This window comes from Cupressus sempervirens, chromosome 4, assembly GCF_028749045.1.
Source record: "Cupressus sempervirens isolate cs-2001-9-10 chromosome 4, ASM2874904v1, whole genome shotgun sequence".
NCBI lineage: Eukaryota > Viridiplantae > Streptophyta > Pinopsida > Cupressales > Cupressaceae > Cupressus > Cupressus sempervirens.
Genome location: NC_143121.1, coordinates 353,517,096 through 354,093,811, shown reverse-complemented (window position 1 = coordinate 354,093,811; position 576,716 = coordinate 353,517,096). Strand labels below are relative to the sequence as shown.

Sequence of the window (576,716 nt, the reverse complement as noted above, 5' to 3'; positions counted from 1 at the left end):
AAATTTATGTTGATGTCGTAATCTCATAAAAAACAAGGAGATGCGTTCAAGTTCGGCGTGATGTGTAATGTACTCGTTACACAAAGTAAAACCAGAAACATACAAATTCGACTTAATTTAAATTGGTAGAAACATGTTAATTTAGAGGCCAGGCCTTTAAGAAACATTTGAAGCGTTGACCCTTTTCAATTGCCAATGTGGGGCTGAGCCATAGTCTACGGGTCGTGGTTAAGATATGCTTGCACAATATATCATGAAGGAGCCGGAGAGTTCATGTGTTAACAGCGGCCGGCATTTTTAGCTGTGATTAATGGTATTTGCATTAAGAACAAAAAGAAGAACAAGAGCAATATTGTGTGTTCATATTGTGAACGGTACAGGAGATTCTATGTTTCAAAATGCATGCTATTTTTTTAAATGTTCGCTCTTATTCATTATTTTCGAAAAATGATAAATTGACAGAAATTAATTATTTTTTATTTTTTTATGAATAGTTATTTTCTATTAATAAATTAATATACTAGTCATAAATTCACAATAAAGGGGTTGGAGGATACAAGATCACCCTACGAGAGTTCACAAGTTTGGTGTGATGTATGATGTACTCATTGCTTAAAGTAAAACCAGAAACATACAAATTTAACTTAATTTAAATCGGTAGAAACATGTAAATTTAGAGGCCAGGCCTTGGGCCTGTTTGGTTTTTGGAATATAAATTAAGCATTGGCATTCTGAATGTTGGCTTTGGGATTCTGGAATTTAGATTCTAGATTATGATTATGGAATTCAATTTGGGACTGTTTGGTTGACCACGAATTCATTGTGAGAATAGAGATTTCCTCTGTTTGGTTGCACATTGTGGAATTGGAATACTAGCCAAAATAACATGCAAAATATTATCATCCAATTGTAGCTTATGGATGCAAGAATGTCCCAGATTAAAAATGGTGACAAGATTTCCAAAAATTATTCTGGCATGGATAGCCAATCACATGAAATTGCTCAAAGAAACCGATCTTTACTTTTCCATATAATCAGCACAATCTAACAACAATACTTTTTACATGAACTAATCAGGTGCAATAAGCCTAGTAAATAACTCAATTGTGAAAATGCTATAAATCCAATTCATTTACCTTGTCTAAAAATTATTTAAAACATTTTTTTTTACACTAACTACTAATTTAGATTAGGTGGAAAAAGCCTGAAAAATTACTCAACAATGACAATGCATTTAGAGCAAATCATTCACCCTAGCTTCAAAAACAATCTGACTTCCCAACAGCCTTGAACTAGAAAAAATTAATTTGAAAAGTGGAATAAATCAATAACCAGACACGACAAACATAATAGCAAGTAATAGCGGAAAATTTTCCCCCCATTTAAAAAAATTATATTTCAAAAATTTGTGCAAAAATAGGTTCCCCCAAATGGGCATCCGGATGTCAAACCCAATTCAATTTTACTTTAGTTGAAATCCTCATTTTCAAAAAATGGGAATTCCAAATAACAAGTATTTTGAACGAATTTGGAATTCTTGTTTTGGGGGTCAAATGGGGATACCAGATTCTACTTTTTCCCAATTCCAATTTTGATTGTGTGGGTCTAAACAATGGATTAGATTTTTTTTAGAATTCTGAATGTTGATTCCATTCTAATTCCAGCTACCAAACAGGCCCTTAAAGAACATCCGAAGTGATGACCCTTTTGGAGGAGCCAAAGAGTTCATGTGTTAATAGCAGCCAACATTTTTATTTGCTATTGATGATATTTGCATTAAGAACCAAAAAAAAAGAACAAGAATGCAATTGTGTTTTCATATTGTCAATACTACAGGATAAACATCACACACTAAGGAGAAAATTAAGCTTCAAAAATATAACTCGACTTTGACTATTTAACACTTTTAGTATTAGAATGAAGTTTAGTGTGTGATGTTTAAGCTGCCCCATTTCAAACAACATGCTATTTTTTCGAAGTTGGCTCTTATTCATTAATTTTTTAAAATTCATAAATTGATAGAAATTAATTGTTTTGAAATGAATAAAATTAAAATTAAGTGTAATCTTATAGGCAATAGAAATAGGAAAAATGATACCATGTTTCGAAGAATAAAATAGAAGTCATTTCTAGGAGTATTGCACAATGAATAAGCAATGTAAACACTTCGAGAGAGATATGAGGTAACTCAATATCTTGGTTTGCTAGAGAGACTTATTGTAGGAAAGCTTCATCTCTTGTCCCTATAATGAATGAGCAATGGAGACACTTGGAGAGATATATGAGACATTTCAATATCTCGGTTTGCTAGAGAGACTTGTTGTAGGAAAACTTCATCTTTTCTCCCTATGATTGTATATATATTTTTTAAATTTTTTTTTAGTATATCTCATAGTTGAATGTTAGTTGGATGTAGAGTTCATTTAACGACTTAATCCTAAATGTTGTGGTGAATGTGCGACCTTGTCATTTGAGTCTACCAATATGGGTGGTTTCATTGTGCAATGTTAGGCCTTAGAATTTGTGTATGATTATTGTTCATGCCATTATGAGTGGTATCTCCCTTTAAATATGCAAAGATACATGAATTATTGGTATACTTTTGGGGCCTTTGAATTTCCATTAGAGTTTCTATAATTATCAATGCTTTCCACTACATACATTGGAATATCATGTTGTTTGCAACCAGGATTATAAAACAATATTGATTACTTCACCAAGAGCCTCTATTAACAAGTTTTTCTTGTATCCATTTGTTAACTAAGAAATATACTTTGACCTAAAGTAGTAGATTTTTCCTATTTTCTCAACAAGACTCACATTTTCCATTATGTTTGTAGTACTTCTTCTTCTACTCATTACAATTGAAAAGTTCAACAATTTTAGTATTTTTTAGTTGTATAATTTGAAAAAAGTGTTGACGGAAAAAAAGAAGAAGAGAGTATCAAATTCTCAAATAGTTCCTCAATCGTATCTCCTTGGCTTGTCACCTTATACATTCTATGCAATATTTGATAAAATTGCAATTCTATTGTAGACTCTTTTGATTTTTGAAACATTGTTTGTAACATTATAATTGTTGTGAACTTATCCCAAAATATTTTTTTCCATTGAACATGAGGCATAGGTAGACTTGTACATAACAAGAGGCCATTGAATGAGATCCCCAACAAAAATTATAATGGCACAACCAAAACAAAGATATCAATGTGATAGTCATTAAAAATGTTTTTTTTCCACATTTTTGAAATGGGAATAAGATTGATGTCTCTCTTCAAATTTGAAAATATGTGGCTATCCCATCCTAGCTTGATGAATGTCATGGAATCCTAGTGGAATTACCTAGCAAAGGCGTTTTCGATGACAAACTTGTGCACTAACCTAAGTAGATTAAAGATAAAGTTAAGGGATGGAGTAAAAACTCCTTTGGTAATATATTTGGTAGGAAAAAATATTTGGTTGGGAAAGTAGAGAGGGTTCAAAGGGAGATGGAAATGGATAATTAAGATTGAGAATTGTGGATCTCAAAAAGAAATCTATGAGAACACTAGCTAAAATTAGCAAAATAGGAAGATGCCTTCTATAAACAAAAGCAAAGAGTTCAATGGTTCATATGTAGTGCCTGCCCCTAGTTTGCATTTGGTTATCATTGCCAAACCCTTTAAGGCCAGTTTTATGCTTGATGATTAGTAGCATTGATTTTTAGATATTGTTTTAAATTCAGTGATTTATGATGAGATTACTTGGTACTCTATACTTCATGTATGCCTGATGACTATTACATTGTTTTCAGTTATTGATGATGATTAGTTAGATGGATTATCATGTGATTTCTTATGGATACTTACCCCACACTGCATGTGTATGGTGTGTGTGTATGTTTTCTTTATGTGTGGCATTTTTGATGTGGTTAAAGAAGGGAGTCATAGTCACCTGCTAGTGGGATCTATACGATGCACCATTTCCTGCCATTTTTTGTTTAGCTTAGAATATTGTATTGTACATGCGTGGATTTTATGTAAGTTGCAGGTATAGGGTATTGACTTCCCTGAATTGCCAAGATGAGTGTACCCTATCACATTATCTTAATGGTAAGAGAGTGGAGATAAATTCTTAAGTCCAAATCCTAGCCTTTGAACCCATTTGTCCTAGAAAATTGGAACAAATATCTAAGTTGACTATCCTTTGAATGCGTCGAATGACATTAATTCTTGATTATAACCCTTTAGTTTTTATTTTGTATGTGTTTTTCTATGATGGGTTTTCGTATTTTATTTTATAAGTCTTTGGTGAAATTTTATATTAATTAAGTCTAATTAAAAGATTAAATTAATGATTTAATTTAATGAAAATTTATTATGGTGTTTTTTAATATTTAATTATATTTAACTATTTGGGAAATTAATTAAATAAAAAGAATTAATTTTAAAGATAAAAGTTATAAGTTTCAATTTTAGAAGAAGATAATATTTATTTAATTTAATAATAATATATTTAGAGTTCATTTTTAAATAAATGCTAAATACTATTATTATTTAAGTTAATAAATATTTTATCAATTAAACATTTGAAAAAAAATTAAAAAGTGAAAATAAATTAATTTATTAAAAGTTTCATGATTGCATGATTCATGCATGAGAGTAAATTTAATAAATTAATTAAAAAAGAAGTCAAGTGAAAATTGAATAAAGTTATTTAATAATTCAATAAATGTGCATGAAAAAGATAATGAAAAGATAAAGAAAAGTTAATAGGAGTTAAACTCTGGTGAACAAGGAGTTCTCTCGGGTGAACGCACAATTAGTGCCCTGATTTTAGAAGAGAACTCCTTATCACCAATTGAGGGTTCATTTTCAATGGAAGTAAGTTTTGGAAAAGGACCGGTGAATTTTGGAAGAGGAAAGAATTCTAGAAGAGAGAAGGTTATGAGAGGAGGAATTTCTCTACAATCATCTTAGGCGTAGTGAATAGCATTAGAGTCCAGGTAGACACTTGTGATTATTCACTCAATTTAATACACTCTTTCTTTCCTGTCTTCATCGTGTCTGTTGAATGATTTCAAAATAATTCTTGTGATGAATGTTTCATATTATGATTTTCTATTATGTTTGTTAAATCCTCTATACATGGAAAGGTTTAAATGAGCAATAATCCTTCTTTCAATAGATTTAATAAAAATGGAAATATAACGGGGAAGGGTTTTGTATTAAATTGGAAAATTCTCATAGAGAAATCGATTGGTTGGTCGTATTTCCTCTATCAGATTTATGCTGGAACTATTATATATATATATAATTTTTTAAGATAAAATTCATTATTTAAAAAAATATGAAATTGAAAAAATAATTATATATATTAAAAAAATGAGGTGGGTGGGGCCACCAACCCCCACCCTCTCCTTCTTACCTTCACCCTAAGGTTGCGACATGGCAAACCCCTGTCATGTACAACAGGCTACCTGCCATCACGACAAGCCTTGTAGTGAATAGCAAGACTTGCTATCACACAACGGTTGCCATGAGCAGCAGGAATTTTTAAAATTGCTTCCCATTGTTTCATTTTTATTTTTTTTGAATATAATTTTTATTAAAATTAAAATATATTTTTAATTAAATAATTATTTGATAAGAAGTTTATTAATAATTATTTAATAATATGCCAACAGTGGCATGTTGTGATGGTTAAGTTGTTGCATTGTTATCCTTGCCATCAAGGTTCAAATCTCATGGGGATGAGGTCCCCCGTTTGTGCCCTCACTGGTTCATAGCTCCAGGTCAAAGCGTTTACCCCTCTTAAAAAAAAAAAAAATTATTTAATAATTTTTTTAAAGTTTTAATATAAGTTGTTTAATTATAATTAATAAATTTATTAATGAATTTAATATATTAATATTTTTTAATTTTAAATAAATTATTAATAAATGTAATATATTTATATAAATTATTAATTAATTTAAGTAAATTAGATTTAATTAAGTTTTATTAATAATGAAAGTTATTAAATGAAATTGTAGATTTATTACTAATTAACGATAGTGATTTTAATTAAATTATAATTATTATTTTTATAAGTTAAATAATATAAATGTTTATCCTTTGGAGTATTTTGGGAAAATTGATCTAAAATATAATAGGGGTAATTTTATATTTTATTCGAATAAAACAGTGGGTTAAAATTTAGCTTAAATTGAGAATTCTTTTACTTGAAACATATAGTAAACTAAAACATTATTTTTAACTCAAATATATGTCTTCAAAATCAAACCAAACTGTGAGACTATTCTATTCTCTATCTGTTGTCTATGTTTTCAGTTTTCAGGGTTTGACCTAGCTTTGACTAGCCTTAGGATGTTATCAGAGGCTTGGGGGTTATGTGATTGTGATGTTATGATGTTTAATTTTGATCTTTTAAATCCAACCATGGTAATGTGTCTGGTATGCTCAATGATGTGTGTTGATCTATTAATTATTATTGCTTTCCAGTGTTCTTGTGTGATGTTGAGGTGAATGTATGACCAACTTGACTTAACCATTTTTGAGTCTTGATCAATTGTATTTGAATTGCTTTCTAGTTTCTTTTTATAGGACTGAGGTGTTTGGTATAATTTGTTCTCAAGGTGATGTCATGTTGTGACATATTTCACTTAACCAATTTGAATCTTTGATCAGTATTTTTGGGATGCTTTCCAATTGCTCGTAGAGAAATAATGTGTTATTTTGATTTATCTTTTGATGCTTTCTAGTCACCTTTTTAGGACTGAGGTGATTTTATATGATTTTTTTTTTATACTTTTATGAGCCTAGGGTAGGTTATCTATATGCAATGTCAAGAAGTGGCTTGCAATGGAAGTCAGGGCCCTAAGTGGTTCCCAAGGCAACCCATTGTAAGTTGTTTAATAAGTGAAAATACTACATTAAATGAGAGTAAAATGAACCTAATAAGAGTCTTTGTATGTTCTCGCATATGCCTCGAGTGCTAGTACAAACTAGGATGGGAGTATAGAGAATGCTTGGTTGCGACCTTGCACCCATAGTAGGCCTTCTCAATATAAGAGGATACTAGTGGCCACATAGGAATCACTAGGGGGTCAGGGTCCTGAGAGATTGCGAGGGTAACTCTAGCATGATTCATGTGATGACACTTGCCAACTTACATAGTAGGTTTCCTATGTGTCTCTGTGTGTCTTTGAGTTTAGATGTTGATTTATCTTGGAACCTTTAAATTAGATTACTTTTAGGACTTACTAGACTTAGAGAGTACTTATGATATTTGGATTAATATCCAGTTTGGGACTTGAGACTATTTCCTTAATGTAGTGGGAGTGTGTCTTTTTGGGTTACCACATGGTTGGGTGGTAGTGCATTTTACTCTTACCATTGAGATCCATATATTGCTACCATGGTTGGAGTTTCCTTCTCTACATTTCATTTCATTCTATCTTTGTATCATTATGATGGATGGTTATATCTTTTATGATGGATGTTTATATCTTTTATGGTGGATGATTTCTTTTATTGTATTTTACTTTGTATCATGGATCCAAGAAGGATAATATAATTCTATTTTTATAAATGTATATTATTTTAGCCTTTCATAACTTGTGACATGTACAATGGATGATTGATTATTTCACATTTTATTGTTAAGTGGCATTCAAAATAAATGTATATTATTTAAATGGACATTAGACTTTTAATTATTCTTTCATGTGGATGTGGTATTTGTTAGACTTAGTATTAATTAAATTTAAATGTGATTCAACATCTTGGGATTCTTAAGGAATGTAATCTATTATATTTTCTTTTGTATGATTGTATGTTATTGCTTCTGCTACTTTATGTTTGACGTGTATGTTATTCTTTCTTGTTTTAAAAAAAAATGTTTGGTAAACTTAGTAAAACTTTAGGTTAATTCTTTTGGATCCATTGGCGGGGCATTACATCTGGTATTAGGGCCAAGTTTCTACATTGGGAGCTTTGGGTATATTGGAATGCCACTAGTGTTAAATAGTTGAACAAAAATGAAACTTAAAACTGTTATGTATATCTTTTTCAAATTGAAACTTGAACTAGTTGAATGAAAATGGAACTTAAACTTTTAGTTGCATACTTTCAAACATGAGAACTTAAACTTCAAAACTAAAATATATGCAATCCTAAAAATAGGCAAAATTTGAATTTGAACTTATACTATTTTCAAAACATGTGTCTTTTATATATGCTTACAGTAGTATGGTTTATGGTTATTATAACATCTTTTATGTGTCCCAAAGGATTAGGGACATTGATCCTTTGTTTGAAGTTTTTAGGGGATCTATTTCAGTATTTATTAAAAGAATGAATGTTTGATCAATATGGTTTTCAGTTTACTATTAAACCAGAATCATATTGCTCTAAGTGACTAAAAGTAGTATGTTATATGGTTATCATAGTACCTTGTTCTCTTGAATATTATTGTTGGAGTGTTCTAAGTGGAGTCATATCCTCCTACAAGGGGAAAGGGTCCAATGGGACCCGCACAATGAGTTCTTTAGTTTTCTCATTCTTGTAGTCTTCCTAGACTAAGCCTAAGTCTAGGGGGGCTAGATGTAGTCCCTGCTCCTAGTTCACATTTTGTTATCATTGCCAAACTCTTTTAGGCCATTTTTATGCTTGATGATTAGTAGCATTGTTTTGATATTATTAGATATTGTTTTAGATTCAGTGATTTATGATGAGATTACTTGGTACACTATACTTTACATATGCATGATGACTATTACAGTGTTTTCAGTTATTGATGATGATTAGTTAGATGGACTATCATGTGATTTCTTATGGATACTTACCCCATACTACATGTGTATGGTGTGTGTGTATGTGTATTTTCTTTATGTATGGCATTTCTGATGTGGTTAAGGAAGGGAGTCATAGTCACTTGCTAGTCGAGATCTACAAGATGCACCACTTCCTGCCATTATTTTTTTAGCTTAGAATATTGTGTTTTACATGCATGGATTTTATGCAGGTTGCATGTATCAAGTATTGACTTCCCTGAATTGTCAAGATGAGTGTACCCTATCGCATTATCTCAATGTTAAGAGAGGGGCGATAAATTCTTAAGTCCAAATGCTAACCTTTGAAACCATTTGTCCTAGAGAATTACGACAAGTATTTGAGTTGATACCCTTTGAATGCATCGAATGATGTTAATTCATGATTATAATTCTTTAGTTTGATTTTGTATATGTTTTGCTATGATGGATTTTCATATTTTATTTTATGAGTCTTTGGTAAAATTGTCTATTAATTAAGTCTAATTAAAAGATTAAATTAATGATTTAATTTAATGGAAATTTATTATGGAGTTTTTAATATTTAATTTTATGTAAATAATTGGGAAATTAATTAAATAAAAAGAATTAATTTTAGGGATAAAAGTTATAAGTTTTAATTTTACAACAGGATAATATTTAATTTAATACTAATACATTTCGAGTTTATTTCTAAATAAATGCTAAATACTATTATTATTTAAGTTAATAAATATTTTATCAATTAAATGTTCGAAAATAAATTTAAAAAGAAAAAAGAAATTAATTTATTAAAATTTTCATGATTGCATGATGTGTGCATGAGATTAAATTTAATAAATTAATTAAAAAAGAAGTCAAGTGAAAATTGAATAAAGTTATTTAATAATTCAATAAATGTGCATGAAAAAGATAAAGAAAAGATAAAGAAAAGTTAATAGGAGTTAAAGTCTAGTGAGCAAGGAGTCCTCTCTGGTGAATGCACAATTAGTGCCCCGATTTTAAGAGAGAACTCGTTAAGACCAATTGAGGGTTCATTTTCAATGGATGTAAGTTTTGGGAAAGGACCACAAATTTTTGAAGAGGAAAGAATTCCAAAAGAGAGAAGGTTCTAAGAGGAGGAATTTCTCTACAATCGTCTTGGGTATAGCGAATAGCATTAGGCTCCAAGTATATGCTTGTGATTATTCGCTCAATTTAATATGCTCTTCCTTTCCTGTCTTCATCGTGTCTATTGAATGATTTCCAAATAATTCTTGTGATGAATGTTTCATATTATGAGTTTCTAGTATGTTTGCTAAATCTTGTATACATGGAAAGGTTTGAATGATCAATATAATCATTCTTTCAATAGATTTTTAAAAAATGGGAATTTAAGAGGGAAGGGTATTGTATTAAATTGGAAAATTCTCATTGAGAAATCAGTCGGTTGGTCATATTTCCTCTATCAGATTTATGCTAGAACTATTATATATATATAATTAAAAAGGAAACTATTGTTTAAAATTGTTTAAGATAAAAATCATTATTTTTATAAAAAAAATTATATATATAAAAAAGAGGTGGGTGGGGCCACGCGCCCGCCCCCCCCACCCCCCCCACCCCCTTCTTACCTTCTTCCTAAGTGTAACACCCCACCAAGGGATCCAAAAGAAATAACCTAAAGTTTGACTAAGTTTGATAGCATTTTTTTTTTGGTTAAAGAAAGTATAACATACACATCAAACAAAAAGTAGTGGAAGCAATAACATACATAACAAGTTGCATTCCTTAAATATCCCATGACGTTGAATCACATGTAAAATCTAATCTAAAACCAAGTTCATCATTTAATACATCCATATGAAGGAATAATGAAAATTCCAATGTTCGTAAAAATATACAATTGTTCGGAATGCCTCTTGGCAAATTAATTCGGAATGCTCATTCATCCACTGTACATGTCACAGGGTATGAAAGGCTTAAAAGAATATACATAAACAAGATAAATATACATCATCCTCTTCGGATCCATGATACACGTGCAATAAATAAATGAAATCATTCATCATACATAATAAATCCATACATCAAGAGATATACATACATCATAAAATGATACTACATTCAACATATAATATAACCATCTATCATAATGATCCATGAACAGAATGAAGGTATATACCAACAATAATACTCTAGCCATGGTGTCTCGGATGGATCTCAATGGTAAGAGTAAAAGCACTACCACCCGACCACGTGGAACCTAAATGGTCCACTCCCACCATGCTAAGGAGATAGTCTCAAGTCCCAATGCAAACAAAACATGTAACATAAATACTCTATAAGTCCATGAAATCCTATAAGTATGCTAACTCAAAGGTTCCTAAAAAAATAGATTGACATCTAAACCCAGAGGCACACAAAGACACGTAGGAAACCTACCATGCAAGTGGGAAAGTGTCATCGCAAAAGTCATGTCAGAAGTTACCCGAGTAATCCCTTAGGAATCTCGGGTCCCCTGTGATCCTACGGCCACTAGTATCCTCTCATACTGACGAGGCATACTACAGAATGCAAGGTCGCAACCAAGCATTCTCTCTACCCCATCCTAGTCTGTAGTAGCACTCAAGGCATGGGAGAGAACATATAGTTATCTTATTAGATTCATTTAAGTCAGTATTTAGGTGAGATGTTTTCACTTATTAAAACAACTTACAATGAGTTACCTTGGTAGCCACTTAGGGCCCCAACCCCCATCGCAAGCCACTTCCTGACACTACACATAGATAACCTACCCTAGGCTCATGAAATCACAAATATCACCTCAGCCCTATACAAGTGATTGGAAAGCATCAAATGATAATCATAATGATCACAATAGTTCTCTATCAGCAACCGAAGGCATCAATAATAGGTCACAATATCCAATGGTTCTCCAACGAGCAACCAACAAGTATCCCAATAATAGATCACAATACTGATCGAAGACTCCAAAATGGTCAAGTCAAAACATGTCACCACGTGACATCACCAAGAATAATTCACTTAAAAACACCTCAGCTTCACACAAGGAAATTGGAAAGCAACAACCAGTAAAGACATCCATAATAGAGCATAGCACCATATTAACAAGGCTAGGGATAAAGATCGAGAACAACTCACCATAACATCACAATCGCACAACCCCCGAACCTCTGGTAACATCCTAAGACTGGTCAACATCTAATCAACTCCAAAACATAGATAACATAAACAAAATAGTACAGTTCATAGTTTGGATTGATTTTCAAAATACATAATAGGGTTAGCAGTAAACTTCAGTTTGTGTTTCAAAGTACATTCCAAGTGCATGAGATTCTCTGCTTAATTTACAAGTCAACACATTAATTTATTGGTTCAAAAATACATATAAGGTTACCCTTATTATTAAATTTACTATCCTAAAATAGTTTAGGATTAATCTTTAATTAAATCAAATATAATTAAATTAACTAATAATTTATTTAACTATTATTCATGAATTAATAATTTATTTAATTATTAATTAATAATATAACTTAATAATAAAATTTAATAATAATAATATAATTTATTAATAAAATTATTAATAATTAATATTATGAATTTAATATTATTTAAAATTCCATAAAATGATTATGATTTATGACGCACGTAAAAAGAAAAAAAATGAAAAAGAAAAAGGAAAGCCTTTTTAAAAAGGCTACCGGCCTCAAAGCCGCAGTACCTACTTTCGCAGGGCCTACGGCAGTCGGGTACAAAGTACCCTGCCGTCGTAGTACCTACAACGCAGCATACTGGTCACAGACAGTGACAGGGGGTGGGGCACGGGGTAAATCCCTCCCCCCCCCTACTTACAATATAAAGTTTTTTTATATATATTATTTTGTTTTAAAAAAAAACTTTTAAACTAAATTTAAAATCGCCTTTAAAAAAAAAAAAAAGTTTTGTTTATCAAAAGACAATTCTCTCTTAATTAGAGTTTAATAATATATGTTTATTTATCTATATATATAATTATATATATATCTATATTTTATAAACATTCACAAATATATTCTGATAGAGAAAATAATATTAACCATTCGAATTTCAATCTACAATTTTCATTTATAAGTTTAAAATTTAACCCTCCCCCGATTAAATTCAGATTTCTTTAATCTATCAAATAAGAATTCTTGATCACTCTTCTAATTTTTACGTATGTCAAATATATCGACAAGAATTTAATAATTTGCAATATCAAAATATTTAAGCTTTTATCACAGAGAATTTAGTTATACAATCCATAGGCACGAAGAAGACAGGAAAGGATAATTGCGTATTTAATCGATGATCAAAAAACAAGACCCTACCTAATCCTGATGGTATTATGCAATCCCTAGGAACTCTAAGAGAATTCGCTCCTCTTCAATAACCTTCTTCCGAAAATCTTTCTTGGAATTAGCCTTCTAAAATTCATTTCCAAAAGTTGTCTCCCAAAAATTCCCATCCAAATTCGTGTCCCCCAAAAATGAACCCCAAAGTTGTTATAAGGAGTTTTCTCCTCAAATCGGGGCACTAATTGTGCGTTCACCCGAGAGGACTCTTTGCTCAACTGAGTTAACTCCAAATTAACTTTTATTAATTCTTTGCTTTATCTTTTAATGCACCTTAAATGAATTATTAAATAATTTTATTTAATATTCCACTTGACTTCTATTTTTAATCTTTATTACTTTTAATCCCATGAGCACTTTATGAAATTAACATAACATTATTATTTCCACTTATTTTATCTTTTAATTTATTTCTTTTATTTATTTATAACTCATGCTCGCATCATGCAATTTTACAACTTTTTAATAATTAATATGTTTTCACTTTTTAATTTATTTTAGAAACTTGATTGATAGAATATTTAATTAACTTAAATAACAATAATATTTAGCATTTATTTAAAAATGAACTCTAAATATATTATTATTAAATTAAATAAATATTATCACGTTCTAAATTTATCTCTAAAATTTTATCTCCAAATTTAATTCTTTTATTTAATTAATTTCTCAATTAATTAAATATGAAAATGTCATAATAATTTTCCATTAAATTAAATCATTAATTAATCTTTTTAATTAGACTTAATTAATAGAAAATACATCAAGAACTCATAAGGAAACATACGAAAACCCATCATAGAAAAACACATACTAAATCAAACAAAAAGGGTTATAATAACGAAATTACATCATTTGATGCATTCAGAGGGTACTTAACTCAAATACTTGTCCTAATTATCAATTAGGACAATTGGCTAAAGGGTTTAGGATTTGGACTTAAGAGTTTATCTACCCTCTCTTACCATTGAGATAATGCGATAGGGTACACTCATCTTGGCAATTCAGGGAAGTTGATACCCAGTACTTGCAACCTGCATAAAATCCATGCATGTACAAACACAATATTCTAAGCTAAATAGACAATGGCAGGAAGTGGTACATCATGTAGATCCCGACTAGCAGGTGACTACGACTCCCTTCCTTAACCACATCAGAAACACCATACATTAAGAAAACAAACACGCACACCATACACATGCAGTATGGGGTAAGTATCCATAAGAAAGCACATGTGATAATAAACCATCTAACTAATCATCATCGATAACTGAAAACATTGAATAATCATCATACATGCCTGAAATATAGAGTACCAAGTAATCTCATCATATAATAAACTGAGTGTAAAACAACATCTGATAATCTCAAGATAATGCTACTAATTATCAAACATAAAACTTGGCATAAAAGAGTTTGGCAAGGATATCAAGAATGTAACTAGAAAAATGTAGACTAGTGGCAGGCACTACACTAAGGCCACTACAAGGCAGACACCTGCCATGTACATTAGGGTACCTGCTATCACAATAGGCCCTACCATAAACAACAGGATGTACTATCATGATAGGCCCTACCGTGAACAACAGGACCTGTTGTCATGTAGCGGCTATCGTGAGTAGCAGTGATTTTTAAAATTACTTCCCATTGTTTCATTTTAATTTTTTTTAATGTAATTTTTATTAAAATAAAAATATATTTTTATTAAATTTAAAATATATTTTTAATTAAATTATTATTTTATAAGATGTTTATTAATAATTTTTTATAAGTTTTAATATAAGTTGTTTAATTATAATTAATAACTTTATTAATGAATTTTATTTATTAATAATTATTAATTTTAAATAAAATTTTAATAAATGTATTATAGTTATATAAATTATTAATTAATTTAATAAAATTTGATTTAATTAAGTTTTATTAATAATGAAAGTTATTAAATTAAGTTGTAGATTTATTAATAATTAATGATATTGATTTTAATTAAATTATAATTATTATTTTTATAAGTTAAATAATATAAATGTTTATCCTTTGGAATATTTTGGAAAATTTGAACTAAAATATAATGGGGGAAATTTTATATTTTGTTCGAATAAAAGAATGGGTTAAACTATAAGGTAAATTGACAATTCTTTTACTTAAAACATATAGTAAACTGAAACCTTATTTTTAACTCAACTATATGTCCTCAAAATCAAACCAAACTATGAGACTATTATGTTTTCTATGTGTTGTCTATATTTTTAAGTTTCAGGGTTTGACCTAGCTTTGACTAGTCTTGGGATTTTACCAGAGGCTTAGGGGTTATGTGATTGTGATGTTATGATATTTTATTTTGATCTTTTAAATCCAACCATGGTAATGTTTCTAGTGTGCTCTATGATGTGTGTTGATCTATTGATTATTATTATTTTCCAGTGTTCTTGTGTGATACTGAGGTGAATGTATGACCCACTTGACTTAACCATTTTTGATTCTCGATCAATTGTATTTGAATTGCTTTCCAATCACTTTTATAGGACTGAGGTGTTTAGTATGATTTGTTCTTGGTGATGTCATTTTCTGACATGTTTGACTTAACCATTATGAGTCTTCGATTAGTATTTTTGGGATGCTTTCTAGTTTCTCGTAGACAACTTATGTGTTATTCTAATTTATCTTTTGATGCTTTCCAATCACTTTTTTAGGATTCAGATGATTCTTTAATTTATATTTTTATGAGCCTAGGGTAAGTTATCAATATGTAATATTTAGAAGTGGCTTACAATGGAAGTCGGCGCCTTAAGTGGTTCCTAGGGTAACCCATTATAAGTTATTTAATAAGTAAAAACACTACACTAAATGAGAGTAAAATGAACTTAATAAGAGACTTTGTATGTTCTTGCCCATGCCTAGAGTGCTAGTACAGACTAGGATGGGAGTAGATAGAATGCTTGGTTGTGACCTTGGATTTTTAGTAGGCCTTGTCAATACGAGAGGATACTAGTGGCCACATAGGGATCACTAGGGGGCTCGGGTCTTGAGAGATTGCTAGGGTAACTCTAGCATGATTCATGTGATGACACTTGCCTACTTACATAGTAGTTTTCCTATGTGTCTTTCTATGCCTCTGGGTTTAGATGTCAATTTATCTTGGAACCTTTGAGTTAGATTATTTTTAGGACTTCCTGGACTTAGAGAATACTTATGACATTTGGATTGATATCATGTTTGGGACTTGAGGCTATATCCTTAGCATAGTGGGAGTGGGCCTTTTTGGGTTACCACATGGTTACGTGGTAGTGTGTTTTACTCTTACCATTGAGATCCATCTTTTGCTACCATGGCTAGAGTTTCCTTGTCTACATTTCATTTCATTTTATCTTTGTATCATTATGATGGATGGTTATATCTTTCATGATCGATGTTTATATCTTTTATGATGGATGGTTTCTTTTATTATATTGTACTTTGTATCATGGATCTAAGAAGGATAATGTAATTCTATTTTTATAAATGTATATTCTTTGAACCTTTCATACCTTGTGACATGTACATTGGATTATTGAGTATTCCAAATTTTATTGCCAAGTGGCATTGGCATTTAGAACAATTGTATATTATTTCAATGGACATTGGACTTTTAATTATTCTTTCATGTGGATGTGGTATTTGTTAGACTTAGTATTAATTAAATTTAAATGTGACTTAATGTCTTAGGATCCTTAAGGTATGTAATCTGTTATGTTTGCTTCTGTATGATTGTATGTTGTTGCTTTCGCTACTTTATGTTTGACGTGTATATTATTCTTTTTTGTTTAAAAAACAATGTTTGGAAAACTTAGTAAAACTTTAGATTAATTCTTTTAAATCCCTTGGTGGGGTATTACATCCTAGAAGGAGACAAAAACACTAGATTCATCCACCAAGATACTCTAAAACACTGATGTAGAAGCAAAATAAGAATACTAAAAAAGGGGGATGGAACATTGATTTCTAAGGAAGAATATATCAACACTAAGGCTATTAACTACTTTATGAAGAGTGGGAACCTAAACCAACCTATAGATGACCATGGAAATCTACTAAGTTGTATTCCACGACATGTATTAGAGGAGGAAAACTCTACTCTTGTGGAAAAGGTTAGTATGAGGGAAGTTAGAAATGATACCTTTTCTTTTCAATCATTCAAATCCCCTAGCCTAGATGGTCTACTAATTGCCTTCTTACTTGATTAGTAGGACATTCTGGATAAAGATGTACTTAAAGCTATTTTTCACTTCTTTAGAATATGTTCATTGGAAAATAACATGGATAAAACTTATATAGCCTTGATTTCTATGAAGGATAGTCCTACCTCTATGGCTTAATATATACCTACAAGCTTGCGCAATACTATTTTTAAAATAATCTCTAAGGTTATGGTCAACACATTTAAACCCATTATGGACAAGTTTTTTCTAAGAACCAAAGAGGTGTTGTGTCAAGCAAGAACATAATGGATGTTTCCATTACCACTCACAAAGTTATTCATTCTATGGAATCTAATACCAAAGCTACCATGGCTCTTAAACTTGAAATTTCTATGGCTTATGATAGAGTCAATTGGATATTCTTGCAGGAAGTTTTTAAAATGTTTGGGTATAAAGCTAAAACCCTACAATGATCATGAGTTGTATCCAATCTACCAACTATGTTTTCTTAATTAATGGAGCCAACTCTGGGTATTTTCTATAAAGATTAGTCTAAGGGAAGGGGATCTCATTTCCACATACCTCATTATAGTGGTGATTGAAGATCTCAGAAGAAACCTAAATAATATCAACTTAAATCAATCACTAAACAATGTTAAAGCTGCTTCTAGAATCCCCCCTGACCCACCACCAATTTTTCTGACACTATCCTCTATGGGGAATCCCTTTATCTAAAGCAAGTAGTTGGAAATCACTCTTATCTAATTATGGAAAATCATCTAGCCAATCTATAAACCTTCAAAAGGGTAAATTCTTGTTCTTTAATACCATTAGAGAAATTTAGGATCATATATCATCTACCATAAACTGTGTGATATCTATGACTTCTTACATTTACATGGGGCTCTCATTCCTTGCAAACAGATATGAAATCTTATTTTGGAATATCTTTGTTGAAAGATTATAAAAGAAAATTTCAATGTGTAAAGGCTATTGATTGATGGAAATATAAACTATTGAAAGAAATTGATTAATTATATATTGTCTTTGATTTTACACATGTTAGAGTGTGGTTGTTGTTTCACCAAAAGGTTAATCTATAAATGCCCAATAGAACCACTCAACTTATAGTACATAGGAGGTGGTTAAGACCTTGTCACAAATACTAAGGGGAGCACTGAACAAATTTTCAACAATCTCTCCCTCAGCATTACCCAATTTTCTAAGGATTTCAACCTATGACAAAGCTCTAATACCACTTGTTAGAGTGGGGTTGTCGTTGCACCAAAAGATTGATTTGTCAATGCATGATACAACCACTCAACTTATAGTACACAAGAGGCAATTAAGCCCTTGTCACAAATCTTAAGGGAAGCATTGAAAAAATTTCAACAACACAAAATGTCATATCTTTGTCAGTCATTATCTGCCAATCTCACTCGGGTAATGAAGACATTTTTCTTTGTCTATCGAACATTCTAGTGTCTACCAAGTTCAAAATAGAGTGTCTATTGAGTTCATTTGGGTACCAAAGAGAAGTTCATAGAAGTTTAGTGCAGGGTAGACTTTAAGAAAGCCACCTCCAAAAAAAGATATAAAATATTGGCGAATATTACATTATTTTGAAAAAACAAAATTATTTATATTGGCGAAACTGTCAATTTTTTATTCTAAATATGATTAATTTTGGCGATTATTTTTGAATCATAATTTTTTTTTTGCATAAAATACTAACAAATCTCAATAATAATTGGAAGTTCATTAGTCACCATGGAATATTACAAATCAAAATTGAACATTTTTTTACCTTGTGGAATGTTATGAGAATCGTTACATATACTTTAAATCACTAGTGAATAATAAATATTGGTGATATATCCCTAAATTAACTAATACTTATGATAATTATTGGTCAGTTCAATTTAATTTCTTCAATAATATATTATATTTAGGTTACTCAAATCTATTCATGTAACGAATATTGTGGCGAATATTTGATTTTAAATTTTTCAATAAAATAAATTATTGAGCGATTTTAAATATTCTAGAATTGAATTTTATAAAACTATGGCAATTTAGGTTGTATCAAATCTTAAATTATTAGCCAAAATACTAGCCAAAAAATTCTAAAATTAGCCAATTTACGAATATTAGCCACTAAATTATACCCTAGTTTAGTGTTAATTGAGCTCACTCGATTAACAAAGGAAAGTTGGCATGGAACCAGTGTTAACCAAGCTCAATCGATTACCAAAGAATGTTTATGAAGTTACAATGTTAACTAAGTTCACTTGGTTAACACAAGAAAATCATTTTAGAAGGTAGTATCTACCAAGATAGGTTGAATAACAAAGGATATTCTTATTTTGGCATATTGAGTTTAATGGATTTGTTTGTTAGTTCAAGCTGACCGAAGAAGGTAAAGAATTATTGTTATAAGTTATATACAAGCCAACTTGACAATGCATATGATATAATTATAAGGTCAAGTTGAGGATTGAATGTGTGAGAATGTGTGGGAGATAAGAAGATGCTTAGAAGAAGCGAATTGGAAGGATAAGCATAATATCCTTGTTGGGGTTCAAAGATTAATCTGATTGTGAACTATCAACTATTCGAGCCAAAATTGAGATCTAAAATAAACAATATGGTTGCATCAGCAATCATGTCATTTCATTTTTACTCTCTAACTATTGTAGCACTGAATCAAATCTCTTAATAGATTTATCCTAAATGACATTTGTAAATCCTCTAACAAGGTGGTATCTCTAGATTGAAGTGTCTAAAGACCTCTAACAAGGCCACTCTTAACAGGGTGATTAAATCCTCTAACAAGGTCACACCTATTAGTATGTTTTATAATATTTAAGAGGGTTGGTTCCTAACAGGGCTCACTTCAAAACAATGAAAAATAGTAACGAGTTGCAATTTGTGATTTTGCCAAATTCGATTTCCATGATAAATCTTGGTGTCACTTGTGTTTATACTATTTCTTTTATACATATGCAACTAAGTTAATTATTGTAAATCATACTTAATATCTTAAGATTGGTATGTTTAGTATTTTTCAAGTAATAATGGATATTATAGTGCTTGCCAAGTTACAAAATATTAGTAGTGTTAACTGAGTGTCTCTGTGCTAATTGAGTTTCAAAATTCATGTTTCAACAGTATTTGTGTTTGATTTGTATTAACATATAAGGGATATGGGATTTTTTTTTGTAGTAACTAATTCACCCCTCCACTCTAAGTTACTCCTCTTATATTTCCTACAGTTGGTATCATAAATTTTGATGCTTGTAGAGAAGGTTCCAAGGATCTAATCTAAAGATCAAGATGGCTTACAGAAGAGAGGTTGCCAAATTGAACAAATATAACTTCAAGGCATGGCATGAACTTATGAAGCTACAACTAGAAACCATTAGTGATTTAGATTTGTAATATTTGAATACCTAGCATAAGGCTCCTACTGGAACTTTGAGAGTCAAGGAGATTGTTGAAAAGAAGAATCATAACATTACAATGATTGGCATTGCATCTACTCTTAACTATGCTAAATTTGATGAAGTCAAAGGGTGTGCTACTACTCATGAGATGTGGACCAAGATAAATGATATCTATGGGGGTGATGATAGTTTGAGAAGAGCCAATGAAATAAGCTTAAGAGGTTAGTTTGATCAAATGAAGATGAGAGAAGATGAAAACATTGCAAAATATGTGGAGAGAATCAAAGCTAGTGTAAGTGCAATGAAAGACTTTGGAGTAAAAATTGATGATGTGAATTTTGTAAGCAAGGTACTCAGGACTCTTCTTCCTGTCTATGTAATTAGAGTTTCATATATTCAAAATATGAGATGTCAGATCCTAATAATAAGATAAATTTGGATGCTCTAGTGGGAAGGTTGGTGACATTCAAGCTAGATAAATATGATAATTATGTTCCTATTTCTAATCTTGAGTCTACGTTTGAAGTCAAGCTTTCACTCAAGAAGAGATCTGCAAAGTATAAAGGAAAACAATTTGAAAGTGAAGAACAAAACAATTCTAACAATGATCTTGAATCCATTGAAGCCCTGCTTGCAAGAAGATATCCCAAAGGAAAAGGAAAGTACAAAGGTAAAATTCCTTTTATCTATTTTTCTTGTGAAGAAGTTGGTCACATTGTTGCAAGATGTCCAAATAAGGAAGACAAAGAAGAAAATAAGAACAACAAGTACAAAGGAAAGAAGGATTTTCAAAACTAGAAGGACTACAAGGATAAAGATAAGAAGTCATATTTCATGGCTAAAGATTCTGATAGTAGTGATGATGATGAAATGGTTTACATTGTTGTAAAAGATGAATCAGATAATGAAGATGATAAGGTGGAACTTATTTCTCATGTTAGTAGTTGATAGTGGTTGTTCTAATCATATGAATAGTGATAAAACAATTTTTGAACATATGGAACACTATGATAGTTGGAGTGTAAGATTTGGAAACAATGAACCTTGTTCCATAAAAGGAAAATGTTGTATTTCACTAACCAATGAACTCAAATGTGATAATTCTTATTGGGTTGAAGGACTAAAGCATAATTTACCAAGTCTGGCATAGTTGAATACCATTGGATTTAAGGTAGAATTCATGAATGGGAAGGCCAAGCTGTTAGATTGAAAAGGAACTCTAGTTGGTTCTGGTAATCATGCAAAAGGTAACTTATTCTAGCTAGATCTAAGTGAAAGTTTATGTTTCATTGCTCAAGTAGAAGAAAGTTGGCTATGGCATAAAATATTGTGTCATGTGAGCTTTGATAACCTGATCAAGATAACCAAAAAAAAAGATTGAGAGGTATTCCTAGTCTTAGGAGACCTGACATGGGCATGTGCAAGAATTGTCAAATTGGTAAGATGGGAAAGACAAGTTTCAAAAGCAAGAACTATCATTCTAATAAGTCTTGGAGCTAGTTCATACAGACCTTTGTGGACCTATTAGCATAGAGAGCTATAGTCGAGACAAGTATTTCATTTTATTTGTTGTTGATTATTCTAGGATGATGATATTAATGTATCTAAAAGATAAGTTTGAAGCTTTTCAAAAATTCAAGTGGTAGCTGGCTAGAGTTGATAAAGAAACAAGAAACAAGAAACAAACTAAAGTGTTTAAGGTCAGATGGAGGAGGTGAATTCATTTCTAATGAATTCAATGAATTTTGTACTAAGAAAGGAATCAAAAGAAAGTATCAACCCCTGATACACCTCAACAAAATGGTATAGAAAAAAGAAGGAATAGATCAATCATGGATTGTCAAAGAACCTTGATGATAGAAAATAGTGTTGCGATCAACTGCTGGAAGGAAGTGATCAATACAATAGTTCATACCTTAAATAGAGTACAACTAAAAAAATATTTGGTAGAAAATGTTATGTAAGTTACTTCAAAGTATTTGGTAGAAAATTTTATGCTTTGAAGGAGACTAGGCAAGGTAAATTTCATTTCTAAACTGATGAAGGCATATTCGTAGGATACTCTAGCAGAAGTAAAGCATACAAATATTTGAATCTAACTACTCATAAGATCATAGAAAGTGCACATGTGAGAATTGATGAGTTTTTAGAAAAGAGTGAAGAACAAAGAAGCAAAGAACCTAAAGACTACATAAAGTTTATTTACTTTGAACTTGATACATTGCCTAATCCAATTGGAAGTCAGTAGACTTCAACTCTTGAGTCATAAAAGTCTCCTGAAATGCTCAAGTTGCATCTAGTACAACCTAAGTCATAGTTTTCAAAGGACCTGAGTCACAATCAAAAGCTATCAATGTGCAACCAGTGCAATCTGAGTCTAGGTTTGAAAGACCAGAGTCATGGAAAGTGGGACCCGAGGATGATGTAGAAGATCATTGTGAGGTAAGTGGAACAAGTTCTAAATCCAAAGTACTTGTAGTTGTAATATATGTTAGAAGGCACTAAGCACCTGAGAAAATCATTGGAGAAAAATTAAAAGCTACAATGACAAGGAAAAAATTGAAAGGTACATGTTTTATTACTAAATTTGAACCTAGAACAGTTATAGATGCTTTGGTTAATGAAAGTTGGATCGAAGAAATGAATGAAGAGATGGAAGAGATAGAAAGAATAAGACCTAGACTATTGTTCCTAGACCTAAGGATAAGAATGTAATTGGCCCAAAATGGGTGTTAATAAATAAAATGAATGAAGATGGAGAAGTTTTAAGAAATAAAGCAAGATTTGTATGCAAAGGCTATTCTCAAGAGGAAGGTATTGATTATGGTGAATTTTTTTCTTCTATTGCAAGATGAGAAGTTGTTAGGACTCTACTTACTTATATTGCACATAAAGAATTTAAAGTGTATTAGATGAATGTGAAATATGCATTCTTGAATAGAATTCAAGAAGAACAAGTCAACATAGAGTAACCTTAAGGTTTTGTAAATCCTAGCAAAATGGATATGGTTTGTAAACTAAAAAAAGTATTATATTGTCTCAAATAAGCTCCCAAATCTTAATATGAATGACTTCATAATTATTTCATGAAAATTGGTTTTCAAAGGACAAATGATAACACCATCCTATACATCAAAAAATGACCAAATAAGAAGATTGTATGGGCAGAAATCTTTGTGGGTGATACAATGTTTACTAGAAATGATGATTTGTGTAAATCTTTTTTAGAGGAAATGAGTAAGGAATTTGAGATGTCAATGTTTGGAGATATCAAATATTTTAATAGAAGAAATACTGTATCTATATTACTTAGTCTAGGTACATCACGGAGATATTGAAGAATTTTGGAATGGAGGATTCAAGATTAGTTGGGACACCTATGTCTACTGGATATAAGCTTTTCAAAAATGATGATTGCAAGGAAGTAGATTAGACCACATATAGACCTATGATTAGAAAACTTCTGTATGTAGTACATACTAGGCTTGATATTTCTCTTAAAGTTGGTATGGTGGTAAGATTTTCAGCTAATTGTAAAGAAAATCATATGATGACAATAAAGAGAATCATGAGGTATCTTAAGGGTACTAAAGATTATGGATTATGGTATACGAAAGGAGGAAACTTAGAATTGAAAGCCTTTATTAATGCAGATTGGGTAGGAAGTGTTGATGACAGAAAGAACACCAGTGGTGGAGCATTCTTTCTTAGTAAGAGACTAGTGTCTTAGACAAGTAAGAAGTATAATTGCATCTCTCAGTTTATAGCAAAGGTGAAGTATGTTGCAGTGGTTGTTAATTGTTCCAATATTGTTTGATTCAAACAACTTTTGGTAGATATAAAGGTAGAAATCAGGGATCCAATGGTTATCTTCTGTGATAGCACTAATGCAATCAATATATAAAATAATTTGGTGATGCATACCAAGACCTAGCATATTGCAATAAAATATCATTTTCTAAGAGGATTGCTATAAGACAAAGTGGTGAGATTGGAAAATTTGATTACTAAAGAAAAAATTGTAGGCATATTGACCAAGCTATTACATAAGGATGTAATTTTGTATCTAAGAGGCAAATAGAGTATTCTTTAGGATTAGTAAAATTCATGCAATAATGAAAGGGTAGATTGCATCTGAATCTGTACATTAGGTACATTGAAATTTACTGAATATTATCTTTGGCATAATATGTCAAAGAGGGAGATTTTTATGTCATACCACAAAAAAATTTAACAAAGAGTTTTCTATATCAAAGAAACTTTTCTAAATGTTTGAAGATGTCAAAGAGGAAGAGTTTGATGAAACATGGAGAGTAAACTGACAGAGGGAGAAACTAAAATCAAAGGGAGAGATTGATGTTAGAGGGAGGTCACACTTATAGAGGGAGTTCTCATGGATGATAATCGTAATGAAACTAAGGATATTATCCTTACTTTTATTTTTTATGTAAAATTTCATTGTATTATGACATATTGTATGGCCATCAATGCTAAAGAGGGAAATTTTTAAAAATAATTGAGTATATGTATATTTTCTTCGATGTTACACAAAATTACATACCTTTGTCAGTCAGTGTCTGGCAAGATCACTTAGGAAATGAATGCTTTTTCCTATGCCTATCAAGCATTCTAGTGTTTGTAACAAGTTCATAAGACAGTGTCTACCAAATGCACTGGGCACCAAAGATAAGTTTGAGTGCACTTGGGCACCAAAGAGATGTTTGTAGAAGTTCTGTGTTAACTAAGATCACTTGGTTAACAAAGGAAATTTGACATGGAATGAGTGTTAACTGAGCTCACTCAGTCATCAAAGGAATTTTATAAAGTTTCACTATTAAGTGAGTTCACTTGGTTAACACAAGAAAATCATTTTAGAAGTTAGTGTCCACCGAAATGGGCCGGCTAACAAAATATTTTCTTGTTTTTGCATATTGAGTTTAAAGAATTTTTTTGTTTGTTCTAACCAACTAAAGAAGATGAAGAATTATTCTTATAAGTTTTATTTAAGATGAATTGACAATGCATATGATATAAGTATAAGATCAGGTTGAGGATTGAATGTGCGAGAATGTGTGGAAGATAAGAATATGCTTAGAGGAAGAGAATTGCAAGGATAAGAAGAATATCCTTGTTGGGCTACAAAGATTAATTTGATTAGGGAGGATCGAGTGTTTGAACCAAAATTGAGATCTGAAATCAGCAATACCATTACATCACTAGTCAAGTCATTTCATTTTTACTCTCTAACCATTGTACCAATGAATCAAATCTCTTAATAGAGTTAGCCTAACAACTATTTTAAAATCCTCTAACAAGGTGGCATTTCTAGATTGAATTGTCTAAAGACCTCTAACAAGGTCACTCCTAACAGGGTCATTAAATCCTCTAATAGGGTCACACCTAATAGTGTGTTTTGTAACCTTTAAAAATGTTGGCTCCTCACATAGTTCACTTTAGAAGAGTAAAAAGTAGTAACTAGTTACAACTGGTGGTTTTACCAAATTGGGTTTCCACATTAAATCTCGGTGTCACTTGTGTTCATGCTATTTCTTTTATGAGTATGAAACTAAGTTATTAAGATTAATCAAATTAACATCTTAAGATATGCATGTTTAGTTTTTTATGAGTAATAGTTAATATTAAAGTTCTTGTTGAGTTCCAACATATTAGTAGTGTTAACTGAGTTTGAATAGTAATTCATGTTTCAATAGTATTTGTGTTTGATTTGTATTGACATCTAAGGGATTTGGGATTTATTTTTGTAGTAACTTATTCACCCCTCCTCTCTCAATTACTCTTATATTTCCACCAAACAAGATAATACGATATTGAGAGGGGGAGGTGGGTGAATCAAAATCTTAAACATTTTTACTTTTAAGCAATTCATTTACAAATTCACCAGTTGTCTTATGCATGTAAAACTTGTAAAAGTAAACTTGTTTTAACATGCAAATATAATCTATTACATGCATGAAAATAAACACATAACACAATATTTGTTACCTAGAAACCCTTTAAGGTGAAGGTAAAATAGGGGTGGGGATGAGACCCACAAATCCTCACTACAACAATAATAATGTTAACTAGTTACTTTTATTATTACCTTTTCACATTTTCCTATTATTATTACTCTTTTTCTAGCATACCATAATTGCTGACTATTTCTTGTCAGAATCATTTTTCCCTAGTTAGCATTTGTACTCTTCAGTTTGATTCATAAATTACAATCAATGTCATTTCCATTTCCAATTAAAATCCTTTTACAAATAGAATAATTCAATTATTTATAATTTGTTATATTAACATTGTTAAATATCAAACAATAATTTTTTTTTGTTATAATTTAATATTAGTATTTAAAAATCTTCATTAGTATTTAAAACAATTAATATAAGATGATTGTTTTGAGTAGCTAAAAACAGGTTTGAAGAGAACCCAAAACCAAGGTTATAATGTTTGACCACAATATATGATATACCCTATGAGGGGTCTAACCTATTAAAATCTCTTGAGACTATTAGGTCGCACTTTTTTAGAGGATTTAACACTTACAGTAAAGTAAGGACTTTCTTAGGAGATTTACAAAGATCTGTTAAGACCACTATGTTAAGAGATTTACCCTGATTCAAGTTGACTAGAACTGATTCAATACCTGACTCTCAATTTTCTATGTAAGTTGACTTTGAGTCTCCTCTTCGCAAAGTGACCCTATCTTTGATTTGATAAAGCTTTTCTTCCCCTTCACTACACTGATTAGGTCACTTTCTTTGCTAAAAAATAACAGAGCATGTCCACTTGACTTTTGATTTGACCTTGATTCTTCACATCACGATTCGCATATTACTCCTTGTCTATCACACTATTTGCATCTCTTTTATCTTCACCATTCTATCTAGGTTAAAATATTCTCTATTTAAAGAGTTTCATATAAACATTTTTCCAAATGCTTCCATCTTTCACCTCTTCATCTAAATCATTGATCATAAAACATAGGGATATGTGATCCACATTATAGACCACTTAAGACTCTTTGAAATAACATCTAAAAATATTAATGTCCACTCCATGTCATCTTGAAAATAGTTTACCTCAAAGCTTGTATAATTTCTAACTAATATTTAAACTCTACGTTACTCAGCACTTACTGTCTTGTTGATGCTTAATTTGTACTATTCTTAGCACTTAATATCTAACTTGACACTTATATATTATTGGACTACTCAGTAGGTGTTGAACTCGGCATGTATAAAATTATTCAACGTCCCCATACTTTCTTTGCTCCTATAGAGCTCGGTATATACATACATATGTACATAACTCAACCTATATATAGAGTGTCTTGGTTGTAGTGATGATCATCTACCTCTTCCTAGTAAATGACTAAGTATTTGACACTAATACATAACAATTGTTAGAGGTATCGACAATTCCCCCTTTGACATTAGTGGAAAAATACTTTCTCATGATTACATTGTTTGAAATACAATATGATATGAGTACTCCCTCTAAGTCTTATGACTCATGCCAAATGAATAATGCATAAAAAATGTATAAATACATGGGTGAACCCACAATAGTGGGTTACACTTTTTTGGAGGAAAAAAATCCTCCAATATCATGTGACCACAAAAATTTCACATCTTAGTTTCAATAGATACTTTTTAAAAAGTTTCAATAGAAACTAATTAGTTTCTACCAAAATTCACAAAGTTTTGATCGAAAATTTTAATGTAGTTTCAATCAAAACTAAGAAGCTCGACTGGGGTTTATTAACCTTGCTGTTGGGCTCCTTAGTTTCAATCAAAACTATAGAAAGTTGTTCCAATTGAAATGAGTTTATATAGTTTTGATCAAAACTTTTAAAATAGAAATATATTCAAAAAAGCCTACAACCTAACCCCACATGTCATTTTCAATTGTGGCAAATAGTTTCGATTAGAAGTGCAAGGAAGAGGAAAGGCATTTGAATTTACCGACCTTCAGAAAAGGTATGATTTTTCCATTTTTACCTATTTTATACATTTTATATATTTTTTTTTGCTTCATTATGTTATTTTCTTCATTATATATATATATATATGTGTGTGTGTGTGTGTGTGTGTGTGTGTGTGTGTGTGCTACTGAAACAATTGATTAGTTGTGTATTATCTTTGATGTTACACAAAATGTCATATCATCACTAGTTAGTGTATGGTGAGCTCACTCGGGTATATAAGACATTTTTTTGTTAACCGAGGTCACTTGGTTACCAAAGGAACTTTGTGAATATAAAGTGCTAGCTGAGTTCACTTCGTTAATATAGGAAAATTGTTTCTAAGTTGGTGTCTACTGAGTAGGGTTGGCTAACAAAGGATTTTCTTGATTTTACATATTGAGTTCAATTGATTTATCTGTTGGTTCTAGCTGACTAAGAAGATGAATATAAATTGTTCTAAGTTATATTCTTGCTGACTTGACAATATGAAAGATATAAATATAAAGTCAAGTTGAGGATTAGAAGTGTGTGAATGCATGGAAGATATTTGAAGATCTAATCATGCTAAGAAGAAGCTAATTAGAAGGATAAGCAACATATCCTTGAAAATTTGAAAAGATATATTTGATCAAGAAGGATCAAGTATACAAGCCACAATTGAGATCTATAATCAGCAATTCAGTTGCATCCAAATTAGGTCATGTCATTGTTACTCTCTTACCATTATAGCAGTGATCTAAATCTCTTAACAGTGTTGGCTTAAAATGTATTTATAAATCCTCTAACAAGGTGGCATTTCTATTAAAGTGTCTAAAGACCTCTAACAAGGCCACTCGTAACAAAGTGATTAAATACTCTAATAGGGTCACACCTAATAGTGTGTTTTGTAACCTTTAACAAGGTTCACTTTAGAAGAGTGAAAAATTGTAACTAGTTACAATTGGTGGTTTTTCACAAATTCGCTTTCCAAATCAAATCATTGTGTTATATGTGTTCATGCTATTTCTCTTTATGTGTTTGCAACTAAGTTAAAGTAATAAGTAATCATAGATACCATCTAAAGATTTTCATGTTAAGTGTTTGCTGAGTATTTTTAGTGTATACTTTAGTTACAATATTTTTCTATGTGTTTGCCAAGAAACAACAGATTTTAGTTTTTAGAGTTTATTTTGTACTAACATCTAAGGAATCTGAGATTTATTTTTGTAGTAGTTGACTCACACCTTTCCTCTCTGTTACTCCTCTTATATTTCCAACAATTGGTATCAGAGCATTTTGGTACTTGCAAAGAATGTTTCAAGGACCTAAGCTAAGGATCAGGATTTCTTACAAATGAAAGATACCCAGGTTAAACTCAAAAAACTTTGCAGCATGGCTAGGACTTATGTGATTACATCTAACAACTATTAGTGATTCAAGTTGTAAGTATCTTTATACCAAATACAAGACTCCTAATGGAATATTATCAGTTGAAGACATTACTGAAAGGAAAAAACATAACATCATGTTGATTGATATTGCATTTGCTCTTAGTTATGCTAAATTTGATGAAGTAAAAGATTGCACTACAACTCATGCTATGTGGATCAAACTAAAAGACATCTGTAGAGGAGATGACAATGTAAGAGGATCAAAAGAAAAAATCCTGAGAGGTCAATTTGATCAGGTAAAAATGAGAGAAGATGAAAACATTGCAAAATTTGTGGAAAGAATCAAGGGAAGTGTGAGCACAATCAAAGCATCTGGAGGAGACATTGATGATAACACTGTTGTAAGAAAGGTATTCAAAACCCTTCTTCCTATTTATGCAATTAGAGTGTCTGCTATTCAAGAGATGAGATGTGATCCAAATAGCAACATAACTATGGATGCTCTAGTTGGAAGATTGATAGCTTTTGAGTTGGATAACTATGATAACTATGTTCCTAGTTTCTTAGGTATTGAATTTGCATTTTAAGCCAAACTCTCACTCAAGAAAAATAGTAAGAAATTAAAGTCCAATCAATCAGGAAGTGAAGGAGAAACTAAAGAAATTTTTGACAACTTGATCTTGAAGTTGTTGAAGCCCTACTTGCAAAGAAATATTCAAAAGACAGAGGAAAGTACAAGGGCAAGATTCCTCTAAACTATTTTTCTTGTGAAACAAGGATTGAAAGAAAACTAATAAATGCAAAGGCAAGAAGGAATTCAATAACTACAAGGACAAAGGTAAGAAATCTTGTTTTATGGCTAAAGATTCTGATAATAGTGAAGATGAAATGGTATATATTGTTGTAAAGGATGAATCTAATGATGAAGGAGATAAGATGGCACTTATTTCTCATGTTAGCAAACATGATACACGGATGATTGCTAGTGGCTACTCACATCATATGACTAGAGTTAAAAAAAAGTTTGAGCACATGGAATTTTATGATGACCAGTAATGTGAGATTTGGAAATAGCAAACCTTGTTGCATAAAAGGAAAAATGATGTATCTCTTTGACCAAAGAACTTATATGTGATTATTGGGTTGAAAGACTAAAATATAATCTATTGAGTGTGGCATAGTTGAATAACATTGGATTTAGGATAGAGTTTATGGATGGAAAGGCCAAACTACTAGATGGAAAAGAAAATCTAGTTGGATCTAGCAAGAAAACAAAGGTAATCTATTCTATCTAGATCTCAATGAAAGTTCATGTTTTATTGCTCAAATAGAAAAAAGTTGGTTATGGCATAAAAGATTATGTCATGTAAATTTTGATAACTTAGTCAAGATAAGAAAACACAAAAGAGTAAGAGGTATTCTTAGCTTGAGCAAACCTGACATGGGTCTATGCAAAAATAATCAAATTGGTAAGATGGGAAAGACTAGTTTCAAAAGCAAGAACTATCGTTCTAAAGAAGTCTTTGAGCTTGTGCATACAGACTTATGTGGACCTATTGGAATAGAGAGTTATAGTGGAGATAAGTTTTTTCATTCTTTTTGTTGATGATTTTTCTAGAATGATGCATGCAATGTATCTAAAAGAAAAACTAGAAGCTTTTCAAAAATTCAAGTGGTATTTGGCAAGAGTAGAAAAAGAAACTAGAAAAAGTTGAAATATTTGAGATTAAACAGAGGTGGTGAATTCATCTCCAATAAATTCAATGGATTCTACATTGAAAAAGGAATTAAAAAACAAGTATCAGCTCCTAGTACACCTCAACAAAATGGTATAGTTGAAAGAAGGAATAGATCCATCATGGATTGTGCAAGAAAATTGATGATAGAAAATAATGTTGCAATCAAATAGTGGAAGGAAGCTATCAAAATTGTAGTTCATACTTTTAATAGAGTATAGCTAAAGAAAGACTCAAATAAAATTCCTTATGAACTATGGTATGGCTACATACCTAATGTAAGTTACTTGAAAGTATTTGGTAGAAAATTTTATATCTTGAAGGAATCTAGGAAAGGAAAGTTTGATATGAAAGGTGATGAAGGCATATTACTAGGATATCCCTATAGAAGTAAAGAATACAAGTGTTTGAATTTTTCAACTCATAAAATCATAGAAAGTGCACATGTGAGAATCAATGAGTTTGAATAAAGAAATGAAGAAGAAAGAAACAAAGAACCTAAGGATTATAAAATATTTATTTACTATGAATCCAATACCTTGCCAAATATATCTAGTAGATAGGATAATTCACCTCCCAAGTCCCCAAAATATCCAACAATTACTGAGTTACAGATAGTGCAACCTAAGTCACAGTCTAAAGGGCCTGAGTTGTAGCCAGAAGCTACCGAGCTACTACAAGAGCAAACTAAGTTTGTTGGACTTGAGTCATAGATAGTGGGATCCAAGGTTGTTACTAAAGCTCATGATGAAATCAGTGAAACTCATTCCAAATCAAAAGAACCTATGTTAGCAAGATATGTCAGAAGGCATCTTGCACCTAATCAAATCATTGGAGACATATCAGATGGAACAATGATAAGAAACAAATTGAAAGGTACATGTTTACTTACTAAATTTAAACCTAGAAATTTTAAAGATGCTTTGGATAATGAAAGTTGGATTGAAGCAATAACTGAAGAAATAGAATAGATAGAGAGGAACTAAACTTGATCTCTTGTTCCTAGACCCAAGGATAAAAATGTAATTCGCACAAATTGGGTATTCAAAAATAAGCTGAATGAAGATGACAAATTTTCCAAAATAAAAAAGCAAGGTTGGTATGTAAAGGCTATTCTCCAAAAGAAGGTATTGATTATGGTGAAACTTTTGCTCTTGTTGCAAGACTAGAAGGTGTTAGAACTTTCTTAGCATATACAGGTCACATAAGATTTAAAGTTTATCAAATAGACGTAAAATTTGCATTCTTGAATAAAATTCTTGATGAGGAAGTCTACATTGAACAACTTGAAGGTTTTATAGATCCTAGCAAAAAGGACATGGTCTAAAAATTATACAAAGAATTATATGGTCTCAAGCAAGCTCCTAGAGCTTGCTATGAAAGACTTGATAACTACTTGATATAGATTAGTTTTCAAAGAACAAATGATAACAATAGTTTGTATATCAAAGGACTAGACAAAAAGATTGTGTTGGCAAAAATATTTGTTGATGATACTTTATGCACAAGGAATCATGACTTGTACAAGGTATTTCACAAGAAATGAGCAAAGAATTTGAGATGTCTATGTTTGGTGAGATATAATTCTTTGTTGGATTGTAGATTCAATAGTAGAAAGATGGTATCTACATTACTCAATCTAAATATATCAAAGAGATACTAAAGAAATTTGTAATTGAAAATTCATGACCAGTTGGAACCCCTATGTCTACTGGACATAAAATTTCCAAAAATGATGATTCCAAAGAGGTAATTCAGACCACATACAGATCAATGATTGGAAAATTGTAGTATGTAGTGCACACAAGGCTTGATATTGCATTAATGGTTGGTATGGTGGTAAGATTCTCAGAAAATCCAAAATAAAATCACATGGTGGTAGTTAAAAGAATCATGAGATATATGAAAGGTACCGAAGAATATGGTTTGTGGTACAAGATAGGAGGCAATTTGGATTTAAAAGTATTCATAGATATTGATGGATGTGAAGTATTGATGATAGAAAAAGCACTAGTGGTGTAGCATTCTTTCTTGGTAAAAGACTATTGTCTTGGACAAGCAAGAAACAGAATTGTATCTCTCAATCCATAGCAAACGCATAATATGTGGTAGCAATAGTCAACTGTTTTAATATTATTTGGTTTGAACAACTGATGGTAGTATGAAGATAGAGATCAAGGATCGATTAGTTATATACTATGATAACACTAGTGCAATCAATATATCAAAGAATCCAGTGATGCATACCAAAAAATTGCACATTGCTATAAACTATTTTTTTTTATAGAGAATTGGTACAAGATAAAGAATTAAGGATGGAATATGTGAATACAAAAGAAAAAATTGTAGACATATTCACCAAGCCATTACATATTGATGCATTTTTGTATCCAACAAGTAAGCTAGGGGCCATTAGCCTATCTAAAGCTCACTAAATGAATTTTAGTGATGCATCAAACAGAGCATTATTGAAGATCAATTAGTTGATGCAATATTGAAAAGGGCATATTGAAAATGAATTAGTACTTGAGGTACATTGATATTAATTGATTATTGTCTTTGGCATGAGATGTCAAAGTGGGAGAAGTTTGCTATCATATCTCCTAGAAATTTTATGGAGAAGTTTTCTATTATAGAAATTTTGTAAAAAGAAAGAGTTTTCAAAGAGGGAGAATGAACTTGGTTTGATATCAAAAGTTGAGTTTTCTATCAGAAGATGTTCTAGTAGATTGAATTTTTTTGATAGATGGATAAACTAAAGGCATAAAGCATTCATAGTGATAGAGGGAGTTTTCATGGATGAGAATGAAAAAAAAACTAAGGATGTGTTCCTTATTTTATTCTTGCTCCAAGGTTTCATTATGTTATGACATGTTGTGTTTCCATCAATGCCAAAGAGAGAGATTGTTGAAACAATTTATTAATTATGTATTGTCTTTGATGTTACACAAAATGTTTTATCATCACTAGTCAGTGTATGTCGAGCTCACTTGGGTATTGATGATTTTTTTTTGTCACTACTGAGCATTTTAGAGCTTACCTAGTTCATAAGTCAGTATCTACCAAGTTCACTCAGGTGCCAAAGGAAAGTTTGCAGAATATGAGTGTTAACCGAGCTCACTCAATTAATGAAGGAAATGTTATATGGAAACACTATTAATCAAGCTCACTTGGTTACAAAAGAAACCTTGTGAATATGTAGTGTTAGTCAAGTTTACTTGGCTAATAGAGGAAAATTGATTATAAGTTAAAGGATTTTCTTGTTTTGTCATATTGAGTTCAAGTAATTTATCTATTGGTTCTAGCTGACTAACAAGATGAAGATTAATTATTCTAAGTTGTATTCTAGCTGAAATGACAATATGAAATATATAAATATAAAGTCAAGTTGACGATTAGAAGTATGTGAATGCATGGAAGATATTTGAAGATCTAATCATGCTAAGAAGAAGCTAATTAGAAGGATAAGTAACATATACTTGAAAATTTGAAAAGATATATTTGATCAAGAAGGATCAAGTATACAAGCCAGAATTGAGATCTATAATCAGCAATTCAGTTGCATCCAAATTAGGTCATGTCATTGTTACTCTCTAACCATTGTAGTGGTGATCTAAATCTCTTAACAAAGTCGGCTTAATAGCTATTTTTAAATCCTCTAACAAGGTGGCATTTCTATTGAAATGTCTAAAGACCTCTAAGAAGGCCAGTCCTAACAGGGTGATTAAATCCTCTAAAAGGGTCACACCTAATAGTGTGTTTTGTAACCTTTAATAGGGTTGGCTCCTAGCAGGGCTCACTTTAGAAGAGTGAAAAATAGTAACTAGTTGCAATTGTTGGTTTTTCCCAAATTGGGTTTCCACGTTCAATCTCAATGTCAAATGTGTTCATGCTATTTCTCCTATGTGTTTTTAACTAAGTTAAAGTAATTAGTAACCATGGATAACATTTTAAGATTTTTATGTTTAGTGTTTTTTGAGGGTGACTAAAAGAAGTTGGGTCACAATTCTGCGAAAGTCAAATCCACGGAATTGTACTTCTCAAAAATGGGTACCCAATTTTTCTAGAATCAGGTACCCATTTCTAAATACATGCTTCGGGCACCTAAGCCGAGATTTAAAAATTGGCTACCCAATTTTTAAAACTCATATTGGGTGCCCGAGGTGCTTAAAAATAATATAACCCCCGATTTTGGCATTTTTGAAGTCATTTTCATGACTTCAAAAAATGGGAGCCCGATTTTCAGCTTTACCAACCACCCCCCTTTGCCAGTCTTCAATATACCAGGTATTTTAATATGTTTTGTACTATTTTACTTAATTTTTTTTCAGTTTTATGTTTTATGTGTATGTTAATTTATTGCTTTTTTTCAGTTTTAATATACATAAAGTTGTAAATTTACATTGTTAATGAGTATTTGTTTAGATTATTGTATCTGTTAATTAAAATATAGTTTTGTAAATGTTCATTTAAAAAATTATTATTTTAGATGTTTTGAAATGTATTTAATTTATGTATTTATTACAATGTTGAATTATTAGATTAGATGCAAATTCATTGTTTAAACATTTAATTACAAATAAATATAACCTCAATCTAGAACCATATAACCTCGACCTAAATTCATTGTTTAAACTATAACCTCGACTTAACCATATATAGTTATGTACAATAAAACCCTAAACATATATAACTAAGTACTTAATCACCTAACACCCTGCCAAGGGATCCAAACACAAAAACTTAGTATTTAATGATTTTACTTAAATTGTATTGTACTTTGTTTCATGGATCAAAAATGGATCATGTAAACTATTTTAAGAATGTATATTTATTTCAACCTTTCATACCCTATGACATGTACAGTGGATGATTGTGCATTCTGAATCAATTTGCCAAGTGGCATTTGGAACACATGTATATTATTTAAATGGATTGAACTCAAGTAGTTATTCTTTAATGTGGATGTGTTAATTATTTTACTTTTACTACTTATAATTATTTAAAAATGAAGTGTAAATGTGCTCATTAAGGAATGTAATCTCTTATGTTTTTTATAAATGTAAATTATTGTATGTATGTTATTGCTTGCTTATTAAAACCTTTGATTAGTTCTTTGGATCCCTTGGCTAAACATCATTTAGGATTAACTATAATCCTAATTTCAACCAAAACTCTAGATCATAACCCTTACTATCATCCTAACCATAATCTTAATTTGCTAAAACCTACACTAGGTAATAAATAAATAATTAAATAACTAGATCCTAAGAACCAAGTACTAATTTTATAAATGTCAAACCATAATTGTAACCTTATTTATGATAAACTAAATTATCCTAGAGGAGCATCATATCTACATCTCCATGTCATACATGTGAATCTAAAAACATTTACATATCTAATTACATCATTTATTGCATAGGAAGGATTTAAAAATTTCATTATATTATCCATGCATATCATATCAAAAGAATCATATAGAGATATGTCATTTACTACATCCATCATATATAATCAAGAAGGGTACTCAAGTAAATTTATATATAACACTATATTATAAGAAAAGAAAAATACCACATAGGAGCATCTCATGTATAAACCAAAGAATTTTACCATGACACATGTAATGAGATCAAATAATAATTGTAAGATTCATCACATATACTATCAATATTTGGGGGTGATATAATCAAAATATCAAAAAATGAGTGATATTGAAGCATTATATCTTAATATAACACTAAAATAAACTAACCCCTGGGTAAACCTAAACCAAATTGAATATCAAACTAGATTCAAAGGTAAGACTAGCCCTCAACTAATTAATATTATACTTATAAACCAAATTAAATTAAACCATGATCATAAACCTAATTATATATCCCAACAAGTTAATAGTACAAACCAAATTTAACCTTGAATCCTTTCCCCAACCATTAACCAAATTGAACCCTTACCCTAAGATTGAACCAAGTTAAACATTGAACTTAAGACTAAACCAAATCACCCTAAACTTAAACCTAACTCAATAATATATTCAACACTTTAAAAAAAAAATTAAACCTAAGATTTTTGAATTAATGTTGGTTTTTAATCTAAAAGCTCTAACTATAATTCTATATCTAAAACCAAATTTAGCACTTTGAAACTTAACTCAATTTATTACTTCTTTTCCTAATTGAAACCTAAGCATAAACCTAATCAAATAGTAAACCAAATTTAACTCTAATCCTAAAACTGTTTAAACGTTGATATCAAGGTCTCAAAATGATACATCATAAAAAATTAGAAGAGAAGAACGAATTAGGCATCTAATTAAATAACCCTCCCTCACCATCAAGAGGTGGAGGTGGAACGTTAGTGCAAGTAGGAGGGACTACACCCTTGGATGCCTAAGAATATATTTAGAGAAGTAAATAACTTGTCTTTCCACTAGATGCCTAAACCTTTATATCCTAACTGAGTATTCATCATAATAGTAAACCTTGCTAGCTCAGATGACCACCTATGTCTAGACTATCACCTGGTACTGAGATACCCTCAATATTCTCTAGAGTCCCCTAATGACATCTTCTTATGTGGGCTCTTCTTTGGCTTCCTGTTGTAAAGGCGCATGACAAAAAATCAATAATTTAATATATATAAAAAAAATTTAAAAAAAGGGGCATTGATTCATTAATGAATCCTAAGATAATTAATCAAATCAAGTTTTTAAATCCTATGGATAGAACTATTAATTAAATGCATTAATTAAAATGATCAATTATCCATATCATCACTAATGGAAAATGAAATTAATTCCCACAAATAAAGCTTAATCATGTATTGATCAATCAAGGGTTCAACCTCCACCACTCATGGAGAATGAATCCAAACCATTGAACTCTCAAAGATTTCTATAAATGTGCCTTCAACTCAAACTTTTGAGATATCTACCATTTTTTGTAGTAGGGTTATGCAAATCATTCTAGGTGATTTGCAAGTGCTTCTGAGTGAATTATGGGCATTTTCAAGAGCTAATCCATATTACAAGATCATAATCTCATTACACTTTATAGCTTTCTAGCATCATTTAGGGTTTATTTAGTTTGACTTGAGTTCACATGATTACATCCATTTTATGATTGCATGCACCTAATTTATGAAATATTAAACCTTGACTTTAACTTTTAAATTCTAATTATGTCAAGTCAGAACCCTTATCCTAAACCTTTATATCCTAAATTCTTAACCCTTAGACTAACTAAGTTATCCTAAATGGTAAACCTTTATCCTAAAAACAGTCATAAATGCTAAGCCCTTCTCCTATTTCTAAAAAAAAAGATTAAGCTTAAATATTAAACCCTAATCTTTACCTTAACTATGATTTACATGTATAAGGTTAGGGTTTAACATTCAACATTTAATCTATTAGGATCTAGTATTAGGACTTGTATTCAATTTTAGAATATAAATAGGATCTAAACTATTATAATTTAGATTTTATAAGTATATTTAGATTTATGATTAAGGTTTAGAATTAAGGTTTATAGCCAACAACTCATTAAAACACCTCAAGAAAAATGATAATTTATGAAGTTTAAGTATTTATGATTAGAATTAGGATTATGATTAGAATTAGGATTACTATATTGTTAGGGATAGGGTTCATGTATTAGTTCATTAGGACATGATCTAGACTTATAGTTTGCATTAAAAAGCATATAATATTTAGGATTCAAATTATAATCATAAATAATTTAATCAAATCATAATTCTATCTCTAAGCTTTCATTCTAATTGTAACCTTAACTCTCATCCTAATGCCATCTATTATATATCCTTTAAACAATAGGACCATAATAAATATCTGAAACCTAAATATAATTCTAACTAAAACCATAATCCTAGGTAAGTTCCCTAACATTAAAGGACCATAATCATTATAATAATCTTAAGCTTAGCCATCATTAAAACCATAAACATAACAAAATTGTAAACCATAACCTTGCCATAATCTTAACTTTTTTTGATCCTGAGATGAACATATAATCCATAATGAGAATACAATCCCCGGGTGTCACAAAATAAGTGTACATGAAAGCAAAATTAGGTAGGGGGCTCCTATTTCAAGAAAAGAAACCTTGAACTAACCTAGATATAGTTTTTTGGAGTATTATTTTATGATTAGACTTAAATTCAGAATTTAATGTTCAATTTGACTTAACTGTTTAACTTTATTTATTTAATTGATATTATTTGAATAAAGATATGTGCATTTATATGTTGGAAATGATTGAAAAGATCATGAATGAAGAATGATGGAACTATGTCATTGAGGTCAAACTTGCTTCTTGTAGGAATGACAATTGCTTAAGTGATCCAAATACTATAAATTGGTTGATTGACAAGGAGGAGGCAATCAATAAGATGTAGTGAAAGGTTGAAGTTATAATGTTTTAATGAAGTATAAGGATCACCTAAGCCATTGATGAAATAGTGTATTGATGAAATACTCTAAGACATAGCGAATAGACACACTAAGACACATCAAAGATGTAAGGTTTAGCTAAGTCATTTGTAGAACCTGACTAAGTTCATTTTTGCGCGTTGAGCAAGCTAGTTAAAGTGGAGCAAGTTCAACTTCAGTGTGTGCCAAGTAATCCTTCAGGTGTCAAGCATCAGAAAAAGGTAGTGGATGCCAAGCAAATCAAGAATCATTCAGGTACTGAGTGATCTAGAAAACTATATGTGTCGAGTAATAGAGATGTTCATATGCCGAGCTATATAGAATTCAACATGTGCTAATTAACTTAAGATCTAAGAGGAGCCAAGCACTACGAAGTAAATAGAAGCTGAGTGATTCAAGAAAATAGTAGAAGCAAAGCAATAAAAGAAAGCTTCAGGTGTCGAGTAAATCAGAAACTACAGAGGATATTGAGCAATCTAGAACTAGATAGTGTCGAGTTGTTTCATTAGTAGTAGAAGCCAAGTAACCCAGTTAATGTCGAGCATCAGTAAACCAATGATGCTGAGTTGCTGCATTATTTGTTAAGTCAAAAGATTTGATAGATCAGTAATGAAAATTTTGTTACATTGAATTTTGTGAATTAGTTGGATGATAAGGATGATGAGCCTATGTCACAGAATTTCATGTAAACCATGCAAACTAGTTTTGAGCGAATACTGATGGACTTCTCATGAAATTTCTAGAAGAAACAATTTGGAGGGAAAATAGTATATTCTCTTAGGATAAATAAAATTGATGAGTAGGAATATTTGAGTGGGAAATAAAGAACAAAACTTCTTTATAAGGAGTTATAGGTTAGAGATCAAAGTGTGGTCGTGTGAAGAAGCCAAGAGAAGGCTAGTGTGAAGTGTCAAGAAGAGGACACAGTGAGGAGTAAGCACAAATAATCACGACTCTAAGTTGATCAAGTGACCATAGAGTGCATTGGCATAACAAGTGGAAGAACTCAAGGAGACAGATCTTGAAGTGTGGACAAGCTATCATCACTGCAAGGAAGAAAAGCCAAGCAAAGAAAAGAACTGAAGAGTGATATGAAATCTGCAAGGTTAGAGTTGCAATCTTTATTAGGTCAAAACCTTTCAAATACTTTCTTACCATTGTATTAGATATTGAAATCCTAAATTTCTAGGTTAGCTTAATAGCTAGTTGGAGAAGCCTCAGAAGAAGGATAAGAGATCCCTAGGAGAAGGATAAGAGATCCTTAGGAGAAGGATAGGAGATCCTCAGGAGAAGGATAGGAGATTCTTTTGAGAAGGTGATTGAAAATCCCATGGACTTGGGTGGGCCTAATAGCTCTGTGTAAATCCTTTAACAGGGTGGCATTCTAATTTTAAAGTTCTTAAGTCGTCTAACAAGGTACACTCCTAATAGGGTGTAGAAATCCTTTAACAAGGTCACATTTGATAGTGTGTAAAGCCTTTAACAAGGCAAACCTTTAGAAGTGGTTGAAATCTATTGTGCAGTAATTTTGTAGGTATCATCAACACCCCAGTTTTACCTTCTTATTCTTGGAGGGTTTCTGGGTCATCAAAATCCTTTGTCTTATGTGGTGATGCATGTTTACTTTTCATGATTGATTAATGTTCAATTGCATGCATGATAATTTTAATTATATGCCATTAAAGATTTGACAAGAAAGTAAAAAGGCTAATACTTCTAATTCACCCCCATTTTATTAAAAATATTGTATTGGACATTATTGGACCTTGAATAACTAATTTAGCCCCCCTCTTAGTTATTCTAAAAGAATTCTAACAATTGGTATCAGAGCCCACTACTGATTTATTTCAAGGTACTAGCAGCAAGAAGATTAAGATGTCCAAGAGAGAAGTTCCCAAGCTAAAAAAAGACAACTTTGTTGCATGGAAAAGTTTGATGAAGTTGCACCTTGGATCAATAGGTGACTATGCACAAACCTCAATCATAGTTGATCATGTAGACCCTATAGGACCCCTCACTGTAGAAGACATGAACAAGAAGAAGGAGCACAATCAAGAGATGTTAGAGATTTCTTTAGCACTAAGCTATGCCAAGTATGATCACATCAAAGAATGTGGTACTGCACATCAGATGTGGAAAAAATTATCAAACATCTATGGAGGAGATGATAATGTCAAGAGAGCCAAAAGAGAGAGCCTAAGAGGAAAGTTTAATGACATGAAAATGGAAGGAGAGAATACTGCTCAATATGGTGCAAGGATGAAAGAAGTGGTAAGTGCCATAAGAAGCCAAGAAGGACAGTTATCAGAAGAAATAGTATGTAGCAAATATTTGAGAACTTTGCTTCCTATCTATGCTATAAGAGTATGAGCCATCCAAGAGCTAAGGTGTGTACCAGGAAACACATTGTCATCTAAAAGAATAATTGGAAGACTCACTGCTTTTGAGCTATCCAATTTTGACAAATACAAGCCAAAAAACTTTGAATTTGCATTCAAAGCCAAGACGACAATAAAAGACAATGAGGAGGTGCAAACAAAGAAAAAGAGTGGAAAAGGAAAGTATGTATCTAGTGACAACAACACTGATGAAGATGATGTATACCAATTGGAGGCATTACTAGCAAGAAGATTTCACAGAGGAAGAGGCAAAGTCAAAGGTAAGCTGCCAATCATTTGTTTCAATTGTAATGAAGTTGGTCATATTGCAGCCAGATGCACACAAAATAAAATTTACAAGGATGGAGGTAGCCTCGAGAACAAGAAAGAGGACAACAAGGACTACAGAAGTAAAGGCAAAAGATTCCATATTGTTGAAGAAGACTCTAATGAGAATGATGATGAAGTAGTCTATGTGGCTATGAAATATGAATAAGATGAAGATGAAGAAACTGCCCTGGTAACCTACATGACCAAGAATAACAAATGGATCATAGACAGCGGATGCTCTCATTACATGACTAGAGATAAAAGTAAGTGCATTACCTTTATTCAATATGAAGGAAATAGTGTTAGATTTGGTAACAATGCACCGTGTCAGATCAAAGGGAAAGGTAGTATCAAGCTTACTAAAAAGATATCATGTGATAATACATACTATGTTGAACGCCTGAATTATAACTTGTCAAGTGTCTCACAGTTAGGCAACATAGGATGCAAGGTTGAATTTGAAAATGGTGTTGCCAAGATGTATGATTCTCAAGGAAGTCTAAAAGGAAAAGGTGAGTAGACTAGCAGTAATTTGTTCTACCTAGACATGGAAGATGTTTCTTGTCTCATTGTTCAAACTGATGATGTATGGTAATGGCACAAGAGGCTATGTCATGTAAATTTTGACATTCTGATAAGAATTAGCAAAATAAAGAAAGTCAGAGGTCTACCAAAGTTGAAGAATCCTGATAACACTATGTGCAAACAATGCCAACTAGGGAAGATGACCAAGTCAACTTTCAAAAGCAAGGCTTATACTTCTAATGAAGTATTAGAGCTATTTTATACTAACTTGTGTAGTCATATTGAAGTGCAAAGCTACAAAGGTGACAGATACATAATGCTATTTGTAGATGACTATTCAAGGATGATGACAGTCATGTTCCTGAAACAAAAATTATATGCATTCCAAATGTTCAAATGGTACTTGGCTAGAGTTGAGAAAGAGACTAGGAAGAGCCTAAAATGTCTCAGATCTGATAGAGGAGGTGAATTCACATCAAGAGAATTTGAAAAATTCTGCAATGAAAGAGGAACCAAAACGAAGACATTAGCACCTAGGAAGACATTAGCACCTAGGACTCCACCTCAAAATGGTATGGTAAAAAGAAGGAATAGATCAGTTATTGACTGCACTAGGACCTTAATGATGGAGAAAAATGTTGCACTCAAGTACTGGAGAGAAGCTGTAAGTACTACAGTCTACACTCTCAATAGAGTTCAAGTCAAGAAAGGGACAAATGCAACACCTTTTGAATTATGGTATGGGCATTATCCTAATGTAAAACATTTCAAAATATTTGGATGCAAATTCTATATATATAAAGATTCTAGAAATGGAAAGTTTGATGCAAAGAGTGAAGAAGGCACATTTCTTTGTTATTCTACTAGAAGAAAAGCTTATAAGTGCTTGAAAGTTAACACTAAAAAAGTAGTAGAAAGCACAAATGTGAAATTTGATGAGCTTGTAGAAGCTCAAAGTGTTGAGAACACTAAGAGAGAAGAAGAATACAAGACCTTTGTATACTTTTATGAAGGTATACCTAATAATGGTGAAGTTGCAACTCAGAATGACAATCAACAACAAAATCCAGTATCTGCCAAGTCACAGACAGTGAATGCTGAGTAGCAGACACATTCAAAAGTTGAGCTGCAGAATACATAAAATGTTCATTCAGATTTTTAGAATAGTCAACATGAAGGAAATGAAGAAATATCTAATGAAAACACACATGAAGATTGAGATTCTGAAAGAGACAACATGTAAACTAGGAAAAAACCAATATTGGCAAAGTATGTAAGAAGACATCATCCTAGAGATCAAATTATTGGAAACAAAGAGGAAGGACCAATGACAAGAAATAGACTTAGAAGTGAGACATGTCTACTCAACAAAATGGAACTAAAAATAGTAAGTGAAGCCATAAAAGATGATGACTAGTATAATGCTATGAAAGAAGAAATAGAAAAAATTGAAAAGAACAAGACATGGACCTTAGTCTCAAGACTAGCTGAAAAGAATGTAATTGGAACCAAGTGGGTGTTTTGAAACAAGTTAGATGAGAATGGTGAAATCACAAGGAACAAGGCAAGACTAGTCTGTAAAGGGTATGCACAAGAAGAAGGACTAGACTATGGAGAAACGTTTTCTCCAGTTGCCAGAATGGAAGGAGTAAGGACCTTACTGGCATATGCAGCCTTCAAAGGATTTAAAGTCTATCAAATGGATGTTAAGACCATATTTCTGAATGGTATACTTGAAGAGGAAGTCTACATAGAGAAACTAGAAGGATTTGTTGATGAAAATAACAAAAACAAGGTATGAAAATTGCATAAGGCTCTATATGGATTAAAGAAAGCCCCTAGAGCTTGGTATGAGAGACTTCACAAGTATCTAGTGCAAATAGGATTGGAAAGAACTGATGATAATAGCAACATGTACATTAAATCATAAGAAGGTAAGGATATCCTTGTATCTAAAATCTTTGTGGATGACATAATTTTTGGAGGAAAGGAAGCGCTTTGCAAAAGTTTTGCTAACAAAATGAAACATGAGTTCAAAATGTCTATGTTTGGAGAAATCAAGTTCTTTGTTAGATTGCAAGTACATCAACTAAAACATGGTATATTCATGACACAATCAAAGTACATCAAAGATATACTCAAGACGTTTGGATTGGAAGACTCCAAACTTGTCAGGACATCAATAGCAATAGAACATAAGCTATCCAAAAATGATGAATCAACTAAAGTCAAAAAAATAATGTATAGATCCATGATTGAAAAACTATAATATGTTGTACATAGTAGACCAGACATAGCATTAATAGTTGGAATAGTGGCTAGATTCTCTGCTAATCCTAGAGAAAATCATCTCGTGGTAGTAAAAAGGATAATGAGGTATCTCAAAGGAACTAATGATTTTGGCCTATACTACAAAAAAAATGAGAAGTTTGAGCTCAATGCATACACATACACAAATTGGGTAGGCAACATTGATGACAGGAAAAGAAAAAGTGGAGGAGCATTATTCTTAGGTAAAAGGCTAGTTACTTGGACTAGCAAGAAAAAAAAATACACATCTCAGTCCACTGCAGAAGCAAAATATGTGGCAGCAACAATCAATTGCACAAACATTGTGTGGCTCAAACATCTATTGAAAGGAATGAAAGAAGAGGTAACCAAACCTTTAATACTATATTTTGATAATACAAGTGCTATAAACATATCCAAGAATCTAGTAATGCATGCAAAAATTAAGCATATTGCAATCAAGTATCACTATGTCAGAGAATTGGTGGAAAAAAACAAGTAAAGATGGAGTACATTCACACAAAGGAATAAATTGTAGATATCCTCACCAAACCATTTCCCAAGGATACTTATGAATATCTTAGAGGCAAGTTGGGGGTAAAGCCCCTAACTCAAGTAGTCTAAAGCAACAAAGAAGTTGCCCTGCATCAACAAGGAGTAGATCATTGAAATATTAGGAGATTGATGTAGAGGATGATAACAGGAGTAGAAAATCCACATCAGTCATAAGCATGGTGATAGAGGGAGACAACATGAGATGCAAAGCTTATATTTAGCATGTTGAAGATGCTACATCTTTGGCATTTATGTCAAAGAGGGAGATTTATGAGAAACCGATCAATAAAATGTAAGAGGGAGATGTATGAGAATGTATGAGATCAGTAGTAGACCAAAAAAAATGAAATGAAAGAGGGAGATTCAAAAGAGATAAGAAACTGATCAGCAAGCAACTATGAAGGATCACGAATACAGAGTAAGGATGTGGCAATCAAGAGGGAGAAGCAGAAAAAATGATTCAATTTGTATCAGAAAAAGAAGGAAGATATGAAATGAACATGTAATGACAACAAGTTTTCTGTTTGGTATATAATTTTGGTGGTAACTAAGTTGATTAGCTCAATCAATTGATTAGTTTGGTTTGCCATCAATGCCAAAGAGGGAGATTGTTGAAAATGATTGAAAAGATCATGAATGAAGAATGATGGAACTGGTAAAGAATGTTTTCAATCATTGTTTTGTCATTGATGTCAAACTTGCTACTTGAGAGAATGAAAATTGCTTGAGTGATCCAAATACTATAAATTGGTTGATTGACAAGGAGGAGGCAATCAATAAGATGTAACTAGAGTGCCTAGAGAAAGGTTGAAGTTATAATGCTATAATGAAGTATAAGGATCAGCTAAGCCATTGATGAAATAGTGTATTGATGACATACTCTAAGACACATCAAAGATGTAAGGTTTAACTAAGTTATTTGTAGAACCTAACTAAGTTCATTTGTGCATGCCAAGCAAGCTAGTTAAAGCCAAGAAAGTTCAACTTCATTGTGTGCTGAGCAATCTTTCAAGTACCGAGCATCAAAAAAGGGTAGTGGATGCCAAGAAAATCAAGAATCATTTAGGTACCGAGTGATCCAAAAACCTATATGTGCCAAGTAACAAAGATGTTCATATGCTGAGCTATACAGAATTCAACATGTGCCGAGTAACTCAAGATCCAACAGGAGCCGAGCACTATGAAGTAAATAGAAGCTGAGTGATTCAAGAAAATTGTAGAAGCCAATAAATAAAGGAAAGCTTTAGGTACCAAGTAAATAAGAAACTACAGAGGATGTTGAGCAATCTAGAACTAGATAGTGTCAAGTTGTTGCATTAGCAGTAGAAGCCAAGTAACCCTGTTAATGTTGAGCATCAGTAAACCAATGATGCTGAGTTTTTGCATTATTCATTAAGTCAAAAAAATTTCCAGATCAGTAATGATAAGTTTATTACATTGAATTTTGTGAATTAGTTGGATGATGAGCAGATGTCACAAAATTTCATGTAAACCATGCAAACCAGTTTTGAGCAAATACTGATGGACTTATCATAAAGTTTTTGGAAGAAAAAATTTGGAGGGAAAAAAATATTTTTCTCTTACATTAAATCAAATTGATGAGCGAGAAGATTTGAGCCAGAAATGAAGAACAAAACTTCTTTATAAGGAGTTACAAGTCAGAGATCAAAGTGTGGTCATGTGAAGAAGCCAAGAGAAGGTTAGTGTGAAGTGTCAAGAAGAGGAAACGGTGAGGAGTAAGCACAAATCATCAAGACTCTATGTTGATCAAGTGACCATAGAGTGCATTGGCATAACGAGTGGAAGAACTCAAGGAGATAGATCTTGAAGGGTGGACAAGCTGTCAGCACTATAAGGAAGAAAAGCCAAGAAAAGAAAACAATTGAAGAGTGATATGAAATCTGCAAGGTTAGAGTTGCAATCTTTATCAGGTCAAAACCTTTCTAATATTTTCTTACCATTGTATTTGACATTTAAATCCTACATTGCTAGGTTAGCTTAACAGCTAGTTGGAGAAGACTCGGGAGAAGGATAAGAGATCCCTAGGAGAAGGATAAGAGATCGTCAGGAGAAGGATAGGAGATCCTTAGGAGAGGGATAAGAGATCCTTTTGAGAAGGTGATTGAAAATCCCATGTACTTGGGTGGGCCTAATAGCTCTATTTAAATACTTTAACAGGGTGGCATTCTAAGTTGAATTTTCTTAAGTCCTCTAACAGGGCACACCCCTAACAGGGTGTAGAAATCCTTTAATAGAGTCACATTTGACAGTGTGTAAAGCCTTTAACAGGGAAAACCATCAGAAGTGGTCAAAATCTATTGCGTAGTAATTTTGTGGGTATCATCCCCACCCTAGTTTTACCTTCTTATTCCTGGAGGGTTTCTGGGTCACCATAATCCTTTGTGTTATGAGGTGATGCATGTTTACTTTTCATGATTGATTAATCTTCAATTACATGCATAACAATTTCAATTATATGCCATTAAGGATTTGACAAGAAAGTAAAAAGGCTAGTACTTCTGATTCACCCCCATTTTATTAAAAAAAATTGTATTAGACATCATTGGACCATGAATAACTGATTCACTAAATTTTATTAAATAGTAATATTTAAATTTTTTATGTCATTTAAACATATATGCAGATTATATTTGATGGACCCACCGCAACCCCCTCCCCCTCCCACACCCCCACCTTCGCCCCTCCATCTCCACCTCCACCCCCACCTCCACCACCCACCATAGATGACCTTCGTGAGAGCATGAGGCATAATCTTAACAACCTCATGTGTGATATAGAGGTTATCCGATGTGAGACCCACCCTGCTCCTCACCTACTACATCTTGCAAATAGCATGCAAGGCAAGATTCACTCTATACATCATTTAGATTTTGACATTGATTCATTTAGATCATGGAGGGAAAGCATGCATGCCTTCTATTCTGATGGCTTATTATAAAAACAGGTTCATAACGTCAATATAGGTAAAGGGAATTTTAAAAGTTATTTTGTAAACCCTAATATTGGTGAGGAAATTAATGAGAAGAAGCCTTACATTTCCATTAGGTGATGTATACATCCATGTATAGCAGCACAGTTTTGGGAGTGGTGGTGGGTGTTTAACCATCCACCACATGCTAACCATGAGGTGCCCATGTACTTCCTTAGGAGGCTATGGGCTAAGTTTGAATTGGGTTTGAAACCTAATTATTTTGATATGAAAGCATTTCAAGGGGTTGGTGGAGGGATGCCTCAGGATAGGCCTAGAGAAAAGTTGAGTGATAGAATGAGAAACTACAAGCAAGCTCAACCCCTTGTACCTCTTCATGTGCCTGTTGTGCCTGCTCCTCACCATCATCAAGAAATTTCATCTGCTCTTACCCATTTCAGTGCCCTTTTGGGAAATTTAGTACAACAGTGGATAGAGGTGACACATGCTCCTCCACTTGGACATATTTGTACTAGCTATGGAGGCATACACACAGGCCCTAGAGTGATGCTAGTGCAACACATGATGACCATTATGCTGAGGGTGTTGATTTTGATGATGATGTATATGCTACCCATGGTGATGGTAGTGACGAGATATATGTGTCACCATCTGTTGACCTCATGCAGGATGGAGATCCCGGAGAGAGTCAAGAGCAGTAGGTAAAGTTTTAATTTTAATTTAAATATAAAGTGCAGATAATTATTTACTTTCTACATACATGTGTAATTTTATTAACCATATTAATTTGTACTTTGGAAATAACAGAGGATGGATGATACTATTCCTCCTAGGAGGCAGTATACTCTTTTTCTGAGACCTATAGACATTGGCGTCCCTTATACGGTATGCACTTTCAAATACACTATAAAAATGTACATTCAAACTCAAATTTAATAACATGTGCTCATATGTTCTTTTTATCTGATTTTGTAGCGATTGTCTATAGCTACACAGTTTGACGTTAGTACAGGCCCTACTCCAGTTACCATTGACGCATAGCCTCAAATACATAAGGTATGAACTTTTGACTGAAGACAAATAATTTGTACTATTTTTATGTATGTACATTGTTCTTAACTTATAATCTAAACAACTTTGACTCACATGTACATATATATTTTATGTGTTTTGTTTTTTTGAATAGGAGCCATATCGTACTCATCCATACATGCCTCGATATAGTCTATTTTTGACTCCATCTTATAATCATCATGCTAGCATACCTGTAGACACATCTATGACATTGGCTACTACTCAGGTATCATATATATACATGTTAAATTTATAGTGTATAAAAAATGTTGTGTATAAATTATGTACTTTTTAGTTTGCATAATTTGTAATTATTCATGTATATATAATTTTGACTAAACGTTTATGTATCCATAATTTTATGACTATGTCACCATGAGTGTTGCTGAGAGCGTAGAACTTAGCGAGATGGAGGTACCTACATCGTCCTTTGAGGTCAAAATTGTGATTTATGTACATAATGTATGGTTCATTATGCTCTAAAATCAAATTTTAAAAATGTATGTATTGTAAATTATAGGACCTCACCACTACTACATTTGGTAGTTTTCATAGTATGCCTCCTCCAGCTACTGAGGGACACCCATCTCATGTGGTATTTATTTTATTATGTAGTGAATATTTAATTTATTTGCAAGCTATATTTTGAAACCCATTTTAATTAAGCATGTGCGTGATGAGACATGCCTCATGTTACACAGGGTAATTCATCTACCTCACAGGGTGTCCCACATGATGAGAAGGATCATATTACACATGACAATCCATCTGAGTCCTCTTTGTGTGGAGTAAAGAGGACATTCAATCAGATAGATTAGGTCTTGTTGGCACCTATAGATTATGTTTTTATGATGTGTACACTTTGTGTTAGGACAGTTAAAACTGTATTATATATGTATTTTTTAACTTCATAGATCATGTTATGATGTATGTTAGACCATGTACTATTTTTTTACAACTTCTTATCATGCTTGTGTATATAGTATATATTATTATGTTTCATCATGTTTTAAGTATTCAAACCATTTTCTTTATTCTGACATATTTTATTCATGAACATATGACACATTTTGTAAGTATATATGCTAGATGAACAATAATTTTAACTATTTATAGAGCATTAGTATTGATATAAAAAAGATTATTGGATAAATATCACATCAAATTTATGCTTTGACATTCATACAAATAAAATTGGCCTACTATATTAAAAAATGTATGGATAACGTACCTAACAATGTATCATAAGTGATCTTAATGTTTTGTTTGGTAATGTAAGACTCATTATTATGTAACAATACTTATTTTGTTCTAGTAAACATATAAATACCTATCAGAACCTATAACAGACATAAGCACCTATTAGGACTCCTATGTCCCCTTAAGACACACATGTACGGATAACGTACCTAAAAATGTATCATAAGTGATCTTAATGTGTTGTTTGGTAATGTAAGACTCATTATTAACTAACAATACCTATTATGTGCTAGTAATTATATCAATACCTATTATAACCTATAACAAACATAATGAACTAGTAGAACTCCCTAGGTCCTCTTAACATATATATGGATAAACATACCTAGAAATGTATCATAAGAGGTCCTTATGTGTCATTTGGTAATGTAAGACTAATTATTACCTAATAAGGCCTTTTCACCCTACTAAGATATATTAAGACTTATTATTTAACCTATAACACACATTATGACTTGGTAGGACTCCCCATCTCCCGTTAAGACCCATTAGGAACCCTTATATCCATCAAAACCTCTTAGAAACCTCTTGGAAACCTCTTGCACTCTCTCAGTTTCTTCATCCTTCCCTCCCTCTCACTTGACATGGTTAACATGGTTAAACATACATGTCAATTATCAACATAACAATAACATATAATCAATACAATGAGTAATGATCTTTAAATTATCATACAAGTGACTTTTTTTTAATATTACAATCAACAGTAATTTGAAACTTCAAACAAAAATTAATTTAAACATACTTGAATGTAAAAGTAATGGAACAAAATAGGAGGTCATTACTTAAATTAACAATTAATTTATAATTTATCAACTGCGTACCTTTAACTTTCAATTAGAAGTAAAATCTGATTTTAAAATTAGTTTGTACAACATATTTCACAATATATGTAAGACAATGTCAATGATATATTTATAGAAGTGAACTCAAAATATAAAATTGGTTCAACACATCTCTTCAAATGAGGTCCTGCAAAATAAAATTGTAAAAAAAAAACACATGTTAATAAACACATAAATTAATATGAGTTATCTAAACTATGTAAATATATGTGTAATTTGTATGTACTTACTATGTGAAATTGCAGAAGATGTTGATGTTCGATCCACTTTAACATTTAAATTTTCATAAATTGTAATTGAGACCTGAATAAGAGGTATATATAAGTTCTCTAAATTGGTATTGAGAACACAAGGATACATGTAATTAAATTATATAAGTACATATATATAAAAATAAAACAATAATAAAAAAATTTACATGTGTTTGATTTAAATGTACTCATCCCACTGTACCATCTACATCCTCTCTCTTTTGCAATGCATCTATGATTGTCTTGTGCTCATCCATTGAAATTGTCCATAATACCTTATTGGCGGGTCTCCCTTTGTATCTTTCTAGTTTGATATTTTTTGTCACAACCAAATGAGAATAGTGTAAAATATTCTTTTCAGTTTGGTAGTCTTCAAATGCTTGCAAACCATTTCTTCTTGTTAGGTATCTACGTAGCTAGGTGCCAACTACACTGACAGACCCAATTAGATACTCAAAACCATCATCATCTACTTGATGACATGTCAATTTTTTCTTAGGCTCCACACATCTAGCTAGCCAATACTCAGTCTATTCATCATTATCACTAGGTGCAATAACAACATATACATTTGCAGATTATATAAATTGAAGCATGAGATCACAAAAAAATATAATTAAATTGTGCATACCAGGTTCTTTGAGGTCTAAAATATGATCATAGTCTTCTGATGCAAAAATAACATTATGGCCTTCATTTACTATATCATCTTCAAAATGCGTGTCAGTAGGTGCTAATGATCTTTGTTGCCAATCTTCAACCCATTTTGTATTCTCACATTCTTCCCATTCACCTGCAAGACGAAATTGATAAAAACAAGCAAGCTCCCTAGTCCATATAGTCCAAGTGTTAGAATCTAAACTCCTATATGAATGCCATTTAGCTGACCCACTAATTGTATCATAGTCATATCTTGAAGAGATATTATTTTCTTCAACTAGGTAGAAGAAACATTTGATTGTAGAGTTCTAACTTGATCTCGTGTATAAATATTTGTTACACCATTCGAAAATCTCATGTACATTTTTGAATTTAGCTTTTTCCTCAAATTTTAATTGCTCTCTACTAAGGGCTATCTTCACGCATGCACCAACACCATCATGTTCTCCTTTACCATGTCTAGCTTCAAAAAAACTCCACACATGTTGGATGTTAGTTTGCCTATGTGTCCTACTCAACCAATAGAACATTCTAGCATTCTTGAATTGTCCTATACAATTATCTAACCATATCCAATGTTGTGTCATTTGAATTCGTCTCTCTTTTAAATTATCATAAAAGACCTTGAAACAATATTGGACAAACTCAGATGAATGGAGTTTATTATCACTTATATAAAAATGGTACTCTCAATATTTTTTGATCCTCCTCTATACTATCAGGTGCATGCCTATAAACTATATGAACATAAATTGTTACTTGCACTGAATTGTAATATTGTGGTTGTACCTCTTCTTGCAGTGCATGCATGTAGTTCTTTGCAAAGTCAACAACTGAAAGTATAGTACCAATTGGAAATGTATTCTTACATATGCAAAATTGTCTATCAAGCCATCTAGAATATTGAGAGTGTTTAACATATTTTGGTATGATTACGCTCCTAAACTCATCCATAAATGCATGACAACTAACTTTATCTGTAACTAGATCATACTTTCTTCCAATCTTCCCATCCTTCAATGGATATTCAATAGTTTTGAATCTTTTTACCTCAACTAATTGTTGTCCAAAATTAGTCAAAGCATTTTCAAGAAAATATTCATCTAACAAAGAAAGATTGTTGCACATATCACATGTAGTAGAAATAAATGCATTCAAAAGAAAGTATTGGTCATTAGGTGGCTTACAAAACAAACCTGATATGAAATCTTTTATAGTTTGAGGTGGTATTTTTATACCACATTCCTACAACATTTCTTTACTATGCATGGTACCACATATAGAATGAAATACATCATAATGGTAACAAAATTGAATATGAGTTTTACAAAAATGTGTGATTCTTTCCTTGTTAATCCTTACATATCATGGTTTACACTTTTCAAAAGATCTTTGACTAATGGTAATATTTAATACCTTACCATCTACAAATTTTTTAAACAATTTAGTTTGAATCATGTCCAAAAGGTGTTTAGGATGTGTATCACGTACTTTTGATCCAATTCTCAATTTAAGAACATCTCTTGAATTAGGTGATACTCTTGTATTATCATGCCAAATAAATTCAATCAAACTTTTGACTTCACTAGTAAGTTTCATATCACATCTTGGGATTCTACCACTAGAAGTCCATAAAATATTTGTTCGATCATATTCAAAGTAAACCCTTCTCTTTAGAGCTCTTTCTAAAGTCTTATGATTCACATTAAGATATCCACTTATGTTGCTAATCAATCTTTTGTCAGATGTTGATTTGTTAACTAAAGTTGTTTTTTTTGCTTGTCGTGCTGCATTCTTATCTTTAGACTAACTTCTCTTTCTGATAACATCAAAGACACTAGCAACAGTGGATACAACTTGTTTTAAAGAATCATTTTTATTCTTTGGTTTTGCATACATTCCCAACCTTCTCGTTACTTTTCACATTTTAGACATTTTAATTAGTTACAACATTAACTAACATTGAAACCCAAATTTCTTATTATAAAAAAAAATGCCTATACAATCTTTTAGCATGTGTCCTAATTTGTCTCCATGAAACCAATCCCTCAAGATTATCTAACACATCATTAGGAATATGAAAATTATGTTCAGAAACTTTACTATCATTTTGGCATGTTGTTCAGTAGTTGGTGTTTCTATATCTACATTCATACAATTTTTATTTTTAGACACTTTACTATTTTCACTGTTATTTAGGATTTGAATATCATTTTCAAATTTTCTTGGTATTTATTTTGGCGCATGCATTTTAATTGGAGTTTTTTGTGCATGATCGTTTGAAAATTGCTTCTCATGAAGAAAATCTAAATTGTTTAAATCGTAACCTGCTTCCAAAAGATCACCAATTTCATCACGAGAAAAAATTTGAGGGTTTGGAGACACACTTGTATTGAATGCATGATTAGAATGTGCACCTGAATTTTCTTCTATTGGGTTCTCTTCTTTGACCTCTTCATCTATCATGGTATCCTCAATGTCTTTCTCCTTTGAAATGTTGTTCAAGTCTCTAATTCTCTATCTTCTCTCTCATTGATGTCATGCTTCATTCTCTTTATTTGCTGCAATCTCCTCATTTGTCAGAACTTTTACTTTCTTCTTTCTACTTTGTTTTCACCCCATGTTTGTACCAATTTTGAATTTAAATTAGTAGCTTGCAAATTGTATAAGAGGACAAGAAAATAGAATAAGCACGACATAATTCACTATTGCAAATCGAAACTATTATTCAATCATTTCAATCATTGAAACTCGGTCTATGGGACAGCTTTTGGGGCCCAATGGGTACATTAGAAATGGTTACCTAATTGCTTAAAAATTGGTTATCTGTTTACAAATCGGGTACCCAATTTTAAAAAGAATTAGGTACCCAATTTTTAAATAATCAGGTACAATGGCTGAAAAGAATCAGGCACCCAATTTTTGAATTACAAATCGGGTGCCTGATTCTTGAGACATGAGCCAAAATTTGGTATGGCACCCGATTTTTGCATGGGATTTTTCCTTGGAGAAAGGCATGGCATAGGCTTGGTCTCACCAAGCCATGCCTTTATGATATAATTTTTTCTAAGGTATTTAATCGACAATTTTTGGTATTGTTGTAATTTTTTTATAGTCATCCCCATTGAATTTTTTAATGAGACAAAAACCCATTATAGGTCTTATTGTTCTAATTCCAAAGATGTAATTTTTATAGTGTTATTATTTTATTTACTATTTTTTCATTATTTATTAATCAAAACTATGTCTTAAATGTTAAAAAGTGACATTCACTAAAACTTTAATAACTTTTTATTTAATATTTTTTCTTAAATTAATTTATATTTCATCAATCTACATACAATTCTTTTGATATTTTAAAAAAAAAAAATTGAAAAAAAGGAGATTTTGATCAAATTATGTGGTCCATACACAAGAGGTTTTAAAATTTATCTTTATAGCCAATTAATAATTAATAATAAAAAAATTATTCAATAAAAAATTAAGGAAAAATATTTTCATCAATCTTAGGTGTATTAGGTAACTCCCTTTAAAAGGATTTGCTAAAATTCATTTATTTGTGTCAAATTATGGTGTCCGTACACGAGCATGGTATGGTCCTAAAACAGGCATTTTGAAAAAGTGATTTTTAAAGATCCATACCAAAAAAATAATCTATCATATGGGTACACAAATAAATTACATATTCAAAAATTAGATTTTGAACACTAAAAATTTTATTTCTAGAGTTTTTTTATATTCAATCTGTAAATACCTCAACTTTTGACACCAATTGACAAAAAATTTCAAAAATAGGAAAAACACTTCCTCTTTTTGGCCAAAAGTGATACCCAACTTCTTGCACTGACCCCTGAGTATTTTCAATGTTTATCAAGTTACAACATTTTTCATTCTGTTTGCTGAGCAACAACAGAGTTTAGTTTTTAGAGTTTATTTTGTACTGACATCTAAGGGATTTGCAATTTATTTTTGTAGTAACTAAATCACCCCTCCCCTCTTAGTTACTCTTATATTTCCAATATGTACATGTATATATACATAAGTATAAATATGCAAATTTATATGTATCATGTACATATATTTATGCAATCATGTACATGTATATAAATACATCTATGGATGTATATATATATATATATATATATATATATATATATATATATATATATATATATATATATATATATATATATATATATATATATATATATATATATATATATATATTTAATATAATGTTGTATACATAAACATATTGTGGATATGTACACATACATTTAAATTTTCATGTACACATGTGAACAAGGTAATATATTAAAATTTAAGTTCATATATACATGTGTGTGTTTGTGTGTTTGTATTTTTAAAACTTCACATTACCTCTAATAATTTAATTTCAATGGACCAATCCTTGAACATTAGTTCCAATGGGTTATCTATATCACACACACACACACACACACACACACACACACACACACACACACGCGCGCGCGCGCGCGCGCCCTAACAAAAACTTCACCTTGACCTGCTTAGCCTAATCTTGAAAGTCTAATTAAACCTTGACTAGATTTAACCTAATCTAATTTAAATAGTTATAATCATGCAATCCTAACCCTAGAAATTTCATGTAACACAATGCTAACCCTCATGTAAATTTAATCCTAATCTTAACTTTAAACATGTTATATATTTACCCTAGAATCAAGGTAGGTTGATTCTAACCGTAACCATAAAAGGTAAGTTAACCTAGAAACATAAACCTTTAAAACTTAAGTTACATCATTTAAACCCAAAAGTTATCCCTATACCTCACCATGAATATTAATTCTAACTATAAATTTTTAGAGCGCGGTCCTCACTTCTTAACCCTGCTAATTTATGAATCCTAACAAAAAACTTTAATCTATATTTGTAAATTGACCTTAAACATTTAATCCTAAAAATCCCTAAACATTATATTAACTTTCCGAGTAACATTTCAATCATGATTCTAACTATATAACTATGTAGCCATGTAACTATAGTGAATCATAACATATTTATCTTTTAATCCTAGGCAATACTAAACTAGGTAAGTGGGATAATTATATTAACTTACTCAACATTTAATGTTACTAAATTAGGTATTTACCTGATTATAATTCTACCCATCACACTAACATAAGTCTCACACTAATATTAAACACTAATGATCTTACTATATAAGTTATGTACAATTTTATAACATTGATCCTAACTCTAACCATAATGCTTGCTCTTGACATAGAACACTATTTTGAACACACACTTCTTTAACCCTAGCTAGGTAAATATTTTCCTAATGAGCTAATTTAATGAAAATTTACCATGATTAAACCCTATAATAATGGTCCCCTAAACTCAATCTTAATACTGAACCGAGTAACCCTTGAGTTAGCACCAAGTTCCCTAATATATAAGATTCATAATCATGATAAAACAATATCCTCAAGAATGTTAACCCTAAGATTAAATTAATTTAACCTAACCAGGTAATGTTCTAACTTTAAGTGCATCCCTAAAATTATCTATAAGTTCTTAACACTAACTAGATAAAATATTAAAGCACAATCCTCACGAGTTTCTTAACCCTAAAAAAATGGGCTAATTTATTAGTCCTAACTAAAAAAATTAATCTAGATTTTTACATGCTAACCCTAAACATTTAATCCTAAAGATTCCTAAACATTATATTAACTAAATCCCTAGCATTGATCTCATGATTCTAATGATGTAACTATGTAACCATGTAACTATAGTGAACCATAACATATCTACCTTTTAAAATCCTAGAGGTAATACTAAACCAAGTAACATGCTAATTATATTAATCAAAATTTAATACTAAATTAGGTTTACCATGATTAAACCCTAACTCAATGAAAATTTACCATGATTAAACCCTAAAATAATGGTCCCCTAAACCCAATCTTAATACTAAACTAGATAACCCTAAAATTAACCCTAGAACCATAATATAACTTCCATAATCATGATAGAAAAATTAACCTCAAGAATGTCAACCCTAATCAAATTAATTTAACCTAACTATGTAATGTTTTAACTTTAAACACACATATTATTTAATGTCATGTGTTTATGAGATTCTAGTTTATTAAATGTCATATTTTAATTTAGGATGTACAAGATCACACATGTAATAATGTGCATATGTTATGTTTGTTTCATGTTTACACATATTATATACATTTAATTTCATGTTTACAAAATTCTAGTTTCTTAAATGTCATTGTACTTGATAAATTTTAAGTTTATTAAAAATGTCATATTTTCATTTTCATTTCAAGTTTACACATTATATACACGCAGGAATACTACATACATTGACCTTCACATGGAAGATCAAAAACCTCATATCCCCCTGAAAAGTAGCCTCCTATGGCCCCAAGCAGCAACCTCCTATACCCCCCAAGTAGCAATAGTCTCCTATCCCCCCCTGAGTAGTAGCAGTCTCCTATCCCCCCAGAGCTCCATATTTTGCACATACTATATAGATTGTCCTTGATAATAAGAGATGAGCATTCTCTTCAGGGCTCTCACTACAACAAGTATAGGGCTTAGTGCCCAAAGAGACTAAAGATTTTATGTTTCCCTCATTATCTTTCACTAAAGTATGTGAAGGGGTATTCTCCCCTTAAGTGTACAAACCTATAGATGGTTTCACTTATGTACCCATGCTCCATTGCTGCTCATGGTCATTATCCAAATAATGATTAAATTCTATTCCATTTTGCATAGTAGCTTTATGTTGAGGTTTTCTTAGGAAAGAAGATGAACTACATAGATTTACCATCACATTTAGGATAGGGACATGGTAGACTAGTTGGTAGGTAGTCGAGTCATCCACCACTGACACATAGGTTGATTATTAGAGAGAAGGCATGATGTAGGAGCATCCTAGGTGCAAGGGAAATCTTGCATCACCCTAAAATATTTTTAGTCTTTTCTATTTTAATAAGGACTAGTAGACAAGGTGGTTACTATTTATGGGAACTTACTATTTTTAGTAAGTTTTTCATACAAGCTTGGAATTTTCTTATTTTCTACACAAAGGTTCATTTTAGAGTTGTAAGCCTACCATAAAAATCTTATTGCTCAAGCATTATTATCAGAGAAGTTATTGCAGATTTTCGGTGGAAATATTTGCAAAAAAAAATTAGGCTTGCCATTGGAGGCCTTAGAGTGCTTAGATGAGGCCCAAAAATTGGATGGAAGGGTGCTAGCACCATCTACGATTATAGATCAGGAGCAAGCATTTCCAAAAAGTGGTCATAATAGCCAATTGGAGCAATGGTTCATGAGTTATGGCCTTCAGAAGTTGGGCTACCAAAATTTCTAAAATAATTTGTCAAAGATGTATTTGGCTAACTCTATGTGTATTGTTCGGGTTTTTCAACCCTAGGTATTAATTTTGAGCATCTAGAACCTTCCTAGGTAGCATAAAACTACCTATTTAAGAAAGGCCCCAACATTGTCTAGGACAGCTCTAGGTGATAGTTTGTAGCTTGTCATGCAAATTATTGTACTAAAGGTGCCCATGTGGGTTAGCATATTGTACTTATGAATTCTATAATTCTGCATTTGCGATGCAAATAAGAAGTCCATATTTTATCGCAATTTTTTTTGTTCCTATTTTTTTGTTATGAGTTTATGGTATTAAGGCGAGCTCCCTATATCAAGTGGTATCAGAGCTAGAGTTCTTGAGTGTGTAGAAAGATCATTGACTATGAGGCAATTCACACTAGGACCATGGTTTGTGTTGAGCGTGTAGACAGATCGCCAATTGTGAGGTAATTTGCACTAAGGTTTTAGTGGAAGCATAAAAATGCCTCCACAAAGAGAGTGTGGTGAAAGAGTTGTAGGTGTTACACCTGAGGGTTTTTAAGCCCTCCAAAGATAAATGCGAGCATTTAAAGAATAAATGTGTAGAAGAATGAATCTTCCCATAAGAGATGAAAGCAAGGATGAGGATGAAGTAGAAGAAAATGCTGAAGCTGAGGCACTTCTAAATCTAGAGGAAGAGAGGCTTTTTAGGGCCATCTCCATGATTGGAAAAAGACATAAGTTTGAGGTTCCCACATTTTTGGGAAATCTTAACCCAAAGGAGTTGATCGATTGGATCAATGAACTAGAGGAGTAATTTGAGTATGAAGATATTGATGGTCATGATAGGGTCAAGTTTGCAAAGGCAAAACTAAAGGGACATGCAAAGATTTGGTGGGAGGAGGTTCAATTGGAGCAAAATAGAAAGGGAAAGGAAAAAACCACTAGATGGGATCAGAAAAAAGATAAACTAAAGTGACAATTTATTCTCGTGGGTTATGAGATTGAGTTGCTGAAGATAATGCAAGGGTTGAAGCAAGCAGGAAAATTTGTCCAAGAGTATACCAAAGAGTTCTACTGAGTTCTCATTAGAACTAACCATGCAGAAGCTAATAATGAGATAGTCACCCATTATCTTAATGGGTCAGGGCCAAGCATTTAGTAAGAGCTAAGTTTTGTTTGAATAACTAATATTGAGGAGGCTTTCCAATTTTCCCTAAGAGTTGAGGAGAAACTGAGCAAGAAGTTTGACAATAAGAATAGTGGAAGATGTCATGGTGGAAGATCTGGTGGATGATCTTATGGTGGTCATAACGATGATCAAAAGAACAAGGATGAGGCTAGAAGTAGTAGTAAGAACTAGAGGGGAAACAATTTCAATCATTTCCATAATCAGAATAATAGAGATTAGAGAAGGAAGAGGTAAAGGACAAGGATCTGGAAGAGGAGGCTTCTATGGAAAATGTTTTCACTATGAAGAAGAAGGGCATAGAGCATTTCAATGTACCTAGTGCCAAGGAAGAATAGATCAAAGAATAGAAGGTCAAGTGAGAGTTGCACATGTTGATGAAGATGCCAGATCTTCACATTATGAAGATGCTAAAAGAGGAGAAGTCCTAGTTAACCAAAGAGTCCTACTAAGTGGTAAGAATGAACTTGAACAAAGAAGGAGTTTGTTTCACACAAGGTGAAAATGTGAAGATAAGTTGAGTGTTGTGATGTGATCATTGATGGTGGAAGCACTGAAAATCTAGTGTCATAAATGATGGTCATCAAGTTGAAGTTGAAAAGGCAGAAACACCCACATCCATACTATATTGCTTGGGTGCAAGATGACCACAAGGACATGGTTAATTAGCAGTAATCAATGAAGCTCAACATTGGAAGCTACTAGGATGAGGTACTATGCAATATCATACCTATGGACATATGTCAAATGTTGTTGGGTAGGCCATGGCAGTTTGACAGACATGTTGTACACAATGGGCGAGCAAATACCTCCACTCTATCTAAGGATGGAGTGAAACATAAGTTGAAGTTGTTGAAGTATAAAGAAGAAAAGGTATGTAGTACTACTAGAAAATGTTTTTTTTATGGAAAAGAGTTTCTTAAAGGTATGATGCATGAGCATATGATTTTTTCTATAAATCCTAAAGATAGTAAAGAAGAAGTAGAGGACACACCTACAAAAGTTGTAGATATGTTAAGAGAGTTTTCTGATATAGTATTAGATAGTGTACCTGAAGGATTGCCCCCAACGAGGAAGATCAGTCACCAGATAGATTTTGTTCCAAGAGCCAGTTTTCCAAACAAGACAGTGCACAGAATGATAGTAGTAGAAAGTGAAGAGCTGAATAGGAAAGTTCATGAGTTGTTGTAGAAGGGGTTGATTCGAGAGATTCTGAGTCCATGTCTTGTACAAGTAGTATTAGCACCAAAGAAGAATGGAGAATGGAGGATGTGCACAGATTCTCATGCTATCAACAATATCACAATAAAGTATAGATTTCCATTGCCAAGGATGGATGATATTATGGATTGTTTGAGTGGAGGTAAGTATTTAAAAAAGATAGATCTGAAGATTGGGTACCATTAGATTCATATCAGAGAAGGTGATGAGTGGAAGACTACTTTCAAGACAAGGGAAGGACTATATGAGTGGTCAATCATGCCTTTTGGGCTAACCAATACACCAAGTACTTTCATGAGGCTCATGAGTGAGGTACTGATGGAGTTTCTATGTAAGTTTTTCATTTTTTACCTAGATGATATATTGATCTTTAGTAAGACATTAGAGGAGAATTTGATTCATATTCACAAGGTGTTTGATAAGTTGAGGGGAGAAAAGTTTTCAATAAACCTGAAGAAGTGTTGTTTTGTAAATAAAGAATTGGTGTACCTAGGATTTGTAGTCTCGGGAGAAGGTCTAAAAATGGACCCAAAGAAAGGGAAGGCTATCCTTGAATGGCCTACTCCAAGGAGTGCAATAGAGGTAAGATCTTTTCATGGATTGGCTGCATTTTATAGAAAGTTCATAAGAAGTTTTAGCAGTATTTGTGGACCCTTGAGTAAACAATGAGAGGGCACTAGTAAATTTGGACCCAATTTTTTACCAAGGTTCATTGCTATTTTTCTCATCATAATTTAGACCAAATTGTAGGTTGGTCAAAATTTCAACAAATACATTCATTGAAATTTTGACCAACTTGCAATTTGGTCAAAATTTTGACGAGAAAAATAGCAATGAACCTTGGTCAAAATTTGACAAAAATTGGTTCAAATTTGGGTTCAAATTTACTAGTGGGGGATAGGAAAGAGTTTAAGTGGACTGTAGGAGCAAATAAGAGTTTTAATCTATTGAAACAGAAAGTTACAGAGCAACTTGTTTTAGTACTTCCTAATTTTAACAAGGTGTTTCAAGTAGACTATGATGATAGTGGTATTGCAATAGGAGTTTTTTTTAGCCAAGAAGGTAGACCTATTCCTTATTTTAGTGAGAAGTTGAATGACACAAAAAGAAATTATTATGTTTATGGTTAGGAATTTTATGCTATAGTTCAAGCACTGAAGAAGTTGAGACACTATATTCTTCCTAAGGAGTTTTTTTTGTAAACTAATCATCAAGCTTTGCAATATTTAAATAGTCAAGGAAATTTGAACCAAAGGCATTTAAAGTGGGTTGAGTTTTTGCAGAGTTATACATTTGTTTTGAAACACAGGAGTGGGAAGTCTAACAAAGTTGCAAATGCTCTTAGTAGAAGAAAAATTTTACTAATAGAAATGTAGATAGAGGTGGTTGGGTTCAAGGAACTTAGTACATTGTATCCAGATGACTCTAATTTTGGTGAAGCATGAAAGGCTTGTACAGAACCTATTGTACTTGATAGGACAAAGTGGTTGGATTTTATGATCCAGGATAATATGTTTTTCAAAGGAAGCTAGTTGTGCATTCCCAAAAGTTCAATGAGAGAGAATCCCATCAAGGAGAAACATAGTGGAGGATTAGCTGAACATTTTGGCAGAGATAAAACCATAGCTTTGGTTTCTAAAAATTACTACTAGCCATAGTTGTAGCAAGATGTGATGAAGTTTGTACAAAGTTGCAGAGTATGTTAGATGGAAAAAGGAGTGAAGCAAAATACATAGTTGTATTAGCTATTACTTGTACTAGAGAAGCTATGGGAGGATATCAACATGCATTTTGTTATTGGATTATCAAGGAAACAATGTAGGCATGATTCTATTTTTGTGGTGATTGAAAAATTTTCAAAGATGGAAAATTTTATCCCTTGCAAGAAGAGTAGCGATGTTGTTCATGTAGCAGAGTTGTTTTTCAGGGAAGTGGTGAGTTTACATGGTCTAACAAAGAGTAGAGTTTCAGATCAAGATACCAAATTTGTTGGTTATTTTTGGCATATATTATGGAAGAAGATAAAGATATATTTGAAGTTCAGTTCATCACATCATCTACAGACTGATGGAAGGCAGAAGCTATGAATCAAAGCTTGGGAAAATTGCTAAGATGCTTGGTTGGAGATAAACCAAAAAGATGGGATATGATTTTACCACAAGAATAATTTGCATCTAATAATTCTATCAATAAGAGTATTGGTAAATCACCATTCTAGATTTTATATGGTAGTAGTCCCATAAAATATTTTGAACTAAGGTAATTGGATAAAGCAGAGATAAGTAGTGTTGAAGCAGAAGATTTTGTTGAACATTTGAAGAACATCCATGAGAAGGTGATGAAGCATATCATAAAGATGAATACATAATATAAGGCTAAGGTAGATGTGAAAAGGAGATATAAGAAATTTCAAATTGGATATGAAGTCACAGTTCATCTGAGAAAGGAGTGTTTTCTAGTGGGTACATATAATAAGTTGACGATGAAGAAGTTTGGACCATGCAAGATAGTGAAGAGGCATGATTCTGGACATGTCTATGAAGTGGAATCACTTGCTAAATTGAATATTTCACTTGTATTTAATATTTTAGATTTGATAGAGTATTATGAAGGAGGTGATGGAGATGATGTTGCAGAAGCACAATGGAGCATTCCAATAGCTAATTCAGCTACAAAGGAGATTGAGGAGATACTAGACAGTAATGTTAGAAAATAGTACCAAAAATAGAACTTATGAGGAATATTTGGTGAAATGGAAAGGAAGACCAATTCAGGATTCATTGTGGCTAGAAAAGGAGGAGGTTAACCATCTTGGTTTTCTTCTAAACACGTGAGACACGACGAGGTCACTTCTCAAATTACCCTGAGTGTCTGATGCAAGAACATCCTGAGTGCAAGGGCAATCTTGCATCATCCAAAAATATTTTTAGTCTTTTCTATTTTAATAAGGACTAGTAGATAGGTTTGTTACTATTTATTGGAACTTACTATTTTTAGTAAGTTTTTCATATGAGCTTAGAATGTTCTCATTTTCTATAGGAAGGTTCATTTTAGAGTTGTAAGCCTACCATAAAAATATCATTGCTCAAGAATTAGTAGCAAAGAAGTTATTGTGGATTTTTAGTGGAAATTTTTAAAGAATAATATTTAGGCTTGCCAAGGAGGCTTTAGAGTGTTGGGATCAGATCTGAAAACTGGATGAAAGGTTGTTAGTTCCATTCTAAGGCCGTAGATCAGGAGCTGTCATTTTTGAAAACTAGTTATAATAGCCAATCAGAGCAATGCTTTGTGAGTAATGGCCTTCGAAAGTTGGGCTACTAAAATTTCTAAAATAATCTATCAAAGATGTATTTGGTTGACTTTATATGTATTGTTAGGGTCTGTCGGCCCTAGGAATTAAGTTTGAGCATCTAGAACCTTTGTGGGTGGCATAAAACTACCTATTTAAGAAAGGCTTCAACATTGTCTAGGACAGCTCTGGGTGATAGTTTGTAGCTTGTCATGCAAATTATTGTACTGAAGGCACCCATGTGGGTTAGCATATTGTACTTATGAATTATGTAATTTTGCATTTGCGGTGCAAATAAGAAGTCCATATTTTCTAACAATTTATGTTGTTTCTATGTTTCTATTATGAGTTTATGGTATTAAGGGGAGCTCCCTGCATCAGGGAACCTATTATTTCCCCTATATTAGGTCTATTAGCTGATGAGGCCATGCATACCATTTAGTTGTACAAGGTGATTTAGGGAGTTGGAGAGATTTCCACAACTATTAGATCTATTTCTATTGACAAGGTTAGCTAGTATTTGATGTCACATCAACATTTTGGATCATTGCTCGGTGATTCATCTTCAGGAGACTCATATAGTGTAGCAAGAATCCCTTCACTGACTAGCTTAGAGGATCTCATTAGATTGTTGGTATGAGATACTATGAGTAGTCTTGTTGAGGATCTATTATATTCATATAGATTCATATCAGAGCATCTTGGCATACCCATATTAGATTTGTGACATTGTATCCATGGTGGTATTGGGACTCATCCTTGACCACATTCCTCTCATTGATCAAGTAGTGGTCATGGTGGCAGTACACATCATTATCCACCTATTGAGCACTCTTTTTCTGCAAAGGGACATTTACATACTAGTACAAACCCTTCAGTTAGTGTAGGGCATGGTTAGATTTTAGATGTTGGCCTAGATGATTTTGACTTCAGCTTTTTGACCATAGGACTGATGGACTTTTTGACATGTAATGATTCTACATATATGCCCTCAAATCTAGTTACTCCACTTGGCTCATCATTATTAAGACATGTGCCAACCACCAGTCATGGTAGCATAGATATACAGATGGAGCTAGATGAGTCCCACAAAAATTTGGATATATTGGTTGACAAAATCAATGCTAGGCAATCTGTGCATTATTAGGTGCCACCATCTACACATGTTGATCTATAGTTTTTTACATGTTCATGTTAAAATTTCAATTGAATATTTGTTCAACTAATAATTTATGCACGTTTACATATCATGCCTTTGTAATTAAATATATGTTTTGATTTGATTTGTTGCATGCATGTATGTATGTATTGTAGGGGATATTCCTCTTTCTACTCTATCTTTGATGCTTGATCATGTACTTTTTTTATACTCATTTGATGATCTCAGTAGTGGATAGGTGAGTTTTAATTTTTTAACTTAGATACATGTGAGTTTTAAATGTAATATATAAATTGAATGCAATTTGTAAATTTAAAAGGGATTTAACTAAATATGAAATTATGTACATTGATTTCACTTTTTCTTTAATATATATAGCGGTCACCACATCCTAGTGAGCATCCTGATAGTTAGTCTTCAGACTACACTATGAGACGACATCATGATGATAGTCCTGCACCTGATGATCTATAGTTTTTTTTTATATAGATTATTTGATCTAAACTTTCATCTAGAGAGATTATTTGATCAACCCTGTCATCCAGATTATACATTTTTTTGTTATTTGTTATTTGATGTAGACTTTCATCTAGATTATACATGTTTCATGATTGACATACATATATCCTATGTTCTTAAATGTTAGATTATGTTGGATTATGTTAGACTATGCTATTTTACATGTTAGATTATGTTGGATTATGTTATCTACTATGTTCTTTTACATGTTAGATTATGTTGGATAATGTTATATTGTGTTGGATAATGTTTCATCTATGTTGGAAATTATGTTAGATTAGAAGGATTATGTTGGATTATGTTCTTTGACATGTTAGATTATGCCAAGTATAATGTTCTATTATCTTGGAAATTATGTTAGATTATATGTTCTTTTACATGTTACATTATGTTAGTTTACAAAATTGATGTATATCTATATGAAATCGGTTAGGGTTATGGTTAGGTAATTAACTTTACATAATTCCTAATTAAAAAATAAAAATTTAAACTTCACAAGTTAAATGAAAGAGTAAAAGTAATATATAATTAGTTACATGTCCTAATTAGTTGCATACAAGTTCCTAACTAAACTATAATTAGTCATGAATCACAATTCAAAAAATGAAAGAGTAAAAGTAATATATAATTACTTGCAAGTCCTAATTTCATCCCCTTAAGACACAAGTCCTAATTTTATCCCCTTATGACAAGTGTTCAAATTTCTTCCCCTTCAAAGTCACATGTCCTAATTAGTTGCCTAAAATTTCCTAATTGAACTATAATTAGCTACAAATCACAATTTAAACTTCACAAGTCAAATGAAAGAGTAAAAGTAATATATAAATAATTCAACCAAATTGAAAATTGAAAATGATCAAGTTCAACCAAATTTCAAATTGTTGAACCAAATTTCAGATTTTAAATAGTTCAGCCAAATTTCAGATTTCAAATAGTTCAACCAAATTTCAGATTTCAAATAGTTCAACAAGTTGTTTCAATCTTGTATCAAGTGAGTCAGCTCATTGTTGGATAACATTTAATATTTTTCCATGATCATCAATGTCAAGCCTCCACTTACATATTCCAAGTCCTTTGACTGGATGAAGAGTTAGACTAGTGGGAATAACATGGTTACTATACTGATATTGTTAGGTTGATAATCAGTGAAATGAATCCCATTCTTCAGTATTTTATTTTACTCCAAATATGTTCCCTATACAACAAAAGAACCTACATACAAGTCAATCAAATAAGTAAATAAATTTGAATTCATAAAAAAACATAGATGTATACACACGTACATGATTCAACTATATACCAACTTGTGGGAAACATAATTCCATCACCTATTTCAATCTTTATTAGCTTCTCTGTTTGTATTGTGCAACACAATAAATAATAGCTAACATCATTTTTCATATTCTATCATGATTCTAAAAACATTTCCTACACAAAGTATATGTATATAAATTCCATGTGTCATATATATATATATATATATATAACAAAAATTATGAAATACATACCAACTTTGATCAATCCTAAAATATGGTCATAATCACTAGAAATCAATGGAATATCATCATAGTTTTCATCCTCAAACTCATTCACATTGATAACATCTAGTCGCACCAAAGTCCATTCACCCACATATCCACATTCTTAATTAATTCAACCATCATTGCTTTCATCAATGCAATCAAGAAAAAACATGAGTATTCTCTTGTATACAATGACCATGCATTACTATTCATACTCATATCTAAATGCAACGATTTTGTCTTCTCTACCCTCTTGCATGCATGCATTGATCTTCTATTGACACCTGAATGCAAGGTCCATACTTACATATAAAAAGAGAGTTTAAACATGTGTGTACCATAATTTAGTTATGACATAACGTATTAAATATAAAATTGATTCAATTACAATATTTAAAAATTAATTTATACCTAATACCTTCCAAAACACTCTAAATGGTATGATTTAATCTACTTGTGATGACATGCTATCTGTATTTTTTGGCACTGTAAAATATGTTTTGCACCACTTAACCACATCATGAGCATTATTAATGTGATATCCTTTATAGTCCATTCGATACTTTCTTAAAGAATATTTGATACAATCTCCTAAACCATCATGCTCACCCTTTCCATTTCCACTCTCGAAAAACTCCAAATGTGTGGTATATTAAGGTATCGATGATATCTACATAATGCATAAAATGGTCTAGCTGATTTAAATTGTGTTGCACATCCATCTGACCATACAAAATATTTTTCTATTTTTATGCCTATTTTTCCAAATAATCAAAAAATGTCTTAAAACAATGTTCCACAAAATGTGTGTCATGTTCTTTGTCATCACTAATTTAAAAGTGATACTTTTTTAATGACTCGTGCTTGATTTGTACTTTCCACACCATCCAAATCAATTTGTGCATGATGATAAGACACTTGAACAATAATAGTGACCTATTCTATATATTAGCATTCCACTTGAAGTTGTTTATGAGAAATGAATGAGTAATTCTCTCCAAAGTCAACAATAGATAAAATTGTCCTGAGTAGGAAAGTTTCTCTTAGTGTTTGACACTATTCTGCTTGCTACTGAGCAAAAAAAGCATGGCGTATATATGGTTGAATCAATTTATGAAAAATGGATATAAATTCTCTAGCAAGTCTATCATCCTCTACATATTCAAACCTTGTTGATTCTTTTCTAACTTTTATTTTCAACTTTATGTACTTATATCTCTTACATTTTACTATCCTTCTCATATCAGTAACTTCATCTCTCAGAGGAAATTTAGTAAGTTTACCACATGTTTCACAAGTTCCTCTTATGCAATCTTTTTCACATATTGCACGATCATTTGGTTTGTCACATAAGATTAATGTTATGAATTGGCTTGGTTGCTTACAAAAGGAATTTTGAGAACCGCTACTTTTTTCTATCATCTTTCTGAACCCTTGATAGTACAAATCAAATTTAACATGATATCAACAACAGCATGTTTCAAAAGATCTATTTATCTTCACCAAATAGGGTTTGAATCTTTCAAACATTGTTTTTCCAATCTTTATATCAGGATTTAAATTACAAAATCAGAGATACAATTCATGTTGTATGACATTCAACCAATATTTTTTGTTTTGAAGATACTTCACAGGCCCAATCCTCTGCTTGATTAAATCTCTTATATCTGGTGAAGGACGAGTATTATCAATTCAAAATTGAATGACTAATTTCTTAACTATTTCTACAATCCTATCGGATTGTGGAACTCTACACATTAGCGCCCATTTTCCTTCTAATGTACTATCATCCAAATTGTTTCTCCTTTTCAAATAATGTAATATCAACTTTTGACTATACCCAACATGAGATGATAGTGAAGAGATATGCCTTTTTTTCCATAATTTCTTATTTAAAATAAATGTTAGTATCACTCTTCATGCAATGGATTTATACGTAGATCTAGATTTTTACCAATGGAGTGTAACCATTCCTTAACACTTTTAGAAATATCTTTTTGTAGTTTAGAAGTCTTCCTCTTTTTTGCACTTTATCTATATGAAATAGTTTCAATGGTTTTTTTAATTCATCTTTAAGAAGTGACATTGATAATAGTTAAGTTTTCTCCACTATATCAAGATTCTCAAATTGTGCAATTATTTCTTTAGACTTTTTATTCAATTTCCTCTTCGTAGTATATGTAGGTTGACTAGCATATTCTCTTAATTTTTCCACATCTATTTCAATTAAATGATCTATGTTTATGTAATTAATTTTTCTCTTCAAACTTTGGACTAGATTAACATTCTCATTTATTTTTTGATCTCAGGCTGCAAGAAAAATTAAAATAATTAAAGATTTAAGATACAACTTTTCTTTAGGGTTCACATATGTGTATATATATAACTAATGAACTATTAAATATATTGTTTGCCTCATCAATAGATTTAATTCTCCCTATGGGTGTTCCTTCAAAAATCTCCTTCATTTTTTTTTAGATGCACGAGGCTTAATAGTCTCTACTACTCTTTGTTTTGCAATATGCTCAGTAGTAGCAGCTACCTTGGTCCTTGGCTTAGTAGGTGGTGGAGGAGAGAGAGGTGTCACCATTGAATTTTTTTCATTTCTTTTTATGTTCCTTCTAGGTGTAGTGGCAAAACTTGGGACTTTACCCTTGTCTCCTTCTCCTTCATCTTCCTCTTCCTCATCACCACTACCCTTTTCTTAATCTTCTCCAAGACCTTGTGTAATCTATTATGGTTTCTTGCCTTTGCCTAGGGTGCCTAGTTTTTCCTCTAGGTCTTCAATAATTATCTTTCTTTTCTTCTTTGTAAAAGATATCTTAATATTTATAGTTGTTCTAGCCTTAGCTTCCTCATATCTTCCAAAAGGTTTAGCCTCAGTATCCACTAGTACAAGAAAAAAAAGTATGTGATTAAATAAACTACTAAAAAGTGCATATAAGTGACTAAACTTATTCAAGTGATTAATAATAGTTAATATCCTATCATTTATAATAATACTAAATTTAGTACTAAATGATTTTATTTACAATTATTTTGATTATTGATTTAGTCACCATATTTAGTAGTATATTTAATCACATTTTTAGTCGTATATTTAATAGGTTATATATATATATATATATATATATATATATATATATATATAATGGTATATTTAGTTGTGTATTTGATCACATATTTAGTATATTTAATCACAAATTTAGTAGCATATTTAATAGTATATTTGATCATATATTTAGTAGTATATTTAATAGCATATTTAGTTGCATATTCAGTAGTGTATTTGGTCATAATAGGGTGTGATGGAATTTAAAGACCATCCTCATGCTTGTAAAATAGGTGCTCTTCCATTGAGTTGGCCTTTCAAGAATAATCATGCAATGTGTAACTTATACATTGTCTTTTCTCTACACTAATGCAATTGGCATAATTGAAAGTATGTCAATAGTTGTGTTCTATTGGAAAAATAATAAGTAATTTAGATATTTTTCTTATTGTTAGGGAAATTCATCTTATCCTTGGCTTATCAGTCCTAGTCTACTTCTATTAAAAGAAATTCACATTACTACAAGTTGTAATATTTGTCCCTCATTATGGTGAATACCATTCCTTCTATTCATTTCAACAAATGTAAGTTTTGTCAAATAAAATTTAAAAAAATCTAGCAAGAGGATGGAGGAAAACTTTTATTTAGAAAACCTTAGTCAGTGAAAAAACTTTTGAACAACTATCAATCATGATGTTGGATGTACAATAATAGATATTGATTTGTATAAATGTTGGTTATACAATGGGCAAAAAAATCCTCTTGAACAAAAATTACTTATAAAAGGATTTGGGGGAGACCTAACATACACATTTTTTAATGTGCAATATTAAATAACTTAAACTTCAAGTCTATCAACAAAAAGTCTAAACTTTGAAAGGAATATATAATTCAATCAAATTCAGATTTTTTTCTCAAAATTGAGGATATTAGATCTTAAGTGCAATCAAGGATGGACAAGAATATACTTTAAGGAAGAATGGATAATTAAAAGACAATGTTTCAGTTTTTTTTATTAATTCCTCTATCTAACAATCATCTTTTCCTTTCTAAAATAGATTAAATACATTGAAAAATTGCTTATTTATTGCATATTACTACAAGTATACTTTAAAATGGGAATGATTTGAGGTGAATTCATGGTGTATCAAGGGAGATAGAGAAAAATTACTAAACGTTGTCTAGACATGGGTTAGGATAACTAGTAACATTTCAAAAATTCAAAAATTTCATTTTACATAGTGAAAAGGGATATAAATTAGTAAAAGTGTGTGTTTTAATGTATATGTTATAAGTCCATCCTACAAGCCAAATGGTGGAGGTGTGTTTATTAAAAGAGGATGTGTTAGGCTAACTGTCATTACAATTTTTATGTTACTGTGACAACAAGTTATACAAATGTTAGTCTCAAAAGTTTGAATGAGGATCCAAAGGGAGCTTGAGTTATAGGAAGGTTGTATGTAATTTGAAACACTCTTTCTAGTTAATTGATGAATGATCTATATTGGTATAATCTTCTATTCTTGCAGTACAATATTTAAACTATATTAATACAGTGACACTAAAATGAAATCTTTGATTGATTGCTAACATATTTTGAATTTACCAAAGATTTCATGGGATCAAATAAGTGTGTAAGGAGGTTGAATAATTTCTCTAATATTGATTTGAAATTAATTTAAGTTGTTTTAGAACTCTTTGTTGGAGCTCGCAAACATACTGTCGCATAATCATGACAATCACAATAGAGATTCCTTTTATTTATGATTGAGATTTGTCACTCACTTGTAACTTGTGGATGTTGCTTCTTCATGTGTATAAAGTTGTCACCAATTTTTTGGAAGTCTCCTTATTCTAGAGAATATTCACTTGCATATAGTAACAACCTTCCAATTGATTCAAACCAGCAATGAGCATTACCATAAAGAAGTGATATACAAGATAAGGAAATTGTGATATAATGAATGGATCAAAATTATGTGAAAACAACAAGGAGCATGAAAATGATGAATGTTAAGAGCATAGTAGCCACCTCATGACTAAAAGGGAAGTCAAATGCATGCATATAATAGTTTTTCATTACCCTATTATTTGTGGCATATAAAAATATTTAAAAAATTGATATTGACTCGATGACCAAAAATCAAGCTATCATCATGAAGGTAATACATTGAGTAGAGATCTAATTTTGTGTTGATGTAGAAAAAGAAACTAACAAATATAGGCTATATTTTGAGTTAATGCTTGAACACAACAAAAATCAAGAAACATAATTCTCAATGTTAACTTTGTATTGGCTACCTAGCTGTCATCCTGGTCATACACACATTAGTTACACTTTTTATTATTTAAAATATAATCTTAACAAAAAATTCTTGTTCCTAACAATCTTTTGGTATTAATAAGGAAAGTTGGGACTTGGAATGAATCCTTGGAACTAAAAATATTTAGCTTGTATAGGTTAATTCAAAATTATGTATGATTAACTTACCTCGCTATCTCCATTATAGCTAAAAATTCTTTAATTAGACCAATCCTCGTGTCTCTATGCTACAACCCTTCCTTCATAGTTTTTTTTGTCCCACCTATCATGAAAGTGTGATGTCCCAAAAAATATTAAGTACAATGTGGTTTCAATGTTCATTAGTTCATTAGTTCACTAAGAAAAAATTTACTTCACAAATGAATTTGTAGAGTTGATTGTGACACTCAAGTATAGGACAATTGCATGGTCACCATATCAATTATAGGTCAATATCTTGGAAGACATCTATAATAGATAAAGTTATGTTAAATACTAAATTCATCGGCACATCTTGCACTAAGAGATAACGAACATATTTATGTTCTTGTTTCTACTAATGGAAAACAACCTAGTGGTGCTATTCTATATGTTTATCACACAACATCAAATTGTCTTCATACTCATTCATCAACCTTATTCATTGACCCTCTAACACTACAAAAACTTATTCAGCTACATCCAAAATTAAATTCTTCCTCTAGGCCTTACCAATAAGGTCTTCTTTATATTTTTTTATTGTGTCATATTCTTGATAAGGAGATGGAGGGAGAAGATCATAATGTCAACACCTCTCCAAGTTTTAATATTTGGAGAGCTCGTGGCCATTATGGCTTAGCTAGCTTCCTTTGTCTATCATTTTGGCTTTTTTAGAATTGCTTATATCAAAAACTTCATCAACAAGAGAAATGATAGCTCTTGGGATGAGTTTAATAAGGAGGATTCGAATGACTCTATAATGGCTTGTCCGCTACCAACAAAAGAAGAAACTATTGTTAAGAAGCATGAGATCCAACTCAAGGGACTTGCCCTTGGTGACAATAAATATGAAGAAATTGCATGTGTTGTGTGCAATGGAATTGCGGCATCCTATTCACTTATATCCTCCCTTGGGAATTGTAAGAGATTTTTCTTTGTGAGGAGGGCATCAAAGCTCTTGACTACAAGATGTCTTGATGATTTCACTTGGAGGAATTTCTTTATCAGTTTATTATTGGGAAGTGTTATGAAATGTCCCTTGGATATATGTGAAAAAACCTATGAATGTAGCACCACCTTTGTTAGTCAATGTGTTTGAGTACATGGTGCCTATGACAACTACAGTACAAAAAGAGGTTGCAAGGCCATTCTTATGATTAGTGGAGCTACAACCATTCTTCTTAGTGATGACATGACTAGGGCTCCTGTCATTAGGTTTCAGAGTATTATAAGAGATGTTGAATATCAAGTACTATCCTAAGGATCCTACAAAATCTGAGCACATCACTAACATCTTCAATAGGACTAGAAGATTTGCTAGGGTGCAAGGCATAAAATGTGCAGTTCCAAGAAATAATTTGTATATGACATTATGCTACTCCACTAGAGACACAATGGGAATGAACATGGTTTCTAAGGGGGTTCAAAATCTATTGGAATTTCTCCAGTCAGAGTTCTTGACATGAATTCTATGGGAGAATTCAATGGCCATGCTGCGAACATTGTTTCACTTGTGTTCATTGCAATAGACCAAGATTTCACATTGAATGTAGAGTCCTCACACTACATTATCCTAATGGAGCTTTCCAATAGTGGCTAAGATCTATATATTTTAGTTACCATTTCATGCATGGATTGGGGAACAATGGGAAGTGGGACACAATTGTCTTTATAGGCACTATGCATGAACATGTTGGGAGTGAAAAAAGTGAATGCTTCATCTCTTGGAACAAATGCACAAAACCTAGCAATCCCAAAAATCTTATCTTACCACCAAAGTTAAATTTTCTGTACTCCTCTTCTATATATTTAATGTTCACTTTCTTGAGCAATAAAAAAGAAAATATAAGTAAGAAATGACATGTGTCTGCAACTTTAGAATACAAGGACATCACTTGCATACTACTTCACTTCACAAATTGCTACCAGCACATATATCTGGGCTAATTTCATACTAATTACTAGTATTTTATTGGACCACTCAACAAATATTTCTGTTCAACAAACACAAAAGCATAATGTTAGCAAAAAAAAATCAAAACATACAAAAGAAAAATAGAGCATTTTGATATTATTTTCTTTAAAAAATCTTCCTGATATGCTATACAACACCCAAGTCTAAACTATCATGAAAATCATTCTCAGACCAATGCATCCAATTGATCTATTATAATTTATGTATATACGTTAATTTGTTGAGTAGCTGTGAATTGTGATGGTCGGGAACAACCACTGTTTGGAACAACCAATGTTGCGAATAACTGTATGTTAAAGAATATGCAAGTTTACTCCTAGAGGTAGTAAGCATGTATTAATATCTTGAAGTAATAAGAAGTAATTTGTAATTGGTAATTGCAGAAAAGTTTAATCACTTGCTGTGCTGCATGCCTTACCAATAGTTTCCTGCTATGGCAGGAACTAAAAAAGGTGATATGTGTATCGGCAATTATATAGCAGTCAAAGATTAAAAATAGGTCAGCACCAATATTATATACAATGGTCGATAGAATGCATCAGTATTACAAAGACTAAGTTTGTGTACTTTAGGCTAGAAATTCTAAGGTAATCTCATAGTGAGCGTTACAGCTCCCTGTAGATGTACTTGGATGTTCATCCACGCGCATCCACGGGGAGCTGTAATGCACCATGTGAGCTTCCCCATGTACCTCACGTTGTCTTGGCCTCCAAATGACTCCACTTATATCCACGCACTGAGCACGAGAGTCAGATAACTTAAATAAATTCCATAAGCTATGTTACCCAATTTATACTTGATAGAATTGAGGGGAAAGAAATAATGCAATGACAGAAAACATATCTCACTTGGCCCGCACTAAGGCTAAAGATATCTGGATATTTATGGTATGAGATTGGTATAGATTACATGGGCATCATAATCTATAGCAGATAGTCAGTAAATAAAGATTTGGGAATAGTACAGGTCAGCACCCAAATTATCCCATGACATTACTAATAAGGTCGGTCATCTAAGCAGAAATTTTCAGTCTTAAATGAGGATGATTTCACATAAACAATTGATCAATGAATAAAATAAGATGTGCTTGTCTGATCACAATTGTACCAGTTGCAGACCTTAAGATAGAAAATAGAACACGATCTATACTTACACTCAATTCAAACTCAACGTCTATATAGACTCATTCAGAAAAAAATACATTATCCAACCAGTAACATTAATATACAATCAACATTTTACAAAATACTGTCAACAATCCACCGTATAGAACAAATACATTACAGTCAGTAAGTATTCTGATCGGAATTGGACAACGAATTCTTTGAAGATAATCAATATATTATAAAGTAGTCATTAGTATTAGTGGAAAACATAAATTAATTCGATATGAGATACTCAAACCGAATTTTTGGCTGGATGTTTTAGAGTAAAATTGAGGAAGGTTGCATTTAGGCACATTACAGACTCTTTCTCATAAAAGATAGTTCTAACCAATATATCCTTCAATCAGAAACTAGTATAGTAAAATACACCAACCTGAGAGACCTTTTTCCTTATGGATTTGCAGTAGATCATGCAAGGATGGCTAGGACAGATCAAAATCTGTTAGAAGAGATTTTTCTGATGGACATACTGTTATTACAAAAGGAACTCAATTTTTTTTATTCTGACAAAGGTATGTGGACTGGGCTTAGCCCCTTGGATGATATTTAGATTCTCGGTCAAGATGGAAGGCCGCAGTACAATTTCCATGGTGAAGGAATAATAGTAATAGCTCACACTGAGTTGCAATATTATCGATCCCTTATGAATCAGCAATTACCGATTGAGATCTAATTATCTCAAAATAGTAGATCAATTGAACACAAAAATTGTTTTGGGTACAGTCAGAAACACAAGGGAGGTAATCACATGGTTGGGATACACTTATCTTTACATTTGAATGCTTTGAAATCTAACTCTATACGGTCTATCTTTTAAAGCTTTAGATAAAGACAATAATTTAGATAAAAGAAGGGCGAACTTGATACATTTGGCGGCAACTATCTTGGACAAATATAATTTGATGAAATATGGTTGTCAAAGTGGATATTTCAAGGTTACCAATCTTGGATGTATACCCAGTTATTATTACATCAGCTGTGGGACAATGCCTACTTATAATGAGCATTTGAAGCCAACGAAGGGCGATATTTGTTAGGCCCAGAAATCTGATATGATCGAAAATAATCAAAATTTTATTTTATTATATTCAGCAATATTCATTACATAAATAAACTAGTCTTATAGCAGTTGAACTCCTATTTAATAACTACCAAAACTAAAATTTATAACCTAATTCTATAACTCTAATGATTGATAAGTTAACATCCTCCCCTTAACTGGAAAGGGTTACATGAAATTAGGAGTATTTTGAACTCCTTAGCCTATTGCTTTGATAGGTATCACTTTCAGACTTACTGAAAATAGCACACATTGGATGCATAATTACTAAAAATAGCACACATTGGGTGTAATGAACTTGTATCGTTCATGTTACAATTTGATAAAAGCACACATTGGGTGCAATAGAATAACACACATGGGGTGTTACAAACTTGTTCATTTGTATTGCAATTTGATAAGAGCACACATTGGGTGCTATGAAATAACACACATTTGGTGTCATGAATTGTTTTGTCCATAGGACATTTTGATAATAGCAGACATTACCTATGCAATAAACTTGTTTTGTTCATTTGTGTCCATTTGTTTGAAAATGATTACATAGAGTTTGACTCTGAAATTAATTGGACTTGAATATGAAATTGCCACTTATTTGAACTTGAATCTAAAATTGCCACTTACTTGAACTTGAATCTGAAATTGCCACTTACTTGAACTTGAATATGAGATTGTCACTCACTTAAGCTTAAATTTGACATCTTAGAATCGTCACTCACTTGAATTTGTGGTATCATTAGTTACTTGAATCTGACATATAAGAATATCCTCCCCTTGACAAATGAGATGAAATGAAATCATGTGATAAGCTCTCATTTTTCTAATTGATACTTTTAAATGTTCATCATTGATCCCTTTGTTACTTTGTAATATTGTAGAATCAAACACTCGATATCATGAAGACTCAACCTAATAATTTTATAGATTGAGTCATGTTTGATATCTTTGAAGTGGAAGATCATAAGAAATATATTTCCTTTTGAGATCACACACTATAATACTTTGAATTATTTATGCCATCAAATCCACTTACTTTGAACAATAATCATGCCTTGTGCATATCTTTTTTGAAATAATAATGCATCTAATTGAATACCATAGGTAGTGCAGGGCAACATATCAACAAAATAGCACCTCCAACATAACACCTCCAGGAAACCACAGGATGTGTAATAATGGCAGCCATATCTCTATTTTCAAATAGAAATTGATAATAAATAGAGTTTAGTCTTGCCGCCCATCATAAAAAAAATTATGTATTGCTATTGTAATTTTTATTTTATTTTTAATAACTTAAACTATCTTCACACCTATGTGCATTCTTTTCTTTTGAAACAACAAATTTGATTCAATGTGTACTATTCCACAAAGATGCAAAGCCATAAAAATGGAACTAAGGCTGAAAGCATTGAAATGAGAAAAGATTTATATCTTATAAAAATGCATACCATATAATTGGATTTTAATTCAAGCACCAAACACCATTATAATTTATGAAACTAGTGATGGTTAAAAAGGAGTATTTGCAGCTATTTCACAGCCTCTTCTTTTGTAAAAAACAAATTAATAATTATGTAATAGCTTTGATAATAATCATCAGACCTCTCTGTAACAAAAGAGTCAGTGCAGCCACTCCTAGAATAAACAATACGATTTAGAAATGACACCTTTCTCCTTGCACAAATTACAAACTTACATAGTAGAAGTTTTTTCTTGTGATTGCTAATAGTTTAAACTCTCAATATCTCTTTGTCATCATGCATTTGTTGATAGACATATTTCTTAGGAATGATCCATCAAAAAATGTTGTGGATGCTCATTCCTCCTTCCATCATAGGTCACCAAATATTATGAGTGGCATCATCCATTTTATTGATGAGGTCATTAATCATAATAGAACATTAGTCATTTATCATTCACAATGTATGACAAAAAATTGCTCTGATACCACTGTTAGGCCCACAAATCTGATATGATAAAAAAATCAAAACTTTATTGTATTCTATTCAGCAAGATTCATTACATAAATAAAGTAGCCTTATAGTGCTCAGTTGAACTGCTATTTAATAACTACCAAAACTGAAATTTATAACCTAATTCTATAAACCTAATGATTAATATGTTAACATGTAACCCTTTCCAAAAATATGATGTAATAGGAAATAATGTAAGAATAATGAAAACTTTACTGTATTTTATTCCATGAGATTCATTACATAAATAAAGTAGTCTTATACTAGTTGAACTACTATTTAATAACTACCAAAACTGAAATTTATAACCTAATTCTATAGCCCTAATGATTAATACATTAACAATATTGAGCTATGCTGATTATTTTCGTTATGTGAAGAGTTAAATATGTGACTGTAAGAGAAGAATAGAAGATGGAACTTGCAAAGCTCTTAGATCATGTGCCTATTCTATTGAAGGAGAGTTTGGAGGAGCCTAGTTCTAAGATAAGCTTTTTGTTGTAGGCTTACATTTCACATATTAAGCTTGAAGGTCTTTCCCTCACATCTAATATGGCATATATTATTTAGAGTGTAGGTTGCCTCCTAAAAGAATGGGCTTAGTTAATAGAGAAGTATTTTAATCTATGCAAGACAATTGTGGAGTTTCCAAACTCCACTCTAGCATTTTAAAAGCATTCTAAATTACATCTTGATCAAAATTAAGAAGTTAGATTTAGCATGGGATTGATATTATGATCTTTCTACCCAAGATATTGTAGACCACATTCATTTTCCAAAGATTATGTGGGAGGGAAGTTTGAATTCAATGTATCTGTCATTTTTGTTATGGATCTTTTATGTAATAGTCATTGATAATTAATGGAGGAAGGTATGCATCATGAGGTTCAATTGTAATGTACTGATTTTGAAGAATAAATGTAGAATCTTTTATTTTTTATTTAATATTCCTTGTAATTTATGGTAAAGGTTACTTTTTTGTATGATGAGCATTAATACTGGTGCAGGAATGATGTATGATGAATAATCTTTGTTTTGAATCACTATTGGGTATTTTTCGTGATATGTACAAAGAGATATGATAAATTTTCTTCAAACATTCTGCCACAATCCCATGAGAAAAGATTTGGATGTACATTCAATTTCAACCATTGAAAAATTGTGATTCTTGGTTCAAATTAAATTACATTGGCTAGTCTTTTTAATGCATTTGGTCTTTCTTGAAATGTTTATTTTAAGAGTGAGAAATTTAATGCCCTATGTGGATGTGTATGCACATTTTGCTTATTTTGTGATAGTCAATACCACTCTTGCCATGAGGAGCATAACTTGTTATTTAAACATTGGATCTTAATGACTTTTTAATATGATATCACGATCCAAGCTATTGACATTCGTACTAGACAGATTGACCAAATAATATTAGGTGGTGAAGTTATGGGTTATAGATGTTTGAGTATGTGCCTTGAAAACTATCAAAGGAAATGAAAATCACAATAATGAGCTCGCACTCTTCTTTGTCAAATTTTTAAAGGCTTGACATTGGAGATTTTCAGCCCATTAATATTGATGCGAGGATAGATATTGTGAGGATAACATATGGTTTCATCTTGTGAATTGTTAGATCATGGAATTTTATTAAGTTTTCATAGTAATGAAAAGCAATAAGACGTTTACTTGAAGACTCTTGAAAGTTTAATACATAGAAGTGTCAAGTTGTAGCAACAAGCCATCATGAGATTTTTTCAATAGATTTAGGATTTGTCTACATGATTCATAGAGCATAATGGATGCAATCTCAAGCTATTCTAACAAGATGGATTGAACTCTTAACAACCTTCGATAAGACACAATGGAAATTAATATTTTCAGAGGGCTAAAGGTTGATCCTAAATGGAAGAAGATATTAATAAAAAGATTTCAAAAGAAGTATTGATCAATGAAGAGCATGATAACTAAAATAGAATGTCAAAACAATGATATGTAATTCAAGAAAAGAGAAGAAAATATTAACATGATAGTAAGGTGCAGATCAGTTTTTATAGGCCATTCCCAAAGATGCAATGGAATCATGGCACATGCTAAGAATACACAGTTTTTTCATTTTTGGGAGTCACCTTTAATGTTAGGAAGGTCAGATTCATTCACAGAGAGAATAGATCAATATATATGAGTATTAAAAAATAAATAACCACTACTAAGACATGTCATGGATAGCAGTTACAAGACAATATGTTGGCCTTTCATGCTTAAGAAATTGTCAAAGTAGTAGAGCAATAATGGGGTGACATATACACTATAGTAAATAATGATGATATGTTGTCTTGTACAGTAAGATGTGTGATAATAAAAGTACAACCATCATACAAAGGACTAATATTTGAATAAAGAGTTATGGTGATGATGAGATTCAAGCATATGCAAGGTTATTGATAGTGTTATTTGAGGACAACAGATTAGCCTTCTTGATATCAACCTTATTAGCTTGTTGAAATTTGATATTTGGATGTAACTAAAATTACAAGTATGTACTAGAAACATCTTAGATTATATTAGGAACATGAATTACAAGTATGTTTCAAAATTCATCTCAGATTATATCAAGCTTCAGGATGAGTAGAGGGTTTTATGTATTCTATTTTTTTAACTATTCCTTATATATGAAATATCATATGTTAGGCTAGTATGGAAAACTACTAGCATAGATGAGACACTCTTCATAAGAATGGTTAGTTATAATGATACCTTAAGAAGATATGGTTGGTTATAGGATTGGATATTTATTAAGGAATAATGATGAATATCCAATTGTTTTATAATGACAATATAAATTATAATTTGAACAAATAGATGGTTGGATCAACATTATCCTTGATGTTGAATGGTTTGGCTTCCAAATGAATTAGATAATTTGGAAAAATACATGATTGGATCAACATTATATCACACTATTTTGGCTTTTGAATAAATTTGATTTCATGAAAATTAATGAAAGCACATGCAATAATGTTGATGCCCTAGTAGGTTGTAATGGTAATTTTATTTGTTTTTTAAAATAACAGTTAGTTGTTTGTCATTATTTTAGAGGTGGTTTATTGGGAAACTTGTAAAATAGATTCCTTAAGGCTTAAAGAACTTTAGATAATGATGCAAGTGTATATTTGAATTGAGTTGTAATTTTATATATATATATATAACCTAATTAGTTTGGTTAGGCATGATTAGACCATAAAAGAAGTAAGTTTGATTATATTCAATAGTAATCAGAAGTATTAATATGTACTTTGATGTATATGGTTTTTTATCCAATTGAATATTATTGGAAAATAACTAAAGAGATTTCCCCAAGTGCTAGGCGAGGCATTTTCAATTTTGAGGTATAATTTGGCTTTCTTACACTATAACAATAGGGACAAGTCAGTAAAGGCAATCATTGTGTTATTAAAATTGTCAAGAGAACAACGTTGGAATATATCCATCAAGAATATGGTGATGTAGTCCATTGGGGTTGTGATAAGGACTTATTCTTGAAAATAATTTTCAACAAGTTGATAGTCAACCCTATGATCAATATATTGTTCTTATCCATTTTTACTACTCAAGAATCTATTAAAGGTTAGAGTTCTTGTCCCAAAAACCTCTACTTCAATTTTGGAAGATAATGTATATTGTGTCTTTGATCATAAGATTTAGAGTTATGAAGGTTTACTAATGGGTATGGCTTATGGGAGAATGTGAAAAATCAAATGGAAATGTCCTATTGTAAACCTAAGAGTTGTATGCAGGGTACAAAATGTGTGGAAGGAATAGTTTAGAGAACTCAATGTGGATGTGTGTTGGATTTTTTTGCGGGCTTAGATTGGTATAGGTATGAATACCCTAATGATCAAGGTTAGTTTTATGTTGAGTGGATGGAACCAGATGCAAAGTTTTGAAATTAATACTTAAGATATGCTCATGGAATGGTTGATTTGACATTGAGAGTTATTTTGATACTTGGAGTGAACAATGTTGAATGTCTTCTTTTGTGAAATTGAGGAAAATTTAATGGATTTATATTGAAATTAATTACATGAATGAAAAAAACTTATTAAAATACCTCAAATAAATCCATTTTAGATGAAATCAAGGATGGATCAACAAGATCCTAGCATGAAGTTGGTTATTTTAAAATGTTCTCCTCTTCAGTTTCCTTCTACTTTTGTGCATATTTTCTATTGTATTCTTGATCATCCTTCACAATATTTATCAATTTAATGGAGTGGCTTTAGGCTCAACCAATAAATTCACACAACTTTCGCTTGCTAGCACAATGTCCTATTTAGTGACTCAAGGATCATCACATAATAAGGACCAACTTATGTTTCCATTGATGATCACAAGGCTTGAACAAAGGAATTACATGGTCTTTGGAAAATATTTACTTTTGACTAGTAGAAAATATTAAAGCAATCACACAAATAAAATAGTTTATATACACTCATTTGGCTTATCTTTCATTTACACTTATTTTCGTTGTATACTAGTTTGGCTTATCTTTAAATAAAATTATTCAAAATTAAATTATTATTAATCTCAAGTTGATTAAAATTGTAAGAGAAAAGGGTAATTTATATGACATTACATAATTCAAATTCTTTTAGAATAACTGAGAGGGGGCGGGGGGGTGAATCAGTTATTCAAGGTCCAAATGCCATAATAACACTTTTTCACTGCTTTTAATGAATCCATACACTTTTCATTCATCCAAACGTAAATCAACCATATTAGCAAGTTACAGTAAATCAACATGCAAAGATAAAACATGCAAGATCAACACATGACACAATGATTTATGTGGAAACCCAATTTGGGAAAAACCACCAGTAACATACTACTTGATTTTCACTCTTCTAAAGTGATGCCTTGTTAAAGGCTTACAACACACTGTTAAATGTGACCTTGTTAGAGGATTTCACCAAACTGTTAGGAATGGGCCTGGTGAAAGGACTTCTGAACATTCACTTGGAATGTCACCCTGTTAAAGGATTTACCTCATGGCTATTAAACCAACCTAATTCCATAGGATTTAAACTATTTGTTACAATTTCTAGAGAGTAACAATAATGGGTTTTTGATCTGATACAACTTACAACATACTTTGCAGATTTTAGATTACTTCTTTAGTTCAGTCCTATTGCTTGGCTTTAATCATTTCAGCTTTGACAACTTGTCTTCCTCTCAAGCTTCATCTCCTTGAATCTTCTTACTCATCATGCCAATGCAATAATCCTTGTGGTCATCTATCCAAACAGTATTTCTGTGCTTTCTTCACCTTAGCACCTTCTTCAGCAATTATGCTTTCATGCTTGACCACCTCTCTCTCTTTGCTTCATGACCTTATGACTCCTTAAATAGAAATCTAATTTTCCTTTTCTGCTCAATTCTCCCTCTCCAATTTGTAGGGTTTCAAATGGATTAGGTAGGATACAATGTATCTACCTCATATCTTGTTCTTATCTAGAGACTTCGTCTAGGTTCCAATTGTAACCTCAAAAATGTTCTACATGGTGTTCTGTGCCACCAGCTCATCATTCTTATCTTCCATTTAATTCACAGACTCCTAGATAACAACCTTATCAGCTTAAATTTGGAAAATCTTCAATTATCAAAATAATGCAGTAACTTGGCATTATTGGTTTATTGATGCTCGAAATCTCTGTGTTACTCGACACTATTGGTTTTTTGATGCTCCGCATCTATTTTCTGGATAGCTCGGCACCTAAATAAAATTGTATCACTCAGCACCTGATTACTCTGGATCACTCTGCACTTGATATCACTCGGCACTTGATAAACTTTGTATCACTCAGCATCTAAAGTTCACTCGGCACTTGAAAATTTTTGTATCACTCAGCATCTGAAGTTTACTCGACACTTGAAGTTGAACTTGCTCGGCTTTAACTAGGAATCTGTTCGGCACCTACTAGCTAGCTCGGCTGCTTCTCTCTAATAAATTTTAGTTAAGCTTTACATATGTCTTAGCTAAAACCTTATATCTTTGATATGTCTCAGTGTGCCCATTCTCTGTGTCTTAGAGTATGTCATCAGTACATTATTTCATCAATGGCTTAACTGGTCCTTCTACTTCATTCCAACATCATAACTTCAACCTTTCTCTGGGTGTTCTAGTTACATCTTATTGATTTCCTCCTCCTTGTTAATCAACTAATTGATAGTATTTGGATCACTAAAGCAATTGTTATTCCTACAAGTAGCAAGTTTGACATCAATGACAAAACAATGATTGAGAACATTCTTTACCAGTTCCATATGATCATTCCAACAATCTTCCTTATGATATTTTCAATCATTTCCAACAATCTCCCTCTTTGGCATTTATGGCAAACCAAACTGATCAATTGATAAACTTAGTTACCACCAAGATTGTATATGGTGTCTACTACGTTTCTTAGCTGTTGCATCCTTACTATTGATCTCATTTCTCTCCCTCTTTCATATATATCTCCCTCTTGCTTTGTATTCATTAGGTTTCTATATATTTCTCCCTCTTTTTCTTAAATGCCAAAGATGTAGCATCTTTATCATGCAAAATATAAGCTTTGGCTTCTTGATGTCTTCTCCCTCTATCACCATGCTTGTGACTGATTTGGAATTTCTACTCCTGATGTCATCCTCTGCATCATTCTTCCAATATTTCAATGATTTTTCTTGTTGATGCAAGGCAGCATCCTTGTTTCTTTAAACTACTTGAGTTAGGGGTATTACCCCCAACTTGCCTCTAAGATATTCATAAGCATCTTTGGGAAATGGTTTGGTGAAGATATTTGTAGTTTGTTCCTTTGTGTGAATGTATTCCAACTTCACTTGTTTGTCTTCTCCCAATTCTCAGACATAATATACTTGATTGCGATGTGCTTGGTTTTTGCATGCATTACTGAATTTTTGGATATGTTTATAGCACTTGTGTTATCACAATACAATATCACAGGTTTTGTTACCTCTTCTTTCATTCCTTTTAATAGATGTGTGAGCCACGCAATGTTTGTGCAATTGACTACTGCTGCCACATATTTTGATTCTACAGTGGACTGGGATGTGCATGTTTTTTTCTTGCTAGTCCAAGTAACTAGCCTTTTGCCTAGAAATAATGCACCTCCACTTGTGCTTTTTCTGTTATCAATGTTGCCTCCCCAATCTGCATCTGTATATGCATTGAGCTGAAACTTTCCATTCTTTTTATAGTATAGACCAAAGTTATCAGTTCCTTTAAGATATCTCATTATTCTTTTTACTACTATGAGATGATTTTCTTTGGGATTAGCAGAGAATCTAGCCACTATTCCAACTGCTAATGCTATGTCTGGTCTACTATGTACAACATATTGTAGTTTTCTAATCATGGATCTGTACATTGTTTGATTGACTTCAGCTGATTCATCATTTTTGGATAGCTTATTTCCCGTTGCCATTGCTGTGCTGACTGGTTTGGACTCCTCCAGTCCAAATGTTTTAAGAATCTCTTTGATATACTTTGATTGTGTCACAAATATACCATGCTTGAGTTGATATACTTGCAATCCAACAAAAAAGACATCTCAAATTCATGTTTCATTTTGTCAGCAAAGCCTTTCCAAAGCACTTCATTTCTACCAAACACTATGTCATCCACAAAGATTTCAGATACAATAATATCCTTACCTTCTTCTACTTTGATGTACATGTTGTTATTATCATTAGTTCTTTCAAATTTAGTTTGCACTAGATACTTGTGAAGTCTTTCATACCATGCTCTAGGTGCTTGTTTCAAACCATAGAGTAATTTATGTAGCTTACAAACCATATCCCTGTTGTTCTCATCAACAAATCCCTCTAGTTGTTCAATGTAGAATTATTCCTCTAGTATTCCATTTAAAAAAGCAGACTTTACATCCATCTGATAGACTTTAAAATCTTTATATGTAGCATATGCAAGTAAAGTTCTTACTCCTTCCATTCTAGCAACAGGAGCGAATGTTTCCCCATAGTCTAGTCCTTCTTCTTGAGCATAACCCTTGCATACTAGTCTAGCTTTGTTTCTGGTAATTTCACCATTCTCATCTAGCTTGTTTCTGAATACCCACTTGGTGCCAATCACATTCTTGTTAGCTGGTTGAGGAAGCAAACTCCAAGTTTTGTTCTTCTTTATTTGATCAATCTCTTCTTCCATAGCTTTATACCAGTCATCATCTTGTAATGCACCATATATTGTCTTAGGTTCAAATTTTCTAATCAGACATGATTCATGTCTCAGTCTGTTCCTTGTCATTAGTCTTGCATCTTTGCCACCAATTATCTGTTCAGCAGGGTGATGTCTTTTTACATATTAGGATCATCTTGGTTCTGTCCTTGTTTCCATGTTTGATCTTTCTAATTCAGGGTCACTATGTACTAAGTTGTTAGGTTGTTCTACATCTCTCTCATGTTTACTGACTTCAGAATCAAATTGTGTAATTCCTTCATTCTACAACTCGGCTTCTGACTGCAACTCGGCATTCACTAGTTGTGAGTCAGTTGAAACTGAAACTTGTTGTTGAGTTTCAATTTGATTGACATCATCTCATCAACAGTCATTCCTTCATAAGAATACACAAAGGTTCTATATTCATCCATTCTCTTTGGTTCTTCAGCTTGAACTTCTGTATGTTCATCAAAGTTTACATTTTCACTTTCCACAATTTTGTTAGTGTTAGTATTCAAACACTTGTATGCCTTACTTCTAGTGGAATAACCAAGGAATATGCCTTCACTCTTTGCATCAAATTTTCTATTTCTAGCATCTTTAAGGATAAAGCATTTGCAACCAAATACTTTGAAATGTTTTACATTGGGTGAGTGACCATACCATTATTCAAAAGGTGTTGTATTTGTACCTTTCTTGACTTGTACTCGGTTCAATGTATGAATAGCTACACTTATAGCTTCTATTTAGTATTTTAGAACAACATTATTTTCCATCATTAATGTTCTAGCACAAACAATCATAGATCTATTTCTTCTTTCAGCAATTCCGTTCTGTGAGGGAGTTCTAGGAGTTGACGTTTGTCTTTTGATTCCTTTATCATTACAAAATATCTCGAATTCATTTGATTTGAATTCACCACCTCTGTCTAATCTTAGGCATTTCAAGCTCTTTCATGTTTCCTTTTCAACTCTAGCCACATACCACTTAAACATTTGAAAAGCATCAAATTTTTGCTTTAAGAGCATAATGGTCATCATCCTGGAATAGTCATCAACAAACAAAATTATGTACTTATCTCCTTTATAGCTTTGTACTTCCATTGGACCACATAAGTCAGTATGAACTAACTCAAGTACTTCTCTAGATGTATAGTTTTTTCTTTTAAAACTTGACTTTGTCATCTTTCCTAGCTGACACTGTTTGCACATGATATTGTCAGGCTTCTTCAATTTTGGTAAACCTCTAACTTTCTTCATTTTATTGATATTGACCAAATTTTCAAAGTTGACATGACATAGCGTTCTATGCCATAATCATTCATCATCAAATTTTGTAATGAGACAAGAAACATCATCCATATCAAGGTAAAACAAATTACTTCTTGTTTGATCTCCTTTTCCTATCGGTTTACCATTAGTATCATAGATTTTTGCAGTTTTATTTCCAAATTCTACTTTGCAACCTATATTGCCTAATTGTGAGAAACTCAATAAATTTTAGTTTAATCCTTCAACATAGTATGCATTATCACATGAAATTTTCTCTGTGAGCTTAATGGAACCTTTTCCTTTGATTTGACATGGAGCATCATTACCAAATCTAACACTATTTCCATCATATTGAGTAAAGTTAACAAACTTACTTTTTTCTCTTGTCATGTGATGTGAGCATCCATTGTCTATGATGCACCTGTCATTCTTGTTCATACATGTTACTAGTGTTGTGGGCTCTTCTTCATCAGATTGGTCCTTCATGGCTACATAAACAACTTCATCATCATTATCATCAGAATTTTCTTCAACAATATAACACTTCTTACCTTTGTCTTTGTAATCTTTCTTGGTATCTTCTCTTCTGAATTTGTTGCCTTCCTTGTAATCCTTTTTCTATGTACACCTGGCAGCAATATGACCTACTTCATTGCAATTGAAACAAATGATAGGCATCTTACCTTTGAATTTTTCTTTACCTCTATGAAATCTTCTAGCAAGTAGTGCTTCCAATTTTTCCACATCTTCCTCATCAGTGCTACTATCACTGGATACATATTTCATCTTTCTTCCTTCCTTTGATTTCATCTGTTCAGCATCTTTCAGTGACAGCTTGGCCTTGAATGCAGATTCAACATTCTCAGGTTTGTAGTTGTCAAAGTTAGATAACTCAAATGCAGTGAGTCTACCCACTATACCTTCAAAACTTAGATTGTTTCCTAGTACACATCTTAACTCTTGTATTGCTGATACTCTAATAGCATAGATAGGGAGCGAGGTTCTTAAGAACTTACTATTAATAGTATCTTCATCCAATTGACCACTCAAGCATCTTATTGCACTAACCACGTCCTTTATTCTTGCACCATACTAAGCAACATTCTCATTTTCCTCCATTTTCATATCATAAAACTTTCCTCTGAGACTTTCTCTTTTTGCTCTTTGTACATTCTGATCTCCTCCATAGATGTCTGATAGGGCTTTCCACATTTTGAATGCAGTGTCACATCCTTTGATATCATCAAATTCAACATAGTTGAGTGCAGAGGCAATCTCCAGCATTGTCTGATTGTGTTCTTGTTTGTTTTTTATATCTTCTATAGTAAGAGTACCTGTTGGATCAACATGTTTAGTAACAATTGAATTTTTGTCATAATCTCCTGTGGATCCAAGATGTAGCTTCATCAAACTTTTCCATGCAACAAAGTTGTCTTTGTTGAGCTTGGAAACTTCTCTCTTAGGCATTTTGATCTTTTCTACTTATAGTTCCTTTAAACTAAATCAGCAGTTTAGCTCGGATACCAATTGTTAGAATTCTTTTAGAATAACTGTGAGGGGGGCGGGGGGTGTATCAATTATTCAAGTTCCAAATGCCCTAATAACACTTTTTCACTACTTTTAATGAATCCATACACTTTTCATTCATCCAAACTTAAATCAACCATATTAGCAAGTTACAGTAAATCAACATGCAGAGATAAAACATGCAAGATCAACACATGACACAATGATTTATGTGGAAACCCAATTTGGGAAAAACCACCAGTAACATGCTACTTGATTTTCACTCTTCTAAAGTGATGCCCTATTAAAGGCTTACAACACACTATTAAATGTGACCTTGTTAGAGGATTTCACCAAACTGTTAGGAATGGGCTTGGTTAAAGGACTTGTGAACATTCACTTGGAATGTCACCCTGTTAAAGGATTTACCTCATGGCTATTAAACCAACCTAAGTCCATAGGATTTAAACTATCTATTACAATTGCTAGAGGGTAACAATAATGGCATTTTGATCTGATACAACTTACAACATACTTTGCAAATTTTAGATCACTTCTTCAGTTCAATCCTATTTCTTGGCTTTAATCATTTCTGCTTTGACAGCTTGTCTTCCTCTCAAGCTTCATCTCCTTGAGTCTTCTTACTCATCATGCCAATGCAATCATCCTTGTGGTCATCTATCCAAACAGTATTTCTGTGCTTTCTTCACCTTAGCACCTTCTTCAGCAATTATGCGTTCATGCTTGACCACCTCTCTCTCTTTGCTTCATGACCTTATGACTCCTTAAATCAAAATCTAATTTTCCTTTTCTGCTCAATTCTCCCTCTCCAATTTGTAGGGTTTCAAATGGATTAGGTAGGATACAATGTATCTACCTCATATCTTGTTCTTATCTACAGACTTCGTCTAGGTTCCAGTTGTAACCTCAAAAATGTTCTACATGGTGTTCTGTGCCACCAGCTCGTCATTCTTATCTTTCATTTAATCCATAGACCTCTAGATAACAACCTTGTCAACTTAAGTTTGGAAAATCTTCGATTATCAAAATAATGCAGCAACTCGACATTATTCATTTACAGATGCTCGGCATCTCTGTGTTACTTGGCACTATTGGTTTTTGATGCTTGGCATCTGTTTCCTAGATAGCTCGACACCTAAATAAAATTGTATCACTCAGCACCTGATTACTCTGGATCACTCGACACTTGATATCACTCGGTACTTGATAAACTCTGTATCACTCAGCATCTGAATTTTACTTGACACTTGATAAATTCTATATCACTCAACATCTGAAGTTTACTTGGCACTTAAAGTTGAACTTGCTCAGCTTCAACTAGGAATCTGTTCGGCACCTACTAGCTTGCTCAGCTCCTTCTCTCTAATGAATTTTAGTTAGACTTCACAGATGTCTTAGCTAAAACCTTATATCTTTGATATGTTTCAATGTGCCCGTTCTTTGTGTCTTAGAGTATGTTATCAGTACATTATTTCATCAATGGCTTGACTGATCCTTCTACTTCATTCCAACATCATAACTTCAACCTTTCTCTAGGTGTTCTAATTACATCTTATTGATTTCCTCCTCCTTGTTAATCAACTAATTGATAGTATTTGGATCACTAAAGCAATTGTTATTCCTACAAGTAGCAAGTTTGACATCAATGATAAAACAATGATTGAGAACATTCTTTACCAGTTTCATATGATCATTCCAACAATCTTCCTTATGATCTTTTCAATCATTTCCAACAATTCTTTATTGATGAAAAAAGAAGGTACATATTTTAAGCAAATACATGATCAACTATCATTGACTTAATTTAGAATTAAGTATGTTTGTGAGGAAACTATGACTTACCAAACATTACATGCCATAAAAGCTTATCCAATGGGGAAAATGGTCAGAGAGTGAAAACCCAAATAGTGGATAACATTTAGCATTTCTCCCCAAACTTAAAAATGGCTTCGAGTTGTCTTTATCATTCACAAAAAAGTAGAGTGTGAAAACCCCAAGGTAGTGGATTACATTACCATTCATTATCATAACTAACAAATGAATTAAAGTTCTTGTATTGCATGTGAGTGTTCCATTTATATCATGTGAATGTTCCATTTCTTTTATGTGAATATTCCATTGGTGATAAAATAATAGCAGGGGTTTGTGATTGGCCATAATTTGCACTTCTTATTTAAGCTTGTTTTCCTTGCCCTAGAAGTTATGATTGAGATCCAAAGTCCATTCCAAATAAATAGCTCCTACTACTCTAAGGCCACCAAATAATCAATATTGGTATTGTTACAAAGATCTAATTGGACATTCATCTTTAGTGCCTAGGCTATAAATTTTATTTTTTCATAGAATACATATAACAACGTGAAAATTTGTAGGAAATAGTATCAATGAGAGTAGGAAATTAATCTTACTTGCCTCTTTTGAGCACCCTTAAATTTGATGAGTCAAAATCCTTTTGTAGATTATTTATGGAAGTGATGTTGATAAGATCAAATTAGTCAATGAGGTTTCCTATGATGTGCAAAATCTAGTTAGATAGGCTCAATGTATATCATGAACTGATTCTTCAATTGTTCTTGCCTTTGTTTCCATTTTTGTTGGGTCTCAAACCACTTGCTATGGTGTAGGGTAAATAAGATAAACTTAACAGAATTCATATAGCTTTGATATTGGTTCTACTACTGATGCTTAGGCAATTGGATCATATGCAGGTGGCAGGGATGCTTAAGGAGGTGTTGCTTCATACAAATGCTTAAATGGGTTCAAGTTTATCCTCTCATTAATATTTTTCTGTCTATAATCTTTTATTTTTCTTTCAAAAAAAAAAATTTCACCTTCCTCTACCCACGTAAATGACATTTTTCATAAATCTGAAAAATTATAGCTTACAACAAATTAAATATAAAAAAATCAATGCTCTCAACATACACAATTTCATAACATAAAATCAAAGTTTACTCATAGAAACAAAATAACCACAAATAAGATTCAATCTTTTTGCTCCATCTCATTTTCTAATAAAATACTTTACAAAAATTGTCATTGAGACCCTCTCTGTTTTAATTTTTTAATAAATAATTCACTCATCTTTGACACATCTAGTATGGTTATAGAATGTTTTATTACTCTGATTGGGAAGATTTTCCATATGATTTGGAGTGGGAGTTATAATATTCAAATTAAGTTGAACTATTTTCAATCAACCTTGTCAAGAGGGAGATAATACAACATGCTTTCTTGATATTATTATCAATGCAAAAAATTTAACACAAGATTAAGCCATGGTGCTTGAGGTTATTGTTTCAGGATATACTTTAAGAAACCCATCCTTTAGAAATGGTATAAAAAATTGGTGAAAGGTGTAAAACACCTGACAAAAAAAAAAAATATTGGCGAAAAAAATAGTTTACAAAGAAAAAATAATAATCTCCATTGGCAAATCATTCATAGTCTCTCAAACAATGTGTAAAATTTGGGCGAATTGTGTTATTTTAAAACTACAAAAAAATTATACATTGGCGAACAAAAAATAATAATCACATTAAAATTTGAATTTTTTGGGCGAATCATTTCATTGTATTCAAGGTTAAAAAAAACATATGCGAAGTCGATGGCATCGGAGGTTCACAAAGGGTTTAATCAGTTTGAACTTTTATGTTACGAAGTCGCGAAAAGGAGATCACATCATCGGAGGTTTTAGTTAGCCAATTAGTCTGTTGGTTGCGAGACCGCGAAATGTTAATTCAAGTAGTTTTCGGATGTTCGCAGAGGTTAAAGGGAAAGGTCTTCTGGCAGTCACGAAAAGGGAGATCGCATCATTAGAGGTTTTATGTAGGCAGTTAGTCTGTTGGTTGCGAGACCGCAAAATGTTAATTCAAGCAATTTTCGCATGTTCGCAGCGGTTAAAGGCAAAGGACTTCCGGCAGTCACGAAAAGGGAGATCACATCATCGGAGGTTTTATGTAGGTAGTTAGTCTATTGGTTGCGAGACTGTGAAATGTTAATTCAAGTAGTTTTCGCATGTTCGCAGTGGTGAAAGGGGAAAGATATGTCATCCTGCGAAGTCGCGAAAGGTTAAGATGAAGCAATGTTTGCCACTTCGCACCGGTTAGAAGGAAATGGGTTTTCACAACTGCAACAACACGATTTGAAACATTTAATTTTTGAAGCTACCACAGAAGGGGAATCTCATTAGAAGAGGATATAAGGCTTATCGCAGGGTCACAAGGATAAAGCGAATATTTGATTTAACTGTTGCGATAGCCTGAGAAAAGAAAAAGAAGGGTTTCGCAGTTTCGTGAAAAGATTTCAAGGTTAAGTTGAATTGATTGGGACAGAGCATAGAATGAAGGGTTTTGCAACTCATAAGATTGTATAATGATAATGTATTTTTGAAGCTTGAAACTTTGAAAGTACAAAAGAATAGGTTTTCAAATCTATTATCTGATTTCGGACAGCTAATGAGTTGACATTCTAAGGCAAATGAAATAAAGACAGTAGTTACTACTGGTAGTGATCCATGCACGTGCAAGCTTTTAAACTTTAAAGCCATTAAAATTTAGCAATTTAACATTGTGGCGCATCAGGAAGTTGCAGAAAACCAGAATTCTCAGGTATCTACAGCTAACAGAGAAAAAAGATTGAAGAATTTGTAGTAAGATCAGAATGGTAGAAGCAGAATCATCAGTAAAGAAGAGCACTGGAGAGGGCAACAAGGTTTCATTGTCTGCCAAATTTGTAGAAGAATGGTTGAATATTCTCCCTAAATCTTCCAATGCTCAAAGTGCTAGTGTCCATGCATTTAGAGACGCTTATAGCTTCTGTAGAGATGCTCAAGTACCATACACCAATGGAACTGAATTGTTCTTGTACTTTTACAAGAATAGGGTGTAGAAGGTTCCTATCTCAAATCCATGGATGAGGAACCTGGGAAAGTTGATAATGCCAGAGGTATACGTCGATGTTGACCTTATCAAGGCACTGGTAAATGCATATAATCCAACCACTTGGTCCTTTCATAGAAAGGATATGAGCATTCTATGTATGTTAATTAAGGATGCTTTTGTTGAAGAATTTGATTTGCAGGGTCCCATGTCAGTTCCTATTAACCTGGAAAAATTGGCAGCAGCATTTGAGAAACAGAGAGATTTCTATACAACACATGCAATGTTGCGACATATCCCAAGGGAAAATCAAAACAAGATGAAAGGAGAATTCTCAAAAATGGTTACTGATTTTATACCCTTGTCATATTTGCATGCATACTTTTAGAAAATAGTTTTTGGATTGAACAAACTATTGGGAGTAGATGGATCCATGGATGCCTCCCCAGCATTGTATATGATAGCTCTAGACATTCAAGACCCACATACTAATGTGGGTTATGATTTTGGAACATTCATTGCTAATAGTATTCATCAGTAGATGGTGATAGCTCAGCAAGGTGATCTTGACAATTTCAAATTTCTACATTACTCGGTGCTTATGCATCTCATCCTCTTCTACAACGTGGGCCATGTGGATTCCAGTTTCATTGAAGGTTTGGACAATTTCGAAGAGGCATTTCCTGTTCAAAGATGGACAAGATTATGGCAGAGGTTCTACTCTTTTTCTAATTCCCTCTCTTTTTATAATGATTTTGTTGCAACTATTCATAGGATGTTAGGTTCAAAATTGGAAAGATTACCTAGGTTAATCAGGAAGATTGTTAGACCAACTTTGTATTTTGATGATGAGGGACCAATTGATCATGATTGGAGTAGTGCCTTTTTGTTAGCAAACTGTACAATGATTAGAATTTTTGGTTGTTCCCAACCCCCTCATTTCTTACCAAGATATGTACCAGAGAGGGTGGGTGTAGTGGAAATTTTCTGGTAGTTGTTATCCATGAATAGAGAATATCTAGGGCCAACCATTAAAAAGGGGTCTTTTATGTGTAGAAATTTCAAAGTAGGCAATTTTCAAATTGGTAAAGAGGCCATTGAGGAAGTTGATGCCTTCCTAAGAGAGTTAAATTTCCCCACTGCCCCCACTAGGGTTTATGACCCATATAACATTGTTACAAGTGCTCTTAAACAAATGAGGGGTTATAATGTCATCATTGGAAGGAAAATTTGGAAAGAGGATGTCATTAGGGATGTATTGTATGAAGATGTATGTACTAATAGGATGTGGAAGTGGAGAGAAATCCTTTCAGTAGAGGAAGAAATGAAGAAAGTAGATCCCAATTTTCAGGGCTTCTATTCTGATTTACCCTATTTTAAACAAATTGATAAGTGTATTGAGGAGTTTGATAACATTATGGCTCAAGTTCCTCAAAATGCTAGAGATAGGGTAAACCCTTCTTCTCCAGAGGCAGATGTTGTATTGGAAATTAGTGATGAAGAAGATCAGCCTAGCCCTTCAGATTGGGATAAAGGGGGCAAGAAGAAACAAAAAATGATTGAGGCTCCGGAAAAGGCTAGAGAGAAAGCCTTACAAGTGTTTCCAAAAGGAACTAGGTATTTTGATGATGCCAGAAAAAAGTTCTTAATTGATCAAGCTACTGAAGAGGAGAGGAGACCTAGTAGTTTAGAACTGTAGTCCATGATGCTAGATGACAGAATTATACAGGCTCAAGAATTCATGAAGGATGATGATTTTATCAAGAGTGAAGAATTCAAAAAAAATTTATATAAACTCAAACAGAATGAACTTTCTTTGCATGTAAAACCTGGAGACACAGATGAAAAAAGTGACTAAAATGGTGCAGAAGCTCCAAGCCTATGATCTTAATAGTGAAAGCCTCACTATAGAGGAGGCTAGGGAACTGGTACAAAGGAGTGGTATGATAGTTTTCCAAAGATGGGATATTAGTTCATCATTCCTGCTTGATCAAATGAGGAGACAAGAAAAATCAATCTCTTATAATTAGATTAATCCATTTGGTGAATTGCAGGGGGCGAGATTTAATATAGATACTAAGACAATGGCTATTTGGAGTGTAGCTCTAGAATCACAGAAGCCTACCCTGATGGAAATTAAAGAGACACTGACAGGTAATGCAATTTTTTGGAATGCACATTCAACTTCTTCAAATCAAATTTACAACCTCCAAAACATTGCTGCTATGCTAGGCAAGAACAAGATTGATATTCTTCAGGAATAACTGGTGCAAACATATGAAAAGTACCTTGACGCCAGGAAGAAGTATGAAGAGGAAATGAGAAATACATATGTTCTACAACATGCTTTGGAGGAATCAAACAAGGAGAATGAAGATTTGAAAAGAGAAGAAAGGTCACTAAGAGTAAGGGAGGTACAAGACCAGAATATTCAAACTGACCAGATAGCAGAAGAACCACATCTAGTAACACATATGGATGTGGATGAGTTTGAGATTAGCAATGATGCAAAGATAAGGACAATGAAATAGTTTTTGATTCATAGAATCACTGCTTTAAAGAGAGCCTCTGTAAATGTACATAGTATGTACATTACTCTGTAGAGTAATGAATACTAATGCTCTGAGGCTTTATCACTATTATCTCCATTGTTTTCCTAGTGGGGGCCATACATTCAATTCTTTGATGGGTTAGTTCCTTTACTCACACAAAAAAAGGAACTACCTAAGGAGATCATTGTTCCTATAAGGAAAATGATACATCAAGTTAAAGAATTGAATTCATGCTTTATTGGTAAGATCGAAGCAGTAAGGGGAAAATTGAAAAGCATAGCGTTGGGTACCCCAGATTTCATTCCAACAATTTTGAACAATGAAGGGTATGTCAAATCTTGGCAAGAGTGCTCTGAATCTTTTGATCTAATATTAGACCATCCAAGATTTATAGCATTTTCAAGAGGTGAATCAAGTGATCAAGTTGTATATGATATGATTGATATGACATGCAAAATTGAAGCAGATATGAACAAAATTACTAGAGATGGTAAAGCCATCATAGATGAAAAGTGGACTAAAAACATCAATGAATTAGAGGCAGTTATAAATACAGCATGGCCTGTTGTGGATACAGATATTGCCATCTGGAAGGTTATAGCAGATATCAAAGCAATCCCTTCAATAGAAGATGATTAGCACAAAAGATGGTGGCCCCGGGGAATCAATTGGAGGACAAGTGTTGTAGAAGAATATCAAAGAGAAGTTGTTCAACATAACAGATTGCCTTACCTTTGTGGTACATCCGCTATGGGTAATGCTGCAGTTAGAACTGGAAGACAGGCTTAATGATCACTTGCCACTTGTCACATTTTCTAATTGTTTCCCCTTTTTCTACTAAAATATGTCACAAAAGGTTTCAACATTATAGCAGATATCAAAGCAATCCCTTCAGTAGAAGATGATTAGCACAAAAGATGGTGGCCCCGGGGAATCAATTGGAGGACAAGTGTTGTAGTAGAATATCAAAGAGATGTTGTTCATCATAACATATTGCCTTACCATTGTGGTACATCCACTGTGGGTAATGCTGCAGTTAGAACTGGAAGACAGGCTCAATGATCACTTGCCACTTGTCACATTTTGTAATTGTTTCCCCTTTTTATATTAAAATATGTCACAAAAGGTTTCAACAAATTGTAATGATTATCTTAATTGTTGTTATCTTTTGTCTTTTGTAATGAATCATTATGTAACCTTTGTAAGCCTGAAGCTTGTTGCAACTCAAGTGATATAAATATGAGTTCCCAAGGCTTAGAAATGGTCCGATCTGTTGTTATTTTTCAAATTAATACTTAAGTATAATTTTCTTTAAGAGCAGATATTGTTCCAACTCTATGTATTTCAATTTTCCATTATGTTTTGTAGTCAGTAGTTCTCTGTGATGTTATGGGCTTTGCACATGTCTCTATTATCTCTTTTTTTATTATCAGACAACTAAATCAAGAGAAAGATACAAAAATAACATTGTGTCAACAATATGAATAGAGTAACAAGTAACAAAAATCTTGAACTCAAATCAAGAGAAAGGTAAAAAAATAACATTATGTCAACAATAGAGTAACAAAAATCTTGAACTCAATTTTTGTAAATTGTAATTGCAATATGGTTGAATAATGAATATGGAAGAACTAAAGTAGACCTATAAATTCCTTAGAACTGAATGCTACATTACTAAATCACAATTCACTTTATTGAATCAGTCTTAAATATGAAACTAAAGTCTGACTAGTACTAATAGGTTCCTCTTCATTCTGAATCGGGTATTAAAAATTCGTAAAATCTTCATCTTCATTTTGACTTTGAGACCTAAATTCATCATTTATGTTGGAGTCAACAGTAGAAGTAGAACCACCATCTTTTAAAGTGTTGCAAAGGCCTCATCTTTCACGTGTGGAATTATAAATGGCCAATGACCTATCATAAGGAAAATCTCTAACATTGTATTGAGTAACAAACAACCTCAAACAAGTTTCCAAATTTTTGTCTAGTTTGTTTCTGACATTTGATTTCAAAAACCCCATGCACTGAAAACTCTCTCATCTTCCATCGACCCTAATATCATTGTTTGACATAAATCAGCAAGTTTGAAATATTCTAATATTGAAGTACGTAATACTTCACTCTGACTTATCCTTTTCCAGAGCCTTGTTATTGCACCAGGATCGAATGGATTCTCAAAGTTTTCCATCTAGTTTTTTATACACAATGCAAAAAGTTTACATTGATTTTTAAGATTATTTGAATCTAAGATTCCTTGTATTAGTTGTCCATTGCAATCTTTATGCTTTGAAAACTATGTTATCAATTCGTCAAGTTTATTATGAAACAAGTTTGCATTAGTTGGATTATGTCCGAAGTGTTTCCAAAATTGAGGAAGCACACAACTCATGGCTTCAAGAATTTCTTCTTGAGGGAATCTTTCACGAATCTCACTTGAAAGTTGGTAGGAAATAGACTTCACATTTTCACTAACAAATTTAACAATCTTATCAAAATCATCCTTTCTAACTGGTAGTACTCTGCCTCTCTTGGTTGTTTTAGATTGGTGCATTGGTATTTGAAATCCTTTCACAAACACACATAGTTCATTTTTCACATTGAATTGTAAAAAATTCTCAGCATGATTCAAATCTGTAATTATCTCCCAACTTGAAAAAATTGGGCTATGACCTGAGAGATCTGAATACAAAGAATCCAAAGCCATGCATGTCATTTTACATAAATCAGAATACTCATGAATATACATAGTTCTATCTTGGGCTTTCTTAACAAGTTTGTTCATTAAATCTAGCATGGGGAGAAGACTGGCTAAAGTTAATAGGTTCTCTATATCACTTAACTTATATAACAAATTAGGAGCTCTATCCACTGTAAGGCGTTGCTCATATAGAACTCCAATCAAGGATTGATATTCTACTAGAACTTGTTCTGCTAGTCCATGCAAAGATATCCATCTAGTCTCAACATCCTTGAGAACCTTATTTCTTGTTGTTACTCCCTCAGAAAAAATCTTAAATTCTGCAAAGCGTTTAGGACTTCTGCAAAAGTACAAGTGGAGCTCATGGATTAGATCTTCAACTTTTGACACTGTAGGAAAAGTACTTACAATCTTATATGCTAAATTCATTCAGTGGGCCATGTAGTGTATGCCAAGCATATAAGGTGCAATACTAGTTTGTAATCTTGCACAAAGACCAGTCCTTTGCCCTTGCATTGCTACAGCTCCATCAGCTCTGACACACACTAACTTCTTTGCAATTGTCAAGTCATCCATACCAACAATTTCATTAAAAGCTTTCTTAACTTCTAAATATAAATTTTTTGCAGTTGAATTGGCCCTCATTTTATGAACACAAAGTAGATTAGCTTGACAGACATGATCTTTTACAGTATATACATGCATACAGACCCAAGTAGTGTTATCTACCGCAGTGACTTCATCTAAGATGAAATGAACTTGGATTCTTTTACTCTCTCCTGTACATTTTTCTTTTCCACCTCAACAAAATAGCTTTGCATTTCCCATCGAATGTATATTGACCAATGTGACATAGGATAGTGAGGAACTTTCAAAAAATATAATAAATTACCATATTCTGAAAAGTCTCTCATAGGACGCCCTCTAGATAGAATATGAAAAATAACTCTCATCTGAATGGTCTTTGCCAAGTTTGCATCATTGACTACATGTTGAAGCCCATCCTTGATTGGATTGCCACTACTGCCACTACCAATTACCGCTATTTTCTTGAAATGCTCTTCATATTCTATGGCATACTTAACATGAAGGCATTCTTCCTTTGATTTCCATCTCACTGCCACTACTTCCTTTCCATCTATGATTTTTTTTTTCATAAACCTTACCAATATGTTTTTCTATAGTGTCGAGCTTTAACTGCAACTTTTTCTCTCTTTTAGTTTTCCAGGTACAAATTGTACACTTGCATTCTATTGGTGGTTCATCATTGTTTGTGACTAGTTCAATAAACCAGTACTTTGCTACCCAATCAACCTGGAAAGTCCTTTTCATTTCTCACTCCTGCCCCATTTTTACATTCCTTTTTCTTTTCTTCCTACCAACATCAATATTATCTTTTTTTACAACATCTTCTATTGTTTGAACATTGTTATCCTCGTTTGATGCATTTTGATTTAATTAAATAACAACTTGCTCTTCTAGTGGTGGTGAGATATTGTGATTTCCTTCTGCACTTGTACTTGCCAAATTTGGTAGGCTAGAAACATTGTCAATTCCAAAGAAAGCCTTTATGGTAGTATCTCTAAGTTTTCGGCATTTTGATGTAAGATTAATCCCTTCACTGCCCTTGGGGGTCTTTCCCTTGTCACTTCCCTAAGACTGAGAAATATTAGTTACAGACTCACCCTCCCCTGACATCTCAATCCACTTGTAATCCATTTAAAATTTACTTCCCTAAGAATAAGCAATATTACTTTTAGTATCCATTTAAAACCACAAAATATTTATACATTGGCGAACAAAAAATAATAATCATAGTAAAATTTTAATTTTTTGGGTGAATCATTTCATTGTATTCAAGGTTAAAAAACATACCATGGAAGGGCTGGGAAATTGGTACAAAGGAGTGGTATGATAGTTTTATCAGTTTGAAGTTGGCAACTTGGCAATTGCGAAACTATGAGAAAGGCTTTAACAGGTCTATCGTAATGTTGCTGTCAAAGTGAAAGTTAATAGTTTGTGTGTTGCAAAACTGCGAGAAGGGCAGAGATCCAATCATCACTGGTTGAAAAGATAAAAGAGATTGTGTTGCGAAACCATGAGGAGGGTAGAGATCGCATCATCGCCGGTTTAACTGATGGAGAACTTTTATGTCATGAAGTCACGAAAAAGGGAGATCACACCATCAGATGTTAGCACTTCGTAGTGGTTAAAGGGAAAGACTTCCAGCAGCTGCGAGATCGCAATGGAAAAGATTTCGCATGTTCGCATCGGTTAAAGGGAAAGACTTCCAGCAGCTGCGAGACCGTGATGGCAAGGATTTTACATGTTCGCAGTGGTTTAAAGGAAAGACTTCCAGCAGTTGCGAGACCACGATGGCAAGGATCTTGCATGTTCGCAGCAATTAAAGGGAAAAGACTTCCAGCAGCCGCAAGACCACGATGGTAAGGATTTCACATGTTCATAGAGGTTAAAGGCAAAAGATTTAGAGGGAATCTTTCACGAATCTCACTTGAAAGTTGGTAGGAAATAGACTTCACATTTTCACGAATCCATGCATGCAAGCTTTAAAAACCATTAATGTCGCCAGCAACTTTTAGCATTGCGTCCACTTTTTGAAAAATTTCAAATGAAAATGAGATAAAAAAGGAAACTATAGATAAGCTTTTGATTAAATTAAACTACATAAGCTCAAGGAGAGTATATTATAGCACAGCTGCACATACCAGTGTACCACCACTTGTGGAAGCTATCTCTAGAGTCTGAGTCGTGCTTGCGATGTGTCCTGCGCTGCCAAAAATTTGACGGAGTGCCAGCGGTATTTAGTGAATGTCTCATTGCTTGGGAGAATTTGGATTTATACATATTACAAATCAATACAATTACCAATTTATCATTCCAAAAAAGCTGACTCCTCCATGACAAAATGAAAGAGTGTTGGCGAAACGAGCCGACTCCTCCACTTCCCACAATGTGAAACGAGATGACTCCTCCATGGTAAAATGAAACTGGGATGGTGAATTCTCCCATACTACATGAAACAAAAGCTTGAAACTCGGCAAACATTCCATGATAAGCATTACTTGGTCGGCTACGTGAAAGGTGATACCGCCAGGGAAAAACTCAAATGTAACATTTGCCTTGGCGATTACAATGCTAGGCAACCAGGTAAACCCAACAAAGCTTGGCGACCAGGAAACCATGGAAGGGCTAAAAATTCACCAAAATACAAAAATTCGCCACTATATTATACCTTGTATTGTTTTATGACTTTTAGGTACCAATATTAACAACTCTAATCACATATTTGTGTTAATGGAAAGAGGAAGTTATAAATTATTTAAAGTTTTGACATTATATTATAAAGTGTGGGTTATTTGTATGTTGTATAGAATATTTTGTCATATTTTTCATTTATTTATTCTTATATATAATTAAAATTTCTACAACCTTTTTCATGCCAAAAAACATTTGCCTAGAATTTCCTACAAATGAAAATACATAGCCACCTTCTCATATTTTATAAAAAATTATATTTACATGTTATTAAAAATAATTTTAATTAGAAATAAATTATCAATATTTTTACTATGTTTTAAACTATTAGTTATAAATTATTAATAATTTTAATTAAGAATATTGGAATAAAAAATTATAATACAATCGAGTAATTTAAATAGAAAAAAAATAAATTAAGTAAAAAATTATTAATATTCTACTCATTTATTGATAAACTTATTAGAGGAAAACTAAATTAGTTTGTAATATTGATTGAAGAGCCCAAAATGGTGAACAAAATCTCCACAACCATTTTAAAAAGTGTCATGTATTTGGGAAGATGCAATGTGAAACCATGATTAGAATGAGAAAGAGAAGCTCCAAGGGCCATGAATGAGTAATGGAAAATAAAACTAACCTAATCCATATACAAATAAACCTTACAGAAAGTGAAGAGAGAAAGTAGAAATGACTAATAATTTGACCAATTATCCAGTCACTTATTTAGTCATTTATTTGGTAGTTTATTTAGTCATTTATTTAGTAGTTTATTTAATCATATCTATTTGGTAGAACTTGTGATTTTAGTTGGTGATCATTTTAGTCACTTATTTAGTCACCTATACCTATAAATTAAAAAAAAATAGTGTAATGTGACCACTTTTAGTCATGTAACTAAAATTCTTAGTGGTATGACTGAAATTTTTAGTCACATATTTGCCAAAATGTACTAGTGGTATGTTTCTTCTTTCAATAATGCAACTATGTTTGCATTCACTAAGTTAGTGTCAATTTCATAATTAAAACCTTGTAACCAAGACTTCCTTGTCTTTAGAGCCTATATAAATATATTATCTGTATCTACAAGAAAACATATATCATTTTATTACCTAGCTACCAATTGTTCAGGTTCTCATCCTCATCTTCATTCTTTGCTTGAATTCCTCAAAATAAGTATCCATGACATTCTCAAAATTTGCTCCGAATTGAGTAATATATGATTATTTGTCTTGTCACTAGTTTGTCTTGTTCCCAAATAATGTTTCCAATACAAGGAATATATTTCTTTATATAAAAGAAAATACATATAAGGAGGGATCCAAACATACATATTGAATTCTTTGCTTTCCTAATGGATACCAGAGTTTATGCCAATTGAAATCTTTGAAGCTCAACAAGATCATATTCATGATCTTTCAACATTATTTTCCATTCTTTATCCACTGTCATACATGGCGCATTGTTCAGTCTTCTTGACTAATAGAATTTGTTTGCTAGAACCCTCGGTACAAATTCGATTAATGAATCATAAATGTTTGCAATGGAAAAACCTTGTCCATTCCACTTGGCACTTGTGTTTGCCTCAATTTCCTCTAAACTTAGGCATCACATTATTTTCTCCTTGTCTAGAGTTTGATAGCCTATAACCTTGTCAGTTTTTCATTTTGTGATCTCTATGGGCTGATTATGTAACCAAAAATTCATACCATCAATCTTGCTTTTAATAATTTTGATCCTTTCAATCTTGAAATTTCTTGGGAACTCTAGGCACAAGTTAACCATTTCCTTTTCACAACTTTGAATTCATCCTTCAATATTCCTTCATTACATAACTTCTCATATGCTTCTCTTGTTTTATAATCTCCTACTTCTCTGATCTTACACATATAAAATCTCCTTACATCATGAATCATAATGAACTTTGGGTGCTATCAAGGATAACACACCCATTGAATCTCCTTTCATTGCAATTTATGGAATAGCATGAAACTTTGGTGGAGGACAAGCATCACTCTTGTCCAATTGAATTTTACTAACCACTTGGCTCATTCTGGCAATAGATGAAGCTTTCATCTTCTCTTTTTTAGGGTTTCAAAACTTTTCTTTCATCTAAATTACTTGCCACAACAAATCTTCACTTGATTAATCTTCTCATCTCAGATTTGCTCCAAATCACCTTAAATATCTTTGGTGATCACCAAATCTCTCTATGTTCTTGAAATGTGTATGCAAGGTATGAAATAATGTCTTCAAATTTTGATATATATCTTATTTTGGTTCTTTAGGATCTCAATTAATGTTTCTTACTCTGGTAGGTGGAACCCAGTTGTCTCGGTTGACATTGGTGCCTTCAAACTAGGTCTTTACTATACAACTTGTTCTCTTCATCTCACTCAACCTATAAACCAATTTACTTCTAAAGTGCTTGGTCCATGTTGCAATACTCAGTAAACATAGATAGCTTTATTGGTGTTTGACATTGACTGTATAAATTGTTTTGTTGAACTAATCCTTTCACAAATCTATTCTTATGAATCTTCATAAATGCAAATATGAACTTTGCCACATTTCATGTAAGGAACTGATGTATGATATATCAATTAGATATATAGTTCCATGCATGCATTTTTTTCTTAGTTTGAGATGACATGATCACCTTCTCCATTAGATTGGGTGACCTCAACTCCATTTTCTCTACTAATTCCATCTTCTACTTCTTCTTCCATGTTTGATTCATCCCTTTCTTTACTTGTTCATTGTCCACTTTTTCTTTTATGTAATTTTTTGATGGTACTTGAGTCCAACAATTCTTGCTTAAATGTCCAAACTTGTGAAACTTGTAACATGCATTATTAGGTGCAAAATTCTTCATCTTATTTGTCCAATAGGGCTTTATCTATAATCTACATTCATATTCTCTAACCCCATACTTCTAACAGTTATAGAAATATCCTCCAAATCTAGGTGTGATAGGTGAATTCTTCATTCTTAATCTCTACTCATGTATTTGATGTCCTTGTTTGTTGTAGTAAAAATAGTAACCAAATGGGTTACACTTTTTGGCCTAAACTTACACTGAACTATGAATTTTCAAGAAAATTTTCACTTTCGCATGTAAGTTTCAATTTAATGGTTAGGAATTTGAAGATGAAGTAAATTACATTGCTTTAGGATTTTATGTATAGATTCTAAATATATATTTTTAATTGATTTGATTGAATTATTTTTTCTCCCACTAAAATTGGTATGTTATCAAAAACTTGATTTTTAAAAAGTGACATTGTTTTTGACACACATTTTTTTTTATCTACAATAGATATCAATGTGATTATTTGGAATTTTGTCTTTTAACATTCATGTCAAAACCATGGATTTGATCTAATGTCTTTATCCTTAATATTTCAAATTTTATAAGAGTTTAAATTAGACCTAACACTAATTTGGACATACATGGCTTTTGGCAAATGTAACTTATAATATATTTGCCCAATTTTGAAATTTCTTTTCTTGATTTGAAAGACGACTCAAATATGGAGCTCGTAGTTATTTTTCAATTTTTTTGTTCTCTTTTTTACCTTTTTCCCTAACCATTCAATATATAGGTTTTTTTTTTTTTTTTTTTTTTTTTTTTTTTAATGAACCTTTATTCAATTAATGTAAAAAAATATATACTTAAAAAATTCAAAATGTATCAAATCCATATTCATTAGAAATCTCATTCCGAGTACTTGTGTCATACAGAAAGATATGTCTTTAGTTTTCTATCTAAACCTAGCAATTGAGCCTAAAAGCCATGAAAACAACTACAAATATTATAAACTTTGTAAAATACATTTAGTTTTCTAGTTTTGGTAGATACTAACTTTCTATCAAAAACTTTTAGATAGTTTCGATAGAAACTATTTGTATTTATTTTCGATTGAAACTAAATAGTTTGTAACTATTTAGAAAAAAAATGTGTCATACTTAGTTTTGATCAAAACTAAATAGTTTCAATCAAAACTCAGTATGACCAATTCTTTTTGTTCAGTTAGTTTCGATCAAAACTTTTAAAGTTTCTATCAAAATTATATGATTAATTTCTATTGAAACTTTTTGGGCCAAAAATTTATCTTTCATGATTTTGGAGGAATATTTTCCACCGAAAATGTGTAACCCACTATTGTGGGTTCACCTAGTAAATCTGGGTTTAGGATTTTGCATACCATTTTTACTTCATAAAATTTTTGTAGGATGAACAAGTTTTCCATAGTGATACTAAGTTGGTTCTTCCTTTTATTTTGCATTCCTCGATTCTCCATTCATGGATGATTCTCCTTGCTCAATGAATGAATGTCCTAAACCATCAATACTTCTAGATGACCTCATAAGTTCTTCAAAGTAACTAATTGCGTATTTTGGTTTGTTGAATTTTTCCATGAATTTTTTCTTAGTTTTTAGTTCATTCTTCAGTATGTCCTTTTGAGATTTGAGATTTTCTATTTCCTCATCCATTTGATTTATTTCCTGATTTAAAAGCATCTGTTGATTCATCATGTCTAGTTGAGTGTTTGTGAGCTTTTGCACATCTGATATCCTTTCTTCGAGTCCAGTAGTCATTACCCTTTTGTCTCCCACATCCATAGCATTTTCTTCTTTATTTTTTTTCTTTTTATCAGTCACTTCACATAATCTTATTGATTGGATTTCAGATTTCCTTTTTGGTCCTCTTATTTCTTCATTTAGGAGTCTGTTCTTTTCAAGTAGATCTACAAATGCTTTGTCATTTGGGTTGATTGGTTCAAATAGACCTTCAATCTCAACATTTTTATTGGAGAGTTGTTTGTCCTAGGTTATCATCAACTCCTTTCTTCAATTTAGGGATTTCTTTAGATTTTGTCTTTCTTTCTCAAGTTTCCATATCATGAGTTGGATGTCAATCACCTAATTGTGAATAACCTTGTCAAGTTTATAAGACTCCATCTCCAACATCTAATCTCCAAGCGATTAAACTTCTCCAAGAAAACCGAATGTTCTGATAATTTTTTTTGATTGATGGAAGTATAAAGAGGATAACAAGATATTGAGGAGGGGGGGTTGGGGCTAAATCAAAATCTTAAAGACTCTTACTTTTCATCAATTCATTCACCAATTGTCTTATGCATGCAAAACTTGTAAAAGTAAACTTGTTGTAACATGTAAATCTAATCTATCAAATGCATGAAAATAAACATTTAACACAATATTTTTACCCAAAAATCTGCCAAGGTGAAGGTAAAACTAGGGTGGGAATGACACCCATAAATCTTCACTACTATAGTAATAAGGTTAACCTATTAGGGTTAAAATGTTTGACCATAATATATGATCTACCCCATGAGGGTTTTTCGATATTAAAAGCTCTTAATACTATAATGTTTGACCTTGTTACAAGATTTAACACTTACAATAAAGTAAGGACTCTATTAGGATATTTACAAAGATTTGTTAAGAACCTCTATGTTAATAGATTTACCCTAATTCAAGTTGACTAGAACTAAATTAGTACCTAAATCTTAGTTTTCTCTATAATATAATTTTGAATCTCTTTTCAAACTAATCCTCTTTGTTATTTGATAAATCTTTTGTTCCCCTTGATTTCATTGATTAAGTCACTTTTTCTTCTAAGAAACAATAGAACACTTTCACTTGATTTTTTATTTGATCTTGATCCTTAACTTCACCATTCACATATTACTCAATGTCTATCACACTGTTTACATCTCTTTTCTCATCACCATTACATCTAGGTTAAAATATTCTCTATGTAAAGAGTTTTGTAAAGACTTTTCTATATGCTTCCATCTATTACCTCTTCATTTGAACCATTAATCATAAAACATAGTGTTATGTGATCCACTATTGGAAATATAAGAGGAGTAATTAAAAGGGGAGGGTGAATTAGTTACCACAAAAATAAATCCTAGATCCCTTATATGTTAGTACAAAACATAAATTCCATTAAGAGTATTGTCACTCGATTAACACTATCAATATGTTGTAACTTAGCAAGTACTATAATATCAAATTTTGCTCAATGAATACTGAACATGTAGATCTTAAGCTATTAAGTGTGATTAAGCTTAGTTAGCTTAGTTGCATACACATAAAATAAATAGCATGAACACAAGTCACACCAAGATTTAACTTGGAAACCCAATTTGGGAAAACCACCAATTGCATCTAGTTACTATTTTTCACTCTTATAAAGTGAGTCATGTTAGGAGCCAACCCTATTAAAGATTACAAAACAAACTGCTAGTTGTGACCCTATTAGAGGATTTAATCACCCTATTATGAGTTGCCTTGTTAGAGGTCTTTAGATACTTCAATCTAGAAATGCCACCTTGTTAGAGGATTCAGAAACAGCTATTAGGCTTACTCTATTAAGACATTTAGTTCACTTCTACAATGGTTAGAGAGTAACAATGAAATGACTTGATTGTTGATGCAACTATACTGATGATTTTAGATCTCAATTCTGGCTTGAATACTTGAACCTTCATGATCAGATTAATCTTTACAGCCCAATAAGGATATTCTTCTTATCCTTCCAATTTGCTTCCTTTAAGCATCTTCTTATCTTCCACACATTCTATTTTTTCTTTAATATTCAACTTGACCTTATACTTATATCATTTAGATTGTCAAGCTAGCTTCAATAGAACTTATAACAATAATTATTCATCTCTTCAATCAGCTAGAACCAACAAATAAATCTATTAAACTCAATATGCTAAAACAAGAAAATCCTTTGTTAGCCAACCTAGTTGGGTAGACACTAACTCTGAAATGATTTTCCTTTATTAACCAAGTGAACTCAGTTAACACTATAACATTGTAAACTTCCTAAAGGTAACCAAGTAAGATTGTTTAACATTGGTTCCATTCAACTTTTCTTTCTTAACCAAATGGGCTTGGTTAACACTGAACTTTTGTGAACTTCTCATTGGTGCTTGAGTGAACTTGGTAGACCTTGTATCCTAAACTTGAAAAATATTGGAATGCTCAACAGACACAGGAAACTATCTTCATTGCCCGAGTGAGTTTGGTACACACTAACTAGTAAAGATATGAGATTTTTTGTAACATCAAAGACAATATAAAATTGATCAATTGTTTTCAACATCCATGCAATAGACTGCATAAAAATCTCTATAACAACCTCTAAAAATACTAAATGTTCCATCCATGTCATCTTTCGAATGGTTTACTTCAAATTTTGTATCATTTCTTACTAATATGTAAAATCTTCATAGCTCAACACTTAGTGTCTTTGATATTCAATATTCTTTTGATGCTCCTTCTATAGTATGCTTGACACTTACTATGTAACTCGGCACTTATAAATGCTTAAACTTTTTACAATTTTTTGAACTCAGCTTGTATAGAAGTACTCGACATCCACATACTTTCTCAGATCCTATAGAGCTCGATACATACATAATTATGTACCTGACTTAGCCTATATATAGAGTAGCTCAGTCATGGTGATGACCATCTAAGTCTTCCTAGTAAATGACTAAGTGTTTTACACTAATAGACAACAATAGTTAGAGATACCAATAAAGGGAAATTCCTTTGTCTTGGAGGAAAGCTTCAAATTCTTGAATCCTATCTCTGAAGTACACATATCTACATTATGTTTATTGTCTTTATTTCTACTAATGTGATTGATTCTCTTTAAAATAATTAGAAATCCCATGTATGGGATGGTATACAGGAAATGAAAAAATATCTCTTGTTTTGTGGGAGAAGGTTTATAAAACAAAACCTTAGGGAGGTCTTAGTATAAGAAGATTTAAAGAAACGAATAAAGACCTTATCATTAAACTCAATTGGTATCTTCTTGAAGGAAAAAAAAAAGGAGTGGACTAAATTAACATGTGCAACAACTCCCATGGAGTGGTGTCAAAGTAAAAGTACAAAGTTGTGTCACCTTTTAAGCTAAATTATCAGAATGACTGAATTTGAGTATTTCTATCTAAAAATCATTTTTTTTTAAATATTAGATCTGGATAAATTCATTCTAGATAAGTTATATATGGTTTCACACTTTTCCAATTGAAAAAGTCTATTAAATGCATGTTTTATACTAGTTTCTATCCAATTACTAAAGAAATAAAATTATTTTAGAAAAGTGGTGTTTCAATAACTATTACTATTTTTTATGATTTTTTTTTTTAATGACATATAAACACCATTTTACAGAGCCCGGTGTCAAGAATATTCTCATATAAAGTTTGTAGTGTCTTAATTAGATATAGTATATTGTAATTGAAAATTTCTACATGCACATATTTTAACACTAAAAAATATGTCAGTTCTCAGAAAGAAAAAAAATATTAAATCATATCAAAAAAATTGAAAACTTATATGACATTCTAGAGGAGAGAGTCATCTTTTAGAATGTATAATTTTTCGCATGGTTAGAATAGATTTATTTTGAAAAATGTGGTGGGAGATGAAAAGTATCAATTTCAGGTGAGTTGAAATTGTAATTATTATAAAAGAGAAAATATAGGTCTAAAGCTGATTTTTTATTTTTTATTGTTTTATCTATATATGTTATAGATAAAATATTTAGAGATCAAAGGGAAATAAGTTTATCTCCACATAATTTTGTGGTGCGAAATAGATCCCTAATTTTTTAGTGTTTTTCAGCAGCTAAAAACTCATTTATAAAAATCAGGAAAATATATCAATTCTTATTCCAAATAATTATAAAAATTTATAATCCTAAAATTCATCCATTTCTACACATTTCATTAGTTTACTTCATTTTCAAATTCAAAATAATAATACCAATTTTATGTCATTGAAGGTGAATAGTTATTCTTTTGTTAGCATTTTCCTTCACAAAAGGATGACACAAGTTTGTAATTTTACCTGTCAACCTTTTTTCATGTATGCATCAAGTTGCATACATATTTGATTCAACTTATGAGCTTATTTATTTATATCCATCTCTTGCCTATGTGGCATGATCATATTTTTCCATCACCTCTATTGTTGTCTTTGAAATCGAGTTGACTATGTTAAGGGGAGGCATTTTAGACTTGCATCACAAAATGCATCCTATTGCAAAATAAATCCCTTTAAATTCATCATTATTTGCACTCTGCATGAGAAATTAGCTCAATCATCAAACCCAATTAGACTTATTTTCTAAAACTTGTCATTGTTAGCATGAATGTTGATGGTATCCATTTGGGAGAGCATCCTAAGTATTAAAGAGTATTGACATGTTCAATTCATGACTATTTTTGTCATTGATGTCAACATAGTATTAAGTCTATAAACATTGCCAGAGTTGCAAATAGAGATCATACTTGTACAAACAAAGTTTTGATGTACAAGTGAAACACATTTACGGACATGTTTTACCTTCTATCATGATGATGAGGTTCAATATGCAGATTCTAATTTGAAGATGCATGCAAGTTATAAGTGATTTATAGAGAGTAGTGTAGAGACAAAGTACATGGAAAGAAGCTTCTGATGATCCTACTATATCTTCTAATTGAGATATAATCAAGTGATGTGTAGTTAGCTAGTGACAAAAGATTGTTTGATAGCAATATGAGCAAGTGCGCAAGTCTTGAAGTTGCACGTGTGAAGTTTTTTATCTACTATGAGCCGATTCTTCTATTGTAATTGTGAATCAATTAATTATCTTATTATAATTAATTGGAAAAGCCTAAAGGTTGACTCTAGGAATTATTTTCAAGATATGATATAAAGGAAGTGTGTTTTCCATGTTCATAGACATATGTGTATCAAGTATTGAATGTAAAGTGTGAAAAGGAGAAGAGTTTCCAGTGAATGCAAGTATGCACTCCAAGGGATTATTGGATGCTGAGTCTGAGATGTGGTATCAAGATCAGATGGAGCAAAGGTCTAGTTGATATGAATGTAAAAGAGGAAGGAAGTACAATTCAAATCTATTATTCTACAAGGAGTAATACATAGATCATTTGGGTAGTGGGTTCATTGGTCTTGCCCTTGAAGTTGTTTGGAATGTGGGTCCATATGCCTTATACAACTTCTAACAAGTTTGGCATAACTCTTACATCATCTTGTGGGTACCATTCTCACTAGGGTTTGCCCTCTAATCAAGGGTTTCCCTAGTTAACATATATAGTGTTATTGTGCATGAGTATCTTGTTATGATTTTTGATTATATTTCTCACATGGTTAAGTTTCATTAAGGTTGATAATTATTAAAATAGTTGGATAAATGATTCACATCAACCTCTCAATTATAGCGGTGTACTATATATTCTAATAGTCACTATATATGGAAGGGAATTTAATATTGGGAGCTATTTACTTTTTAGTTACAATCACATCATTCATAAGTCATGTGACATTCTTATGAAGGGTGTTCTAAACAAAATGAAAAATCATTTTCACAAATGATCTCCAATAATGATATTTGCATGAAATCATGCTTTCATTTTGAGGGCACATGCCATGTTCACCCCTAGTGGCTATATTTTTATAATAAATCAAATATGATGAGCAGTAAAGACAATGAAATGTGGCATCTTGGAATTCTAAGATTTGTAAAAATCAACCAAAAAAGGTAAGTCTTTTATTTTTTTGAGATTAAAGGGTTTCTAGTTATTAAGATGTTGAATAGTGTAGAAGGATGGTTGGTGAATGTAAAATTAGTGAGTTTTAAAATCCATGTATTTTATTTATGATTTTACATCTAGATTCATTCTAAAGAATGTATTATTGTATGTATAAATACCTTGGTGTTGCATCGGTTTTTCTATCTAATTAAAGCAACATATACAAATCCTATCTTGTTAATGCATGTCTCTCATGGAACTAAATGCAACAAAATATTATAATCTCACATCCCTTAGATTAAACCAAAAATGTAGAAAATAAGATACAATTCTAAAAGAAAAAGGGAACACTTTAAAATATGAAGATAAACTACATATAATCAAAGATGAGCACATGAACATATTTGATATATATTATGTAGTTAGTTACCATGATATGTTCTAAGAAAACTAGTTGCCAACACATTGCACACCAACTTACAATTTTACTTTCCTATATAGAATGATTCATGCTAGTTTGCAAAAGTAAGTTTACTGACGATTCCTCCTATTATATAAGGGTGAAAGCATAGATATGTGTCATCCTTTTAGCTAATTTGATTGAGCTAGATAGGAACAATCCAGTCGTATCAGTTTTGACCATAAGGTATTTGGCCGAATCAACTTGGCACAAATTACGCATCACATGGCATGTATGTATGTAGGGGGCTTCTAACAAAAACCCTTCCAACTAAAATTGGTCTAGTTGAGTCAGGTCTAGCCAGAACCCTTGAAAATTATAAAAACAACAAAATGAGAAATCTGCCTCTCATTTTCACTGAAAGAATTCCAAAGATTGTGGAATGGGTAGGGGAAGCATTTCAGCTAGATCAAGTACATCAACAATGTTTTTTGAATATTTTAGTGTGTTCTATGTTTTATTTTATGTTTTCTTAGTTATAATTTAGTTTAATAATGGTATTTTTTAATGTTTTACTATTTTAAATTAGTACATATATTTTTTTTAAAAATAATCTAATATTTGATAACCTTAAAAAAAATATTTAATTTTAATAAACTTTAGAGAATATTAGAAAAAATAGATAAATTGTACAATATTTTTACATTATTTAGAAAATATTAGAATTTTTTTTTTTTAAATTACTTTTTTTTTTCTAGAAATAATTAGAAAATGATACACAAATGTTTAGAAAATACTACTTCAATATTATTAAAACTGAGAAATGTGGAAAATACTAGAAAAAATTATCTAACATAAGTCAAGCTGTAAGATTGAACCAAATAAAAATGAGAACTAAAACCCTCATAGTGAACCAAATCAAACTTTACCTTTTACTTTAGACCTAATTAAACTCTAATTGAAACTATAACAGTGAACTTAATATGTTATAGCTAACTAGAACTATAACCATAACTTTGAACCTAATCAAACTCTAACTCTCACGTTGAACCAAAATAGAATCTAACTCCTGGATTGAACATTAAAAGCTAACTTTATTCAGCTAATGAAACTCTAATTAAAACCCACAAACCCTTAACCTCTCTCTAACTCCTAACCTTGTCTCTCTATATCTCTCTAACTCCTAAATTCTTATCTCTAATCCCAAATCCCCTCTCTCTCTAACCCCTAACCTCTCTCTAACTATAACCTAGTCTCTCTAATCCCTAACCCCATCTCTCTCACTCTCACCCCTATCTCTATAAACCTTAACAATCTCTCTCTCTCTCTCTCTCTCTCTCTCTCTCTCTCTCTCTCTCTCTCTCTCACACACACACACACACACACACACACACACACACACACACACACACACACACACACACACACACACACACACCCACACCCACACCCACACACATACACACAACTCCATCTCATTAAACCCTAACCCTAACCCTCTCTCTTTCTCTCATAACCTTATCTCTCTCAAGCTAACCCCTAGTCTCTCCCTCTCTACCCCTGGTTGTTAACTCCATCTCTCTCTAACCCCTAGTTTCTCACTCTCAAACTCTACCCATGTCTCTCTAATCCACAACCTCATCTTTGTAACCCCTAACCCTCTCTTTTAATAGTTAACCCTATCTCTCTAAACCCTACCCCCTCTCTATGTGTGTCTCTCTCTCAAGTTTCATGCAGATTCTTTAAAAAGATTCATTTAGTATGTTTTGATTAAATTATTTTATAAAATAATTTACACACACACACACACACAAATACATGTGCATATTTATCCTATCATATCTCTTCCTGTGTTTATATATCTATTTCATCATTATGGTATCTGGTGGTGGTAGTTATTCTAGATAGGCCAATGTACATGGTCATTCATGAAATGAATCATCATGTAGATCCATTATTACTACCTAGGATAGACAAACATTTTTTGCTAAGACTCTTCATTTCTTATAGAGCACACTTGATGCTATTGATGCTTATAGCCTTCACCTACCATACATCATAGGGATAAGGTGACTATGTTTAGGGATGAGTTGATCAACATGATCAACATTATTTAGGGTTTTAGCCCTTATGATATTTTGAGTTTGGACACTTCTTATAGTGCTCTCTTTCATAGTGTTAATGGTACTATGAGGTGGAGAGAGATAAAAAATCTAGTGTCATTAGAGAATGTGAACAACATTTTCCCAGATTATTGATTGTTTAAAATGGTCAGAGAGTGTTTGGTACAAGGTGTACTAACTTATATGTGGCTCCCTTCATATATCATCATTGTTTGGTTGCACATCACATATGGACCCAAAGGGATGAGCTCCCCTTTTATTTATGCAAATATTTATTTGTAGAATTTCATCTACATCATGATGTTGATTATACAAATATCCCTAGCCATTTTGAGTAGGGTAATGGTAGGTTTTTTGATAAATTCAAACACCCTAATGTTTCAGCACCTATTAATAAATGGAAATTGATTGGTATAAACCTTTTGGTGATGGAAAACCATTTGGAGTTAGTTGCAACAAGATATAGATTGTTAGATGATACACATAGAGATGTGTATGAGAGGATCACCATTATTGTGACCCATGTGTATGAGATTTAGATACTACTTGAGTCCATAAATACATGGAATGGTCATGGTCAGCATCTAATCTAATGGTATGGTCATAGTATGGTCACGGTTAGCATCCCATCCCATGGTATGGTTATGGTCTACTAGAGATATGTATCATGAGGTTGATATCCCTTCTCCACTAGAGGTCTCTATAGAGTCTTATGAAGATAGTTTGAGGGCTATGAGAACATGTTTGTTTACTAGTCTTTCTGAAGCCTATTGAGATATTCACTTGTCAATCAAATAGCCATTTAGTGCATTGCCATCATATGTGACTAGTATCATTAGTGGTAGATTAGAGTTATAAGGTGGTCAAGGGAATGAGGAATCAATGAGTGATCAATAGAAAAAGAGTGGTTAGTAGGTGTATCATGATGTGCACTACCACCATGACTACTACCTCATCGATGAGAGGAATGTGGTTAAGTGCACGTCCCAATAATACCATGGACACAAGCTTGAACATTTGATATGAATCTAATAGATCCTTAGCTAGACTAGTCATGGTATCTCATGACAACACTCCAATGAGACACTCTGAGCTAGTCAGTAAAGGGATGCCTACTACACTGTACAAGTCTCCTAAAGATGAAGTACCAAACAATGATATGGAATGTTGATGAAACATCAAATACTAGCGAACCTCATCACTCAAAATAGATTTGATAGCTGTAGAAATCTCTCAAACTCCTTGAATCACCTCTGCAATTGGGTGTTATGCATGGCCTCATCATCTAAGGGACCAAATATAGGGGAAATAGTAGGTGCCTTCTCACTGATAATCAACCTATGTGTCTATGGTTGATGACCCAACAACCATTCAGCTACTGTACCATGCCCCTATCCTAAATGTGTTGCTAAATCAATGTAGTTCACCACCCTACCTAAGTGAACCTCAACCTAAAGTTGTCCTTCAAAATAGAGTAAAATTTGGTCATTATTTGGATAATGACCATGAGAAGAAAGGAAGCATGGGTATATTAGTGCAACCATCTTTGGATTTGTACACATAAGCGGAGAATACCCCTTCACAAACTTTTGTGGAACATAATGAGGTAAACATTCCCTCTTTGGGACATCTTTGGGTAGTAAGCCATGCACTTGCTACAATGAAAGCCCTGAAGAGACCTCTTGTCTCTTACTATCAAGGATAGTTTGTATAGTATGTTCAGAATATGAAGCAACACCATGAATCTTGTCTTGAATATATGTAAGGCTTCCTAAGATGATCTCACATGTACTGATATATATACTAGAGCATGCACCACTAGCCATAGATTCATGAAGTCTCTAAATCTCCTAGTTTTTGTGATCATATAGCTCATGAGGTGTGATAGGCTATTGATTTGGGGGCATAGGTTGATGCTCAAGGGGAATAGGTTGCTGCTTGGGCGGGACAAGTTATTGCTTAAGTGGGATAGGATGTTGCTCTAGGGGGATAACAGGTTGTTGATCTGCCATGTTTCAATGTATGTAGTATGCATATATATTGTGTAAACTTGAAATTTAAATTGAAATATGACATTTAATAAACTTGAAGTTTATTATATTGAAATTGAAAAAACTAGAAATCATAAACATGAAATTAAACATATATGTGCACATGAATCAAAGTTATTTTTAAATTTTTAAATGAATGCATACACATGTATCAAGTTTACTTTTAATATGTATGTCTTAAAACATAAATGAACATAAAAATGTTTGAAATTTATTCTTGAACATTTAAAATGAGCATGCATACATTGTATCCTAAACATGAAATGAACATATATTGTACATGTGTGTTTTACTTCCTAAACTTCAAATTTGAATGTTGTACATGCATATATGAACTCTAATAAAAGCCAAATATTTCTCCAATAAAACCCTAATATAAACCCTAATGAAAGCCCAATATGAACTCCAAGAAAAGAGTAATCAAAACCTTTTGCTCAAATTAGGGTTTGCATTAATGTTGTGTTCACTATTAAGTGGAATCTAGCTATCTTGATTGATATTGTGCCTTCACTTTCACATTGAAGTACTCAATCCATATTGCAATACTCAGCCAATATAGACAATTTTACTAGCATTCATGACTCACTATGTAATTCATTCCTTTGCAGTATTATTTGCATGGATATGATCTAATGCATCTTTACTTAAATGTAGATATAAAATTTGGCACATATTAGGTTAGGAACTAATGTAAATAGATCATTAAATATACAATTCCTTACATACCTTTCTTGATCAGTTTGTGGTGACATGATCACCTTTTCCATTGGATAGGTTGACCTCAACTTCATTTGGTCCACTACCTCTAGCTTCCACCTTTTTCTTCTAGGTTTGATTCATCTCCTTCTTTGTTTGTTCAACATTCACTTTACCCTTACCCTTATTGTGTTCATTATTTTGTACTAGTGTTTGGGTCTTGTAGTTCTTGTTCACATGCCCAATCTTGTTACAATTAAAACAAACTTTCTCAGGTGCATTCATGTTTTTCAAGTAGGGTTTTATGTATGATTGGCATTCATATGCTCTATTTCCAAAATTTTGATAATTGTAACAATAAACTTCAAATCTACATGCAGTAGATGTATTCTCCATCCTTGATCTACACTCATGTATTTGATGTCCTTGCTTCTTGTAGTAAAAACAATTATAAGTAAACTTAGGTTTATGATTTTGCATACCATTTCTTATTCTAAAGATGTTTGCAATATGACCAAATTTTTTAAAATGATAACATGTAGGCTTTCCTTTTGACTTTGCATTCCTCAACTCTCCACTCTTTGATGATTCTCTTTCTTTAGTGGATGAATGTTGCTTTCTATGTTCTTTTCTTGAACTGTTGGCAAATGACGTAGGTGATTCCATTAGTTCTTCAAGGTACTTTATTACTTCATTAGGCTTGTTCAATCTTTCCACAAGTTCTTTCTTAGTCTTCAATTCATTCCTCAGTAAGTCAAACTATGATCTCAGATTTTCTATTCCCATGTCCTTCCTATTTAACTCCTAATTTGCAAGCACCAGATGATTCATCGTGTCTAGTTGAGAGTTTGTAAGCTTTTTCACATGAGATGACCTTTCTTTAAGTTCGATAGCCATTTTTCTTTTGTCTTCCTCAACCACAACCTTGTCCTCTTTTGTTTGGTCACTTCACATAGCATTACTAAATAAATTTCATGTTCTCTCCTTAATTTAATAACTTTTTCATTTAGAATGTTATTCTTCTCAAGTAGATCTGCAATAGTTGCATTACTCTATTTTGATTTTCCACTTTCAAATGGTCCCTGAGTATCAATTTCTTCATAGTTTATGTCATTTAGTTGAATGACAATATCCTTTCTCTTTTTCAAAATTTTCCTCAGTTCTTGTCCCGCTACCTTAGGTTGGTGAAGTCTAAGCTGGAGGTTAGTCACTTGATTGTCAATAACTTTTCCCAATTTGTAAGTCTCCATCTCTAAGATTTGAACTCCCAAGTTGTTAGACTTTCTCAAGAGAACCAATGAGCACTCATACCTATTGTTGGAAGTCTTAATTGGAAACAAGTTACTCAAAGGGGGAGGGGGTGAGTCAGGATCTATAAAAAAATTATGCGTTCAAAAAACTTTAGTTTATTCACCACATTTTCTATCTCATAACTCACTCATTCATAATATAACTTATACAATCAAATTTTATAACATATAGATCTAACTATCAATCACATGCATGAAATGTAAACACATAAAACAAAGATTTTGCTACCCAGAAACCCTCCAATGCGAAGGTAAAACTAGGGTGATAATGACACCCACAAATCTCCACTACTGTGGTAATAAAATTAATCTATTAGGGTTACAACATTGATCACTTCTGGTGATCTACCCTATGAGGGTTCTACCCTATTAAAGGCAGTTATGACTATTATTGCTTACCTTGTGAGAGGATTTTACACTTACAATAAAGTAAGGAATCAGTTAAGAGATTCACAAAAGGTTTTCTAAAACTACTCTATTAAGAGATTTTCCCTGACTTAGTTATGATTCAGTACCTAATCCTTTGGTCTACACTCTACTACTAATTATGGATCTTCTCTCTTCAATTCTGATATGATCTTCAATCTAATATATCTGTGTTTTGTCCTTCATTAAGTCATAAGGTCACTAACTCTGCTCTCTAATATCACAACTTAACTCTTTTTCTTTCTTTACAATGTTCACACTTTCACACTTTGATTTACTCTATGATTGCACACATATCTTGCTTGGTCTTCTCTATCTTCTAAAAATAGTGTTTGGATCTATCTATTTAAATATTACTATAGAGTTTTCTAAATGCTTCCCCTTTCTATCTCTTCATCTGATTGGTTGTTCACTGCTCATAGGGATCTATGATCGATGTCATAAATGCATAATAGCCTCTATAAAAACCTCTACAAATATTAAATGTCATGTTTATGTGAGCTTGAAATAGATTACCTCAAAGTTTGTATCATTTCTGACTTGGATATCAACTCTGTGTTGCTTAGCACTTACTATTTCTGATGTGGGTCATCACTATTCTTTCTTTCATAGCTCGGTCTATACTATACTCAACATGTTCTGTATAACTTGACATCAATGTGCTCTATCTACTCGACATTCACTAGGCTCAACTTATATAAAAAATCAACTCCTATAGAGCTTGGCATAAACATGTTTATTTACAAGTCTATCAAATAACTCAGCCTATATATAGAGTAGCGCAATCATAGTGATGACCAATTAACTCTTCCTTATATAGGACTAAGTGTTTGAAACCAATAGCCAATAAGATTTAGAGTTATCAACACAATGAACATAATAAGAAAGCCAAATATTTATTTTTAGTGTATATAATATCTATCTTCTACATATGTTTAAAGAGAGAAGTACGAGAAATAGTGAGGATATCAAACATAATAGAACCGGCCTCACATGCATAAAATGAAACTCATACTTATCCAAATGAACATGTTGGATCATGAAACATATCAAATTGTGCAAACTCATTTACAATTTGTTTCTATTGATCTACCAACTTCTTAATCCTAAGCAGAATTTACTAAATAATAAAATATTCTACATTGTTTTGACTATTGAATTTGAAATCAAAACAAAAAAAGATTTGAAGAGTCAAATAGTTTTCCTATTATATTACAATTTGTGCATTGATGTAGTTATTACCTATGTCAATAATTGGTCATTTGTCGCTTCTTCCTCAATTCACAGATTTAATTTCACTTAATAAATTGAGTTATGATATTGTTATTTCACAACATTCCAAACATTAACATAAATTAAAAGGCCACCTCCATAACAAAAATGATGAGAAGAAACTGCACAATTGAAAAAGGAAGGTTGAGATAAATAAATAAGAAGACTATTAGAATAGCAGATATTTACTTAGAAATATAATGATTAAAAGAAAATCTAAATTTTATCTATCAAACAGTAATTTTAGACTATACGTTAACAATTGATTTGTAGTCTAAAAGTATTAAATATAAAAGTACTAAACTATCAAACAGTAATTTTAGACTATACATTAACAATTGATTTATAGTCTAAAAGTATTAAATATAAAAGTACCAAATAGTCAAAAGGTCCATTTGTTTCAGGAATCACCACGAAAGTTCAATCACAGAGCACTCCATGCAGAAACTGCGAAAAATGGTGTTCCTTTCCACCTTAAAATAATGGCATGTCCATCGGCATCCAGAGTGTAATTTTCTCTGGAAGCACACTCTTTTACTAACAATTCAGCCTGATACATAGCTCGAAATTTGAAGCTCTTTTCGCTTATCCCTGCTTGTTTGAAGAAACGCCTCCACACATCTGTTGCAACATGCCTAACAAATCTCTCCTTCCCACCATAGACTATCATATTCCTTATACTACTTCCAGGAGAGTATTCTTCATGCCTCATCTTCCTAATATCACTTCTCTCCGTCATGCTAACATCCACCAAATCAAAATATGTCATGGAATAGAAAAGCACCTCGTTGAATCTCTCCGCAAAAGATTCAGAATTATGCTGCGCTTCTGCTTCGACTTCACCATGATGCTCGGCCATGGCTTTCTTATAACGCTTAATAGATTTTCAACAATGGCATGGTCGTATAACAAAGTTCTCAGAACAAATGGAGCACGAACTGCCAACGCCTCGCCAGATTCAACGGTGAACAAGCCCTTCTTAATCTCCTCCATTCCGGTGATCTCTACCGTGTCGTAGAAGAACAGAATCGCCAAAGATTCAGCGAGATCGTGAAGTCTTTCTCCGCTTTTTGAAAGCTCCTCGCGATCCATCCTAACTGCTGTAATCTTGAGAAGCTGAAGCGCAGGGGAAGAGGAGGAAATGGATCTGTGTGCCAGATACTCCATCAATACCGTCCACGGCGACCCAGACCACAATGTTACTAATGTAGACATGTATATAAATTTCACGTTTTCTTTGATGTCGTAATATCATCAAATGCAATGAGATATATGCAAACTTTGCATTGTTCTTGATGTCAGAAACTCATAAATACAACAATGTATATAATTTAAATCGGTACCTAATTTAGATCAGTAGATACATCTGGAAGTTTAGACCTTCGAAGCACATTCGAAAAGTTGACCCTTTCGAGTTGCCGATGTGGGGCTGAGCTATAACCCGCCTGTCTGTCGCTTTCAGCAGATCATTTTGACAGGAGAAAGAGAAGGAGAAATCATTTTGACAGGAGACAGTCTGTCGCTTTCAGCAGATCAAATCTTTTCTTATTTTAAATGGACGGGATATAGTTGACCATTTTTAATAGATTTTTCTGAAAATTTCAACATTTGATCTGAATAGTTTGTAGTTGAAAATAACAAAAAAATTAGAAAAAAATTATTACATTTTCATGAATCTGAAAAAAAAAGTTAGACTTTGTTTTGTCTTTAGTGCATTTTGTTTGAAAATTACCCTGTCCCATTTATAATGACAATAAGGGCCAATTGTACTCAATCAGAAAATAGAAACTATAGTGTATGGACCATTCATGTATATTTTTGTGCGATAAAATGGCATCCATCAAGTGCAAGATTTGAAGTTTTAAATGGAGGAAGACTTAACAGATGAGGATTTGACGGAAGTTCACAGACAAAGATTTGATAGACATTTACTTTTTGTCAATCCAGTTTGAAATGATTCTCCCGCTCATAAAAATGAATTATATTGATTTCAAAATTTGTAAATCACATTTGAATACGATTCAAACACATTAACAGGTGATTGGGCACATAGAGAAGGCAACAACTATCAGTTGGGACGCGTGTTGTATGTCAGATTTGATCATATCTAATTAGGTTTTTCATTGAGTGCACACTTATTATGACTTGCAGTTGCGCTTTTATGTACGTGCAACAATTATTCAATAGGAATAATTTGTTTTTGTACAAAATTCACTTATACTAATATTGTATTCCAAATAACATGAATGAAATAATTTTAGTGGTTTCACATGAAGATTTTAATATTAACACATATATTATACATTTATATAGTATCATATAACATAGTAAGCTATGGTAATGCATTATGATAAGAATATTATAATATTATTAAATTAGTAAAGTTTTACCATCATTTTAATTAGATTTGTAGCAATAAGGACATTGTAAATTATAGAAAAAAAGAAGAAAAATAATATCTATAATGTTTATACTAATGATTTTTTAAAATTATTTTATTAATGTGTGAATGCACAAGGTCAGGTTACAATTCATAGAATAAGACCTCTTCAAAAACAAGTACCTGATTTGTTAGAATTGGGTACCCGCTATTGTTTGGGTAGTCAATTCCGATTTTTTGAATATGGATTAGATACCCAAATCATGATTTTAAAATCGGGTACTCGATTTTGAAAAAATATATGACCTATTTTTTGTGATTTTTTATTCATTTTCATCCTCATTGTGAATGTGAGCCCATTTTTTCATTTGTACTAACCAGGTATTTTACTTTTTTTTTTCTATTATTATTTTTCATTGCTTTTAGTTTTTCCCTTTATAATTGATTTCTTTTTTTTTCATGTTTAATAGTTTTGAATTCATAAAATTCTACATTTCCATTGTTAATAGTTTTATATTTAGATTATTGTATCTATTCATTAAAATTTTTGTTTAATAGATGTTGATTTAAAAATTATTATTTTAGATGTTTCGATATTTTTCATAAAAGTTAAAGTGATGAATGATTAGATAGATGTTTAGATTGTTTAAACATGTAATTACATTGATGTTTTAGCTTTATTTCAACTAAATTGTAATTAATTGCAAATTAGTTTGTTGTACATATTAAATACATGTTTATGAAATTTATTTTTCTAACTCTAATATATTAACTTATTACCCTATTTGTATTCCTAATTCAACTATATAATCTAAATCTTAAATAACTATAATCCCTAGAATTGAGCTATAATCCTAATTTGAATGCTAACCATCTAATCCAATTTTAACTAGAGACATAGTAACACTAACCTTAATTTATGTACATCCTAAATGAACCTTACGTAATGCACATAATCTAAAACCCTTCAATCCTACATCTAACTCTAAAATTTAAATTCCTAACACTAGAGAATAAGTTAAGTTTCAAACCTTATATTCCTAATGGTACCATATAGACACTAAATTCTAAACAAAATGTAAACAATGATGCTAGCTACCCATATTCATATTTTAAAACTAAACCTAACCAAGTTTAATGAACTCATACCCTAAAATATTATTTCTAAAACTTAACCATGTAACCCTAACCTTGTAGTTTAATGTGATGTATGTATGTTTGAATTGAATGTAAGTTTAAAATATTATGTAGATGTATTAAATTTATGAAAAATGGAAAGTTTTGCAGTCTCTCAATTATTCACATATGTTCACATGTATGAATTGATAGTTCATTATATGAAAAAATCAAATTAGAATTTATTTTAATTTTTAAATAATAAATAATCAATATTTATGTATTAAAGTAAATTCTAAATTCAATATATCAAATAATAGATAATTTAAGTAATTTACCTATATATAAAATAATATAGAGCTATGTACATTTATATATATGAATGCAACTATAATCCTAAGCCGAACTCTAATCCTAACATTAACTAAAACCCTAATCCTAAACAATCATAACCAAATCTTTAACACAACCTTAGCCCTAATTATGACATAAACCTAGACTAGATCTTAAATTCTATTTTTGATTTTTAATAAGTTGTGTTTCCCTTCCAAATCAAATGTAAAATTGAATATAAATTTGGTATTTCTATTTGAAAAAAAAGTGATATTGCAATAAATATAATTTTGATAGAAATATCTATGAAATAAAAATAAAAATTTAAAACGTTTATCTTAAATACAAATAAATAAATATTTATAATTCAATATATTTGATAAAAAAATTTAAATAATAAAAAATAAATTCAATACAATTGAAATTATAAAATATTGATTCATGAATGTAATTTTAATCCTGACATTAACTAAAACCATAACTCTAAACAATCATAACCAAATCTTTAAAACAACCTTAGCCCTAATTATGACATAAATCTAGACTCTCTTTTGAATTCTATTTGTTTTTTTCAATAAGTCATGTTTCCCTTCCAAATTAAATATAAATTTGATTTTTATATTTAAAAAAAAAAAAAGATATTACAACAAATATACTTTTAAATAATTAATTAATTTAAATTTATATATATATAAATTTGATATTTATATTTATGATAAAGGTTTTAAATTTTTATTTTCATATAGTAGATATTTATATGAAAAATAGATTTAAATTTAAATTTAAATTAATTAATTATTTAAAAGTATATTTATTGTAATATCATTCTTTTTAAATATAAATATCAAATCTATATTTAATTTGGAAGGGAAACATGACTTATTGAAAATAGCAAATAGAATTTAAAAAAAAAATCTTAGATTCATGAATGTAACTCCAATCCTAAGCCCAACTCTAATCCTAACATTAACTAGAATCCTAATCCTAAACAATCATAACTAAATCCTTAACACAACCTTAGCCCTAATTATGACATGAACCTAGACTCTCTTTTAAATTCTATTTGTTATTTTCAATAAGTCGTGTTTCCCTTCCAAATCAAATGTAAAGTTAAATATAAATTTGATATTTATATTTGAAAAAAATGATATTAAAATAAATATAATTTTAAATCTACAATTTATTCAAATTCAAGTCTAAATCTAATTTTGATATAAATATCTACTAAATAAAACTAAAAATTTAAAACCTTTATCATAAATACAAATTCATTAAAATTTAAAATTCAATATATTTGATATAAATATTAATTAATAAAAATAAATTTAATACAATTAAAATTGTAAAATATTGATTCATGAAAATCTCTCTCTCTCTCTCTCTCTCTCTCTCTCTCTCTCTCTCTCACACACACACACACACACACACACACACACACATTTTTTTCCCCTACCTCTTATCCCTCTTCTCCCTTTCTACTCAGTTTTACATCTTCATTATTATCATTTTTTTTCATTTATTATTTTATTTTGTTTAAAGTTACCATTCATATTGTCTTAGATTTTAATTTAGTTTGTAGTAATGATTCAATTTATTTTATCACTCAGTTATTTTTAGAATTCACATTTAAGTTGATTTATTCATAGTTTTTTAGAGTATTATTTTATGATTAGACTTAAATTTAGTATAATGTTCAATTAGCTTTAAGATTGAAGATTACTGAAGTGTTTAACATTTTAGAGTTAATGTTATGGTTCTATTTTCGGTAGATTAAGATTAAATTAAATTTATTATTAGAGGTTGTTTTTAGACTATTATTTTTTGGATTAAATTATATTCCAAAAAAGGACATTTAGCTTTCACTTTTATTTACTCTTCATTTTAAATATTATTTAAGATGATATTTAATTTTATATAATTTGCTAAAGTAGGTTTTATTTACTATACTTTGTACAATTTTGTATGTTTATGATATCCACAATGTTTCTTCAATCCAAATATATTCTCTCCTATTTTTGTTATATTGAAGTAGTTAATGATGTATTAGATGTAAATTGATATGGTTTTAAAGATGTACATTTATATAATTGATATTTGAGATTTATTTTATTAAAAAGTAATTTTGTGAATTTTTATGTTGTTTATATTTATGCAATTATATTTGATGGACCCATGCCCACCCCATCTCCCACCCCTACCCCCAACCCGCTCCCACCCCCTTCATCTCTGCCTGCACCTCCACCCCCACCTCTACCACAGAGGAGCTGAGGAAGACTATGAGGCATAACCATCGTGACCTCATGCGATATATTCAAACCATTAGGCATGAGACCATGGTAAACTTTAAGAAACCCTTCTAAAGAAAAAAATATAAATTATTGGTAAATCTTTCGTTAGTTTGAAAAAACAAATTATTTTTATGAGCGAGTCTCAAATTTTTTAAATTTTTAATATTATTTACATTACTGATTATTTTGGAATCATAATTTTTGAGTAGAAAATATTGGAGAATCTCAATAATAATAGGAAGTTCACTAGTCATCATGGAATATTACAAATCAAAATTGAACATTTTTATCTCATGGAAATTATAGGGACAATTACATTATATTTTAAATCAATAGTGAAAACTAAATATTAGTAATATATCCTAAAGTAACTAATAGCTATGATAATTATTGGTGAACTAATTTTAATTTCTTTGATAATATTTAATATTTAGTTGTATCAAATATAATCATGTATCAAATATTGTGGTGAATCTTTGAGTTTAATTTTTTTAATAAATTAAACTATTGAGTGGTTTTAAATATTGTATAGCTAAATTTAATAAAAACGTGGCAATTTAGGTTGTATTAAATCTTAAATCATTAGCCAAATTACTAGCAAAAACTTTCTAAAATTCACAAAATTATGAATATTCACCACTAAAAAACACCCTACATGAGACCCACCCCCCTCACCTACTTTGCCTTGTAGATAGTATGCAAGGCATTGTACACTCTATTGAGCATTTGGATAGTGGCATTGATACCTTTAAAGTATGGAGGCAAAACATGCATACCTTCTATTTGGATGGCCTATCTTATAGAGAGGTCCATAAACTCAAATTAAATAAAGGGGATTTTAAAAGATATTGTGTAAACCCTAAGATGGGTTTTGAGATAAGCAAGAAGAAGAATCACATATTTATTAGATCATGCATGCATCCTCATATATGAGCACACTTTTTGGAGTGGTAGTGGATGGTATTTGACCATCCACCACACACAAATCATGAGGTTCCTAGCTACTTTCTTAAGAAACTATGGGCTAAGTTTTAATTGGGTTTGAAGCCCAACTATTTTGATATTAGAGAATTTTAGGGGGTTGGTGGAGGGATGACTTAGGATAGGGCTTAGACAAAGCTCAACAATAATACGAGGAATCGTAGATGTCCTCAGCCTCTTGTACAACTTCTTGCACCAGTTGTCCTAGTGCTAGGCTCCATCATCAAGCAATAGCATTTTCTCTTACTTCATTAAGTGCCCTTTCAAGAAATTTAGTAGAGTAGTGGACGTAGATGACACATATTCATCCACTTGGACATGTTTGTGCTAGTTGTGGACATATATCCATAGGCCCCTAGGGTGATGACAATGCTACATAGAATGACCATGATGCAAAGGGAACTAGTTTTGATGATGAGGTGTACACTACTCACGGTGGTGAGATTAATGAGATTAATGTTGAGTCATTTGTTGAGCTTCTTTGTCGAGAGGGAGAGAGTCAAGAGCAGTAGGTAAGAATTTAATTTTAAAATTTATAAAGTACATAATTATTTACTTCCTACAGATATGCATAATTATATTAACCATATTAATGTGTGTTGATTTTTAATTAATAGAGGATGGATGATATTGTTCCTCCTAGGAGGCAATATAGTCTTTTTTCAAGACCTTCAGACATTGGCATCCCTCATACAATATGCACTTTGAATTACACTATAAATAATGTACATTGGAACTCAAATTTAATAACATAAGCTCATATATTATTTTTATCTTATTTTGTAGGGATTGTCATCTGTTACATAATCTAATGCTTGTACAAGTCTTGATCCTTTGACCATTGAGGCACAACCTCAAATACCTATGGTATGAACTAAGTTTGAAGAGAAATACTTTGTACTATTTTTAAGTAAACATTTTTATTAACTAATCTTTAACTTTTATTCATGTACAATAATTTATTTTGGTTTTGTGAACAAGAGATGGATCGTACTGATCCATATAGGCCCCAATATTATTTATTTTTGACTACTTTATCTTTTGACCATTTCAGTTATGTCAATGATGATCATGGTAGCATATCTATACACACATTTGTCACACTAGGTACTTCTTAGGTACGATATATATATGTTTTAATTTCAATAAAATGTAGTGTAAATTATGTACTTTTTAATTTATCGACTTTGTAATTTATTTATCTATAATTTTGAGTCAAGGTTTATGTATCCATGATTTTAGGACTATGTTCACCATGAGTGTTATTGAGACTACAAGACTAAGCTAGATGGAGGTACAAACATCATCCTTTTAGGTCAGTATTGTGATTCATACATATATAGTTCATTATGATCTTTATGAAATTTTAAAAAATTATTTATTCTAAATTATAGGACCTCACCACTGCTACATTTGGCAGCTTTGACAGTGCAACTCCTCCTATTATAGAGGAAAACCTATCTCATGTGTTATTATTTTTAATAACTACTAAATATTTAATTTATTTGAAAGCTAGATTTTGAAACCCATTTCAATCAAGCACGTACATATTGTCTTCTCAGGATGCGACATAGGATGTCCCACATGATATCCCACATTCCCACATGATGAGACACATCATGTTATGTACAAGATGATCCATTCGAGTCATCTTCACGTGGAGTAAAGAGGACTACAGATTAGATTGATCAGGTCTTAGGGCACCTTTAGATTGTGTTTTTATGACACAAATTATTTATTCCAATACACTTTTTTTTAAGACAATTAACTATATTATATGTATTTGTAGACTTCGTAAATCATGTTATGACATGTTAGACCATGCTATATATTTTTATGACTTCTTATCATGCTAGTGTGTGCATTAGAGATTATTATGTTATCATGTTGTAAGTATAAACCATTTTCTTTATTGTGACATATATTATTCATGTTATGACACATTTTCTTAGTGTATATTACCTGATCAATAATTTTAATAATTTTAATTTTGCATACTAATTTTTCTTCTACAAATGTTTGTAGTATGACCACAATGATACCATGTAGGCTTTCCTTTTGACTTTGCATTCCTCAACTCTCTACTATTCGATGATTCTCCTTCTTAAGTGGATGAATTTTCTTTACATTTTCTTTTCCTGAAGTGCTGCCAAATGACCTAGGTGATTTCATCAATTTGTCAAGGTACTTTATTATTTCATTAGGCTTGTTCAATCTTTCCACAAGTTCTGTCTAAGTTTTCAATTCATTTCTTAATAAGTTAGACTATAATCTCAAATTTACTATTTCCATGTCCTTCCTATTTAACTCCTAATTTTCAAGCATCAATTGATTCATCATGTCTAGTTGAGTATTTGTAAGCTTTTGCACATCAGATGACCTTTGTTCAAGTTTGATAGCCATTTTAATTTTGTCTTCCTCAACCACAACCTTGTCTTCCTTACCTTTCTTCTTTTGTTTGGTCACATCACATAGTATTGTTATTAATGTAGATACACTCTGCTTTGATACCACTTGATGAAGATCCACACCACCCTACCAACTCACAACCAAGAATGCAAAAATATGGAGACCAAGAGAAATAAAATCTTCACAAACAATTTTTATTATACTTAGAAATCCTTACAACACCCACAAGATGATATCATAGATATGACTTCTTCAACATAAGAGAAATCCTAAATAAGAGTCTTCACACCAAGAGCTTCACTAAGAACTTCTACTTGAAGAGTTACACCTTTAGAGTTTTCACACCTGGAAGTCTTCACACCTTCTAGCTTCTACTTCTCAAACTTGATTAGAAATGCTCATATCCCTTGCTTAAATAGGCACTTACCACCCAATGCATGACTTATCCACAACCTTCTAGAATTCCACCTACACAATATCCACAACCTTCTACAACTTCCATAACCTTCTACAATATCCACAACTTTCTACAATATTCATAACTTTCTAAAATTCTACCCACACACCTCGATAAATGGAATGACAACTATTTATTTTTTATTTTTTCTATTATGCCACCTATGCACCTCAAAAATAGAAATCACCTTTTCCCTTTTTTCCTGTTTTCCATTTTTAATTATTTTTCTTTCTATTTTCGTGACTTTCTCTCTCCACAATTTTTTATTTATTTTTTTAATAAATTTTTTTTTTAATTTTTAATTTTACATTCAACATGTCTCCCCTTTATTTAAGATGCTCCTGCATCAGTTATCTGAATTTCATGTTCTCTCTTTAATTTATTAACTTTTTCATTGAGAATATTGTTCTTCTCAAATAGGTTTGCAATAGCTATATCACTCTCTTTTGAATTTCCAATGTCAAAAAATCCTCGAGTATCAACTTTGTCATAGTTTATCTCATTTAACTAAATGACAATATCCTTTCTCTTTTTCAGAGATTTCCTTAGTTCTTATCTTGCTACCTCAAGTTTGTGCAATATGAGCTAGATGTTAATCACTTGATTGTCAATAGGTTTTCCCAAGTTGTAGTCCTCCATCTCTAAGATTTGAACTCACAAGTTGTTAGACTTTCTTAAGAGAAGCAATGAGCTCTGATACAAATTGTTGGAAGCCTTAATTGGGAAACAAGATACTCAGAGGGGGGTGGGGTGGGGGATGAATTAGGATCTATAAAAAAAATATGCCTTCAAACAACTTTGGTGTATTAACCACATTTTCCATCTCATATCTCACTCATTCATAATCTAACTTCTAAAATAAAATTGTTGTAATGTATAGATCTAACTATCAATCACATGCATGAAATGTCAACACATCACACAAAGATTTAGTTACCCAGAAACCCTCCAAGGTGAAGGTAAAAATGGGGTGGGAATGATAGCCACAAATCTCCACTACTATAGTAATAAAATTAACTTGTTAGGGTTACAATGTTGATCACTTTTGATGATCTAACCTATGAGTGGTCTGCCTTGTTAAATGTAGTTAAGACTATTAGGTCTTACCTTATGAGGTTATTTTACATTTATAATAGAGTAAGGACTCATGTAAGAGATTTAGAAAAGGTCTATTAAAACCACTCTATTAAGAGATTATCACTATTCTTGTTGTTGTAACTCAGTCTCTACTGTACTCAACACCTTTTATATAACTCAACATTAATGTGCTCTATCTGCTCAACATTCACTAGGGTTGACTTATATTGAAAATACTAGACGACCAAAGACTTGGTCAACTCCAATAGAGCTTGACATACACATGTTTATTTACAAGTCTTTCACATGACTCAACCAATATAGATTAGCTTGGTTGCAGTGATGATCGGCTAACTCTTCCTTATATATGACTAAGTGTTTGACACTAATAAACAAAAAGATTTAGAATTACCAACACAATGAACATAATAAGAAAGCCAAATATTACTTTTTAATGTATATTATATCTATCTTCTACCTATGTTTAATGAGAGAGGTATGAAAAATAGTCAAGATGTCAAGCACAATATAACTGGTCCCACATGCATAAAATGACACACATACTTAGCCAAATGAACATGTTGGATCATGCAACATATCAAATTGTGCAAACTCATTTACAATTTGTTTCTATGGATCTACCAACTTTTTAATCCTAAGCAAAATTATTGAATAATAAAATATTGTACATTGTTTTGAGTATTGAATTTGATATTTTTTTTAAAAATATTTGAAGAGCCAAACATTTTTCCTATCACATTACATTTTGTGCATTGATGTAGTAATTGCCTATGTCAAGAAGTTTGTATTTTTCACTTTTTCCTTTAGAAATGTTCATGTGTTTAATTTTGCTTAACAAATTGAGCTATGATATTGTTATTTCACAACATTCCAAACATAAACATAAACTGAAGGCCACCTTCATAACAAAAATGATGAAAAGAAATGCACAATTAAGAAAGAAAGGTTGAGATAAACAAGTAAGAAAACTATTGGAATAGTAGATATTTACTTAGAATTATAATGATTGAAAGAAAATCCAAATCATTGATCTATCAAACAGTGAAATTTAGAATATATTAATATAATATTAATTTATAGACTAAAAGTATTAAACAGTGATAGCTGGCTAATTATTTCTTGGTCCATTTGTGGTCCATTTGTTTCAGCAATCACCACCAAACCTCATTCAGAGAGCACTCCATGCAAAAACAGCAAACAATGGTGTTCCTTTCCACTTTAAAATAATGGCACGTCCATCGGCATCCGGAGTGCAATGTTCTCTGGATGCACACTCTTGTACTAACAATTCAGCCTGATACATAGCTCTTTTCGCTGAATCCTGCTTGTTTGAAGAAACGCCTCCACACATCAGACAAACCTCTCCTTCTCACCATAGACTATCATATTCCTGATGCTACTTCCAGGGAAATATTCTTCATGCCTCATCCTCCTAATATCACTTCTGTCCATCATGCTAACATCCACCATATCAAAATATGCCATGCAATAGAAGAGCACCTCGCTGAATCTCTCCGCAAAAGATTCAGAATTATGCTGCGCTTCTGCTTCGACATTCACCATGATGCTCGGCCTCAGTTTCCTTATAACACTTAATAGATTTTCAACAATGGCATGGTCGTATAACAAAGTTCTCAGAACAAATGGAGCATGAACTGCGAACGCCTCGCCAGATTCAACAGTGAACAATTCCTCCTTAATCTCCTCCATTCGGGCGATCTCTACCATGTTGTACGAGAACGGAATCGCCAAAGATTCAGCGAGATCGTGAAGTCTTTCTCCGCTCTTTAAAAGCTCCTCTCCATTCATCCCAACCGCTGTAATCTTGAGAAGCTGAAACGTAGGGAAAGAGGAGGAAATGGATCTGTGTGCCAGATACTCCATCAATACCGTCCAAAGCGACCCAGTCCACATCCTGAGATCAGTCACATGAATTTTCTGGGCATTCCCCACGGTGTCAATGATTGCCTGCGCAGACGTGAACTGCGTCTACTACAGTAAACAAGTTGCCTATAAAACTCCTTTTTGTCGAATTCCCCGGCAATATCGAAGCCAACATAGGGGACTGGTTTAGCTTCGTTATTCAACATTCGGAGACTCTGGCGTTCGATTTTCTCCTGCAGGGCGAGGGAGATATAATACCCGAGCCTCTATGTTGCATTGCCCATCTGACAAGACACTCTTTTGCATTTGGTCACCATTTCAGCAACCTCATCATATTTCTCCGCAACGTCTAACATATGTCCTGACTTGAGCAGAAGTTTAACCAACTCTATCCCCTTGTCTTTGTCTCTAATCCGAGCCTCGTTGAGGTCAGGGCTATAATTATTCATTACCGACCCAGTAGAAAACTTTTGATGGTCTGACATAACAAAGCTGGCTTCCATTGCCACGGGTAGAATATTGTACAAAGTGTAGTAAAAGGGTAGAGTTTACCTAGCTTGGAGAACGCAGACCACAATATCCCATCAAATACAACGAGATATATAGAAACTTTCTGTCAGTTTTAATGTCTTAATCTCATCAAATGCAACGAGATCTATACAAATTTTGCGTTAATCCTCATGCTGTAATTGTGAAAAATCAAACTATTGCAGTCACTGATTATTAATCTCCCATCACAAATGATTATTAAACTGCTGAAAATAAATTCCCAGCTAATATCAGAGAATAACACAACTGCAACTTCACTTATAAAATACGGAAAGAAATGCGCAACACAATGAACACAATATTTTCGGACAAATTGTCCCTGGAAAAACTCCTAAGGGAAAACCAGTTCTACAGATGAGAAATTATATTAAACTTCAGCAAATCAAGAGATACAAAATTCCTTGCCTCACACTGGCAGAACTTCGACAACCTCCTAATTTCTCCCACTGATATTTCTCACTGCTATCCCTGCGCTAACACTGCGCCCTTGCTAACACTGCAAGACTGTTTGCTAACACTACAAACTGCTTCACAAAAGCTTCTTCTTCCTGTGCCCTTGCTAACACTGCAAGACTATTTGCTAACACTGCAAACTGCTTCACCAAAGCTTCTCCCTATGCCCTTGCTAACACTGCAAGACTGTTTGCTAACACTGCAAACTGCTTCTCCAAAGCTTCTCACTGTGCCCTTGCTAACACTGCAAGACTGTTTGCTAACACTGCAAACTGCTTCACCAAAGCTTCCCATTGTGCCCTTGCTAACATTGCAAGACTGTTTGCTAACACTACAAACTGCTTCACCAAAGCTTCTCACTATGCCCTTGCTAACACTGCAAGACTGCTTCACCAAAGCTTCTTCTCCAAATGACCCAATGACCCTTTTCTATACTACTCCTGTTGGTAAACCAACGATCGAGATTAAATCTAATCAACGGCTGAGATTAAGACAACTCGACAGCCAATAATAGAATTGGTTGCAAAGTGTCCAAAAGGAATCACTAAAATTAGTAAATAATAACCATTTACTAATTTTTGGCAAGTGGACAAGCAGCTGTCCAAACCACCCATAAATACAACCGCTATTCATAGATAAGGACGAACAGTTGTCCAAGCTACCCATAAATAGTGCTGCTATTTCCGGGTCAGAAATAACAGCTGTCCAATTAATAATAATTAACACTCCCTCTTAGCGAGGAAGCTGTTCTGCATGACACCCATCTTATCTCTGAAGAAGATAAATTTGGCCTTTCCCAAAGCCTTCGTCAGAATGTCTGCTACCTGCTCATCTGTAGGTATGTATTGTAGTCGAACAACTCCCCTTTGTACACAATCTCTGATGAAGTGATATCTGATATCTATATGTTTAGACCTATCATGAAACACTGGATTTTCAGACAACTTGATGCAACTTTGATTGTCACAATGTATCACAGTAGTTTCAACCTTCTGACCAAACAAGGCTACTAACAACTTCCGAAGCCATATAGCTTCTACTTCTGCTGAACTTAGAGCCATAGACTTCTGCTTCCTGCTGAACCAAGATACAACTCCTGATCCCAAGCTGAAACAACACCCTGAAGTGCTCCTTTTGTCTATTGTACTTCCTGCCCAATCTGCATCAGTATAGCCTATCAACCTGATACCTTCACCTTGAACATATCTGATCCCATACTCGACTATACCACACAAGTAACGTAGCACATGCTTAGCCGCTATCCAATGCATTCTCTTTGGTTCAACCATGAACTGACTAAGAGAGTTTACTACAAATGCTATATCTGGTCTAGTGTTGACCAAATACATAAGCGAACCAATCAACTATCTATATAAAGTGGGATCTACATCTTTCTCCTTAGATGTATCTACCTTCCTCCAATTCGTGATCATGGGTGTAGACATGGCTTTGCAATCCTCCATCCCGAATTTCTTCAAGATTTCAATGCAATATTTCCCTTGACCAAGGAAAATCTCCCCATTTGTCTGCCACACTTCCATGCCTAGAAAGTAGTGCATAAGTCCTAAATCCTTCATCTCGAACTCTTCTGCAAGGTTCCTCTTGCAATCCACTATGAGCCCTAGTGAACCTGTAAGAAATAGGTCGTCCACATAAAGAACAAGAATGAGAATCTCACCCCTAACCATCAAGTAGTAGAGGTTAGCATCTGCTTCACTCTTCACAAAGCCCATTTTCTGCAAGTATGTATCAATGCGCTCATGCCACGCTCTAGGAGCCTGCTTGAGTCCGTACAATGCTTTCTTCAATCTGCACATGTGGGTCTCTTTGCTGTGTGCTACAAAGCCTTCTGGTTGTTCTATGTATACCTCCTCCTTCAACTCACCATTGAGGAATGCTGTCTTGACATCCATTTGATGGATCTGCCATCTCATCTGTGCTGCAAGTGAGATTACAGCTCGTATAGAAGTATACCTGGCAACTGGAGCAAATGTCTCCTCATAGTCTATTCCCTCCTTCTGAGAGAACCCCTTTGCCACAAACCTAGCCTTGTATTTCTCGATGCTACCATCTGCACCATGCTTTATCTTATAGATCCAGCGTGATCCGACTACAGCCCTATCTATTGGTCTAGGTACTACCTCCCACACATCATTCTACATTATTGAAAAATATTCCTCAACCATAGCATCTCGCCATACCTGATGTTCTGCAGTTTCCTGATAGCTAGAAGGCTCACTATCTACCAACTGACTAACTAATGCCACATAGTCATTGAACTTGGCTGGTTGTCTTCACTGTCTAGTACTCTTCCTAGGAGCTCCCACAAACTCTTGAGTATCCCTTTGTGTATCTAGAACCACATGGTTCCTGCTGCCAACTGTAGAGGATGAAATGTCAACCTTTAAGTCTTCCAGATGCATTTCCTGTTGCACCTGTTGCTCCATACTTTGTGAATCTTCACTAACTGAGTCTACACTCGTACTGGTAACTATACTTGAGCTTTGATGCCCTTGACTTGGTCTTGGAGCTTCTGTTGGCTGCTCACTCTGATCATCTGCTGGCAAATCTTTGGATCTCTTGAATGCCTTGTCCTCCATGAACTTGACATCCCGTCTGACAATAACTCTTTTAGTCCCCGGAATGAAAATTCTGTATGCCTTTGAGGTCTCACTGTACCCAACAAAGTACCCCCTCTCTATAGTCTGATCTAACTTTGTACGTGTATCTCTAGGAATATGACGATATGCCAAACTCTTGAATATCCTGAAGTGACTAACATCTGGCTTCTTCCCTGTGAAAGCCTGCTCTGGTGTCATCTTCCCTAGCACCTTGTGTGGAACTCTATTCTGAATGTAGACTGCTGTATTACACGCCTTTGCCCATAAGTAACGGGGCATGTCCTGGTCTTGCTGCCTCCGATATAGAACGGTTCTTCCTCTTAGCAACTCCATTCTGCTGTGGATTGTAAGGAACAGTCCATTCTCTCTTGATTCCTTCTCTGGTGCAGAACTCCTGAAAGACATTTCCTTTGTACTCGCCTCCATTGTCTGACCGAAGAACCTTCTAGAGAAGTCATCAATAAAAGTAACATAGTACTCATATCCTCTTAGAGATTTCGTTGACATTGGTCCACAAACATCTCAATGTACTAGATCAAGAACACCCTTAGATCTGGTGTCACTCCTTGGAAAAGATGCTTTCGCAAACTTCCCCAACACACATCCCTTACATACATCATCATGCTCTGTGCTCACCTCTGGAACACCTGTCACGGTCTGACGAAGCAATCTAAGTGCTCCATGATGAATATGGCCCAACCTCCTATGCCATAGCTCTCCAAGATCTCTAGGATTATTGTTGCTCATAAGTGCCTTAGGAGTATCAAACTGCAATCTATAAAGGTGACCACTCCTAACTCCAATAGTTATGGGTGATTTCCAATCCTTGTGCTTAATCAACACATGTGTCCCTCTAAAGAGTACATTATACCCCCTATCCTGAAGAACAGATACAGAAATCAAATTCATACCTAAGGCCGGCACATATAAAACATCATGAAGAGGAATTATCTTTCCATTCTCCCTCTGAAACTGAACAGTCCCTTTCCCAACAGGGTTGAGTTTGGACAAGTTTCCCATAGAAATCTGGATGTTGGTGTCCTCCTCCTTGTAACTGGAGAAGTGCTCTCTAACTCCTGTCATATGAAATGACGCCCCACTATCTATATACCAAACACATTGTGAGGTTGAGCTAACCATACAAGCTATGAGTGCAAACTCATCTTCCATTCTGCTGGAGAGTTCTTCTGCACTTGCTGAAGCTGCCACCTGCTTCTTACCCTTTTTCCTCTCTGGGCAATCACTGACATAGTGGCCAAACTCGTGACATCCAAAGCACTTGACCTTAGAAAGGTCCTTCTTCTTCTTTTCACTTTGTGAATTTGATCCTTTGCTAGATCCCTTCTTTGCTTTCCCTTTACCCGCTAGGGCAACGTTCTCTTATTCCACCTCATTTTTCTGACTTTTGTTGGCCCCATTGACAAGACTTAGTCTAAACTCCTCCTGAGTGAAATCAGTCCATAGTCGATCCCAACTCGGTAAAGTATCTCGTCCACTGACAACTTGAACAAAGACACTCCATTGTTTAGTAAACCCATTTAGGGCTATTTGCACTAGCTCATCATCACTAGGGCTATCTCCAACAGCTGCTAACTCATCCTTGACAAGTCTGAGCCTGGTGAGGTAACTTGTGACGTCTTCTCCCTGATTCATCCGAGTATTCTTTAGCTTCTCTCTGAGAATCAACTTCCTATTAGTGGTAGCATTCTGGTACAGATTTAGAATGGCATCCCACATCTTCTTTGTTGTATCTAGCTCCGAGATATGTGGAACAATATGATCCTTGACACCATCAAGGATAATCCTCCTCGCTTTGACATCGTCCTTCCTATATGCTGCAAGCTGTGTTGCATCCGTTGGTACAGGTACACCACTGGTAGCATAATCCTTGATACCATTCTCTTCCAACAATAAAGAAATTCTGGCCTTCCAGACACCAAAATTTGAGGCACCATCCAATCTATCCTGATCTCTCAAACCAGCTGAAGCCATCTCAAGGGTTTAAAGCAATAATAAATCTAAAGAGATCAAAATTTCTTTCCTAGGGCAAAACTCTTCTACCCTTAACAATGCTCTGATACCATGTGAAAAATCAAACCATTGCAGTCACTGATTAATAATCAGTGACTGCAATAGTTTGATTTTTCACAGTAATCTCATCTAAATTTCAAACACAAGGAGATGCGTACAAGTTCGGCGTGATGTTACACAAAGTAAAACCAAAAACTTATAAATTCAACATAATTAAAATCGGTAGATACATCTGAAAGATTAGGCTAGGCACCATATTTGCGTTGGGCAAGTGCTATGCATTAATGCTCCATCCCATGACATGCCCCTTCACCTTCTCTGACATTATGTTGTATGTACGTCTGTCATGTCAAGGTAATGTTTATACCTAATCTATGACAAAATGTACTAAAGATAAAACAAAGTTAAACTTTTTTTTTTCAAGATTCACTTAGTAATTTTTTTTCAAATTTTTTGTAGTTTTCAATTACAAATTATGCACATCATTAAGAACAAATGCAGAAAAATCATGATGTTTTCAATTTTTTTAAAATTGGTCAACTTATAGTTTGTATTTGTAGAAAGATAGCCACGTCCAAATTTTTAAGTACAATTTGATTTAGTGCAATTTTTTCATGTGAATATGTTAACATTATTATTAGTTATCATAATCTTTTATATCTTTTGTTATCATTGTATTTATATTATGATAAATTTTTAATTTTTAATATACATTAATCAAATAAATCTTAGTTATTTTTGTAAAAATAAAATGTTTCAAATACATCTTAGTATAAAATTTTTGTATTTTTATAAATTTAATTTTTAAAGTATATTACAATAAAATAAAAATTATTTATTTTGGATAAGTCAAAAAAATCAAAATATTTAATAGGAATATGAAAAAAATCAATTGATTTTAAATTAGTTTATTTTAGTATAAAATAATTTAATACATTTGAAAATAAATTAATAATAATTTTAATATATTTAAGATTGGAAAAGATTTTTAAGAAGAAAATTAATTTTAAAATCTAAAATAAAATAATTTAAAATTAATAATTACAAATAATATAATAATCTATAATAATAAATATTTTTATTTTAAATTTTAAATTATTTATATAAATTTAAAAATAAATTATGTAAGGTAGATTAACTATCTAACAAGCTTCAATTCAACATTGTTGTCTTATGCCTCCAAAAAAAACATAGATTCACTTGTTACTTTTAAATTTACATTGTCTGATTCGATTGTGTCTATTTTTTAGCAAAATAGAACACAAAAGCTAATCAATCCAATCGAGAAGATAAACACATTAAATATATTTGATAAATAATTTTTTAAAGCATCTTGAATTATAATAGATTAAATGCTACATGAGAAATTGGAGAGAATGTAGAAATAGAAATATGATGAACAATTATAATACAAAAAAGAAAAACAACACAATGAAACAAAATTAACTCCATGCCAATGGAAAAAATGAGCAAGAAAATAATACAAATATGCTCTAAAAATCTTTCCAGTTATATCATATTTATTTTTAAATTATATTTATAAAAATAAATTAAATATTTTTATATTATATTTATTCATTTTTTATAATTATTTATTGATAATTAGAAATCTTAAATATGTTAAATATAATTATAGTAAATTGCTCTTTTGAATTTAATATGTTGATGTGAATATAAATCTAAGAACTCAACGAACTTAATTGTATTTTTTTATACTACCAAATTTTATTCACAAACTTTTTACTTATCTAAATAAATGATATTTAATTTGTTATTGTATAATTAAAAATTAAAAATTTACAATAATTTAAGTATTGTAATAAAAACTACTTACTTATCCAAAATAGATAATTATTTTTTTATTATATACTTCAATTTAAAAATTTATAGCAATATAAACATAATAATTAATAGTTATAAGAAACAACATATATATCATAAAAATCTAAACATAGTAATTAAATTTAAAAAACATAGAATTACTTTGATGGACAAAAAAATATGTTTAGCAGGTACATAACTATGATGATATATGATGTGGATATGACAATATGCACATCAGAGCACATGGATGTATGTGTGTCAAAGAATACAAACATGTTATGGGATGGAGAGTGGTCATGGCATTTGACCAGTGCAAATATATTGCATCGTAGCTGGTGGCTTCAAAACACATCTGAAGCATTGACCCTTTTGAGTTGTTGATGTGGGGCTGAGCCATGACTCACATGTCTATGGTACACTATTTAAGGAAACTATAGTCTATGGAGCATCAAAAATAATTCATTTATAATAATTACTAATTAATTAAAATGTTATTTTCATTATATTTAAAATTTTTATTATTAAGTTACTGGGGTTTTGTTATATGAAATGTACAATTTCTAAGGTGCAATCAATGGTTGAGATAGTTGGACAAGAAATGACTATTGTCATAAAGATAGTCATGATAATAATTCTAAATGTAAACGATTACCTTAATCCTTACTCCAACCATATCCACTAACCTTAAGCTTGACCCTAATCCAACCAAAATCCTTTCCCATCCCTAAATATGATATTAGTCATATCAAAGACCTTAATCTTAAATTTTAACCACAAATCTAACCTTATCTAACCCTAATCCTAGTCCTAACCCTAAATGTTGACCTGGACAACAAAAATGATAACCAAAATGAGGAGGATAATGATGGCTTAGGGAAAAGATTGAGAGGACCACTTAACAAGAAGAAGGTGACCATGCCACTAAAGAAAGATGAATATGAAGCACAAGTTATGGAGATTTAGGTTGTTGAGGCTCTTAAGGAGCTTGCTTAAGTGTTGTTTGTTGGGGTCTTTTGATTTGTCTTCATTTTGTCATTTGGTTTTTGATTTTTGTTGGTTCTATATTTTGGTTTGGTAGATTTTATCATGGTTTATTTGTCTTTCCAAGAATAGTTCTACTCTTGACATTTTTAATTATATCATGTAATTTTCTACTTAATGGATGATATCTGTAAAACCTATTTTTACATAAACTCAAAATCCCAACCTAAATTTATAACTTTAACCATTATATTAATGTTAATTTTGTACCATAGCACTAATATTAATCTAATAAATTATAAAATACTATATATTTAATAATTATACATTTTCATTCTAGATTATAAATAATATTAAAAATAATCTAAGTATACTATTTTTTACTAATATATTGTAATTAAAATAATTAAATTCCTAATAAGACTTTTACAATTGAAAATAGTATATTGTCTTTTATTTTGCATCAACTACTACTAGCTTATATATTTTCACCTATTTTCATAAATTAGCTAAATAAAATAGGAACCTTCAAATGATATTTGTTGTCTTATATATATAAGTTAGTTTATTATTATTTTATTGGTATTTCATTATATAAAATGTACAATCTTCAATATGCAATCAACAGTTGTAGCATTTGGACAATAAATAACTACATGATTGTTCTCTTTGGTATTATATATTACATGTCAGTAATGTAATAATAAGTTTTCATGTTGCAATGATTAGATCTATATGTTGTGGAATTAGATGGGTGGGTCACTCATATAATTGCATTGAGATAACTTACATGTGAAATATCTATACCCATAGATTTGATTCACTATTGGTGGATACTTGTTAGTTGGCCTTGTTTGTAGTCACCTATGCATTGGTTTGGTTACTTTGATATGAGAGGATGGATAATAAGTGAGTACTTGGATAGTTGGTTATGGTGTCCTATGACATGGTGATTCTCCTTAGTTTTGAAATCCTGCTTTCACTTTGTGCAATGTGTAGGCCTAGATAAATTTTAGATTTGAGGGATGATGTTCATATGAATGGATGACTTTGTATCACAATTCAATGGGAGCTTTAGAAGTGAATTGATATTTGAATCACGTGGTGATTCATGGTCATCTTTAGTGTTATAGATGTTGGATGATGCCTTAGATCCTATTCTAGAAAAGGGTATTTCACATTTCTTCATTCACTGGTTGGAGATGGTATCTTCATGTGATTAGTGATGTTGACATCTTTAGGATACATGGGTCCTTGGAACTAATACAATTTAAATGCTTTAATTTGATATGTTTTTATGGTGGCTTTTATGTCATGGTTTTCTCTTTATCACCATTTTAGAGTTGTCACATGATACAAATATTTGATATATTCACATGGAGCATGTTATCTCTTCAGAGGATATGTTTTAGATCAAGTTGTCATGTTTATGTTTTTCATTCCATGGTTATATATTTGGCATTGATCTTTGTTTAGTTTCTTGGTGTTGAGTAGTTTGATCATTTTCTTGATAGTTTATGGTAGTGCTATAGTGCATTGGAGTTTAACATGGAGTGATTAATTATAAGTGCTCATGGATACTTGAAGACTTAAGTAAGGCTAGAGTTCTTTTGATATGAGAGACATGTTAATGAGACACATACTTTTAATGAGACACATACTTAGATTATTTTTTAAAATTTTTCATTAATGAGGGAAGCATGAGAAATAGTCAAGGTGTCAAACACATAAGAAGTGGGCCCACATGCATAAAATGACACACATACTTTACCAAATGAATATGATGGATTGTGCAACATATCAATTTGTGCAAACTCATTTACAATGTGTTTCTTGTGGATCTACAATCTTTTCAATTCTAGTAGAATATATTGACTAATAAAATACTCTACATTATTTTTGCTATCGAACTTGAATCTGAAAATAAAAAGTTGGTAAGACGGACATTTTCCCTATTACATTACAGATTGATGTACTTATTATCGATGTCAAGAACTTTGCATTTGTCATTTCCTCCTCTCGAAATGATGATATGTTTAATTTTACTTAATAAATTAACCTATAATATTGTTAATTCCCAACATTTCAAATTTTAACATAAATTAAAGGCCACTTCCATAACAAAAATGAAATGATGAAGAAAAACACAATTGAGAAAGGAAGGTTGAGATAAATAAAGAAGAAGACTATTGGTAAAGTCGGTTTTTAACTAATTATAAGGATTAAAGGAAAATCTAAATAATTGATCTATCAAACAGTTGACGTTCGACTATACACTAAGAACACACTTATAAAAAAGTCAAAGCTGACTTGTAGTCCATTTATTTCAGCAATGACCATGAAACTTCATTCAGACAGCACTCCATGCGGAGACTGCAAGTAATGATGTTCCTTTCCACTTTATAATAATGGCATGCCCATCAGCATCCAGAGTATAATATTCTCTGGAAGCGCAGTCTTGTAATAACAATTCAGCCTGATACGTAGCTCGAAAGGTGAAGCTCTTTTCACTGAAGCCTGCCTGTTTGAAGAAACGCCTCCACACATCGGTTGCAACATTCCTAACAAACCTCTCCTTCCCATCGTAGACTCCCAGGTATAAATTCTTCATGCCTTGTCCTCCAAACATCTTTTATTCAACGCCGAAAAACTCTTCCTTGATCTCCTCTACTCTCGCGATCTCGATAGTGTTGTACGAGAATGGAATCGCCAAAGATTCAGCGAACTCCTCGAGTCTTTCCCCGCTTTTGAGAAGCTCATCGCCATTCATCCCAACTGCTGTAATCTTGAGAAGCTGAAGCGAAGGGAAATCAGAGGAAATGGATCTGTGTGCCAGATATTCCGTCAATACCGTCCAGGGCGACCCAGCTCGCATCCCGAGATCAATCACATGAATTTTCTCGGCATTCCGCACAGTGTCTATAATTGCCTGCACAGACGTGAACTGCGTCACTCTGACATACGGCAGAACTTTATTAGAGTTAGTAATGAGACTACATAGCTCACTTTTGTCGAATTCACCGGCAACATCAAAACCGAAATTGGGGACTGGTTTAGCTGCGGTATTTAACGTTCTGAGAGTTTGGAGTTGGATTCTCTCCTGCAGGGCTGTGGCGATATATTAGCCGAGCCTCTGTGTGGCATTCCCCGTCTGACAAGACAATTGTTTGCATTTGGTCACAATTTCAGCAGCCTCGTCATATTTATCCTCGCCTATCATATGTCCGGACTTGAGCAGAAGTTGAACCAATTCCGTCCCCTTCTCTTCAAAAGAATTGACCTCAGCCAGCCTAGAGGACGCAGACCACAATGTTAGTGATGTCCTTATATATATAAATTTGGTGTTTATCTTGATGTCAAATACAACGAGACATGAATTTTTTGCGTTGATCTTCACGTCGTAATCTCGTAGATAAAACGAGGTATATGTCGTAATGTGAAAGTCGTAATCTCCTCAAATATAACGAGATGCTGACAAGTTCGGCATAATTTTTAATGTACTCGTTACACAAAGCAAAACCAGAAACATACAAATTCAATATAATTTAAATCGATAGATACATCTGGAAGATTAGAGGCCGGCCTACGAAGAATATTACAAGCGTTGACCCTTTCGAGTTGCCCATGTGGGGCTGAGCCATAACCCATTTGAATGTATCATTCCGTGCAAAAGATCGGTTTGTGATTATAATACGTTGTTTGGCACAACCTCTAACGGCAAGATTGCCTTCTCCCTTCCTAGGTTCACGAGCCTAGACACCCTCTCTTTCCCAAAACATGACAGCAAACATGACCGACCCCCTATATATTGGAAGCGGCTATCCTCCCTACAAATTGTACAATTGACCAATTTTTAAAAAAATCAAACACATCATGGATTTTTCTCAAAATTTCAGCATTTGATCTGCATAGTTTGTAGTCAAAAACAACAAAAAAATTAGAAAAAAATCACTACGTTTTTGTGAATTTGGAAAACAAAAAAGTTTGACTCTGTTTTAACTTTAGTGTAGTTTGTTTGCAGATTAGCCTGTCCCCTAGATACCTATGGGACTAGCTAATCTCTAAACAATTTGTTCATGCCTTAGACCATACTACCATAACTACCATATGTCTACTGTCAGGGTGTTAACATGATAGATGTGACTGAAATTCTGGCGAAATCTTGGCAACCATCAGAACCATAGTTGTCCCTCCTAGCCACATTTGGATATGATAAGTTGTCAATTAACTGCGCATTAGGGTTGACTAGTAGGACCAGTTTGAAAATGTTGGTAAATTGGTAGCACTACTAAATTTTGACCCAATTTTTGACAAATTATGGTTGAAAGTTTGATCCATGTTGGCCGAAAGTGCAACCAAATAGTATGTAACAATTTTTCTCGTCAAAATTTTGACCAAACTTCAAGTTGGTTGAAATTTCAACCAACACTTCGGTTGAAAAGTTTATATTTCTTTTGACAATAAGTTGTCAGTATTGGTTGAATTTTTGACCAAATACTAGTCGAAACTTTCCAAGAATTGGTCAAAATTTTGACTAATCATCGTCTACCCCATGACTAGGATGCCATGGTCATGACCAAGGCATTGGTTGAGTTTCGACCAAATCTTGGTGGAAAACTTTCAAGAATTGGTTGAAATTTCGACCAATTCTGGCCCATCCCACGACCAGGATGCCATGGTCATGACCAAAGGGTTGATCAAAATTTTAACCAATTATTTGTAGATAACCTTGAGGAGTTGGTCAAAATTTCAGCCAAACTAATTTGTTTATAAATAAAAATACATTGGATTGTAGTGATATTGAATACGATCAATATGCTACATAGCTACTATATAAATTTGCTATGTGCGTGAATCCCCCAACAAATTCCTACCCATGGACTCTCTCTTAGATCATCTTCTTCAATCACTCGACCAACAAAATATCAGAAGAAGCTTGGTAGTGGCTATCATTCTATAAGACGTAAGTTCAACAATTTTGAAGTTGATCTAATGGTGAGCCCTCGTCTAGCATTAGGTGGCTACTCAACACTCTAATAATTTGTTATGAGCCTATTGTGGCTAATGGGAGATTTGATAATGAAAGCTACCAACAATCCTCCAGTAGAATCAACGTTGGTGTTTAAGAAAGACACATTTTTTGGATTCCAAATATTGGCATTAGCATCCTGATTGCTATGTGAGGGCTCCCCAAAGTTGTCTCTATGCAACTTCATTGGCACAATTTGTAGAATGGTTTGGTAGTGGTTGTTGTTACAACATATTGTTGTGGTTGCATGGAAAGTGATTTGAAGTGCAAGCCATCGTCGAGCAGTTGGGCTGCATATCGTGAGTGATGAGAGAAATTTTGTTATCTGAAGCTCCCCATGGCCATTGAATGGAGCCATTTCCAAGAATGAGCAAAGGATGAATGTAGTACCAAATTCCAAATGAAATCAATGACATCGAATCTATAAGAGCGAAATGAAGTAGTAGCCCATTTGCTATGCGGGGCTCCCTAAAGATGATTTTCTTTCTCACTCCATTGGCACAAATTTGGGAGTGTGGTTCGACAACAATTGTTGTTCTAGTGTGTCATTGCGATGATCTGGAAAACAATGCTAAGGATAGAGCTTGCATCTAGCACTTGGGTTGTTTGTGTAAGTGAGTAGGGGATCTTCTATTGTGCAAGCATGGTTAGATGGAGTAGAGCTATTGGCACCATCAACAACCATAGGCAAATCATTAAGAGTAGAGTCTAAATCCATGAACCATTAGGGGCGTCAAGTTTGATATTCTCAAGTATACCCTTCAAAGAATCAACCACTAGGAGGATGCACATGAAGATCTTCCATGAAAAAAAGGTTTTAACATAAATGGAATCATTGTTGTGACAATCACCAAAATTCAAACTCTCATTGGATCACTACATCCATAGGTCAAGTGTCTTCATTAGGCTAATGTATCTGCAAGATATGTGTCTTCATGGGACTATTGTGCTCATAAGTTGTAGGCTTTCACTTGATTGCAATAAGAGCTCATCTTGTTGACCAATGTGCATTACAGTGGTATTAATTTATCATGCTCTCATTTAAGAAGTTCATTAAATGGATTTACAATAAAGTATTTTCTTCCTATTCATAGATGCTTCCTAATTATTTTCCTAAGGCACTACAAATAGTTTGCAGCTGCTACATAATAACCACTACGCATGAAGTCCTAGGGAAGGTGAACTTGGGCTTCTATCCATCTCTGCTCTAAAGATAGTTGCACAAAATTTAATTTTCTTTCTACAATAAGAGACCTACATATGTAACTATAAACTAGCATAGAGTACAAAGAACTTGCATGACATTTACCTTTATAATTTTAATTTCTATTTGAAATAGCCATAATTTCTTCTATAAAATTCCTGAGTTCCATCATTTCTCATACAAAAGAATTCCAAAAATCATTGGGGCATTAATTTTGTTATTAAAATCCTGACTTCCATCCTAAAATTTCTTAGATAAAATAAGGCAGATATATGGGGACCAATTGCTTAAGTAAGGCTCCTAATTTCCTCAACACAACATACTGAAGGGATTTTCCCCTAATTTATCATATAGGAAAAGAAAGGAAGCACACAAATAGGAAAAAATTATTACAACTCACCCAACAAGCAAGGCACTTAGCAACTACTACACACTATCCACTATATAAAACACCAAATAATGTACATCTATTAGGAATCAATCTATTGTAATTTGGCATTACAACAACTGCTACAAAATATTGGGTTCACTTGGTGCACAGTGTTGACCTTCTACCTCTTTGACTAGCACATTTGCACACATTGATAGGCTCAAAAACAAAAGATTGCTATTCTAACAAGTGTATCTTGCATAATTCAAGCAACAAAACTCAAATGCCATTATCACAAAATCCACCATGCAAGTTGCACTACTCATCATAGCTACCTGTAGATGTACACAAGAACATCAAGGCTACTTTAGAATCATACCCATAAAAAATATTGATGGTTGTTCACAATCTTAGGCTAGTAGTACCCATTTGATTCACTTTAACTAAGATATAACCAACATGAAGAATACAATTATGTAGGACAATTATGAATAATATAAAAAAAAAAGTTCATGATGATACCGGTGGAGCAATCAGTTCCAGTATAACCAAGTTCACAATCAGATGTGTTAGTTGAGGTGCATGTGCCATGCCCACTACAACCAGTAGTGTAAGTTCCTAAAGAAAGTCTATTTGATATTATATAAGATTATACCAAACAAAGACATTAATGAGGGAAATTTATGGGATAGCCTTATAGGTTTAAGCCTGGAATGGATGATAGACCTTTTCTTGAAGAAAACATAAAAGAGCATGCTTACTTATGTCTGGCATAGTCGTCACCTTCATATCCAAGAAAAAAATCACACATTCCATCAATACAATCTCTGTTAAAATTATAGGAATTGGAACATCGACTGTAAAATTCTAAGTATATGTCATGACAAAGTTCATGAAAAGGAAGGAAAATCAACTCCCTTGAACATTAGATTAAGTGGATTTAGAATAGGGATAAGCTATCGTCATTCCTTGTGAGAAAAGGATTTCTTTTATTTCAAATCTGTAAAAAATTAATTGATGAAACAAAAAGCAGAATACTTGGATAGACCATGAGAGAGAATCTAAGATATAACATAATTGATAATACCATTGAAGTCAAGAAACTAGATTGGTCCACCATTTTCAAAACAAGATCTCCATTCTCCATCAACGACAATTTGCAGATAGTTCAAAAACACTTTAGACTTAAAAATTAATTATCATTAACATTTTAATTTAATCTTAAGAGCAACATAATCATTCCTTGCCACAAAACTTTATTGTCTGCAATCAATGTATGCTTTATATTTTCAACATAGAGAAGCATAAGCTCTTGATAAAGGATCAACAAGAATAGTTTCACTAATCAATAATGCTAATTTTGAAAAGTTTCCACCTATGTTTTCTTTTCATAATATCAGTTGCATTTGGTAAATCTTAAATCTATAGGTACAATCAAGGTTATTCAATACTAACAACTGCATCACATGCATTACAATGGCTATGTCAATACACAATTCTATAGGTAGGTAGTAGTATAGAAATTTACAAATCTTATCCATCACTATCCATTCTTTTTAAATGTTATCACCATAACCTAATTATTTCTTATGTGTTGGCCCTAATACAAGTACCATCTCTCTAGAAAACTCAATTATCATTGTAAAATGTTAATCATACATGAGTTGAATGAAAAATGCAAAGAACTTAAGTGCGAAAAGATCCAAAATGTCCTTCCAGTGTCTGCACTCATCCTTTCCATCTAACATGACATTATCCACACTTCAACTTTTGTACTTTGACTAAAGTTTAAAACCATGCTTTCAATAAATCTATTTTTTCCCTACTCCTAGGAATCTAAATGTTTCGCAAGTAGATATTTTGCATACACAAAATTGATGACAGGAAAACCTTCTCTTAGTTTTACTATTTAGAGTCTTCACAGTCAAATATTTAAATGTGCAAAAGAAATCAAATATCAATCAAAAAAGACAAAAATGGATTACTTCTTAATAGTAGTTTAGAATATATAGTGAAATAGAGCTACTGAGAATGGAGAGATTCGGATAAACCTAATATATTTTCCATCAATATAAGTGGCTAAACATATTTAACAAATAAATTTTTTGTAGATAGTGGACACTATCCACTATTCTTGTATATATAAAGGCTACCATGAGTCAAAATGTTGTTGTTGCCTTAATAGATGGAATTTTTAATCATTGAACATTGTCAATGTACTAAGGGAAAGTCTTCCTAGATTATATAATGTTTCCAGTGCCTAACAAATGATTGGCTTTGGTTCTCCTACTAGTAAACAAATTATAAAGGAGTGTCACCTTTTAAGTTTTACTTTTGGCCTCTCTATCTTGAACAAGCCATTTTGTAGGAGCAATTTACAGAGTTTATAATCTTGAAACATATTTATCAACAAAGAAACTTGTTGCCATATCTCATTTTTCAACTAAAGATATTAATAAGAATCCTAGCCTATTTTTTTTTTACTTTGTGTGGACTTTTGAGACATTAATAGAGAAACAATTGAATAATTTAATTTGTCCAAATAGTAATTGTGCTCATAAGAGGCAACTTATGTTTTATTATTAAAGAGGCAATTTATGTTTTATTATTAAAATCATTTCACAAAATAGTCAATAAAATCTCACTATAGTTGGGACTTGGTGTTTTTAAATAAAGTCTTTCTAGACACTTAACAACAAAAGATTAATATTATATTCCCTAAAAGAACCTATATGAGGGGTTGAGTATTTTAGAAGATTTCCCATTTATGACAAATGGATTCAAGGAAAAAGACTTGACTATTTATATGAGCAATTTCATCCACCAATCACCTGTGAAGTACAATGATTAGGTTTGGGGATGAAAACACTCATCTTCATTAAAGTGATTTAATCCAGTCATTCAAAGATTTCTAGAATGTTTAAAATTGTAGTTATTTTCCTAGATCTAGTTTGGATTACAAATTTCAAAAGTAGATGAAATTAAGTTTAAACAATTGAATTGATTTGTGGTGATTATAGAATAACATTTTTGGGTGTTAACAATCAGATTTTGTAATATATTATAATGTTATATCTTTTCCACCCATTGACAATATGATTGAATTGCCTAATTGCAGCCTCCATTTAACTACGATACATGTGAAATAATATATAATTTATTTCAAGGGTTGTATAACTTCCATTTCCATCTATTCATAATTGATGTAAATTTGCAAAGTTGCCATATATTTCAAAAAGAGTTATAAATTGTGTCGTAGTATGCCAAAAAAATCAGATAGTAGGTATTTTGTAATAAAAGAATTGCCTTCTATTGGATGCCATAGCATGTTGTATTTCTCTAGAAGTCTAAAATAACTATCTATTCTTGGGTATCGTACCCCATTGTATTTCGCCAAAAGTCTCTATTTAATATTAGTGGCAACCTCACATTTCTATATGTATATGTATATGTATATGTATATGTATATGTATATCTATATATATGTATATGTATATATATATATATATATATATATATATATATATATATATATATATACTTTCTAACATGTGTCATACCGTTGCTGGTAGGAGATTTTTATGCTTTTGGATTTATTTGCTTATATAATTCATGGGATATTCAAGTTTGATTTTTCTAATAAAAATCATAAATTTTCAATGGATCTACAAAATCGGTAAATTATTCATTTATCTAGCATTAACAATCAATTATTTTATAGTCTATGCAATCCTCCACCAAATATGTTTGTATTTTGTTCTAAAAGGCTAGCCACCCAAACCAATTTGTGAAATTGCAAAATGTGTAGGTAAAAGTCTCTCTCTCTCTCTCTCTCTCTCTCTCTCTCTCTCTCTCTCTCTCTCTCTCTCTCTCTCTGTATATATATATATATATATACCTTGAGATTAGCTATAACAAATGACTTTATGATTCATCCCTTCTCCCCCCTAGCTACAATAATTGACATTCTAATTCAATCCCCCTCCCTCCCTTTAGGTTTAAGAGAAATTTTGAAATAGTAAAAAATTGACTATATAGCCTAGAGACTACCTCCAACAACTAACTTTTTGATTCACCACTCCCCCATCCCCCCTCCTGCACCCATCCCCCAAAAAAAATTAATATCAATAAAAAGGAACTATAACTTAGAAATCCTCCATCTTGAACAAGAACTGTAACCTAGCAATCCTCTAACTTCTTCCAATTCAATTAGAGAAACACAAAGCATCATATTAAAAACAAAGAAAAATATACATATATATTACTCACAATAAGTCATCCAACTCATAGAGATCATTACAACATGGCCCCTAAGATCCTACCACTCATTAGAACTATCTAATAACTTAGACACATCTAGATTCCAAAATGTCACCTTCTATTCCATACTCAAACAAATATCTAGGTCACACAATCAATGTTTTTTGTCTCACAATAACTTTTGATGAATGAAATAATGAATCAATGCTTTTTTTTCTTCTCACAATAATTAAATACAGGAATATGTACAAAATAGTTAATTTATTCAAAAATATTAAGTTTCCCCAATTAGAACTGGAAAATAATTTAATCCCTTAAAAATATATCATCCAACAATACATTTAAAATGGAAAGAGCCTGAACAAAAGTTTAACAGTCGATGAAGTTTATACTACATATATTATATTTGCCTATAACATATTGAAAGATATAGAAAACACAAGATATTCAAGTGACAAAAATATTTACCGAGTGGATGAAAAAATAAATAAGGTTGGCTTGACCACTTAAAGTATACTTTTCTTTAATTATATAAAACATCAATGTATAATGAATACAAAAGAAATGTTCTATATTGTCTAATCCATGTGATAAATTCATCATACCAACTAATAATTCAAAACTAAAACAAACAAACAAACAAAAAGTTCAAAAATGTATCTTGGAAACACCAAATAAACTATAGATGGGAATGAATAATGGTACACAAATACTTAGAACCATAGTTAGAAGGAGTTGGTAACTGGTACTGGTATTGTAGATGGGAATGAGTAATGGTACGCCATTTTCAAAATAGTTAAGTATTAATATTTTTAGAATTAAATTTAAGACAAACATTTGACATTATTAAACACACTAATTATCCAATGTAGTTTGTGTGATATATCAAAGAAAACTCTAGTGGAAGTTTCCTTGTTTTCAATTGATGCCTATGGGAAACAAAAAGAAACTTGATTTGAGATCATCTCCCTAGTAGGTGACTTGACTACCAATGGCTAGGGTAAGAGTCTTTAGGTAGTTATGCTCAAAAGTTAAAACTAATTATTAGATAGAGTCTCTAAATTTGAATAGAATTGTTTGTCTCAATAGTGTCCAACAAGTTCTTCCTTGACAATATGCATGTCCTACACTCTATATTTGGAATTATTCTAAAGAAAAGGTCTCCTCCAAGAAAAGAGTTGCTAATTAAAAGAAATTGTTCAACTTGAAACCAATCCTAATTCCTTATATTGACTTCATCCTAAAGGAGCAACCCAGCACATAACCAATTTTTCTTAGGGTAGGAAAAATTAGTTGTGACATTAGAGTTGTAGTGAAGAGAGAAAATCTCCAATCCCTCTAAGGTTTTGTCATGTTCAAGAAAAAAATAGATGTCTTGTGCATGCTCAAGCACAATAATCTAGTATACCTAATAGGTTGATATGATAAGAACTCTAAAATATGTCTTTCTTATGACCATGCTCCCAATAGAACACTAGAGGCATACGTTGGGGATAGACATTTGTGTAGCAAAGGGCCTAGACTATCTTCACTGCAAGGCATTCCACATAGTTATACATTATGATGTGAAGAGTACCATTATTCTTCTAGATGAAAACTTCAATGCCAAAGTTTCTGATTTTGGGTTTTGTAAAATAGTGTACACATTTGATGAAAGATATGTGACCACGGTGGCCAATACATAAATGAAGTTATGTTGCTATAGTAAATTTTGAAAAATCTCCACTAATTTATAAAAAGAAACTAAATTTTTTAGTTTTTTTAGCATTTAGGACATGGTAATGGAACAATCTGACTACTATCTATTAGAATGGACATGAATAGAATACACAAACTTGAGGATAGTGGTCGAATTACTATCTCATAGTGCAAATCCTAAACTGCCTCGTGAAACCACACCCTAAGACAATGAAATCCCTCAGTAGAACTCATCCTAACAAGATACTCAAATTCTTCCATTAATCCACATCCTAATAAGTGTTAGAAATTCTTTACAATAACTAAGTGGGGGGGGAGGGGGGGGGGGGGTGTGTGAATCAATTATTCAAGGTCTAAATGTCCTATTCAAACTTTCTCACTAAGTGTAGTGAGCCCATTCAACCATTCATTCATCCAAGCATTAACTTTTCTAATCAAAAAGTCACTGTAAATCAACATGCAAGCATAACACATAAGAAATCAACACATAACACAGTGATTTACATGGAAACCCTATTTGGAAAAAACCACCAGTAACATGCTACTCAATTCTCATTCTTCTAAAGTAATGCCCTATGAAAGGCCTATCCTATTAAAGGCTTACCAAAAACTATTAAATGTGACCTTGTTAGAGGATTTAACCACCCTATTAGAAGAGGGCCTTGTTAGAGGACTTTAGAACATTCGCTTGAAATGCCACCCTGTTAAAGGATTTACAAATGGCTGTTAGGCCAACTTAAGTCTATAGGAATTTCCTTCTATCCTAACTGATACGATTTCTAGAGAGTAACAATTACGTATTTTGACCTGATTAAAGCATACAACTTAACTTTTAGATCTAAGATCACTTCTCAGCTTTCAATCTCTACAACCTTTGACAGCTTGCCCTCTTTTCAAGCTTAGTCACCTTGAGTCTCCATGCTCAATGTACTACTGCAAGTATGTCTTTATGACCACTTGTAGAAGTAGAACCTATGTGCTCTTCCTTCTCCTTGACACCCCTCTAACCACAATTTGACTATTTAGCAATAGCAGCATCATCAACATTTGCTTCTTGGTCTATGACTTCTTAAATAGAAGTCTTGGAGTTCCTTTCCCACTCAATTCTTCCATTCTTAAATTTTAATTCATATGGATTAGGTAGGATTCATTGTATCTAACCCATATTTTGTTTCCTTTAGAAACTTCTTGAATAATCCTTTTGAATTTGCCCAAAAATGATTTACATAGAATTTTGTGCCACCAGCTCATCATCCTTATCCTCCAAATGGTTCACAAAATTCAAGATAACCACTTTATTAGCTTAGATTTGGTGAATCTTCATTATTTCAAATAATGCAGTAGCTTGGCACTATTGAAATACTGGTGCTCAACACATACTATGTTACTCGACATCAACTATCTCTTTTCTTGATGCTCGACACGTGAAGATCACTCAGCACACACTAGAATTTCCTGTTACTTGGCTCCAACTGAGAATTTTCTTGGCTTCAACTAGCTTTCTTGGCACCCACTAATGAACTTAGTTTAAGCTTTATAATCAACCTTGTTACAACTTATTCCTCCAATGTTTTTAAGTGTGACCAACCTTTGTATCTTTGAGTATATTATCAATATATCATTTAACCATTGTGTTAACCAATCCTTGCACTTCATTACAACATCATAACTCAACCTTTCTCTTCGGTACTCTTGTTACATCTTGTTGATCAAATCCTCTTCATCAAGAAACTAAGTGATAGTACTTGGATCTTATAAGCAAGTGTCATTCCTACAAGTAGTAGGTTTGACATCAATGACAAAAAAATGATTGAAAACATTCTGTTAATAACAATCTCCCTCTTTGATCTTCAATAATGAGCTTCTCAATTAGATTTCCAACAATCTTCCTCTTTGGCATTGATGACAAACCAAATTGATCAACCATTAGACTAAAATATTCAACCTCAAGTTAACTGGGTTAGAATAGTAAGTCAAATGCCAAAAAGTAATTGTATTACTATCAACATCAATTTTCACATCTAATCAAATCCTAATTGCTTCATTTCTACTTCTCCCTCTTAGCTACTGTATCCTTGTTCTTTGTTTCTCTCCCTATGTATTGCTCATCTTCTACTATTCTGATCAACTTCTTCATCTTCTCCTATCAACTTTGGATTATTTTTGTCTACTTCTCCCTCTATCTTCATTTGATCAGATTCTAATTATTTCTATCTACTTTTCCCTCTATCTTTGTTTGATTAGATTCTACACTTTCTTGACATTTCTTCCTCATACTTTTGATCACATGTTGTTGTTGATCAGTTTCTCACTAATTTTTCCTCTTTGACAACAATGCCAAATATGTATTGGCATTTTAATATGTAAGTGTAGCTTTTGCAGGTTCATTCAATTTCTCCCTCTGTCACCTTGCTTGTGACTGATTTGGAACTTCTACACTTTGATTATTTCAGGCATGAATCCTAAAGTAAATATCCTCTACATCAATGTGTAAATTCTTCAACAATTAGCTCATTTGATGCAGCGCAGTGTTTGCTTGTTCTTAAGTAGCCTTGGTTAGGGGTATCACCCATAACTTACCTCTAAGATACTCAAAAGAATCTTTAGGTAGTGTTTTTGTGAAGATGTCACCAATTTATTCCTTTGAGCTAACATATTCCATTTTCACTTGCTTATCTTCCACCAATTCTCTTGCATAGTGATACTTGATTGCAATGTGCTTGGTTTTAGCATGCATTACAAGGTTCTTTGATATGTTGATAGCACTTGTATTATCACGATAAAGTATCACAGGATCACTTACTTCTTCCTTTATACCTTGTAGAAAATGTTTGATCCATACAATATTGGTGCAATTTAGAGCAGCTGTAACATATTCAGCTTCAGTAGTGGACTATGAGGTGCAACTTTTCTTTTTGCTGGTCCATGTAATCAATATTTTTCCCAAGAAAAGTGTTGCTCCACTGGTGCTTTTTCTATCATCAATGTTACCTCCCCAATCTACATCAGTAAAGGCTTTTAGCTCAAACTTTTCACTTCTCTTATAATATAGACCAAAGTCATCAGTTCCTTTTAGATACCTCAGTAATTCTCTTAACTACCATTAAATGATTTTCTCTTGGATTTGCAAAAAATCTTGCCACTATTCCAACAACTAATGCAATGTCCAGTCTACTATGTACAACTTATTGCAATTTTTCAATCATTGATCTATACAATGTCTGATTCACTTCAGCAAACTCATAATTCTTAGATAGCTTATGTCCTATTGCCATTGGTGTGCTAACTGGTTTTGAATCTTCTAATCCAAATGTCTTAAGTATCTCCTTGATGTATTTTGATTGGGTCACAAATATGCCATGCTTCAATTGATGTACTTACAATCCAATAAAGAAAGTGATTTCTCCAAACATTGACATCTCAAACTCACATTTCATTTGATCAGCAAAATTTTTTCATAGAACATCTTTTCCTCCAAATATTATATCATCAACAAAGATTTCTGATATGAAAATGTCTTTACCTTTTTCATCTTTGATATACAAGTTGTTGTTGTCATCTGTTCTCTCAAATCCTATCTTCACAAGATATTTGTGTAGTCTCTCATACCATGCTCTAGGTGCCTATTTCAATCCATAAAGTGCCTTATGCAGTTTGTAGACCATGTCCTTGTTCTTTTCATTAACAAATCCCTCTAGTTGTTCTATGTAGACTTCCTCTTCTAGTACTGTTCAGAAAAGAAGACTTGACATCCATTTGGTAGACTTTGAAACCTTTATAAGCAACATATGCAAGCACTGTCCTTACTCCTTCCATTCTTGTAACAAGAGCAAATGTTTCCCCATAATCTAGTCCTTCTTCTTCTGCATAGCTTTTGCAAACTAGTCTAGCTTTGTTTCTTGTTATCTTACCAATCTCATCAAGTTTATTTTTGAACACCCATTTGGTGCCAATCACATTCTTATCAGCTGGTCTAGGAACTAGGGTCCAGGCTTTGTTCTTCTCAATCTGATCTATCTCCTCTTCTATAGCTTTATACTAGTCAACATCTTGTAGTGCATCTTTCACTATTTTGGTTTCAACCTTGCTCAGTAGACATGATTCATTTCTCAATCTATTCCTTATCACCAATGATTTGATCAGCATGGTGATGTCTTCTTACATATTTGGCTAACCTTGGTTCCATCCTTCCCTCCATGTTTGATCCTTTAGCTTCATAGTCATTTTTCTCTTCTCCATCTAGTATTTCATGATTCCTCTCATGTGTACTATTTTTAGAATTAGAATGTGCATTTTTTACATTTTGTAGCTCAGCTTCTAAATGCAACCCATCATTCACTAATTGTGACTCGGTTGATACTAAAATTTGTTGTTGATTCCCAACTTGATTTGCAACATTATCTTCAATAGTCATTCCTTCATAGAAGTATACAAAGGATCTCTTATCCTCTAATTCCTTAGTTCCATCAACCTGAACTTCTGCATGCTCACCAAAATTTACATTTACACTCTCTACAATATTTTTATTGTTAGTATTCAAACACTTATATGCTTCGCTTCTATTGGAGTATCCAAGGAATATGCCTTCATCACTTTTTGTATCAAACTTGCCATTTCTAGTATCTTTAAGAATATAACATTTACAACCAAATACTTTGAAATGATTTACATTAGGTAAGTGACCATACCATAGTTCAAAAGGTGTTGCATTTGTACTTTTCTTGACTTGGACTCTATTCAAGGTGTAAACAATACTACTTGCAACTTCTCTCCAGTACTTTAGAGCAACATTTTTCTCCATCAACAATATTCTAGTATAGTCAATGACTGATCTGTTCCTTCTTTCATCAATACCATTTTGAGGTGGTGTCTTAGTGCTAATGTTTGCCTTTTGATGCCTTTATCATTATAGAATATCTCAAACTCCTTTGATGTAAACTCACCTCCTCTGTCTAACTTTAGGCACTTCAGATTCTTTCCTGTTTCCTTCTCAACTCTGGCCAAATACCACTTGAACATTTGAAATGCATCAAATTTTTTCTTTAAAAACATAGTAGTCATCATCCTTGAATAGTTGTCTAGAAATAGCATTATTTATCTACCTCCTAGGTAGCTTTGCACTTCTATTGGACTACATAAGTCTATATGGACTAGCTCTAGCACTTCTTTGGAAGTGTATGTTTTTCTTTTGAAACTAGACTTAGTCATCTTCCCTAGTTGACATTGTTTACACATTGTGTTTTTAGGTATCTTCAATTTGGGCAACCCTCTGACTTTCTTCCTTTTGCTAATACTAATCAAATTTGCAAAATTAACATGACACAGTCTTTTATGCCATAACCACACATCATCAAGCCTAACAACAAGACAAATTACATCTTCCATATCTAGGTAAAATAGATTACTCCTAGTTTGTTCACCTTTTTCTATTAGATTTCCATCACTGTCATAGATCTTGGCAGTTTTGTTTCCAAATTCAACTTTTCAACCTACATTCCCTAACTGTGACACACTCAACAAGTTGTAGTTCAATCCTTCAAGATAGTATGCATTATCACATAAAATTTTCTCTGTAAGCTAAATAGAACCTTTTCCTTTGATTTGACAAGGAGCATCATTACCAAATCTAACACTATTTCTATCATATTGAGTAAAGGTAATGAACTTACTTTTATCTCATGTCATGTGATGTGATCATCTACTATCTATGATCCACTTGTCATTCTTGTTCACATAGGTAACCAATGTTGTTGCTTCATCTTCATCTCTATCTAATTCATCCTTCATGGCCACATAGACTACTTCATCATCATTCTCGTTAGAATCTTTTTCAACAATGTAGCATCTTTCACCTTTTTCCTTGTAATCTTTGCTATCAACTTTTGTTTTGTTTTTGTACTTGTTTTCTTCTTTGTAGTTCTTCTTCTGTGTACACCTTGCAGCAATATGATCTACTTCATTGTAATTGAAACATATGATAGGGAGCTTACCTTTAAATTTACCTTTGCCTCTATGGAATCTCCTAGCCAGTAGTGCTTCCAACTGTTCCATATCTTCCTCATCTACACTGCTATCACTGGATGCATGTTTTCCCTTTCTTCTCTTCTTGTTTGATGTCTCTTCCTCAATGTCTTTTATTTTCATCTTGGCCTTGAAAGTAGATTCAAGTTTCTTAGGTCTGTAGTTATCAAAATTGGATAACTCAAATGTAGTAAGTCTTCCTACTATTCCTTCAAAGGTTAGTGTGTTTCCTTGTACACACCTTAGCTCTTGGATGGCTAAAACTCTAATAGCATAAATAGGGAGAAAAGTTCTTAAATATTTACTAATGACAGTTTCTTCTTCTAATTGACCAACTAGACTTCTTATTGCACTTACCACTTCTTTTATTCTAGTAGCATATTGAGCAACATTTTCACCTTCCTCCATTTTCATGTCATCAAACTTTCCTCTTAGGCTTTCTCTCTTTGCTGTCTGGACATTCTGATCTCCTCCATAGATATCTAATAAGGCTTTCCACATCTTAAATGCAGTATCACAATCTTTGATGTCACCATATTTTGCATAGCTGAGTGCAGAAGCAATCTCCAACATTGTTTCATTGTGCTCCATCCTTTTGCTCAAATCATCTATAGTAAGAGGTCTAGCTGAATTTACATTTTATGTTCTAATTGATGTTTTTGCATAGTCACCTATTGATCTAATGTGCAATTTCATCAGACTTTTTCATGCAACAAAGTTGTCTTTGTTGAGCTTGAGAACTTCTCTCTTAGACATCTTGATCTTCCTGCTTCTAGTACCTTGAAACTAAATCAACAGATGGCTCTAATACCAATTGTTAGAAATGATTTAGAATAACTAAGAGAGGGGAGGGGGTGAATCAGTTATTCAAGGTCCAAATGTCCTATTCAAATTTTCTCACTAAGTGTAGTGAGTCCATTCAACCATTCATTCATCCAAGCATTAACTTTTCTAATCAACAAGTCACTATAAACCAACATGCAAGCATAACACATAAGAAATCAACACATAACATAGTGGCTTACATGGAAACCCAATTTGGGAAAAACCACCAGCAACATGCTACTCAATTCTCATTTTTCTAAAGTTATGCCCTGTGAAAGGCCTGCCCTATTAAAGGCTTACAACACACTATTAAATGTGACCTTGTTAGAGGATTTAACCACCTTGTTAGAAGTGGGCCTTTTTAGAAAACTTTAGAACATTCACTTGGAATGCCACCTTGTTAAAGGATTTAAAAATGGCTATTAGGCCAACCTAAGCCCATAGGATTTTCCTTATATACTTACTAATACAATTTCTAGAGAGTAACAATTAGGAATTTTTACCTAATTACAGCATACAACTTAACTTGCAGTTCTCAAATCACTTGTCAGCTCATACCATTGCTTGGCTTTTAATCTCGATAGCTTGCCCTCCTTTCAAGCTTAGTCTCCTTGAGTCTCCATGCTTAATGTGCCTTTGCAATCATCTCTTCATGAGCACTTGTAGAAGTAGAGCTTATGTGTTCTTCCTTCTCCTAGATGCCTTCTCCTTGACACCACTCTAAGCACTTTGTAATTTGGCCCTTTAGTAGCAGCAATGACATCAACAACATTTTCTTCTTGGTCCATGACTTCTTAAATAGAAGTATTGGAGTTCCTTTCCCGCTCAATTCTTCCATTCTTAAATTCCAATTCGAATGTATTAGGTAGGATTCATTGTATCTAGCCCATATTTTGTTTCCTCTAGAAACTTCTTGAATAATCTTTTTGAATTCACCCAAAAATGGTTTACATAAAATTTTGTGCCACCAGCTCATCATCCTTATCCTCCAAATGGTTCACAAAATTCAAGGTAACCACTTTATTGGCTCAGATTTGGCAAATCTTCATTATTTAAAATAATGCAGTAGCTCGACACTATTAAAATATTTGTACTCGGCACATATTGTGTTACTCAACATCAATTTTTGTTTTTCCTGATGCTCAACACTTGAAGATCACTAGGCACACACTAGAATTTCTTGCTACGTGGCTCCAACTAAGAATTTTCTCGACTTCAACTAGCTTGCTTGACACACACTAATGAACTTAGTTTAAGCTTTGCAATCAACCTTGTTACAAATTATTCCTCCAATGTTTCTAAGTGTGACCAACCTCTATATCTTTGAGTATATTACAAATACATCATTTAATCATTGTCTTAACTAATCCTTGCACTTCATTACAACATCATAACTCAACCTTTCCCTCAGGTACTCTTGTTACATCTTGTTGATCAAATCCTCTTCATCAATCAACTAAGTGATAGTATTTGGATCTTATAAGCAAGAGTCATTCCTACAAGTAGCAAGTTTGACATCAATGACAAAACAATGATTCAAAACATTCTGTTAACAACAATCTCCCTCTTTGATCTTCAGTAATGAGATTTTCAATCAGATTTCCAACAATAAGATACTAAAATTCCTCCATTGAGCCACATCCTACCCCCAATATACAAGATAATAGGTCCTACCTCTACTCTACATAATAATAGGTTGACAATTATGTAGCGTTTTAGCTTCACATATCAACAAATACTACCAACTTTTGATGATCAATATTAAGACAAGAAAGTTTAGATCAGCTTTTTCTTTCTTTTTATCTTAATGCAGCACTTAATGATCATGTTTTCATGCCCAATTATATCCCAAATAGATTGAGATAGAGTTTGAAGTTCAAGCATCAACAAACAGAAGTCAAGATTTGCATGAACAGGGGATTATCTCTAAGCATTTAGAAATCAACATTGAGATATTAGGATTAGAATACCTATTTTTCTCCTTTTCTTGGTGCACAATATTGTTTTCTAATATTGACACATGTTCTAGTCACTGGTAAAAACTCTTTTCACCACCCCCCTTCCCCCTTATTTGGTTTTACTAGCCTTAATCGTCTAACAAAATCATTACCTTAATAATTGTTCCTGAATAATGCTTACATAGAGAGTATTCTAATTTAATTTAATAAAGGACAAAATAAATTCAATAAAATATAAGTTACAATAAAGTGAACAATAGTTTTATAAGTTGAAATATGAGTTGTGACAATAAGTATAGAATCTATGACATAACATTTTCAACATGGATCTCTTGCTTTATCATGCTTGGCAAAAGTAAACACATGTTGTAATTACCTAGATACTTTTTATGTTTAACAAAACTTACACAAATTTTGGAATGTTCTAAAAAGATTGTTCAACAAAATAATTAAAAAAGAAATAGCACAATGGCACTAAAATCATCCTATCCTAATCCATGAGAACTTGTTTCCTGATCTAGATCTACCCAATACCTACAAGTGTTTTCCAATAAAGGCAAAAAATTGACCAATTTCTATATATTATAAAATGCTTTCCACAGTTATTCCCTTTGATACAAATAAAGCTTTTGTTCTTTACCTTTTGACCACCTATTAGCTCAATTTAGGTCAAAAGTATATTGCCCCATGTTCAAGCAATTTCTAAATATTCGTAAATGACTATAAGTATTCAATGTTGCCAAATTAGATGTTTTACCTATTGAACCTAGGTATGAGATGTTCTAAATTGGATCTAAATTTAGATCATCCACACTTATTATTACCATTTTCTACTCTTTCAAACATGTAAAAGGTGAATATAGCCCTAAAATGCAAAGTGATATTCATTTTCATTCATTTTACGAACACATTGGATGGAAAATGCAACAAAGAATGGTTTTTTGGATTGGAATTTTAGTTGACTGATAATATAATGTCACCTCTCTTAGAAGGATATTGAAGAGTTAGTAGTGATGGAGCCTTATTGTTTTGCAAAACATTGTGGCCTCCATTTAAGAGATGATATTGAAGATTTGATGAAGTATTATGGCTTCATATAAATCTAGATTTAATAAAAACATTAATAAAAAATTTTTCAGCCAATTATAGGTTAATATACTCTTTGTTCAAATTAAAAGTAATTTAAAATGTTATCAAATGAAGGCTACCTTTAAACATCACATACTCACATGCTACTTTCTCTACTACTGTCTTTGAATAGAAATACCAATTTTGAGCACCAAAAGAGAAATCCAGTTCACAAATTAGTTTAATAAAGTTGGAATGAATATAAGTTTACAAGTTGATCCATGGTATACAAATACAAAGTAAATGGGTTACCTTGGTTTGAATGCAGTAATGAAGGTTGCTCCATCAGTCCTCATCAATTATGGTTTGCAAATTTCTATTAGGGTCAAGGAAAATGGCACAGATGGAGGACATGAGGTGTTCAGAGCAACTGTCAAATGACAACTAGAAACTAGGACACTAAGGAGGGCAATGATTACCTAATTAGAAAATAGCTAAGACCAAAGATAAACATCTAATTGTGACTATATTCGGATAAAGAGTGCTTACCTAAGGCTAGATTGTTCTCATGGCTATCACTACAAAATAAAATCCTTATAGCTGATACATTTAGAGGAAAAGGATATGTAGGTCCAAGAAAGTGCATATTATGAACCTGTAAATACTATCACCAATGTTGGATAATAAACTTAGTTGGAACTCAGAAATACCATGGTCAATCTTAAGCATGTTTCAAGCTTGACCTATTCGAAATAAGGATTTTTTGTGTGGTGACTTGTGGATTGCAACACCATCTATTGTCACATAGGAGTTATGGCAGGAGAGAAATAGACAAATTTTTAAAAATAAAAGGATGGGATAGGAACAACTTACTGACAAGATGGAGGTTTCCATTATCAAGATTGTGAATAATAAAATATTGAATATGCAAAAAGTGGTGGAATAGATGACTTACTAGGATGGGAAGATGAGAGGTAGATCTAGATCAGGTTTAAGATTCCTTAGTATGTTAGTTTGAGCTTCACTTGATTTCAAGAATAATTTAATATTCTCTACTTGACAAGGCCAACCACATGAAGGTAGAAGCTCATCTTGCCACACTCCCCTCCCCCTAACATCAATCTAAATTACCCATTATCATCTAATTACATACTTCATTCATTCCTTCATCCATTTATGAACTATAACATTCAATCAATACAATCACATAACAATCATTAATATGATATAAAATTCATTAATACACAATACTAATCAAGACTTCATTAACACATAACAGTGATATTCATTAACATAAAATAAAAATCAATATTAATATGCAACATTCATAGATAATTACTTTAAAAAAATTTCTTTTATTATCTAACAAAGTTTATCGAACAAGGCTTATCAAAGAGCATTTTAAAAAAAAAATTTCTTCTTTTTGTTTTTCTTAGCTTTGTTAAGAACAAGGTTGATAAGAGCATCAATATCTTCATCATTCTCCTCCTCTTGTGGCACATGTAACATCAAATTATGATGCCTCCTCCTATTTCGAGGAGTACGAGGCTGCTGCACTAAAAGTTGCTCTGTTACAAGAGCAAGTAAATGGATTAAATTGGTATACTCTTTTTCTTTCTTTAACTATTACAAGAATTTAATTAAGTAGTATAACATAACATGTAGTTTTCTTACCTGAAAATTCCACATCATGTGCATTGACATTTTGATCCACTACTATGTCAACATGTTGAAAACTTGGAACATGCTCGACTCCTTCACCAAGATGTTCAACATGCTCTAAAATATTCAAATCATGGTTACACGTCAAATTACAATTGAAGATGTTAAATTGTATTCATAATTGCATAATTAATTTCCAATAGAAAATTAATTCCTCCACCACTATAATGCACATTATGGCCTTTGTCATGAGTAGGTTCTATGATAGGGGATATGAAGGCTGCAGTGAAATGTTAGACAAATTGTTATGTAGTCAATTTATGTTCAAAACTAACACCAAAAAAGAAATTTCTCAACTATTAAATTTGATTTACTTTTCATTAAACCAATTTACCTGTGTCTCATTTGGTGCATTAGTCTCTTGGGAAAGGCTTTCAGATTCTTGGCATAGGCATACAACCATGACTTTATAGCCTTCCTTCAAGGCAATTTTTTCATCTTCATCTATGAGCTCCACATTGAATTTTGTGCCCTATATTTTTTGCTTTATATCATCAATTTTGAATGTATGGTTTGACTAAAATTTTTTTTTTGCAACATTATATAAATTTTTTTATATGAAATTCCATTGCTACTACTTACATGTCGATACTGAAGATTCATATAGCCACCAAAGCTAACTTTGTGTTGGCCAACCTTTTCTAGTCTCACTTTTGTAGACACTGATGTGTCCTACGGTGTATGAATAGTTTGAAACATGTTAGAATATATATTTACAAAGATCACTAATTAATGTGTGATTACATTATACTTAATACTATCCTGACATACCTTCTTTTTCCCTATGCTGGTTTACTTCATTTATTATCATGTAGCCTTTTCTCCTTTGCATTTTCTATTATTTCATTCCTCTCCATCAATGGAATCATAGGAGGATGATCATACTTTGGGTTCTCCTTTAGACCCCTTATATATTGATCCCTCGTAGTGTTTATATGTCTTGATGCTCTTTTCAGAAGTAGGGCGGTGTCAAAAATGTTTTTTTTTCAAATAGGTCCTCAAAATATGTAATCAACTAATTTGTTAATTCAAAACCTTGTTCATTCCACCTTTAAAAAAATATAGAATTGTTAGATCAATAACTTTAATATAATACAATAAATGGAAGAAAATAAAAAAATTGTAGAAATGATATGAAACTAAGTACCTTTTACGTATGGTGGATCTAAATAGCCTCAATGTCATATCAAAAAAATAATCAAAGAAAACATTATTTTGTACAAAAACATAAAGGGATTATTAGTCCAAAATGAATTATGTATAAGTAAACTAAAATTACACTTTAAATAATAACAATTTTAAATCACTTGAAATCTTTCGTAATTTTAATTGAAACATAGTTTTCTTGTATAGTAATAATATCCCTGCAAATGAACTAGTACTAGTCACATAGACTACTCTAGGAAATGGATCAGCTTCAGTAGTACTAGTCTCTATTGCTCTATCAACTGAAGGTCAATCTATTAGTGCACAAAATAGGTACATGAGTATAAAATCCACCCAAAAAAATGAAAATGCATGATTAACACATTAAAAAAATAGCAAAACAAGGTTTTACTAGTTGTAGTGGGCATAGACAAGGATGTTTGCATGCTCCTTGTTGCTGACTACTTGGTAATATCAAACTGTTGATTGAAGGAGGCATCTGCACTTCATCATAAGCTAATGAATACAATATTGTTAGAAAAGACAATTTGCAATGGATAAAGATCAAATGGGATACTAGCTAGAATTTCTAGAAGTTGATGAAAGCCAACTTCATAGCTCGCCAAGATCACCTGCAAGCAAATAGCTTGCTGAAGAGAAATAGAAGGAGCAAGAGCTTGAAGAAAATAAAGCAAGAGAAAATATTTCACAATAGGAAAATGAAATTTCTATGTGAATGAATGAATTTACAATCAGAGAGAGATCGAATATAAAGGCCTCAAAGAATCTTGTAGAAAATAATTGAAAGTGCTAGAAGATAAGGTTGACAACTAAGCATACTTCCACAAAAAGGTGGAATGCATTAGAAGGGAACAAACTCTTGTGTTGACAAAAACTCATCAACTACAACTATTAAATAAATGCATTAACCTAAGTAAACTTAAGTAATAGAATAAATAATTAATAAATAATTATTTACTCTAATACCTCTCCTTAAGTGCAACTTAGGGGAATGCCTTAAGCTCAAAAAAATTAAGATGAAATGTAGAATGGGTCCTAGCAACAAGGCCATGTTAGGTAACCATGTGCAATGCAAAGAAATGCAACCTCTGAAAATGGGGAAAGAGAGAAAACCTCATAGGAAAAACCCTCCCCCAAAAAGAGGTAAATACAAACATGTTAAAAAAAATAAGGAAGGCCTCAACAAGACCCCCCATAGACAAATTCCACTAGAAATGTTTCAAGAGACTCTCTCAAAACCATAAGTACAACCAACCACCCCATGAGAGATAAAAAAGACACCAAAGCCCCCCCCCCCCCAGAATAATGGAACCCCTGTAGAAATAATCAAACCAATGGAACTCCAATGCAGAGGAAACAAGAGGAAAAAACAAGGTAACCCATGAATGAGAGGGAAAATTGGAAGGACTGACTGATGCTCAATATGAGGATCCTAAAAGGGAATCCCCAAGGTAGGTGTGTTGATACTATCATGAATGTCGACTATAGAATCTACAATAGGTGCACCTGGAGGCTTAATGAATGGAGTTGGAGGATCAGGTAGAGCAAAAGAAGAATCTTGCTGAAGAGAAAAGACCTCAACTAGATGTGGTGTGGAAGTCAAAATGGGGATCTCTAGAACAATACAAAGGTTCAAGTATCTTGACTGCACCACATGATGCTCCTATAAGAGAGAAGTGTGCTCTGACAATGGAGATGGTGGACCAAAGTGTGAGAAGGTGTAGAGATGAGTGGAAGGACCAACTGCCCTTGTAGCAATAAGACCTCCTCTTGCATGATCCTGAATGAAGATTAAATCAGTAGTGAACTCAACTATCTTCCCTAATCCACTACATGTAATTTGAGAAATCGAGAGAAGGTTTGCAGACAGAGATGGAACGTATAATACATCATTGAATATACCATCCTAGATGTGAACTAAACCTTTCTCATAGACTGGTAGGGCAATGTTATTCCCCATGAGACTATGAGGAATGGGAGAAGCCTCAATAGTAGAGAAACCACCTTGAGAAGATGTCATATGGTGAGAAGCACCTGAATTGAGTATCCAAGGAACCTGTGAAGGGGATGCAATGAAAGCCTGTAATGCATGACCCTTTCCAAGATCTCATGTAGATGTCAAAGAGGTGGAAGAAGCTTGAAAAGAAGACCGTTGTGAGGTAGAAAAGGATGGAGAGGAAATAGTGCTCTTCTAAAGGAGAGCTTGCAAATCGACAATCTATTTCTCATAGCCATCAAATCTCTTCTAAAAACATGACTCATCATGAGATCCTTTTTGACAATAGGAATAGGTAGGAGTCTGAGTGTTCTTTTTCTCCTTCTTCTTAGAAGAAGAAGATGAACCAGTAGAAGGGGAATCTAATATCTACTTCAAATTCTACTGATGTGTATCCTTATCAAGTAATGCCTACAACTGTGAGCCTAAAAGTGAATCTATTTGAGTGATCTTGGACTATTCACGAGTTAACCGATCACAAAATATCTCAAATGAAGGCATCCTGTGTCTGTCACCCAAGACATTCATAGTGGAGTAGAAAGTGGAAGAGAAGATCTGATACTGTCCCCTCAACTTTGAGAGTATAAAAAAGATACACTCATCATCTGTCTTGGTTTTTCCACATCCTTGCAAAAGTGTACATAGAGATTTGAACTTCATTAAGAAGTCCTAAATGGTGCGAAAGCTACTAGGTGTTAAAGAAGTCAACTTTGCATCAAGTTGGAGTGCTTGAAACTTATTCTATGTGGCAAAAAAAGTCTAAAATTTGAGCCAATAAGCCCGTGGAGTAGTCAAACCATCCAAGTGAAATAGTAGATTGTCTGAAATGTTCAATGCAATCAATCCCATGGCCTCATCCATTTTATTCCTATGCTGAAGAACCTCAATAGGGCACGTTAGAGCAAGTTGGTTCTCATCTAGACATGACCATAAGTCTCTTAACATGAGAAGCCTTGTCATTTCTACCTTCCAAGTGTGATAGTTGTGTGGTGTTAGCTGAGTCACAAAAGGATTCGACATTGAGAGAAGAAGATGGAAGCAAAAGGGTCTACTCTGAGGTAAATTGCAAAAAAGAAAATACCCCCCCCCGCGCCCCGCAACAATGCAAAAGAGATTAATTAACCCCCCAATGTATGATTTGGGCACTCTATATTTAGTGCGACTACAATAGAAAATTTAGGGCCTTTTTTTCAAAGCAGTATTTCTATCCACAGAACCTATAATCTAATTGCAGATCTGAAAAGTAGAGAAAAAAAAATTTACTTTCAAAAAAAATGGAACTTGATTATGTGTCTAGATGAGCCTGTACAAAGCATTTAAAGTGGCAAAAAATGAGATTTGTGAGTTCTAATTTTTAAAAAAAAAATTAGGAATAGAGATCTCATACAACCTGGACCAATGTGTAGATCACAAAATTCTACCCAAAAAAAAAAAATGCTCAAAAAAAAAGTCTATATGAGGGAGATATTGTTGTTTGAAAATCACCCCTATAGTTATTTTTTCTAAATCGTTGCCATCACACCTCCAAAAAATAAAGAAAAAAGCCCAAAAAAATTATAGATCTGTTATGTGAAACCCTCTTTCTCATTTTTCTCCAAATGCTGAAAAAATATTCTTCCTCTTGATTGAAGAAAAAATCACAAACAAACTAGGGTTTGTGTCTCTGAATCATGGCTTCTTTAATCTTTCAGACCAAGAAGCAATAGGGAGGCTCTGATAATATGTAGAAGTTGATGAAAGCCAACTTCACAGCTTGCCAAGATCACCTGCATGCAAATAGCTTGCTGAAGAGAAACTGAAGGAGCAAGAGCTTGAAGATAACAAAGCAAGAGAAAATACTTCACAATAGGAAAATGAAATTGCTATGTGAATGAATGAATTTACAATGAGAGAGAGACCAAATATAAAGCCCTCAAAGAAGCTTGTAGAACAAGCTAGAAAGTGCTAGAAGATAATGTTGACAACTAAGCATACTTCCACAAAAAGACGGAATACTGTAAGAATTTTCCTAAGGACAAAATTCACTCAAGAACTAAGAACTCAAACACAAGCACAACTGTAGACCAAAAATGGAGAGAGTATGATCAAAATAACAATGCATTCAAAAACTCAATTCCGTAAGAGTACACTAGAATGCTTTTAAAATGCATAGAAGTTAGCATCATGATGTGTCATACAACCAAGAACATGTCCACCAGATATGGATTATCCTCCATTAAGCATGTAAGTAAGTGTTGTGATGAGAGGATAAGTCTACAAGGGTGGGACGCGCAAAATAGTGTTGTAGACACCATGTGCTCAAATAGAGTTGCGTACTCCTATGTTGTCTACGTGACAACTCAAGGACGAGTGCAAACTCCTAAGTGTCTCACAAATAAAAATAATAAAATAATGCAATATAATTAAATAATGAATTAACCTAAGTAAACTTAAATTAGTGTAATAAGTAAATACTTATTTACACCAACACACCCCCTTAAGTGCAAGTTAGGGGAATGCCCTTAAGCTTACGATCTAGGATGAAGATGAATAATGGGTCTCGGCTACTAGGCCATATAAGGTACCCATGTACATAATGAAATGCAATCTCCCATAAAGTGGGGAAAGAGAGAAAACCTCATGGGAAAAACCCTCCCCCAAAAAGAGAGATAGAAGAGGATGCTTCGATGGATGGAGTAATTAAGACCCCCCCATTATGACATACATCTAGTATATAGATAAGAGAATAAGAGAAGGAAGAGAGACAGAAGAGGCTCCCCCCCCAAAAAGAAGAATGCCGACAAGTGAAAGCTACTCCAATGAAGAAGTTGGTCCATGAATGTAAAATATTGTTCCTCCCCTTAGGAAGAAACAATGCCCAAGGTACAGTCTTGAAGATGTGTGCTGGCTCGAAAACCTGCTCAAGTGTCCCTATACTGATGTTCAAATTCACCCCTTCCAAATGTGCTACAAAGAATGAGTGTAGATCTGGAAAGGATGTCTACTAAACTTGTTCCATTGAACCATTTGTCTCCTCTACTGACAAAGAGACCTCCACTAATTGCTGGTCATAAGGATCCACAATCATGCCAACCTATGAAGATTGATCATGTAGAGAATGGACATAAGGGTTAGAGTGAGCCCTCGCAACAACTATAGAAGTATCATCATCAATAAGAAGATGTAAGTCCTCAAGTCTATCTCCCAAGTCATGTGAAGCTAGAGCTAGAAGATGAGATGTACCATTCTGAGAGATGGAAGACGAGATGTACCATTCTGAGATGGACCTTTCACTGTGGCAATGTAAGCATGTGGACTAGACTGATGTGACCTGTCACTACAACTGTCGACAAAACCTCACATATCTAAACCCGTTGAAGCACTATCACTGGTGTCATTATCAGTTTCCACTATGTAAGATGTACGAAGAGGAGTAGAGGACAAGCTGGGAGAACTTTTCTCAAAGTGAACATCCTTCTCCACAAAAATCTTGTGTCTCTGGATCCATAAGTCTGTAAGCCTTCATACTATCTTCATAACTTATAAAGGTACAAGGCCTAGGTGTCAATGCCTTGCAACTCCTCGAAGAAAGGTTTGCCCATGTTGGACAACCGAAGACTCTGAGGTGACTCACAACTACTTTTTTGCCGCACCATGCCTCAAAAGGAGTCTTCCCATCTAAGGTTGGATAAGGAGATTTGTTAAGTATGTGAGTAGCACTACTAATGGCTTCAACTTCAAGTGTAGGATCAAGAGACTTGGCCTTAATCATGCATCTTGCCAGGGTCTTGAGAATCCTCATCCTCATAGCTGCAACATCTGTCTTGTGTGGATTGAATGCTGGTGAGTTCTGAAGATCAATCCCCTCAATTCTGCAAAAGTTTTTAAGTCTTCTATCAACATAATGGTTCTCATTGTCCACTCTCAATACTTTGATGGCTTTCCTTGACTTATGTTCAACATGAGTCTTGAAGTCTTGAGGCTTATGAACCACTTCATTCTTATGATGAAGAAAGAAGACCCAAGTGAATCTTGAAAAGTCATCAACAAATGCGAGTATGTAGTGGCCTTGGCTGACTGAAGTCACTACAAACAGCCCTGCTAATACCATGTGAACTAGTTGAAGAACAACTAGAGCTCGAGAAGACTTCCCTTTATCATACTTCTCCTTGAGATGCATATCCAGTGAACAAGATGAACACTCCCCCTTAGAAAAGTTGATATTAGTTAAACCTTTCACCATGCGTTTTGAGCAAAGTAATTGAAGAGAGCAGAAGTCAAGGTGACCAAATCGCTTATGCCATAAATTTTTGGTTGAACTAGAGTGAGTTAACAAGGCTTGAGAAGAACTCTTAGGCACAAAGTGGGAGAAGGAATAAAGCCTCCTATCATCATTGACTTTCCCTACTGCTACCAAGGAATCATCTTTTAGCCTTCGCACCATCACTGAATCAGGAAGGAACTCAACCTTATGACCATCTCCAAGGTGAGTGATTTGGTAAATTAATAGGAGATTGGAGCTTAGATTTGGAACATAGAGAATGTCTTTGAATTCCCCATCGTCCATTTCAACATTTCCTTTCCCTTCAACTTCCATTTTAGCATCATCTCGTACAAAGATATGTGGCACCTTTGATTGCTTCAGTGAAGAAAAGTCTTGCTTTGAAGAACCCATGTGGTAGGAGGCACCTGAGTCAAGTATACATTCTGAAGAAGAACTTATGTTGGCCATAAGTGCTTGACCTTTACCCTTTGAAGAGTTTGGAGTAGAATCCCTGGAAGTACCTAGCACTTGAATCCTATTCTTCTTGAGTAGGTTTTCTAACTCAATGATTCTTTTTGTCTTGCAATGATCCTCATCATGATTTGGCTTTTTATAGTAAGCACAAAATATTTTATCCTTCTTTTCATTAGTTCATTTCTTGTTTGAAGAAGAATCGCCTTGTTGAGAGGAGTCATGCTGTGTCTCAGATTGTGTTTTCTGCTTCTACTACTTCTTTTTGTTGTTTCTTTTTCCCCATTGACTAGATTTATGATCATCATGTGCTACTAAGGCTTTGGTCTTAGATGACTTGAGAAGGCCAAAATCCACCAAGTGAGATTGTTCAACAATCAACATGTCTACAAATCCATCAAAGGAAGGCTTCTAGTAAGTAGATCCCATGGTCAACTTGTAAGTATTAAAACTCAAAACAAAGTTGGCATACTCAGAAGGTAGCTTCTTCAGGATGTGATGTATCAACCTATCATCCTTCATGGGATTTCCACAATCTTTTAGAAGTACCCTATACTCATTGACTTTGATGAGATAATCCTAAATTGTGTCATAATTTTTAGGATCTAAGAGAAGTAGATCATCCTCAATCTGAAATCCCTTTTCTTCATCCACTTTACCATACAACTGTTCAATTTTATCCCAAGCTTCTTTAGATTCTAAATTTTTTTTTATGTACACAACTCCTAATTACACCTAAAGCTTGTCAGTCTTGACTTGTCTAATCAATGAGTTCTTTAGCATAAGTAGGTTTGGTAATTATACCATCAACATAAAGACTATATCCTTTTTCCATTAATCTACTCTATGCAATATCTTTCAATGTAGAATAGTTGCATGAAGTTAGAGGAGGACATTTAAAACCCATGATGCAGAAATGAGAAGAGCACAATAGAGAGACACAAGAAACATAGTGCACAACCTCCCTTTTCACTCAATCAAAAGACTCCCCCAAAAGAGATTTTGTTGGCACTTTATAAGTAGTGCATTTACAATGGGCCACTTGTCAAAATGAACAAAGTGGACTTTCTAATTTTTCTTTTACAATTGCTTTATAAGGCTGAAATCTGTCACTTAAGCACCATAGCTTAGTTTTACAACAATTCTGAAAAAGAATCAAAGCTTTACAATGTCAAAGAAGGCCTAATTTTAAAAGTGAGAAATTGGTCTACACAACCTTAGAATGTGACTTCGGATCTGGAAAGTAGACAAAAAAATAGGCACTTTCAAAAAAAAGGAACCTAAAAAAGTGACTAGATGTGCCCGTACGGAGCTTTTGAAGTTGCAAAATGCAAGATTATGTAGGTACAATCACCAAATAATGCAAATTTTGCAAAATCTGTGCACCAAAAATAGAAAACAACACCACCAGTGGAAAATTCAAGAAATTTTACCTCATTTCAAAAAAGAAATGCACCTGAATCGGAGTTCGGATGTCCAAGTTAGGAGCTCGCAAAGTCAGGTTGCCAAACTGAAAAACAATATGGAGAGGGGTCTGGGGGAGAAACTACAAGTCTAAATTTGACAGTCAAATGGCTATCAACACAATTCTAAAATGCCTAGAAATGATGTTCAGACATGCATCAAATTTAACATCGTGAAATGATGATGTTAGCGAAAAAGTGCCCAGTGATGACATGGTTGTTGATGATGTGGCATATGAAATTTGTCGTGGCAGTAAACTGCAGTTCCACGGGTGATGTGGTAGTCTGGGACTACGTGCATGTCACTCCGCACTATTGCTATCCTGCGTCGCAAAGGAGATCCACGTGTGCATGGGGCAGGAAGTCTACGTGTCTCTTTGATCGGGGTCTACACAAGAGCTAGACTATTGTACAAGCAACACATGTCTTGTTGTTGTGGTTGTTGGAAACGCCAAAGTGCAGGCAGCAAATAGAGTGTGAACAGACTCAGATGCTAAAAAAAAGAAACCCTTACCAGAAATAATAGGCGAGATGCCAGAAACCTTAGCACTTGGGTGAGAGGAAAGACATCAAAATATTCTCGTCGAAGATGTCCCTCAAAGCACCAAATGCCGAGAAGTCACCTATAGTTTGAGCTGGAGAAAGGAGAACTGCCAGAAACATAAAAAAATGATGCCAAAAAACACATAGCAGCAGTGACCATGATTCAAAGTAGATCGTGGGTCGGAACTTCTCAGCATGCCCAGGTGAGAGAAGCAATGCCAAGATTCTTCACCGCTGCACGCGATCGGGGGCTGGAGAAGGAATATCGATGCCAGATTTTTAAAACTGCAATGAGGGTGCAGTAGTTGGGATTTAATAATCCCACATTCCTAGTGTATTAGTGTTCTGTGCTATTCAAAAAGGAAATATGCCACAGATTTCAAACAAATGAGAGGTCTGCCAGGATTGAGGCAGGGTCGGCCGGTAGAGTTGTGTAGTCACCGCCGATTGAGAGGGATGAATCCATCGGGGTTGTGAGTGGGTCGGTCCAATGGAAGTCTATGGGCTTCTCATAGTGTATTTGGTTGTACAGTCTGAATTAAAAAAAGAAACCCTGGGACAATAAAATATCCTCCGAATAAAGTAGAGCTAGGGTGTCACTGCCCGGCTCTGTTAAAATTTTTTTCGCAAATTTTCACAAATATTCTGATTTTCTATGAATTTTCACAAATATTCTAATAGGGAAATTAATAAAATTGTAGATTCAAAATTAATCAAATAATTTTGCAAAAAAAGACCATATCCATACTGCAAATCAGGCCTTTGGATTTTGATTTGCAAAAGAATTTTGCCTCATGATCGACTATGGGCCAAGGTAGGCATGCTTATAGTTTATTATCACTGGTTCAACATTTTAGACATAATGGAGAGGTCAGATCTGGTGTTGGATGCTCCCAACTTTTGTAGCACTTCAAATTTAGGCTGAGGTGATGAAGCAAGCAAGAAGTCTCGAACGGTTTGTGATGAGAAAATCTCCAAGCTCTGATACCATGTAAGAATTTTCCTGAGGGAAAAATTTACCCAGGAACTAAGAACTCAAACACAAGCACAACTGTAGACCAAAAATGGAGAGTGTATATTCAAAATAACAATGTATTCAATAACTTGATTCTATAAGAGTACACTAGGAGTGCCTAAATATAAAGGCCTCAAGAGAGCTTCTAGAATGCATAGAAGTTAGCATCATGATGTGTCATACAACCAAGCACATGTCCACCAGATATGGATTATCCTCCATTAAGCACGGAAGTAAGTGCGGTGATGAGAGGATAAGTCTACAAGGGTGGGACACGCAAAACAGTGTTGTAGACACCATGTGCTCAAATAGAGTTGCGTACTCCTGTGTTGTCTACATGACAACTCAAGGAGGAGTGCAAACTCCTAAGTGTCTCAAAAATAAAAATAATAAAATAATGCATTAACCTAAGTAAACTTAAATAAGTGTAATAATTAAATACTTATTTGCACCAAAAAATACACTAGAAGGGAACAAACTCTTGTGTTGTTAATAACTCATCAACTACAACTATTAACTAAATCCATTAACCTAAGTAAAGTTAAGTAATAGAATAAATAATTAATAAATAATTATTTACTTAATAGAGGTGTCCAAAAATAAAAGTTAAGTATTATAATGTTGATGAAAATAAAGAATGGTGCACCAGTTTCACTTTCAACATTAGATGTCCTATTTCAAAACTTAGTAATTGCCTAAATAAAGTCAATGGTGTAATAATACTATAATTATAAGTAATGTTGTGAAAAGAAAGTGTTACTTATAGGAAGGTTGTGCACTATAACCCTCACCATGTTCACCACTCAGTGTCATAGCTATCACATATTTTTATAGAAGAACACATAATATTTTAGATCATGATCCATAGTATACTATAAAATATAAACATCTATTGAACTTCTATTATTTCTCTAGATTAATTACTAATTACCTTAAAAGAATCGACCCTGTGACTCAATTCTTTTTTTAGTGCCTCTTTCTCCTCGTTTGTGTCACACTCAATGATAATGCTAACAATTTTATTATTGTATCTTTGCTTGAGTTGTTGGTCCATGAACATAGGGTCAACACTAAGGGCGATGTCATGTAGAAATGATGCTCGTATTTTAGATCACATTTGATTTGCTATCATTCTATCTCTTTCCTATAATTTGTGACATCAATATGAGTAAACTTCTATCAAAATAACTCCAAAGCCATAAAGAAACGAATATAATAATATAAATTTTTTTCTATATAATTTGAACAATTGCAATAATTAAGGTTGACCTCTACTAAAGAAGGTGTGTCAGATGGTACATCCATGCCTATGTGTGGTCGTCTACCCATGTTGCCCTATGAAAAAGATTAGTAATTCTAAGGAATCAACAATGAAATGAAAGTATTTGACATGTACTTAATGTTTATATCTGCACATATGGTTTTCAAAGAAAAAATTGGTGTAACTAATGTGTATATCTACCAAATTCAATATCAGTAAAATTCCACCAAAATGACTCCAAATCCATAAAGAAATGAACATAATAATGTACGATATTTGTTTATATATAATTTGAAAAATTATAATAATTAAGGTTTACCTCTGCTAAAGAAGGTGTGTGAGATGACGCATCCTTGCTTATGCATGGTGGTCTATCCATGTCACCATATAAAAAGGATTAGTAATTCTTAGCAATCAGTAGTGAAATGAAAGTATTTGACATGTTTTAGTACTTAATGTTTATATATGCACATATGGTTTTCATAGAAAATTTTTGTGTAACTAATGTGTATATCTACAAAATTCAATATAAATAAAATTTTATCAAAATAACTCCAAAGCCATAAAGAAAAGAACATAATAATACGACATTTGTTTCTATATAATTTGACCAATTACAATAATTAATGTTTACCTTTGCTAAAGAAGGTGTGTGAGATGGTGCATCCCCGCTTGTGTGTAGTGGTCTATCCATGTTACACTTTGAAAAAGATTTGTATTCCTTAGCAATCAGTAGCAAAACGAAAGTAATAGACTTACTAAAAGAAAAGAAAAAAGTAGACTATATATTGGAGTTAATATTAATTGGAGGCAATTGGTTTAAATGTTATACTTACCGATCCCATGATATGAAATTTTTTTGTATCTACACAATTCAAATTGTAATCTATCAGAAGCTTATACAAGAACATGATTTCCTTCGTGTGCCTTGAATATACAATTTGCCAACTTATTAGTTGACACAGGTCAAGAACTCTTTATAAATCCTATAATATTCCCTATTTCTTTTGGCCTTCCATCAATATACATAGTGAACATTTTACTTTGATAATTTTCTTTGCATTGTATATAGTTTGGTAACAATGAATACCTACGCATACTTTTTATATATTGCACAATCCATGTCCAAATGTTGTAATTGTAACAAGGTCTTAAATACTCGATCAATTCAACAACTTTATTGTAACAAACCTTTATGCCATCCATGGGAAATAGGCCCAAACCATGTATTGAAGATGGAGCTATTTGATATATCCTTTGATTAATAGAAAAATTAGTGTTAACTGGAGGTAGTTCCTTGGTTACCCATTCTTTTTTAAGTTGTGTGTACATTAAGGGAACCTCCCTATTGCCTTTTCTCTCATTATCATAAGAACATGACCCCCCCCTCAGCAAGAAAAAATTGCATTCATTTGTTGAATTTTCTTCTAGTCTTTTGAGCTCTAGTTGATCTCCTTATTTTAGACCTGCTAGATGTCTCACTTTTGTCTTCTATTACAACATTTTCCACTCAAGGAAGATAGATTAGATAAATACCTATTTGGTGATACCTACAATCCATTAAATGGGAGAAACACTAGGAAAAAAGTTTATATTGATGGTAAAGAGAAGATATGCAAATAAAAAATTATATCTATAGGGTCTATTAACATATACCTATTGATCCATGTGATTGTGCAAGATCCTAGTCAAAGGTGTTGAATAGCCTGCATATGTAAATCATTTATCTTAAGTTAGCCAAAAATTTGGTCTAATTAATGTGTATATCTAAAAAAATATTGGACATATTGCACTTAATTTTTATATCTACACATATGGTTTTAAAAGAAAAAGTTGGTCACCTCACTTATCAAATTCGCCCATATTCTAATGAATGAAAAGTTGTCTTCTTACAATGCTCTATAAACTACAAATTATGTAAAGAAAAAAATGTTAAAGATCTTATTGGAAAAGATCATTATTGAAGAAAGGAGATTTTTGATAAAGAATGTTTTCAATCATTGTTTTGTCACTGATGTCAAACCTACTATTTGTTGGAATGACAATTGCTTATAAGATCCAAGTACTATCATTTTGTTGATTGATGAAGAGGATGCAATCAATAAGATGTAACAAAAGCACCTAAAAGAAGGGTTGAATTATGGTTTTGTAATGAAGTATAAGGATTAGTTAAGACAATGGTAAAGTGATGTATTGATAATACACTTGAAGATACAGAGGTTGGCTACACTTAGAAACTTCAGAAGAATAAGTTGTGACAAAGTTATCTACAAAGCTTGAATAAATTCATTAGTGGATGCTGAGAAAGTTAGTTCATGCTGAGCATATTATCAGTAAGTTCCAAGAAGATGTAAAATCTAGTGTGTGTCGAGTGAGACAGAAGGTGCCAAGAAAATTTAGGTGCTGAGCTAGATAGAAAAGTAATACATGCCGAGCATCAATAAAATTTAGTTGATGCCAAGTGCATCCATAGTAGGTGCCGAGCATCAAAAAAACTTAATTGATGCCAATTAACACAATATGTGTTCAGCATCAAAAATTCAATAGTGTCGAGTTGCTGCATTATTTTAAAAGTCAAAGTATCATCAGATCTAAGCTGACAAGTTTGTTACCTTGAATTTTGTGAACTAGATGGAAGATAAGGATGATGAGCTAGTGGTACAAAATTCTAGGTAAATCATTTTTAAGTGAATAAAAGTGGATTCTACATGATGTATCTAGGATAAAGGGTAGATTTATTGAATCTTACCTAATCCTTTCAAACCAAAAAATAAGGGCGAAAAGATTAGAGCGAGAAAAGTATTCTAGACTTCTATTTAAGGAGTTAGATGTCAAGAAGCTAGAGTGGTTAGAGAGAGTTTGTGGTGTCAAGGAGAAGGCATCAAGAGGGAGGAATATAGTATAGAGACCCTACTTCAATAGGTGACCAAAGAAGTGATTGCATTGGTACAATGAGCATGGAGAATTAAGGAGACAAAGCTTGAAAGGAGGACAAGTTGTTAGAGCTATAGAGACTGAAGGCTAGGCAAATTTGTGAGCTAAATTGAGATTTGAAATCTGCAAGTTATGTTGTGAGTTCTATCAGATTAAAAGTCCTTATTGTTATTCTCTAGAAATTGTATCAATTAAGGAAAAATACTATGGACTTAGGTTGGTTTAACAGTCATTCATAAATCCTTTAACAAGGTGACATTCCAAATGAATGTTCTAAAGTTCTTTAACTAGGCTCACTTCTAATAGGGTGGTTGAAATCCTTTAACCAAGTCACATTTCACAGCGTATTGTAACCTTTAACAAGGTAGGCCTTTCATAGGGAATCACTTCAAAAGAGTGAGAAATGAGTAGCATGTTACTGGCGATCTTTCCCAAATTGAGTTTCCACGTAAATCACTATATTATGTGTTGATGTTTCATCTCTTATTCTTGCATATTGATTTTTTAGTAACTTGCTAAAATAAATGTTTAGCTTGGATGCATGGTTAGTTTAGATGGGCTCACTATGCTTAGTGAAAAAAATTTATTAGGACATTTGGACCTTGAATAATCAATTCACCTCGCCTCTTAGTTATTCTAAAGCATTTCTAACAAAAAATTACATGATACTTTCATTGAAATCAACCAAATTTCTATAAATAAAAATCATGAACCCATCATACTTGACATTGATTGTACCATGATAGACATTTCATTGATTATGTCATTGATCATCATATTCATCCATGTATTCATCATCACCATCATCACACTTGCCACTTTGATCATCATCCTCATCACCACCATCTTCATTGCCATTATCATCATCTTCATCACAATTATCATGACTATCATCACCATGATCATCACTATCTTCATCAACACAATCATGATCATCATCATCATCATCATCATCACCATTATCATCAACATTACCATAATCATCATCATCTTCTTCTTCCTCATCATTTGGTAACAATTATTTATTATCATCATTTAATTTGTCTTGTCATTCTTTAGTATCTTCTTCTTCCATCACATTATACTTTACTGGCCTTCCTCTTAGATCATGTCTAACAACAAATGACCAACCTAATTTGTGTGGAAAAATAAAATAAAATACTTACTCACATTAGCTTGGAAGAACATAGGGCTCATCTCCAACTAGCTCAAATGATCTTGTATTAATCATTTTAAATCCACTATCATGTTTAATAATAGTCCTATCAAGATCATTTTGACTCAGTCGTAGCCTATAGCATTTGATGAAAAATAGAACTAATTTAGATGAATTAAAGTCACACTCAAGTATATCATCCAAAATGCCATAGTATCACTTTTGAAATTTTTGAGGATGTATTTCAGTTCTAGAGAAAATATTAGTGACCACAAAGACTTCACTTATCCCAGAATCACAAGGTTTCTTCATTTTGTCACATTTTTATGAAAAGTTTATCGCCATGGTAGTACATAGTTTGTGGTGTTTGACCTACAATTATTTAAACATGTTAAGATTATTTGCATCGATATGTGAGTTGATATAAAACTTATGGCTCATGATTAGTAATCTTTTGTGTACCTCTATATCTCTTAAACCATATGCTAAATCAAGTACCATTGTCATAACATTGGGATATCTATTCCAATGAGCTACTTTAACTAATGAAGTAATACCATCCCATGTTAATGAGTGACAATTTTCTTGAGACTATTCAATCCATACCATCATCCAATCAAGATTGTTTGCAATATAGAAATGTAGTGTATCCCACTCATGACCAACTATAAGAAAAATAATTAGACTAGTTAGAAACAACTGATATTGGTGATAGATAAGAATTAATTAACTACAAAAAAACAACTTATAATTACCTCTCACTCTCATCAATCTACCTTTCCTTGTCAGGTACTCTCTTTTGAATTTGTCAATAGAGTTGGGATCCCAAATGTGATCTACATGGATATTTTCTACAAACTTTGGAAGATATTCACTAATTTACACCATGGTCTGGTATACCATAGAATCCTTAGGATGTTCTCTTTGTCGAACCAAACCCTTCATAAATTTCAAGTGCCTTGCAACCATCGACATTGACTTAGTTTTTATAGGTCCACACAATTCAATCTCCTCAACTTGATGTATGAGGTAGTGTTCTTGATCATTGAAAAAGGTTGAAGGTAGACACTTTTCCATTTCACACATAAGCCATGGAATTTTTCTCTTCCAATAATTTATATATTTTTTAATGAATTTCTTAGATGATAACCACCTAAAAGAGATTCAACATGCAAGAACATATAAATGAGATTTCAGATAAAATTATACAAATCTAAGAAAAAACACTTCTAACCTTATGTATTTTTTAAGATCATATATAACTTGTTTAATATTGTTGTGAAACTGGTGTGGGAGGGATAGAGGTAGGACATACAACAATCATTAAAAAATGATCATTTCAATATATTATTAAATAATGCAATAGATAGTACGTTCAAGTTTACAAATATATTGTAAATAGAGAACATGAATTACCTTGACGAAGGTATGCCAATCATATACTTTCAACTCTGGCCCAAAATCACCTTTCTTTGATACAAGAGTTCTTATATTTGCAACAAATCTTGTTAGAACTTTTTTATGATTTCTTTTAATGCATCACTTTATTGATCCATTAATAGCCAAGGAAGGGCACTTGTATTTTTTGTAGTCTCCATTGGTGTTTGATTCAATAAAATCTTTTAGTTCATTATTGAATTTATGAATGTTAGTAAAATTTTTGGCAATTTGTTCTTTATCACACCTTCCATCCAATATTTTCCATAGTGTCTCTGTTACATTCTTTCCAATATGTATAGCATCAAACAAATGCACGATTGGGAGATCCTTATAGTATGGTAACCTACTAAATTGAGTAGGATAACTTTTCATTCCAATAGGAAGTTGGTCATTGATGCCATGACAAACTTCATGAGCATTAATTACATCATTACTAAATATAAGACAATATCAAAATATAAAATTTAAACTTTGGACCACAAACTGGGGATTACGTTGATGATTTAGTCGATTCTATTCCAACTTTTTATTGATGAGGTGAAATTCTTCTTAGCTTTGATGTTGTCTCTTCTTTCCCATCAAAAATATATTTTTCAAATTTGATACTTATGATTATTCTAGAAAAAAGTGCCTAAACTCATTGAACACATGCCTTTCTAAACTTCTTGAATGATGAGATTTCATCTTCAGACTAGAGACTAGACATGCAAATTTTTCTTTGTTTGAAGACCTAAAAGATCATGTACAATTGGATCATATAAAATTACCATGCACAACTTAGGCATACAAAAATAATGTGTAAGAGCTATAAACAACCAATAATATGTGACCTTAATAATATAACAGATCGCAAAAATGAGTTATCCCAGAGGCATCATGTATTGTCTACACAAGCATTCCATAGAATTGAAATTGTCTTTGTCCTATTTGTCTAGAGATGTTAGACATAGTGACACCATTCCATAACTTTAAGAACTTGTCAATTAGGGTCTCAATATATATGTTCATATCTTTAACTTGGTACTTACCTAGTAGTTGAATGAACATATATATTACATAATTATTATGACCACTTTTATGCATTATTTATAAATTAATTAAGATAACTATTAAATGAAAAAATACCTAGCACAATCATTGATAATATTATGTGCTCCCTCTTTATGGACATCCAAAGAGGAATGTTATTGTTAATAACAAAAATAGGCCACACTAAGTAAATAGATCTCATATCTCCAAATGGATTGACACCATTCACTGCCAATAAAAGCTTCAAATTATGAGGTTCTTATTTAAAATGTGACCATGTTTCTTCTATCTCTTTAAATGTAGAACCATCCATTGGTATTTGCATAATGTCATCTTCACTTCTATTGTGTGCATGGTAAACCATAAATTGTGTCAAGCTAGTGCACTTGAATAATTGTTGAAGATGTCGAATAATGGGAATGTTTCGATCTACTAATATGACAACTAGGAAATTCTGTTGCAAATTCATGTTATTTATGGTATAGAATGTGATCATTGGGACATGAATTATTATCTAATACTTCATTCCAATTTGATTCATAATGGTAGATAATTGTAAGTACAAACAAGGTGGAATGTTTGATGGTGGTAACAAAAAATCACCTATCAACCTACAACAACAAATATGCATTATTAATATAATGAATAGTAATAATATGTTAACATTGAAGATGACAAAAATGGTATACCTTAGCATATGTCAACAACACTATAGTAGAGAGAAGAGTTGTTTGGGGGCCTTTGTATAGAGTCTCTTGTGCCTTCTCAAGTAAAGATATATCAAGACCATTTTTATCAAATGCACCAGTACCATCATCATGAGCATCTTCATCACCTGTGCCAATACCATCTTCTTCAATCATATCCTCTAGAAAATTATCATCTTCTTCCATGGAAGTGTTATCCTTAGCTTGGATATTCACACCTCCATGTTCCTCCAATTATAGGAAATTTACATTCAGCAATGGACAAAAATCATTGCCCCCTTCAACATCCTACAACAAAACTAGGTTGTTGTGATTAGAATTCTTTGATTCATTAAGCCCTTACACTTTTTGCAAGGAAAATTATATTTAGCATCTTTTCTTCAGATCTGAGACCAAAATGTGGCCATTGTCTCATTATTATTTTTTGGGCTCATATTGTCAAGCGTGGTCTTTCTTCACAGTAAAATATATCTACAAAAATATTGGACATGTTGTATTTAATGTTTATATCTGCACATATAGTTTTGAAAGAAAAATTTGATGTAACTAATGTGCATAGCTATAAAAATATTGGACATGTTGTACTTAATATTTATATTTGCAAATCTGGTTTTGAAAGAAATATTGGTTTAACTAAAATTGGACATGTTGTACTTAATGTTATTATCTATAGATATAGTTTTGAAAGAAATATTTGGTGTAACTAATGTGTATATCTGCAAAAAAATTGGACATGTTGTACTCAATGTTTATATCTACACATATGGTTTTGAAAGAAGTATTTGGTGTAACTAATGTGTATATCTGCAAAAAATTTGGGCATGTTGTACTTAATATTTATATCTACACATATGGTTTTGAAATAAATATTCGGTGTAACTAATGTGTATATGTGCAAATAAAATGGACATGTTGTACTTAATGTTTATATCTACACATATGGTTTTGAAAGAAATATTAGGTGTAACTAATGTGTATATCTACAAAAAAAAATGGACATGTTGTACTTAATGTTTATATCTACACATATGGTTTTGAAAGAAATATTTGGTGTCATCAAGAGTTGAATTATTCTATGAAAGTCCTAGTTTATCGATATTTGTCCAAAAATTGTAAACTTTCTATTATATATTTTGATGGATTGGTGCTCACATTAAAAATCAACCCTTTCCCTCTACATGATTTAGTTTGTAACATAGATCTTTTAGAATGAAGTTTATTCTTGGCAAGTGTTGAATCCATGTTTTTAGCCATCTTAATGGTTATCTCTAGAGAGTTAGGACTAAGAGCTTTTATCCATCCATAAATAGCACCATCAACCTCGTCTATGTTATATAAGTGGCCAATATTGATAACTTTGAAAATCAGCAAGTAAAGTTTCCACTGAACAATATTGTTAAAACTAAGCCAACTTCTTAAAATGATGCTTAGGGTCAAATTTTTCAATAGGCCTCTTAGTGAACTCTTCATAGGAGGTACTCTAATTGTGTCCCATTATGATCATTTTGTGGTGCCACCAATCATTAGCAATAACAACCAAGTGAATAGAAACATATTTAAATGGCCTCATCTTCTAGCATGGGGATAAACCAAAAATAGGTATATATATATATATATATATATATATATATATATATAACCCATGTTCTTGGCATTGTGTTGCTAGACACATCATAGTAGAAGAGGATCAATTTGCTAACCTTTTTCTACAAGTCATTTTCATATGGTCTTCAACTCTATAAGTCAGTCTAAAATTTCTGGGGACTACCACTTTCTCTATTTTTGCAAATATCTCCGCTCTCTTCCACTCAAAAGAAACATAAGAAAGCATGATAAACAACTCTTATCCCACTAAAGTAACACTAATGGCCTATGCCTAAAATTCAACCCTTTCCCTCTACATGTCTATATATATTTGTAAAATGTGTATGAACTCAAACCTATACCAAGGGGGAATAAATTATTGAACCCATGTACCAAAATTGGAACCCAAATTGGCAACTTAGATGAAAATTTAAGCATAATTCATGTATACTCCATTTGAGTTGTGAAAAGAATCATCAAGGCTTAAAAATACAAAATTAATCAGCATGATGTAACTAAAGTAAAAGGATGATTACAAGTGCCAACTCACAAGCTTATTAAAAATTAACATGCTCTCCAAGGTAGGGACTCAAGCTATACCACAAGTCTTGTTATAACATGAAATCAACTTTCCTATATGCATAATAAGATTGACTAAAATATCTTGTGTCATGTTGGATACTTATTGACCTTTGGTATTCTCCTCCTTGGTGTTTGGCTACCTTATTTAGGGGCCCTAGGGCCCCTGCACCACTTAGTAGAAATTAAAAGTGTGTTGTTCCTAAAGATACATGGATCACCATCATTATTTCAATGTTGGACACAAATAGGAAAATGCTACCCTTTGATCATGGGTCACACTTATGTGTGTTGGTTTAAAGAATAATTTTGACAGCTAAGTGTCAATACACTTAACCATTTTTCAGTATACATGCCGAGGAAAGAGTAACTGCCAAGTGATATCAAGTGCCGAGTTATTCAAGTGTCGAGTAATATCAAGTGCTGAGTAACATAAGGTGCCAAGTGATACAGTTTTGTTTAGGTGCCGAGCCATCCAGGAAACAGCATGTGCCGAGCATCAGTAATGCTTCAGGAGCCAAGTAACTCAAGATATCAACATAAGAGTTTATAATTGTAAAAAATATGATGTAAACCATTTTTGTAGCCGACATAAGGTAAATCTCGAAAGATCTAGAGATAAGAATGAATCTTTTACATTTCCTATGCAATCTGCATGCAGCCAATTGGAAAATTGGAAAGGCATGCAACCAATAAGAAAAAATGGAAGTATTGAGCGAGAAATTGAGATTCAATGTGGATCGTAGATCCATATCTAACCCTAAGTCTTCGAAGTCTTTTTAAGGAAGAAAAAAGATTCACTGTAATGATGATGAGAGAAGGAGAATAGAGTTAAGAGAAAAACATACTGGAATTCAGTGAAAGAAGACATAGAGAGTAAGAGAAGCAATTCAATGTTTAGTTGATCAGAACAAAGAAAAGGAGACAAAAAAAAATTAGATCTCAGAGGATCAAAATTAGAGAGAGAGCCAGAACAAGTGCCTGCATTCAGCAATCAAGGATTGCAAACTATTAGGTTTATAATACCTAATACTCTCTTACCATTGTATTAGAAAGGAAATCTTATGTAGATAGGTTGGCTTAGCAGCTATTTGTAGATCCTTATCAAAAGGTGATTAAATCCTTTAATAGGGTGAGACTTCATGTTAAGTGTTTGTAAATCCTTTAACCAGGTCACTATTGACATAGTGTAAAGCCTTTAATAGGGCAGACCATCAGAAGTGGTTAAACAATATTATTGCAGTGAATTTTTTGTGGGCATCATCCCCACCCCAGTTTTACCTTCTTATTTCTAGAGGGTTTTTGGGTTACCAAATTCTAGTGTTATGTGTTGTTGATGCATGTCTTAGTTTCATATTTTCATGATGTATTTACATGCATGAAATTTATTCTATTTTCAGATAAAAGTTTTATTGGATAAAGTGTAATACTTCTGATTCACCCCCCCCCCACCCCCACCCCCCTCCTCTCATTAATATTCTTTCCATATTTGAATATTCTAACAATTGGTATCAGAGCGGATTAGGTTCTCACAAAGAAAAGCCTAACAGCTTGGAGGAAAAGATCTAAAGATGAAAGTTTTCAAACTTGGAAAGATCATTGAAAATCAGGTGATAGATGTGCAACATGCTCTGCATAGCTTGGAGGAATCTAGAGATAAGTTGAGAAACTCATTGAAAAGAAGGAAGGATTTAGCCATAGCCAAAAATGAGATAAACTACAAGGAGATTGATACCAAAAATATATTTTCCAATGGAGATACTAAAGAGTTTGATGCAGCAATTGCAGAACTGATGGAGAAAAACAAAGTTCAAATAGATGAGATAAGATATCTCAAGATGGAACATGAATCACAGGCCATAATGTTATGTAAAATCACTGAACAAAAGAAAAGAGCAGTTGAAGATAAAGTCATGATAGAAAATGACAAAAGGAATCTTGCAAATAGACTTGAAGAAAAATGTACTGAATTAACAAGGATCTCAAACATGTAGATGGATACACTTGCCCAAATGATGAACCTTCATCATGAACTTAATGTGAAAGACATTGAGATCTCTACACTAAAGATGCAAAACGAACAATTGCAGAATGACTTAAGAAGAGAAAAGGAAATTTCAGAAAGCTTCAACAAACCCAATGAAGCCATCAAGTATTTTGAGCAATTATTGAAATCCCCAAGATCAACCCATGATACATCAAGACTTAGATACAACAACACTGAAGTTGGAGAATCATCAAAGAGTGCTAAACAAAGAAGTGACAAAGGTAAAAATGTCAAAATTACATGTCATTTCTATGGAAAGAAAGGACATACATCTGATGTATGTAGAAGCAAGAATGCCCATCAGCATGATAAGCCTAAGAATGTAAACTATTGTCATAAGTGCAAGAAGCAAGGTCATCAAACATATGAATGTAGAACCAAGACTATTAAGACATCAAGATTTGAGGGTCACTATCATAATTGCAAGAAATATGGACATAGAGCTTTTGAATGTAGATCAAAGCCTATGTGGACATCAAATCAACCAACAAAGACATCAAACCATGAATTTTGGGATTACAACACTAGGTACAATTTTCACTATTGTCAAGAATATGAACATATACCCCAAAATTGCATAAGAACACATTTTAGGGGAAACTATAAAAGATGGTTGAGTCAAACCACATGTTTCAGTTGCTTAAAAATTGGTCATATCAACAGGGATTTCACAATAAAGTCAAAGGCACCAAGTTCTAAATTCAACAATGGAAAGGCAAAGATAGATGTTGAACACATCAGAAGTGAGATGAATAAGACATGGAAGAAGAAAGATGAGTGTAGCACATCAAGTGTAGAGATCACTTCACCTAATAGGTCAAGTGATCACACTTCATCAAGTTAAGCGAAGAATGGGTGTGTGGGATTGATAAACTAAGTTACATCATACATCAGTCCCAAAACATAGAAGAACTGCAAAGAAGAAATCAGCATAAGCAAAGATGCTAAATTAAGAGTCTTGCAAAATTTTCCAAAATTGTCTTCAGATACCAAGTTGCTAACAACGATCGAGTTGATAGATGATGCCAAGCTGTAAAATATCAATGGGAGCCAAGCGAAGTAAAATACAATGAGTGCCAAGTCATGTCAAAATCCTTTAGGTGCTGAGTAGACAGTTGTCAGTGCACTAAGCATTAATTACTCTATTTTGAAGAGTACATAGTTTAATTTTTGATCATTTCTTACCATTCAAACATGAAGCAAAGATGAGAAGAGCATAGAAGATCAAGGTCAGCTTAGAAGCCATTTGTGAAGATTTCCACAGCGATTCAACATGAGTCTCATCAATTTGAGGTATTTTACTTAAGTGTTGAACTACGTAGTGTTTATAAACTTGTTTAAACTGTAAACCCTAGTTTGGCAAACAATGGCATCTGGGTTTGGAACCACTAAGAGCAAAGAGAATCATGAGATACAGTTGGTTAGTAATGAAGTTAAGCAACCAGAATTCAAGCCCATTCCAAAAGTTGCATATAAGAATGATCCCACAGGTGCATTATCAGTTATTCCTGATAAACTTGTTATGGTCCAAGATGTTTGCAGATGCTATAACTGCAAAATTGTAGCCATAGGAGATTTAGAAATTCACAATGCATATGACAAGCTATGTGAGAACAAGATACTGAAAGATGAGTTCTCAATAGTCGAGAGAAAAGGATTGACCAAAACCCTAGAAAATTTTATTGTTTTAAAAGTTGAATGGGTACGCATAGTTTTGAGTAGAATATATGATGGAGCCTTTTGGTTAGAAATAGGGCCAGTGAAATTCACCAAGAGAACTATTCATAGGGTTACTGGTATTCCAACCCTAGATCGGCCAAAGACCTTGCGTAGTGACAAAAAGGAAGTAATAGAGAGAAACATGGGTGCTAAATGGAATAATAGGGGAATGACTATTGATACAATCACAAAACCCCTACTGAATTTTGCTGTGAGAATTATCTCACACAAATTCTATCAATCAAGTAGGTTAAAAAGTGTGCCTTTTATAGAAATTGATGTTGCATACAAATTAATTAAAAAGGATCATACCTATGATCTAGTAGAGCTCATGTTTCAATAGATTAATGAGAATCTGGGAGCTATAAGGAAGAGCAAGGGAGCTCAGTGCAAATTTGGATCAGTTTTGGCGTGCGTTTTTTTCTATCTAATGAAAGAATTCCCTTCTATGGGTAAGGTGAGATGGAGTCCAGACAAAACAATTTTTGAACAAATCAATGGATATATTGAACATATGGGTGATAATTTTGATGCCCAAATGACAAGTTACTTTGAGGACTTCAAATAGTCCATGAAACAAAGAATGAGGATTCCAATCTCATTGATTGACAAATATGAAAAAGACATTTGTTTTCTTGTAGATATTGATTATACCTATATAGAAGCAGTCATACCTAGAGTAAGATGGCTTAGGCCACTAGGCTATGAACTTGACATTGATCAAGCCTCTACAGCAGTAAGTGCCCTCCTTGCAGAAGAAGTTGATAAGAATGCAAAAGCATTTGGAACCTATGATGTTGTAAAATCAAGGGTGATAATAGATTTAAAAACTGCCTTAGCAGTAAAGAAGAAAGAAAAATTGGTAAGGAAAATCAAATGAAAATTTGGTGTTGAAGAAGAAGGAACAGCAGAAGAGAAAGAAGAAGACATTGAAGATGAGTGAGATGAACCACAAGGTCTAACTCAAGGGTTAGGAGAAGACAAAGAGGAAAGTGCTGAGGAAGAAGAAGCCGAGGAAGCACAAGTTGAAACTAAGGTCACAAAAAGAAAGGCCACAACTCCTCCTGCTTCTCAACCCAAGGGAAAGAAAGTAGCTGCTCCAGCACTAAAGAGACCTACTACAAGGGCTGCAGCACAAAAATCCCAAGAGGAGGCAAGACAGAAGAAGAAAACTCCAAAGAAGACTATTGCCGAGCCAAAGAAGAAAAGAAAATTTGTTGCCCAACCTAAAACAGATAAGGAGAAGACTGAGTTAGAGGACAACAACCAATTTCAAGTGGTAAGGCACAAACCTTAGACTACTACTGATAAATTATGTTAAAAGATCAAGAATGATGATTTGAAATGTTTAAAGAACCTAAGTTTTTCTAATCTCACCAAAGAAGAAAAAAATAAATTAGAGGAATAAGTGTATGCTATGATGGCTGAGTATAAGCACACACCTCTAGAATTAGATGAATCAATGCCTAAAGATTTGTACAAAATTATAGAGGATAAATGGCATTTTTGTTTATAGATGGAAAGGGAGATAAGGGAATCAACATTAGCTAGATTGTTGCCTGATTTAACTAAGGATCAAGTAACAAATGTAGTCAAGAGGCATAACAATAGATTCACTCCCAAACATAGAGCTTTCAGCATTTTATAGAACAAAATTGAGGAGGTAGTTACAAAATTCACAAGATTTTGGAAGATAGTTTACAAGAAAATAGAAGATGTGTATAATGAAGAATATAAGGCAGAGGCAAGTATCAAGATAAAGGAGAAGAAGACATCAAGAATCAAAGAAAAAGAAAAGGAACAAGTGGAGAAGAAGGTTGAAGAAGAAAAGGAAGATGAAAAGGCACATACAGAGGAGAAAGAGGAAGAGAAAGATATAGCTGTGCAACAAGATCAAAGTGTGGAAGAGACACAGGTATCCCCTCCTAGTCCTCCTCATGCAACCATCACATCTGTAGAGATTATCAAAATCAAGGATTTTTTAGACACTTTGAGTCCAAACATCAATTCATTAACTACAGAGGATTTAGAAATCCTTGACCAATCAACAGTAGTAGCAAAATTATGTTCAAATCCTATATTAGTTAGTGTTGATGAATTGCAAAATCTAGTAGTCAAAACAAAGGTAGTCATGGTGAAAAAAAAAGAACCAACTTTGATCATACAACCTACTAGTATTCTATTCCTTCCTCCACTACCTCCACCAACTGTAGTCATTGACACACTTCAGATGCCAAGTACAGTAGCAGGGGAAATTAAAGAAACATCTGAACAGCTAGCAAGTTCAACCCCACCTAGTGATCATCAAAAGGATATACAAGCTGAAGAAAAAGATGAGACAAGCAAGAAGGAGGAGTCTGCAATACAAACATTGGTTGCATTACCCAAATCTAGTACTCCAACATAGACTCTCCAGCAACTGAGCACCAATAGGTTACAATTATAAATCAGGACAGCAGGGTCGAGCTCAGCAAGGTAGTCAAGATACTTTACTATGGAATTCCTGAGCTTGATGAAGAAATAAAGATTCCATATTATGAATCCAACACTCTCACTGAAGAGAAGATCAATGAAGTTTAGAGTGCATTGGATAGAAGGAGACAAGAAGCACTAAGAAGAGAACACAAGCACAAGCTTACCTTGAATGAAATCAAAGACATATTCACAGAAGCTTTCTGCTTACATTCTCTAGATGAGTCAAGGCCAATTGTAGAGCAACTATCTGATATAGTTGATCAAGTGACTAGTGAAGACCAGGAAACAAATGTCAAACTATTGGAATGGTTAGAAAGAAAATTCCAAGGCAAGGGAAACAATAAAATATTCGATGATATAGCACTATCACAAGTAGAGTTGGCTAAGAAAATTGAAATAGTGAAAACTGTACTTGGAAACATATTTTCCTTGTACAACAAGTTGTGTGAGATTTCCACATTCACACAGGACAATAGCCAGAAGATACTGAGCTTGGAGAAAAATCTAAAGATTTCTAGCATGCAACTCCCTACAAATCTGGCTCAGAGTGAGAAGCATTTTGCCCAATCACTTCACACACAAAGAGAGTTAGCTGTCTTAGTAGTAGAGGAGGCAACCACAAAAGCTAAATTGATGCAAATTCAATCCTCTATCACTCTTCATTTGGAAATACTTCACAAGGAGCAAATGAATGCTAAGATAGTCCTCAAGAAAGACCCCAATCTTTCTACAACTGATGGACTTTTACACCTAGCAATAGAGATTGCCATCCACCATAAGTCATTGGATGTTCCACTAGCAAATTGGGATGCATCTCTAAAGGTACTCCTTGAAGGAAATAGTACATTTTTGGCCAAGTATGGCATTTCCTTATAAGACCTTTGACATAAGTGTCAAAAAGGGGGAGAATAAGTATGGAGTGAGTGTTAAGAAGAGATTAAGTATGGGCGAGTTAAGTATAGAATGAAATGATAAGTATGATGAAAGGGGGAGATAGAATTTTTGACAAATTTTGATATGACATATTAGTCAAAATGCAGAAACAGGATAGAAGTCACTAAGTGTACAAGGCATAATCAACTCACAGGGAGTCATAAAGGGAGTCATAAGGTATATTGTTATTTGTTTCTAAAATTTTTGAAGCAAATAAGAGGATGCACAAAATAATGTCAAGATCATTGGATCTTAGTTAAGTGTTTTTGCCACTCATGTCAAAGGGGGATATTGTTGGTTTAAAGAATAATTTTGGCAGCTGAGTGTCAATACACTTAACCATTTTTAACTATACATGTCGAGCAAAGAGTAAGTACCGAGTGATATCAAATGCCGAGTTATTCAAGTGCCGAGTTATTCAAGTGCCAAGTGATATCAAGTGCTGAGTTATTCACGTGTTGAGTAATATCAAGTGTTGAGTAACATAAGGTGCCGAGTGATACAATTTTGTTTAGGTGTCGAGCTATCCAGGAAACAACATGTGCCAAGCATCAGTAATGCCTTAGGAGCCGAGTAACTTAGGATATCAGCATAAGAGTTTGTAACTGCAAAAACTATGATGTAAATGATTTTTGTAGCTGACATAAGGTAAATCTCGAAAGGTCTAGAGATAAGAACGAATCTTTTACATTTCCTATGCAATCTGCATGCAACCAATTTGAAAATTGGAAAGACATGCAACCAATCAGAAAAAAGGGAAGTATTGAGTGAGAAATTGAGATTCAATGTGGATCATAGATCCATATCTAACCCTAAGTCTTCGAAGTCATTTTAAGGAAGACAAAAGATTCACTGTAATGATGATGAGAGAAGGAGAATAGAGTTAAGGGAAAAACTTAATGGAATTTAGTGAAAGAAGACATAGAGAGTAAGAGCAACAATTCAATATTCAGTTGATCAGAACAAAGCAAAGGAGACGAACAGAAATCAGATCTTAGAGGATTGAAATCAAAGAGAGAGCCAGAATAAGTGCCTGCATTCAGCAATCAAGGATTGCAAACTATCAGGTTTATAATACCTAATACTCTCTTACCATTGTATTAGAAAGGAAATCCTAGGTAGATAGGTTGGCTTAACAACTATTTGTAGATCCTTATCAAAAGGTGATTAAATCCTTTAACAGGGTGACACTTCATGTTAAGTGTTTGTAAATCCTTTAACCAGGTCACTATTGACATAGTGTAAAGCCTTTAATAGGGTAGGCCTTTTATAGGGCGGACCATCAAAAGTGGTTAAACAATATTACTATAGTGAATTTTTTGTGGGTATCATCCCCACCCCAGTTTTACCTTCTTATTTCTGGAGGGTTTTTGGGTTACCAAATTCCAGTGTTATGTGTTGTTGATGCATGTCTTAGTTTCATATTTTCATGATGTATTTACATGCATGCAATTTATTTTCAGATAAAAGTTTTATTGGATAAAGTGTAATAATTTTGATTCACTCCCCCCCCCTCCTCTCATCAATATTCTTTCCATATTTGAATATTCCAACAATGTACCTATGCTAATATCAAATGGATAATTTAGGGTAAGAAATCAAACTCTTTAAAACATCTATCAACACCTCCATCACCTTACACCCTCCAGAATCTTTATCAACACCATATACCCATAAGCTTCCAAAAGGCTTAACTCTTAGCCAACTAAGTGATTTCAACCATTAATAGGTTCTACATACTATGGTGGGATTCAAAATGCCAATCTAAACTCTTACTATGAGACTCTCCCTTATAACCTACCTTGAAATGTAGGGTAAGTACTCAAACTCTTAAAACATCTATCAATACTAAAAATAGAATCAGATATCCATTATTGAATTCTTTCAAATTCCAAAATCTTAGGTTCTAACTAGTTTCTCAAGGCATACCACTTGAAGAACCTAGTCTATGTTGTTTGGCATACAACCCTCACTCAAGCTACAACTCTTAGCAATCCCTAATAAGTCTACCAAATAAACTTGAATACTTCATTACCTCATTAAGATCTTTCAAAATACTAGTGTTTAGGTTCCCAATGATTATGGATATCTTTAAACTATTAAACCCTTGTATTGCTAAAAATTTTCTTGCTGACCACCATGAATAGTTCCTATACTCCAATAGACTGCCTTTCCTTCTCTCCCAAATGGTTCTTTAGTATCTTTTGATTGAAAGAAATGCTTAAACATTCATTCAACTCCTTCACTTACCTTTGCCATGTCCATAAATTGTTGGTTCACTGTGTTATTCTTTGTAACAATAGGAATTGTTGATTCATGGCATCTCCATTACAAGACACCAAGATATTGTGTTTGAACTAATAAGAGAGGAAACCAAACAACCAAAAAGAAACTATCATTCTTCCCAACATTCTACAATGATAATATATAGTTATCTATTCTTAAAACACATATAACTTATTGCAATTCGTGAATACAGATTACTTTTCCATAATAGTGATGTTAGTTATATATAAATATTGTCATGCCTTCATTAACTTTCATAAATAAGGTTAACAATCATCAAAACCATGAGATAGTAAGGAAGAAATTATTATTGTAATCAAATACCCAAGCATGCATATTTTACTGTCTAAGAAATGAATGCAACAAAGTATTCTCATAACTTGTGCTATTAGGAAAAGATGTAGCAATGATAATGATACTCACATCAATGTCATAAGTAAGGGAATTTTAGGAAACATTACAACAACAACACCAAAGATAAGATGTGAAGGAAACATTCAAGTATCAATTGCACTATAATAGATTGCAATGATTGCATGATATTCACAAAATGGATTTTCTAAAAAAGCCTTACAAGATTTTATACAAAAATCCTCAACCTTTGTCTATATTCTCCCAACCTGTGCTCAAATCTTATCTTTGGAATTGGTCATGGTTGTCCATCAAAACATAAATAAGAGGGAAATTCATTTATATATTCTAGTTGTAAGTGCACTGGTAAACATGTTTGTAAAATGGGGAAGCATGTGCAAGGCATGTGAACTATTTGAAAAATACCTCAATGATATGTAGTCTCATCAATTGAGATTATTATAGGATATAACAGAATGAATTTGTTAAAAAAGCCCTAGAAACTTCTAAGAATTTGCAACTGGCAGGGGGTAAAGCGGGACTCCATAACCTTTTTTAGCCTCCTCCCAACTTGTGCCAAAATGGGGCCTTTAGAACACACATGAACTACCATATAAAATTCTGAAAAAATCTTTTGGTTAGATATTACAATTACCAACACTTTAACAGACATGTATGTAAAATATGGAAGGATGCAAAGGTCATCTAAATTTTTTGACAAAATACTTGAAAGGGATGTGGTCTCATGGAATTGAATGTTTATAGGATATGCACAATAAGGGTTTGTTAAAAAGGGTATGCAAAATTATAAACCTTTAATCAAATGTTATTGGCCTATTTAATGTCATATTTCACAACCTCTCTAGCATCCTAATAGTCTATGAAAAAATGAATACCTTAGGATTGGACATGGATTTCCATCAAAGTATAACCAAATGTGGATATTTCTTAGATTTTATAACTATAAAATCCCTAATTGACTTGAATGGAAACTGTGGAAACATGATCAAAACATGAAGTGTTTGATAGACTGCCAAAAAAAATGCCATCTCATAGAACACCAGGGTTGTAGGATATGCAAAAAATGGATCTCTTGAAAAAAATTTTTATACCTTTGAACAAATGCTATTGGAAAATGTAAAGTCTAACTCTACAACCTTTGCTAGCATCCTACCGACATTGTGGAAATTGTTAGATTTTATAACTACAAAATCCATGTTTGATAGACTGCCAAATAAAGGTGCCATCTCATAGAATACCAAGGTTGTAGGATACACACAAAATGGATCTCTTGAAAAGGAATTGTATATCTTTAAGAAAATTGTATTGGAAAATGTAAAGTTTGAATCTACAACCTTTTGCAGCATCCTACTAGCCTGTGCACAACTAGAAGTTTTATACCAAAGTATATAAATACATCAATTTGTAAAAAGTGTATTTTCCTATGATATTTTTATGACCAATTCCTTGCTAGAATTGTGTGAAAAATGTAGATACATACACAAGGTATGTGAACTACTTGACAAAATGCTTCAAAAATATGCCAGCTAACAGAATGCCATTATTACAAGATATGCACAGAATGGATTTTTATATGATGCTTTCAAAATCTATGAAAAAATGAAACATTAAGGAATATACTCTTACCATGTAAGCTTCACATGGGTTCTATTTACATGCAATCACACTGGTTTAGTGGATGAAGGCTTTAAATAATTCAATAGCATAAGAGACTCTTATTGCATTATGCCTAAAACCAAGCACTATGTGTGCATGCTTGTTCTCCTTAGCCATGATGGCTATCTTGAGGAAACTCTAAAATTTATCATCAAAATGCCAATGGACATGTTTCCTCAATGTGTAGATTACATAAGAACATATAGTTGGGATTATTTATAGTAAGTCTTCTTTTTGAGATGGATCTGAGAATGCCATAACTTATGTTCTTTTGTCAAACTTGAATGTAGAAATAGGTAGGTTGAAAGAAGCTCATATAGAGAGGAGATTGATGAATGATATAGAAATTGAAAGATACCTACAAATTGAAGAATGTAAGGTGTTTGAGTGAACAAGGAAAGGGATCAAAACCTTCACCAACATCTTACGAGCCAGCTAAAAATAAGATCTTTCAAGTATGGATACAAATCTATTAATTAAAAAATGGATTTATCAAAGAATGTTGTAGTTAGCAATGCCTTGATAGGCATGTATGCAAAATGTGGAAACATAAATAGGGCATGTGAACTATTTGACTATACCTCAAAAAGATGTCATATCATGGAATGCCATGGTTATAGGAAATGGACAAAATAGGTTTTGTAATAATGCTTCCAAGCTCTTTGAAAAATGAACCACTCTAGAACATATCCTAACCATGTTAGCTTTGCACCTATTTTGTTTGCATGTAGCCATCCAGGTCTAGTGAATGAGGGCTATACATACATCAATATCATGAGTTACTCCTATTGCATTGTGTTAAAAACCAATCACTATGTGTTCTTGGTCAACTTTCTTGGTGGAGCTCACAATCTTGAGGAAACTTTTAATTTTATCATCAAAGTAAAAAATATACATGTAGCCATTATGTGGGCATAATTCCTTAGTATTTTCAAATTACACAAGAAAAAAAAAGTAGTAGGAAATAAATGACATTCAGAGAGCCTCTGGTGTGGCTAAAAAAGCTAGAGTTTGTAAGTGTAGATGAGTTAATTTGAGTTGTGAGTTTTTCTTTCCATGGATTTTGAATTTGATCCTCTTCCAGAAGGATTTCTTATGAGCTATGCCTTTCTCAAATCCAACTTACCAATATGTAAGATCAAAATAAAATAGTTTGAATCACTAGACTGAACCTCAGATGCTCTACATAGAGAAAAAGAGAAAAAAACAACCCACCACCATCAAGAAACATACTCAGGCTAAAAATTTAACTCAAACCTACATCGTAATTCACATTTGTAGTATCCTCCAATGAGAAATGTTTGACACAAATATTCTCTTCTCATGACTCAAAGGTAGGCACACTATAACGGTTTAATATTAATGCTTAGTTTTATCAAAACTACAATCTCCACAATATATTTGTTGGTTACATGGAGAAGATTTTATCATACCCAATTACATTGAATGACAACCATATATTGTGTATAAAGGATTGAACTTGAATGATCTTATTTTTTTCTGACCATAGAGTTATGGAAAGTAAGGTGCCATCCAAGTAGTGGTTGCTTCAAAAGTGTTATTCATATAAGGAAGAAAATTTGAAAACACATATTGCTCTCTTAGAGCTCCTTTTTGATAAAATAGAACTGATCAGAGAAAATATTGTAACTTTATCACCAACACTTCCTACTATGAATGTAGTAATACCATAATTTCTATTTATTTTCCAATTACCATTTAAATGTATGATGGCTATTATTAAAAAATTATCAGTCAGAACATGCACTACATAAATATTTCAATTTGATTAGTATTATCATATATTATTATTTTTATCAATTGTTTTAGATTGATTGTAATCATAATGAATTTGTTAAAACAAACTGAGTAATAAATGTTAATCATGAGATGGCTTGCTATTGAGTATGTTGTGAAATGGCACAAATTCTAAATGGTGTGTATCTAGAAATGTCTATTTAAAATTTACCTTTTGGTGAGAGAAGATATATTAGGAAGGCATAAATCATTCTTTCAATGTCATTAGGGAAATGTCTTCATTTTTTATATATAACAAGTATTGAGTCTACATTTCTAACCTCTTTGCAAATTAATATCCTATATCATTGAACATTACCTCTCTAATAAGTCCTATATCATACCTTCTCTATTTGAGTGAAGTGTCTCTTGGAAAAATCACTAGCATAATAGATCTAGCAATTAAACTGCTAAAGAAATACGTATCAATTTTGGGAGCATATCATGTACATTAAACATAATATCATCCACATATCACCGCCAATAGAATTTACTAGCATAGCATATTTTAAATTACACATTGTTATCCCTTCAATGTCAATAATTATGTATACACATATAGACATTCCTTTGTGTGTAAATCTTTACCCATTTAGATTTTAATTATTTAACTAAGAAGGATAAATTAGGTAATTGACTCAATTTTACAATTTAGCTAGAAAGGGGTCATTACTATTATTTTTGATCTGATTTATTTGATAGGTAATTTTGTTTTATTATATTTTTTATATAGGAGTGTATAATCAGAAAGAATAGAACTCTACACAGTTCAATAATATGGATGTTTGTATTTCACAATAATATTATTGAGATATGTTTATAAGAATTGGTTTGTGTAGTACAATATTGTTGAGATATGTTAATTGATCTACTATATACTAATTTTTCTTTGCATTGATGATATCTATACATTAAAAAGTATTTGGAACAACTTCTTATACATATGATAATGAAGAGTCATGTCTCACATATGAATTAACATGGTTTCTAACTTTATCCCATCAATAATTGAAGGGAAAGGCAAAGAGACCTTCAATTTGGACCAAAAGTGTCAATATTCACTTACAACTAGAGAACCAAAATAAATAGTACTAGAAGAGAGTAATTTAAGTTTATTAGGTATCTCAAATGACAAGTACCATCTCATTTCTAATCATCCTTTTCCAAAAAAATGAAACAAATAGGTTACCTCCAATTCTCTCCATTTTATCTCAAAAGGAAGAAAGAACAAGATTATGTTTTTTAGAGGAAAAGGAAAATCCTAAGTCTGATGACCCTATTCTAGCAATGAAAGAATTGGGTTACCACCAAGCCTTCCCATTTCATCTCGTAAGGAAGAAAGAAGAGGTCTATGTTTTTTTAGAATCCTAATTAAAATCTACTAGTACCCATGTTTCTACTGGTTATGGCATTGGTAATGAATGTGATTCTTCTTAGTTGTTTCAGTCAAAGAAAACAAAGAAACTTTCTAAATTGGCTACCATAACTAATGACTCTAAAGTTGATTCCTCTAGGCATAATTATTTCCATGAATATCCAAAAAAATAAATTTAAAAGCATTGGTAACATTGAACTATATAAGTTCTTCATCTGCTACCCAATTGGATCTGTCTTTGATTTTTTCAAGTGGATGGGGTAGTTCACTTAGTAGAAATGATGTCCATAGAGAACTTGCAAACTCTTCTAGTGACAATGAGATTGTAATGAGCATGAAAGCTGCCAGTTAGAATGGACCTTACAAATGATTTGTTGCATATGACCAATATTTCCTTTTGTCAACTAGTAAAATTTGTGTAAAGAAGCTATAGTTTGCAAGTAGTGGTGGGCTTCTAGCACCCAGAAGGACTTCTCGAAATCTTTGCACTTTGAGAACTCCAAAATTATCATAGAAAAAGTTTCTCAAATGTGTTAAAGGTACTCAAAGGCTACTAGGGAAATTATTACTAAACTGGGTTCCTTGTGCATACATACTACATGGTGTCATAGCTCCAAATATTTCCTCCTCATACTACTCAAGTAGGATATATTTTTCATGTTTTTCCTTCTTGTGTATGGCTTTGAAAAAAGAATAAGGGAAACAAGATTCACTCTTCATGTCAAATTAAACTAATTTATTTCCCAGAAGTGTGAACTTATCAGGGCGACCACTTAATCCCAAGAAAGAAACATATGCATTGGAAGACATATCTTCGACTAGATCAAGGTTTCGTATTTCTCTCAATTTTAACTTAGATATTATTGAAATAGAAAGAGATATTTCTGAAATACAAGATCTCACAAAGTATTATATATGAAGTCCATCCTCATCTTATGCAATCATAGATGATGCAAGAAGATTTTTGTAATGGTGGAAAAAAATTCTTGTTTATGTTGTCATAAATGAAAGTAAGGTGCTACAACAACTTCATGTAGCCACTAAAGAACCTAAAAAAGTCTGAAATCTTTAGTGCTTACAAATGTGACATTCTTGATGGTCATATGAAAAATTCCTAAAAAATAATAGTAATGCAAAAGTTCAGAGCAATAGAAACACAAATTATTTTTTCAACTTAAACAATTGGATTTGGAATTGGAATTGATGTTCTTGAGGCAACAATATTGGTAATTGTTAATGCTGAAAGGATTGGAATGACCCAATTAGACCAACTTATTGGCCATACTAGAAGGAGAAATAAACAAGCTTCTTATATTCTTCTAGCATCCTCAAAAAATGCCTTGCATGAAAAGCAATTCGTTAATGTAAAAATGTTGGCCATATGGATACATATTAAAAACTTAAAAGGTAAACTATGAATTTGAATCTTAGATTTCACCCTATTAAATTTCACCATGAACAACATAAAATCTAAAAAAATAAGAATGCATTCAAAACACATCGATCATTTTTTTTAATAAAAAATATTTAAATGTCCATCCGAAAGTTATTTACTGTAAAAATTGGATAGAATTTGGATTGTAGATCCATGACATTTATTGCAAAATAAAGAGAATTAAGAATCATGCAATATATATTTATCTAATGGTGTGACCTAGATTCTAAAATTAACCAAAAGATTTTTCTACAATAACTTGGACAAAAATAATTACTTACAAATTTAATCATTTGTGGTAGTTGGACAAGCAACATGCCTTCCATCCTAGGTTGTGGCACTGGCAAAGAGCTACAACCACTTTGTAGCTGACCAAATACTGATGCTACTGATATTGTAGTGCTAGACATAAATAATCTTAGAGGATGAATAACTCAAGACGTAATTGTAGATCGAGGATGTTGCCTGAACCCTAGACTATGATTCTAAATTGTGTAGTAAAAAAGATGAATGCAAGAATGTATAATGAATTCATCTAGAATGGGGAGAGGTGGGGGGTTTATATGCATCTCAAATCATTTCATGTAGTTAAATTTGACTAGTTCAAGCAAGAGATCCAATATCCTTCCCAAATATTGGAATAGACCTTTGGGTCAAAATTGGGTCTCATTCTCCTAGTTCAATCAACAATGGTGACATGTCTCTAGAAGAATGGGCCTAGATTTGATTTGGGAACAAAGGATATATATTAAGAGTGGGAATTTTGATGACAACTCATTTCAAGGTCATAGTAGATCACGAAGGCTAAAAATAATCTAGTAGGTTCTATGTGAGGAAATGAATTAATTGGATGGAAAACAAGAAAATATGCCTAGATGTAAAAGTGACATAATCAAGTTAAATAAAAATTAAAAAGAATGAATGACCAATATTTGAATCTATAACATCAATAAATATAGCTATTCTCACAAACTCAAACAATAAATTATTAGTTTCATCACTATATTTACAACCTTAGCATGGTTTAACAGAATAGTCCAAATAATCTAAATTAATCAGTTATGCTCAAAAATTCTTTCAATAAATTTTTAGTTCCATCACTAAATTATCAACCTTAGCATGGTTCTATTCCAACTTAATCCAAATCTTATGCAACCCCAACCCATGGCTAGTAGTAATTTTGGGAGGTGGAACTCAATATTAAATGTGGATATGCCTTAAGTTTTATGTCAAGGATCTAGTTGGATAAATCAAATGTAAAAAAATATTATTCACATTAAACCATGTAAGAAAATAGAGAGTAGAGAAAATTTCAGAAGAAAGATATGTCTACGACATTACGTTCCCCATAAAACCAATGATAAGGGGTAGATCATCAGTTCAAGATAACATAAATTGCATTTGAATTGGTATAGGTGTGCGAGATGTTGCCAAAGTATGGGTATCTTAGGGTTTTCTCTTATTTTTATATGATTCAAACCACAATAGACTTATTCTTCTTATATAGCTTTGTACACAATTCTTCTATTTTGTTATAAATTTTAAATTAAAGTATATATTTTAGTTCTCTCCAATATTATACTTAACTATATGGTGGACTTTAACTAGATAATACAAATTAGAACAACTATCAATAATTATCAAAGTTGACTAGATTGCAAAAAGGCTGTTGGTGTTTGTATTTTATAACACCAAAAAAACATGTTTCAAATCTGCATAAGTTCTAGGTGAAATGCCTTCTCTAGGTCATCCTTCAAAAATGTGGTCTATGTTGAATTTTAATCCTCACTTCTATTATGATTGATAAAATAAAGAAGGATACAATGAGATAAGGCTTCTTCAAATGCTTATAAGCTACACAACTAGTTTAGTTTTGATGCAATCAAAATAAATATCCAACACATTATGATATGCTCTAAACTCTAATGGCATTATTAGTAATAATTACCAGGAAAAGTGAGTGAGAGATTGAAAGAATCATAAGGCATAACTTGTAGGTTGCTCAATTGTAAAGGCATTTCCAGTTGTTATAGAGGAGGCTATATATTATCTCCAATATTGTATGGAAATCTCTATCCATGGAATGCAAAATAACACTATTAATAGTAATTAGAAGCAGTAGATAAAGTTTTGTAATGTTTTAAAATCACAAATTTATATTTATTATTTACCCATCTAGTGTAAATGTGATGTATATTGAGTTCCAGTGTTTTGTTTTTAAAGTATTGAATATGATAGTGTTTCTGTCAACAAGGAGAACTAATATAATAAATATGCATACAACGATAAGCGAATCCTCTATTTAGAAGCAACATAGATGGTAGCTAGACTGAGGCTTATTTAGTTGGTTATGACCTCAACATAATTTTTTGTTTTGAAGCAAGGCATCTAGAGCTTTAAAATTTATTTGGAGCTACGATATTCCTACATAGTAACATTAGGAATAAAAATCAAACTCAACTTATCTCTATTTTATACAAGGTCCTTAAATTGATCAATTTTTTCTCTTATATTATGTGTTGAATGAATTCACAAAAATGAAAGTACAGCTTGCATAGTTTTTGGTAATAATTTTTGCCTAGAATTAATAGTTTTTTAATAGGCTAATTGTATCATGTTGTGTTTAGTCAAACTATAAGACCATCTAGTGGACTATGGGATCCTAATGTTTTTTGATTTCTAAGATACTGGACTCCCAAAGTTCCTATGTAATGTTTGTTATTTCTATATTCTTATTGAGAGGACAAATACAAATGAGGGCCCTACTTGTCACAATCATCATTAATTTTCCTTTTTCATGATGATGATCTCTAAGTGCCTTAAACTGACCAATTGATCTACTCATTAATAGTTGACGATACACCCTCATATAAATAGATAAAAAATCTAAAGGTACAAAATTCAAGAGATAGAAATATCATAGTTATTCATTATAATCTACGTGGTGGACTGGTTGTCTTAACTAAATTATGACTTCACTTTTTGGTTTAAAGATTATTCAAGTTACAATTTCATCTTCTAGACATGATTTCTCATATTTTTGGGTACACAGGCATAGGCTTATAAAGTTTCTTTATGCCATTGAAATCTGATAGCTATTGTCAAATGCACTTGGCCAAAAACTCATGTAGACAAGTATCTTTAGTAATTTCTTGCTAGGTTAGTTTTGTAAGGTCAAAAGGACCATTACATGTCATTTTGTAAGGATTTGAATTCATGTTAGGCATGTATTAGCCAACTTGGTCAACTTGAAGATGGTTAAAGGTCATTAGGAGCATCGAGAAATGAGGAATTTGGTCTTTGTTGATATTTATTTGTAATGCCAATTGGATGATAGGAATTAGGTTGATAGAAAGTTGTCAAAATTACAAAATTGTTCAAAAGGTTGCTTAACAACTTTTGAGCAACTTCCTCCCAACAATCAAAACTAGTTCAAAATTTAGTTGATGTTGGTTGAGGAAGTTCAATTATGCTTATCTATGTCTCAATTTTTTGAGACATGAGTTGTTGTTGAATAATTTTATTTGGATCAATATACTACTTTCATTTCTTGGTAATTTTACTATTATTTTGTACATTGCATGGCATTGTATAGATTGAAGGATTTATCTAAAGAAAATAGATGCTTAGATCATCAACTTGACTTTCTATTACAAGTGGTACCCCTAAGAACACTATAACCCTTGTTGCATTTCTGAAACATAATTTTTGGTACCAATATTTTTGGGATGATTCTTGAAAGGACTACATTGAAGCACAAACACAATCCCCTGGCTCATTTGTAAAACAAACCAATTTCCTAATGATCATATATTCATTTATTATATCCTCTTAACCTAAGCCACAAACCATGCAAAAATGTACATTCACTACACACACACACACACACACACACACACACACACACACACACACACACACCAAAAAGACATATGTGTGTGTCCTAGCCTATAGTCCTCTGCTCATTCTCTTCACTCCCTTCAATTTTTGATGTTTCTTGTGATCCATTCTCTCAAAATCTTGTATAATTTTTTTCTAAACAAGTATAATATAAATTATTTTGATCATCAAGTGAGGGGATTTAGTTGCAAGAATCAATTCAATCAATATAATTCTTTTGATATTCAAATATCATGAGAATCAACATACAATCTATTAGTCCTTTTAACTCTCAAGTAACACATGTAACTATTAAAATCATTAATACTTAATTTTACCAATAAGATTACTTGGAAAATTCATCATAGTCGGTTGATACTTCTGCCCTCCCACACCCAACAAAAACTCTTACAAACCTCATAAAAAGTCTCTAGATCTTTCTCAATTGCTCATTTCAAAATATTATTTGATTAGAGGCACACCTTCTCATTGTTTTTATATCATTTGAAAGGAAAATTTGGTAGATATGCTTATGTAGATGGATAATTATGTGCATGAAAAGAAAGAAGAATTAGAAGATACTCAAATATTTGAAGAGAAAAAAATATGTGAAACTCTTTTGATTGAAATTAAAATTTATAACATAACCACTCTCTTAGATCCAAAAAACCTAAGCACAACCTATAGAGAACAAATTCTAAAAATAGATTTAAGTGTATTAAGCTCTAATATTTTAACTATTTGCCTATACATGGTGAATCTACAAAAGACAAGAATTTTAAAAAAATTGAAATGTTGAAACTAACATCAATGACTAGACATTTATAGGGATATCATCTCATGATAAAGTTGTATGGATTTAAATCTCTTCTAATCACACACCATCTTCATTTCTTGTGAAGTGTAACCCCAGATGATAATCATGACTTCCCTTTAAATGTAACATTTATGAAAGAGAAAAGTATGTGGGAAGTGGTTTCTTGTTTCTAATTTTGATGTTGATTGTGTCTTCTTCTTGCATCAACAATTTAGACCACATTTGGTGATCAATCTCTTATCAAGCTAGCAAATGTAAAGGGGGATCTACTTGTCAAAGTAATGTTTGTTATAGACTTGAGAGAAGTAGATTCTACATATTGTGTCATGTGTGGTGAGCTCTATAAATACAAATCAATTTAGATGAATTGCCTACAATGTCTTAAAAAATTTGAATGTGGAAACATATGTGAAGTTTCAAAAATGAAATTTGAACAAGAACCTTGCACTAACCTTTTAATGGCTCCCACATTGTTCTATACTGGTGCCAAAAACATAGAACACCCAAATAAAAAAATAAGAAAAACACACAATGCCCAAATCATATCTTCTTTTTAAATTATTATGGTCTCGATTTGGTTGAAATTTTGACCAAATTGGGAAACACCAATGTTGAGATAATGGGCGTTGCACACATTGCATAATATTTTTATTTTATTATTTTATTTTATTATGTAATGTTGTGCCTAGATGGACGTGCAACATGTAAAGATTCCCATGGAATATTCTTGATGAGTTGTATTGTAACATTGTGATAATATTTCATGTAATTATTTAATATTGGGGAAAAGAATTAAATGCCCAATATTAAATGTGGGGTCAGTGGGTTAGGTGGCACATGGTTTTAGCACATGGTTTATGTAATACCACTTGGTGGTTTTGTGGGACTTGCTACTATATAAGCAGCCACAAGGGTAGTTGTTGTATAGAGAGAGAGAGAGAGAGAGAGTGACAAGGAGAAGACAAAAGGCAAGAGTCGAGCGGGACAAGGCTTGACAGGTTAGCCAAAGGAGCATTTGTGAAGGTTGAAAGCATGGCATGGGATGTGTGGATTCATGCTTGTTCACATAGTTTGCTCGGTTGTGGCTATGGCCATGAAGGCTTCCATGGTTGTATGGAAATGGTATTTTTTGCTGAATAATACATGGTGATGATGCTTTTAGAGGCTGGGTTTTTTCCCTCAATGAGGGTTTCCCAGGGTATATCTCGTGTCACAATTTTGTGGGTATGTTGTCCATTCTCTTGCATGTGGATTTTAATTTCATGTTTACTTTAGATCTATTATGGGTTATGTGGAAACGGTCATGTTCTTTATTGCCAAGTTTCCTTACAAGTGGTATCAGAGCTATGGTTTTATTATTGTAACCCTAGATTGAATCCATGAGAATGCATGAGAGGATAAAAGAAAAGGGCAAGATATATGAATGATTTATTGCAGATCTGAGGGTTTTGGGTTTGCTGTTATGATGGGATGTTAAAATATTTGGGCATGCGAAATTGTTGGACAAAAGATTTTTCGGATGTTTCATTTAAATGAGAGTTTTTGGGGGTAGCATGCAGAAATGACCTCCTAGGTAAAAACAGACCTCACCATTGGATCCGGGTCAACATTTCCATAAATTTTGATATATAATATGCCCTAGTTTGGCCATGTTCAGAGGAAATGAAAGATTTTTTTAGTTTCAGCCCATGATGGCCGTCAAATTTAATCTCGTCGGAATTTTCGTCACTGAAAAAAAATAAAAATGAAAAATCGTACTGAAATTGGTAAAAAGACTGTCTTAGTAAAATGGTCATAACTTTCTCTCAGAATATCAGATTTTAGAGTTCTTATAGGCGTTGGAAAGCTAATTCAGAGCACTACAAGATGGTGTAGGTTTGGTTATGTGATTTTCAATTTTTTTCAGATTTTAAGAGCCCTAAAGTTAGATGTTGTTTATTTTGAGCATGGATTAGGGCATAACTTGGGCATATGGAGTCAGAATTTGGACTTCGAGTAGTCAATGGAAAGCTCTTGGAGAGCTCTACACATTGGTTCAGATTTGGTGTAGGTTTGACATGATTTATTTGTTGATATATTGATCTGAATAGTTTATAGGTATATTTTGACTATGGTAACTTGTGAGTTTATGGCATTGGAGATTTAAGATTTGATGTCATTGTATACCCAGTTCATATTTCAAATTGGTCTCATGATGATATGGTTATCAGTGTTTGGTTTGGATATGTATGATGACTTGTTGGGTCTACAAGTTGTGCAGTGTTGTAAGCGGTCTATACTTACAGGTTGCATTTATAGCTTGGTTATGGGTTGTCTTTGCCCATTGATCTTTCATTATTGATGCATATTCAGATTAGTGGCTTGGATTTGGGTTTTCTATGCCCTAAGTCACATGATTTACTATTTTCTTCATGTAGAAGGGATGAGATGTTGTTACCAGGTACAGTCATGGTGGAGGATTGTGGTTGACTATTTTACGCTGACAGGTTGGACATATTGAGAGCCAGATGCTCAGTTCATGGATGTGATCATGGTGTCATGGATTTTGGCATGACATGATTGGTTATACAGGTACATCCTTGATGTTCATTAGCTTGGATTTTTTGATTTGGTTATGGTGGTATATCTTCTTGGTTGAGGATCATGGTTATTTGGTTCCTTTTGAGAAGCTCATGATGTGCACTTTGAGTTCTTTGATGGTTTGATGCCTTGGTTGATTCTCATGGTTAGAAGATGGTTTTTCATCATTATGTCATGGATAGCTTGGATACACGGTTTAGTGGGAGCTTGTGACAGTGATGGGGTGACAGTGCAGGATTAGTTCCTGGTTTGATTTGGATCTTCATATAGGAGATGGATTTTATGATGCCATAGGTGACTTGGTACCACGGTTGAATGAGAGTTTTGTTGGCATTGATATATTTATTGAGTGTTTGCAGATGTTGGAGGTTTGTTTTAGATCCTGTTGTTGTAGAAGCGTCTTTGACATTTTCGTGGTGCACTTGTTATCTTCATGATGTGTGAAGATGGTTAGATCTTGAGGACTCATGGAGTTCTTGGTTATCTTCATGGTGTATGGAGATGGTTCTTCCTAGTATGTGGAGATGGTTTTCTTCATGGTGTGTGGAGATGGTTGCATCTTGAGGACTCACAAGGTTCTTGGCAAAGGTGTGGTTTATGCTTTTATTTGGCATGTTATCCTTGGTGTGAGGATAGTTTTATTATAATGTCATGGTATACTCTTGATATGCGTTTAGAGTTGTGACATGTTATAGTATGTTCATGTGGAGCATGTTATCTCTTTAGTTGAGATGGTAAGATCATGTTGTCATGTTTATGTTCCTGAGGCCATGGTTGGAACTTTGACATTGATCTTGGTTTAGTTTCTTGGTATTGAGTACACTGATCATAAGCTGGATACTTCATGATATTGCTATGTTGCATTTGGAGTTGGCATGGATTGATTGGTTACAGGTGCTCATGGATACTTAGAGATGGTGGTGATGCTGATTTCTCTTGGATTAGAGAAGTATTTGTTGGGACGATTGATGGTTTCAGCAGGAAGTCCGAGGGGCAGTCACCTGATATGGACTTGAGAGGAGATTGTTCTTAGATGAGTCTTGGTTGGAGACTTGGGTATCTTGATGAGCATTCTCATTCTCCACTCTTGGTCTACTTGGCAGTTTGCTACTTGAGAGGTATAGCCCATTGTTTCTCTCAGTTGCATTATATTTATGCTTGTCTTTCATGGATATGGATCTTGAGCTATGGTACATGAGTTAGTTCTGGAGGGTTCATTTGAGAGAGGGTTTAACATTGGTTATCTCCATGTGCATATGTTGTTATGCTGGTTGAGTTTAGGAGATGGTTTTATATTAGGCATATTCCTTGGATTAGGAATGGTTATTCCTTGATTTAGGAATGAGTTTATGAGTTTGATCTTCTTGTGAGAGGCTTACATCCATGATGAGTTATATGGTATGGTTTGGGTGTTGTTGAGGCTTCTTGTTGGGGTTTTATGGAGGAGATCATACTTGCACAATTTACATCTAGAGGTGTGTGTAGAAGGACATGATACAGGTTTAATCTGCATGGTTTCTCCAGTCTTGGTTATCTTCTTGGATGTTCAGTTTTGCCTACATTGGATTTGAGATTGGTTGGAGATTGTGATCACTTGTTTGTGCTCATGTTTTCCATGCGAAAGATGACATGGTTATTTCTTTATCTCTTTCCTCTGTTAGTTGTAGAGAATTTCAGAGACTATTGGAGACTTGTTATGAGAGTTTTTCTTGCAAGATATCAGTTTATGTATTGTGGATGTCCTTGATACTACATGGATTCACTTATTTGAGATGTTGTGAGTGGATTGGTTATAGATTTGACATTATCTTTTGCAGTGGGAGCTTCTCGGTATATATGTGGCAGGTATCGCTCTTGAGGCTTGTGATTGCAGGTTATAGATTGGATATGTCGATGATATAAGATTCACTTGTTATACCTTCTGAGGTATGGATAGTTGGATGGGTTTGGCACTTGCTATGGGTGCTATTTCAGCTATGGATATTTTGACAACTACGGATACATGTGATTACCTTTGGATCAGGTTTTTGTGCTTGAAATTTTAGTTGGTATAGGATTTTATGATCTTCTAATGCAACAGGTTGGGTGGCTTTCTCTTTGGATGGCTTCTATGTATGTCCAGTGGGAGTGGCATAATAGGAGGTGAGATCATTCATGTTCGAGATGTTGGATACTTTGATTTTTTTGCGGGTACCAGGATGGAGCACTTGGTGTATTTTGATCCATGATGGTGGATGTGCTGGGAGGGATTGTTCCCTTGTTCATTTATGTGGCTACGGATTGACCCGATGCAATGTATACAACAAGTGGGAGATTGTTGAGATAATGGGTGTTGCACACATTGCATAATATTTTTATTTTATTATTTTATTTTATTATGTAATGTTGTGCCTAGATGGACGTGCAACATGTAAAGATTCCCATGGAATATTCTTGATGAGTTGTATTGTAACATTGTGATAATATTTCATGTAATTATTTAATATTGGGGAAAAGAATTAAATGCCCAATATTAAATGTGGGGTCAGTGGGTTAGGTGGCACATGGTTTTAGCACATGGTTTATGTAATACCACTTGGTGGTTTTGTGAGACTTGCTACTATATAAGCAACCACAAGGGTAGTTGTTGTATAGAGAGAGAGAGAGTGACAAGGAGAAGACAAAAGGCAAGAGTCGAGCAGGACAAGGCTTGACAGGTTAGCCAAAGGAGCATTTGCAAAGGTTGAAAGCATGGCATGGGATGTGTGGATTCATGCTTTTTCACATAGTTTTCTCGGTTGTGGCTATGGCCATGAAGGCTTCCATGGTTGTATGGCAATGGTATTTTTTGCTCAATAATACATGGTGATGGATGCTTTTGGAGGCTGGGTTTTTTCCCTCAATGAGGGTTTCCCAGGGTATATCTTGTGTCACAATTTTGTGGGTATGTTGTCCATTTTCTTGCATGTGGATTTTAATTTCATGTTTATTTTAGATCTATTATGGGTTATTTGGAAACGGTTATATTCTTTATTGCCAAGTTTCCTTACAACTAAGTTGTTCAAAATTTTGACCAACTTGAGAAAAAAAAGTATTGAAGAAGCCCATTTAGGGCTTGGTTGAAAATCTTGGTTGAAATTTAAGTGCAAATGTACTAGTGTAGGCATTAGTAAAAATTATGGATTGGTAGGTGTGAACTTCACATGATTGCTTTTCCATGGTTGTAACAACTAATAAATTTATCAATCATTTCATTTCCATTATCATTTGGCTTTATGAATCATTTTAATTTCCATTGTTCTTTGGTTGTGGCTTCTTGCTGTGTCATGGCGTGGCTCCTTCTACATAGATCTATGAGAGAAAATCTTGTTTTTGCTACTTCATAGATTTGGTATTAGCTACTGCAAAGATCTTGATTTTGCAACTTTCGAGTAAGAAAAATGTTTCATATATTGTTGTATTTTATTTAACTCATCCATGTCAATTTTATTCGAAATGGGCAATTACTAATCATCTTGATAAATATTTATTTGTGTATAGATCGATGAGCTAGTAGCTACATCTTCATAGATCTACTACAATACAGAGCATAGTTTTTTTTATGGGTGCAAGTTAGTGAGAAAATTGTCACATCTATTTTAAAAGGTAGGGTTTTCTAAATATTTCACTCTCCATTCTTTCATGCCTATTGGGTTATCTTTTTTAATGGTGACCATCTATGTTTTGAGCATCGATAAGGTTGTTTCTCTAATTTATCCTCTCCATTCATAGAGAGGTGCTTCCTTAAATAATTATTGAGAATAATGATGAATTCGGTTTTATGCCACTCCATTTTATTTTGTGAAGAATAATGATTATGATTAGCTAATTAATTTGTTAAAAATTGAATAAAAATATGCTCCTCAGTGTGTGGATCTGTGCACCATAGGGCTTTCTTCACTTCTTAAATTTGCCCCTTAAATTTTATATATTCATTGAGTGGGTTTTAAAGTTTAATTGGTCTAGAGTGCATATTTAGTATCATCAAGGCCCTTTTGATAGAGGAAATATGTGCCCTAGTTAAGCCAAAACTAGAATTAAAAAATGTGGTTTGCTTGTTCTATCCTTTTTAAGATGGCCCCATTCATATCATGTTGGTGTGAGTTTGTATGCAGTTATTCATTTTCTTAATTCCACTTCTTATTGTCTTCTAATATTCATGCATGAAATTTAATTTCCTAAGGTTCAACAATTAAAATATAACTAGCATTTATTTAGCATATATTTAGAGTTATATAAATAGAGTCTGCCTTAAAAAATTACATATACAACACTCAAGACCACATACTGAAGTGAAGTGACAAGTGAGGAAGTTCATTTGGTTATGTATGTATCCATCCTAAATGATTTAGATCATTTAGAAGGTCACACTCAGGCAAGGACAAGGGAAAATATGCTTTTTGATGTGTGCCCCATAGTGGAGGCTTAGATATGAAACACATTTCCTTCACTTCTAAATTGTCCAGGGAACTTTCTCTATTGAAATACCTTGCAAGTTGGTTTATAAGGTTTGAAATGCAAATGAATTTATCAAATAATTTCTTCAAAATGATTTATGTAAAACCTATTTCATATTCAAATTACCAAACCAATGAGAAGATATCTTTTTTTTTTTATAAAAAAAATGACACAAGAAACACCACATTAATTATGCCTTTATATCATCTGAGTTCACATAGAAATGAATGGTTCTAAGATATAAGTTGGCTTTAGATGTTGGCCTAACTCATTATTTTGTTGTAAAAGAAAAACCAACCTACTCATATGGATTATGATTGTTACAATCAATGTCTCACCATGAAGCACATTTGTAGTTGTAGTTGTAATGGTTGTGAGGTGGCTTGATTCCTTTAAACAAAAAGAACACATAAAAATAAATTCACTTTAGTACTATTACTTACATTCATATCAGACCAAAAACCATCAATTAAAATACTAGAATAACTAATTGACCATGCCTAAATCCTAAAACATAACAAATTGTCCATCCCTAAGCTCAAAAATAATGTAATCTATGTTCTCTTCTATGCCACAATAGAATGGTAAAATGCACAAATAACTAGTAGAATGGTCTACCTCTTAAATTATTCATATGAGTGTAGATCATAATCAATATATATAATCTATAGAAGAAGGTCTAGTCTTACAGACAAATAGTATGATTACAATCATAAATTGAATCATCAAAAGAGTATTTATTCATATGTTGTGTTGAAATCTTGGTTCATGTATGTGTGTGTGTATATATATATATATATATATATATATATATCATATTTTATGATTTTTCATCCACATGTTTGTAGGGTTTAAATCTATTGACAATACACCATATACACACCAAGGTGTAGTCTTGGAGATAGTGATTATCATTATATGCTATGGAAAAAAACTCCATCAAGAATGTGTATCAATTATTTTTCCTATACATGTACAAGTATAGAATTAGATATCCATACATACATACATGTTCAAATTTCTATGCATGCATACATACATACCTACATACAGACAGACACACTCATTTACTGATGACGTGGACAATCAATGTGAAGATATTACAAATTTATTCGAGAAGGAGATAGGGTTTCTATTTTTATGGTACACTATTATAATATTAAAAAGTTTAAATTTGTATAGGCCCTATAGAGTTTAGGAAGGGTACACAATTTTTTTGATTATTTCTTCATGGTCTCATTTGATAGGGTTGTGTGTGTGTGTGTGTGAATACTTTTGCATGTCTACACATGCTTTTGTGTGTGTATACACACACGTGTATAAAATTCTTTTGTTTTGAAAACCTTGTTTCGGTGACCTAAAGACTAAAGATACCCAAATTTTATCAAATTCAAATTAAATTTCTCAATTAAAGGTTTTATGAGAGTTAAAAAAAAAAAAATATGGTTTACATTTTATGTTGAAGTTTGATGGAGATACAAGAAATCTTGTTTTTGTAAAGGCATCATTTTTTTATTAGAAAATATGGAGCTAATTAGCTTTAAGAATTCTTTAGCAAAAGTGTAGTCTTCACTTTGAAATAATTTGTTGAAATATTCAAAATGGAAAGAGTACTTCTAGGGGCGGCTAGTGAACAGTTTAGCCTTTTCAGCTCCTTTAAAAAAAATAACTAAAAGTAAACTGCATGCATGTAAACTTATTAAATAAACATAAAGAAAAAACACGCATTAACACACATAACACCAAATTTGATAACTCAGAAACCCTCTAGGAATAAGAAGGTGAAACTGGGGTGGGGATGATACCCAAAAAAATTACTATAGCAATTGTTGGAGTTAATGAAAGCCAACTTCGAAGACACCCAAGATCACCTACTTGCACAAACTTGTCAAAGAGAAGCCAAGAAGAGGAAGAGCATGGAGCAAGGGTAAAACCCTAAACAAACATGAGAGACAATATGAAAACACAATAAGAAATGTATTTACAATGTACAATGCTTTATGAAAATACAATGAGAGAGCCCGCTTATAAAGAGCTCATAGAAGCTTGTAGAACAAGCTGGAAGGTGGTAGAAGATAAGGATGACAACTCAACACATATCCACAAAAGGTGGAACATGCTAGAAGGGAACAAACTCCCGTGTTGTCAACAACTTAACCACTACATGCATTAAATAAAAAATATTAAATAAATGCATTTACCTAAGTAAGCTTAAGTAAAATAGAATAAATAATTAATAAATTAATTATTTACTCTATCACCTCCCCTTAAGTGCAACTTAGGGAAATGCGTTAAGCTCACAAAACTAAGATGAAATGCAGAATGGGTCCCGGCAATGAGGCCATTTTAGGTACCCAACTACAATTCAAAAGAAATTCAACCTCTATAAGTGGGGAAAGAGAGAAAACCGTGTGAGAAAAACCCTCCCCCAAAAAGAGGTAAGAACCTAGTGAAGAACTAAAGAAGCCTCCAACTAGGGAAATGTCCCCTAAAATAGGAACAAAGAGTGATCATGAAGAGCACCATTGAAGCATGAAGAAGCCACAAATTTGCCAAACTGTTGATCTAAAGAACCTCCATGGAAGAAGAAGGCATGAACTGAGCGTGTCTATATGGTAGATGATCCATCTCACCGAAATGCATAGGTAGCCAGCCACTACAATCGCCTTGTATATAGGATCAACCATTGAATACATAGTTCACACTATCAAACCATCGAACCATAGAAGCATTAGAAAAACAACATAACCCCCCCTTAATGCATACAGGGTGTAATGACAGGCAACTGAGAAGGTTGGCCAAATTCTCCTACAGACAAACCAAGAACGATGAAAGAGGGAAAGAGGTATAGACACCTATAAGGACACAGTCGAACTGACTATACATGGGGCTAATTTCATGGAAGGGACACTCACTTGACAAAGGGAGAATGCCTAAAATAGCAAACAACTATCCCCCCCATGGTGCTTTATGAAAATAGTGCATGTACAACTTACTCAAAACAACATTTATGACCCCCAAAATGCAAGAGTGGCACTTTATCTCAGTACCTATGCATTTCGGTGAGATGGATCATCTACCATATAGACATGCTCGGTCTGTGACTTCTTCTTCCATGGAGGTTCTTTAGATCAGTAGTTTGGTATATTTGTGACTTCTTCATGCTTCAGTGATGCTCTTCATGATCACTCCTTGTTCCTATTTTAGGGGACATTTCCCTAGTTGGAGGCTTCTTCAGTACTTCACTAGGTTCTTACCTCTTTTTGGGGGATGGTTTTTCCCACGTGGTTTTCTCTCTTTCCCCATTTACAGAGGTTGCATTTCTTTTGCATTGTACTTGGGTACCTAAAATGGCCTTGTTGCTGGGACCCATTCTGCATTTCATCTTAGTTTTGTGAGCTTAAGGCATTTCCCTAAGTTTCACTTAAGGGGGGGTGTTAGAGTAAATAATTAATTTATTAATTATTTATTCTAACAGCAATAACTATTTTACCACTTCTAATGGTTTGCCCTATGAAAGGCCTACCCTGTTAAAGGCTTTACATTGTGTACATAGTGACTTGGTTAAAGGATTTACAAATACTTTACATGAAGTGTCATCCTGTTAAAGGATTTAATCATCTCTTCAAAGGATCTATAATATAGCTATTAAGCTAAACTATCAACATAGGGTTTTCACTATCTAATACAATTGCTAGAGAGTATTAGAAACCTTTGACTTAATTGCTTACAATCTTCAATTGCCAATTTTGGGCACTTGATCTGCTTACTCTGATGTGATTCTTTCTTGATCTGATATCTATTCATATCCCTTGTACTATTCTAATCAACTAGATATGTAATTACTGCTCAATTCACTAAGTCTATGATGCCCCTACTTTTTGCCCTATTCTACAATTTGCTATCTACTTAGCAACTTCCTTAAATTCTATTCATCAACATAAAATTGTGGGGTCTAAGCTTTCTTATAAATACTTCATATACTTATGGTTAGGTATGGATCTACCATCCATATTGAATCTTGAGTTCCCACTCATTCCTTGCATTTTTCTCATTGGTTGCATGCCTTCTCAATTTTTTTTATTGGTTGCATGCTGATTGCATAGGAAATATAAAAGATTCGTTCTTATCATTATCATCCTTTGAAATCCTTCTATGTCAGCTCCAAAAATGGTCTACATTTAAGTTTGTGAGGGCACAAACTCATATGCTAATTCCGTGTTACTTAGCACATTCTAGACTATAGGTGCTTGGCACATATACTATCCTACTTTGTTCAAGACCTATTTCATTATGTCTTGCTCAACACATGTATGACTCTTTCTTACTCGACGTATGTAGCTTTGCGACTTGCTCAACATCAACTATGACTTGGCACCTATATATCACTTAGCACCTATATAATGCTCAGCACCTGAAGTCACTCAACACCTATTGGAAATCTGACTTGCAACATACTATGGCTCGACATACATAGTGCACTCAACTTCAATGTAGAAAGTGGTTAAATGTGTTGACACTCAAATGTCAAAACCATTCTGAGACAAAAAATATCCCCCTTTAACATGAGTTTCAAAAACACTTAACTAAACATTACTAATCTATCCTTATAAGTACCCTATACAATCTATTCAACATATGTACAAACTTTCTAAATTTGTTCAAAAATACCTTATAACTCCATTGAGGTTATTGTTCTATTTAATTCTTGTACCCCAAAATTTTGTGCTAGATGTGCTTGATGCTCTTTGTCTTTACCTTGTACTTGTGTGCTGAGCAGTTTTGTCAACTCTATCTATGCTTGCAGGTTTTATTCATATTTCCCTCAAAACATTATTTCTCCCCATGAAAGAATGTAATCAAAACTTAATATTCTCCCCCTTAGATATATCTTCCTTACTGTTATTTCTCCCCTAACTTTCCCTATTATTTCTCTCCCTTTTCGACACTTATGTCAAAGGGCTCTAAGGAGTAATACCATATTTTGCCAAAATGTGTTGTTTATCTCCATTATTATTTTTAGAGTTGCATCCCAATTCTCCAAAGAAATGTTTAGTGACTTGTGTTGGATGAAAGTCTCTGCAGCAATATGTACAATTCCATCTAATGTACAAAGATTAGGATCTTTCTTTAGATAGTTTTAGCATAGACTTGCTCTTTGTAGAGGACCTCCAAATGTGGGCTTATGGAGGATTGAATCTGCATTAATTTGGCCTTTATATTGGTCTCTTCACTTGCTAATGCAGCTAACTTTGTTTGAGTGTGAAGCAATTGGGCAAAATGCTTCTCACTTTGAGTTGGATCCCTTGGTAGTTGCATGCTAGAAATATTCAAATTTCTCTACAAGTTCAATATCCTTTGATTTGTCTCTTGTGTGAAGTTGGAGAAATCACATAGCTTTTTGTACAATGAGAAAATGTTCTCAAGTATAGCTTTTACCTTGTCAATTTTCTTGGCCAATTCTACCTGTTCAAGTGCTATACCACTTGATATTTTCTCATTCACCTTCCCCTAAAATTTCCTTTCAAATCATTCCTTAAGTTTAACATTTGTATCCTTGTCTTCACTAGTCACCTGGTCAACTATATCAGATAGTTGTTCTATTATGGGCTTTGCTTCATTTGGTGAGCACAAGTTGAAGGCATCCATAAAGATGTCCTTAATCTCATGTAGTGCTTGCTTGTGTTTATACTCCTTTCTAAGTATTTCTTGCCTCTTCCTTCTATTTAAAGCATCTTGCATTTTTGTGATCTGATCCATGCTGATGGTCTTTGAGTCATAGCCAGGTATGATTATGTCTTCATCTAGCTCAGGGTCTCCATAGTGAAGTACCCTGGCTAGTTTGGTTGAGCTCAAGCCTAGTGTTGAGATTTGCAAAGGTATGGCTTCAGTGCTCAGCTTCTGAAGGGTATTTGTAGGAGTGCCTATCTTTGGTAGTTCTACCAATGTTTGAATAGTGGCCTCCTCCTTTTTCTTTGATATATCCTTCTCCTCATTAGGCTTCCCTTCATCCATGCTTGGCTTCTATAAAGTATCACCTACTATTTTAGGTGGTGGAAGCATCAAAATTTTAGTGCTAGTAGCTGTATAGGTGAAAGGTGGTTCTTGTGGTTTCACATTGTCTCATTTTGGTTTTGCTACTACCTTTTGTAGCTCATCTACACTCACCAATACAAGATTTGTGCATAACTTTGCCTATAGAGTGGATTGGTGAAGAATCTTGGAGAGATCCTCTATAGTTTGGGGATTGATGTTCTGAGCTAAATTGTAAGGAAAATTCTTAATAATTATTGTGTCTATAGGTGTGATGGTTACATGAGGAGGGCTAGGAGGTGGCATTTGTTTGTCTTGCACACTGTGTTCCTCTTCTTGCTACTATCTAACTATTGCCATATCTTCTTCCTCCTCACCTTTTTCTTTGTCCTCCTTAACTTTTTTATCTTCCTCCTCTTTCTTGTTTTCTTCATCTACTTCTGTTATTGCTTCCTCATCTTCCTCTTGCTTCTCTTCCTCTCCTTTGTTTTCTTCTATTTTCTTTTCCTTGACACTAGCCTTTGCCTTATTTGCTTCCTCTTTATTTTCGTTAGTTATTTTGTAAATTGTTTTCCACATTTGTGTGGATTTATTTACTACATCCTCAATCTTTTTTTGTAGGATGTTGAAGGCTCTATATTTAGGTGCAAATTTTCCACCATGTTTCTTATTAGCCTTTTTAATTTGACCTCTTGTCAATTCAAGCATCACTTGTGCTAAGGTAGATTCTCTAATCTCCTTTTCGATTCTCAAACAATAATTTCATTTATTTTCAATTATCTCATATAGCACTCTAGGCATGATATTGTCTAGCTCTAGAGGTGTTTTCTTAAATTCAGCCATCATGGCATATACTGATTGCTCTATTCTATTTTTTTCTTCTCTACTTAACTTATTGAAATCAAGACTTTTCAGATCATTCAAATCTGCATTCCTAACATTTTTGCAATTTTTTTCTAGGGCACATTTGGTAGGATTACTTACCACTCTAAATTGGCTGAGATCCTCTGATTCTATTCTTTCCTCATCATCTATGTTTGGCTGTGCCACATATTTTCTTCTCTTCTTCGACATTTTATCAGGCTGTTTAGTGGCCTTCTTGTTCTCGTTTGTTGCCTCTTTGGCCTTTTGTGTGTATGCCCTTGTGGTGGCTCTCGTTGCTGGTGCTGGCTTGGCTTATGCCAGCTTATTGACCTTCTTCGGCCTGGGCAGACCTGGAGGCTGAGTTTTAGTCTTTCTTTTCTTTTGCTCAGCTACTGTAGGTCCTTCCTTGGCTTCTTCTTTCTTGACACCTTCCTCCTTGTCTTCTTCTAAGCCATGGGTCAACTCCATTGGGCCTTGCCCTTGCTCTTCTTCTTCTTCACTTTCTCCTACTTCTTCTTCTTCTTTTTCTTCACCACCTGCTTCTCCTTCAATATTTTCTCCAAATTTCTTCTTTATCTTCTTTACTAATTTATCTTTCTCTTAATAACAAAGGCTATCTTCAATTCAGTTTCAACTTTGAATTTGACAACATCATATGTGCCAAAGTGAGGAGCCTCCTTATCTATCTCTTCTGCAAGCAATGATCTGATTGCTGCCGAGGCTTCATCTATATCAAACTCATATCCCAATGGCCTTAGTCATTTTACTCTTGGTATTGCTACTTAGATGTAGGTATAATCAATGTCAACCAAAAAACATGTGTCATTGATGTGTTTTTCCACTAGGGAAATTGTTATTCTCACCCTTTGATTCATGGATTCCTTAAAATCCTCAAAATAGCTTGTCATTTGGGCTTCAAAATTGTCACCCATCTAATCAATGAACTCATTGATTTGTGTAATTGTACTTTTGGTAGGGTTCCAATTCACCTTTCCAATAGAAGGAAACTTTTCCATAACATAAAAGAATATACACATAAGAAATAGACCAAATTTGCATTGAGCACCTTTCAATCTCCTTATTGCTCCTAAGTTTTTATTTATTTTCTACAACATTAGTTCTGATAGATCATATGTGTGATCTTTCTTTACTAGTTTGTAGGCTACATCAACATCTATACATGGTCCACTGCTCAATCTATTGGATTGATAGAATTTATGAGAAATCACTCTCACTCCAAAATCTAAAAGAGGATCAGTTACAGTATCAATAGTCATACCCCTCCTATTCCATTTGGCTCATGTATTCCTTTCAATGATCTCTTTGGAATCGCTGCACAGGGTTTTAGACCGATCTAGGGTTGGGAAACTTGTAACCCTATGCACTATCCTTTTTGTAATCTTTTTTGGTCTTGTTTGCAAACATAAACATCCATTTTGAATTTTTCTGAGGAAAGTTTGTATCCATTTAGTTTTGAAACTTGTAGGGTAAACTAGGGCACTATTCAAACCCTTTTTCTCGACTATTTTGAATTCATCCTTTAGAATTTTATTTTCACACAATTTGTCATAGGCTTGGAATATCTCAAGATCACCTACTGCACCTATCTTGCAGTTATAACACTTTCTCACATCTTGTACCATCACAAATTTTGGTGGAATGATGGACAATGTCCTAGTTGGATCATTTTTGTAGGTGTCTTCAAGGATTAGCCTAAACTCGGGTTGTTTTACCTCATTACTAACTAACTAGACCTCAGGACCTTTCTTTCCTTTGGGGTTTCTTGAACTAGAAGCCATTATACTGAACTAGGGTTTTAATGTATTAAAAACATTAACATTATGTAGCTTGGCACTAGATAAATACCTTAGATCATTGAAATGTATGCTAAATCACTGCTGAGATTGATGCAAATGGCTTCAAGGTTGTTGTATGATCACTCCTGAACTCCTTTTTGTCTTTTCTATGTGTTCTAATAACATGAAAATAATCAAAATTTTACCTTATACTATCAAAACCAAGCATTAAATCCTTAGTATGTACAACTATAAACTTGGCACTTGAAGATTTCACCATGAGTCAGCTCCCATTGTATTTTGTTTACTCTACTTCCACTAGTTTTCTACTTCATTTAGCTTAAACTATTAACTCAGTCTCTATTAGAAACTCAGTATCCATTGGAGCTTTACTTGGTATCTGAGGACAATTCGACAGTATTTGCAAAAACTTCAAATTTTGACTTGGCATCTTTGCTCATGCAAATCTCTTCCCTGTAGTACTTCTTTGTCTTGGAACTGATGTATGATATAACTTTTTACATCAGTCCCATACACCTATTCTTTTTTATTTGGATGAGATGTGATCACTTGACCTCTTTAGTGAAGTGATCTTTCCATTTGATGTGCTACACTCATCTTTCTTCTTCCAATTTTTGTCCATTTGTCCTCTTATTTGTTGAACATCAACCTTCTCTTTTCCTTTGTTGACTTTTGTCTTGGGTGTTTCTGACTTTGTTGGGCAATTCTTGCTGATATGACCAGTTTTCAAGCAACTAAAACATGTAGTTTGACTTATCCCTATTCTGGAAATCCCTCTAAAATGTGTCCTTATGCAATTTTCAGGAATGTGTCCATACTCCTAAGAATAGTGATAGCTATACCTGGTGTTGTAATCTTAGTTGTAGTGTTGACCATGCTTGTTTCCTTTTGCAGGCTGATTAGGTGTCCACATAGGCTTTGATTTGCATTCAAATGCTTAATGTCCATTTTTTTTTTAGTTGTAGTAGTGACCTTCAAATCTTGGTGTCCTCATGGTCTTGGTTCTACATTCATGTGCTTGATGTCCTTTCTTTTTGCACTTGTGACAAAAGGTTGCATTTTTAGGATTATCATGCTAATGACTATCCTTGCTCCTACATACATTAGAGGTATGTCCCTTGTTATCACAAAAATGACAAGTAGGTTTAGTGTTCTTACCTTTGTTACTCCTTTCTTTTGCAGTCTTGGATGATTCTCTTTGCTCAGTGTTGGTGTAACCAAGTCCTAAAGTATCATTACTAGCCCTTGGTGATTTTAGTAGTTCCTCAAAGTACTTGATATCTTCATTGGGTTTGTTGAAACTTTCTGATATCTCTTCCTCTCTTTTCAATTCATTCTACAATTGCTCATTTTGCATTCTCAAGGTGGAAATATCAATGTCCTTTATGTTTAGCTCATGATGAGCATTCATTATTTGACTTAAAGTGTCCAGCTGCCTATTTAATATTCTTTCAAACTCAATTGTCTTCTCCTCCAGTCTATTGGTAAGACTTCTCTTGTCATCTTTTATCATGACCTTGTCTTCAATGGCTCTCTTCTTTTGTTCAGTTACTTCACAAAGCATTATGGCTTGTGATTCTTTTTCAAGCTTGAGTATTCTAATTTCTTTAGCTTGTGCTCTATTTTTCTCCATCAATTTAGCTATTGCTGCATCAAACTCCTTGGAATCTCCATTGGAAAACACTTGTGTGGTATCGATCTCCTTATACTATATGTCATTTTCAGCTATGGCTATATCCTTCCTTCGTTTTAAGGAATTTCTCAATTCTTCTCTAGCTTCTTCAAATTTGTGTAGAGTGAGGTGTACATCAATCACCTGATTGTCTATGATCTTCCCAAGTTTGAAGACTTTCATCTTTAGACCTTTTCTCTAAGCTGTTAGGCTTCTTCTTATGAGAACTTGTGCTCTGATACCAATTGTTGAAATATTCAAAGTGGGAAGAGTACTTCTGGGGGGGTGAATCAAAAGTACTGCACTTTAGCCTTTTCAACTCCTTTAAAAAAAATAACTGAAATTAAACTACATGCATGTAAACTTATTAAATAAACATAAAGCAAACACATGCATTAATGCACACAACACCATATTGGGTAACCTAGAAATCCTCTAGGGATAAGAAGGTAAAATTGGGGTGGGGATGATACCCACAAAAATTACTACAGCAATAATTGTTTGATCACTTTTGATGGTTTGCCCTGTGAAAGGCCTGCCCTGTTAAAGGCTTTACATTGTGTCAATAGTGACCTGGTTAAAGGATTTACAAACACTTTACATGAAGTGTCACCTTGTTAAAGGATTTAATCATCTCTTCCAAGGATCTACAAAATGGTTGTTCAACTAACCTATCAACATAGGGTTTTCACTATCTAATATAATTGCTAGAGAGTATTAGAAACCTTTGACCTGATTGCTTACAATCTTCAATTGCTAATTTTGGGCACTTGATCTACTCACTCTGATGTGATCCTTTCTTGATCTGATATCTATTCATATCCCTTGTACTATTCTGATCAACTAGATATGTAATTGTTGCTCAATTCACTAAGTCTATGATGCCCCTATTGTTTGGCCTCTTTTGCAATTTTCTATCTACTTAGCAACTTCCTTAACTTCTATTTAGCAACATAAAATCATGGGGTCTAAGCCTTCTTATAAAGACTTTGTAGACTTAAGGTTAGGTATGGATCTATGATCCATATTGAATCTTGAGTTCCCACTCATTCCTTGCATTTTTCTCATTGGTTGCATGCCTTCTCCATTTTTTTGATTAGTTGCATGCTGATTGTATAGGAAATATAAAAGATTCATTCTTATGCTTATCATCCTTCAAAATCCTTCTATGTCGGCTCCAAAAAATGGTTTGCATCTATGTTTGTGAGGGCACAAACTCATATGTTGATTATGTATTACTCAGAACATAGTGGACTACTAGTGCTCGACACATATACTATCCTACTTTACTCAGCATCTATTGCATTCTGTCTTGCTTGGCACATGTATGACTTTGTCTTACTCGACATATGTAGCATTCTAACTTGCTCGGCATCAACTATGACTTGGCACCTTTATATCACTCAGCACCTATATAATGCTTGGTACCTGAACTCACTCGGCACCTGTTGGAAATCTAACTTGGCACATACTATGGCTCAACATACATAGTGTACTCAACTTCAATGTAGAAAGTGGTTAACTGTGTTGACACCCAAATGTCAAAACCATTCTAAGACCAACATAATTATCCCTTGTGGCTTTCATTGTAAGGTGGACTAGGGAATTTCCCCTTCAACATTGGATCATCAACTAGCTATACCCTACAATCAGCTATGGCATGGCTCAATTTAGAATACCTTTGACATAGAACTAAAACATTCCCATAAAGCCTAGTTTATAAGTTTTGATTATAAAGGAATGAAGTTAGGGAGAGTAATATTAATCACTATATACACATAGAACCTAGCAAGGACTTGGCTTTAGTGACCACATGAGAACTAACATGCTCCCAAACATATTCCCAATCAACTTGAATATTTACTCATCCTATAACTCCAAAAATAGTCTACAAAGCCTAAACTATATGAGTTCTCCTTGGTAATGCATGGTAACCAAATAAACAATAGTATGTATATTCTAACTCCCTCTAATCTTGTTTTATTTCTAAAATTTCATTCTTCCTAATAGATTCACGGTCACAAACATTCCTAGGAATCTCACCTAAATTGTGAGCATTGGAAGGAAAAAACCATTTAGGTTAATGGTATCATTATAAAGAACAATGTCCTCCATCAAAGAAGTAGAGTCTACCCCTGATAGATCATCAACTGCAACAACATTCCATGAAGCTTGGATGAAGTCCACTCTAGGATCATTGCATTCAATCATAAGAATCTCATCTTTCATAAAAAATCTCCTAGCAAGTGGGTAGAAATAGGCTAGAGCTTCCAAGAGGCTTTTCTTCAGAGCCTCCACTATGGAGGAAAACCCTTTTCTTGGAGAATAATAGATAATCACCTTCTAGTTGTACTAAAAAGTAACATAAGGAAGATCAAATCTTATGAGATTACAATACTTACACTCAGTTGACCTACTTGGTAGTAAAATGGTCTTTTGAAGTACAATGAACCCATACTTTTCATTCCCATTATTTGTTATTTATATGGCTCTAGAATACATGATTAACTAAGTAAAATTACTATTGAATAGAGCATACAAAACTTATTCAAAGTTCCTCTTCCCTTCTTGCATTTCACTTAGAAAAGACTCAAGGAATCAATTAGTATTTGTATTGAAAAAGATGTAGATACATTGATAAAGACATTAATTTTCTTTTAGGTGTGATTATAATGGAAAGAAACTTGTCCACCTCTTTGTTACCTCTCCAAAAAATCTCTATGAGGAGTTACAACCAATAGTACATATATGCATACATGTGGGAAGACCTCAAATACAAGTTGGTTAAAATGTTGCAAAAGCATAGAAAAACTTGATTGATTAGGCATTTGTGGGTTTAAGTTTGAGATAATGAAAGAGTTGAACCTTAATTGATCAAGTACATATGGTGATGCAAATAATGATATTCATTGATTATATCTTTTATAGAGTCCAAAAAATTGTGATAGAGTTAGAATAATAGATGTTATATACATGGAGCTTTAAATGGGGCCCCTATGAATGCACACTACTATTATTGCAGTTTAGTTAAAATGGTGCATGAAATTTTAAAAATTCAAATAATTAATTAGGTCTTATTGTTTTTAAGGTGGTGAGAAGTTGAATGGTTTCAAATAAATCTATGTCTATCAAGTTTCATTGAGTGTAAGGCTTTGACATTATAAGAGATAATGTCAGGTCATGTTTCAGAAGAATTTGACAAAATTAATACCTCTTAACCCTTGGTTCATAGATGAAGAGGTCAGCTAAATGACTCATGCACATGTGCTTTCCTATTGGATAAAAAAAAAATTGTGGCGATTCTCATTGGATTGGTTTTCTCACAAAATTATTTCTGCCTCTATTGAGCATCCATGCTTACAACTCTAAACCTTCAACAAAAACAAAGTTATAATTGTATTTTAGTGTAAGTTTTCTATAACTCTATCTTTGCATTGATTCAAAACCAAAAAAATTTGAAAAACATTAAGCTCTAATATAATGAAAGGTTTTATTTTTATTTAGTTGGGTATAATTAGTGAGAGAAATGTGTTGATTATATCATCTACCACATTTCAAAAGAGGATTTATTCATATTTTGTGCTTAAATATTGGTTCATGAATACTCTCTACAACCTAAAAATATATATCTCATATTTTATGATCTGTCATCCGTGTGTTTGAATGGTTTAAAGCCAATGACAATATACCATATACACACCAGCTATAGTCTTTGAGACAATGATTATGATTGTACATTATGCAACAAAATTCCATCAAGAATGTAGCTCCATATAGATAGATATAAAAGATTGGATGAACTTCATATTTAATGTTGTAGATAATGAAGCAATAATTTGTACTATGTATTGTTAAAAGCCTGGCATCACAAAACTATTAGGATTTGTAGGCCATTGAATGTGTTAGGATGTTGTGTTTAGTAGCAATCTTGTTATATTATTGTAGACTGTACATAGGATGTTAAAATTAAGTGAGAAATTAATAGAAATCAATGATTCACTTGAGGATCCCTATGAAAGAGGTTCTCTACAATAGGGAAAGAGTGGATATGAAAAGGACACTAGTAAGATGTAGTGGTTTGAAAACACCCAGAAAATAGATTATCCACTGAGTACAAAGGATAGTGTTGAAAAGGTCTAATTCTTTTTATTTCCTTTCTTAGGAGAGAAAGGATGTTGTACAATGGACTTCTCCTAGGTTTTCCAGAGATGGCCATGTGAGTGTAACAATTAAAGTCATTATCATTTACACTCATTTCAACATTATATAGTTTGAATGAATGGTGTGTGGATAGTTGCATTTACTTATAATTAATTTCAAATACAAAGAAAGGAACTTAGAGGAGTAGTTTTTCCATTGAGGGAAGCAGTGGGAGATGTTGCAATTCACAAGTGTGATACTGATGTTGCTAGTGACACATCCCTCAATTATACTGAGGTTAAAATTTTGTATTCATTGTTGATAAATAATGTAATTTGTATGAATATGGCACTCATATGTATTATAGTTACATGTTATAAGCTTTTTTTTGTATGGTAATGTTTATATTTGTGTTATGGTCCTGTCTATGTCAGGGAGGGATCAATATAAAATTAGAAAATCCACCTAGAGGAGGATATATTACTACCTTGTTGAAAGTTGTTCTATTGACGGGGGAAAGAAGCTTTCGGACATTGCAAGGATGAACCTGCATAGGATGCAAATTTACAATCTCCCATTTATTGAGGCAACTTGTTGTGGGTGACCTTTTGTAAGGAATAGAAAATGACATTGTTGTGATTCAAAATCAATAGGATATCTTTAAGAAGACTGCATGTGTTGATTACCAAATGAGGATAACGTTTGAAGCCAAAAGAAGGCATTTACAGCAATGTGTATGCAAATTGTACAAAGTCTCCTCAGTTGAACTCCTTTTGGAAGAGGGTCTAGCCAAGGTTAAAGAGGAAATGTGTTACTATGAGAGTGATAAGTTGAGGAATGAGAGATTGAAAATGGTTGTAGCATTGGTGAAGAGAAGAGAGATTATGGTATGATCAATTTGATATAATAGTTTGTTCTTTTTGTTAAAATTTTTTGCAAACATGTGAACCACTTAAGAAAAATTTGCTAATATTCATTAAATGTATTACTGACAGGGAACTCCATCTTTCACCAATACAAGTTTTGTGGATGGTGTTGTTGAAAGATAAACATATGCACCACTATCTAACTCAGTTGTAGGTGAGAAGATTTGCGCACAATGATCATGTGCATGATGGAATAATTCTGGCACAGGGGAAAGAACCATCGTAAGAGCTAAAAAAATTATTGACTTTGAGGAAAATATAAGGGGGATCCTTTCTATTGCTAGAAGTGATAGGGTGGAGGTAACGAGGAGCATAAAATGTTATTTTTCTATTTCTGTAAGATAGAATAACATATTAGTTTTTTTTTTTTTACCACTCATGCATTTTGTGGTTGTGAATGTTTTGGTTTGATATCTTCAAATTGGAACATATGTTTTATTCTATGTTAGTCATCTACCATGAAAGAGGTTGTTGCAAGAGCAGTTGACTATGAAGATGGGCATGTCCTTACTCTCCTAGCTTCTGCATGTGATGGTGTTAAATTGTTATCAGTAAAATGTAGGAGTAGCAGTTAGTCAATGTTAGGAAAGCACAAACAAGAAATGTTCATTGATCAAAATAAGATTGAAGTTCAGGTAAGTAGTATGTGGTTGATGAACAAAATGTGTTATTTGGCACATATATTATTGGTGTTCTAAATATCTTTATAATACACTCTTAATGGTAATGGTAGTGTTCATCAGTGTGTAGGACAACATCTTGGAGTTGAACATCTTGAAGAAGTGGTATGTTTACATATAGTTTAGTGATCGGTAGATACTTTAGTGCAAGTAATGTTGATAGTGGCATCCATGTGACTTAATACCTATATCATTTGGTTATATGTCATGCAGGTCGATAGTGGTGGTGTTTCCTTTAACACTCCATCCATGATGGAGGCCCCAAATGGAGATGTACATAATGTATTTTGGATTAATGCCCAAAGGAAGATTGGTTTAGAGTTATTGTAATTTGAGAAAGAATTTTTTCTATAAATTTTGGGCTAGGACATAGTGAGGAGAGATATTGTGATGTATCATGATTCTTTGGTTGAGCGACCCATAAGGCTAGTTAGAACTATAAGCTCACACCATCAAACAATTGAAAACCTTTACCTTTGGAAATGGGCATGGAAAGTTAGATAGATGCATAGGATAAGTCACAAAGTCCTCATGAATTAGTAAAAGTGAAAAATTTATCCTTTCTTTTTATTTGTAAGTAGCAATATAATTATAATTGGGGTAGACAACCTAGGTTTCCTCTAAGCATATTTCACAATTGTAGGGAGTAGATGATGATGAGGGAGGAAAAGAGGAAGTGGTTTTCTCTTATGGTATTGGTGATCATTTAGACTTGCAATGTCAGGGTATTTTGGTAGGTAAAGGTATAATAGAACATGTGGGAAAGTGATGTGATGTGCCACAGAAAACCACTTTGTGTAGGGGCTGCAAAAGTCAAAATTATAGAGGTTGTTGACCCAACTGCTAGGCTACCCTACCTTCATTCTTTTTCTAAAGTTTTAAGTGACTTGTTAAATTTTTTTTAAGCATGGAACATCTATGACCTATCCTCTAATACAGATTTGGAGCAACATAAGGTATTATTGTCTCTCTAATTTTTTTGTCTATGCTAATAGTTTATTGATGTCTACATATATTGATTTCATTTAATTGGAGGCTGCACTCATCCAACTTGTGTGCATAACTTTAGGCTAAAGTGCAGGACACACTGAAGGCGGTTGGATAATCCAATGATCCTCTTCCTACCACTAAAATATATAGTAGCTTTAGAATTTGCATGTTAGGTATCACCTCTCTAATGGTGCACAAGGACCCCAAGAGGCATCATAGGTTTTATGAAAGAATTTTCTCTATTTCATAGAATAGACAAGAAAGGAGGGGTAAATTAGTGTCAAAACATTAGGGATTGCTTCATATGTCATTGTAATTGGTAATGATCTCCAATTTTTCATTGAAAAATGTACAGAACACCATTAGTAGGGTTAGTAAGCATTGTTGATGCCATTGGTCAAAATATGCCCTTCTTCAATGAAATTGGAACTAATTCTTATTCCAAATGTGCAATCATTTCCTTTATATTTGCTTAATTCTATATTGTTTTCAGTCCTTATTTCCAATTCAATTGGAACATTTAAATTATGTGCTCTAATTTATGCATAGAATATTTGTTGCATATTTTACGTGTGTTGATTTGTTGCACTTTGTTGTTTATGTACAACAAGGGAAATCTAAATTTTTCTAGCATATTTACCATAATTTATTGTTATCCTATTGTGGTTGTTCTATGGTGTGATTCTACTTTAGCTATAATTATTGTCCTTTTAGTTGTGTTTAGGCTATTGATCATGACTGAATAGGATCAACATTATTTTTAGAGCTGCATATTCATTTGAAAGGCATGTTATATTTCATTCATATAAACCTATGTTCTACAAATGCATTTTTTTATTAACATTTTAAATAAAGTGGAAAGTGGACTCCCTTCATCCTCCTTTACTCCTACATCTTGACTATTGTAACCACTCCTTTAGGTAAATAAAATAGAAATATAGTTTATGTGTAATTATCTTTATATATTGTATTATAATAATTCATATTTATATGTAAGAATGTATATGCCTATACTTATTGTTACATACATAACTGTATATTTTAATCTTTTTTTATGTTCTAAATATATGCATGTATGTTTATCTTCAAACATGTAGTAGAATAGATTCCCTTTAACTTCAAATGTGTTTAGTAGAATTTGTTTGTATTTTCATTCTTGTGAACATTTGGATGCCTAGTTTGTAGTTAGTAAATGCACAATCCCTTTGAAATCTTTGGAAGATGTTGTAGAAGATTTGGATGTTGAACAAAACTCTTGTGTTGTGTAGGAGGGAGAAATCAAACATTCAATGAACTAGTATTGCCTTTACTTTTATTTTTTTTTGTAGAAGTTTGTTGGTTTTTGTATCTGAAAAACATGTGGACAACTATTTTGAAGTAAACAAATCCACAATTGCCTTCCCATGATGCAAAAATCTTAGTCATCAGCCATGTAGACCATGTTGATCTTTATCAAGGTAATATGCTCATTAGTCAGGGTGTGATATTAAGGAATGATATGATTCCAAATTTCTATACTTCCAGGATGGAAGTCTAAATAGGAGCTATGAAAGTTCATTTCAAGGAAGTCCTTATGACAAAAGCTTTGCTTCCTTATGCTCATGGATTGGATTTTGAAGATATCTTTCTAGAAGCTGATGAACCCATTCAACTATGGATCATCTGCAATATAAAACATTTAGTGGATTTGGTGCACTAAATGATTTAGTCTTAGAAACATACTATTTGTTTGCATGGTTTTGGTCATTACTATATTGGTTATGTTGATGTCAGTCTTGTGCATTAACTCTTGTGGTTTGTACATAGGTAAAAAATATTGGAAACAATACAAAAGAAAGGCAAATTAAAAAAATCATAACTTGGTCCAAGGAGGATTCCACCAATGTTTGTGACTCATTTGCAGTCATCATGGTTACAAAATGAGGGTGCAAGTTAAAAAATGCATATTTGGAGTTCACATGGATGTAGATCATAGTGTGTTATACCTAAACAACCTTTGTCCTCCATGCATGTGTAGTTGGAATTTTAGTAATGGTCTGTAAAAATATGACATTTTAATGGACAATATGCATGTCACTGAAGAATGTGAAAGAAACATCTTCATTCACAAAGCTAATGTAGCTTCTTATGTTTGCAATTAAGTTAGCATCATGTTTAGTAACAAGTTGTACTCATATGGTAATGAAAAAATTCTATGAATGAACTTTTATATATATTAAAAATATTGATTTCTTTAATTTAATGTCTTATTCTAATGTTATTCATTGAAATCTGACATCCTAAATGGTATTTTAATACTGTCATGATTGTTAAATGACAACCATTGTAACTAGGTAGACTAGAATTGCAGTGCTCTTCATCTGACTCATGGTAGCCATCTAGTTAATCAAGTAATTGAAAGGTGTTATTTTAGTCATATGGCCAACTAATGGCAATGAAACACAAAAAATAAATAAATCCATGCAAATCAACATATTATTTCAATTTATAATTTATCCAATGGTTATTTCAAATCTATAGTAACTTCTATCATAAATTGTTGAAAACATTTCTTCATGTTCTTGATCATGTGTGCAGTTAAAGCCCTAGCAAAAGACCATTTCAAGGCATTAGTTGTCCTAATTGTAAACAATTAAGTTTTCTTGAATATGTATTTTCATGTTTAACATAATATCAAAGCAACAATAACCTTCTTATAGAGAAGGCATTTTTTCTTACTAAAATAAAGTGTGTGTGTGTGTGTGTGTGTGTGTGTGTGTGTGTGTACGCGCGTGTACATGTGCGTGTGTGCATGCATGCGCATGCATGTGCATGTGTGTGTGTGTATTGGCACTTGCATATAACCTATGTGCAATTTAATTGTCATATAAATAGATAGTTATAAATAAGATTTTTTTAGTTCATTATGGAATACAATTAAAACTATTTAATGAATGTTTCTATATAGAATATTTATGAAGAAGAACAAGTGTCACATATTGGCTTCTACTTGACTTTATAATTATAGTTAATTGTATTTGTACTGATCATAGTAAATTGTTAGCTAGAATTTTTTTTATTAAATAAAAGTTTACATTTGAACATGGTGAGGTGGAACAAATATTGAACCCACAAATAACAATTCTATAAAGTATTATTATAAATTTCATAATGCATTATATAATGAAAATTTGGATGAAACTATTATTCATTTTTTATATTAGGTGACTTTAAAGTTGACTTATAAATTTAATGTTATGTGTGAGATAGAAAAATATATGATATGTTTTTCATAATGTCATTAATGCTTGGTTTTTGTCAAGGTTCAATAAAACTTATTTTTATTCATAGTCCTCCTTCGAACACAAACATCACAATAACATAAATTACCACAATGATACAAAACAAGACTTGTTATCTATATTTGCATTCAAAAATAATACTAAGACCTAGTTACTTTCATCAATTTTCAAATAAATTATGTTGTTCCAAATTATACTCAAGTTTAGGATTATGGTTAGGTTTTTTATTATTGATATTGTTAGGTTGAGGATCATTCTTCATTTAAAAATACTTATAATAAAGGTTAGGGTTTGGATTAGAGTTAAGATGATGGTTACAATTTATGAATATGGTTAGGGTTTAGGTAATCTACCATGGTTAGGATTAGGGTTTAAGGTATGGATATGATAATTATTAAAATTATTATTATGGTTAGGGTTACAGGTATTAAATGGTCAGTATTATGTTTTAGATTCAGGATTAGTGTTGGGATTGGAGTTTATAGTTTAGTATTTGGAATAGGGTTTAGGATTTGAATTATTGACATGGCTAATAGTAAGAATTAGGGTTTAAGTGAGGATTTTGATTAATGTAAGGGTTTACATTATTGATAATATTACAGTTAGTGTTTGTGCTTATTTAATCAAAATTCAATGTTGTTATTATTATGTAGCTATTGTAACTATAAAATAATACTTGACAACAATTAAAGCCCTTCTCATAGTTCATGCCTTGTTCTTCTCCAGTATGTTTCTATTGCCTACTAATCTTGTCAAGGATCTAAAACACAATCATATTGCTTAGTTGATGTCTCTAATTCAAAGAATTTTAATTTCTATGAATTTATCATTATTCTAATTCCCATAATCTTGTGTATAATATTTTAACTTTTTAAAAATAAATTTTAAAAATACTTATATCTTAATATTTATATTAAATATTTATTTTTGACCTATAAATAGTGTCTTTTTAAAAATAGACTTAATAGAAGCTTTTTTTACATGTTAGAGATATTTTTAGTCTCTCTAAATTTAAATTACTAAATAAAAATAGAAAAATATATTTCTAAAAATTGACCATAAATTATCAATAATAATTTTGATATCATTCATTACAAACATTTTGTACCCAATAGCTTCTATTAATTGAATATTTTGTATCATTTATACGAATAACTTTTGATTGGACTAATCTTGATACAAAATGGGTGTTGCAATCTTTTTTTTTTAGAACATTCCTATTGAAATCATTTTATTTTTAAGAAACTTAAATAACTAATTATAAGATTTGTTCAAGAAATTTATATTAATTGATTATCAATCCAATCCTAGAGTAATAAAATCTTATCTAAAAACTTGTTAGTCTCAAATTGGTTTTGACATTTGAGTATCGACACAGTTAACCAAATTCTCAAGATGATGCCAAGTATAATATAGAAGCTGAGCTATAATGTGTGTTGAGCTAGAGAATTCAATAGGTGCCAAGTGAACTTCAGGTGTTGAGTGATTTTCAAGTGCTAAGCAAAGTTCAAGTGCTAAGAGAAGTTAAAGTGCTGAGTCACTATAGATGCCAAGTCACTATAGGTGCAAAGTATAGTATAGAAGCTAAGTGAAATAGAGTTACTACAGGAGTCAAGTGAAACAAAATTTCTATATGTTTTGAGCATTAGTAAATAGTAAGTGGCAAGTAACATGGAATCAACATATGAGTTTTTATCTTCACAAACTTAGATGTAAACCATTTTTGGAGCTGACTTAGGATGAATCTCAAAGGATCTTGAAGATAAGATTGAATCTTTTGCATTACCTATGTAATCAGCATGCAACCAATAAGAAAAATGGAGAAGGCATGCATCCAATAGGAAAAGTGCAAGAATTGAGCAGGAAATGAAGAGTAAATATTGATCATAGATTCATACCTAACCCTAAGTCTTTGAAGCCTTTAAAAGGAGGACAAAACCCCATTGTATGTACACATGTGAGAAGTGTATGGGTGAAATATAGAAAAGTTCAGAGGGGTGTTTAAAGACTTAGAAGGAAAAATAGAATTGCAACATTCAGTTGATCAAGAACATAGTATTAGAGTTTTGAGGAGTGACATATCAAATCAAGAAAGGATTAGAGTAGATAGAGTTGAACAAGGATCTGGAATCAGTAATTGAGGATTGCAAGTCATTAGGTCAAGAACTTATTCTATACTTTCTAATGATTTTATTGTGAGAATGAAAATCCTATGTTGATAGGATGACTTAGTAGCTATATTGGTTTAGTAGCCATATTGTGAATCCTTAACATGATTGTAAATCCTTTAGCAGGGTAACATTCCATGTGAATTTTAACAGGGTGTAAAGTCTTGAATAGGACATGCCTTTCACAAGGCAGACCATTGGATGTGGTCAAAACTTTGTAACGTTGAACAGTTACATATTGTTGCAGTGATACTTTGTGGGTGTCATCCCCACCCCGATTTTACCTTCTCATTTTGGAGGGTTTCTAGGTTACCAAATCTTGTGTTATCTATTTTCATGCATGTATTTACTTTCATGTTTATTAGATGAATTAGATACATGTGAATTTTTTCAACTAAAAGGTTTTGAAAATGTTAAAGTTAGTTAATTTTGATTCACCCCCCTCTCAGAAGTAAATATTTCCACATGTAAATTCAACAGTTGGTATCAGAGCCAAGTTCTTACAAGAAGGAGCCTTACAACTTTGAGAAAAGATCTAACAATGGAAGTATACAAACATGGGAAGATCATAGAGAATTAGGAAATTAATGTACAACTTTCTCTTCATACTTTAGAAGAAGCCAAGGAGGAACTGAGAAAATCCTTAAAGAGAAGAAGACACATTGCCATAGCTAAGACTGATACATAATACAAGGAAATTGACACCTCAAAACTATTTTCAAATAGAGATTCTAAAGAGTTTGATGCATCAATAGTAGACCTAATGAAAAATAATAGAGCTCAAGAAGAAGATATTAGAACACTCAAGCTTGAAAAAGAGTCACAAGCCATGATGCTTTGTGAAGTAACTAAACAGAAGAAAAGAGCCATTGAAGACAAGGCTATGCTTGAACAAGACAAGATAAATCTTGCCAACAGACTAGGAGAAAAGTCAATTGAGCTTGCAAGAATATCAAACATGTAGCTAAACACCATAAGACAAATGATGAATTTATATCATGAACTAAATTTCAAGGACATTGAGATCTCTACATTGAAGATGCAAAATGAAAAACTGAAAAATGATTTGAAAAGAGAGAAGGAAATTGCAGAGAGCTTCAAAAAACCTAATGAGGCAATCAAGTATTTTGAGCAACTACTAAAATCACCAAGGGCTAGCAATGATACTTCAGGACTAGGATACATTAGCACTGAACGAGGAGAGTCATCCAAGATTATAGAAGAAAAGAGTAACAAAGGTAAGAACACTAAACCTGCTTTTCATTTCTATGGTAAAAAAGGACATACCTCTAATGTATGTAGGAGAAAGAATGCCCATCAGCATAAAAAAACTAAGAATGTGAGTCACTATCATAAGTGCAAAAAGAAAGGACATCAAGCACATGAATGTAGGACTAGGACTACCAGAACACCAAGATTTGAAGGTCACTACTAAAATTGCAAGAATGGACATAAAGCTTTAGAGTGTAGATAAAAAACCTATGTTGACACCTAATTAGTTAGCAAGAGGAAATAATCATGGACATCACTACAATTGGGACTACAACACCAAGTACAACTATCATTATTGTCAAGAATATGGACACATTATTGAAAATTACATAAGGATATATTTTAGAGGAAACTACAATAGATGGTTGAGTCAAACTACACATTTCAATTGCTTGAAGATTGGCCAAATCAGCACGAATTGTCATACAAGTTCAAAGGCACCCAACTCAAAGAGTAATAAAGGTAAAGAGAAGGTAGATGTTGAACACATCAAAGGAAAAATGAATAAGACATAGGAAGAAGAAAGATAGGAGTAGCACATCAAATGAAGGGATCACTTCACCTAAAAGGTCAAGTGATCACACTTCATCAAACTAAATAAAGAAAAGGCATGAGACATTGATTTATAAATCTTTATCATACATCAGTTTCTAAACAAGTAAGTGCTAAAAGGAAGAGATCATCATGATTAAAGATGCAATGTTAAAAATTTAAGATTTTGCAAGTGTTGCCGAGTAAAATCTTAGTTCATGCTGAGTTGACTATCAAATAGTAGAAGCCAAATGATCAGTTGGAGCCATTTTGGTAGTGGTAGCCGAGTAAAGAGGAAAATTTAGTTGAATTTGAATGAGTAATACTCCTGAGGATGCCAAGTAATGAAAAGCCAATGGAAGATGAGCAATGTAGAAATCCTTTAGAAATTGAATGGACAATTGTAAATGTACTAAGCATTAAATGCAATGGAAATGGGGTATATTATCAAGTTTTCAATCATTTTTACTCATTGTGAACAAAGAGAAAAGATGAAAAAGAGTGCAGAGTGACTTCACAGTAGAGAATCTAGCGTTTAAGCAAATTTTAATGGAAATTCAACAAAATTTCATCTATTTTGAGGTATTTACATTTGTGCCAAGCTACATAGTTTCAAATTTTCCTTGTGTACAAACCCTAGATTGCATGAATGGCTTCTAGCTCTAGGAAAACTTAGGAGAAGGAACCATTTGAGGTCTAGCTTGTGTCCAATGAAGTGAAACAACTTGATTTCCACCCAATACCAAAGGTAACATATAAGAACAATCCAACTAGAGCCCTATATATCATACCCCCTAAGGTAGTTATGGTTCAAGACATTAGGAGAGGCTATAATTTTAAGATTAGAGCCATAAGAGACATGGAAATGAGGGAAGCTTATAAAAAATTGTGTGAAAATAGAGTGTTGAAGGAAGAGTACCAGATTGTTGAGAAGAAGGGTTTGACGCATGCCTTATAATTCCCTACAGTATTAAAAACTAATTGGATCAGGCTAGTGCTTAGCAAAATACATGATGGAAGCTTATGGTTGGAGGATGGCCTAGTAAAAATCACAAAGAGAATTGTACATAGAGTGACAGGGTGCCCAACCATAGATTAGCCAAAGACCCTTGGGAGTGATTCTAAGGAGGCAATTGAGAAAAATATTGGTGCCAAGTGGAACAAGAGAGGGATGACAATTGATACCATTCAAGACCCTCTTGTTGATTTTTCTGTTAGAATCGTTGCACACAAGTTTTACCAATCCAACAGACTCAATAGTGTGCCTTGCATTGTGGTGGATGTAGGCTATAAATTGGTGAAAAAGGATCATATTTATGATCTTGCAAAATTGCAACTACAACAAATTAATGAGTTTACTTCTTTTATTTTTATATTCTTTTATGTATAGAATGAGTTTCCTTCTTTTGGAAAAGTTGCATGGAAAAAAAATAGGTCAATCATAGCTCAAGTTAATGAATATATAGAGCAGATGGGAGCTAATTTTGAAACCCTAATGACTAGCTACTTTGAAGACTTCAAGAAGACAATGAAGCAAAGGCTAAGAATTCTAGTTTCCTTTGTAGAGAAACATGTAAATGGTGTTTACTTTCTTGTACATATTGATTATACATACATGAAAGCTACCATACTAAGAGTCAGATGGTTAAGAGCTCTAGTCTATGAAATAAATATAGATGAGGCATCAACAAAAATAACTGCACTACTAGTAGAAGAAGTGGACAAAAGTGCACCATGTTTTGGAACCTATGATGTGGTCAGCTCAAAAGTGGATATGGAGTTGAAGACTACCTCCACACTCAAGAAGAAAGATATGTTGGAATTATAGATGGAGTAACTGAGAAGGGGGGGGGGGGGGGGGTGTGAATCAGTTACCAAAAAAACAAATCCACAGATCCCTTAGATGTCTTTAATACTTATTTACTATTGATACTCAATAAACACTATAAGAATGCTATAACTTGGTAGATTAACTAGTTACTAATCATCTAGAATTCATAATTATTAATATGCATGCAAAAGTAAAATAAAATGAAGACAAGAGAAACCAAATTTAACGTGGAAACCCAATATGGGAAAAACCACCAAGTAACTAGCTACAATTTTTTTACTCTTCTGAAGTGAGCCCTATTAGGAGCTAACCCTATTAAAGATTACAATACACACTATTAGATGTGACCCTATTAGAGGATTTAATCACCCTATTAGGAGTGGCCTTGCTAGAGGTCTTTAGAATAATTCAATTGAAGTATCACCTTGTTAGAGGATTTACAAAATGGTTGTTAAACCAACTCTATTAAGAGATTTGAACTCACTGCTACAATTGTTAGAAAGCAACAATGAATTGACTTGAATTAAGATACAACTGGTTTTGCTGATTATAGGTCCTTGTTCATCATCATTGGATCCTCCTTGATCAAATATAGCTTTACTGTTCCTCACTGATCTCTTATCATTCTTAAAAAATTTATTCTGCAATAATCAGTCTTCATATCACGTCAAATCCATCTCTCACATAGAATTTTCAACTTGACTTATTATTTATACTATTTAGATTATCAAGTCAGCCTATTCACATGTTACATTTACCAATAAACCATACATCAGTTGGCTACAAATATTACTTTAAAAAAAAATGTTATTTCAAAAATCAATGAAATCCTTCACTGGCCGACCCTGCTCGATAAATACTACTTCTAGAAATTTCCCGAGTTAACCATCCTAACTCGGTTAACATTACAACTTTTGCAAAATCCTTTGGCTACCGAGTTTACTCAGTAAGAACTGGATTCCTTTTCTGTCCATGAGAGCTTGGTAAGAACTACTTCTGCCATATTTCCCTTTGATGACTGAGTGAGCTCGATAACAACTAAATTTTGTTGATTAACCTTGAAAGTTTGGTAACAACTACCTACTTAGTAGACACTGCAAATTTTCTTTACTAACCTTCTGAGCTTGGTAGACTCTATCCTTTTCCATGCTAACCAACTAAGCTTGCTAGACTATGTTCTTTACCTTGCTAACCATCTGAGCTTGGTAGACTCTGTCTTTTTGCCTTGCTAACCATCTGAGCTCGATAGACTCTGTCTTTTGACTTATTGACCATTTGAGCTCATTAGACTATGTCTTTTTCCTTTTTGACCATTTGATCTTGGTAGAATTTGTCTGATGATTGATATGACATTTGTGTGATATCGAAGACAATGCACAATTGAACAATTGTATCCAACAAGATAAACCTGTGAATAAGTTAAAAGAAAAATTTGGTGAGGGAACAGCAAAAGAAGAAGGTGAAGAAGTTGAGAATAATGAAGAGGAGAAAGGATAAGAAACACTTGCATTAACCCAAGGAATGGAGGAAAATGTAGAAGGAGAGGAAGGTGCCCAGCAAGAAGAAGCAAAGCTAGAGCCAAAGAAAAGAAAAGCACAAAAACAACTAGTTGCACAGCCAAACAGAAAGAAGAAAGAAACAAAGCCAAGCCCAACCAACCAAACTACAAGGGTAGACACCAGGGCAACTATCGAAGTGGAAAAAGAATAGGAGAAGAAAAAAGAAACAAAGAAGGAGGACCTATAGAGAAAAAGAAAAGAAGAAAGTATATTTCACCTTCAAAATTATATGAAAAAAGGATAGAGTCTGATGATGAACAATTCACATTGGTAAGATGCTCTATGAAATCTAAAATGGAACATGTTAACAATAATATTAGAGATAATGCAAATTTAACAGGTTTGAAGACCATGGATTTTAATAAATTGTCAAAGGAAGAAAAACAACAAAGCAGAAGAGTCCATCCAAACTATGATGCCCAAGTTCAAGACCACCCCACTTGAACTAGACAACTCAATGCCTAAGGAGCTAAGCTCATTAGTTGAAAATAAATGGAATTACTGTCTCAAAATGGAAAAGGAAATAAGGGAGGTCAACATTGGCTCATATAATGCCTGAACTAACTAAAGGACAAATAACAAAGGCTAGCAAGAAACATGGGAGCAAATTTGTACCCAAATGTAGAGCCTTTAGTATATTACAAAATTAAATTGAGGATATCATGCAGAAATCCACTCTTATGTGGAAGGTTATATATGGGTTGACAACAGTCAAAGAAGGGTAGGAAGACCCCTTTGAGGGGAGAAATGATGAAGAGGAAGAAGAGAATGAAAAAGAGGAAGAAGAAGAAAAAGAGAAAGAAGAGGAAATAGTGGAGAAGACACAAGGTGAAGAGGCAACAACTGAGGAACAACAAGAAGAATAGAGTGTCCAAGACACCCAATTTCCAACCCCAAGTCCTCCACATACAACACTTACAGAGACAATAATAGTCAAGGATTCTCCTGACACCTCAGGTTAGAACATCAATCTTTTGACTACAGAGGATCTCAAAAAGGTTCTTGACCAAACTACATTACAATCACAACTATGCACAAATCCTATTTTGGTGAGTGTGGAAGAATTACAAAAGGCTGTAGCAAGAATCACAAGGGAGAAGGAAAACACACAAAAGCCACTGTCACAACCTCCCATAGCTACAAAATATCAACCTAAAGAGAAATAAGCACAAGATACAACTACTAAGGTTGATCATATAGTCATAGCAATAACAACTACCAAGGTTCCAACAAAGGAACAAACAGGACAAGATGTTCCTACAACACAAATCCAAGGTGCACCTCCTCAAATCATCATTATTGACCAAGGTAGTAGAGAAGAAGAGAAGGAAGAGGAGAAAACCCCTAAGGAGAAGGAGGCAATATAGACATTGTTGAACATTCCTAACTCAGGGACTCCTACCAAGAAGTTGAGCACTAATGTAGTACTATTACAAATTTCAGCACCAGACTCGAGCTCCACCAAATTTGCAAGGGTACTTCACTATGGAGACCCTGCACTTGATGAGGAAATAGTCATACCTATTTATGACTCTAGAAAAATGAACCTATCTCAAATAAATGAAGTGCAAGAGGCACTGGAGAGAAGAAAGAAACAAGAGATACTTAGAAATGAGTATGGATAGAAGCAAGCACTTGTTGAAATCAAAGATATATTCCTTGATGCATTTAGCTTGCCAGTACCTGATAAAACCAAGTCCATCATGGAGCAATTTTCCAACATAGTGGACTAGGTACAAAATGAAGACCTTGATACAAATCTTAAGTTATTAGAATGGTCTGAAAAAAAGTTTCATATGAAAGTCAATGAGAAGATATCTAGTGAGATAGCACTTTCACAAGTAGAATTGGCTAAGAAAGTTGAAAAATTAAAAACAATACTTGGGAATGTATTCTTAGTGTACTCCAAATTGTGTGACTCATCATATGTCACACAAGAAACTAGCAAAAGAATACTGAGCTTGGAACTAAATCTCAAGATTTCTAGCGCACAGCTACCCAAAGATCCAGCTCAAAGTGGGAAGCATTTTGCAACTATGCTTCACACACAGAAGGAGTTAGCTGTATGGATAGCAGAAGAGGCCAATATTATGGCCAAATTGGTATAGATTCAATGCTCTATTACTCCACATCTAAAAGTACTACATAAGGAATAGGTCTATGCAGAAAATGTTTTGAAGAAAGACCCAAATCTTTCTACACTAGAAGGCCTTGTACATCTTGTAGTAGAGACAACCATCCAACACAAATCACTGGAAATAACATTGAACAATTGGGATGCTTCTCTGAAGATGATCATTGAGGTAAATAAAACATTTTTGGCTAAATATTATATTCATCCTTATGACCCTTTGACATAAGTGTCAAAAAAGGGAGAAAGATAATAAAAAGGGAGATAGAGATATGCAATTATGCATTATGTAAATAAAAAGGGGGAGATATTCAAATTTTATTGAAATTATAAGGGAATAAAGTCAGAAAGATGCAAAAACTACAAGAAGATGTGAAAGGGGGAGTAGAAATAGAGATTACAAACAAAGTAGAAATAGGGTGCATAGAAACAAAGGCAAAGGAATGATAAGGTAGATTAAGCATGAGACAAATTCAGCTTAAAGAATTTTGGATACAAGAATGACACATCACCTCAGGGGTAGTTACAATTTTTTGAGGAATATAGTTTTCTACACAATTTTTGAACAAGTTTTTGAAGTCTTGTACATATGTCAAACAAAATGTGTAGTATACTCATAGAGATCAGATTCATAATGATTAGTTAAGTGTTTTTGCCACTCATGTCAAAGGGGGAGATTGTTAGTCTCAGATTGGTTTTGACAGTTGAGTGTCAAGCTACTTAACCAAATTCTCAAGATGATGCTGAGTATAATATAGAAGCTAAGCTATAATTTGTGCCAAGCTAGAGAATTCAGTAAGTGTCGAGTGATCTTTAGGTGCCAAGCACAGTTCAAGTTTCAAGTGACTATAGATGACAAGTGACTATAGGTGCCAAGTTGAGTATAGATGTAGAGTGAAATAGAATTACTATAGGAGTTGAGTGAAATATAATTTCTATATGTGTTGAGCATTAGAAAATAGTAAGTTTCGAGTAACAAAAAATCAACATACGAGTTTGTATCTTCACAAACTCAAATGTAAACTATTTTCAGAGAAAACATAGGATGAATCTCGAAGGATCTTGAAGATACGATCGAATCTTTTGCATTGCCTATGTAATCAAGATGTAGCCAATAAGAAAAATAGAGAAGGCATGCAACGAATAGGAGAAGTGCAAGAATTTAGCACAAAATGAAGAGTGAATATTGATCGTAGATTCACACCTAACTCTAAGTCTATGAGCCTTTAAAAGGAGTTGAAAAAGCCAATTATATGTGTGCGTGTGAGAAGTGTATGGGTGAAATATAGCAAAGTTCAGAAGGGTGTTGAAAGACTTAGAAGGAAAAAGAGAATTGTAGCATTCAATTGAGCAAGAACATCGTATCAGAGTTTTGAAGAGTGACATATCAGATCAAGCAAGGATTAGAGTAGATAGAGTTGAACAAGGATCTGGAATCAGTAATTGAGGATTGCAAGTCATCAGTTCAAGACATTCTTCGATACTTTCTAACCATTGTATTGTGAGAATGAAAATCCTATGTTGATAGTTTGGCTTAGCAGCTATATTGGTTTAGCAGCCATATTGTAAATCCTTAATAAGATTGTAAATCTTTTAGCAGGGTAACATTTCATGTGAATGTTTGTAAATATTTTAACTAGGTCACTTTTAATAGGGTGTAAAGTCTTTAATAGGATAGGCCTTTCACAGGGTAAACCATCGGAAGTGGTCAAAACTTTGTAACCTTGAATAGTTGCATATTGCTACAGTGATACTTTGTGGGTGTCATCCCCACCCCAGTTTTACCTTCTCATTTTGGAGGGTTTCTAGGTTACCAAATCTTGTGTTATCTATTTTCATGCATGTCTTTACTTTCATTATTATTAAATGAATTAGATGCATGTGAATGTTTTCAACTAAAAGGTTTTGAAAAGGTTAAAGTTAGTTACTTCTGATTCACCTCCCCCCCCCCCCCCCCCCCTCTAAGAAGTAAATTTTCCCACCTATAAATTCATCAAGACATTGACTTGAATCCAAGATCAAGAGAAATATTTGAATTTATAAATATTTTTGGAAATTTTTTCATTCATAATCCAAGGACAAAATTAAGACAAAATCCCAACAAATAGAGAAAATTTACTAACATCTTTACATGCCTTCTACCATCAACACTGTAATTTGAGACATTTTGTATACCTCACTATGATCAACACTTTTGGAAACATCATCTACATCCACCTCAAACTGCCAGCCTTCTTGAAATATAATCATATAATAACATTTTGAATACAGATCTAGAGGTGTTGCATGGAGAAACTTATACTACCTGCATGGTTAATTAAAATGCATATTGTTGGAAATTTGATTGAAAAGATCATTACTAAAAAAGGGAAGATTTTTGGTAAATAATATTTTCAATCATTATTTTTTTACTGATGTCAAACTTGCTATTTGCTAGAATCATAATATCTTATAAGATCCAAGTACTATCACTTAGTTGATTGATGAAGAGGATTTAATCAATAAGATGTATCAAAAGTACCTAAGGGAAAGGTTGAGTTATGGTTTTATAATGAAGTACAAGGATCAAAGAAGAAAATCATAAAATGATGTATTGATAGTATACTTGAAGATACAAATGTTGGCTACACTTACAAACTCTAGAAGGATATGTTGTAACAAAGTTGTCTAGAAAGCTTGACTAAGTTCATTAGTGGGTGCCCAACAAGCTAGTTTATGTCGAGAAATTTTTTAGTTAGTGCTGAGCAAATGTAAAATATAGTGTGTTCTAAGTAAAATAGAAGGAGCCGAGAAAGTTTAGGTGTTGAACAAAGTAATAGGTGTCAAGCATCAAAAAACTTAGTTGATGCTGAGTGAATCGACAATAGGTGCCTAGCATCAATAAAATGTAGTTGGTGCTGAGTAACATAGTATTATCTGAGCACCAGAGACTCAATAGTGCCGAGTTGCAGCATTATTTGAAAAGTCAAAGATTTTCCAAATCTAGACTGACAAGTTTGTTACCTTGAATTTTTTGAACTAGATAAAGGATAAGGATGATGAGCTAGAGGCACAAAATTTTAGCTAAACCAGTTTTGGAAGAATTTAGGAGGATTCTTCATGATGTTTCTAGAAGGAATAGGATATGGGTTAGAATCATTGAATCCTACCTAATTCATTTGAACTAGAAATAAGAGCAGGAAGATTTGAGTAGGAAAAGTATTCTAGAATTATATTTAAGGAGTCATAGGTCAAGAAACATGAGTTGTTGGGTTGAAGTAGTTGGAAGGTGTCAAGAAGAAGGCATCAAGAAGGAAGAATAGAGCACAAAGGCTCTACTTTGATAAGTGGTCACATAGGAGATTGTACTGGTACATCAAGCATGGAGACTCAAGGAGACAAAGCTTGAAAGGAGGACAAGTTGTTAGAGCCACAGAGACTGGAAGCTAGTCAAAACTTGAAAGATGAACTAAGATCTAAAATCTGTAAGTTAAGTTATGAGTTGTATCAGGTCAAAAAGCCCTATGGACTTATGTTGGTTTAATAGAAATTTGTAAATCCTTTAACAGGGTGGCATTCCAAGCAAATTTTCTAAAGTCCTCTAACCAGGCCCACTTCTAATAGGATGGATGAAATCCTTTAACCAAGTCACATTTAATAGTGTGTTGTAGCCTTTAACAGGAAAATCCTTTCACATGGCATCACTTCAAAAGAGTGAGAATAGAGTAGCATGTTATTGGTAGTTTTTTCCAAATTGGGTTTCCATGTAAATCACTATGTTATTTGTTGATCTTTCATGTCTTATTCTTACATATTGATTTTATAGTAGCCTACTGAGTTAGAAAGTTTAAGCTTGGATGCATGATTAGTTTAATTAGACTCACAATACTTAGTGAAAAAATTTTATCAAGACATGTGGACCTTGAATAACTAATTCACCCCACCCCCCCCACCCCCCCCACACCTCTTAGTTATTCTAAAAGTATTTCTAACAATTGGAATCAGAGCCATCTGCTAATTTAGTTTAAAGGTACTACAAGCAGGAAGATCAAGATGTCCAAGAGAGAAGTTCCCAAGCTCAACAAAGATAACTTCACTGCATGGAAAACTAATGAAGCTACACCTTGGATCAATAAGTGATCATGCACAAACCTCAATTGAAGTAGAACATGTTGATCTAGCTGTACCCACTATAGAAGATATGAAAAAAAAAAAGGAGCACAATCAGGCAATGTTGGAGATTGCCTCTACCCTCAACTATGCTGAATTTGATGACATCAAGGGATGTGACTCTGTATTCAAGATGTGGAAAGCCTTGACTGATATTTATGTAGGAGATCAGAATATTTAGAGAGCAAAAAGAGAAAGCCTCAGAGGAAAGTTTGTTGATATGAAAATGGAGGAAGGTGAGAACATTTCTCAATATGCCTCTAGAATGAAATAAGTAGTAAGTGCAATAAGAAGTTTGGGTGGTCATTTAGAAAATGATACTTTCAATAGAAAATTCTTAAGAACCTTGCTCCCCATATATACCATTAGAGTTTCAGCCATACTATAGTTAACATGCATACTAGGAAATACACTAACTTTTGAAGGTATAGTGGGAAGACTTACTGTAGTTGAGTTGTCTAACTTTGATAACTACAGACTTGAGAATATTGAATCTACCTTCAAGGACAAGCTAACAATGAAATATACTGAGGAGGTGAAACCAAAGAAGAAGAAGAAAAATGTAAAGTATGCATCCAGCGACAGTAGCATAGATGAAGAAGATGTGGAACAATTGGAAGCATGGCTAGTTAGAAGATTTCACAAAGGAAAAGGTAAATTCAAAGGCAAGCTGCCTATCATATGTTTCAATTACAATGAAATAGGACATATTTCTACAAGATGCACTCAAAAGAAGAACTATAGAGAAGGTAACAAGAACAAGAAAAAGAGAGAAGATGATAGCAGAGATTACAAAGACACAGGCAAAAAGTGCTACATTGTTGAAGAAGAGGATTATGATGAAAATGATGATGAGGTAGTCTATGTAGCCATGAAGAATGAGTCAAATGAAGATGAGGCAACAATACTGGTAACGTGTGTAAACAAAAATAATAAGTGGATGATAGATAGTGGATGCTCATGTTACATGACAAGAGACAAAAATAAGTTTATTACCTTTACTCTGTATGATGCAAATAGTGTTAGATTTGGAAATGCTACTCCATGTCTAATAAAAGGAAAAGGTTCTATTAAACTTATAGAGAAAATTTCATGTAATAATGCATATTATGTTGAAGGATTGAACTACAATCTACTGAGTGTGTCACAATTAGGCAATATAGGTTGTAAAGTAAAATTTGAAAACAAAACTGCCAAAATCTATGATACTGATGGAAATCTGATAGAAAAAGGTGACCAAACTAGGAGTAATCTATTTTACCTAGATATGGAAGATGCAACCTGTCTTATTGTAAAACTTGATGATGTGTGGTTATGGCATAAAAGGCTATGTCATGTCAACTTTGATAATCTAATTAGCATCAACAAAATGAAGTAAGAGGTTTGCCTAAACTGAAAAATCCTAAAAATACAATGTACAAATAGTGTCAACTAGTAAAGATGACTAAATCAAGTTTCAAAAGAAAAACCTACACCTCCAAATAAGTATTAGAGCTAGTCCATACAGATTTATGTGGCACAATAGAAGCACAAAGTTACCAAGGAGATAGATACATAAGGTTGTTTGTGGATGACTATTCTAGGATTATGATTGTCATGTTCTTAAAGAAAAAATCTGATGCATTTCATGAAATGTTTAAGTGGTATTTGGCCAGGGTTGAGAAGGAAACAAGAAAGAGTCTAAAGTACCTAAGATTAAATAGAGGAGGAGAGTTCACATCAAAAGAGTTTGAGACATTTTGCAATGACAAAGGAATCAAGAGACAAACATCGGCACCTAGAACTCCCCAATGGAATGGAATTGTAGAGAGAAAGAATAGATCAGTGATAAACTATGCCAAAAAACTACTGATGGATAAGAATGTTGCACTAAAGTACTAGAGAGAATCTATTAGTGGAGTTGTCTACACCCTAAATTGAGTTCAAGTCAAGAAAGGTACAAATGCAACACCCTTTGAATTATGGTATGGTCACTCACCCAATGTAAAATATTTCAAAGTGTTTGGGGGTGAACCCACAATAATGGGTTCCACTTTAGTGGGACGAACAAAAAGGAAAAAAAATTCAAAATGAGAAATTGATATATATGTTCACGCAAACATGATTTGCATGTTCGCGTGAACATAGGTTCATGCAAACATGGTAAACGTGTTCGTGTGAAGGCCATGTTCGCACAAACATGCAAAATCACAAAAAATTTAACCTTTTTTTCTTTTTTTCTTTTTTTTTCTCTTTTGACTGCCATAATTGTAGGAGAATGATCTCCTACTGTAAAATAAAAAATGTCAAAATGTGCTTCTCAGAGCAAGCTTTCCAACGACTATAATTTTATTACATAATTTAATCATTAAGACTTTCAAATATGAGTTTAACTCATTATAGGTTCATTACCGATTGAACATCAACCGACTTTGACACCTCGAGAAAATTAGTAAATTAGGTCAAATTTTTTTTGAAAAATATGGAGGCACTGGCTTATTGAGATACCTTTCTATTCAAAAAAAAAAAGTTTTATGATAAATTGACTTCAAATTATCTGTGTCAAACGGAACATATGTCTGAATTATGGTTCATGTCACTTCAAAACTTCATAAACTATACAATATTCAACAAAAATAAATCAAACCAAATGCAGACACTGGATATTGATGCTACAAATCCAACACAGAAAGAATTACTTCATTATCATTTTTAGAAAAAAAGTTATGTGTGTCAAACGGACTGTCACTTTTTAAAATATTGAATTTTATTATGTACCACTTTTTGGAGGAGATAAAAAAAATTGACATAAATAGAATTTTTTTTTTAGATTAAAAAATATGGTTACAAAGTAGGAACAAAGTACTCAAAATCACTAGTTTATGTCATCTTGAAATTATTTATAGTTTTGGAGATATAGTCACTTGAATGTGATGTTTGTTGCAAAAATATTGATTTCAGAGTCAAAATTGGTCAAAAAGTGGAACCCATTATTGTGGGATCACCCTTGGTGTAAATTCTATATTCTTAAAGATACAAGAAATAGCAAGTTTGATTCAAAAAGTGATGAAGACATATTCCTTGGATACTCCACTAAAAGTAAAGCATATAAGTGTTTGAATACTAACACTAGCAAGATTGTAGAGAGTGCAAACATAAATTTTGATGAGCATGCAAAAGCTCAAGATCATGAATACAAGAATCCAGAAGAGTGCAGATCCTTTGTACATTTCTATGAAGGAATGCCTACTAAAGAAGAAGCTACCAATCAAGTTGGGAATAAACAACAAGTTTTAGTATTAGCCAAGTCACAACCGGTGAATGCCAAGGTGCATTCAAAAGTCAAGTTGCAGAATGAAGATAATGCACATTCTAATTTTAAAATCAGTACACATGAGAGAGATGATGAAATACCAAAAAGATATGTGCACAATGACTCTAAAGCTGAAAGATCAAACATTGAAAGAAGGAAAGAATGAAGACTATCCAAGTATGTGAGAAAACATCACCCTATTGAACAAATAATTGGTGATAAGGAAGCAAGACCAATGACAAGGAATAGATTAAGGAATGAATCATGTCTGGTAAGCAAGATTGAACCCAAAATAGTGAAATATGCACTTGAAGATGATAATTGGCACAAAGCTATGGAAGAAGAGATAGATTAGATAGAGAAGAAAAAAACCTGGACCTTAGGTCCAAGACCAGCTGATAAGAATGTGATTGGAACCAAGTGGGTGTTTAGTAAAAAACTTGATGAGAGTGGTGAGATCACAAGAAATAGGGCCAAACAAGTCTGCAAGGGCTATGCACAAAGGGAAGGACTAGACTATGGGGAAACATTTGCCCCTATTGCAACGATGGAAGGAGTAAGAATACTACTTGCATATGCTTCTTACAAAGGTTTTAAAGTCTACCAAATGGATGTAATGTATGCTTTTCTGAATGGTATACTAGAAGAGGAAGTCTACATACAATAGCTAGAGGGATTTGTTGATGAGAAACACAAGGATATGGTTTGAAGCAAGCACCTAGAACATGGTATGAGAGACTAGACAAATATCTTGTGAAGATAGGATTTGAGAGAAAAAATGACAACAAAAACTTATATATCAAGGCAGAAAAAAGGTAAAGACATTTTGATATCTAAAATCTTTGTTGATGATATAATATTTGGAGGAAAAGATGCCTTGTGCAAAGATTTTGCTAATCAAATGAAACATGAGTTTGAAATGTCAATGTTTGGAGAAATAAAATTCTTTGTTGGATTGCAAGTCCATCAACTACAACATGGTATATTTGTGACCCAATTAAAATATATCAAGGGGATACTCAAGACATTTGGCCTAGAGGATTCAAAACCTATCAGTACACCAATCGTAGCATGATATAAGTTATCCAAGAATGATGAGTCAACTAAAGTAAATTAGACAATGTATAGATCAATGATTGAAAAGCTATAGTATGTTGTACATAGTAGACCAAACATTACGTTAGCTATTGGAATAGTGGCAAGATTTTCTACTAATCCAAGAGAAAATCATCTTATGATAGTAAAAAGAATATTGAGGTGTCTAAAAGGAATTGATGACTTTGGATTATATTACAAGAGGTGTGAAAAGTTTGAGTTGAAAACCTACACTGATGCAGACTAGGGAGGCAATATAGATGATGGAAAAAGCACCAGTGGAGGAGCACTTTTCTAGGGTAAAAGATTAGTTGCTTGGACTACCAAAAAGAAAAGTTGTACCTCACAGTCCACAGTAGAAGCTGAGTATGTTGCTTTTGCTATCAACTGCACTAATATTGTATGGATCAAACATCTGTTGCAAGGAATGAAGGAATAAATGACTAAACCTATGATACTCTATTGTGATAACACAAGTTGCATCAACATATCAAAGAATTTTGTGATGCATGCCAAAACAAAGCACATTACAATTAAGTATCATAATGTAAGAGAATTGGTGGAAGACAAGCAAGTGAGGATGGAATATGTAAGTTCAAAGGAACAAATTGCTGACATCTTCACAAAAGCACTACCTAAAGATGTATTTGAGTATCTTAGAGGTAAGTTAGGGGTGATACCCCTATCCAAGGCTGTTTAAGAAAAAAACAAGATTTCCCTATATCAAATGAGTTGATTGTTGAATTGTTATAAATCGATGTAGAGGATACTTACTTTAGGATTCTGCCTGAAGTAATTAAAATACTAAAATTCTAAACAAGTCACAAGCAAGGTGACAGAGGGAGAATTTGAAGTGCTTACAAATGCTACACTTATATGATAAGATGCTGAAATAGTATGCCTTTGGAATTGTTGTCAAAGAGGGAGAAATAATTGAATTGATAAAATTTACAGAATCAAATGGACAAAAGGAGAAATAACAAAAACTGATCAATGCATACAAAGGGAGAAATGGCACATTTAAAGGAACAAAATGCAGAGGGAGAAATAGTAGTTAAGAGAAAGAGCCAAGTGCAAAATTTATTAGATATGTAGAGGGAGAAGAATCAAATTTAAAGAGGGAGAATAGTAGAAGAAAAGGAAATAGTAGCCCAAAGATCAATCAGAGAGGGAGTAGAACAATAGGACAAGAGAATGTATCAACAAAGAGGGATATGAAAGCTGATATGAAAGATGATGAAAAGAGAAAATGGTAACAAATTTCTTTCTGGAATTTGATTTACTGATATAACCTAGTTAGCATTTTGATAACTTGGTTGATCATTTTGGTTTGCCATCAATGCCAAAGAGGGAGATTTTTGGAAATTTGATTGAAAATATCATTACTGAAAAAGGGAAGATTGTTGAGAAAGAATGTTTTCAATCATTGTTTTGTCACTAATGTCAAACCTACTATTTTCTAGTATCACAATTGATTATAAGATCCAAGTACTATCACTTAGTTGATTGATGAAGAAGATTTAATCAATAAGATGTAACAAAAGTACTTAAAGGAAATTTTGAGTTATGATTTTGTAATGAAGTACAAGGATTAGTTAAGAGAATGATAAAATGTTGCATTGATAGTATACTTGAACATATAGATATTGGATATACTCAAAAAACTCTAGAACTTGGATAAGTTGTAATAAAGTTGTCTGCAAAGCTTGACTAAGTTCATTAGTAGGTGCCAAGCAAGCTAGTTCATGCCGAGAAAATTTTCTATTAGTGTTGAGAAAATGTAAAAGCTAGTGTATGCCGAGTAAAATAGAAGGAGTTGAGAAAGTTTAGGTGCCGACCAAAGTAATAGGTGTCGAGCATTAGAAAACTTAGTTGATGCTGAGTGAATCTATAGTAAGTGTCGAGCATCAGTAAAATGTAGATGGTGCTAAGTAACACAGTATGTGTCGAGCACCAAAATTTCAATACTGTTGAGCTGTTGCATTATGTGAAAAGTCAAAGATTTGCTAGATCTTAGCTAACAAGTTTGTTACCATGAATTTTGTGAACTAGATGGAGGATAAGGATGATGAGCTTGAGGCACAGAATTTTAGGTAAACCATTTTTGGGTGAATTTAGGAGTATTCTTCATGATGTTTCTAGAAGGAATAGGATATGGGGTAGATTCATTGAATCCTACCTAATCCATTCGAACCAGAAATAAGAGTGGGAAGATTTAAGTGAGAAAAGTATTCCAAACTTCTATTAAGGAGTCACAAGTCAAGAAGCAAAGTAGTTGGAAGGTGTCAAGGAGAAGGCATCGAGAAGGAAGAACATAGCACAGAGACTCTGCTTCAATAAGTGGCCATATAGGAGATTGCATTGGTACATCAATCATGGAGACTTAAGGAGATGAAGCTTGAAAGGAGGACAAGCTGTCAGAGCTGCAGAGACTAAAAGCCAAGCAAAATTTGAGAGCTAAACTGAGATCTAAAATTTGCGAGTTAAGTTGTGAGATGTATCAGGTCAGAAAGCCATTATTGTTATTCTCTAACAATTGTGTCAGTTAGGGTAAAATCCTATGGACTTAGGTTGGTTTAACAACCATATGTAAATCCTTTAACAGGGTGGCATTCAAAGTGAATGTTCTAAAGTCCTCTAACTAGGCCCACTTCTAACAAGATGGGCGAAATCCTTTAACCAGGTCACATCTAATAGTGTGTTGTAGCCTTTCACAAGGCATAACATTAGAAGAGTGGGAATTGAGTAGCATGTTACTGGTGGTTTTTTCCAAATTAGGTTTCTACATAAATCACTATGTTATGTGTTGATCATTCATGTCTTATTCTTACATATTGATTTTAGAGTAACTTGCTAAGTTAGCAAATTTAAGCTTGGATGCATGAATTAAACTCACCATACTTAGTGAAAAAGTTTTATCAAGACATGTGGAACATGAATATCTGATTCAACCCCCCCCACCCCCCCTCCCCCTCTCTATTATTCTAAAAGAATTTGTAACACATAGTCCACCATTATTCCCTATTTTCATATACTCCATCCCTTAGACTTAGATCGAATAAAGAAAAGCATGTCAAAAAGTTTGTTAAATTTGTATGATAAAAATACTAACCCTAACCTAACTACTTGATAACAATATCCAATTATGAATGGAAATGCAATTCATTTTCAATAAAACTGAAGCTTCCTAAAAACATTCAATACATACCATATGAATGTATTAGACCACATAATGAAAATATGGATGAAATTGGTATGCATTTTCTATATCTCCACATTTTTTATCATTGAAAACACTCATCACCATGACTCATAGCAATAAAAAATCTCTATTTCTCATCATTGTAATGATTATATTTTTATTCCATTTTCTAATGATTGCTTTATGTTATAGCAATAAGCCTCCTTTATTGCTCATTGCTATATTGCTTTTGCAGTTTCTTCACATAGCAATAAAAGGTATCACTATATGTTATAATGTCATACTATTCTCATCATTCATCGCTATTTCAAGATTAAGCCTTCTTCATATAGTGATAGAAGAGTTTGTTATATTCTATAGCAAAATAGTACCCAAAATCTCTTTTGACCATACTGTGATCACTATATTATATCCAAACTCATGGAGCCTAATTTTTGTAACTATAGTGGTATATGAAACATCAAATGAAGAAGCAACATTTATATCAATTGAGGTTAAACAAAATGTCAAATGATAGATTCCAATGTTTATTCAATGGTTCAACTGAGGTCAGGTGTCAAAGAAATATAAAGAGAAGTCAAGGCAGGGTTTTGTAACATCTATTGAATGTTTGGTGGAATTAGTATGGCCAATGCTTAAATGATTTCTAACCACAATGTCTAGGTGATTTATGCCATGCACCCCTAAAGATATAACAATAAAACTAAACCCAGTGTTTCGTATGAACTCAAAAATGTTTTGTCAAATGAGAGTTACAATGTTTGCACATTTGGCACTTTAGTTAACATGATATGTACGAGGCAATGAGAAATGACCTATACAAGGTAGCAACGGTATGAAAAATAGCTACTCATGCATTTGCTGGTTCACTTAAAATTTAATTGTTAGGTGCCATGGTTATGAGATCATAACTCTACTATTAAAGCATGAGACTCACGATTGGGCAATTGAAAGGATAAGTCGAATGAAAAAATAACACTTCTATCAATGTAGGCTTATGATGCAACAATCATACAAATTTGGGTATGTGCCTTCACATGTGAGCGATCAAATAACATGGTGAAAAATCACAAATAATATAGTTAAATCACTTCAAATGGTTAACTCTTCAATAAAGTAATAGTAATGGCTAATGTAATGAAGGTTTTGTAGTTATCAAATTTCATGCATGTAATATTGTGCCCACAAAATCGTATCGAATGATGAAAATTTTTCGATAACAATTCATACAAAAAGGGTCCACTATGACAATTCCATCATCAATCCATTCCTTCACATCAGTACTACTTCCTAATTAATCAAAAACTATCAAATCACATGTTCATTCATTGAAAAATTCACTAGACTTGGACACAAAAACAGACACAAGGACGCATGACATGGACATTGATTGATGGATGTGTTGGTCATCTTTTCACTTCATGCTTTTCTAAAGATGTCTTACAGTGAATGTTCCTAGTTATTTTTTATGTAAATTAGGGTTTGATCTCTTTTAAATTTGTTACCCCTAAGAAAACTCTAATTAGTGTTTTGCAAAATTGTTGCCCTAAGCAAATTTTTTAGGTTGTATGCCTTTTTCCTTATAATTGAGCAAGAAAATCATTTTACAATTACCCCTTTCTGCGAACCTTTTAAAAGATTATTCATTTTGTTTTCTATAGTTCCCAAAATAATATTTACCATCACATCTTTTCAAAATCTTTAGTGGTCTCCATGTCGCTATAAGAAATTGCGTGCCTTTTATCGCTAGTGGCATGGCAACCAAGAAACCATTACACGTGGGACCCAGTTAGTAAATAAGCATGGTTTTAGATTCAATTGCATGTGCCATTAGATATCTTTAAGATTAGCAGTGGTCACGTTGTCGCTATTGAAAATTGCAAGGTTTTTAACCTTAGTGACATAACGACTGTTGCAAAAAGGAAATACGGTGGACCCAAACCTAAAGATAGGTGCTGAAATTTTAATTGCCATTAATAAGCCTTGTTAGCATGATGGCTTTTCAAAAGTGTTAGATGAAATTAGAGATACACACTAACAAGAAGGTATTGTTCATCAACATTTTCAGATCTCTTTAAGATCGATGGCAGTCGCCATGTTGCTATGAAAATTTTCTCAAACTTTACTGTTCGCAACATGACAACCGCACTAAAAATGAAATATGGTAGGATGAAATTTTAAGAGTTGCATCCTAAATATGACTAGTCACTAATGGCCATGTCAGCATGTTAGAATGGTATGATCTCATATGCCACTTTGGATCCGCACTAGGTGAAATGTACTTGATGATATGTACCATCAAATCTCTTTAGGATTAACAGTGGTTGCTATGTCATTATGACAACTTGCTCAATTTTTATTGTTCATGACATGGTGACCAAAAGAATTTTAGGTGGACCGATTACATTTGCAATGGAATTTTCATGGAGTGTTCATCATACAATCAAGGCAACATCAACAATGGTCGCTATGTCATTATCAAAAGTTGCTCAATGTTTATTCTTAATGACATAGCAAGAGCATGACACATGTCCAAAAGTGCCAGTGGGTCTAGTGTAACTTGCTAGTAGTGAAAGGAAAGGCCTATGTGGAAAGTTTTAATTGGATTGACTGCCAACCTAGAGGATTGAAATTGATTCATTAATGATTTTATTCCTCAATCATCATATTTTTAAAAATTAATAACTTGTTTTAAAATTAGATGGCGATGCCACCCTATTTTCCTTATGATCCATTTTTGAAGATTAAAGTTCCTCATGCATAGTAAAACTGGAGATATATTGTAGGATTTCACAAATTATTTTCTACACAAACAAATTTCAAATTTTTAGAGAGCCAAGAACTTGTTGAAAAAAATTTCTCACCTGGTTGAACTGCAAAAGAGTTTTCTATATATGCTATTTGTTGTAGAACTTCAAAAAGGATAGCAAAGAGCTAAGTACATTTCTTAATTCATCATATAGTTCAAAGCATTCTAGTATTCTACATTTTTATCAAATATGCCTCCAAAGAAGGGTTTTTTGAGGAAGGTAGAATATGCCAGTAGAAACATACATGATGACTTTCTAAAACAATTAATTCAGTCCACAAATGAGTGAGCCTAGATAAAAAGATAATTCTAGTGAACCCTAGGCTCAAGATTGTAGATGGTTTATATGATAAAGGGAATTGGGTTAGGGATGTTATTACTTCCAAAATAGGGCTCCATCTTTCTAAGAAAGAAATTTTTTTGCCCCCCAAGGAAATATTTGGAATTTTGATTTGGATAAACTAGTGGTCCATGGGGTTTTCATGGATTCAAACCTTCTTACAGCCACGCCAAGAATTATGACTCCATAGCCAGGATAGTAAGGAGAGTAGATGGGGAACCTCTAATATAAGAAGTAATGGTAAAGAAATCCAAGAGATTTTTGGTTTGGAGCCAACCATAGATTACCATGAACCCATTGATTTTCAGGGCTTGGAGAAAGACTAATTATCTATGAAGGATCAAGTTAGACAAGGTGCATTGAGAGAACATTCGACAATAATTGGGAATTTGATTTTTGTTACAACATCAATTAAAGAACCTTTTAAGAAGGAATTTTTCGCTACAGGGGCCATATAGATATACATGGCTTTGTATAGGGTTTGTGGGGAGGATGAACAAAATTTTATGCCAATATTGTTCATGTATATGATGACACAAATCTCTTCTTTCGGTGTGATATTATCTTTGATTTGCATCTTATATAGCAAAGGAGATTCATATAGGATTAAATGGGATTGCAAAGAGCAAGGTGGAAAATAAATTTGAACATTATTCATTTTTGATGCATGTGTTCTTATTTAAAGGGGTTACCTACTTTGAAAAGGAGATGGTTTTGAATAGAGAATATAAAGGAGAAGCTCTGCCAGTCTAGTTATGGAGTGCAAATATGACCTGGGATGTAAAGTAGGCAAGCCTTATTAGACTTTATAGGTATTTTGCATCAAGGTTGAGAAGCCTTATATTAAGGGACAATCCTAGAATTCCCAAGGTACTCCTAAATTTTATTAGGCCTATGGACAATCCTTCTTACTTGAGGGTATCCCATAATTGGGTATACATTATACCTTACCCTATTTCTATAGTTTTTAGTGTTTATGGTTTCCAAGTGCCTCTGAAGGTAGGGATAGCTAAAATTCTATGGCAGATAGGTGGATTAGAGGAAGTGCAATTGGATGGTAGATCTAGGGGCTCAATTTTTCCCAGTTGTACTTTGTCTCACTAGTTCATAATCACCATAGGTGGTTGGGTGTTACTATAGAAATTATTGGACAAATATAAAATGGTTGTATCCCATGCTTGTTGTTGTGATAGTGAGGGGTTTCTTGAGGTATTCAGACGAAGGGCTAAACTAGTTAAAAAGAGCATCAACCCTACTTCCCTAAAGACATAATAAGGAATGAGTTCTCTTTGCAAGAGCAAGCGATCAAAAAGGAGAAGTGGAGAGTTAACTCTAGGGTTTTTGAATTCATTAATTATTTTGATAATAAATAAAAGCCTCTAGATGATGCAAAAACAAAGGTAGATAAATTTCATCTAATAAACTAATGACTACTTTTCCTCAAATTATGGAAGTCATGAATGAGAAGAATTTATTCTTTATTAATTCATTTCTTGATAAGGCCCGAGAGGTCATGAAAAGGTTGTCTTTCACCCTCTCAGTAGGATCATGGAAATTAGTTGTTCATAAAAGACCTAGTTATAATATAATTCAAAATACAAGGCACACAGTTGATAAAGGAAAACAAATAATAGGGTCAACCAGTGCTATCCTAGAGGAAAGACCTAATGAGCCTATGGCCAAGAGCCAGAGGATAGAAAAGGAACAAATGCCTCAAATAGAGGAGTATTCACCCACTCAATCCCTATTACACATGATATGAGATGAAAAACTCGCTGAGGAGTAGGTAGAATAGTTGCGATCCCAATGGGGAATTTTCATTACTACATCAAAATTAGAAGAGGGAAATCCTAAGGAACCTCCTATGCCAAGCCCTGAGTTGACTATTATTGATTATCAAGGGAGGGCATTGGACCTTGTGGTGGAAGAAACCATCCAAGAATTCATTTTTGATGACAATTTTTCTAAGTCTAGAGCCTTCTATAAGTTTTCTTGGAGGATAAACATGGGACTTTTCAAAGAGAAATGAAATAAAATGAACATAGAACATCCTGAAATGGAGGAGGCAGATCTACAAAACCAAATAAAGGAGGAAATGATGTAGAAATTTAAGAACTTGGCTCCAAAAGCAGGAAGGAAAATGATAAAATAATTTGGGGTTTTCTTGTTGCCCAATTGGGATATTGCAGATGCAATGATTTTTAATTATGTTACAAAGAAATTAAGTACAGAAAAGAAAGGGAAGAAAGAAATAAAAGGTGCAAAGTTTAGTGAGAATCATGTTGCACTGGCAATATGGTCAATGAGAAAAGGATCTAGAACTAGCTCCTCCAAGCCTAATGACACTAGCCTGATAGGAAATTTAATTGTGAAGAGAGTTGAGGAATCTACAAGTGAAGAGGCTGTAGAATTAGGTGTCAGATCAGCCAATTTCACTTTAGCAACAACTCAAAGGGATAAAAGAGAAAGGTTAGAGTTAGAGGAAAAGTATGAGAAAGTTTTAGCTTCCTATAAAAAAAAGTTCAAAAGAGAATTGAACTAGAAAAGAAATTGATGGGACACCAAGGGAAATCTAGTAGGCCTGGAATTACTTATCCTTATCCATCAGTGGAGTCTTTTAAATCCACTCCTCTTATTGAGATTCTAGACACACTACAAAGACCTGAGTATTACATTGCAAAGGATTTTGAAGAAGAAAAGAGTAAATTGTAGGCATTTCATGTAGAGTTGGAGATCTAATATGCAGATAGGTTAAGGAAGCCCACCATGTATTTAGTTAATAAGATCGATTGGTTAACTTTCTATGAGTTGTTAACAAAGATAGTAAATACATGGGAAGAGATTAAAGGAAATGATAATGCCCTAAAGCCAATTTTCAACAAATGGAGTAGAAGGAATAAGAATGTTAATCTTCTATGTTTTTTAATTACCAATTTATCCTATGAGTATATAGAAAAGACTTATGATTTAACCAATGATATATCAAAGTTTGATGATAAGAGAGTTGTATTGGTAAAAAGGATCATAAGTTATCTTGACAAGTATAAGATTATTAATTTTGAAATCTCCCACATGCCACAGATAAAAAGGATAAGTTGAAAAATAAGGAGGAATGGACCCAAGAATTGAATGACCTATTATGCCTTTGAATGAATAAGGTCATAAACGAAAAGAGAAATTCATGATGGGTAGCTATAGCTGAAGAAGTTGTAAAAGTTCAATTATTCTTTGATTCTTTAAGGGAAGATCTTATTGAGATTGAAAAAATTGGAGAGTATGTGATGAAGAAGAAGCATGATATTCTACATTTTAATTTGCAAGATGATACAATTTTTGACAAGTGGATGGCAGATTTTGTTCATGCAAAGCAATTAGAATGTGGTGAAATAGATTTGATGAAATGGAATAGGATGAAGTACAAATAATTGACACATCAATAAGAGTAGAAGAGGACAAGGATAAGCAACCAATTGCAATTACCAAAACAAGGCCCCAAAATGATGACTTGACAATAGGACAACTGATGGTGACTATTAATTTGTCAGTACAAGATGACATGGATGGGATACCTTAGGTTTAGCTCAGCTTGCAAGTACTAGAACAAGATCCATCACATGCAAAACCAACTATCACACACTCCAAGGAAGAACAACAATAAGAAAGCCAATCATAAAATCCTCAATGGCAAAAATTGTAGTAGAAAGTGGTCCCCACTAGAGAATATTCATGATGGAAGATATTCTATTGCACCAAATTTTGTCTTTCAAGATAGTAACATTATGTAAGGGTGAACCCACAATAATGGGTTCCACTTTAGTGGGATGAACAAAAATGAAAAAAATTTCAAAATTTCAAAATTGAGTTTACCATATGTTCGCGCGAACTTTTTTTTAATCATGTTTGCGCGAACATATTTCATGCGTTCGCGCGAACATGGTAAATGTGTTCGTGTGAAGGCCATGGTTGCACAAACATGCAAAATCACAAAAAATTTAACTTTTTTTTCTTTTTTTTTTTTTTGCTCTTTTGACTACCATAATTGTAGGAGAATGATCCCCTACTATAAAATAAAAAATGTCAAAATGTGCTCCTCAGAGCAAGCTTTCCAACGACTATAATTTTATTACATAATTTAATCATTAAGACTTTCAAATATGAGTTTAACTCATTATAGGTTCATTACTGATTGAACATCAACTGACTTTGACACCTCGGGAAAATTAGTAAATTAGGTCAATTTTTTTTTGAAAAATATGGAGGCACTGGCTTATTGAGATACCTTTCTATTCAAAAAAAAAAAAAATGGTTTATGATAAATTGACTTCAAATTATCTGTGTCAAACGGAATGTATGTCTAAATTACAGTTCATGTCACTTCAAAACTTCATAAACTATACAATATTCAACAAAAATAAATCAAACCAAATGCAGACACTAGATATGATGCTAAAAATCCAACGGAGAAAGAATTACTTCATTATCATTTCTAGAAAAAAGGTTATGTGTGTCAAACAGACTGTCACTTTTTAAAATATTGAATTTTGTTATGTACCACTTTTTGGAGGAGATAAAAAGAATTGACATAAATAAATTTTCTTTTAAAGATTAAAAAGTATGGTTACAAAGTAGGAACAAAGTACTCAAAATCACTAGTTTATGTCATATTGAAATTATTTATAGTTTTGGAGATATAGTAACTTGAACGTGACGTTTGTTGCAAAAATATTGATTTCAGAGTCAAAATTGATCAAAAAGTGGAACCCATTATTGTGGGATCACCCGTAAATATCTTTCTATCTTAAGGACATCTATGACTTTCTCTATGCTTGAAGCTTTTTGCATCTCAAACTATATGAGTGAGATTCCAGGGCTACAGAAAGAGTCCAACTCATTGTACGATTTTAGTTTTACCAAGCTTTGTTCAGTCCAATTTTCTTGATATCAACTCTTTGATGTACTTCTCTGCAAATTTTGAGAATACATTGATGTTATAGGATCATAGTTTCTTATCTTGAATTGTTTTTTGAGTTCTATTACAATGTTATATTACTTTCAAAGACAATTAATATAAAGATGAACTTTCCCCACATTTTTCTCTCTAAATCTTGTCTCCATTTTTATCATCTAGTTATCTTGAGATTGTATGAGCAAAGCTTGTCCAATTGAATACAATTAGGATAGGTTGTATATTAGTTCATTATTGTTTTTAATTCAATGAGTTAAGTAAATGCTTTAGTGACTATGATAGGATCTCCAGGTAGTAAAAGGATGTATGTAAGAATGAGTTTTAGTGAGAATTGTTGATAAAGTTGATTGTAATGTAGTCAATTAGGTCAAGAAATTGGATAGACTATGAACTATAAACTATGATATTGGAAGTAGTTAGAACTGAATGAGTATTATGTAGTTGCACAATCCATGCATAGGTAATATTGTTTGGAGTATTATTATTGAAAACATGTGCATATTCTTTTTTTCTTTTTTAAAATTATTGGATGAAAGGTAGATCACATGTGAATTTGTTCACGAAAATAGAGTGATTGACTCTACCTTCATTGTTGGGTAGCCATGTAAGCTATTTTATGTCAATAGATCATGCATCCATGCAAGCATTAAAATAAAATGTAAAATAGATTATACTTATAAACCTAATTTGACCCCTCTTTAAAAATGAATTGCACATTTGAATGATGCTAATGTTTTATGTGTTGTACATATAATACTATTTTTAAGTAATATTAATTTTAATTAAATAATTTAAATGTATAAGAAATATTAAATAGTTATATTTTGTACTTTCAATTAATAATTGATTTTATTATTTAATTTAGATATAAAATAGCTAAAATTATTTACATGTTGTTTATTAAATTATTCTATTTTTTTATATTAATAATATATCAAAATTGAATTTAAAGACATTTTTTTTAATTTATGTAAAAATTATAAATAATTACACTCCAAATGACTGCCATTAGATGCACTGAATCCATATTCATTTTGCATATTGAACCACTTTATCATTCTAGACTATTTCTCGACTATTTCTATAGACCCTAGAAAACCCACTGGTAGGACTTCAGGTAGTGAAGATAACATTTCATATCCTGATAAATCTTCACCAAAGTTCGTCCATCAAGGAATTCAACAAAAAAAGTTCTTCCAATAGCAGAGATGCACTCAATGCCCCACTTGATCTTCTTCATCTCATTGGACAACAGCTTCAGCTTGAGGAATAAGTACATCTAGCTCCTAGCTTGTAGCCACTAATAAGCCCGAATGCCTTGTTTAGTTGCTCCTATGGCTCCTCTAATACCACTTTCACCATCTCCAATGATGCCTGCATGTTCTGGTGCCACAAAGCCACTAGAATTCATTCCAACACCATTGATTCTTGGAAGTAAGTAATTTATGACTCTGCCCTATAAATTTTTGAGCAAGTGAAATGAACAAGTGTTATCATAATAAATAATCTGGTAGAAAACCCCAACAAGAATCTAAACTTGTGCCCACAAGCCACCAAGAAACCTCCTTATTTCCCAAGCTGTAACTACTATCTCTGCCAAAATTTTCTCCTCTTAGCTACTCCATATTGAACTTAATTATGATTGAAGACTCCATAAGACTTTTTACATATACCCAACTAAGCCAAAAGTTAGCCTAGCAAATTACAAATCAAGTCGGCCTACAACAAATATTAAATACCAAATGGCTTAGAAGGTTTGCAACACCCATTAAATACACATAGGACAAATAAAAATGACCCAAATAGGGCCACACAAACTCCCATGATTGCTCCATGTCATGATCATACTCCTCATGCATTAAATGCACCAAGTCAATTGATCAAATCTACATGAACTCTATCCCAAAAGCCACATTGTCAAGCGTAAGCAAAAACCACAAGCATCACTAAGCTCCCACAAACATTGTTGACTTCCACAAGCACTGCTATGTAACATAGGTGCTAAACAGCTAACACATGCTAGGCAATGTAGTGAGTGTTGAGCTCCTCAAACAACACTACACTTAGTAAAGACTGAGCATCAACCCCTTATACAACTGAGCTCTCCAACTCCAAGGTTAAAATACACTACCATACAAGATTGCCAACTATCCTAAGATGCTCCTACATTGATAACTATGAAGCACTCTCAATTTCATGTAGCACCCTGACCACACCAATATGAAAAACATAATATCAAAGATAAAACTTGATAGTAGAAGAGAAACAATGCTTCAAGGCTAAATGGTCACTATCCCATATCAAGTGACAACATTTATCATACACATGGAAAAGATGATACATGAATCATCATCTTCATTAAGAGAAACAACAAAGAGAACATGAGGGCCATTAACATCAAAAAGTAAACCACCAACTCAAGTGGATACATACTATGAAATGAATTATACATACACAAAGACACAAAATGGAACCATTAAGTTGGCATCCTAGATAAAAATAACAATGCCATGTCATCATTAATGTTCAACAGAAGAGAGAAACAAATATAAAGAAGGAAAATGTTATCTCCCACACAAACCAACTGAGACTACATGACGAGAACAGAATAGCTAAGACAAAAACATGAACAAATGATTCCATCTAAAACAGAAACACAAAGCCATGATCTAAAGGTGTAGAAAAAAAAACTTCTGAGAGCTAGGCTGCAAACAATCATAGGAAGGTCTTTAATGACATGAGGAAAAAGATAGAAATTTCAAATCAAAATTACTGGAGAGCCCATTATTTTTTAGGAATATAGACTACAAGTTGAAAGCTAGATTAGGAAATATGGAAGTAGCTCAACATGTGTTCAGTAATATTATTTCCTATGTATGGAATTTTTCCCAAGGTTACAATGACATATAAAAGAAATATAAATTGAATGTAAACTAAATTTCATTTTAGCTTAACAAAGTCAACTCTAGCTTACCTTTTGACATCCTAACTCTCACTGGAGATCAAATGAATCTATGATTTGTTATTATTCTTTGAGCCATGGCATTGAAGTTACAAGATCATTGTTATGGGCAATGTAGAAGAAATACATGTTAGTTGTGTTAAGAAAGCTACTTATGGATAATGTCTTCCAAATGCCAATTTATAGGGGAAATATAAAAGAATGTAAATCTACTTTAGAACATTGAGCTGTACACAAACAATAAAAACATTGAAAAACAATATGCACATAAGATAAACATAGGAAACATCCTTTTGGGAAAAAACCCACCACCTAAAAACCCTTGAGAAAATTTGTATTATAGTAAACAATTTACATTAAAAAAACTCTAGTTTCTAGACAGGCTCACAAGCTCAGATTGGCTTTACAATCAACCAAATTTCATAGCCCTAGCCTCTTCAAACTAGCGAAGCCCATATACATTTATATACTTTGCAATTCATAATGGAATCTAGTGCATTAACTGTCAAGAACAAAATGGTGGCATTCCCAATAGTTACTCATCCATTTAGGAGTCCCTTCAACATCAAGTCACTCCCTTCATCCTCTGAAACTCCCTTTAGCATCAAGGCCTCAGACACTCCCTTTGGCCCTCAGTCACTTGTACCAAATTTGTCATACCGCTTCAACTTCATACTGTCTTCAACATTGGGTGACTCATAGTACAGTGTCTTAGTGACTTCACTGTATGATTCCAGCCTTCTCTTCACCATCAGATGACTCACCGTATAGTGTCTTAGGTATGGTGTGCACAACATATGGTGGTCTCTCCATATGTTAGGCACCATACATACTTCAACAAACAAACAACCTACATGGCCATGACCTACCAATTTGTGACATTAAAGCACTCAACTTAAATAAGGATCACATCTATAGCAAATAGAAAATACCTCTAGAAGACTTGTAAAAGAGATCTTGAGGGTAAGACAAGATGAAACATCAGAGCTTTGTCATTTAATATCAATATACCCTTGATGAACATACTATAAAAGTACACATCCTACTAGAAAATTTATTCTACACAATAATTTACAACCAAATATTTGATAATGATTCATTATGATAATTGTTTCATTTTAGGAACCAAAAAAAGATGTACACACCTCTTTCACTTAAAGATCTTGCAATCAAAAGATTGTAGAAGTTTGATTTTCACTTCACCAATAATCTCTACATGAGCACACTCCATCCTTGAAATGATGAAAAAGATGTCTATCCCTTACTATAATTTCTCTTTTAATAGCTTAGAGATGAACTTGATTGCATTGTGGTAGTCACCACATATGCGAAGATTCTTCATAATTCTTATGGTTGTATCTATTGGTGTGTTCAAAAACCCAAATGCAAGTGTTGTCTTCACACTATGAAAACCAAGGAGAAATTCTTTCTACTCCTATTCCACATCATGAAGCACAAACCTTGTGTCAGGCACATATCTTGCTACTTCCATTTGATCATTTATTTTCTTCAACATTACATAGATTTCCTTTATTTGAGGGTGTCTCTCATCATCTACAACAAAAGCATGCACTTTTCTTTTCAATTCAATCTAGCTTAGTCCTACCTCTTTTCTTATACCATCAACTCTCATCATTTTACTCACTTTTTCAACATCATCTCACCTTCTAGTTGCAACATAAATATTAGACAACAACACATGAGCTTCAAAATTGTACTAATCTATTTCAAATAATTTTTCTTTAGCTAAATGACCTAACTCCATATTCCCATGCATTCTGCAAGCACCAAGCAAGGCATCCCACACAGATGTAATCGACTCCATTGGCATTTGTTTGATGAACTTGTCTGCCTTTTGTAGCTGCCCAAAGTGACCAAGAAGATCAACTACGCAAGAATAATGCTTCGACCTTGGTGAAACGTAATAGTTTCGAGTCATAGAATCAAAATAACTTTGACATTCATATAGTAGGCTTGCATGACTACAAACAGAAAGAACACAAAGAAATGTGATATCATTGGGAATCATGCTAGAAATATCAATCTACGAGAAGAGCTCAAGAGCCTCCTCCATCTTCCCATGTTGTTCACATGCTATAATCATTGCATTCCATGCTGCCAGATTTTGTTGAGGAAATTTGTTCAACACTTGGTGTGCATCTTCAATACACCCACACTTTGCATACATCCCAACAAGAGAACTACCAACAAAGCTGTATACATCAAAAAAAGACTTTACACCCAGACAGTGTATCTACCTACCATAATCAAGAGCCGTGCATTTGTAAAACCTGAACATACAATTGAAAAAGTATAATCATTGGGTTTCACTCCATCAACTAGTGCTTGGGTATCTATAGGATTATGTTGTGCCAAAAAGTGGCGATTTGAAAAATCTATAGTTCTAAAATATCTCGAACTATTTCAAAATCTATTTCAACTTTTTTCCCAACCACCCTGATACTAAATGAAAACAATTAATATCTTTATAACGTATACTATATTTTTTCATACCAAACCTATATGGTCAACTTTAGAAACATCCTAAAAATGCGCTTTTGGCCTGTTTTTATGTGATTTTTACTTCAACCATGTAGCTGATGACTTTTTTTCAACAAAATTTGATGAAATAAAAAGGGTTTATTAAGAATGTTTTTATCTTTCCATAAATGTAAGGTTTGTCAAATTATGAGTTTAGTAAGTAATTATTACTTATTTTCTAATGGAGTTACGTATAAAGTGCTAACTGACACACTACTTGAAAAACAACTATAACTTTCAAATGGTGCAACATTTTTTAAATCCAAAAGGTGCATCACATTCTATGTTTCTTCTACTATAAGAAAAAAAAATAAAAAAATTAATTTTACATAGTTTTGAATTAGTTAAGGTGGTCAGACATGAGAGTTTTTTAATTCCAAAACTATTAAAGTCAAAAGTTAACGATTAATAATTTATTTAGAATAAAAATACCCAAAAATATGTGTCACATCTAGGCATGAGTCTACTACTTATATCTAGAATATTATGAAAAATAATTATCATTTGATTTTGATTAAGGTGGTTAGACATATGTCTACTTTTTTTTGTTTTGAAATTTTTGTAATACAGCATTAAACTTCAAAATTTTGACCAATCAATTTTTATTTTTTTGAGATAAGTCTTAGTATTTTAGAAACTAGATTCAATTTTCTAGAGATTCTTTTCTCTCAACTTTTTGATATAAATTTAATAACAGGTAGAAAATTGCACATCAAGTTGACATAACCTTGATTTTCTGATTTTTTATTGCCACTTAAAGGACTAGTTTGGTTGACCATGATCCTACACATACCCACTTGCCAAAAAAAGTTTTAAAGCCTCCTCATTCTTTCCATTTAAAGAAGAGCCTACAATTGGGTAAAATTATAAGCAAGCACATTATTTTTTACAATCTAATTTCTAGTTAGCTTGCAAATTTTTTAATGGATAATAATCCAAATCTTTCAACAATAGAAATCCATAGATCTAGAAAATAAATTGCAAAAATACTAGAAATTTCAAATAAGAAACTGGTGTAAGGGCATGTCTTGAGCGACACCACTCCCATAACTTGTATTGATGGACCAGATGTCCTTCCTACCTAGGTCCATCTCATTTGGTGTTGGATTTTTTTCAGAGAAGGAAGGATCCCTAGTTCTTGTCTCCTTGTTGACTCCTTCATTTCTTTGTTTCTTTTGTTTCTTGCTTGCTCTTTCCCATTCACCATTTGGTGTTTCATTGTCTACTCCTTTGGTTGTATGCTCTTAGTCCCTTAACCCCTTAGTGGTCTTTTTTTGGACATTAATAGATTTATCTTATCTTATCTTATCATCTTAAAATAGGGTATAGTTTAAAAGCAATGCTAGCTAAAATGGTCAATTGTAAACATGCCCTTTTAAAACTAATTTTGTTTTCAATACTCTAAATCTTTCCTTTTCGATGGAGCTATGTATCTACCAATGGGGAGGGAACAAAGTGTTAGATAACAATCTCCAAAGCTCTAAACATAGAAGTATGACAAAAAAAGATAGAAACATTGATGCAAAAAAAATATTGAATTTGTTCTAGAAACACTCTAGCAAATAAAATTAATATTTTAGTGACATGAGGACAATGTTAGAAACTTCAAATCACAATTATTGGAGAGCCCATAAGTTTTTAGGAATGGCATACTGCAACTCAAAAGCTAGATTAGGAAATATGGAAGCAACTCAAATTCAGTTCAGCAATATTACTTCCTACCTCGTACGGAATTTTGCCTAGGGTTACAATGACATATAAAACAAATATAAATTGAATGTAATTAGAATTTCCTTTTAGGTTAAGAAAGTCAACTCTAGCTTGCCTTTTGACATCCTAACTCTCACTGGAGATTTGATTAATGTATGATTTGTTATTATTCTTTGAGCCATGGTATTGAAGTAACAAGATCATTGGTATGGGCAATGTAGAAGAGATACATGTTAGCTGCATGGCCATGACCTACCAATTTGCTAGAAAATACCTCTAGTAGACTTGCAAAAGAGATAATGAGGCATAGACATGATGAAACATTAGAGCTTTGCCATTTAATGCTGATACACCCTTGATGAACATACTATCGTGGTCAAACTTCTAATGACATCTCTTTCGTATTTAATTAAATGCTTTTTCAATCAATAACTCTACCTCCATAGCATTTGAATATTGGTTTACAATAGACAAAACCTTAGCTTTACACTTTTATGTTGAACAAGCCTACCATATCATCTACCATTCCAACCAGGAACCTTGGCACGTGCGCCCCTTGTTTCATAATGGTATATCGATCAAGAATCAAAAAATTGAGATTTTGTGAACAAAAAAATGTATACACACCTTTGTCACTCAAAGATCTTGCCATCAAAAGTTTCTTAGAAACTTGATATTCACTTCACCAATAATGTCTATAGGAGGAGACTCCATCCTTGAAATGATAATAACGATTTTTATCCTTTACTATAATTTCTCTTGTAACAAGCTTAGAGATGAACTTGATTGCATTGTAGTAGTCACCACATACGCGAAGATTCTTCATAATTCTTATGGTTGTATCTATTGGTGTGTTCAGAAGCCCAAATGCAAGATCTATCTTCTCACTGTGAAAACCAAGGAGGAATACTTTCTGCTCCTATTCCGCATCATGAAGCACAAACCTTGTATCTGGCACGTATCCTGCTGCTTCCATCTGATCATTTATTGTTTTCAAATTTGCATAGATTTCCTCTATTTGAGAGTGTGTCATCATCTACAACAAAAGCATGCACTTTGTTTTTCAATTCGATCTAGCTTAGTCCTGCCTCTTTTTTAAGACCATGGGCTCTCATCATTTTTCTCACTTTTGCAACATCATCCCACCTTCCAGCTGCTGCGTAAATTTTAGACAACAGCACACGAGCTATGGAATTGTACAGATCTATTTCAGATAATTGTACAAAGACAAAGAAACTAAAGAAATGTGATATCATTGGGAAACATGCCAGAAATCTTAATCTGCGAGAAGAGAACAAGAGCCTCCTCCGTCTTCCCCTGTTGTTTGCATGCTATAATCATTGCGTTCCATGCTGCTAGATTTCATTGAGGCAATCTGTTGAACACTTGGTGTGCATCTTCAATACACGAACACTTTGCATACATCCCAATAAGAGAACTACCAACAAAGGTGTACCATCAAAACCAGACTTTACACCTAGACAGTGTATCTGCCTACCACAATCAAGAGCCATGACATTTGCACAGAATGAATATATAGTTTAAAAAGTATAATCATTGCGTTTCGATTGATCAACCAGTGGTCGCCGAAAAAGTTTTAAAGCCTCCTCATTATTTTCGTTTAAAGCACAGCCTGCAATTGGGTTAAATTATAAGCAAGCACGTTATTTTTTACAATCAAATTTTCAGCTAGCTTGCAAATTTTTTTAAGGGATAATAATCCCAAAGCCTTTAAGAATATAAATGCATACATCCAGAAAATAAATTGCAAAAATACTAGAAATTTCAAGTAAGAAACCACTCTAAGGGTATGTCTTCACCTTAATATAGGGTATGGCTTAAAAGCAAATCTAGCTAAAGTAGTCAATTTTAAACAGTTAGGCACTATAATTTTACCTTCCTGTGATCATCCCACTCCATGAAACAACATTGAACACTCAGGCATTTCATCAAACACTTTTATTGTATCCTCGATAACCTGACACTTAGCATACATATCAACAAGCACACCTCCTGTAAAGATATCCAAATATAACTCGGTCTTCAATATACAAGAATGATTCTGCACCCCCTCTTGAAATGCTCCAATTGTTGTGCAGGCCTTCAGAACGCTAGGGAAAGTATAATTGTTCAATTTCGTTGTTGCTCACTGCATGCACATGCAGAGTTTTAGTGTTTCCTCCTCAAACCCAATCTGAGCATGCCCGCTAACCATGGTAGTCCATGTGATTGACTGGCAAGGGAACATTTTGTCAAACATTTTATGTGCATCCTCAATGATTCCACTCTTGCAATACATATTTACCAGATTGTTTGATATGAAGGGGAGACGTACAAACCCTGAAACAATGGTGTCTGCGTGTAACTGTTTTGCTTTTGCAATGGCTCTCTAATTGACACACCATTGAAGTAGATGGCGATAAGAATTGAAGTCATCTTCAATGCATTTGGGTGTAACATTTACGAAAAATTATTTATCGGCTTATGTTTTTTCCATGATTTTATCTTCATCCTCCAAAGCTGGGTTTCCTCCAAAGAATTCTCCTGAAACGTTGGAAATTGTACAAGTACTGAAACCAATGGCTCTGAGTTTGATTTGGCATCAGACTATTATGAGTATTCAACCTGGATGATAAAGTCCTTTTAACTCCCTTTATTTTAAACTAACCAAAAAGATTCTAAGAACACTAATGTACAATTGCACTGGGCTGTTTATGAAATTTACTACTCCTGGAACATTTAGTTTCCTCATGCTCTGGTAGATGGAAATTCCCAGTTTAATATAGTGCATCTCTCCAACTTGATGGAAAGAGACAGAGGTGAAAGAATACACTGAGACAAAAATAACAGAGTTAAAGACAAGTTTTCAATTCATACATTGCATATATAATCAGTAGATACAAAGTTATCTTCACAAAATAGAGTTGCTGCCCAACACATCGAATACAAAAAAAAAAATCCTCTATTTCATTTGAATATTTTCCTGTTACTAAAGAAACACATCTTTCTTTCTAAATTCTCAAATTGTTCTGCTCTACTACAACAAAATCCCTGTTTTTAAACTTTCTTCATTACATATTCTCCACTCCCTATACATGCCATAAAAATAGTAAAACAAAACATTACCAAAAGAAATATATTAAACATATACTATAAATGTTTGAAGTCCACCGTAGAAGTCTCCAGAAAACAGAATAATCATATAGTAAGTACAAAAACTTGTCTTAGACAAAAATATGGGACAACAAATGAAGAGAATGAGGAAATGAGTCCATGGAGAGTAGTTGGGGTTTGTGGGATTAAATTTAACACTCCTCCTTAATCACAATCATCATCTATGATTCCCAATCAATCTCTTTGATGCACAAAACTTTCCTTTTCCAATGGTTTAGTAAAGATGCCAGCGTATTGGTCCTCTAATCTGCAATTCTCCAAAATAATTTTACCATTTGTGATGAGCTCCCTGATGAAATGATACCTTGTGTCAATGTGTTTACTTCTTTTTTGAAAAATGAGATTCTTTGATAATGTTATGGCTGAATTGTTATCACAATATATCTTTATTGGATCCTCTTGCTCTTGTTTTAGCTCTTTCAACACTCTTCTCATCCAAATTGCTTGACATGCTGCACTTGTGGCTGTTACATACTTCGCTTCAGCTGATGAAAGAGTGACAATTGGTTGTTTCTTTGAAGCTCATGATACTACACCTAATCCAAAATGAAAAGCATAACCTGAAGTACTTTTCCTATCATCAATGCATCCTACACAATCACTGTCAGTATATCCTATAAGCTCAAAATCATTTGATCTTGAATAAAATATTCCATAATTTCTTGTTCCACTAATATATTTCAAAATTCTTTTGACTGGTTGCCAATGAGAAACTTTTGGAGAATTCATGAATCTTGAAATGAGACTAACTTCATACATTATATCCAGCCTTGTGGCTGTTAGATACGTTAGACTCCCAACAAGTTTTTTATACAAAGTTGGATTTACATTAGATCCGTTTTCATCTTGGCTTAGCTTCATACCCATGACAATTGGTGTTGGTGTTGATTTGCATTTCAACATATTAAACCTCTTCAAAATATCATTAGCATACTTTTCTTGAGAAATGAATATACTATTTTCATTTTGTTTCACTTCAATACCAAGAAAGTACTTCATTAAACACAAATCAGTCATCTCAAATTCTTATTTCATGGCTGATTTAAACATATCAATTGATAAATCATCCACGATAATCAAGTCATCAAAATATAAACAAACAATTAAGATTTGACCTTTCTCATTCAACTTGGTATATAAGGTAGGCTCACTATTGCACCTATTGAAGCCATTTTGTAAAAAATTAGAATCAATTTTGCTATACTATGCTCTTGCAGCTTGTTTGAGTCCGTGGAGTGTCCTCTTGAGTCTATACACCTCGTTTTCATGACCCATAATCTCATAACCAGGTGGTTGCTCCACATAAACCTCTTCTTCCAAAAAGCCATTGAGAAATGTTGATTTTACATCCATTCAATAAACTGTCCACTTGTTTTGAGATGCTATGGCTGATATAGTCCTCACAGTGTCTAAACGAGCTACTGGTGCAAATGTCTCATTGTAGTGTATACCAGACTATTGTGAATAACCTTTTGCTACAAGGCTTTCTTTGTGTTTTGAAACATTACCATTTGCATTCAACTTTGTCTTGTAGAAGACTCACTAGTTCCCATGTTTGCTTCTTTTCTATGGCATCAATTTCTTCATCCATTGCTTGAATCCATTTTTCTTCTTTAATTGCTTCTTCATAGTGAATTGGATCATCAACATGTGAATATAAAGGAAAAAGAGAAATCTGATGTACACTACTTCTAGCATCATCTTGCTCATAAATGTCTCTCAAACATTTGACTTTTTGTCTCCTTAAGCTTGCTAGTGTGGGATTTGACATGTCACTTGAGTTTGTAGATTGTGGACTCGATGGATCAGCAATAAGAGTCTCAATTGAAAATGGTGTTTGTTGCACATTTGATGGTGTATTTGCTTGTGAGTGTGGGGCTGTCCTAATGCTTGATGATGGTGTCCTTTGACCCAATTGTTGACTTTGAATGGGTGTAGGTGGAATCACATTTGAAGTACATGGTGATGCAAAATCTTCATCTTCCTCTTGTGGTATGTTGGCTGCTATATTAATTGTCTTATCCAAGGTTCCATCCCATGCTTTATCTTCTACAAATTGCACATGTCTGCTGATTATGAACTTTTTTTGTAATTGGATTGCATAGCTTATATGCCTTTGATTCATCACTATAACCAATAAATATACACTTTTCTCCTTTGTTATCTGATTTTCTTCTCAACTGATCCAACACATGTGCATATGCCACACATCGAAATACTCTCATATGAGAAACATTATGTTTTCTTCCACTCCATGCTTCTTTGGGAATCATATTTTTTACAATCATGGTTGGACATCTATTCATTATATATGCTGCACATGATACTACTTTAGCCCAATACTCATTTGACAAATGTTTTTCTTTCATCACACCTCTAGCCATTTCTATTATTATTCTATTTTTCCTTTCAGCTATTCCATTTTGTTGATGGGTATATCTAGTAATGGATTGCTTGTGAATTCCATTTTCCTTGCAAAAATTTAGAAATTCATTTGAGATGTATTCACCACCTCTATCCATTCTCAATGCTTTGATGTAATGACCACTTTTCTTTTCAACAAGAGCCTTAAATTGACGAAAGTAAAAAAACATTTCATCTTTATGTTTTAGAAAATAGACCCATGTTTTCCTTGAACAACCATCAATGAATGTCAAGAAGTAGTTAATCCAACCAATGGAGAGTGTTTGCATTGGTCCACACAAATCTAAATGGATGATCTCTAAAGGTTTCTTGGCTCTCATTGACATACCTAGTGGAAATGATTCTCTATGTTGCTTTCCTAAGATGCAACCTTCACACACCCTTGCTTTCTCTATGAGGGGTAATCCTTTGACCATGCTTTTCTTGTGAAACATGTTTAGTGCTGAAAATTTTAAATGCTCAAATCTTAGATGCCAAAGCCAATTTTCATCTTTTATTTTAGTTTGAAATATTGTTTGTGTGACTGCTGCAACTTTCCCATCTGCATCTTGTTTGATCATTGTAAGTTGTGCTTGAGCATTTTTGACAATCAAATCAGGCTTAATGTTTAAGGGAAACATTCTACTGTTTATCATTTGGACTTTGGCAATGAGCTGATTGCTTGAAAATTTCTCTAAGATTGTGCACACTTCATTTTTAAAGGATACTCTATAACCTTTTTGAACAAGCTGGTCAATGCTCATTAAATTATGTTTTAAACCAGGAACAAAATAAACATCAAATATATGTTTCTTCTCCCCCTTCTTGGTCAGAATGTTGACATTCCCTTTTCCTTTGACTTCTATTTTGTTGTCATTGCCCAAGGTTACATTAGATTTCATACTTTCATCCAAACTAGAAAACATTTCTAAATTTGCTACCATTTGATTACTATACCCTGAAAAAAAAACCATACATTGGCTTGGCCTTCTTGTGCCACATTACAAGCTAAGAACATGATATATTGAGTAAGATTTTTTTTGGTAAAGTTTGCACTTTGTTGTCTAGAATCATATTGCTTCTTTCTACATTCATTTAAATAGTGCCCATATTTCTTGCAATAATGACATTGGATTGAGGACTTGTCATACCTTTTCCCTTGACGCTGATTTTGAAATTCATTTTGGGCTGAGTTATGGTTGATACCTTTTCCACTTGAGCTTGATGGCCTGCTTCTCCCACCTCTGTTTGAGTTTCTTCCTCTTCCTCTAAAATTTGTTCTTCCCCTACCTCTACCATGGTTGATTCAAACTTGTGTCTTGAAGGCATGCTTCAAACTTGTATGTGTTCTTCTATTTAGTATATGTCCATGAGAAATGACTGAGGCATGTATCTCATAAACTAATATTTATGAGAGATCTTTTGACTCATCTATGGCTACCACAATACTTCCAAATCTTGGAGGTAAATATCTTAATATCTTTTCTACTACTGTCTCTTCCTTAAGTGTCTCACCATGAGATCTAATTTGATTTACCAATCCAAGAAGTTGAGTGAAGAATTAATCTATTGTATTTGATTCCTTCATGTCAAGAGACTCAAAATCTCTTCTTAGTGTTTGTAGTTTGGTTGTCTTCACTTTTTCCATTCCTTGGTAGGTTATTTGAAGAATATCCCATGCTTTCTTGGACTTTATTGCTACTGAAATCCTTGAAAATGTGCTTTCATGCACCCCTTGAAAGATAAAAAACAAAGCTTTTGAATCTTTCTTCCTATTATCCTTTAATAAATCCTTATCTACCTAAGAAAGTGCATTGTATGCTACTATATTTGTTGGTTCTTGGTATCCATTTTCGACAAGATCCCATAAATATTGTAAAGAAAATAATGCTCTTATTGTCACTGCCCAATACTCATAATTTTTCTCATTGAACTGTGGGATTTGTGGATCTGTCAAGCTTATGCTTGTTGCCATTGTTGACTGTGAAAAATGATCTTTCTAATCTTGAGAGCCTCCCAAATAGAAATCTTCACCCAATATTCTTTAAACCTTCAGCTCTGATACCACTGATGGAAAGAGACAGAGGAGAAAAAGTAGATAGGGACACAAATAATAGAGTTAAAACAAGTTTTCAATTCATATATTGCATATAATCAGTAGATACAAAGTTATCTTCACAAACTAGAGCTGCTACGCAACACATCAACTACAAAAAAGAACAATCCTCTATTTTATTTGAATATTTTGCTCTTACTAAAGAAACACATATTTCTTTCTAAATTCTCAAACTATTCTACTCTGCTACAACAAAACCCCTATTTTTAAACTTTCTTCATTAATTATTGTCCACTCCCTATACATACTAGAAAAAATAGCAAAACAAAACATTACCAAGAGAAATATATTAAACATATACTATAAATAGTTGAAGTCCATCGTAGAAGTCTCCAGAAAGCATAATAATCATATAGTAAGTACAAAAACTTGTCTTAGACAAAATGATGGGACAACAAATGATGAGAATGAGGAAAGGAGTCCATGGAGAGTAGTTGGGGCAGGTGGGATTAAACATAACACAACTAAAGGCTTTGAAAAAGGATATTTTGCAAGTATTTGACCTTAGTAGCTAATTAGTCTCAGCTAAATAAATTGATATGTATGTTTTGCATACCTTTTTATTTTTATTGGGAAAATGTATATTATAAAGTTGTACTTAGAGAGTGCAAGAATATAGGCTAGACACACAAAATAGTGTATATGACATTGTTGTAGAAACAAAAACAGCAACAACAGTACAAAATAGAGAATATGTCATAGTCAGAGCAATACAAATAGCAATTGTAAGACAAATTATAGAAATCTGTTAGATCAGTCCCATAGAAATGCAGCTATGTGACACCCTATATTGATCTATTTCTTTCCAAGCAATTGGTTAATGTCACAACCCACTTCATTTGAATTCCAAATAAATTGAAATTTCTTTCCTACATGGATTCATTTTCTTGAACTCTGAAATTATGTTAACTAATTTAATTATGTATTGGAGACAATGTGATGGTTGATACAAAAAGAACCAGTTAAATAACTAAGAAAACAATCGTACAAGGACTCAGATAAATATAATAAAGTTTTACAATGGGGGGCACAGAAGTTTGGATAAAAAAAATAAAAAATGCACCTCTGGCTGTCATGGTTATCTTGCAGGAAAAAGGACAGGGATGTGCTAAATGAACAAGTTGAATGGTGACGATGTCATAAGGGAATGATGTGGCAGTAGATAGATATTTCCATCAAGGAGAACAATCAAATAATTCTGTGATAAAGATTAGTAAACCTTGCAACTTTTATTCTCAATTTCTTGGGTTTTATAGATGGACAATTTCATATTTTATTCTGATTTGAGATTGATTATAGTCCGAAAATATTGATTTTAAATATGATATTGATTTTCTTTGCTATCCAGTAAATTGGGAAATGATGGGACTCAAAACCAGTTTGAATATCAAGACAGAACCAAATGAACATGGATTTTGTTATATAGATATTGAGTCTTTATTTGCTGGCTATATTAAGGATTTTAACTGAATCAAGAATTAGTTTTATACTACCAATTTTCAATTTGATTTTATTATGTACCATGTCACACTCCTAGTAAGCTGTTGAATTAAGGTTTTAAACTGATTTCAAGAATTGGGTAATTAGATTCAAGATATTGGGTTCCTTATAATGGATTCAGATATTGGCCAAAAGAAAAATTAAAACTAGGGTTTATGGTTCCATCTGCATGTTATCGATTTTGCTTAGAAGCATTGGTATTGGTTTAGAAGTCACATATAATAGTCCTGATTATAAAAATTGGTATAGGCTTGCTTGATCGGATCAGCTTTAAAGTCTTTATGAATTTGCATATTCAATATCATCGGCTTGTTGCATTTGAACCGATTCAAGGGTGTAGATTCATGAAATATGGAAAATATAAATGAAATGTTTGTGATATGAGTGAAGATGATAGTAAGGTTTCAGTTTGAAGATGACTACATATGGGAGTGTTAAGAATGTATTGTCATGGTCATTCAAGAATAAAATGACAGGCGAATTTCTATGTAAACGGAAGTATCTGCTGCTAGAATGGCTTTCATATCTGTTTTGGTTCTCCTCAACCCATGTAATACAATTATCCTCGCTAGAAATGGTGACAAATGCAATTCAATTATTGTGGTGCCATCATTCTATTGCTCTCTGTCTGGCCATCTAAAAATAGTTAACACCATTGAATGAAGAAACTTCCTTGTCTGCTTCGTGCCTGTGGGCATTCCTCCTTTGCTAACTGGAGATCAATGGAAGGGAATTCTTTGATACGTTTTAAAAAAGGGCTGAAAATTCAGTAGAATCCTGCTCTGAGTTGACCCTGTCTTTGTTTTGGAACTGGACACCATTGCTCCTTTCTTGGGCCTACTCATGTGGGTATCAATAGATTTCATTTTTATTGGGGTGCCTTGATGATTTTTGATGTTAGTTTCAACAGAAGAGTATCTCGTCTACTCATATTTAATGGAAATCTAAATCTAATTGATGCCAATCCGCAGCTTTTGGTATAAATTCTGAGATGGACTTTGATGCTCTGCATCAAATGTCCAAGTTGCCTGCCACGAAGACCACAATTCTGCTCTTGGGCTAGTTATGTGATGTTTTTAGATATGATATGATGGTATGGTTAATTTTGAAGACTACTTTATTAACTCACTATGCTATGACTTCCATAACATTAAATGATACACTTAAAATTTAGCTTTTCTAAGCATTGTGTTTAGGTTTTCTATGACATGATTAATTGCACTGAACAATTTGACTCTTAAGAGATGAAGTTCTACAGTTTTTTTGGGAAACAATTTTCTTTGTTAAATTCTAGATGTTGTGACCTGCGTGCGAGTTCATAGTATACTCAGCTTGGGATATTCAAGCATTAAAAACTTCTAAAATAAGATGTGCATCTAGAAATTTTAAACTATTTAAAGAATTATAGTAAGAATTGCAACTTGGCATATGAATGAGTAAAATTATGAAAATGTGTAGAGAGCACATTTCTATCATGATAAGCTATGCATTGTTTATGAAAATTGTTTGGAATGACCTTATATTTACAAGAACTTTTTTTAAACACTTTGGTAAATAATATTGATATTAGATGTAGCACATATTCCATTACTTCTCTTGGTTTTACCTGGTTAGTTTTTCCTCGTTGTCGGGCTGGGTATCTTTCATGTCAGGAAAGATTTTGGGGAAGCTTAAATAGCTTTATGGTAGGGTGGTAAAGCACTCCTACAATATTCTTGCCCTTCTGTTCTTAGACAGGTTTTGGAGCTCTTTTCAACTTGGTCATCATGGTTATAGCACCTAGTATCTAGTATCTGGTATTAGTATAACGAATTCACAGTTTCTTTTAAATTTGAGCATATATGTATATGTATCAATTTAATTAAAGTCAATGATAGTTAATCAACTAATTTTGACTGGTCAATATTCAAAAGACTTTGACTCTCGTTGGTTTTTTCGCATATTAAGGAGATTGCTGATGTGACATTTTTTTTGCAAGGGCAGTCATTATAGTTAATTTGAGCTTTAATTTGTTGAATTTGAAAATCCATTCCTAGTTCTTCTTCAATAGAAACCTGTAGCTGAGAGAAAAGAGATATTGGAGATATATAAAATCTCTGAATAAAGCCTTAAAAGTATGAATTCTAGATGAGGACTATTGTGATTATTGAAGACCAATGTATATCTTGTTCTTGATATATGGAATAATATAATCTACTGCACACCATCAAAAATAATACTTACATGTAAACCAACCCCCAAAATATCCTCTTTCCAACTTAGCTTGTGATAAAAAATAGCAAACAAATCATTGAAAACAAAATTCCATTACTTCTTCATAAACTGGTAGTCCCAAAAAATATGTCTCATGCTATCTAATTTATGATAGAGTGGGCAATTGACTGACTAGACCATTATAAATTTCAACCTATCCTTAATGGGAAGCTTTCAATGTAAAATCTTCCAAGCAAGTAGTTGAGAATTTGCATTGATTTGTGTCTTCCAAATTTGAGCTGACAATTTTAGCCAAAAAGTTTCATTAAATCTACATTTCTATTTAGAATTCAATCAATCTTTCACATGCACCATAGGAAGTAAATGTAAGTAAACCCTCTTTAAAGGGAAACAAAAAAAGGATATGAAGATAGCCATCTCTAGTCCTTGAAAAAATTACATTGTATTGGAGTGCATAGTTTCATAGACAATTTCAAAGGGACTAGAGATTGGACAAAAATAAGGGATGCTTTATAACCATTACTCAAACTAAATTTAAGTTTTAAGCATATGCCATAGCAACCAATCCATTAAATGGAAATCACAAAGGTCCCCAACTGTGCTAATTTCTTTTTAAAATGGCTGATAGGAATACTTTGGAAACACTAAGGAAAGAGGTTGATTTTGATAATGAATGTGCCTGTTCCTCCAAATAGAAGAAGTGAAAAAATTAAAGCCATGTTGGAGAGATTCTCCTTTCCAACTCAAACGACAACAAATATGTTTCCAAGTTCTCCATATAGACTGAAGAGAGAAGGAGACCTTGATTGAAAAGAAAGGGGTGTGAAATACTTTATCCATTTGGATGCTGGACATAACACTTGTGTTCTTGGATCTATTAGTCCCAGTCCTCCTTTGCATTTAGGTTGAATGCAATGAGCCCATGAGGTAGAAATAAAACCTCTAGTATTGTCCCATTTAGCACACATAAAATGACAAATAATTTTAACTAAGTCCTCATATCCCTTCGTAGAAGGCATCCAACATGATGAGAAGTAAACATGGGTTTCTAGAAAGATATTATTAGTAACCTGAGTTTTACCAACCAAGGAGAGGAATTTATTTCCCCAATTATATAGTTTATTCTTTACCCTATCAAGATACCATCTCCACATATAGGAAAGAGGAATCCCAATACCAAAAGGTATACCAAGATACCTCATGATTTCCCCATGTTTGATTTTCTTCATTCTTTAGGAATCCAATGAGGGATAGGACTAGATTGCACAACAAGAATTTTTCTTGTCATGGGCTAGCTTGGATCCTGAAACTACACAATACAACTATAAAATATCTAGTGTATCACTTATATCTTTTTCAGTATTTTAAAAAAACAACATGTTGTCTTTAGCGTAGTGTGAATTAATTATAGAAAAATCATATTGAATAAAGAGTCTTGAAATCCATTTCATGCTATTAGCATATTTAAGCATATATCCTAAAGCATCAGCTATAAGGGCATAGAGATATGGAGATAAAGGGCAGCCCTATTGTATAGATCATTGTAGTGGAAATGAATTTGTCAACATATTATTAATGATGATTTGAGCATTAGCATCCTTGAACAACATTTTCACATGGGCTTGAAACATAGGCCCAAATCCGAACCATTGAACCATTTTAAAAATGACGCTTCAATGTATTCTATCATAGGCTTTATCAAAATCAAGTTTGATCAAAATAGCTTTTTGGCCTGTTTGTTGGGTCCATTCACATGTCTCCCATGCCAACATTAGGTTATCAAGGAAAAATTTGCTATCAATGAACCTTTTTTTCTTAGGTCTAACAACTTCTTGCAAAATAGGTTTAATTCTAATATCTAATGATTTTGCTATGATTTTGTAGGAAATATTAAGCAAATTGATAGGGTGCCAACTAGAAATATTATCTTCCATTTTTCCTTTAGGGATAAATCTAATTATACCACCATTTATAGTAGGACCCAACAATCCTTTTATTGTGACCTCCAAGTACAAGTGGTAGAAATCCTCCTTAATATGTGGCCACATAGCTTGTTAAAACTCCATAGGAAGTCCATCACTACCTAGGCTTTTGTAAGGAGCCATTAAGATAAATAATTTTCCAGCTCTTGTAAATTCAACCTTCTATCTAGGTAATAGCTATAATTGGAGTCAATTCAGGTAGGGATGAAATCATGGATAGAATCTTCTAGACCCTCTTGAATATCTTGCCAATAGTCATCCTCAAAAAGTTCATAGAAATGTTTGAAAACACTACAAATCTCAGAGGGGTTAGACTGTGGGATATCAAGTTCATCCCTTTAATAATATCAATTCTTTCTTTTTGATGTTTATAGTTAAGATAATTGAAGAAATACTTGGTAGCTTTATTGCCTTCTTTAATCCAATGAAATCTTTATTTGATTTTAGCCTCCTATCCCTTGTAATTATTATTTTTGAATAATTCTTGACCTCCAAAAAAATAATTGAAGATTGAATGGGATAAATTATTAGGGTTAGTATTTCAAATATTCCAAGCATAAGAAACTTTGGCTTGAAGTGATCTCTCCTTATGCTTACATTTCCATGCCATCATTTTGCCAAAGGAATGTAAGAAACTAGTGCATTAAGAGATAGTTGCACACTACCATTCAACCCAAGATTCATCGTTCACAAGTTTAGAGAGAGTCCCAAATATATGATAGAGTTACTATAGAGATAGGAATATTTAAAAGTGATACATTAAGCTTGAAAGGTCAAGAGTCATTAGCATTTGATGTTTGAGACAACTGAATGGTACAAAGGATAGGATAATGGTTAGAAAGGGTAGATGTTAAATTCACTTGAACACTTACCCCCACTGAATTGCAAACCATAGGAAGCATTGGGGATATTTAAAATATTTCCAGTCTATTCAATTTCCTATCATCACCCCTTCTACAGTTTGAGCAGGTGATTATTGGATTGACATGAGGGTTTATTATGAATAGGATCAACCATGCCTAAAGAATTGTAGTATAGCAACCAGCAATTAAGTTCTTCATGACTTAGATTGGTTTTTTTTACCCAACTATGATTAGAAGGATGTTCAACCATATTGAACTCTGCCCCTAAAACTCAATCTGCGTATGGAAGGTTGTCAATCATCCACTTCCATAATCTAATGTGCTCCTTAGCAAAGTTGGGGGCATTAATGAAGCAAAAACTGATGAGTTGGTTATTGATAAACAACTATGAGATGGATCCTCACCTTTATCAATAACATACTTAACAACCCAAGGGGGAGGCCAATCATAGCCCCTCCCCTACCATTCAAATGAGTTGTGTACCAAAAGGTACCATCTTTCCAAATATTGCATAAAGAGATTTTTAGCTTAGTATTGTTGAGTTTTACTTCTTGAAGGAAAAGGACATTAGGTTTTCATTTTGAAACCATTTATTTTACCTTGTACTTGTGAGGAGGGAGAGAAATCCCTTGAATATTCCAAGACAATATTTTATAAGTCATGATGATCATGAGAGGCCGATTCATCTTGAGCCAACAAACTATAGCAATTATCTAGGCTAAGCCTGACATCTTTGGCATCATATTCTTTGGAAGAAGAGGGAGATCATGAACACTTACAAGAGTGAGAAAGGTGACCGCAAGAAGTTGGGTCGCAATTTTACGAAAGTCAAATCGGCAGAATTGTACTTCTCAAAAACGAGTACCCAATTTTAATAAAATCGGGTACCCATTTCTAAAATCAAGCTTCAGGCACCCGAGCCAAAATTCAAAAATTGGGTAATTGATATTTAAAAGCGGATCAGGTGCCTGAGCCACTCAAATATCGAGTGCCCGATTGCTTTTAGAATTGGGTGCCCGATTTCTTAAAAATCGGGTACCCAATTTGAAAGACTTTATTAAACCCCTTTTTTTGGCATTTTTAAGTCATTTTCATGACCTCAAAAATGGGAGCCTGATTAGAGATGCATAGAGGAGCCCAATTTTAAGCCCTACTAACCACCCCCCTACTGCTAGTTTTTGATATACCAGGTATTTTAATATGTTTTATACTATTTTACTTTATTTTTTTCAATTTTTAATTTTATATGTATGTTGATTTTTTTTTTTTTTTTTCAATTTTAATATACTAAAATTGTAAATTTACATTGTTAATGAGTAGATGTTTAAATTTTTGTATATGTTAATTAAAATATAGTTTTGTAAATGTTTATTTAAAAATTTATTATTTTAGATGTTTTGAAATGTATTTAATTTATGTATTTATTAAAATGTTGAATGATTAGATTAGATGTAAATTCATTATTTAAACACGTAATTACAGATAAATATAACCTTGACCTAGAACCATATAACCTCAACCTTGTTTAAACTATAACCTGAACCTAAATTCATTGTTTAAACTATAATATCGACCTGACCATATAGTTATGTACAATAAAACCCTAAACATATATAACTAAGTACTTAATCACATAACAGCCCGCCACGAGATCCAAATAAAAAACTTAGTATTTAAAATGATTTTACTTAAATTGTATTATACTTTGTTTCATGGATCGAAAATGGATGATGTAAACTATTTTATAAATGTATATTCTTTGAGCCTTTCATACCCTGTGACATGTACAGTGGATGATTGTGCATTCCAAATTAATTTGCCAAGTGGCATTCAGAACAAATGTATATATTATATAAATGGATTGAACTGAAGTAGTTAATATTCTTTTATGTGGATGTGTTATTTATTTTACTTTTAGTACTTATAATTATTTAAAAATGAAATGTAAATGTGCTCATTAAGGAATGCAATCTCTTATTTTTTTAATAAATGTAAATTATTGTATGTATGTAATTGCTTGCTTAGTAAAACTTTTGATTAGTTCTTTGGATCCCTTGGCTGGGTGTCATTTAGGATTAACTATAATGTCAATTTGTATTGAATTTAACTCTAATCATAACCCTTACTATCATCTTAACCTTAATCTTAATTTGCTAGAACCTACACCAGGTAATATATAAATAATTAAATAACTTTTCTATTTTACCTTGAGTACTAATTTTATAAATGTCAAACCCTAAAATTGTAACCTTATTTATGATAAACTAAATTATCCTAGAGGAGCATCATATCTACATCTACATGTGAATCTAAAAACATTTGTACATATTTAATTACATCATTTATTGCATAGGAAGGATTAAATTTTTTTATTATATATATTATCCATGCATATCATATCAAAAGAATCATATAGAGATATTTCATTTATGACATGTCCATCATAGATAATCAAGAAGGGTACTTAGGTAAATTTATATATATAACACTATATACTATAAGAAAAGAAAAACACCATATATAGGAGCATCTCATGTACATAAACTTAAAAAAATTACCATGACACATGTAATGAGATCAAATAATATTTGTAAGATTCATCGCATATAAGTTATCAATGTATAGGGGTGATATAATCAAAATATCAAAAAATGAGTGATATCAAAGCATTATATCTTAATATTTAACACTAAAATAAACTAACCCTTGGGTAACCCTAAAGCAAATTGAATATATTAAACTAGATTGAAAGGTAACCCTGGCCCTTAAATAATTAATATTATACTTATAAACCAAATTGAATTAAACCATGATCATAAACCTAATTATATATCTCAACTTAATAGTACAAACCTTGAATTTAACCTTGAATCCTTTCCCCAACCATTAACCAAATTGAACTATTACCCTAAGATTGAACCAAGTTAAATGTTGACCTTAAGACTAAACCAAATCACCCTAAACTAGAACTCAATAATATATTCAACACTTTAAAACAAAATTCAAACCTAACTTTTTTGAATTAATGTTGGTTTTAAATCTAAAATCTCTAACTATAATTCTATATATAAAACCAAATTTAGCACTTTAAAACTTAATTCAATTTATTAACTCTTGTCCTAATTGAAACCTAAGCATGTAAACCTAATCAAACAGTACAAACCAAATTGAACCTTAATCCTAAAACTAATTAAACATTGATATCAAGGTCTCAAAATGATACATCATAAAAAAAATTAGAAGAGACTTGAACAAATCAGGCATCTAATTAAGTAACCCTCCCTCACCATCAAGAGGTGGAGGTGGAACATCAGTGTGAGTAGGAGCCTAGACTACACCCTTGGATGCCTAAGAATATATCTCAAGAAGTCAATAACTTTTGTTTCCACTGGATGCCTAAACCTTTATATCCTAAGTGAGTATTCATCATGTAATATCTAATTAGGAGGGTATTGAAGCACTCTAACACCCCAATCCCTAACTAGATAATTATGTTAGGGTGGACTAATTTCTATGTATCTTGGGTTGAAAGTGCCTAAAAGTTTTTTTTGGAGACTGGAAATTCCCTTATTTGTTTCCTATTTTCTTGTATGGGTAGCCTAAATTTTTATTGCCTTTGCAGAATGGAAGGCCACATAACAAAATATTGCCTTATTCTATAAAAAGAAATACCCACCCCCTAGTGATATATAGTAAGATATTTTTCCTAATTTTACTATCAATTTTTTTGGTTACAAGATGATGATAGTTCAAAATTATTTAGAAGATAGGGATAAAATGAGAACCATCATTCCTAATGAAGATGCATTATTCCTTGATAAACCCATTTCTATCATAAATTAGCTCCTCCATCCAAAAAATTAGTAATGAGAAATCCCTAGGTCAAGTAATCAATGGAGGGTTCATAAAATTGATCAAGTGATCAATGGAGGGCTCATAAAATCCCTAGGTCAAGTAATCAATGGAGGGCTCATAAAATTGATCCCCAAGGGGAGATAAGAATCTCATTAAAAATTAGAGACAGGACACTCCTAAATACATATCATAAAAAATTCTTGCCAAGGTCTTAGCCTCTAGACTAGAAGATATCCTACCCAAGATCATTAACCCTACAAAAAAGTGTTTTGTTAAGGATATTTAAACATATTGGAGAACTTGATAACCTATTGTAAGACTTTGGATTGGAAAACATTTCTAGGATAGAGTGTAGGCATACTCAAGTAATTGATTATGAAAATTTCTACAAAAGGGTGGAATGGAGTTTCACTATGATGATGTTGCAAGCCTAGGATTCCATCCAATATTATGTCAAATGGTGTCCTCTCTTATGATTGGTGGCAGGGTTTTAGTAAAGAAATTAATGGGGTTAGATCATAATTTTTAGGACTCGCTAGATCAATTATGAAAGGGTGTCCTCTTGCATCCTCTTTATTTTTTTATTGTTGTTGACTCATTACATTATCTCCTTAAAGATAACCAGTTATCTCTAAAAGTTAGAGGATCTACTCTCCAAATAATTAATAAGTATCTAACGTATAGTTTGTTGATAATATTTGTATTATTTTTAAGCTAGAAGAGTACAATATGAGTCATTTAATGATCAAGTTGGACCTCTTTTCTTTGTATCAGGTAGTAAGATTTATGTCTCTATCTATCTTATTGGGGCTAAATATTGAGTCCCCTACCTTGTGTAGTAAATATGGTATTGGATGGCGATGTCATAATTAAGTGGTTAGGTACCTAGGGATTCCATTTGTAGTAAACCATAACATATAAATGAAATGTGTCTTTATATCAACAAAAAAATCTTTGGGAAACTCAACAATTTGAACTCTAATTATCTCACTTTGGTTGGTAGAATTCAAGTATGTTAAAAGATTCTCTCCTCATATTGGGTGTACTTCTCTTCTTCCTACTTATTTTATTTAAATCAGTTTGGTATTCTATATAAATATACTAGGAACATTTTGTGGTCACATGGAAAAGGAAATATGAAGAATCGTGCTACCAGGAGTAGTTCACATTAAGAAAGGAGATTAGTAAGTTGGAATGACATCTTTAAGAAAGTTCAAGGGATTACTCTGGCAATAAAATGGATAGCCAAAGCTTCATAAGGTAATGAATTATGGATTATAATTAGAATTAGGATTATTATATGGTTAGGGATAGGGTTCACATGTATTAGTTCATTACCTGACATGATCTACACTTATAGTTTGCACTAAAAAGTGGATAATATTTAGGATTCAAACTATAATCATAAATATTTTTTAATCAAAACATAATTCTATCTCTAAGCTTTCATTCTAATTGTAACCTTAACTCTCATCCTAACGTCATCTATTATATATCCTTTAAACATTAGGACCATAATAAATATCCGAAACCTAAATATAATTCTAACTAAAGCCATAATCCTGGGTAAGTTCCCTAACATTAAAGGACCATAATCATTATAATAATCTTAAGCTTAGCCATCTAAAAATCGTTAACATAAGAAAATTGTAAACCGTAACCTTCCCATAATCTTAACTTTGTTTCATCCTGAGATGAACATATAATCCATAATGAGTTCATACAATCCCCCAGTGTCACAAAATAAGTGTACATGAAAGAAAAATTAGCTTGGTGGCTCCTATTTTAAGAAAATAAACCTTGAACTAACCTAGATATAGTTTTTTGGAGTATTATTTTATGATTTGGTTAAAAAATTTGGTATTTAATGTTTAATTTGACTTAAGTGTTTAACATTATTTATTTAATTGATATGATTTTAATAAAGATATACGGATTTATATAGATCTAGTTGATAAATTTTAGATTTAAATTTTATTAAATATTAATTTTGTCATGTTTAATGTTGTGCTGTAATTTTGTCATGTTTTATGTTTTATGTTCTTTAAACATATATGCATATTATATTTGATGGACCCACTGCCACCCCCTCCCCCTCCCATACCCCTCCACCACCCATCATAAATGAGCTCCACGAGACCATGAGGCATAACCTCAATGACCTCATGCATGATATAGAGGCTATTTGATGTGAGATGCACCCCCCCCCACCGCTCACCTACTACGTCTTGTAGATAGCATAAAAGGCACAATTGACTCCATCCATCATTTTGATTTAGATATTGATTCATTTAGATCGTGGAGGGAAAGCATGTGTGCTTTCTACTCTGAAAGGTTATCATACATACAGGTTTATAACTTGTATATAGGTAAAGGCAATTTTATACATTATTTTATAAACCCTAAGATGGGTGAAGAAATTAATGATAATAAGCCTCACATTTCCATTAGGTGGTGTACACATCCACGTATAGCAGCACATTTTTGGGAGTGGTGGTGGATGATATTTGACCATCCACCACACGCTAACCATGAGGTGCCTATGTACTTCCTTAGGAATTTACGGGCTGAGTTTGAGTTGGGTTTGAAACCCAACTATTTTGATATGAAAGCATTTCAGGGGTTTGGTAGAGGGATGCCTTAAGATAGGCTTGGGGCAAAGCTAAGTGATAGAACAAGAAACCACAAGCGAGTTGAGCCCCTTGTAACTCTTCCTGCACCTATTGTGCTTGCTCCTCACCATCATCAAGCAATTTCATCTGCTCGTACCCATTTGAGTTCCTTTTCGAGAAATTTAGTATAGTAGTGAACGCAAACGGTACGTGCTCCTCAACTTGGACATGTTTGTACTAGCTATGGAGGCATATGCATAGGCCCCTAGAGCGATCCTGATGCAACACATGATGGCCATCATGCTGAGGGTGAAAATTTTGATGATGATGTGTACGTTGCCCATGGTGACGGTAGTGACAAGATAGATGTTTCATCATTTGTTGACCTCATGCAGCAGGGAGAGCCTAGAGAGAGTCAAGAGAAACAGGTAAAATTTTAATTTTAATATAAATATAAAGTACACATAATTATTTACTTTCTATATACATGTGTAATTGTATTAACCATATTAATTTGTACTTTTGAAATAACAAAGGATGGATGATACTATTCCTCCTAGGAGGCAGTATACTCATTTTTCAAGACCTACAGATGTTGGCATCCCTTATATGGTATGCACTTTGAATTACACTATAAAAATGTACATTAAAACTTGAATTTAATAACATGTGGTCATATGTTCATTTTATCTAATTATGTAAGGATTGTCTGCATCTACACATATTGATGTTAGTATAGGTCCTACTCGAGTTACCACTAAGGCACAACCTCAAATACATGCAGTATGAACTTTTGACTGAAGATAAATAATTTGTATTATTTTTATGTATGTACATTATTATTAACTTATATTCTAAATAATTTTGACTCACATGTATATATATTTTATGTGTTTTGATTTTATGAACAAGAGGCATATCATACTCATCCATACAGGCCTTGGTATAGTCTATTTTCAACTCCATCTTATGATTATCGTGCTAGCATACCTATAGACGCATCTGTGACATTGGCTACCACTCAGGTATGATATATATATATATATATATATACATGTTAAATTTATAGTGTATAAAAAATGTAGTGTACAAATTATGTACTTTGTAATTATTCATGTATATTTAATTTTGACTAAACATTTATGTACCCATAATTTTAGGACTATGTCACCATGAGTGTTGCTGAGAGCATAGGACTTAGCCAGATGGAGGTAGCTACATCATCATTTGAGGTTAGTATTGTGATTTATGTACATAATGTATAGTTCATTATGCTCTAAGATCAAATTTTAAAAATTTATGTATTGTAAATTATAGGACCTCACCATTGTTGCATTTGGTAGTTTTGATAGTGTGCCTCCTCCCATTACTAAGGGACACCCATCTCATGTGGTATTTATTTTATTATGTAGTGAATATTAAATTTATTTGCAAGCTATATTTTATGACCCATTTCAATTAAGCATGTACATGATGAGACATGCCTCATGTTACACACGGTGATCCATCTACCTCACAGGGTGTCTGACATGATGAGATGGCTCATATTACACATGATGATCCAATTATATAGATTAGGTCTTGTTGGCACCTGTAGATTTTGTTTTTATGATGTATACACTTTGTGTTAGGACAGTTAAAACTGTATGTTAGACCGTGTACTATTTTTTTACAACTTCTTATCATGCTTGTATATGTAGTGTATATTATTATGTTTCATCATGTTTTAAGCATATTCAAACCATTTTCTTTATTCTAACGTATTTTATTCATGATCATATGACACATTTTGTAAGTACATATGCAAGATGAACAATAATTTTAACTATCTATAGAGCATTATTGGATAAATATCACATCAAATTTATGCATTGAGATTCATACAAATAAAATTGACCTACTAGATAAAAAAATGTATTGATAATGTACCTAACAGTGTATCATATGTTATCTTAATGTGTTGTTTGGTAATGTAAGACTCATTATCATATAACAATACCTATTATATGTTGGTGAACATATGAATACCTATCATAACTTATAACAGACATAATGACCTATTAGGACTCCTATGTCCCCTTCAGACACACATGTATGAATAACATACCTAACAATGTATCATAAGTGATATTAATGTGTTGTTTGTAATGTAAGAGTCATTATTACCTAATAGGACCTATTATGTGGTAGTAAACATATGAATAGATATCATAACCTATAACAGACATAATGACCTATTAGGACTCCTATGTCCCCTTAAGACACACATGTATGGATAACGTACCGAACAATGTATCATAAGTGATCTAAATGTGTTGTTTGGTAATGTAAGACTCGTTATCACCTAATAGGACCTATTATGTTCTAATAAGCATCTGAATACCTATCATAACTTATAACAGACATAATGACCTATTATGACTCCTATGTCCCCTTAAGACACACATGTATGGATAATGTACCTAATAATGTATCATAAGTGATCTTAATGTGTTGTTTGGTAATGTAAGACTCATTATCACTTAATAAGACCTATTATGTGCTAGTAAACATATGATTAATTATCATAACTTATAATAGACATAATGACCTATTAGGACTCCTACGTCCCCTTAAGGCATAGATGTATGGATAACGTACCCAACAATGTATCAGAAGTGATCTTAATGTGTTGTTTGGTAATATAAGACTCATTATCACCTAATAAGACCTATTATGTGCTAGTAAACATATGAATACCTATCATAACTTATAATAGACATAATGAGCTATGAGGCTTGTCCCTTTGGTGAAATGGTGAGGCTTCTTGCCTATAGGGCCTACAACCAAGGTTCAAGTCCCCACAGGACCATTTTCTATTGTGGATCTTAATTGAGAATATTTTTCAATTGACTCGTGGTGAAATAGTGGGGCTTCTTGCCTGCAGTGGTTCCAACCAAGGGTTAATAAATTTAAATGAGTGGATATGATGGGGAAAAAGGAGAGTAGGCAGGGGAGTGAATGGGAAGTGCATGTTCAAAATCCAAACCTGGCACCGGGCGAGAAATCTCAGGGAGGTGGATCTCAGAATCCAAGTACATAAGATGGAATCCAAGCAAACTATGGAGAGGTGGAGTCCGGGGATGGGGACCCACGTGTAGCTGGTGGTAAGGAGAGCAGACTGGGGAGTGGGAAGGGGAGAGATCGAGAAGCGCTTGTTCAATTTTCAAACTTAGCATCGGGTTGGAAATCTCAGGGAGGTGGATCTCGAAAACCAATCACATAAGAAGGTACCTAGGCTGACTGTGGAGAGAAGGAATTTGGGGATGGGGTCCCATGTGAGGCTGGTGGTACCCAACATGTGCTAGAATTGCTATCCAAGGTGGATAGACCAGGGAATCTCCTAGTGAAATGGGCCTCACTCTTTGGTGTTAAGTCTTTAAGTAAATCCTCTTTCCCTCCGGTTAAGGTTGTGTCAGGTTTGGAAAAGGGATCATGCACAATTTCCATTCTAGATGAAATTGTTGACCACAACATAGCTATGATGGCTACCACACTTGTGGGAAATTTTATGGGTGAGAGACCAAACATCGATGTTGTCTAGTCCTTTACAATGAAGAAATGGAGTCTGAAAGGGAAATTCAGTGTAACTGCTATGGCTAAGGGGTTTCTTTCTTTTGAATTCACCTGTAAAGAGTATATGGCTGACAACCTATGTAAAGGACCCTGGACCATTGGTAGAGCTACCCTGGTGCTGCAAAAATGGTCCTCCAAATTGGATTTAAATGAATCATTCTTTTAGCAAGCTCTAGTATGGGTTAGACTCCCTGAGCTACCCTTGGAATTCTAGAGTGAGGATGTTTTTATGGGTGTGGCTAGTTCTTTTGGAGAGCTTCTCTCCATAGACCCAACTACTGCTTCTAAGAGCAAGCTGACTTATGTAAGGATCTGTATAGGTGTTAGGGAAAGGGATGATTTTCTTGAAGTGGTGTGCTTTCAGTCCAAACTTGGCACTCATATTCAAAAGTTGGATTATGAGAGTGTCCCATTTGGATGTTATCATTTTTTTAAGACATGCCATTAAGCTTTTCAATGCCCAAAAGAAAAGTTAGTTAAGAAGAAGAATCCCTCTACAACTTCTCTTGTTAGGGTCAAGAAAATCTGGAGAAAAAAGACCACCATCTAGGGCAAGAAGGGTGCGCTTTCGGTGAATATTAAGGTGGCAAAAGTTTCAAAAAAATTAAATCAAATGCTACCTTTTGAATCAACTTTGCCCCAGGGCACAGATGATAAGGCAGGTCCTTAGGCTGAGCTATCAAAGCCTGCCCTAATCTCCTCTCTAGTCATTAGGGAGAAGTAAACTGTTGTTCAACCCCAACTGACTGAGGGTGCTTTGGCAGAGGGAAGATTGGATTCTGGAGTTGAGGAAGGAAAGAAAACCCCACAACATGCTGCTTAGGTGGCAGTGCTATTAAGGTCTCCACTTTCTGAGGGTAGGCTAGCCCCGGTTCCCACAGAGGTGGAGAATGATAGAGTTAATAAGGATATTGTCGTCTATCAAGACCTAGAGGAAAATCTTGTCTCCTCTTTAGCTGGAGGGACCAACATAGGAAAATTGGATGTTTTGGTTAAGGAACCGGATGAGTGGGAGGTTCTTCCAACCAACCCTAAGACTGCCCTCAAGGCTTCCAGGTCATTGAATTTTCACATGAAGGGCGAAGATCTTCTTTTCCCAAAGCCCAGGATGAAAAATGTTAGAGGACCTTCTCAGGCCTCTCCAGTGGAAACTAAAAGCAGCTGCAAATCAAATGTGGGCTCAGCAGCTAAAAGAGGTAAAAAATATGAGAAAGAAGCTAGAGAGGAGGAGACCAAAAGAAGCTTGGTGAATGGATGCCAAAGAACTCTTCAAGAGTGTTCCAAGAATTAATCATGAAGATCATATCATGGAATATTAGGGGCCTTAATGGAGCCCATAAACAAGAAATTATTAGGAACCTAATCAAAGATCAGAGGCCAAACATCTTTATGATCTAGGAAACTAAGATGAAAAAGAATTTTTTGGGGAAGCTTAAGTTTAACAACTTGATGAGTGGGGAGGCTTCAGACTTTGATGGTGCCTCTAGGAAGCAGTCTACAATGATGGTAATATTCTTTTGTGCAAATTTTTTCATTTCCCTTCCAATGAATGCTAGTTCATGATGAACTTATATGCTCCTAACAATAAGAGAGAAAGAAAGAATTACTCGACCAGAGCTCAAAGTCTAGTGTAGAGCAGCAATTTAAAGAAAGGAATTATTATGGGTGACTTTAACACTCCATTGTTGGATGATGAGAAGGAGGGAGGTCAGCCTCCAGATTGGGAAAGCAAAATTGACCTTGCAAACTTCATTAATGGTCTGGCTTTTTTGGATATGGATTGGTCAAATAAATGCATTGTTCAGGACTATATTCAGGTCAGACTGGACAAAGCTCTTATCGATCTCGATTGGCTGAAGAACTCCTCTTGTAAATTAGCTATTTTTCCAGAGTGGGTTTTGACCACTCCTCTATTTCCCTTCCAATTGTTCCTATAGGTCCCAAAAGGCCTCCCCCTTTTCATTTTGAAAAAATGCGTACCTCCCACCTTGACCTTTTAGACAAGATTAAGATTTGGTGGAGTATTGATGTGGAAGGCACAACTATGTACAAGGTAGCAAGAAAACTTAGCAATGTTAAAAGGATGGTTAAAGCTTGGAACAAGTCTGATTTTGGTCATTTATTCTTTGAGAAGGAAGTCCTAACTGACAATCTTTCTGCTATGCAAAGCTCAATTCAGGAGGAAGGGTATGACGAGTTAAATAGGGAGGTTGAGTTGTGTATCTTATCGGATTTACACAATATTATCAGTAAAGAGGAGAAGTTTTGGGGACAAAGATCTAGGGTAAACTGGCTCAAAGAGGGAGATCAGAATACAAAGTTTTTCATCTCACTACTCTAAAACATCATGCAAAAAATAGAATCACAAGTTTAAAGAAAGGATAGGGATTGCTGACCAAGGATGAGGAAATATCAATTGAGGCTGTTTCTTTTTTCTCTTCCCTGTTGTCTTGGGATCCTTTGCTTTCCAAATTGGATCAAGATGACATTGTCTGTTGTATCCCTAAGGTCATCCTTCCTCACCATAATAAACTACTTCGAGCCATTCCCTCTGAGTCAGAAGTTAAAGAAGCTCTCTTCTCTCTGTAGGCAGATAAATCCCCTAGCCCTAATAGCTTCTCGTCTTTCTTTTTCCAATTTTATTGGCCTATTTTGAGGAAGGATGTGGTTTAGGCTGTTCACAAATTCTTTGGGGCTAGAAGCATTCTTAAGGAGATTAACTCAACTTTTTAAGTTCTCATTCCAAAAATTCCTAGAGCCAATTCCTTGGAAAAGTTTAGACCATTAGTCTTTGCAATTCTTTCTAGAAGATTATTTCGAAGGTTCTTACTTCCAAGCTGCTCAAACTCCTCCCTCTAATTATTTCTCATCAGCAAATTGGTTTTGTCCCAGGCAGACAAATTTTAGACTCCATAATGATGGTGCATGAAGTGATTCACTCCATGGAAGTGGGAAAAAGAGAAGGGATGTTACTCAAATTGGACCTTTCAAAAGCCTATGACAAGCTTGACTGGTCTTTCCTGGATAGAGTGCTTAAGGCTTTTGGGTTTGATGAAAAAACTTGTAAGCTAATATCTCAACTAGTCTCTACTTCATCTCTTTTAGTTATAGTTAATGGATCCCTCTCTAATTTTTTCAAACCCTCTCGTCGCCTTCATCAAGGGAACCCTCTTTTGCCTATTCTCTTGATTATCTTGGTGGAATGTTTAGGCAGACTTATTGAGAAGAATAAGAAGGAAGGGAGAATCAAAGGTTTTACAACTTCTTCTATAAGTGCCCCTTTTTCACATCAGCAATTTGTTGATGATACCATAATGGGAGGGGAGGCTTTTGTTAAGGAGGCTAAGGCTATGAAGGACATCTTGGATATCTACTCTAGAGGGTCGAAGTAGCTCATCAACTAGGATAAGAGCTTTGTTTTCTTTATCAACACCCTTAAGGATAGATAGAAGAAAATCTCCAAAATTTTGGGATGCAGTGTGGGGAAGCTTCCCTCCACCAATCTTGGGCTTCCTTTGGGCACAAATCCTCTCGATTCTTTCTGGAATGACATTATGGATATATTTAGTAAGGAGTTGGTTGGTTGGAAAGGGGCCTCTCTTAGCCAAGCTGGAAAATGCTAATAGGTTAAATCCACCCTTCAGAACTTGCCTATCTATGCTTTGAGCCTCTTTGTGATCCCTATGAAATTTGCTGAGAGAATGAAAAAAATTCAGAGAGACTTCTTATGTATAGGGGCTGAAAAGAATAAAAGGTATCCTCTTGTTTCTTGGGAAAAAGTTTGCCTCCCAAAGAAATATGGGGGTCTAGGCATCATGAAGCTAACTCACCTCAATAAGGCTCTTTTGGCTAAGAAAATATGTCGTATCTTTAGAAGCATAGGGGAATGGAGAGACATTATAGAAAACAAGTATATTAAGAGACCCTATAAATAGTTTACCCTCTTCAGAAAAGATATCCCAAGAGGATCTATTGTTTGGAATGGTTTTTTAAAAGCCAGGGACTTGGCTACTTCTAGAGTATCTTCGAAATTGGGAAATGGGGAGGATATCTAGTTCTGGTCCAATAGCTAGCTCATTTAGGGGCCCCTTATGAATAACCCCAGCTATGAGGTCTGGATGAATGACTGCATCAACCATTTTGGATAGAAAGTTAGTAACTATAGGAACGACCAAGGATGGATAGACCTTTTTGTCATCTCTGAAGATCTTAACCCTATTATGATTATGCTTAACTCTATGGCCCTAAATAACAATAGGGACAAGTTGGTCTAGGGAGATAATGTGAATGGGAAATATACTACCACCTCTGGGTACTTGGCCCTTTGGAGATTAAAAGAGATTCCTCCTTGGTCGAGGGCTTGGATTCCTAGCCTCATTCCAAAAATTAATATGTTCTATTGGCTGGCTCTACAGGACAAAATCCTTACCTAGGATAACATCATTAAAAGAGGTCATATTATGCCTAGCAGATGTGTATTATGTAAAGATCATATGGAGATTAATAATCATTTGTTCATTCATTGCTCTTTCTCTAAGGAGGTTTGGGTTTTCCTCACCCAGAACTTGGGCTTCAGCTAGTGTGTGCCTTTTAACCTCCTAGATCTCTTCTATCAATGGAAGTGTATGTTCAAAGGGTCTCAACTTTAGGAATTAAGTTCCTAGATCCTGCCTCATTTCTATTGGAGCATCTAGAAGGAGAGAAATAACAAAATCTTCAGAGATAAAGAGGAGTCAAGAAAAAAAAATGGGGGGAGATATTGAATTAGGTGGCAGAAAAAAAGAGAAGGCAAAAGACAGAAAGATGAAAAGATAGGAAGCCAAATGGCTTCTCCCCCCAGAAGGATGGCATAAAGCCAACTTCAATGGAGTGTCCAAGGGAAATCCTGGCTCCTTAGGAAGTGGAGGCATAACAAGGAATGAAAATGGAGATAGGATTTTGGCTTTTTCCCTCCCACTAGGTTATCAAACCAACCACTTTGCAGAAGTGAATGTTGTGTGTAATGCTGTCAAACTGGCTTTTGAAATTGGAGTTACTAATATTTTCCTTCAAGGGGATTCGAAAAACATAATAAAATGTATTAATGGAAACTCTCAGCCATCATGGTCAATTGCAAATCTTATTGATGAGACCCATGAGACTCTTGCCAAATTTAGTAGAGTCCACGTCACTCATATTTTCTGGGAAGTTAACTCGGTCGCTAACAAGTTTACAAATATTGGGGTTGGTGCAAGCAAAATTATGACATGGCATCTTGGAAACACGTTGATGGCAGATGTTAAAAGCTTGATCGAACTGGACAAGAACCAAGGAAGTATGAAGAAAATCAATTTACAATTATGAGTATGAATGGATTAAGGGGAAAGGGTACTTCCCAAAAAGTTAGCATGGGAGATTGTAATTGCTACAATTTACTATAGACTAGTCGACACACTTTGTGGGTCATTTATTGCATTTACAATAGGAGCAATAGAAGGGTTAATTCTTTTTGCATTCTGCTTATTCACAGAGGATCCAATGTGTTGCAGTGTAAGGTGCATATGAGAATTGAGGTTGCGCAGAGTGTAGATATGGTTGGAAAAAGGTGTAGAAAGGAGCCAATGGGAGAAATTTAGAAATGGAAGAGCATGGAAAAAGTGTGGGAGCATTTGGACCAAGGCAGGATTACCAGATACATAACAAAATTGCATGGCTTTGATCAAGAGGTGACCAATAGTATGATTGGTTCATGGAAGGATGGCAGAGTGAAGGTGAATGGGGTTTCTTTCATGATCACTGAGGAGGTGATTTTGAGTGTAGCTAAAATCCTGATTGAGGGTTTTAAGTTTTTCAAGGACAAGAAGCTCTCGGCTAATGCTGTGTGGGATTTTGTTAAGGATGAGAAGGAATTGAAAGCCCTGTAGAAGATTGACATGTACTATGTTTCAGATACCATGAAGAAACTGTGGAGGTATGTTCTGAGAGCTATTATAGAGTTTATTACTTTGGACCCTAGGTTTGATAGGGAACTTACCCACCACTTTGTTCTTTTGAATCATTTTTAGCGCAGCCATAATTTTTTTTTTCCTTTTTACTTGTTAACTTCTTTGAGCAAGGCGGTGGTTAGCTTCAAAATGAAGCCCTTTGATAACCTCACATTGCATGAGGGACTCCTATTGCTTATTTATGAGCATTTTAAGGCTCAGACTATAAGCAAGGCTCCCCCTCAGACTAAGAATGTGACCTCTGGTAGCTTTAGCTACTCTTCAGACTTGGATGACATTCAGAGCTTTAGGTCTAAGGATGACGTGATTTCATCCGCTAATAAAAAGGCCACCCATTAGGTCAAGAACTGTAATGTCCCATTTTTTTTTGAGGAGTTAATTATAAACTTATCAATTATATATATATATATATATATATATATATATATATATATATATATATATATATATATATATATATATATACAAGGTAACTTTATAAATTAAAAAGGAGGCTGACCTATCAAGGAAAAAAGAATAAATAGGCATTGAGGGCTCATTGTCTATCATCAAGTTTTATTATTGAATTTTTTCTGATGTGTGTTGTGGAGCCTAGGGTTTCTGCAAGTAGTCACAATTGGCCATTGAGAATGAAAACTCTCAATTGGTATGCAATTTTGAGGATGTGAAAGATCACCTAAATTATTGCAAATGTGGGAAGGATATTTTAGTCCTTTCACTTGTGCTTAATTTTTGGTTTGGAGTTTCTAGTGGAGTTTCACTTTCACCATATCATCTTTAGCATTTAGTCTCCACAATTTAATCAATCTAGGTTCTTCATTTCAATTTGTAATTGCAACAAGTTCTCAATTGTATATAGCTAGTTAGGGTTTCTCTATAATGTGCTATGTCATAATGTTTTGGTGCTGAAATTTTCCATATTATTTGTAAAAGCATTTGGTTTTTATTGAATGAATACATTGGTAGTACTATTTCTTTTATTTTTGTATTAATTTAAGTTTTTGTTTAGTGGCCTATTTGTACGGGTCATTACAATGGTATTAGAGCCATTTCTTGCTAGCCTAATAGGGCTACCTAGCCACCATTTAATTTAGTTTAGAAAGGAACCAACATAAATAAGAATATGGCTGAGAGACATTCTCAAAGCCCATCCAAAAGTGTGTGAGATGATGAGACTTTACAACAATAGGAGAGGCTTCTATAGTCAATAGAGGAAAGTACATAAGCAATGATGGTTATGATGCAACATTTGATTGGGGAAAATAGGAGAAATAATCATAATAATGATCAGGATGATAGAAGCATAGCAGGATCACAACATAGGAAATGGTCTAGAATAGCTGATAGACCCACACGTCCTACATTTAGAGAAGAAACTCTAGCATGCACACCTGATGCTATGGTAACAGATATTGTAGATGAACTCCGAGAAGTGAGGAATCAGTGGGATTCATTACTAGAATATGTATAGGATGGATGGACATTTGATAGGTACCTAAATTATAGAGCTGCAAGGCAGAAGAAAGTAGATAAACATAGTGAGTTGCAACAGGTCACCAACAAGTTGGTATTCCCACATTTGATGGTAGTGGAAAAATAAATGACTGCTCATGTTTGGATTCATAAGGTGGATACTTTCCTATCTTTGAAGACGATGATAGAATTTGAAGCACTCAAGTATGGCACTTTACACTTAGATGGGGCAGCACATGATTGGTGGACACATGGCATGATCACATTGCAACACAATCAGGTAACCACTTATCAAGAGTTTGTGGAGAGATTGATAGAAAGGTTTGATAAAAAAGATCCTAAAGTTTATTTTTGGGAGTTAGCCCAATTGAGACAGTCAGGAGGCTTAGAACAATTTATCAATGACTTCCAAAAGCTTGTAGTGATGATGCCTGACATTTTAGAAAGGAGGCTAGTCATTTTATTCACAGAGGGATTAACTGAACCACTCAGGGGGTGGGTAAAGGCCTTTTATCCTCCTACATTATAGGAAGCCATGAAGAAAGCCTACAGTATGGAACTTGCAGCTCCAGCAAACCGGTTTAGTTCAAAGAGTTCTTCATCATTTAGAGATAACAAAGGGGAATTCAGCAAGGGAAAAGAGAAGGTTAGTGACTCAAAAGACAAGCTAGTTGCACCTTGGGATAAGTAAACACTTAATGACCTATGTAGGAAGAAGCTATGCTTCTGTTGCAAAGGTCCCTAAGAGTTTGGTCATGATTGTCCTATGAAGCCTAAGGGGAAGGCTAACAAGGTGATGTGGGCTTATTACGAAGGTTCAGATTCAGACATCTCAGAGCACCATGATGCAGATCCTAATGAGGTAGAGGGTGAACAAGAGGTAGATAGTGCTAAGAAAAAAGAGGCTCTAGAGATACATTTACAGGAGGCAAGTCTGTCTAGTTTTCAAAGAGAGGGATCTTTAAGATTTCGAGGAGTCTTGGTAGGATAAAAGATTATTACTCTATTGGATATAGGTGCCACGCATAATTTCATTGATGCACAATTTTTGAAGAGGCGTGGACTCATTATTGAGGAGTTTGAGGGACTGAGAGTTAAGGTAGCTGATGGATATACTCTTCGTTGTGATAGGGTGGTGTGAGATCTACCTTTGCACCTAAACAACTATGAGTTTAAGGCAGACTATCATGTGGTCAACATGGATGATATGGACATAGTACTTGGGATGCAATAGCTACATTCTTTAAAGGAGGTTACCCTCAGATTAGAGGATATGGAGATACTATTCATGGTGGATGGAAGGACTCATGTGCTAAAGGCTATCCGTAATGGTCATGTCAGGACTATCTCACTTAAGCAGTTGGAGAGATTAGCCAAACATAATAATATAGAGTGGGCAGCAATATGCACTTTGATGCCTACCTAGGAGGGGCAACATAAGATTGAATATCATCCAAATATTAAAAAATTGAGAATCAAGTATGGGAAGGTATTCAGTGTGATTCCACTAGGCAGGCCACCAGATAGAGGTATTGAGCACATTATCGAGTTGAAGGAAGGTGCTAAGCCTATCATGATCACACCATATCGGCACCCAAAATGACTCAAAGATGAGATTGAGAGGACCATCAATGAGTTTCTAGTAATGGGACATATCAGACCAAGTAATTCACCCTTTGCATCTTCTGTTGTTTTGGTAAAAAAGAAGGATGATACTCTACGAATGTGTATTAATTACAGGGTGTTGAATAAGAGAACTATAAAGAACAAGTATCCCATCCCACACATCGATGAGCTGATAGAAAAATTGCATGGGGCTTGTTATTTCACAAAAAATGATTTGAGATCAGGCTATCACCATATCAGAGTTCGAGAGCAGGATATTGAAAAAATTGCTTTTAGATGTCATTACAAGCATTTCGAGTTTGTAGTCATGCCTTTTGGTTTGACTAATGCACCTGTCACTTTTCAGTCCACTATGAAGATGGTCATCCACCATCAGTTGAGGAAATTTATGCTAGTGTTCTTTGATGATATTTTGATCTATAGCAGGACATGGCAGGAACATTTAGAGCACTTGGAGATAGTATTGAGCATTTTATAGAGTGAGTCCTTGTATGCCAAGGAGTCCAAATGTGATTTGGGGATGATAGAATTGTGGTATCTTGGACACATCATTAGTGCAGAAGGAGTGCGAATGGATCCTAAAAAGATTTGTGCTATTGTTGATTGGTCACCACCAAAGAACCTTACACAATTAAGAGGATTCCTTTGTCTATGTGGATTCTATTGTAGGTTTGTTAGTGGCTACTCATGACATGTAGGGTCCACGACAGATTTGTTCAAGAAAGGGGCATTTGTGTGGACTTGAGAGGCACAGGAGTGTTTTATGTAGTTCAAGGAAATAATGACTACATGCCCAGTATTAGCATTACCTGATTTCACAAAGCCATTTGCGCTTCAATGTAATGCTTCTGGAGAGGGAGTTGGTGTTGTACTTATTCAGGACAACCATCCTATAGCTTATGAGAGTAGGAAACTTAGAGGGGCTGAGAGATCATTCAACATATATGATAAGAAGATGTTGGACATCATCATGCCTTGGCCAAATTTAGAAAGTATCTTATGGGAAACAAATTTTGCATTAAAACTGATCATAATACTTTGAAGCACTTTTTTGGATAGTGGGACCTGAATGATCATCAGCAGAAGTGGGTGAGTAAGTTACAGGCATATGATTTTGATATCACAAATATTAAGGGGACATAGAATATTGTTGTAGATGCTTTATCCCATAGACCACACCTCACTTCTATGATTCAGATATCAAAGGATTGGTGACACTTGATCATAGTAGAATATGCCAAAGACATGTGGGCTTTTGCTATAGTGGAGGGAACAAAAAATGACACTAGATACACTCTAATAGAGAATTTGATCATTTACAAGAACAAGATTTACTTAGTCCCAGGATCGAAAGTGAAGCAGTTGATTTTGAGAGCATTCCATAATTCACCTACAACAAGCCATCCTAGGTATTTCAAGACTTACAGGTTAATACGGGAATGGTTCACTTGGAAGGGACTTAAAGCTAATGTTTTGCAGTATTTACAAGAGTTTCATGTTTTCTAGTAGAACAAACAAAAGAACACTTATCTAGTAGGGCTCCTATAGACACTTCCTATTCCTAATAGCAAGTGGGAGTGCATCTCTATGGATTTTATTATGGGCTTGCCCAGGGCCCAAGGGTGTGATTGTATCTATGTGGTGGTGGATAGGCTAACAAAATATGCTCACTTCTTCCCTATCGCTACTACATACTCAGCAATTCAGGTGGTAGAGATCTTCTTCAAGGAGATTTTTAGATTATACAGTTTGCCTTAGAGCATTGTGAGTGACAAGGACAACCACTTCATGAGTCACTTTTGGCAGGAGATATTTCAATTGTGTGGCACTGAGCTTACACCTAGTACCAGTTATCACCCACAAACTGATGGTCAAATAGAGATTGTAAACAAATGGGTGGAAGGGTATTTGAGGAATTATGTGGCAGATCAATAGTGAGGTTGGATCAAATGGGTATATCTCTATGAGTATTGTTACAATACTACATATCATATGACTATACAAATGACACCCTTCATGGCACTTTACAGTTATGAGGCACCTAGTTTCTTAAATTTATTGTTGGGAGAGAGTCGAGTACCCTGTGCAGGTGAACTATTACAGGAAAGTAAGGATATAGTTGCTACTCTCAGAGACAATGTTGCTAGAGCTCAGAACCAGCAAAAACAATATGCAGAGAAGAAGAGGAATGAGCATAGTTTTGAAGTAAATGATATGGTTTACCTCATGTTGCAGCCATATAAGCAGTCCACCCTCAAGAAGAGTGGTATAGAGAAACTCAAGCCATGCTATTATGGACCATTCAAGATCATCAAACGAGTTGATGAGGTGGCTTATGAGTTGGAGCTTCCCACAGATAGTAGAGTGCATAATGTGTTTCATGTATCATGCCTAAAAAGGGTGTTGGGTTAGAATCTGATGCCTTCTTTAGTATTACCTCCCTTGGATGATGAGGGGAAATTGATCTTAGTGCCAAAATCCATTCTAGATAGTAGAGAGAAGCAGCTTCGTAGGAGAGTAATGAGAGAGTATCTAGTTAATTGGAAAGATTTACCTATTGAAGATGCTACTTGGGAGGGAGAAGTGATTTTGTAGCATCCAACATTAAGATTACTTGAGGCCAAGCAATTTTAGGAGGGGTAGACCTGTAATGTCCCATTTTTTTTTTTGAGGAGTTAATTATAAAGTTATCAATTAAAAAAATATATATACAAGGTAACTTTATAAATTATTAAATAAATAAAAAATCTTCTACAGGTTGCTAGAAGAAGGGAAGAAATATTAAAAAGGAGGCCAACCTATCAAGGAAAAGAGAATAAATAGGCATTGAGGGCTCATTGCCTATCATCAAGTTTTATTATTGAATTTTTTTTTATGTGCGTTATGGAGCCTAGGGTTTCTACAAGTAGTCACAATTGGCCATTGAGAACAAAAACTCTCAATTGGTATGCAAATTTGAGTGTGTGAAAGATCACCTGAATTAATGCAACTGTGGGAAGGATATTTCAGTCCTTTCACTTGTGCTTAATTTTTGGTTTGGAGTTTCCAGTGGAGTTGCACTTTCACCATATCATCTTCAGAATTTAGTCTCCACCATTTGATCAATCCAGGTTCTTCATTTCAATCTGTAGTTGCAACAAGTTCTCAATTGTGTACAACTAGTTAGGGTTTCTCTATAATGTGCTATGTCATAATGTTTTGGTGCTGAAATTTGCCATATTATTTGTAAAAACATTTGGTTTTCATTGAATGAATACATTGACACTATTATTTCTTTTATTTCAGCATTATATTTTAGCAGTGTATTAAATTTAGGGTTTTGTTTAGTGGCTTATTGGTATGGGTCATTACAAGAACTTGTCTTCCTCCATCACCCCTAGCAGAAAAAGTCCTAGGGATCATGGGCAAAAGCATCCTATGAAAGATGTGAAGGATGACATCGATGAGGAGGAGGATGTGGAGATGAAAGAGGAGGAAATGGAGATGCAAGAGGAAATTAAGGAGGATCAGGGAGGGAAGAAATGCAAGAGGGAGGGTTTGGAGCATGAGATTATGTAGCAAGAACAAGACATGTCTTTGCTACCTCTTTTACCTATCCATATTCATGCACAACTTGAGGAACAAAATTTGGATTTTGAGACCGAGGGTGGGGAGGTGCAAGTAAATAATAGGAGGAAAGCTTGGAAAAACTTTAAAGTTAAGACCTCAAAAATGGGCATTTTTAGAGAGGCCATGATCTCGCAGGTCCTTTTGGATAACCAAGAAGAGATGAGGCTTGAAGAACTCATTGGCCCAACTATTGTGGCTATTTCAGACAAAGCTATGGAACTGGGCCAAACCTCTTGAACAATGCTTGCAATAGCATGATTGATAACTTTAGATCAATCAAGTGGCTTTTCCATGAGCTGGAGGAGGTCAAAGAGCAAGTGGGTCATATGGAGAATAACAGGAATGGAGCAAACTCTAATAAAAGAGATGAATACGATGAAATGCTTAGTCTGGTGGAGAAAAGGATTAACACCCTCAAAATCTACAATCATAATCTCTCGAATCAGATGATTTTCATACTAAGCTCCATTAACAGCAACATCATATCCTTAATGGGCTGGATCAAAGACAAAGTTATGAAGGATGATGAGGATGGAAAAGATAGGGAAGAAGCCAAAATGGTGTTTGACACCACAAAGGACAACATCAACAATGGTCAAGACCAGGAGGATCAAAGGGCGCACCAGAAAGAGGCTAAGGAGAACAAGATGGCTTATGAGGCAGCTCAGGTCATGCAAGACTTGGAGAGAAAGAATGAGGACTAATCCTCTGCATGTTCTTTTGTTTCTTTCTATGCCTTTTTTTGGATTTTTGTAAGAGCTTTTTCCCTGGTTGTTTCATGTTGTTTCTGTTCCTAGCCTTTTCTTTGGTTTTTGTCTGTTTGCTGGGCCTTGTTCTTATTTTCAGCCTTTGAACTGGAACTTTTTTGGCTATGCTTTTCATGCTTATTATCGGCCTTGTTAATGTTTTAACTCTTGGGTTTCAAGGTCCCTGTAAAATCTTTTTATCTAATAAAAAATAGACATAATGACCTATTAGGACTCTTATGTCCCCTTAAGACACACATGTATGGATAACATACCTAACAATGTATCATAAGTGATATTAATGTGTTGTTTGGTAATGTAAGAGTCATTATTACCTAATAAGACCTATCATGTGCTAGTAAACATATGAATACCTATCATAAATTATACTAGACATAATGACGTATTAGGACTTCTATGTCCCCTTAAGACACACATGTATGGATAACGTACCTAACAATGTATCATAAGTGACATTAATGTTTTGTTTCATAATGTAAGAGTCATTATTACCTAATAAGACCTATTATGTGGTAGTAAACATATGAATACCTATAATAACCTATAATAGACATAATGACCTATTAGGACTCCTATGTCCCCTTAAGACACACATGTATGGATAATGTAGCTAACAATGTATCATAAGTGATCTTAATGTGTTGTTTGGTAATGTAAGACTCATTATCACCTAATAATACCTATTATGTGCTAAGACTTATTAAAATGTATAAAAATTATTATGACCTATTAGGATTCCCATGTCCTCTTAAGACACACATGTATGGATAATGTACCTAACAATGTATCATAAGTGATCTTAATGTGTTGTTTGGTAATGTAATATATAATCAATACAATGAATACAATGAGTAATGATCTTTAAATTATCATGTACAAGTGACTTGTTTGTAATATTACAATCAATAGTAATTTGAAACTTCAAAAAAGCATTAATTTAAACATGCTTGAATGTAAAAGTAATGGAACAAAATAGTAGTTCATTACTTAAATTGACAATTAATTTATAATTTATCAAGTGCATACCTTTAACTTTCAAATAGAAGTAAACTCTCATTTTTGAATTAGTTTGTACAACATATTTCACAATATATGTAAGACACTGTCAATGATATACTTATAGTTCAGTGAACTCAAAACATAAAATTGGTTCAACACATCTCTTCAAATGAGGTCCTATAAAATAAAATTGTAAAACAAAAACACATGTTAATAAACACATAAATTAATATTCAAGGTATTTGAACTATGTAAATATATGTGTAATTTGTATGTACTTACTATGTGAAATTGCACAAGATGTTGATGTTCGATCCACTTTAACATTTAAATTTGCATAAATTGTAATTGAGACCTAAATAAGAGGTATATAAGTTCTGTAAATTGGTATTGACAACACAAACATACATGTTATTAAATTATATAAGTACATATATATAAAAATAATACAATAATGAAAAAACTTACATTTGTTTGATTTAAATGTAGTCATCCCACTGTACCATCTGCATCCTCTCTCTTGTGCAATGCATCTATGATTGTCTCATGCTCATCCATTGAAATTGTCCATAATACCTTATTGGCGGGTCTCCCTTCGTATCTTTCTAATTTGATATTTGTTGCCACAACCAAATGAGAATAGTGTAAAATCTTCTTTTTAGTTTAGTAGTCTTCAAAAGCTGGCAAACCATTTCTTCTTGTTAGGTATCTACATAGCCAGGTGCCAGCTACAATGATAGACCCAATTGGATACTCAAAACCATCATCATCTACTTGATGACATGTCAATTTTCTCTTAGGTTCCACACATCTAGCTAGCCAATACTCAGTCTGTTCATCATTATCACTAGGTGCAATAACAACATAAACATGTCCTACAAGAGAAGATAAAGTATAGATACACTTTAATCACATGAGTGTACATATGCAAATTATATAAATTGAAGCATGAGATCACAAAAAATTCTAATTAAATATTTCATACCAGGTTCTATGAGGTCTAAAATACAATCATAGTCTTCTGATGCAAAAGTAACATTCTGGCCTTCATTTACTATATCATCTTCAAAATGCATGTCAATAGGTGCTAATGATTTGTTTTGCCAATATTCAACCCATTCTATATTCTCACATTCTTCCCATTCACCTGCAAGACAAAATTGACAAAAACAAGCAAGCTCCCTAATCCATATAGTCCAAGTCTTAGAATCTGAACTCCTAAATGAATGCCATTTAGCTAACCCACTAATTGTATCACAATCATATCTTGAAGGGATATTATTTTCTTCAACTAGGTAGAAGAAACATTTGATTGTAGAGTTCTGACTTGATCCTGTGTATAAATATTTGTTACACCATTGAACAATCTCATGTGCATTTTTGAATTTAGCTTTTTCCTCAAATTTTAATTGCTCTTTACTAAGGGCTCTCTTCACACATGCACCCACACCATCATGTTCTCCTTTACCATGTCTAGCCTCAAAAAAACTCCACACATGTTGGATGTTAGTTTGCCTATGTGTCCTACTCAACCAATAGAACATTCTAGCATTCTTGAATTGTCCTCCACAATTATCTAACCATATCCAATGTTGTGTCATTTGAATTTGTCTCTCTTTTAAATTATCATAAAAGACCTTGAAACAATATTGGACAAACTTAGATGAATGGAGTTTATTATCACTTATATAAAAATGGCACTCTCTTAGTATTTTTTGATCATCCTCTATACTATCAAGTGCATGCCTATAACTATATAAACATAAATTGTTACTTGCACTAAATTGTAATATTGTGGTTGTACCTCTTCTTGCAGTGCAAGCGTCTAGTTTTTTGCAAAGTCAACAACTAAAAGTATACTACCAATTTAAAATGTATGCTTACATCTGTGAAATTGTCCATCAAGCCATTTAGAATATCGAGAGTGTTTAACATATTTTGGTATGATCACACTCTTAAACTCATCCATAAATGTATGACAACTAACTTTATCTGTAACTAGATCACACCTTCTTCAAATCTTCCCATTCTTCAATGGATATTCAGTAGTTTTGAATCTTTTTACCTCAACTAGTTGTTGTCCAAAAGTAGTCAAAGCATTTTCATGAAAACATTCATCTAACAAAGAAAGATTGCCACACATATCACATGTACTAGAAAGACATGCATTGAAAAGACAGTATTTATCATTAGGTGGCTTACAAAACAAACCTGAAATGAAATATTTTATAGCTTGACGTGGTATTTTTATACCACATTCTTGCAACATTTCTTTACTATGCATGGTACCACGTATAGATCAAAATACATCATAATGGTAATGGAATTGAATACGAATTTTACAAAAACATGTGATTATTTCTTTGTTAATCCTTACATACCATGGTTTACACTTTCAAAAGATCTTTGACTAATGGTAATATTTAATACCTTACCATCTACAAACTTTTTAAACAATTCAGTTTGAATCATGTCCAAAAGGTGTTTAGGATGCGAATCATGTATTTTTGACCTAATTCTCAATCTAAGAACATTTTTTGAATTAGGTGATACTCTTGTATTATCATGCAAAAAAAATTCAGTCAAACTTTTGACTTCACTAGTAAGTTTCATATCACATCTCAGGAGTCTACCACTAGAAGTCCATAAAATATTTGCTAGATCACATTCAAAGTTAACCCTTCTCTTTAAAACTCTTTCTAAAGTCTTACAATTCACATTAAGATATCCACTTATGTTGCTAATCAATCTTCTGTCAGATGTTGATTTGTCAACTAAAGCTCTTGTTATTGCTCGTCGTGCTGCATTCTTATCTTTAGATTGACTTCTCTTTTGAATAACATCAAAGGCACTAGCAACAGTGGTTACAACTTGTTTTAAAGACTCATTTTTATTCTTGAGTTTCGCATACATTCCCAACCTTCTCATTACTTTTTGCATTTTAGACATTTTAATTAGTTGCAAGATTACCTGACATTGAAACCCAAATTTCTTATTATAAAAAAATTCCTATACAATCTATTAGCATGTGTCCTAATTTCTCTCCATTAAACCAATCCCTTAAGATTATCTAACACATCATTAGGAATATGAAAATTATGTTCAGACCCTTTACTATCATTCTAATATGTTTGTTCAGTAGTTGGTGTTTCTATGTCTACATTCATCCAATTTTTATTTTTAGACACTTTACTATTTTCATGGTTATTTGGGATTTGAATATCATTTTCAAATTTTCTTGGTATTTCTTTCGGGGCATGCATTTCAATTGGAGTTTTTTATGCATGATCATTTGACAATTGTTTCTCATGAAGAAAATCTAAATCATTTAAATTGTAACCTACTTCTAACAATTCACCAATTTCATCACGAGAGAAAATTTGAGGGTTTGGAGACACACCTGTATTGAATGCATGATTAGAATGTGCACCTGAATTTTCTTGTATTGGGTTCTCTTGTTTGACCTCTTCATCCACTGTGGTATCCTTAATGTCTTTCTCCTTTGAAACATTTTTCAAGTCTCTAATTCTCTATCTTCTCTCTCGTTGATGTCGTGCTTCATTCTCTTTATTTGCTGCAATCTCCTCATCTGTCATAACTTTTGCTTTCTTCTTTCTTCGTTGTTTTGATCCCATGTTTGCACCAATTTTGAATTTGAATCAATAGCTTGCAAATTGTATAAGAGGACAAGAAAATAGAATAAGCATGACATAATTCATGTTGCAAATCAAAACTATTATTCAATCATTTCAATCGTTGAAACTCAGTTTGTGGGGCAGCTTTTGGGGTCCAATGGGTACGTTAGAAATAGGTACATTAAAAACGGGTACTCGATTGCTTAAAAATTGGGTACCCAATTGTTTAAAATTTAGGTACTCATTTATAAATCAGGTACCCAATTTCAAAAAGAATCAGGTACTCAATATTTAAGCAATCAGGTACAACGGTTGAAAGCAATCGAGCACCCAATTTTTGAATTACAAATCGAGTGCTCGATTCTTGAGACATGAGCGAGAATTTGGTATGGCACCTAACTTTTGCATGGGGTTTTGCCTTGGGGAAAGGCATGGCATAGGCTTGGTCCCACCAAGCCATGCCTTTATGATCTATTCTTTTTCTAAGGCATTTAATCAACAATTTCTGGCATTGTCGTAATTTATTTATAGTCGTCCCCATTGAATTTTTTGATGAGACAAAAACCCATTATAGGTCTTACTATTTTTATTCCAAAAATGTAAATTTTATAGTGTTATTAGTTTATTTTCTATATTTCTATTATTTATTAATCAAAACTATCTCCTAAATGTTAAAAAGTGACATTCACTAAAACTTTAATAACTTTTTTATTTTATAATTTTCCTTAAATTAATTTATATCATCAATCTACATACAATCCTTTTGATGTTAATTTTTTTTTTTTTTGAAAAAAGTGAGATTTTGATCAAATTATGTTCTCCGTACATGAGAGGTTTCAAAATTTACCTTTATAGCCAATTAATAATTAATAAAAAAAAAAATATTCAATAAAAAATTAAGGAAAAATGTTGTCATCAATCTTAGGTATAATAGGTAAAGGGATTTGCAAAAATTCATTTATTTGTGTCAAATTATGGTGTTCATACATGAGTGTGGTATGGTCCTGAAACAAGCATTTTGAAAAAGTAGTCTTTAAAGATCCATACCAAAAAAATAATCTATCATATGAGTACACGAATAAATTACATATTCAAAAACTAGATTTTGTACATTAAAATTTCATTTCAAGAGTTTGTTTTATATTCAATCTCTAAATACCTTAAAAATTTTGACATCAATTGACAAAAAATTTCAAAACAGAAAAAACACTTCCACTTTTTGGCCAAAAGTGAGACCCAACTTCTTCCACTAACCCAGTCTAACTAGAGCTTGAATTATTAATGTGTAGTTTAGGAGATAAATGACGATAAGAAAGAGGGATGGCATGTGTTTTAGGGGATGTAATGGGGGATGGAGCAATGGGAGAAGGTGAGTGGGAACGAGAAGAAAGAGAGATATCACAAGTATTAGGAGAGACAACTGGAGAAGGGGGGTGGACTCTAGAGTGGAGCTGAATCAAACAATGAGAGGAAGACATAGGTGGTTCTTTCCTCTTCCTAACCATTCTCTAACCATCTAACATTAATTCATCTTGACATGAAGGAATGGTAGTATTGAAAACATCAGGAGAACCTCTATGGAGATCTAATGGAGTAACTAGAGTCTTAATGATAGAAGGAGACAACTGACCCATAATAGAAGAGGCCATTTGAGTGGATGATGGGTTAGGATTAACCTCAGACAGAAATAAAAGTTACATGCAGATATTACCAATATTAGAAAATAATATTTCACATAAAAGAGAACACAAGACACCAAGATTTAATGTGGCTCACCCAATCCCTAGGCTATGTCCACCAACAGCAAGTCCAATATTATTATTATCCATCTATTACAATTTATAATTTCTTACAACTCAATACTGGTGCAAAAAGCTACAATATCACCATTACATTACGAAGTCCCTAACCCTAAGCCCTTTTATACAAGATTTTTCTACTTACAAAATTAGGGCTAGAATAAGTCATCCAATAGGAAAAATAGTAGTCAACACCTTTTACAATATAAGGGCATCTTTGGCTTCATGGGTATTTCTCTCAAAAACCCTCGCGAGGGCATTGCCCCTCGATCCCACCTTGTATTGTGATAGGGAGCGCACCTAGGGCACTACCCTAAGACCCCATCTTTGGGGCACTACCTCCAAACCCTTGTAGAAATAATATGGGAAGAAAACCATGCTAAATAAACCTTTATGTTGTATTAGGATCCATATCACAACAATCTCCCATTTCAAGACTGATAAGACTTGACAACAATAACCTCACACTTGGAGACTAGTCATAGCACTGCTAAACCTGTAGCTCCCACTAGAATATATCAAACCACCCTAGAATTTGTTGTTCTTTTATTTTGTTCAGTTGAGAAGACCAACCAAATCCAAAGAGGAATTTAGCTTCTCCCTTATCACTACCTTTGTAAACATATCTGCAAGATTGTCATTTGTATGTATCTTGTCCAACTTTGTCTATCCATCATCCTACCACAACTAAATGTATTATGTATTTGAATGAAGAGATGAATTCTATGCAAGATGAGTGGTATTATGACTCTCTATAAACAAATAATTATCCTTCTAAGGGTGTCCTAATTCTTCCAAGAAGAACTAAAGCCATATCATCTCCTTATCTGCATCAATAGTAGCAACTTACTCTGCCTCTATAGTGGATAAAGCATTAACCTTCTGTAATCAAGAAACCTAGCTCACTATTGCCCCACCAACAATAAATACATAACCTATAGAATCCACCTAGTATTGATATCCCCTACCAAATCTGAGTCAACTTAGCCCTATAAATAAGTAGTAGAGCCCCCAAAGTGTAAACACTTACTAGATGTTCCTCTTAGATATTTGAGAATCCATTTTATAGCATTCTAGTGCTCAATTCTAGGATGACTCATATACTTGCTAACAACTCCCACTGTATGTGCAATATCTGGTCTAGTACATTCCATAGTATACATCAAGCTTCTTACAACTAAAGGATAAGGTAACTTAGACATCTTATCCTCTTCTTCTTGTTTCTTGGGACACATTTCCTTAGTCAACTTCAAATGACTAGGTAAAGATGTGCTGACAGCTTTAGCATTCTCTATAGAGAAACTTTGCAACACCTTCACAATATAATCAACCTGAGATAATGTAAATTTACTATTCTTCCTATATCTCTATAGATCTTAATACCAAGGATTCCTCCTCTCCCCGCCCTCCCCCCTCCCCCCCCCCAAATCCTTCATAGCAAATGAATGTGCTAACTATTCATTTAATCCATTGGTGTGATCCATGTTAGACCTAACTACAAGCATATCAACAACATATAAACATAAAATAATGTAGTTTTCAACATCCAACCTCTTGAAATAAACACAATGATCTAAATGAAATCTACTATATCCATGCTCATGCACAAAAACTATCAAATTTTAGATATCATTGAGAAAGCGCTTGCTTCAACCCATATAAACTTTTCTTCAATCTGCACACTAAGTTCTCCTTACCATTTAAATCAGATCCTTGTGGTTGTACCATATATATCTCTTCATCCAAATCACCAAGTTTCTCCAAATGCAAATCTTTGGTAGTCACAATACTTGAAACAGTATGAATAGAAGTCATTTAAAAAAAAGGAGAGAATATCTCATGAAAATATGTGTGTTTTTTCTATTAAAATCCTTTTACCACTAACCTAGCTTTAATTATTATTTTTACCTCCATCCTCTTCTTTCAACCTATAAACCCACTTATTCTGTAAAGCTCTTTTATCTACAAGCAACTTACATTAATCTCATGTCTTATTTTGAGCAAAGATTCTATTTCTTCTTTCATTGTAGACTTCCATTGAATCTTTGTATCCACTTGCATAGCTTCATCATAACATTCATTCCCACTAGCATTATTAAGTAAAATAGAATACAAGGAAGAAGAAAATATTTTTGGAGGTCTACTAAGCCTTGTTGACCATCTAACATTCACTGGGCTGTGTGGTATTTGTTGGTGTAGTTGCTGCAAATCATGAGGAATTGTTGGAACATTAGCTTAATCTTTGTATCCACTTGCATAGCTTCATCATAATATTCATTCCCACTAGCATCATTAAGTAAAATAGAATACAAGGAAGGAGAAAATATTTCTGGAGGTCTACTAAGCCTTGTTGACCATCTAACATTCACTAGGGTGTGTGGTATTTGTTGGTGCAGTTGCTGCAAATCATGAGGAATTGTTGGAACATTAGCTTTTGAAGTATCATCCAAAACTACATAATCATCTTCTTTTTTCTCATGTTGTTGAAATAGATATTTGTACAAAACTTTCAGAATCTATATGAGCAAATGCTTCACAATTGAAGGTTTTGAGAAAAGAATAACTCACTTTCTTTGAAATCCATGCTTCCTCTGGAATACGACATCCCAAAGGAGTAGAGGTACCTCTATTAATCAAATATACAATAGTATTGACAACCTCCACCCACATGTTTAAGGGCAACCCTGCATACAACCTCTTGCTTTGTGCACACTCCATTATAGTCCTGTTCATGTGTTTAACCACTCCATTTTCCTGTGGGATCCTTGGAACAATTTTTTGTCTATGAATACCATTAGTGCAGCAATAATCTTCAAATTCATGATTGCAATACTCTCCACAATTATTAGAACTAAGATATTTTAGTTTCTTACCAGTCTCATTTTCAACCAAGCATTACCATTTCTTAAAAGTTTGAAATACATTAGATTTCTATCTAAGGGAATAAACCCATACTTTTCTAGTTGTATCATCAATAAATGTAACATAATAATGAGAGCCACCAGGGCAAGATACTTGAGCTAGTCCCCATACATTTATATGCACAAGCTCTAATTTCTCACATTTATTTTCCCTTCCAGTCTTCACAAAACTCACTCTCTTTTGTTTTTCATACACACAACTTTCATAGAAATCCACATTAACACATTTTGTACCTAGTAAAACTTTCTTTGAATGAAGTACTTTCATACCTTTCTTGCTCATGTGCCCAAGTCTATTGTGTGATAGTGTTGTATCATAATCTACAACAACTATTTGTTCTCGCTGCTCAACTGCAAAAATTATTCTTGAATATTATTTTACTCTGAAACAATCAAAGTAGAAAGAACAATATGACATGTATAAATATATAACTTTCCTACTTCGACACCTTTTTCTATTACAAGGGAACCTTTTGAAATCTTCCAATTTTTATCATTAAAAGTATCTACACAACCCTCTTCACTGAGTTGCCCTACTAAAATTAAATTCCTACTCAGCCTTAGAACATGTCTTATCTCATGTAGTAGCAAATGATTCACATTTTAAAACTTAATCTTAACTTTTCCCTTTTTGATTGTTTGATAGATTTCATTGTCAACCGAATAAATAACCTCATTTGTCATAGTTCCTTGGTTTTTAGTTTTTTGGCTTCCATAAATCATTCTGATAGAGATAGGCCTCCATTTGCATCTTCCATAACTAAAAGTTCTACCCATTAAACTTGTCAACCTTGAACTTACCCTCTTTTGCGACCGCTTCAACTCAATCATGAGACTCCTACTCAATCGTAAGACTCCCACTTAACTGTGAGACCTTCCTATAGAGAATCACTAAAAGAAAAAAAAAAATGATGATAATTTGGCTAAACAAAATGACGACAACCTAGTTTTGATATCACTTGTTAGCATTAACCTCAGATATAAATAATAGTTACATGAAAATATAACTAATAGTAGAAAATAATAAATTGCATAAAAGAGAACACAAAACACCAATATTTAATGTGGTTCACCCAATCCTTGGGCTATGTCCACCAATAGCAAGTCCATTATCATTATTATCCAATGATTACAATCAGCAATCCCTTACGATTCAATACCACCACAAGAAGCTATAATATCACCATTACATTATGAAATCCCTAACCCTAAGCCCTTTCATACAAGTTGTTTCTACTTACAAAATTAGAGCTAGAATATTTCATCCAATAGGAAAAATAGCAGCCGAAACCTTTTACAATATAAAGGCATTTTTTGGCTTTGAAAAACCACTGTAGGGGTGTTTCCCCTCAACCCCACCTTGTCCTACGACAGGGAGCACACTTGGGGTGCTGCCCTAGGACTCTATAGGGGCTGTTGTCTCTTGACCCTATCTTGGGGTTGCTAACCCCAAACGCCTGTAGAAATAATATGTGGAGAAAACTATGCTGAATAAACATCCGTGTCTGATTAAACTCCATATTGCAACATGATAAACTATGGTCATTGGGTGGGGTAGAAATTTTTGAAGGCTGGACTAATTTACTTCTCCTAATGCGATAATCATGAATCAACTGCCCTTATTTTCAACAATAAAAACAAGCATTTGGCTTGTTCAAATAAACTAATGGTTGAACTGGTTCAAAACCAAGGCCAAAAAGTCAAATTTTTTCTGGCAATGGATTGTTGAGATCTACTTCCACAATACTTGGGTGGGCATAAAGGATTGAAAACTTATTAGTATTATGTTTGCACCATATTACTCTGCCCAATCGAGACACACTATCCTTTAGAATGGTCTAAAAGCTAGATTAAGAAATGTCAATTCAACCCACATTGGGTAATGTGAGCAAGAAGGGCCTTCAAGGTGAAAGTTGAATGTCCAAGCTTGAAGATAACATATTTGCCCACATATTACCCAAGTGCCATATTGTGGTACAACTTAGGCATGTTCTTCTAATTTAAAGGTGCAAGATACATATACCTTTCCCAGACCTCCAAAGGATTCAATCTCACATCCCCTACTTTCCTAATTTAGTCTAGCTCAGTTATAGAACTTTGATTCAAATGGGACTCCTCTTAGAAAAACAAAATGACAATTTTTTTTTAATATTCTTCAATAATTTCAAAAATGTCATTAGGAAGTTGGATTTCTAAGGTTTTACTTGGATTTTCTTCTTCGATATGCTCATCAGAATCAACATTTCCTTTTCTCGTTGTTACATTAGAGGGATTGTTTTGATTAAGACATTAGATTTGATCTGAGCTTTTCCTTCTAGAATAGTGGTTGTGAGCTGAACATTTAGCGTGGGCTCCTCTTGCACAACTACTATGTCCTTGAGAATTTTCTACTCTTGATTTTTTAGATGGGCCTCAAATTTTAGTCACATTTGTTTGGGAAAGCTTCCATCCATTTTGGGCTCTTGTTATTGCATATTTTTCATATCTTCTTACTATGGGCTGAAGATGTGTCAAAAGTGAATTATGAAAACTCTTTGAGTCTATTATGTTTCATATGTTTATGTACTACATATGTTCAACTAAAAATTAATTTAGAAAATGTTATTATACTACAATTGCATGTTGGTGTACAATAGGTACCACGTAGTTATTTATAGAACACAAATTTTTCTTTATTGTTAGTAATAGACAATCACTTTTTTTTAATGAATAGTCCCTTTCTATTAATAGATTAATATTCTAGTTAAAAAATCACAAAAAAGGGGCTAGGGGATACAAGATCGCCCCACAAAAGTTGAGATGGCCTAAGCCAAAAATAACAACTATTCATCAAAAAAAAATATAAGCAACTCCCTTAGGCCGCTAGAGTAGTGCACGTGAAGGGAGGTGGATCATCATGATCATTATAAACCCAAGATTCCCTAGGACTAGCAAGTGGACTAGCAATAGTCCAACCATTAGCAGTTTCATTATCAACAACTTTGTCTTTGTCTTTCTCCTCCACCCATGGTGGAGAAATAGCCAGATTGAAGCAGGGGAAAGACCATTTGGAGCCACTAGAGCCCAGAGAATCAATGAGATGAGGAGCCATAGGAACCAAGGACTAGCTAGAGCTATGATGAGGTAGAGAAGTTGAGCTAGGACTAGCATCACCACCACTAGAAGAGTAGTGTTGAGGAGCCTTCGAGCATGGCATATGCAAGTGGTGGGAAGAAGAACTACAACCTTTACAGTGGCCCTGAGGTGAGGAATGATTAGTTGAGGAGTTAGGGGGAGCTTTGGAAATCATGCAAGACACATTACCTCAATGATTGAGAAATTCCTAAAGGTAGAGCACCTCTAGCACCACCTTGTTGGCTTGGAACTGAATCTACAACATGACATTATTACAAATGCATGCTTTAGTGTACATACCAACATTGATATCAAGAAAGCTATGAGTGAAAAGAACAACATTCCTATCCTTCCACAAAGTAAACAAAATCTCCATCTTGAAAGTATGCCAAATCTAGGTAAATTTCTGAGGAAACCTAGGGGAGTCATGCAGAAAAATCATGTGCTAAGCAAAGGGTTTTGGCCTTAAGGGTTTTAAAAAATCATGTATCCATTGCCAACAATTCTGAGCATACCCACAAAACAAGAAAATATGCAAAAATTACTTAGAATTCCCACAAAATGGACACTAAGGATTAGGAACACCAAGATGTTTGAGTCACAACCCAAGGGGAAGCCCTTGAAATAGTAGGCACTAGGAAAAATGGGATATCTTAGGCTCAGTGATAGTGCCCCAAATGGTATCAAATTGAACCTTCCAATGATGAGTAGAAGATTGAAGATGTCATCACTAGTTGAGGGTATCAACCAAAGGGAGATGGGGAGAAAGCCATCAATACCCTAATTTGGGCTTGTAACTGGTGAAGAGCATGGAAAGATACCACTTCTAGTATTTCCATTAAGGTCACATAGACTGGATCCACACCTTGTGAATCAAATGATAAGGAATGACAGAGAGTAGACAATTAAAAGTCTATTGATCTACATGAGCAATATAGAATTGGACTTGCATATCCTCCCTAGATCGAAGACTTGTATAGATCTTGGAAAAAAGGTCCTTAGGAGTATTGATGCCACATTTGAAAAAATGATGAGAACTGGCACCTTGAGTCTTGGCCAGAGCAACACCCTGAATAGAAAATAATGGGGCTGACCAATGGTTCTATAGATTTAAAGAAATCCCATCATGAAACCCATCACCATCCCAACAAAGCCAAGGCTACATAGCTTTCCAAATGCTCTTGATAACAAAAGAGCACTCGATATGAACAAGTTCCCACATGATGGCAAGTGTTTGAAGACCAATTTCCTTCCACACAAGCCTATTAATAGGAAATCTAGAAGATATATAGTGTCAAACCAAAACTTTCCAATCTTCATCATTGGAGAGATCATGGATAATCCACTTGGCACAAAGTGCAAGTCCTTTTTTTTGTATGGAAAGAAGGCCAAGACCTCCATACTCTTTGGGAAGATAGTAGAAATTTTAGGCAACCTTGTGAAAGCCATTATGATAAGAACTAGAAGCCCAATGAAAGTCAAAAAATAAATATTCTAGCTTGAGGTAGGAGGCTTTGGAGGGAGCCTAACAAGAGGAGTAATACACATGAGGGAGCCCAATAAAAGGAGCAATACACATGAGAAAATCTAGAATTTCCTTGGAAGAGAGAGGGATTTAGTAATCTAGTAATCAAGGTTTTTCTCAATTTACATGAGTATAGCATTCCACAAATCCACTGAAAAATCTTGAAATGCAAAGGGGATGCCTAGAAAGTGAAATATCTCCTCATGAGTGACCCATTTCCACTCGAATTGAGAAAGCCAAGGTCGAGCTAGAAGAAAAGGTTGTCTGTTATAGAGCATCTTATGTCATTGAATATCCAAGCCAGAAGCTTGACAAAAGGAATTGCAAGGAATTAGTGATATTCTCCTCATCCTCTAGGAGAGTGAGAAAAGAGTCATCAACAAAGTGACCATTGACAAGCTAGGAAGAGAACCCAGGAAAGGAAATGCCATGAACAAAACTAGAAGAAATAGAGTGGGCAAGTAAGTAACCAAACTCTTTAGCAGCAAGAACATACAAAGCTAAAACTAGAGGGAAATCTTGTCACACATATTGAAAGAGCCTAAAGGCTTCAGATTGAGATATGTTAATGGTAATACAAGCACTAGCATCTCCAAAAAACCATCTCCACAAATTGAAGAAAGTTAGGGTCAAAACCCTAAGCCTGGAGCATAGCTAAAAAGAAGGGCCATTCAATTCAATCATAAGATTTGGCAAAATTAGTTTTAAAAAATAGAGTCTATTGTTTGGACTTGCAAGCCCAATCCATGCCTTCCCAAATAGTTATGATGTTGTCAAGAATATACCTAGACTTGATAAAAGCTATTTTTCTCTAGTCGCACAATTATGGGAAGAAGATGTCACATCTTGAAAGATAAGGCCTTAGCAATGATCTTGTATGATACAGTAAGAAAGGTGATGGGCCACAAGTTGCAAATATCCTTAGGGTCACTAGCTTTAGGTATGAATCTAATGTCTCTTTTGTTATTGATGACTCCTCGACTCTTAGTATGATATGCTTCAAGATAGACTTTGTGTAGGTCTTGGCCAATAGACTCCCAGAGGTGCTTGTAAAATTCATATGGGAACCCATCACACTTAGGGGACTTTTCATCGGTGAGAAAATGCTCATAGAAAGCATGTTGCTCAATTGCTAGGAAGTTTGGGGTAACAAAAATACACTTTTTGAGAGATTCCTCCTAGGAAACATAATTTACCTACGAAGAAAAAGCATTTTCATAATGATTTGCAAAATCTTGTAGGATGTCAAGGGATTGGAAAGAATCATATTTCCCTATTTAATCTTTTTAATCCCAATGTTGGTATGGTAGGCCTTGAGAGTCTAGAAGAATTCTTTAGAAGCTTTATCTCCAACCTCCAACCAATGGAGGTGAGATTTTATTTAAGCACCCCGAGTAGCATAGTTATCAACAAATTTTTTACATGGTGAAGCTTGGAAAACTAGACTTGCAATTCAAAATCAAATAGGTTAAGGATAAGAGCTTCAAAAGTCTTCCTAAGAGCCTTGGTATTGACAATCACATTTTGAATTAATGAATGAAATGGAATTTCTTATAGTTATTAATAGATAATTATTTTTACAACCTATGAATGGGCCTTCAAGGGTTAATCTTTGGCAAAGGAAGGAAAGATTCTTTTGGCAGCCACCAAAGGAAAGCTAGATGTAAGTAAATTTTGATGGGGCTACCCAAGCGAACCCATAGATTTCTCGATGTGGATGTGTTGCAACAGACCATGAAGGTAATTTAATATCTCTTTTTGTGAAATGACTAAGAGACAAGACAATTAACGAAACAAATTGTAAAGCAACAAAAGATGCTACCTTATTAGGAGCTAAGCTAGGTATCAGGTGATTGCACTTGGAAGGTGATTTAGAGATTATCATTAGTGGGATTAAAAAAGGAAAATTGAAGTCTTAGCATCTCAACAAGCATATAAACAAAATTAAGTCCCTTCTACTAGAGTTTGAAGACTTTAGGATTTCTCATTTAATAGAGAGGCAAATGTGGTGGCTAATAAATTGGACAATCTAGGTGCAAATGCCCCCTTTGGAAATTAGAATGACATTTTTGAAGACTTTAGTATTTTAAACTAGATTAAAGATCATGTATTTTAGTGATATGATATCCACCCACTTCCTTTTACAGGAGTGATATATAAAAATTAACCCCCAATCAAGGACACTCATGAATGAGCAATCCTACACACGTAGCAAATCTGCATATAGGAGGACTTTGATATGAGCACTTCCGATTCCTTCTTGGGAGAGGTTTTAAGTAGGAGAATGGCCTCATTTGTGCAAATATTTGAGTAAATTTTCAGAAATGAAGGCCAAATTTGCATTGGAGTCTAATAATCAAACACAAGATTATGAGGGGAAAATTTTAGAATAGCATTTGAAGAACATTGTCCTCATTGAGGACCATGATTTCATGAGCTATGTTGTGAAGATATTTAGCCTAGAGTATTTGTCCACTCGTACTAGAGAAGGAGGACAAATTTAGACATCATCTCGCTCTTTGTCACCTTGGCTTTTCTTGTTGGAGAGACTAAAGAGGAGATTTGATGGGTTATTGCTACGAGTATTTGCTTGCAGTTGCTTCTGGGAGTCAACAAGGTCATTGATAGGGCCTAGATGGGGGAAGGATTGGATATTTGGTTGGAGCCTTGTAGGAAGATTGGTGGTGGTGACTCACCATTACAACCAATGGTAGTGTGGTCATCTGCAACCATTGCGAGGTGCATATGCCAAGAGCAGTTGAAGGATGGTGTAAACTGGTGAAATTTCTATAGGAGAAGATTTTGGTTTTTGAGGGAGGGAAGTAGGGTTTCATTAAAACAACTCCATGGAAGAGTGTGTGACCACCCAAAGAGTCATTGAGATACCAGATGGAAAAGGAAATATTCGAGGCTATTGGAGTGAGCATGCAAGATGTGATGTGGGTCGGCATGTCTCTTGCAAGTTGTAATGCCCTGCCAAAGAACCCAATAGAAATTAACCTAAAGTTTCACTAAATTTGTCAAAAAAATTTAAGGTAACAATTAAAGAAGAATAGATATAATATAACGGAAGAATTAATCACATACATTAAACTATCATAAATAGATTATATCTCTTAAGGGTCCCATGATGTTGAATCACATTTAAGTTTAATTAATACTAAATCCAATACACTACATAACCACATCAAAGAATAATCAAAAGTACAAATCCATTAAAATAATATACAATTACAGGATGTCATTGGGCATAATCAGAATGCATAATCATCCAATGTACAAGTCACAAGGTATGAAAAGCTTAAAGAATATATACCATAAATAAAATACATCATCTCATAAGATCTCTGGTAAAAAAATATAGTACATTAGAATGTAACCATTCAACAAAAATGCAAGATCAAATAGAAAGGAACATCTGGACAAACACATCCAGCAATGACATCTAGTTGTGAAATCTCAATGGCAAAAGAAAATGCACTACCACTCGACCTCATGGAACCTAAATGGCCCACTACCACTATGTTGAGGAGATAAACTCAAGTCCCATATGAATATTGTAATGCAAATCATAACCAACATCTAGGTCAAGGAAACACTTAAAATCAAACTATCTCAAAGGGTACCAAGACACAAGTATAAAGTAATCCTAGAGGCAATACAAACACATAGAAAATATACTATGTAAGTGGGCAATTGTCATTAGATGAGCCACTCTAAGGTTACCCTAGTAGCCTCTCTGGACTCTGATGCCCTAGTGTCTCTATGCGGCACAAATATCCTTTCGTACAAACAAGGCATACTAATGAAGCAAGGTCACAACCAAGCATCCTCTCTACTCCCATCCTAGCCTATACTATCACTCAAGGCATAGGTGAGGAACAAACACTAACTTTTTAAAATTCATTTTAAACCGATTTGATGAAATTTTATCACTTAGTAAAACAACTTACAATGGGTTACCCAAGCAGCTAATCTAGGCTTCGGCCTCCATTGCAAGCCACTTCCCAAATGTACACATAGATTACCTACCCTAGGCTCATAAAAAGTATACATCATAGAATAACAATTTTCACATCAACCTTTACAAGCGATTGGAAAGCACCTATAGATAAAATAGAGTATTCACCTCAATACTTTACAAGTAATTGGAAAGCACCTAAAGACCAATCTCAAAATTACCTCAATCCTATACAAGCAATTGGAAAGAATCAAAAGATAAAACACAATAATCACCTCAGACCTATACAAGCAACTAGAAAACATCCAAAGACAATTAATTGAAGACTTAAAGGTTACACCAAAAAGTCACAACAATTACCCTAGTTCTATACAAGAAACTAGAAAGTGTGAACAAACAAATGATCAAATCTCATCATAGAAAACACATGACACATCACCATGGTTAGGTATAAAAGATCAGATACACAACATCATCATAGAACAAAACTCCCTGAGCCTTTGGTAAACATCCTGACTGGTCAACATACTAAGTAAAACCCGAACCCCAACATGAAATACAACACACATCTCATAAAAAAATTTAGCAATTGTTTTCATAGTTTCTTTAAGTTTCAAGTCATAAAGGTCAATTTTCACTATGGCTTTCAAAAAATATCTCAAGATTTGATATGCAACTAGGGATCAAATTTTCATCTTCTCAAAGTATTATAATTACTAAGCTTTTCAAATAATAAAACTTCCCTAGTATTACAAATCATTTTCATATGTATGAACCATATAAAAACATCAAAGCTTATAAAAAAAAATTAATTCTCCCAATTAATTTTTTTAATTTTTAATTTACTTTAAAGTTATGGTTAAATAATAAAGTAATAAATCAAGTTTCCAAATAAATAAATATAAAATTTTAACAATACTTATTAAAATGAATAATAATAATCAATTATTACCAAAATAATTTTTAATTTATTAATCTTTGGAAAAACTTTCCCGAAATAGAAACTTGCTACAAATGGAAATTTTATTGAAAGAGAATCGTGCTACAAATGGAAAGTCACAAAAAATGGAAACTTTTCAAAAATGAAACTTGCTAAAAATAGAAACTTTCCAAAAAGGAAACCTACTAAAAATGGAAATTTTCCAAAAAAAAACCTACTAAAAGTAGAAATTTTCCAAAAATAGAGACCTACTAAAAATGGAAAATTTCCTGAAATGAAAACTTGTTAAAAATAAAAACTTTTCAAAAAATAAAAACTTGCTAAAAATGGAAACTTTCTCAATTTAAAATTTGCTAAAAAGTTACAAAATGCATCTTTCTAATTCTTAATTCATATATAGATGATTTCAAAACAAGGAACAATGAAATTTGCAACAAGGGTTTCTACCCAACTGAAATTCTAAAATATGATTCCTAAGAAGACATGGAGAATACAAAAGTTTCAAAGGACGAATCTACTATGCAAAACCCACAAGATCCTACCTAGATCTGTTGCTAAACAATGGATGCATGGAGCTCATGAGTGAATTATTTTTCTTTTGAAAACTCTCTTCTCATAAATCAACTCCTCCAAACCTCAGTATGAATAAATGAACTCTTATTTCATAATAAAGAGCTTTTTCAAAAATTAGGCCTTTAATTATGCAATCACACAAAATTCCTTTTCCTTAATTACTTTATTATATTTTAATTTCATGCACCTACTTTTGCACTTTAATTAAAATATCTTTATCAAATCAATTTCTTTTCTCTCCCTTAATAATTCACTAGACATTTTAATAACTAATAATATTATTTCAAGTTTATTATTAAAATGAAACTCTTAAATAAATTATTATTAAATAAAATAAATGTAAATACACCAAAATTAGAACTTCAATAAAATCTTTAAAAATAAATTCTTTTATTTAATTAATTTCTCAATTAATTAAATGTAATTAAATATTAAATTTTTCTTTATAATTTTTTTATTAAATTAAATCATTAAATTGTCTTTTAATTTGATTTAATTATAACTTAAAATCACCACAAACCCATAACACCAAATATGAGAACTCAACTGACGACAAAGAACATAATCAAACTCTAAGGTCAAAATCATGAATTCACATTACTTGATGAATTTGAATGAGTAGGCAACTTAGATACTTGTCCTATTTTCTAGGACAATTGTCTTAGGTTAGGGTTTGGACTTAAGAGTTATCTCCCCACTTTTACCATGGAGATCTATTGTGATAGGGTACACTCATACTGGCAATTCAGGGAAGTAGATACTCAATACCTGCAATGTGCATAAAGTCCACACATGTACATACACATATAATCTAAACTAAATAAGAAATGGCATGGAGTTGTGCATCATGTAGATCCCAACTAGAAGGTGACTACAACTCCCTCCCTCAACCAAATCATAAACATTAATCATAAAGTAAAATAGACAAGTACACCATACACATGTGAGTATGGGGTACATAACCATAGAAAATGCATATTAATCATCCAACTATCATCATGATATAACTAAAAATCACTAAATGAACATACATATATCATCATCGAGATAATCAAATTAACACATGAAATAGCTAAGTAACTCATCACATAAATTAACTAAGTATGAAATAACATCTAATCAATCTAGTAACTGAGTACTGCTAATCATAAACATGACCATCAAACTGGCCTAAAATAATCTGACAATCTAATATGAAAAGTAAATTAGGGGTAGGCATTGCACAAGGGAGGTGGAATTGAGCAGAGCAAAAAGTTTGAGATGCTCTGTAGTGGATGTTTGATCCATCTAGAACTTCATGAAGGAAGAAGCAATGACTTGTTTTAAGGATTGAAATGGCAAGGCAGATTACTACATGTCTGGTGGCTAAACCAGTTTTTGTTTTCACATAATGTAGTGGGTCAAATGTATTTTGGAAGGTGTTAATGTCTTTTGTAACTAGCATGGATTAACTTTTTTTTGTATATGGGGGTTAAGTAGAGGGTTATATAGTGTCCTCTTTAGACCATGACACACTATTGTAAGAATCATCATTTTTATTAATATAATACAAAATGCTACCTATACAAAAAAGGGAGATAATTGTTTTCATGTCAATGGATACCAGAAAGTATTTATTATTATTAATAGATGCTTGCATTACAAATGAAAAGAGGAATTTGAGTGTTGTCATTTGAATATAATTACCTTTATTTGATTGTAAGAAATAAGAAGACAGTAAATTATTTTTCTTAGAAGATTGATTTGTGAATGTAAAACTAGAGATAAATGAGTATTATGTACCTGTACAATGTGAACACAGGTAATATTGTTTGGAGTATTATTACTGAGAACATGTGAATTTTCTTTCTTTTTAAAAAAATTTATGGATAATAGGTAGATCACACATGAAGGATTGTATAGCAAAAAAGAATTATCAGCTCCACCTTCATTGTTGGCTCACCATGTAAGTTATTTTATTCATTTTCTACATTAAAACATGAGTTTCTTAATTGTTAATATTCTCTATTTTTTGCTCTTCATGTCATTTCACACATATCATTTATAGTAATTCCATATGGATAATGGTTAATGGTTAAATATTTTGTCAACCATTATTAGACACTCTAAATATATGAACTTTCATTTATTTTCTGTATATAGCTATCTCAATAGAACTAATGCATGTCTTAATAATAAGTAGATATCAAAGCACATTCATCAATGTTTAAAAAAACATGTCAATAGATTATGCATACAAGCATTAAAACAAAATGGAAAATGGATGATCCTTATAAATCTAATTTGGCCCCTTTTTAAAATAAAATTGCACATTAGAGTGATAATAATATGTTATGAATTTTACATCCAACAATATTTTAAATTAATATTATTTTTATTAAATAATTTAAATATAAGAAATATTAAATAGTTTTATTTTGTAGTTTCAATTACTAATCGATTTTAGTATTTTAGATTATAAAATGTCTAACACATTATTTTATATATTATATTATTTTTTTTTTATATATATAATAATAATAAGTTGAAATCAAATTAAAAGACATTTTTTAATTTATATAAAATATTATAAATGATATAAGCAAAATAAGTTTTATAATCTTTTAATTGGAATATTTAAATATATATTTTGTAATTTATACTTCATTTTTACTTTATATTACAATTTAATATGACTTTATTTTACATGCATGCTTTAAAGTTTCAAATTTCTCAAAGTGCAATGCCAGCAACTGAAGTTCCTAAATAGAAAAGAAACTAATCGAACTCAAAATAGAAAAGAAAAAGAAGAAAAGAACCTATTAGTAGTGGTGTATACACACAAATATTTATGTATGGAGAAGATACTCAATGTATATATCTACCATGCAGCACCAGAGTAATTTGAATATTGACATAGTGGTGCCATGAATGCCGAGAAAAGCAGACGATATGGCTTATCTTGTGTAAATTTATAAAAATAGGAACCGTAACAACTATTTTTCTTGGAGGGAGGGGTAAGGGGGTTTGCATTCCCCAAGCACACATTTTCAATTGAAAATGATATAATTGTTGTTGCACATAAATTTATCCAAAATACAAATCGATACTTATCCTAATTGGCTACCAACGCCTATTTATCCTAATTGATTTCTAAAATCATACAAGGCATTTCAAATGGGGAAAGCCCTTTAATTTCACTATCGAATGTTGTTTCAAAACACACATTTTGTAGATTTGGAAACATACTTCTAATTTCAGCATTACACATTTTGAGGGAGTCATTCTAGCGTAGATTGGGAATTGCTCGAGCTTGGAAGAACTAAATTTGTCAAAGAATTCTTTCAATGGCATCATTTGTACTCACCTTTGAAATTTAAAATTTCAATCCCTTCGAGGATAGTCTCAATGAAAGCATTCCCACAGACGGTACCAATTTTTGATAGATCTCTAGCAATAATTTGATGGGGGATATTTCCATCAAAATGTTCTTCTTGACCCGCTCGTGTTAAACGAATGATTAATGGAAACAAAAAGTATAATTTCGCTGCATGGTCTCTGCATTGCATTCAGGTTGCACCTGATGCCCAATCTCCTTCATCTCATCCCACAGCAGCTTCAGCTTAAGGAACAAGTACATTCAACTACTCCCGTGGCTCTTGTGGCTCCTCCAGTACAACTTGCACTGTCTCCAACAACTCCTACATGTTTTAGTGCTACAGAGCCAGCAGAATTGGGTGCACTCTCGTCAATTCTCCTGATAGAAATAACCCCACTCCCACTTCCACTCTTTGCAATTGGGTAATCCCTGGTTCTGCCTGATAGATTTTTTGAGCAGGGAGGATGAATAGTGTACATTAGGATTTCGTTAAAAAGAAAAGACAGTTGAATGGGCACGTGGTGGGGAAAGTGATATAAATAAGTCGTGAAGAGTTGAGAAAGAAAAAAATGGTCATGATATATCCCATGGTCGTCCATGGCCTCTACGCAACTATCAACCCTTATACCACAATTCAGCCCCTCTATCTCATATATGGAAACGCCTATGCCTGTGACGTAATTAGTTTTTATTAAGGATAATAAGTTTTAATGGGTCCTGAAATCCTATAGTGTAATTAGTCAGTTGTTATTTCCTTTTAGTTTTAGATTAATAAGTGAGTTTATGGTACCTCCCAACTGTATATATATATATATAAAATTGTATTTACATCAACATACAGTCACACACACACATAATTTAAGAGGAAAGTGACATAAGGATCACATGACTCTTATGAGTCTTTCCTTGTGTAACTACTCATTTGATTCAAGCAATTATAGGTTTTATTTTCTTAAATCTCATTAGTTTATTGATTGCTTTGAGAAAACATACTAAGGTATATTTTCTGATTTTTTTATTGGTTTGTAATAGGGAGTGGGATATTTTCTCATTTCTCATACAAATTTTAGAGAGCTAAATATGCATGTAAATCACTAATCATATGAGGATTTATCTATTTGATTCATCCTCTTTGTTCAACTATGATGTTAATAATATTGGTTGGTAGTAACTCAACATTATATTTTCTTTAAGATTCCAATGTATGTGTTAAATAAATGAACCTATCTATAATTGCTTGAGCAATAGATTTAACACATGAATTGTATTTGAAGCAAGATCAAATCTGCAACCAATAGATGGGTATGTGCAAGATCATTTTCAACTAAACTATGCTCTTAAGTGACAATCAAAAATCAAAAAATCAGGGTTATGTCAACTTGACGCGCAATTTTCTACTTTTTATTAGGTTTATATCCGAAAGTTGAGAGAAAAGAATATTTAGGAAATTGAATCTAGTTTCTAAACTACTAGGCCTTATATCAACAAAAAAAAAAAATTGATTGGTCAAATTTTTTAATTTTTTTGCAATATTACAAAAATTTTAGAACAAAAATAAGAAGTAGACATATGTTTGACCACCTTAATCAAAACCAAATGATAATATTTTTTAATAATATTCTAAATATAAGTAGTAGACTCATGCCTGGATGTGACACATATTTTTGGGTAATTTTATTCTGAATAAATAAATAATAATAAATTTTTGACTTTAGTATTTTTGGAATAAAAAACTCTCGTGTCTAACCACGTTAACTAATTGAAAACTCTGCAAAATTTAATGTTTCATTTTTTTCCCTTATAGTGGAAGAGACATAGAATGTGATACATCTTATGAATTTAAAAAATGTTTTACCATTTGAAAGTTATTGTTATTTTTCAAGTAGTGTGTCAGTCAACACTTTATACATAACTCCATTAGAAAATAAGTAATAATTACTTACTAAACTCATAATTTAACAAATCTTACATTTACGGAAGGATAAGAACATTCTTAAGAAAATGTTTTTATTTCATCAAATTTTGGTGGAAAAAAAGTTGTCAGCTACATGTTTGAAGTAAAAATCACATAAAAATAAGTCAAAAACACATTTTTAGGATGTTTTTAAAGTTGACCATATAGGGTTGGTATCAAAAGATATAGTAGACTTTATAAAGATATTAATTATTTTCATTTAGTATTAGGGTGAGTGGAAAAAAAATTGGAATAGATTTTGAAATGGTCTGAAACATTTCAGGACAACATATATTTTCAGATCACTGCTTTTTGGTACACCATGATCCTACACATACCTAGATTAATCATTCCTATTAGTTATGGAAATTTAAATGAGATTTCTTATTGTACTTGATCCTTTTGAAATGTATCAATTCATGATTCAAATGAGCATGATACAAACAATGCATGTTCATTACATGAGTATCAAAATAGTATTCTATCTTTTGAAATGAGTCTCTTTTACATTCAACCTATGACTTTTATGATGCAAAAATCCTTCCATTTCAATAAATATTTACAAATTTTATTGAACATACAATGCAACTAACTATAATCATTTCGTAAGCTCAAGATATCTTTCATGAAATCATATTTCACAATAATGTAGATAAGATGGATATTTCATCCTTACAAATGTTGCACACAAAAATATAGATGGAAATTTCATCATTATAATGCAATACAGAATGATATCACTCCATTGATACATCATTACATAGTGTATCCCAAGCTTCTTCCTCAGATCCAATGAGTACAAAACTTGCAAAGACATTCAAAACAAGAACCATGGAGGCTCACCTCCCAACCATAGGTCTCGAAAGAGACCACCCTTGAGCTAGGGGAACAAGGTTCAAACGAGATACAAACATACCAAGTTAGCAATGCATGAACATTACAAATACAACATTTAATATCCCCAATTATGGATTCACAATGGTTCACATATGGAATAATAACATAGGGTGGAGGTGGGCTTGTCAAATAGGAGACTTTCCATATCAAACAATATTTTCAATAAGAAGTTTCCATGCCCTTTCAGGGCTTTCACAATCATAAATTTTCATGCCCTTTTGGTCTTTCACAATCATCCTCCTCTTCGCAATGAATTCCCAAACACACTACTATCAACTATAGCTTTCTTGTAGCCTATACTTCGTAAACTTCATCTCTCCACCATACTTCCCTTATCACCCCCAAAGCAAGATATGAATGATTATGGCTATAATGGAGTCCATAATCCAATGCTCTCAACTGCATTGTCAAGCCCAACTAACCCCTTCATCTTGGACTTCTCTTCCCTTCCCAAAGGGTAACTGATGTCCTCACACCCATGAACAACACTCATATAAAAAACAAAGAAAACAAGGACAAGAATCCAATCAAATCAATCTTCATACACAACACAACACAACATAACAAAACCCACCTAAAATATGAAATCACACTCCTTCATGCTCATGAATGAAATGCCATCATGCAAGATTTTCAAGAAAGAATAACTACATGGCCAAGAAGTGCCAAGATTGGTCCTATGCAAATGGCCATGAAAGTTTAAAAAGAGCTCCCTTTTCCTTTCCTCCAACTCCCCAAAATCCTAAGTGTCTCTAAAGTTATAGAGTGGGTAGACAACTCACTAATTTCCCCCAAGCCCTGTAAAAAGTCCTCTAACTTCCCACTTGGTAAAAATGGCCCTAACAAGAAGGCTCCCTTATCTTGCATTCTTTTCCCCTTCTAAAATTGTAAAATTGACTACGTGGGAGGTGGTGGAAGAAATTAGGTGAACACTCAAATTTTGAAATTCTTAGAAAGTGACTTTTTTGGAGGGTCTCCAAAGTCATCTAGACACACTAAAGGTTAAATTTAGACCCCCAACCCATACTACTATCATGTGAGCACTTATTTTTCACCAACATAACACCCCAAGGTTACTCTTAGGACCCCTAAATTCACCAAGAAGTTGGAATTCGAATTTCCCTTTGTGGAGACTTCTCCTAGCACTCTTCCATGAGGGGTTAACTTGCATATTATATTGAGGTTAGGTTATTTATTGGAAAAACTGTAAATGACATTTCATCTCCACATGGACAAAACAAGTGTCAAGTGACACATTAAAACACATTAATGACTTGTCTCTAATTGATCATGAAATTAAATCCATCACACAAATACAATTCACATTTATGAAATGAAAAGCACATTATAACATGGATTCAAATCTTCCAAAGGTTCAACCTTGGATTAACCATGTTCACATAAGTTTGAGCCTTGATTCCCTAGTTAATTCCATGGTTAATTTCCTACACACTAAACTCAAGCAGCGGTAGTCCAAGGGAAATCATGTAAAAATACATTTATATATGTGCATGACAATTAAATATTTCATAATTCACATTAATTATCATATTTACTTGTCATATTTAACTTTCCATTCTAATCATTTTCATATAAGGAATATTCAAAACATTGTGATATCAAAATCTACATGTCAAAATTGATCTCCATTTAACATAGTCAAATTAACATTTTGAATATCATCATAACCTATTTATTTTCATAGCATTGAAACACTAAATTCCTAACCATCAAATCATAAATCAAGTGAACTAGGTCCTAGTACATATCATAAGTTAAAATCCTAATGTTACAATTTAACATTTCAAGCATCTCTACAAATCAGTTTAAGTCAAAATAGTTAAATGCTGAAAACATGTATCATCAATCATTAAAACATATAAGTTAGGTCCTACAACATAAGTGAGTGTCATTATAATACATTATTAAAATAACATAAACATAGAGGTTTATGTCTACCTGAATCAAAAGTGTGTCAAAATATCATATCATGAAATGCCAAATGTGAATGTACCATTTATGTTACAATGGGTCATAGTGAGGCCTCACAACTAGATAACTTGGTCATCACTGCACTGACTTACTTGGCTTACACCATCTTCACCCAGTCAATATAGTGGATCTCAGTCCAATTTCTCTATTACTTTGTCTTTTACTAGCACTAAATCAACACTAAAATTTCTCGACTTCTACTATTTACTTTTTTGACACTAGCATAGCTTTGCTTCAACTATAAGTTCCTTAGTCATCTTCTTTGAAGCTTGGTTAAGCCTAATTATTTTTTCTTTTTTGTTCATCTCTTCTAAGCTTTAGCTCAACTATCTTCTCCACTTAGTATTATGATTAGACAACACATTATCTTCCCAAATTCTAATTGATTAAGTTCCCATTGTAATTCCACATAACTCAACTTTTTTACAAGGTCCTCTTGTTATCTCTTCTTATCAAATCCTCTTCATCATTCATCTTGATATGGCACTCTACCCAGGTAGCAACTATCTCAACAATAAGGTTTGACATCAATGATACCATAAAAATTGGTCCAATTGTAGTTCTAACAATCTCCCTCTTTGGAATTAATGGAAACACCTCTAGTTACCATGCAATCCAAAAACATTTTCTTGCTTCAAGAATCTCCCTATGTGTTTAGTATCAGATCTCCAGTAATATCCTTAGTTTCATTCTAATTCTCATCTTAGTGCCCAAAAATCTTCCTTTTAGTTTCATTTTGATCCTAATCTATGCAACTTTAATATGCAACACATAGACTCCCTCTTTGATATACAACTCATTCCACTAATACACATATCCTTATGCACTCCCCCTCTTTAATATGCAACATCTCTTTCTATTTTCTTCCTCATATGGTAACTGCATAGTCACTTTCATTATTTTTCACTATTGATTATGACTCTATATTCTCTCTCTCTTTGACAATAATTGAAATACACTTCCATACCATCCAAAGAAGTCTCCCATACTTATCAGCAAGATACTTCTACATATTCAATTACCTATGATTTGTACATCTTCACATCTAGACATATCTTTGTCAATTCTCTAAAATAGGTTCTTCTTTTGTCATCTTTTCTTATGACTAATTATACCTCTTGTGATACTCACTTCAAAAATTTGGGAATTAAGTCCGAGAATATGACCTTCTACATCAAATTGTGAAATAGATTGATCAACACATTTGATGTGGAGCTCCATCTTAGCTTAAGTAGCCTTGACTAGGTGAATCCCCCCTAGTTTACCTCTTAGATATTCATGTGCATCCTTAGGTAAATAGTTTTTGAATATGTCATAAATCTATTCCTTTTTATTCATATACTCCAATCTCACTTTTTTTTTTGTACCAACTCTCTCAAGTAATGATACTTCATAGAAATATGCTTAGTCTTTGTATGCATCATAGGACTTTTAGATATGTTTATAGCACTTGCGTTATCAAAAACTATAATAATAGGTTAAATAATCATTTCCTTCATTCCTTTCAACAATTTCTTGATCCATACTATCTTAGTCAAATTAATTATTGCAACTACATATTCAACTTCTGCTATAGATTGGGAAATGTAGTTTGCTTCTTTCTTGTCCATAACACTAGTCTCTTTCTTAGAAAGAAAGCTCCACCACATTTACTATTTCTAACATCAACGTTTCTAGCCTAATCTATATTAGTATACTCTTTCAATTCAAACTTCTCATTCTTCTTGTAATATAATCCATAATCATCTATTCCTTCTAGATATCTAAATATTATTTTCACACTCATCATATGATTCTCGTTCTAGTCTCCTATGACCAACACATTGCAATTTTTCAATCATTGATGTATAGAAGGTTTGGTTCACATCAGCAGAATCATCATTGTTTGAAAGGTTATGTCCAATAGAAATAGGTGTTCCAACTGGTCTTGATTCTTCCATTCTTTAAAAAAATAGCATCTTCGGGGTATACTTTGATTGAGTAATGTAGACACCTTTCATAATTTGGCACACTTGCAAGTAAGGATAACTTACAAAATCCCCTTTGGAAAAAAGTATAAAATCATGGTGAATCCAACATAATTTTATGGGAAAAATATTAATTTTTATTAGCAATTTTTTTTTCAAACCAAGCAAAGAGTTAATTTTATTGGAACTTTTCTTTTGTTGTATGAAAATTCTATAAAATTTAGGTGAATCTATAAGTATTGAATAAATTCATGACAAAAAGTAAAAATACCTAGAAACCATAATTTTATATTTGCAAGAATTTTTCTTAGGGAAAAATCACCCAAGATCAAGAAAATCAAGCACTAGCACAATATGGACCAATAAAGTATGATCAGAATAATAATGTTAGATTGAATTGATGTGTGTAAACACTAGGAGAACCTGTATATAAAGGCCTCTAGACTAAATAGGAGCTAGTGTAATGATAAGCCTCACAACTAAGAACATGTCCACCAAGAGTGGATTATCCTTTATTGAGCACAGAAGTTTGTGTAATGATGAGAGGATAAGCTTACATAGGTGTGTCATGTTAAAAGATTTTGTAGACACCATGTACTTAATTAGAGTGCCAAAAACTATGTTGTCTACATGACAACTGAGTTGATGTGCAAACTCTTGTGTTGTAGACATTATGTGTTAAATTATAGTTGCTAACTCCTATGTTGTCAACAAGACAATTCATATGAGTACACATACTCCTAGGTGTCTAACTAATAAATAATAAATCAATGTATTAACCTAAGTAAAGTGTAATAATAATTATTTACACAAACACCCCTCCTTAAGTGCAACTTAGGGGAATGCACTTAAGGCCACAAAAGCTATGATGAAAATGCATGATGGGTCCCGACTACTAGGCCATGTTAGGTACCCATGTAAAAATGTAATACAATCTCTCTAAAAGTGGAGAAAGAGGAAAAACCTCATGGAAAAAACCATCCCCCAAAAAGAGAGATGAAAAAACAACATGCATGGATGGATGGAGTAATTAAGAGCCCCCCATGACACCATACATCATGTATATACAATAGAGAAGTATGAGAAGGACACAACCCCATAAGAGGAAAAAGTCTTCCCTATAAGAGAGAAGAAGAAGAAGAAAGGAGACAAGGTAGTCCCCACCAATGTAGAATGTCGATCAGTGATAGCTACTCCAAGATGAATGTAGAATCTGATCCATGACTGTTGAATAATGATACTCCCTTTAGGAAGAAACAATGTCATAGGTACATATTAGATGCTTCCCCAATTTGTAGAAAGAATCTTGAAGATGAATGGTGTCTCTAAAAACTACTCAACTGTCCCAGTGTCGATATTGACAATTGCCCCTTCCAATACTACTAAAAAGAATCATTTTAGATCTAGATAAGATGGATGTAGAACATATCCTAAAGAATCAACTATCTCCTCAAATGATAAAGAGACCTCTCGCAACTATTGTACATAAGGATCCACAATCGTATCAGCCTTGTAAGAATGATGATGTAGAGAATGGACAAGAGGCTTAGAGTGTTCACTCACAACAACTAAAGAAGGATCTTCTTCATCAAAGAGAAGATGTATATCATCAATAATGTCTCCCAAATCTGCTATGTAGGATTCCAAAAAAAAACGTGAAATATCTACTATGTAGTCATCCCCTGGTTTTGGAACTAGAAGACAAGGTGTACTCAATTGTATTGAACTACATGGATGACCTATCACTATAGAAATGTATGCATAAGGAATGTATTGATGTTGTGACCTCATCTTGCATTCGTCAATATGATCCCCCATAAGTGAACCTGTTTAATCACTATCACTATTATCACTACTAGTTTCCACAATGTATGAAGTATGGAGAGCATAAGCTAGGTGAACTTTTCTCAAAGTGAACATTCCTCTCTATGAATATCTCATGAGTCTTAGGATCTATAACTCTATATGCCTTAACACTTTAATCATATCCAATGAAAGTACAAGGCCTTAGTGGTGGTGCCTTGCATTACCTTGAAGATATACATGCCGAAGCTAGACAACCAAAAACTTTGAAGTGTTTCACAACTAGTTTTCTTCCACACCATGCCTCAAAAAGAGTCATTTCATCTAAGACATTATGAGGATACCTATAAAGGATGTGATAGGAACTACTTATAGCTTTTACTTCAAGTGATGGATCAAGAGACTTGGCTTGAATCATGCAACTTTCCATTGACTTAAGAGTTCTAATCCTCATTGCTACAACACTTGTCTTTTGTGCACTAAATGCTATAGGATTTTTAAGATCAATACCCTCAAGTTTACAAAAGTCTCTAAGTCTTGAGTTCACATATCTTCTTTTATTTTCCATATGAATAAGCTTGATGTCTTTATTTGATTACTTCTCAACATGACACTTGAAGGCTAGAAAATTTTCAAAAACTTCATTGTTGTAATTAAGAAAGTAGACCCATGTGTACTGTGAAAAGTCATCAATGAAAGTGAGGACATAACAACTCTTGCTAACTAATGTTACTGAAAAAGGTCCTACTAGAATGATGTGAACCAATTTAAGAAAAACTGATGCTCTCCAAGACCTTTGTCAATCTTCTCTTCTAGATGCATATCCATTGAACAAGTTGAACAATCACATGTAGAAAAGTTGATTATAGGTGGACCTTTGACCATATTTTTTGAGTTAAGTTGATGAAGATAGTGGAAGGGAAGATGACCATATCACTCATGCCATAATTTGCTTTGTGATTGTGATTGTGTCAACAAGGCATGTGAAGGAGACATAGGCATAAAGAGGGAGAAAGAATAAAGCCTTGTGTCATGATTAACATTACCCACTACAAACAATAAATCATCCTTAAGATTTTGCACCATTACTAAATTAGGAAGGAACTCAACTTTATTGCCACCTCCATAGTAAGTAATTTCTAGTAAATTGAAAGGAGATTAGTGATAAGGTCAGGAACATAGAGAACATCTTTGAACTCTCAATTTTCCATCTCAACTTGTCCTTTCTCTTCAACTTCCACTTGTGTATCTTTTCCTACAAAGAAGTGAGGTACCTTAGATTGCTTTAATGAAGAAAAATGTCCTTTTGAAGAACCCATACTATATGAGGCACCCAAGTCAAGAATCCATTCCCCTAAAGAACTTGAACTTGCCATAAATGCTTGCCCTTTTCCCTGTGAAGTGGATGGATTTGAATCCTTGGAAGTATTTGGCACATTGATTTTGTTCTTCCTAAGTCAGTTTTCCAAATCATCTATTCTCCTAGTCTTGCAATGATGATCAAAATGTTTTGGTTTCTTGCAATATGCACAAAATATTTTATCTTTCTCATTTTTGTTTCCCTTCATGTTGGAAGAAGAATTGTCTTGTTGTGATGAAGAAGATTGTTGTGTCTCTGATTGTGATTTTTACTTCCACTACTTTTTCTTGCAATTGGTAAAACCTTTTCCACCTTGATTTGTTTGGTTCTCATTACTAGCCACTAATGCTAGAGACTTGGATGACTTGAGAATACCCATGTCTATCAACTTTGATTATTTCAACATCAACATTTCTGCAAATGCATCAAATGTAGGCTTAGTGAAGGCACTTCCCATTGTCAACTTGTTAGTGTTGTAACTCGAAACAAAAGATACATAATCTAAAGGTAGACTCTTCAAGATGTGATGAATCAATCTATCATCCCTCATGGGACTACCACAATCTTTAAGTAGTGCTCTCAATTCATTGGCTTAGTTGAAATAGTTTTGAATTGTGTCAAAATTCTTAGGATACAATAGAAGTATATCATCCTCAATTTGGAATCCCCTTTCCTCATCCACCTTATGATACAACCCTTCAAGTTCATCCTAAGCACCCTTGGCGTCCTTAAAGTTGGAAATGTGGAAGAAGAGATCTATATGAACACAACTCCTAATAATTCCTAATGCATGATTGTCTTTAACTTGCTAATAAAATAGTCTAGAAACATAAATGGGTTTTACAATTGTACCATCAACATATACATTTAAACCTTTTTCCATTAGTCTACTCCATATAATATCTTTCCATGTAGTATAATTATGTGAAGTTAGAAGTGGAGTTTTAGGTGAACCCATGATGCAAAAAATTAAAAGAGCAAAAGAGAGGAAGAGAGACACAAGAACACAAGACATACCCCCCCCCCTTTTCACTTAATCAAATAGCACCCCCACCTGCGCAAAAGTAATGCTTTTGGCACTTTATATGTAGTGCATTTACAATAGGCCACTTGTCAAAATGGACAAATGTGGACTTCTGATTTTGCTATTTAAAACTAACTTTTAGAGTTTGAATCTGGTACTTAGCAATGTAGCTTAGATGTACAATAATTTTGAAGTTTAACAAAAAAAAAATTGCAACACAAAAAAATGACCTATTTTTGAAAGTGGTATTTATGTCCACACAACCCTATAATCTGATTGTAGATCTAGAAAGTAGATGAAAAAATATGCACTTTAAAAAAAAAGAACTTGAAAATGTGTCCAGATGAGCCCGAACTAAGGCTATGAAGTTGTAAGAATTGGGATTTGTGATTTGCAGAAAATTTTAGGAATAGAGATCTCAAACATCTTGCACCAATGTTTAGATCATGAAATTATCCCCAAAATAAATAAAAAGTTTCTTGACAAAATGAGTCTGTATGAGGGAGCTATCATTGTTTGAAAATCACCTCTACAATTTTTTTTTTTGAATTATCATTATCGCACCTCCAAAAATCAGTTGTCTCTAGATTTCACCTCTAATGTCCAAATTTGATGAAACAAAAGTCAATTTAGGAGTTTTTTGACCTTTTGAATATGATGCCAATATCTAATTTGCACTAGCAAGCTCCAATCTTGTCCTACAAAAAATAAATCTCTCCTACTGGCCTAAAAGTCCAATTTTTTTGTAGAATTTTGAAAATAAAATGAAAATTTGAAAAGCAAAAATGTAGAGACAAAATATTTAGATTTGAAAAATTAATTTTATTAAACTAAAGAGATTATACCAATTTCACAAATTAAATCTTTGAGTTTTGGTTTCCAAACTTTTTTTGACTCAATTTTGACTATGGGCTAGGGTAGATAAATTATAGTTAAAATTCACCAAATCGATGCTTTGGATGTAATGTTGAAGTCTTCTTTGGCTCTAGATGCTCCCAATAGCTACAATACTCTGGATCTAAATTGAGGTCATTTGAGAGGTGAAGCAAAAATGGTCTCCAACAAGTATGCAAAGAGAAACTCCCTAAGCTCTAATACCATGTAGGAATTTTCCTTAGGGAAAAATCACCCAAGACCAAGAAAATCAAGCACTAGCACAATATGGATCAATAAAGTATGATCACAATAACAATATCAAATTGAATTGATGTGTGTACACACTAGGAGAGCTTCTATACAAAGGCATCTAGACTAAATAGGAGTTAGTGTAATGATAAGCCTCACAACTAAGAACATGTCCACCAAGAGTGGATTATCCTCCATTGAGCACATAAGTTTGTGAAATGATGAGAGGATAAGCTTACATAGGTGTGTCATGTAGAAAAATGTTGTAGACACCATGTGCTTAATTAGAGTTCAAACAACTGTGTTATCTACGTTACAACTTAGTTGATTATGTAAACTCCTATATTGTAGACACCATGTGCTAAATTAGAGTTGCTAACTCCTATTTTGTCAAGAAGATAGCTCATATTAGTGTGCATACTCCTAGGTTTCTAACTAATAAACAATAAAATAAATCATTAAACTAGGTAAACTTAAGTAAAGTGTAATAATAATTAATTATTTACACTAAAAATATCATCTAAAACATAATAAAAAAATTAATAATCACTAGATGATCCTAAGCCAATAGTTTAAATCCTATTTTGGGCCATAATGTTAAAGGACAAAAAGTTTTTTAGAAAGTCTTTGTAATAATGACTCTTACCCACATTCAAATCTATTTTGGGTCAAAGATTAAAAGGATCAAAGCTTACTTGAAAAGTCTCCAAAATAGAGACACATTTCAATTATATGTTCTTAAAATATAATTTTACTTAAAGATCTAACACATATTGACAAATGTGTCCATTGAAGAAGACAAGTCTTAAAATTTGTAGGAGAAAGTATTTAACTCGCCATGTGAAAAGATTAAATTCCATTGGTGATGTCACCACCAAAATAAAAATAATTATGTATCATTATTGGAAATTTTTCTAAGAATGAGATCCATTTTTCATAAAGTGCTGGTGACATGACCACCCCAAAAGTACAAAATATTTCACCAGAGTTTGGGTCCCCAATGAGTGTAATTTACCATTTGGTGAATGTTTTCCATTAAATTTATCGCTACTTACAAGCCAACAATAAATTTGATCTCTCCAAACATAGAGATCTCAAACTCTTGTCTCATTTGATCTATAATCAACTTATACAATGTTTCCTTTCCTCAAAATATAATATCATCTACAAATATCTTGTCCAAAAGTATCCCTTTTTAAGATTCAACATTCATGTATAAATTTTCATTATCATTTGTCCTTACAAAACCAATCTTTACCAAATATGTATGCAATCCTTTATACCATGCTTTAGGGGCTTGTTTAAATCTATATAAAGCTTTGTTCAACTTACATTTCATACCACTTTTATCTGGGTCAAAAAATCATTTAGGTTGTTCAATATAGACTTCTTGTTCCAAAATTCCATTCAAAAATGCAGATTTAACATCCATATGATATAGTTTAAATCCTTTTTAACAAGAATATGCAAGCAGGGTTCTTACTCCTTCAAATCTTCCATTAGGAGACAATGTCTCCCTATAGACAATACCTTCTTTTTGTGCATATCACTTACAAACTAGCCTTGTTTTCTTTCTTGTGAATTTATTTTTCTCATTCAACATGTTTTTGAATACCCATTTTGTTCCAATAGCTTTATTGGCTTTTGGTCTAGGTACCAGTGACCAAGTTTTTCTCTTCTCTATCTGCTCAATCTCTTCATTTATTGCATGGATCCATCATTTATTATCTAATATATGCTTTACTGATTTGGGCTCAAATTCACATAGTAAACATGTATTACTTCTCAATCTTTTGCTTATCATTACTACTAACTCTTTGTCTCCAATAATTTGATTTGATATATGGCATCTTTTTGCATATTTTTACTACCATAGATTATTTTCTTATCTCTTCTTCATTAGGTGCATCTTCTATAGTCACTTTAGGTATCAAATCATGTACCTCAATTTGTCCCTCTACTTATTTAGAAATCACTTATTTCTTAGCAAGCTCTTCTTGACACTTGGTAGTTTTCTGTTGTAACTTGGGATTCATCAATTTTTTTCTCAACAATTTTCTTCTCAAGTTTGATTAATATGTTGAGCTCACCTTCATCAATGTATATAAATCATGAATAATATTTAGATTTCTTTTTGGGTTCAACTTCATTCTTTTCTACATATTCATCTACTTTCACATTTACACTTTCCACAACTTTGTTAGTGTTAGAATTCAAAGACTTATATGATATTATCTTAATGGAGTATCGTAGGAATATACCTTGATCACTCTTTTCATTACTTTTTCCATTTCTATTATCTTTTAGTATATAACATTTTCTTCAAAAAAATTTGAAATACTTCACATTAGGTGCATATCCATACCATAGCTCAAAAGGTGTATGGTGTGTATCTTTCTTAACTTGTACTCTATTCAAGGTGTAATTAGTTGTACTTAGAGCTTCTCTCCAATACTTAGGTGCAAAACTCTTCTCCTGATTGATTTATTCCTCCTTTCATAAATACCATTTTTTGGAGGGGTCCTAGGTCCAAACATTTGTCTTTTGACTCATCTATCATTGTAGACTGTGTTGAATTCCCTAGATATGAACTCACCTCCTCTATTAGATCTTAGACACTTCAATATTTCACCTATAAATATTTTTCAACTCTAGTCAAATACCACTTAAACTTTTGAAATGCATCAAATTTTTCTTTAAGAAATATCATGGTCATCATTCTAAAGTAGTCATCAACAAATAGAATAGAATATTTGTCATCACAATAGATTTGCACACCAATAGGTCAATAAAGGCCAGCATGAACTATCTCTAAAATAACATTAGAAGTATAGGTCTAGCTCTTGAAGCTAAACTTTGGCATTTTATTTCTGACTAACATTGTTTATGAATCACATTATCAAGTTTCTTCAATTTTTGTAATCCACTCACTTTCTTCATTTTACTAATGCTTACCAAATTAGCAAAGTTCACATTACATAGCCTCTTATTCCATAACCATATATCATCTCATTGTGCAAATAAGCATGCATCATCAGACAAATCTAGATAGAACAAGTTACTTCTAGTTTGGTATCCACCTCCAATAAATTCCTCTAACCCATTGTATAGTTTAACATTCTTGTAATCAAATTCAACTTTGTATCATGAACTGTCCAATTGTGCCAAACAAAAAAAATTGTAGTTAAGTCTTTCAACCCAATAAACATGATCACATATGATCTTGCCATTCAATTTTATTGATCCCTTATCTTTCACAAGACATGATAAATCATTACCAAACTTAAAACTACTTCCTTTATAATGTTTTAGGTTTTCAAACTTACTTTTATCACCAATCATGTGATGTGAAAAAAAACTATCAATTATCCATCTATCACCTTTACTCACATATGAAATAAGTGTAGTTTTGTAATCTTCATTAGAATCATATTTCATAGCAACATAAACAACTTCTTCATCATTCACTATCACTCTCTTCTTTAGAAAACTAACAAGACCTCTTACCTTTTCCTTTGTAGTCTTTGTATCCTTTGTTGTGTTTTCCATCTCTACTTCCTTTGAACTTGTTTTCTTTCCTTACATCCTTTTCATCTTTGCCAGGACACCTTTCATCAATATTCCCAACTTTATTGCATGAAAGGAATATTATAGGAAGTTTACCTTTGTATTTTCCTCTACCTCTTGGAAGTCTCCTAGCCATTAATACCTCAAGATCCTCAAGATGGTCATTAGAATACTCACTCTCAATAGCCTTATACTTTTGTTTCATTTTCTTAGACTTATGAAAAATCAATTGTGACTTGAAAGAAGATTCAATAGAAACAACATTACAATTATAAAAATTTGATAATTCAAAAGCTTTGAGTCAACTAACTATACTATCCAAGGTTTGGTCATTACCACAAGCACATCTCAATTCTTGTATTGTAGAGACTCTAATAGAATAAATATGAAGTATGGTTCTTAATAACTTGCCAGTCACAATCTCATCATTTATCTTTTTGTCAGCTCCTTTGATAGCATTTACAACTTCTTTGACTCTTCTAACATGTTGGGCAATGTTTTCACCTTCTACCATTCTCATGTCATCAAAATTTCCTGTCAAGATTTATGATTTATTGAGTTGTCCTTAAGTCTAGATGTACCATTTTAAATTTTCAACACTTCTCGTAACATAGATCTAATCACTAAGTAGCTTGATCTCTATAGAAAATTATTAGTAACATAAAATGCACATTCAACTCTCCCAATAATAACAAACTTGTAGAATATAAAACATTAAGAGTAAAATACATCAAATAACATACATACAAGTATGAAACTGAGATTTAACATTGGAAACCCAATTTGAGAGAAACCACAAGAAACTTGTTACTAATTTCTCACTCTAGTAAAGTAATATTTTTTAGGATTCACCCTATTAAAGGTTACATTATAGACTATTAGGTGTGACCCTATTAAATAATGTAGTCACCCTATTAGTAGTGTGATGTTTAAAGGACATAAGAACATTCCATTAAAATATAACCTTGATTAAATGATTCACAAATAACTATTAGGTCAACCTTGATTAAAGGATTTTGACTAATATAATGGTTAGAAAGTAACATTAGGTTGATCTGAATAAATATAACTCACTTTGCAAATACAAATCACAAATTTGATTCAAAAGTTGAGTCATTGACTGGCCTTCATTATTATTTTTATCACTACTTTGGTTGGGAACCCTTCAAGTAATCACTCTCCTTCTTAATACTTCATTGTTCAGTCTTTTTTTTAATTCATTAATCAATAGAATTATCAATTGCTCCAACCTCCTTAGGTTAGACTATGTGCCTCCTTAAATAGGTAGCTTTATCTTTTGTCACTTAAATATCACTATTGATCTCAGGGTTAGGTCAAATTCATCGAATGCTTCCATCTTTTTATTTCCTCCTTCCTCTTCTAGAAACTTCTCCAAAGTTATATTTGAATCCAAGCATAGGAACACTCAAACAAAGTATCCCTTACATTAAATGTTCTAGCTTATCAATTTTTATCTTCAACACGCTTTCCATATTCCAAGAATTCAACTATGTCAATAGGAAATGCAAGTCTTTCACAAAATATAAAATGGTGATACTTGGCTAACATTGTGTTCCTCAACCTTGGTCATCACCACATAACTTGGCCGTCACTACACTGACTTTCTTAGCTTATACTATCTTCGCTCAATCCATTTACTACCACCCACTCCAAATTTTTTATTACTTTTTCTTTTACTGGCACTTGATCGACAATGAATTTTCTTGGCTTCTACTATTTACTCAATCAACACTACCATAGCTCAACTTCAACTATAAGTTCCTTAATCTTCTACATTGAGTTTTAGTTATTCTTAAGTATTTTTTCTTTGTTTATAATCTCTTCTAGGATTTAACTTAACTATCTTTGTCACTTAGTGTTATGATTAAACAACACATTATCTTTCCATAGTCTAACTGATCAAGCGTCCATTATAATTCCACATTACTCAACCTTTTCACTAGGTCCTATTGTTATCACTTCTTCTCAAATCCTCTTCATGAATCATCATGATATGACACTCTACTGAGGTAGCAATTGTCTCACTAATAAGGTTTGACATCATTGACAACATAACAATTTTCCCAATTGTAGTTCCAAAAGACAATATTGTTAACATTGCAAAGAATGTACCTCAACATCAAAATAATATTCAATCTCAACCTAAAGTCCAACCTAAGCCTAAACCTACCCTTAAATATACTTGAGAACTTCCTATCACCTTTGATGATTTTGAAACCATTAATGTTCCTAATGGTCCTCTCTACATTATTTCTAGGGTTGCTAAGTATCTTTCTTATGGTTGTCTAGTTTTCGCTACTTCCATGGTTAATTTCATTATGGAGGAAGATTCTTTTCCAAAACCATTGCACTATGACTTTTATGATTCAACATACTAATACTTGGACTTAGACTTGTATCGATTTCTTGTATCCATCTCATGGTTCCATTTTCTTTTTTGTCAAATTTTGTGGTGAAGTTTTGAACACTACCTTTTTTGTGATTCGTACTTTAGATCAATTCTAAGTGAAGCTCTCTTTACCTTGGTTGACTTCTATTAAATCCATTTCTTCCCATATTCATAAATGCATCAAATTTCCTTATTATGGTAAGATTAAGACAATCAATCAAACTCTTTATCATCCTACTAGGCCTTGGAATCATGCTACACTTGGCTTATTTTAGCCTTCTATTCCTACTACATCCCATACACAACCCAACTATCTTTTCCAATCATATCAAACTACAAATGTAGAAAGATTTCTTAGTTGGGTATGCATAAGGATATTAATCATGGTATTTTCCATACACCTTCTATACTTATTTCTTTGAATTCTTTCATTTCTAATTAGCCACCATCTCCCACATTCAATGCCTTACGTAGTGTGACTCTTCCTCCTACATCTCAATCTAATATTGTTCCTTCTACTCTTTCAATTGAATATGGAAAGGAACCTATGTCTATTGATAATTCTTCTTCCCAACCAATTTCTATAAAGACTAAATATAATTGACATGATTTTGATCACTAAAAAAGTGTTAAGATAGAGATAAATCATGATTGCATACTTGACATTCTTCTTTTCCTTCCTTTTCCCAACCTGTGTCTATGGAGGAAACTCAAAATAACTATGAGATAGATAAACATGAAATCCCTATTTTATATTCTATTACTTTTAATCCTAATTAAGAAGATACATTAGATTGTCCTATCAATGATGATGAATATAATACCATTGATCTTGATAATGATTTTCCTAACATACATTGGAAATAACTTTCAGTTATATCTAGTCTGCAACATAGTGATTCACAAGGGGGTCCATATTTAGAGATAGCAATAGTTCCTACTATATTGGATGTTTCTTTTCTTGCAAGTTATCCACCTTCCCTAAATAATATAGATCAAGGTTGAGGAGGTAGGCAATGTGCTTGAGTGATTACTCTAGCATAGTAGATTTTTGTTATTTTCCTATTGTGATGTTGTTTCTGTTAGAATTCTTTAGAATAACTGAGAGGGAGGAGTGAATCAGTTATCCAAGCTCCAAATGCCCTAATAATACTTTTTCACTACTCTTAATGAATCCATACCCTTTTCATCCATTCATACTTAAATCAACCATATTAGCAAGTTACAACAAATCAACATGCAAAGATAAAACATGCAAGATCAACACATGACAAAATGATTTATGTGGAAACCCAATTTGGGAAAAACCGCCAGTAACATGCTACTTAATTCTCACTCTTCTAAAGTGATGCCCTGTTAAAATCCTGCCATGTTAAAGGCTTACAACACACTGTTAAATGTGACCTTGTTAGAGGATTTTACCAAACTGTTAGGAATGGGTCTGGTTAAAGGACTTTAGAACATTCACTTGGAATGTCACCCTGTTAAAGGATTTATCTCATGGCTATCAACCCAACCTAAGTCCATAGGATTTAAATTAACTATTAAAATTGCTAGAAAGTAAGGATAATGGCTTTTTGATCTGATATAACTTACAACACACTTTGCAGGTTTCAGATCACACTTTCAGTTCAATCCTTATCCTTGGCTTCAATCACTTTAGCTCTGACTACTTGCCTTCTTATCAAGCTTCGTCTCCTTGAGTCTTTTTACTCATCATAGCAATGCATCCATATCCGAGGTCTTCTTTACTAAAACAGAGTAACTATACCTTCTTTCTTCCTTAACACCTCCTTTAGAATTTTATGCTTTCATCCTTGACCACCTCTCTCATATTTTTTCATTAACTTATACTTCTTAAATAGGAATCTGATTTGTCTTTGCTGCTCAATTCTCCTTCTCCAATTTTAGGGTTTCAAAATGGATTAGGTAGGATACAATGTATCTACCTCATATCTTGTTCTCATCTAGAAACTTTGTTAGTTGTATCCTTAAAAACATCTAACATGGTGTTTTGTGCCACCAACTCATCATTCTTATCTTCCATTTAATTCACAAACTTCTAAGTAACAACCTTGCCGACTTAGATCTGGTGAATCTTCAATTTTGAAGATAATGCAACAACTCGGCATTATTGATTTACTGGTGCTTGACATCTCTGTGTTACTTGGCACTTTTTTCTACTCGACACTTGGTTCTGCTCGACACTTATTTCTACTCAGCACTTGGTTCTACTCGGCACTTGATAAACTCTGTATCACTCGACATCTGAAGTGTACTTGACACTTGAACTTACTCGGCACTTGAAGTTTACTCAGAACTTGAACTTGCTCGACACTTGAAGTTTACTCAACTTTAACTAGGATTTTGCTTGGCACTTACTAGCTTGCTTGGCTCCTTCTCTCTAATGAACTTAGTTGAGCTTTACAAAAGACTTAGCAAAAACCTTACACCTTTGATATGTTTCAGTGTGCCCATTCACTGTATCTTATAGTATGTCATCAAATACACTTTTTCCTCAATGGCTTGATTGATCCCTGTACTTTATTACAGCATCATAACTTCAACCTTTCTCTAGGTGTTCTAGTTACATCTTATTGATTTCCTCATCCTTGAAAATCAACTAATTGATAGTATTTGGATCAATAAAGTAGTTGTCATTCCTACAAGTAGCAAGTTTGACATCAATGACAAAACAATGATTGAGAACATTCTTTACTAGTTCCATATATCATTCCAACAACTTTCCTTATGATCATTTTAATCATTTCCAACAATCTCCCTCTTTGGCATTGATGGCAAACCAAACTGATCAATTAATCAACTTAGTTACCACCAAGATTGTATACGTTATCTCCTACTTTTCTTTGCTGCTGCATCTTTACTACTGATCACATATTTCTCCATCTTTCATATATATCTCCCTCTTGCTTTGTATTGATCAGGCTTCTACACATTTCTACCTCTTTGACATAAATGCCAAAGATGTAGCATCTTTATTATGCAAAATATAAGCTTTGGCTTTTTGATGTTTTCTCCCTCTGTCACCATGCTTGTGACTGATTTGGAGTTTCTGCTCCTGCTGTCATCCTCTGCATCAATCTGTTGATATTTGAATGATTTGTTTCTGTTGATGCAGGGTAGCATCCTTGTTGTTTTAAACTACTTGAGTTAGGGGTATTACCCCCAACTTGACTCAAAGATATTCATAAGCATCCTTGGGCAATGGTTTGGTGAGGATATCTACAGTTTGTTCCTTTGTGTGAATTTATTCCAACTTCACTTGTTTGTCTTCTACCAATTCTCTAACATAATGATACTTCATTGCGATATGCTTTGTTTTTGCATGCATTACTGGATTTTTGGATATGTTTATAGCACTTGTGTTATCACAATACAATATCACAAGTTTTGTTACTTCTTCTTTCATTCCATTCAATAGATGTGTGAACCATACAATGTTTGTGCAATTGACTACAATTGCCACATATTTTGACTCTGCAATGGACTGGGATGTGCATGTTTGTTTCTTGCTAGTCTAGGTAACTAGCCTTTTGCCTAAAAATAATGCACCTCCACTTGTGCTTTTTCTATCATCAATGTTGCCTCCCCAGTTTGCATCTGTATATGCATTGAGTTTAAATTTTCCTTTCTTTTTGTAGTATAGACCAAAGTTATCAGTTCCTTTAAGATATTTCATTATTCTCTTTACTGCTATGAGATGATTTTCTTTAGGATTAGCAGAGAACCTAGCCACTATTCCAACTGCTAATGCTATGTCTGGTCTACTATGTACAACATATTGTAGTTTTTTAATCATGGATCTGTACATTGTTTGATTGACTTCAGCTCATTCATCATTTTTGGATAGCTTATTTCCTGTTGCCATAGGTGTAATGACTAGTTTGGACTCCTCCAATCAAAACATTTCAAGAATCTCTTTGATGTACTTTGACTGTGTCACAAATATACCATGTTTGAGTTGATGTACTCGCAATCCAACAAAGAGTTTTATTGCTCCAAACATAGAAATTTCAAATTCATGTTTCATTTTGTTAGCAAAGCCTTTGTAAAGTACTTCCTTTTCACAAAACACTGTGTCATCCACAAAGATTTTAGATACAATAATGTCTTTACCTTTTTCTGCTTTGATGTAAATGTTGATGTTGTCATCAGTTCTTTCAAATTCTATTTGCACTAGATACTTGTGAAGTCTCTCATACCATGCTCGAGGTGCTTGTTTCAAACCATAGAGTGCTTTATGTAGCTTACACACCATATCCCTATTGTTTTCATCAACAAATCCTTCTGGTTGTTCAATGTAGACTTCTTCTTCTAGTATACCATTTTAAAAAGCAGATTTTACATCCATCTGATAGACTTTAAAATCTTTGTAGGTAGCATATGCAAGTAAAGTTCTTACTCCTTCCATTCTAGCAACAGGGGAAAATGTTTCTCCACAACCTATTCCTTCTTCTCGAGCATAACCCTTGCATACTAGTCTAGCTTTGTTTCTGGTAATCTCACCATTTTCATCTAGCTTGTTTCTGAATACCCATTTGGTGCCAATCACATTCTTGTCAGTTGGTCTAGGAACCAAACTCTAGGTTTTTTTCTTCTTTATTTGATCAATCTCTTCTTCCATAGCCTTATATCAGTCATCAACTTGTAATGCACCATACACTGTCTTGGGTTCATATTTGCTAATCAGACATGATTCATGTCTTAGTCTATTCCTTGTCATTGGTCTTGCATATTTGTCACCAATTATCTATTCAATAGGGTGATGTCTTTCTACATATTTGGATAATCTTGGCTCTATCTTGGTTTCCATGTTTGATCTTTCAAATTCAGGATCACTATGCACTTCATTGTCAGGTTGTTCTTCATCCATTTCATGTGTATTGACTTCAGAATCAGATTGTGCATTTTCTTCATTTTGCAACTTGGCTTCTAAATGCAACTCAACATTCACTGGTTGGGACTCGGTTGAGACCAAATTTTTTTGTTGAGCATCAATTTGATTGATAGCAATCTCTTCAATAGGCATTCCTTCATAAGAATACACAAAGGTTTCGTACTCTTCCATATTTTTTGGTACTTCATCTTTGATTTCTGTGTGCTCATCAAAATTTACATTTGCACTTTCCACAATTTGGTTAGTGTTAGTATTCAAACAATTGTATGCCTTACTTCTAGTGGAGTAACCAAGAAATATACCTTCATTTCTTTTTGCATCAAATTTTCCATTTCTAGCATCTTTGAGGATAAAACATTTGCAACAAAATACTTTGAAATGTTTTACATTGGGTGAGTGACCATACCATAATTCAAAAAGTGTTGTATTTGTACCTTTCTTGACTTGTACTCAATTCAATGTATGAATAGCTAAACTTATAGCTTCTCTCTAGTATTTTAGAGCAACAATCTTTTCCATCATTAGTGTTCTGGCATAGTCAATCACAGATCTATTTCTTATTTCAGCAATTCCATTCTGTGGGGGAGTTCTAGTAGCTAACATTTTTCTTTTGATTCCTGTGTCATTGCAAAATGTCTCGAATTGATTTGATGTGAATTCACCACCTCTGTCTGATCTTAGGCATTTCAAGCTCTTTTCTGTTTCCTTTTCAACTCTAGCCACATACCACTTGAACATTTGAAAAGCATCAGATTTTTGTTTTAAAAACATAACAGTCATCATCTTGAAATAGTCATCAAAAAACTGCATGATGTATTTATCTCCTCTATAGCTTTATACTTCCATTGGACCACATAAATTAGTATGAACTAATTCAAGTACTCCTTTAGATGTATAGTTTTTACTTTTGAAGCTTGACTTTGTCATCTTTCCTAGCTGACATTGTTTGTACATAATATTATCAGGCTTCTTCAATTTTGGTAAGCCTCTAACTTTCTTCATTTTACTGATGTTGACTAGATTGTCAAAGTTGACATGACATAATCTTCTATGCCATAACCATTCATCATCAAATTTTGCAATAAAACAAGAAACATCATCCATATGAAGGTAAAACAAATTACTCCTTGTTTGATCTCCTTTTCCTCTCAGTTTACCATCAGTATCATAGATTTTTGTAGTTTTGTTTCCAAATTCTAATTTGCATCTTATATTGCCTAACTTTGAGACACTCGGCCAATTGTAGTTTAAACCTTCAATATAGTATGCATTATCACATGAAATTTTTTTTGTGAGATTAATGGAGCCTTTTCCTTTTATTTTACATGGAGCATCACTACCAAATCTAACACCATTTCCATCATACTGAGTAAAGTTAACAAACTTACTTTTGTCTCCTGTCATGTGATGCGAGCATCCACTATCTATGATCCACCTGTCATTATTGTTCATACATGTTACCAATGCTATGGGCTCTTCTTCATCAGATTGATTCTTCATGGCTACATAAACAACTTCATCATCATTATCATCAGAATTTTCTTCAAAAATGTAACATTTCTTATGTTTTTCTTTGTAATCTCTCTTGTCATCATCTCTTCTGTACTTATACTTGTTGCCTTCCTTGGAATTCTTTTTCTGTGGACACCTAGCAGCAATATGACCTACTTCATTTTAATTGAAACAAATGATAGGCATCTTACCTTTGAATTTTCCTTTACCTCTATGAAATCTTCTAGCGAGAAATGCTTCCAATTGTTCCACATCTTCCTCATCAGTGCTACTGTCACTGGATACATATCTCATTTTTCTTCCTTTCTTTGATTTCATCTGTTCAGCATATTTCAGTGATAACTTGGCCTTAAAGGCAGATTTGACATTTTCTAGTCTGTAGTTGTCAAAATTAGATAACTCAAATGTAGTGAGTCTACCTATTATACTTTCAAAATTTGATTGTTTCCTAGCACACATCTTAGCTCTTGTATTGCTGATACTCTAATAGCATAGATAGGGAGCAAGGTTCTTAACAACTTACTATTAATAGTATCTTCATCTAGTTGACCACTCAAGCACCTTATTGCACTTACCACATCCTTTATTCTTGCACCATATTGAGCAGCATTCTCATTTTCCTCCATTTTCATATCATCAAACTTTCCTCTGAGACTTTCTCTTTTTCTCTTTGTACATTCTTATCTCCTCCATAGATGTTTGATAGGGCTTTCCACATTTTGAATGCAGTGTCACATCCTTTGATATCATCAAATTTAGCATAGTTGAGTGTAGAGGCAATTTCCAGCATTGTCTGATTGTGTTCGTGCTTGTTTTTCATGTCTTCGGTAGTAGGAGCACTTGTTGGATCAACATGTTTAGTAACAATTGAATTTTGGGAATAATCTCCTATGGATCCAAGATGTAGCTTCATCAAGCTTTTCCATGCAACAAATTTGTCTTTGTTGAGCTTGGGGACTTCTCTCTTAGGCATCTTAATCTTTTCTGCTTATATTCCCTTTAAACTGAATCAACAGTCTTGCTCTGATACCAATTGTTAGAATTATTTAGAATAACTAAGGGGGGGGGGGGGGAGTGGGGGGGGATGAATCAGTTATCCAAGGTCCAAATGCCCTAATAATACTTTTTCACTAATTTTAATGAATCCATACCCTTTTCATCCATTCATACTTAAATCAACCATATTAGCAAGTTACAGCAAATCAACATGCAAAGATAAAACATGCAAGATCAACACATGACACAATGATTTACGTGGAAACCCAATTTGGGAAAAACCACCAGTACCATGCTACTTGATTCTCACTCTTCTAAAGTGATGCCCTGTTAAAAGCCTACCCTGTTAAAGGTTTACAACGCACTGTTAAATGTGACCTTGTTAGAGGATTTCACCAAACTATTAGGAATGGGCTTGGTTAAAGGACTTTAGAACATTCACTTGGAATGTCACCCTGTTAAAGGATTTATCTCATGGCTATCAAACCAACCTAAGTCCATAGGATTTAAACTAACTGTTACATTTGCTAGAAAGTAATGATAATGACTTTTTCATCTGATATAACTTACAACACACTTTGCAGGTTTCAGATCACACTTTCAGTTCAATCCTTATGCTTGGCTTCAATCACTTCAGCTCTGACTGCTTGCCTACTTATCAAGCTTCATCTCCTTGAGTCTTCTTACTTATCATACCAATGCATCCATATCTGGGGTCTTCTTTACTGAAACAGAGTAACTATACATTCTTTCTTCCTTAGCACCTCCTTCAACATTTTATGCTTTCATGCTTGACCGCCTCTCTCATATTTTTTCATTAACTTATAACAATTTAAATAGAAATATGATTTGTCTTTGCTGCTCAATTCTCCTTCTCCAATTTTAGGGTTTCAAAATGGATTAGGTAGGATACAATGTATCTACCTCATATCTTGTTCTCATCTAGAAACTTCATCACTTGTATCCTTAAAAAGGTCTTACATGGTGTTCTGTGCCACCAACTCATCATTCTTATCTTCCATTTAATTGACAAAACTTCTGAGTAACAACCTTGTTGGCATAGATCTAGCGAATCTTCAATTTTAAAGATAATGCAGCAACTCAAAATTATTGATTTACTGGTGCTCGGCATCTCTGTGTTACTCGGCGCTTGTTTCTACTTGGCACTTGGTTCTGCTCAGCACTTGATAAACTCTGTATCACTTGGCATCTAAACTTTACTCAGCACTTGAACTTGCTCCGCACTTGAAGTTTACTCGGCTTTAACTAGGATTTTGCTCAGCACTTACTAGCTTGCTCGACTCCTTCTCTCTAATGAACTTAGTTGAGCTTTACAAAAGACTTAGCTAAAACCTTACACCTTTGATATGCTTCAGTGTGTCCATTCACTATATCTTATAGTATGTCATCAAATACACTTTTTCATCAATGGCTTAGTTGATCCTTGTACTTGATTACAATATCATAACTTCAACCTTTCTCTAGGTGTTCTAGTTACATCTTATTGATTTCCTCCTCCTTGACAATCAACTAATTGATAGTATTTGGATCACTAAAGTAGTTGTCATTCCTGCAAGTACCAAGTTTGACATCAATGACAAAACAATGATTGAGAACATTCTTTACCAGTTCCATATATCATTCCAACAACTTTCCTTATGATCATTTCAATTATTTCCAAAAATCTCCCTCTTTGGAATTGATGGAAAACCAAACTAATCAATTAATCAACTTAGTTACCACCAAGATTGTATACGTTATCTGCTACTTTTCTTTGCTGTTGCATCTTTACTACTAATCTCATATTTCTCCCTCTTGCTTTGTATTGATCAGGTTTTTGCACATTTCTCCCTCTTTGACATAAATGCCAAAGATGTAGCATCTTTATTATGCAAAATATAAGCTTTGGCTTTTTGATGTTTTCTTCCTTTGTCACCATGCTTGTGACTAATTTGGAGTTTCTGCTCCTGTCATCCTCTGCATCAATCTGTTGATATTTCAATGATTTGTTTCTGTTGATGCAAGGCAACATCCTTGTTGTTTTAAACTACTTGAGTTAGCGGTATTACCCCCAACTTGCCTCAAAGATATTCATAAGCATCCTTGGGCAATGGTTTGGTGAAGATATATGTAGTTTGTTCCTTTGTGTGAATGTATTCCAACTTCACTTGTTTGTCGTCTACCAATTCTCTAACATAATGATACTTGATTGCGATATGCTTTGTTTTTGCATGCATTACTGGATTTTTGGATATGTTTATAGCACTTGTGTTATCACAATACAATATCATAGGTTTTGTTACTTCTTATTTCATTCCATTCAATAGATGTGTGAGCCATACAATGTTTGTGCAATTGACTGTAGCTGCCACATATTCTAACTCTGTAGTGGACTGGGATGTGCATGTTTGTTTCTTGCTAGTCCAAGTAACTAGCCTTTTGCCTAAAAATAATGCACCTCTACTTGTGCTTTTTCTATCATCAATGTTGCCTCCTTAGTCTGCATCTGTATATGCATTGAGTTAAAATTTTCCATTCTTTCTGTAGTATAGACCAAAGTTATCAGTTCCTTTAAGATATCTCATTATTCTTTTTACTGCTATGAGATGATTTTCTTGAGGATTAGTAGAGAACCTAGCCACTATTCCAACTGCTAATGCTATGTCTGGTCTACTATGTACAACATATTGTAGTTTTCTAATCATGGATCTGTACATTGTTTGATTGACTTCAGCTAATTCATCATTTTTGGATAGCTTATTTTCTATTGCCATAGGTGTACTGACTGGTTTGGACTTCTCCAATCCAAACATTTTAAGAATCTCTTTCATGTACTTTGACTGTGTCACAAATATACGATGTTTGAGTTGATGTACTTGCAATCCAACAAAGAGTTTGATTTCTCCAAACATAGACATTTCAAATTCATGTTTCATTTTGTCAGCAAAGCCTTTGCAAAGTACTTCCTTTCCACCAAACACTATGGCATCCACAAAGATTTTAGATACAATAATGTCTTTACCTTTTTCTGCTTTGATGTACATGTTGTTGTTGTCATGAGTTCTTTCAAATCCTATTTGTACTAGATACTTGTGAAGTCTCTCATACTATGCTCTAGGTGCTTGTTTCAAACCATAGAGTGCTTTATGTAGCTTACACACCATATCCTTGTTGTTTTCATCAACAAATCCTTTTGGTTGTTCAATGTAGACTTCTTCTTCTAGTATACCATTTTAAAAAGCAAATTTTACATCTATCTGATAGACTTTAAAATTTTTTTAGGCAGCATATTCAAGTAAAATTCTTACTCCTTCCATTCTAGCAACAGGGGCGAATGTTTCCCCATAGTATATTCCTTCTTCTTGACCATAACCCTTGCATACTAGTATAGCTTTGTTTTTGGTAATCTCACCATTCTCATCTAGCTTGTTTCTGAATACCCGTTTGGTGCCAATCACATTCTTCTCAGTTGGTTTGGGAACCAAACTCTAGGTTTTGTTCTTGTTTATTTGATCAATCTCTTCTTCCATAGCTTTATACCAGTCATCATCTTGTAATGCACCATACACTGTCTCGGGTTTAGATTTGTTGATCAGACATGATTCATGTCTTAGTCTATTCCTTGTCATTGGTCTTGCATCTTTGTCATCAATTTTCTATTCAGCAGGGTGATGTCTTTTTACATATTTGGATAATCTTGGATCTGTCCTATTTTCCATGTTTGATCTTTCAAATTCAGGATCACTATGCACTTTTCTATCAATTTTTTCTTCATCCATTTCATGTGTACTCACTTCAGAATCAGATTGTGCATTTTCTTCATTTTACAACTCGACTTCTGAATGCAACTCGACATTCACTAGTTGGGACTCGGTTGAGACTAAAATTTTTTGTTCAGCATCAATTTGATTGACAACAATCTCTTCAATAGGCATTCCTTCATAAGAATACACAAAGGTTTCGTAATCTTCCATTTTTTTTGGTACTTCAGCTTGGACTTTTGTGTGCTCATCAAAATTTACATTTACACTTTCTACAATTTTGTTAGTGTTAGTATTCAAACACTTGTATGCCTTACTTCTACTGGAGTAACCAAGAAATCTACCTTCATCACTTTTTGCATCAAATTTTCCATTTCTAGCATCTTTGAGGATAAAACATTTTCAACCAAATGCTTTGAAATGTTTTAGATTGGGTGAGTGACCATACCATAATTCAAAAAGTGTTGTATTTGTACCTTTCTTGACTTGTACTCAGTTCAGTATATGAACAACTACACTTACAGCTTCTCTCCAGTATTTTAGAGTAACAGTCTTTTCCATCATTAGTGTTTTGGCAGAGTCAATCACAGATCTATTTCTTCTTTCAACAATTCCATTCTGTGGGGGAGTTCTAGGAGCTGACGTTTGTCTTTTGATTCTTTTGTCATTGCAAAATGTCTCGAATTGATTTGATGTGAATTCACCACCTCTGTCTGATCTTAGGCATTTCAAGCTCTTTTTTGTTTCCTTTTCAACTCTAGCCACATACCACTTGAACATTTGAAAAGCATCAGATTTTTCTTTTAAAAACATAACAGTCATCATCCTGGAATAGTCATCAACAAACAACATGATGTATTTATCTCCTCTATAGCTTTGTACTTCCATTGGACCACATAAATCAGTATGCACTAATTCAAGTACTCCTTTAGATGTATAGTTTTTGCTTTTGAAGCTTGACTTTGTCATCTTTCCTAGCTGACATTGTTTGCACATGATATTATCAGGCTTCTTCAATTTTGGTAAGCCTTTGACTTTCTTCATTTTACTAATGTTGATTAGATTGTCAAAGTTGACATGACATAATCTTCTATTTCATAACCATTCATCATCAAATTTTGCAATAAAAAAAGAAACATCATCCATATTAAGGTAAAACAAATTACTCCTTGTTTGATCTCTTTTTCCTATCAGTTTACCTTCAGTATCATAGATTTTTGTGGTTTTGTTTCCAAATTCTACTTTGCATCTTGTATTGCCTAACTATGAGACACTCAGCAAATTGTAGTTTAATCCTTCAACATAGTAAGCATTATCACATGAAATTTTTTCTATGAGCTTAATGGAATCTTTTTCTTTGATTTGACATGGAGCATCATTACCAAATCTAACACTATTTCCATCATACTGAGTAAAGTTAACAAACTTACTTTTGTCTCCTGTCATGTGATGTGAGCATCCACTATCTATGATCCACCTGTCATTCTTGTTCATACATGTTACCAGTGTTGTGGGCTCTTCTTCATTAGATTGATCCTTCATGGCTACATAAACAACTTCATCATCATTATCATCCGAATTTTCTTCAACAATGTAACATTTCTTACCTTTTTCTTTGTAATCTCTCTTGTCATCATCTCTTTTGTACTTATACTTGTTTCCTTTCTTGGAATCTTTTTTTTTGTGGACACCTAGTAGCAATATGACCTACTTCATTGCAATTGAAACAAATGATAGGCATCTTACCTTTGAATTTTCTTTTACCTCTGTGAAATCTTCTAGCGAGAAATGCTTCCAATTGTTCCACATCTTCCTCATCAGTGCTACTATCACTGGATACATATTTCATTTTTCTTCATTTCTTTGATTTCATCTGTTTAGCATATTTCAGTGATAACTTGGCCTTAAAGGCAGATTTGACATTTTCTAGTCTGTAGTTGTCAAAATTAGATAACTCAAATGTAGTGAGTCTACCTATTATACCTTCAAAACTTAGACTATTTCCTAGCATAGATCTTAGCTCTTGTATTGTTGATACTCTAATAGCATAGATAGGGAGCAAGATTCTTAAGAACTTACTATTAATAGTATCTTCATCCAGTTGACCACTCAAGCATCTTATTGCACTTACCACTTCTTTTATTCTTGCACCATACTGAGCAACATTCTCATTTTCCTCCATTTTCATATCATCAAACTTTTCTCTGAGACTTTCTCTTTTTTCTCTTTGTACATTCTGATCTCCTCCATAGATGTCTGATAGGGCTTTCCACATTTTAAATGTATGTCACATCCTTTGATATCATCAAATTCAGCATAGTTGAGTGCAGAGGCAATGTCCAACATTGTGTGATTGTGTTCCTGCTTGTTTTTCATGTCTTCTACGGTAGGAGGACCTGTTAAATCAACATGTTCAGTAACAATTGAATTTTTGGCATAATCTCCTATGGATCTAAGATGTAGCTTCATCAAGCTTTTCCAAGTAACAAATTTATCTTGGTTGAGCTTGGGGACTTCTCTCTTAAGCATCTTGATCTTTTCTGGTTATAGTCCTTTTAAAAAGAATTAGCAATCTTTCTCTAAGACCAATTGTTAGAATTCTTTAGAATAACTAAGAGGGGGGGGGGGGGGGGGGGTGAATTAGTTATCCAAGGTCCAAATGCCCTAATAATACTTTTTCACTACTTTTAATGAATCCATACCCTTTTCATCCATTCATACTTAAATCAACCATATTAGCAAGTTACAAAAAATCAACATGCAAAGATAAAACATGCAAGATCAACACATGACACAATGATTTGCGTGGAAACCCAATTTGGAAAAAACCACCAGTAACATGCTACTTGATTCTCACTCTTCTAAATTGATGCCTTGTTAAAAGCCTTCCCTGTTAAAGGCTTACAACACACTATTAAATGTGACCTTGTTAGAGGATTTCACCAAACTGTTAGGAATGGGCCTGGTTAAAGGACTTTAGAACATTCACTTCGAGTGTGACGTTGTTAAGGATTTATCTCATGGCTATCAAACCAACCTAAGTCCATAGGATTTAAACTAACTGTTACAATTGCTAGAAAGTAACAATAATGGCTTCTTGTTTTGATATAACTTACAACACACTTTGCAGGTTTTAGATCACACTTTTAGTTCAATCCTTATGCTTGGCTTCAATCACTTCAGCTCTGACTAGTTTCCTTCTTATCAAGCTTCATCTCCTTGAGTCTTCTTACTCATCATACCAATGCATCCATATTTGGGGTCTTCTTTACTGAAATAGAGTAACTATACCTTCTTTCTTCCTTAGCACCTCCTTCAGCATTTTATGATTTCATGCTTGACTACCTCTCTCATATTTTTTCATTAACTTATAACTTCTTAAATAGAAATCTAATTTTTCTTTCCCACTCAATTCTCCTTCTCCAATTTTAGGGTTTCAAAATGGATTAGGTAGGATACAATGTATCTAACTCATATGTTGTTCTCATCTAGAAACTTTGTCAGTTGTATCCTTAAAAATGTCTTACATGGTGTTCTGTGCCACTAGCTCATCATTCTTTTTTTCCATTAAATTCACAAACTTCTAAGTAACAAGCTTGTCAGCTTAGATCTGGCGAATCTTTGATTTTCAAGATAATTTAGCAACTCGACATTAATGATTTACTGGTGCTTGGCATCTCTGTGTTAGTCGGCACTTATTTCTGCTTGGCACTTGGTTCTACTCAACACTTGATAAACTCTTTATCACTCGGCGTCTGAAGTTTACTTGGCACTTGAATTTTACTCAGCACTTGAACTTGCTCGGCACTTGAAGCTTACTCGACACTTGAACTTGCTCGACACTTGAAGTTTACTTGACTTTAACTAGGATTTTGCTCGGTACTTACTAGCTTGCTCGGCTCATTCTCTCTAATGAACTTAGTTGAGCTTTACAAAAGACTTAGCTAAAACCTTACACCGTTGATATGTTTTAGTGTACCCATTCACTGTATCTTATAGTATGTCATCAAATACACTTTTTCATCAATGGCTTAGCTGATCCCTGTACTTCATTACAACATCATAACTTCAACCTTTCTCTAGGTTTTCTAGTTACATCTTAGTGATTGCCTCCTCCTTGACAATCAACTAATTGATAGTATTTGGATCACTAAAGCAGTTGTCATTCCTGCAAGTAGCAATTTTGACATCAATGAGAAAACAATGATTGAGAACATTCTTTACCAGTTCCATATATCATTCCAGCAACTTTCCTTATGATCATTTCAATCATTTCCAATAGTTTCCCTATATTGTTCTTCCAATATGTTTGTTTAGATCTCTTTAAATGACCATTGTTAATATATTGGCAGAAGGTGATAAAGGATTAACAACATTTATGTCATTCTTCTACTTCTATTTTCTTTATTCTATATGTTGTTACATGTTATATTGTGCATGTGTCACTATTTATACAAGTGTCCTTGTGTTTATCTACTTGGATTTGTTGGAAGCTATAATTGGAACAATTGTTATGCTATTATTGATGTAAAACTATATTGGTACAACATTTGCCAATAGTGTAGAGTGCAATATTAGTTAATTGACAAAGAGGATTTGAATAGAGAGATAACTAAATGAGCTAGTGAAGTTGTTGAGTAAAGAGGAGTAAGTATGATAGAATTACAATAGCCATTTGATATATTAGTATTTGACCAGATAATGTGTTATTTACTTAATAAATTATGTAAATAATTCAGTTGAATCAAAGTGTGAAAGAAATGTTTCATAAAAGATAAGAAGTTAAGTAAAACACTAAGCTTGACCAAGTACTAGTTTACAAGGTTAATAAAGGAGATGAAGAAAAATATTAAGGAACTTAAGAGATAGCCAAGTAGAATAGTATTATCCAAGTAATAGTTATGGCTAAGAAAGATTAAGACAATGTAGCAGTGATCAAACATAGTAATGATCGATAGATCCAATACAAGCCAAGCGATGGATAGAATGGAAGAGACCAAATGATCTAGTGATGACCAAAGAGAAGAACACAATAATGATCAAGTTTCACCAAAATAAAATTTTGTAAAATAATTAAGACTTGAGGCTAACATATTTGAATTTTTGATTTGGTCAAAATGAGTGAAAGACAAGGATTGATGAGCTAGCATATTTAATGCATGAATTGAGTTTGTTACGTGATATATGGTGAGGATTCAAAGAGAATATTTTAGACATTTCAAGAAAGAGGAAGAATGATAAAACAATGAGAATACTTGATTAATTTGATCAAACCTTAAGATCTATAGTGATTTTTAAGTGTAGAATGATCAAAATTTCCTATTTAAGGAGGTACAATGGATGTTTTATGTTGGTTGGTTCATTGTTGATTGGAAAATTTCTGAAGAACAAGCGAAGAATAGAGTAGAAAAGGATAACTAAGAAGATTGTTGAAGTGTGATTGCTTGAAGGGTTACCAAAAAGATTAGAGATGGAAAATCTGATGAAGTCAAATTAATGAATGAACATGATCTAAATGGAGATCTGAATATTGTAAAGTGAGTTGTGTTTTAATAGATCAAACCTCATTGTTAGTTTCTAGCCATTATGGCAATCATAATCCTTCAATCAAGGTGACATTCTATTGGAATAATGGGTATGTGCAGGATCATGGTGTGCCAAAAAGTGACAATCTAAAAAATTTGTAGTTCTAAAATATCTCAAACCATTTCAAAATCTGTTCCAACTTTTTTCCCACCAACCTTGATACCAAATAAAAATAAGTAATATCTTTATAATGTCTACTATATCTTTTGATACCAAACCTACATGGTCAACTTTAAAAACATCCTAAAAATGTGCTTTTGGCCTATTTTTATGTGAGTTTTACTTCAAACATGTAGCTAATGACTATTTTCCACCAAAATTTGATGAAATGAAAAGGGTTTCTTAACAATGTTCTTATCTGTCATTAAATGTAAGGTTTGTCAAATTATGAGTTTAGTCAGTAATTATTACTTATTTTCTAATGGAGTTACATATAAAGTGTTGATTGACACACTACCTGAAAAACAACTATAACTCTTAAATGGTACAACATTTTTTAAATCCAAAAGATGCATCACATTCTATGTTTCTTCTATTATAAGGAAAAAAATTGTAAAATTGAATTTTGTAGAGTTTTGAATTAGTTAAGGTGGTCACATAGGAGAGTTTTTTTATTCCAAAAATACTAAAGTCAAAAATTAATTATTTATAATAAAAATACCCAAAAATATGTGTCGCATCTAGACATGAGTCTACTTTTTATATCTATAATAGTATTGAAAATTATTATCATTTAATTTTGATTAAGGTGGTTAGACACATGTTTACATCTTATTTTTGTTTTAAAATTTTTGTAATATTGCAAAATTCAAAATTTTGACCAATCAATTTTTATTTTTTTGAGATAAGTCCTATTAGTTTAGAAACTAGATTCAATTTTCTAGAGATTCTTTTCTCTCAACTTTTTGATATAAAGTTAATAACAAGTAGAAAATTGCATGTCAAGTTGACATAACCCTGATTTTTATTTTTTTTATTGCCACTTAAGAGCATAGTTTTGTTAACCATGATCTTGCACATACCCTAATCCAAAGGCCTCTAACTAGGTCACTCATAATAGGGTAATCAAAATCCTTTAACAAGGTCACACCTAACAATGTGTTTTGTAACCTTTAACTGGATTGGCTCTCTACAAGGCTCACTTTAGAAAATGGAAATAGTAGTAGCATGTAAATGGTTGTATTTCCAATATTGAGTTTCCATGTCAAATCCCTATGTCATACATATATGTGTGTGTGAATGTTAAATTTTTTAATTCATGCTATTTATTGTTGTTTATTTCTATTACTCAACATATACTAAACAAGAAGTTAAATGATGAATAAATAAGTTAAGTTGTTGATGAGTTTCTATATTAGCCAAGTGAATTTATGACTTTACATATGTTTTTAAAAGTTTTTAAAAGTTCAATATGTCCATTTGGACCTAAGGATAATTGATTCAGGCCCCCATCCCATCCCCCAAAAGTCAAATCAATAAATGAACATGATGTAAATGAAGGTCTGAATATTGCAAAGTAAGTTGTGTTTTAACATATCAAACCTAGTTGTTAGTTTCTAGCCATTAGGACAATCAAAATCATTTAATCAAGGTTGATCTAACAACCATTTATAAATCCTTTAATCAAGGTCACATTCTAATGGAATAATCTAAAGATCTCTAACTAGGTCACTCCTAGTAGGGTAATCAAAATGCTTTAACAATGTCATACCTAACAGTGTGTTTTGTAATCTTTAGTGAGATTGATTCTTTGCCAGGCTCACTTTAGAAAAAAGAAATAGTAGTAGCATGTAAATGGTGGTATTTCCAAAATTGGGCTTCCATGTCAAATCCTTATGTCATACATATGTGTGTGTGAATCAAATTTTTTTTTGAAGCATGCTATTTATAGTTGTTTATTTATGTTAGTCATCATTTATTAAACAAGAAGATAAGTAATGAAACATGATTTAAGTTGTTGATGAGTTTCTATATCAGCCAAGTGAATTTATGAGTTTACATAGATTTTTTAAAGTTGTTAAAAGTTGAATATGTCCATCTGGACATGAGGATAATTGATTCAACCCCCCACCACCCCTCCCAGTTAATCTAATCATTCTAACAATTGGTATCAGATGTTTGGTGCTTGTAAAGAAAGTTTAAAGGGACTCAAGCCAAACATAAAGATGTATAAGAGATAGGTGCATTAGTTTAATAAAGAGAACTTCCTAGAATGGCATCATTTGGTAAAATTGCATCTATGTAGAGTTAGAGATTCTGCAACATACTACCTAGAAAATGAATACATTAAAGCACCTAGACCCATGAAAGTTGAGTAGATAAAGGAAAAGAAGGGGCACAATTAAATGATGATAGGTTTGTCATCTTGCTTGAGTTATACTAAATTTTATGTTGTGAAGGAATGCACTACTATAAAGAAAATGTGGGATAAGTTGGCACAAATTCATGGAGGATGCCATGTCCAAAACTAGGGGAAAAGACAACAACAATTTTTTTAAAAGGTAATAACAACTATGTTAACAAACATACTAACATAAAATGTATAATATTGAAGAAGGGTGATAATATGGTACAATTACCTTCAAGTTAATGGGTTTAGATACATAGTTGAGTTTTAGATTATATCACATGAGGATGTACAGTCTGTATTCTATCCTACTATTTTGGTTTGAAACCCTGGGTTCTAGTGCTACAAAAACAACTAGGTCAAGTTTAATATATCAGTTGATTAAACTACAGTTTCATATTTCAAAGTAACATAATGGTCAGAGAACATTTTCTATGAACATAAGTTAGGTTAGATTGATTTTATATATTTGCACTTATTTTAGTTTACTATTAAAAATTCATATGTGTACTAATATACATTTATAGGTTAACCTAATAATGCATTAACACTTAATCTTGATTCTAACAAAACCAACTAGAATAAATAAAGACATTAAATACTTATCATAAATCCAATTAAAACTTACAACTAATCATATAACTTAATCTTTCTTCTCTTAGCAACTTATCTAGTCAACTTTTATCTATAAGTCTCTAACATTAACAACCCTTAAAAATAATGTTACTAACTTTAGCCTTACATAATTAATTAATTTTTTATTTAAAAGCCACCCCAAAATTATTAACTTGTCTAGATCCAGTCTACGAATTATAATTCACCACTATACATGCTTGAACCACAATTTCATTAACATTCTTTACTACTATCCCATTCTAATACTACACCTAGAGATACCATAGTCAATGACCTTAGAAGAAAATATTATATAAAAATATAATTACAATTATAAGGTACAAATTCATTTTCTAATATTATCATCTAATCATTTATATTGACAAACTAAACACAAATTGATAATTCCTAAACTAACTTTATACACCTACTACTTTCCAACTAACAAATATAATAAAGAGACACTAAACGACTTACCTCTATTACACATGATTAAATTAGAATATTAACTAATAAATACTAAAGTATAGCTCACTAAATAACAATAATTTAACAATAACATAAATCCTAAAATATTCCTAACTAGCTTTATTATCCCTATGCCCTTCCTAACATTCATATTTATTCTACCCCTTACACCCTCCCTATTCCCAAGACTTTGGGGATTTCCCCAAGTGGGGGAACAGTAACCCAAACATCCTACATGTTGTCCAAACCTTTGAAAGCATTCCAAAAACCATTTCCCCCTAATTATACACTTAGATGAGTGGGGGGAGAAAATAGGTTAGTTATAAACTTTAGACAAGGTCCTAATAAAATTTAGTCCAACAACGACTTGATGTGCGCCTATCCCCATGTGATTATGTCAGGTATGACTTTTAGAGCACACCAATACCTATAGTCAGCACTAGTTGGTCCCAAGTACATGCATTGGCATTGGGGAAAAGATATTTAGTTGGGGAAGAAACAAGTAAAAAGGGGGAGGAGAGAGGACCCGATACTTGAACACCCTAACTTCATGCTTATCAAAATCCTACATGAAAATTTCAAATCACTCCGTGTTTTTTACAAAAACTTCTTTGGTGAGTCATCTACTTATAACAAAGGTTTCATGTCCACATCACCCATTATGATGCTACATTAGCATGCTTTTTTCCAAGTTGTCCAAAACACCCTAAATAAGAAGTGAGACCAATGGTCATGCATAAAGGGTACCCATACTTGCACAACTGATGTGGAATCACATCATTGGTTGATTTTTTTATATCTAAGGGTACATTTTATTCAATTTTGGGTTATTTATCATTGTACTAAAAATTTATACTCACAAGAATTGGTATAATATTGTCAAAAAATTGGGCATTAAGTCAATAAGTGTAGGTATCAAGTCAATAACTCCTATCACAACTACTGGAACATGTTCAAGTGCCAGGTCCTCTCCCCCCTAGTATAAGCTTAAATATTTTCAATCTACAACCTTTTAAAATCCTCTCCAAATATTTTCCATTTTAACACCTATAGATCCAAAACAAGCATGCATGGAAGTGAGGAGGAGTGTTTGAGCAATTAGGATGGAGATAGGAGTTATGATTTAAAGTTTTATTGGTGGGTTTGTGAGTGGAAAGGTAAGTGTAAGAATAAAAGGATTTTTTTTATATTGATTTTTTTTTAAAAATAAAGTTTTGTATATGGTAATATAGGAGAGTGTCTATAGAGAAGATTCTCTATTTGAAATGGAATTAAAAAATTTCCCCATACAAGAGCCTTTTTGGCTCTCAACATATGAGAGTTGTAGTTTTGTTTGCTCCTCCTTCTTAGCAAGGTATTTCATTTGATAAGTTTAGCGATAGTATCATGGATTATTGTTTTATACATTCTATTAAGTGAAATTTTTACATGAGCATTGATAATTGGAAGGTTTCATTTATATAAAAATATGGATAATAATCCATTAAATTATCATACTTTCCTAGATAGAGTTTAAGGTGCAATATTAGTTTTAATGTATAAATGTTGAACATGTTATTACAACTCATAATCCTAGAGATGATTTTTTTTCCAAGTACAATTTAAATATTTCATACAAAAAGATCTTGTCACATGAACCTATTGATCACATTGTTTATAAATCAACATTTTCAAGAGGTAAATAGAGGATCTCCAACTTTAAATTTTGTAAGCAATACATTTTGAAAGTAAGTCATGATTTTCAATCCAAACACGTTTCATCACATAACATTCTTTTCTTCATACAAAAACTACATTTATATTTTCAATATTGAATTATACAACATTTTATCCATTACATTTCAAATTCATCTTCCACATGAATGCACAATACGATAGATGGTATCATAATGGAGAAGTCTCCAACACAATGACATCAAGAACACCTTCAATGCTTCACTTCCAAAATGGCTCAATAATGAGGCCTATTATATATAGAACTAACCATGTATATCTCACCTTCCATCCTAGGTCTCAAGGAGACCACCCACCAAGCTAGGAGAACTGGCAAGCAATGGGTGACAACTAATTCAAATCTCACAACATGAAATACATCATAAAAATACCCATGCAAGACTTGTACTTTTGGATTCACTTTGAACCCATAAAATTGAGGTGAATGTGAACTACCATGTAGGAGATTTACAAATGCAACACATATAACAACCATTCCTTTCCAAGGCCAAAATTCACATAAACTCTCTATAGTTCATCCTTCTTATTCCCCCCAAAGAAAGATCAATAACAATGGCATGCAAGGACAAACACACCTTCAATTTCTTCTCTCTTCTCTCCATGAGAAGAGACTCTACACTTCCATGGAGTCCAACTAACCCCTTCCCCATACTTGGCCACTTCTTCCCTATCCAAGAGTGAGTAATGCCATTACACCATTCACAAAAATTCCCCATTCAAATCAAAAGATGAACACAATAAGAATGAAATCAAAACCCAAAATCTCATTCCGCTATAACACAAAAACACAAATGCATTGATCATATATTCAAGAGAATGAAATAACATATTAATCTATTTGAAATAAGAAAAAAAATACTTCCATGGAAATGATGGAGACTAACCTTCACAAGTGTTATGGTATAATGATGCTTGAGAAGAGCCCAATCCTTCTTTTGTTTCCTTCAATCCAAATCCCTAATTTCTCAAAAAGTAGATAGTGGGTGAACACCCTCTAACTCCACAAAGAGCCTCTAAAAATGCCTCTAGATTCTACCCATCCACCAACACTAAATTTAGAATCGACCCTTGATTCCTTTGGATTTCCCTTGTCCCCTATCATAAATGTAATATTGGAAAGGAGTGTGGATTAAGTGTTGACTTAATTTTCACAACATAGGGTAAATATGATTTTAAAAGGGTCACTAAGACCACTAGGGGGTTCTAGTAGTGTAAGAAATGTTTCTAACCCATACCCTTAACACTTAGGTACTTGGATTTTCTAAAATTGGCCCCTAGGGCCACCTTTTGGCCTCTAGAGGTGATTATCTAAACTTTTCATTCAATTAACCTAATTGGTGGGACTTTACAAGTACCTCCAAATCAAAGGGGTTTAATTAGGTTCCTAATTGGTCAGTTAGGTTTAGGGTTACATTTCCAATTAGTAGACATATCGTTACATATACACATGACAAGTGTCAAGTGACATTGTAAAATAACATTACACAACATTGAAATTTCACTAATTAAATAATGAAATCACTTAATACATACATATAATCTATGATTACAAAATAAGTCACTTCACAATGAGGTTCAAATTTCTTCATTAGGTTCAACTTTAGTTTCACAATTTGCACATATGGGTGGTATTTATTCTCCAAAATTTTCCATGGTAATTTCCTACACATTCAATTTGAACATTAGTAGCTTAATAAAATCAAATGTGTGTGTGTGTGTGTGTGTGTGTGTGTGTGTGTGTTTGTGTGTCTTTGTTTGCCTATATATACAATTCAATTTGCATAATCAATTGATGCGACATTCTACATTTTCATTTTAATAAACTTTTCCATCTCCGCACATGATAAACATAATTGATTGCATAATCAAAATAACATAACATATTCCTCAATTAGAATCAAAATACTAAAATAATCATCATATTACATGCATATACCTACAACATCATAAACTTCATAATTGAAGCATACTAAAGTAATCATCACATGGCATAAATAATATTGATAAATGTGTAGTCCATCGAATACAATGTATCAAAATATGGAATCATAATGTAAAAAATAAGTGTATATGCTGAGCTATGATGGGTTGGGGTGAGGCCTCATAGAGGAGACAAAATTATGTTAAGAGCTAAAGCTAAACTCTTGAGAGGCAAGTTTGATGACATGAGAATGAAAGGAGAAACTATTGTATAGAATTGTGGCTAAATAAAGGAAGTGGTGAATGATATTAGAGCTATTGGAGGAATCATATGTGATGACAATGTGATTACTAATGTACTAAAGAATTTACTTCCTATTAATGCAATTAGAGTATTTTCATTTCAAGAACCAAGATATGCACCTAGCAATGATGTGTTCCTATATAGTCCGATTGGTAGACTCACAACATATGAGTTGTCAAATTTTCATAATTATACACCTTCTTCTATTGAATGTGATTTCAAGTCTCAACTAACCCTAGATGAATCTAAAAGAAAGAAAAGGAGTAAGCATGTGGACATTGATAGTGAATCAGATGATGACCTTGATGATACTAAAGCATTATTGACAAGAATACTACTAAGAGGAAAAGGAAAATACAAAGGTAAACTTCTTGTTATTTAGTTTAACATGTAACAAAGTTGGTAATACTTATTATGGTTTCACAACACATGCCCCATTTTGAGTCACAAAATAGGGACCCCCTAGTATATTTTTTAGTTTTCCATACCCCTAGTCCAGGTTATTAGTTCTTTTAGGGTCATACCCAGTGTCTAAGCCTAGTCTAGCTCATTATTTGAAGAACCCAGTTGACAGAAACTTGAGCTTTTTAGGGAAAAGTGAATTTTGGTGCTTAGGTGCTCACTAGTGGACCTAGTGCACCTTAAAGGTCTACATGGTGCACCAATTTTGTCTTGTAGTGTTTTTTGTTAGGGTTTTTGAGTCTTTTTAGTAGTTTTGAGAATTAGGGTTTATATTCTAGGATAGGCTTTTTATTAGTTAGGGCTTGTTTAGGGTTTGATTTTCCACTCTCTGGACTAATGTTTTCTTTTTAGTGTAGGTAAAAAAGGCATCCTTAACTTGTTGGAGTCATAACTTTCCTAAAGATCAAAATTTAAAATTGTTTACACTATTGGAAAGAAGAACTAAAAATCTAATTTTGGATCATCTGGATCACCTGGTCCTTGACTGGGAAGGATCAGACAATTAGAGAGAGAAAAAATTTAAGGAATAGACGAAGATGTGCATAACATGAAGGTGTGATCTATAACAATGAAGTGCATGAATTTTTATAGCATCTTAATAATCAGCAACAATAGAGATCCCAACTAAGATAGTAACATTCACCTTTAAAGGAGTCATGAGTGCTTTGTGATTTTAGATAGGAGAAGCAAAAGGAGTTCAAATGTATGAAAGTGTTTGGCTAGAAAGAGGTATAAATCAAAAAAATGGGGCAAAATAAGTACACTAGACTGCTCCTATACCTCATCTAAGAGAAACCCAGATACCATTTTCAAAAACTAAGACCTTTGATTTTTTTGGCAAATTGAGCTTCTGAGCTTCTTAGGTGCACAGGTGCACATGGTGTGTAGGTGCACTACTTCTGAGGTGCATTTCTTCAAAGGTGTGCCATAAGTTTTTGAAGAAGTCATAGGTGCACTGATAGTTAATTGTTAGTTCAAAATTTAGAGCTTTCCATGCATTGGAAATGTATTCTGGTGACTATTTAACTCCTACAAACATCTATTCAATTCTATATTTGGTACTTCTAGACACTCCTACATCCTCTAATGGCTTTCTTTTTTCTTATTTTCTTATTCTTTCTTTGTTTTAAGACATGTAAAGGCTTGTACATCTATTAAATAATATAAATAAGGATGGAGTCCTACTTAGCACTAGTTAGAGAGTCAGTTTGTATAGAAATATATTTATTTTATTAGTTTAGAAGCATATATTTGCATAAAGAGATCTCTCACTCTCAACACAAATTAAGAGATGATTTCTTATAAATTTATGAATTTAATATGTATTTTAGACTATTATTTTGATGCAATAATATACTCTTTTGGTCCTCTTATTTAGAGTGTAGTTATTCTTGCCTAATTGTGTTATATTTTGTGAATGTATGTTAATGGAGTTTAATGGAGCCAATAGTTTTGTTCTATTATTTTGATTGAGTGATTTTTTTAATTCTGGTGTTTGATATGTGTTGATTAATTCTATTCACATACCAAGTTAGAGAGAAGATCACCCTATTGTTCCTTCATAGCTTCTTTTCTTGCATGAGCACACTTTTTGTGGCCTTGTGATTTGATAAGAATTGAAACATCATTCAATTTTACTAAGTTTCCATCAATGATTTCATGAATGGATTTGAGGAAGCCATCTCTAACTTTCATTAGTTTCCTACCTTATCTTTTTGAGAATTTAACTCACAAATGTGTTGTTACCATGGTTTATGTCCAGTAGGAATTTCTCTTTCATGTTATATGCTCTCATCTCTCATTACCTTATCTTAGTTATTTTCTTTGCTAACCCTTGGTTAAATTAGGAATTCATATAGTTACATTGTTAGATTTCTTTCTTTTAAAAACAAAAAGTACCAAAAACATATCTCTTTTGTGGTTAATTTTCAAACAACAAGCAGATTGATCATTTGATCCAAAATTGGTTTGAACCAGCAAAGGGCTCCTCATGAGCGCTCACATTTATCTTCTACTAAGTAGATTCTAGTAGGTCACAAGATCACTCGAAACCTTGAAGTTGATCCTAGATTATCTTTTCAAAAGAAGAGTTTGAAAGGATTCCTCTCATTAAACATCATGCAAAACAACAACTCAACATTATTGCATAAAGATGTCTTGATAGAGATGAAAAGGAGGAAGGGAAAGAAAAAAAAATATCAAGGAAGGAGAGACAACAAAGATATTTGAGTGAACAAAGACTATAAGGGAAATGACAAGAAATCTTGTTACATTGTTGAAGAAGATGGTTTTGATATGTGATAGAGGGCCATACCACTCTACCCACTCACAATCAAGAATGAAACAATATGGAGATAGAGATGACAAAAATTCTTCATAAAGCATCCATTAATACATGAAAATTCACTACAAGAGCTTACACTTGAAGAGCTACTATTTTTTGAACTTGATTACAAATGATAATATGGCTTTCTTAAATAGGCACTTCTAACCCAAGACATTACAAGCACAACCAATGTGGGATAAAAGGTAAATACAACTACCTTTAAATAAATATTAAATTCCCACCCAAATAGAACTAAGCACCCAACAAATATTAAATACATGATTTAAGGAACTTTCCACAAACTTCTAAAATGCTACCTACACACCTCAATTAATGGAATGAAAACTATTTTTATTATTTTCTATTTATGCCACCCATGCACCTTGAAAATAGAAATTCCTTTTTTCTCCATTTTTCCTATTTTCAAATTTTTAAATTATTTCTCCTCTAATTTTCGTCACTTTCTCTCTCCTCCACAAATTTTTTTTTTTCAACTTTTTTTTTTTCCCAATAATTTTCCCATGCAAGATGCTCCTGCATCAGACTTCCCCGATAGATAGAAAAGTGCGTCCCACACTTTGACGCCAAAAGAAAGAAAGATCTACCACCATCTTCATCTTTACCAAAGGCTTCCACCTCAATAGGGATAAGAAAACCACCATGCAAATCTTCCAAATCTGCATTACTCTATCAAACACTAGAATCTCAACCATCCAATCAGCATGCTCACCCCCAGGAACAAACTTAACATAATTCTTCAAACCCTCATCCACATCAGCAACTAGTGAATTCATACCCATAGCAACAAACCCCAAATCAACAGCCACATGTAGATCTCCATCAACACATGCCAAACTCTCAACACTAGAAACCTCACTACTCACAACAAGATGCTGTACAATACATAACTCACCTCCAACAACTAGATCATCCATGATCGAATGCTCCACAATCTCCATGTCAGACTCAACCAACTGATCATGAAAACCAACCTCTATCCCAACATCAACAAGGTTAGGAATATCTTCATCAACAACATCTATTTGCTCTATAGGTTTTGCATCAGGCTCCACAAACTGATCAGGCTTGATCAGCCAATCTAGCATCCAATCGAGAAAAAATCTTAGAAAAATTCCTCTCCACTATATCATGGATTTTCACAATCATCTTAGGGTCCAATCCTCTTGGAGCCATCTTCCAAAAATTTAGCAAACCCTAAGCAAAGAAAAATCCACCAATCTAAAAGATCAACCTTCTTTGCAAATCTTGGTGTAAACTGCCTCACACTCGGCGATCTGTCCACACACTCAGAAACTCTCACTGTGATAAACTTCACCCAATCAAGGTCCTGGTACAAACTGCCTCACACTTCGGTGATCTGCTTGTACACTTAGGAACTTCCGCTTTGATACCACTTGATAGAGGGCCACACCACTCTACCCACTCACAATCAAGAATGAAACAATATGGAGATAGAGATGACAAAAATGCTTCATAAAGCATCCATTAATACTTGAAAATTCACTACAAGAGCTTACACTTGAAGAGCTTCTATTTTTCGAACTTGATTACAAATGATAATAGGCCTTTCTTAAATAGGCACTTCTAACCCAAGACATTACAAACACAACCAATATGGGATAAAAGGTAAATACAACTACCTTTAAATAAATATTAAATTCCCACCCAAATACAACTAAGCACCCAACAAATATTAAATACACGATTTAAGGAACTTTCCACAAACTTCTAAAATGCCACCTACACACCTCGATTAATAGAATGACAACTATTTTTATTATTTTCTATTTATGCCACCCATGCACCTTGAAAATTGAAATTCCTTTTTTCTCCATTTTTCCTATTTTCAATTTTTTAATTATTTCTCCTCTAATTTTCTTCACTTTTTCTCCTCTCCATAATTTTTTTTTTTTTTTCAACTTTTTTTTTTTCCCCAACAATTTTCCCATGCAAGATGCTCCTGCATCAATATGATTCTGATAAAAATGATGAATTTTTTTTTGATGTTGCAATAAAAGATGAATCTAATCAAGACAACAAAACTACTTTAATCTCTCACGTGACTAGGAATGACAAATGGATAAAAGATAGTAGTTCTTACATCATATGACTAGTGATACAAGAAAGTTTGAAAAGATAGAACAACATAATAGTCCTAGTGTTAAGTTTTGTAATGATGCACCATGCTACATGAAAGGTAAAGGATCAATAATACTAAATGATAAGATCAAATTTGATGATTCATATTGGGTTGATGGCTTCAAATATAACTTGTCAAAAGTGGCATGGTTAATATATTTAAAGCTATCAAGTTGAAATCCAAATCAAGAAGGAAAAAGTCTTTAATGCTACTAGTTAACTAATTGAAAATGGAGAGAAAAAAGAGGTAACATGTTCTATCTAGACCTATCTAAAGATACATGCCTATTTGCACAATTTCAAGATGTTTGCTTATGACATAAGAGGCTATGTCATGTGAATTTTAATAATTTGGTAAATATTAGTAAGAAGAAAGGAGTAAGAGGGTAACCAAGATTGAAGAAACCTGATAAAGTAATGTGAAAACAATATTAAATTGGAAAAATGATAGCGTAGTTTCAAGAGCAAGACCTATTCTTCTAATGATATTTCGGAGTTGGTTCATACTAGTTTATGTGTTCCTATTGGAGTACAAAGTTATTATTGTGAAAAATACTTTATTTGGTTTTTTGATTACTTCCTTAGAATAATGACTCCAATGTTTCTTAAAGAAAAATATGACGCTTTTCAAATATTTAAGTGGTATTTGGCTAGTGTGGAGAAGGAAATAAGAAAGAGTCTAAAATGCCTGATATCAATAGAGGTGGTGAATTTATATTTGAGGAATTCAATATATTCTCCAATGATAAAGAAATCTAAAGACAAATGAGTGCACAAGGACTCCACCAAATAATGAGATAGATTAACTAAGGAATAGATCAATCACAAACTGTGCGAGGACACTGATGATGGAGAAGAATGTTTCATAAAATTATTGGAGAGAAGTTGTAAGTATTGTTGTTTACACACTAAAATAATTTCAAGTCAATAAAGGTACAAACAAAACCCCTTTTGAACTTTGGTATGGATATGCACGTAATGTGAATTTTTTCAAATTTTTTGGAAGCAAGTCCTACATATTGAAAGATGCAAGGAAAGGAAAAATTGATGCAAAAAGTAATGAAGGTATATTTCTAGGATATTCCATTAAAAGAAAGGCATACAAGTGTTTGAATATTAACGATAATAAAATTGTCGAACATGAAAATATTAGAGATGGTGAATTTACAAAAAATTAATGAAGATGAATAGGTATGTGCAGGATCATGGTGTGCCAAAATGTGGCAATCTAAAATATATGTAGTTCTAAACTGCCTCAAACCATTTCAAAATTTATTCCAACCTTTTCCCCACCCACCCTAATACTAAATGAAAACAATTAATATCTTTGTAAGGTCTACTATATCTTTTTATATCAACCATATTTGGTCAACTATAAAAACATCCTAAAAATGTGTTTTTGGGCTGCTTTTATATGATTTTTACTTCAAACATGTAGCTGGCGACTTGTTTTTGCCAAAATTTGATAAAATGAAAAGGGTTTCTAAGGAACACACTTATTCTTCCATAAATGTAAGGTTTGTCAAATTATGAGTTGAGTAAGTAATTATTACTTATTTTCTAATGGATTTATGTATAAAGTGTTGATTGACCCACTACTTGAAAAACAACAATAACTTTCAAATGGTAAAACATTTTTTAAATCGAAAAGATGCATCACATTCTATATTTCTTTCACTATAAGGAAAAATTAAAAAATTAAATTTTACAGAGTTTTGAATTAGTTTAGGTGGTCAGATATGAGAGTTTTTTAATTTCAAAAATACTAAAGTCAAAAATTAATTATTAATTATTACTTTAGAATAAAAATATTCAAAAATATGTGTCACATCTAGGCATGAGTCTACAACTTATATCCATAATATTATTAAAAAATATTATCATTTAATTTTGATTAAGGTGGTCAGACATACGTCTACTTCTTATTTTTATTTTGAAAATTTTGTAATAGCATTAAAATTCAAAATTTTCATCAATCAACTTTTATTTTTTTGAGATAAGTCATTATAGTTTAGAAACTAGATTCAATTTCCTAGAGATTCTTTTCTCTTAGCTTTTTGATATAAAACTAATAATAAGTAGAAAATTACGCATCAAGTTGACATAACCCTGATTTTTTGATTTTTTATTACCACTTAAGAGCATAGCTTGGTTGACCATGATCCTGCACATACCCGAATAAAAGAATGAACCTAAAGATATAAAAAAAAAATGTCTACATCTATGAAGGACAACTTGGTACCTTACTTGAAATAGAGAAAGAGGTTGTTGAGCATCAGTATCTAGGCACTACCAATTTTTAGAAGAAAAACTCTTTTTACAAATAGGAAACACTGAGAGGGGGGTCAATTAGCATTTTACAAACTTTAGCCTAAAACTAGATATTATTAACAATCTTATAACTTGCATATGAAAGTAAATAAACTCTGCTGAAAAGTAAACATAAACATGCAAAAAGAGAACTCATAACACCATATTTTGTTAACTAGGGAAAACCTAACCTAGGGAAAACCCCAGTCAAGATGATACCCACAAAATGATCCATTAATGAAAAGTATCTTGTGAAAGATTTTAACTTTGTTTGGAGTCTATTACGTCTTTATAGTGTCTTAGTCCTTGTTAGAGGAATAAGAATTTTAGGAATACAAAACCCTATTAGGAAATTTAATATACAAATATAAAGTATATGCAATATAAGCCTATTTCCCAAACATGCAATATACAATGTAGTTTCTTTAATACTAACGTAGGAGCATCCAATGGTGTAAGTGCAATCCTGTATTACCTAAAAATATGCTTAGTGTTAGCTTCTATTTAATGTGTTTTCATTTCTAGATACCCATTTGGGTCAAATAGAGATTCCAATTAACATAGTTCCACTATTGATTTTCTAGGTTAGAGTTTTTTAGCACCTTGGGATACATGCCAATGCATAAAATAGGTTATTTTATAATCAAGCCATAATTATGAGGAGTTAAATTGTATAAGTTGGAGGGATTATTATAATTGTAATTTAAAGCACTCTAGAAAAAGAATCATGTCAAAATGCTTTATGGTTTGAATGTTATTACAGTTTTAAGTTTCCTAGAGACCCCTAAGAACACTTCAAAGTCAAATTTGAGGCACTAAATGGTCACATATGACCCTAAAAGAAGGGGGAACAAAAAATTTGGTCCATAGGTCTATAGAGAACTTGGAGAGCTTTCCAAAAATGTAAATGATTCGTCAATAAAAGTCCCAGACCAAAAGTTATGCCTCCTGAAAGTTGGACTACCATTTCTGGATTCCTCTAATTTTACACTGACTTCTCATATGATATCTAGAACCTTTTGTTTTGGTAGTGGATGCAAAATGGCATAATATAAATTGTATTCCTAACAATAAACCTAAAAGGTAGTCTTTGGTGGAGTTTGGGAGAAGGTACTGGGAGAGAGATTTCTCCAAGATCAAACAACATTGTAAGCCCATAGGGAACATCCTTGGGTCTATTTAATTTGATTGAATGTAATAGTAGATCACATTATAGGATTGTAAGCCATTGAGAGATAGGTCCAAGAATTGTAGGAGCAGATCTGCAAAGGGATGAATGTTGCCATAGGAAACAAAAGTGAGGAAGAAATTGAAGGATAAGGAAATATTGGGTAGGAAGGGGAAGGAGATGGAGAATTCCTAAACTAGGTGGAGGAGAATATTTTTAGGGCCATTTCCAAGCCTAGAAAAAGACCTAAAATTGATGTCGACATGTTTTTTAGGAAATCTAATCCCTGATGAGTTGATCGATTGGATCAATGAGCTAGAGAAATATTTTGAGTATGAGTATACTGGGGACCCTAATAGGGTTAAGTTTGTGAAGGCCAAAATTAAAGGCCATGCTAAAATTTTGTGGCAAGAGATCTAGTTGGAAAAAAGTAGAAGAGGAAAGGAGAAAATCACAAGATGGGATCACATGGTGGACAAAATAAAGAAGCAATTCATTCCTATTGATTACAAGCTTAATTTTTTCAAGAAGATGCAAGGGTTAAAAAAAGCAAGAAAATCTATCCAGGAATATAAGAAGGAATTTTACTCACTCCTTATTAGGGTAGGGCATGCAGAATCAAACAAGAAGAAGGTTTCCCATTACCTTAGTGGGTTAAGACCTAGGATTCAAGAGGAGTTAAGCCTGGTTAGAATGACTAGCATTGAAGAGACATACCAATTAGTCTTGCAAGTTGAGGAGAACCTAAAAAAATGGTTTGATTGAAGGAAAAGAGGGTGCAATAAAGGAGGAACGAGTGGTGGTAGGTCATTTGGAGTGCAAAATGAGAACCAAAGGAAAAATGAAGATGTGGGTGCTAGCCAAAACCAAAGGAATGAGGGTTTCAACCGCTCTTGTGATCAAAACTTTGGAGATCAAAGAGAAAGAGGTAGAGGACTTGGACAAGGTTCAAGAAGAGGAGACTTCCATGGTACCTATTTTCATTGTAATGAAGAAGGTCATCATGCGTTCGAGTGCCCTTAATGCCAAGGAAGAACATATAGGGGAGATGATGGTCAAGCAAGGGCTTCTCATGTGGATGATGATGCATAGTCATTACATACAAAGGATGTAGAAAGAGAAGAGGTTCTAGTTAATGCAAGGGTCTTACTAATTGGTGAGAGTGAACCTAGAAAAGGAAGGAGTTTCTTTCATACCAAGTGCAAGTGTGAGGGTAAATGTTGTGATGTGATTGTTGATGGTGGAAGCACTGACAACTTGGTGTTAGAGGAGATGGTCTCATAGCTAAAGGTCAAGAGGGAGAAACAACCCCAACCCTATTAGATTTCTTGGGTGTAGGATGACCATAAAGTCTTGGTTAGTGAACAATGTTTGGTTGAGTTCAAGATTGGGAGTTACCATGATGAGGTTATTTGTGACATCATTCAAATGGATTTCTGTCATTTATCGTTGGGAAGGTCATGGTAGTTTGATAGGCATGCTATATATGATGGTCATGCAAATACATACTCTTTGACAATGGATCGATTTTCCAAAAAATGAAGCCCTTGATAAAGGAAAGTGAAAAGGTATGCAATAGTGCTAGGCTATGTATTCTTGATGGAGGAAAATTTATGTATGCCATGAAACATCAGTGTATGTGTTATGCTTTAATTCCTAGAAAAAATAAGGAAGGTAGTAGTGAAATTCCACTTGAAGTTTTAGGTCTATTAAGTGATTATGGAGATGTCATCTCTAATAATGTTCCACAAGGGTTGCCACTAGTAAGGAAAATAAGTCATCAAATATATTTTAGTAAATGTTTGGATGAGAATTTTTTGCACATTTGTAGTGTCCTTAAAATGTTGAGGGAAGAGAAATTGTTGATTAATTTGAAGAAGTGTAGCTTTTTCAAAAGGGAGTTAGTCTATTTGGTGCTTGTTGTATTACTTGACGGTCTCAAAATGGACCAAGAGAAGGTCAAGGTCATCTTGGAATGGCCTACACCAAGGTTTTCCACTAAGGTGAGGTCATTCCATTGTCTAGGTATTTTTTATAGCAAGTTCATTAAGAATTTCAATAGTATATGTGCACCCCTAACTGAAACAGTGAGGGGAAATAGAAAAGAGTTCCAGTGGACTATAGGAGCTGTGATGAGTTATGAATTGTTGAAGAGGAAGGTGAAAGAGCAACCTATGTTGTCACTTCCTAATTTCAACAAAGTGTTCCAAGTGGATTGCGATGATAGTGGCAGTGATATTGGGGCTGTATTGAGCTAAGAAGGTAAACCTATTGCCTATTTTAGTGAAAAATTGAATGATGAAAGAAAGAAGTACTCTATTTATGATTAGGAGTTCTATCAATAGTTTAGGCCTTAAAGAAATGGAGGCATTATTTGTTTCCAAAAGAATTTTTCTTGAATACTAATCACTAGGCATTGCAGTACCTAAATAGCCAAGGTAAATTGAATCAGAGACATTTGAAATGGGTAGAGTCCATGCAAATCTATAAATTTGTATTGAAACATAGAAGTGGAAGGTCTAATAAGGTTGTAGATGCATTAAGCAGGAGACAATTGTTGTTAAAAATAATGCAGGTTGAAGTGGTTGGGTTTGATAAATTCAAGAATCTATACCCTAAGGATCCTAACTTTGCAGAGGCTTGGAATGCTTGTAAAGAACCTATTACACTAGATAGGACTAGGTGGCTAGTTTACATGATTCAAGATGGAAAGTTGTTCAAGGGAAGTCAATTGTGTATTCCAAGGAGTTTCATGAGGGAAAAATTGATCAAGGAGAAGCATAATAGAGTGATGGTAGGACACTTTGGTTGAGATAAGACCATTGGCATTACTAGAGAACATTATTTTTGGTCTCAATTGTCATAGGATGTGAAAATTTTTTGTGGAGTTGTCAAGTATGTCAAACAACCAAAGGATTTAGTCACAATACTAGACTCTATCAATCATTGCCTATTCCATCAAAGTCTTGGGAGGACATAAGTATGGATTTTGTTCTTGGGTTGCCAAGGACACAAAGGGGTGATGACTCAATATTTGTGGTGGTTGATAGGTTGTAAAAGATGGCACATTTTATTCCATGTCACAAGACTCATGACATAGTGCATATTGCATATTTGTTTTGTAGAGAGGTGGTGAGGCTACATGGTCTCCCGAGAAGTATCATTTTTGACAAAGACAATAAATTTGTGGGGTATTTCTAGGGGACTTTGTGGAAGAATTTGAAGATAGAATTGAAGTTCAATTTTGCACATCATTCGCAAACTAATGGATAAACATAAGTAGTAAATAGAGGTTTGGGCAATTTGCTGAGGTGTTTAGTAGGAGATAATCCCAAGGGATGGGATTTGATTCTACCACAAGTAGAATTTTCTTACAATAATTCTATGAATAGGAATACTGGTAGATCACCATTCCAAGTTGTGTATGAGTGTAGTCCAAGGACTGCACCAAAGGTGAGGAAGATGGAGCAAGGGGAGAGGATAAGTGTTGAGGCAAAAGACTTTGTTGAACATGTCAAGAACCTACATGAGGAGGTGCAAGAACATATTACCAAGATGAACCTATAGTATAAGGATAAGGAAGATCAAAAAATGAGATATAAGGAGTTCCAAGTTGGGAATCTAGTTATGGTATACTTGAGGAAGGAACGATTTCTAGTGGGTAGCTACAACAAGCTGAAGATGAAAAAATTTGGCTCCTACAAATTTTGAAGAAACATGATTCAAGGAATGCATATGAGATGGAGTTACCAGATGGGATTCACATTTCTTCTATTTTCAATATTGAAAACTTAACAAAATATCATGATGATGGTTCAAATGAGGAGTTGAAGCTAGAGCCATGTCCAATTCCTAGTTCTAACAAGGAAGAGATTGAAGAAATTCCAGATAGTTGTGTGAGCTAGTGTACCAGAAACACATAGTATGAAGAATACCTAGTGAAGTGGAAAGGACAACCAATAGAAGATTGAATGCGGATATCTATAATGGAGGTTTCCCATTTGGATTTTCCTCTACCAGCTATAAAGTAACAGGGTTTCTTTTTAATCTACCCTGGGTGTCTGATGTAGGAGCATCTAGTGGTGTAAGGGCAATCTTGTATCACCCAAAAATATGCTTAGTGTTAGTTTCTATTTAATGTGTTTTCATTTCCATATACCCATTTAGGTCAAATAGAGATTCCAACTCTCATAGTTCCACTATTGATTTTTTTGGTTAGAGTTTTTGAGCACCTTAGGATACATGCCAATGAACACAATAGGTTACTTTGTAATTGAGCCATATTTTTGATGTTTTAGATCATTTAAGTTGGAGGGGTGATTATAATTGTAATTTAAAGCACTCCAGAAAAAAGAATCAGGTCAAAAGGCTTTATAGTTTGAATGTTATCACAGTTTTAAGTTACTTAGAGACCCCCTAAGACCACTTCAAAGTTAGATTTGAGGCACCAAACGGCCTTATATGAGCCTGGATGAGAAAAGATGGTCCACAAGTCTATCGAGCACTTGGGGAACTTTCTAGAAATGTAAATGGTTCATCAATCAGAGTCTTAGCTCAAAAGTTATGACTCCCGAAAGTTGGACTGCCAGTTCTGGATTCTTCTAATTTAACACCAACTTCTGACATGGTTTCTAGAACATTCCATTTTTGTGGTGGATTCCAAATGGCATAATATAAAATGTATTCCTAACCCTAAACCTAATTGGCATTTATTTAAGAACATTTCTAACATTGCAAAGGTAATCTTTGGTGGAGTTTGGAAGAAGGTACTAGGAGAGAGTTTTATATAGGATCAGACACCACTATAAACCCATAGTGCACATCTTTGGGTCTATTTCATTGTAGTGAATGTAATAGAAGATCACTTATGGTAATAATATTTCCCTTTTCCTATTGTATTCATTTTGGTCTCGGATTGTGCCCTCATCAAATAAAAAGAGATAGATATAAAGACCTCTTTTATACTTCTATTGATATCTTCAATATCTGATAATTCCTTTTATGCTCACAAAATTCTCATTCCTCAGATCATACATCATATTTTTCATATCACATAATACATTAATACACACCTCTCAAAACTTTGCATTTAGAATCTTTCCTTTATAGATTACTAATTTACAAATTACAACCTAGTCAACCTTCATATCTTGATGCACTTTACAAAATACAAGATTTTTCTTTCACTTACTTAGGTTTAATATCTAGGATGTCATTCAAAATTAGTTAATTAATTATTTCATAAAAAAAAAAATTCTTATCCCAAAATATCCATTTCTCTATCATACCATAGTTTTCTTCTATATTGATGTAACTAGTATTCTGATCATAATTTCTTTTTGTATTGTCCTATAGAGTTGACTCTAGGATCCTCATACTCTATACTATATTTCTTCATGTGTGCATATGCTAATATGACTATTTTGAACTGTGTAGATCAAAATTGTAACTATTCCAATAGAAAAATAATGTGACACGTAGGCTATTTTTTAAGTATACATTCCAAAACTTTATCTACATACTTTTCTTACTTCTTATAGCTAATATGTTTCTATAAATGAAAAGATCACATATTATAATCTATGCAAATTTCCAAAAATCTCCCCCTTTGGAATTTGATGGAAACATATGGTAAAATTGGCTAAGTCCTTAATGAAACTGTATTATGTACAAGTCAAAATTGTATTTCTTTCTCTTCATGCTAAGTTTGACATCCTAGAAATATAGTCTGCAAAGTTTGACTTTAGACTCTCAAACTCTTTTTTACCATCTATCCTTTACTACCTCTAATATACTAATAAGAGCACAAAAACCATACGACACTAATTTAAATGCATTAAGACTAGAATACACAATTTCTCATATGATGTCTTGGTTTTAAGACATTCATTTAAATGATTTTACACAATTGTTGATCTTCGATTGATTTTCACTAATAAGTGTCTATACACTTAAGTCATCTACTTAGTTCATATTGAATAAGTAACATATGTCAAGTATAACATATAAGATAGTGCATGTTGAGTAAACAATGAGTGTCAAGCCACTCAAGTGCCAAGTCACTCAGATGCCAAGCAGATAGTATGTGTCAAGTGATTCATGTGTCAAGCAAGTAGTGCATGCCTAGTCATTCAAATGCCGAGTGATAGCATTGAAGTTAGAGTTAGTTTTGAGCACCAAGGACATCAGATGTTGAGTAATATAGTTTTGACATAGTTATTTGTATTGGCACAAACTACTATGTAAACCATTTTTTAGCCAACTTAAGTATTGTTCTACAATTTTTGCTGATGAGAATGAACCTTAATTCTGAATCCCTATGCATGACATGCATCCAATCAAAAAAAGGGAAGGTTTAAGTGGCAATATGGGTGAATCACTACCGTTTATTCATACCTAACCCTAAATCTCTTAGGCTTTCTTAAGGAAGATAAACCCTAAAATTTAAAGAGATGTATACAGGAATGCTAAGTAGAATTCAAGAGTTTTTTCATGCACAAATAGAGCATTCATTTTGATTAAGGTGTTATGAATTGAGTTACATTGCAAAATCAATTAGTTGGAGAACAGATGAAATGAAATAGAGGATAGAAAAGGTACATCTATAGTCTGATTAGGATCAAGGACTATTATAGAGGAATGCTAATTAATTACATAAAGTAATTTTTAAAGCTTTAAATAAGAAATTAACATAATTGAAATAAAGAAGAAACACAAATTAAAATGACAAAAAGGAAATTGATAGATAGAAGACACAAGTCAATTTGATCTCAAAGTTCATCCATATGGACTACATCTCTGGGTCCTGCTCTAGTAGGGGGACCAATTTGATGAACACCAAAATTAGGTACAAATGTTTAAAAAATCACTTCCTTCAAGTAAAATAGCATCACATTGTTCCAAAGTATAGGACTAATGACACCTTCATAATTTCTCTCTCCTTCTCAGCACTTGGATGTTCTCTCCATTTTAGAATAAATAAAAAGAGCCTCCTAACCCCATTTTTATAAACAAAATTTCCCAAAATAAAGCTATAACAACATCTACAAAAATAACCTCACCAATTAATTCCTCTCTTGAATTAAGCCTTAAGCCAATTTTTCAAACATTTGGCTCATGACAATTTTTGGGGTTAAAAATTAGCAAATAACCTTAATTTATAAGGTTGGTGGGATTTAGTTAAAATTCAAATAACAACTCTTCTTTAATTATAAAAAGTGCTATAAATAGCATAGTGGCACTAGTGATTTTGCTGGGCAAGCCAATCGGTTGGGGGTTGCAACCTTGTTGGTAGCCTACTTTTTCCAAGCTTCGGTAGTATAACAGTTAAATATAAACTTGCACCTAATAATTTTAAATTCAATCAGTGTTGCAATGGCTACTGGCTTGGTTTTGGGAGTCGATGGTTAGGGTTTCGAGCCCCATTAGGAAATGTTGTCACCTATTGCCCAAGCTATCCTATCAGAATGATGATGTCAGGTTGATCTCATCGAAACTTTATAGTTTCACCTAAATTTCAAACTGCCATAACTTTTACATCTAGAGTCTTTTTTCAATGAAGCAAACACCACTAGAAAGCTCTTCATGAGATGTTCAATTTAAAATCCATTGTTGACCAGTTTTGAGATGTTAATTTTTCGCTTTTTCTAATGCCCTCTAAACCAAGGTTTACCAAACTTTGATTGGCCATAATTAAAGCATAAAAACTCCATTTTTGTCCATTCAAGTTGCGTTGGATTCAAAATTTTGAGAACTTCAACATGGTGTTGATTTTTGGAGTTTTTGAGATACATCAAATTTTGGTAAAAATATTCTCCAGATCAATCCTCCCTGCTGAAGAGAGTTTAGACCATTGAAAGTTTGGATTACTTAGAAAGTAGGTGAGGGTATAATTCCCTCACTTTACCAATCTCCATCTATCTTGCCTTTCTTGGATGCATCCCCTTCAAACCAACTTGGAGGTATCAGATGGTCCTCTTCATGAAATTTTTGCATTCCTATTTAGGATAACATCTTCTAGAAATTCTAACATATACTTTGGTGAAAGATCATCAATAGATGGAATCTAAATGTTAGTGTCTTCATCCAAGATCATTGGAGACTCATAAAATTTTAGATTCTCCACATTGACAACTAAGTAAATTTGCATGTATGGAGGAAGATTAAGGTGGAAGACATTGGTATCGATGTTTTCCATGATCTCAAAAGGACCATACCTGATAGGCTTGAACTTCCTTCCTTCACCATGTATTCTTTCCATTCTGATATGTAACCAAACTCTATCACCAACTTGGAAATGGTGATCGATGTGGTGCTTATCATGGCGAGCCTTGTATTTTGCTTGGCTCTACTCCAACTATGCTTTTACTACTTGGTGGATTGCTTAGACCTTCTGGATGAACTTCAAAGCCCTTTCTGCATCATGGCATCCATCGATAATGTCATCTTTCCCAAAAGAAAAATCCATTGGTGTCTTAAACAAATAACCAAAGTAGGTCTCAAAAGGAGACCTCTTTGTAGAAGAATGTGTTGCATGGTTGTAAGCATGTTGCACATAATGAAGACTTTCATCCCATAACTTAGGATGCTTATTGCAGTAACCTTTGAGTAGATGAACTACTATTCTATTGACTACCTCTATCTATCCATCAGTCTATGGATGGAAGGTTATACTCTTCTTCAACTTGGTATCCATGAGTCCCCACAAAGATGACTGAAATTCCCCCAAGAATCAAGAATTATGATCCAATACAATGGAAGTAGGTAACCCAAAATGAACCCATACAAATCAAAAATACAAATGAGTTGTCAGTGTAGTAGTGACCTATTTTTTAAAACACATAAAAATACACATTTTGCTAAAATGATCAACTATTACATACAAATAATCATGACCTTTATTACACATAATTAAACCCCCCACAAATTCCATAGATACACTTTCCCATTGATGGGATGGTATAGGTAATGGTGTGTACAAACCCAATTTCCTATTACTTGGTTTGCTAGTTTCAAACATTACACATCCTTTAATATACTTAGTCGTAGTTTCTTGTATACAAGGCCAATAAAAATACTTTTGTAATTGAGCTAATGTTTTACTTAACCCAAAATGTCCTGCAATCAAAGATGTACGTGCTTCCTGGATTACATGTGCCTATTCATCATTAGGAACGCATAGTTTTACTGAATGGTACAACAAATTATCTTGCACATAGCAATCTTTCTCTTCTACATATTTACCCTTTATTAAGGCTATATAGATATCCTTAAAGTTCTCATCATTAGCATATTTTTCCTAAAAGCTTTCATGAACCATGGAACTATTTTGAAGGTTTATCAAAGCATTTTAAATAGGAGAGCATATTTGCTACTTTGTTATGGACACATTTTGTGTAATTAATTACCAAATGAAATTGTTGCAGAAAAACCATCCACCTAAAGTACCTATTTTGTTGCAACTTAGATTGTAAGTGCAAATACTGAAGTGCTTGGTGATCAGTGTGGATTACAACTTATTTTCCCATTAAGTAATGTTTCCATTTTTTTAACACTTTGAACTAAAGCATAAAGTTCTTTATCATAAGAGGGATAGTTACTTATTGCTTCTAAAAAAATTTCAAAGTGGTAGCAAACTAATTTACCTCCTTGCATGAGTAGACCTCCCAAGGTAAACCCACTCACATCTATGTCAATCTCAAATGGTTGATGTGAATTTGGTAAAACTAGAACTAGTGTGGTGCTCAACTTTTCCTTCAAAGCATTGAAAGCCTTCTGTTATGGACCTCCCCACTAGAAAGTTGTCTTAGTACTAGTTAGTGCATGCAATGATGATGCAATATAAGATAAGTTTGCAATGAACTTCCTCCAATACTAAAGTTCACCTACAAAACTCTTGACTTCTATAATTGTATTTGGCTTTGGTCATTTTACAATACATTTGACCTTCATAGGGTCTACTCTCAATTGACCATCTCCTATGACATGCCTAAGTACACTAAGGACATCTTAGCAAATTCACATTTAGATATCTTTACAAAACATTTTTCTTTTCTCAGTATATCAAATAATTTCTTTACATGAATTACATGGTTGTCCCAAGAGTTACTAAATACAAGAATATCATCTAAATTGACTATGAAAAAATCATCAATATAAGGATGAAAGATATCATTCACGACACTCATGAATGTAGCTAGTGCATTACAAGCCTGAATGGCATAACAAACTACTCATAAAGTCTCTATTTTGTCTTAAAAGTAGTTTTCCAAATATCATTTTCTACAATTCTTATTTGATGATATTCACTATGTAAGTCTAGCTTAGTGAAATAAATTGCATTTTTCAACTGATCAAGTAAATCACCAATTCTAGGAGGAGGGTACATGTTCTTTACCATTATCTTGTTCAAAGCCCTGTAGTCAATGCACATTCTCCAAGTCCCATCTTTCCTTGGAACTAACATGATAGGAGAACAACAAGAAGTACTAGGATGGATAACTAGTTTCTCAACTAGCTCCTAAACTTGCTTCTTGATTTCTTCATTCTGGAAGATTGATAAGCCCTACATGCTAATATTAGGAAGTGGCACATCTTGTTACAACCAAATCTCATGTTGTATCTCTCTTTTAGGAGGCAATCCTTTCGATACTTGAAACAAGTCATTGTATGCAAAAACAACTTTGACTGATTCAACTTTATGTTTTGGATCACATCCTTTAAATGCTTTAGATGTTTCATCTTCTTTGGCTTTTACAATAATCAGCACAAAACTCTTACTAGAGTTGACTAACCTTTTCATTTGACCATCATTGACTAATGCTAGACTAGTCTTAATCTTATGTGCCCGTAAAATGTATTTAATCTTATCTTTAAAAAGATGATACTTATTTTCCCCCTTATAGAACATAGCCTGTCAGTCATACAAATAGGTGTATATGAGCAATGTTAGGATGCTAATAGAAACCGAATTTAAATAAAGCTTCTACAAACTAAACAAAATTTATAAATTTTGAGATAGACGAAGATGAGCACTCAATTGAGAATATGATCCATTAATGGACTCTCTCAATGAGAAGCTCTCTTGTTGAGTGGCTTTGTCTAAATAGATAGGATGTATGTTCAAGCTTATGCTTCAAAAATGGCTTCAAATGGAGTTGGAATTTGGGTGTGAGTGTATGGTTTTGATGTAAAATGGCTTCTTAAAATGGCAATATGACTTTACTTCATGGATTGTGTTGTTTTGCAAAGGGGAATGATCCAATTTATAGGCAAGAGGCTTGAGGGATTGAGGGCTAAGATGCAAGGATGGGAAAAAGCTCATGGAGGGCTCAGATTGCATGAGAGGAGAGCACATAGATTGTGCTTCCTTACAGCCAATCAGGGAGTGACACATGTCATAGGGTGAGAGGATGGAGGAAAGGGGAAGGATGAGTCAACAAAGGAGGCTCAAGGGATAAAATATTCATAAAGACCCTCATAATGGCTTGTAAGAGCAATAAAAGGGCTTAGAAGAGTCATTTATAGCCTAGTGGGCTTCATAAAGTTTTATGGTTGGGATATTTTGAAGGAGATGAGAGGAATTTTGACTTGGGCTTGATTAGGAAGGTTTTAAGCTTGCTTAAGATTGTGCAAATGATTAGAGGATGGATTAGGATGGTTTAGGATTAGCTTAGGGATAGGCAAGTGGATGGCATTTAATGAGGGTGGGTGAAGGAGGAGATATTTGTTAACTTTGGCTTGGGTTAGTAAATCTTAACCCATTTTTAGGGAATGTGACAAGGTTAGGAGGGGATTAGGATTAGGTTTAAAGACATCTTCTAGAAGAGTCTAGACTTTGGATGAGGATAAAGACTTTCTAGGATAGTCTAGAACTTCCTAGGATAAGGATGAAGACTTTCTAGAAGAGTCTAGAACTTCTTAGGATGAGGATAAATTAGATTTTTAGGAAATAAATAAAGTGTTATTTATTTCAAGGGTTTGGGTTAAGGAGATATTTATTAAAACTTTTTTAATAAACATGAGGATTAATATTTAATCTTAATTAAATATTTTGAGTTGGGATTAGGGGTAGGAAATGATGGGATTAGCCCTTAATCAAAATTAAAGAAGGATTAGTAGATTTTGGAAAACGTTAGTGGTCTTAAGGAAATTGGCCAAGTTTTGGGCAAAAAATAAATTTTTTATTTATTTGGGTTTTTTGGTCAATTTATTAATTAAATAATTAATAAATAAGGAAATAATGTTTAAATAAGATTTAAACATTTTTGGGAGGGATTCCTTAATTAAATATTTTTAATTAAGATAAAGGGATTTAATGCCATAAAAATAAATTAGTTAATTAAATAAATAATTAATTAATAAATGATGATGTCATCAGGAATTTTTCACAAAATAAAAATACTTAAATTTCTAAAGGTTTTTAGGTGTCTACAATAGGGACTCCCAAGTACAAGACCAAAAATATCTAAATGCACTATATTAGCTTCTACCTTATCTACAAAGTTTACAATGATAACAGATCTTTACTTACATTTCTTAGTTACCTGTAACTGTGCATCATCGCAAACCCATCCAAGAGGATATGGTTTTGGACGAGGTTTTTTAGTCAAACTAAGCTTTTAAACAACTTCCTCAAATATAAAATTAACTTGAGAACTCATATCAAATAATGTATCGACCTTAGTATGCTTGATAACAACTCAGATGTGAAATAATTCATTCCTTTTCTTATCATTCTTAGGAGTAGATTATTTACTTGTACTTGCACTTATGCTAGAAGAACTTGTAGCTAATGGGAGAGATATACGTTTTCCTACACCTTGGATCCTAGTGGCAATGATCCTAGTTTCACCTCTAGAATCAGATCCAAGATCTTGTTGAATTACAATAGTAGTCTTTTGTTTGCTTTTATTTCCACCATACCTCTTTGGCCTTTTTTCTAGGTGCAACTTCCAACACTTAGAATCATCATGTCCTTCTTTCTAGCAATGTTAGCATGTGGGTTTTTCACCCTCTTTCTTTATTGTAGCTATCTTTTCCCCTTCCCTTTGTCTTTGGATTTACCTTCAAACTTAGATGGCTTCTTTTCAACGCTATCAATGAAAGTATCCTTACCCCTTGACTCTAAGTGTGTCACCGCTACACTTACTTCATCCCAATTACATGGATTCAAATCTAAAATAGAATGTCTAAGCTAAGAATGAAGACCACCTATGTACTTGAGTAAAGTATCATATGTATACAATGGAACATTTAATGAGATAGCCATTCTTCAAAATTCATGGGTGTACTCCTAGACAGATTGACCTTTTCTCTGCCTAAAATGTTTTCAGGTCATTAGTAACTACTACATATGGCCTAGGGGTGGAATTGCTTCTTTAAAGCACTAAAAAATTCTAACCAAGAAAATTTGAACTTACCATACTATGAAGTTTCATCATGTGTCATACTCTCCCACTAGGTTAGAGCTACACCACCTAACTAAAGAGTGGCTAACTGAATTCTATCAACATCATCTACAAGGTTTTGAACTCTGCAATAGACTTCTACTTTTTGAATCTAGTCATCTAATTTCTTGGCATTTAACTTCCCACAATACTTTGGCAAGTCAAACTTTACATCCAACTTGATTTGAGACTTATGTCCACCCTTAAAAATGTTAGAAGACTCAGAATGGGTAGAAGAAGGAGAAAAGGGGAAAGAAGGAGAAGAGGGAGAAGAAGGAGAAGATGGAGGTGTGTTAGGAGGATCAAGATCATCTACTTTCTATTTCCCTTTGCCCTTCCGAGATGGGTGTCTTCACATCTTTTCTTTTCTTTCCTATACCAAAACTTCTACCATTGTTTACAAATTCTAAAGATTCTTCTAGATACTCTTATCTTGAAAAACATGTCCACCACCTTCATCTACCATTTTTATGATGGTTTAGTCCTTTTTAAAAAAAATCTTAGGACTGTATTCCTCAAGCTTTCCTTCACCTTTCTCGATCCTAGATCTTGTTAGCATTCAAATCTGCAATACTAGTCACACAAGAGCTCTGATACTAAATCTGGCCTGATTAGGATCTAGGACTATTATAGAGGAATGCTAACTAGTTACATAATGTAAATTTTAAACCTTTAAATGAAGTAATTAATGTAATTGAAATAAAGGAATAATAGAAACTAAACTGACAGAAGGGAAATTGTGAGATAGAAGAGATAAAACAATTTGATCTCAGAGTTGTCCATATGGACTGTCTTCGAGTCCTACTCCAATAAGGGAATCGATCTGATTAACTCCAAAATCAGGTATATAAGTGTTTACAAAATCACTCTCTTCAAGTACAATAACATCATGCTATTCCAAAGTATAAGACTAATCACACCTTCATAATTTCTCTCTCCTTCTTAGCACTTGAACATTCTCTCCATTTTAGAATGAATAATAATAGCCTCCCAACCCCATTTTTATACACAAAATTAGCCAAAATAAGGCTATAGAAAAATCTACAAAAATAACCTCTCGAATTAACCCTTTAGCCATTTTTGAAATATTTGTCTCATGATAACTTTTGGGGTTAAAAATTAGAAAAATAACCTTAATTTATAAGTTTGCTGGGATTCGGTTAAAAGTTAAATAACAATTCTCCCTTAATTATACAAAGTGCTATAGATAGTGTAGTGGCACTAGTGATTTTATAGGGTAAGCTGGCAAGCAAGGGATTTGAACCCTACCAACGACTTCCTTTTTCCAAGCTTTAGTAGTATAACAGTTAAATATAAAATCATGCCTAATAATTTTAAATTCAATTGGTGGTGCAATGTTCGCTGGCTTGGTTTTGGGAGTTAGTGGTCAAGTGTTCGACCCCCATTAGGAATTTTTTTGCACCTGCTACCCAAGTTGTCTTGATGAGATCTTGAATTTGAAATCTATTATTGACCACTTTTGAGATGTTTATTTTTTTCCTTTTTTGATGCTCTCTGAACCAAGGTTTGACCAAACTTTGATTGGCCATAATTCAAGCATATAGACTCCATTTTTGTCCATTCGAGTTGCATTTGATTCAGATTTTTGAGAACTTTAATGTGGTGCTGATTTTTGGAGTCCTCGAGATACTTTAAATTTTTGTGAAAATATCCTCTACATCAAACTAGTCAGAAAGGATGAAGTACACATTAGTATAGAGGTGATCTAACTTCAAGCAACAAAGTTCTAACCAAAGGATCATTGTTGAGACATTTTAATAGGTGAATTAGTTAAATCTCTTAATAGAGTAGTCCTAATAGGCTCATAGAAATCCATTAACAGGCTGCTTACATCATTGTATGTTAAAGTCCTTTTAATAGGCACACTTTTAGTAGGTGTTTTAAATGCTTTAATAGGGTAAGATCTAACAATCTTGTAATCCTTTAATAGGGTAAAATTTTCATAGGGTAGATCATGTTTCATGGTCAACCATTGTAACCTTCATTGGATACACTTTATTACTACAATAGTGAAGATTTGTGAATGTCATACCCACCCTAATTTTACCTTCTCCTTAGAAGGTTTCTACATAACCAAATATCTTATGTCATACATGTGTTGAATACCTATTTTTCATACAATGAATGTATATGCTTAATTTGGTATTTCAATTTATACACATAGATTGTGAGATGGATGTGTGGTGAATTATTTTAGAGATTGAAAGTTTTAAGTGTTGATTGAACCAGCCCCCCACCTCAGACTTTACTTTCCTATTGTATTTCCAAAAATTGGTACCAAAACCTAGTTCTCTAATAGAAAATCTTTGCAAGTTTCAGGAAAGATCTTGGATATGGAAATCTAAAAATTTGGAAAGACTATTGAGAACTAGATAATTGAAAAGTAACTTGCCCTACATTAGCTAAATGAAGCAAGAGATGAGTTAAAGAGATCATTGAAGAGAAGAAAGGAAATTTATATTTAAGAGAATCACACACAACACCAAGATATTGACACTACTAAATTATTTGCAAATGGAAACTCCAATGAATTTAATGTAGTAGTTGTAGATGTCATGGAGAAGAATGTAACCCTTACTGAAGAGGTTAGAAATCTAAAGAGAGAACAAGAGATCCAAATAGTATTTCTATGTGAATTGACTAAGCATCTAAAAAGAAAGCTGAAAAGGAAAAAGTCATGATTGAAGATGACAAAAGGATTTTTACCAACAAACTGGAAGAGAAAACATCAGAGGTAACTAGGATTGCTAAAAATCAATCAGAAACCTTGAGTCAAATGATAATTGAAGATCATAAACTAAATAAAAAGGATATTGAGATCACAACATGAAAGTTGTAGAATGAACAACTAAGAAATGAGGTAAAAAGAGAGAAGGAGTTTGTTCACAGTTTTAACAAACCTAGTAAAGCCACCAAATACTTTAAACAATTGATGAGATCCCCTAGATCTAACAGTGATACTTTTGGATTGAGATAGACTAGTACTGAAGAAGGAGAAATGTCCAAAAGTGGTGAAGAGAGATGTTAAAAAGGTAAGAAATCTGAACCTACTTGCCATAATTATGGTAAGATAGGTCATACTACTAATGATTGAAAGAGAAAAACTATAAATTAGAATCCTAAGCATAAATTCATGGGTCATTGCCATAAATGTAACAAAAAAGGACATTAAGGACATGCATGCAAAACAAAGACCATAAGCTCACAAAGATTTGAAGGATACTACTATAACTTTCATAAGTATGGACATAGAGCATATGCATGTAGATTCAAGCCTAAATGGTTATCAATCAAGCTAAAAAAGGTAAGGCATAATGGAAACTCTTATAATTGGGATTATAATACAAGTTATAGTTGTCATTATTGTCAAGAATATGGACATGTTGCTAAAAATTGCATATGAACACATTTCAAGAGTGACTATAGTAGATGATTGAATCAAACCACATGTTTTTGCTATTTGAAAACTAGTCACATAAGCATAAATTGTCAAACAAAGTCAAAGGCACCAAATAGTGAGTTCAACAAAGGCAAAGAAAAGGTAGATGTTGAGATTATCAAAGATTAAATGAAAAATACATGGAAGAGAAAGGAAGATTGTAGCACATCAAGTGTAGAAGGGATCACATCACCCAATGGGTGAGGTGATCACACCTCCTCCAATTAAGAAATCAAGAGGTAAGTGATATTGATATCTAAAAGGATATGCTTTACATCAATTCCAAGGATTTAGTACTGAAAAGATTACATACGCATGAAGAAAGATGCAAAGTGTTGTTAAGAATCAAGAATAAAACTTTTTGTTTTTTTTGAATTCATGTTGGTGCCGAGCATGAAAAGTTTCAGTATGGTTGCTAAGTGCAATATTAGTTGATGTCGATCTATCATAATTTTTAGTGTTGACCGAGCTTGTAATGGTTTCCAAATGGAAAGTGAACTTCATGGAAGCCAAGTGAGTTGAAATCTTTATTGAAGCTCAGTTATATTTGTGCAATCACTAAGCATTAATTGCAAGGTTTTGAGGTCTATATGATCAATTTCTACTCATTTGACATTATTCAATTTTGAAGGAGAGCACGAAGAGGTAAAGAGAAACTAGAGAAATTATTCTAAGCTTTTGCAAATAGATCCAACAGTCACTCGACACCATCACTATAGAATCATAAAGGTATTTATCGAGTGTTGAGTTACATAGTTTGAAATTTTGAAAAAACTAGTTTTATGAAATGGCATCTAGTTCATCCGGAGCCAAGGTTGTAGAAGGAAAGGAAGTTTTGAATGTGAAATTGATAAGTAATGAGATTAACAAACTAATTTTAGAGCTATTCTAGACATAACTTATAAACAAAATACGTACAATGCATTGTCAATAATACCACCACAAGTCTTAATGATCCAAGATGTTAGATGCTACTATACATGTAAGGTTGGAAGCATAGGAGACATGAAAATTAGGGATACATGCAGGAAATTGTGTGAAGACAAACCATCAATGGAGGTATTAAAAATTTTTGAGAAGAAAGGGTTAACCAATACCCTAGATTTCCCCAACATCTTCAAGACAGAATAGATAAAGATAGTTTTGAGTAGCATATATGATAATTCTATATGATTAGACAATGGACTGATGAAAATCACCAAGAAAATTATTCATAGAGTTACAACATATCCAACCTTAGATGAAGAAAAGACATTGAGAAGTGAAGTAAAAGAAGTAATTGAAAGGAATATAGGGGCTATATTGAATAAACGAAGGATGACAATAGATACAAACACAAATCCCTTAATTGCTTTTGTAGTGAGGATTATAGATAATAAGTTCTATCAATCCAGGAGGCTTAACAATGTTCCATGTATTGCAGTGGATGTGGGATAAAAAATAGTGAAGAAAGATCATACTTATGATCTTGCTAAGTTGTAATTGCAAAAATTGACTAAGAATTTGGGAGCCATAAGGAGGACAAAAAGTGCACAATGCAAAATTGGATATATTCTTGTATGTATATTCTTTTATGTGCATAATACATTTCCTACTTTTGGTAAAGTTGCATGGAAGGTAAATAGGTCTATTGTAGTGAAAATAGGTGAATTCATTGAGTAACTATGTGATAATTTTGAGTTAGTGATGAAAAGCTACTATGAAGATTTCAAGTAGACAATGAAGAAAAGACAAGGGATTCCAATTTCACTAATGTAGAAACAGTTTGATGATGTCTACTTCCTAGTTGACATTGACTATACATATGTCCAGGAAGTAGTTCCTAGAGTTATATAGTTAAGACCATTGGGATATGAAATCAACATTGATGAAGCCTTTGTAGCAATAACAAGATTACTTGTAGAAAAATTAGACAAGGAGGCTACAACTTTTGGGAACTATGGTATGGCCAAGTCAAAAATCACAATGGACTTGAACACTACTTCATTCATTAGAAAGAAGAATAAGATGGTAAAGAAATTGGAAGAGAAATTTGGTCGAGGGGTAGAATATGATGATGATGATGATGAATAAGAGAATGCACCTATTAAAGCACCACCTGCCATCACCCAAGGTCAAGGAGAGGACCAAAAAGAAGAGGAAGTAGAAATTGTAGAAGGTATCAAGGGAGAAGAATCCAGTGAAGCACCTACAAGTACTGAACAAAAGAAAATAAAAGACAAAACACCTATAGTAAACAAACCAAAGAAGGTTGCATAACCTACTCAGCCTACATTACCTAGAACTAGGGCTAGCATAAGGGCCACTACACAAAAGGCTAAGGAAGTAGCCAAGCCAAACATGAAAAAAGCTAGTCAAGCTGGCAAGGGTGAAAAATCTTAGAAGAGACTAAGGAGAAAATATGTTGTTTCAGCTAAATCTGATGAAGAGAAGACTGAATCTAATGACAAAAACTAGTTTCAAGTGGTAAGTCACAATTCTTCTTTAGATTTAGATAATATATGTGATAAAATTAGAAATTATTCTAATTTATTTGGATTCTCTCACATTGATTTTGACAATCTTGGGAACATTGAAAAGAATCAAGTTGAAGAGGCAGTATATGCCATGATGGCAATATTTTAAAAAGGCTCCCCTTGAACTTTCCAACTCCATACCCAAGATCTTGTATGAGATGGTTGAGCAAAAGTGACACTATTGTTTAAATACTAAAAACCATAAGAGAAATAATACTTGCCTAGGTGATGCAAGAACTAAGGAAGGATGAAATGGAAAAAGCCATTAAGAAACATACTGGAAAATTTGCATCAAAATACAAGGCATTTAGTATATTGTAGAATAACATTGAGGATGTTGTTAAAAAGTATACTTTGATGTTGAAATCACTATATGGTTTAACAACATCCCAGGAAATATTGTAGGCACCTATTGAGGTAGGTGAAGAAAAAGAATGAGAAAAAGAAGATGGCATTGAACAAGATATAGTTGAGGGAGTCATAGACATGAACATAGACACACAGACACCAACTAAGGATGAGTTTCCAATAGAATAGAGTGTACTAGATACTCTAGTGCTAAGTGCCAATCCTTCACATGAGGTGAACAAAGAAGATTACACTATAAAGATAAAGGATGTTTCTGATACTACCACTCAAAACAGTAATCCCCTCACAAAGGATGAGTTGTGATAATCCTATACTAGTGAGTATTGATGAGATTGACAAAGTAGATAAGGTATCTATAGGGGAGGTAGTATAGAAACAAATTACACCTTCAACCCCTCCCCAATTCATAGTGATACAACCAACATTACTCCTTGGGGTATATCAAAGGAAGGAGATAGCTACTTCTACCATCTTTACAATGGAACAAGCTATTCCAGTTTCAGTTGCTATAGAGGAAAGTGTGCATGACAAAGGTGAGATAGATGGAGAGTAGAATGGTGACGTAGAAAATAATGAAGAAACTCAAATTCAAATAGGTTAGGTAGACACTCATGCACCTACAACACATAATCAAGGTGTTATTGACAATATAAAGGAAGAGAAGGACACACCTAAAGAGTCAAGTTTGACAACAAAGCTAGGAGAGAAAATAGAAATACAATCATTGGTAACATTACCAAAATCTAACACTCCTCCTTCTCAAGCTCTTTAGAGGCCAAGCATAGAAGCTACACCATTACAATCCTCAAGGCCAAGTTCAAGTACATCAAAGGGATTTGAAGTTATATCATTTATTGATGTAAACATAGATGAAGTAATTGAGTTGCCCAAATTTGATTATGTAGCTATTACTATTGAGTAGATGGGTATCCTCCAGGAAGATCTAGCAAAGAAGAAGCATCAAGAATTTCTCAGATAGGAGCATAGGCAGAAGCAAGCTTTGATTGATATCAAAGATATTTTTATTGATGCATTAAGTCTACCGACTCTAGAGGAAGACAAGCTAATAATTCAATAATTTACTAGCTTAGTAGAGAAGCTAAATGACCCAGACCCAGATTCTAATGTTAAATTACTTGAATGGTCTAAGAGAAAGTTCCAACTTAAGGTTGATGAAAAGATATCAAGTGTTATTGCATTGACAAAAGTTGAATTAGCAACCAAAATAGAAAGTGTGAAGAAGATAGTATAGAATACTTTCTCTTTGTATACCAAAATGAATAATACTACACTCTTTGGGAGTCATATCCTAAACTTGGAGATAATTATAGATGTGTCTGGGATAGCTCTACGAAAATCTATAGCCCAGAGTGAGAAACACTTCAGCACCCTCCTACATTCCTAAAGTTAGTTAGAAAAATTGCATGTAGATAAAGACAACATCAAGGCTAAACTAATATGCATCCAGTCTATGTTGACTCTACACATGGAGATACTACACAAGGAACTAGCCTATGTTGAAACTCTCATTAATAAATAGTCTCGTTGTTCTACACATCAAGGATTATTATAGCTTTTTGCTAAGATATCCATCCAAATTAAGTCATTAGAGGTAGCTTTTGATAATTGGGATGCTACTCTAAAGATTATCCTTGAGATCCATAAACAATTTTTGGACAAACACACTATTAGTGTATAACACATTGACATAAGTGTCAAAAAGGGAGAGTAAGGACAAAGTGGGAGTAATAATGAGAAAGAGTATAGGGGAGATAGAGATAGAGCTAAATAGACAGGCAATCTACTTAGCAGGTGAAAGATTTTGTATCAGATATAGAGTATAGCACAAAAAAAAACAACTCAAAGGGAGTTATGAAATTTTGAGGCATGATTGATAAGTCATGTATTGCCAAATTTTGATATTTTGAAATTTTTGTATAGAATTTTAATAGATACTAGTAATATATATTATGCTCATAAGGATAAGATCATTAATGCATGACCAAATGTTTTTGATAGTCATCTGAAAGGGGGAGATTGTTGATCTCAGATTGGTTTTCACTAATGAGTGTTTATACACTTAATTCATCTACTTAGTTCATACTGAATAAGTAAGATATGCCAAGCATAACATATAAGATAGTGCATGTAAGTAAATAATGAGTGTCAAGCCACTCAAGTGCCAAGTCACTCAGATGTCAAACATATAGTATGTGCTGACTGATTTAAGAGCCCAATAAGTAGTGCATGCCAAGTAATTCAAATGTCATGTGACATCATTAAAGTTATAGTTAGTTCCAAGCATTAGGTACTTTAGATGCCAAGTAATACAATTTTGACATAGTTGTTTGTATTAGCATAAACTATTATGTAAACCATTTTTTAGCCAACTTAAGTATTGTTTTACATTTTTTGTTGATAAGGACAAATCTTAATTGGGAATCCCTATGCATGACATGCATCCAATCAGAAAAAGGAAAGGTTTAAGTGGCAATATGGGTGAATTACTACCATTGATTCATACGTAACCCTAAATCACCTAGGTCTTCTTAAGGAAGATAAACCCTAAAATTTAAAGAGATGGAGAAAGGAATGCTAAGTAGAATTGAAGATAGTTTGCATTCTCAAAAAGAGTCTTCATGGTGATTAAGGTGTTATGAATTGAGTTACATTGCAAAATCACTTAGAAGGAGAACAATGGAAAGAAAACAAAGGACATTAGAGGTACATATGATTAGAAAGGGTCAAGTACACATTAGTATAGAGGTGATATGACATCAATCAATAGAGTGCTAACTAAAGAATTATTTCTAAGACATTTTAACAAGTGAATTAATTAAATATCTTTATAGAGTAGTCCTAATAGGCTCTTGTAAATCGTTTAATAGGGTGTTTACTTTATTGTAAGTTAAAGTCCTCTTATTAGGTGCACTTTTAGTAGGGTGTTTTAAATTCTTTAACAAGGTAAGATCTAACAATCTTGTAAGCCCTTAACAATGCAAATCTTTTAGAGGATAGATCATGTTTCATGGTCAAACACTGTAACCTTCATTGGATACAATTTATTACTAGCGTAGTGAAGATTTGTGGGTCCCATCCTCACCCCAATTTTACCTTCTCCTTGGAAGGTTTCTGGGTAACTAAATATCTTGTATCATACATGTGTTGAATATGTATTTTTCATACTATGACTGTATATTCTTAATTTGGTGTTTCAGTTTATATGCATAGATGTGAGATGGATGTGTTGTGAATAGTTTTAGAGTTTGAATGTTTTAAGTGCCAATTCAACCCCCCTCTCCGAGTTTGCTTTCTTATTGTAGTTCCAGCAATTACTAATCTTCAAGGTTAGGTGTTCTCTTAATAGATTGAACCTCTTTAAGACTTTTTCTTTCCTTAGTTCAATAATCTTGATATCATCATGAACTTTTTCAATGGCTTCTTCTAGTTCTTCAATCTTTGTCTCTAGTTGTTGGAGCTTGGTCACTAGATTCTACAGCTCACTTACTTTTCCATTTATCTCATTATTAATATCCTAAACATAATTGTATGATAGGGTACTCTATCCATACAATTTCATTTCCTCTATAGAGCATCTTCTTAGTTCCTTGATGCAAACTTCAAGTATTAATAAGTCATTAATGATATTACTGCATATTGTAGCAAATAATTATGCATCATGCTTGATCTATGCTTGTACCATTACCACTTTTGTTAAATAATTAAACTCATTATCAAAGTCCTTTACCAACTCCTTTTCTCTTAGTTGTGGATTAGTCTCTATCACTTTGACTAATATGGCATCTTTTAGTTTCTATGAAGCTTCCTCTAAAATATTTTCTATACTTTTTACCTTCTTGTTTCTTTCAAACAATGTACTCAAAGATGATAGCAAACCTAAATAATCACCATCATCTCTAGAAAAATTTTCCAATGCTGATTCTAATGGAGATTTGGTATTCTCATAGGTCTATAGTAGAATGTCTACTTCATGCTAAAATCTAATTTTGTCAAACTTAGTTTCTGTATACTTTAGTCATGGCAAAAATGTTGACTCTTGAATTAGTATTGTCCAATTCCTTTTAATCATTTTTATTTTTATTTTTATCCTCTATTTCCTCCTCTTCTTCTTTCTCCTTTTCTTCCTCTTCCTCTTCTTTTCTCTTCTCCTCTCCAACTTTCCTCTTGTCCTCTTCTCTTTTCTTTTCTTCTTCAACTTTCTTCTTTTATTCTTCCTTATTTCCTCTACTTCTTTCTTTTTCTCCTCTTCTTCTTCTTCGCCATTCTCAAAGTTGGTATAGCTCACCAAATCCCAAAAAATATATTCTTCATAATCCTTGAATGGATTTTCTTCATCATTTATAGTGATTTTGGTACTGTCCACTTGTATGGTATTATTACTAATGGTCACTTGTGGTGTTGACTCTATCATTAATGTATCTTTTGCTACCTCTACCACTAATATAACTATTGGTGTAGTCTCTATAAGATTCTCTCCTATTTCTACACATTCAAATGGTAATATTTTCTCTTCTACCATAGGGAATGATTCCCCTAAATCCTTGCTTGTTTGAAGAAGATTGGGTGTAGAAGTCATAAATTTAACAATTTCTTGTTTTCTCTCCTTGTTTACTTCTCATGATGTCTACCCATCAAAATAATTACTCTTCTCTTAATTATCAATAAGGGTTTAATACCCTTCATTATCCTCTTCATATCCTCATCACTTTTTAATTCGCAAAGTTTTCTTATTTATTTTTTTCTCTAATCCCTTTATCTTCATTAGTTGTTCTTCTTTTCCTATTTATTAATCCATTATATAAGTCCTTTGGTATACCCTTTTGTATATCTTTAAATTTCTTATTTTCCAATATCATATGTCTAGCTAAAGCATTCTTTAACTGTAGTCTATTCATATTACTATAAAATTCATAGTATTTGTTCAATTGTAAAAAGTTACTTTATCAATAATTTTAACATTCAAATTCTCAACATTTGGCTTCCACTATTTCTTACTAGAAAATTTCTTCACCTCTTTTTCTACCTTCTCTACTAGTTTTTCCTCTACTTCTTCTTCTTGAGATTCATATGATTCCACTATTTGTAGGGTTTTCCTTCTCTTTCCTAGTCCACTTGACATTTTCTTGGTTCTCTTTTTGGAAGGTGATTTAGCTTTCTCTTGTTTCACTTATGTTAGCCTTGTAGACATCCTTGTGTTGGGTGAGATAACTATTGTAACCTTTTTAATTTTGATTTCTTGTTCATCTCTACTCTTCTACACTAGTCATACAATAGTAGGCTATAGTTGAGATATTGTTGCATAAGGTGGATGAACTAATAGTTCTGCCACTATCACACCTTGTGAAGTTCCAATTTCTAGGGGATTAACCTTCAATACTTTTGTTTGACCACTATTCTAGCCTTGTCATTCTTGATTCCTTTAGCACTGCATCAATTTTCTTCTCAACTTTCTTCTTGTTATCTTTTCTATGAAGTTCACTATGAACTTACTTAACATTTTCTTCATTAGTGCCCCATCTAGGACACTCTTTTTATCTATCATGCTAAAAAATCATCTTTGTATAGACTCCACTTAACTCTTCAGTTATCTCATATCCCATAGGTCAATGAGTTTGAATCTAGGTTCAACTTCTTCCATGTAGGTAACATTTGTTTCTACCATGAAGAAAATATCATTCTTATACTTTTCAACTAAAGCTGGTGGAATTTTGGATCTTTATTTCATAGCTGACTGGAAATTCTTCATCATCCTTGTTATGTCATCAATTATTTTTTCCTAAAATTTATTTCTATAATAATGAGTTATCATACTAATCGTAAAGTTCTCACTGTCCCATTCCTAGTTAGGCATGCCTAGGAAACTTTTGATAACTTGGAACAATAAATTTTTCAATAAAGACTCAAATCTAAATATAGAATTCTTTGTTTTCTTCAATCTCTCAATGTTTTCTAGACACTATTATTTCACAATTTTACACATGTTGACATTCTCCTTCTTTACTATCATAATATAAGCTACTTGGATAAATCTAGCAAGCATAGAGTTCATTCTAGAATTGTAGTTCATCTTAGACCCAATTATCCTTCTAATAACTCTCACATTAGTTTTAATTATTAGGCCAAGTCTCATATCCCTACCATCGAATTATATTTTCAAATTTTTTTCCACTAACTTCTTCGCATTTTTCTCATTAACAAGATTTCAGCCTTCATTACTAAAACTAGTGAGCTTGTGAATCATATCATAATGAATAATGACAAGGATATCTTCAACCCAGAACATGCCTTCAAGAATTCTTCTCAAGATGATTATACTCCACTAATGGTTATAAAAATAAAACATATGCTTGACATTATTCAAATCACTCAAATGTTCAAACCCTTGTTTTAGAGATAAATCATTGTTGCACACTATATCTAGGTCTTTGTGTATGTCACCATCTCCAAATATTTCAAATTTTCAATGTATATACATTTTAATATCTTCATTGTATAAAATGTTACGTGAAACTTGTGAAAATGCTCCTATGGGATCATCCTCAAAAGATACATAGGGGTGCTTCTTAAACTTATATCTAGGACACTTATGTCACAAACTATAATATTTTTTATTATGTTGATTAAAGCTTTGAATTACAACTTTACACACAATAAATACCTTGTTTTTGCATAACTAAGACTTCTTTCTACTTGCACTTGTAAACACTTTCAATTTCACCTCAAATTTTCTATAAAGAACTTCTTTAACTATTTTATAATAAAATCATACTTAGTAACTCAGTTTTCATCCTTAAATTGTTTTCACTTCATCACTACATTAATTGTGTGAGTACATGATCAACAAAAACTATTTTTGATTGATAGGAGACTTAAATTTCTTTGTGTACTCATATATGATTTCCAAATATTCTATGCTCTCAACCACAATTTTCGCACATCATGTTATACCTCATACTAACTATGAAAATCTTAACATTCTTTCTTGTTCAAAAAAAATTGATACAAGTATAATAAATGTGTTTCAATCATTGATTTTTCATTGATGTCAAACCTTCTATTTTCTAATAAAAAAACTACTTATATGATTTAAGTACTATTATTTCTTTGATTGATGAACAAGATTTAATCAAATGATCTAACGATAAAATTGAGAGGAAAGGTCAAGTTAGGATATGAAAAGAAGTACAAGAATGAACTAAGACAGTGATATCATAGTGCATTGATAATGTACTTAAGGTTGCAAAGATTGGTTGCACTAAGAAAGTTTAGAAGAACAAGTTAAACAAAGTTTGTTTGCCAAGCTTGACTAAGTGGACAATAGGTGATGAGCGAAGTTAATACAAGCCAAGTAAAAAATTAGTTGGAGCTGAGTCAAAGACTATTTTAGTGTATGTTGAGAAAGAAATTGATGCCAAGTAAAGTTAAGTTGACGTCGAGCACTAGTAAACTTTAGTTCATGTTCAGTGATTTTATAGAGGATGTTGAAAAACACAATATGTGCTAAGCATCAAAAGATAGTCAAAGATTATTATCAACATTATTTTAAAGATCGTGAATTTAATAGATCTGAGCCAGTTTATTTTCTTGGATTATGTGAACCATTTGGAAGATAAGATTGATGAGATGATGGCACAAAATTCATGGTAAACTATTTTGAGGCAAATTCAAAGAGGATTAAATGAGAATTTTCTAGAAAGGGATGAAATGAAATAAGGGGTAGATTCATTCAATCCTACCTAATATGTCCTAACCCTATATTAGATAATGGAGAATCAAGGAAAAAATATCTTAATTCTCTATTTATTGGGATGGATGGCTAGAAGAAAAGGTTCTCATGTGCGAGAACCTAAGGAAGATAAGGAGCTTAGGATATTGCTTCATTCAGTGACCTAAGTGATGATTTAGCATTGGCAAGTTAAGTAAGAAGGCTTAAGGGTATGGATTCTTCGAGAGTGAACAAGCTATTAGAGTTGAAGTGTGTGAAAGCCAAGTAGAATCGAGGACTACAATAGAGATCTATAATCTACAAATGACATTGCAATATTTTATCATATTAGGCCTTACTATTACTCTCTAACAATTGTATCAATCTAGGGTAAATCCTTTGGATTAAGGTTGACCTAACAATCATTTGTAAATCTTCTAACCAGGTGACATTCCAAGTGAATGGTCTAAAGTCCTCTAACAAGGCTCACTCCTAATAGGGTGATTGAAATAATTTAATTGGGTCACATTTAATAGTGTGCATTGTAACCTTTAACAAGGTTGGCCTTTCATAGGGCCTCACTTCAAAAGAGTGAGAAAGAGTAGCATGTTATTGGTGGTTTTTCTCAAATTGGGTTTCCACATAAATCAATGTGTCAAGTGTGTTATTGAATCAATTATTTTTCATGTTTACATTTTTTCAAACTAATTTGATAGTAACCTACAAGTTTCTTGTGATTGCATAATCTTATGAATGCATGCATAATGATAAATGTTTTATGGGTTCACTAATCTATGAAAAGTTTTATTTGTAGATCTGGACCATGGATAACTGATTCACCCACCCCCATATATTCTAAAGAATTCCAACATTCCTATCATCACTTCTAACTTTTTTATGCTCAATTTCTTGTAAAAAGTACTTAATTCAAATAGAATGAATCATAAACAATTGTGGACTTTAGTGTGCTTCCATATGTTTCATTTAACTATTCTTCTCACAACACATGTGAACTAGATAGATCTTTCTCTTTGACAAAGAAACCTCTTTGAATTCTTCTACCTATTCCTTTACGTTATCTTTCTGACTGTCATTGCTTCTATTAATTCTTTTGGCATTCTTGCTTGTATTTCTTCTCAAGTTTGGATTTCTATTGTTGTTCCTCATACCCATTCTATGGAAATTCTATATATGAATTTTTTTTTTATGCAACTAGCATACTCGTGCTTTTATTAAAAAATTTGGGTCCAAGTTGGTTTATAGGTGTTCTAGAATTTCCCAAAATATGTTCGAAGTTGTTACACTTGTAACATACAATGTTATTCCTTGTTCCATTATTTCCTTGTTCAGATCTTCTTCCTATAGGGTTAGTACCTCTAAACATCTACTATTGATATTACTATTATCAAACTTAGGTTTCTTACAATTTACTATTCTATGATGAAAACCATGACAATTATAACAATAAAAATCAGTGACTACTTTGAATGACGTACCTATGTAGTTTTGTTTCACATGACCAATTCATTACATGCATACCATATACCTTTTAATTCATATCTTACTTCCTTAGGTAATCCAATTTTCTCAGATTGCTTAGGTTCATCAACTTCTTTAGGTTGACTAACTTGTTAAATCTTCTTAGGTGCATCAAAAAATTGATTTGACTCAATCTTGTTTAGATCTTCTTTTTCTTGCATAGGGTGATGAATTTCAAGATTAGATTCCATTGTAGCTTCCAATTTCTTAGATGACTTTTCTCCAGTGAAATATCCAAGACCAATCTTATTATAAGAGGGTATGTGTAAAAGATATTTTTTCATCAATCTTCTCACTACTAGAATATAATCTCTCAAATTGTTTCTTGGACTGGGTTAACTCACCTTTCACAATAGTATTGTACTTCTCAAGTTCTACATATTGCAACTTGTTTGAAACACTTAGAATAACTAGGGGGGTGAATCAATTATTAAAGGTCCTTATGAACCATTTGAACATCAAAAAAAAAACACTCACTATTCTACTTATCCCAATATTGCATTGTCTCTATTGTAAACATCAAAACTATTGTCTCGAACATAATTTTATTTTCTTGATGAAAATATCATCAAATGTAAAACACATAAAGAAATAAAAACACATATCACACTAGGATTTTATGTTGAAACCCATTTTGGAAAAAAACACTAGCAACATCTCACCAGTTTTTCACTCTTTTAAATTGAGCCCTATTAGGAGCCAACCCTGTAAAAGGTTTACAAAATACAGTATTTATAAATGTGACCTTGTTAAAGGATTTAATCACCCTGTTAGGAGTGGCCTTTTTAGAGGACTTTGATCATTCTATTTAGAATATCACCTAGTTCAAGGGTTTACATAGACTATTAACTCTTCAAATAACAATTAGGTCAATCTTTATTAAAATGATTTCAAGAGGAATTGTTTACAATGATAAGAAATAAAATAGTAGGTTTGATTTGTGTGATTACAACTCATTCTTATAGGTCTAGATCTTTATTCAGTCCTTGTGTTGATTCTTTGATAAGTCCTTGATTGACATCTTTGTCTTCTGATTCACTTGGAAACCCTTCAAGAAACCAACCTTCTCACTTCACCAAATCTTAAGCCATTCACTATACCTCTTTAAATAGACAATTCTTTCTTAGTAATTTTTCATAATCACCATAGATCTTAGGGTTTATAATCTTGTTCAACACAATTCATTGTATGTGTCCATCTTCTTAATCATACTCAAGAAATTTCTCTAGAATCCATCCGTTAGATCTTTACCTAATCCTTATCTTTCAATTTAATGAACCAACTCATAAATCTTATATTCAAAATGGTTTACATCTCCCATGAAATCAATGGTGTCAACTTGATCTTATGATTTCTTCAAATTCATTCAAAAACTACTACTTGGCAATCTCCAAATTTTAGCACTCTCTCATCACTAAAATACGCAGTCATTGTAAATCTTCTAGGTCAACATCAATGAACTTTCTTGGTTGATAGTAGGACAAAACTAAATTTTCTTGGCACTAACTATAGCTCAATTGACACTAGTGTCACTTGGCCTTCCTTAGTCTTTTTCTCTATTCCTCTGCTTAGCTTATCTTTCTTGACATAAACAATCACTTTTCTTTATCAAATTCTATCTAATCAAATTTCCATTGTAAATTTCTTTTTATAACTCATCCTTTCCTCAAGGTTCTACTACTATGATTAGTTTCTCTAATCCTCTTCATCAATCAAAACTAGATATGACATTTAAATTAGATAGCAATATGTCTTATCAATAGATTTGACATCAATGACAAAACAACAATTGTTCTAGTTGTAAGTTTATAAAAATCTCCCTCTTTGTCATTGATGGAAACATCTCAACATCTTAATACTAGTAATAGCTTAGTTACCATACAATTGAAAATATTTTGTTACTGTCATTTTGGTTCATCTTTTCTCATATTCTTCTTTTGAAATAATAGATCTCCCTTTTGTAGAATCTCCCTCTTTGACAATCTCTCCATTTTTATCTTTAGGATTTTCACCCTTCAGTATTTTTCTCTTTAGTAATCTCCCCATGTTTTTCTTTAGCAATCTCTCCCTCTTTAAAAAAAATGCCAAAGAAACTTATTTTTCTGAGCTTCAAACTCTTCATACATCTAAACTATGTAGATTATGCATGTCTGGCTGATTTCTATCATATGTGTATGACTAATCTATTTTATTGTGTACTTGATTATTCTAACTTAGGCATGTCCCAAGGTAGAGTTGTATAAAATCAATGTGTGAGATATTTTGTGTAATTCCCCGCCAAGGGATACAAAGAATTAACCTAGAATTTCACTAAGTTTGGTAGAATTTTTTTTTTCAAAAAATATGAAAGTAAATACCACTTATAACTTATACACAATAACAGAAGCAATAGCAATGCCCATCTAAAAGTAAACATAACATACATAACATATAACATTCTTTAAGGATCCCTTAACGTTGAATTACATCTAAATAAAATAACATTATTGAATCCATCTAATACAACAACCACATGAAATAATAATGATAAGTCCAATGTTTATACATTACATTTCTAATTACATGTCACAGGGTATGAAAAGCTTAAAAGAATATACATATGTGAAATAAGGTACATCATCCTATTCTAACCCATGATACATCAAAGTAAAGATAATCACATGATACACATGATACATCATCATAGAAGATATATACATCCATCGTAAAGATCAAACATAATAAACTAAGTGCACGGTTCCTCCCAACCATTAATAGCACCATTAGACAATCATGGATCCTAGCCATCCCTCCGTGCATAACATTCCAAATCACCAAAGAGATCATCAATATTAACATAGTAGGAATGTCACTCCTAACATATACTACATCATATATAGAAAGTAATCTAACATTCAAATATAAGCATAAGATAACATCATCTAACATATGCTAGTCATCAGTGAAAGAATACTATTATCATTCATTCACCCACCAAAGTTTCTGTTCCGTCAGATTTCAGAAGGATCGAAGGTCGGCGCGATCTCATCATCGGAAGTTGCACGGGAGATAGTATCAGTGACATCGCGCCTAATTGACATGTGTCTGGTGGGTTCGGCGTTCGGCGGGTCAGAAAGTTCCTTGACGTCAGTGGGCACCATGTCGCTATTGCATATCGGCCAAAAATTTTTGATGGCGACATAGCACCCACGGAAATACTCTCGGCGGCAGGCAATGGGTTTTCACGGGTCGGAAGTTCCAAAGACCAGCGAGGCGCCATGGCGCCAACAGAAAACTAATGCATTTTCTAATGGTGACATAGCACCCAAATGGAAAGTTCATCACGGTGAAGAATGACTAGACAGGTGGGTCCCGATAGTACTCTGCATGTATAGTTTGTCAACTCGGCATCACGGTGATAAATTAGAAGTAGCCACGTGTAACCAGGCTGGAGTCTCTGTTAGCATGGCTAACACAGTCAAGGTTTATGATCTCCACCGTCAGAACGACTTGGATTGATGGTAAGTGCCATCGCGCTATGGCGGAGTTGCGCGAGAGTTATGACAGCGACATCGCGCCCTGGTGACACGTGTTAGGTGAGGCCGTGTCGCAAGGCGATGCCAGGTGTGCTGACATGGAGGATGGAAACACGAGGCATAAAAAGTCTTCACGATTGTTAGATTTGGTTGCATCGACGGTCAGTGCCATCTCACTATGGCAGAGATGCATGGGTTTTAACATGGCAACATAGCGCCCGTGCGCCACGTGTCCTAGCGGGGCTGCATTTCATGCCGCTAGATGCAGTTAGAGTTGGATGACCGACAAACCAATGAACAAATACCATGTATCAGTGGGCCCAACGAATCACGAGAGGAGGGCAGCGGAAAGGAAAGTCTACGACCATCAAATTGGAAACAGATCAGCGGTAGGCGCTATCTCGCCATGGAGGAACTGAGCAGATTTTATAATGGTGAGTTAGCGCTTGGAGGACATGTGTCCTCGCGGGTCCAATTTTCGACGTGGCAGTTAGTGATTGGTTGCGGTTAGATGATCGCCAAGGTGGCGCAGTCAAGTTGAAACCTTTAGACGCTATGGCACTATCAAGACCTTCAAAGACTTTTCCAATAGCGACATAGTGCCCAGTTGCATGGAAAGGGTGGTAATGCCCAGTAAGATGTAAAGAGATTACCAGGGTGGTGAGATCAAAGGTCTGATTAGTCTGCATGGCCCAGTTGGCTCGTCGAGCCTGTTGACTGATCGATTCGATGGATGCACGAATCATGAATGATGGAAAATCAGAAGTTTTGCCACAAATCCAATGGTATGATTGATTGCCACCAACTTGGAATGAATGCTAAGTGTAGAATGACACTCCATCCATCCAGTTGATCCATCTACCATGTCAGGGAATGTTGCGGCGTCGTTTCTGTCTTCTCCAGGCTCTTTCTCAGAAAGATATGAGATTTCTTGGTATGCAAGCCAAGATTCAATCAGATCTCCGATTGGATTCTCAGAGTGGAAGTTAATGCCAGTAGGTGAGAAGTGAATGTAATGTAGAAATCTTCAGTTATGCCTGAGCTATAAAGGCAATTTTGTGATCTATTCTTAGGGTTGACTCTTCCTGGTTTTCTCTACTACTGCTTGCAGACTTGCAGTGTAGAATCCTTGTGTCTCTGAGCTACATAGCATCTTGTGTCATTCTCTTTAGTGGTCAATGTGCATGTGCTTCTTTTGCCTCTCATTGATGCATTATTGAGATTAGTGGTCCACATACTGTATCTATCTTTGGCCTATTGGATAATATACAAGTGAAATCTCCTTTTCTTGGTGTCATTCAGTTGGTTTTCTAATCTGTATGTGACTATTGATCGATATAAGTCTGGATGTGTATGACTTTCATATATTACCCTAGTTTTGTAGTGCATATATGGGCAGGAATGAGTCTGAACACTTTGTTTTGGTGCATCACCGCCTTAGATTAGACTAGGTAGATTTTCTTTAACGCTCTCTTTCTCCCTTTCCCTTCTGAGAATAGATAGGTGCGCCCTGACAGTAAGAGGAAGCTGGCCTTCTTCAGAAACTCAACCTCGTAGTTCAAGCTCCACAGCTTGGAGGTTGTTTCCATGTTTCACTAGGTTGTTCTCGCGCTTAGGCCTTGGACAAGGGTGCAAACCTAAGTGACAACAGTTTTTGGCACACCCGGTGGGACTCATATCAGAAGATTTCATGTCTACTGGTGTCAAAAGAAGAAAGAGTTTTTGAGATTAATGCTGAAGAAGTAGTGCTGGCTTCAGTATTCAAGCCTTCAAGAGGCTGATTCATCAAGTACTTGGTGACTCTAAACATCAACAAATCTGGTTTCAGGCCAAAGTTGCAGAAATTCATGCCCAGAGCTAAAACAAGGGTGTCTTCTAGAGGTAATTTTCAATATCAAGAACTCTCACTTTCAAGTCCTAGAAGAAGGAGGGCTAGAGCTTCATTATCACCAGTTAGAGGTGGAATAACAGTTAATATACCTGTAAGATCTGTCTCTACTCCTCCTACTGTCTGAACTCAGCCTAGATTGCCATCAACACTCATCAATAGAACACTTGCTTATATGGCACACCCTCGAGTTCATGCTTTTGCCACCTTTAATGGTGGAAGTCCTCTATTGTTAGCCCAAAGACATGATATACCAGTATCTGCACTAAAAAGCATACCTGATTTTACTGGTGAAACTTCTATTTCCCCTTTAGAGCATATCCAAGAAGTAGCAAATGTCTGTAATATTCATGGTATTACAGAAGATGATGTTGTTGTCAGACTTCTAGCCTCATCTTTAAAAGGAAAAGCATTACAGTGGTATAGAGGCTTAGCTCATGGTTCCATAACTGATTGGGATGGACTAGGAGCAGGATTATGCAAACATTTTGAGGATAAGAGTGACCATTTGTCACTATTAGAGCAGCTAACTACAATAAAAAGAGCCCCCCATGAGTGTATGACTGATTTTAACTACAGATTCCAAAAGACATGGGATAGAATACCTACTACAGTGAAACCTACCCCTGGTAATGCCTTCTTGCATTACCTTAGAGCTTTTAACAGTGATATTGCCACTACAATCCAAACTATGTGAGGAGATACATTACCTAATGCTTATGAGACAGCCGTAAAAGCTGAGAACATTCTAATACAAGGAGGAAAGTTGGCTCCAAGGCCTCCTATGCCTTTCTTTCCTGATGTTCCCAACCACCAACCAGCAATAGCCCCTCTCCCTACAATTTCTACATCACAAGCCCTTACTCTAGTTCCCCATGCTTCCACATCCTCAAATGGAATAGATGAACTCAAGGAAATGCTCCAAGGTCTAGTGTTGAATGCAGATAAAAGAGAAAAGACCCTAGATAAAAAATTGCAAGAGTAGGGGAGGGAGTTGAAGGACCAAGGGAAGAGATTAGAGGATAGTTTTTCTCTAATACAAAAGATGAGTAACAAGGTGGTGGCCTTAGAAAGGCAGCAGGCCCAAGGTGGCAAGCCTCCCCAATTGCAATATCAGGCTCCAACTGGTGGTAGGCCTCCTAATCAGTGGAATAGCTCTTTTGATCAGAATAGGCAGAATAGTCATGCTTTTGCTTCAAGCTCAAATCAGAACAGAGCTATAGTCCCTCAAAATAACTTGGCCCAAGACCAAGATTTTTGTCCCTCATGTAACTATTCTTATACCTATTGCATGTGTCAGAAGGCAGAATCTTATATGGCCCTAACTGTCCAAGAACCTGCAGCAAAGCAACCGTAAAAGAAGATCATACCAAGGAGGCCTCATATATTCAGAGGCAGGGTGATTGCTCTTTCATGAATCACCAGATGGAGGAGTATTGTAATGTAAACCAAGATTTCGTTGCTCATAACACAAGAAGTAAGAAGAGAGCTATGGAACATGCTGCTCCTCCTTCTCCTAAGCAAGCCTCAACTTCAAGTGTTATACCTAACACATAGACAGCGAATGAGGAAACAAACACTTCACAATAGCAAAGGCAAGGTCCAAGAGAGGAGAATGCAAGTGATCCCTATGTTACTCCATCTCAACCTCTCATAAGTGTAGCTCCCAAAGTTTCTACCAAAATTCCTAATGCACCATTGAGTGTGGTAGAGCAAATGAAGAAGACCAATGTAAACATTTCCATGTGGGATGCTATTGCTACCATACCAATGCAGAGGAACATGCTGCAACAAGAATTGGAAAGGATTGAACCCAAGGATCAGTCATCTACCATGGAGAGTGCCACTAGTTTAGTACAACCAGCAGGAGATGTGGAGGCAAATAAAAAGGTTAGACCTCCTCCATTTTATGTTCTCTGATTATAGGGGGAAAATTAGTCCATAATTGCATGATAGATTCGGGGGTTAGTAGCTCAGTAATGCCTAGGTGTGTTGCTGATGCTTTAGGGATGAAATATGAGCCCATTGTTAGGGATGTGTTACAACTAGATGGGAGTACTGTCAAAACTGTAGGCATCCTTAGAATTGTGGAAATGGCCCTACATGCATGCCCTGGTTGTACTGTGATTCAAGACATATTTGTTGCTGAGGTTAAGCCCTATTTTTCCATCTGTCTTTCAAGAGACTTCACTGCTCAAATTGGTTGATTCATATCTGTTGATTGGTCTTACATGTCATTTAAGACCAGATATGGGGCCAATGCTTCAATAAGAGCAGAACCTCAAGCCCTTCATCACACTGAACCCTATACTCCCAACTTCATCAATATGAATTGCCCTATCCTAGAGATGGACGAAAATAACATAGTAAATGAGCCTGTCACTTCCATAGCAGAGATTCCTGATTTCTTCTTAGATGAGTGGGCAAATACATGTCAGTTTGAGCCTATGTCGGAAACCCTTGAGACAGGCCTTAGTACATATTGCATAATAGAGAAAGAGGTTCAAGTTCCTGACCTTGTTAGGACTAATGATGACATAAATGGAGTATGGAGTATGTACTTTGATAGCTCAAGGAATAGAAATGGATCAGGGGCTGGTGTTATGTTGATCTCTCCTGCACAAATAAGATACTACTTCTCTTTTAGGTTCCAATTTAGTTGTACCAATAACATGGCCGAGTATGAATCCTTGATCCAAGGTCTCCTACTTGCCCAAAAGAGGGGAATTCAAGCCTTGAAAGTATATGGGGACAGTGAGTTGGTAGTTAACCAAGTGAGAAATCTGAATATCACCAAAAATGGCCTACTCAAGTCTTATAAACACAGAGTCTGGGATTTTCTTGAGGGTTTCCAAGAATTTAATATTCAAAGCATTCCTAGGAAAGAAAATAAATATGTTGATAGACTTGCAGCAGTGGGTGCATCTTATGATGTGCCAAGGAATCTTGAGGAAGAAAAGAAACAAAAAATAAGGGTAGTGGTAAGGCTTGCTGTTCCTGATAATAATACTCATTGGCAAGTGTTTGAGTCTGCTGAGAAAATTGTGAGCTTCTTGTAGAATGAAGCAGAATTTTCAGAGAGAAATCAGTCAAGACTACAAGATCAATATGGTGATCATATCATTCATCTCAGTTCAAACAAGCTACCCAAGGGTCTCATTACCTTGGAGAGTTTCTTTAATCCTGATGATCAGTCAAGGGATAAAGGGATGAATCTAGCTACAGAAAAGGATGACCATGCCTCAGTTACTATTGCTGATGGAAAATGTCTTAACATGGGGAAGGTATGTTCTGAAGGTGAGCAAGAAAATTTCATTCATCTATGTCAAGAATTTAGTGATGTATTTGCTTGGACGTATGATGACTTAAAAGGTTTTGACCCTAGTTTGTTTCAGCATACCATAGATTTGGTTGATATGGTCAAACTAGTAAGACAAAAGCAGAGGCCAGCGAATCCCAAGATTGAACCTTTGATGAGGAAAGAGCTATCCAAGTTGATTGAAGCTAACATAATTTTTCTTATTAAACACTCATCATGGGTGGCTAACCTTGTCCCTATGAGGAAGAAGAATGGAGAAATCAGATTGTGTGTGGACTTTAGGGATCTCAATCAGGCTTCCCTTAAGGATCACCATCCTCTTCCTTCTATGGAGCAAATTCTGTCCAAGGTCAGTGGGTCAAGGAGATTCTCTTTTCTTGATGGGTTTTCTGGTTATAACCAAGTGCTGGTTAAAGAGTCTGATAGATACAAGACAACATTTACTACTAAATGGGGCACCTATGCTTATTGCAAAATGCCATTTGGATTAACAAATGCAAGTGCCACATTCCAAAAGGCAATGGAGGTAGCTTTCAAAAGATTAATTGAAAAGTATGTCTTAGTAGACCTTGATGATATAACTGTGTATTCCAAGAATGTGGAAGATCATCTTGATCATTTGAGACAGGTATTTCTAAGATGTAGAGAGTTTTGGGTTTCTCTCAACCCAGCCAAATGTGTCTTTGCTACAAACCAAGGAAAACTATTGGGACAGATTGTATCTAAAGATGGATTAACCATTGATCTAGAAAGAACAAAAGCAATACTTGTCCTTCCTCTCCCTAAACACAAGAAAGGGCTGCAAAGTTTCCTTGGTAGGATAAATTTTGTAAGAAGTTTTATTCCTAATCTTGCTACCATGGTGAAACCCCTTACAGCCATGCTCAAGAAAGATATGGTCTTCTCATGGAACAAGGAGGGGAAGGAGAGTTTTGAAAAGATCAAGGAAGCCATAGCATCGGCCCCTACCCTCATGAACCCAAATTTTGAGAAAGATTTCATCCTCTACACTTTAGGTGGTGAGTCAAGTATTTCTGCTATCTTGACTCAAACAAATGACAAGAATGAGGAGCAGCCCATAGCCTTCTTTAGTGAAGGGCTTAAAGAATATGAAGATAAATATAGCTTTGTTGAGAAGCAAGCCCTTGTAGTCATTAGAGCCTTGAAGAAATTTAGACAACTTTTATCCCACAACAAGATCCATTTGTTGGTGCCCCATGCTAGTGTAAAGGACTTCCTTTTGAGCAAGGATATTAGTGAAAAAAGGGCCGGATGGATCACTAGAGTAATGGAATATGAGCTTGATATTCAGGTTACCAAATTGGTAAGAGGGAGAGGATTATGCAAAGAGATGTTATCAGACCAGGAGTTGGATGAGGAGGTTGCTATGGTAATTGCAGAGCAACAGGAGGAAGGAAATGTTAATGGCCCAAAGAGCTGGATGGATGACATGAATAACTTTTTATCAGGGAACGGATACCCTCAGGGATTGGACAGAGCTAAAAGAAGACAATATAGACTACAATCCATTCCCTATGTTGTGATTGATGATATCCTATTCAGGAGGGATTTTAATGGGACCCTATTGAGATGTGTTGAAGAGGATCAGGCTGAAAGGATGATTAAAGAACTCCATGATGGCCCTGATGGTGGCCAGTTCTCTGCAAGAACAACTGCCATGAAGATCATGAGGGCTGGTTATTACTGGCCATCCTTGTTTCATGATTGTCATAGGTATGTGAGAAAATGTGAGAAGTGCGCTTTCTTCTCAGGCAAACAAAGACTTGCAGCTCTTCCTCTTCATCCCATTCAGGTGGATCAGCCCTTCACCTAGTGGGGGTTGGATTTCATAGGCCCCATCAATCCTACATCTAGTGTAGGTCATAAATGGATCTTAGCTACTACCGACTATTTCACTAGGTGGACAGAGGCAGTTTCCTTGAAGGATGCTACAGAGCCATCAGTTGTTGAATTCCTTGATGGAATTATATCTAGGTTTGGAGCTCCTTCTACTATCATCTCAAATAATGCCAAATCTTTTGTTGGAACCCATATTTGTGCATGGGCAATGAGTCACAATATCTATCTGAGCACATCATCAAATTACTACACGCAGGGTAATGGTTTGGTTGAATCTTCCAATAAGAATCTGATCAGAATCATAAAGAGAACGATAGAAGACAACCAGAGGGCTTGGCATAAGAAGCTAAGAACTGCTCTATGGGCTGATAGGATAATGCCCAAGAGATCTATTGGGAATTCACCTTTTGTGTTGGTTTATGGTAGGGAGGCCAGACTTCCAATCTCATTGGAATTTCGATCCTTGGAGTTGGCTCATCAGCTGGAACTAATTGAAGATGATGCCATGTCAGTAAGAATGGCAAAACTAATTGAACTGGAAGAAAAGAGAAGCAAAGCTCTGCAAACTCTAGAGATACATCAACAATAGATGAAGAAGAGTTTTGAAAAGAAGGCAAGGGCCAGAATCTTTAGAGAGGGAGATTTAGTTCTCAAGTGGGACTCAGATAGAGCAAAACCAGGAAGGCACTCCAAATTTGACCCATTATGGAGTGACCCTTATTTGATCTCCAGTTGCAAACAAGCAAATGCATTCCAACTGAGCAGACCTAACGGTGAAACTTTTCCCATTCCAGTCAATGGGATCCATCTGAAGCCCTATTTCTAAAAGGATTGTGAATCTATGTACATAGTTAATCTAGTTTCCTTCTGTCTGTTCCTATTTTTCAATAAGTGCGCGTGCATAGGGTTTCTCTTTTGAATTGACAGTTTCAAAAGTTTTGACAGCCTCAGGTCATGGAGGAGGTTTTGTTCTTTATTTCTAGTCACAGAAACAGAGCTAGAGCTTCAAGGTCTTCAATGTTTTGATTTCCTCTCAAGCGGGTTAGGGTTTCTTGTAGCTCTCAGTTTCGTGCCTTCCAGGTCCTTTTCTCGATCCTGTAGCCCAATGGAGTTTTCTGCAGGCACTGGTCTTATGCATTGAGCAGGCTCATGCCCCCTGTGAGTCACCAAAAATGTTATCATTCATTCACCCACCAAAGTTTCTCTTCCGTCAGATTTCAGAAGGATCGACGGTCGGCGCGATCTCGTCATCGAAAGTTGCATGGGAGATAGTATCAGCGACATCGCACCTAATTGATGCGTGTCTGGTGGGTTCGACATTTGGCAGGTTAGAAAGTTCCTTGACGTCAGTGGGCGCCATGTCGCTATTGCATATCGGCCAGAAATTTCTGATGGTGACATAGCGTCTAGCCAAAATACTCTCGGCGGCGGGCAACGGGTTTTCACGGGCTGGAAGTTCCAAAGACCGGCGAGGTGCCATGGTGTCAATGGAAAACCAATGCATTTTCCAATGGCAACATAGCACCCAAATGGAAAGTTCATCACGGCGAAGAATGACCAGACAGGTGGGTCCCGACGGTACTCCGCATGTATAGTTTGTTAGCCCGCGTCACGGCGATAAATCAGAAGTAGCCACGTGTAACCAGGCTAGAGTCGCTGTCAGCATGGCTAACACAGTCAAGGTTTATAATCTCCACCTTCGGATCGGCTTGGATCAATGGTAAGCGCCATTGAGCTATGGCGGAGTTGTGCGAGAGTTATGACAGTGACATCGCGCCCTAGTGACACGTGTTAGGTGGGGCCATGTCGCAAGGCAATGCTAGGTGTGCCGACATGGAGGACAAAAACATGAGGTACGACGAGTCTTCATGATCATCAAATTTGGTTGCATGGACGGTCAACACCATCTCGCTATGGCAGAGATGCATGAGTTTTAACATGGCAACATAGCGCCCATGCGCCACGTGTCCTGGTGGGGCCGCATTTCATTCCGCCAAATGCAGTTAGAGTTGAATGACCGACAAACCAACGAACAGACACCATGTATCAGCGGGCTCGGCGAATCACAAGAGAAGGAGGGCCACAGAAAGGAGAGTCTACGATCGTCAGATTGGAAAGAGATCAACAGCGGGCGCTATCTCACCATGGAGGAACTGCGCAAATTTTACAATGGCGAGTTAGCGCTTGGAGGACACGTGTCCTCGCGGGTCCGGTTTTCAACATTGCGATTAGCGAGCGATTGTGGTTAGATGATCGCCAAGGTGGCACAGTCAAGTTGAAACCTTTAGGCACTATGACGCTATCGAGACCTTTGAAGACTTTTTTGATAGCGACATAGCGCTCAGTCGCATGGAAAGGGTGGTAACGCCTAGTCAGATGTAAAGAGACTGCCAGGGTGGCAAGATCAAAGGTCTGATTGGTCTGCATGGCCCAGTTGGCTCGTCGAGCCTGTTGATTGATCAATTTGATGGATGCACGAATCATGAATGATGGAAAATCAAAAGTTTTGCCACAAATCTGATGGTATGATTGATTGCCACCAACTTGGAATGAATGCTAAGCGCAGAATGACACTCCAATCCATCTGGTCGATCCATCTACCATGTCAGGGAATGTTGCAGCGTCGTTTCTATCTTCTCTAGGCTCTTTCTCAGAAAGATATGAGATTTCTTGGTATGCAAGCCAGGATTCAATCAGATCTCCGATTGGATTCTCAAAGTGGAAGTTAATTCCAGTAGGTGAGAAGTGAATGTAATGCAAAAATCTTCAGTTATTCCTGAGCTATAAAGGCAATTTTGTGATCTATTCTTAGGGTCGACTCTTCTTGGTTTTCTCTGCTACTGCTTGCAGACTTGTAGTGTAGAATCCCTGTGTCTCTGAGCTACATAGTATCCTGTGTCATTCTCTTCAGTGGTCAATGTGCATGTGCTTCTTTTGCCTCCCATTGATGCATTATTGAGATTAGTGGTCCACATACTATATCTATCTTTGGCCTATTGGATAATATACAAGTAAAATCTCCTTTTCTTGGTGTTATTCAGTTGGTTTTCTAATCTGTATGTGACTATTGATCGATATAAGTTTGGACGTGTATGACTTTCATATATTACCCTAGTTTTGTAGTGCATATATGGGCAGGAATGAGTCTGAACACTCTATTTTGGTGCATCACCGCCTTAGATTAGACTAGGTAGATTTTCTTTAACGCTCTCTTTCTCCCTTTCCCTTTTGAGAATAGATAGGTGCGCCTTGACAGTAAGAGGAAGCCAGCCTTCTACGGAGACTCAACCTCGTAGTTCAAGTCCCACAGCTTGGAGGTTGTTTCCATGTTTCACTAGGTTGTTCTCGCACTTAGGCCTTGGACAAGGGTGCAAACCTAAGTGACAACAGATACATATCTACCATCACAAAGGACGCATCAGCCATGATGTCTTAGTGGATCTCAAATGATAAGAGTGGAAAAACACTACCACTCGACCATGTGGTACCTAAGTGGTCCACTCCCACTGTGTTGAGGAGATAATCTTAGGTCCCAAATAGGTTATCTAAAATCACAAAGCATAAATTGGTATAAGTCCAAGAATCCTAAAAGTATACTAACTCAAAGGTTCCAAACAAAAATTGACATCTAATTCCCAGAGGCACACAAAGACATGTAGGAAGCTACTATGCAAGCAGGAAAGTGTCATCGCATATATCATGTAGAAGTTACCCTAGAAGTTAGATAAACTCCACGTGTCCCTATTGATCCTCATGTGGCCACTAGTATCCTCTCATACTGACAAGGCATACTATTGAATGCAAGGTCGCAATCACGTGTTCTCTCTACTCCCATCCTAGTCTCTACAAGCACTCGAGGCATGGGTGAGAACAAAACAATTATCTTTTTAGGTTCATTTAGTTAGTATTAGGTGTGAATGTTTTTACTTATTAACCAACTTACAATGAGTTACCCTGGCAGCCTCTTAAGGCCTTGACCCCCATTACAAGCCACTTCCCGACACTACAAGCAGATAACCTACCCTGAGCTCACGGAATCATAAATCTCAAAATTACAAAATATAATCCATAATAAGAACATCAAATATGCACAATAAAAGCATCAAATCTCCATGAGCAAGAATCCATAGAAAATCATGACCACAACAACATTCTATTCGCAACTGAAGCATCACTGATAATCAAAAGTATCCATTGGTTCTCAATAACCAAAATATACTCAAATCATACTAATTGAAGACTCCAAAATGCTTGATTCAAAACATGTCACAACATTACATCATAAATCAACATTTCAGTCCCATCATGGCGACTGGAAAATAACCAAGGATAACTGATCGATGACTCAAAAATGGTTAAGTCAAGTGTCTCATAAATAAGAATCTCAACTATAACAATCAGTAATTACAAAAATTGCATAGAGAATTCCATCACATAACCATGGTTGGGTTTATAAAGATTGGAAATAAGGCATCATCATGACATCACAATCATAACCCCCAAGCTTCTGGTAGACATCCTATAACTGGCCAACACTAGTCAACCAAAAACCCAAAATAGAAGCATAAAGAAATGCACAATGCAAGCACATGTTTTGGTTTGATAAAATTACATACTTGAATTAAATGTGGAGGTTTCTCAGTTTTCTATTTCCAAATTTTAGATAATAAATGGAAGAATGTTTTCACGTATTTCCTAATCCCCTATATTTGTTTTAAAGTTTCTCTCCCAAAACTATTAGATTCAATTTTTCAATTGTTCTAACATTATATGGTTTATATAAACGTTGTCTAGAAATGGCTCCTATTGACTTCCAATAGTCAATTAACAATTCAATAACTGCATGATTTAAAACTTTGATTAAACACATTCCAATGATTAACCTTTATTAAACCAAGTTTAATTAAGTTAATTATTAATATCTTTCTATTTTAAATAATAATTGACAAACTATTATTAATATGTTAAATCATTTATCTTTTAAAAGAATGACCCATTAATTCAATCTTTTAAATATAATAATTATTTATAACTTAATAATATATATACATATATACATATAAAAATAGAATTTTATGAAATGAAATATGATAATCAAATCGCAAATCGCTTCATAACTTTTGTCGATTACATATATTTGTATGACAAAACGTCACCACGCAGAGGAGATACCCTACGGGCCTGCTGTCGCAGGCCTACGACAGTGTCACAGAGCCTGCGGTAGCAGTGTTGTCGGCCTCTGCCATGTATACATAGTGGGGTGGGGGTACGGGCTCGTGCCTCCTTGCCCACCTTAATTTGCATTCAATTTTTTAAAAAAAAACAAAACAATCATATCATATATGATTCAATTTTTGGTTCGGTTTTAATTAAAATGTTTTGCAAAAAATGCAAATCGCAAAGCGATATGACATTCGATTCTTCAATAAGATATATATATATATATATATCTATATATATATATATATATATATATATGTATGTATATATATATATATATATGTATGTATATATATATGTATGTATGTATATATATATGTATGTATATATATATATATATGTATGTATATATATATATACATACATATATATATATATATACATACATATATATATATATATATATATATATATATATATATATATATATATATATGCAGAATTTAATTAAGCATAACATATATATATATACATATACTTATATATATGTATATATGTATATATACACATATATACATATATATATAAGTATATGTATATATATATGTTATGCTTAATTAAATTCTGCATATATATATATATATATATATATATGCAGATCTGAATTAACATATCCATAGCAACACAATTCTCAATAAATTTTCTAATAGATTTGGCTATAATTTAAAACCTAGTCCCATGTTCTCTTCAAATCTATGCATATAAAATTTTCTCAATTAAATATTAACTACCCATATTGAGAAAGCATACAACCAAAATAGGGAAAACCCTCAAAAAACATATGTAAGACACGATGAAGACAGGAAGTGCAAGATGCGAAAATAGCATAAGCAAAATCACAAGAGTCTACCTAGATTCTGATGCTAATTCGCTTTTCCTTAGAAGACCCACAAAGCAAGCTCCTCCCTTCTCCAAAGTTCTCGAGTCCTCCAATGCTCCAAAACGCTCTCCAACCGCTATGTCTGAGCTTCTAGGAATGCCTAAAAATAAAGAACTCTTAGGAAGCACCTAGAATGTCTCTAGAAACAACTAGAAAGTGTAGACAACTAAGCATGAGTCTATTCCAACCTTCTAGATGATTCATAAGGTTGTAGACACCATGTGCTTAATTGGTGCACTAACCCCCATGTTGTTGAGATATGAGAAATAAAAAGGTGGGTTTACTCCTAGGAAAGCTTATAACTCTTATTTAATTTTTTTATAACTTTAATTTTAATTTTTATAACTTTTATTATTATTATTTATTTATTACTTTATTATTATTTTATAATTATTATTAATTTTAATTTCTAATTTTCTTTTATTTAATTCTTTTTCTGAATTAATTCTCATTTAATTAATTATAATCAAAATATCAAAGATCATGATATTATATTAATTTTCTCCAAATAATCAATTTATTAATTAAATCTATTTATTAAGACTTAATTAATAGAAAATGCACCATGGACCTCCAAGATAAAATATAAAAACCCATCATAGAACAATTCACACAAAATCAGTCTAAAGGATTAAAAATCACGAAATATGTCTCCCAACACATTCAGTGGGTAAAATATCCAGATACTTGTCCTACCTCACTAGGAAAAATAGTTTAAGAGTTTGGGATTTGGACTTGAGAATTTATCTCCCTTCTCTTATCATTGAGATAGTATAATAGGGTATGCTCATCTTGGAAATTTAAGGAAGTCGATACCCGGTACATGCAACCTGCATAAAAACCATGCATGTACATACAATATATATATAATGCTAAGATAAATAGGCAATGGCAGGAAGTGGTGCATCATGTAGATCCCGACTAGCAGGTGACTACGACTCCTTTCCTTAACCACATCAAAAATGCCATACAATAAGAACAAACACGCACACCATACACATTCAAGTATGGGGTAAGTATCCATAATAAAGCATATGAGATAATAAACCATCTACTATTCATCATCAATAACTAAAAGCAATGTAATAATCATCATGCATACATGAAATGTAAACTCTAAATGATCTCATCATAGATCCACTGAATCCATAACATAATGTCTGATAGTCTGAAAACAATACCACTAATCCATAAAACTAGTCTAACATAGTCTGATAACGATAACAATAATGTATCCAGAAAGATGTGAACAAGGGCAGGCAGTACATTTTGATTAGCACTTTTGATGCAATGCACCTTATCTCCTTAAGTATCTTTGTTTAGGGAAATCACCCCTAATTTACCTCCAATATATTCATGAGAATCTTTAGCTAAGATTTTTGTTAAGATGTCAACAATTTGTTTCTTGGTATTCACATATTCTAGCTTCACTTCTTTGTCTTGAACTAATTCTCTCAAGTAGTGATACTCGATAGCAATGTGTTTTATTTTAGTGTTCATCACAAAATTTTTGAAAATGTTAATAGCACTTGCATTATCATAGTAGATAACCATTGGATCTAAAATTTCTTCTTTTATACCTTTGAGTAATTGAGTGACCCACATTACATTTGAATAGTTTGTTGTAGCTACCACATACTTGGCTTCATCTCTTGATTGGGAAATACAATTCTACTTCTTGCTTGTCCATGGCACCAATCTCTTTCCTAGAAAGAATGCACCTCCACTGGTATTTTTTCTGTCATCAACATTTCTTGCCCAATCTGAGTTAGTAAAAGCCTTCAAATCAAATTCATTACTTTTCTTGTAATATAATCCATAATCTGATGTACCATTCAAATATCTCATTATCCTTTAAATACTGCCATCATGTGATTCTCTTTAGCATTTTCAAAAATTATAGCAACTATCCCAACTTCTTAAGCGATATCTAGTCTATTCTGAACAACATATTATAGTTTTCCAATCATGGATTTGTATAAAGTTTGGTTCACTTCAATAGAATCATCATTCTTGCATATCTTATGTCCTTTAGACATAGGTGCACTCATTGGCCTAGAGTCTTCCATACCAAAAGTCTTTAGTATCTCCTTAATACATTTGGATTTGAAGTGATAAAAATTTGAAGCTTCATTTGAGATACTTGTAATCCAAGAAATAATTTTATTTCACCAAACATAGACATTTCAATTTCCTTCTTCATGTCATCATTAAATGATTTGCATAATGCTTCTCTTCCTCCAGATATAATATCCTCCACAAATATTTCAGACGATAATACTTCATTAATGTTGCCATTCCTCAAATATAGATTATTGTTATTATTTGTCCTTTCAAAACCAATATTTACCTAATAATTATGCAATCTTTTACACCATGCTCTTGGGGCTTCTTTTAATCCATACAAGGGCTTGTTCACTTTGTCTACCATGTTATTCTTGCTTAGATCCACAAATCCTTTAGGATATTCAATGTACATAGGTAAAAGCACAAACTTGTGTCACTCTTTTGTAAATGAAAAGGCTCACAAAAGTATAGCTATTCACCTTCAATGACATAAAATTGGTATTATTATTTTGAATTTGAAAATGAAGTAAACTAATGAAATATGTAGAAATGGATGAATTTTAGGATTATAATTATTAAAAATTATTTGAAATAAGAATTGATATATTTTTCTATTTTTAAAAGATAATTTTTTAGCTATTGGAAAACACTAAAAATTAGGGGTCTAGTTCCCACTAAAAAACTATTTGGAAATGAACTTATTTCCCTCTAATCTCAGACTATGTTATAGATAAGATATATAGCTAGATTTCAATCAGAAATAAAAATCATCTTTAGACCTATATTTTCTGTTTTATAATTATTCAAATTTCAACTTACCTAAAATTGATAGTTTTCATCTCCCACCACATTTTTCAAATAAATCTATTCTAAATAGGAGAAAATTTATGCATTCTAGGAGAGGTCTCTCTCTTTTAGAACGTCATATAATGTTTAAATTTTTTTGATGTGATTTAATTATTTTTTGTTTCTCGAAACTAACATCTTTTCGAGTGTTAAAATATGTGCTTGTAGAATTTCTTAATTACAATATACTATATCTAATTAAAATACTATAAACTCTATATGAGAATAATCTTGACTCTGAGCTCTATAAAATGATGTTTATATGTTAATTAAAAAATATAATAAAAAATAGTAAGAGTTATTGAAATGCCACTTTTTTGAAATAATTTTATTTCTTTAGTGATTGAATACAAACTAGTACAAAACATGCATTTAATAAACATTTCCAATTGAAAATGTGTGAGACCATATATAACTTAGCTAGAATGAATTTATTTAGATCATATGTTTGAAAAAAATTGATATTTAGATAGAAATATTCAAATTCAGTTATTTAGATAAGTCAGCCTAAAAGCTAACACAACTTTGTGCTTTTACCCACTTCTTCCTCAACTATAGTATTTAAAAATACAAATTTAACTTCCATTTGATATACCTTTAAATTCTTGTATGCTAAGTATGCAAGAAAAGTTCTGATTCCTTTTAGTCTTTCCATATGAGAAACTTTTTTACATAATCAACTCACTCTTCTTGTGCATAACCCTTGCATACTATTCTTTCTTTATTCCTTGTTACTTCTCCATTCTCATTGAGTTTGTTTCTGAAAACCTATTTTGTCCCAATAACATTTTTATCTTTGGGTCTTGGCACCATAGTCCAACTATTATTCTTCTCAATATGGTCAATCTCTTCATTCATTACCTAAATCCAATCTTCATTTTCTAACGCATCTTTTACTGATCTGGGCTCAAATTCACAAAGTAGGCATGTGTCATCTTTGAGTCTTCTCTTTGTCATAAAACTTGGTTCAACATTATTAATGATTTCTTTAGGTTTATGATGCCTTCTCACATGTTTTCCCAGCATGTGTAGTTTTCTTTTTTTCTCTTCTACATGTTCATTTTGAAAATTAATCTCAAGATCATTTTCTCTTCCTTGTTTAGGTTCTATTTCAGCTTATGTATGCTCAGTACTTTCTATTTGATGATCGACATTTCTAGTTTGAGACTAAACATCTCCGGTCTATTTCTTTAAACCCATTCTTTTAGCTCAACATTTTGAATTTGCACTCTATAATTTCCTAGCTGTTGGGAAACTACAACTAGAATGCCTTGTTCACTTTGAGTGTCAGGAGCATCATCATCCACATAGATGAATGTACTATAGTCTTTACGTTCTTCATTACATGTATTATCACTTCTTTCTACAAACTCATCAACTTTCACATTTGTATTTTCCAGAACTTTGTTAGAGTTAGAACTATACACTTATAAGCTTTTCTTTTGCTGAAATATGCCTTCATCACACTTTGCATTGAGTTTTCCATTCCTATTATCTTTTAGTATAAAGCATCTACTTCAAAATATTTTGAAATATTTCACATTAGGAACAGAACCATACCATAGTTCAAAAGATGTAGCATTTGTACCTTTCTTGACTTGTACTCTAATTAAGATTTATTTGATATGCTTTTCTCTATCATTAGTGTTCTTGCATAGTCCATTATTGATATGTTTCTCCTTCCAGCTATTCCATTCTGAGGTGGTGTCCTTGGTGTTGACATCTTCTTTTTGATTCCTATGTCATTGTAAAATGTATTAAACTCATTTGAAATAAATTTACCACCTATGTCAGATCTCAAGCACTTTAGAATCTTCCCTTTTTCTTTCTCAACTCTGGCTAAATACCACTTAAATAACTAAAATACATTAGATTTATCTTTAAGAAACATCACAGTTATCACTCTAGAGTAGTCATCAACAAATAGAATGAAATACTTATCTCAACAATAACTTTTAACATCAATGGGTTCACATAGATTAGTATGAACCAATTTCAAAATATCACTTGTGGTGTATATTTTTCTCCTAAAACTAGACTTGGTCATTTTTAGCAATTGACATTGTTTACACAAAGGAATTTTTAGGCTTCTTTAGTTTAGGTAACCCTCTTACATTCTTTATCTTACTAATATTCACCATATTGTCAAAATTTACATGACATAATCATTTGTTCCATAACCAAAAATCTTTTGGTTGTGAAAATAAACATATCTCATTAGATAAATCTAGATAGAATAAATTACCTCTTGTCTATTCTTGAGTTTCAGAAAGTTTACCATCAATATCATGGATCTTGGTCTTTGTATTAAATTCAACTCTGTAACCTGATTTGTCTAGCTATGAAACATGCAAATAATTATATTTAATTCCTTCAATGTGATAAACATTATCACATGTTATCTTTCCATTTAGTAGAATAGTACCTTTACCTTTCACAACACATGGGATATCATTACCAAATTTAATAGATCCACCTTTGTATGGGCTAATATCTTCAAATTTATCTTTATCACCAGTCATATACTTGTCCAGCATACAGTGTAAATTATCTATCTCCTAGTTTTGTTCACATATGATATGAATGAAGTTTTCTCATCTTCATCATAGTCTTCTTTCATGGAAATATAGACAACCTCATCATAATTACTCTTAGATTCATTAAATTACTTTCTTCTTTAGCAATATAACAAGATTTCTTACCTTATTCATACTCATTTATCTTGTAGTCTTTGTCATCTCTTTTTCTTTTGTACTTTCTCTCCTTTCTTTCATGAGTGTCCTCTCTATCAGGACATCTAGCAACAACATGAGAAACCTTGTTACATGAAAAACAAATAATAGATAATTTACCTTTATATTTAACTCTTCCTCTTCCAAATGAGGGCTTCAAGTTCATCAATATCATCATTAGAACTATCATTGTTAGTCTTCACATGTTTACTTTTTATTTTGATAAGAAATAATTGTGACTTCAAAGTAGATTCAATAGTAGTAGGTGTGTAATTATAAAAATTAGACCTCTCAAAAGTAGTAATTTTACCAATTACACCTTCTAATATTAAAGTGTTGTTTGGTGTGCATCTCAGTTCTTGAATTTCAAAAACTCTCATGACATATATAGGGAGTAGATTTCTCAATACCTTTCTTATTATTGTTTCATCCTTGATTTCTCCATTTGAACCTTGAATGGCATTAACAACCTCTTTGACTCTTGTGCACTATTTCACTATATTTGCACCTTCCAACATTCTCATGTCATCAAATTTACCAATAAGACTTTTTGATTTTTCTCTCAAGATATTATTGTCTACTCCATATATGGTTTTCAATATGTCCCATGCCTTCTTTGCACTATCACAATCCTTTAGGTCATCAAACTCAGCATAGCTTAGGGATGAAGGAATCTCCATGATTTCTTGATTGTGTTCTTTCTTCTACTTCATTTGTTCAAGTTTTAGAGGAGTAGTTCTCATAGGTACATATTCATTATCTACAAAATTGATAGCATAATCACTAGTACTATATATATGCAACCTCATCAAGGTCTACCATGCAAGAAAGCTCTCTTTGTATAGTTTTCGTACATCTCTTATATCAGTCATGATCTTTGGTTCTAAGTACCTTCAAAATTTTCTCTATAAGCACCTATTTCTGATACCAATTGTTAGAGATGTTAAGAAAAACTGAGAGGGGGGTAGGGTGAATCAGTTGCTCAAGGTCCCTATGTGCCATTTGGACATCATAACACAAACACTTAATGTTTTACTTATCTTTTTATTTCTCGATCTCTATTGTAAATATCAAAATTACTATTTGAAACATAATTTGACTTTCTTAAGGAAAACATCTTCAAATGTAAAATAGATAAAGAATTCAACATAGATTTGACACTAGTATCAAACCCAATTTGGGAAAAACCACAAGCAAAATGTCACCACTTTTTAACTCTTTCTAAGTGATCCCTATTAGGGACCAACCCTATTAAAGGTTTACAAAACATACTATTAAATGTGACCCTGTCAAAGGATTTGATAACCCTATTAGAAGTGGCCTTGTTAGATGACTTTGATCATTCCATTTAGAATGCCATTGAGTTAAGGGATTTGCATAGACAATGAAGTCTTCAAATGATTATGAGGTCAACATTTGTTAAAAGGATTTTAATAAAAATTGTTTACAATGGTAAGAAAGAAAATAGTAGGTTTGATCTAAATGATTACAACTCACTCTTATAGGTTTAGATCTATGTTCATTCCTTGTGCTTATTTGATGATAAGTCCTCCATTGACATATATGTCTTTTGGTTCAATTGGAAACTCTTCATGAAAATAATCTTCTCACTTAAAAAAATCTTAAGTCATTCACTTATCAATATCAACAACATTTATGGAAGGTATCTCCTTGAGCTTTGCATTCACAAACACACTCTTGTGTTCACTCTTGTGCACCTCTAATCAAATTTTTTCCATATGTCTTGTTCATTCACATCACTCACATATACATGCATAGATGCACTCTTTTCATATTTGGCTCTATACCTCTTTAAATAGGAAATTATTTCTTTAAAATTTTCCATGATCACTATAGATCTTAGGGTTTACGATCTGGTTCAACTTGATTCATTGTATTTGTCCATCTTCTCAATCATCCTCTACAAAATTCTCTAGAATCCATCTATTAGGTATTTACTTAATCCTTCTCTTGAATTTAATGATCCAACTCATCAATCTTATCTTCAACATAATTTACATATCCGAAGAAATCAACTAGGTCAACTTGATCTTATGATTTCTTCAAATTCATTCAAAAATTATTTCTCAAAAATCTCCAAATTCTGGCACTTAGTCATTACTGATTTCCTTGGTCATTGTATATATTCAATCTCAACATCAACAAAATTTCTTGGTTAATAGTAATTCTTGGTCAATGCTAGATTTTCTTGGCACTAACTGTAGCTTGGTTGACACTAGCATCAGTCAACCTTCCTTCATCTTTTTCTCTATTGCCCAACTTGGCTTAGCTTTCTTGACATAAACAATCACTTTGTTTTATCAAAGTCTATCTAATCAAATGTCCATTGTAAGTTCCTTTTCATGACTCAACCTTTCGTCTAGGTGTTATTGTTATGAGTATTTTCTCAAATCCATTTCATCAATAAAAAATAGATATCACATTTAAATTAGACATCAATATGTCTTATCAATAGATTTGACATCAATGACAAAATAAGAATTGTTCCAATTGTAAGTTTCCAACACAACATAGCAGATTCAAATTTAGGTGTAACATTTATAAGGTTAGATCTTAGATTTTCATTATCCAAGTTCAGATGTAACTCAAAATTTCTATCATCTTTCTTCAAGCTCAATTTCAGATCAATAATTTCCAACTCATACTTTAGGATACGATTTTATTTCTTTAATCTTGAAATTTCGTCACTATCCTTCATTTTATCTTTAGGCTCTTTCTTGGATTTGAGATGATCAATCTTATCTTTTAGCTTTTTGATGTAGTCCTTTGCATCCTCATATCTTCCTTTCAAAGCATCTCTCCCTTTACTAAGAATATCAATCTTCTCAAGAGTTTCTTCTAGTTTTTTCTTTAATTATTTCATATCCATGCAGATCTTACTGAAGTTATTAACCCTCTTCTGAGTAATTGAGCTCTAATACAAACTATTAGAAATATGAAATATTGAAGTAGGAGGGTAAATTAGTATTTTACAAACTTTAGCCCTAAACTAGATATTATAAAAAATCTCATAGCTTGGATATGAAAGTAGACTAACTATGTTGAGCATTAAAAATAACCATGCAATAAAAGAAATCATGACACCATATTTGGTTAACTAGAAGAACCCTAGCCAAGGGAAAACCCTAGTGGGGATGGTACCCACAAAATAATCCAATAATCAGAAGTATCTTGTGAAAGATATTGAGCCTATTAGGAGTCTATTATATCCATATAGTATCTTAATCTTTGGTAGAGGAATAGGACTTTTTAGAAGCCTCAACCCTATTAGGAATAGTAATATACAAATATAAAATTTATGCAAGATGATCCCACTACCTAAACATGCAATATACAATGTAGTTCATTTAATACAAATAGAAAGTTAAAAAACTCTTTTACACCTCTATTGATATCTTCAATATCTAATATTGCCTTTTCTTATCACAAATTTCATGTTCCTCTAATAATACTTCATATTTCATATATCACATAATACATACATACCTCTCAAAAATTCACATTTGTGATATTTCCTTTATACCTTGCTAATTTACAAATTATAGCCTAGATGACCTTCATGTCTTTATAATCTTTACAAAATAAAAAATTATCTTTTGCTAACTTAGTATTAACATATAGGATTTTGTCCCTAATTAGTTAATTAACTATTCTTTAATTAAAATAATTCCTTTACCCAAAATACCCATTTCTCTATTATATCTTGTTCTGCATATATACTGTCATTACTAGTAATCTTAGCATAACTCTTTTTGTACTATCCATACTATCCTGCAGACATGATTGTAGAATCCTCCTACTATGTACTATCTTTCCTAAAGTGCTCACATGCCAATATGACTTCAGCTAACTGTGTTGGTCAACTATTCTAATAGATAAACCATGTAGCACTTAGATGATTTTCTAAGTATACATTCCAAATCTTTATCTACATGCTCTTCTTAATTCATATAGCTGATATGTTTTTATAAATGAAAATATCACATATTATAACCTAGCTAAATCTCCAACTGCTCTCCCAAGTGTTAGCATAGAATTAAGAAGCCAAATTTTAGAGAGAGGAGGTTGAACATTAGATAGACAATGTTGAGTTGCAGCCAAAGATTCTTGAAGAAGAGGAACAAAATAAGAAGAGAGAAGATTCAGACCTGTCTTAGAATTTTTTAAAGTAACCATATACCTAATTGAATCATTGGAGAAAAATATTTAGGAGTGGTGACAAAAATAAAGTTGAAGAATAATGCATATTTATTGTGTAAGTTTGAGCCTAAATACATTAAAGATGCATTAGAGAATGAAGATTGGTTTGAAGAAATGAATGAGGAAATTGATCAAATAGAGAAGAAGACATGGAAGTTGGTACCAAGGCCAAAGGATAAGAATATGATTGAGACCAAGTGATTTTTTAGAAACAAGATTAATAAGAAAAGTGAAGCTACGAGGAACAAAGTAAGAGTAGTTTGTAAGGCATGTGCATTAGAGGAAGGAGTTGATTATGGACAAACATTTTCCCTGGGTGCAAGGTTGGAATGAATAAGAACTTTTCTTGCATATGCTACTAACAATGAATTAAAAGTATACCAAATGGATGTCAAATTTGTATTTTTGAATGGAATCTTGAAGGAATAATTCTACATTGATCAACCTAATAGATCTGTTGATCCTAGAAGGAGGAATATGGCATGTAAGTTGTACAAAGAATCATATGGCTCGAAACAAGCTCCTAGAGCATGGTATGAAAAGATATACACTTATTTAGTGAAAATTTAATTTACGAGAACCAATGACAATAACAATCTATACTTGAAAATTAAATATGATAGTAAGATATTGCTAGCTGAATTCTTTTTTACGATATCATATTTGGACAACATAATATGTTGTGCAAATTATTTTCTAATGAGATGAAGAAAGAATTTGAGATGTTAATATTTGGAGAGATAAAATTCTTTTTTGTTTTGCAAATTTATCAAATGAAGAAATATATTTACATTACTCAATCAAAGTATATCAAGGAGATATTGAAGACTTTTGGAATTGAAGATTCAAGACCGTTTAGAATAGCTATGGTGACTGGATAGAAAATTTCAAAGAATGATGATTTTGCTAAAGAAAATGAAACATTGTATAGGTCAATGATTGGAGAATTGCAATATGTTGTACATAGTAGATCTAAAATTGCATTAGAAATTGGTATTGTTTCAATATTTTCTACCATTCCTAAGGAAAATGACACAATGGTTATGAAAAGGATATTGATATATCTAAAATGAATAAAATAATATGGTTTATTGTATAAAAAGAGTGAAAATTTTGAACTAAAAGTTTACGTGGATGTTGATTGGGCTAGCAATATTGATGATCGAAAGAGTACAAGTGGAGGTTGTTTATTTCTAGGAAAGATATTGATTTCATGGAAAAGTAAGAAGAAAATTTATATTTCTCAATCTATAATAGAGGCTGAATATGTTTATGCAAGACATAATTGTTCAAATATTGTGTGGATCAAAAAATTGTTGAAAGGTATGTACATATCCAAAGTAAGAGATTCCCAAGCCTATGATGATATATTGTAATAACACAAGTGCTATAAACATATCTAAGAATCATCTAATGCACACAAAGACAAAATGCATTATTATCAAGTATCATTATTTGAGAGAACTAGTACAAGACAAAGAAGTGAGACTAGAGTATGTGAACACAAAAGAGAAGATATCTAATATATTCACTAAGGCATTACCTAAGGTTTCTTTTGAGTATATAATAGGTATGTAAGGGGTCATTTCCCTATTTGAAGAAAACTAAAAAGAGATGCAACATTTCATAAAACCTTATGAACATAATATCTTACACATTGATGTAGGAGGTTACACTCTAGGAGCTACCAACAGATTGTGTAAAAATGGAATAAAGCATGGAGAAGATGAGATTACAAGGATGTATATGTGTATCTAAAAGGAAATCTAGGGTTCATTCCCCTACCTAAAGAAAGCTAAGTAGAGATGCAACATTGTATAAATTATTATGATCAAAATATCTTACAAATTGGACAATAGGTCACACTTTAGGAGTTGCCTAAAGTTTTGTAAACAAGAACATAAGTATGAGAAGATGAAATTGCAAGTAATCATGAATAAATATGAAAGAGGAAATGATAATGCAAGATTATTCAGAATAGCGATAAGAAGATGATGTGTACATTGAATGATTTCTTTATCATTATTGTCAAAGAGAGAGATCTATTGTATGATAGTTATCATACAAGTTACATCGAAAGAGGGAGATGTTTTGTTACTATCTAGTTACAAGAGGTGGAATGATGAATCTACAATTTTTATCCTGAGAGAGATGTATCAAATTGGACATGTATGAGAAAGAGAGAGATAATATAGTTGATATTATAGTTGGTGTTTGAGATCCATGCAAGTATGGATATGAGAATTAGAATGAAAGTAAAAATATTAATTAAGAGATGATAATGATGAACCATGAGATATTTTTTGCATTTGCAAGGTAACTTAAGCTGTTTCCATCAATGCCAAAGAGGGAGATTGTTGGAAAATACATTTGGAATAATTATTATGATTTAATTGATGTCAAACCTTATTGGTAAGATATTTACCAAAAATGCGGGGTGCCATATCAATTGATTGATGAAGAGAATTTGAAAAGAAAGATAATTAGAAAACTAGTGAAGTTATTAAGTAAAGAGGAGTAAGTATGATGAAATTACAATGGGAACATGATTCATTAGTATTTGACAAGATAATGTTTTTTTTAATCATTATATGATATAAAGAAGTTGGTTGAGCTGAAGTGTGGAAGAGATCTTTGATGAAAAAAAAAGTTGATTAAAATACTAAGCTTGATTGAGTACCAATTTACAAGGTCAATGAAGGAGATGAAGTAGGAGATTAAAGAACTTAAGAGATATTCAAGAAGAATAGTATTAGACAAGTAATAGTTATGCCCAAGAAAAATGACGAAAATGTAGTAGTGATGGAACATAGTAATGACCGAGTGAACCAGTACAAGCCAAGTGATAGACATAATATAAGAGACTGAGTGATCCAATGATGAATATGTGTAATATCCCAAAATTGGCATGTTGCTATATTAACCAACTTTGGTTTATTAAAATTTTCCTAAGTCCTATTTTACTAGGCAATTCTAACTCTGATAATCACTACTTGACCTAGGTGTCAAATGTGAAAAACCCTAATCTGCGTTAATGACATTATTTATTTTATTCCTAAGCATTGACTCAAATTAGCTACATAAACCTATTGATTTAATTTAATTTAATTATAAGTGTTCTACTTTAATTAAATTAAAATTACCTCTTTAAGCTAATGTACAAAGGAATTAAATGCATTTAAATTTATAAGACATCTCCTCTTTTTAATAATTGAATTTAAATATTCAATTCATTAAAGTTATCCATTTATGAGGTCATATTCTATTTTATTAAATTAAATATTCTTGAAAGTGATTAAATCCTTTTATCACTCGAAAGGCAACCTGTTATCTCCCTTTTCATGAGGAAGTTTACTTTATGGCTGGGTCTCATCTTCAATCTTGATCGTCCATTTCAATTAATCTTCAGCATTGATCACCTCTTGGATTCTATTTAAGAAGCTCTCCATTCCTCATATAGAGGGAAAAAATTGGAATTTGCGTCAAATTTATGTCAAAATATCTACTCAATTTGCTCTCGCATTCTTAGCTTAATTCTTGCATATCTATTTCATTCTAGTTTAATAGGCATACATTTACCATAATATATTTCTTCATTTCTTATATTAACAATGCATTCTTATCTAGATAAATCTTTCATTTCTCATTTAAGCTCAAAATCCTTCATTCTAGAGGTTTGGTTGCCCACTTCTTATTTTGAGAGCAAAGGAAAAATCCTTCTAGTTAGAAGGCAATAGGTCAAACTATTATATTTACTTTGATGAATAATCTCATATTCATTCTAGGACAATTGTTTAGATAATGACCATGTTGAAGTGTGTGTGAGGATCTAAGGCCCACATTTCACATATACATTTCTAGCACCTAGTGTGGGGCTTGAGAAATCAATTTTTTGGCCTCAATTTCTATGTTTTCTACATTTTTTATTATTCTATCACATTCATCCATACAAGTTTCTAGATTTTCATGCAACAAATCTCATTTTTGCATGAAGACCTAAAGATTTCACATCTTCCTCTAGACTTTATTATGTGAAGAAATGCATAAGCACATGGTTTCTTGCATGGTGCACTCCATTTCTTCATGTGGTTCTGTGCAAGATTTCACATGAAATTCTACAATAGCATAGTTTATCATATTATAGTTTCTAATGATGTTTGACTAATAGTTTTGTCTAAAGAAATTTTCTCTTTGATTTCTATTTCTCCATAGCATTAGCATGGTTTTCTGGACACATGATGAACACACCTTTATCTAAACATTTCAAACATGTTTTGGCTATGTGAATGTAGGACACTCATCAAAGATACACATGACAAAGAGTTATTTCAAATCCACTTAAACATCCTGTCTTCTTTTATTTCTTTTCAAATATAGTATACACAGGGCTTGTGAACTTCGTAGGGTGCAAGATAGGCGAGTAGGGGAGTATGCTCTTTACCATTTAGAGGTCATGAGCAAAGGTAAATCAACAACCTAGAAGCCTTTGAAATATGACATTTGAGGGAGGCAAGAAAGTTAGTGATTCTCCTAATGAAGCATTTAATGCATAGATGTTGATTTCATTTTAAGGGATCAAAGTCTTGGAATAGGCTAAGGTGGGATTGATTAAGCTAACTCAGTGATTAACATGTCTTGAAAGTTTTGGCAAGGAAATGAGGTAGAGGAGTATGATTTTTCCCCTTAAGGGAAATAAAAAACTTAGACCCTTAGATTTGAACCACCAATCTAAGTTGACCTTTAGAGGGCCTTCCGGAGTAATCCAACCTCTAGGAACAACCCAAGTGAGTACACTCCTTTCGCTAGAGATTTTTCCTCACTCTAACAAAAAAGATTTGTTGAGAGAAATAATCCAAAGCCATATTAATTTCCTCTTATTCATTCTAGTATCACATATCAAGAAGAGGGTCTTTAAACTGCATTGGTTGGTGCCAGCCGTAGTCTTGCTAGTCAAGTGTGTGCACTTACAGATGTTAGTGTGGGCTACTGGCCTCAATTTTGGTTGTGAAGCCATGAGGAGTTAATATGAATGGAAACCAAGTAAAAAATTCTTAGTTAGTTGCTACCAAATTCACCTCTGAAAGGAGGCATAATCTTTTTCCAAGGAAGGGGAATAATCTCTCCTATAGAACTCACCATAGGCATGTACTTTGGGGTTGGAGGGTGGTATATTGCTTGACCCCTGCCACAAGGGTGTTCATTTAGTGTATATGTTATTGAGCCCTTGAAAATATACCAAAACATGGGTACCCTCTAGGGGATGACATAGCTATGTGATGTGTGTGCATGCACATAAGTTGTGGGAAAAAGGTTTTTCCTTCTCTGCCAATTTTTGTTTTTGGGATAAAAGTGTATTTTTTATTGAGTCTTTAAACATTTTCAAAACCTATCAAAAAAACTAAACATTAAGACTCCCTTGCCCCTCTAAGTTGCTTTGTCTTTAGTTGGGTTGTTTGAAACTATTGTTTTCTTCTCATGTTTCTCTGAAAACCATCTTGTTTGAAATAACCAAAATGCTATCTAAAAATTGAAAATGAACTTACTACTTGTCTAGAATTTGTTAAAAAAAAAAAAAATTGTCTAGAATTTTCTAAAACTTGCAAAATCTCATTTAAATTTAGTCTCTTTTATTAATCTGGTCCCTATTTTCATGCTTGATTTTACAAAATTTTGGGTGAGAACCTTTTTGTGTGCATTTCTTCACACACCATTGTCCATGTTTTTGCACGGTCCTATGAGAATCTCCACACAAGATCTTGTAGATTTGTTCTATTTTTAGAATCATGTACTTCTGTTAGTGTAGCACATCCTCATGCATCTCTAAACAAGTCCTCGCATGAGGAAACTTTGCAAAATCTACTACTCTGTATCTTCACCTAGCTTTCTGTGTATTTTTGTGCAGTTCCCTAAGAATTCTCACATGGAATCTTGCCTATGAACTATCAAATTTTTCTATTAGAGCTACTTGCACTCTAAATCTTGTCTATTATCTTGAACATTATAACTCTTCTCTGTCTACAACTAGTGTCAAATAATAGCTTCTTGCTTAGCTAATGACTCATGACCTACACACAAACTATTCTTATCTCTTATTTATTATGTCCTTGGTCTTTTGTGATTGTCATACTTTGTGTTCTAATAGTCATAATCTTTGGCTATTCTAGCAATTACTCAAACAACTCATACCTTATTATATAGTACACTTATCTTTCTTTTTGAGAGTATGTTCTAGTCTGGTCCCTATTTAAGCTTTTTCTTTTTTTCATTTTCTATGATTGTGGAAACAAGAAGTGGGTTTAAACATGTTTTATCCCCTTAGACCTAGATGAGGTAGAGCTATGGCTAGTAATCATGACAGAGGTTTCTTTTTAGTTCATACACAGTCTATCTCTAGGTCATCTAGTGAGGAATCTTCATGATCTCCCTCACCTGTCAGATCATCTCATGTTTAGAGAATGTTCTCTATAAACTTACAACATTTGACCAAGAACCCCTTGTATCAAGAGGATCTTAAAACTAGCAAAGGTCATACATCTTCAAACAACACAACTAAATTCTTTTTCAAACAACCTTTTCAACCAACACAGATTGAAACTTGTCACATTCCTACAATGGTTGATGAAGAAACCAAACATGGAGAACAAAGTAGAGATCAAGATCAACATATGAATTAATGACATAAGGAAACTCTCTTTACTAATGAGAATGAAGAAGTAGAAATACTCCCTGAATACCTCAAAAAGTTTCATAAGGACAAAAACTTCCAAAAGTTCATAGAAACGTTGCTTAATGAAGAGAAAGAGAAATACTTTCTTAGACTTACTCAAGAGGGATCCAATCTACCTCATCATTTTGACATTACACCTTGAGAGAAAATTGAAACTTCCAAATTGCAAAAGAAACTAAAAATCATGCAAGATCGGTTACCTCAAATGATGTGTGATAAAGACAAATCTACAAAAACATACAGCTTAGACACTGTTTGTCCATTTTCTTTGGACAAGAGTATAGGCATGCCTCCTTTTTTTAGAGGAGTTGAGTTACCTAAGTATCATAAATAATTTGGAACTACGGATCCCCAAGATCATTTATGGGAATTCAGTGCCTTGTTTATGGAATTTATGAATAATTAGACATATCTCATGCATCTATTCCCAAAAGTCTAGGTGGTCAAGATATGGAGTGGTTCTCACACTTGCCTATTGGTATCAAAATATTTGATGAGATTGCTAACTTGCTTGTCCAACGTTACTCTCATAACATACAACACCCAATTAACATTCAAAACTTGTGCAACCTTAAAAAGAAATTTGGGGAACCTTTTCTAACATTCCTTTAGAGATGGAGACAACTTTGATCAAATACTAATGCAAAATCCCAGAAATAGAAAAGCTTGATATCTTTATAGATAATCTTCTGCCTGATTTTGGGTATAGAGTTCAACTTCAAGGTCCACATACCTTTGAAGACATAGTCACACAAGCAATCTGGATATGGTAATTCACGGTCAAAAGGGGTGAGTTAACCCTTTAGAAGGACACAAAACAAAGGGCAACCTCTAATAATGACAAGTCTAGATATGTGAACAAATAAAGAAGTTGCACATGATGGAGTTGTTGACAACATTTTTCCTAAACCTACTAAGGTAGTGTTCAATCTTATAGATAACCTTAGAGCATCCAAAAATTTCAAGAAACCTCCTTCTAATGATAAGGTATTTAGAAAAAAACCAACCAACTCATGGGCTACATGCCCTAAGTGAGATTTTACACCTCTTACTGAACCTTTGGACATGGTTTACAAGACCTTGTTCCAAATCAAACCCATTTCTCTATTGGAAAACTCTCAACCTTATGATCTACAACCATGACCACCATGGTGAAATAAAACTTCATTTTTTGAATACCACCAAAGCAAAGGTCACAAAACTAGTAACTGTATCAACTTGTGTCACAAAATCCAAGATCTAATTGATGATGGTGACTTTGTTGTGGATGGACATAACAAGAACATAGATCACAAGCCTTTCAAGGAGCCATTGCCTCAATACAAAAATGAAGAAAACTTGAAATAGAAACCAACTATATGTACTCTAATGATGATGATGAGATAGCCCACATGGTTGAACCAGTAGGTGTTGAGTATTGTGATGTTATCACCATCAAGGGTAAACAAGAGAAAACTAAACCTATGACACTATTGTCTTAAGGGGTCCTACTTCCAACATATCTAACAATGAGTCATTCATCACAAACTTGTGCCAATGTTGTTACACATTCTCATGCCAAATTAGTATTCAAAGGCCCTACCCCTTCTACTCTTGAGCTAGAACAACACAAAGACAAACCTCTTGCTAGTCCATCTAGAAAAGGAAAAAAATTTGAAACAACTTTTATGCATGCTAGCTATAGTATCCTCGATCAGTTACAACAAACATATACTCAAATCACAATCTTTGAATTGCTCAAAATCTTGCCTACTCATAGGTAGATTCTTGAAAAAGCCCTCATCGAGGCAAATGTTCCTCAAGATCTTGATCTTGAGAGGTTCCAATCTATGGTAGGTCATTTGACTTTACCTTACTATATGTCCTTCTCTAAGGAGGACAATAATTCACTGAATCATTTGGATAATCAACCTCTACACATTGCAGTCATGATACACTAGAAATGTGTTTGATGTGTGCTTATCAATAATGGAGCTAGTTTGAATATTGTCTCTGCTACTCTACTTAGACAATTAGAAAATTTTGAAGAGTATGTTGACCCTTGCTACAAGATAACTATCAAAGCATATGATGAAGTTGATCATAAATCCTTGGGTCTTGTTCTCTTACCTCTCTAGGTTGCTCTTGTAGAAAGGGATATCACTTGTCAAGTCCTAGACATTTCCTTAGCTTCCAATATTCCACTAGGAAGACCATGGATACATGAGATGTGAGCTATGCCTTCCATTTATCATCAATGCATAAAATATCCATTTCATGGCTCTGAAGTCACTATACATGCAACCATTAGCTATACCTATAACATTTGAAATTTTTCTTAAAGCTTCATGCCTACTAATGGGGAGTCAATAGAAAATCATGATAACAAGTTGAAGCAAATTGAGTAGTCACTCAAGCTGAAAAAAACTAGAATGGGTGAATATCACATAGAACCTATTTTATTTTTGACATCTCTTCCTAAATCTTCCCTGTAGATTTTGCTATCAAACCAAAAACATGTACTAATGGTGGAGAGGGATCTTGTCGAGGATATAGTCACTATGCCAACACCCCCCTACATGATGGAGCCAGATACAACCATTTATCATGTGGGATTTTCCCCCACTACATACCATGTTGATCATCCAAGCCTATGCGGATGAAGGGTCAAAGGGCTTGAGGAACTTGAACCAATGACCTACACTCTAATACCATGTAGAGTTTTCCATCACACCAAAAGCATGTACTAATTGTGGAAAGGGATCTCATCAGGGATATAGTCACTACGCCAACATTCACATCATTATGGGAGACCATCTAAAGAGAGGAGACTGTTTGTTTTGAAACCTCAAACCAAATATAATGGTACATTTGTCAAAGTTACTATCCCTCTTGAGGAGGAAAGTTAAAATAGAGCTATTGCTACATGGATCTACAAAGAGGAAACTCTAGTTGACCTCATAGAATAGTCTTGTGAAATTCCTCCTAAGAAGTATGGTCTAGGTCTTAAACTCATGAAAAACTTTGGCTACAAGGGAATTGGTCCTATTGGATAGAATAAAAATGGTCTAATTGATCTAGTCAAAGTGATAGCTAGGAGGAACCTAGATACATCTGGTCTAGGCTTTAAGAAGATTCCCTTCAATCTAGGGATCAACAAATTTGTACCAGAACCTAAAAAATCATTTGAAAATGAGTCATAAGCTAAGTCTAATGACCATGAAGACAATGTTGATGATGAGGATCCTTTTCCTTATCCCACTCCTCATGATGTTGCTAAATTATTTGCTGAACCTTATGATTTTGTACCATATGTCAGTACCATGGATGGTAATAGTGTTTCTTTTGATGATATTACTGATTGACATCATACACAAAAAGAACAAGAAGAATCTAGTAATGCTTTACAAATTGAGTATCTTTGTAAAAATATAGATGATGAAGGAGAGTTTTTCCTTATCACTATTGGAGAATTCCATAGTATATCACCATGTAGCATAGATTCTTAGGAATATGAATTTGACTCTCTCTTAGAGGCAACTACAGAAAAAGATATAGATCAAGTTCATGTTTATGAAAATATTCTCAAAGTAAGTGATGCATCCAGGGTTAGGTTAGATAATTCATATCAAACTAGTGTCATCGAGTCTTTGACTAATGGTGTTAGAACCTAGATGCATTTGAACACACTTACGAAGAAAGTCTCTCTAGGTCTCAAAATACGTGTCCAAGCATTTGATGATTATACCATGAACACTATTGAACCTGTCACTTCTCTTTCATTCATCTACCTCAAGCTCATAGACTAGAATTCTAATGCATCTAGTGAAGTCCCTACATTCTGGAATGACTATGCTCTTGACGATTACTTAAATGTTGTCGAATCTATGACATCTTCCACTAGTAAACAAAGTGTCAACATGACTAAAGCTAAAATCAAATATCTTAATAATACAATCAAAAATAAAAGAAACAAATGGTCTAATGGTGAAAAACGCATTGTAGCAATGTCGAAACCTAAGAAATTAAAAATAAAAGAGGTATTTAAAGGTGAAAACCTCTGTGAAGCACCTAGAGATGAGATATCTGATGAACTTGCTATTCATTTTCAAGAAAGATCATCAATGTTGATAGAGCCAATGAAACTGGTAAACTTGGGAACAGAAGAAAATCCTCACATGATACATCTTGCACAACTTCTATCTCGAAAAGAAAAGGTGGAATTCATAGCCTTCTTCCAACAGAAAAAGTTAAACTTAACATGGACATACTCAGACATGCCAAGATTAGCTCCTAATCTCATAATGCATTAGTTTTCCATCACACTAGGAGTTAAACCAGTCAAACTAAAACTCATAAAAATGCATCCTCATGTTGCATTACTTTTCAAAGCTAAACTAGAAAAGCTTTTAATAATTGGTTTCATATGAGCAATTGATTACATTGAATGGATATTAAACATCATTCCAATCTCCAAGCATGACAAATCTATCAAAATCTGTACAGATTTCCAGGATCTAAACTTAGCATGTCCAAAGGATGATTTTCCACTCCCCAACATTGATATGATAGCAGATATGATGACAAGATATGAAATGTACTCACTTATGGATGAATTTTCTGGTTATAATTAGATCAAAATTGTACCAAAAGATCAAGAAAAGACTACTTTCACTTGTGCATGGGGAACCCTTTTTTGGAACATGATGTCATTTGGCTTGAAAAATACTAGTGCTACATATTAAAGGGTAGTTACAACATTTTTTCATGACATGATGCAGAACTATGTTTATGATACCCTAGTTAAGAGCACAAAACACAATAACCACCTTCAAGATTTAAGACCTATCCTTAATTGCATAGAGAAATTCAGCGTGAGACTTAATCCCAAGAAATGTACATTTTCTGTGATGTTTGGGAAACTATTTGGATACATTGTGTTTACAAAAGGAATCAAGGTTGATCTAGAGAAAGTTTAAGCAATCATGGAAATACTTCCACCTTGGAATATTAGTGACATGAGAGACCTATAAGGAATACTTCAATCCATTCATAGATACATCTCATAACTGGCAAATAGGTCACAACCTTTTACCAAGACACTGCATAAAGGTGTGAAATACAACTGGACTCAAAATTGTGAGTAGATCTTAACATAGATAAAAAAATACCTTCCTAATCAATCAATCTTTATGCATCCTATTCATGAGAAGCCTTTGATCTTGTATATTTAAGCAACATAATCATCTCTAGGTATCTTCCTAGCACAAGAAGCTAATGATAATACGGAAAGACCTATCTACTATCTGAGTTGCACATTGATTTCTTATGAAATAAATTATAGCATCATTGCGAAAGCTTTCTTGGAAGTTATCTTTGCTTCTCAAAAGTTGAGACACTAAATGCTCACTCATACTACATGAATAGTTGCTAAAATTGACCCACTAAAGTAATTACTCAAAAATTCAACTCTAATAGAAAGATTGGCTAAGTGGGTCATGATACTAAGTGAGTTTGACATTTAGTATGTTGAATGAAAGGATATCAAAGGACAAGCGATTACTAATCAATTAGAAGAAGAAATAATGGAGAGTCTTCTTCCACTCAACATTGATTTTCCTGATGAATCAATTCTAAAGATTGCACATCAAACTTGAGTGATGTTCTTTGAGGGTTCCTTCACACAATAGGGATTGGCTGCCATACTCTTGTTCATCACACCATAGAGGTACTCACTTCCTAGTTAATACAAGATTTTGTCTCCTTGTACAAATAATATCACAAAGTATGAAGCTCTCATCAATTGCATGAAGATTATAGTTGAATGGAGAGTGGGTCAATTGACCATCTTTGGTGACTCATAGCTTATAATCAACCAGGTCAATGATGTATATCAGACAAAGGATTATAATCTAATCCCTTACGAGCACATGGTGGATGACTTGAAGAATTACTTTTTTCATATCACTTCTCAATAGATTCCTCAAGAAGCGGTTGATGCCATGGCTACTCTTGCTTCCTTGTTACAGATGCTAGAAAATGATCTTTGACACAAGTTGCTAGTGGAAATGTTACTCTACCCTACCTATGACTCTCCTAAATCTAAGATGATTTTCTCTATTGTAGGACATGACTCATCTCACTACCACCATATATACTCTTACTTGCATGACCAAACCATCCTGAATAATCTAATCCCGAAGGAAAAAATCACCTTATCCATAATGCTTCATGGTATGTTATTAAATTGCTAACAAATTATTTACGAGAGGTCTTGACAAAACACTCCTTAGGTGTCTAGAAGTCAATGAGTCCAAATGCACATTAATATATTTACATGAAGGCATTTGCAGATCTCACTCAAGGGTATGTGTAGGATCATGGTGTGCCAAAAAGTGGCAATCTAAAAAATATGTAGTTCTGAAATGCCTCAAAGAATTTCAAAATCTATTCCAACTTTTTTCCCACCCATCCTGATACTAAATGAAAACAATTAATGCCTTTATAATTCCTACTATATCTTTCGATACCAACCTTATATGGTCATCTTTAAAACATCCTGAAAATGTGTTTTTTGCATGTTCTTATGTGTTTCTTACTTCAAGCATGTAGCTGACGACTTTTTTTAAACCAAAATTTGATGTAATGAAAAGGGTTTCTTAAGAATGTTCTTAGCTTTTCATAAATGTAAGGTTTGTCAAATTACAAGTTCAGTAAGTAATTATTACTTATTTTCTAATGGAGTTAGTTGCAAAGTGCTTATTGATATACTGGTTGAAAAATAGCTATAACTTTCAAACCGTATAAGATTTGTGAAATCCAAAAGATGCATCACATTCTATGCTTCAACTAGTATAAAGAAAAAAAAAAAAAAAAAAAATAAACTTAATTTTGATTTTTTTTGAACTAGTTAAGGTGGTCAGACACTGCAGTTTTTTAATTCTAAAAATAGTATAGTAGAAAATTCATAATTAATTATTTATTTGGAATAAAAATTCCCAAAAATATGCGTCACATCTAGGCACGTGTCTACTTTTTATATCTAAAATTATATTTAAAAATATTATCATTTCATTATGATTAAGGTGGTTAGACATACACCTACTTTTTATTTTCGCCCTGAAATTTTAGTAGTATTGCTTTAAAATCCAAAATTTTGACCAATGAAATATTTTTTTCTCCAGATAAGGCCTTTTATTTTAGAAACTAGATTCAATTTCTTACAAATTATTTTCTTACAACTTTTTGATATAAAGTCTAGAACCACGTTAAAATTATGTGTCAAGTTGACATAACCCTGATTTGCTGGTTTTTCACTGCCACTTAAGACCATAGTTTGGTACACCATGATCCTGCACATACCCTCAAATGGTTTAACACTAGCTCGTAAACTTATTAGAGCTGGTTATTATTGGCCAAATATGGAGCAAGAGGTAATCAAATATGCCAAGTCTTGCAAACAATGCTAGCTCCATAGGAATCTCATTCACACTCTGGCTAGATATCTAATTCCATTTATTATACTATAGCCATTCCTACAATGTGCCTTCGATCTCATGGGTTGGATTCACCCATCCTCTTCAAATGGACATAAGTTTATCATTACTACTATAGAATACTCCACTAAGTGGGTAGAGATAGTCCCTCTCTCCATAGAAAATGGAAAAAATGTATCTTGTCTCATCATGAATTATGTCATACATAAGTGTGGTGTACCTTCCTCCATTATTACTAACAAAGGAGGACAATTTGAAAACAAGGATCTTAAGGAATTTTGTAAAAAGTTTAGAATCACGCAACATTGGTTTTCTATTTATTATCCCCAGGGTAATAATCAAGTGGATGCATCCAACAAGGTGATCATTAAGATTTTGCATTGCATAGTTAGTAAATCTAGAAGGGACTGGCACCTAAAGATTAATCGGGCTTTATGGGCTTACAAAACATGTATCAAAACTCCAATGGGTATAATACCCTTTGCTTTAGTATATGGAGTGGATGCCATGCTTTCATTGAGGTTGAGATTCCTACTTTGAGAATCTCCATGAAGGCCTTCATGACTGATGAAGAGTATAGAATATCTTGGCTTCAAGTGCTGAAACTATTAGATGAACATCAGTAGGTGGCATGTGATCATCTTCGAGCTTATCAACAACGTATGTCTAGAAGCTACAATAAGAAAGTTAATCCATGTGACTTCCAACTAGTGATCTCATTCTAAGAGAAAACTCTAAGACTTATCAACAATGAGTATAAAAGGGGAAGTTCAAACCCAATTGGCTTGGTCTATACATAATCATGACAGTGATTGGATCTAGTACATACTAACTTTCAACAACCAAGGGAGAGGTGCTCAAGGAGCCCATCAACCCTCTTCACCTGAAATAGTTATACAACTAATTTGATCTCATTAGCTCTCTGTATATACTTAAATATCCTAAAAAAATCTAAAAGTTACAAAAAGTCCTAAAAAACCTTGGTGAAAACATAGCAATAGGTGCCTTAGTAGTACCAAAAAAAAATGGAAAATTCAAAATACAAAAAGAGAGAAAAAGAGAAAAATATTTAAAAAATTGAAAAACAACAAGGTGCCATTGCTGAAAGCTTGGAAACAAGCATCATGGTAGCAAAAAAAGAATCTCTACAAGGAAGGTGAAAACTTGGTAAATAGGTGACTCTTGTTCAATATGCAATATTTCACAGTGTATATTCTAGCTCCTATACAATTGCTTTCCTAATTTCATTTTCAAATTTCACACATGTATCTATGGATTGAATCTTGTCATAACTTGGGGGCAACCCTTGTAGTGTCATAGGAATCTCTCATGTCAGTCACTATTTGTTCTAACTACATTTGTCTACTATTGCTAGTATCACTTAGAGATTCCTCTTATGGAAGATCTCTCTCACATTTGTCACTAGTTGTCCTAACTATGTCTATCTATTGTCGCTAGTGTCACTTAGAGATTCGTCTCATTGAAGATCTCTTGCATTAGTCACCAATTGTTTTTATTGTGTCTGTATGTTGTCACTAGTATCACTTTAGAGATTCCTCTTACTAAATGTCTCTCGCATCAGTCAACAGTTGTTCTAACTATGTCTGTCTATTGTTTCTCAATTTCCTACTAAGGTTCTTCTTATTGAAGATTCCTCTTTGACTTAAGTCACCAGTTGTTCTAACTATGTCTATCTACTATTATCCTCCTACTGAAGAGATTTATTCCATATATTTTCTGAACATTGACACTTGACATCAATCCTTTAATGCTTAAACTTAAACTCAAAACCATGAAGTTACCTAGATGTATTGAGCTTTTCTTTGTTTTCTTTTCTTTTTCTTTATCATGTCTCCTCAAGAAACTCAATGATGTCATTTTTTACTAGCATGATCTTTTCTTTACTTTCTATTTGTGGTTTACTTCCAATGATCTATAGCTTACATATAAATGGGGTGTCCACTATTAGAGTCTTTGTCTCATATTGGATGGCCATGTGTACCTTGACTCCTTTTATATGCATAAATCAGTGAGGATTGTTATTCTCCTTACTTGTTGGAGTGAACTCTTTATGCTATAGTAAATACCGATACTTATCCTACTAAGTTAATGTATGGGTCACTATGACTATATCTAGCACACTTCTTTCTCAAGCTATAGATGTGAGGGCCATTGTGGACATAATATTTAATGATTACTTATCACAAGAAGGATCTCTCATCTATCTAGTGTGTCTACATACAAGAAACATGTTGGTCAGGCTACCATTTATGCTCTAATGCTTATGTTCACTTGCTATATTAAAAGGGACAAATTTTTTGGTCATTTTGGCTTCTTGTGCCTCTAATGTTTACATTTAATCCCAACAAAACTAGAACATATATCCTATTCATATTTCCATGATTACAATGTTAGTGCAAATTATATGACATATGGGGTTTCACTATATGTTCAATGATGAAATTTTTTGATGCTTGGTAACTAGGCCTAGGGTTGCATCTAGCACAAGGATGCATTGTATATTTTGCTTGCACAAGTTTGATCATTGATTTAATTGCATCCTTCATGATGAGGACTGGTCGACTTCTTCAATGTATCATGTTTCTTCATGGCTACATAAGTGTTCAGTCTTTGGTTTTTTCCTATTGATCTTCATGGGATACTTGTCACTTACAACAAAAATAGAACACTACATGAGATGTAAGTTCATTCACATTTTGAATTCAATACATACTATCATAACATGTCTTATCTACACTACATTCATACATTACATTGTGTTTGCATTTCATAATCATAAGCATAAACATTTCATGTGCAACAAACTACAAAGACAAAAAATTGCACCAATGAATACATAGCAATATCAAAATTAGAGAGAATCAAGCTAACTCTCTTTAACTCCCTATTCTCTTAGACGAGGAGGAGGAGGAGGAGGAGGCATGTCTGGCCTCACTACAAACCATCGACTCTCATGCATACTAGGAAAATTGAGGAACCTAATTAGCCTCATCTTGGCACAACTGCTACATATGCCACAAAATAATACACTACTCTAGCTAACTACATTTAGGTCTCGTCATGTTGCTACTTTAATCTCCTCTCTGGTATCTCTAGTTTCTCTTGTAGCCAACAAATCTCATGATCCCACTCTATTATCTATGTATCTCTAATAGCTACATATATGTATAGCTCTTCTAACTACTGCAAGGTTAGTTGTATCAAATCTTTGGCCATCCTCAAGGCCTCCTAAGTTGCTACAATAGGTTGGTCTTGCATCTCCTCATCCACCTACTCAACTGGCTACTCAGCGAGCTGTTGCTCCTCTATGTGAGCTCTCTATTGTTTCCTCTACCCTATCCCACTCCCACAACTATCTAGATCTAATCTCATCTACCTAAGAGGTATCTACACCTGTCTAATCCTATGTCTCACCTATTGTACCTACTCTACCTACTATGGTGGTCCTTGTGGTCAAGGAGTTGCCATCCCCAATGGATTTATAAAGCATGGGAAGGGATGACTCACAAAATATTCCTGGTAAGCTGGCATCATCCATCCATCTACTACCATAGGTAGGTAGTCCCACTGTGTCACAATTAAGTTGCACACATCTATCATGGATCTCCCTATTTCCAATCTCACAAATCCTCCATGCTCCAAATCTATGGCTAGTCATGCATAGGAGCAATACTCATGTGAGATATCCTACAGTCTCCCATACTACCTCCACATGCATTTCAAAGGAAATCTCTCCACCATCTATACAGATTGACCTATCAATGGTCATGAAGTAAACATATGATTTAGCTCCTTGGGTGCATCATCCTTGTCCTCTGTCTCTCACCAAGGCTTCCATACTATGGACACCAAGTCATCAAGATGACTCCTCCACTAATCAATCTTCACTAGAGTTGTCTAGGTAACCTATCATTTGTATCTACATATATATGGCTCCATAGGTTCTTTCTCATCCTTAAACATGGGCCTCATGACTGGCAAATGCTTCCATTCCCAGATCTATAGAACATATACTCCAATAGCCATGCTCTTCTTCTCATGACAGACTATCATGTGCATCTCAAGATACATATGCACAAGCATGCACTCACCCCACCCATATCTCTCAGGGTCTCTAAAATCATCTCAAGCATTTTGCCCCATCTACACTTTAATCCATGCTGGCCCCTATCTGACATCAAGAAGCAACTAATAAATATCCCCAAAACTGATGCCAACCTATGAATGGGACCATAGAAATGCACAAGCTCATCCCACATAATTGCTTTGCCCATAATAAAGTCCTACTGGAAGATGGCCCTCAGTGCCACTATACCTACTCCCAGAACTATTTCATAAACCACTCTCGGCCCATGGAATGGTATGCAAAGAATCTTGTAGATGTACTCTGGTGTCACTATCATCTCCCTATAGGGTAAGTGAAAAGTGTTCATCTCCAAATGGAAATGCTCCACTAATGTTGTAAGCAGGTCGTGATTCACCAACACTGGTGGAATTTGACATATATATGATAGACCCAGTTTATCTATGTGAGACATGTTGGCATCATTGAGCTATCATAATAGAGTCCAATAAGGTGGATAGTGTGATCAAAATCCAATATCTAGAAATGTAACTTGTGCACACTAACACATTAGGCAAATAATTTGTCTTTGCTAAACAAATAGGATGAAACAAAGCACAAAATTACAATGAAAAATCAAAATTCAATCTTTTAAACATGCAATTGACACCAGTATTTCACACAAAATTTCATGCCCTCATGTGAGATTGCACATCTTCACGTGAGGATACAACTCATTGCATGAGGAGAGATCAAGTACTTAGCAAAAAACACCTAAAATCTAGGGTTTCTCACACAATAGAAGGGTATCTCTTGTGCAAGAATGCCCATTAAATTGGATGAACAAATACAGGCCTAGTGATTCTTGGTGCAAGGAGAGACTAGCTTCACATGAGGAGAGACATCCCCACATGAGAACCAATACAAAAAAACTTAAGAAGCCTTAAAAATGTGCTAATAAGACTCAAAATGTGTGATAAACTTAATGTGGGGCAATGTTATTAACTACTTACCAGAGCTCTATACTCCGCCAGCTAAATGTACCATTGGGTGCACTCAAATTGATGTCTAGACAAGGAGACCACCATTTTCACTGCAGAGCTCTCTTCTTCACCAAAGAAAAAAGTGCAAATGATTTGAAAATGACCCTTTAGGCCCTTATATAGGTTTTGACCTAATTCTTCAAAGTGCTTTGATTTGTATGAAAATCACCCTTAGCTAATTTGTCTACTCTGAATCCATTTTAGGATTGAATTCAAAATCTAACACACTTAAATAGCTTAAAATCACATTTCAAAATTTTTGGACCAACGCAACCGAATTCTTGTGTAGTTCATTTTTTTGATACTTTGTGAATCTTGAAATCTTTTCAATCACATCTTCTTCAAATTTTCCAATAAAATTCTAGAAAATGCCAACTCTTGTCAAATTTCGTCAACTTTGGTCAAACTTGATCTTTTAAATCTCAAAATCACTTTGAATCAACTTCCAATTTTTTTTTTTGATCATTTTGATCTTTTCTATAATCTTCTAAACCTCAAATTTCTATGTTATCTCTTCACATACTATGCTACATCTCATTTATGGTGTGTCATCTTTTGATTTCACTCCTGAGGGGGTAGGATGATTACATAATTGAATCTAAATTTCAACTCAATTTGAATCTTATGTCCTGGTCACTCAGGGCATCTTGCTCCCTTCTATCTGGCATCTATTTCATCTATCTCATCTTTTCATCAACTAATCATATCTTATAACATTTCTAGTCAAAGTTCAATACAGAGGTATCGAGATGATCTAAACCCCGAATGCTAAGAATCAAGCCTCATTTTGGGGACAATTCTACAACTCATGATAGGATCTTACTATCTTTTTTGGATGAATATTTAAGTGTTCTATCTAGGTTTTGGAGGATTAAGCTCCGTTCTAGAGATAATTCCAAATTCTCAATAAGGATTAAGCTTCATTCTAGAGATAATCCTAACTTTTTCTAGGAATTAAGCTTTGTTCTAGGGATAATTCTATGAATCACAATTAATCTTTTCATATTTTAATGGATAGGTATCATGATAGTCTAAACCCAAACTTCTAAGAGTTGAGTATCATTCAAGGAACAATTCTATGAAATTTGACAATCTTTTGTACTATCAACTCTTAGTATCTAGGTGTTCTATCTGGGTTCCCTTAAGGTTAAGTTTCATTCTAGAGATAAACTTTAAAAGCTTATCAATCTCTACATCTCAGTGTTCTATCTAGATTCCTTAAGGTTAAGCTTTGATTCTACAAATAAACTTTAAAAGCTTATCAATTGGACTTTGTACCATCAATTTCAGAACCATTCTCATTTCTTGATCTATACTTCTGATTCTTTTGAATTAAATGAGCTGCTCACATATTCATTCAAAGAGGGGCAAATGTAATATCCCAAAATTGGTACATTTCCATATTAACCAACTTTGGTTTATTCAATTATTCCTAAGTCCTATTTTACTAGGCAATTCTAATTCTGATAATCGTTACTTGACCTAGGTGTCAAATGTAGAAAACACTAATTTGCATTATTCACATTATTTATTTAATTTTTAAGTATCAACTCAAATTAGATGCATAAACCTATTGATTTAATTTAATTTAATTATAAAATTTCTTCTTTAATTAAATTAAAATTACCTCTTTAAGATAATGTACAAAGGAATTAAATACATTTAATTTAATAAGATATCTCCTGTTTTTAATTATTGAATTTAAATATTCAATTAATTAAATTTATCCATTTATGAGGTCATATTTTATTTTATTAAATTAAATATTCTCAATAAGAGATTAACTCCTTTTATCACTAAAAAAAGGAATCAGTTAATTCCTTTTATCACTTAAAAGGGAATTGTTAGCTTGTTTTTATCACTCAAAAGCAACTAGTTAACTCCCTTTTCATGAGGAAGTTTCCTTTATGACTTGGTCTCATCTTCAATCTTGATCATTCGTTTCGATTAATCTTGACTGTTGATCACCTCTTGGATTCTATTTAAGAAGCTCTCCATTCCTCATTATAGAGGGAGAAAACTGAAATTTGCATCAAATTTATGCTAAAATATCTACTTAGTTTGTTTCTGCATTCTTAGCTTAATTCTTGCATATCTATTTCATTCTAGTTTAATATGCATCCATTTACTAAAATATATTTCTTCATTTCTAAGATTAACAATGCATTCTCATCTAGAATAAAGAAGAAGAAAAAAACAATGGGCAAATTCTGTGAATTTGATCAAACCCTAAAATGTATAATGATGCTTGAGTAGAAAAAGATCAAAGCTGCCTATTTAAGGAGGCACAAGGGATGTTTTATGTTAGCTAGTTCATTGTTATTGGAAAATTTGTGAAGAATAGAGTATAAGAGGAAAAGTGAGAAGATTGGTAAAGTATGATTGCTTAACGGGTTGCCAAGAAGATCAAAGATGGAGACTATGATGGAGTCCAATCAATAAAAAAACATGAGCCAAATGGAGATCTAAATATTGCAAAGTGGGGTTTTTTTCAATAGATCAAACCTAGTTACATTACTTTCTAACAATTGTGAAAGTCAAAATCTGTTAATCAAGGTTGACCTAACAGTCATTTGTAAATCCTTTAATCAAGGTGACATTCTAATGGAATGATCTAAAGACCTCTAACAAGGCCACTCCTAACAAGGTGATTAAAATCCTTTAACAAGATCACACCTAACAGTGTGTTTTGTAAGAATTAATATAATTGGCTCTTAACTAAGCTCACTTTCAAAGAGTGAAATGGTGGTAGCATGTCATTGGTGGTTTTCCCCAAAATTATGTTTCCACATTAAATCTTGTTATCATATATATTTGTGTATTCTATTTTTTTATGAATGTTATTTATAGTTCTTTATTTCTATTAGTTAGTATATATTGAATAGAAAGTTAAGTGGTGAATGATTAAGCTAAGTTGTTTATGAGTTTCTATATTAGTCAAGTGAATTTGCAACATGATTTGCAACATGATCTGCAACATGGAAGCACCAGTTCTTTTGTTCTTAGTGATAGTATTCCAAAAAATCCTTCTTTGCAACTCTTATGTATCTTTCTTCCATTGTATTGTTGTTCTACTTCCTTTAGGGAATGATAAAATTTCATTTGCAACATTATCTACATAAATTATCTCATTATCATATTGACTCCAAAGTTTGTAGATCATTTTTGTTCTTTCTTGTTGATCTCTATGCCTGTGATTTCCTATTAGTGTCCAAACACTTAGTCATTTACTAAGTAAGGATGAATAGTCATCATTTCCCCAGATTCATATAGGGAAGGTTGATCATATAAGGACTTGTTTAATTTGCATTACATGTTGAGAAAGTCAGTAGTTATCGAGCACCCCAGTTGATGCTAAGCGCATATGTAAGCCAAGCTATTGTAGTAGAGATCAAGTAAATTAAAAGTATAGTTGATGTTGAGAAAAAAATCAAGAAACATGTACATAAAAGTGGAGTGCCAATATGAAAGTTATTTACAATCAAGTGTCAGCACATTGAGATGTCGAGAAAACCAATTTTGTCATATGAGTTTGTAATTGCACAAACAACTATGTAAATCATTTTGGCTTACTTCTATATGATATTTAATGTTTGTAAAGACAATTAAGATGAAGATTATGCATCATAATAGAAGGTAATGATCTCAAGGAAGGAAAATAAGCCAATAATAAAATTAGAACAAAATGGAAAAAGGAGATGAATTGTACATCATTGATTGCGATCCTCAACATTAAAAGAGCATCTACTTAAGGAGGGTTCTAACCCTAGGATTGATAGAGATGGAATGCATGAAATAATGAAATCATATATGTGCAAGTGAAGGAGTAAACAAGGAAAAAGTCTAAAAGGAGATCAAATAGGGCAATCAAAGAAATGAAGGACAAAACAAAGATATAGAATTGAGAGATCACATCAAGACATTGTATAGATGGGATCCAAAATCTTCTTATGGAGAAAACCAAGGATCAAGTACTCAATCAGTTTTAATTGGATTGAATCAGGGAAAATCTCTTAACCAAGTGATCCTAATAAATCTATGTAAATCTCCTAATAGAGTGCTTACTTGATTGAAATTATAAAATCCTTTAATAAGGCAGGACTTAATAGGCTAGAAGCTTTTAATAAGGAATACCCCTCACAAGGTATATGATATGTTATGATCAAAAATTGAAACCCAAATAGGTTAGCTTTATTGTTGCAATAGTGAAGATTTGTGTATTTTCATCCCCACCTTAGTTTTACCTTCACATTGAAGTGTTTTTGGGTTACCAAATAATTTGTGTTATGTGTTGAATCATTTATGGATGTTATGTTTTCAACATTACAATTTTTAATGTTACATTTGAGATATAAGATTCATTAGGTGTGAAATCAATAATTTGGTTTTGTAAGTAAAACTTTAAGATCCTAATTCACACCCCCCCACCCCCCCTCCCCCCCTCTTAAATATCTTAATTTTGATTAAATCCTTCCAAAAATTGGTATCAGAGCTTAGTTCTCTTGGAAGAAGCCTAACAGCTTGAGACGATTAGATCTCGCAAATGGAGGAATAAAAGATGGGAAAAATTATTGAGAACCAAATAATTGAAATCTGGATCATATTGCAATAACTTGAAGGAGCAAGAGAAGAGTTAAGGAAATCACTGAGAAAAAGGAAAGATAGAGTAGTTCAATGAAATGACATACTATACAAGGAAATAGACACAAAATGACTACTTAACACTAGAAACAATGGTAAAAACAATGGTAAAAACAACGAGGCAACTACAAAACTATTGGAGAAGAATAGTATAATAAGAAGAGAGGCTAAAGAACTCAAGAGAGAACTTGAAACCGAATTAGTTAGAATTTTTGAAGTAATATAGGAAAAGAAGAAAGTTGAAGAAGAAAAAATCATGGCTAAAGAAGATAAAAGATAAATGGAAACCAAACTTGAAGAGAGATCATTTGAAGTACAAAAGCTCACAAATAGTTAGTTAGACATGATGAATAAATTGATAATTGCAACTTAGGAAGCAAATGGAAAGGACATGGAGATCAAAAACTTGAGGTCACAAAAGGAGAAATCGAGAAATGAGATAAGGAATGAATAGTAACTTATGAAAATAATGAGCCAACTAAGTGAAGCTGTAAAATACTTTGAAGAACTGAAGAGATTACTTAGATCAGCAAAAGATACTTTTGGATTAGGATACAAAAAATAGTCTTCAATAAAAAAGGAAGGAGAATCATCAAAGAATGGAGAACAAAGAAATGAAAAACCCAAAGGAAAACCTACATGTCATCATTATGGAAAACTTGGACACACAACTAAGATATGAAGAAGCAAGAATGGTATGAAAACTTCTAAACCTAAGTCTATTGGCAATTGTTCTAAATGCAAGAAGGGAGGACATCAAGCACGTGAATGTTGATTGAAGAAAAGTTATTTTCTCACCACATTTGAAGGACATTAGTATAACTATCAAAAATATGGACACATAACTCATTTGTGTAGATTCAAAATAAAATCCAATTAGACTCCTAACAAACAAGTATATGTACCAAGAAAAGGAAATTCCTACAATTGGGATTAAAAAACACAATAAATTTGTCACTATTGTGGAGATTTTGGACACATTCTAGATAATTGCATTAAAACATATTTCAAGGAATTATAAGAAGTGGATGATTAGAGAAATACTATTTTTCAATTATATCAAAGTTGGACATATCTATAAAAACTAAAAAACCAGATCACCAACACTAAGAAATGGAAAAGATAAAGCTGAGGAAAAGAAAACATTGAAATAATTAGTGAAAGTTAGAAGTAGTGGACCAAGAAAACTTGAGATCATCCAATCCAATCGATCAAGTGATCCCACCACATCTAACTAAATGAAGAAGGTATTTATGAACTATATATTAAATGATATATCTAACATCAATTCCTAATATAAATGTGTTAAAAGTTCATGTCTACATAAGTAAACATGCATCAAAGATAGAGAAAAGAAAAAGAGTATCACATTCAATTCAAAGTATTGAACATAAGAGGCACAATTTTTATTAATCAAGAAATGTAGTATAGACCAAGTGATTCACTAAAGTAATGTATTTACCAAATGAGTTGGTATTGACTGAGTAAGGAGATCTTGACCGAGTAAGTTAGAAGACCAAGCCAACTACCATACACCTATCAAGTATGAGGACATATAGTGCCGACCAAAAAATGGTAATTTTAAGGTATTTATTGAACTTGAGCATTCATTCTTTTAAAACAAGAGATTTTAGAGCTCATAAGTTATTTAAAGGTGATTAAGAATTTTTTTGAAGCATTTGAGCAATACAAATCCACAAATCTCGAAGAATACCTGCATGTAAGAACCTATCATAGAGATAAAAATGAAAAGAAGTGTTGAAAAGAGATTGTTTGAAGTATGGAACCTATCACGGAACAATCAATATTTTGTCACTAGTGTCAAATTTTCTACTTGTTGGTAATACAACTACTTTTTGGTTTGAATGCTATCATTTGTTTGATTGATGAAGATGATTTGGAAAGATATAATAATAAGTGTATAAAAGGAGCACTAACACCAAGTAATACATGGATTCTATGATGTATTGTTGATCTACTTTAGGCTAAAGTGAATGGTTACTTTAGCTATGTCTAATAGTGTTTGCATAAAAGCTATCTACTAAGCCTAGCCAAATAAATAGTGTAAACTAAGCAAATTTAGTTCTATGTCCTAAACTCTTTTAGACATATTTTCATGCATGTGTTAGTTTTAGATATATTTGAGTTACAATTAGATGAAATTATTCAGTGGCATGATTTTATGGCTAGATTCAATACTTTCATAATGAATATGCTTTAAGAATTGCTAGTTAGTAATTGCAATTGCTTTCATGATGATGTCTTACAATGTGTCTTTCAATAATGATGACTATTTCATATTCATAATGATGCATTCTTATATCTAACTATTCGATATTTAATTTTTATTATTATGATACTTACCTCATACTTGCATGTGTATGGGGCATGTGTTTATTTTGTCTTTTTTCTAATGTGTTTGATGTAGTTAAGGGAGGGAGTTGTAGTCACCTGCTAGTTGGGGTCTACATGATGTACCACTCCCAAAAATTTCCTTTTTAGTTTAGATATATTATATATATGTACATGCTTGTCTTTTATGCAAGATGCATGTACCAGACATCAACTTCCTTGAATTGCCAAGATGAGCATGTCTTATTACAAATACTGAAATGGTGAGAATGGGAAGATAATGATAAGGTCCAATCCTAGGCATAGCCTAAAATACTTATCCTGCAAGGAGGACTCCAAATTGACTGTCAACACATTTCCAAACCCCTGAGTCTTTTGTGTGTATGTGGTTTGATTCTTTCTTTGGTTGTTCTTCCTTATGCATTTCTTCAGGTTTGACTTGGTGATTTTTCTATTAGACTGGTTATTTATGATTCTTAGATCGATCATTGATATTGATTTATCAAATGATATTTAATTTAATTTAATTTTTGAAAATGTTAAAATCAAGTAATCTTGCATTTTATGGAATTATTCTAATTAAATGAATTCTTAAAATTAAATTAAAATATTTAATTCATAGGTCCTGTTTTTAGAAAACTATGTTAAGAAATATTTGAAAATTAAATTTTATATATATTAAACATTAATTTTGGTGTAGCATTATTATTTAATTAAAGAAGATTTAGAATTAGTGACATTTAAATAATGCACTTAAGTTATCTTTATGAATTAAATAATAAATAAATATTGTTTAGTGAAATTAATTTAAATAATAAAGTTGAAGAATAAATAAATTATAATAAAAGAATATTTTAATTAAAAAATGATTCAAGTGTGCATGAAAGGAATAATAAAATAAAATAATTGAAATTTAAAATGTGTGGAGATGGAAACCCTAAGAGGTAATTAGAATTCTATATTAGAAGGTTTTCAAGTCATTATTGCACACAAGTTTTTTGGGGTGCAACTTTGGAAGTAGAGGAAGGAAATTTTGGTGGCTTGAAGGGTTTTTCTTGCTGCAAAAATTTCAATCGGCTATTAGATTATAGCATCAACGTGAGGTAGGGTTTAAAAACCTATGAATGCATTTTCATTGGAAAAGATCTGTTTGCTTCGTGCTTGATTGGGTGCTCGAATTCTGTTTGTCATTTTGGTTATTTTCACAGATTTGTATGATTAAAAAAATTAGAATGTTAATTGTTTATACAAATCAATTTAGATGGAGAATTAGGTTTAAATTAGCTATGGTTTGACTACTGAACTATATTGATAAAACTCACAATTGATTGAATTCTTCTATTTAAAATGTGATATATTCCCTATGCTATAAGAGAAACAAAAGTAAAAGATTAAATGTAAATTGATGGAATGACTCGATTAAAATTTGATGTGGAAACTTGTATTTTAAATCTTCTTCTATTTAAAAGAAAAAAATTACCAATTATTAAATAGATTTGTATATCTAAAATATAATATGTATATCACTCAAGATTGTTTATTTAGCTTTTTTTATAAACAATTAAGAAGAACCAAAAAAAATAAAAATAAAACTTACTAGAAAAAAATACAGTCAATAAATTCCACCAGAAAATAGAAGGCAACCAATTGTATATATATGTTAAATAAATAAATTCATAAATAGAATAAAAACAAAAAAACTTACTAAAAAAATTAAGTCAATAAGTTCCATCATAAAATAAAAGGCAACCAGTTGTATATATATATGTTAGATAAATAAATTCATAAATAGAAGAAAAACAATAATGAAAATTATAATTACCATTTTTTTTTTAAATAGGCAAAATCGTAAAGTGCCATTTAATTTGTTAGTTCAAAGGAAATTGGGTGGGGGCTACATGACTATTCTCCACAACCAATGTTAAAGTTTTCTTTTAAATTGATATGGAAGGCACGCCACTTTCCTTTTCCCCATCAAATTAAAAGATGGAGTTTTGTTTGTATACTTTATTTGGGGTAGATAAAAGTTATTATGTTTTTAAACTTGATTTTTTTTTTGTCTATATTCTTTTGTGTTATTAACTAATTTAGTAATTTAGATTGTTTCTTTGGTAATTATTGAATAATATTAATTTAATTAGAAATATTAGATATTTATTAATTTATATTAGTATACAATTATATGATAATATATTTAATTAATGTTGTTAATCAATAAGAGAATATTTTCTTTCATTTTCATTTTTATTAAATTAAAAAATTGGGTGTGATATATAGTAGTGAAATTGAATTTCAAATAGTAAAGTGTTTGTTTTAGTCAATTGGAATTGGAATTAATTTTAGTTTCTTTTGGTATATCTTGTTGCATGATGTAGTATTTATATATGGTTGATTTAGAATCTAATTGTGATTATTTTGTGATGAGCTTTGAGTTTGTTAGTTGGCCAAAATAGGATGTGAACCATAGGCTTTGTATTCTTTTATGATATTTTGTTCGACTAGATGCCATGAGATGTTTTATGATTCAAAGGGTGGAAATTTTGTTTATGAGCTTATTTGTGTTGAACATTTCACTTGGATTTGAGAACCAAGTTATTTTTGGGTTGCCTAGTAAGGAACCAAGTTCAATCATTATGGATGTTGTGGTATGAGACACAACTATGACTTGTATGCTTAGGAGAGGTTATCTAGGTGCATGTCTTTGAGAGTGTCTTGTAGTAGGGGTTCGAGACCCAAAGTGTTTAGTCCCTAGGTAACCTATTGTAAGCTATGAAATGAGCGATAAACTAGAAATTAATATATTGGGGAAACACATTAAAAAGATAAGTTATGAATATATTTCCCCGCCCCTACCTTGAGTGCTTGTATAGGCTAAGGATGGGAATTGGGTAACAATATGACTAGTTTGCCCCATCTTCTTGAGAGGGTTTTTTAGTTCTGCATGTGTCACATTGAGGGTCTAGGGTTTAGAGTAACTAGTCTATGGTAACTCAATGCTTGAGGGTCTGGGGTCTATTGAGAGATCAGTATAGGGTAATTCAAATAGTTTGACCATGTGATGACACTCCCTCAAATGTAGCCTAAATCTTTTATGTAGTTTTTGTTTGTACCTTTGGTGGTGTACTTATTGTTGGATGCTTTTAAGGAGGTTATTTACTTTTATTGATGATGATTGGAGATTGATGGATGATGTACTTTTGACATGTGGTTCTTGACTTGAGGTGAATATATTTTGATAACTTTATCTTATGATTTTGTTGTTTTTATCTATTCTTGGTATATGAATAATGTTTTGTTATCTGGTGTTGCTATTGGATTGAGTGTTCTTTCTTTTGGAGTATCTTATCTTCTTGATTAGTATGTGTTAACTCTGAGGAATGTTTCTTAATTGATTAACAATATGTGGACCATTCATTATCTTCCCTACATAGTGAGAGTGGAAGCCTAACTAGGTGACCACGTGGTTAGGAGGTAGTGTCTTCTTACCATTTGGGTCCCCCTTACATTGCTAGTTATTGGATGTTCATTGTAGGAGATGTACCTTTATCATTCTTATTTCTTATCTCATAGACTTTTTTTTAGTTGATGTATATATGTTATCATGTATTCTGATGTATTGTATCTATTCTCACATACCTTGCGACATGTGTAGTCAATGTTATTTATTGGATTTACTTTCATTGTATTATTTATACTTATGAATTTGCTTATGTAGTTATGTATCTATTATTTCTTTATGATTAGGAGACATTGTACTTAAAACTTAAACTAATTAATTTAGACTTCTTAAACGTGACTCAACGTAAAGGAACCCTTGAGGAATTGAAATTGTGTTCATAATTGCTTATGTGTATTTGATGTGTATGTTCATATTGCTTCCACATTAATGTTATCTTGATTTTTTTTCAACTTTAAAAAAAAATGTTTAGTAAACTTCGTTACATGTTAGATTTATTTCTCTTGGGTTCTTGAGCGAGCCATTATAGATTCAGAATGAGATGTACATTTTGCATTAGATGAATTAATCACACCCCTTCTTTATTAACTTCTCTCATTCAATTATTTATCTCTTACTATGATCGTGGAGTTAGAAAAAACTTTATCCATTGGAGGCTTGATGGATTCTTTGTCTCATTGATTGTGATATGATTATTTTATACCATGTGGTCTACTTTACCAATAGCTTGGATTGAGTCCATACTCTCATGAAGGTGGGGGATAAATGCACCATCTCAAATTGGAAGAACTTTAATTTAGTGATGGTTTATCACCTATTTAGTGATATTTAATGCTATACTTACATTTATTTGCATTCCTCCTTTTTTCTTATCTATTCTTTGTTCCTCCTAGACATAATCAAGGTAGGATTTAATTATCCTCCTTGGCATTCATATTTTATAGTGAAAATGACAAGGTGAGACCTATCTACTCGAGTCCTCCCTTTTCTTTCTTCAATGATTTGAATCTCTTTTCCACCCAAAAATTGATCTTTCTTAAGATTTGTACCTAATTTCCCAAAAATAGGACATTTTTCTAGGACCCCAAGGGAACCCTTGGGGTTTTTGGCCTTGGATTATGGATGTAGTGAATCCCTAATGATGTAATAATCATTAATGATGTAGTGTGTCCCTATCAAGGACCTTTTTGTGGGTCAATTTTTTGGCTTCTAAGTCTAGGTTGATCTGAAGTGTTAATTGTGAGTATAGTTTGTGGATGGGAGAATGTTTATTTAGAGCCCTTCATAAAACCATCCAGTTGCCTCATTCTTCATCTAGTACATACATAATCTATATCCATCATTGACATGCACAAGCAATTCATCCAAGAACTCAAGCACTCAAGCATTCAAGTACACTTAAGGAGATCCTTCTACAAGACAATGGAGATGAGATATCTTCCATTTAAGGTTCTTTGAAGGAGATTCAATGATTTCATTTGGGGGATTTATCATATCTTCCTTGTTTATGCAACAACATTTCAGATCTACCTTCATTCATCGGTGATCATGGATCTTGCCATCAAGCAACCACTTCTACATTCATTCTTCTTCTCATTGAAGCCTTATTGATCCAAATAAATTTGGTAAATGAGCATATTGTATTTTATTTGAGAAATTATAATGGAAATGATGACTTATGCAAATCCACTTCAGAAGAAGTGAGTAAAGAATTTGAGATGTCCATGTTTGGAGAGATAAAATTCTTTGTTGGATTATAGATTTAGTAGAAGAAGGATGGTATCTATGTTACTCAATCCAAATATATCAAGGAGATACTAAAGAAATTTAGAATGGAAGATTCAAGTCTAGTTGGAACACCTATGTCTAGTAGACATAAGCTTTTCAAAAATGATGATTTAAAAGAAGTGGATTAGACCACATATATATAAATGATTGGATAATTGCAATATGTAGTGCACACATGGCTTGATATTGCATTACTAGTTGGTATGGTGGAAAGATTCTCAAAAGACCTAAAGAAAATCACATGATGGAAATCAAGAGAATCGTGAGGTATTTGAAGGGTACTAAAGATTATGGATTATGGTATAAGAAAGGAGGTAATCTAGATTTGAAAGCATTTATAGATGTTGATTGTGTAGGAATTGTTGATGACAAGAAGAGCACAAGTGGTGGAACATTTTTTCTTCATAAAAACTAGTGTCTTGGACAAGCAAGAAGCATAGTTGTATTTCTTAGTCTACAACAGAAGTAGAGTATGTGCCATCAATAATTAATTTCTCCACTATTGTTAAGTTCAAGCAATTGTTGGTAGGTATCAAGGTAGAGATCAAGGATCCAATGGTTATCTTCTTTGATAACACTAGTGCAATTAATATATCAAAGAATCTTGTGATGCATACCAAGACTAGAAGCACATTGTAATAAAATATCATTTTCTGAGATAATTGGTGCAAGATAAAGAGGTAAGATATGAATATGTGAATACTAAAGAACAAATTGCAGACATATTCACTAAGAAATTACCTAAGGATGCATTTTTCTATCTAAGAGGTAAGTTAGTGATTATTCCCCTAACTAGAGAACACTAATTGAAGTTTAGTGATGCATTAACAGAGTATGTTGAAGATCAGTTAGTTGATGTAGTATTGAAAAGGGGATATTGTATATGAATTGGTACATAAGGTACATTTATATTCATTGAATATTGTCTTTGGAATGAGATGTTAAAGACGGAGAGTTTGCTATCATATTCATGAAAATTTAATAAATAGAGGCCTCTGTAATGAGGAAGAATTATTTTTAGAGATGTCAAAAAGAGAAAGAACTTGGTCTGGTAGCAAAGAGGAAAAATTTTTCATCATAAGAAGATGTTGAAGATAGAGTTATCTACAGAAGGAAGAAGCTAAAGATAGAGGGAGTTCACACTGATAGAGGGAGTTCTCAAGGATGAGAATTGAAATGAAACCAAGGATATTTTCCTTAATCTATTTTTCTCTAAAATTTCATTGTATTATGACATCTTATGTTGCCATCAGTGCCAAAGAGGGAGATTGTTCAAAATAATTGGGTAATTGTGTATTGTCATTGATGCTATGAAAAAATTCATCTTTGCCAGGTAGTCTTTGCCAAGCTCACTAGGGTAATAAAGATAGTTTCCTGTGTCTACTGAGAATTCTAGAGTTTCCAAGTCTAGAAGACTTCACTTAGGAGACAAAAAGAAGTTCACAAAACATTGAGTATTAACCAAGCTCACTCAGTTAATGAAGGAAAAGTTGGATGCAACTAGTGTTAACTGAGTTCACTTGGTTACCAAAGGATCTTTGTGAAGATAATGTATTAACCGAGTTCACTTGGTTAAAAAAGGAAAATAATTTTTGAGTTGGTGTCTACTAAGAAAGATTTGCTAACAAAGTATTTTCTTGTTTTGGAATATTGAGTTCTATAGATTTGTTTGTTGGTTCTAACTGACCGAGGAGATGAATATTATTTTTTCTAAGTTGTATTCAAGCTAACTTGACAATTTGTAAGGTATAAATGAAAGGTCAAGTTATGGATTGAACGTGTGCAAGTGAATTCAAAGATAGAAGATGCTAAGAGGAAGCAAGTTAAAGGATAAGAAGAATATCCTTGTGGACCTACAAAGATACATTGAATTAGAAAGGATCAAGTCTACAAGCCAAAATTGAGATTTGTAATAAAAAATTTAGTTGCATCATAAATTAGGTCATCTCATTGTTACTCTCTAACCATTGTAGTAGTGATCTAAATCTCTTATTAGAGTTGGCTTAACAACTATTTGTAAATCCTCTAACAAGGTGGCATTTCTAGATTGAAGTGTCTAAAGACCTCTAACAAGGCCACTCCTACCAGGGTGATTAAATCGTCTAATAGGATCACAACTAATAGTGTGTTTTGTAACCTTTAATAGGGTTGGCTTCTAACATGGCTCACTTCAGAAGAGTGAAAATTAGTACAACTCATTGCAATTGCTGGTTTTTTCAAAATTGGGTTTCCATGTTAAATCTTTGTGTCACTTGTTCATGCTATTTATTTTATTTGTATACAACTACGTCAAGTAAGGTTAATCATAGATAATATCTTAGGATTTTCTATTTAATCATTTTCTGAGTTACAATTGCATTTTTAGTGCTTTGCGAGTTACAACATTTACTTGTGTAAACTGAGTGCTAGTGTGTTTACCAAGTATTAGTATTTTAAGTGAAGTTTGTGTTTTGTGTTAACATCTAAGGGATCTGAGATTTATTTTAGTGGTAACTGATTCACACCTCCCCTCTTAGTTGCTCCTCTAATATTTCCAAAAATCCTCAACAACTTCTTCCAAAATATTCACAAGGTTTGAAAGTTTTAAAACTTGCCTTAGTGTAATTTCTATAGAAACCTTCTCCAAAACTTTCCTTTCAAATTTCTTCATTAACCATTGCATCAATTTCTTATAAAAATATATGTTAGGCTCATTTAGCCTTTCCAAAATCTAAATCAATTTTTCTATAATAGGTACTTGTGTGTTGAAATTTTTTACATCAAAAGTCTCTAGGAAAATATCTCTAATCTCATGCAATACTTGGTTTTTCTGTTTCTCTCTCTTCGATTTTTCTTTCTTAGTTTTTCTAGCTAATAAATCATGTAGATTTTTCATCTGTTCAGTCAATTTATTTGTGTCCCAATTTGGAATGACAATAACTTTATTAATCCTCACAAGTTTCCCAATTGAATTCACCTTCTTCATCTTGATCATCTTACCTTCGGAGTCAGCTCTAGGTAGAAGAGCTCAGTAGCAATAGCTGCAAGCATTGTGTTAAATGCTCAAGATTCTATCCCTACATCACTTATTATGTAGTATTAGCCTCCTTAGGGTTGATCTCTTTTATTTTGAGTTCATGAGGAGAGCTTTTTTGTCTAGCATCCTTTGTTCCCTCAATGAGAGGTCCTGTAGCTATTGGTATTTGTAAGAATTTGCCTAAGGGAAAAATTCACCCAAGAACTAAGAACTCAAACAGAAGCACAACTATAGACCAAAAATGGATATGATCAATTAATCAGAGTATGTCTGAATGCATTGCTCTATTCAGAATGTGTTATTCAAACACACTAGGAGTGCCTGTATATAAAGGCCTCTCAGGAAGCACCTAGAATGTCTCTAGAAACAACTAGAAGATAAGACAACAAAGCACCGTAGACAACATTCTAGATGAATGGATACGAATGACAAAGTATCATATGTGTGTAGAAGATTCCTATGTTATAGACAACATGTGCTTAAAAGAAGTGTTGACCCCCTGTGATGTCATCATGACATCTTACAAGAGTGCACAAACTCCTAAGTGTCTCACAAATAAAAGAATGCAAAATAATTAAATAATGCATAAACCTAAGTAAACTTAAGTGTAATAAGTAAATACTTATTTACACCAACACCCCCCATTAAGTGCAACTTAAGGGAATGCCCTTAAGCTTACGAACTAGGATGAAGATGCATAATGGGTCCCAGCTACTAGGCCATATTAGGTACCCATGTACATAATTAAAATGCAAATCTCTCATAAAATTGGGAAAGAGGGAAAACTACACGGGAAAAACCCTCCCCCAAAAAGAGAGATGAAGGAGGATGAATGGATGGATGGACTAATCAAGACTCCCCCATTATGACATACATCCATGTATATACAAGAAAGAATGGAGAAGGACAAAACCTCTTAAGAAGAAAAAGTCCCCCACAAAAAGGAGAAGAAGGAGATGAAGTAGTCCCCCCTCGTTAAAGTAGTGTGCCGATTAGTGAAAAATACTCCTATGTAGAAGCTAATCCACAACCTTTGGATGATGTTCCTCCCCTTTGGAAGAAACAAAGGAAAGGGTACCTTGGAGATGCATCCCCTAGATGGAGAAGGAATCTCCATGATGACTGGTATCTCTAAAACCTGTGCCAAAGTCCCTGTGTTGATACTAATGATAGCTTCCTCCAAAACTGTTGAAGAGAAGAGTAGATTGAACAAGGAAGAATGTAGAACCTGCTTTAGGAAACCAACAGTCTTCCCAAATGTGAGAGAGACCTCTTGTAGATGCTATAAAGAAGAATCTATAATCATGCCAATCTGGAAGGATTGATCAAGTAGAGCATGGAGTTGAGGGTCAGAGTGGGCCCTCACAACAATTGTAGAAGACTCCTCAGCAAAGAGAAGCAAGAAATCATCATAAAAGTCTCCCATGTCTATTGTGTGTGACTCCAAGAATAGAACTAAAATGTTTGGCAATAAATCATCACCTTGAAAACCAAGAGTACCCTACAGTGCTGAAGTACATGAATCTGTCATTGTAGCAAAGGATGAAGTATCTGCCTCAAATAGAAGACAAATGTCATCAAGAATATCTCCCACATCTTCAATGTGAGACTCCATGTATGACTGCGAAATGTCTGAAAGGAAGTCTTCGCATGAAGGTAGAGTAAGAAGACATAAAGTATCCTGCTGAACTAATTTGGAAGCATTTATGACTAAAATAGGATCAATAGGAGCAACAAGAGCTAGAGGTGTGATCTCATTTGAAGAGGAGTAAGCTGCAATTAGAGGAATGAGATCTTTTGGGAATGGAGGAATGTTTGGATCTCCATAGGTCTCCCAAAGATACATCCAAAAAACATATGGATCATATGACTTAATTTTGAACATCTTTTATAGAACTTTATAATCCATATGGGAAAAAAGAGTAGGAATAAGGATGTCAATTTGATCAATAGTATACTCAAGATCTGGCACATATGGCAATGCATTGTCCTGAGAGAGATATCTGACCATAAGTTGACTCCATTCCTTATATTTATCTGGGGTTAAGTAGATCAAATCCGCCTCTTCCACGATGGAACAATCAAAGAACCTCCAAAAAATCAAAGAACCCCCCCCCCCCCCCCCCCCCCCCCTAATGAATGATTTGAGCACTTGATAGCCACTTGCCAATTTAGGGCCTATTTCTAAAAGTAGTATTTCTATCTACAAAACCTATAATATGATTGCAGATCTAGAAAATAGACAAAAAAAATGCACTTTCAAAAAAAATAGAACCTGATTTGGAGTTCAGATGAGCCCATACCAAGCATTTTAGGTAGCAAAATTTGAGATTTTGGAGTTGTAGACAGATTCAAAAATAAGGATCTCAAATCACTAGCACCAATGTGTAGATCACAAAATCCTACCCCAAAACAAAAAAAATTGCTCACAAAAAGGAGTCCATATGAGGAAGATATTGCTATTTGAAAATCCCTGTTGTTGTTATGTTTTTTGAATTGCCACCTTGCCTCCAAAAAACAAATGGCTCTAGATTTTGCCTCAAATGTCCGATTTGGATGAAACAAAATCTGATATGGGGGTTTTTGGACCTTCTGAATGTGATGCAAATATCAGATTTAGACCAACAAGCTTCAATTTTCACTTGCAAAAAATCTATCCTATGGCCCGATGGCCAAAAAATTTCTAGAAAATAATGTAGATCCGAAAAAATAGCAGAGATGTAGATAAAAAAATGTAGATCTAAAAATTAAATGTACAAATCTGAAATGATCATACCAATGCTACAAATTGGTCCTTCGAGTGCTATTTTGTAGAAAAAATTGCCTCATAATTGACTTTGGCCTAGGGTAGGCAGCTTTATAGCCAATTTTCACCAAATCATCATTTTGGATGCAATGGTGAGTTCAAATTTGATGCCGGACACTCCCAATTTTTGTGATACTCTAGAGTCGAGCTGTGTTGATGAAGCAAGATGATGGTCTCGAAACAACTATGTGATGAGAAAATCTCCAAGAAGTCTAATACCATGTAAGAATTTGCCTAAGGGAAAAATTTACCCAAGAACTAAGAACTCAAACACAAGCACAGTTATATACCAAAAATGGATATGATCAATTAATCAAAGTATGTCCAAATACATTGCTCTATTAAGAATGTGTTATTCAAACACACTAGGAGTGCCTATATATAAAGGCCTCTCAGGAAGAACCTAGAATGTTTCTAGAAACAACAAGAAGATAAGGCAACTAAGAACCTTATCCAACATTCTAGATGAATGGATAAGAGTGACAAAGAGTCATATGTGTTTAGAAGATTTTTGTGTTGTAGACAAAATGTGCTTAAAAGAGGTGCGGACCCCCTGTGATGTCATCATGACATCTCACAAGAGTGCACAACCTCCTAAGTGTCTCACAAATAAAAAAATACAAAATAATTAAATAATGCATAAACCTAAGTAAACTTAAGTAAGTGTAATAAGTAAATACTTATTTACACCAAAAATATTACATCACTAGTAGAATATTTCTCTACCTAATCATCTTGGTCCCTTTCTACCTTCTCTTCCTAAACATTTACTTTGTGCTTCCCTCTTGTACATTTATTCCTTCATTTTTTGGCACATTCTACTAGTCAACAATGGTAGCTTTATCCTTTGTCTTTTTTTATACTTGAATATTTTTATCAATGGGAATTGTAGATGTATTAATGATATTAACAGTTACCTATTGAGATGTCTCTTGACATCCAATCTTTAGATTTGCACAATGACAGGATTGGCATCCAATAATGCTTCTCTTATTGGCTTTAGATTAGGAGATTGATATTTTTTGTCTCTACTTCAACCTCAATCACATTTGTCAACAAATTTTCTATGGGTTCATCCTCTATTTTGAATATATCCATTTTTTCCTCACTTTCTTGTGCCATTTGATGTATAGTTTTTGCTAACTACCCAACATCATCATATATGTCTTTTTTATTATCAAGTTCTATTTCTCTAGACTCCTTCACTTCTTCATCAGTTTTTCCCTCATTATCAAGTATTTGACCAAAAAATTTCCTCCATATTATACTTCTTTCCTCTACAACTTCTATAGTTTTATTCTTCAAAATCATATAGGCTCTTCTTTTTGGTACACTTTTTTTAGAATAATCCTTTAATACTATAGACATGGATTACTTACCTAGTTAGGCATTTCTTAGGCTAATGTGGCCTCCTTCATCTATCTCTCTATTAGTAATGCCAATTTCCATTTAGCATCAATATTATGATACAATTCATTAAGTATTTTTTGGCCTAGTTTAGTTGGTGTGTACTAGAAATTCATCAAGATGTCAACAATAGCCTATTCTAAATTTTCCTTATAAACCAAGCTCAACATATGCTACTTTATATAATTGAATCTTCATAATCCTACCATAATTCTCAAATTTTGACACATTTAATCAATATCTTGAGGTTTCTTATGTGTAGCTACTCTATATGGGCTTAAATCATCATATTTTGTCTTCATTGCCTCATCTTCGTAATCATCAAGATTCATTGCCAACCTTTTTCTTGGTTTTTTTTTTTCTTATTCTCTTTGAACTCTATAGTATCTATTATCCTTTTCTTAGGACTTTATCTTTGAATGCACTTGGTGAACTTTACTTTACCTCTCTTTGGTGGCTTAGCAACTAGGGTACTAGTATCCTCGGATTGAGCTATCTTGTTACCCTTGGTGGTGTGGAAGTAAGGTTTGTAGCCATGTTCTTCATGTTTTTCTTCATCTTTGTGTCTACTACAATAATGGTTTCCTTGGGCTTGAAAACTACCACTTCTTTACCTTTATCATCTTATTCTTCTTCTTCTTCATCTTCTTTGCTACTCATATGCTCTCCTTTTCCTTCTGAGGTCATCAAAGGTGTACCATTAAATGTACCTTCTAGGTTCTTTATCATTTCTTATATTTTCCTATCTTATTTTGGAACCTTTTTTTGCATTCGCATTTTCACCTTGGTTGTCTCAAAATTATTGAATGGTTCACCATTCTTAACTATCTCCTCAACTAATAATGTAGTTATGACAGGTAACACTTCATCAATGTTCACCTCATATTGAAGAGCTCTTAACAATTTGACTTATGGTATAGTAATTTGAGCACAAGTATAATTAGTTCCAACAAGAAAAAACACTTGATAATAATATTGATCAACAACTAACTTAGGGATTCTAAATCAATTTCTCAACTTGTGTTTGATATCCTCAAAATGGCCATCCATTATAGTTTCAAATTTTTTCCCCATTTGACTGATATATTCACTAATTTGAAAGGTTATTATTCTTGGTTTATCCCACACAACATCTCCTATGGTAGGGAATGAGTTTTCAACATAAAAGACATTGTAGATAGTAAGAGAACCAAACTTACATAAACTATTGTTTTCTTTCCTTATTGCTCCCAAGTTCTTGACCAATTAGGTGAGTTGAAGATTAGCCAAATCATAACTATGGTCCTTAACAATTTTTTGTCCCAAATATACAGTGACACATGTTACAATGTTCAGTTATCTCAATTGGTAGAATTCAGGAGAAATGGCTCAAACAACAAACTCAATCATAGGCTCTTCAATGGTTGTGATTATCATGCCATTGTCATTCTATTTCCCTTTGGTATTAGCTTCATTCATAGATTTTCCTTGGCATCAAATTTATTTAACCTTATCTCTAACTGGGTAACCCATAACATGTTGACCAATCACCTTAATAATCTTTACTTGTCCTTTCTCAAGCCAGAATATAATGTTATGAATGTGACCCAACACAATCTTGACCCATTCAACTTAAAATTTTCTGAAGAAATTTAAGGCATGTGTTGTCTCTTTCTCGTCTACTATCCTGGATTCATATTTCAATTTGTCCTTTTTTCCATAACTTGTCATACACATTCCATATCTCAAAGTCACCAGTTTCTCCCATCTTGCACATGTAACATGATCTGACATCATGAGCCATAATTACTCAAGGTGAAATTTATGAGAACATTCCATAAGAGACTCCATTCAATGTAATATTGAGGTAAGCCATGAATTTATGTAGAGACCAAACTTCATTCATCACCAATTTTGTATTGCTTCCCTTCAACACATCTTTCTTCTCACTTGCATATGTAATTATATAACTAGGGTTTTAATTCCCAAGCATCACAACTTGGTTCACAATACATGTCACACCACTAATCCTGTATTATCAAAGAAATGTAGAAAATTGTTTCACAAAACCACAAAAACTTTCTCTTCAATCACTTGGTTGCTTTCTCTATAAACTCTTAATCACTAAGTGAGAGAAATGATCAATAAAATATTATCTATAGGTTCAAATAGTGAAACTCAACATCTATCTCAACCAACTTTGTGAAACTTGACAATCACATTACCACTCATTTTGCTTGATCAATATCTTGAATCAGTTCATCTAGGATTTCTAGTTGTCAATCCAATCTACACTCTATCATATAGTATCTTTGTCCATGCTACAAATTAGTCATGCCATATTTACAACTTCATACCACAATTCATCTCCACTCAAGCATTAGATTACATTCTTATGCATTATCATTATGCTGATTTGGATTTATTATATGTATGCACCCTAATATGGTTGCCTAGACTATGGGCCCCCATTATTCAATTTATCAACTTCTTGAACAATGGTTTGCAATATTTCCTTAAATCAATTCAAATCAATTTCTTTGACAAAATTATAATTAATTTAATTGTTTCAATATTTTCTAAAGGTTTGACCATTTTATCCTAAGTCTTATTTAATTATAAGACAACCTCTCTTTTAATTTAACTAAATATTTACCATTTAACTAAAATAACTTGCTCCCTTTTAACTAAATAAAATCCCAAATGAAAAAAGAGGAAATAAATTAAATAAAAATTAAATAAATCTTTTTAATTTTATCTACACTTAAATGTTCATACTTCTAAGTGGGATTCCATTTAATTTTCCTCCTCTTTTCTCATTGGTGGAATTTTGTCTCACACAGATCATTCTTTCTCCACCCTTGATTACATCTTATTGCCTCTTAATCTTAATCTTCCATTCTTCTTTATAAGAGAGCCCTCTCCTCATTTTTAACATCCACAATTATCCTATTGCTATGTTGTAGGTTTGGAGAGCAATTTTTAGACAAGTTTTGAGCATTAAAGCTTTCAAGGTGGAATTTATGATAGCATGCCATAAGAGACTCCATTCAATGTAATATTGAGGTACCCCATGAATTTAGGTAGAGGATAAACTTCATTCCTCACCAATTTTGTATTGCTTTCCTTCAACAAATTTTTCTTCTCACTTGCAGATGTAATTATATAATTCCCTAGCATCACAACTTGGTTCACAATACATGTCACACAACTAATCCTATATTATCGAAGAAATGTAGTAAATTGTTTCACAAAACTATAGAAACTTTCTCTTCAATCACTTGGTTATTTTCTCTATAAACTCTTAATCACTAAATGAGAGAAATGATCAATAAAATATTCTCTATGGGTTCAAATAGTAGAATTAGGTTTTTAATTAATATTTCTTACATAGGGCAATTGCCCAACATCTATCTCAATCAACTTTGTGAAGCTTGACAATCACATTACCACTCATTTTACTTGATCACTTTCTTGAATCAGTTCATCTAGGATTTATAGTTGTTGCTCCAATCTCCACTCTATCATATAGTATCTTTGTCCATGCTACAAATTAGTCATGCCATATTTACAATTTCATACCACAATTCATCTCCTCTCAAGCATTAGATTACATCCTTATGCATTATCATTATGCCAATTTGTACTTATTATATGTGTATGCACCCTAAAATCATCACCTAGACTATGGGCCCGCATTATTAAATTTATCATTTTCCTAAACAATGGTTTGCAATATTTTATTAAATCAATTCAAATCAATTTCTTTGACAAAATTGTAATTAATTTAATTGTTTCAATATTTTCTAAAGGTTTGATCATTTTATCCTAAGTCTTATTTAATTAAAAGACAAACTTTCTTTTAATTTAATTAAATATTTACTATTTAACTAAAAGAACTTGCTCCTTTTTAATTAAATAAAATCCTACTTGAAAAAATAGGAAATAAATTAAATATAAATTAAATAAATCTTTTTTATTTTCTCTACACTTAAATTCTCATATTTCTAAGTTGGATTCCATTTAATTTTCCTCTTCTATTGTCATTGGTGTAATTTTGTCTCACACGGATCATTCTTTCTCCACCCTTGATTAAATTTATTGCCTTTTAATCTTAATCTTCCATTCTTCTTATAAGGGAGAGCCCTCTCCTTATTTTTCACATCCACAATTATGCTATTATTATGTTGTAGGTTTCGAGAGCAATTCTTGGAGGAGTTTTGAGTATTAAAGCTTTTTGTGTAGAACTTCTATCTTTTTGTCTTCTTCTCTCATGTATCCATGGCTTCCATCATCATGATCAATCCTTGCATTTTTATATTATCTTAGATCCATATTTGTATTCATAGATTAATATTGCATTGTTATTTCCTTTCATATATTAGATTTCCTTTCTTGAATTACTTTTCATTGTCATCATTTAGATCAGTTTGCATCTTCGTTTGCATTCATGTTCTGATTCTTGAATCTCTTATTTTATGGTGTGCTTGCGTGGGCACAAACTAGGTGAAAGTGCGGGCCTCCATCACAAACCCTTGCACTCCATGAATAGAGAGCTATGAGCCATCATTTGAGACCTCATTCTTGAGAAATCTTGGATATAATGACTCATAGAAGTGTGTCAACATTTTAGCACACACAATATGCATTTAATATTAGGAACTAGTGTATGATGTAGGTTTTATATATACCATTTTCCTTTAGGTTTATGTGAGGAAATAAGTTAACCTATTGGATTTAGTGATCACAACTTCACCATTGTAACTAAATCATCCATCAAAATTATCCCTCCATGTTTGATTCATTTCATTCCTTACTTCTTCAATATTGACCTTTTCTTTTTCATTGTTCACTTCTTCATTATATGCTAGTGCTTGATTCCTAGACCATCATCTTAGATGACTAACCTTATAAAATTAAAAAAAGAGACAACAATTTTTTTCCAAAAATTTCCTCTAAAATATACCTTAACCCAATTTTCTACTTTGTGTCTATTCTTTCTACATAACTGACAAGTAACCCAAATTTTGTAATTCAAACCTATTTTATTTCCTTCTCTAGGTGCATTTCCTTGATTTTTAGGTGTCCAATTAGGTTGAGCATTAGATTTGAAATCATGTTCTTTATGACCATACTTTTAGTATGTATGGAAATATCCTTGAAAACTAGATCCCTTACTAACCATTGATCTAAACTCATGTTCTTGTTGACTTTGTTTGTTATAGTTAAAATAATTTCCATTGAATTTAGGTTTCGGGTTTTACTTACCAATTTTTCTCCTAAAAAAAATTGTTTTATGGGTTAATTTTACCTAGTGATAGAAAGTAGGATTCTTGTTTATTGGTTTTCCATTCACATTCCTTTTGTCCCCTTGCTTTAATGATTCTTCATATCTGGTACCTAATAGAAAGTTGCTATAACCTAGTCCAAAAGTGTCATGAGGTCTTCTTGGTACATTCATCTATTCACTAAGTAATATCATTGCCCTTTTATGTTTTTTTAGCTCATCAACAAGTTCTTTTTCAACTTTCAACTCATTTTCCAATCTATAATTATCAAATTTCATATTTACAATCTCAAGTTCCTTTTGTGCAATCTCATGATTTGCATTTAGTAACTAATTAACCATGTCAAATTGATTACATGTAATGCCCCGCAAAGGGATCCAAAGAATTAACCTAGAATTTCACTAAGTCTGATAGCATTTTTTTTTTCAAACATAAAAGTAAATACCACAAAAAAACTTATACACAATAACGGAAGCAATAGCAATGCCCATCTAAAAGTAAACATAACAGATTACATTCTTTAAGGATCCCTTAACATTGAATTACATCTAAATCAACTAGCATTATTGAAACCATCTAATACAACAACCACATGAAATAATAATGATAAGTTGAATTTTTATACATTTCATTTCTAAATGCTCAATCATCCACTGTACATGTCATAGGGTATGAAAAGCTTAAAAGAATATACATATGTAGAATAAGGTACATCATCCTATTCTAAACCATGATACATCGAAGTAAAGATAATCACATGATGCATCATCATAGAAGATATAAACATCCATCATAAAGATCAACATAATAAACTAAGTGCATGGTTCCTCCCAACTGTTAATAGCATCATTAGACCATCGTGGGCCCTAGCCATCCCTCCGTGCATAACATTCCAAATCACCAAAGAGATCATCGGTATTAACATAGTAGGAATGTCACTCCTAACATATACTATATCATATGCAAGAAGTAATCTAACATGCAAATAAAAGCATAAGATAACATCATCTAACACATGCTAATCATCAACGAAAGGATACATATCCACCATCATGAAGGACGCATCAGCCATGATGTCACAATGAATCTCAAATGATAAGAGTGGAAAAATACTACCACCCGACCGTGTGGTGCCTAAGTGGTCAACCCAACGTGCTAAGGAGATAATCTCAAGTCCCAAATAGGCTATCCAAAAAACATAGCATAAATCTCTATAAGTCCAGGAATCCTAAAAGTATACTAACTCAAAGGTTCCATCACACAAATCTGACATCTAATTCCCAGAGGCACACAAAGACATGTAGGAACCTACTATGCAAGTGGGAAAGTGTCATCGCATATATCATGTACAAGTTACCCTGGCAGTTAGCTAAACTCCACAGGTCCATACTGATCCTCATGCAGCCACTAGTATCCTCTTATACTGATGAGGCATACTATAGAATGCAAGGTCGCAACCATGCATTCTCTTTACTCCCATCCTAGTCTATACAAGCACTCGAGGCATGGGTGAGAACAAAAAAAATTATCTTTTTAAGTTCATTCAATTAGTATTAGGTGTGAATGTTTTCACTTATTAACCAACTTACAATGAGTTACCCTGGCAGCCTCTTAGGGCCCTAGCCCACATTGCAAGCCACTTCCCAACAACACAAGCAGATAACCTACCCTAAGTTCATGGAATCATAAATCTCAAAAATCATAAAAGATAATCCATATTAAGAACATCAAATATGCATAAAAGCATCAAATCTCCATGAGCAAGTATCCATAGAAAATCATGACCACAACAGCTCTCTATTGGCAACTGAAGCGTCACTGATAATCAAAAGTATCCATTGGTTCTCAATAACCAAAATATATCTCAAATCATACTGATCGAAGACCCCAAAATGCTTGAGTCAAAACATGTCACAACATGACATCATAAAATAACATTTTAGTCCCATCATGGCGACTAGAAAATAAACCAAGGATAACTGATCGATGAATAAAAAATGATTGGGTCAAGTGTCTCATAAATAAGAATCTCAACTATAACAATTAGTAATTACAAACATTACATAGAGCATTCCATCACATAACCATGGTTGGGTTTATAAAGATAAAAAATAAGACATCGTCACGACATCACAATCATAACCCCCAAGCCTCTGGTAGACATCCTTTAACTGGTCAACACTAGTCAACCCAAAACCCAAAACAAATAGCATAGAGAAAACACAATGCAAACACATGTTTTGGTTTTGCTAAAATTACATACTTGAATTTAAATGTGAAGGTCTTAGTTTACATTTTCCAATCTAGATATCAAGTAGAGAAATTGCACGTTTTACCTAACCCATATATTTGTTTGATAGATAAAAGTTTCTCCCCAAAACCATTAGACTCAATTTTCTAATTGATCTAATAATATTTTTTTTATATAAAAATTGTTTGAAAAATGACCCTTATTGAATTCCAATAATCAATTATCATTCCCAATGAATCCAATATTATCAACAAAATTTGCATATTTCAAAACTTTGTTTTATAACACGTTCTAATAACTAACCTCAATTAATTAAGTTAATTATTAATATCTTTCCATTTTATATAATTGATAAGTTATTATTCATATTTTTAAATCATTTATCTTTTACAGAATGATCCATTTATACAATTCATTTTAAATAAAATAATTATTTATAACTAATATACATATACTTATAGACATATATATATATATATATATATATATATAACAATTGATAATAACATTTAATAACATTATAAAAATCAATATATATATAATAATTGATTTCCATATATTACAATTAATAACCAAAGCCAAAGGCAAATTATATTGAGTCATCGCCAACTACATATCGCTAACACGTGCGACCAAACCGTTGCAGGTACTCTACGACCCGTTTAAATAAAGAACAATGGGGAAAAAGGGAGGGGTATGGGGTATAACCCGCCCCTCGACACTTTATTATATACAATTTTTTAAAAATCGCATAAAACAATTTCAATATCATTTTTTTATAAAACATTTTCATGCGATGTGGAAGTTTATTAATATAAATCTCTATTGCGATTTAATATTTGAATATTGAATATCTGTATATATGTGTGTGTGTGTGTGTGTGTGTGTGTGTGTGTGTGTGTGTGTGTATACTCGCAGAGTTTCATCCAGTATCACAACATATATATATATATATATATATATATATATATATATATGCAGATTCAAAAATATAAACATGTATATTTTACAATGAGCATATACACAATTTATTTAAAGATCTCAATTTTTAGAATTTTCCTATAAAATTTTTGATCTCAAATTTACCCAATAATTCATCTAATGGATTTGGCTACAATTTAAACCCTAGCCCTGTGTTCTCTTCATATCTATGCATTTAAGGTTTTCTCAAATCAATTTTAACTATCTATATTGAGAATGCATACAACCAAAATAGGAAAATCCTCAGAGGACATATGGAAGACATAAAGAAGGTAGGAAGTGTAAGATGCAGAAATAGCATAAGTAAAATCACAAGAATCTACCCGAATTCTGATGCTAATTCGCTCTTCTTCAGAAAACCCGCAAAGCAAGCTCCTCCCTTCTTCAAAATTTTTGAATCCTCCAATGCTTCAAAATGCTCTCCAAACGCTATGTCTAAGCTTCTAAGAATGCCTGAATATAAAGAGCTCTCAAGAAGCACCTAGGATGTCTCAAGAAACAACTAGAAGGTGTCACCAACTAAGCATGTGTCTTTTCCAACCTTCTAGATGAGTCATAAGGTTGTAGACACCATGTGCTTAATTGGTGTACTAACCCCCATGTTGTTGACATATGAGAAATGAAAAGGTGTGTTAACTCCTAGGCAAGCTTATAACTCTTATTTAATTTTTATATAACTTCTATTTAAATTTTTATAACTTTCATTATTATTATTTATTTATTACTTTATTATTATTTTATAATTATTATTAATTATTAATTATTAATTTTCTTTTATTTAATTCTTTTCTCAACTATTTCTCATTTAATTAATTAAAGTCATAATAACAAAGATCATGATATTATATATTAATTTTATCCAAATAATTAATTAATTAATTAAATATATTTATTAAGACTTAATTACTAGAAAATTCACCATAGACTTCCAAGATAAAATATGAAAACCCATCATAGAACAATTCACACAAAATCAGTCTAAAGGGTTAAAATCACGAAATATGTCATCTGACACATTCGATGGGTAAAATATCTAGATGCTTGTCCTACCTCACTAGGACAAATGGTTTAAGGGTTTGGGATTTGGACTTGAGAATTTATCTCCCTTCTCTTATCATTGAGATCATATAATAGGGTACGCTCATCCTAACAATTTAGGAAAGTCGATACCCGATACCTGCAACCTGCATAAAAACCATGCATGTACATGCAATATATATATATGCTAAGCTAAACAGGCAATGGCAGGAAGTGGTGCATCATGTAGATCCTGACTAACCAGGTGACTATGACTCCCTTCCTTAACCACATCAAAAATGCCATACAATATGAGCAAACACACACACCATACACATGCAATTATGGGGTAAGTATCCATAATAAAGCACATGAGATAATAAACCATCTAATTAATCATCAACAATAACTAAAAGCAATGTAATGATCATCATGCATACATGAAATGTAAAGTCTAAATGATCTCATCATATACCAACTGAATCCATAACATAATGTCTAATAGTCTCAAAACAATACTACTAATTCATCAACATAAAACTAGTCTAACATAGTCTGATAATGATAACAAAAATGTCCAAAAAGATGTGAACGAGGGTAGGCACTACATTACATGTCAATCTATATACTTAATTAATTCCCTCATCAAGTCTCATAGCCATTTGTCTCTTGTCTTCATCTACCATTTTAAGTCTTGTTCAAGCTTTAATTTGTCTTCTTCAACATTTTTCTTTTTTTTAGTCCTTTCACATTCTCTTGCTTCTTGTATCTCATGTTATATTTTCAATACTTTGAATTCTTCATTCAAAGAATTATTTCTCTCCAATACATTTTCTATTTCTATATCAAAAACACTAGAATCTTCTTCATCAAATAGTTCTTCAATTTTTCTTTCCTTGTATTGAGGCCAACCTATTGTATAGCTATGTCTTTCCTTATCTTCAAGTCTTTCCTTAATGTCTCCTTTGTAGTATTAAATTTTTCAAATACAACCTAAATATTAAGCTTCTGATTCTCAATGATCATTTTTAGTTAATAGAGTTCTTTCTCTAAGATCTTAACTCTCAAGTGGTTAGACTCATGCTAAGAGAACTTGAGGTCTAATACCAATTGTTGGAAATCTAATATGGAAATTAAGATATTGAGAGCAGGCAAGGGGAGAATCATAATATATAGCTAACTCTAACACATTAAACATGGATCATATTTGATAGCTTTAACCATTAACCCTTATCTTAATACCACCATAAATCACATTGGTCATTTACTGTAAAAATTTTTTTAGATCTAATATCTAATTATATTAATAACATTAAAAACACATAAATAACTTATATCACATGAGACAATGATTTGATTACACAAAAACCATCCAAGGTGAAGTTTAAAATGTGGTGGGGATCACACCCAAAAAATCTTCACTACTACAGTAGTAAAGTGTGCCTATAAAGGCTACAATATTTGATCACTTCTGGTGCTCTACCCTATGAGGGCTCTTTCCTATTAAAGGCTTAAAGATTTTTTAAATTTCCTACCTTGGTTAAAGGATGTTATATCATAGGTAAGTGATTACTCTCCTATTAAAGCTGCTTTGTCAAGATATTTGAACCTAGAAACACATATTAGAATGTTTATTACTTGATCCTTTGATATGCACTATAATACTGATAACAAATTTCCTCTATCCAATTCCTTGTTCACTTCCTTAGATCTAATGTTTCTCTTTACTATGTAACTCATTGCATGGTCACATCTATCCTTATCTTTCTAATTAACATTAAATTAAGACCTTTACATAAATTATTCCATCTCTCATGATTAAATAGGGTCTACCTTCATTTATAATCATCTCACAAAGTTTCTAGATCTAAATGAGTGAACTAGATCCGTCCCTTTTGCTGCTTCCACTTAGTCCTTTTAATTTTTTGATTGCTTAATTACCTTTCAGAGGGATTGATCCTTTAATGAATGCATAATCAACTCCTTCAATCTCTCCTTGATCCTCTAAACATACTTCCTACTTGGAAAAATGATTTATATACAATTGTGTACCATTACAAACAATTATAGTAAACTTTATTGCTCAGAGCCTATAATGCCTGGTGCTTGGCCTCAACTAATTTTATTTTCTTTCTCTTGCCTCATACTAAGCTCATCCTTTTCTATATTTCTCTATTTACACTTCTATCTATCTCAGCTTCTTCATTACTTGGTGAGAACTATTTTACTTGGTGTCAATGATGTGTACTCACCATATACTATTACTCTATAATAAATACACTGCCAAATGCATTTGTTTTTTCTATGAAGATGGCTTAGTCATAGTAATAACTCACAAAATTGATCTCTAAGCTAGGATTTACAAGTTTTATAACTTAATCCAAAATACATATTTAAACGTTGATCTAGTTACCAATTGCATGGCTATGTATTCTTAACCATTGAAATTACAAGATATATTTTTCAAATGCCTAATTTAACTATGTGCTTGAATGCATAAAACATAGAATAATAAAATTGAAAGAACCTAATTAACAAGAAAGAGATAATAAAGAGATGCAAACACTTTGATAATAGAGTTTGTCCTATCAAGACTATGTCCCCAAGTTCTCTACTCAATCTAGGGACCACTTTATTAAATTTTGCAAGAAAAATTAGTTTTTTACAAATTTCAAGCTTTGAGCATTCACATCCTCTTTCTTCTTTTACAATTTTTGGTTTAAAATAACACCTTGAATAATCTCACAAGAATTTTTAAAATTCACTCTAATAATCTCTCACAATACTCTCTCTTCCAAGACTAATTGTCTTTACAAAGAAAAATGGGTCACTTTTATACACCATTTTTAACTTATTTGTGTTGAGAAATTTTGCCTTATAGTGAATTGAAGCCAATTCCATATGTGTGTGTTGTGGATTTATGTTGATATCCTTAAATATGCTATTCTAGGAATATCGCACTGAGATGGTATATCTCCATATACTTGAGAGCATAATGTGTTCCATAAAAAATTCTCCCTAGCTAAGTTAGAGTAATAAGATTATAGCTACATTCAGATTGATTTCATTATGTGTTGATACACACACACACACACACACACACACAGATATATGTATTTATATACTTATACATATATATGCACACATATACATACATACATACATACATACATATATATATGTGTGTTTGTGTGTGTGTGTGTGTGTGTGTGTGTGTGTGTATGTGTGTGTGTGTGTATATTTATATATATGTATATATATGTATGTATATATATATATATATATATATATATATATATATATATATATATACATACATACATATATATGTTGTGATATATATTAACTAATAATTATTTATCATAGAGACATGTTTCATACTCTTATATTTATAAGAGATTGGGATCTGCATTTGGAACATACCTGTAAAAATGGCTACATAATTACATTTACAGAATTTGATCCATGTTACTCAATATGGTATCAGCGCTAGGTTTCAAATGTAAAGAAATTATTAAGGCATGGGATAGAATGATAAGAAATGACAAAATTGGACATCTTTCTACCTTTCAAGTGACAGTTGTTTGAGAAGGCATCACTACAATGGAACCCCTCAAGCTATAGCTCAAGGAACAAAAGTTACATTTCTCTATACATACATCTACAAGGGTGTGGAGTTGTATTTCTTGTGGAACTATAAGACCAAATCAAGGAATATATAGACACCAAAGCATAGTGATCATTATTATTGATAACAGATAACAAACAATATGAATGTCATTATTTTATTTGGTGTTATGACACAATCTTGTAATCCACATCATTATCCATCTCCTAGAGAAACACAAGTCCATAGAGAAAGACCAGCCGACCATCATAAGAGAAGAGGAAGAACAAGTTTAGTATGCATGACTGTAAGCCTTCAATAATTGGTTTCATTCACCCAAGTAATGAAGAGCTAAATATATGATCAATATTTAAATATTTGAAAAATACAACATTTAATATTATTGAATCATGAAAAACACCATATTGTTAGAGATATGGTTTTGTTGGGTTGTAACTTTACCAAAAAAAAATGAAAAAAAAGAAGGGCTTGTGGATAATACACCTAATAGATAATTTCTGACACTATTATATTTAATATATTACTATCATTGGAGAATAGATTATCAAGTTCATCAGTGAACCAAGGATATGTACCCAACCCATTTTGAATTGATACATGAGATGAGTTTGGGATATAGCATCGAAAAAGGAGAGGATAGATGAGGAGAAAATGTCAAGCAACAGATCAGACAAGTGTAAATTGAAAGTTTATCTATTTACCTATGAATTGAAAGCATACCTCTAATCACATCAACTGGAAGTTTATAGTGTTGCGCATGGATGGGAAGTTATAATTACATGGAGTAAAACAAGAGAACAACAATCATGGAGAAACAAAAGAACAAGATTAAAATTTTATATTGGTCTGACACAAATGCAAGAGACATTAGGACAATGTGATATAAGGAATTGGGCATTCAATACAATTTTTGTATCCATTAATTCTCCAATAGATTTTATATCCTTATTCTAGATAGCTGATGGACAAGAGTCATGTCTGAAGATAACAATACAATATTTCTGTCAATGAAAGGATAATTAATCAAATTACATTTGTGCTCACACATATTAATTTTACTTCAATTGTAAAGACATGTACTAATCACAAAACCCCTTGTCTCGCCACGAGTCAAAAATATACAGACCATTATATACAACAGTTCATTATAGTCATTCTCCTCACCTTTGTTAGAGAGAAAAGACTTGTTCACATGAGATTATATTGAGCATTGGAGGATGGATTATCAAAACATCAATTAAAGGTTCTTTGCAAAGAAGGGAAGAGGTAAATCATCTTACAAATAATACTCTACCATACATAATGGTGCCACAATAAGGGAATTACGGAAAGCATTATTCTAGTTGTACAACTTTGCCCTCATGGTCATCATCATCCATTTTCATTGTCTTGTGCATGTATATGCAATGCAAAGGTAAGATGTTTTTGAATCAATCAATATGAAGGAAAAGGTCAACTTACATAAAAAACTAAATTTGAGAAGCCATTATACAACACGAGGGTCAAGAAACTACAATTATCATAGATACATTCTCATCAAAAGTAAAAGAAAGCATCTTCAAGGAAGTGATAGGTAAATGAACCAATTCAAATGTAGATTGAAAGCCAAACAATAAGGAGTCGTACATGTATCCAATGATGATCAACAATTTATTAGCATCATAACCAACATATACATTAACAAGAAACTTACATGGGATCATATTGCACATGAATGAAGGATTATCAAAGTTATAAGCGTGTATCTAAACCTTCTCGTTATAGCCTATAAGTCTTTGGTAAATTATGAAATCATTGGCTACTTTTTTCTCCACACTAGTATTTATGCATTTGTATTGAAGAGTATTGTATATAATTCATTTGCAAGAACTATAGGAATAGGTAGCTTAAATTTTATTATAGATGAATTTAATGAGTTGTCTCCAAAGCATATAAGATCAGATCAACATTAAAGGGGAAGATGAGTGAATGATTGAAAATTGTAAACAATGAAATAATTGGGAATTTACATTGTGAGGGGGAAGAATAAAAAATTTCCATTCCCACTTAAACCATCTTTAGATAGGAGATGTTCCATTTTATGAACGCAAATTTCTAATATAATGTCTATGGACCCTCATGTGCAGATAACTATTTTTATTTTTTTCATTTTTCTACTCATTATAGTCTCTCTCTTATTTGTATTTCTATATGTACTATATGAACTATTTATCCTTGAGCTTTTTCTTGTATCTAAAGATGATCTTGTAGGAGAAGGCTAGTACCTTACACAGGCTACCAAATATTGTCCAGACTCAATCTTATGATAATAGGTCTAAAGAAGTTGTAGTCTAGAAGTTATTAGTCATCTGAGGAGCAAGATGGATAAAGAAATGTATGAGCTCAAAATATTGATGATACTTAGGAGAAGATCCTAAAAGGAGATCTCCATCTCATAATTCCCCTAGTCCACCTCTTATAGCTCCTCATGCCATAGAGGCTCATGTTGAAGATGTATCCAAAGGGAAGGAAGTGAAATCCCAAAAGAGAAGCTTACTATAGAAAAATAACATAATCAACAAATAGAGGAACTAGGGGGACTAAATTTTTCCTATGATTGTAATGATGATGGAGAAGAAAAGGAATATCTATATACCCTTGAAGAGTTCTTCAGGGGAGAAGATCCTCAAAACCCTACAACCCCTATCTCTGACATCAATAGATAGGAGATAAAAGGCATTATCCCTAGAGAGTTGAAGAAGGAGCCCTATGATGTAAATGTGGAGGATGATGAATTTGTAAAATCGGTTGCATTCAAGAAATTTCTATTGAGAAATTATAGAGAGGATTATTTCAAGAGAGTTGAAGAGAAGACAAAGTAGAAACCAGATGTTGACCTAGATGATTTTTAAAAAGAGGTAAAGAATAAAATGATGATTATGTTTGAGAAAACTACTATAGAAGAAGGGAAGTAGATAGTCACGAAAGTAGTGGCCTAACTCATACCTAATCTAAAGATTGTTGATGCCATTTAATTTGATTCAATCATGAAGAATATGAGATTGAAAAGACTAGATCTAAAAGGGTTAGAAGATATGTCAAGTGGCACATACCATAGTAAAGATTTGGGTGCCTTGACAACATGGATTTTTACCATGTTTGGGACTTCAACTATGTTATTTGAATGTAATAAAACATTAAGGCTTTGTTCATTGTATAAAAATATGAGCTTTGCTAACTTCTCATTCATTGTGCCATATATATCTATAAAATCATTAAAAAATTTCCTCAATCTCTGCACCAAACTTTTGCAATTTGAGAGAGGATCATAGCTAGGGTCTTCTACATGGATCTCATTAAACATATCCTAATAAACATGCCATCCAATCTTTTTCTTTTTCTAGGAATCCAAATCTTCATTATTTCTAATTATATCTTTAGGAAAATCAAATTCATTGGCACCATTAGGGTTCATGTTTATCTTTCACATCAATATTTTATAAAAACTTCAATATCATTTATCCTTTTAAAACTAACATCCATATTATATAGCCTTAAGAAATAAACCTATTGATTCCTACATTCTTTCATTATTGCAAAGTGATGGAATAAGTGGGGGTCATGGACAAATGTTCCCTTTCTTACCTTATTTGGTGAGAAATCAGTGTCTTGCAGTATTGCAATCTTCCTGATGACCTCTAAGAATCCTATCCTCAAAGGAATATACCTAGAAAACTATTAGCATGACTACTGATGGTATTTCTTTGGGGAAATATCATAAGCATTGGATAGAATATGGAATTATTGACATATTGCATTCATGACTATGTTTGTCATTGATGAATACATGGCAATAATTTTGTGTGGACTCATAGAGTAGCAAATAAAGATTGAGGTCATACAGATAGAGGTTTGATGTTCCAGTGATGCACAGTTATGGATGTGTTGAACACTATGTCTTGATTATGAGGTTAAGTGTGCATCAAGTAAGTTGAAGGTGTACATAAGATGCACTTGATTTAAAGAGAGAAGTACATAGATAGAGTACCTATTTAGAAGTTTATAATGATTGCATTAATCTTCTAACAATGATATAATTTGGAGATGCAAAGTCAAACAGTTATAAAAGATATTTTGATGGTTATGTGAGCAAGTGTGTAAGCCCTAAAGTCAAATGTTTGAGAATTTGTATAGTCTATGAGCTGAAAGTGCTATCATCATTATAATTAATTAATTAGCTTACTTTTGTCCTATTCCAATTAATTGGGAAAGCCTCAAAGCTAACTCAAGGAATTTTTTTGAGGACTTGGTATAACCAAAAGTATTTTTCTTGATTGTAAAGTGTATGGTCATGCATGGAGATGTGAAGTGATTAAGTAAGTGGAAAATAGAGTAGAGTATTTGGTAAATGTGATTAAGTGATCCAAGGGATTAATGGAAAAAAAGTTTGTCATCTAGTATCATGATCAAAAGAAGAAAAAATTTGGTAGATAAGACATAGAAAGAGGAAGGAGCAGTATAGTTCAATTCTATTATTCTATAAAGAAAAATACAAATATCATTTGGATTGGTCTTGCCACTAAAGCTGTTTGGACAATGGGTCCATTTTCCTTCTAAAATTCCTAATAGGCTTGGCACAACTCCTAACAAGGATTCAAAGTTTCCTAATAGGGACTAATATGCACTAAATGTTTTTATAGACTCATAATGGGTTCCATCCTCTACCAAGGAATATTTATATTAGTACATCATCTTGTGGGTACCATCCCCACTAGGGTTTTCCCTCCGATCAAGAGTATCCTTAGTTAACAATTATGTTTTTATTATATATGAGTATCTTGTTGTAGTTTCTAATTATATTTCTCATATGGTAAATATTTAATAAGGTTGATAATTGTGATATTAGTTGGATAACTGATTCATTCCCCACCTCCTATTCCCCTCTTAGTAATATTGGTAGACTATATATTCTAAAAAGTAATATAAGAGTATTAGGTCCTTGAAGTAAAAGCTTAACGACTTTGGGATATCTTTAGTCCTAAGTTAGATAGAGGAACTTGTGTCACCTGGAGGATGAAGATTCTTGGTGAGTTATCATATTTTTGTAAATATTTAAACATTGAGTTTTCTTATCCAAAATCTTTTATTTGCATACAAAATAATAGAAGCACAAGTAAAGACATATCTAAGTCCAAAATAGACATGAAGACCAAAGAAGGTATTGATCTACTTATGAAATGAGAGCCAAAAGGTATGAAAATTTTCATTTCTTGGACATGTAAAGAGTTTCATAATTTTTCATCTAGATATCTTAAGACAGTAGGAAAATCTAGAAAGAGTTCACTTTCTAATTATGACAACGTTAATGTGCTTGAATTGATTAAAGAGGAATTAGTAGAAGAGATAGCTTTGGTGACTATTGTTGATTTGAAGGTTAACTAATAGAATATAGAAGTTTTCATTGAGACTAACAATGACTTATAGAATGATGCACAAATTATCAAGAAATATCTAAACCAAGAGAAGAAGTAAAGTTTGATTTAGTAACTCCTACCTCTAATAGGAATTTGATAAAGAATCATCCTTTGGAGAAGATAATTGGAAGAAAAGATAAAGGAGTGATGACAAGAAATAGAGCTTATGAGGAACTATGTTTGATTTCTCAAGTTAAACCTAAAAGTGTAGATGAATCATGCAAATATGATCATTGGATTCAAGAAATGAAGGAAGAATTAGATTAGATTATCAAAACTAATGTGTGGGACTTAGTTCCTAGACCTAAAGACAAGAATGTTATAGGAAGAAAAGAGATATTCAGAAACAAGATGACTGAACAAGGCAAAGTTGTAAGAAATAAGGCTAGACTTGTATGCAAAGGATATTTAGAACAAGAAGGAATATATTATGAGGAAACATATTCCCCTGTAGATAGAATGGAAGTAGTGAGAATGTTATTATCCTATGTAGCAAGTAAGAAGTTCAAAGTGCATCAAATGGATGTCAAATCAACATTCGTGAATGGAGAACTTGAAGAAGATGTATACATTGAGAAGCCTGAAGCTTTCCCTCTAACAGAAGAAAAATATATGGTATATAGATTGAAGAAACCCCTATATGGACTAAAATAAGTATCTTGAACCTTGTATCCAAGGTTGGACAAGTATTTGGCAAAGCTTGGATTTGCTAAAAGTATGGTTTATAGTAACTTGTACTTGAAAAAAATTTAGAATGGTTTATTGATAATATTAATATCTGTTGATGACATAATATTTGGAGGTAATGATGAAGCAAGTGATAAGTTTGTTGAAGAAATGAAGAATGATGTTAAAATAAGTATGATGGGAGAGGTGAAGTTCTTTGTAGGTTTGTAGATTATAAAGAATAGTGATTGTATTTCATTTGACAAGTGAAGTATTTGAAGGAATTGTTCAAAATATTTGGCATGGAAACTTATAAGCCTATTGATAAACCAACTATAACTGGTCACAAGTTATCTACTAAAGTTGAGACACCTACAACTAAGAAAAAAAAGTACACATCCATGACTAGAGGTTTGTATTATCTGACTCACACTAGACCCGATACATAAAATGTAGTTGGGATTGTAGCTAGATTTTAAGTTGATCCTAAGGAGTTTCATTATGTAGTAGTAAAGGGGATATTACATGATATTTGAAGGGAACATCTTATTATGCAATATGGTATGATAGATCAAGTGACTTCACTCTATGTTCTTATACCAATGCAGATTAGACAAGCAAAATGGATGACATAAAAAAAACTAGTGGTGGAGTATTCTTTCTTAGATGAAGATTGGTTTCTTGACTAAGAGAAAAACAAGATTCTATTTAACAAAATATAGATGAGATAGAGTATGTAGCAACAAAAAATAATCATAATCAAGTTATGTGGATGAAGTAGATACGAAAAGATATTGGGGTAGAATTTTTAGAACCTATTATAGTATATTGTAATAACACAAGTATAGTAAGTATATCTAAGAATCATGTATTGCATTCTAAGACTAAGCATATATCTATTAAGTATCATGCCTTGAGAGAGAAGGTAGCATAAAAATAAAATTAGATTGGAGTATGCGAGTACTAAAGATTAGATTGCACATATCTTTATAAGTCCCTTACCTAAAGATACATCTAAGTACTTGAGAGGTATGCTTGGGGTTATGTCCATGCCTACGGTAGAGTAGATGATGTAGATCTTACATAAATCTAGTAGTACAAAGCTAATTATTTGAATAGATTGAATGTTGATGCTTCCTTTATGGGGGAGTAGCTATAATGAGCAGGGTCATTAAGGACTCTTTGAAATTGGTCTTGGATAGTGTCTTTCAACACTTGAGCTAGCTCAAAACATGAAATAGTTGACTAACATAATGAGGTCTTTGTCATTGATTTCAATGGGGGAGTATATGCATGAAAAACATATCCTAAGTATGAATGGGGATAAATGAGTATGAGAAACATCCTCTGGATGAATGGGGAAGAGATAATTATTAGGGAGATTTAGAAATATTAATGTAAGAAAGAAGAAGGAATATCTCTATGGGAGAGATATACAACATGAAGAGTTTTGATGTATGGGGGAGAAGTTGTGAGGTTTTTATCTTATGAACAACTAATTTTAATCCTAAGAAGATGCAAAATCGAGCAGTGTTCCAAATGATTTAAGATTTGATTGATGAAGACAATTTAAAAAGATGAGAGCAACACCAGTAGTAGAGTACTATTTGGTATTCTTGGAAACTAGATGTTTTTCATCTATGTTTTCTTCAATGCCAAATGGGAGATTGTTAGCATGAATTTTTATGGTATTCCTTTGAGGGAATGTCCTAAGCATTGGAGATCATGCGGTAGTATTGATATGTTGCATTCATGAATATGTTTTTCATTGATGTCACATAGTAGTAATTCTATGAAGAATTACATAGTAGAAGATAGATATCGAAGTTGTATAGACAAAGATTTGATGTTTAGATGACATGCAGATATGGGTGTGTTAAGCACTATATCCTCATGGTGAGGTTAAATGCACATCATGCAAGTCAAATACCTATAGAAGATATTCTTGATTTATAGAGAGTGGTAAAGAGATAGAGGGCCTATTAAGAAGTTTCTAATGATTTCATTGTATATTTTCATAGAGATATAATCTAGAGATGCGAAGTTAGATAGTCATAGAAGACAATCTTATGGCAAAGTCAAAAAGTGTGCAATGTTGGAATACTTTTTATAATAATTGATTGGGTAGGCTAAATTAGTTATCCAAGGTCCATATGTATAAATAAAACTTTTCATAGCTTGGTGAACCCATAAAAAATTCTTCATGCATGCATCCATAAGATTATGCAATCACTTAAAACTTGTAGGTTACTATCGAATCAACTTGCACAAATGTAAACATGAAACATAATAGATTCATCAACACACTTGATATAATGATTTACATGGAAATCCAACTTGGGAAAGATCACCAATAACATGCTACTTCTTTTCACTCTTCTAATACGATGCCCTATGAAAGTCCAACCCTACTAAAGTTTACAATACAAACTATTAAATGTAACCCTAGTAAATGATTTCAATCACCCTATTAGGAGTGAGCTTTGTTAAAGGACTTTAGACCATTCACTTGAAATGTCACCCAATTAAAGTATCTACAAATGACTATTAGCTAAATCTTAATCCAAAGGATTTACCCTTGACTTATATAATTGTTAGAGAGTAAGAGTAAAGTTTGATCTAATAACAACTTACAACTTCATTTGTAGATTACAAATCACTATTTTAGTCCTTAATTCTTCTTAGCCCTCATACATTTCAGCTCTAATAACTTGTTCATCCTTCAAGAATTCATGCCCTTAAGCCTTCCTTCTTAACATGATAATGTAGTCTCTTCTCTTAGGTTACTTGATGAAGCAAAACCCTTGACTCCTTGTCTTCCTTAAGTTTTCACACATGACACTTTGCTTCTAACTAGATATTCCTATAAATAGGAAATGAAGATCTTTTTGCTTCTCATTTTCCATTATCCAAATTAGGGTTAGGAAATATTAGGTATGATAAAATGAATCTACCCCACATTCCATATCTCTTCTAGAAACTTCTCCTTGAATCCTCTTTGAATTCAACTAAAAATGGTTTACTTGAATTCTGCACCACTAGGTCATCAACCTTATCTTCCACCTAGTTCACATATTCCAATAAAAAAAACTTCTTGGCTTAGATCCATCAAATTCAAAATGTTTTAAATAATGCATCCACTTGGCATTGTCTTTCTTTTGATGCTCAACACATCTTGCATTGCTTGACATCCTCTATAAAATCACTTGGCATGAACTAAACTTTGCTTGTGGTTGGCATCAACTAAAATTTACTTGGCATCCACTATTTTTCTTGGCATACACTAGAGTAGACTTTTACTTGGGTCCAATGAATTTTCTACTTGGCTTGCACTAACTTTTCTCGGAACCTACTATCCACTCAGTCAATCTTTGAAAACTAACTTTGTGCAACTTGTTCTTGTAATTTTTCTAGTATAACCAACCTTTTTAACCTCAAGTAGATTACCAATATATCATGTTATCACTATTTTAATGGATTCTTGTACTTCTTTGCATAATCATAACTCCACCTTTCCTCTAGGTGATATTGTTACATATTTTGATCAAATCCTCTTCATCAATCAAATAAGTGATAGTACTTAAATAATAGAAGTAGTTGGCTTACCAGAAAATAGTAGGTTTGACATCAGTGACAAAATAATGATTGAAACATACAATCTCCTTCTTCAACAATCTACTCTCAACAATGTCCCTCAACAATGATCTTTATCAATATGATTTTAATACACATCTCCCTCTAAATTTCTTCTTGTCATATCTTCCTCTTACTAGGTAGATGCTAGGATTTTCCCTTCTTTGTTCTCCTAATCAATAACTATCTCCCTCATCATTCTTATATTATCCTTGATCATTAATATCAATAATTATCCCATTTAGTAATTATACTAGCTTGATTTATAATTATCTCCCTCTTCAACAACAATGCCAAAGACTTGTCATCTTAACATGTATATATAAGTATTTCAATTTCTCCCTCTGTCACCTTGCTTGTGACTAATGTGAAGTGTCAATTCTTTGATTCCTTTAGGTAGCTCCTAAAGTAAGTTCCTCAACATCAATTTGAAATATATGAAAATAAGCTTGTTTGATGCAGGGAACTTCTCTTTGTTACTTAGATATCCTTTTATAGTGGTATCACCCATAGTTTTCCTCTTAGATACTCATGAGCATCCTTAAGTAATGCTTTTGTGAATATATCAGCAATTTTCTCTTTAGTGTTGATATATTCCATCTTCATATCAACATCCTGAACTAATTTTCTCAAGTAACGATAGTTAATAGTAATGTGTTTAGTCTTTGTGTGCATCATAGGATTCTTTGATATATTGATAGCACTTGTATTATCACAATAAAGTGTTACTAGTTTTGTGATCTCTTCCTTCATTCCATTGAGTAGCTCTTTGAACCATAAGATGTTTGTACAATTTATAGAAGCAACAACATATTCAGCTTCAATAGTAGATTGTGAGGTGCAATTTTATTTCTTGCTAGTCCATATAACTATCCTCTTGCCAAAGAAAAATGATTCTCTATTGGTGCCCTTTCTGCCATCAATATTTCTAGCCCAATCAGCATCAGTGTAGGCTCTTAATTCAATTTTTTCATTATTCTTATAATTTAGACCATACTCCTCTATTCCTATGAAATATCTCATTATTCTCTTTACAACCATGAAATGATTCTCCCTAGGATTAGTAGAGAATCTTGCAACTATCCTTATAGATAATGCAATGGTGTAAGAGCATCCTAGGTTTCACTATTCTCCTACATGTTTTCAATTTTGACCTTGTTATTGAAACTATATTTTTTGGTTTGTGGGTGCCTGTTGCAGACCATGTAGCTAATTTTTCATATTGAATGAGAGGATTCTCTTTTCATTGATTAAAGAGGACCTAGAGGGCTTCCTCGTGCCAAAGATAGAAGTTCTAATTCCTCATAAGTTGGGAGGTATGACAATTCTCTCAGAGTATCAATTTTTGATAGTTCTGCATGATACTTTTTTGTACTTGACTTTCAGGATGGATGCATACTTATCCTTGGTGAATCAGCCTTTACACATTGAAGGGGTTATAGAGGACCTAAACTAATACCCAAATTTTGATGCAAAAGTTGTAATTCAATTAGAGCTAGTAAATATTGCAATTTTTCTTGGACATCAATTTATGGATATTTAATTGTTGTTTAAAGCTAACTTGTGGCTATTCAAGTATTTAATTTTAGATTTTAGCATTCTAGGCTGACTTGTGGCATAGACTAGTATAAGTAGGGGTCTTGGATAGAGTCTTAGTCATAAATTTTTGGGACATAATTGAGGGTAGATAATTGATGGAAATCTGAACTTGAAGTTGGATCTTGGATTTGAATATATTTTGTATCTAGCTGTAACCTAGAAGGCCTTATAGTTGGGCATGTATGATGATATTTTCATGAATCAATAAAGAATGTTGATCTCTCTCTCTATGGTTCTATTCTCTTTTCTGTTTGCTTCCATTGTGTTAACTCTTGCATGGTGGTTTGGGTAGTTGAGTGTGCCAATTAGCCTTGGTTACTTGTAGCCCCCCTATGTCAAGTTGTATCAAAGCTTGAGGTTCATCCTTGTGGTGATTAGATCATGTAGAACCCTGTTTTAGATATTGGTTGTAGGGTTTTCAATCTATGGATTTGACCTATAACTTGTAGAGGGTTACGATCTTGTAGGAGTTTGATTTGTAAAAATAGTTCATGGTAGAGGAAATGTTGATAATGTTTATTGGATCAATTGAGACAAATTGTAGCCAGATTAGATGGTGGGGTGATGGGGACACTACCCAAGCACAGAATGGACACAATAGGAAAGGGAAATTTTATTAACTTTTGTAAATAAGCTAATACATCCAGTACAGAGAAAATAGACTACATAACATGCCCTATGGGCTTACAATAGCATAAATCTGGAGATAATTTCTCCTTTCAGTACCTCATCTCAAACTCCACTCTGAACTGCCTTCTACAATGCCAGAAATGTCCTTAAATAGACCCCGAAGGGTTAAGGACTAGGAATACATTCTAGAAAGTGCTAGTAGGAATCCACCGACCAAATAGAAGGCTCCAAAATCTATGTTAGAAGTCGATGCAAATCTAGAAGAATCCAAAAACAGTAATTGAACTTTTGGTAGGCATAACTTTTGAACCGTAGCTCTGATTGATGAACCTTTTGCATTTTTGAAAAGATCTCGAAGTGCTCTATAGCCCTATGGACCAGCTTCACTCATCCCCCATTTTTTGGCTATTTATGAGGTCATTTAATACCCCTAACCTAACTTTGAAGAATTCTTAGGAGGTCTCCAAAACTCGAAAAATTGCGATAACTTTCAAACCGTGGGGCCTTTTGACCTGATTCTTTTTCTGGAATGCTCTAAATTACAATTACATTCATCTAGTCGATTTACACCTCCTAGTTCACCAAAATGATGGCTCAATTACATACTCCTATTTTTATGGCATTTACACATATCCCAAGGTGTTCAAATACTCTATCCTAGAACACTGAAAGTGGAACTGTGAGAGTTGGAACCTTTATTTGACCCAAATGGGTATCAAGAAATGAAAACACATGAAATATAAACTAAGTCTAAGTATTTTTTTTTAGATGACATAGGATTGCCTTTATACCTCTGGATGCTCCTGCATCATGGGGAGATAACCCAAAGGAGAGGAGCACATCTTGATGATGTACCTAATCTAGAACCTGAAGAAGATCAAGGCGAGGAAAGATTATTGAGGGTATTATCTAGGGCACATTCAAAGCTTGTTGTAGGAGTTGTTTCTTGTGATGGAAAATTAGATAGTAATGCTATGTTAGATTAGATCTTAGATATGGAGAATTTCTTTGACTATGAAAGCACTATTGATAATAAGAAGGTGAGGATTGAAATGACTAGGTTGAAAGGTCATGCTTCACTATGGTGGGAGCATTTGCAAACTGATAGACAAAGGAGAGGAAAGGAGAAGATTAGAACTTGGTTGAAGATGGTAAAAAAGGTAAAGAACAAATTCCTTCATATTGATTATCAAGTTATTTTGTTGAAAAGGATGCAAAATTTGAGATAGAAGGACATGAGTGTGAAAGAGTATACCGAGGAATTCTATAGATTGGACATTAGATCTAGATATGTGAATGATGATGTTGAGAAAATTGCAAGGTACATAAATGGATTGAGATCTAGAATTCAAGATGAAATAAGTTTGTGAAGTTGGAAAGTGTGGAAGAAGCATATCAATGTGCCTTGAAAGCTGAGGAGATCTTGACAAAGAAAGATGAACAAAGACAAGGAGGTAGAGGTGGTAGATTCCAGAGAGACAAAGGTAGATCTTATGGAGAAGGTGGTAGATGTGATAGTTTTGTACATGATAAAGGAAAATCTAAATGGACGAATGATGACAAAGATAAGACCAAATGGAAAGGTGGTAGTTCTTACTGAGGAGGTATTGGTTCTTACCAAGGAAGAGGTAATTCATATTCTAGATGTAGTTTTTGTGGTAATTGTTTCAGACGTGGTAAAGAATGACATAAATCCTTTGAATGTAGATCTTCTAAAAGTGGGTAGGATAATACAAATGTTGTGATTCAAGGAGACATTGAAAGCTCACAAAGTGAACTTGAGACTGGAGAAAATTTGATGGTGAGAAGAACATTATGTAATAAGGGAAGTGATGAGGAAACTATCCTTAGAAGAAGTCTTTTCAAGATCAGATGTAAGATGGATGGAAAATGTTGCAAGGTAATCATTGATAATGGAAGTTTTACAAATTTGGCATCAGAATAGTTGGTTATAAAGTTGTAGTTGTAGGGACTGAAACATCCCAAACTTTATCATGTTTCATGGATAAAAGATGAGCCCAAGATATTGGTAATGAGCAATGTATTGTGAAGTTCAAAATTGGACATTACTTTGATGAAGTTTTGTGTGATATTATGCCCATCGATTGTTGTCATATTTTTTTGGGTAGACCTTAGCAATATGATAGATATGTTGTGCATGGTTGATGTTTGAATCAATATACTCTTTCAATAAATGGGAAGAAACAAATATTGTTGCCTTTGATTGAAAGTCTAGATGAGGTCAGTTGTACTGAAATAAAAGCTCGCATGGTTAATAGAAAGCAATTTCAAAAGGAAGTAAAGAAGAATCAAGATTGTTTTTCTATAGTTCCTAGAGGACCAAGTGTTGGTAGTAATGACTGAGCAGTAGAAGTTGGTAATGATAGAATGGCAACAGAAATTATAGAATGAGTATTAAGATATTGTTGTTGAGGATATTCCTAATGGTTTAGCTCTAGTAAGAAATATAATTCATTGTATGGATCTGATTCTTGGAGCTAGTTTTCCAAACAAAGCACCATATAGATTGGCACCTATAAAGAATGAAGAACTTAACAGACAAGTGCACACGTTACTATAGAAGGGATTAATTAGAGAAAGTTTGAGCCCATGTGTTGTACCTACTATATTAGCACCTAAAAAGAATGGAGAATGGAGAGTGTGTACTAATTCAAGATCTATTAATAATATCATAATGAAATATAAGTTTCCTACGCCAAGGATGGGTAACATAATAGATTTTTTGAGTGGACTACTGGGACTAAAAATTGTATGGTTAATTTTGAGTACTATTGAGAAATTTGAGCCCCATAAATGCTTTTTTGATGCCTATGTATCCAGTGGTTAGTTTGAGGCCCAAGAGGTGTTTAATGCTTCTAGCACCTTCCATTCAACATATCCACTCATTCCATAAATTTAGATTGTCATTTTGAGTCATCTTATGAAGTCTCATTTTGAGCATTTGTCAATTCTACATTTTCACCTATGTCAAACAATGATAGGAGGTTATGTTCGCATTTGAATATCTTGCACCTAGAAATGTTTCGTGACTTGACACTTTGGGAGTAACTAGTGACCATACTTAAGAGCCTATGTTTTAGATTTTGATTCATTTTGAGTCCATTTGACTAGGTTTTGAATCCCTGCACATTGCACATAATTCTAGGAAGCCCTATTTCACGTGTTATAATTTTGACCCTTTTGACCAAAATGCTAAAATTATTTTTGTGTTGCATTGTAGGCATTATAGACTTGTTATGTTTCAAGTTTTAGCTCATGAAAAATCCATTTGATTTTTTTTCAAATGCTATTCCAAATGCAATTTCATCCCTTTTACTGGTGTCAGCAAATACAAATTGTTTGGTACCCCTGTTTGGGATGTTATATCTTGAAATCTGTGATTTCCTAGATCAAATGGATTGTAACACTGTGTTTTCCTTTGAAAATACTTTAAGTGTTCCAAGTGTGCAAGTCTTGATGAATCCATTTGCACACTTTTCAAAGTCAATTCCATTTGAAAAAAATGTTTTTCTATCATTGTTTTAGTCTACAAATTCTGAGTAGCCTACTTTGACCACTTTCCAAATGAACCCAATTATTTTTCATGAGCCCAAATCATAGTTCCTTATTCTCCTTGCAATAGAGAACCAACATCCCAGTTTTCATTCCCCCATGTGCTCATTTGCCTAGTTTTCAAAGCCAAATTCGAACCTAGTTTATTGCTTTCTAACTTGTTTTCTTGTAGGCAGTTCTAAAGGGTCAAATTTGATGGTCAATATCTTTTGACCCTGAATTCATCATGAGATGAGATTTGACAAGGTGAAAGTATGTGGAATAGAGATTTAGTGTGCCAATCTATAGAGCCCGGTTAGAGGTTTGGATCAATTTTTAAGGCCAGTCAAAGGACCTCCTGGCATAAAATTGACAGTTTGCTAAAAAGGATAAAATGCATTTCTAAAGATAATTCAATGTTTGATTTTGATTCCAGATAGTTCAAAGATCTCAATAGATCTATTTAAGGATTTAATTGTCCAAAAATGAAAAAAAAATTAGTCAGACCCACTTTAGGGCCTGACTAATTTTGTCAGCTTGTTAAGTCATCAGGATTTTCAAATTCTTTAAAGCCTCAGAGACTCAAGTAAATACATGATACATAATATGCCATGCTTGGAAAAGAAATTACATTAACCACGGAAATGGAACTTATAACATTTGATTATGAACCTATGGGAGGTTTGGGATCCATGGATCCAATGGTTCTCGGATACTACTAGAATGAACATATGCATACATATGGATTGGCTTCTTTCTCCTACTAATTTCATGGTGGAGCTTGTTCCTACAAGATAGAGTTATTCAAATGAAAGAAGCCATAAAAAAGGTGAAGAGTTAGCTATAGGCATGTCTAAAAAGCATTCACACTAAGCATAAAGAATGCCCACGTGATAGGTAAAATGAAACTAGACTAGCAGTTTGTCATCTAAAGGCAGATTCCATGTTGAATGTGAAATCAGGCAGCAAGTGAGAAGAACAGGGTAGGTTGACACGAAAAAGAGCTCCACACACTAGTTAAAGGGGAGTTAGCTTTAATATGAGAACACAACATAACAAAGAGAACTGATAGATAAAAGATGTGAGAGCCCCAGATATATAAATGAGTTTCACATGTCAAGAAAACAAGTATTTGGTAGGAAGCACCTAAGAACAAATAATGGAGAGCATGTAGAAATGAAAAGGAGGCAATCCACATAATCACCAAGTGGCAGGACCTTTAGAAACAACTCACACATAAGAAAATGGAGGCCCAGTCAAAGCAAGCTACCAGTTGAAGTCATTGGAGCTCCACGCATTGAAATACAAAGTTTTTGTTTTGTAAAGTATAATGCATAGAAACAAGTCCACACCATGATCAAGGGATTCCATTTAAAAGAGAAATTTGCCAAAAAATAAAGGAGAGATTATGCCAAATTGATGGATGAAGATGCAGGGGAGTTAAAAATAGAAGCTTCAATCATTTAAAGGAGCTCTGACTAGTATTGAAGTCAATGCATATGGTAGAGGAAATCCACAAGAAGGCCCACATCCTAGATGGCAGAGGCTACAATTTTAAAAGCACAAGGAGCCATCAAAGCCTTAGGTTGAATGAGATCCATGCCAAATGATTGGTTGAGAGCTGCACACCAAAGCATTCACAAAGCAAGGCCCATGTTGGAAAACAAGAAGCCAGTGAGATAAGAGCTCATAGAAATAAGAAACACAGTCCATGCTAATGCAAGGAGTTGTCACACACATTTTAAATGAGATCATGTATTTGAAAAGAGGCCACCATAAAAGGTAGAGCATCATCCATGCAGAGCTCATAGAAAGAAGAGAAGAGGATGGTTAAAGGCCATTATCCCACATTGCCCATGGGAGGGTCTTTCTTACCCTTTAAATGCAAAAATAAACACAAGCCTTTGTATCTTAAGGAATGCCTCTTTTAAAAGATTCAAGTGTGTGCTGAAGGGCCCCGCCCAACTAGTAAGGTGGTGTGGAGACGTGGACAGGTAAAGATTGTTGGAAAAGTTGCCAAAATCTAGTGCTCGCCATGTCACCACTAAAAAAGTTGAGAAATTTTGGCCAAAAACATGGTGACTCACCAAAAATTTGAGGAATTTGGCAGAGTATACGTGGGTTCCACCCAATTATTAGAAAGCTAATCCAAATATGACATGTGGCATCGTTGTGTAGGCTGGAGCTAGTAAAAGGTGGCATGTGGCATCATTTAAATGGTTTGAAGAGGAAAGGGAGATTTTAAAATTAAAAAATATGCTATGCATGCACGTTCATCCCAAAGTTGAAAAGTTTGATTTCAAACAATGAATTTCTATAGTATGAACTATAGAATTTTTTTTAAAATTTCAATTTTATTCTTTTAATTTGTGCAAACTTGTGAATGGGGGCTTGATTTTCAAAGGGCCATAAATGGAGCATTTTTTTTATCAAAAATGGGCACTTCAATATACCACCAGAACTAAGAAGAGACAAACTTTCCAAATATGAGGTCAGATTGTGCACATGTATTCACCAATTTGTGTTATAGGCCAATTTGTGATTCCTAAGGCATTGGCAGCAAAATAGACAAATTTGATCATTGTGCATCAGAGTCTGTTAAAGGGTAGTTTTAAAGGCATGTTGGGATCTAAATGTGGAGAAAAACATCTTTAAACTATTTTATAAGCTTCTTAACATCATTTGCAACTGGTTTTTCACTTTTACCATGAATTCACTTTGACATCAGAAATTGGTTATGATGGTGAACCAAATATCTGATATTCTTTATGCCTTTGAGAACCATAATGATGAGGATTTGATATGCAGTTACAGAGAGAAGGTAGAGAGATGATTTTTCAGCTTCTTGAGAAGGAATTCTGAGGGGACACATGTCAATTGCAAATTCAATCTAGGAATTTCCCTCTGGATATTTATGATTTCTTCTTATCTTTTGTAAGGGTTGGAAAATATTGGAAAGTCTCTAGAGTGAAGATAGTTAGTAGAACTAGCCCTAGAATTGATGAATTCTGAATGGAAGATCTTAGATGTGCTGGTTCCAGACCATGAAGCTTTTGCTTTGGATATGATACCCCCTTCCCATCCCATTAGCTTCTCACTCCCATCATTTTCTCTCTTTTATGATAGCATTTTTTCATTGTATCATCTAGTTTATTAGGTTATTTATGAGTTAATTTCATGCATTTGAATGTATTATTTCAAGGAAATAAATACAAGGAACAACAAGTGTTTAGTTTCAGTTTAAATCTTGTCTCCTTTCTCAATTGAGCTATGATGTTTTATGGTCTTGGAACAAAGTGTATACATCATATTTGTAGTCCCTTAAGGCTTTATGTTGTTTCATTATTGCTTGTAATTCAAGGAATTATGTAAATTCTTCAAAGATTCAATAGGGTTGCAGGTTTATTGAGAAGGATATCAGGTAAGAATGAGATTTAGATAAAACATTGATATCTCATTTACAAGATAAATGGATATATCTAGAGCCTTGGCATAAGAATTGTGTTCTAGATATCCAAAATACATGAGAGAGATTCATGAATTGCCCAATGGATGAGCCAGTAATCTGTTATAGGATCATAAGTTTGTTGTTCATGCTTAGTTTTCATCCACTTTCCCCACCCACATAAAATCAAATCAAATTCAAAACATATTTACATTTTATGCTGAAGAGCTAGAATAGTTTAACTCTCACTCAGCTTGTGCATTTCATAGAGTTGTAATTTTCTACTACACTTCTTCGCTACTGCATAAGTCATTAGAAGATTTAGGGGTTGTCATCTGCTTAATAGATTCAGGGATATGATTTTGCACTAGTATGATATCGATTGAATCTAAGGTCCACCCTCCTAGGTTTTGCAGAGCCTAAAGTAGAAGAAGGGTCTAGCCTTATAGTTGGCCCAATGTCTAAAATTGCAAGTTGAAAATGAGAGTTAGCTGCCCCTAGATGTGTCGCATTCTCATCAGGGTAATTGGAAACCTATACCATTTTCAAACACAAATGTGGAGCACAATATTTTTACCAAGATTGATTTAAAGAGTGGCTATCATCGTATCAGAATCAGAGAAGGTGATGAATGGAAGAATACTTTCAAGAAAAAAGATGGTTTGTATAAATGGTTGGTTATGCCTTTTGGTTTGACTAATGCAACTAGTACTTTCATGAGGTTGATGAATGAAGTTATGAAAAGATTCTTGGGTAAGTTTGTGATTGTTTATTTGGATGACATTTTGATATTCAGTAAGACTAAGAAAGAACATCTTGAGCATATTAAAAAAATATTGGAGAGGTTGAAAGAGGAAAAGTTGTTGATTAATTTGAAAAGGTGTTCTTTTATACAAGAGGAGATTCTGTATTTGGGATTTGTGATTGCAGCTGATGGATTAAAGATGGATCCTAAGAAGGTTAAGTCAAATTTGGAGTGGCCTACACCTAAGAATGTGGGTTGGGTAAGATCATTTCATGGTTTGGCGAGTTTCTAAGTTCTATTTGTAAGGTTGTGACTAAGTCAATGAGAGGAGATAAAAAAGAATTCAAGTGGATACATGGAGCTGATAATAGTTTTGAGACTTTGAAACAAAAGGTTGCTTTAAATTACCTATATTGGCTTTACCTGATTTCAATAAGGTATTTCAAGTTGAATGTGATGCAAGTGGTAATGCAATAGGAGTTCTATTAAGTCAAAAAAGTAAACCTATTGCATTCTTTAGTGAAAATTTGAATAATGCTAAAAGGAAGTATTTTGTGTATGATCAAGAACTTTATGCTATTGTCCAAGCATTGAAGAAGTGGAGACATTATTTTATTCCCAAGGAGTTTGTGTTGTATACTGATCATAAAGCTCTACAATTCTTGGAAAGTAAACATAAATTGAATCAGAGACATATGAAGTGGGTTATGTATTTGTAGTATTTTGCATTTGTAATTAATCACAAGAGTGGAGTTACTAATATAGTTGCTAATGCATTGAGTAGAAGACATTCGTTGTTGACTAAAATGAAGCTTAAAGTTCTTGATTTTGATGAAATGAAATAGTTGTATGATGTTGATCCTAATTTTTCTAAGATAACGGAGAGAGTGCAGAGTACCAATTCTAAAAAATCAAATAAGTATAATGAGTATTTTATTCAAGAAGGTATGTAGTTCAAAGGTATTCAATTGTGTATTCCTAGAAGTTTTATGAGCTTGAAATCTGATTAAGGAAAAGCATAGTGGTGGATTGGTCGGACATTTTGGAATTTATAAGAAATGGAGTTTGTTGAAAGAAAAGTATTATTAGCCATAAATGTATAAGGATGTTCATAAATTTATAAAGAGTTTTGAAGTTTGTCAAGTTGCAAAAGGGGCTAGTTAAAATATTGGTTTGTATACACCTATTATTATTCCTGAGAAACCTTGGAGTGACATCAGTATGAATTTTGTTCTTGGATTACCTAAGACAGTGAAGGGGTATGATTCCCTTTTTGTTATAGTGGACAAATTTTCTAAGATTGCTCATTTCATACCATGTATGAAGACATTAAATGTTGAGCATGTTGCTAAACTTTGTTTAAAGAGATTGTGAGATTGCATGGATTACTAAGAAGTATAATTTCAGACAAAGATAATAAGTTTTTTGGTTATTTTTAGAAGACTTTTTGGAAGAAGATGGGTACTGAGTTGAAGTTTAGTTCTACATTCCATCCATAGACTAATAGACAAATAGAGGTTGTGAATAGAAGCTTGGGTAATCTGCTAAGATGTTTGGTTTGGAATAAACCAAGTAATTGGGAGATCGTATTGGCAAAGTTGAATTTGCATATAATAATTTTGTGAATAGGAGTAAAGGGAAGAAACCTTTTGAGATTGTTACTAGAATGCAGCCTAGAGGTATATTAGATTTGAGAAATATTGCTAGTGAAGAAAAGAGAATTGGTGTAGGAGAACAATGTTAGAAATGCTTTTAGAATAACTGAGAAGGAAGGGAGGGGGGGGGGGGGGGGGTGAATTAGTTATTCAAGGTCCACATGTCCTGATAAAACATTTTCACTAAGTATAGTGAGCCCAATTAATCTAATCATGCATCCAAGCTTAAACTTTCTAACTTAGCAAGTTACTGTAAAATCAACATGTAAGAATAAGACATGAAAGATCAACACATAACACAGTGATTTATGTGGAAGCACAATTTAGGAAAAATCACTAGTAACATGCTACTCAATTTTCACTCTTTTGAAGTGATGCCCTATGAAAGGCCTACTCTATTAAAGGCTACAACACACTATTAATTGTGACTTAGTTAAAGGATTTCATCCACCTTGCTAGAAGTGGGCCTAGTTAGAGTACATTAGAATATTCACTTGGAATGCCACCCTGTTAAATGATTTACAAATGGTTGTTAAACCAACCCAAGTCCATAGGATTTTACCCTAACTGATACAATTGTTAGAGAGTAACAACAATGGCTTTTTAACCTGATACAACTCTCTCGATGCTTGATGTACCAATGCAATCTCCTATATGGCCACTTATCAAAGCAGAGTCTCTGTACTCTTTTCTTCCTTCTTGATGCCTTCTCCTTGACACCTTCTAACTACTTCAACCTAACAACTCTTTTTTCTTGACCTGTGACTCCTTAAATAGAACTCTGGAATACTTTTCTAATTAAATCTCCCCCCCCCCCCCCCTTATTTCTAGCTCAAATGGATTAGGTAGAATTTAATGGATCTACCCCATATCATGTTCCTTCTAGAAACATCATGAAGAATCCTCCTAAATTTTTCCAAAAATGGTTTACCTAAAATTATGTGCATCCAACTCATCATCCTTATCCTCCATCTAGTTCACAAAATTCAAGGTAACAAACTTGTTAGCTTAGACCTAGCGAATCTTTGACTTTTCAAATAATGCAATAGCTTGGCACTATTGAAATTATGGTGCTCAACACATACTATGTTACTCAGCATCAACTACATTTTACTGATGCTTGCCACCTACTATGGATTCACTTAGCATTAATGAAGTTTTTTGATGCTTAGCACCTATTACTTTTCTTGGCACCTAAACTTTCTCGGCTACTTCTATTTCACTTGGCACACACTAGATTCTAAATTTTCTTGACACTAACTCAAAATCTACTTGGCTTGAACTAGCTTGCTCGACTAATGAACTTAGTCAAGCTTTGCAAATAGCTTTGTTGCAACTTATCCCTCTAGAGTTTCTAAGAATAGCCAACATTTTTATCTTCATGTACACTATCAATACATCATTTTATCATTGTCTTAACTAATCCTTGTACTTCATTACAAAACTATAACTCAATCTTTCCCTTAGGTACTTTTGTTACATCTTATTGATTAAATCCTCTACATCAATCAACTAAATGAAAGTACTTGGATCTTATAAGAAATTGTCATTCCAAAAAAAAGAAAATTTGACATCAATGACAAAAAAATGATTGAAAATATTCTTTATCAACAATCTTCTCTTTTTTAGTAATGATCTTTTCAATAAGATTTCCAACAATCTCCCTCTTTGGCATTGATGGAAACCCAAATTGATCAACCAAGTTATCAAAAATGCTAACTAGGTTATATCAGTAAAGAAAATGCCAAAAAGAAATTTCTAACCATTTTCTATTTTAATAAGCTTTCATATCAGCCTTCATATCTCCCTCTTTACTGATACATTGTTTTCTCTTGTTGTTCTACTCCCTCTCTGATTGATCTCTGAGCTACTATTTCCTTTTCTTCTATTATTCTCCCTCTTTAAATTTGCTACTTATCTCTCCACGTATCTGATTACTTTTTCTCTTGGCTCTTTCTCTTTACTACTCTTTCTCCCTTTTCTCCATTTGATTTTTTAAATTTGATTAGTTTCTGCTATTGCTCCCTCTTTGACAACAATGTCAAAGACATACTATTTCAACATCTCATCATGTAAGTCTAGCATTTGCAAGAACTTCAATTTATCCCTTTGTTACCTTGCTTTTGAATTTTTTGGAATTTTAGTACTTTAATTACTTTAGACATAATCCTAAAGTAAGTATCCTTTGCATCAATTTATAACATTTCAACAATCAACTCATTTGATGTAGGCAATCTTGTTGTTTCTTAAACAAGCTTGGATAGGGGTATCACCCCTAACTTACCTCTAAGATACTCAAATGCATCTTTAGGTAGTGCTTTTATGAAGATGTTAGTAATTTGTTCCTTTGAATTAACATATTCCATCCTTTCTTGCCTTCCCCCAATTCTCTTGCATAGTGATACTTAATTGCAATGTTCTTTGTTTTGGCATGCATCACATGATTCTTTGATATGTTGATGGCACTTGTGTTATCACAATAAAGTATCACAGGTTCAATCATTTCTTCCTTCATACATTACAATTGATGTTTGATCCATACAATATTAGTGCATTAGATAGCAACAACAACATACTCAGCTTCTATTGTGGAATGTGAAGTACAACTTTTTGTTTTTCTAGTCCAAGTGCCTAATCTTTTACCTAAGAAAAGTGTTCCTCCACTGCTACTTTTTCTATCATCTATATTGTCTCCCCAATTTTTATCAGTGTAGGCTTTCAACTCAAACATTTCCTTTTAGGTACCTCAATATTTTTTTTACTACCATAAGATGATTTTCTCTTGGGTTGGTAGAAAATCTTGCCACTATTCCAATAGCTAATGCAATGTCTAGTCTATTATGCACAACATACTACAGCTTTCCAATCATTGATCTATACATTGTTTGATTTACTTTCGCTAACTCATCATTCTTGGATAACTTATGTCTTGTTACCATTGGTGTACTGATTGGTTTTGATTCCTCTAGGCCAAATGTATTGAGTATCTTCTTGATATATTTTAATTGGGTCACAAATAGACCATGTTTCAATTGATGTACTTGTAATCCAACAAAGAATTTGATTTCTCCAAACATTGACAACTCAAACTCATGTTTCATTTTATCAAGAAAATCTTTGCATCGGGCATATTTTCCTCCAAATATTATATCATCAACAAAGATTTCAGATATCAAAATGTCTTTAAATTTTTCTATCTTGATATATAGGTTGTTGTTATCATCTATTCTTTTAAATCATATCTTCACAAGATATTTGTGTATTCTCTCATACCATGCTCTAGGTTCTTTCTTGAAACAATAGAGTGCTTTATGCAATTCACAAACCATATCCTTGTGTTTGTCATCAACAACTCCCTATGCTTGTTCTATGTAGAATTCCTCTTCTAGTATACCATTCAGAAAAGAAAACTTTACATCCATTTGGTAGACTTTAGAACCTTTGTAAGAAGCATATGCAAGTAGTGTTCTTACTCCTTCCATCCTTGCAATAGGGGAAAATGTTTCCCCATAGTCCAATCCTTCCTCTTATGCATAGCCTTTGTAGACTAATCTGGCCTTGTTTCTTGTGATCTCAACATTCTCATCAAGCTTGTTACTAAACACCCACTTGGTTCCAATCACATTCTTATCAGCTGATCTTGGAACTAAGGTCTAGGTTTTGTTCTTCTCTATCTAATCTATCTCTTCTTCCATAGATTTATGCCAATTATCATCTTCTAGTGCATCTTTCACTATTTTGGGTTCAATCTTGCTTAGTAGACATAATTCATTCATTAACCTATTCCTTTTCATTGGTCTAGCTTCCTTGTCACCAATGATTTTTTTAGTAGGGTGATATCTTCTCACATAATTGGATAGTCTTGGTTCTTTCCTTCTTTTCATGTTTGATCTTTTAGCTTTAGAGTTACTATCCATATCTCTTTCAGGTATTTCATCATCTATCTTCTGTGTACTAATTTTAGAATTAGAATGTGCATTATCTTCATTCTACATCTCATCTTCTGAATGCAACTTGGCATTCACTAGCCATGACTCGGTTGATACTAAAACTTGTTGTCGATTCCCAACTTGATTGGTAGCTTCTTCTCTAGTAGGCATTCCTTCATAGAAATATACAAAGGATCTGTACTCTTCTAGTTTCATGGACTCATCAGCCTGAGCTTTTGCATGATAATCAAAATTTACATTTGCATTCTCCACAATCTTATTAGTGTTAGTATTCAAACACTTATATGTTGTTCTTCTAGTGGAGTATCCAGGGAATATGCCTTCACCACTCTTTGAATGAAAGTTTCCATTTATCATATCTTTAAGAATATACCATTTACAACCAAATATTTTCATATTTTTTACATTGGGTAAGTGACCATACCATAATTCAGAGGGTGTTGCATTTGTATCTTTCTTGACTTGAACTCAATTCAAGGTGTAGACAGTAGTACTAACATCTTCTCTCTAGTAATTTAGTGCAACATTCTTCTCCATCATTAGTGTTCTAGCATAGTCTATAATTGATCTATTCCTTCTCTCTACAATTTCACTCTATGGGGGAGTTCTAGGTGCTGATGTTTGTCTCTTGATTCCTTTGTCATTACAAAATGTCTCAAACTCTTGTGATGTGAACTCTCCTCCTCTATCTGATCTTAGGAACTTTAGACTCTTTCATGTTTCCTTCTCAACCCTCGCCAAATACCACTTAAACATTTGAAATGCATCAATTTTTTTTCTTTAAGAACATGGCAGTCATCATCCTAGAGTAGTCATCCACAAATAGCATTATGTATCTATCTCCTTGGTAGCTTTTCATTTCTATTGGGCCACATAAATATGTATGGACAAGCTCTAATACTTCTTTGGAGGTGTAGATTTTGCTTTTGAAACTTGAATTAGTCATCTTTCCTAGCTGACACTATTTGCACATTGTATTTTCAGGCTTTTTCAGTTTAGGCAAACCTTTGACTTTCTTCATTTTGTTGATGCTAATAAGATTATCAAAGTTGACATGACATAGCCTTTTATGCCATAACCACACATCATCAAGTTTTACAATAAGATAGGTTGCATCTTTCATATCTACATAAAATAAATTACTCCTAGTTTGGTCACCTTTTCCTATCAGATTTCCATTAGTATCATAGATTTTGGTAGTTTTGATTTAAAATTCTACTTTGCAACCTATATTGCCTAATTGTGACACACTCAACAAATTGTAGTTCAATCCTTCAACATAATATGCATTATCATGTTAAATTTCCTCTATAATTTAATATAACCTTTTCCTTTGATTAGACATGAAGCATCATTTCCAAATCTAACATTATTTTCATCATACTGAGTAAAGGTAATAAAATTACTTTTGTCTCCTATCATGTGATGTGAGCATCCATTGTCTATGATCCACTTCTCATTTTTGTTCACACAAGTTACTATATTTGTTGCTTCATCTTCGTTTGATTCATACTTCATAGCTACACAGACTACCTCATTATCATTTTCATTAGAATCCTCTTCTTCAATAATGTAGCACTTTTTGCCTTTGTCTTTGTAATCTCTACTATCATCTCCTCTTTTGTTCTTGTTCTTGTTACCTTCTCTATATTTCTTCTTCTAAGTGCATCTTGTAGCAATATTTCCTAGTTCATTGCAATTGAAACATATGATAGGTAGCTTACCTTTGAATTTACCTTTGCCTTTGTGAAATCTTCTAGCCAACAATGCTTCCAATTGTTCCACATCTTCTTCATCTGTGTTGCTATCACTGAATGCATACTTTAACTTTTTCTTCTTCTTCTTCATTGGTTTCACCTCCTCAGTATCTCTCATTGTTAGCTTGGCTTTGAGAAGATTCAATGTTCTTAGGTCTGTAGTTATCAAATTTAGAGAACTCAAATGCAATAAGTTTTCCCACTATACATTCAAAAGTTAGTGTGTTTCCTAGTATGCATCCTAACTCTTGTATGGCTAAAACTTTAATAGAATAGATGAGGATCATGGTTCTTAATAATTTTGTATAGATAGTGTCATTTTCTAAATGATCACCCAAACTTCTTATTGTGTTTACTTCTTCTTTCATTCTAGAGGCATATTGAGTGACATTCTCACCTTCCTCCATTTTCATGTCATCAAACTTTCCTCTAAAGCTTTCTCTTTTTGCTCTCTGAACATTTTGATCTCCTCCATAAATATCAGTCAAGGCTTTCCACATCTTGAATGTAGAGTCACATCCCAAGATGTCATCAAATTTAGCATAGTTGACAGCAGTGACAATGTCCAGCATTACCTAATTGTGTTCCTTCTATTTCTTCATATCTTCTATAGTCGGTACAATTGGATCAACATATTCTACCTCAATTGAGGTTTGTACATGATCACTTATTGATCCAAGTTGCAGCTTCATCAGACTTTCCTATTCAGTGAAGTTATCTCTATTGAGCTTGGGAACTTCAATCTTAGACATCTTGATCTTCCTACTTCTAGTAGCTTTAAACTAAATCAACAAATGGCTTTGATACCAATTGTCAGAAATGCTTTTAGAATAACTAAGAGGGGGGCATGAATCAGTTATTCGAGGTCCATATGTCTTGATAAAACTTTTTCAATAACTATAGTGAGCCCAATTAAACTAATCATACATCCAAGCTTAAACTTTCTAACTTAGTAGGTTACTATAAAGTCAACATGAAAGAATAAGACATAAAAGATCAACACATAACACAGTGATTTACACAAAAACCCAATTTGAGAAAAACCACTCGTAACATGCTACTCAATTGTCACTCTTCTAAAGTGATGCCTTGTGAAAGGCTTTCCCTATTAAAGTGATGCAGGAACATCCAAAGGTATAAGGGCAATCCTATGTCACCCAAAAAAATATACTTAGACTTAGTTTCTGTTTCATGTGTTTTCATTTTTGGATACCCATTTGGATCAAATAAAGGTTCCAACTCTCACAGTTCCACTATCAGTGTGTTTGAAAATCCCAAAAAAATAGGAGCATGCAATTTGGCCATCATTTTGGTGACCTAGAAGGTTGGAATTGGCCAGGTGAATGTAATTTTGATTTAGAGCATTCCAAAAAATGAATTAGGTCAAAAGGCCACACGGTTTGAAAGTTATTGCAATTTTTTGAGTTTTGGAGACCTCCTAAGAATGCTTCAAAGTGAAGTTAGGGGCATTAAATGACCTTGAAAAGGGCCAAAAAATGGGGGATGAGTGAAGCTTGTCCATAGGGCTATAGAGCGCTTTGAGATCTTTCCAAAAATGTAAATGGTTTGTCAATTGGAGCTACGGTTCAAAAGTCATGTCTCTCAGAAGTTCGGTTATTATTTCTAGATTCTTCTAGATTTGCACCGACTTCTAATACAGCTTCTAGAACCTTCTATTTGGTCAGTGGATGTCTACTAGCACTTTTTAGAATGTACTCCTAGTCCTTAACCCTCCAGGGTCTATTTAAGGATATTTCTGGCATTGTAAAAGGTAGTTCGGAGTGGAGTTTGAGAGGAGGTACTAAAAGGAGAAATTATCTCCAGATTTATGCTATTGTAAGCCTTAGGGCATGTTTTGAAGTTTATTTTCTTTGTACTGTTTGTACTAGCTTATTTTCTCAGTTAATACAATTTCCCTTTTTTGTTGTGTTCATTTTGTTCTTGGGTTGTGTCCCATAATAAAGGCTACAACACATTGTTAAATGTGACTTGGTTAAAGAATTTCATCCACCCTATTAGAAGTGGGCCTCATTAAAGGACTTTAGAATATTCACTTGCAATGCGACCCTGTTAAAAGATTTACAAATGATTGTTAAACCAACCTAAGTCCATTGGATTTTACCCTAACTAATACAATCATTAGAGAGTAACACCAAGAGTTTCTTGACCTGATACAACTCACAACTTAACTTGCAAATTTTAGATCTCAGTTTAGCTCTCAAGTTTTTCCTAGCTTTCAGTCTTTGCAACTTTGATAGCTTGTCCTCCTTTCAAGCCGTCTCCTTGATTTTCCATGCTCGATGTACTAGTGCAATCTCCTATATGGCCACTTATCAAAGAAGAGTCTTTGTGCTCTATTCTTCCTTCTTGATGCCTTCTCCTTGACACCTTCCAACTACTTCAACCCAACAACTCTTTCTTCTTGACCTATGACTCCTTAAATAAAAATCCAGAATACTTTTCTGCTTGAATCTTCCTACTCTTATCTCAAGCTTGAATGGATTAGGTAGGATTCAATGAATCTATCCCATATCCTATTTATTCTAGAAACATCATGAAGAATCCTCCTAAATTCACCCAAAAATAGCTCATCATTCTTATCCTCCTTCTAGTTCACAAAATTCAAGGTAACAAACTTGTCAGCTTTGATCTAGTGAATCTTTGACTTTTCAATTAATGCACCAGCTCAATACTATTGAAATTTTGGTGCTTCACACATATAATGTTATTCGACATCAACTACATTTTACTGATGCTCACCACCTACTGTGGTTTCAATCGACATCAACTAAGTTTACTAATGCTCGGTACCTTTTACTTTTCTCAGCACTTGAACTTGCTTGGCTCCTTCTATTTCACTCGGCACACACTAGATTTTACATTTGCTCGGCACTAACAAAAAATCTACTCGACATGAACTAGCTTGCTTTGCACCCACTAATGAACTTAGTCAAGCTTTCCAGATAGCTTTGTTACAATTTATCCTTCTAGAGTTTCTAAGTCTAGCCAACATCTTTATCTTCAAGTATATTATCGATACATCATTTTATCATTGTCTTAAGTGATTCTTGTACTTCATTACAAAACTATAACTCAACCTTTACCTTAGGTACTTTTGTTACATCTTATTGATTAAATCCTCTTCATCAATCAACTAAGTGATAGTACTTGGATCTTATAAGCAATTTTAATTTAAACAAATAGTAGGTTTGACATCAGTGACAAAATAATGATTGCAAATATTATTTATCAGCAATATTCCCTTTTTTAGTAATGATGTTTCCAATTAGATTTTCAACAAAGAATTTGTTGATTTTATGGAGTCTGAACATAAGGAAGTGAAGTTGAGGATAGAAAAAAGTAATCATAAGTATAAAGAGAATGTTAATCAGTCTAGGAGTCATTCTGATTTTCATGTTGGTGATAAGGTGATGGTTTATCTAAAGAAAGAAAGAATTCTTGTTGGAAAATACAGTAAAATCAAGATGAAGAAGTTTGGACCTTGTAAGATCTTGAGGAAGTTTGATAGTGGAAATGCCTATGAAATTGAGTTACCTGATGACATGGATATATCTCCTATATTCAATGTTGCTGATTTTTACAAGTATCATGAGTCAAATGATGAATTTATTGTATCAGAGGATTGTCAAAATAAGCAAATTGAATAATTTGAACAAATATTAGATCATAGAATTGGTAAGAGCACAAGGGGATAAGATTATTATGAATATATGGTGAAGTGGAAGAATAGACCTATGGAAGATGCTTCATGGATTTCTCAATCTAGGTTGGATTTAGCTCAAGTTGTGACATCTGAATGATTTAAAAGAATCATTTCTTCCAACGTTAGTTGTCTGATGTAGGAGCATCCTAGATTGCACTACTATCCTAACTATTTTTAGTTTTTACCTTGTTGCTAAAACTATATTTTTTGGTTTCTAGGTGCTTGTTGCAAGCCATGTCACTAATTTTTCATAATTAATGAGAGTATGTACTTTTTGAGGATTGAAGAGGGCCTAGATTAATTCCTTTTATCAAGGGTTCAAGTTCTAATTCCTCATAAGTTGAGAGATATGGCAATTATCTCAGAGTATCAGTTTGTCACGATTCTATGCGATAGTTTTATGTGCTTGACTTTTAGGATGGGTATACACTTATCCTTGGTGAATTATATTTTGTGCATTTAAGGGTTTTAGAGAACCTAAATTACTACCCATAGTTCAAAGCATGAGTTCTAATTCAATCAGAGCTAGGAGATATCACAAGTTTTTTCAGACATCAATTTTTGGATATATAATTGTTGTTGTAGGCTGACTTGTGGCTATTCAATTATTTAATTTTAGTTTTCAGCATTATAATATGAGTTTTGTCTTAGATTAGTATAAGTAGGGTTCTTGGGTAGAGTCTTAATCATAATTTTTGAGTTGATAATTGATGGAAATCTGAACTGGAAGCTGGATCTTGCAATTGAATGTATTTTGTATTTGCTCGTAACCTAGAAGGCCTTATAGTTGGGCATGTATGATGATACTTTCATGAATCAATAAAGAATATTGTTCTCTTTTATGTTTTCTTCCATTGTGTTAACTCTTGCATTGTGGTTTGGGTAGCTGAGTGTGCCAATTAGTCTTAGTTACACCCAGCCTCCTTGTGTCATGCAATGTCAGGTCTATTAAATACTACATATTCTAAGTTTCCATTCATAGACCTATACAATGTTTGATTTGCCTTAGTTGAATCATCATTATTTGATAATTTGTGTCTTGTCACCATAAGTGTACCCACTAGTTTGGAATCTTCCAATCCAAAAGTTTGCAATAGTTCCTTCACATATTCTAACTAAGTGATGTATATACCATATTTCATCTGATATACTTGCAAACCCACAAATAACTTGATCTCACCAAACATAGGAATCTCAAATTCTTGCTTCATTTCATTTGAAAAAAACTTACATAAGGCATTTTTGCCTCCACATATGATATCATCAACAAAAATTTTAGATAAAAAAATATCTTTTCCTTTTTCTATCTTTATGTACAGATCATTATTATCATCAATCATTTCAAACATAATCTTCACAAGATACTTATGAAGTCTCTCATACCATGCTCTTGGTGCTTGTTTCAAACCATATAGATCTTTGTGTAATCTATATACCATGTTCATATTGTTAATATCAACAAAACCTTTTCGATATTCTATGAAAACTTCTTCCTCTAATATGCCATTTAGAAATGTAGATTTAACATCCATTTGATAAAATTTAAAACCTTTGTATGTAGAATAAGAAAGTAAAGTTCTTACTCCTTCCAATCTAGCAATAGGGAAAAAGGTCTCTCCATAGTCAATTCCTTCATCTTCTACATGTCCTTTGTAGACTAATGTTGCCTTATTCCTTCTTACTTCACAATTTTCATTTAGCTTATTTCTAAATACCCATTTGGTGTGAATCACATTCTTGTCTTCTAGTCTATGAACCAAAGTACATGTCATGTTTCTTTCCATATGTTTAATCTCTTCTTCCATGGCCTTTCTCAAGTCTACATCTATACTGCATCTCTTATTGATTTAGGTTCCTTCATGCTCAGCAAACATGTATCATTTTTCAATTTTTTTCTTGTCATTGGCCTAACTTCTTTAATTCCAATCATTTTTGTGATAGGATGATGTCTCTTGACATATTTAAAATAATCTTGGTTCAACTCTTGTTTCTTCATTTGATCTTTTAGTTTTAGAATCATTTTGTACATCTCTGTCAGGTAACTCAACATCTACTAATCTAAGAATTAGAAAGAGCTTCTTCTTCATTCTCTAACACAACATCTGAATATAGCTCAGTTCATGAATGCAACTTGGCATTCATAGTGTGTGACTCGGGAGTCACTGAAACTTGATGTTGGTTTGTAGCTTGATTTGCATCATCTTCTTCAATAGACATATCTTCATAAGTGTATACAAATGATTTTTATTCTTCTAGTTCTTTCATAGGTTCAACCTCATGTACTTCTATATATTCCTCAAAGTTCACATTTGCAAATTCTACAACTTTGTTAGTGTTAGTATTTAAACACTTATAAGCTTTAGTTGTCGAATATCCTAGGAATATACCTTCTTCACTTTTTGTATCTAGTTTATCATTCCTAAAGTCTTTAAGAATGTAACACTTACTTCCAAATACCTTAAAGTATTTTACATTGGGCGAGTATCCATACCATAGTTCAAAAGGTGTTGAATGAGTACCTTTCTTGACTTGTACATGGTTCAAGGTATAGATAGTTGTATTTATACCTTCTCTCTAGTATTTCAAAGAAATATTTTTTCCATCATGAGTCTTCTAGCACAATCTATTGTAGATTTGTTCCTTCTTTTAGCAATTCCATTTTGTGGAGGGGTTCTAGGGGTAAATTTCTATCTTTTGATTACTTTGTTATTACAGAACATCTCAAACTCATTTGATGTAAATTCTCCTCCTCTGTTAGATCTTAGACACTTCATACTTTTACCTATTTATTTCTTAATTCTTTCCAAGTACCACTTAAACATTTGGAAAGCATTAGATTTCTTCTTCAGAAACATAACTATCATAATTCTAGAGTAATCATCAAAAAGTAGCATAATATACTTATTTCCTTTGAAGCTTTACACATCCATTGGTCTACACAAGTTAGTTTGAACAATCTCTAGTATTTCTTTAGAGGTATGAGTTTTAATCTTAAAGCTTGACTTTGACATTTTTCCTAATTGACATTGTTTGCACATTATATTATCAAGCTTCTTCAACATAGGAAAACCTCTAACTTTTCTCATATTATTGATACTAACGAGGTTATCAAAATTGACATGACATAACATTTTGTGCCATAGCCATAGATCATCAAATTTTAAAACTAGATAAGTACCATCATCTATATCAAGGTAGAATAGATTACTTCTAGATTGATCACCCTTTTCAATTAGTCTTCCATTTGTGTCATATATCTTAGCAACCTTGTTTTCAAATTCAACCTTACATCCCAAATTATTCAGTTGTGACATAGTTAAGAGATTATAGTTAAGTCCTTTAATATAGTAAGTATTGTCACATAAAATCTTATATATGAGTTTGATTGATCCTTTTCATTTTATCAAACATGGTGTGTCATTACCAAATCTTATAGTATTTCCATCACAGGAATTTAGGGTGATGAGCACATTTTTGTCTCCGATCATGTGATGCGAACACCCACTATCAATGATCCATCTGTCATTCTTGCTCACTCAAGTCACAAGTGCATTTGCCTCATCTTCATTAGATTCATCCTTCATTGCAACATATACCACTTCATCATCATGTTTATCAAATTCATCTTTTGTTTCCTCTTCAACAATGTAACATGACTTTTTGCCTTTGTCTTTGTAGTCCTTGTTGTCTTTAGCTCTCCCACTTTTGTACTTGTCACCACCTCCTTAGATCTTCTTATTTGGACATCTAGCAGTAATATGACCAACCTCATTGCAATTGAAACAAATGATAGGTAATTTACCTTTAAACTAACCTTAGCCTTTGTGGAATCTTCTTCCAAGTAGTGCTTCAAGCTATTGTACACCTTTATCAATGTCAATGTATACATACTTTATCTTTTTCTTCTTCTTCTTCTCATCAGGTTCCTTCAATGAAACTTTAGCTTTGAAAGTAGATTCAATATTCTCTAGTTTGTAATTATAAAAATTAGATAACTCAAAATAAGTGAGTCTTCCTACCAAACCCTCAAGTGATAGATCATTTCCTAGCATGCTTCTTAATTACAAAAACTCTACTAGCATATATAGGCAACAATGTTCTCGAGACTTTTCTTAGCACAATATCATCATCTATTTTAACATTAGCTACTTTTATTGCATTGACAACTTATTTTATCCTTGCAACATATTGAGCAATATTTTTACCTTCTTCCATTCTCATTTCACTGAACTTACCTTTTAGACTTTCAACTTTACCTCTAAGAAAATTAGTGTCTCCTCCATAGATGGTGGCTAAGGCATCTCACATTTTCTTTGCACCATTAAGACCTTTGATATCATCAAATTCAACATAACTTAGGGCAATAGAAATCTTTAGCATTGCCTAGTTATTTTTTCTCTTTTTCTTTATATCCTTAGCTATTGGTGCTCCAACAAGACCAACATGCTTAGTAGTAATGATAGATTGTGCATGATCTCCAAGTCCTCTAAGGTGTAGCTTCATCAAACATTGCCATACAAGAAATTTATCTCTGTTGAGATTTGGTACTTCTCCTTTTGCTATCTTGATCTTTGTGCTTCTAGGACCTTCAAAATAGTCGTCTTTAGTAGATGGCTCTAATACCAATTGTTGAAATACATTTTAGAATAACTTGGGGGATGGGGGGCAGGGGGCTGAATTAGTTATCCAAGGTCCAGATGTATAAATAAAACTTTTCATAGCTTAGTAAACCCATAAAACATTCTTCATGCATGCATCCATAAGATTTTACAACAACTTAAAACTTGTAGATTACTATCAAATCATCTTGCGTAAATATAAATATAAAATATAACAAATTAATCAACACACTTGACACAATGATTTATGTGGAGACCCAATTTGGGAAAAACCACTATTAACATGGTACTCTTTTTCACTCTTCTGAAGTGATGCCCTATAAAAAGTCAACCCTATTAAAGGTTACAATACACACTGTTAAATGTGACATTGTTAAAGCATTTCAATCACCCTATTAGGAGTGAGCCCTATTAGTGAAATTTAGACCAACCACTTGGAATGTGACCCATTTAAAGGATTTACAAATGACTATTAGGTTAACCTTAATCCAAAGGATTTACGCTGAAATGATACAATTGTTAGAGAGTAACAATAAGACTTGATCTGATAACAACTTACAACTACATTTGTAGATTACATATCACTATTTCATTCCTCCATTTTACTTGACCTTCATACATTTTAGCTTTGATAGCTTTTTCACCCTTCAAGAATTCATACCCTTAAGGCTTCTTGCTTAACATGCTAATGCAGTCTCTTCTCTTCGGTCACTTGATGAAGCAAAACCCTTGACTCCTTTTCTTCCTTGTGTTATCACACATGACACTTTGCTTCTAACTAGCCATTCTTATTAATCAAAAATTAATATATTTTTACCCCTCATTTTCCATCATCCAAATTAGGGATAGGATGGATTGGATAGTACACAATGAATCTACCCCACATTCCATATCTCTTCTTGAAACCTCTCCTTGAATCCACTTTGAATTTGGCTAAAAACTATTTATCTTGAATTCTATGCCACCAACTCATCAACCTTATCTTCCACTTGGTTGACATATTTCAATAAAAAAAACTTGTCATCTTAGATCCATCAAATCCATGATGTTTTAAATAATGCAATCACTCAGCATTGTCTTGCTTTTGATGCTTGGCACATACTGCATTTCTCAACATCCTCTATAAAATCACTTGGCATGAACTAAAGTTTGTTGGTGCTCGACATCAACTAAACTTTACTTGGCATCCACTATTTTGCTCACATTACACTAGAGTAAACTTTTACTTGGGTCTAGTAGATTTTCTGGTTCGCTTGCACTAATCTTGCTCGTCACCTACTATCTACTTAGTGAAGCTTTGCAAATAATCTTTTTGTAACTTTTTTTTCTAAATTTTTTTAGTATAACCAACCTTTGTAACCTCAAGTATATTATTAATAAATCATTTTATTAATATCTTAACTAATTCGTGTACTTCTTTGCATAATCATAACTCAACCTCCTCTCTATGTGCTATTGTTACATCTTTTGATCAAAGCCTCTTCATCAATCAAATAAATGATAGTACTTAAATTTTATAAGTATTTCTCTTACCAACAAATAGTAGGTTTGACATTAGCGACAAAAAAATTATTGAAACATAAAATCTCCTTCAACAATCTAGTCTCAACAAACTCCCTAGACAATGATCTTTTTCAATCTGATCTCAACATGCAATCCCTAAAGTCCCATGTGTCAATTGTATAGACTGTGAGCCAACATTTTTATCATGATTGTAATTAATTAATTATCTTATTGTGGACCTATTACAATTAATTGAGAAAGCCTCAAGGCCAACACAAGGAACTATTTTGAAGATGATGTATAAAGCAAAGTATTTTCCTTGATTGTGAAGTGTGTGGTCATGCATGGAGATGTGAAGTGTTCAAGGAAGTGTGAACAAGAGCAGAGTATTTAGTAAATAAGAGTAAGTGATCTAAGGGATTATTGGATGGAAATTTTATGATCTGGCATCAAGATCAAAAGCAATAAAAGTTTGGTAGATAAGACATTGAAAGTGAAAGGATTAATACACTTCAATTCCATTATTCTACAAGGAATAATACAAAGATCATTTAGATAGTGGGTTCATTTGTCTTTCCCCTAAAATTGTTTCGACATTGGCTCCATCTACCTTCTACAAATCCTAATAGGGTTAACGCAACTCATAGCATAGATTCAAGGTCTCCTAACAAAGACTTGTATATATTAAAAATTTTTATAGACTCCTAATAGGGTCAACTCTCTATAAAGGAATATTTATATTAGTACATTATCTTGTGGGTACCATCCCCACTGGGGTTTTCCCTCTGATCAAGGGTTTCCCTAGTTAATGTATTCAGTGTTATTGTGCACAAGTATCTTGTTATGGTTTCTCATTATACTACTTATACGATTAAGACTTGAAAAAAGCATAATATTAGTTAGATAACTATTTAACCCGATACCCCACCTCCTCAATTATATTAGTGAACTATGTATTACAACATAAACACATTTGGTCTCCTTGGAAAATCATATATTCTAACAACTATTGTGTGCTTGTAAAAGTAGATATCCCCCCCACTGATGATATTTTTTTGGTTTGACATCACAATAAATTGGCCTAAAAAGTCCTCTTAAACCTTTAGGGAAATTATTAATATTTTGCAAGATTCTCTTCCTCAACACTGATCAAAACTCATTTTCAAAAAGAGTAACATTTGACCCCTCCCAATAAGATGATAAGGTGGTAGTCCATAATTGAACTAGCCATTGTTCACCATCTCTTTCAAAATCTATATCCATATATTGTGCAAAATAATCTTTATTATGAAAAATAATCAAAAGCATCAATAGTGAGAACCAACTCAAGTTTAAAGATTTCTTTGTTTTCAAAACTATCAATGCCTCATTGATATTTTTCTATAAATACCCTACAAAATAAAAAAAAAAATTCTTATCCATCATTGTGGAGTCCAAAACACATCCACAATTTAGCCTTACTAAATTTCCTATTATCTGGCAATCTTATAACCAAATATAGGGTTGTGTGTGTATTTAAGAAGACATCATTGTAATCCTCACAATTTCCTAAACTATGTGAGATAGCCAAATGTGACAATTTTACACCATCAAATTCTTTAAAATAGGAAATAATTAATTTCTACTACCTATCAAACCCTACATGGTTAAAAGGTTCATTGAGCATTTTGAAATCCACTCTTTCAGTTACTTCATTAGCTGAATGCAAATTGAAGGCTTTCCTTATTGACTCTACATCAATTTTGAGGAGGATATTCCCATCTACATCTTTGATCTCATGAGTTATTGGGTCATAGAATTCCACCAACTCAAGAAATAAGTCAATGTCTACAAATATAGTGGGGACTACCAATTTACCCAAATTGTGTTGTCATACATTGTTGAGTGGACTCCCCATAGTTTCCTAGCTATACCACAATGTAAATATTTTTAACTCTTTGGTTCGAATATCAGTATTGAGAATTCTTCTAAACCTATCCTTTAAAATAGCATAAGTTTCCTTTCTTGGAGTTTTCCTAAACTCGGTTGCCTCTTTACCTTCCTTAGAATATGGAAATTATCCAACAACATTATCTTTCAATCTCCTACCCCACATTTCAATTTATTGGTGTACTTTGTTGGAGGCATCTTCTCTATAATTTGTTTGATCACAAAATCTTGGGTTTTTCTTTCCTTACATTTTTTCTTAAACTAGGGTTTGGATTTTAAAATTGATTATCTATGATTAACCTAGTACCTTTTCAAAGAAAGAAAAATAATACAGTTGATAAATTGGGTAAAAGTACAAAGTTGTGTGACCTTTTAGGCTGACTTATCAAAATGACTAAATTTGAGTATTTCTATTTAAAAACCAATTTTGTTCAAATATATGATCTAGATAAATTAATTCTAGCTAAGTTATATATGGTCTCACACTTTTCCAATTGGAAATGTCCATTAAATGCATGTTTTATAATAGTTTCTATCCAATTGCTAAAGAAATAAATTTATTTCAGAAGAATGGCATTTCAATAACTCTTAGTATTTTTTATGATGTTTTTTTAATAACATATAAATTCCATTTTATAGAGCTCAAAGTCAATAATATTTTTATATAGAGTTCATAGTGTTTTCATTAGATATAGTATATTGTAATTAAAAAATTGTACATGCACATATCTTAACACTCGTAAAGATTTTGATTTTGAGAAATTAAAAAATATTAAATGATAACAAAAAAATTTAAAAATTATATGACATTCTAGACTAGAGAGATCTCTTTTAGAATGTTTAATTTTTCTTCAGGTTAGAATAGATTTGTTTTGAAAAATGTGGTGGGAGATGAAAACTATCAATTTTAGGTGAGTTGAAATTTGAATCACTATAAAAGAGAAAATATAGGTATAAAACTTATTTTTATTATTGATTGTTCTAGATATATATTTTATCTATAACATAGTCTAAGATGAAAGGGAAATAAGTTTATTTCCATATAGTTTTGTGGTGGGAACTAGACCCCTAATTTTCAGGGTTTTTCAATAGCTAAAATATTATCTATGAAAATTAGAAAACTATATCAATTTTTAATCTAGATTGTTATTAAAAATGATAATCATAAACTTCATCTATTTCTACACATTTCATTAGTTTACTTCATTTTCATATTAAAAATAATAGTACTAGTTTTATATAGTTGAATGTGAACATTTATACTTTTGTCAGCCTTTTCTTTTAGAAAAGGGTGACAAAAGCTTGTTCTTTTACCCATTTACTTGTGATTTATCTACAAGTATTTTCTTCAAATTCTTCATGAGCTGATAGCTTCAAAAACTTGTCTACTTCATAGATTGATCTCTTTGTTGATGCCAAAATTTGATAGATTTATCCATTTATGAGGGAGAAGATTCTTTTCTATAGTATTTATATCTCTAATTCATATGATACAATATTTGAAATTATTTTATTAGTGATCCTTTTGATTTTATGTCTTTGATTTTGAATTTTGATCTTAGATATGGTCTTGGTGGAAAATTAGATGATCTTTATCTCTCTTTGACTTTCATTGACACTCCACATTTCTCATTGGGCCAAACTTCCAACCAATAGGAATGAAGACAACAACCACACTAGAAAATGTTTTAAAGTTTTCTAGTTAGAAAGATTAGGAAATGTGTCAACATTTAGTTCATTCACCATACAATTTCCCTTTCCTTGAGATAATACATAATCTATTGATCATCTAATCTTCTGATGAGCTGATGAATGGATACAATTTGTTCAAGATTGAATCCTAGCCATTCAATTTTCCTCGTGCATAAACCATCACTTAAAACATTCAACACTAAGTGGAACATATGGTGCAATTGCATTGCATCTCAAAGAAAAGCCTATAGGATTGTGAGATAATGTGGACCATTGCTTTATTACATGCTATGTATACCTTATTTCTGCTTGTGTATGGGTCCCTATCACATTTTTTAAATGTGGAAAAATTAGTGCTCAAGTGCCACTCATTCATCAAGTTTGACTACTAGGATCACTCTTCAAAGAATGTCATGCATCAACATCTCACATAATCTCAAAATTCATGTGTCAGACTTGCAAACAATGCAAGACAAACATCTTAATTCAGAAGAAAAGATCATCCAATGGTTCAAGTACACCACGAGATTAAATACTAACCATCAAAATGTCATCCTACTCAATTCATTACTTAAACAACATGAGGTATCTTCACCAAAAATGAGACATGCAATCTCATCCCATTTATTCCCTATATGCTCACAATCCTCTATGAGAAAATGTGAGTTGTTTGATCAACCTTAGTATATTCCGTGCAACCAAAACATGTCACTAAAGGTTTGTCATCAATTACATGGACCAATCATATCTCAGGTCCTGACTAACAACATAAGGTTCCATTGAAGACAAGGATCTATTGATATCCACATATAATCATCACACATAGTCACCATAAGAAATATTAGATCTGTAACTAAACATGTGTCATTGATTTCCTTTGTTACTTGAGAGAGAACAAGAGGCCCTTTGTGACATGCATCATAAGCCTTCCTCTTTGCTATAAGCCTAGGTCAAAATAGTGGATGCATTTGGACCATTGATTTTTCCCTCTTTATTTTTTTCTTTGCTACCACCTTCCTCCATGTGTTTGTATCTCACGTTTTCTCTATTATAAATAATAGAGATGAGATGTAACATCAATTGTCAGATCTTTAGTTTATTAAATCATAAAAAGGGGGCCCAAAAAAAATGTTTAGACTTACAATAATGTGAGAAATTCAGAAAGAAAAATAAAAGAGAATATATTGAGTCACAAATTGAAGTGATTAATCCTAACCAAAGGGATGCAAGTTATACGAAAAAGGGGATCCATACAGTTAAGAAAAGGTAATGTAGAGAAAAAGAAGCAACCTAGGGAAAAATATAAGTTTTTTCTCTCCTCCTAAGGTTTACAATTAGGGTTTTCTAATAAATAAGAGGATCTCAAGGCCAAAATTAAGTGAAAATATTCTAAAAATAGGGTAACTCCTACATAACTAAAAACTTACAAACACACACCACTAGAGTCATTGCATAGTTATCCCATACTGTTTCTGACCAGGACCTATTGTATTACATTGTCTCATGAAATTAGTTTCAGTCCCCTATTCTTCTTGGCATGAATGTTAGCCTTGGATGCTTACACTATGTATTTGGGGTTACATTACTATCTCCATCAGCATAGTGGGAGTGATCCTATGGGTTCCATGTAGTTGGGTAGCATAGCTACCTATAGCATTTTTGGGGACCATCATACCAAGTTTTCCTTCATTCACTTAGCTTTAGTGCTTGATACTTCAAATAGATTCTCCATAGTTTTTGAAGTATGTATGTTGTGATTTATGTTCTTTGATATCATTTTTAGAGATAATATTTTATGGTTCTCTATTCCTTATTATTGTGATGTTTATTATGATCATTTCTATAAGAAATGATAAGATAGAGCAAGGAACGAGAAACAATCCAAGTAAGTTAAGTGTGAAACAATGTTACCATGAGATAAGAAAAATCCAAGAGCATACACCAAGATGGTTCAACAATGGAGACAAGGATTTATAAGGGGAAAGCAAAGAAAACCCCTTGTGAGTATTATGAATGAAGGAAAATGCCTAGAGAAGAGAGAGAGAGTGTTGGATCAAAATATCTCAATACAATAACATCAAAATGATGTGTAAAGAAGAAGGAAAGGGGAGCATCTCTTTTAAAGAGATCAGAAAGGAGTTGCATGTGTTTGCATGTGTAACTCCCATTTCTATGAATGGCACATTCATAATAGCTGTGTGAAAAGTGTCACAATCCTCTTAAGGAGGATAAACTAAATTCCTTAATAAAGGAATTATAAAAATGAGTTGTCCTCACATGTGGAATAAAGGACAAATAATGACATGTCCTCCACATGTGTACAATAGGACAAACTACATTTAGGGATCCTTAGAATATCCAAATTAAATACATCCAAGGAAAGATTAATGTTTCTAATGCCCCCCTTTAATCTTTACTTGGGAGTTTACATCGAAGGGTTGTAAACCCAATTTTTTACAATGAAATTGAAATCTCCCTTTAGAAAGTGGTTTTGTTAAAATATCAGCCACTTGATGTTCACCTTTACAATAAAGAAGAGAAACTTGCTTGTCTTCAACCTGTTCTCGAATGAAGTGATGTTGAAGTGAAATATGTTTGGTCCTTGCATGAAAAACTAGATTCTTTGCCAAGGAAATAGAACTTTGATTGTCACAATGTAGAGGGGTATGTGCTTGTTGAGGTAGACCCAAATCTTCAAGAAGTATTCTAATCCATAAAGCTTCCTTAGCTGCATTGGTACAACCTTTGTATTTAGCTTTAGTTGAGCAAAGGGAAATAGAGTGTTCTTTTTTATTTTTCCAAGAAATTGCACCTGAACCAACAAAGAAACAATCGCCACAAGTGGATTTCCCATCATTGGGATCTCCACCTAGATTGAGATCAGTATAGCTATGTAAAATAAATTTAGAGCTGGCATCATAGAATAATCCCATATTAATAGTTTCTTTAATGTACCTTAAGATTCTTTTAGCAACTTTAAAGTGAGTTTGTTGAGGTTTAGACATAAATCTAGAAACTAAACCAACACTATAAGCAATATCAAGTCTAGTAAGAGTTAAATAATTTAAACTTCCTACCAACTGCCTATACAAAGTTTCATCAACAAAAGGAGTATTCATATCAGCCATTAATTTAGTTCCTAATTCACATGGAATTGAAACATAGTTAGAATCATTCATCTTAAATTTTTCTAAAAGATCATGACCATACTTGCTTTGAGAAAGAAAGATACCCTTAGGATTTTGGCAAATTTGCATACCTAAGAAGTAATGTAAAATACCTAAATCATTCATCTAAAATTTCTGTTTAAGTTGAAACTTAATATCAAAAATCAAAGCATCTAAACTAGAAGTGAGAATTAGATCATCCACATAAACAATAACAATGACAATATCATCTTCAGTATGTTTAATATACAAATTAGGACCATTCTTACTTCTAGAAAAGCCTTGAGAAATAAAGAAAGAATTAATTTTAGAATACCATTCTCTAGGTGATTGTTTAAGACCATAAATAGATTTTTTCAATTTGCAAACTAGATTTTAAATACATTTCCTAAAAAATCTAGGGGGTTGAGCCATATATATTTCTTCATGTAAATTACCATTTAAGAAGGCACTTTTAACATCCATTTGGTGAACAAGCCAATTCATTTTAGATGCTAATGCAAGAACTAATTTAATAGTAGGCATTTTAGCAACAGGAGCAAAAGTTTCATTATAATCTAATCATAAACATGATAACCCTTAGTGTTTTCATCATAACCAACAAACATATAAGGAGAAGACTTAGCATCTAATTTATGCCTTTTCTGTTTAGGATTATAAACATAAGCAACAGATCCAAAAATCCACAAATGATGTAAATCAGGTTTCCTACCAGACCAAGCCTCTTCTTGAGTAATATCCTTGAGAGCTTTGGTAGGAGTCCTATTAAGAATATAAGTTGCACAAAACATGGCTTCAACCCAAAATTTATAATGCAGATTCTTAGCATGCAACATGCATCTAGCCATTTCAATAATGGTCTGATGCTTTCTTTCCACCACACCATTTTGTTGTGGTGTATAAGGAATAGTAAGCTCGTGTTTAATTCCACATGATTTCAAATAAGAATGAAAAGCATTATTCACATATTACTTTCCATTATCAATTCTAAGAATTTTAAGTTTAAAACTAGATTTCCTTTCAACATATAACTAAAATTCAAGAAATATATCAAGAACTTGATCCTTGCTATGCAAAAAATAGATCCAAGTTTGTCTAGAAAAATCATCAACAAAGGTAAGTGCATACCAAGAACCTTGGATGGAGTTATTCTCCATGGGGCCCAAAAGGTCACTATGGACAAGATGCAACTTATGAGTTGCCCGCCATGATTTTCCACTTGGAAAGGGCTCGCTATGCATCTTACCACTCATACAACCAGTACAAGCAATCTTAGAAGGAATAATGTGAGGCAAGCCATCAACCATATTGATTTATTGCATTAAAGTAATATCATCCATATTTAAATGGCCAAGTCTTTCATGCCATATATTGAAATCAATGGATGTATGTAAAGAATATCGTGAACTAGAAAATTCATGGAATTTAAATAAGTTGTCATTATCCATTTTAGCATGAGCAATCACTTGTTTAGTTTGAGGATCTATGACATAACATGTATCTTTATAGAATTCAACTTTATAGTCCTGACATAACTTTGAAATAGAAAGAAAATTAGTTTTTAGATCAGGTACATACAATACATCATGCAATTTACCATTAGGAATAGTTACATCACCTAAACCTTCAACTTTACAAGTTTGATTATTAGCTAACTGAATAGGAATGTTAGCAATATCAGGTTGCAGAGAATCAAAATTTTCTTTATGAGAAGTTACATGTTGTGATACACCACTGTCAACAATCCACTCTAAAGGTCTACAAACATTAAAGCTACAAGTAAAAGCATGACGAGAAGTGGAACCACTAGAGTTACCTTTTCTATGATTTGATTTTTGATTATGGTTACTGTTATTCATACATTTTTTTTATCATTTTTCTTTTTAAAATAGTTATTGACAACATGTCCATCTTTGCCACAATAAGAACAATGAGGTTTGGAATTTGAATGATTCCTTTGATTATTACTATTACGATTGTTGTTATGATGATTGTTATGGTTATTGTTATTATTGTTATATTTGGCATGAGATTTATTATTGAAATTATTAGAATTATTAGTATAGTGTTTGCTATTATGATTATGATTATTATTATTATTTGAATGAAAATTATTATTATTTGAATTTCGAGACATAAATGCATGTTCAATTGATTTAAGGGTACCAAACTGAATTAGCTTAGCTTCTTCCTATCTTAATAAAGTTTGAAAAATAACATAAGTTAACTGAGTAGTTAATGTAGGAATAGCAAGCTGAGCATGAACATTAGTTATAAACTGTTGAAACTATCTAGGAAGACACTTTTTAAGAATAATATGAATTAAATGAATTTCATCTAACTGAACACCTAAAGCAATAATTTGGCTTTTAATAGAATCAAATTTTAACAAAAATTCATCCATAGTCTTAAAATTTGTATACCTGAGATCTTCAAGTTGATCCTGCAACTGTATTTTTCGATATTCATCTCCACTGTCATACTTGGTTTTTAAAATTAACCAGGCATCATGAGCTTTAGAACAATGTGCAATTAACACATATAGATCTGGAATAATGGAAATACCAATTAAACCTAAAGATTCTTCATTTTTAAGTTTCCAAGTATCTTTTTCATCTTGAGTAGCCGCTGAACCAGGTTCAATAGAAGGATCAGTGGCTATCTCGAAGAGGTGTTTAAAAAAAAAATGAACGAAATGTGAGTTTTCCAGGAATGATAATTAGTATGATTAAGTTTTATTTCTAGAATTAAGGTTGACATCTTTATGAAAAAAAATGTCCCACCTAAATAGAAATATGCCTTATACGTGAACTTGAATTAAAGAAAGTTGCTAATAAAACTATGAATAAGCTTCAAGAAAAACAATACAACCCTGCAAAGAAACATTAAAACAATGATTAATTAGAATGAAACAAAAAAGAATAATGCAGAGATGTTTTATAATGATTAAATAATTATAATGTTAAGAAAAAAAATGATACAGGAATACAATTAGCTATAATTAGGATCCGTAATGATACAGAATGATTGAAGAAAGAAGAAAAAAAACTTATAGGAATATTATAAGAGGTCCAACTTTAAGTTATAAAGTGAAAAAGACACAAAAAAACTTTAAAGTTTAGTATAAAATAATACATTTAAAAAACAATGATTGAACTTAATGAAATTGTATGCAAAAAAAAATGTTGAGAACAAGTGAATGAAGCTCACCACACTTTCACTGCGAAAAAAACTTAAAGAAAACATAAGTGATATTAACTGTCAAAAAGAATGAGTGCGAAAGGAAAAATAAAAAATAAAGAATAAGGGTCCGACCACAAGATAATAATGGAACTGCCAACACAAAATGGCAAAGCTACTAAATAACTGGAACCACTTTAATGTATCAACAACATGCACAGGTCCAGTGCAACAAAAGAACAAATGCGATTGAACAAAGATAAATAGATAATGAGTCATGCAAAAAAAAAAGAAAATTCAAGCTACCAGACGAAGCTGCTCACAATGCCTCGTGCACGGAGAAAGAAGAGAATAGTAGAATTAGAGCAAGAGAAAATAGGAAACTTCTAAAAAAATTACAAAACCACCAAAATGATAACAAGGAAAGAATAGTCTCCAGATGCTGAGAAAGGAATTTCTACAGAGTCTTCAGACACTGATAAATGCTGAGAATAAGTATGCAATGATAGTCTTCAGACGCTGAGAAAGGTTGGATGACAACACACTACATGTTTCTCTTTTTAAAAAATTGTCTGAAAACACAAAAACATCTGCAAAAAAAGACTCTCCTTTATAACATCCTAGCAGCACATTATTTGCTGGAGCTCACGTTTTGGATAGCCCAAAACATTTTTCTTTTTAAAAAAATGACAAAAAAGAGAAAAACGACTGCAGAAAAAAATGTCTGCAGAGAAAAAAAAGTCTCTGCAAGAAAAAATAGAAACCTATGTTCTACTAAGAAGAGTATGATATCAGGGATCAAATCCCACCACTTCTTCTTCTTCTTCAGTCAAACGCTACCAGCATGCAATGCTACCAGATGTGTTAATGGCAGATCTGGGCAAGTTACAAAGGACTGAAGCGACGTAACCATTATGCACCAATCACAAACAAGTCGAAGTCATATGCGGCCTCCTCCGTGCCATCTTTCATCCACCTATACCTCTTATTGACTCTGAACTAATTGGATGGAATGGAAGCTCACAAATTGCAACCTTGGCACCGAAACCAGTTGCAGATGACGTTAAACAAGAGGGCAGAAGATCATGCAAAGAGGAGGGTAAAAAAAATGAGAGGAAAAGAATGCAAATGACAAATAAAATGAGAAAGGAAAACAATTAAAAGGCAAGAAGCCGAGAGATAAAAGGACAAAAGACCAAAAAAATAGGGAAGACAAACGAAAAAATGAAGAATCGATCAAGGAAATAAATTCAATAGGGAAAGTTCCTAACAGGAACTAAAGACAACTTGGTTGAAAGGAAAGTGAAAAATTGTAGATTTTTAAAAAGTTTTTAAATTTTCAAAATACATAATTTAAGATATAGATATATTTAAAAATTCAAAAAAAAATTATGAAATATATTAAATTTTAAAGAATATGAGTAGGAAATAAATAAATTTTTAAAACTAATCTATTGAATGACCTAAGTTTTTTTTTAAAGCACACTTAAATTATGATTTCCTTCAATAATATAAAGGAGAAATAATAAGAGTAATAAATATATATCTGGATATATAAATAATTTTTTTAAATTGCACAATTTATAATAAATGAGTGCTATGAAGTAATGCTTCTTGTTTTGGCAGCATGCCTTCCAAGACAAGAGCAAACAAAATTTGAAATTTTTGAACGAAAAACCGTTTGGCGGCAGGCCTTCCAAAGAGGGTTAGTAAACAATGATAAAAAAAATGATACAATAGAACCTGCACACAAAAGATTTTAGAATGAGCAAACAACTACAATACAAACTTCTTCTCTTAATGACGTCTCCAAATAAGGTGTGCTCCAATGAATGACAACCTTCAACACAAAACTTTAAAATGAGGATTAGTAACCAAGCTTTGATACCATGTAAGAAACGATAAGATAGATCAAGAAACAAGAAACAATCCAAGTAAGTTAAGTGTGAAACAATGTTACCATGAGATAAGCAAAATCCAAGAGCATACACCAAGATGGTTCAACAATGGAGACAAGGATTTATAAGGGGAAAGCAAAGAAAACCCCTTGTGAGTATTATGAATGAAGGCAAATGCCTAGAGAAGAAAGAGAGAGAGTGTGTTGGAGCAAAATAGCTCAATACAACAACATCAAAATGATGTGTAAAGAAGAAGGAAAGAGGAGCATCTCTTCTAAAGAGATGAGAAAGGATTTGCATGTGTTCGCATGTGTAACTCCCATTTCTATGAATGGCACATTCATAATAGGTGTGTGCAAAGTGTCACAATCCTCTTAAGGAGGATAAACTAAATTCCTTAATAAAGGAATTATAAAAATGAGTTGTCCTCACATGTGGAATAAAGGACAAATAATGACATGTCCTCCACATGTGTACAATAGGACAAACTAGATTTAGGGATCCTTAGAATATCCCAATTAAATACATCCAAGGAAAGATTAATGTTTCTAATAATTTCATCTATTAGTGATGTTGTTTAGATGGATGTATGAGGCTGCAATATGTATTCGAGCTTTATCTGGATTTACTTTTATTCTCTTGAGTGATCACTCATTGAGTTACATGGATTTGGTACTACCTGCTATGGAGGTTTCATGTTTTTATAATTTTGTCTTTTCTAAATTTTTGTGCTATCAATTTTGTGATTCCTATGAAGGGAATTCTCTCATGAGACTAGGAAAAGTCACATTCAAGAAATTATTATCTTGCATAGAAAAGTCTCATGTAATCTTGATATCAAAACTCACCTAATTCATGGGAAAATTTTACATGAAGATGATTGATTTTTTTGTGCAAAAAATAAAGGGCATTTAAACTTTTCTTCGGGAAGTTTCAATGGTAGTTTTGAATACCCTATTGGGTCTTTCTTCTTCCTATATTAGGACATATCAGTTGCGTGGTGTATAAAATATATCACTTATGTATAATTTTTTTTTTTTATACATTAGATATACTGAATATATGTGATGATTCACTTGAGATATGTTCTATCCATCTAGGGTTTAAGATAAAGATTCTAAAAAAATTTAGGGCTTTAGGAATTCAATCTTAGCTAAATTTCAAGCCATCAGGATTTTAGACTTAGCCAAATTTAAGGGTTCAACATTTGTCTTTTATCATTGTGTCCAATAAATGAGTTATTGTAGCCTCGTCCCTTCATCTTATACATCATCACTCGAAATTTTATACTTATTATTATTAATTATTTTATGGTTAGTTGTAAATGGACATGCATGTTTAACCAAGCTAGGAAATTCTACTTTGGGTTTAGAAAGAACATGATCTTCTTTGGGTATTCTCATGATTTTTGTGATCTTGGATTCTTGTTGGTAAGTAGTGATGCTTTGTGATCTCTAGCATTAGGTTTATGTTAGTCTTCAATTTCTTTTTGGTGTAAGTTGTTATTATTATTTCATATTATCTTATATATGTACATATATGTCTTTGTTCATCCTTGTTCCAGGGATCTCATGGCAGGGCATTACAAAAAGTTTCAAAAAATCATTAAGAAACCCTTATATATAGTTATCCCAAAAAGGCTTATCTAATGAAAAATGAGTCAAAATGTAACCTATGCATGTTAAATAAAGACTTTTAAACTTCTATTAAAATAGTGTTTCATATTTTTGTAAAACTATTACTTTCGCAATATTTCTTCAATTTGACAAACTTTTGCATATTTGTGCACAAACTAGTCACACTTTATCTAAAATAACTTTAAGGATTAATATTAAAGTAAAAATAATAATGTATCTTAAATTCCATCTTCTATTCAAGGCCTAATAGGACCTATAGGTGACATGTGTAAAATAAGTCATGATTTCTTATTATTATTATTATAGTACCTATTATTCTTAAGATTTCTTATCTTCATAGGCCTATAGTCAATATTTCTTATTAATATTACTTCATATCCCCTAACCTCCCATAAAATCTCTCTCTCTCTCTCTCTCTCTCTCTCTCTCTCTCTCACACACACACACACACACACACACACACACACACACACACAAAACATAGTCTACAAATATTCAGGTATAAGAAAAGGTTTGAGATAGTGAAGGATTATCAAAAGATTACTCTAGCCTTCATGTAAATGGTTAAATTCTCTAAATTGGGTAATGTCATTGCCTACTGGAGAGTTCCCCTAGTCAAGGTGCATATGTGTAGGATCACAATTAACCAAAATATGCCCTTAAGTGACAATGAAACATCAATAAATTAGGGTTATGTCAACTTGACATACAATTTTACACTTTTTCTAAAATTTCTATTACAAAGTTGTGAGAAAAGAATATGTAGGAAATTGAATTTAGTTTCTAAACTAATAGGCCCTATCTAAAGAAAATTAAAATTGATTTGTCAAAAAATTTAATTTTAATGCAATAGTACAACAATATCATGACAAAAATAAGAAGTAAGCTTATGTTTGATCACCTCAATCAAAATTAAATGATAATATTTTTTAATAAGATTCTAGATATAAGAAGTAGATGCAGGTCTAGATGTGATGCACACATATGATTTTTTTTATTCCATAATAGATAATAAATTATGAATTTTCTACTATAGTATTTTAAGAATAAAAAACTCCAATGCTTACTTACCTTAACTAATTCAAATCTGTACAAAATTTAATTTAATTTAATTTTTTTTCCTTATAGTAGAAGAAGTATAGAATATGACACATCTTTTGGATTTCAAAAATGTTATATTGTTTAAAATTTATATTTATTTTTCAATCAGTGTCTCAATTAGCACTTTATACAGTACTCATTTAGAAAATGAATAATAATTACTTTCTGAACTCATAACTTGACAAACATTACATTTTTTCAAAGATGAGAACATTATTAAGAAACCCTTTTCACTTCATCAAATATGGGCAAAAAAAAGTCATCAGATACATCTTTGAAGTCAAAATAACACAAGAATAGTGAAAAAAAACATGCTTTTAGGACTTTTTTAAGTTGACCTTGTGGGATTGCTATCCAAAGAAATACTAGGCCTTACAAAGCTATTAATATTTTACTTTGGTATAAAGATGAGCAAGAAAAAAGTCATAATATATTTTGAAATGCTTTGAGGCATTTCAGAACTACATATTTTTCAAATTGCTTCTTTTTGGCACACCATTATGCTGCACATACCTAGGTATCTAAGAACAAGGGGGAAAGTTGGAATCCACTTTGCATGGAATTTTTGGAGGGATAACCTCTTGGGATGGGTGATATCCTTTCATAGTCATGTTATTATAGTTAATGAACCCTCTTATGGGAACTTTAGTGAACACTATAAATCATGTTGATGAGGAGGAAACCCCTTGTTCACCAGAAAATTTCAACAAACATTCTATTGGAAGATTGGAAATCCCCCTTTGTTCCACGAGTGAATATGATGAAGAAATATTTTTCCCCTATCCTAAATAATAAAAAAGGTTGAAGATTATAAAAATTTACGAGAGATTATCCCGACTCCCTAACAGTTGAATGGTATTGGCTCATAAATATTGGATGTTATTCAGAAAACCACTAAATTGGATGACTAAACTTTCATAGAAGTAAATATTATTAAATAGGCTATATGTAAACTAATAAGGAATCAAAGCCAAAAAAATATAAGGTTCCTCTTGTGTAGTACAAGACAATAATGGAGAGTCTAAAAGAAGAAAACTATATATTAGGAAGATCATTTAGGTTCAAAAACCAAAAATAGGAAAACCAAAATATTATATGTTAAAGGATTACATCAATAATATAAAAGTAGAGATTATGCTTCTTTGCCAAGTTATATTGGCTACCAAAACATTCTATCTTATTGTTGATAAAATATGGATAATTTCCTCTTATTTTATGATTAATGATGACTAATGATGTTTGTCAGTGTCAAACACTTAGTCATATACTATGCAGAGTCAAATTCATCACTACAACTAAAGTAATCTATAAAGGCCAAGTTGTGTGATATAATTGTAAATAAACATGTATATGCCAAGCTCTATAGAAGCCAAGAAAGTCTTTCGTTGCTGAGTATTTTTAGTATAAGACAAGACTAATGATTTTTGAATTGTCTGAGCATATTGATGTTGAGTTACATAGAAGGTTTTGAGGATAGTAGAGACCAAACAATAACAACAAGAATAGTGAGTGTTGAATATTAGAGAAATTAAGTGTTGAGCAACTTAGAATTGACATTCAAGTCAACAATGATGCAAATTTTGGGTTAAACCATTTTCGACCAACATGGAAAAGATATTTAATATTTTTACAGGTTGTTATAGAGGTTATTATAGATTTTATGATCTGGATCATAGATCTGTATGAGTAGTTTTTAACCAATTAGATGAAGAGGCAAAAGGGAAAGCATTTAAAAAAGTTTTTTATGAAATCTTTAAATAGAGCAGAACAAAATGCTTTTTGAGATATGATGATGAGAAGTAGCAACTAAGACTATTCATATGATCACATAAGAGATCAAGTGTGATAGTGCAAACATTACCAAGGAGGTAAAAGAGCTTTGCTATAGAAAAAAGAAGGAAGTGACCTTATCAAGTAGTGAAGGATAGTAAAGATATATCAGACCAAAGATCATATCAGATTAAAGAGAGGAAAGCCAAAACTATCTTTTTAGTTTAGATTGAATATAAGGTACTAAATTAGGTTTGATAAATTGAGTTAGGGATAATCTCTTAATAGAGTGGTTTTAGGGTAAAAGTATGAAGCTGTGTCACCATTTGAGATAACTTATCAGAGTGACTAAATTTGAGTATTTCTATCCAAAAATTGAATTTTCTCAAACATATGATCTAGATAAATTAATTTTACCTAAGTTATATATGATTTCACACTTTTCCAATTGAAAATGTCTATTAAATGCATGTTTTATACTAGTTTGTATCCAATTACTTAAAAAAATAAAAAATTCAAAAAATTGACATTTCAATGACTCATACTATTTTCTATGGTATCTTTTAGTAAAATATGAACACCATTTTATAGATCTCAAAGTCAAGACTATTCTCATATAGATTTTATAGTGTTTTAATTACATATAGTATATTGTAATTAAAAAATTCTACAAGCAAGTATTTTAACACTAAAAAAGATGTCAATTTTGAGAATGTAAAAAAAATTAAATTATATGATGTTCTCCAAGAGAGAGTCCTCTTTCATAATTTATAATTTTTCTTTTGGTTAGAATAGATTTGTTTTGAAAAATGTGGTGGGAGATGAAAACTATTGATTTCGAGTGAGTTGAAATTTGAATCACTATAAAAGAGAAAATATAGGTCTAATATCAATTTTTATTTTTGATTGTTCAGGATATATGTGTTATCTACAACATAGTCTGAGTTCAAATGGAAATAAATTTGTTTCCATATAGTTATGTGGTGTGAAATAAACCCCTAATTTTCAGTGTTTTTCAACAACTAAAAAATTATCTATAAAACTTAGGAGAATATATCATTTCTTATTACAAAAAATTATTAAAAATTATAATCCTAAACTTCAACATTTTTTACACATTTCATTAGTTTACTTAATTTTAAAATTCTAAATAATAATACCAATTTTATGTCATTGAGGGTGAACAATTATATACTTTTGTTAGTCATTTTCTTCAGAAAAGGGTGATACAAGTTTTTGTGTTTACCCTTTAATAGACCTATCTAAATATTTTAACCCAGTACTTACTTTATTGTAAGTGTAAAATCCTCTCACAAGGTTAGACCAAACAATCTCGAACTCCTTTAACAAGGTAGGCTCCTCATAGGCTAGATCATAAGTTATGATCAACAATATAACCCTACTGGTTTAACTTTATTATTGCACTAGTGAATATTTGTGGGTGAATTCCCCACCACAGTTTTACAATCACCTTGGAGGGCTTCTAGGTAACCAAATATTTATGTTATGTGCTTACTTTCATGCATGTGACTGATAGATTAGATTAACATATTAAAACTTAATGTTACAAGTCATGTTATGCATGGATTAGATATGAGATGGTAAATACAATGAATGCAATAAAAAATTATCAAAAGATAAAAGTGTTATAGATCTTGATTCCCTTTTGGAAAACATTTACATAAATCCCTAATTCTTCCTCGAATCATTTGACAAACAATCATCAAATTTTTTCTTGAAGTGAATAAATCTAAATTCATGGAAGCATTAAAAATAGTCACATTATTTAAGCTTTTCTATTAAATTTTAATAATCATTCTCATGTCCTTCTTTGGGAAACGGCCAAAGTCTTGTAGGTATTAGAAGCGAACTTATAAAATTTCATGTTTCTTGTGTTTTTAGTTTTGATTCCAATACAATTTTCATCTCCACTGGAGTAGGCCCCCAATAATATTCCTTGTTCCACTATAGTGATGATGAAAAATCAATAAATTTCAATAGATGTGTGCATAAAACCACAAAATCCTCTATGAATACTACATTGTAGGTTGTTTCTCCTTCCCTTTGAAATGTAATGGTTGAGAAATAGACTTAGATAAAACTGCATTTCCCAAATTTTCATTTTTCCAAATATCATTTTCAACCTCATTTAGTAATACATTTTCATTAACTTATCAAATTTAATTGAACAATTATACATGAAAAAAAAATAGGCTAAAAGAGTCAAATTCTATAGGCACTAGAAGTTTGCATACATGTGGAAGATAGAGGAAACAAAATGCACAAAATAAACTCAAGAAAGGGAACAATTAAAAAGGGAAAATAAATCAAACATGAAAAACATAGAGGAACACATAACCTAATGGAAAGGAATGGTTTCAAGTTTGTCAATACAAATCTCAAGTGGTGATGATGGCAATTTCCTCTCAAGTTTGTTAATTATATCCTATATAATAATTATTTTATAATATATTATTTGAAGAATATCAATGAATATTTTTATTTTACTTTGAAGGTGATCAACATCTCTCACTATCATCATTTCCTTTTGATGATTATATGCTAATCTTTTATCAAGAAGAGCTTTGATTGAGTTGGACTCCATGCTTTGTGGATGCTAGAAAGTAGCTTTTCAGGTGATAAAATAACAATTACTATATTGTCTAAAAAAGAATTATTATACTTTCTAAATAAGATTTATTTTACTTTCAAGTATATAAGAATCTTGCTATCTTGTTGTAAAGTTGTTCACACTAATAAAATATTTGATAGAAAAACAAAATGTTAAACTCTTGTATTTTAAATTATAAATATATATGATATTTGTAATTTCTATGCACATATGGATGATGTTAAATTAATTTTCATTTAGAAATTTATAAAAAAAATTATGTCATTTTAAAGCACATAATAGAAAAGACATTAACTATAGTAAACAAGAATTATTAATTTACAAGTTTATATAAAAGAATGAAAATAAAAAATAAACATAAATGAATAGTAAAATATACTTTTTTTAATAAATATTTGTTGATGTTTTATTAGTTAAAATTTTCAATATCTTTGATATTTTCAAGGAATGTAATGAAATATTTCTTTTTGATATTGATATTCTATGCTCCTTACTAAACTTAACTACATCATGTGTTCTACATTTTCATTATATTCTTCTAACAATAAGAAAATACAACTTGAGAGAAGCTCCTTATAAGTTGCACACCATCTTAGCTAATAATCTTTATATTTAGGGGGTTTCAACTTAATGAAAAAAATGTGGGTGACTTATTTTGATGAAAAGATCTTTCCTATTAATAAAATATATTAAAGATACATCCTTTCACCTGATTTTGTACTTTAAAATTTGATCACCAACCTTAAGTTTCAAACTTCACTTGACAATTTAATAGTAATCCTCTAGCTAGCATGCCATATTTTTTCCTCAATACGTTAATGTGTTAATCTTGAAAAGATAGCCTTTACTTTTCTTTCTCACCATTTGATTATTTTCCAAGTATTATATATTGGTGTTGAAGGTATCAAAAGGATGGAGCCACCTTAAAAATATATAATTCTCATAACAAAATCTTTGACCATAAAAAATTGAAATAAATGAGCACCAAAAGTAACATAACAATTATATTTCATTCAATTCTCATTACACGAGATTTGCGAACAAAATATAGCAAAGAATGTTCAAAAATGTCTTTTGATCCCAAATCACACAAGGTCCTGGATTCATCCATTTAGAGAAAGCACTAAATCAAATGAAGATAAGTTTCAACTAAAACAATTGTGCATTCAATAACTCTTGTACACTACCAATCACCTATGATTTCAAATTAAATACTATTACTTCTTTTAACAACTTTGGAAAAGGGGGTATTTGGCACAAGAAAGAATTGTTACCAAGCTCACTAATACCAGACATCCAACCAACTGGACAGCATCACTACATAAATTATTTGTACTACTTTTGGCAGTAGATAGAGAAAACTAACATTCATGGCTACTCACTTGAGTAACCTTCATCATTTTTTGTAATACCACCTATACCTTTAAATTTGTATTCCATGATGTGCAATTTTAAATAAGGCTCATTTTCGTTCTAGGTGCCTCATCAATAATTCTTAGTGTTTCATGCTAAGGATATAACAAAGCATTGTCTATTCTTTATATTGTAAAATGACATGTCATAATTTCTATGTGCTCTATCATGACAAGGTAATGATTTTGGTATGTTTAGTGCTATGGGGAACATATGGCCTATATTTATCGAGAAAACATGGATTAAATGCACGATTTTAGCATCACCTGAGATGGCATCACAAAATAAAAATGGAATAAGATCTCCAAAAGGAGAGAGATTTTATTGTAGGTCTCTAAAACATGGTACTACAACACCCAAAATTGCATCCATACCTCGCACAAGCTCTGAGATATGCCCCATCATAGATTGTTGCCCTATGACATTTAGTGATTCTTAGGGACATTTCAGTTTGGCATGTCTGAGAATGTTTGAGTGCTCAATAGGATGGGACAAGCTTGGGGATAGGGTTTACCTAGACACCCAGAGCTAACAAAACATATAGTTCAATCCCATGATGAATAGTGAGGGAGATTTGGTAGTTGGTGACTTTGTATTGGCCAACACTACAAATTTCAGCATCACACGAGATAGCAATGCAAAATCAAAATGGAATAAGATCCCCAAAAAGTGAGTGAGATTATTTTAGGTCTCCAAAAAATAGTCATATAGCACTTAGAATCACATCCATACATCAAACGAGCTCTGAAATATACTCTGTCAAAGATCGTTGCCCTATGGTATTTAGTAACTCTTAGGGGTGATTCAGTTTGGCATGCCTAAGAAAAGTTGAGTGCTCAACAAGATGAGATGAGCTTGGGGCTAGTGTTTACTGAACCACCTGGAGCTAACAGAAAAGATAGTTCAATCCCACAATAAATGGTGAGGGATATTTGGTAGTTGGCAACTTTGTACTAGCCAACACTACAAGTTTTAGCATCACCTGAGATGGCATTGCAAAATTAAAATGGAATAATATCTTCAAAAGGGGAGAGAGGTTATAGTAGGCTTCCATATCATGGTCCTATAGTACCTAAAATTGCATCCATACCTCACACAATCTCTAAGATATGCCCCATCAAAGATCACTGCCCTATGGAATTTAGTGACTCGTAGGGACATTTCAGTTCGGTATGCCCAAGAACATTCAAGCACTCAAAGTGATGGGATGGGTTTAGGGCTAGGGTTTACCTAGCTACCCAAAGCTAATGAAATAGATAGTTCAATCCCATGACAAACATTGAGGGACACTTGGTAGTTGGCAAATTTGTATTGATCAATACTACAAGTTTTAGCATCACCCGAGATGGCATTGAAAAATCAAAATAGAATAAGATTTTTAAAAATTGAAGGAGTTTATTGTAGGTCTCCATAATATAGTCCTATGGAACCTAGAATCACATCCATACCACACACAAGTTCAGAGATATACCCCGTCATAAATTGCTGCCCTATGGCATTTAGTGACTCTTAGGGATGCTTCAGTTTGGCATGGTCGAGAACATCTGAGAGCTCAATGGGATGGGACAAGCTTGGAACTATGGTTTACCCAGACACCCAAAGCTAATGGAATAGAGAGTTTGATCCCATGACAAAGGATGATGGATATTTGACAGTTGACAACTTTGTACTAGCCAATACTACAAGTTTTAGCATCACCCAAGATTATATCGCAAAATCAAAAGGGAATAAGATATCCAAAAAGTGAGAGAGGTAATTATAGGTCTCCAAAACTTGGTCCTATTGCACCTAGAATCACATCAATACCTCATACAAGCTCCAAGATATGCCCCATCAAAGATTGCTACCCTATTGCATTTAGTGACTCTTAGGGACAATTTAGTCCGGCATGCCTAAGAATGTTCAAGCACTCAATAGGATGGTTGAGCTTAGTGCAAGGGTTTACCTTGACACCTAGAGCTAATGAAATAGATAGTTCGATCCCATGACAAATGGTGAGGGAGATTCGATAGTTGGCAAATTTGTACTAGCCAACACTACAAGTTTCAGCATCACCTGATATGGTGTCACAAATCAAGTGGAATAGGATATCGAGAGAGAGAGAGAGAGAGAGAGAGAGAGAGAGAGAGAGATTTTTTTGTCTCTACAATGGTCCTATAGCACCTAGAATTGCATCCATACCTTGCAAAAGCTCCAAGATATGCCCTATCAAATATTGTTGGCCAATGGCATTTAGTGAATCTTAGTGACATTTTGATTCAGCATGCCTGAGAATGTTCAAGCACTCAACATGATGGGATGAGCTTGGGGTTAGGGTTTAGCTAGCCACCTAGACCTAATAGAATAGATAGCTTGATCCCATGACAAATAGTGTGGATCATTTGGAAGGTGGAAACTTAGTACCGGCCAACACTACAAGTTTCAGCATCACCTGAGATGGTGTCACAAAATAAAAATGGAATAATATCTCCAAACTATGAGAGAGATTTTTGTAGGTCTCCACAACATGGTCCTATAGCACCTAGAATTGCATCCATACCTCACATGAGCTTTGAGATATGCCCTGTCAAAGATTGCTGCCCCATAGTATTTAGTAACTTTTAGGGGCGTTTCATTTTGGCATGCCTAAGAATGTTTGAGCACTCAAATGAATTGGATGAGCTTGGGGCTAGGGTTTACTTGGCCATCTAGATCTAACACAATAGACAATTTGATCCCACGATGAACGATGAGGGAGATTTGGTAGTTGGCAACTTTGTACAAGCAAACACTACAAGTTTCAACACCACCCAAGATGGCATTACAAAATCAAAATGGAGTAATATCTCCAAAAAATGATAGAGGTTATTGTAGGTCTCTAGAACACATTCCTATGGCACCTAGAATCACATCCATACCTTGTACAAGCTCCAAGATATGCCCCATCAAAGATCATTGTCATATGACATTTAGTAACTCAGGGTCATTTCAGTTCAGCATGCCCGAGAAAAGTTGAGCACTCATTGGGATAGGATGAGCTTGTGGCTAGGGATTACCCAGCCATTCAAAGCTAACAAAATAGACAATTTGATCCCATGATGAACGATGAGAGAGATATGAGCAATATATGTATTCCTAGGCCACTTTGTGCAAGATATGAGCAAAAGTTGTTAATTAGTCCAAATTAGGTCTTTTTAAGTTTTTGGTCAAGATAGCCTAGGATTAGGTGTTTTTGGTTGTCTTTTTATAGTTTGAAACCTTTTCCAAGTCCTAGAAGTGAAATCTAGTGAACTTTGCAAAAGTTGCACTTTTTGTGTAAAATTGTAAAAGTTGTAATAGTTACTTAAAAGTAAAAATCTAACTAGAAACCTTCTAACCTTCAAAAAAATGTTTCCCATGCTCATATACCCAAGTATATATAGTTACAACTTCCAAGATTCCATTTACAACATTTTTGCAAAATTTGCAAAAGTTGCTCAAGCAACTTTTTGAGCAACATTGCAACTTTTGAACAATTTTTGCTTTTTACATATTTAGGTCAAACGTGTCCATCTAGGACTATTTTAGAACCCTAGTTAAGATTCCTAGGACCTATTAGTTAACCAAACACCTTAGTTTGCCATGAATATTGAAAGGAAATGAATAAGTAATTGGCTACTAGCTACAAATGTTTCAAAGACATTGAAAACAATATATATTATTCTTTCAAGAAAAATGAGGTACCGATTCTGATAATAAGATTGAAATGATTTCCATCAATGGTAGGGCCAAGATCTACCTTTTTAATATAGTGACCAATAGTTTTCCTCACTCCCCATGCCTTCTCATTCCTATAGAGGAAAGCTTAATACATAGAGGAATATATATAAAGGAATTGTAGCTACATCTATTAAATATACAAAGGAAGATATAGAAAATCTTCTTAATAGAGAGATTAATCTGAGAGAAGGGGACATTTCAAAAGAAAATGGTTATCTTAGTGCCATCCAGGGTATGCCAATTACTTAGGATGAAGAGACAAAACCAACAGCTACTAGGAAAAAGTGCAAATTTACATAGACACAAAATTTTCAAATAGAGAAGTAAAAAGTGCTATAGAATTGTCCACAATGCAATGTGAAGTGAAGCCTCAAATTGGCTCATTAGTAGGCAAAGAATCTTGTCACGTACTTCATTCTAGTACCGAATATGTTTCAATTAGAAACACCTATTCATCAATGGCCTTACATTTATAGGACTTGGTAAGCCAGGATACTCAAGTTGGGCATGATCCCTCAAAGTTCTCATCAAAATATATTAATGATCATAATAGAATAATAAAAAGCTCATTTCCACCTTTAAATGGAGACTTGATTTTAAATGGAGATTTTCAATTCCCAAACATGTCCCAATCAAGTAGATGATTAGTGCAGGTGCATCCATTCTAAACTCATCAAAGAAATCACCTAAGGATCCTAGATAGTTCACTTAGGATAGGCTGTGATGTAGTATTGAATGGTGGAGAGTTCTAAAAGGCAAGTCACTAGGCAATTACATAAGGTTCAAATCCTTTAAATTTCCCAAAAAGAGGGTTTAGTGTTGGGACACTTATCACAAGCATCAATAGTGAACTTATCATAGGTTATCACAACCCAAACAAGGCAAGAACCTAATCACTAGGTTTTCCTAAATTAAAATGCACCAAAACATAAGGATTCTTCAAAAGCCTAATAAGGGAACTGATGTAGAGAGCACAACTAAGCAGCTTCAAATGCACTTCCCACTCTTGAAATCAACCAACTGGCTATCAAATATGTAACCTTATGGCAAGGTTTTAGAAAACTGCAATCCTCTAATTGATCAAAGAAATATACTCTCCAACTTCACCAAGAATCCAAGGACAAAGAACTAAACTTGCCCACTTTATGGATTTTGCACCAATCTCCAACAACTAGAGAAATACTAGGAAAACACCATAGAAATTTTTCCCAAGGGTTCTAAGAGGCTAAATGATCTTAGGGCAGCTATTTACCATATATTACACCACTAGTTTGATTCATACACTTGCACAAAGCCTCAAACCTCAATTTGGCCTTATAGCCCTGTGAGCCCCTTTTAGACTTCTTGAAATGGTATTTTGGATCTAACTTCACAAAGTTTCAAACAAGACCCAAAAAAATAGGTTTTTGAATACCCTTTTCAAAGTTACTCCAAACCCCAAAGCATCAAGTTCTAGCCCCACTCTAGCATTCCTTTTCCTTCACAAAGCAACACTAACCTAAGTGATCAAGTTAGACTTGGTTCACAAACAAACTAGTGGGAAATGAGGTCATCAAAATAAAATCAATGCTCAAGAAGGTTTGGAAACACTAAAATAACTTATTTCCAAATGATCAACCCTTCACCAATTCCCAAAATCCTACCATTCACAACATAACTCAGTAATTTTGCCTTCAAATATCATGTTATAGCATACTGATCATACACAATGATATTAACTTCTCTTCTTTTAGGGTTTGGAAAGTCTTTATATCTCCTCCTAAGTTTTTCCCATTCATCCTTATGGTTTGGATCGGCTTCCTTCAAGTTTTAAAAGGAAAATTCACAATTTCTTGCAATATTGCAATATACCAACTTTTGGATTTTTCTTGCTTGCTCTTCTTAATACTGCTAAGTTGTTATTTAGGCTATCCTTTAGCAATTACATTCTAGGGAGCCTTCCCTAGGCTAATGAATTATCCCTTAGGTTACTCATTTCCCTATGGTAATGTATGCCTTAATTTTTAGGCCAAAATAGTGACTCTTCTAAGGACATTAAATGACATCGAATACCCTAACTACCACACTTAGGTCCAATGACTCTTATTCTACTTATAAGGCTCACTTGGAGCATAACACAACAAAAATGAAAAGGTGAGGGCCCTATGATTCAAGGTTCCCCTGCACCTCTCTCTCTCTCTCTCTCTCTCTCTCTCTCTCTCTCTCTCTCTCTCTCTCTCTCTCTCTATTCAATCTAATGAACCAACTGGATCTACTATACATTTTAATGTCTCAAGTATTGCCTCGTGATCTGACTTGCAAACTTTCCAAAGAGTCTTATTATGTGGTTTTCCATCATATTTTATCCAGTGGACATTTGATGCAACAAAAATATTTGAATAATAAAGAATCTTCCTCTTTGTTTTCCAATCCTCAAATAACCACAAGTTAGGGCTCTTCATAGAATATCGTCTAAGCCATGTGCTGATCACAACCACCACACAAATATGGTACTCTAAACCTTCACCATCTATAACTAAGTGATCTTATTTTTGTTTGCATTGGACACAACGATACAGATAATAATTTGTTCCTTTGTCATTATCTTCAGGTGCAATAACAACAAAAACATGGCCAATAGTGATAAATGTACAAAACGTGGTCATTAATTTAGAAAAATACTTAGGTAAAAGTTATAAAGCTACATATTGAAATTAAAAAGATATATAAATATATATATTACCAGGTTGAACTAGATCTAACAAGTAGTCAAAGTTAATGTAGAATACATCTCTACCATTTCCAATGCTTGTGAGGGATGATAGGTGTCCATTGGGTCCAAAACCCATATATCCCATTTCACCCATTCAATCAACTAACATTCATCCCAATTTTCCTCTACACATGATGGACAACAGCATGGTATTTTTCATGTGTGGATACTCCATGAACCTGCATCAAAGCTTCTAAATGAGTGCAACTCACTTGATCCTGTTAGTATGCAACAATCTTAATATGGTGCAATGTTAGTATTATCTATCAACCAAAAAAATCTACAAACCGTAGACTCACCTTCCTTACCTAGACCCATTGTAGCATTTTACTATTGGATGATAGATTTTTCATTTGTTAATATTTCTCCATCCTTTTACTTTGGTTCTTCACAAGCTAAGGCTCTTTTGATGCATGCACTCGCACCATCGTGCTTTCCCTTTGCATGACCAGCCTCTATGAAATTCCACATATATTGAATTCTAGACAACCTGTGCATCTTGCTCAACCAATAGAACATTTGTGCATTCTTGAATTGAGATATGCAATTGTCTGACCAAATAATGTGTTGATGATATTGTATACCCCTATTAGTCAAATCTCCATAAAATAGTTAAAAATAACCATGTACAAACTTCATAGAATATGATTGATCATCACTAATGTAAAAATGTTAATCTCAAAATCTTCCTATCATCCACTATACTTGTAGGTGAATGCATGAATGTTATCTGAACTAATATAGAAACCTATTGAGAAGTATAATACTTTGCTTGCACTTAATTTTGTGGTTGTAGTGTGTAGTGCTCTATGAAGTCTACAACTGAAAAAATGGTATCTAGTAGAAACATATCCTTGCACAAATTGAACTACAAATCCTACCATCGAGCTTTATGTGTATGCCTTGCATACTTGTAAATAATATTTTCATGAAAACTCTTCATGAATTCATACACTAAAATCTTTTCAATGACTAAATCACATCTTTTACCCTATTTCCCATCTTTTAGAGCATATGTCACTATCTTATATTTTCCATAATTTACTATTTCATTTCCAATTACATGTGTACTATCCATATGTTCACAAGTTGATAAAAGTTGCAAAGAACCACAAAATAAGCATGTACCATCCAAGCATGGTGTCTTGTAAAATTGTTGGTTGTCCCCCATTTCACATAAAATGTTGGATATGAATTCCTTTGAAGATCCAAGTGGCTCATTCATGTCACAATTCTACAAAACTAACTTAAAATTCAAAAGCACACATATATGCCTAAAAACAAAAAAATGGTTAGAAAATTCAATATGTATCTGTAAGAAATGATAAGATTGAGCAAGGAACGAGAAACAATCCAAGTAAGTTAAGTGTGAAAAAATGTTACCATAAGATAAGAAAAATCCAAGAGCATACACCAAGATGGTTCAACAATGGAGACAAGGATTTATAAGGGGAAAGCAAAGAAAACCCTTTGTGAGTATTATGAATGAAGGCAAATGCCTAGAGAAGAGAGAAAGAGAGTGTTGGAGCAAAATAGCTCAATACAATAACATCAAAGTGATAAGAGTGAAGAAGAAAGAAGGAGGAGCATCTCTTATATAGAGATGAGAAAGGAGTTGCATTTGTAACTCCCATTTCTATGAATGCCACATTCATAATAGGTGTGTGCAAAGTGTCACAATCCTCTTAAGGAGGATAAACTAAATAAAGGAATAAAAAAGAGTTGTGCTTACATGTGGAATAAAGGACAAACAATGACATTTCCTCCACATGTTTACAATAGGACAAACTACATTTAAGGATCCTTGGAATATCCCAATTAATACATCCAAGGAAAGATTAACCTTTCTAACAGTATCCTACAACAACAAGTTGTGCATGTGTGATTTATCTTCACATAAAAAGGTTTACCCATCTCAAAAAATCTTTGACTTATTCAAATTTGAGGATACATATCAATAAATTTTGCAAAAAATTGTGTTTGAATTGAGTCCAAAAAATGTTTCACATGTGGGTTGCAACTTTGGCTACCAATCCTGCTTCTTACAACATCTCTTTGATTAGGGGAAGCATGTGTTTTATTTTTTCAAAAATCTTCAATCAATGATTTCAAAGCTTCGCTAATTTATTTATCCTTTCACAGTACTCTACCATTGAATGTCCATAACTCTTTTTTTTTTTTGGATCTTCCAATCTCTCATGCCTTAGCATGACTCTCCTTAGAGTGCCTCTACCAATTTTTAATGTTTTTCTTGTCTTTCTTTTGAGTCGAGCTTTCTGCATCTGGGTACTTACTATTGTCAATGTAAGTATTCATCTTGTCATATTACTATTTGTGGTGCATGATTTAGAACCCACTTTTTCATAAACACTCATTACATTCTTTACAATGCTTTTTTTATTTAAATCATCCATCATTCTTAGCCCAAGAATCTTCATGATAGGCCTAAATTTAAAATTCCTCATTATTTCAAGAAATAATTGGCATTGACCCATAATAATTAATTCTTAAAAGAATAATCTCCACATAAGATTAACTTTACTTTAACAAGTACACTTACTAACCTTGTTAGGCATTGATTTCAAAATATTAGTATCAATATCAATCAAATATTTTGGTCTTCTAAAAAAAAATTCTAGAAGGTGTTATAATCTCTTCCATTCCCTCAACATTTTGAACATCAACTTAAGGTTGAGTGCTTTGTGTACCTTGAACCAAAGATGATGTGCCTTGGAAATAAGATACAAAAGATGGAATAGAACCTACTTGATATGTTTATGTTGTGCCTTCAACATGACATGATGGAGTGTGTACATCATCAGATCTACAAATTAGCATCTCTTCAACATAAGATGATGATATGACACCAACATTGGAAGATGTTGTAGCTTCACAATTCAATTGTCTTCTTGAGCATAACAATCCCATTCATTCTCTTTGTCTTTCCAATTCATCCCTTTTGTTTCTTTGTATTAGTGATTCTTGTTCCTCTTTGAAAGTCAATTCTTCATTATTGCTTTGCAATTTTCTTTGTTCACATAGTAGATTCATTTTATCTCTTTTAATTTCCAAATCTCTCTCCCTCTCTTTCATTGTTTGAGTTTTTGGTTTCTTCTTTGGCATGATGATGATTTCTATATGTCAAGTTATTTAAACATCTGAATTACTTACAATTTGTAAATTACAAATCATTCAAATACATATAAAATTTACAATTAGTTTAATGAATACACAATATATATTAAACAACTTGCCAAATTTCTAACTATTTCCAAATAACAATTCATTCAAACATACAAATTTCAATGAATTCAATATATATTAAACAACATGTAAAATTATAATCAAATTTGTCTCTATATAACAATAAAGAATATTTAAAAAGGATTGCACTAACCTTTTCTATAGAAAGAATATTCAAAAAGCCTTCAAATATCGTATCTAATGATTGGATTCGGTGTTTGTTAGCTTCAAATAGAATGAAAGAATGTTCAAAAGGCCTTCAAATAGTGTTTTCTAACTTGTAACATCTTGAAACCTATGTTTTTTATCAGAACAATAGAATATGCAATAGACAAAAAGCAGAATATAAATCAACAAGGACCCAAACTTTCCTTATGACCATTTTTTCGGTGTTTTCGTATAGTGCATACACACTATAGCACATACACACTATAAAACATGTATGCACTATGGTGCATATGAACTTTTTGAAAAATAATCTCTCCCTATCTCACCATCCTCCATCTCCTACTCTCTCACTCTCCCTACTCTCTCTCTCTCACTCTCTGTCTTCTCCCATCCCCTACTCTCTCTCACTCTCTCTCTCTACTCCTACATCCCCTACTCTCTCAATTTCCCTCTCCTACTCCCTCTCAAACCACCTACTCTCTCTCACTCTCTCTCCTCTCCCATCCCCAACTCTCTCTCACACTCTCTCCTCTCCTAACCCATACTCTCTTTCTTTCCCTCTCCCATCACCTACTCTCTCTCCCATCCCCTAATCTCTCACCCTCTCTCCTCTCCCATTCCTTACTCTCTCTTGCTCCCTCTTTCCTCTCCCATCCCCTACTCTCTGTCTCTCTATGGCTACTCTCTATCTATCTATCTCCCTCTCCCACTCCATCTCCTACCACCTCCTCTCTCTCTTACTCTGTCCCATCCCCTACTTTCTCTCCCTCTCTCTGGCTCTCTCTTATCCCCTACTCCCTCTCTCTCTCTCTTCTCTCTCTCTCTCTCTCTCTCTCTATCTCTCTCTCTCTCTCTCTCTCTCTCTCTCACACACACACACACACACACACACACACACTCCCATATCCCCCTATCACTCTCCCTCTCCCACTCCCTCTCCCATTGCTTACTTTGTCCCATCCCCTACTCTCTCTCTCTCTCTCTCTCTCTCTCTCTCTCTCTCTCTCCCTCCCCCATAGCCTACTCTCTCTCTCTCCCATCCCCTACTCTCTTTTTCGTCTCCAACTACCTACTCTCTCTCTCATAGACACACACTCCCATTCCCCCTCTCCCACTACCTACTCTCTCTCTCTTTCTCTCCCTCTCCCACTCCCTCTCTTACCTACTCTCTCTCCCTCTCTATATATCTATCTATCTCCCTCTCCCACTCCCTCTCCAATTGCCTACTCTCTCTCACCCCCTACTCTGTCTCTCACACTCCCTCTCCCACACCCTCTCCCACCACCTACTTTCTCTAACTTTGTTTCTCTCATCCACTACTCTCTCTTGCTCTCCCTCTCCAACTACCTACTCTTCCTCTCTCAATCTCTCTCCCATCCCCTACTCTCTCTCTATCTCTCTCTTTCTCACTCTCTATCTCTCCCTCTCCCACTGCCTACTCTCTCTCACTATCTCTTCCATCCTCCACTCTAACTCTCATTCTCCCATCCCCTACTCTCTCTCACACACACTCCCATCCCCCCTCTCTCACTCTTCCTCTCCCACTCCCTCTCCCATCGCCTACTCTCTCTCACTCACTCTCTCATCCCCTACTCTCTCTCACTCTCCCTCTCACACATCGTCTCTCACTACCTACTCTCTCTCTCTCTCTCTCACTCTATCACTCTCCCACTCCCTCCCACACTACCTACTCACTCTCACTCTCTCTCTCCCATCCCCTACTCTCTCTATTACACACACTCCCAGCCCCCTCTCTCTCTCCCCTCTCCCATCTCCTACTCTCTCACACTCACACACTCTCATCCTCCTCTCTCTCTCACTCTCCCTCTCCCACTACCTACTCTCTCTCCCATTCTATACTCTCACTCTCTCTCTCCCATCCCATACTCTCTCCCTCTACCACCACCTACTCTCTCTCTCTCTCACTCTCTCCCATCCACTACTCTCTCTCATACACACACTCCCATCCCCTTCTCTCTCTCCCTCTCCCTCTCCCTCTCTTACCACCTCTCTCTCTCACTCACTCTCTCTCTCTCTCTCTCTCACACATCCCCTACTCTCTCTGTATTTCACACACAGACACACACATACTCCCATCTCCCCTCTCTATCTCCTCTCCTATCCCCTACTCTCTAGATTTGTCACACACACTCTCATCCTCCCCTCTCTCTCCCTCTCGCACTCCCTCTCCCACTACATACTCTCTCTCCTACTCTCACTCTCTCTCTCCCATCCCTACTCTCTCTACCACCTGTACTATATCTCACACTCTCACACCTTCTCCCATCCCCTACTCTCTCTCTTACACACACTCCCATCCCCCCTCTCTCTCCCTCTCCCATGCTCTCTCCCTCCACCTACTCTCTATCCCATCCCCTACTCTCTCTTAGGCTACTCTCTCTCTCTCTCTCTCTCTCCCCCCCTCTCCCATCCCCTACTCTCCCTTATACACACACACACACACTCCCACCCCTTCTGTTTCTCTCTCTCTCCTCTCCCATCCCCTACTCTCTGTCTCACTCACTCTTCCTCTCCCACTCCCTCTCCCACTGCCTACTCTCTCTCTCCCATCCCCCACTCTCTCTCTTTCTCTCTTTCACTCTCACTCTCTCCCTCTCTACTCTCTCTCTCCCATCCCCTACTCTTACTTTCTCTCTCCCATCTTGTACACTCTCTCTTTCACCCCCTACTCTCTCACACTCTCTCATATCCCCTCCTCTCTCTCTCTCTTAAACACACTCCCATCCCTGACCTATCTCTCTCCACCCACTCCCTTTCCCACCACTTACTCTATCTCTCCCATCCCCTATTGTCTCTCCCCTCTCCCATCTCCTACTCTCTCTATTTCACACACACACACACACACTCCCATCCCCCCTCTTGCTCTCTCTCCTCTCCCATCCTCTACTCTCTTTCTCTCACTCACACACTCTCATCCTCCTCTCTATCTCTTGCTCTACCTCTCCCACTTGCTCTCCCACTACCTACTCTCTCTCTCCCATATCCTACTCTCTCTCTGCCACCCCTACTCTCTCTCACATTCTCACACTCTCTCCTATTCCCTACTATCTCTTATACACACTCCCTTCCCCCCATCTCTCTCTCCCTCTTCCACTACCTATTGTCTATCACATCCCCTACTCTCTTTCTTAGGCTACTCTCTCTCCCCTCTCCCATCCTCGACTCTATTTTTCACACACACACACTCCCATCACCCATGTCTTTCTCTTTCTCTCTCCTTTCTCATCCCCTAGTCTCTCTCTTCAAACACACACACTTCCACCCCATCTCTTTCTCTCTCTCCTCTCCCATCCCCTACTCTCTCTCATTCACTCTCCCTCTCCCACCGCCTACTCTCTCTCTCCCATCCCCTACTCTCTCTCTTTCTCTCTCTCACTCACACTCTCTACTCTCTCTTGCTTCCCCTACTCTCACTCTCTCTCATCTTGTACTCTCTCCCTCTACCACCCCTACTCTCTCACACTCTCACTCTCTCTCCCATCCCCTACTCTCTCTCCTACACATACTCCCATCCCCCCTCTCTATCTCCCTCTCCTACTCCCTCTCCCATTGCTTACTCCATCTCTCTCATCCCCTACTCTCTCTATTTTGGGCTACTCTCTCTCTCCCCTCTCCTATCCCCTACTCTCTCTCTTTCACACACACACACACACACACACTCCCATCCCCCCTCTCTCTCTCCTCTCCCATCCCCTACTCTCTCTCTCTCTCTCACTTAGACACTCTCATCCTCCTCTCTCTATCTCTTGCTCTCCCTCTCCCACTACCTACTCTCTATCTCATTCCCTACTCTTACTCTTTCTCTCCTATCATGTACTCTCTCTTCCATGCCCACTCTCTCTCTCACTTTCACACTCTCTCACATCCCCTACTCTCACTCTCTCTCCCATCCCATACTCTCTTTGCCACCCTCTACTCTCTCTCTTTTACACACACTCTGATCCCCCCTCTCTCTCCGACCACCTACTGTCTCTCTCTCACTCCCTCCCTCTCATCCCCTACTATCTCTCTCCCAGGCTACTCTCTCTCCCCTCTCTGATCCCTTACTCTCTCTCTTTCACACGGACACATAGACACACACACTCCCATCCCCCCCTCTCTCTCTCCCTCCTCTCCCATCCTGTACTCTCTAGATCTCTCTCACATACTCCCATCCCCCCTCTCTCTCCCACTCCCTCTCCTACCACCTACTCTCTCTCCCATCCCCTACTCCCACTCTCTCTCCCATCTCCTACTCTCCCTCTACCACCCCTACTCTCTCTCACTCTCTCACACACTCTCCCATTCCCTACTCTCTCTCTTACACACACTTCCTTCCCCCGTCTCTCTCTCCATCTTCCACTTCCTCTCCCACTACCTACTCTCTCTCTCTCCTATACCCTAATCTCTCTCTCTCTCCGGCTACTCTCTCTGCCATCTCCCATTCATTACTCTCTCTTTCATACACACACACACACACTCCTATCCCCCCTCTTTGTCTGTCTCTCCCCTCTCCCATCCCCTACTCTCTCTCACACAAACACTCCCATCCTCCTCTCTCTCTTACTCTCCCTCTCCCTCTCCCTCTCCCACCGCCTATGCTCTCTTTCCCATCCCCTACTCTCAATCTCTCTCTCAGATCCTGAACTCTTTACCTGCCGCCCCTACACTCTCTCACATGCTTCCTCTCTATCCCATCCCATAATCTCTCTCCACTCTTTGATCCCCTACTTTCTCTCTCTCACACAAACACTCTGATCCCCCCTTTGCTCTTTCTCTCTCTTTCTCTCACTCTAGCTCTCTCCTTCCCTCTCTATGCACTATTTAGGTCTTAATAGTGCATGTGCACTAAATCATGTACACACTAAAGTGCACACACACTATTAAGACTCGAATTTTAAAAGGATTTAAATAGTGTGTGCACATTATAGTGTGCACCAGCTATAGGGTGTACACACTATTTAAAGCTTTTCATTCTACCAAGCCTAAGGCTTGGTTTTACCTTGGGGATCCAACCCAAAGGTTTGGAGTCTATAAATTGGTCTGAGATTTGTTTTTCTGTAAGCATAAAAAAAATTATTGATTTTTCTTATGTGCTCTCCTTCAAGTTTCCTCATGGTTGAGAATCGATAAAATCAAGTTACATGACATTGTAGGTCTTTGTGTTAGCTATATAACCATATAATTTATTTTTTATTTGAGCTATTTCAAGCCTTTCAACCATAATTTATTTTGAAGGTATGTCCATTTTTTGTCAAAGACCAAAATATACTAATTGGGTTGTAGATTTTAACTCAATCATCACATTTTGTAACAACTTAGTTTTTTAGAAGCTAGACTCCATTCCACACACTTTGAAAAAAAGAAGTTTTGATTTTAGATTATTTTTCAATCATTTCTAGGGGGAGCACATAGATATTTCATGTTTTTGGGATGTGTCTAATTAAAAAATTCATTAAAAATAATACACATTATAAAATTACCTAAAAAATATGGGATAGACTACATAGTGTTAGGTAACTTTTGACTAAAGTGATTAAAGAATTTTTTTTAAAGTTAAAATTTTTTGGAGGCACACTTTGTGTTGTGTTATGGTTTTTTTAGAATGAACAGTACAATGTTCTATGGTACCCTTTTTTGAGGACCTAAAACTAAACCATTTTGAAAAAAATTAGTCAAAGGACTACTACTTTCTTTTTTTTGTCATATCTTAAAATTTTGAGCATAACTATCTTCAAATTCTTGTTGAAGTTTAGAAATTGTTGATTTTAGAAAAAAGGTGTCCACTTATACCCCCTTTTGGCACCACAACTTACCCTTATATAGTTTCCTCTCTCTACTAGTTTGAATTAGACATATGGAAAAAACTATAAAACATTTATGGATGTCTAAAAATTGATGAGTTTTTAGAAAGAAGTGAAGAACAGAGCAGCAAAGAGCCTAAAAATTACATTAGGTTTGTATACAATGAAGAACCTCAAACCTTACCTCAAAAGGCTGAAGCAAATAAGAAACTGGGTACATCTACCAACACACTCACGATTCAGCCCAAGTCATAGTTAGTGAAACCTGAGTTGCAGCTCTAGGTAGTGCAACTTTAGTTATATGTAGTACCACCTAAGTTACAACTAGATTTTCTAGAGGAATCTAAGGAAAAGGAGGAAGATCATGAAGAGCCAAGCTCTAAGGAAAGAAGGAAAGATCCAAGGGTCACAAAATATATCAAGAGGCATCATGCAGCTGATCAAATAATTGGAGGAGAGTAGGAAGGCATCTAAATAAGGAAAAAACTTAAAGGTATATGTTTACTTAGTGAATTTGAACCTAGATCTGTAAAAGATTCTTTAGAGGATGAAAGTTGGATAGAAGCAATGAATGAAGAGATTGAGAAAATATAAAATAATAAAACCTATTCTTTTGTTCCTCGACCCAAGGATAAAAATATAATTGGTAGAAAATGGATATTTAGAAATAAATTGAATGAGAAAGTTAAAGTGACAAGAAATAAGGCAAGACTTGTCTGCCAAGGTTATGCTCAAGAGGAAGGTACTAATTATGGGGAAACATTTTCCCTTGTTATAATACTTAAAGAGTCATATTACTTCTAGTTGCATATGCAACACAAAAGGGACTCAAAATATATCAGATGGATGGTAAATCATCTTTCTTGAATGGAGTCTTGGAGGAAGAATTCTACATGATTATCCTAAAGGATTCATTGATCCAAGCCAAAGAGACATGGAATGTAAACTTCATAATTCCCTATATGGTTTAAAGAAAGCTCCTAGAGAATGGTATAAAATAATTCATGGATGTGAAGTAAATATTGGTTTTGAGAAGACAAATAATAAGAGAAATTTTTATTTCAAGAAAGGACTTGAAAACAATATATTTCTTGAAGAAACTAAAATTAGATTATATGTTATTCATAGGACATGATAATTTATGTAAATCATTCTCTAAAGAAATGAGGAAGGAACTTGCAATGCCTATGCTTGGTGAAATCAAATTCTTTGTGGGTCTATAAGCGAGTCAGATGAAGGATGGGTTAATTATCACTCAATAAAACTGCATCAAGGAATTATTAAAAAAATTTGAAATGGAAGATACCAAACCATTTGGTACAACTATCTCTATGGGACATAGCCTATCAAAGGATGATGATTCAAATGAGGTAAATCAAAGTTCTTATAGATCACTGATTGGGAAAATTTAGTATGTGATTCACACAAGACCTAATGTTGCATTGGAAAATGGCATAATTGTTGGAATGCTTTAGAATAACTAAGAGGGTGGTGAATCAGTTACCAATGGTCTAAATGTATAGATAAAAAAATTTAGTACTAAGTATGTCTAGGATCATGGTGTGCCAAGAAGCAACAATCTAAAAAGTATGTAGTCTTGAAATGCCTCAAAGCATTTGAAAATCTATTCCAACTTTTTTCCCACCCATCCTAATACTAAACGAAAACAACTAATACCTTTATAAGGCCTACTATATCTTTTGATATGAACCCAATATGGTAAACTTTAAAAACATCTTCAAAATGAGTTTTCAACCTATTTTTATGAATTTTTTACTTCAAACATGTAGCCAAAAAATTTGTTTTCACCAAAATTTGATGAAATGAAAAGAGTTTCTTAAGAATGATCTTATCTTTCCATAAATGTAAGCTTTGTTAAATTATGAATTGAGTAAGTAATTATTAGTTATTTTCTAATAGAGTTACATATAAAAGAGTTGATTGAAACACTACTTGAAAAACAACTATAAGTCTCAAATAGTACAACATTTTTGAAATCCAAAAGATGCATTACATTATATGCTTCTTGTTGGTGTAAATAAGTATTTACTATTTACACTTAATTAAGTTTACTTAGGTTAATGAATTATTTAATTATTTTTCATCACTTTATTATTTATTTAGGTGATACTATTAGGAGTTTTTCTACTCTCATGAGTTGTCATGTTGACAACACAAAAGTATGCAACTCTAATCAGCACATGGTGTCTACAACACTAGAGTTTGCATCATTCACTGACTTATCATGTTGGCAACATAGTCATTTGCACTCCTAATTCAGCATATGTTGTCTACATCACTTGTTTGCATGCTATACCATTGTAGGCTTATCCTCACATCATCATACTTATTTTTGTGCTTAATGGAGGATAACCCATATCTAGTAGACATGTGCCTAGTTGTATGAATTATCATGTTGTTGACTTCTATGCATTCTAGAAGCTCTCAAGAGGCCTTTATATACAAGCACTCCTAATGTACTTTTGATATGGCTTATATGGCATATTAAATGAATATATCATCATTCTAATCATACTCTTTCTCTCTCTCTCAATCGGTCTACTATTGTGCTTCTATTTGATTTTCTTGGTCTTGGGTGAATTCTAGCCTAAGCCAAATTATTACATGGTATTAGAGTTGAGGTAGATTCTCTACACATAGCTGTTTGAGATCATTTATGCTTTAGCACCTCAACCCAAATTCAGAGAATTTATAGAAATTGGGAGCTTCTAGAGCTAGATTTGACCTTGCTATTACATCCAGAGTGTTGATTCAATCAAGATCAACTATAACTATGCCTATGATGGGTGAAATTTGATCTTGAGGCAAAAAAAAATTGCAAATTGAAACCCAAAGGCCCTGATTTGTTGTTTGAGTATGATCATTTTTAGATATATTTAATTAATTTTTCAGATCTGAACTAAATTATTTTAATCTCTACATGTTTTTTGAATTTCATTTTCAGGAAATTTTTGAGATTATTTTTCCCAGTCAAAGAAATTCTTTTTGTAGAACCGGGCTATCAGATCTTGGCTCTGCAATTTTAGAGGTTTATTATTTTGTAGGGAATATTAGTATTTAAATTAGGTAGGTAGAGCATCTTCTTCATAGAGTACAGAGTGAAAAATTGTACCTACCAAATCTTGACATACCCCCTGCACATTTGAGCACTCTCCCACATAATGTGGTATAATTCCCAATAAGTTTGGTAGGCCATAAAACAAAATCTAGCTTGCTAAAATTATTTTTGGCATCAACTGTGTTCTATGTATGTGGCTAAGGTCTCATCAATCACTATGTACACATGAGAAAATACATGGAGGACACATGGAGATAATCACCCACACTATTAATATAGTTGTTATCCTACTCAGTATTGAGCAGTACATAGCACATCTTCCACCTCACACTCCACGTGACAACCAAATTAGCATAGTCATATAGTGACTATATGCCATGCTAGTAGTATGAAAAGCACGATCACATGCCTTGTCATTAGTCGCAATCAAAGTCCAAATTAGTGATATGCAGGTAAATTGTATAGTCAGTATTGGGCACTCAGCAATCCACATGTCAATACATGGTAGATTGTACTTTGAGTTTGTAGACATGCCATGTTTTTGCTTCCCTTGTCTATATAGTCCATATAGTATGGATGTATAATTTCATACACTAGCACCATCATCTGTACATATGACATCATCACAAGGCCTTGGAGTTGTTGACATCATCATTTCACTAGCCTAAATTTGATGTCCATTTGACCATCATTCGAGGGCAATTTAGAATTGCTACAATGGTCATATGACCGTCAAATTTAACCCCCTCTTTTGCTGATGCAACCACTCTCTAGATTTTTTTTTGATTTTGCAATTTGACTTTAGGAGGCCATAACCTGGACATCTGGAATCTAAATCATGTGCAATTTTTTTGAAATTGCATAGAATTTCATAATTTTTAAGTGGTGTAGCTCATTTTTGGTTTTGGTACATGGATTTGTCAACATTTTCATTTTTTGGCAACTGTACTTACATAATCTTGCATTTTGCAACTTCAAATGCTCGATTCGGGCACATCTAGAGTCTAAAGCAGGTTTGGGTTTTTTCAAAAATGCGTTATTTTTCATCTACTTTCTAGATCTACTCTCAGATTCTAGGGTTGTTTTGACAAAAGTATCACTTTCAAAAATAGCGTCATTCTTTGCTTTGTATTGCTTCAAAATTATAACACATTGTAAAGTTCTAGATTTGTAATCCATTAAGAGATTGTAACAAGAAAAATCAAAAGTCCACAAAGGCCAAAACTGGTAAGTGGCCCATTGTAATCACACTACTGATAAAGTGCCCAAAGCATCTATTTTTGGGGTTTTCTTGATTTAGTCAAAAAGTGGCACTTTTCTTTCATTTTTTGCATTATGGGAAACCTTAAGTTTCCAAAATTAACTCCAAATAACTATGCTACATGGTCCATTAAAATTTCATATCACTTAATGCATAATGGAGTTTCACAATATGTAGATGGTACTCTTCCTAAACCAGTAGGTGATAAGGTATTAGCAAGTGATATTTCAACTTTGGTAGCAATGGATAGGAAAGCCCTAGGTTATATATGTTTGGGGGTTGATGATAAGATCATGTATCAAATCAAGAAGTGTTCTACATCAAAGGAAGCTTAGGATACCCTCAAAAGCCTATATGGTAAAGTGTTTGAAGATGATGTTATTAAAATTGAAGACTAGCTTGTCTCCTTAGATCCTAAGTCATATGATTCAATACAAGATTTCATCATCAAGGTGAATGAACTAAGGAAAAATCTTACTAATTGTGGGAGTTCTATCAATGATGACAGATTGATCTATCTCATACATAACAAGCTATGATTAGAGTATTCCATATTTGTGTCTTCTTTTAACACCTCTAAGATAACCTTAGGGTCTACCTATAAGAAAGCCACTTTTGATGAATATGCTGATCTATTGGATACTGAAGAAAAGAAGTTGAAATCAATGGAGATTCTCAAATCGCCTCAGTCAAAAGCATTGGTGGCCAAAAATATGGGTTCTCAAAACTCAACTAGACAATCTTCAAATAAAGGAATGGGTAAGAAGAAGTGGAAGAACAAATTAGAGGATGTAGAAAAGACAACACCATAATCCAATCAACAAGGAAAGTCTTCCTCAAATTCCAACAAGAAGGGGAACAAAAATAAGGAGAAGAAAAAGTATGCTTATTGGAAGAAATTGGGTCATGAAGAGCATGAGTGTTATCTCAAGAAGATTGATGAGTTGACCAACATCATGAGGAAACACAATGTTCCATTGCCTAATGCTTACAAGGAGAAAGGGTCTTCCTCATTTTCAAAGGGCAAAGGGAAAGCACTCATGGCTAATTCAAATTCTTCAAAGGAATGCATATTTGACTTAGGTGCCTCTTATCACATGGATTCCTCAAAGGAGGATTTTTCTTCAATGAATTAGTCAAAGGTATTACACATCTTAATGGGAGATGATACTAAAATGGAAGTTGAAAGGAAAGGAAATGTGGAGATGGACAATGGAGAGTTTCAAGATGCTCTCTATGTTCCAAACCTAAGTTCATATCTCCTATAAATCTACCAAATCACTCACCTTAGAGATGGACATAGAGTTGAGTTCCTTCTAGACTCAACCAAGGTGCATAGTCTTAAAGATGACACATTGGTTGCAGTGGGGAAAGTGAATCATAACAAAGGGTTGTACTCTTTCTCCCATTTTTTTCCCAAGTCTCCGAAATTTCCCTTTTCTAAATTTATATGATATTTCAAGCCTCTAATCAAATCTTTAAGATCAAACAACCAATCTTTCAAAGATCCACCAATTTCTCAATAAACCCCAAATCGGGTATGCCAGAAATAGTGCAAAAAACTTCACAGCTTCACATATTATTAATAAATCTGACAGTGGAAATTTTTTATAGAAATTTAAGCAACATAAAAGCCTAAAAAATGACATTTCTAGATCTGTATAACATTTACACAACAGCTCCCAAACGGAGGATAAAACAATGCTCATCGGGCTCCCGAAAACAACATAGAATAGCCCGGAAACACCACAAAAACACTAATAATATATCACAGAAGTATAATCATGACTAAATAAATATATTCAGCTCTATTTTAACATCTAAAAGTCTTAAATACAGCAGCAATCCAAACTGACATGAAATACTCAACTGGAAACACCAAACTCTTACATAAAACACACCCGAAAACTCACAAATCTGCACTGTTTAGCACAAAGGCAAACTCTCCATGAGTATGCACATGGAATAGCTTCAAAATCCTGTCCTTAGCCTTCCAAGAAACCTACAAACTCCCATTCTTGAGTCTCCTTCTCCACAGGTTTGGCAGCCTCTGAAGAACAACAAAGCAATGCACAAAAATCAAGTTCTAGAATAAGCCCAAAATGCCTCCAAGCCCCTTAAAAGAGGGCATAACCCTAACTCACGTCCAAGAGGGGTTAATAAAACATATTATAATAATAATTTTCATTTATTAGACCATTAGTTTCCAAAGATTATCCCATTTTTTTTGAAACTTCACCTTTTTGGGCCTACCTACCTTAGCAAAGATTATTATTTTTAATTATTTGAAAAGGGGACATGACAAGTCCTCCCCTTCCAAATATTGCTTGTCCTCAAGCAATGGTTGAACAATAGACCAATAAATCCATGTGGATCCCAAATTTAGTCATGAACTATACTATTTTCAATTAACATAGGCTCCTGCAATATCCTCTGCAATATAACCAAGAGGAATCCATAATCAAACTGACAATTACTGCTCAACCAAACTCCGAAGTCACAACTTCCACAGTCAGAAACCCACGAGACATAAACTCTTAGAACATCAAAACTCAAGTAAAGTGGACAAATCAAATTGCCAACATAGTAAATACCATCAATGCATCCCACTAGCCTATATGGAATGTACAATCCAACTCTGCAACAATGGTGAATGCTCCCGAATGAAACTGTACCAAGTATGGAGAATCCACACACTGTACAACTCCTACAGTCAACACAACTCTATAAATCACTAGCCACTATCTCATAACCATAACTCCCATGCACCCCTGATGGTGAAAAGCCATCACAAGATAAACAACATGAAATGGAACCCAAACCAAGTTTTTCTGCCATCAACTCCTCAGCACAAGGATCAAATGCTAACTGATGTACATACCCTGCAATATAATGTTGATAAAAAAAACCAACTTCAGTCAATAGCTCACCATGAACAAGTGATACAACCCACTGTGACTGATCACTAGCTAACTCAGGAGATTTCATAGCCAAAGTAGTAGAATCAATAACAACACCAACTGAAGCATCACTCCAAAACTCCTACTCTAAGTCATGTATTATCAAGCTGTCAACTGCGGGACCTATCGCCATGTCATGCCCATCACAACTCTCATCTCGAGGTATCAAACTAACCCATAACTGATGATAAGCACTAGGAACCAAAGTACATCTTTGTATCATCATCTCATCAACATGGTAATCAAAGGTGATTTGATGAGCATACCTCACAATGTAATGTCGATAGAATGTGCCAATCTCAGTCAATGACTCAGACTGCAATCTAGATGTAACTAACTGCAATTGATCACTAACCAAGTTGGAACTGACTACTACCTCTAAAGACATCGCCAAGGGAGTAGTATTACTAACAGGAACCATGCCAACTGTTAACTCACCAACATCAAACATGATCTTTGATACATCATCTCTAGTCTTCATGCCATTAGTACTAGAGGTCACCACTATGTCAGGCATACCACAACAATCTGTTGTAGCACCCAACTCAACTAAACCTAACTCTAGTGGGGAAAAACCCGATATTCCAATGTTAGTATCAAGGATGGATGCATCTCCATCTCCACTGTCTTTGAAAATCTCGACCATGGACATCCTCGGATCAGTAGACACCATAGCTTGTGACTGTATAGAATCTGGTAAAGACTGTAGTTGCTCTAACTCCATGGTCACCTTAGCCAAATGAAACTATGACTCCTTGAAAGCCAATTGTGTACTCTCAAGAATCTCAGAAGTCACTTCAAGCTACTGAGTAA

At 33.2% G+C, this 576,716-nt stretch overlaps 2 protein-coding genes and 2 pseudogenes across 2 annotated transcripts; 1 reads left to right on the top strand and 3 right to left on the bottom strand.

Moving 5' to 3' along the window:
• Window positions 1–75,754: 75,754 nt before the first annotated feature.
• LOC149561514 (3-hydroxy-3-methylglutaryl-coenzyme A reductase 1 pseudogene) lies at window positions 75,755–77,044 on the top strand (annotated as a pseudogene).
• Window positions 77,045–136,972: 59,928 nt separating this feature from the next.
• Window positions 136,973–137,718, bottom strand: LOC149561513 (protein SLENDER RICE1-LIKE 1-like). Its single transcript, XM_089827853.1, has 2 exons — window positions 137,165–137,718; window positions 136,973–137,066 (listed from the first exon to the last, which is right to left on the bottom strand). The coding sequence occupies exons 1-2, from the start codon at window positions 137,716–137,718 to the stop codon at window positions 136,973–136,975; spliced, it is 648 nt and encodes a 215-aa protein (XP_089683979.1).
• Window positions 137,719–148,779: 11,061 nt separating this feature from the next.
• Window positions 148,780–149,795, bottom strand: LOC149561512 (GRAS family protein RAM1-like). Its single transcript, XM_089827852.1, has 4 exons — window positions 149,709–149,795; window positions 149,545–149,618; window positions 149,329–149,437; window positions 148,780–149,247 (listed from the first exon to the last, which is right to left on the bottom strand). The coding sequence occupies exons 1-4, from the start codon at window positions 149,793–149,795 to the stop codon at window positions 148,780–148,782; spliced, it is 738 nt and encodes a 245-aa protein (XP_089683978.1).
• Window positions 149,796–273,646: 123,851 nt separating this feature from the next.
• Window positions 273,647–283,574, bottom strand: LOC149561511 (putative pentatricopeptide repeat-containing protein At5g52630; annotated as a pseudogene).
• Between the last annotated feature and the right edge of the window lie 293,142 nt (window positions 283,575–576,716).

Bases quoted from the DNA above. Each gene is read 5' to 3' on its own strand.
- LOC149561513 (XM_089827853.1), bottom strand. From the start codon at position 137,718: ATGTGGACTGGGTCGCTTTGGACGGTATTGATGGAGTATCTGGCACAC. The intron at 137,067-137,164 runs GTTTGTCTGATG...GTGTGCATCCAG, and splicing joins GTCTATGGTGAGAAGGAGAG to AGAACATTGCACTCCGGATG.
- LOC149561512 (XM_089827852.1), bottom strand. From the start codon at position 149,795: ATGGGTTATGGCTCAGCCCCACATGGGCAACTCGAAAGGGTCAACGCT. The intron at 149,619-149,708 runs GTATCTATCGAT...CGAACTTGTCAG, and splicing joins CGGCCTCTAATCTTCCAGAT to CATCTCGTTATATTTGAGGA. The intron at 149,438-149,544 runs GTGAAGATCAAC...TGCGTCCTCTAG, and splicing joins TTTATCTACGAGATTACGAC to GCTGGCTGAGGTCAATTCTT.